The sequence below is a fragment of the Mauremys mutica genome, chromosome 12 (assembly GCF_020497125.1).
Source record: "Mauremys mutica isolate MM-2020 ecotype Southern chromosome 12, ASM2049712v1, whole genome shotgun sequence".
NCBI lineage: Eukaryota > Metazoa > Chordata > Testudines > Geoemydidae > Mauremys > Mauremys mutica.
Window position 1 is genome coordinate 57,773,106 of NC_059083.1, and position 512,951 is coordinate 58,286,056.

The following is a 512,951-nucleotide window of genomic DNA, read 5'->3' on the forward strand; positions in this document are numbered from 1 at the left end:
AGGGGCCAAGCACAGCAGGCTCTCTGGTGCAGGAGCTTTGCAGCTCGAGGTAGGGACCCCCGCTGGCTGGTTAAGGAGAGGTGCTGGTGGTGGTGAGTTTCAGCGAGAGCCCCCGTGTTTTCCTGGGCGGTTGGTGGCTGCAGTAGAGAGCCTGGAGAGTTCTGGGTCCTGTAACGGGAAGGGGCTGCTCCTGGCTCCGGCAGGGGTGTGGTGTTCAGAATAGCTCGAGAGGGCTAGTGCCACAAAGGGGACTCAGAGTGAGCACCGCAGTCCCTAATGTGAGGCGCCTCGTCCAAGCCGCAGTCCGGGTGAGGCATTCAGCCTCCCTATACAACGCTGGGGAGAGTTAGGCACCTGCGAACGGGAGCCACAACAGCAGCATGCGGAGTTAGCAGCTGCCTCTGCTAGGATTGGAGACAGGGACTGGCTGCAGGGGCTCCCATGTCATAGGCGAGAGCTCTAGCCGGAGCTGGCGCTGAGCATAAGCAGACTAAGCAACTGGTTAGAGCCCTGAGCAGTTCAAGAGGCCACTATTCGCTATTTATTATGCTGTGTGTGTGTGGGGGGGGAATTATTCCTGCTTTGGGCCCCCAATGGGCTAGCACTGCCTTGGCTAACCACTAGGCTACAGAGCCAGTCTCATGCTGTAGCTCCCTCTCTGGGGCCCAGTGAGTCTTTCCAAGGGCCAAGGGCACTGCGGGAGCATCTTCTGCAAACAGGCACCAAGGGCACTTTAGCGCCTACAGGGTTCGGGGGTAGCTGGATGGGGGCTTGGTGAGTTCCAGTGAGGCCTGATTCTGAGATTTAGGTGCCTAAGTGCCGTTATGAATGCAACCCTATAGTAATTCGGGTCTCCTTGGAAGAGCCAGGCACAGGCAGAGGTCTCAGACATTGCCTCGGCATCTGCAAGAGAAACCTATACTTTTTATTATCAATTAATAATAGTAACAATCTGATAATTAAAGGATTTATTCTGATTGGCTAATTTACTAACAGCATGAGTAAACGATCATCCAATCAGACTGCAGAATTTCCAACCTGCACCATGATCAGAGAACTGGCCCCAGAGCTAACCGACAATCCGTTCTCTAGCTGGGCCTGGGAACGCACCATGTGCAAAGCTGTGCCATTCTCCTTGTTCCGCGGAGTCCAGGGAACCCAGGAGTCTCAGGCAAAGCTGGCAGGCAGGGCTCCCCACTGGTACATTGCAGCAAGCCAGGGGATAACAGAACACAGCTCCATCTGCCGAGAGAACCCAGCAGACATTTGACACAGAAGGCAGTCGTGCTGGGTGTGAGAAGCTTAGCTTCTGAGGCTGCCACGGCACGCTGGGAAAGCATGAGGTGTTTGGGCAGCAGCTAGCACGCCAGCCATTTCATTCTAACTCACATCTAACCGAGAGATCAGATTTTCTAAAAGCTCCAAAGCTCTCGTAACCCTCAGACCAAGAGAAACGCTCCAATAGCTTGTTATGAATCTGCCAGTGAAAATGTGGAGTTTATATAAATACAGAGCCCTTAAGGCTGAGCCCTGAGAAGCCCACAGTGAACTGTGTGACACTGCACCCCATATTCATCATAGTAATATTATTATAATATGCTTATGGCATAATTATCATGCATTTTGTACAAGATAAGTCATGTCAGGTGTCATTGGAAAAGTTATGATTTGCTGAATATGATTATCCTATTTGTATGCATGTATCATTTCTGTATCTGAAGTTATAAATACTGACTATGGATCTGTACTTCAGTTGTAGTTACACCTGAATAATGCCAACTAGACAAGATGCTTTCAGTCTAGATAGCCTTTTGGGAAGGGCCTATTCAGGGCAATGAGCCATTAGGGAAAACAATAGGCCTTAGGAGAAGCTTATCCCCCACCTGGTGAGCCTTCCTGAGAATACTCCAGACAGCCTGTAAGTGATGGCTGCTACGACTCTACCAGGACATGTGACCAGGCCACATGATTCTGGACTCCATCTTGGGATAGCAGTATTTTTCCACAAACTGGTCTGGGAATCAAGTTTTGAAACAAAGGACTCCCGCCATAGGCTAAAGCTATATAAGGCAGGGAGTGACATCATCTGGGGTTCTTCACTCCGCACACAAAAAGACACTTGGAAACACTGAGGAACAAAGATTGAACTGAGGGAAGTGCTGGACTCAGGCTAAAGGGATTTCTAGCCTATGTATGAAAGACCAGGGGATTCCAAGCTGTAATGCAAGTGCAGCTTGTCCCATAAGAATCTGCAGCCTGCCTGTCTCATCAGCCCGGGTGAGAATTTGCTAATTCATATCCTATCTTTTTTAATCCAAACCAGTGAGCTTTTGACTGGAGTGCTTGGGGAAAATCTCTGCTTGGTTACCACACGTGTGCCCTGTTCTCTTCACACTGAGGGAGAGGCAGCCCAGGGATTAAACCCATATATTGACCAGGGCAGGATGGTACAGCAGTGGGGTGCTAGGCTGGGAGGCTGGTGGCTAGATAGCCTGCAAGTGACTGCTGCTGGGTGTGTCCCTCCTGTGTGAATGCTGGTGAAAGTGCAGGCTGGGGGGTTTTGCAGCTTGTCACAGCAGCAGTGTGAGAGGGATACCAGGCTGGTGGGTCAGAGGGCTCAGTGGTACCCCAGTTCCAGGGGCACCCTGGGGGGAACCTGTCACAAACTGAACACCGAATTCAGTGGCTGTCCTTCTCCCAGCTGAGCAAAATGAAACAGCAACCTGAGAGCAGAGAGAGTGACAAGACAAGAGGGTATTTAATAATGAAGGTGTTGTTGGTAACATAGCTGAGGAAACGTGTCTGTTTACAAGTTTTAAGTTGACAGCATCACTTTAAATAAGGAAATACATTTGTCGAGAGGAGAAAAGTATCTGGAAAGCCCTGTACATTTAGGCAGTGCAGCAGCTAAACTACTCTGGATTCAAGTGCTATTAAAATTCACCATGGAATGGTTTCTAAAGTCTCTCACTTATAAAAAAAAGAAATTCTTTTAACAAATTGCAACTTGTGATTGTTCTAGCTACCAGTGTCTGGTGAACATTTGTACAATAGAAAAGTGGTGCCTTAAATAGTGACTTAAAAAAGCTACTAACATGTTCTTTATACAACATGCAACAACATCATAACCTCATCAACTGGGGCCAGAGAGGGCTGCAGAGGCTCCTCCTCCGGCTCCAACAAACCTTCAGCAAGTCACCCACATGGGAGTGCCCCTGCCCCACAGTCCCTTTGCACTGGGCTCTTCCCCAAATGACTGCACGGCCCTTCCAGTAACACAAACATTAAATACACGCAGGCTGGAAATATTTGAACAATCTTTGTCAGCAACAATATTTACTTTTGCAAACCAGCTGACAGGTAATTCCTATAAAAGTAGATGCAGCTCTAAAACAATCGCTATCAGATTCTTTGGTGGAAGCCAAATGGTGACGAGATGGCCCTTTCTCACCGGACAGCCCGGTGAACAATATTGCACCGTGATTCAGAGGAGAAAGGCAGGTGGCTTCCTACTGCAGCCAGAGCTGCAGCAAAGCATCCATCTCTGATGAACTGGGAAGAACGAGCTCCTCTAGCCTTGTGGATTCACAGCTCTTCTCCGGATGACCTTGCTCTGAGCCGAGCAACTGGTGGGGCAGCAGTAACCTCAGCAAAAGGAAGGAGAGAGGAGCGAAGGGGAGAGGGACGGCAGGGAGGAGGGCTGGCATAGGGAGCATAGACTGCACAAACAGATGGTCACACAAACTCCAGCCATAGTTAAGGACCTGTTTTGACCCATTCCATTTCTTGGGGAACACACAGGAGGGGCTATTTATTGCAATTGAATTTCTGTGGCTCTCCCCCACCCTCAGGGTTCCCTGCAAGTCCAGGAGAGGTTCATCCTCAGGTTTCTCATACTCCAGAGAAAAGCCCAAGGGATCCCCTCCAGAGCTTCGGTTTGTTTACTTCCCGATTCAACATCCTCCTTGTCCCCCGCTGGAGACATATTTATACCACACCAGTAGGAAATCGACAGCTCTGTCAGTGCATCAGGTTATTTCAGTAGCTCTATGAGCAACCTGAGCAGCTGGAGTCAGGTATCAGGACATCTGTGGTTTGGGCTTCTTTGAGGTTAAATTATAAAATGTAACTGTGCAGCATGGAACACGCCTTGGCTTTCACTCACTAAAAGTGACCATATGAGATGTGCTCACATGAGTTCTGGCACATCTCTGACATGGCACAAATCACCGCCCTTGACTGGACAGCAGCTGTCTGTGCTATGGGGACTTGGCTTCAGAACCATTTTCGATCACCGACTAATTGGAATGGAGACAGGAAGCAGAGCGAGGTGGACCAGGCTGTACAGTGCAGTGTGTTTTGTCACTGTGGTGGGCAGAGAACATGGCACTGGCTGCCCACAAGGCTTCTGACCAAACTGGGCCTTTCTCCATGGCTAAGACGTGCCGTGCAGTATTTCTTGAAGGAGATGAGGCGGCTTTCGGTAGCAATGCCTTGGACCCTGTTCTGGATGCTTTCATGCTTCCTCCCAGGTGAGGTCTCTTTTCCACACAGTATGTCACGAGCTACTCCAGTTCTCATGTGAACGGCTGCTAACACTGAAAAAGCATAAAGAAAATGTTTTAGAGAAGTCTCATTTTTAAAAGGCATCAATAACCTCATAGGTGTGAAAAATAAAGGGTCAGCGTCATTGTGCTGACAATTCTTAGTCACTGAAAAAGGGTAGGAATTATGTACTGGGAAAAATACTCCAGTTTCCCCTGACTGGTTGGCACATTAGCCCTTTGGGCCAGGACTCAGTTCCTGTTGGTTCTGTTGTTTAATGAAAGGACTTGTGGTTGGCTACTTTTGCTGTACATCCCCATCTGTATTGCCACCACCTTTCACCACTGCTGCAAGTGAAGGTCCATGGTGGTGTTTAAGCTGAGATCAGTGACGTCTAGGAAATCTATATTGAAGAGGCTGGGCCCGGTGGTGGTGAAAGAGCCAAAGGCAGTGGCTGAGCTAGGTGGGGTGAGATCCAGCCATTCCATCGTTTCCCAGGGCGATTCAGTGAAACTCATTTGTAAACCAGAGCCTTCAGCGGAGGAGGGTGACAGCTGGGTCTCCATGGGCGAGAGAGGAATCTCCTGGGATGTCAGAAGTTCATCTGCAACTTTGCTGGAAAACCCATCAATCAGCCCTTCAAAGTGAGACTCCTCACCGCCCATTTTCAGGAGGGGGATCTCGCTGACCTTTCCCAGGGGACTCTGGGAATTTAATAAGACTTCGAGGTGAGTGTCATTGCTGCCAGTGCAGTGGTCAAATGAGAGTTGGGCTGAGGAAACATGTTCAAATGGAGCAGAGGCCTTTGGAAGTGAAGCGCTGGCGTTCCCTGAAGACACCGTTATCTGAGGTACTTTTTGGAGGCAGGAACGATCTTCTTTGGCAATGGCTGGCATTTCTGTTTGCAAAAGGAAATGGAGAGCTTAGACCCATGCCATGTAACAGCCTGAGCCATCTGCACTGGCCACATGCCTTGACTGCCTGCTTTCCCTCAGAGCCTATCCCACCGTTCTGCTCCACTCAGGGTTCCCCCAACCTTATCAGTGCAAAACCGGACATCTTCCAACAAGACTTCCTTCCTCCCTGCACCATTTCCCCCCCCCCCACACACACACACTTCTCATCCATCCACTGGCTCCCTTTTCTCCAGCTTATCAAACACAAACTGCCTGTCTTCAGCGGCAAGGCCCTTCTTGCTTAGCCCTGTACTACTTATCCTCTTATCTGCAGTCATGCTGCTGCCAAGGATGCCAGCCTACATTGACCATGAGTTTGATTTTCCAATACACGCCTTTGTGCTGTTCCCCTCGCTGCCCTTGTGCATGGGAGGAGCTCCCCAGAGACATCTGAAAACCCATCACACTGTCCTCCTGCAACTGCCCCCTTGCAACAACCCTCTGCTGAGAAACCTAGTTAGCTCTCAGCAGTGCTCGGACAGAGAGTGCGCTGGGACTGCTGCTGCTGACACTGATCAGCATGGTCTCACTGGTGAAAGGAGAGCCAGCCCAGGGTATGTGGGGGAAAGTGCGGCACAGACTGGATGGCCCAACTGATGCCCAGGCTTGGGGTGACTCAGGATCAGAATGTTGCTCTGACCCTTTGTAAACAGGACACCTGGGTCCTTGGCTTTCTTGGCAAATCACCCCAAAACCCAACATGGCCTGGTTTGTCCATGTCATACAGGGCCCTGCTAGTACCAGCACTCAACTGCTCAGCTTTCAAAGTCACCACGAGGCCTACTCATGGAACGCTATAATCAGCAATGCCTGAGAACATGGAGACAGCCCCTGTAAGGAGCAAGTGACCGGAGCTGCTTTTAAAGCTTGATTACCTAGTATGGAAGCCAACTGACAGCTAAGCATCAATGATGCTTTCCCGCTAGGCACTGGCATATGGACAGGGTACAGACAATGGCCCTATAGGCCATCATCAGAGCAGATAATGTCTCTTTGTAGCTCGTATGTGTGGGCAAGGGGCATAATCAGTGTTCCCCAAAGGCATGGGCCTTGGCCGTGGTAAATGAGTGTGGGGAATGGGCACTGTGTGACACAAAAGCCATTAGTGGTTCACTACTCTGTGTCAGCAATGCCTGCCAGGCCTGACAGAGTCATAGCAACCAGCACATGGGTGGCATAGGATTTATCTCTAAAGACTGTCATATGAGGTATCAAATGAAAGCTTATATTCTACTGGTCAACATAAGCATCATGAGACGTCTGTACAGGTGTTCTTCAATAAATTGTATGTATGTGCTAAAAATAGGTCAGCAGGCAGAGCTGATAACCGAGGTGCTCCCAGACAAAGGAATGTTGCTTTACCTGGCTGCATAGGTGTCAGATGTAAAGCAAGCCTAAGTCAATGGGAATTACATTTGCATCTGAGGCAAACGGGACGAACATATTAACAGGCTAAGAAAGCTGCCTGGCTTCAGCTCCCCGGAGAGGAAACAGCAGAGGAGAAGACCTTTATCTGGGGGCACACTTCCAAAGGGTACAGTGCCAAGGCTTACTGGACTGTAAGAAGGGGGTCTCCCTTTGTTGAGCAAAAAGGACAGCACTTTTTGTATCCATGAAAGCTGGATCCTGGCTCTGGTGGCTGGTGATGCTGAGAGGTTGCTTTAGGTAAGATGCTTATCTGAGACCAAGATTTTCGCCAGCTAAAGTTGTTTGTCTCTTAGAATTGTGTTACACTCTGTTTTATTTGTAAGCATTTCTGTTTTCATTGTCCTTCTTTATATCATTGAAATCTCTATCTTTCTTAATAAACTTCTCTTTGTTAGATCGTATGAGGAACTCTGGGCAGTAATATTAAGCAAAGCATGAATTCTTACTTGGAGATAGCGAACTTGGTATAATTTCTGTGAGTGGCCAATGGCAGGGGCTGGGTGTTCCAGGGGAATGCTTTCTGAGGGGGCTCAGGAACTGCGGAACAACAAGTGTTACCTGTAAGGCAAAGTAAGGGCTGACAGAGCCCTGAGAAGTTTCTCTGGGGTGGCTAGCCACTTAACACCAGCAAATCTCTCTCTAGCTGGAGCAGAGGGGTCACACAGTGACTAACAGCTCTGGGCCCCCTGAGAAAGCATCACAGTATCATTGTTCTCCATGGAAAATGGGCACAGACAGAGCTCTCTAGGGAACGGGCGCAGGCGGTGCTCTCTCTCTAGGGAACGGGCATGGGCGGTGCTCTCTCTCTAGGGAATGGGCGGTGCTCTCTCTCTAGGGAATGGGCGATGCTCTCTCTAGGGAACAGGCGTGGCCGGTGCTCTCTCTAGGGAACGGGCGCAGGCGGTGCTCTCTCTCTAGGGAACGGGCGCGGGCGGTGCTCTCTCTCTCGGGAACAGGTATGGCTGATAACCACAGGACAAGCTCTCCACAGGAAAGTGATTACAGTAATGCACATGGGGATTTGTTAAAAGCAGAGCTCCCCAGCAGTGGTGGACATGTGCAGGGCACCTCCAGAGCACTGCTCCATTTGTGTAATGGAAGACAAAGCTTTAAAACCAGCCTCAGCCATTCCTTCCTCAGGGAAAGCCAATGCAAGATGGCAGCCTCAAAGAGGACTGCTCCAATGGGGCTCTCACGGTCCCATGTTCATCACCATGGCACTGAGCATGCTTTTCCAGCAAGGGCACTGTGTGTAAGGTATCAAATCTCTGCCTACCTCCACTCTCAATCAGCACATCCAGGAGCTCGTCCATTTGCTGACTTCGAGTCATCTGCTGCAGCAAAACACCACAAGAGGAGAGCAGGGGGTTAGAAGCGGTTTCTCAGGCCAGGGGCAGAGCACAAGATGCAGCTTTGCTAGTCCTAAAGTGCTGGAAAGATGAGATCCCATGCTATGCTGAAGAGTACGCTGAAACCCCAATGCGTGACCGGGATTAGCATCCAGAGACGGGGAAGACAAAGGGGATCCCTGGGACCAAGAGGATTCTCCATGCAGTGCTTGGCTAATTTGCTGTGGCTAGTGAGCAATGAGCTGGTTTCTGTCCCCTCCCTGCAGGTAGAACTGAGCTCATAGGTCTCCATGGTCACTGCACAGCCATCTTTTACAACCATTTAAATCAGCCTCTGCTCTGCAGCTGGGCTTCAGGAGCCTGAGGACCAAGTTGGGTGCACACAGCCTCCCTGGGACTCCTGTGCCCAGCACACCCGGTGCTTGTCCCAGCAAGATGCCTGCTCCCCTATGCCCTCACCCCCTGCTCGCCAGCTGAGCCTTGCTGATGAAATGCACTTTCCCTGTTGTTTCCTTTGATTTAAATACAAAACGACTCCTCGTCCCCCCGCCATTATGTACCAATATTTAGTGCTATCCAATGGCCCACGTGGGATGAGTTTGGTGGTCTCAGTCTAGTTACCAATGGAACAACTATCCACCATCACAGCTGGCACTAAGTGGCACCCTGTTTGCAGTCTCATGCGATGTGAGGGACGAAATGGACTATGGAGACTGAGTATCAGAGGGGTAGCCGTCTCAGGCATAAGGCTGAGGCACTCTGGCAGGGGCAGAGCAGGCCAAGCTTGTATTTGCCCTGGGTCTAACTACAGAAGCCAAGATTTTCCAAAGTGACTAGGGATTTGGTGTGCCCAAGTTGGGACACTTCAAAAGGGCCAAGTTTCTAAAGTTTCCCCTTCTCCCCCCTTGGAGCTCACATCCATTTGAGGTGTCTCAACTTGGGCACCAAAACCTGGAGCTCCCCGTATCACTAGCCCCTTCTGCTCTGCTTGACCAGGGCATCAGTCTGCAGGGCTGTCAGCCTAGCACCTTTCACCAGCACAGTATTCAAATGAAATCAAGTCTGATGCTTTTCTGTCACATTGAGACAATAGTTAGCAGCTAATGCCTGGATGCACAACAGGCATTAGGCAACTAAGGCCCAGTTTCTGGACCACTGCGATGCACAAAACTCCAGCTGCTCCCATAGGTGCCTAGGGTTACTCAGCGCCTAACAGTTTGCAGTAAAAGTTCCCTAGTGCCTGTGTTCCTGCTGCTGGGCATGTGCACCTGCCCCCTGGTGGGCATCCGGTGCCGAGCTCCCACCTATATCCTGGGGCAAATTCACAAACTGGGGGAAGAGAGGTGCTTGGCCGCCCAAGTCACATGCAGGGCCCAATCTGACAGGCACGCTCAGAAGCTACCCACCTCTACCCAAAGGCACCAACTTCTCCTGGTGCCGGTGGGTGCTCGTGCTCCCCCAGCTCTGCCCTGACTCTGCCCCCATTTCAACCCCTTCCCCAAAGTCCCTGCCCCAACTCTGCCCCCTCCCTGCCCCTATTGGACTCCTCCAAATCCCTGCGCTGGCCCCGCCTCTTCCCCTGAGCGTGCCGCATCCCTGCTCCTCCCCCCACAGCTTGTTACGCCGCGAAAGAGCTGTGGGAGGCAAGCGCCAGGAGAAGCAGGGACAGCACACGGACGGAGGCGAGCTGGGGCGGGGAGCTTGGCTGCAGAGCACCCACCAATTTTCCCCGTGGGTGCTCCAGGGCTGGAATTGGCGCCTATGTCTCTACCGGTCGGGCCCTCAGGTGAGTTCATACAAAAGAGGAGCTTTCCACGTCCCTGGTAAGGCCCCTAACCACGAGGCTAACAGTTCTGGGGTTATTATTGTTCTCCTTCCCTCTGGGATCCTTGCTGACAGCACAGGCACCTACTGCCAAGAGAGTGTTCGCACCTACCTCTGACCACGTACCCCTGTCATTGGCCTCTCCCACTGGCTAGCTCATGCCTAGTGTGCTGGCTTTTGTGGACTGCAGTCTAAGGCGCCTCACTCTCCCCATTCAATGGACAGGGAGTGTGGGCATCCAGCTCAGGCGTTGTGGATCACAGTGATCTTCTAGGCACCTAATGTCTTTTGTGCACTTAGGCCTAAGATGTCAATTCAAGCTATTTCTCGTACACATCAAATGTGCCTGCTTCACTCACAGACCAGGCAATGTGCTGTAATTGCCACAGTCACTAGTTCCATAAAACTCAATCAAAACAGAACAAGATCAAAACGGTAAAACCTATTCCTGTAGAAAATAAAAACCATGCAGTTACCTGCTTCACTGCATCCGCATAGGATGGAGGCTGCTTTACCTCCGAGAGGGCTGGGCTTGACTTACAAAAACTTGGGGATGGAATAGAAAACTTTTGACCTGCCTGCGTAGCCATCTGCGTGGGGGGAAATATAGGGAAATGTAATCAATCCACAGGCAAAAGGTTATGCTCCTCTCTGCCTTTCTTTCTACCTTTATTTGGGGCCCAAGCCGCCTCTCACCCCAGTGTAAACCAGAAGTAACTCCACTGGAGTCAATGGTATTACACCAGTGCCAAACCAGACTAAGTGAGGGAAAAATCAAGCCTGTGGGCAGGAGGGATGGGTTCAGGAGACTAGTTATGAGTTCCCCTAGCTATGAGGAAAGCATTCAGGTCTGTATGCACAGTTCCTGTGCATTTTAACATGAGGTGACCCTGAGCAGTTTGTCTTTCAGCACCCGCATTCAGCTCAGCTCTGAACGTCCCTACACCAGAACAAGAGGAAGAGCAAAAACAGGCAAAATAATATGCTGGTGAAAAATATTGGCCAAACATAGACAGCAAGGGCCCAAAGATACCACGTTACTGGTGCGTGAACTCGCCTCCCTGCCCTTATCGCCCCTCTCACACTTCAGCAGCCCTGGCTGATCCTGACCAGGTCTTATGCTAATTAGTGTGATGCTTGTTTTTTGACACCCAACCCAAATTCTGTTGTATGACTCAGGTGTCTGAATCACAGGACAATGCTCCAGCTAGGAGATGCAGTAACCCCACCACACATTTCTACTGCCCCTTCTCAAAGGGCCTCTAGAGGCACAGTGGGTCAATACTCTGGACCTTCTCTGAAGTTCTGGTTTACATGGGTTAAGGCATCCTTGCAAAACTGTCATACATGATCCCTCAGCCTGAAATCTCCTGCCCTTCACTTCTGGTAAAACTGATTCTGTTTTAAATGTCCCAATCACTCGCCCTAAGTAAGTGGTGAGAATAATAGTGTGAGGCTGGATTAAGCCACAAGGGAATGACTTGCATGGGTCTTATCTGCAGTCTTTCTAGTCCCACCCATTTCACCACTCCAGAAAACAGACACAAAGGATTTACAGAACCCATGGGATATTCTGCTTAGAAGGGGCTCACACACTGGCCTAGCAGGAATCTTGCAACTCAAAGATGAGTTTCTTGGCAGAGGTTCTGAGGGAAACTTGCTAGAACACCTGCTCATTTTGTACTGGGTTCTTGCCAGTGAATGTGACTGGGTAGCATTCTGCGGCCTGTTATGCAGCAGGCCAGACAACATCAGAATGGTCCCTTCCGGCCTTAAAGTCTATGAATCTGTGAAAAGATTAGCTACCAACCCCCTCCCCGCAGATAACAAATTCCTTTCCTTTTCCTTCTACTTCACTCCAAGACTGCTCTGCCCCCGCTGGCTGGCCCTCTCTCCCCTGTTCCCATGGTGTTATCATGGCAAGGCGCAGCATGACTGTGGCAGGCAGTGTTATTTCTGGGAGTGTTGATTAGTGTGGGAGTGATGCACACATATCCCAGCAGTAGCAGCTGGAGCTCCTTCTTCACCAGGATTCTCAGTGACCCATCAACACCCCAACTGGGAACCCAGAGGAATGGCTCAGATCCATGTCACAGAGAGCACAGGTCATTAGTGCTGCTCTGTCATACACACCCTTCTCAGGTGAGGACCCCCGGCACTGGTGTGACATCCCAGCTGGAGATCTGAGAGGCCGCCCCAGCTGGGAAGGACTCACACCAAGCAGAGTTAGGCTCAGAACCTTTCCAATGGCCTCGCTCACATCAGGGCAGAAGAGGGGGTTGCTGTGGAACAGGGAGCTCAGAAGACAGAAGAGCTGCCCTGGTTACATTGTTTATAGGTGGGCCGGGGTTATGGTGTCTGATTTTTAGCCACGTGAAGAGAATGTGACCAGAGACTGGAACTGCAGAGGTAGGGTGAGGTTCCCGCCATGGCACCCCATATGCAGCCCCAGCCTCTCTCCACCCACAATGCCAAATGCTGTCAATTGGAAATTTGGGGCTTGCAAATGTTCCACGCCCCCGAACGCTGACATCTTCACATGCAATTCAGGAGAGTCAGACACTCCTAATTCACACACACAGCTGGGCATGCAGAGCTGACCTGAGTGCAAATACAGGAGGACCTAAAATACAGGCGATGATTAGAGCCCACTTTGGAAATTAAAATGGTGACACTCTGCCCCTGCTCCCTGTGCCATTCCCCCTGCGGCTCCCCATCGTACAACCCAGCCCCCTGTGCCATTCCCCCTGCTGCTCCCTGAGGCACAACCCAGCCCCCTGTGCCATTCCCCCTGCTGCTCCCTGAGGCACAACCCAGCCCCCTGTGCCATTCCCCCTGCTGCTCCCTGAGGCACAACCCAGCCCCCTGTGCCATTCCCCCTGCGGCTCCCCATGGTACAACCCAGCCACCTGTGCCATGACCCTGCTGCTCCCCATGGTACAATCCAGCTCCTTCCCCTGCTGCTCCGCATGGTACAACCTAGCCCCCTCTGCCATTCCCCCTGCGGCTCCCAATGGTACAACCCAGCCACCTGTGTCATGACCCTGCTGCTCCCCATGGTACAACCCCACTCCCTGTGCCATGACCCTGCTGCTCCCTGAGGCACAACCCAGCCCCCTGTGCCATTCCCCCTGCGGCTCCCCATGGTACAACCCAGCCACCTGTGCCATTCCCCCTGCGGCTCCCCATGGTACAACCCAGCCACCTGTGCCATTCCCCCTGCTGCTCCAATGGTACAACCCAGTTCCTTCCCCTGCTGCTCCCCATGGTACAACCCAGCCCCCTGTGCCATTCCCCCTCCCCATGGTACAACCCAGCCACCTGTGCCATGACCCTGCTGCTCCCCATGGTACAACCCAGCTCCCTGCGGTACGATCCTGTGTGATGGAGCTACAAGGAAGAGGACTACAGCTCCCATCAGCTCACTCCCCAGTGCACATCCCCTCCCCCAGGCCAGGTAAGGGGACAGAGCTGGGTGTGGCACAGTTTGTGACTGCTGGACATCACAGCTGGGTGCAGGTCTGTGTGGGCCGTATATGGAGCGACAGCAGCTGGGCAGGGAGCCGGTGCAGAGTGGCCCAATGAGAGACACTAACTAAGCCTGGCTTGGTAACCCCCAAATGCTTATGTGCTGAAATAGAGACTGGCCTGGAGAGGGCACCCCAGGCACGAGGCTCATGCACTTCTATTTCTCAGTTTGAACTGTACCTGGGTATTTGCAACCTCGCCCCTTCCCTGGCAGCCTGGTAAAACCCTTTCCCTTAGCCACGTGCCTGAGTGGGTGTGGGACCCTCCAAGGCTGGGCTACAAGGCCTAGCTGCTGAAGCATCGCTTGCCTCCAAGCTGGCAGGCTGCTGGCACCCTAGGAGTTGCGGGTATAGAGGAACCCCAATACTGCCTCGCTCCTGCTGCCTGCGTCACCTCCTGTATTACACCAATCTCACTGCCTGTGTCATACCCTCCAGTACCCAGCTCCCACTGCTTGTGCTACCACCAAAATTAACACGCCCTCCTGCGCCCTGTTTCACCCACTCCTGTTCTCTTTGCAACCTGCATAGTTTCTCCCTCCCACTGCCAGTCACTCCCATCTGTGATGAGACAAGAAGCTCCAACTCCCTGGCAATTTTAGCATGCTGATTGGCTGCCTGCCCCACCAGCCCACCTTCTAGGGGTGAGCAACCAATCAGATCTGCTGCAGGCAGCGCTCCCCCCTCTCCCCTCAGCAGCCAGAGCCATTCTCACAGGAGGGGAGGGCGAGATAAAGAACCCAGCTGCTCCAGAGGTCCCGCCCCCTCCTGCCTCTCCCCCTGTAAGCAACAGAGAAGGGAAGGTTCCTCTTCCCCTCCCCCTGCCTTGTAGCTTCCGCCTGGGCCAGGGCAGAGGGGGTTGAGGGGCACCTGGAGCTCCCCAGCCTGGAACAGGGAGAGGGGACCCTGCTGCAGCCCCCAAGCCTGGGAGAGGGAAGAGCTGTAGGAGGAGCAGAGAGGGGTTGAAGTCTGGGCTGGGGCTGTTGAGGGGAAGCATTCAGTGCTGGGCAGGGACTGGCAGTGTGGGGTGAGAGCTCCTGCAGCAGGGGCCAAAACCCGCTCCCCAGTGCAGCTGGGGGCACTGGCAGCACTGATTATTGCCCCCCCCCAGGAATGGCAGGGGAGCGCACAACACACGACAAACCAAATACACAGTGTCAGCGCTATGAATGGCTCAGGGGTTGGGGCTGACTCATGATCTCTGATCCCTGGAGGTCGGCAATGGTGTGCAGTCTCCCCTGACAGAACCGGCACTGGGTATAAGCAGATTAAGCAATTGCTTACGACCCCAAGCAGCTCAAGGCCCCCCCATTTGCTTTTTTAGTATGTGTTGTGTAGGTGGTCCCCCAAAATATTCCTGCTTAGGGCCCCCTGGATTTGGAGAAGCAACCCCCAAAGCAACTGTACTGCTTGTGCCCCTGGATTCCCAGAGCTGCCCTCCTCTTCCTGTGCTGTACTGCTGCTGCCCGTGTTGCTCCTGTGATTTTGTTCCTAACTGTCCCTCGATTGTGAGCAGCTCTGTGAACACATCCAGTGTCCCCAGGGTCTTGGCAAACTCACTGGAGCTGGTCACTGCATGTGCTCAGGATTTGCCCTTCCAGCTACTCTGACCTCAGCCTGTGTGGTGGAGGCACAGAGGAGGCAGCTTGCATGGAGCGGTGGCTGTGTCTGGGCACACCCTGTGCAGCACACCCAGGCTCTTGGGTGATGAGCTCTCCCTGGCACTCCTGCTGCTCTCTGCCTGGGTGCCAAGGAAGTCAGTATGCCGGCTGGCCCAGGTTGGAGAGAAGCACACGGGACTCCTGACCTGTAGCACTGCTTTTTGTAGAGTCACAAAGATGCAGCCTACAGCTTGGTGAGGGGAGACGGAGCAGTTGCTACTCCACTCACCACTGCCCTACTTTGAGCATGCTAGCCCTGTTTGCTCCTGGGATGGAACCCTTGGCTCTGCCTGGAGAACTCGCATTTGCACATGCGCTTTGAGCCTGGGCTCCCATGCCGCAAGCCAAAGACTGTTCTGTGAGTGCCCGAGCTGCAGGGGAAAGCCCAATCTGGTTTGTGCGGCCCTGTCGTGCTCACATGGGCCAGTTTACGATTCTGCCAGAATGATACATTTTGGGGGCAGCTGCACTTCCTGCTTCCAGGCAGGACAGGGAGCAAGGATGTGGAAGTGCTGCAGGACAGGCTGTTCCTGTGGTGTTCCAGGGTTGTCAGAGCCAGAGCACATTGGAGAGCTCATGGAATGGCCTGTACCCAACCTCATTCCCAGGTCAGAGAAATTTGGACAAGCAACCCTCAAAGCAACCTTTAATACCAGTGCAATCTCCATCGAGATAGGACAGAATGGCATTAGCCTTGTGCATTCCCCACTTACCGGTGCTGGGCGAAGTCGATTGCTGGCCTGTGGGGAAACACTGCGCCCTTCTCCCTGAGAGCCAGGGGACACAGAGAGAAGGTAATGGCTGTTAGGGGATGGTGGCAGACTAATATGCTGTGGGCTCTTTGCAGTCCCAAGTGGAGAATGCTGTGGAGAGCACTGTGGGCTTAGAAACGTGGAGGAGGTGATGGTGCTCTGGCCCGCTGACTCCATGCAAAGGCTGTTTACAATGTGAGGCAGCTGCGGCGTCCCACAGTTACTTAGTTTATCCAAGCTGTTGGCTTGGGCTTTCAAGGCAGTTTGTTTTGATGAGAATGGACAGCTGGATACTGTGTTTTCTTGCTTGATGGGAACACCGAAGAAATGCTGGGTGGGTGGCTGCTTCTCCTCCAAGCCATTGTTCCTTTTTCGCTTCTGGAGTTGCATCCGCAGCTCTTCCACCTGTCTCTGCTCTTGTTGCAGCTTCCACGTCAGTTCATTGATAACCTTCTGCTTTTCCACCAGCATCTTGTCTTTCTCTGTGTCGATCCCTTCCAGTTCCAACTGGATGCTCCCTCCATTCATGCTGCCCATTAGGCTTTCTTCAGCACTGCCATGCACAGGGGATGGTTGGAGACCAAACTGTGGAGAAGTCATTGGTCCATCGTTGAATGTGTCTGGTAAAGAGCCACTGACGGAAAGGTCAGAGGATGCTGGGGAGATGGGTGGGGAGGAGCTGGTGCTGCCAAACTGATAGAAGCTGCTAGATAGCATGCTGGCCGAGGGCTGTGACTGGTAGCTTGAGAGCGTGTTTGTTGGGGTGACTGGAAAGGTGACCGTTGTTATTTCATTGAAGTTTGGCACCACACTGCCACTGCAGTCCTGGTAGGGCCGCAGACGCTCCATCAGTGCCGTTTTCGTACCGGATACGGGGAGGCCTCTTATTCGGAGCTGCTGCCTCAGTTCTGACACCTAGAAGCAGAGCCAGCCATTTAATGACAGTCACTTCCAGCACCTCCCCTCACTGTCATGCTCCTTATACACTTGTGGGGAAATACCCTGCTGTGAATATTTCCCCCAGGGAGCATTCTCCTGGCCTCCTGCCTGATGGGACAGAGCCCCACCCCTCACTGCTACTCACAGTCACTAGAAGCACCATGCACAGCCTAACAGCCTCATTGTGTCCCAGTAGAGGAAATACATTCCTCCTTCCAGCAGCCACAGCTGCTGTAAGTGGAGAGCCGGAGCTGTGAATGGGTAATGTGGATAGCAGTGCAGTAATTCTCATGGAACACAGGCTGGCACAGTGGGGCTTGGTGTCCCTGCTAGCAGCTGGCCCTCCTATAGAGGTTTATGAGTCTGCTGCTGGCCATGAGCTAGCTAACAGGCTAGTTAGCTAACAGAAGTTCATGCTTTTAGATCCATATGGCTCAGGTTCAGGCCTCCCAGATGACTCAGCCAGGACTACTTTACACACATGCTCCACTCGCTAATCCTTATTCATGTCTCTGAATAATAAGGATTATTTTACACATCCCTGCTTCTGCAAGAGACTGGTCTGGGACTTTAATCATGTTTGAGTTTAAGTAACAAAACCTGAAAGAATTGTGTGTGTAAATGACCCACATCAATCAATATATTTATGCCTGTATTTGTAATTTTCATTCCATGCGTCTGAAGAAGTGGGTTTTTTACCCATGAAAGCTTATGCCCAAATACATTGGTTAATCTTTAAGGTGCCACCGGACTCCTCGTTGTTTTTATCAATCTAGTGTGAGTCTTTATTCCTCACCCTTTCCTCTCAGGGGCTGGTCTATATAAGAGTTAGTGACTCAGCAACAGCTTCTAGCTACAGGACTAGTCCTTAAGTTCAGGCAGTAAGAGCTCATGCTTTTCAAATCAGAAGTTCCTGGATTTGTTCTCCACCAACAGCTCCTCAAGGCGTTATCACTTTGGGTTCTCCTGCAAACATTTTGCTTGGCTCTGACCACTTGCCTCAATCTGATGGCAATTAGGAGATTCCCGCACAGCAGCAATAGCATGTTCTCTAGCACCACTGCACCATTTGTCTCATGACAAGTCAGAGCACTTTATGAAACATAAAGGCACTTAGCTCTTCTCCATGCATTACATATTTTGCTGCATTCGCTTGCTCTATAACATGCAAGTTTAGGTTCCAGCCAGCTCATCGCTGTTACCTTGGGATGCCTGATAGACTTCAAAGCATTTTCATTGTAAGGTACGGTGTCGCTAGATATGATTACTGCTAACAAATGATTAATGGGAAGTTTGCACTCACTTTCAGATCATCCAGGTTGGAAGGGAGAGGGCCTGGTTTGATAGAAGAAACACAGGTCTGTCCAGAAAAAGTGGTTTTCACAGGAGAAAGGGGTATGTTGGTGACTGGAGTTGACGAAGAGTTTGAACTTTTGACCATTTGCTCACTTGGTTGCCTGAAATGACAAAGGAGGGGGTTTGGGGTAATAGTGTCCAGTTTTTGCCACGTTTACTAATAGAAAATGGGACTTACTTATGGAAGGGTGGCCAAAGAACAGCCCCTGCCCATCTAAAATATGATTTAACTTCTTCATCTTAGCTGCTTTTTTCTTCACTTTAGAGGGGTGACCTAAGGTCCCAGTAGATAATGCTCCATCTAGAGGTGATTGTAAAGAACATTGGAGACACTATAGCAGGGCCTGGGGAGCCCCAGGAAGGAGTTCAGCAAGAGCCTGCAGAGTTCATGGGATGGGGCTGCAGAGAGAGGACTGGGGATGCTTATCTTTCCTTGTCCATTTTCAGGGGGGATCAAAGGAGGCCTTATGTGGCTGTCATCCCTCTATCTGGCCAATCAGAATATGGCTTTGGATGTGACCAGGGCTACATTTTCAAACTGTGCTCCCAGATCCCTGCTATGCCGCACCAACAGGCACACAAGCATAGAAGAGGGACCTGCAGGAGAGCTTAGAAAGCCCCCCAAAACGTCTAAGCCTCAGACTACTGTGCAGACATTGTTCTTTACAGGCTGCTGACTCACTTCTGCTGTGCTTGGTGGATTCCAGGGTAGCTGAAGTGCTGCTGCTGCTGCTGCTGGCTGAGGATTTGTAGCTGCAGGAAGAGCTGCTGCTGTTGGAGGAGTCTAGCATAGGCTGAGTCCATGGGCGGAGGAGACTTCTCTGCTTTCTGGTCAGGCGGAATGTACTGGTGATACTTCAGCTTCTTCACCTTTGGCTTGGTGTCCTTGGGCTTTTTGTGGCGATTCTTGCTATCGCTGGATGATTTTGACTGCGTGTCATACAGAGAAAAGAACAGGGGTTATGAAAGAAATCAGGTCCGGAGCTGGAGTTGGCTAAGCGATGACATTCACATTTATGAATTTAGAGACCCAGAACCAGAGGATGAGCATATCCATATTCCTGAGGGCATTCTGTGGCAAAAATTAAAAATTATGTGCAGCACATTATTTTAAAATTCTGCAAGTTTTATTTGTCAATAAAAAAATGCAGAGACTCCAGCATGGCAGTGGGGAGCACGTGCCACTGGCTGCACGAAGGTGGGAGATCACACTGCAGCCCCCACATCCCCGGAACACAGACTCAGTGGTGAGGCTGCACCCGACCCTGATGCAACACAAGGCCTGGGCCTGCCCCAGAAACACCCTGGGTCCCTGCCCCTCTGCGCCAGGTGCACCAGGTGTGGAGGGCAGGTAGGCTCAACCAGGCAGGATCCAAGCATGTAGGGGCTCAGCGTGGGGGGATCCAGGTGTGGGATGAGAGGATTCTGTGTGGGACAATCTGTGTGCAGGCAGCTCAGCGGGGTGGGGTGGGGGGTCTAGGTGTGCTGGGATCTGGATGCACATAGGCTCATTGCGGGGGCTCCAGTGCAGGCAGGGCCGGCTTTGGGCCGATTGCCCTGATTCCCCAGAATCAGGCCCTGCGCCCGCGCCTAAGAGGCGCCTTTTTATTTTTTAAAATTTTTTTACTCACCCAGCAGCGGGGTGTGTGTGTGTGTGTGTGTGTCCGAGTCTTCGGTGGCATTTCAGCGGCGGTGGAGGGGTCTGCTCCGGGTCTTTGGTGGCATTTTGGTGGCGGGGAGTCCTCTGGTGCCGCGGAAGACCCAGAGTGGACCCCTGCCACCGAAGTGCCGCTGAAGCCCCAGACCGCCGCCAGGTATTCGAATCAGGCCCCGCAGTTCACAAAGCCGGCCCTGGGTGCAGGGGCAATGGGACTCTGCAGGGGCTTCCAGGTGAAGGTGGTTGGGGCTCAGCGGAGGGGTCTGGGTGTGGGGGAGTGGGGCTTGGTGGGGTGGAGGTCTGGGTGCAGCTAGTTGGGGGTCTGGATGTGGGGGCTCAGGGTGGTGCAGAGACTGGGGCATCATGGTGGGGGTTTGAGTGGAGGGAGCTCAGTGGGTGGTGGTCTGAGTGCAGGGGTGGGGGTCCAGAGGCAGGGGGTCTGCGTGAAGAGGGGCTCCAGATGCAGGGATTGAGGTTCAGTGGAGTGGGGCTTGGGTATGGAGGGGTAGGGGAGTTCTGGATGTACATGGTAAGGCTTGGCAGGGGGATATGGGTATGGGAGGTCCAGATGCCTGGGGGTTGGGTGGACGGGGGAGGAGCTGCCCGTACAGTGACCCCTCCCCCCACAGTTGAGTAGTGATGGGGGCAGGAATCAGGGGAGCCTCCTGCAGCTGGGGGAGGTTTCTGGGGGTGGGGTCTGACACAGCCCCCGACACTCCTTGCAAGGGAAGAAGTCCTGTCCTCTCCTGCCTCCAGCCCAGCCGGGACTAGCAGCTGATCCCGGCTCAGGGTAGAAGCCACTGGCTGGGGTGTCCCCAGCCCCACGGTGATTTACCTCTCTGCCAGCTGCTCCGGATGTGTGACATGATCATAGAATCATAGAATCTCAGGGTTGGAAGGGACCTCAGGAGGTCATCTAGTCCAACCCCCTGCTCAAAGCAGGACCAATTCCCAACTAAATCATCCCAGCCAGGGCTTTGTCAAGCCTGATCTTAAAAACCTCTAAGGAAGGAGATTCCACCACCTCCCTAGGTAACCCATTCCAGTTCTTCACCACCCTCCTAGTGAAAAAGTTTTTCCTAATATCCAACCTAAACCTCCCCCACTGCAACTTGAGACCATTACTCCTTGTTCTGTCTTCAGGTACCACTGAGAACAGTCTAGATCCATCCTCTTTGGAACCCCCTTTCAGGTAGTTGAAAGCAGCTATCAAATCCCCCCTCATTCTTTTCTTCTGCAGACTAAACAATCCCAGTTCCCTCAGCCTCTCCTCAAAGGTCATGTGTCCCTAATCATTTTTGTTGCCCTCCTCTGGACTCTTTCCAATTTTTCCACATCCTTCTTGTAGTGTGGGGCCCAAAACTGGAAACAGTACTCCAGATGAGGCCTCACCAATGATGTACCTACTGTGCTAGGGAGTGGTGTGTAACTGCTCTTGCAGCTTCCCTGTCAGAAAGTCATTTTTTTCTGCAGGAAAGCAACAAAATCTGTGGGAGATATGAATTCTGCACATGTGCAGTGGTGCAGAATTCCCCCAGGAGTAATGTCCTGAGCCCACCAGTGTCACCTGATCCTAATGGTGAGCCCCAAGAGGTCCTTCCCGTCCAGGGCTCTGCCTACATGCCAAAGCCCCAAATCTGGAGACCAATCCTGTCTCTAAGTGACAATCACTGAAGTGATGCACCTGCTCCCAATCACACCAGATGTACCAATAGTATCCAAGGAGCTTCCCTTTTATGTTGAATTTTACATTCCTAGTTTGTATTCTTTTCCCTCTCTGTGTAGCTGGTGGGGCGGTCTAATACTCAGAACCTAGAGACTTGCCCACATTGAGACTCTGTCAGAATTCAGTATCCAGGGCATCTCGCAGGGCACAATTCTACTCCTTGACCCTCATGGTGGCTCTTAAATGGGATCCACTGGAGAGTTCCATTCGTTCAGGGAGAGCAGCACACCAGACCTGGGGTCTCCTGTGCAGAGCACGACAATAATTGGGGTTTTTACTCTTTTGATTTTAATACTTCCATTAAAAAATCCCAGTGTGCAATTACCTAGATCACTAAAGTCAATGGAAAATGAGGGGACTTGCAGCAAACTAAGCCGGGATAGGCCCCATTGTCTTTCCTGAATGAGCAAACAAGCTTTATACCAGGCCTTGCAGTCACTTGGGCATTGAGGATTACAGGCTGACTTACAGCCTGAATTAGTGCATTTCATTGTACTATAGATAACACGTGCACCAAGGACCTGGTTAACTTTTACCAAGTTGCATTCCTCTGGTTAAAGTTCTGCTCTCAGGTCAGCATGGCAGATTGTGACTCTGATATTCTGCTTCCTTTCCATTCCTGGACCTCCCAGTCAGTGTCCACTAATCATGTTGCATTGGGAGATCTGCCCATGCATGACAGCAGAATAGAATTGAGAGTGTCAGAGGAGGTATTATGACTTAATAACATCCTCTCTTCTCTCAGCTGTTTGTTCAAAAGGCCTAAATCCTGCTCAGAGATACAGGGTGAGGGAGGCAATATCTTTTATTGGGCCAACTTCTGCTGGTGAAAGAGACAAGCTTTTGAGCTACACAGAGCTCTTTTTCATGTCTAATCTAATATCTTGGGACTGACATGGCTACAAGAACATTGCATAATTCCTGCTCAGCGAGGCACCCAAAGCCGCTCTCTCTAAAGCAACTAAAATCCTCATCTGAGGCCAGTCCTCTTACTCTTCTACTCATTTGCATTGATTAGCCTAATTCAGTGTACTGAGACTGAGAAGTTACACACTACGCACTGTGCTGCTCTGAGTGTGAGGAGCCCAGCCCTCTAATGCACTGTATTGAACTCCTCTGCGTGACCCTGAGGCTTGGCATGCTGATAACTCTAATAAAACAATGACGATGATATTGAGATCCCAACGTGAAGGGGTGAGTGGTCTTTCAGGACAGCAATGTGTGCTGTGAGACATGTCCTGGGCAGTGGGAACAGGGAGAGTGTTTATGCAAACTTTTCCAGGTGATCCCTGCTTGGGAACAAGCTAAGCAAAGGCTCAGTCCAGACAAGACAGAGGTGGTTCTAGTTGGTAGCATCTGGAGAGAATCTCAGGATTGATGGTCTGGATGGAGGAGCACTGTACATCTTTTACCCTTATGTGAGGTTCACCATGTAGAGCATTTTTGGAGCAGGGATTTCTCCTACACTCCCAGCTGGTGGAGGTGTCCAGAAGGGCTTGTTTATGGTTGGTGTGGTGATGGTGGCTGCTATCTCTGTAGACTAGCTCACTGCAGTCCCTTCAGCATGGGGGTCCCCACAAAGACCACTCAGAGCCAGGGACGGCTTCAGGGCCCAGCACGCCAAGCGCATGCTTGGGGCGGCATGCCGCGGGAGGCGCTCTGCTGGTCGCCGGGAGGGCGGCAGGCGGCTCCGGTGGACCTCCCGCAGGCGTCCCTGCGGAGGGTCCGCTGGTCCCGCGGCTCCGGTGGAGCATCCGCAGGCATGCCTGCGGGAGGTCCACTGGAGCCGCAGGACCGGCGACTGGCAGAGCGCCCCCCGCGGCATGCCGCCCTGCTTGGGGCGGCGAAATGGCTAGAGGCGCCCCTGCTCAGAGCCTTGTCCTGGTGCAGAATGTGGCTGCCTGCTTTCTTGGGCATAATAAGCACATTCTGCCTGCTGTTCAGAGCCCACATGGATTCCCTGCTCACTTCTGGGTGCCATTCAGGGTATTGGCATTGATCTTTAAAGCCCACCTGCCGAGAACCTCCCTTTCCAATCTCCCCCTACGCCCTCCTCTTCAGTCAGCCTCCCGTCTCTTCTGCTCATCAAGAGTCTTCACATCGTCACGCTAGGAGCTGCTGGCCTGTATCCTGCCTTGCATTTGTCTCCTTGTCAAGCTTTTCAGGACGGGGGCCAAAGCCAGTCTGTCCCATGGCCTGGGTCCTAGCTGCTCCCTCCCTCTGCACTGGCTCAGCAGCCACAAACAGACAATGCACTCTCATTTACGGAGCCAGGAGTTGCGTATCTGGAGGCTGGGTGAGGACAGAGCATTTTCTGGGGTTTGCCAGCTCCTGAAGTGGCAGACTGAGTCTCTGTGGGTATGTCTGCACTGCACAAGCCCCTTTCCACCCCCCTACAAATCAGTCTGACTTGGTCAGCAAGTACCTGGCTTCTAGGACCCTGTTGGAGATGGGTCAGAGCCTGAGTCCCGCTGAGAGACAGGGTCCAGCAATTGTAAACCCAGATTTAAAATGCAGCGTGGACGCTCAAGCATGGGCTTGGAAACACCAAGCCCATAAGCCCGGATCCCACAGACTAGGTTTTGTGTGCAGAGTAGACACACCCAAGGGGGCCCTACCAAAAGGACTACAACTATAATGGCTACCAGAGCTTTCTGACCCCATTTCCCAGCATGCACTGAGCTGGGGTGGGGACAGAAGGAACCCTGGTGGGCCAAGAGGGAGACTTCTGCATGGGGTGATCTGGACCAAGCAGTCCATGAACCAATGACAAGTGGGCACTGCATAGCCCCTAGCAGGGGGCAGCCTGACTCAGCTGAAGTTTGGTTTTGGTTTGGAAGCTGGGTGTCCCTGCTGAGGTGCCATTCCTCCCACAGGGCATTCTGGCTCTGCTGTGAGATCTAGCTGCATGGATCTGACAGCTCCAGCCCTGCAGTGACAGCATCCTGCAAAGAGGTCTGGCCTGGCTACCGAGAGCCAGCTGAGACCCCAGGAGGATCCCAGGCCAGGGAGCAGGGAGCCTGGTAGGATTGGGAGAGGGTCCTGCCCCTCCCAGGTGTGAAAAATAAAATCAGAGGACTTTTATTTAATCCAGCCAATGCCACAATGCTGCAGGTGCTCCGCCTCGGGACTCAGCCTTGGCGTACTATCTGCCTGAGATGGTGCAAGGGAGGGAGCCAGAGTGGGGGAGGAGTTGGGAGTTTGTTATTCTGTTATTTTGGGAGTGTCATTCCTTTGCATGGCCCAGTGAGGAGTCACCTTGGGTGGAAGGTGGGGCAGGGCTTCGTTACTGTCGGTTGAAACTGGCTGCTAAAGTGCATTAAGAAAATGTAGCTAAACTTTAATCAGCAAAACTCAGCTAGCCGTGTTGTCTTTCTTTGCAAGGCGACGGGGTAGATACGTTACCTTCACCACCGCAGGCACTGGGAGGGGTGGGCTCTGCTGGCCGTTCACCTGCTTTGGGCTTTCACATTGGCTGTTTTGCACGGATGCCAGGTCAGTCACGTTGTTTTCAGAGGTGCGGGAATGATCCTGGAATCAAGAATCAGTCATCATTAGTGTGTGGCACCTAATGTCCAGGAGTATATCATGTGCTGGAAAACTTTCCTCTCTAGTCATGGAGCCAGCACCCTAAGTGGGCGTGAGCCTCCCAGCAGTCTGTGGTTGATTGGCATGGTATTGATGGGGACCCTCCTAAACATGCACTGGCTGCCTTCCTCAGGGCAGAGCATGTGTGGGCTGCAGCAATGGCTCTGCAGCATCTGGAGTTATCACATCTAAGGTGGGGATATTCTTCAAGTCAGGGATATCATTTCCAGTTCAGGTAGACATACTCACACTAGCTCGCCAGAAACCAAAGTGTAGCCACGGCAGTGGAAGTGGCGGGAGGGGCTAGCCACCTGAGTGTGTACCTAGTATCTCAGATGGGTCATAATCGGGGTGGCCAGCTCCTTCCTCTATTATTAGCTCTGTAACTGCTTCCAAGTTAGCATGGGTATCACACCTCCAGCTTGCGGTGTAGCCAGACCTGAAGCGCTGTACCTGACGGGTAGGCAGAGGCTCGTGGTCCTGTACTAATGAGAGTGCTGCTGCACAGCCACCAGTTCCCTCCAGTACTCCTCGTACCAAGAGTGAGCTCTAAGCCTGGATCTCACCTCTGAGGGTGGTGTCTCCTCGGGCACGCTCATTCTCTGCCCATGCTCCAGCCTTGGGAGTAAGGGGCAGCATGGACGAGGCTTGAGACCTCCTCTGCTCGGTGTCAAACCCCATTCACTACCCATACGCACCAGGGCTCGTCTGTACATGGGCAGCTGTTGGTGTCACACCACCATTAATTAAACACTCCAGCACCACGAGAACCGACGGATTCTGTTCCTCGGGACTATTTACATCACCCAAGCCACCAAAACACAGTTTGCAAAGATGCCTCTGACAAACAGAGGAAACAAACTAAGACACAGGATGAAATCTTGCTCCTAACTGGAGCTCTGCAATCATTGCCCTCATGGGATATCCCACACAGGCAGCTCACATGTGCAATTGCATCCATCTTCTCCTAGAAGCTTGTTTGGAATACAGTGATTTCTCAGTGCAAGTCAGAGCAAACCTGCCATGGTTTCATCAGGCCGATACAATTAGACAAACCAAATGGACAATCATTTGGCTACCAGCCATAAGTGCTTGGAAAATTGAGGTACCCGATACCAAGTACGCTGTGTAACAAAGGCATTGAAATGGAGAAGAGTTGCTGTGTAACAAAGACACTGGAATGGAGAAGAGTTGCCTAGCGAAGAATATTTCACTAGCAGGTTAACCATTGCTCAGGATCTTTTGCAGAACACCCCAGTGCTCCCTGGGACTACCAGAGGCTGATATCCCCCTGCTTTCCCCTGCCTGCAGCCTGTGCACTCAGAGTGTGGCCTGCCCAGGGATCTTGCACTAGCCCATGCTTCACAAGTGGATTTAAAGACAAAGCACGTTTGTTTTTTCAGGATCCTGAGTCCGGGTCCCCATTTGTCTCATTAAGTCCCTGTCAGAGCAAATTCCCTGGGGATCCTGGGCAAGGCTCATGGAATTGTCAGCTGCGGGCTGCCCTTTCCCCATGGAGGTTGACATGGGATGCATGCACATAGCATGGCCTACAGCTTCATCCCCAGAGCAGCTGCTGATCCTCCTTCCCAGGCAGCAGCACTCTGTGTGGCTCCCGGAGTAGCCTGCAGTGCCCCATTTTCACGGCATTGATCACCTTCAAAGGTATTAATTACTGTTAAATACTGGGGAGATGCTGGGGAAGGAAAGGCCTCCCCCCAGAGCCATGTGCACAGCCACTACCTCAGACAGCAGTTACAGAGACACATCAAGACCCGGGGACATCACTCTGTGGGAGCTGCTGACTGAAAACCTGCTAGTTAAAGCCCTGGCCTCACACTGATGCCACTTAAAGCCCAGCTTTCCAGCTGAGCTGCTAGCCAGTTCTACTGTCTGCTCGTACCCACTCCCCGTGCCCCTCGCTAACCATTGAGTCTGGAAAGCCTCACCCTTTCAGCCCCAAGTCCTCTCCTGTCTGTGGTCTCCAAGGGGAAAAGCTGTTGACATGCTTAAAGCTACCAAAACTACTAGGAAATCTAGGTGCGACAGTGATACGCATCGTAACTACTAACATGGAATGCCTAGTGACCAATAGAAAGGGCAGAGGGGAAGCCACAGCAAAGGCATTTGCATCCTAGAGCATTAGGGACAGGAAGAAAGATAAGCACTTCTCCCTCTGCTACAGCCAGACTCAGTCAGACCCCCTGAAAGGTATAGGGTATAGCCTTGCCCCTATTGAGTGACGGCAGGGACTGGAACTGGACAGAAGGCACTGTCACGGCAGAGGCTGTTCATGTGAGTTGCAGGATCAGTGTCTGGGATTCTGCTGCAGCATCTTCCAGAAAGTATCTGGCACCAGCGGAAACTTTGGAAATGCACTGGGCCTTTGCTGCTCCACAGACCCTGCAAGCTACACAAGCATTTGGCTTCTGTTCTTTCCTCCGTGCCCACATGACCACACTGCCCATGTGACCTGAATGTCCCTTGCCAGGGCGGGCTGGGAGTGAGTGAGCCTTGGCATGTGGCACTGAGCTAGATGCTCTCTCTCTGCCCCTTCCCGCCCAGACATACAGCAAAGAAATAGATCAAAGGAAGCAATGAAGCAGTTAGGCTCCATGGAGACTCCAGGGCAGCTGGCTGTACAAGGCTGAGCCAGGCAGGTCACAGCTCTGCTTTCTTTTAAGCAGCCTGTGCCAGTCTGAGAGCTCCCAGGGATGGTCAGCCTAGGCATTGCTCCCCCTGTCTCCACTCTATATAGGAGGGTACTATGCTAGCTTCCCAAGGCCAGATTCTGCCTCCTTTGCTCACACTGAGCAGAACCTCTCTGAGCCCATTGCTGTCTGTGGGACTCTTGGAGTAGGGATGGTCTCCTGAGCGTGGGCTGAGGCCAGAGGTGAAAGTAAGCTGGTATGATCCGGTATGGCATACCGGCAAGAGCCAGTACGCTGTGCCACACTGGACCGGCTTCCACGGCAGTGATTTAAAGGGCCCAGGGCTCCAGCTGCTGCAAGGAGCCCCGGGCCCTTTAAAACACTGCTGGAGCTCCGGCAGCTGGGCTCGGGCGGGGATTTAAATGGCCCAGTACTCCTGCCACTGCGGGGAGTCCCGGGCTCTATAAATCTCCGCTGGTGCTCTGGCAGCCAGGCTTAGGCAGGGATTTAAAGGGCCCAGCACTTCAGCTGCTGTGGGGAGCCCTGGGCCCTTTAAAGCACTGCCAGAGCTCCGGCAGCTGGGCTCGGGAGGGGATTTAAAGGGCCCGGAATTCCAGCCACTGTGGGGATCCTTGGGCCCTTTAGATCCCCGCCGGAGCTCTGGCAGCCGGGCTCCCATAGTGATTTAAAGGGCCCAGGAATCCCTGCAGTGGCCAGAGCTCTGGGCCCTTTAAATCCCCACCCAAGCCCGGCTGCTGGAGCTCTGGGCCCTTAGAGGCAGCTGGGAGCTCCAGGGTGATTTAAAGGCCCTGGGGCTCCCAGCCACAGCTGGAGCCCCAGGGCCTTTAAATCTTGAAAGGCCTCACCTCTTTGGGTTGAGGCCACGCCCCTGCTCAGGACTCAGGCATGCCGGTAAGTCCTTTAAGTTACTTTCACCCCTGGCTGAGGCAGAGGCAGAATCAGCCCCCTCCTTAGCAAGCACACGCTTCCCCATGATCATGTGGATGGGTGGAAGGAGGTTGTTTCAAGCCTTCACTTAAAGGTTTCTTGAGGGGGTGCATGCAAGAGGGAGAGAGAGAAGACTCAGCACTGCAAGCAGCTTTCAGGAAGGCTCTGCACTGCAGCCCCACAGTAACCCAGCAGTAAGTTCCTGAGCCCAGGGCATCGCCTGCCCAAGGGGATGAGCACTCCCCACCCCCATGGGGTGCAGAGTATTCCTGCATTCAGAGTGTTGGGTGGACGTCCGAATGCCCTTGCTGGGGAGAGGAGACAGGCTTCCCCCAGCTGGCTCCCGGGGCCAAGCCCTGGCTTGCCAACAGAACACTTGCTGCTTTTTTTTTTTTTTTACCTGAGTTGTCCCTGATGTGGCAGAGGAAATTGCCTCTGAGTTTTTGGTGGCTGCTGGTGATTCTGTCGAGCCCTGCGAATCCTCCCTCCTGGCCTGCTCTGGGGACAGGCCATCATTGCTACTGTCTTCTTCAAAGGCAAAAGCATCAGCTGATTTAGAGAAGCTCCCCTGGGCACCTTAGCAAGTGAAACAAAGGCAATGGGTCAGTGGTGCGTAAACAGACAGCCTTAGCAACGTGTGCAATGAACCATCTCAGTGGCTATACCAACCCCCCTACCATACACAAGCCCAGCCCCCAGTACCTGAGTGGGAGCACCTTGAGCACAGCTGAGGAGGGGAGGGGGATTTTGATGGAATGAGCAATAGCCCCTGGGAACAGTGCCCTGATTCCAGTGTGGGCATTTCAGATAATGCTGGCTGTGATATGGAGCTGTATTTGTGCAGCACCTTTCACACAAGTGTTCTCCTGATTGGCTTTTCAGAAAGAGCTCAGCCATTCAGATGGGAGAACATGGTTTTCAAACATGGGCATCCCATTGAGGTGCCCAAGAAACAACTCCCGGAAAATCATATCAGGTTTTGGTGTCTCTGTGCCCGTTTTATGCCTAGTGCTCTGTACACATCCACCTACAGATCTGGGCTTTCTAGTAAGGGACTCACAGAAGTGCAGCTGAGATCTGAGCTGAGATGGAGAGTCCATGAGGGAAGAGGTCAGGCAAGCTGCTCAGACTGCAGGAGCTCCAGAGGACAGTGCCCTGCAGGCTCATGTAGAGGGACAGGGAAGAGCATCAGAGAAGGCAGTAGGGAGAGATTTTGAAAAACCTGCCCCATTGAAATCTCTACGCTGCAGAGGGATTTTGGCTTATTCTGGTTATCATCCTTTGAACTGATTTTATTTCAGATGTGTCTGTCTGTTTCCCATTTGTATCCATCCACTCCAGAGCAGGCTGTGGGGATCAGGCCCTGGAAACCTGGGGCATTTCAGTCATTAAGCCCTAATATTTTTCCTCCCAACACAGATGTGCAAAAATATGGTGATCCAGGCTCCTGCTCTCTCATTGGCCTGACTGGGCATGTCGTGGAGGCAGCACACTAGTGAGTGACACTCTCGTGGGCAAATGCAGCACAGTGATTCTGCTCCCCTCTAGTGAATGAGATGATGTTGGCTGAGGGGCTTTAGGGAAAGTGGGGGATCCTAGGAGCTTGGCTAGGCAATTGGAGCCTGGGAAATAGTGTAATAGGCCCCCTACTGTACCCAGTGTAATCCATGGGAGCTGCAGGTATTCAGCACCTCTGCAAATCAGGCTGTGGAAGTTTGAGCCTGAATACACATTGAGGTGCTTAACTGCAGAATACGAGTGTGGTGTTCATCTCCAAAAAGCACCGGGACTGCTCAACTCGGGCAATAGCTCGGGGCGGGGGGAGTGTTTCCCACCTTGGGGGTTGGTTTGAATCCAGCGGTATGTGAAACTGTTCCCACCAGAGGGGCTAGCGCCGAGCAGCCTGTGTGATAATAGTGTGTGGGGAGTCCTCTTCCCACTGGACGAATGTCTAAATCACAAAGCCAGTGGCTGCACTGAGCCTGTCTGGAGCCTCCACAGAGAAGCCAAGGACTGACTCAAACAAAGGTCTCAAATCTCCAGGCCCCAACCCTTCCCCCCCCCCCCGCCCCGGCTTCTCAGTACAAAGAGTTGGAAGAAATGCTCCAACTGACTAACTGTGCTTCCGGAATCCCAGCAAAGCCTGGTCCAGACACTCCTCCGGAGGATTCCCAGGGTAGTGTCCCACACTCAGATGGACAAGAGCTCTTGACCCCAGGGTTGTGCTGATAAGCAAAGTGCTGAAAAAGCAAGGCTATTTTGCAAGACCCTCGGGAAGGCTTAGGCAGGAGGGTGGGTAACAGAAGGATTACTGCTGCTGCGGTCATACACTGCCCAGTCTTAACATGCAGCTTTGCACTCAGATAGCTCGGGGAAGGAGGAAGGGCTGGGGAAGAGTAGTCCACCTGTCCGTGCTCCAAGCCCAGCAGTGTGCAGCAGCTTACTGACACGCTTCGTCGTGTTCTGACCTTTCCCTTCCATTATCGCCCATTCTCTTTGCACAGGGTGTGTTCTCCAGAGGGAGAAAGCAGATGAGAGACCCCATCGTGTGTGGGATAGTTTGCCAAGTCACTGGCCCCGCTGTTGCCAGCTAGCCACTAGGGGAGCTCCTGGAGTCTGTGCTCATCTGCCCAAGGCACTTGATGGGAGGAGATACCACAGGAGCATGGCTAGTTACCATAGTTATGGGTTCCCCAATGCAGAGCTTGGCTAAGTGCTGGGCTATGCACTCTAGTGGTCTGCTCTCCTAGACATGAGCCGCAGTGCTCCTAGCACCGGGCTTGAAGGGCTCCAGTCCCACTAACACCCATGTAGCGGGAGTAACACACAAGTGGTTTGGTAGGGCTGCCAGGGACTCCAGGGTGCAAATATCCTCAGCACAAGGGCTCCAACTATTGGAACAAACCCCTCAACCTCAGCCTAAGGGCAGCCAAGGAGGGGGATAATGAGGTAACCTTGTCTCAGTGAGCTCCTCCCTCCAGGCCATCCTCTTGCCTGGAGGGCACTGCCCTGGATCTGCCTGCTGCAGCTGCTGCTGTCCCCATCCAGCAATGGGCTGTGTTCCCCTCCCAAGGCTGCCAGGCGGTGATTTCTAGGCTGCAGACAGTCTGCGCTCCCTCCAGAAGTGCAAGTGCTGCCTGCCTAGCTTCTGCGAGGATCTAATACTCCATTGCACCTGGCTGGCAGCCTGTCTGCACCCTCCCTGTCAGTGCAAGGATTTCTCTGTCACCATAAGCCTTAAGAACTGATGTGCCTGGGAAGCTGCAGGAGTCAGTAACACCTAGAAACCAAAATCAGGTGTCATGTAACACAGAATGGTTGTTCTAGGCCTGATGAAACCAGCTGCTCGTTCTGGGAAGGCCAGGAAAGGGAGTTTTTCTGGTGGGAACCTGTGGAAGCCAATGGCACCTTTTATTCTTAAGTACCATGGGAGGTCTAGGAAGGGTGCACAGGCAAGGGCATGGAGCAGTGTTGCACCAAAATATGCCAAAACATTGCCTCAGGAGCTACCAATACTGTGGGCTTTCTGTGACGCTGAGAGCTGACTCAACAGACGGGGTGTTCAGGCAGTGACAATTGTTGTCTTGGCGCTGCCTTGAGAACTGGGTGACAGCATGGCGGATGGCAAATTATCCACCTTCAGTCTTCCTGCCACCTGGAGCTTTGAAGGAACCCTATCAAATTCCAACACATTACCATCCTTAGCCACGGAGTAAAGAATCATAGAAGATTAGGATTGGAAGAGACCCCAGGAGGTCCTCTAGTCAACCCTCCTGCTCAAAGCAGGACCAATCCCAACGAAATCACCCCAGCCAGGGCTTTTTCAAGCCGGGCCTTAAAAACCTCTAAGGAAGGTGATTCTACCACCTCCCTAGGTAACCCATTCCAGTGCTGCACCACCCTCCTAGTGAAATAGTTTTTCCTAATCGTACAGCTGGGCTGGCAGTTAGGAGGAATTTAAATCCCCTCCAAGAGGAGATAGACACCAAACAAGTGAGCTGAGGGGACCTCAGTCAGGGACAACATGGCATTCCAGAGCATGACTGGAATGTGCTGCCTCTTACTTCACTTCTTGATACTAAGGGTCTGCATGGAGCGGGGAGAGGGGAATGCTCGGCTTATCTCTCTTGCTCTCACAGCAATCTGCAGCTATCCATGTTGTTTCATGATCCCATGCCTCTGCTGTAATCTCAGGCAGGATGGTGTTTGCTTGGGGCTGTTTTTAGTGCACTGGGTCTTGTCCTCCTGAGTGCATTGGACAGAGTGATGACAAGGACCTGGTAAAAAAAGGCTATTAGATCACCCCTCAGCTATGTGGAGCACAGGCAGCCTCCTGTTGCTGGGACATGAGGGATCTAGACTGGCTTCAGCACTTTTCTTTCGCCCTGTTGGAGGTGATTAGATGAATATGACAACTATACTTTCCACTGTATAAACATTTAAAATTCCAAGGTTACAATAAGACAATTTTAAACCCCATCATTTTTCTGGTATTGCGAAAACAAAAGACTCAACGTTTCAGAATAGCAGTGCTCCTCTCTGCTCTGTGTCTGAGCCTGGGCTGCAGGCCCCAGGGGAATCACGGACCTGGCAAACACACTGTGCTGCTCCTTTGACTTAGGCATTTTGCTACATAAATCTAAAGGCAAGCACTGACATTGTGTCATGTTGCACAGTTCAGCACTCAGCATTCAGGAACCCCAGAAAGTTTGTTTAAAGATGTGCCCTTGACTCTGCCCCCTTGTGGCTGAACAGCCAACAAAGGGTAGATTGACCCACTGGTTGCTGTGCCCAGGTGGGATTCGCACCCAGAGCAGGCAAACCGTCGCCTGGTTGTTCTGCTGGGGAGGACACTTTAAACTTGTGGTGGGGGCTCCTCTGCCCATCAGGGGGAAGCTGCCTAGGAGAGAGGTTAAATCAGTGAATTCCTGGGCCTCTCCCAGGGCACTGCCATCCCACTGTCCGAGCTGCACCGGCTAGCTCCAAGCCTTCTTAAAGTAGGGATTGCGGGTACCTTCCACCCCTCTGGGGCTGCTGCAGGAAGACTTGCTGCATCAGGCAGGCCCTCAGCCTGCATTTCTGTGGGCAGGAGCTGAGGCTGGCTAGAGCCCACACTCTTGAAGTATGTGGCCATGGATGATTTCTCAAATAATAAGGTATTAATTTCCAGACGCAAGTTGTGATCAGTTGGAGCTAAGGCTGAGAGCACATATTACTAATTTAGGGCAAAACTCCATTACCAGTACGTTGTAATTATTCTAAAACGAAGTGTTATAAACCTAGGAAATACATCGTCCGGGTAATTCTTAATAGAAATTCAAAGATGCTGAGATGTGGCAAAGCACAGATAAGGCACCCAAACAACCCAGCTCTGCGCCGTAGTGATGTCAGGCAATAATCATAGGATTACGACTCAAATGTTTTGGTGCTGGTGGGCCCAGACTAGATTAAACTGATTTTAAGGACACCCCATTGGACTTTTTCATATTTTTACTCTGATGAGATCATTGCAGGGCCTGACAAGAGAATGACTGCTAAGCTTTTGAACAGGGGAAGACATGGGGAGGGGGGGATAGCTCCGTAGTTTGAGCATTGGCCTGCTAAACTCAGGGTTGAGAGTTCAATCCTTGAGGGGGCAATTTGGGGATTGATCCTGCTTTGAGCAGGGGGTTAGACAAGATGACCTCCTAAAGTCCCTTCAACCCTAATAATCTATGATTTTTCAGCAGACCATTTAAAACTTTTGGTTGTTAAGCCCTATTTAATTCAAGCCCCTAACAAGCACTTAAGAGAGGCTCTCATTGTTCAAGATTCAGACACACCTGCCCAGTTTTTTGTGAGCTCAGAAAGGTCCCACGCCAGGTGTCTGATTCTGAGCTCACATCAGCTTTATGCTCAGCTAACTCCACTTACTCCTGATGTACGCTGGGGTCAGTGAGAAGAAAGTCAGGCCCACATTGGCTCATCTGTGGTAGAAAAACCCTTGAAATCCCAGACATTCCACAAGCAGAAAATGCTGGGGAAGAAAAACCTTGCAGGACCTCTTGGTGCATCACAAAAAGGCACAGAGCACAAAGCCAAGTTCTTGTCCATTGTCAGTTACCTTTAAGGCCTGAGATCATTGTATGCTCTTGTGTTGCTTGGTGGGCGAGGGAGGAGCCAGGAACTGAGCAAAGTCTGAACACAGCCTCTGATCCAAGTTTCCAAGCCACCCTCCCTCATGCTGGCGGTGGGTTCCCTGGAGTCCATGCTCCCCAGGTAGGTTAGTGTGCACATCCCAATGACCAGGCCATGACCGGGATGCCTTTTGCAAGTGTGCCTACCATAGGCTGTTTTCCAGTTGGGCAAAGGCCCTAACCCTCCTCGAACACTCTTCCCCCAGCAACCTTCCAGCCTCCAAACCTCAGCTCTTTCTGACACAGCGGCATTCAAAGACATGGCTCTGGAGTTTTTATAAAGTAGGAAATGTATTTTTCCACTCTTCCATCATTTAAAAATGGCTGACGAGATTTTGCTTAAATTCCCCTTAAAAAAAGAAAGACCCTTCAGGCAGGCACCCGGCTTGGAACATTTCAGGCTACTGTATTGAAAAGTTACAAGCATGAGAAATCGGGGCATGACACTGGACCCTGAACTATAGTGATGTGACCCGTGCAACGCTGGACCTTAAAGGTGTCAAATATGCCAAGACCAGAACAGTGACAATAGCAGGGGCCAAGAAAGGAAACCGCTGCACACGACAGCATGGGAAATCTGCAGGCTTCACTCTGCTCGACAGTGCTCTGCCGAGTTGGCTCACCATGGGCTGGAATAGCTCAGGTTCTACATGCTGGGTTCTTATTCGAACCAAGAGTCAAAGGGCTTCCTGCTTCTCACACCACGTCCTGTGTTGTTCTAAAGTCAGTATTGCCAAAGGGTCTAAGTTCCTGGTGAGCAGAGCCCCTGCCACTGGCTCCAGCTCACCCTGAGCACTAACCAGGGCACTGAATGCCCTCACTGGGCTGCACACGTAACTGGCATGCCAGTGGAAATAATCTGTGACAATTAGGGACTGAGTGTTATTGAACAAGGAATTTGGGCTGCATGGGACCAGCTCTCAGGGACACTTTCAAGTCAACGGCAAGACTGTTATTGACTAGCGGAGCTGGATCAGACCCTCCATGGATGGGCCTGGCTTGCGTACAGATGAGCCTTCTTGGCCTGTCACTGCTGGGTCTCTTGTTTCTCTCTTCCAGATACTTCCTGTATTGGGAGTGATTCTGGCAGGATTGAAAGTGCCTTTTCATTTGGGTGTCTGGAACAGTACCAGCCCCATGCAGAAATACTAACAGAGAGCATGGCTGGGCTGGGCTGGGCTCCATCCCTCCCACAGGTGCTATCTGTAGAGGCTGACAGGGTAGTAGCAGTCCTGACCCTGCAGCTGCTTGAGCTCTGCAACCTGCATTTCCTAGCCAGTGCCAGGCTCCCTGGGGCTGTGGAAAGTGGCCCTGTACATTTCTCTCAGAAAGGGCTTGGCCTTGGAGTGGGCTTTATCCCCTTGGCGAGTCAGCATGGCAGCTTAGCGTGCCAGAGCGAGCAGTCCAGGCCCTAACTCAGGGGTCAGCAACCTCTGGCACGCGGCTCGCCAGGGTAAGCACCCTGGCGGGCCGGGCCAGTTTGATTACCTGCGCAGGCGAGGGATGTGCTGGCCGCAGCTTCCCACCACCCCCATTGGCCTGGGATGGCAAACCGCGGCCAGTGGGAGCTGCAGTCTGCCGAACTTGCCAACGTGGCAGGTAAACAAACTGGCCCAGCCTGCAGGGTGCTTATCCTGGCGAGCCGCGTGCCAGAGGTTGCTGACCCCTGCCCTAACTGCACAGCCTGGGCTAGCCCTTACCAAGACCCCAGGGTGACAAGCTGTGTGTCTCAGGTGAGCCAGAAGGTGCAGGGGGGAGTGTCTCCAGCATCCTGAAGAGAGGACGCCCCTTGTGTTCACTAACGTGAGTCCTGTGGCCTCTGCATCAGAGAACAGCCCCAGCCTGGCTGCTGTCTCCTGGGGCACTGCTGAAATGCAGTGCAAACACACAGGGCCTGACTCATCCCTTCCTGGGGCATTGAGGCCGTTTACACCAGTGCAGAGTGAGTGCAAAGCACCACCTTTCTGATTGGGGACTGTTTTACACCCACTGTGCACAAGTCTAAGGGCAGGTCTTCACTACCCGCCGGTTTGGCAGGTAGCGATCGATCTATTCTAGTGTAGCCGCGATAAAATCGATCCCTGATCGCGCTCCCCATCGACTCCGGAACTCCAGCTCGCGAGAGGCGGAAGCGGAGCCGACGGGGGAGCAGCAGCGGTCGACTCGCTGCCGTCCTCACGGCCAGGTAAGCCGACCTAAGATACGCTGACTTCAGCTACGCTATTCGCATCTTAGGTCAACCCCCCGCTAGTGTAGACCTGGGCTAAGTGGAATGACACACCAGGGAGAGGCTGGGGGTACCAGGCCCACATGGTACACACAGCACGACCCCTCATCCCCATCACCAGGCATACTCATTCTTCCAGCCCTCCTAGCCACTGCCTGGCACTTCAGGCAGAGGCATAAAACCAACCAGCCAACCAAGTAGCTGTGCACTAATGCAGTGGGGGTGCCTCCCAAGCCCTGACTGATTCCTTACCCCAGCGGCCCCCTGGCTGTGCAAAGAAGGGAACTGGACTCTGCTTCGGGCAAGTGAGGTGAAGGGATGGTAGGAAGAGACTGGGCATGCTGAGGCCTTTCAGCTCTGGCTGATGGAAGCTGTGCCTTCGTCTTGGTCCTTAGCTAGAGGGTAGGATTTGGGTTGTGATGCCTAACACATGTGGAGGGGAAGCTGATTGCACAGGGGAGTGACTGAAAATGTTAGCCTCTTACCAAGGCAACTTAATGGGAGACATTTCTGGGAGGAGTTGACAGCTTCCTTTCTCCTCTTAGACCTGGTGAGGAGAATATATGCGCTGCTGGTTGAGGCTGCTTTCAGTGAAAATAATATGGACTGACTTAGGTTCTGTTATGGCTCTTAACTTTATACTGGTAATTTCCTGCCGGACTCATATCTAAGTACTGCACTATATGTATCAGTGTCCTTATCAATCTGTGCTGTACACACACGTGTGATACAAGACGTGCTTCTCTCGTGACCTACCTTTTATTGCCTCTTTCACAGCTGAGTCAACAGGAATAATATTCTTCTCCACCAGCTCCAAAGGACCTGGTCTGAGAGCAATTTTTTCATTGAGATCATCTGCAAGTCGGGCTCTTTTCAGCTTCATCTGAGTAGCTTGAATGGACCCCTCTGCAGCTGAGTCTAAAAGGCCAAAATTGAAAGCATCAGTTCCAGGTCCTGCTAAACCTGTGCTCTAGATACAGAATGCTCAGTGATAACAAGATTCCCCTTCCGGGATCACGGTCAAAACAAAACAAATTTCAGGTTAGAGCAGTAAATGGAGAGAGATCACTTCTGAGCCTGGAATGCTGGCTGTTAAACTAATCCCTAGACATAGGACTGTGTGTGGGATGGATTGTGGGTCTCCACATGGTTCTCAATGGTCCCCAGGTCAGAATTCTCAGTTATCAAGTAAAAGATTCTCCCCCCGCCCCCAGATTCCAGCTGTGCAAACTTAGTCTGGGACCCTAGAGTTATGCTGGGGTCTGTCTGATCAATAAACAGTCTGCAGTGAAACTTAGTTAAAAATTGTGTGGGTGATGCAGGAGCAGAATAGACTCCAGCTCCTCTCCCCAAGCTGGACTGGCTCTGCCAGCTAACGGGAACAGACTCTAGCTCCTTGGATGCTGAAATATTAGAGTGTGTAGAAAGAACCATAAAAATGATTCAAAGGCTGGAGAGAATCATGCTGTACAGGGAGAGATGTACAGAGCTCAGTTTGTTCAGTTTATCAGAAAGAAGATTGAAAGTAACTTGATTACAGTGGAGAAGTACCATCGTGGGTACTATGAAAATGCTGGACACTAAAGGGCTCTTATTCTAGCAGAGAAAAGTGAAATAGCCACAAACGGCTGAAGTTTTAGCCAGACAAATTCAAACTGGAAATAAGGCATAAATTGTTAACAGGGAGGGTGATTAACCATAGGAACAAAATCCCAATGGAAGTGGTGGATTCTCCATCGTTTGCTGTCTTCAAATCCAGACTGGATGCTTTTCTGGAAGGCACAAATTTTGCTTTAGTCTAACACAAGTTGTTGGCTTAATACAGAGGTAACAGGGTAAAATGTAATGGCCTGTGTTATGCAGGAGGTCAGAGTAGATGATATAATGGTCCCTTCTGGCCTTAAACTCTATGAAACAATGACTCTCTGAGTCCTCTCCCAGAGCTGGATGGGCTGTGGAAGGTTGACAGGAAAAAAAGGCAGAATTTACTGGTTATACTTTATCCTAAGGCTCCCCTGATAAATGGTTTATAAAGAGTTGGTAAATGATTACTAGAGATTTTAATAAGTCGTTAATCAATTTTTATAGATTTGTTATTATAGATTGTCACCAAATCCAACAGGTCAATAGATTGCTTATCACCATGACGTTAACATCTTCTACCATCCCTCAACACATACTACTACTGTCTGCAACATGCTTATATCTATTGAAAACTTACTAAGCCTTTACAAACCATTTATAAATGGGCCCTTAATATAAAGTGTGACCAACCTGCTGTAGTCAGTAAAGTCAGGGGACCTCTCTGGACCTGAAGGTACCACCGCACATCCTTATGGTTCCGAATACAACTACTCTTTGAAGAAATTCAGGCTGTGGAAAACACAAGCCTCAGAGTCTCAGCAGTGTGCTGTAAAGCCTGTTACGGACCTGATGGGACATTTGAATTCATGCTATCCTGTGAGTGGTCATTCACCCCAATCATCCCCATTTGTCCTTATGAAAGTCTCTTAGCAGCTGTTCTACTCTGCAAAGCTTCTACTCTCCCAGATTAATTCAGATAAAGGTAGGGTGTGAATTGACTCCCAGGAGCTGTTTCAGAATAACATGGTAGGTCCTCTAATGTCCCTGAGCATTTTACAGTCACTATCACCATCCTGTTCAGGTGGTCGATAATATATCCCTACTGCTATATTCTTATTATTCAAGCATGGAATTACTATCCATAGAGATTCTATTGTACAGTTTGGTTCATTTAAGATTTTTACTTCATTTGACTCTACGCTTTCTTTCACATATAGGCCACTCCCCCACCAGCACGATCTATTCTGTCTTTCTGATATATTTTGTACTCTGGTATTACAGTGTCCCATTGATTAACCCCATTCCACCAAGTTTCTGTGATGCCTGTTATATCAATATCCTCATTTAATATGAGGCACTCTAGTTCACTCATCTTATTATTTAGACTTTTAGCATTTGTATATAAGCACTTAAAAAAATTGTAACTTTTTAAGTCTCCCATTATGTTATGTAATTGAATGGGACTCTTTTTCATTTGACTGTTTCTCATCAGATCATTTGACTGTTTCTCATCAGATCAGTATTTCCATTAATAGATCCTCCCTAAGGGATGTCTCTGTACGAAAAATGTGCTCCTCTGCACCTGTCAGCTTCCCCCCAGCCCTTAGTTTAAAAACAGCTCTATGACCTTTTTAATTTTAAGTGCCAGCAATCTGGTTCCATTTTGGTTTAGGTGAAGCCCATCCTTCCTGTATAGGCTCCCCCTTTCCCAAAAGGTTCCCCAGTCCCTAATAAATCTAAACCTCTCCTCCCTACACCATCATCTCTCATCCACGCATTGAGATCCTGCAGTCCTACCAGTCTAAATGGCCCTGCACGTAGAACTGCAAGCATTTCAGAGAATGCTACCATGGAGGTCCTGGACTTCAATCTCTTCCCTACCTAGCAGCCTAAATTTGGCCTCCAGGACCTTTCTCCTATCCTTCCCTATGTCACTGGTGCCTACATATACCACAACCATCAGCTCCTCCCCAGCACTACACATAAGTCTATCCAGGGGTGAAAGCAACTTACCGGTACTGCCGGAGTCCTGAGGGGGGTATGGCCTCACCAGAAGAGACGTGGCCTCATCCAGAAGAGGCATAGCCTCTCAAGATTTAAAGGCCCTGGGGCACCAGCTGTGGCTGGGAGAACCAGGGCCTTTAAATCAACCAGGGGCTCCCAGCTGAAGAGGTGGCTGGGAGACCCCCCTCCCCCCCGGCTCAGGGGCAAATTAAAGGGCCCGGGGCTCCTGCCGCCTGGAACCCCGAGCTTTGCGGGGCTGGGGCAGGGATTTAAAGGGCCCAGTGCTTCTGCCGCTGAGGGGAGCCCAGAGCCCTTTAAATCCTGGCCCCAGCCCGGCCGCCAGAGCCGTGGCCGGGATTTAAAGGGCTTTGGGCTGCCCGCAGCCGCGGGCAGCCCAGAGCCCTTTCTATCCCCGTAGAAGCCAGTGCAGTCCAGCACGGCATACTGGCTCTTGCCGGTACGCCGTACTGGACCAGACTGGCTTACTTTCACCTCTGAGTCTATCTAGATGTCTTGAAAGATCTGCAACCTTCGCACCCAGTAGGCAAGTCACCATGTGATTCTCCCGGTCATCACAAAACCAGCTATCTATGTTCCTAATGATTGAATCCTTCTGATGGACCTGGTGCCAGCCACTGTGACACAGGATGCTGAGCTAGATGGACCTCAGGTCTGATCCAGGCTGCCAATGCCTATTTATGGATGATGAGAGCTGCATTGGGCACAACATGAAATACCTTGTGCTACAAGCCCTTTACATAGTCTGATTGCCATCAAGATCTGGGGCAAAGTAACCCTAAAAGTGCATCTTGCAGAGAAACAGGAAAGCAACAGAGGATTTGGGACTGCAAGAGAGATGAAAGATTGGAGAAATCTATAAATATGTGTGGAACAGCTCATCCAGTCTTACCTTGTAAAATGTGCATATTGACCCGGTCTGATTGCTCAGGCCTGCTTCTGATCTTGTGCTTTAGGTAATCCTCAGTCTGCAGAACAGAAATACAGAGAATGTTAGATCACCAGCTCCAGTTCTGGCTCTTTCTGCTCAGCTATTGGAATTGTTCGTGTTTTCATAGAAAGAGGGAATAACTGCTTTTCTCCACCGAGTGAGCTGTTAAGTGGTACCTTATTCACCCAAGTACTAGCCAACACTCGGACAAAAGATGCCCAATGAGACAAAGTGATGCTCTTGGAATCAATGTTGACAATTCAGCAGATGGCCCTTGTAAGGGGTGTCCTTTTAAGCCTCCAGAGAGCTGTACCTCAAGACCCCAAGCATTGCTGGTGCCCAAGCTGTTCTGACAGTATGTGAAGTCTGCTGGAGCCCTGTTCACCGAGTGTGAGGACTATTCACCAGTGAGTGCCTGGAACTACCCCCACAAGACAGCACAGCATGTTTCCTTTGGAGTTGGTGCTGAATCAACACCCCAGCGTGGTGCGAGAGGATGCTATGCTGCTGGAAATGCCATTTTTTGGATGAGATGTAAAACTAGGAGCCTGACCCTCTGTACCGATTCTCTGACACTGTTTGCAAGACAGAGGTATATTGGCTATTGCAGTGCTGATAATGACACTTTGCCTTTCTAAATCCCCCACAATTTCCAGAGTACTCTGCACTTCCTGATGTAAGCTGCTAGGTCTTGTTGCTCTGCACTTAACTGCTGAATTCCACTTTGTGAATGGCCGTGGCTGACAAAGTCATGCTCTCATCTTAGATATAAAGGTGATAAATGCCTTAGAAATAGATAGACAAGGTAGGTGAGGCAACATCTTTTATTGGAGCAATTCCTGCTTCACCTACCTTGTCTCTCTCTCATATCTTGGGACCAACATGGCTACAACAACACTTAGAAATAGGTTTGTAGATAGATACTGATATACAGTGAGACCTTCACTGGGGACAGCACTTAGTAAACAAACATCGTAGCTCAAGTGACAAATTAGTATTATTATTGGAATGCCCAGAAAATGCCAGATCCTTTCTAAATAGAGAAGAAATGATGTCTGCCAAATGAGCTATCAATATAAAGGCAAATGGAAAGGATACAGCAGGTGCACAAGCATATTAGCAAATACACATCTACTCTCACATATGCTTAATTGTATTATTACAGTAGGAAATATCAATTATACTCAAGTTACCCCTTCAGCTTGTCATTGTCATTCAATTGACCTTCAGATGTAGCCAATAGAGTTCTATCTGACAATCAGTTAAAGGCCATTCCACTACTCAACAGAGTTTACCAACTACAAATATCTGGATATCAATGAAAGAAACTTAGAAGTAAAAGCAGGTGAGCTAAAATGTCCAACATTGCAAGAGGATTGTGATGTAAGTGGCATTTCTGTTTAACAGGGTGGAAAGACAATAATCAATGGGATACTGTAATACCTGGTTATAAACTATACAGGAAGGATTGATTAAGTCAGAGAGATGGGGGAGTCCCACTATCTGAAAGATTCCATGGAACCTAGTGAGAGACCAGCTCTGCGTAGAGAGGACCACACAGTTGAATCTGTGGAGATCCAAGTCTCAAATAATAGGAATACAAATATATGAGTGAAATGATACTCCCAGTCTCCAGTTAAAGAAAATGCTATTGAATGAACAGTGCTGAGGGAGACAAAAGTAAAAACTACACCTACAAAAAGAGTTATAATGGATATCTCTTAGTACCTGCATAAAAACTTATCAAATGTCACTTCAGGCCAGATTTTCAAAGGTATTTAGGTGCCTAAAGATGCAGATAGGTGCCAGGTGGGATTGTCAAAAGCAGCTAAGCAGGTTAGATGCCTAGCTCCCTTCGAAGTCAAGGACAGTTAGACACCCACTCTCTTTTGAAATTCCTACTAGGAACTTATCGGCATCTTTAGACATCAAAATATCTTTGAAAATCTGGCCTTTCGGGTCCACATGTAGAGAAGCAATTTCTTGTCACCTTAGTGAGAGAACACAAGAGGCAAGACTATGCTAAACTTAGTCCTAAGTAACATAGAGGTAAGTTCCAGAAGCAGCTAGAGTTGAGTTGCCAAGTGATAGTGACTATAAAATATAATTAAATTCACCACCATTGAGGGAGGATTAGAAACAGTCTAAAAGGCAGAAATCAGTCCAGAGGAAGAAAGAGTCAATTTGCAATATAGCAAATGGTAAACGGTGAGATGCCACAAAGTTCTGTGCTAGGATGGTGTTATTTCAGGTACTGATTAGTACTCTGAAAAAGGGGAGGTGGGAGCAGTGAGGTGGAAAAAGCTTCAGATGGCACAATGTTATTTAGGTCAGTTAAGATTAGAGCAGGCTGTGAGGAACTTCAGAGGGACTTAACCACGCTGGGTGACTGGGTAGCAAGAATGCAGATGAAATTCAGTGTTGACAAAGACAGTGTAATGCACATTGGAAAGAAGAATTTACACTGATCCTACTAGGTTCTAAATTAATTGGAACCACTCAGGGAAAACATTTCGGTGTCACTGTGGGCAGCTTAATGATATCTTCTCAGTGTGCAGAGATGGTCAAAAACCCCAATAATAACATTAAAAAACACAAGAAATGGGACAGAGAAAACACTGAACAGAATTATGCAGTTCTATAAATACATGGTAGGTCCTCTCCTGAAATCACGTATTAAATTCTGGTCACTCCATCTAACAACATGTCTAGCAGAAAGAGAGATGTTCAGAGACCGGCAATGAGGATGATGAGAGGTATGGAAAGACTTTCTTATCAGGTGAGAGTGAAAAGAACAGGACTGTTTAGTTTAGAGGGGAGATAAAAAGAGGTCATATGAGCTAGTGAGTGGTATAGGGAATGAATGGCGTCTCATAACTCAAGAACAAGGGGAGGCCAGCAAATTCAAAACTAATAAAAGGAAATGTTTTTCTACATAATGCATTGCTAACCCGTGGAACTCTCTGCAACAAGATATTGTGACAGATATGGCAATTTCTTGCAATATCCTTGAAAAATCTTATTGAATTAAGTTTGTGTCTTGGAGTCCACTGTATTAAAAATTTAAAGTTTATGTATTATTGTGGAATTGTATGTGACGCCTCTAGAGGGGAGACATGGCCAATATAAACCCTGGGAAGTGTTAAGAGTCAGACAAGAATGAACTTTCAGGATAAGCAAAGTTAAGTGTGTTTCCCAGAAAATCTCTAGGGGGAGATGAATGCAAATGTACCACACCCCCCAGTTGTGCAAAAATCCAGCCTTTTGAAGCTATGCCCTGTGGAAAGAATCATTACGTGCTGATTACCTGTTCCTGGAATTTAAGGCTCAAAGGCCAAAGCTGTGTAATGGAGAGATGCACAGATTCTTAGCCCAGAACAAGCACACCTAACAGCTGTTTTGAACTAATAACCACAGAAAACTCTTGTTGGTGTTTGAACTACTGACTCCTTCCAGAGTCCTTGTTGGAGTGGGGGTGACCTCTGATAAGCTTACTAGCATGTGTGTAGGGTTTTTTATTGTTTGTAATATGTTCTCTGTATACTGCTTTCACCTTAGGAAGAAATGTGTGCTTAGAAAGGGCTGTATGATGACTTTTAACCGTGGCAATTATGCTGTTTATAGCCTCTGAGAAAGGAAAGCAAAGCTGGCCTGCCTAGGCCACCTGACTTGTTGGGGAACTCATGATGAAGGCAGGGAACTGTGCAGCTGGAAAACCCCCAGTTAGGAGGGAGAGAGATGTGGGTCTCTGCCCGGGAGAAGTGACAGCTGTGGAGCTGGGAGCCTAAAAGTAAGTGCCTGTGGTGGGCCACAGAGGTGCAATACAGGTGCAGATATTGCTGACTGCAAGAGCTTCCAAAAGAGGATTCCAAAATGGATGAGGCATTATATGAGTGATAAGAACACTCAGTTACATTACATTGGAGAAATGTATCTGTGGTACCCGCATAATAACGTAATACTTCAAAGATCTGACTAGTCCTATTACCTCCCCATGATTTCTCCCATGCTACCTGTGATGCATGGAGGAATCCCTTAGTCAAATTTTATAAAGCCATCACCAAGTCCCTCCTCAAAACTTACCTCTTCCATAATGCATGCGGTAAACTGCAAGCTGAGCACAGCTAGATAGGTGCTAAATTGAGTTTACTGCTCCTGACTGGCTAAGAATTTGGAACATCCTATTAGTTTTGCTAGTGTCTCCTTCATTCCCCACTCTGTGATCTGTGTTAACCTCCTGTTATGCCTTCAAGTTCAGAGCACAAACTGACTGACATTGGGAAGAAACTTTCCCTGTGTAACTTATTCCAGAATTGTCCTTCCTCTGAAGCATCTAATACTGGCCACTGTGAAAGAAAACATATCAGACTAGATGGGTGTCAGATCCGATCCTGTACAGCATTCCTATGAATCCGTGTTTCTCTGGTGCCTTGATTTGTTTAAGTGGTGTCACTGTGTCACTATACACTGTGTGTATAGTTCTGTGAGAGCCTGTGCTCTAAAAGACCTTTGGAATAATGTATCTGGAGGTGGTGGATTAATTTAATTTAATTAATTTCACATTATAGGCTACCAAACAGCCATCAGATAGATTCCTGACTCAAGCGAGACTTGAATCACTAACCTAGAGGTTTGTCAACAACCCCTTGGACCATCTAGTCCACTGTGCGTTAACGTTAACATTTATTGTCGTTCTGGCTCCCCTCAGGCCTTCCTGGTTCTAAGTAGTAGGAGAAGTGACCTGGGGCACAAAGGCAGGAGATGCTGTTATCGTGATGTTTCTAGAATCAGTGGAAGCAGAAAATATTGGGATACACAAAAGAACCCGTTATTAGATTTCTAGACCAAGTTTGTAGAGAATGGAATTTGGAGAAGATTCAGCTAAGCAACCAAAATGTCATTGGCTGCTTAGCTGAAAGCACCCAGCAATCCTCCTGAAATTCACTGGTTACTCCCCTAAACAAAGGGCACCCCTATAAACAGGAGTATATTTTTGTCCTGCATTGTGCTCTTTAGCATGCTCTGAGAACAAAGACATTTTTGGGCATCCCACTCATAATCCTTCCCTCTTCCCCCAGGCAAGCAGCCAATGGAAGCCTTTGAAGGGCGAGACAGAGAGACATTAATGAATACTTGAACAATAAAATATACGACACTTCAAGGATACTTTAATTGGTTGAAATTTCCTAAACATACACATTTTTCATAGGAGTGTTTTGTTTCTTACATTAGTCATTTATGATTGTAGGAGACAAAGGGCAAGTACCTAGAATATGTTAGTTCACAAGAACACTCCCAAATGTTTCAAGTTAACTCCTTCACATAAAGAGCCTATACAAGTAGCTGAAAACAAATCTCTCCTAGAGTAACTGAATGAATTGCTCTGTTCTGTTTACACATCAGCCAGAGCCAACCATTTAAAACAAGGTATTTTCCTCTTAATGTGCCATGCTACTATTATTGCTCTGTATGCAGCATGAACCAACTGTTAATGAATATGATATGGGCAAAGAAATGAGGATGAAGAAAACCATACTCAAAGACCAAATGAGAAAATTGGGATAGTTTTGGATTAGTTTATCTTGGATTGATGCAATGGAATCAATGAAATGTACTTGATATATCAGCATAGCAGAGGTTTGTTGTCTATTGTCAGCGTTGCAGGGTATCTTATTCCTTGCTGTATGTACTTTTCTAACCTGTTGTCTTGGACTGTGTGCTTTCTGAACCGGGCCCCAGGCAAACGGGAGAGCTGTGTGAACCCTGGAGACCCTCTTAGGGCATGTTTACACTTCGAGCTGGGGGTGTGATTGCCGGCTGGAGGAGACACACTCACACTAGCTCCGATTGAGCTAGCATGCTAAAAATAGTGTAGTCATGGCAGCATGCATGGTGAGAGGGGCTATCCACACAGAGTTCATGCCCATGGTCTTGGGTGGTAAGGCTAGCCCCTCCTGTGGCTCACGCCACCGCTGCTGCACTCTGTTTTTAGTACACTACCTTGTTCTGAGCTAGTGCAAGTATGTCTTCTTGAGCTGCGACTCACCCCCTGCTTGAGATGTGGACATACCCTAGGTTTAGCTGGGGGTGGCCAGTGTGTAATGTAGGGGGCTTGGAAAGCTCACATGGTTCCCCAAAAAGCTATCTAGTCACAGGCATTTTCAGACATTTCTGGAAATGGCCACTTATCTTATCTCTGCCATTAGCAGTATTGAGAGGTGCCTGAGTTGGGCTAGATAGCTGGTGCCAGCATGAGCAGAGCACATTCCGGGGAGGTACTTAGCTCCCTGAGAGGCTTTGCAATATCCCAGCGGACCCTGGGGTATGCTGCAAAGCCAAAGGTCAGGGTTTTGCTATGTGATGACAAGTATGACTTGCTTGGGGACTACTCACTGCAGACGACAAAGGGCATTTCAGTTCCTCCCTGGACACTTGTTTAGGGCTCCATGTGAGTTCAGTGGCTGAATCAGAAACCAGAAGGGCTGCTCATATACTGGAAGGCATGAACCTGCCCCATAGATCACTGTCAGCTCTTGTACGAATGCAGGATTCTGACCCCCTTTCTCAGGTGTAAGAGTCTTCCTTATCTGCCCCATGCATCTTTCCTCTACCCCTCAGAACTCTGAATCCCCCTGTGGACTTCTGTGCTTTACTCCACAGATCTCTGTGATCCACCCCACAGAACTCTACTCCACCCAGAGGATCTCTGTGCTTTACTCCACAGATTTCTGTGATCCACCCCACCGAGCTCTCCTCCACCCTTGGGATCTCTATGATCCACCCCACTGAGCTCTCCTGTACCCAGGGGATCACTGATTCAGGGCTGCCAACTCTTTGGGTTTACCCTGCAGGTGTTTTGGGGGGCTCCTGAGGTCCTTTCCTTTTGCCCCATTCCTGCGGTGAACTGCCCCGTGAGAGGTGCTGCCACTTCTGATGGGCATCTTCCTCCCACAGCTCATGGAGCGGACAGAGCTCTTTGGGATGGAGGTGGAGAGCCTCCCCACCTGGCTCTGCAGGGCCTCTTCTACAGCTGCCAGCATTGCCTGCAAAGGGGGAGGGTGCTTGTGTAAAGAAACTCCCTCTTGGCCCCAGCACACCTGAGGGAAGGGACTCCTATCCGTCCCACTCTCCTCAATGCCCCTCCCTCTGTACAGGGCGACATGGAGCCCTGCACTAAGGAAGTGCAGAGCAGGGACAGCCTAGTACTATACTTACAGGGTGCTCTGTGTGTAGATTAATGCATTTGGAGTTTCCAGTATTACAACCTCAGCGTTCAAAGATCATGAGATTTAAATTCTGCCACCAGGAAATCACCTTTTCTTTTTCCCCCCCGCCCCCCACTAGTGTGAAGCTGGGTGCTCCTAGTTTGTGTGGGATGATTGCAGGGCCAAAATTCATGCTACAGCCAGCTCTGAGGGGGGTCCACTACTAGGGCTGCCAACTTTCTAATTGCAAAAGCTGAACACCCTTGTCCCGCCCCTTCCCTGAGGCCCTGCCCCCACTCACTCCATCCCCCCCTCACACGCTTGCTCGCTCTCCCTCATTTTCACTGGGCTGGGGCAGGGGATTGGGGTGCGGGAGGGGGTGAGGGCTCTGCCTGGAAGTGTGGGCTCTGGGTTGGGGCCGGGCATAAGAGGTTTGGCGTGTAGAAGGGGGCTCTGGGCAGGGGACAAGGGGTTTGGATTGAAGGAGGGGGGGTGCAGGGTGTGGGCTCCGGGAGGGAGTTTGTGTGTGGGAGGGGTCTCAGAGCTGGGGCAGGTGTTTGGGGCTCAGGCTCTGTCTGGGTGGCACTTACTTCAGGCAGCTCCCCAAAGTGGTCAGATTGTCCAGCTCCTAGACGAAGGGGCCAGGGGGCTCTGTGCACTGCCCGTACCCACAGCCCCCCCCCCCCGCAACTCCCATTGGCTGCAGTTGCTGGCCACTGTGAGCTGTGGAGTCGGCACTTGGGGCAGGGCACTGGGGCAGTGCATAGAGACGCCATGGCTGCCCGTGCGCCTAAGGGCCGGACATGCCAGCTGCTGCCGGTAGCCGCATGGAGCCGGGGAGCCTGCCTTAGCCCCGCTGCGCCGCCAACTGCACTTTAAGTGGCCAGAGTCCATTTTTGACTGGGCGTTCCAGTCAAGAACTGGATGCCTGGCAACCCTATCCACTACCCCTTCCCTAGCTGCCACTCCATCCCCTTCTCTCCCGTCCCTAGCTGGATATGATAGCTGGTTGTCTCACCTGAATTCTCCCTCCATAGTTTCACCATAGTCTGCTTGACCCCACATTTATTTGCCAGACATGTTTCCCTGCTTGTCTCCTAAATCTTCTACCCATCCCATTACTCTCTCTCTCTGCCCCCCCGGGGCGGCTCCAGGCCCCAGCACGCCAAGCGTGTGCTTGGGGCGGTAAGCCACGGGGGGCGCTCTGCCAGCGCCACGAGGGCGGCAGACAGGCTGCCCTCCGCGGCTTGCCTGCGGAGGGTCCGCTGGTCCTGCAGCTTCGGAGGACCTCCCTGCCTGCTGTGCTTGGGGCGGCAAAATTCCTAGAGCCGCCCCTGCTGCCTCCCCACATCCGTTGCACCCCCATCTGTCCCCCCTTGCCTTCCAACCCTATCAGTATGCCTCATACCCCTGCTATCCCTCACAATCCCCCCATTCTCTTGCTTCCCACATTTCCCCCCACACCCGCTTGGTATGTCTTATGCTTTTCACATTTCCCTACACATCCCTCAGCCTGCCTCCTGCTCCCACATTCCCCTGCCCCCTCAGCTTGTCTCCTGCAGGGGTGGGCAAACTACGGCCGGGGGCCACATCCAGCCCTTCAGACGTTTTAATCCGGCCTTTGAGCTCTCACTGGGGAGTGGGGTCTGGGGCTTGCCCCGCTCTGTGCATGCCCTGGCTCTGCATGTCTCTCGGAAGCAGCGACATGCCCCCATTCCGGCTCCTACACGTAAGGGCAGCCAGGGAGCTCTGCATGCTGACCCCGCCCAAAGCACCACCCATGCATCTCCCACGGGCTGGGGTTCCTGGCCAATAGGAGCTGCAGGGGCGGCACCTGCGGATGGGGCAGTATGTAGAGCCGCCTGGCCGCGCCTCCACGTAGGAGCCGGAGGAGGGACATGCTGCTGCTGCTTCCGGGAGCTGCTTGAGGTAAGCGCTGCCCCGAGCCTGCACCTCTGACCCCCTCCTGTGCCCCAACCCACTGCCCTAGCCCTGATCCCCCTTCTGCCCTCTGAGCCCCTCGGTCCCAGCCCAGAGCACCCTCCTGCACCCCAGCCCCACCCCAGAGCTCGCACCCCCAGCTGGAGCCCTTCAACCCCCGCCCATACCCCAACCCCCTGCCCCAGTCCAGAGCCCCCTTCCACACCCTAAACTCCTCATTTATGGCCCCACCCCAGAGCCCTCACCCCCTTCTGCACCCCAACCCCCAATTTTGTGAGCATTCGTGGCCTGCCATACAATTTCTATACTTAGATGTGGCCCTCGGGCCACAAAGTTTGCCCACCCCTGCACTGGTGTAAATACATTGATGGAAGTAACGGTCCAGGCAAGGCCTGATTCAATTTATGCAAATGTCTGCAAATGAAAGGTAGACTGTTGGGTGTTTTGTCTGAAGTTCCACCCTGGAGATGCCTGTGATCTTCCTTAGGGATCTCTCTCTTCCACCCTGGAAGATCTCTATGATCCACATCTTGTTTCTCTCCACCCCCTGGATCTCTCCTGCATTCAATATAGTCTGAACTCATTTTACATGGACAATATGTAGCTGAGGTCCACATTGCAGACAGGAAAGAAGACACTTGCTGTAAATGAAGCTGTGTCAATGTCAGTGGAGCAGGATATTAGGCCCAACAATTATAACGTTGCTTTTATGCAAACTCCGTGTCTGAGTCTCCGGCAGCCTGCCCAGACTTGGAGGATAATACACAAATTCATTCATTCACATGTGTGCAAGGAGTTACCTTGGCTCTCTCCAGGTTTTTCCTTTGTTCATGGAATGCAGATGGGCTTTTCAGTGCTGCGGTAAGAAACACAGAGGCACAATCAGCACAAGGGAAGGAGCAAGCAGCCACCAGAATACTCAGCAATAGAATTTTAACAAGTGCTATAAAAATAGCAACACAAATGAGCCAATCTCTTTACTGAGCTAACTAAAAACTCAGAAAGCTACGGGAAATCCCAGTCTCTCAGCCAGGCTGTGGCAGGAGAGCAGAGAGGATGGAGAGCAAGGGGAGAGCAGAAGCCCACAGGCAGAGAGATGGTGCAGGCTGTGCAGCTCAGCGGGACACTTCCTCTTCCAGGGGAGGCTCTGTGGGTTACAGCACCAGGAGGCCTCAGAACATAGTGGGGAGGAGAAAGCAAAGGGTCAGTACCCAGAAGAGAGGAGACCTCGTTAAAGGACTCTGTCAGCAGGTGGGTCAAACTGTGAGGCCAAGTCCAGGGGAACATGAAAAAACAAAGGGATCTCGTCATTCTTCACTTAGGTTGCAAGTGTATATTAATCACAGGGCTCAGAAGCTTTTGTTCTCTGCTCTCCTCCCCAGTTTCTCCACTCGCTGCACACCAACCTCATCTCTGTTCATTTACACAATCCCCTTCTCTGCAGCTCCCGCCTTCAAGCAGCCTTCCTGGCTCTCTGACACACTTCTCCATCCCCCCCGTGAAAGGTGCTGGGCAACTGAACTGTGGGTTTGGGGAGTGCTAAGTTAGCACATGACCCGGCCTGGGAGCCAAAGTCAGCAGGCTGCTCTGGCCACCCCTTTCAAAGACTCTTCTTGAAAGCGTTTCGGTTTTCCCCAGAGAGGGTTTCCAAGAGAAGGGCGTCTGTACAATTCTGTTCACCCTCTTCAGACTATTATATCATGCAGGGGAGGTCAGCCTGGTTGGTGAGGGTCCCTGTGGCACATGCTAAGGCCCACAGCTCTCTAGGGATTACATACAGCTTGTGGGTTGAAAATCTGAGTAATTTCGGAGTTCCACTCTTTGTTATTCCTGGGTACTTCAAAATACCAATCGACAATAAGTTCTTTAGTATCATCTCAGTATCAGCTTCTGAGAGCTGAGTGTAAAGAGTCTGTTTCCAGTGCTGTTCAAAGCCTCTAATGACAATATCTGGAACTTTATGTTAAAGCTCAGCTAGAACTTATTTATATTTCTGGCTGAAAACCGAGGTTTCCAAAGTGCAGAAATAAAGGCTGTGAACAAAAGCAAGGCCACAGTTTTTCCCCATTTGCAGGGTGTAAATGAGAGCAGAGTTTGGTTCTGCATTTGAAATCTGTAGGAAAGACTCAGTCTTTTTTTGGGTGTCCAGGGAATTTCTTCTCTGGCAAGAAAAGAAAGAAGACTCAACCATCTCCTTGGGTTCCTGCATTGAATGGAAGGGGCATTCTAAAGTGAGAAGTTCGGGGGTCTGTTTTGTTTGGCACCATTTATTTAGCTAACTTACTGCTTGATCCTTGGCAGGAATAAAAAAAGGGGTTAGAAATTCATTTTGCACAGAGCTCAGAACCAAGCGGCCAGTCTACACTCCAGAAATGTGGGAGTAAATGGGGAGCTCAGGCAGAACAAATAAACGTAGGGGAAGGAAAAGGAGGCCAAGGGGGATTCTGGGTGGATTGGCTGGTGGAAGGGGATGGATCCAGTGGAAAAAGTAGGATGGATCACACCAAAGTACAAAGGGCCAGGGAACCTTTTCTTGCTTCCAACATTTCAAGAGCAGACAGACAGACATGCTTGTATGATTGTGCCGTGCTTTGGTGAGCAGCCACGAGGATGGTGACAGCTGTTTTAGTCAAAAGCAAAATAAAATGAGTGCACAAAAAAAAAACCACAATGAAGTAAGTAAGGGACGTTACTTTTGATAGCCCAGTTCACTACGAAGTCCTAGTGTTATGAGGTTTCTGTGGGCAGGAATTGACCGGGTCAAACTTCATTTCATGCTATTCGTAATGAAAGTGTTGCAGAATTTAGTCATTTACCAAGATTTTGGAGGAATTATGTGGATGCTGCAGCTTGTATTAGTCTGCAAAACAAATAAAGGTATTGCTAGCATCGGTTCTTCAAACAACACATCAGGATAGATCTGTGATGGGATTCACCAGTTTGGAAGTGCAGGTGCCTTTGCAGAAAATGGACAAAGCTGCTGCACTTGACATGCCAATTTTAGGACAGATTTTGCCTTTAAGGCACAGCCCTGTGTTTGGGAGGATGAGGAGGAGCCTCTGTGTAGCCTGAGCCCAGCATGAATTAGGCCAGAATTCTACTGGGGATCCTGAGAATCAATCTCTGTAGCAGCAGCTGGTCCACCACCAGGTGCAGTGAATGGCTTGTTCCAGCCCAGCCTTCCCATTTTGCAGATTGTGGCTGACCCCTGCGTAGGGTTGCTAGGGAAAGACTTCTTGCACACTCTTCCTTGTTTGGGCAAATACCCACACAATCTGCCCCTTTGTGGGTCATGAAATGTAGACAGTTAGTGATACTCCTGACTTTATGGCAAATGCTTCCCAGCAGTTCCACAGAGTGAATTTGCCCCGTAAACCAGGCATGAAACATTGTCATCAAGCCAATAAAATTGCATCTGGATGAGACGTTCAATAACATATCCCGTTGTTTTGGTCCTCCTGTTCACTAACGGCTCAGTTACTTTAGTGTGAATCCAGAGTTCCTCCATTGACTTCACTGAGCCTGATTCTCTGCTTACTTTCACAAGTTCTACCCTGTGTGACTCCATTAGCTGAGCGAGGCTGAGATTGGAGTTTGTGCCATTCTCACCTAAGGCAGTCACCCATCTCTCCGGGGGGAGGAGAGGGGCATGTCTGCAAAGCCTTCCTCTCTCTTCAGTCACAGTGTACCCCATAGGCTGTGCAAGGCTGGTCCTTGTCTTTGCAACCCTGACTGCTTTAGCTATTCCATTTGGAACTGATCACAGACTGACCTTTCACAGCATTGGCTTGTTCCCACCGTTGAGGCCACATGGGACACTCCTGCTGCACACTAGCTAAGATGCTTCAGCTTGGTGTGTTCTGTATTATTTGTTTGAGGCTTTCACTTTAATGATCTTTCAGTAAATGGTTACAGAACATTGTAGTGTTCAGCACCTCCAAGTGCTGTTGAGAACATTCATAACTCATTAGTATCCAGAAGGGATTGCTCAACACTTTTACCCACTGATTTTCTATTACTGTGAATATTAATCTGTCTCTCTGTCCTCTGTGGGTGGAAATCTAGAAATGGATCAGTTATAAAGAGGAGGCTAAATTCTTTGCAACAGAATTACACTAGCAGAAAATCTGGCAGAGGGATTTTAAATGACCCTTGTCCAAAATCCAGGACTGACAGTGTCCCACTCTTGGACCAGTTTCATGATTAAGGTCTGATATCTTGTGACTCCTTAAGGCTGCTGTATCTCACAGAGTAGCTTTCTAATATACTGTATAAAACAACCAGATCCAGCCCTGGTGACTTTTGGGATCTCAAACTTTAAAATCAGGTTTACAGAACAGCTCTTTTTGATATATTGTAGACTGCACACTTTGTGCATTACAGCAACCCCACCTCATTCCATACTCACCTCAGTGTATGGAATGAGGTTCCAGTCGATGTGCACCTTCAAGAACTCAGCTTACATACGTATGCTTAGTAGCAGCAGAACATGGGGACACCATTAGGAACAGACCCTTGTTGTTAGGACACATTGACTGTGCATGCACAAACCCTCTGCGAGCTGGACTATTGAAAGGCATCTGTGAGATGCAGCAACAATCTCTGTCAGATGTCTAGTTTCTATCCTTCCTTGTGACATGATAATGCTGTTAAGAAATGTGCACATTTGTATAATGGCAAAAGAGTATTTTATTGTCTTCATTCTCAAAAATGAATGAACCATTTGTGCCTAGTCTCTCCCCACATGGACCCCTTGGACAGAGGCCTGCAAAATGCCAGCCCAAAAGGTGAGAGTGTGGCAAAGCTGTAAGCAACAGGAAAAGGCCTTTGAGGTTTCTGCACAAGTGCCAGTGCCTCTGCTGTGCGTTTCTGTGCCGTGTGCAATGCAGGAATTCTTTAGAAAGCACTAGGTCCCCATTTCTAAAAGTGCATGTGCCCCATGTACTCACACCATTGGGGGCTTTCCAACTGCACAGACCTTTATGTTCAAGAACTCGAGTTTATGCACATGCAGTGGGACACTCTGCATGCTCATCTTGAGTGTGCCCCTTTGAAAATGTGGGCCAGTCATCTAACAGGAGATGTTAGAGGTGGCACAGAAATCTGACACTATCACCAGCTCTTGCAATTCTATCACAAGTCTGACAATATCTGGTGTTCTTTTTTAAAGCCCCAGGCTCTTGGATTTACATAAAAATTTCAATTTACATTAAAAATAAAAAAATAAAAATGTCTAGACTTCCTGGTTGCAGAGAAAAGCTTGAAAGTATGAACCCAACAGGCTCAAAACCCAGAATGCAAATCAAAAGAACTCAACATTTATTCTGTTTTAAAATCTCATGATTTATATGACAATCTCATGATTTGGGGCCCGACTCATGATTTTTGCATGCTTGAGGGTGGTAGTACTACACTGATTAGCCTTTTACTGCTAACACCGATTACAGACTCATGAAAGCAAGAGAATTAGAAAGATGGTGGGAGAGATAATCCAGGTGTTGAATGGAATACTACAGACATACGGTTACTGAAATGTCTTGTTACTGGAGAGCAGAGACCATACTGCTATCCTCTGTTTGGGTTTAAGAGCTGTTTGAACAGCACAGTCCTCAAGGAAGTCCATATTATAAAGCACAATAGCCAATAACAGAGAAAGAAAGAAGCAAGTAAGAAGTGTATTTGGTCTTGCAAATTTGCAGTCCTTTGCAATTATTCTAAAGGGGCAGTGAGGAGTGTGACAGACCCAGGCCAGTGGGGTACAGGAATCTGGTCGAGGGCAAATATACTGGTCACTGGATGAGTAGTTTTCTGTTCCCTGAGTGACCAGAGCAGGGGCTGCACTAGAGTAATCAGGAACCTGCTAGAACCAATTAAGGCAGCCAGGCTGATTAGAACACCTGCAGCCAATCAAGGAAGGCTAATCAGGGCACCTGGGTTTAAAAAGGAGCTCACTTCCGGGGGAGGAGCTGGGTGCAAGGAGCTGAGAGTGAGAGGGTGTGCTGCGCTGCGGGAGGACTAAGGAGTACAAGCGTTATCAGACACCAGGAGGAAGGTCCTGTGGTGAGGATAAAGAAGGTGTTTGGAGGAGGCCATGGAGAAGTAGCCCAGGGAGTTGTAGCTGTCATGTGGCTGTTACAGGAGGCACTATAGACAGCTGCAATCCACAGGGCCCTGGGCTGGAACCCGGAGTAGAGGACAGGCCCGGGTTCCCCCCCAAACCTCCCAACTCCTGATCAGACACAGGAGGAGTTGACCCAGACTGTGGGTTCCACCAGAGGGGAAGATCACTGAGGTGAGCAAATCTGCCAATAAGTGCAAGACCCACCAAGGTAGAGGAGGAACTTTGTCACAGGAGACAAATTGTATAGGGACAAATGCTTGACCTGGGTTACTGCTAGCATTATAGCTTCTGTACATGGAGGGCTGTTCTAGACTAGGATGAAATGTGTCAGTTAACAAGGCAGAAGGGAGGTCTGAGATTTAGCTGACTGGCTCCATTGTTGCCACTTGCTGGCTTCATGCAGCTGGGCAGTGCAGGTGCAGCAGGCAGACCAGTTTCATTCTTGCCCTTCCTGGCTCTCATATGCTAGCACAGTACTGTTGGGTTTGGCTTTGGCTTTCTGAAACATGGGGCTATAGCGAGTGCTGGGCTGGGCTGGATCCCACCAACTGAACTAGGGGCTGCAGAGCCTTGGTGAGAGAAATCTGCTTAGGAGGTAGGGGGATCTGAGCAGGGCACAGCACAAGTGCTCCACTCATCCAGGGGCAGGGGATGCACTGACTCAGCATGGCTGTCAGCTGGCCCCTGGCTAGACACCTGCTGGGGAGTTCTGGCTGTGCCTGGGGAAAGGGCTGGGTATGAATCCCACCAGGTAGCACAGTCCCTGCTGATTCATGGGCTGTGCCAGGGGGTGGGGAAACTAGGTCATTGTTTTTATTGACTCCTGCCTTTTTAAATAAAACAGCAAGCTGTTCAGCTTTGACTGCATGTCACTGCCCTGTGACGGGGAGACTCTGGCCACCACCAGGCCACAGACTGCTTGAGATGTGGAGAAAAATCATCAACACTATCACCCCCTCGCCTCTTTCCAGGGAAATTCATTCCAGCAGAAAATCCCAGACAGCTACCGGCAGCCTGTTCCCTGCCTCTGGGCCTGAACCTACCAGGTGATGAACACCTCAGGAGACCTGGCACTTTTCAGGTTCAAATGTGTTATCAGACTCCTGCTCTGACCATGAAGTGAACTGTTGGCCCAGACAGACCTGCGCTAACCTACAATGGAGATTTTGAACAGAACAGGAGGGTGACCTGCAATGTACAAGAGAGTGGGACTGAAACTCTACTAAGGATGATGGCTAGCAGGCCAGATCCTCAGCCACTGTAAATCGGGGCAGCTCCACTGACATCCATAGGAGGCCTCTGCATTATTACCCATATGATAGATATCCAAATATAGTGCTCACATGCCAGCTAGAGCAGCGTGGAGGTAGCGGGGTCCTCCCCAGAGCCCAACTCCCCAACCAGGGGTGAGAGTGAAACCCAGCCACGTGGAGGGTGCCAGAGAGCAGCTACCTATAAGCATCAGGAGGCTAATGCTACATCTGCAGGAAGTACTGGCGGCTGTGCTCTAGCTCTGTGATGCATGTGGCCCAGAGAGTGGCAGGTGAGGTACTCACGTGGCATGATGCCCTGGTCTGCCAGCTGCTCACGGGTTCTTCTCTGCTGAAGCCGTAACTGTAAAACTGTTAGAGAAAGAGTGTCAGGAAGAGATGCAAACTTTTTCCTGAAGCAAGTAACTTTCTGCGAGCGGCCCCGGAGAGCTTTCAGCAACACGCCCAACACCTTTCTGTCACTGAGGATGAAAGACAGTCTTGCCCTTAACACAAGGAGGAGAGAGGAATTCCCATAAGGGGAGGGGTGTTCCTGAAAAATAGTAAGGGAGGCCCTGCAAAGCAGGTGCTGAGGCATCGCTGTGATCCTGTTTTATTCAATATCTGTAGGGCAGCGTTCCTGAACTGGGGGGCAGAAGGATCAGCAGGTGAGAGAGGACACAGACAGAGCCTCTTAACTGTTCTCCAGAGTCTCAAATTTCATTTAAAAAGAGCACCACAGCTTGACAGAACCTTCCAAATGGGCAACAAAGGTAAAAGATGCTCAAGGCTGCAGAGAACCTGAAACACTCTGAGCTGCCCCATTCAGTAAGATGGGTTGGCTCATTATACAGGACTTTGTAATGTCACCATTGCTGGCTATTTCACTGCCCATCACAGCATGTCTGAAAGGGTCTGTCCTCGTGCTTCCCATAGCGCAGGGCATGCTGGAGGCGTGTCAAGGACTGGCCGGGGGACACAAAGGCAGCATCCATTAAGAAGGGGAGACTTTTAAGCACCCATGGAGGCCTTGCATGGGGTGTGATTGGTTTCATTTTCCAAAGGTGGCTCAGTGTTCAATAGTTTGGGACATGCTGCTCCAGGGAAACCAAAAAACCCAGGATGAAACCAAAGTGCACAGCAATTCCTGGAGCGATGTGAGAGCTTTCAGCCACACCGAACCTCCCCAGGAAACGTGGGACCTAAATAACATGGGTTCTTTCTGGCTGCTGTGCTGCTGCTGGGATATGTGAGAGCCCCATATTGCTACTGGGGGCAGGAGCAGATGGAGAGGAGGATTATGAGGGGGCTAGGTTTTGTTGGCATGGAGGGTGCAGACAGCCCTCTGGCCTGCCTAGAAGTCATTATTTTGGCACCTGTGTCAGTGCCCTCATGATGGGCACCATATGGTGGCCATGAAGCAGCACAGGATTGCTATACGTTGGGCATGTGGCGACTGAGAACTGTGGAGGTTTGAGTCCTTGACCCCGTGTGAGTGAGCAGGGGTGGGAGTCAGCAGGGTGGAGGACTTTGGTCTCACCTGCTGTACACATGGGAGATGGAGCCTGTCCTTCAGTTCATGTTGTCTAACACAAGGCCAGTAGCATCAAAACATCTATTATGTGTTACTGAAACCTGGGTGGAAGCTGCTGCTGAGCCAGTCTTGGTCCAGTTGATGCCAGCCAAGTGCTCAGCCCAACATGGGCCAAAGGGGACAGCCGAGCTGTAGCTGTGCTCTGTCAACCAACCTAAAATGCAGGTCTCCAACCCCAAGCCTAGATCTAACACAGTGTGTCCATCTGGCTGGGAGGGAGCTGGGGCTGGTCCTAGGGCATCACCTGCCCTGCTGCCCAGCACGGGCCATTCTGGGGTGGCTGGAATTTCTTGTTGCAGTGGCATTGGAGCTGTGTAGGCTGATGGCGCTTGGCTATTTCAGTGTTCACAGAGATGACCTTTTGCCTGAATCACCTCAAGATTTCATGGCACTGGAATGGCCCCAGGACTATCCCAGGGGATTGCAAGCTCAACTCACACAGCTGGTCATACTTGCGATCTGGGGTTTGGCCTTAGATTGATGGTGGAAGCACCTCAGAAACCCTGAAGCTCCATGTGGCACTGTGCTGCTGCTAACCCCTCCCTTAGAGGTGAATGCAACCCTTGCCACACTCACCCTCATGGGGCTTTAGCTGCATGATTTCTTTTTCCATGATGTTTTGCCCTGGGTGCCATGTGGCTCTGTTTGCAGGGGGGGCTCTAGATAACGCAGTTAGGAGAGGTTAACTCCGTACATGTAAGAAGTGACTAATTAGATAAAATGTCAATCGCTAGTATCAATTCTTCTTGGAACAAAAGCTCTGGCAGATGGGAACCAGCCACTGAACACCGCAGACCTTGGCTTCTCTGTGACAATGAAAGCAGATGTGCCAACTCCCTGTTGATAGTTACAATATGCTGAGAGAGGCTCCTCCAGACTCCTTATAGTAGATCCTATGTTATAGTATACTGTGTCTGTGTGGCACTGCATGGTAGAGTGTGTATTCTCTTACTACTGCAGTCACACTGGCTATAGTAATAGATTTGACATCCTCTCTTTTGATTATTTATCATGCAGTTTTTCAAAGAAATGTAATTAAAAGGAAACAGTGTGGATTGCTCTCCTTTCTATTTCATTGCATTGAGGCCAGAATACTGATTCTTCAACATTTTTCTCCATTAGGAGAAATTCAGTAGCTAGAGCAGTGCTTAATTTGTAATGAAAGAGGCTAGGGCTCAAGCTAAATTTTTTTTTTTTACGTTCATCACTGATGCAGCAAGCCCAGAGGTGCTGGGCTATGAACTGCCAAGCCAAGGGGTGCGGGTGCTCAGCCCTGGCAAGCCCTGACACAAATTAAGCACCGAGTTAGAGATTTTAGCAGGGATACGTGTGTTTCCATGGACATAATATAATGGCATACTCATCTCTTGACTAGAGATGAGCCCATAGACAAGGCCTTGTGAAAATCACAATTTCATGAACTGCATGGAAATTGTGAAATTAGCCCAATACCACAATTTTTCCAGGTTTCAGAGCAGTAGCCAATACTTTTACAAAAGCAAAACAAAATGAGGAGACCAGGGTCATGTGATCTTGTTGCATTCCTTCTGTCTGCCATTTTAAGTTGTGTCTGTGGGGAAGAAAGAGGCACAGTAGCAAGCTCTGCTGCTGCCATTCAGACCATGAGCAGCTGTGGCCTCAGCGGGGAGGTGGAAGCAGGCATCCGTGTGTGCAGGTCTCCTGCTCAGTGCAGCTTGTCACATGTGGCAGCATCATGTTAGAGGATTAGTTTGGGGGGACTCAGAGACTAGTTTTATGCAAAGGATTGTAGCAGTGACCTTTCCCCAACTGCATTCTGTGCATATTCTGTGACATTTGATACGTTACCTGGGATACTGCTGTGAATTTTCTAAAAAAAAAAATCCACTATTTTCATAGGACTCTAGCCAGAACAGAACCCCCAGCCTGAGCACCCCAAGACTTTAGCAGACTCAAAGTAATGATCGATAAGGTCCCCTGGGCAGAACATCTAAGGAAAATAGGAGTTCAGGAGAGCTGGCAGTTGTTCAAGGAGACAATATTAAAGACACAACTACAAACTATCCTGATGAGCAGGAAAGAAGAGGCCAATATGGCTCCTTCAGGAGGTCTTTAATGGTCAGATTATCAGAAAGGAATCCTACAGAAAATGGAAACACGGATAATTGCTAAGAAGGAGTACAAAAGAATAGTACAAGTGTGTAGGGACAAAGCAGAAAGGCTAATAATAGAATCATAGAATATCAGGGTTGGAAGGGACCTCAGGAGGTCATCTAGTCCAGCCCCCTGCTCAAAGTAGTATCAATCCCCAACTAAATCATCCCAGCCAGGGCTTTGTCAAGCCTGACCTTAAAAACCTCTAAGGAAGGAGATTCCACCACCTTCCTAGGTAACTTGTTTCAGTGCTAAGATACACAATGATTTACATCTAGCCAGAGACATAAGGGCAATAAGAAGAGGTTCTTTAAATATAATAGGAGCAAGAGAAAGGAAAATGTAGGTCCTCTACTTAGCAAGAAGGAAAGCTAACAACTGATATCAAGAAGGCTGAGGTGTTTAATGCCCGTTTTGCTTCGGTTTTCACTAAAAAGGTTAATGGGGACCAGATACCAACAAACCTAATATTAACAACAAGGGGGAAGGAACACAAGCCAAAACAGGGAAAGAACAGGTTAAAGAATATTTATATAAGCTGAAGGTATTCAAGTTGGCTGGGCCTGATGAAACTCACCCTAGGCTACTTAAGGAAGTATCTGAAGCAATCATCTTTGAGAACTCATGGAGGATGGGTGAAGTCCCAGAGGACTGGAGAAGGCCAAACATAGGACCGATCTTTAAAAAGGGCAAGAAAGAGGACATGGAGAATTATAGACCAGTCAACCTAACTTCAATACCTGGAAAGATCCTGGAACAAATGATTCAACAATCAATCTGTAAGCACCTAGAGGATAATAGGGTGATAAGTAAAAGCCAGCATGTTTTTTTCAAGAACAAATTATGCCAGACCAACCTAATTTCCTTGTTTGACAGTTTAATGGCCTAGTGGATGGGGTGGGGAATGGGGAGGAGCAGTAGATGGGATATCTTGATTTTAGTAAGGCTTTAGGAACAGTCCCACATGACATTCTCATAAGAAAACTAGGGAAATGTGGTCTAGATGAAATTACTATAAGGTGGGTGCACAACTAATTGAAAGACTACACAAAAAGTATTTATCAATGGTTCGCTGTCAAACTGGGAGGGCATATCTAGCAGGGGTCAGTTCTGGGTCTGGTACTATTCAGTATAAAAACATAAGAACATATGAATGGCTATACTGGATCAGACCAATGATCCACCTAGACCAGTATCCTGTCTTCCAACAGTGGCCAGGATCAGGTGCTTCAGAGGGAATGAAGAGAAAGCAATTATTGAATAATCCATTCTTTGTCATCCAGTCCCAGCATCTGGCAGTCGGAGGCTAAGGGACATCCAGAGCATGGGGTTGCATCCCTGATCATTTTGGCTAATGGCCATTGATGGACCTGTCCTCCATGAATTTCTCTAATTTGTTTTGAACCCAGTTATACTTTTGGCCTTCACAACATCCCCTGGCAACAAGTTCTACAGGTTGACTGTGCATTTTGTGAAGAAGTACTGCCTTTTCTTTGTTTTAAACCTGCTGCCTGTTAGTTTCATTGGATGACCCCTGGTTCTCATGTTATGGAAAGGGATAAATAACATTTATTCACTTTCTCCACACTATTCATGATTTTATAAACTGCAATTATATCCCCCTGTAGCGGGCCGGTGTGGCTCCCCTCCTCCCCTCAGAGGGTTGAGCCCCGGACACAGGAAGGGGCGGGGCTACAGCACGGTGAGCCCGCCCCTCAGAGGGTCAGGCGGCGACCCGGAAGAATAAAAGCCGGGCTTCCCAGCTCAGTCAGGTCTCAGCCACCGGAGAGAGCAGACCTGCCTGAGGGAGCTCCTACCGAAGGAACCACAGTAGCCCCGAGCGACTGCCTGAACTGGACGGAGAGCACCCTACCTCGCTCCTGGGAAGACCAGCCGGAGCTCCCCCGCGCCACCTACGACGAGGAGCCCGGGGGAGCGCCCCAGCTGTCGTGCTGTTACCCTGAGGAGCCCCCGGTTTGGCCGGACTTTCCTACGAGCCTACCAGACCTACCTCCCAGCCCGGGCGGGGACGAGCCCATGCAGTGGGACTTCCCGGGGCCAGACGCCGTGGACCAGGTAGGGCAAGAGGGGGATAGTGGAAGTGGCCCGGGGGCAGCTGACCTCAGTCAGGCTGCTGACCAGACTGAACCCATGTCAGTGTGTTGCGGTCAGGATCCCCACTGACCGTCAGCGGTGACGACCGCTGCCTAGGGCCCCGGGCCGGGACACAGTGGAGTGGGTGGGCCTGTGTCCCCCCTGCCACCCCACTCACGGGTGGCAGCCGTCCCCCTCTACCTACTGGCTCAGCCTGCCACAAGAGGCCTGAGCCCTTATACTGTTTGCTTCTGGCTCAGCCTGCCACAAGAGGCCTGAGCCCCTGTACTGTTTGCTACTGGCTCAGCCTGCCACAAGAGGCCTGAGCCCTTGTACTGTTTGCTACTGGCTCGGCCTGCTACAAGAGGCCTGAGCCCCTGTACTGTTTGCTACTGGCAGCCTGCCACAAGAGGCCTGCCTTTATACTGTTTGTCGCCCAGCCCCTGATCCAGAGGGCCTGGGCCTTTGCCAGACGGTTAGTACTGCTTATAGCTCAGCCTGACAGCAAAAGGACTGAGCCCCAACTGACTCTGTCTTCATTTACCTCGCCTTAAAGGGACAGGACAGAGCACCCCTGTGAGACCAGCGGGCCGGTGTGGCTCCCCTCCTCCCCTCAGAGGGTTGAGCCCCGGACCCGCCTGTTACACCCCCCCAGTCATCCCTTTTCTAAGCTGAACAGTCCCAGTCTTTTTAATCTCTTTTCACATGGAAGCTCTTTCGTACCCCTAATGATTCCGCCCCATACCTTTTCTAATTCTAATATATCTTTTTGATATGGGGTGACCAGAACTGCACACAGTATTCAAGGTGCAGGTGTACCATAAATTTATATAGTGGTTTTAGGATATTTACTGTCTTATTATCTACCTCTTTCCTAATGGTTCCTAACATTCTCTTGGTTTTTTTTTTGACTGCTGCTGAATATTGATCAGATGTTTTCAGAAAACTGTCCACAGTAACTCCAAGATCTTTCTTGATTGGTAACAGCTAATTTAAATCCCTTCCTTTTGTATGTATCATTAGGATTGCATTTTCCAATGTGCATTATTCTGCCTTTTCAACTCTGAATTTCATCTGCCATTTTTTTTGCCCAGTCATCCAGTTCTGTGAGATCCCTTTGTAGCTCTTCACAATCTGCTTTGGACTTAAGTATCTTGAGTACTTTAGTATTATCTAAAAACTTTGCCACCTCACTGTTTACCCCCTTTTCCAGATAATTTATGAATATGATGAACAGCACAGGTCCCCCAGTACAGATCCTTAGGGGACTCCACTACTTCTCTCCATTCTGAAAACTGGCCATTTATTCCTACCTTTTGTTTCCTATCTTTCAACCAGTAACTGCTCCATGAGACGATCTTCTGTGACACTCTGTATCTCGGGGGAACCCTGAACCCCCATGTTCATCCTTATAATATGATTGTGTGGTATCCAGTGCAAAGTTTGTCATGTCTTCGGAAGGCTCATAATGCACTGCGCATTGTTGTTATAGTAATTTGTAATTTCATGTATATAGTTATGAGGCTGAAAATGTGTCCTCATGGCTTCAAAGAAGCCCTGGCAAAACTCTCCAGGAACAGAGGAGCAGTTCACATCTCATGAGGGCACGTATGGGACAAACCCAGCCCAGCCTCACAGGAACAAAGGAGACTGGCATAGGCAGCAAGAAAGGATCTGTTGGACTCTTGAGTGAGTTACACCCCTTCCCTTGGCCAGTTTGGGACTACGATGAGGTAATGCTCACTTGACTCGGTGGGGGGGGGGGGAAGAAAGAACATGATAAAAAGGAGAGATGTTTGCTATGCTCTCTCTTTCTTCTACCTCCATCTACGGACACCACTGCCAAGCGATTGAAGCACTGATCAAAGGGGAGAGGCTGGCTGAAGGGAAACCAGCCAGCCTGTGGTGAGAAGCATCTAAGTTTGTAAGGGCACTGAAAGTGTTAAGATCAGATTAGAATGCATTTTGCTTTTATTTCATTTGACCAAATCTGACTTGTTGTGCTTTGACTTATAATCACTTAAAATCTATCTTTATAGTTAACAAATCTGTTTGTTTATTCTACCTAAAGCAGTGCGTTTGGTTTGAAGCATGTCAGAGACACCCTTGGGATAACAAGCCTGGTACATATCAATTTCTTTGTTAAATTGATGAACTCATATAAGCTTGCAGTGTCCAGTGGGCATAACTGGACACTGCAAGTCAAAGGTTCCTAGGGTTATGTCTGGGACCGGAGATATTGGCTAGTGTCATTCGGTTGCACAATCCAAGGAGCAGCTTACATGCTAGAGGCTGTGCGGGAACAACCCAGGAATGGGGGTTCTCACAGCAGAGCAGGGTAAGGCTGGCTCCCAGAGTCGAGGATTGGAGTGACCTAGCAGATCACCGGTCCAGATAACACCAGAGGGGAATGTCACACCTTCCTCTTATCCCATGACTTCTTACTTTGCTTAAGAATCTTTGGTGAGGGACCTTGTCAAAGGCTTTCTGAAAGTCCAAGTACACTATATCTGTGTACTTGGACTGTATCACCCATGTCCACATGCTTGCTGACCTCCTCAAAGAAGTCTAAGAGATTGAGGCATGATTTCCCTCTACAAAAACCATGTTGACTCATCCCAACAAATCGTTCTATCTATGTGTCTGATAATTCTGTTCCTTACTACAGTTTCAACCAATTTGCCTGTTACTGAAGTTATGCTTACTGGCCTGTAACTGCCAGGATCGCCTCTGGAGCCCTTTAAAAAAATTGGCATTGCATTAGCTATCCCCACTCATCTGGTACAGAGTCTGATAGGTTACATACCACAGCTAGTCGTAGTATAATTTTATATATGAGTTCCTTCAGAACTCTTGGGTGAATACCATCTAGTCCTGGCTTAATTTATTGATTTGTTCCAAAACCTCCTCTATTGATACTTCAATCTGGGACAGTTCCTCAGATTTGTCACCTAAAAACAATGGTTCAGTTGTGGGAATTCCCCTCATGAGCTCTGTAGTGAAAACCAATGCCTCAACATCTGTCCATCCAGATATGCAGCCTATATTTCAGGTTCAGAGGGGAGGCTAGATTACTGTGCTTTTGAAGCAAAGCAGCCATCCCAGGATCCTTTGAATATGTCCCGTAGTTGCTCAGTGGCTCATGCACATCTGATTTCATGTGGAAGCAGAAATTGGTAGTGGAAAGTCAAGAGCACTTTTGTTCTGACATGTTAGTGAAAATTGACTGTGTCTCTTTAAGACCAGTGGGTTTGAATTGGTAGTGGCTAATAATTTGAAAACCAACAAACAGAGTAGTGCCTGTGTCTATGCAAATTGAGCTGCTTGGAAAGGACACTTAATCAGCAAGTAGATTCTTTTAAACAAAAAAGCTCAGATTTCAACCCTCCAGGAAAGGGAGGTGGCGTAAGAATTGTTCTTGAAGGTGAGAAAGACAAATTAACCCTAGGAAGGCAAAATTCCCCTACATTATTACCTCACCAAACCCTGAAATACCAACCCCCCGCAAGATACAACTGAGCTAAAAGCCTATGCTAAGGAAAACACTGAAGTGAAGGAGAATCTAATGACTAACTAGATACAAAAGTTCAAAAAGGGTATTGAACAAAGTGTCCTCAGAGACAAACTGTCAAAGCAAAAGGTGTGGTATGACAAAGATACTTGTAAATGCCCACTTGTGATAGATTTGGTGTTAATGTCAATGATAAAAATTGGGAGAAATTTGATGTTGATGTTAAATTATGTAAAAAATTTACAATGTATATAACCTTTGGGAAAAGCCGTTGGTGGTAAGCCCACATCTTGAATACTGCATGCGGATGTGGTCGCCCCATCTCAAAAAAGACATATTGGAATTAGAAAAGGTTCAGAAAAGGGCAACAAAATTATTAGGCGTATGGAACAGCTTCTATATGAGGAGAGATTAATAAGATTGGGACTTTTCAGCTTGGAAAAGAGATGACTAAGGGGGGTTATGATAGAGGTCTATAAAATCATGACTGGTGTGGAGAAAGTAAATAAGGAAGTGTTATTTACTCCTTCTCATAACACAAAACCTAGGGGTCACCAAATGATATTAAGAGGCAGCAGGTTTAAAAGAAAAAAAGCGGGTATTTCTTCACACAACGCACAGTCAACCTGTGGAACTCTTTGCCAGAGGATGTTAGGAAGGCCAAGACTATAAAAGGGTTAAAAAAATAACTAGATAAATTCATGGAGATTAGGTTTATCAATGGCTATTAGGCAGGATGGGCAGGGATGGTGTCCCTAGGCTCTGTTTGCCAGAAGCTGGGAATGGGTGACAGGGGATGGATCACTTGATGACTTCCCGCTCTGTTCATTCCCTCTGGGGCACCTGGCATTGGTCACTGACAGAAGAAAGGATACTGGGCTAGATAGACCTTTGGTCTGACCCAGTATGGCCATTCTTATGTTCTTATGAATGGTACGTGAGAACACACTCTGTGTTAAAAACCCTTATGATTATGCTGTTTCACTGAATAAGAATACCCTACTTGTTAAAAAGCCTTATGGTAGTGATAATTTGCAGCTGATACCTGTAAGCAATCTTAGAACTTATCACAGCAGAAAAGCCTTTACAAACTTGAACTGCTGTATGAAAAGGGAAACTGAGGCACATAAGAACATAAGAAAGGCCGTACCGGGTCAGACCAAAGGTCCATCTAGCCCAGTATCTGTCTACCGACAGTGGCCAATGCCAGGTGCCCCTGAGGGAGTGAACCTAAAAGGCAACGATCAAGTGATCTCTCTCCTGCCATCCATCTCCATCCTCTGACGAACAGAGGCTAGGGACACCATTCTTACCCATCCTGGCTAATAGCCATTTATGGACTTAGCCACCATGAATTTATCCAGTCCCCTTTTAAACATTGTTATAGTCCTAGCCTTCACAACCTCCTCAGGTAAGGAGTTCCACAAGTTGACTGTGCGCTGCGTGAAGAAGAACTTCCTTTTATTTGTTTTAAACCTGCTGCCTATTAATTTCATTTGGTGACCCCTAGTTCTTGTATTATGGGAATAAGTAAATAACTTTTCCTTATCCACTTTCTCAACATCACTCATGATTTTATATACCTCTATCATGTCCCCCCTTAGTCTTCAGTTTGGAAAAGAGAAGAGTCCTAGCCTCTTTAATCTTTCCTCATATGGGACCCTCTCTAAACCCCTAATCATTTTAGTTGCTCTTTTCTGAACCTTTTCTAGTGCTAGAATATCTTTTTTGAGGTGAGGAGACCACATCTGTACACAGTATTCGAGATGTGGGCGTACCATGGATTTATATAAGGGCAATAATATATTCTCAGTCTTATTCTCTATCCCCTTTTTAATGATTCCTAACATCCTGTTTGCTTTTTTGACCGCCTCTGCACACTGCGTGGACATCTTCAGAGAACTATCCACGATAACTCCAAGATCTTTTTCCTGACTCGTTGTAGCTAAATTAGCCCCCATCATGTTGTATGTATAGCTGGGGTTATTTTTTCCAATGTGCATTACTTTACATTTATCCACATTAAATTTCATTTGCCATTTTGTTGCCCAATCACTTAGTTTTGTGAGATCTTTTTGAAGTTCTTCACAATCTGCTTTGGTCTTAACTATCTTGAGTAGTTTAGTATCATCTGCAAACTTTGCCACCTCACTGTTTACCCCTTTCTCCAGCTCATTTATGAATAAATTGAATAGGATTGGTCCTAGGACTGACCCTTGGGGAACACCACTAGTTACCCCTCTCCATTCTGAGAATTTACCATTAATTCCTACCCTTTGTTCCCTGTCCATTTAGCCATCTCATTGCTTTCATGGCTAAATGCCAAGACACCTACACTATGGAGAACACTAATATCTACATTGAGTTGATGTTAAATGGGTTACAAACATTTGCCAGACCTTGTATGGATAACTTTCATGAACTCCTGCCAAGGTCACATGAAAAATTTAGTGACTGTATTACAAAAGCTGAAGAAATCCTTTTAATTGAATAGCCAAATACTGCAATAGGTTTGTAAAGGTATGCAGTAACATTGTTACTCCCGTGATGAACCTTACAAAGAGAGAGCTTGTTTTAGTCAGACAGGATTATGATGAGCCATTTCTGTTACACACTAATACTTCTAATATTGGATTGGAAGCTGTAATGATGCATTGCCAAGAATGGAAATTTTCTAGGATGTATCCAGCAGTGTCTTGGATACCCCTTTCTGCATCAATTTTGTGTTGGGGGTGTGATGCTGTGTATAAGAAAGGTGATCATTTATAGCACTATTACCATAAATCTTGTACAAAGTGTGTCATATAAGGTATCAATAGAAAAAATTCTGAATGGCTAGATATGATTATCCTGTTTATATGTTTGTATCATCTTTGTATCTGAAGTTCTGAATATTGGCTATGCATTTGTATTTCAAACATGTGTTGTATCCCTCAGTGACACCCCCAGATAGATTTACATCAGGGCTAGCCAGCTATGTATTGATGGCCTATTAAGGACACTCCAATCACACAGTGGGCCACTGAAGAATCTCATCCCATCCAGTAGGCCTTTGCTGGGGATGCCGCAGATAGCAAGGAGCCAGTGACCACCACCCGTGATTCAGCAAACCATGTAGGGGCATCTGATGTGGACATGTGACCTTGGACTCCATCTTTGTCAGTAACTTTCCATACACAGGGGCTATGGGCTTTGTTTGGGACAGTAACTTTCCATGCACATGGCAGAGGATATAAAAGACACGTGAGTCGGGTGACCATACATCCCACTTTGACTGGAACATTCCCTGTTTTAAGCCCTGTCCTGGCTGTCCAACTTTTTTGGCAAAAGTGGGCATTTGTCCCATTTGCTCTTGTTGCGCAGTGTCCCGTTTCCCCTTTGGAAAATATGGTCACCCTACAACTGAGACATCTCCATTTTGCCTCATTCCTGCTCCAATTCTCTGGACTGTGGATTTACAACTAACAGGAGTATTTTGAACTATGGCCTGAGGACCTGTGTTCCCTCTAATCTGCGTGGTCAGGCTGCCGCCCAGGAGGGATTCAAGTGCCATGCACTTGACTAGCAGAACCGCACACATCCGGCAGCGTGTGTTCAGGTGCCCCTCGTGCCGCTGCTTTGCAGCCACATTGCTCCTGCAGCTGCTCCTGGGACTCTCCTGCTGGGTGTGCAGAGCAGGTGGGAGATGGTGCTGATGTCAGGGTGTCCCCCTCCCCTTGCCTCTGTCCCCATCTCCAAAGAGCAGGGGAGGGGGGACAGGGATTCTGAACGAGCCTTCCAGATGGTGAGTGAGTGCCTTAAAGGGACAGCGCACGGCGTCCCTCAGAAACTTCCCCAGCAGCTAGCTAGCTCGCGCTCTCTCTCTCTCACACACACACACACACACACACACACACACACACACACACACACACACACACACACAGTCTCTGCGTCTCTCCTCCACACATACAGTCACTCACGCTCACCTCCCAATACATAATTGTATTATTGTTGTTACTTCTTGGTACTTCCTGTAATTTTATTCTTTCAAAGTGTGTTATTTTAATTTCTGGACTGTTCTATGCCTTTCATAATTTTTATTTCTCTCTTACACTTAAATTTAATTCTTTGAGTAGTGAGTTCTAAAATGCCTAATCTGTCCTGGCTGGAGTAATTATCCCTATGGTAACTTTTTAGAAGCATACGTTATATCTAGGTTTTTTGTTTCTATTGGTGGCGCACACCCGCACATTACTTTGGTGCACATAACAAAATTTATTCTGCACATGGATGGAAAAAATTAGAGGGAACATTGCTGAGGACCTTCCAAGCTTTTGGAAGTTACAAGAGAGACTTATGTAAACTAGCAGTCTAGTCCATCACTGTTATGATTGTGGTCTATGAACACTGAAAATCACTTGTATGTATATGATTCTTTAACCATTCAATAACTCTTCTTTTCTTTTCTTTGTTAGTTTACGAAGGATTGGCTGACAGCATGATATTTGGGTAAGATCTGAGATACATATTGACCTGAGGGTAAGTGTCTGATCCTTTAGGATTAGTGGAACATCACATATGGGTAAATTGGGTTTTCCATAACCTCTCACTATATTAAACCTGTTTTTCTGTATGGGAGCCAAGGGCTGGAATGTGTTTGGCTTCTGGTTAAACCGCGTGGTGCTGCAGAAGCCCCTTTGATTCTGGTATGGTGAATCTAATTATAGAATAAACCACCAGTTTTGGGGAATTGTCTGCCCTGATTCTTGAAATCTACCCTAAGCGTGGCATTTTCAATGTGGTCTATCCCCAGAACTTGGTCACACCCCCATGTCCCACAGGATATTACATTTAATTATATTATGGTCACTATTACTGAGTTATTCACTTCTTGGACCAGATGCTGTGCTCCATTTAGGACTAAATCAAGAATTGCCTCATCTCCTGTGGGTTGCATGACTAGTTGTTCCAAGGAGAGGTGATTAATGGTGACTAGCAACTTTATTTCTGCATCTCATCCTAAGGTGACAAATACCAAGTTACTATGGGGATAGTTGAAATCCTCCATTAATATTGAGTTTTCTATTTTTGTAACCTCTTTAATACCCGGAGCATTGCACAGTAACTATCATCATCATCGTAGTCAGGTGATGGATAATATATTCCTGCTACTATCCTCTTACTAGTCAGTCATGGAATTTCTATCCATAGAGATTCTATGGTACAGTTTGAGTCATTTAAGGTTTTTCTATATTTGACTGTATGCTTTCTTTCAGACTCCCTCACCATCATGGCTTAGTCTATCATTCTTATTTATGTATTTTATATCCCAGTATTACCATGTCCTGTTGATTATCATTGTTCTATCAAGTTTCTGTGATGCCTATTATATCAATATCATAATTTAATACCAGGCACTCAAGTTCACACTTCTTAGTATTTAGCCTTCTAGTATTTGTACACAAGCACTTATAAAATTTGTCAACTTTTCATTGTCTGCCTTCATGTGATATACTTAAACGGGACTCCTTCTCATTTGACTGTTTATCTTCAGTACTGTTTTTCTACCAGTACTTTATCAATATTTTCATTAATGAGTTGGATAAGGCACGGAAAGTCTGCTTATAAAATTTGCAGATGACACCAAACGCGGAGAGGGGTTTGCAAGCACTTTGGAGGACAGGATTTAAATTCATAATGATCTTGAACTCAGACCAACTCTCCAATTTTCCAACAACATGAAATTCAATAAAGAGAAGTGAAAAATACTTCACTTAGGAAGGACAAATCAAATGCACACCTACAAAATGGGGAATAACTGGCAAGGCGATAGTACTGCTGAAAAGGACCTGAGGGTAATTGTGGATCACAAATTGAATATGACCCAACAATGTGATGCAGTTGTCACAAAGGCTAAGATCATTCTGGGGTGTATTAACAGGAGTGTTGTGTGTAAGACATGGGAGGCAATTGTCCTGCTCTACTTGGCACTGGTGAGGCCTCAGCTGGAGTACTGTGTCCAGTTCTGGGTGCCACACTTTAGGGAAGATGTGGACAAATTAGAGGGAGTCCAGAGGAGAGCAACAAACATGATAAAAGGTTTACAAAGCCTGGCTTATGAAAGGTTAAAAAAACCTGAGCATGTTTAATTTTGAGAAAAGAAGACTGAAGGGGGATCAGATAAGTCTTCAAATATGTTAAGGGCTATTACAAAGAGGAAGGTGGCCAACTGTTCTCCATGTCCACTGAAGTCAGGAGAAGAAGAAATGGACTTAGTCTGCAGCAAGGGGGATTTAGGTTAGATATTAGGAAACCCTTTCTAACTATGAGGGTAGTTAAGCTCTGAAATAAGCTTCCAGAGGAAGTTGTGGAATCCCCAAGTGATGAAGTGGGAATTTTCTGTAATATGTTTATGAAGTGTGTGTGTGCTTCAATTTCCCCTACACTGTGCATGGTTACTCAGTGTGGAGAAAAAGGCTAAAAGACAGGACAGGCTAAGAGACATAGGTTGGAATGTCACCTGGCTTTCTGACCCTGAATGGGTCATTAGAAATGACTGGCCAACACCAACTCCATATTCATGGAGAATCCAAGAAGACGATGACAAAACCAGTCTAGGATATTGACACCTAGCAACCAGCAACCCAGAGGGAGGTGGATTTCCCCACCTCTCAGCAGAGAAGTGGGGCAACCACCTGCCCCTCCCCAGCTCTAGAACAAAGGACTGGAGAGGTGTGAGGTGGGGAGTTTTAGAGTTGGAGGCTGGAAGATGTTGAGGCTCTCACTCAGAGGCGCCGACTTTCTAATTTCCTCAGGGGTGCTCGACCCCTGCTTTGCCCCAGGCCCTGACTCCACTCCATCCCTTTCTCCAAGGCTCCACCCCCACCCCGCCTCTTCCCACCCTGCCTTTTTCTGCCGCTGCTCCTCCCCTTCTCCCCCCAGCGCCTCCTGCATGCCACTGAACAGCTGATCATCAGCAGGCAGGAGGTGCTGGGAAGGAGGTGGAGGAGCTGATCAGCTCCACTATTTTTTTCCACGGGTGCTCCAGGCCCATGCCTAGGCTCTCACCTGGGAACTGACCAAGGAGATCAGACTGAGAGAGTGACAGAGCCTGATCATGGGGTTCACTACAGCTGGGCTGGACTCTGGGCTAACCATAATGGATGTGGGCTATGCTTTAACCTTCATTTCTCTGTGCTAACCTAAGGACTTCCAGTGCTGTGTTCCAGCTGACTAATAAACCCAACTCTTCTGAGTGTCACTGCAAATACTTGGTGAGGTGCATTAATCCCTGAAGCATGTACAAGTCTTTATCAGGGAATCCATCTCAGTTGGACTCACTGACCAGAGTTTACGGTGTGAAGCATGAGAACTGGAGCCGCTCCAGTTTGCTCTAGGAGGTGGTGAAGCCTTGGCCTTCCCTGATGGAAGAGTGAGACCCCTGGGGAGTCTGGTGCACTGAAGAGGTTTCTCCAAGAGACTGTTTCAAACCTGGGGTCACAGCACCAGTCCTGTGGACGCAACACCCCATCATTGGAGGTTTTTAAGAACAGGTTGGACAAACACCTGTCAGGGGTGGTCTAGATTTACTTTGTCCTGCCCCTGCACAGGGGACTGGACTTTGACTTCTCAAGGTCCCATCCAGCCCTATATTTGTATGATTCATTGACTCAGGGTGTGTGTAGGGGTGGAGAGGTCCAGACCAGCTCAGCTCTCCTCTTCATTAACCTTCAGCTTCTGTCAACAATTTGTAGTATCCAGAATGAAACTTCCCCGAAGTCTGAAATGGAGCCGAATAATAACAGTGCTTCCAAAGGAGCCTCCATAGCATGATGCTACTTGAAATGTCATTGCTTTGTACTTTTCCATGTTCTGAATACAAACAGTGTCTTACGTTCAAAAGTAAATATTTAGTGAAAACCCCACATGGGAGGATGGTTTCCTGCCAAATTCTAGCACTTCTTAGAAAACCAAAGTTAGATTTTTTTTCTGAGTAATAATGCAGCCTCAGCACATGGGCCAGTCTACATGCACAGTGTTTTCCTTACACAATCAAATGTGAAATTAATGACTAGTTCTATGCAAAAAGGAGCAAAGTATTCCCCGTACAAGTTTTCTTACCCAGAAAACACCATAATTCCAGGCAATGTCACAGACACACAGTCTATCTAGGTATTTATTTGGACCCGTCACCAAAGCATGTGAGCTCTTGTAATCGTACATTAGGTTTTAACCTCCCATCCCCCTGGGAAGGGGAGAAGTACTACCCCAGTTTGACGGATGAGTAACTAGGTAGGGGAAGTCACTTGTCCAAGAGCACAGAGCAACTCTTCAGCTGACCCAGATCACTGAAGGTCTAGTCTAGTCGAACCAACCTGATAGCTTTCTTTGACAGGGTAACAAGCCTTGCGGATAGTGGGGAAGCAGTAGTCGTGGTATATCTTTACTTTAGTAAAGCTTTTGATACTGTCTCGCGTCACCTTCTCATAACAAACTAGGGAAATGCAACCTAGATGGAGGTACTATAAGGTGAGTGCAAAACTGGTTGCAAAACTGTTCCCAGAGAGTAGTTATCAGTGGTTCATACTATCAGTGATCAATCATGCTGGAAGGGGATAACGAGTGGGGTCCCACAGGGATCAGTTCTGGATCTGGTTCTGTTCAATATCTTCATCAATGATTTAGATAATTACATAGAGAGTACACTTATAAAATTTGCAGATGATACCAAGTTGGGAGGGGTTGCAAATGCTTTTAGATGATAGGATTAAAATTCAAAATGATCTGGACAAACTGGAGAAATGATCTGAAGTAAATAGGATGAAATTCATTAAGGACAAATGCAAAGTACTCCAATTAGGAAGGAAGAATCAATTGCTCGCATACGAAATGGGAAATGACTGCCTAGGAAGGAGTACTGTGGAAAGGGATCTGGGGGTCATAGTGGATCATAATCTAAATATGAGTCAACATTGTAACACTGTTGCATAAAAAGCAAACATCATTTTAGGTATTAGCAGGAGTGTTGTAAGCAAGACATGAGAAATAATTCTTCTGCTCTACTCTACAGTGACTAGGCCTCAGCTGGAGTATTGTGTCCAGTTCTGGGCACCTTATTTCAGGAAAGATGTGCACAAATTGGAGAAAGTCCAGAGAAGAGCAACAAAAATGATTAAAGGTCTTGGAAGCATGACCTATGAGGGAACATTGAAAAAATTGAGTTTGTTTAGTCTGGAAAAGAGAAGACTGAGAGGGGACATAACAGTTTTCAAGTACAGAAAAGATTGTTTACAAGGAGGAGGGAGAAATTGTTCTTCTTAACCTCTGAGAATAGGACAAGAAGCAATGGGCTTAAATTGCAGCAAGGGAGGTTTAGGTTGGACATCAGGAAAAACTTCCTAACTGTCAGGGTGGTTAAGCACTGGAATAAATTGCCTAGAGAGGTTGTGGAATCTGCATCATTGGAGAATTTTAAGAGCAGGTTGGACAAACTCCTGTCAGGGATGGTCTAGATAATACTTAGTCCTGCCATGAGTGCAAGAAACTGGACTAGATGATCTCTCAAGGTCCCTTCCAGTCCTATGACTCAGCAAGGTATGCAAGGGCATGTGACCAGGCCACATGACTCTGGACTCCATCTTGGAATGTTAGTATTTTCCCACAAACTGGTCTGGGAACTAAGTTTAAAACAAAGGGTTCCCACCATATGCTAATACTATGTAAGGCAGGGAGTGACATCTATTGTTCTTCACTCCCCACACAAGAGGACTCCTGGAAATACCTGAGGAACAAAGACTGAACTGGGGGAAGTGCTGGACCCAGGCTAAAGTGATTTCTAGCCTGTGTATGAAGACCTGGGGATCCTAAGCTACAGAGCAAGTGCAGCTTGTATCTAGAGAATCTGCAGCCTGCTTGTATCATCAATCAGGGTGAGACTGTTAATTCAAATCCTAGCCTTCTAATACGTTAAACTTGGTTTGTGTTTTTATTTACTACATAATCTGCGTTGATCTGTTTGCTATCACTTATAATCACTTAAAATCTATCTTTTTTAGTTAATAAGCGTACTTTGTTTTAATCTAAACCAGTAAGTTTGGAATGAAGTGCTAAGGAATCTCAGCTTAAGGGGTAGGGGTTGCATTTTCTCTCCACATTGATGGGGAGGCAACTGGATAATAAATTCATAGTGGTCGGGGTTTTGACCAGGGCAGGACAGTACAGCTCTGGGGTCCTAGGCTGGGAAGCTGGCCGTTATTTTGACTGTAGCCTCTCTATTGTTGGTTCATACAATGGTTGGTCAAAGAGCCTGCATGTAACTACAGCTGGGTGAGTCCCTACCTGTGTGAATCCTGGTGGAAGTGTAGGACCTGGAGCGGGTCTGCAGCTTGTCACAGCAGTATAGTGTGAGGCACAGGGCTTAGTGGTACGCCAGTTCCAGGAGACACCCCAGGGGGAACCATCACACTGGGGATTTAAAAAGCCAGCTCCTAAGTGACCAGAGGAGTTAGCAAACAGGGGATTTTTGCAAGGGAGTTTAGAGTGGGAGAGTGAAAGCCAGATACATCCAACATTCTCTACACTTAGGCCAATAATGCCACCCCCCAAAATAAAACCTGCAAGAATAAAATTAATGCAGGCAGAAGTCCAGCAGTGCAGGGGGGCTATCCAGTTCACTGCACTGAATGCAGCATGTAAAACTACCTGCCTTGTTGGCAGGTAGCATATGGGTGCATTCGGTGCAAGCAGCTCATGGCCCTCATAGACTGAGTATGAGCTCTGGAAACCATCGTGGCTGAACTTGAGGAGCTAAGTGAAACGTAGAGGTACAAAGATGGGACTTTCCAGGACAGAGTAGAGTGGTCCCACCCCCAGTGTGACAGCCTCTGTGCTGTTGAGGAGATCATCAAACTAGAGCGCAGGAAAATGATCCCATAGTTGGGACCCTCCTTCCAGATACTGTCATGGTATCCTCTTGCACTGGGAGGGGACACTGTTATTAGGAAGAGATAGGTACAAGTAATGGGGGATTTGATTATTAGAAATATATCTTGCGGGGTTTGTGATGACCCGGAGAACTGCATGGCTAATTGACTGCCAGGTGTGAAGGTTGAGGATCTCTCGAGATATCTAGACAGACTCATGTAGTGCTGGGGAGAAGCCAGTGGTCATGGTGCATACGGGTACCAATGACATACGGAAAGGTAGAAGAGAGGTCTTGGAGATCAAATTTAGGCTGCTAGGTAAGAGATTTAAAATATAGGACCTCCATGATAACATTCTCTGAAATGTTTCTAGTTCCATGTGCAGGGCCAGTTAGACAGGCAGAACAGCAAGGTCTTGATGTGTGGATGAGACGATAGTGCAGGGAGGAAGGTTTTAGGCTTAATTGGGGAACCTTTTGGGAAAGGAGGAGTCTATACAAGAAGGATGGGCTCCACCTAAACCAAAATGGAACCAGATTGCTGGCATGTAAAATTAAAAAGGTTGTAGAGGAGTTTTTAAATTAAGGACTGGGGGAAATCCACGGATTGGACAGAGACATTATGAAGGGAAGGTTTTATTAATTGGGATTCTCTATATCCTAGTAAAGAGGAGAGGATAGAAGTTGATAAAGCACAGGTAGGAGCTGAATAGAAAATGAAAAAGAATTCCATTGAATTACATCACATGAAGGCAGACAACTAAACAGTGACAAATTTTATAAGTGCTTGTATACAAATGCTAGAAGTCTAAATACTAAGGTGGGTGAACTTGAGTGCCTGGTATTAAATGAGGATATTGCTATAATAGGCATCACAGAAACTTGGTGGAATGATGATAATCAATGGGATACAGTAATGCTAGGATACAAAAGATATTTACAAAATAAAATGACAGAGTAGGTCATGCTCAGAAGGGAGTGGCACTAAATATGAAAGAAAGCATAGTCAAATATAGCAAAAATCTTAAATGACTCAAACTCTATCATAGAATCTCTGTGGACAGAAATTCCATGCTTGAATAATAAGACTATAGCAGTAGGAAGATACTACTGACCAGAATGGTGACAATGATTGTGAAGTATCAGAGGGGTGGCTGTGTTAGTCTGGATCTGTAAAAGCAGCAGAGTCCTGTGGCACCTTATAGACTAACAGACGTATTGGAGCATGAGCTTTTGTGGGTGAATACCCACTTTGTCAGATTGTGAAATGCTGAGGGATATTAGAGAAGCTACAAAAATAGAAAACTCAATAATAATGGGGGATTTCAACTATCCCCCTGTTGACTGGGAATATGTCTCCTCAGGACAGGATGCAGAGATGAAACTTCTGGACAACATTATTGACTGCTTCTTGGAGCAGCTAGCCCTGGAACCCATAAGGGGAGAGGCAATTCCTGATTTTGTCCTAACTGGAGCATAGGATCTGGTCCAAGAAGTGAATACAGCTGAACTGCTCAGTAATAGCGACCACAATGTAATTAAATGTAACATCCTTGTGTTTGTGTGTGTGTAATACCAAAGTAGCCAATGACAGTAGCATTTAACTTCAAAAAGGGGAACTACACAAAACTGAAGCAGCTAGTTAAATGGAAATTAAAAGGAACAGTCACAAAAGCAAAATGCCTGCAAGCTGCTTGGAAACTTAAAAAAACACCATAATAGAGGCTCAAATTAAATGTGTACCCCAAATTAAAATAAAAAAAACAGTAAGAGGACCAAAAACATGCCATCATGGCTAAACCATAGAGTAAAAGAGGTGGTTAGAGGCAAAAAGGCCTTAAAAATTGGAAGTCAAATCCTACTGAGGAAAATAGAAATGAGCATAAACTCTGGCAAGTCACGTGTAAAAATATAATTAGGAAGGCCAAAAAAGAATTTGAAGAGCAACTAGTAAAAGACACGAAAACTAACATCAATTTTTTTTAAAGTACATCAGAAACAAGAAGCCTGCCAAACAATTAGTGGGGTACCTGGACAATCAAGGTGCTGAAGGAGCACTCAGGGAGGAAAGTGCACAGAAGCTAAATCAATTCTTTTAATTGATCTTCATAGCAGAGCATGTAAGGGGGTTTCCCACAACTAAGCCATTATTTTTAGGTGACAAATCTGAGGAACTGTCTCAGATAGAGGAGGTTTTGGAGCAAATCGATAAATTAAACAATAAGAAGTCACCAGGACCAGATGGTATTCACCCAAGAGTTCTGAAGGAACTTAGATATGAAATTACTCAGCTACTAACTATGGTATGTAACCTATCACTTAAATCAGGCTCTGTACCAAAGAGTGGAGGATAGCTAATGCAATGCCAATTTTTTCAAGAGGCAATCCTGACAATTACAGGATGGTAAGCCTAACTTCAGTAACAGGCAAATTGGTTGAAACTGTAGTAAAGAACAGTTATCTGTTCTTTACTACACATAGGTGAACACGATTTGTTGGGAAGAGTCAACATGGCTTTTGTAAAGGGAAATCATGCCTCACCAATCTACTAGAATTCTTTCAGGGTGCCAGCAAACATGTGGGCAATGGTGATCCAGTGGATATATTGTACTTGGACTTTCAGAAAGCCTTTGACAAGATCCCTCAGAAACAGCTCTAAAGCAAAGTAAGCTGTCATGTGATAAAAGGGAAAGTCCTCTCATGGATCAGTAACTGGTTAAAAGACAGGAAACAAAGGATGGGAATAAATGGCTAGTTTTCAGAATGAAGAGAAGTAAATAGTGGGGTCCCCCACGGATCTGTTCTGGGACCAGTGCAGTTCAACATATTCATAAATGATCTGGAAAAGGGGTAAACAGTAAGGTGGCAAAGTTTTTGATGATACTAAATTACTCAGGTAGTTAAGTCCAAAGCAGATTGCAAAGAGTTACAAAGGGATCTCACATAAGTGGGCAACAAAATGGCAGGTGAAATTCAATGATGATAAATTTTAGGCAGAGTAATGCACATTGGAAAACATAATCCCAACTATACATACAAAAGGAAGGGGTCTAAATTAGCTGTTACCAATCAAGAAAGAGATCTAGGAGTCATTATGGACAGTTCTCTAAAAACATATTTTTAATACGCAGTGGTGTTCAAAAAAGGTAACCGAATGTTAGGACTATTAGGAAAGGGATAGATAATAAGACAGTAAATATAATTTTTCCACTGTATAAATCCATGGTACGCCCACACCTTAAGCACTGGATACAATTCTGGTCACCCCATCTCAAAAAAGATATATTAGAATTGGAAAAAGGGCAACAAAAATTATTAGGGATATGGAAAATCTTCCATACAAGGAGAGATTAAAAAGACTGGGACTGGTCAGCCTGGAAAAGAGGGGACTAAGGGGGGATATAATAGACATCTATGAAATTATGAATGGTGTGGAGAAATTAATGTTATTTACCCCTTCACAAAACACAAGAAGCAGGGGTCACCCAATGAAATGAATAGACAGCAGGTTTAAAACAAACAAAAGGCAGTACTTCTTCACACAACACACAGTCAACCTGTGGAACTCATTGCTGGGGAAGGCCAAAAGCATAACAAAAATTAGATAAATTCATGGAGGATAGGTCCACCCATGTCTATTAGCCAAGATGGTCAGGGATTCAACTCTATGCTCTGAATGTTCCTTTAGCCTCTGACTGACTGATCCATCCCTGTCATTCACTCCCAGCATCTATCAATAATTGCCCAGGCATTGGCCATGGCCAGAAAACAGGATACTAGGCTAGATGGACCATTGGTCTGATCCAGTATGGCCGTTCTTATATTCTTATGGCTATGGGTAATTGTTGCCTTTTTTGGAAACCTCTTTCTGCTTCTTACATGTGTATTTAATACTGCCAATGCTGCTGCTACAGGGCTCCCAACTGCAAGTGTACTTCTGTTAGTTGTGGCAGAGAAGGCCCCTTTGATACTTTGGTGAAGAGGAAAGTACAAGGGTAATCACTTGCTCTTTATCCACTGGCAGGGAGTACAGTGTTGTAACTACCTACTGTCTGCTTGGATGGTCCACAGCTGCACTAAGCAATAAGTATGGTGACAAAAAACTCGGGTTACCTATTGAGTCTACAATATCCTGAATATATCGCTGGGCTGCCAGCCATGCTCCTGAACTCACATCCCATTGCAGGTACTTAGCCCAGTGTGAGGTACCCAGACTACACCCAGTACAGTGCCTACTCAGAGAAATAGTAGGCAAGGTCCCCTGGAAAGACCAATTAAGAAGAAAAGGAATTGAAGGGGGCTGGCAGTTCTTAAAAGATGTTATTCTAGAAGCTCAACAGCACGTTATTCTGACACAGAGGAAAGATAAGAAGAGCCACAGGAGGCCAATGTGGCTGCACAAATTGCTTTTTAGCTATCTACAAACCAAAAGGGATACACACAGGAAATGGATGGAAGGCCATGTCACCAAGGAAGTATACATAGGAATAGCACGAGTGTGTAGGGACAAAATCAGGAAAGCCAAGGCAAAGAATGAGTTACAGCTGGCAAGGCATGTTAGAAGAAATAAGAAGGGGTTCTTCAAATATGTCAGGCAAATAGGAAGATTAAGGACAGTGTGGGTCTGCTGCTCAATGGAGAAGGTGAGCTGGTAATGGAAGATGATAGGAAGGCAGAGCTGCTCAATGCCTACTTTTCTTCAGTCTTCTCACAAAAGATAACGTGACTGGATGACTAACAAAGTTACCACAGAGAATAAAGGAGAAGGGATGCGGATCGGGACAAATAAAAAGCAAGTAAAAGATATTCTGACCAATTTGAATGAATTCAACTCAACAGGGCTGGATGCTATTCACCTGAGGGTAATGAAGGAATTAGCTGAAGAAATCTCAGAAACACTGGCAACAATATTTGGAAACTCATGGATGACAGGAGAGGTCCCAGAAGACTGGAGCAGGGCTAACGTGATGTCCATCTTTAAAAAAGGGGGAAAAGGAGGACCTGGGGAAGTATAGACCAGTCAGCCTGACCTTGATACCTGGAAAGCTACTAGTGCAATGTATAAAACATTCAATTTGAGAATACTGGGAGGATGAAGGGGTGATCACTAGTAGCCAGCATGGATTTACCAAGAACAAATAATGCCAAACCAGCTTGATTTCTTTCTTTGACAGGGTAATTGGATTGGTGGCTAGGAGGAATGTGATGAACATAATATATCTGGATTTCAGCAAGGCTTTTGACACAGTCCCACATGACATTCAGATAGGTAAGCTGGAGAAACATGGACTTGGTGGAAGTACCATTAAGTGGATACATAATTGGTTAAACATCTGTAAACAAAAGGCTTGTCTATATTACCCGCAGGATCGATGTGCAGCGATCGATCCAGCGGGGGTTGATTTATTGCATCTAGTGTAGTCTAGACACGATAAATCGACCACCGAGTGCTCTCCTGTTGACTCCTGTAGTCCACCAGAGCGAGAGGTGCAGGTGGAGTCAACGGGGGAGTGTCAGCAATCAACTCACTGCAGTGAAGACATCACAGTGAGTAGATCTAAGTACGTTGACTTCAGCTACGTTATTCACATAGCTGAAGTTGCGTAACTTAGATTGATCCTCTCCCCTATAGTAGACCAGACCAAAGAGTAACTATTAATGGAATTAATTAACTATTAAGGGGAGGTCTCAAGTGGTGTTCCACAGGGATCTGTTCTGGGTCCGGTGTTGTTAAACATCTTTGTTAATGACCTGGATGTAGGACTAGAGAGATTACTGATAAAATTTGAAGATGACACCAAACAAATGGAGATTGCAACCCTTTGGAGGATAGGGCTAAAATTCAAAGGGGTCTTGAGAAATTGGAGAACTGGGCTATAGACAACAAAATGAAATTCAGCAAAGACAAATATTAAGTGCTACACTTAGAGAAGGAAAACCAAATGCACAAATACAGAATGGGGGATAACTGGCTTGGCAGCAGCACTGCTGAGAAGGAGCTGGGAGTTGTGGTGGATCACAACCTCAACATGAGTCAGCAATGCGATGCTGTTACAAAAAAAGCAAATGCAATTTTCAGTTGCAGTAACAGAGGCATAGCATGCAAGTCACGGGAGGTGACGGTACAGCTTTACTCGGCACTGGTTAGGCCTCAGCTGGAGTACTGTGACCAATTTTAGTCACCAGTGCAAAGAAAGTATGTGGAGAAACTGGAAAAGATCCAGAAGTGAGTAACAAAGGTGATCAAAGGGATGGAATGGACGATATATGAGCAAAAGCTGAAAGAACTGGGTATGTTTGGTTTGGAAAGAGGAGCTTAAGGGGGGGACATGATAGTGGTCTTCAGATAGTTTAAATGCTTAAATATTAATTGGAACAGGGACTGGTTTCCCTTCCCTCCTCTGGGGAGAGTGCCCTCACCACCGGTCTTGAGTCACACTCTTGTGCTCCCTTTTGTATGGGTTAGGCATGCCCTGAGAGTGCCTACCAGATTGGGCCCCTTTGACGCAATGGGATTTCCTGTAATATTTGTATGAATCCTAAATGTGCCTCAGTTTCCCCTATATTTTGCATGGTTTCCCAGTGGGGGGAAAGGACTAAGTTTGCTCTCAGGGCAAGCTAGGAGAGATAGCTGTGAGTACTTCCCTTAGCTATCTGAGCCTGAACAGGTCATTGAAAAGGATTGGCCAAGACTGACCCCATATCAACTGAAAATCTGAGAAGCCCATGGCAAACCCAGAACACTGACATCCATCAACCAACGACCCAAAGGGAGATGGATTTCCCCGCCTCTCAGCAGGGAAGCTGAGCAAAGACCCCAGCTCAAGAAAAAAAGACATAAGAACATTAGACTGGCCATACTGGGTCAGACCAATGGTCCATCCAGCCCAGTATCCTTTCTTCTGACAGTAACCAGTGCCAGGTGCTTCAGCGGGAATGAACAGAACAGGCAATCATCAAGTGATGAAGGACTGGAAGGTGTGAGATGGGTGATAAAGGGTTGGCTTCTGGAAGGAGTCTGGACTCCCTCACCTGGGAAGTAAGGAGGACCAAATGAGAGAGAGAGAGAGAGACAGCGCTTGAACATGGGGTTCACAACAGTGTGGCTGGGCTCTGGGCTCACCGGAATGAACTATGGTGTAACTTAGTTCTGCCTCTCTGTGCTGACCCTAAGGACTTGCAGATTCTGCAGCCAGGTGACTAATAAAGATTAGCAAAGGACTAACAAAGGCTGCCTGTGTCGCTGTAATACTCACTGAGAGTCCTGCGCCCTGAAGGGGACAGCACAAGCCTCCCACTGGAATCTGGCTGGGGTAAGTTGCTGCAGGGAGCCATGGAGAGAGATGGGAATTGCTGGGGCTGACAGCCCAGTTCCAGAATCGTAGAGGCCACAGGCCTGCCCCTGTGGACAGTGTGGGTCCTTGGGGGCTGGCCCACTACAGGGGTCACTCCCAGGAGACTGGTTACAGGCTGGGCATAGGCCAGATCCTGTGACTCTTACAGCCCCACAGCCGAGACAGGCAGCGGAGAGCCTAGTTTGACAATGTACTGGGACCTAGGTGTGAGCGGGGGCTCCAAGCAGCTTGGCAGTGTCAGGACTTAGGCAGGTTTGCACATGTGCTCCAGCAGGAATGTAGGCACCTCAGGGACTTTGCTGGCAGAAACGGAGGTGCCTCAGGAATTTGAGTGCCTACTCGATTAGGTGGCAGCTGAGAGGTGGGTTTTGAGGTTCTTAATGTTGCATAAATGTTGGGCCTTGCCACTAACATGGCAGTTAGGTGTGTCAATTGATTTGTGGATCCACTGGTTGTGGGCTGGGTCTAATCTCAGCTCTTTCAGTCACTGAGTGGTGTCAGCGGACTCATGCCATGGTAAGGGCTGTTAAAAAGGCAGAATTATTTTCATGGGTCAATAGCAAAGTGAGAGTGGATTGCCTGGTTTAATAACATGATCACACAGTATTTTTTCACAGGGAGTCAGATCTCCCATGGTTCCACACTCTGCCCCCTGAGGACGGCAGCTCAGTCCAACACCCAGTCACAGAGACACCACAGCCAGTCACCACAGAGTCAAGACCTCAGGACTTTTATCTCCCAGAGACCTTGTTTAGGAAGAGCAGACTGCTCAGACTCAAGGGGACAGCACCACCTGTCCGTATTCTGTTAGCATACATGAGAGCATCCACCACAACAGGTGTCACCAGGTGAACTTGTCAGACCTCTCTACACCTAGGTGCTGGAACTAGGGGTGCCGGGGGTGCTGCCATACTCTTGGCATGAAGAGGTTTCCATCACGCGTAGGGTTTACAATTTGGTTCAATGGCTCACAGCACCCCCCACTATACAAATTGTTCCAGCCTCCCTGCCTCTGCAGAGGCTGAACGTGTGTAGAGGACATTCTGCCCGTTAACCTGTGTCAGCCAGAACATACTCCAGAGCGACTGAGAGAAAAGCCTCCTTCCAAACAGCAGTGACAAACGCGTGAGAATCCTGGCACTGGTTTTCAGGGCAGGATAGCTCTCTTACACAGGCTGTGGTCAGAATCTGCACCATCCTGTATAGGAAGGTTTCATGTGATGCTGAGTAATGGTTAATCAGTGTGGCATCTTCCGGTAACTCCCTTACACAGACCACTAGAGGGCCTTTGGTGAGCCAGCCCAGCTCTTTCCTGGCCACCTGGCTTACAGGCTGCTTGGGAACAGGGTGAACCTAGAGCCTGTTTATTTTGCAAAACAGGGTAAACCTAGAGACTGTTTATTTTGCTGCTGGCTCCAGGGTAACAGCTGAGATGCTCTTGGGGCCAGGCCTGTCTTCTGTGACATCAGACTGACAATGGAGCAGAATAAACCTGTTTGAAACCTGAAACCTGCAGTTGTATTTCCCTCCCCGCAAACCCTGGTGGCTTTGGTCTGGTCTGATCATCTGCCAAGTTTGTTTCAAGCCCTAAGGCCAGATCTGAGTGCCAGGCACAGATAGCAGCCTCAAGGGGGAGATAGTCGCTGTGTTAGAGCTCTGATACACACCTCACCTCCAGCCAGCCACAGGGCATGAGCTGCTCACTGTAAGCGCAGAGGGATGGAAAAGCTCCTGCTAAAAGGGAGCAGCAGATAGACGTGTCAGTGCAGCAGTGGGCATGGCCTCACTGCCATTAGGAAAGGGACAGTAATTCTTTCCATGGTACTGCTCACTCCTGGATTTCCCTGGGCACCAGAGGCCAGAAGGGGCAAGATCTGTGCCATGAGAAATCCCTGCCAGTTTGGGGCTGAGCTGACACCACCGATGTATTTTATTGGCTGGACGCAAAGTGGGTTTGGGCAGTGCACGGGCTGCTGCTGAGTTTAACTCGCCAACCGGAAGCATGGGGTGCTGAGGAGTGACTCTGCTTGAGATGCTCTTTCTTTTCCATCAGAAACAGATCCCCAAGGAAGCAAACAAAACTCCCATTGCCATCCATAGCTAGTAGCAATGAGCTCTGCAGACACTGTGCTTCCTCAGGCCCCCACTGCCCCTCAGAGAAGCTCTTGAGGTCATGGTTTGTAGAAATTCTGGTGGTGCCCAGAACCCGCCCCCCCACCTGCCTAAGGCTCTGGGAGGGAGTTTGGGTGGGGGAAGGAGGTCTGGGGTGCAGGTCTTGGGCTGGTGATTAGGGTGCAGGAGGAGTGGTTCTTTCACACTCGGGGTGCAAAGAGCCAGGGGGCTGCTTAGGCCCTCCTTGCCTGTCAGTGCTTTGGCCTCCGTTTCACATCACTCATGAGTCCTGTTCCACACCTCCTCGCAAAGGCCAGAAGGGCTGCTGTGGGGCCCTTCTGCAGAAGGAAGATTTTCAGAGCACCTCATGCTGCGAGGACATTAATCAGCCTCTCTACAGAGCAGGTGCACACAGCTGGCAAGCTCCTGAAACTTGGGGAGCGCTTTGGAGCTAAGCAGAGTAGGTGATGCATTGATGGAATTGCCCTTGTCTGGAAAGACGCTGCACTATCAAACAGACCCAGTGGTTACTGGTTTCTCTCTCACCATTTAGCTCTTCCATATCTTTCCCTGCCCTGCTGTTAAACAGGCCCAGCAGAAACCTATGGGCTAGAATGTCTGCCCCAGGAGCTCGCCTCACATCCCTGGCAGGAAGGGCAGCCCCTGATCCCTGCTAGTGCTCCCAGGGGTGCCACGTGCTGGAAGGCAGAGGGACAGAGTGAGATCAGGGCCCTGGTCCAACACCCACCTTTGCACAACAGTTAGTAGAGCTGGCTGGGCAAGAAGAGGGCCAGGTGTTGGCGGGCCCTGTCTAACAGCCCTCTGGAGGCATTTTGGCTGCGGCAAGCAAAGACTGAGACTTTTGCTGCAGCAAGGCCCTTATGCATTCCTGCCAATGCACCAGGCAGTGCCCAGGGCACAATCTAGCCCTAAAGAAACTGAGGCCAGTTCCACTGACTGGCACAGCGTGAGTCATGTACAGCAGGGGAAGGCGAGTGTAAACTGCTGGGAAATCAGAAGAGTAATGATTTGCACCCATTTCCCCCTGGTGTAAGGGACTCACATTCTGCTGCCGGACAGCATCCGCGGCTATCTCCAGATCCCCACCCACCTCCATGGCATGCTGGGATGCTGCACACAATGTCTGTCGAGAAAGCCCTCTCTCTGAAAGAATACATGGCTAGGAGTGGTCTCTGCCAGCCAGTCCTTCTGTTGCTGCAGCACACTTCCCAGGAGAGGTGCCCTCCATGGTGCTACACCTGGGAATAGAGTGAAAACAGGCCTGCACCCAGCCAGAGGAGCAGGCTGCTGTGAACAGGGCTGTGCCCAAAGGTATCTGCATTGGACTGGTTCTACTTGGGAGCATTGGCTGGTTGGAGAGCCAGGGCTTGTGCCTTGCTCCCTGCTAATGTTCAGCCATCAACGCCCCTGATAGGGCCAGGCCTGGGGAGATTTTGTCAGTAGTGCCAGTCTCAGTGACTATTTTGGGTAGGTTGTAGCTCAGCAGTAGAAATTGTTCCCAGCCTGAGGCCCATCAGGAAAAGCACAGCCTGGCATGGAGCAGGGGCTGGGTACAACACTCCACCTTCTCCCAGAGCTCCTACATTTGGTCCCCATTTTCACAACTCAATACATTTAACCTTGTCAGTGCCACAATGCACCCCCCCTCTCCCTTGCCTGCAATACACCCACTGCTGGAGAGGTTTAATTAGATCCATCAGCTAAACCAGTCAGGGTCAGGATGCGTGTTAAGATAAAACAAGACACAGACCAACATACGTTGAGTTTTCACAAGTCTGTTTTTAAATACTCTATAAAAACAGAAGGAACTCTCAGGCAACAATGTTGTGAATGAAGATAGGGTTTGACTGTAAACACATACACGGATTTAAACAACATTATTTGAAAATTAAACAGAAACACATGTTGTTTGAAAAACCTGGCAATTCCGAGTCAAGAGTCCACTAACAGCCTTAAGATGGACCTTGTCCCCCTGCCCATCTTCAAACTATCACCAGAATCTTCCTTGCTCTCATTTCCCATACCTCATCTACTTTTTCTTTCCACCTAATATTAGCCATTCATCTTTGACACATTCACTCAGATATTCAGGGGGAATCACATCTTATCCACGTACAGTGCAGAGAAAACAGCTTTCTCATCTGCTATTCCATTGTAAGCCGGAGGTCTCAACCTACTTCTTCAGCCTTTACATGCAGACTGGAACCTCTGCTGCATCTACTTCATCCAGCCAAACAAGGCTCATTGGCACCTTAGCCTGTCCACACCACAGAACCTACACAGTGTTAGCCTAGGGCACCATCAGTGCCCAGTCATGCTGAGATGTGTCTAGAACAGGCAGGGCCGCCCAGAGGGGGGGGGGGGGGGCAAGAGGGGCAATTTGCCCCGGGCCCCACAGGGGCCCCCACCAGAGTTTTTCGGGGCCCCTGAAGCGGGGTCCTTCACTCGCTCCGGGGGGCCCGGAAAACTCTTGCGGGGCCGGGCGCAGGAGCTTCTTCTGCTCCCGGTCTTCGCCGGCAGCGGGTCCTTCCGCTCCGGGGCGGAACGACCCCCCGCTGGCGAATTACCGCCGAAGATGGAGCGGGACCCGCCGCCGAGTTCAGCTTGGTCTTCGGCGGTAATTCGGTGGCGGGGGGCCCTTCCCTTCCGGGACCCGCCGCCGAAGTGCCCCGAAGACCCGTGGCGGGGGCCCCCCTCCACCGAATTACCGCCGAAGATCGGGCTGCGCTTCGGCGGCGGGTCCCGCTTCGGCGGTAATTCGGCGGCGGGGGGGGCCGCCGCGGGTCTTCGGGGCACTTTGGCGGCAGGTGCCGGAACGGAAGGGCCCCCTGCTGCCGAAGACCCCGGGCCCCCGGAATCCTCTGGGCGGCCCTGAGAACAGGGGTCAGTAACCTTTCAGAAGTGCTGTGCCGAGTCTTCATTTATTCACTCTAATTTAAGGTTTCGCGTGCCAGCAATACATTTTAACATTTTTAGAAGGTCTCTTTCTATGTCTATAATATATAACTAAACTATTGTTGTATGTAAAGTAAACAAGGTTTTTAAAATGTTTAAGAAGCTTCATTTAAAATTAAATTAAAATGCAGAGCCCCACCAGACTGGTCGCCAGGACCCAGGCAGTGTGAGTGCCACTGAAAATCAGCTTGCGTGCTGCCTTTGGCACGCGTGCCATAGGTTGCCTACCCTGGTCTAAAATGTTATATATTAATTCCAAGTACTGTGGTACTATCAGTGTAGGACCTTTTATATCTGTTTCCTCATTGGTTGACCAGGGAAGGTGGAAACAAGTGGAGCCCTGCAGATATCTGCTTTATGTCCACAGATATCCACAGCCGTGGACCATGTTTGCAGATCATGGATTGGATGTGGATGCAATCCGTGAACGGCTCTAGAAACAAGATCAGAGTTAAGGTGGTTTCACTCTGCATTTTCTGGCTATCAAAGTTTGTGCGCGGTGTGTGCTATGACTGAGTGCACCTGATTTGGTTTGGAGCAGTGGCTCTATCCATAGGAATGGTTTGTTCTGGGAAGAGTTAAATACATTCAGGGAGAAAGGTTCCTGCAACAGCCCCTTGTGCGTCCCAGTTGATTTAATGCGATCCCATTGATACTTGGAGCCTTCAGGACAGCCAGGCAAGCAAGAAGAATCATTGTTCCTGCAAAATTTGTCAGGATGACCTCAGGTTTGTGTATTTATCTTTGGCAAAATAGACAAAATAAACACACACACAAATCCTTGTCTCTTACTCCTAGGAAATGGGAGGAGAGAAAACCTTAGTGCCTGCAGCACATTGGAATTGCTGATGTGTAGATTATTCTGCATTTCAAACCACAGTTAAAGTTTCCCAAATCCCACTCGGAGCAGCTATTCACTGCATTATATGGTGACTGCTGCAGTCTCTGCACATGATGCAGCTGTGCTGAGCCCTTCCCCGCCACTAGTGGCAACTGGAAGAGTAGAAACTTGCCATGTATGTTCTGCGCACAGGACTCAAGGGAGGATTACCAGGGACTGTCTAGAGAACCTGGCCGGGCAGAGACCATTTCCAACCAAATTCCTTTTCTTCCTGATTCCCACGGAAGCTACCAAAATGGAACCAAGTGACTAGTAGAGATGGGCTATCGATAGGTCAAAATGAGTCAAACAACTCTTAGGGCAACAGTTATGTCTGTAGCATCAGATGCCGCCCCACGATGTGCTGCGGAGATAAAAGAGGATTCTGGCACTAGGGTGCCAGCCAGGCAAGTAACATGTTTCCGTCGCCCATTAACTCTCTGAGTGCCCTTTCTGCGGTTCAGTAACTCAGACCACATAGCGACGGGAAGAATCCACTTACTCCTGCCTTAGCCACATCAACATGGCACTGTTCAAATGACATATGTGAGCACGAGTCACAAAGAATAGTTCATCCTTTCTAGGACCTGAGGGAATGATCACAGCCTAACACCTGCCACCTGCCTGCTTAGCACCGTTTCCAAGGCAACAGAAAGTCCTATTAGGGCCTGTGTCTTTTACACCTGTGCAAAGTGGGTGTGAGGCCCAACCCAGTCCGAGTACTCTACTCCCTGACACCAGCATTAGTATTTTACAGTTACTGCGCGCAGGCTTTGTGCAAATGTAAACAGCGCTCAGGCCTATAAACGACTTGTACCAAACTGAGATTGATCATTTCCGTCATTTATTCACGTTGTCTCCTTTATTGCATGTAATGTGGCAATTTAACTCAGGACAACAGCCCTGGCTGTGGGATTCCTTGATTTCTGCAGACATTCAGCTTTTCCTTCCCCCCCCAGTTTTAGCGATGTGTCAACAGCTGGGATTGGGATGCTGTTAATGCTGGCCCTGAGCTGCTCATGCACTCACCTGCACCATGGCTAGAAACGAACATCCACAAAGCTGGGATTTGGGGAAGATTTGCACTAAAATAATAAATAGGTAAAATGTTGTCAAATCGGCATCATATCTTTCAGCAGCCAAATAGCAGTTCTAGGAACAAAGGCCACAAACTGAAGAATGCCCCGTAAATCAACTGCATTAAAATTGCTGAAAGGCATGGGAATGTATGGAAGTGAAGACCCATCAAGTTTACACTTAGTAAAGAATCATTTGGAAAATATGTTTTGAAATTCTGCTGTCAGCTCCATAATAAACCCCTCTTACAAATGACCCAGAAATGAGTCTTAAAAACAATAATGGTTCATTTGAAAAGAATGTGGTGACACAGAACACATCCCCATCCCCCTCTCTTCAGAAAGGTGGCAGTATTGCTTTGGAGTAGCTGCATGAATTGTTAGGAACTGAGACTTCCTTCAAATGAACAGCAATGTACCATAATATACCAACAAAATCTAAGGAACGACTTAATCTAATGCAATGTAAGATCCTAGTGATATGGAATGTGGTATGGTCCACACCAAAGCCCTGGACCCAAGCTGTGTGTAACTCAGCCAGACTAGGACCCTTGTGTTTCCACACATACATTTGGATTTTTAACCAGCTGCCAACTTTGTATTTGCTAAGAAAACAAAGTTTAAATTGACCACCCAGCTATCTAAGAGATCCTGATAACACCACACATGTCTAGTATTGGTATCGGAAGCCTCTGATCTTGTTATTACCCGCAGCCTACACAAAGGCAAAACAAGAGTGGGTGATGGTCTGGAATGGGCTTTACAGCATTATATATGGTACGTGCGGACATAATTTGTCTGTATGTCCACATGTACAGTAGCACTATAGAGAGCTGTATGCCACTGAAGCTAACAGCAGATTATCAAATAATTTTTTCTAGCATTCTGATCAATTAATTTACATTAATTAATGTCAGTTAAAAGAACGAGCAACACAAACACATACACCCCCCTTATTTATTATAAGTATAGAACATGAATAAAATCACAAGTGTCCAGCAGAGGGGCTGAGTCAGAAATGACCGTCCCATCGTTCACCTTCACTCACCTTCACTCATGCAGACTGTCCTCTGGAAAGCCCCTCATTGGGACTTCCACTAACTCACAAGAGGGGGACATGTTTTTAGTTGCAAACCCTCCGAAAGTGGCACTCAGCTGAGTGGCTCTGGTTTTATTTCTCTGATGATGTCACTTTAAATATTTTGCATGTTCCATTTGTTATTTTTACTTCTAAAAATGACGCATTTCTGCAAATTCATTTTTATCCAATTAGTCACAACTTAATGGAACAAAGTCAACTGCCTGGATGTCAGAGTAAATGTCAGGCCTGTCTTCTCTGGGACTAGCATGTATATACAGGATAGCACCTGGAATATATGGAGGGGATTAGGCATGTCGTTTTTCACAGCAGCTCTTTTGGATTTCTGACCCAGTCCGTCACCATACGGCCCAGGCCAAGAGAACCGGGAACTGTAGCTTTACCAACATACACCACAAACATAAATTGAAAGCAATGAAAAAGCAGTTAAAAAGTAATAGAGAAGAAGGAAAATGCATTTCTTCATTTGCAGAATAGCCTCTGTGAGAGCAAAGCCATGACAGCTTTACGACTCCCTGATTATTTTACTTGCATGCGGCTTCCAAACATTTAATGAAAACCAGCGTATGGCTGAGGCTTGCAGGAGAGGAAAACTTTAGATGAAATTCTTGATGCTTAGCCCTACCTGATCTGAACTTGCTCCGAATCAGCAAAGAATGCTCAGAACCCAGCAGTGTCATGGTGACTCTCTGTGAACAGGTCCAGAAGCCCCCGCACTTAAAGCATGAACTGGCTCCAAGGAGACAAGCTGGCCACTGCTAGGGCCCCAGGATTCATCCAACCCTCCTGGGAGCCTCTGGGTGCTTTCAGAGCTGGGCTTGTAGAAAGCAGCAAGTGACTTGAAAAGATTTGGTCCCATCCAGCACTGCCTCTCCACAGAAACCAACTGCTCTCCCCTGTGCTGGGTTGAACTAATTAACTTTGAGCTAGCAGGACCCTCCTCCTGCTCAGAGTTTACTATCAGCAGCATCACTGGGTGTCCTGGCTGATGTCATAGTCTAGCAGGGAGCAGCGACTATCACTAAAGGGTCTTAGGAAAGACAGAAGTTTGATATCTGATCCTTATTACTACCAACAGGAACTTGGCCAATCAGGAGGCTCCTTCTCTCAGACAGCCGGCTTCAGAGCAGCTCTGAAATATCAACAGACCTAGAGCTTAACTCTTTCCAGCATGGGGAGATGTAGCCACTGGGAATTCTGTGTGATGGGACTTAACTGCACAGAACCTAGAGGGGGGCTTAATAGCTGCAACTTGAAAATAATCTGGGCACTTTATTCTCTGGTACTTAACAAGAACTTCAGGGCCATTACACAGGGCTCCCTCTGCTTCTGCAGGAAGGGGGACAGGATGAGATATTTATTCATTGGGCTTTTATGCTCTCTGATGTACAGAAGTTGCGACTCCTTCCATCTAAGGAGTCTAAATGTCCCTGTGGGGCATGTACTATTGCCAGCATACTGGCGTGCTCTCCCAGTCTGGTTCTGCAGGGGCTCCTTGTGATGTGCTGATGGAATGTGCTGTACAGTGGGTTTATGCAGGACTCACCGGGCGTTATCTCATTCTGATACCGATAAACCACAGATAAGTGGCGTTTTTTTGAGGAAACACAGTCTCCTGGTAACTGCATGGCCATCTTACCATCCAGGCCCAAAATGTTTGCTAAAATCAGTCATTCCATAGCTGGCGTATTTGTTGGTGCTGAATATTCAATACGCAGAGGTTATTGCAGCTTAAAATCACCCTTTTGTTCAGGACAGACTAATGCAGTAATCACAGAGATGCGAGACACAGAACACAGAGACTGCCATGGAGCCATACTGATGCTTCCCCAACTCCCATCTATCCCATCTCAGAGCTGGCAGTACCTTTGCAAACACACAGGGAGGTGGATACAAATCCCTGCACAGCTTGTTCCATGGAAAAGATGACAGGCAGAAGTCACTACCAGGGTCTGGAAAGAGGGCTCCAGAATGAGACTTTTGAAGTGAAAAATTTGCCAAGAATGTCCCAGAATCAGAAGCTAGAGATGGGAGCCCTAGGCTCAAAGGAGCTTGTTCCTTATTGTACACCCTCTGATGCTTTGTCCTGTGGTGTTTCAGATGTCCAAGGCAACAGACCCCTGCCATCCCGTCCCCGAGAGGCCATTCCCCAGCCTAACAATACTGCTCACTTCCTGATACGCTCCCAAAACTTCCCCCTCATTCCTCCTTGCCCTGAAGAATTCCTCTCTGCCTGTGGGACTTGTTTACGTGCTTCACAGAGCAGTACACTGTTATCACGTCCTCTGCTAGTGGCTAGGCTCCTAGCTAAACTACTCGTGTTTGGCCAAACACAAGCTGTTGGGCTCAAAACAGGGGGACCTGAGTGAAATTCCCTGGCCAGTGGTAGGCGGGGGGTCAGACTAGATGATCTAATGGTCCCTTCTAGCCTTACACTCTATGTGTTGCTCTTTTAATGTTTCCTCCTCACCAGCCCCTTAGGTCTGTCAACTTCTTTGTTGCTCCTCTCTCAAGCTGCCTTGCTCAATTGCACTGTGATATTGCTGTGCCCAGAAGTGAATGGCGGCTGCACCAGAGCCATGCAGAGTGGAACTAGAATCCAGCTACTCCCAGATGGGACCTCTCAACATCTGCAGCCCAGTATTGCTCGGCCTGTCCCCCCTGCATCAGTATGTTGTAAATGCATATTTACTTTGTTGCCTCTGTTGCCCCCGGCCTTCCTCGTCTATGGCTTATGCGGCGCTTTCCCTGCTTCAGATTATTTCTCCCCAAATGCATTAACTGCATTTTCACATATCATTCTGTGTGGCTGAACCACTCTTCCCTCTGTGTCCCTTGGAGGACTCCTCTCTCTTCTCTTCAGTATTATCTGCAGGTTTCATTGATGTGCTGGTTACCTGCCTTTCCAGATCAGCGATGTGAGTCTCTGTGACAGCATATTACGGGCTGCGGGGCTGAGGGGCAGGGTCCCTGTGGCAATGCTTTATGGCCTGTGGGGCTGAGGGGAGGGGTCACTGTGACTGTGTTATGGCCTGTGGGCCTGAGGTAGGGTTGCCAACTTTCTAATTGCAGAAAACCAAACACCCCTGCTACACCCCTGCCCCTTCCCAAGGGCCTGCCCCTTGCCCCATCCCTTCTCCAAGGTTCCGCCCCCCACTCACTCCATCCCCCCTCCCTCTGTCACTTGCTCTCCCCCACCCTCACTCATTCGCTCATTTTCACCAGGCTGGGACAGAGGGTTGGGGTACGGGCTCTGGGGTCAGACCAGGGACAAGGGGTTTGGGGTGCAGGAGGAGGCTCCGGGTTTGGGGGGGTGGGGCTGAGGGGTTCAGAGTATGGGAGGGGGCTCAGGGCTGGGACAGGGGGTTGGGGTGCAGGATGGAGTTTGGGGTGCAGGCTCTGGGCAGCGCTCACCTTAGATGGCTCCCTTCAAGAGGCAATATGTCCCTCTGGCCCCTAGCTGGAGGTGCGGCCAGGCGGCTATGCGGTGTGCGCTGCCTCCAACTTGAGGCGCTGCCCTTGCAACTCCTATTGGCTGTGGTTCCCGGCCAATGGGAGCTGCGGAGCCGTGCTGGAGCATGGTGTGGGCAGCACATGGAACCCCCATGGCAGTTTCTCTGCCTATGAGCCGAGGGACATGTTGCTGCTATTGGGGAGCCTTGCAGAACCAGTAGAGAGCCTGCCAGCCCCACACCAACCGGATTTTTAACGGCCCGGTCAGCGGTGCTGACTAGAGGTGCCAGGGTCCCTTTTCGACTGGGTGTTCCGGTCAAAAACCAGACTCCTGGCAACCCTAGGCCCTGTGCCCCTCCCTTCACATTACTGCTGGGAGGAGGCTCATTCGTTTCCTGTTCCCCACATAATTCCCATCATTGTTCGTGCCGGGGGGCCTGAGGGAACGCTAGAGTAGACAAGTCCCCACCAGTCACTGGTCTCATAGAACATGGCTGAGGGCAAGTCTCAGCAGAACAGTGGGAAAATGCCAGCAGCCCCCAGAGCCTCATCTGCACTAGCACCCCACTGCCGCTCTTACCAGTGGGCTGCGGCAGGGGAGCAATTGTGGGGACTAGGCTCGCATAGGTGAGGCCCAGTCGGACAATCCACATTTGCCTGGCAAAGCAAGAGCAGAGAGGGAAGCCAGGGTCCGCTGGTATGAGCTGCAGTGAAGTCCCTTGGCAGGGACTCTGTGAGCGTATGAAGCCATCTGAGGCAGGGAGAGAAGCAACGGGCCTGAAAGCAGGAGTGCTGGGCTGAGCCCAGGGCCAGTCATTAAGCAGCGAGGGAAATGCCCCAAAACAAAGGTCAGGAGCAGGATGGAGAAGGAAGGGGATCAGAAGCGGGCCAAGGTCCAGCACCCCAGTTCTGCAGGGGTGTCACTTTCAGCATGGGCGAGAGCTCTCAGGGGTCTGTAGTGGGCAATCTCTATGGTTGCAGTTGACAGAGCTGTGAAATAGAAGGGGTCCCTGCTCCTGCCAGGTGTCCCAGCCCTCTGCCGCCCATTCCCGGGGCAGCACGGTGCTTGTGGGGTGAGTACCTGAGTAATGAGCACATTGCTATGTGCTGTCCTGCAGCCAGGTTGGCTCAGTGTTTTAATGGCCCCAATAAACCTGCTCCCACTCCTTCTCCCTGGCCTGCCAGGCTCAAGGGGAGATGCTGCTGCGCTGGGTCACACTGTGACCGACACGCCCTGGGCTTGGCTCAGTCTCGCTCATAAATCTCTGGAGATGGGGAAGGTTTCCTCAGGTCAGTTACAAAAGGTTCCGTTCAGAACTAAAATCCCGTCAACAGTGGTGATCAGAGGGAGTCAGTGAGAAACAGAGAGACGGTGGGATCCCATTGCCCTGGGCAAGTGCTGCACAAGGAGAAGTCAGCACCACAGCCCTGGAGAAATAGCCCCTTCACTGCTGGGCTTTGATGCCTAGGGCTTCTCTTCTGTGTTCAAAGACTCCAGAGGGTCCCCAGGAGCAGGGGATGTCTCAAAAGCCTCCTGGCTTGCTGCACCATAGAGCACCTCCTCGAAGCCTGCCAGCTCCCAGAAGCTCGTGTAAACAAGCCCCTCCCAGTGCTCATCAGCTCCTGCTCTCCCCAGTGCTGGGGCGTAATGGTTTCCATTAGTAAATCCAGAATATGGCACAGCTCAGCCCATGACAAGAGGGCCTGGGGAAGGGAGGATGGGGCGGGGGTGCCGATCCATGAGGGAATGGCCAAAAGCTGCAGAGGTTGGCCTCTACCTTGCCCTGGACAACCCAGTGGCTCAGTGGCCTTCTACCTCAGTGAGTCTCCCTCACACCTCCCTGACCCTCTGTGAACCACTGACTCCTCTTGGCCTTCCTCGCCTCCCAGTATGGGCGGAGAGCACCTGCCACCATTGGTGCTTCTTCAGTGATGTATGTTCCCTGTCCCTGCCCCACTCCGGGCCGGCAGCGCTGGTTCAGCGCTGTTGCTGGGATGGTGCAGGGGAATCAGGCTGTGTCACCAATGGAAAACCCCACAGCAAGTACCCCGCCCTGCCAAAGCCCAGCTGTGGGGCGGGATGGGTGTCAGAGGCCCAACTGGAGAGACACAAAGTGCAGGAGCTTCTGGGGTTCTGAGATCCTGAGTCAGGTACCCTCCCTCCCCCAAGGTTCAGGAACTCCCCTCTGCCAAGAGGATCAGGCACTGTCCCTTCAAACAAGTCAGGTCCCCTCACCCCAGTATCAGCATCAGGACCAGGACATGAGCAGTGTGACCTAGTGGTTGGAGCAGAAATTGGGAGCCAGGCCAAGTCAGATACCAGGAGGTCAGAGTCTGAGAGGGTCCAGAGGGCAAACCAGGATTCAGGGGTTAGGCAGCAGGAAGAGCAGGTTACCAGGAGCTCAGAGTCAGACAGTAGGAGCAGGTAGCACAAGGGAAGCCATCCCAAGCAGGGAAGACCCAGCTGCATGGACAACTTCCTATGATGGGTTTAAATAGAAGCTGGGAATCAATCAGGACCCCCCAGAGTTCTGCCAGTCGGATCCCACGACTGGCGTCTGCTGTCGGAGTTCAGCTCTTAGCAGGTCGCTGGGTAGCAGGTTGGAAGTTACTAGTTCCTAAGCACCCTCTGCACCAGGCTTTGAGACCCATGGCCTCTGAGAGTCAGGCGTTGCCTCCCTTGCTGCAGGGGGGGAACTCACATGAGTGATGTACTCCAGACAGATAGAAACCTCATGGGGCAGAAGGATTTACGGTTATCCCATGCAACGGCTGGGAATTTCATCCCACAAATGGGAATGGAGGCAGAGTCCCCTCATCCATTCTGCCACACTGCCTTTTGTCATTGCATTGATGGATATGCTGGCAGGGAAGGGGCCGGTGCTGGGGTTGCTGGCAGGGCGGGGGCTGGCGCAGGGGTTGATGGCTGGGCAGGGGCTGGCACAGGGATTGTATCACAGCCGGGTTTTAGAGGCCCAGTCAGGATCCTCAGTGTGCTTGGTGCTGTGCACACAGAGTATAGAATGACCCCTGCCTTGCAGAGTTTACAATCAAAAAGGGCAAAGGGCAGGAGGGGAAGGGACTCACCCGGCAAGGTGGGAGGGTCCCAGAGCTCAGGCTGTTGCCTGAGCCCAGAAGTCTACACTGCAATGAAACAGCCCTGAGCCCTGTGAGCCTGAGTCAGCTGGCACGGGCCAGCCACGGGTGTCTAATTGCAGTGTAGACATACCCAACAAGGACAAAAGACTTTGTTGTTTACTCTCACCGCATGAGGATGAGTCTTGCAAGTGGATTCCTCCCATCAGCTGAGTTTGCAACCCAAAACAGAAGGGGGGTGTGACGTAGCACCCCATAATGCTTTATGAAAATATGCTTATGAATGTAAATATGACATAACTGGAATACGTTTTATGCTACATATGCCAGGTAACATATCTCTGCAAAGGTTATGATCTACTGAATATATTCATCCTATTTGCATGCATGTATCATTTTTGTATTGGAAGTTATGAATATTGGCTGTGTGCTTGTTTGATTTTAAGTAGCCTTAGTAAGCTATTTGGTCAGCTTCTTTAGAAAGGAATTTGCAAGTTAAGTGCCCAGTCAAGAAACACTTAACGGATAATGGATCTTGGAAGACTCCAATCCACATAAGAAGTCTACCGGAGGATGTTCAAGGTAGCATGTGAACAATGGCTGCCACTTGTAAAGTTCTGAGTCATGCATGGACATGTGACTTGCCCAATGTGACTCCAAAACTCCATCTTGGATTCTGGATAGGAGAGGGGAGGGGGTCTCCACCCACAAGAGAAAGTTTATTTAAGCCCCTGGGAGACCCCTCCATTTTGTCTTCAGCGGGCTCAAAAGATAGCCTCTCCACCTCCAAGGATACCTGAAAGAAACTGGAATGAAGGACAGTAACTACAGGGGTGTGAGTGATCACTGGACCCAGACTGGAAGGAGGCTAGTCTGTAAAAGAGGCTTATTGGAACATCTCTGAGGGTGAGATTTTATCTGTATTCAGCTTCTTACTGTATTAGGTTTAGACTCACGTGTTTTATTTTATTTTGCTTGGTAATTCACTTTGTTCTGTCTGTTATTACCTGGAACCACTGAAATCCTACTTTTTATATTTAATAAGATAACTTTTTACTCATTAATTAACCCAGAGTATGTATTAATACTGGGGGGGGGGGGGGCAAACAGCTGTGCATATCTCTCTATCGGTGTTAGGGTGAACAATTTGAGTTTACCCTATATAAGCTTTATACAGGGTAAAATGGATTTATTTGGGGTTTGGACCCCATTGGGAGCTGGGCATCTGAGTGTTAAAGACAGGAACACTTCTTAAGCTGTTTTCAGTTTAGCCTGCAGCTTTTGTGGGATGTTGTTCAGACCTGGGTCTGGGTTCGTAGCAGGCAAGCGTGTCTGGCTCAAACTAGGCAGGGCACTGAAATCCTCAGCTGGCAGGGAAAACAGACTCAGAGGTAGTCAAAGCACATCAGGTGGCAGTTCCCAAGGGGGTTTCTGTGATCCAACCCATCACAGGGGAAAGGGAATAAAAAACCCCTAACAAGGACCAACTGTATCTTTATGTTGCTTGGACTTTGGATGGGGGCTGGTTTTCTAGGCATAAGCAAGAGATCCCCAGCTGGTTAGCCTGGATTAGCCCTAAAGGACATAGGGCTCTTGCTTAATATGGAAGCTTCTATTACCTTTTGAACTTTAAGATTGTAACTCATTTGTGTGTAAGTTTACCTGCTTTAACCTTGTAAATAACTCTCTTGGTTCCTTTTCCTATGAATTAATCTGTATATAGTTTATTATAGGATTGGTTACAAGTGTTGTCTCTGGTGTGAGATTTAAGGTGCAATTGACCTGGGGAAAGTGACTGGTTCTTTGGGACTGGCAGTAACCCAAATGTTGCTGTGATCCTTGCTGTTAGGGGCCATCTATCGCAAAGGCAGCTCAAATGGGTGGCGAGACAGATCAGAGTACCCAAGGGGATGGTCTGTGTTGCCATGTTAAGGGTGTTATAGTGCCTGAGGGGTTACACTTGAAAACTGGTTGGTGAACTCTAAGTGTAGAACTCACAACCAATTTGGAGTTTGTGCCCTGCCTCTTACCAGTATGGCCTGAGAGTGGTATCCATGCTCTGGAGCCACTGCAGTTAACTTGACAGCTGGCAGGGCAGGGGCTGGAGCAGGGGTTGTCGGCATGGCAGGGCTGGCACTTTTCATGCTTTCCAAAGGTGATTCCTTAGGTAGTTCATATTATTTGTATCACAGCAGAGCCTAAAGGCCCAGTCAGGATCCTCATTGTGCTTGGTGCTGTGCACGCAGAGTGTAAGCTGACCCCTCCCAAGCAGCAGCCTGCCTGTCCCCCAGCAAGCAAGGGGAGCTTGCCCTGCTATAGAGCCTCCTTCTCCCTGCATGGCTTGACGGGGCCTCCTGCGTGAGATCCGAGTGCTGCTGTTAGATCAGGGCCATTCCCAGTGCGTGTATCAATGGCCCAATTTCCCTTACAGTCAAAATAGACCAAGGGCAGGAGAGGAAGGGACTCACCCAGGAGGGCAGAAGCAGAACCAGGCCTGGAACCCAGGGGTCCTGATGTCTAGGCCTGTGCCCTATCCACACCATTACTGCCTCTGTGTAGTAGCACGGCCTAACGAATGACCATTAACCTCCCATGGTGGGTGATCAGCGATGCCCTGAACTTCTCTGCAGAAGTCATTGGGCCTGTCAGTAAACATGCACCCATACGTGTACGGCACACCGACATGTCTGTACACGTGCCCATGTGCATGGACACCCCTGCCCACGTATAATCTGTATCCCTCCCACACATGCACATATGCCCCCCCCAGTGAGCAGTGGGTGCTGTTCGGTGTGAACTACACGCCCCTGGAATTGGCCCTGGCTTGGCCTGGGCTTAGAGAGGCTGTGTTGCAAGCTGCAGCAGTGCTTGCTCAGGCTGGCCCCTGGCCCCTAGAGCTGTGGTGAGCAGGCTTGCTTGAGCCAGCTGTCTGTGAGTGATCTCAGGCCCTGGCACCCAGGGCAGGCTGCGTTCTGAACTGGCACAGATAGGGCAAGCATGGGGCAAGCTACATGATCTCAATTGTTCTGCTTTCCTTTGTTCCTGGCTGGTTGAGCTGACCCCTTGTGCAGGAGGGCCACTCCCTGTGCTGTCATGAGCTGAACTCTGCTCCTGCTAGGAAGTACAAAACAGCCATGGCTCATGGTCGCTGGCTGTGGCAAGCAGCAGCCTAGTAAGCAAGAGGAGCTCACCCTGCTACAGAGCTTTTCACTCGCCGTATGGCTACTTCAGGAGGGCCCCCTGCCTGAGATCTGAGTGCTGCTGTTAAACCAGGGCCATTCTCAGTCCATGTATCCCTGCCACAAGCAAATCCAGTGTCCCTGCCAGCACCTGCCCCTTCCTTCACTTTTGATGCCCTGGCAGCTGAGCCAACACCATTGCTGAGTAACCTGTGGCCACAAGAGGGAGCTCAGTAGTGTGAAAGGCTGCATAGTCTAATGGAATAAGCATGGCACTGAGGTAAGGGACTGATCCCAGCTCCAACATGGACACCCGCAGTGGTCACAATCAGGTCACTTAATCTCTGTGCTTCAGTTTCCCCATCCATAAAATGGGGCTAAAGAATACCTATTTTCCAGGGGGTGTCTGGGAAAAGTGAGTAGGGGACATTTGCAAGGTTCTAAACTCACCGAATGCTCACAGGCCTCTTTAGGGTCAGCACATGTAGCAGCCCCTAAGTCCCTGCTCATTTGGACAATTTGGACCCACAGTTGGGCTCCACTCCTCCTGCAGCAGGTGGGGTGCCCCCCAACACAGACATATGCCACACAATGATTCAGTTCAGTTTGGGGTGTTCACCAGGAAACATCTCACTAACCCTCCCCAAACCCTAAGACTGACCTCTGCCCTGCACAGGGGAACAGGATTCACTTACAGTCCAGAGGGGCAGCTCAACATTGTTTTGCAGCCCCACTCAAAAACACTAAAGCTGGTTTGGGGAGAAAACAAATCATCAGTGTGGCTCTGACAAGCAGGAACTGGCAAGGACACTATGCAGTTTTGCTGAAATGGTACAGGCTGCACCTTCAGCCCCACTGGAAAACGGTAGTAAGCTGTACTCAGCATTTTCTTGTCAGTGCCATTCCTGCAGAATAGAGCTTATTGAAAATTTAAATTGATCAAGAACTCTGTGAGGTGCTCAGGGTCTATAATGATTGTTAGTGTTTCACCAACAGATTAGACGTGGTTGACCGTGTCAATAAAGGAACAAAGCAGAACGGAGTGATATAATTTGATCAGACTTTCAACAGGCCTTTGGCAAGATATTGAACAAAAGGCTTGTAAAAAAAAAAACCTAAGTAGTCCTGGGTGAGAGGCAAAGCATTGTCATGGATCAAAAACTGGCAAAAAGCCCAGACAGAAGAGTAGGAATGAACGGTCAAGCTTCAGCATGGTCCAAGGTTAACTGCAGGGGCCTCAAGGTTATTAGTTCAACCTTTTTTTTCATTTGTGAACTCCTAAAACATTTCGAATGGAGGTGCAGATGCCTTTGGAAATCTTAGACACAGTCTGCAGACCCCCAGGGGTCTGCGAACCACAAGTTGAAAACCAGTGTTAGTCATATCCTGACAGAACTGTCATGAATTCCAGAGGGACGTGACCAAGCTAGGTGCATGGCCAACACAATAGCAGATGAAGTTCAGTCAATGATGATAAATTCCTGGATTCCGGTAGCTATAGAAGATGAACTGGCAAAAGTACGAGATGCTGATGGGGTCATGTGCAAAATTCAAAAATGTCCCTCAGAAATGCTGAGCTGCCTGAGTTTGAGTCACTGCAGATGTTTACACAAGTTTAATAGCTTGAGGCAGCTATGCATTTAATATGCTTAAACTAAAGATCCTCTAGTTTTCAGAGTGGAGATAGTGTTGTCGACTCACATTAATACAGACAAAGGGGTGACCAGAAGGGACAAGTTAATGTTGAATGTTTGAGGGGGACATGCATAATGCTCTGCAGGCCAGCCAAGAATTGATCAGGCCTTAGGGGCCCTCCGTCTGATAAGGGGGTCATTTAACAAGAGATCTTGGGGCATCAAGACCTGCCGCCAGGTTCTCTCAGAAATAGTTGCTAACCCCCCTCAGGTGCCATTTGGCTGGGTTAGCACAACTCTGTACATACTAGAGCTGACAGATAATTGATAGCCAGTGTGCTATTGCCAGTGTAGTTAGTGTCTTTTTCTGTTCACAAATTGGCTCCAAGCAGCTCAAGATTTTTCCTGGTGTATTTGTTGTTCAAAATAGTTTATTCAGAAGTTGTTTCTACCAGTAAGTCTCATCTGTGGATTATTAATGAGCACCTCCCTGGGAGTGTGCCAGATGTTAGCTTGTAATTGGACACATACAGCAGGTCACATAGATGAACACTCATCAGAAATGGTCTGGTTATTACGTAGTCAGTTCCCTTGTGCGAGCTAGAGTCATTTGAGGGTTGCTCTAATTCACACTTGCATCCAGTAGGGCATTCTACTGTGGGGCTCGTTCTCCTGTTGTAGCTATTTCGCTTTGTATAAATAATTATGTTATCCCTGGAGCAGGGATTTGAGTCTCCCACATCCCCAGGGTGTGCCCCAGACACCAGGCTATAGAGTCATTGTTACTCTCTCTTTCTCTGACCCAATGACTATTAAAATTTTATGTACAGTAGAATACCTTTGTGACGGGCCCCCCCATAAAGCTTTATGTAATATGCTTATGAATGTATATATGACATAACTAGAATACGTTTTATGCTACACACGCCATGTAATATATCTATGTAAAGGTTATGATCTACTGAATACATTCCTCCTATTTGTATGCATGTACCATTTTTGATGTGAAGTTAGGAATATTAGCTGTATACCTGCTTGATTTCTATTGAGAAAGGAATGTGCAAATTAAATGCCCAATCAAGAACCACTTAAGCCAACAATGAACTCGAAGACACCAGTCCACATTGGGGCTGTCCCAGGAATGTGGCTTGGCTGGTAAGAAACTCAGTCATGCATGGACATGTGACTTGCCCATGTGACTCCAAAACTCCATTTTGGAGCTCAATTTTGCATAGGAGAGAGGAGGGAGTCTCCACCCACAAGAGAAAGTCTATTTAAACCCCTGGGAGGCTCCTCCATTTTGTCTTCAGCTGGCTAAAGAGAGAGCTTCTCCACCCCCAAGGATACCTGAAAGAAACTGGAACAAAGGACAGTAACTACAGGGGGTGTGAGTGATCGCTGGACCCAGACTAGAAGGAGACTACTCTGTAAAAGGAAGCTTACTGGGTGAGGTTTTTTTCTGTATTCAGTTTCTTAGACATAGACTTGCGTGTTCTATTTTATTTTGCTTGGTAATTCACTTTGTTCTGTCTGTTACTACTTGGAACCACTTTAATCCTACTTTCTGTATTTAATAAAATAACTTTTTACTTATTAATTAACCCAGGGTATGTATTAATACCTGGGGAGGGGCAAACAGCTGTGCATCTCTCTCTATCGGCGTTATAGAGGGTGAACAGTTTATGAGTTTATCCTGTATAAGCTTTCTACAGGGTAAAACGGATTTATTTGGGGGTTTGGACCTCATTGAGAGTTGGACATCTGAATGTTTAAGACAGGAACACTTCTGTAAATTGCTTTCAGTTAAGCCTACAGCTGTTAGGGGATGTGGTTCAGACCTGGGTCTGGGTTTGCAGCCGGCTAGCGGGTCTGGCTCAAACCGGGCAGGGTACTGAAGTCCCAAACTGCCAGGGCAGGAAACCAGGGGCAGAACTGGTCTTGGCTCATCAGCTGGCAAACCCCAAGGGGGTTTCTGTGATTCAACCCATCACACAGCCTTCACCAGGAGAGAGTGACAGAGCCCTGCCACACAACATCCCATAGCTTGTGCTCTCCTGGGAGAAGGGTGACCGTCCCTTCTCCACATCAAATAGTGGAATTGAACCTGCATCTGTCCACCTCCTGGTTCAGTGCCCCAGCCACCGGGCTAAAGCCTATGTAGAGGAGGAAGTCTTCTCCTCTGGCCATTTTATGGTTGGAGCCCTTTACAAATGCCAGGAACCAAATGTTTCAGGCACAACCAGATGTTTGTTCACCACAAAATTCCCTTTGTTGGTTTGCTGACATTTTCAGTGTGTTTCAGTTTTATCTGAACTGATTTTTTTTCCAATTGCTCAGGACTGCCAGCAAACTGAAAACTCGGTTATTCGCCCAGATCTACTGACCACTTGAAGTTTCCCCCAGTATTAACTAGGAACTAAAATATTGGAGATAAGTTTAAAAACATTGGAACAGGTACAGATAAGGGCTACTAGGATGATCCGAGGAATGGAAAACCTGTCTTATGAAAGGAGACTCAAAGAGCTTGGCTTGTTTAGCCTAACCAAAAGAAGGCTGAGGGGGGATATGATTGCTCTTTATAAATATATCAGCGGGATAAATATCAGGGAGGGAGAGGAATTATTTAAGCTTAGTACCAATGTGGATACAAGAACAAATGGATATAAACTGGACACTAGGAAGTTTAGACTTGAAATTAGATGAAGGTTTCTAACCATTAGAGGAGTGAAGTTCTGGAACAGCCTTCCAAGGGGAGTAGTGGGGGCAAAAGACATATCTGGCTTCAAGACTAAGCTTGATAAGTTTATGGAGGGGATGGTATGATGGGATAGCCTAATTTTGGCAATTAATTGATCTTTGATTATTAGCAGGTAAATATGCCCAATGGTCTGTGATGGGATGTTAGATGGGGTGGGATCTGAGTTACTACAGAGAATTCTTTCCTGGGTGCTGGCTGGTGAGTCTTTAGTCACATGCTCAGGGTTTAACTGATTGCCATATTTGGGGTTGGGAAGGAATTTTCCTCCAGGGAAGATTGGCAGAGGCCTTGGTGTTTTTTTGCCTTCCTCTGCAGCATGGGGCACGGGTCACTTGCTGGAGGATTCTCTGCACCTTGAGGTCTTCAAACCACAATTTGAGGACTTCAGTAACTCAGACATAGGTTAGGGGTTTGTTACAGGAGTGGGTGGGTGAGATTCTGTGGCCTGCATTGTGCAGGAGGTCAGACTAGATGACCATAATGGTCCCTTCTGACCTTAAGTCTATGAGTCCTGTGTACAAGCAGTGCTGGGATGGGTTCATACCGGGCACAGCAAAGGGCAGTTAATTAATGAGGGAGAAAGCCAGTTCAATAGAAAGGAAATAACAGGGCATGCTACTTCCTGGTAATAGCATCTAAGCTTGGAGAATGCTTGTGCATCCACTGCTGGGGACGGGCAGTGCGGGCAGAGCAGAGCAGAGTCTAGCCAGGGAAGGTGCAAACTCTCCAGCTCTCTCACGAGGCCTGCACCCTTCAATACACACATGCATGCATCCTGCCTCCAGCAATATCCACCCTTGGGGAAGGTTGCCAAGGTTTGTGCCTGAGTCTTGCTGGCTGTTGCTCCTCTCTGTCTGTTGGGGAAGGGGGTGTAACAGTTGTTAGACACACAATGGAGCAGGTAAGAGGCTGCATGGTATTTCTGGCCCTGTTTCTAGACATGGATGAGGATTCCAGAAGTCTAGTACCCTGCCCCATGGCACTGATTCCCGCGTATGTTGTTACAGCCCTCTGCTCCGCACCCCAAGGGAGACAGCAAACCCAACCACTGCAAGCCAGCAGCAGGTGAGAGAGCTATCCTACCTCTGGAGCATGGCTTCTGAATCTCACTGACTCTGCTCACATGGCCATGGCTTGGTCTCAGATCAACTCCTCCTGCTGTGACTCGTGAGCTGCCAAGCTGCATCCAGCAGCTAGAGCCTGTGTTAGTGACTGACTCCTGGTGCCTGGATGTGATTGTTACTCATGCCTGCTGCATTCTGGATGTCCCCATGGAACAGAGAATGGTGTCCTCCGGGAACCTGTAACAGACCGTGAGCCAGGGGTCTGGGACTGGGATCACAAACCCAGTACAGACACTGAGCTGGAGACATGGGGCTCAGGTGGCATTCAGCGATTCTTGGGGCAGAAGGGCCCATTGTGATTATCTAGCCTGGCCCCTGCATGACACGGCCAGAGCACTGATGTGATTCCCGTTTGAACAACGTGTGCCTTGTAGGATAACATCCAGTCCTGACTTTAAAATAGCCAGCGATGTAGAGTGCATCGAGCCTCTGGCAAGTGGTTCCAGTGGCTAACCGCATGTTAATAAAACATGTTAACAGGAACAAGTAGCAGCCAATGTGGAAAGACTCCAGTTATTTCATAGATGGGGATAAGGCATTAACAGAATTTATGGACCATTCTTCTGAATTAAAGAATGAGATCACTGCTATAGAATTCTATAGGATGGTTCCAGAATCTATGGAAAAGGTCTTGTGCTCCATTAAATGCTATAGGCTTATAGACTCACTTTTATAGAACCTGTTAGTTCCCTCCCTCTTCAGTCCCATAGAAGGATTAATTGAGTGTATCTTAGAGAGAGAATACAGAGCTGTCCCTCCCCCATGCTGAGAAATAACAAGTGCCCACACAGCCATCCTATGTCGGGAGCAGGCATCCCATCATAGAGCACGATGACCAGACATCCGCTAAGTAATTTATGCTCTCGGCTCCATGCCTGTGGACAAGTAAATGCTCTGGTGTTTCACAATACTCGCCTGACAAGGTCATCCTGCACTTCTAGATGCGCAGGCCTGAGTTCTTCCTGGACATGCATGGCACAGGGGTTGCTCCTCCACAAGCGCACTCACCACGCTCCGAGAGGGGCAGTTTTTCACATTATTACTATTCTGAGGAAGGCAAAACAGACCAGCGGAGGTGACACAGGCTGCATGAAACAGCAATTCAGTGCGCTTCCCATTCCTTCACTTCCACTACTGCTGGAGGCTCTGAAGCCTTAAATTCCAGAATAAATTTAGTGATTGTCAAGTACAATTGTGAACTAACAACTCACACCCCAGAGCCACAATGAGAGCAGTTCTGTTGTCACCTACAGCTGTGGGAAACAGGCCCTGGAGGTGCAGCTCAGCACTGTGGGATCCCTCCTGGGCCTCTGAAAGGGTCTGGAGGTGACACCACATGTGTGGTGCCACCACCAAAGGTAGAAATGCAGGGCTGTGGAGGACACACCCTGCTCTGGGCTCTGAGATCCTGGCACTTCTGCTTCCCTGTCTGGGCTTGGGCTAGGTCCTCCATTTCGGGTCCTTGGCTTTAGAGTTCACTTTCTTCTGTGATCTCTAAAACTGCAGTCTGGCCTACTTTGCACTAGAACAGTTTTGCCAGTACAGCTCTGCTGGCAGACTTGGTGGCAACGCACCCTATCCCAGATAAAGGAGTGCGTTAGCTGGTATAGCTTGTGCTGGTTCCCTAAATGACTCCAGTGAGATGCTCTGGGGTTCATCCAGACCAGTCGTGGGTTGTGTCACCACCGGCCCTGTAAATCTGGCTGTTTCTGTGCTGTGTAGCTTTGGCTCAGCACCCTGACACCAGCAGCCTGCTCATAGCACCATGGCCTCACCCTGGCTTCCACTATCCTGGTTCTGCCTCACAGGGTGACCCCCTACACCCTCCCAGCCCTATTCATTTAACTGAGGACTTACCCTTCTCTTTAACATACAGCACTGAGATAGTTTGTAGCAAAACTATAAACAAGTTTATTAATGAAGACCAAACGAATAAGTGATGACTAGTAAGAGTGACAGAGAGATGAAAAGTTACAAACACACTTTCTAGTGACTAAATTTAACTTCAGCAAATTACAGTCTTGGTCTAAGCAGCTTTCTCACCTATATTGAGTTTTCAGACTTTCAACCCCCTTGGCTGAAAGGTTCCACATTTCTCAGATGTACAAGAGCTCTGTTTCTTGTGTGTGTCCAGCAGTGGATGCCGAAATGGCATTATGACCTTGCTTAAACCTTCCAAAGTTCAATTATCTTGCTCAGGAGGCAGGAAGGCTTCCTGGAGCTGCAGCTTCCAACCTCCATTGAGAGTGTTAAGTGGCCATTTTCCATATTGGGTTTGCGCAATGACTTTGTCTAGCCTTCATTGTCTCTCCTTGCTCCATTTACACTGGAGACACATTCAAGCAGGAGGAACCACATTCCTTTGTCTAGGATGGGGTGACTTAAACCTTGCCTGAGAAACACCTTTTAAGAACATATTTTCAGCACATATTTATAATTCTTCATATATCATCCATACATACACCGCACAATGATATTAACAACCAGCATGTTGCCAGCTTATATACGATACCTTACGTGACACCTGTTAGATTCTCCTCCCTTGGTTTTCACACCTCTACTGCTAGAACAGGGCCTCATCCTCCCTGATTGAACTAACCTCGTTATCTCTAGCTTGCTTCTTGCTTGCATATATATACCTGCCCCTGGAAATTTCCACTGCTTGCATCCGACGAAGTGGATATTCACCCACGAAAGCTCATGCTGCAAAACGTCTGTTAGTCTATAAGGTGCCACAGGATTCTTTGCTGCTTTTACAGATCCAGACTAACACGGCTACCCCTCTGATACTGTTAGATACAGAATGTGGCAATAGTGAGTTAGGGCAATGAGTTTGTTAGACCTGATATGAGTTATGTTATGAGGTGTGCCCTCTGCCAATTGGCATGGAGGGGCTCCCGGGGTCATAACCAGCAAAAGCTCTGTTTTTCCAGTATAACTGTGCCTACGCTAAGACTTGTGCCAGTATAGGACTATCATTAAAACATTCCCCTCCAACTGATGTAGTTACACCAGCAAACGCTTCTAGTGTAGTCCTGGAATTTGCCTCCTGGATAGTCTCCCCGGTGTGTCTGTTAACTCCAGTTTTTCTAGGAAGGGCTAGTCAGGCTTTGGTTTCTTTCTCTAGCCCCTGGTAGCTCCTTTTGGAACATGTCTGTGACATTTCTGTCTCCTGAATCTTCACATCGTGCTCTGGACAGACACATACTCGAACGGGTGGACATTATGACTCTGCACCTCCCCACTCGTGAGTAGCTTTGGTAAAACTTGTGCCAGAGGCTTGTGAGTAGCAAGAACCTGCAGAGGTCTCAGGGTACCCATCTGACTCTTTGCATTGGGACACGCCGAGGCTGCCTCCTCAGCCCTCTAGGTTGGAGCTCAGGTTCTGCAGTTGGCTATAAAACTACAGTAAATTGGAAGAACACGAACCTCCCACTGCCCTCCCCTGGCACTGCTCTGCTGAGCAGGGACTCCCTGAAAAGGGGCCTTCTGGGCCAGCCACAGGGAACAACCTGCCTTGTACCCCTTGTAGTCTGGGGATGGGCTCTGGGCTGCAAGGCTCTTCTGGCCAGCTTCAGGGAAGCAGCCTGGTCTCTCTCTCCCTCGGCGTGGAGATGGGCTCTGGAGACGAGTTCAAAGAGCCTAGCACAGTGCCTAGATGGGCAGGAGAGCTGGGAACACATCTGGTCCCACAGGGCTCAGCAAAGCACTCACTCAGCCCTTCCATCCTAACCAGGTGGTGATCTGAAGCAGTGGGGAGTGTGAGGCTGGCACTCGTCCCATCCCTGTGCTCGCCAGGCTGCCACTGCAGCACACGTGGCACCAGCTGATCAGAGAGGCCTGGGCAGGGTCTCACTCCTTTCCGGGAGCCTGCAGTGCACAGAGGATTAGGAGTTTACAGTGGGAATGCCGGCAGCCCTGCCTGTCTAGCACTAACAGCAGACAGGCCTCACTCGACTTCGAGCTGTGAACTATTTATCGCAATGCTGCAAGCATCTGAGCCGGTTCCCTTAATTTATGACAGTCCATGGGATGTGATGCAACTGACAACACTAACAGAAAATACTTCTGCACTTTACTAAAGCTACTATTAAGCTGCCTGATGTTTTCATCATAATATTTACTTCTTTGTAAATAGGCTAAATTCTCCAATCCTGATTCAAAGCAGAAAGATCAGAGAAGGAAAATAAAGAGATGACATGGCTGTTTAAAGATTATGTAAAATGTTTTCTACTCGCATAAATATTTGATTGTAAAATGTTCAGTCTGTTGTGTTTATTGAGGAGGGCTGCGCCGGGTGTGCCGAGTGCAGGGTGGGGCCTTTGTCCAGGCTGCTCATGCATCAGAGCCTCGCCGTGCACCACAGCTTGGGGAGCCGGGGGATCGGGCAGGGCTCCTGCTACTTCGCTTGTCTGGGCTATTCTGAGCCACCGTCGTGGCAAGGCCTGAGCCCCTTTGGAACAGCAAGGGTGTCTCCTCTCTCTGGCTGTGGTGTGTTCCAAAGAAAGGATGGGAACCCATCTGGGCCTGGAGGTGCACCCCGGAGGGCAGGGACTTGCCACAAGCGGCTCTGGCTTGAGCACGTCTTTAAGGACAGACAGGCTATGCTGGGAGAAGTTCAGTGAGCTGCCCTGGGGGCACCCACGCCTTGGGCTCCTCCCTCAGTTCTTCCTTCTCTGGGTTAGTGGGGCATGGATGCTGCAGAGGCAGAGTGTTGAGCCCTAGGGGAAGGAGAGCCCTTGCAATTGGGGGCCCTAGAAAAATGTGCGCCCGCCCCGCTCCCATGCCCCAGCAGGAGCGTGGGGGAGGAGGGTGGGAGGGACTGCAGGCAGAAGGGGTGAGGAGAGGTCACCACTTGCTCTGGCCCAAAGCTTAATCCACCTCTGCCTTGCAGGGACGGGGCATGGGCTGATCTGCTGGTGCCCCCTTCCAGATGGTGAGTGTGCGGGATGGAGGCTCCCATGGGTAATGTCTGTGTGAGAGGGGCCAGACCACCTCCCCTCATTGCATTCCAAGGGGGAGGCACAACAGCCTGAGCTGACTGTGCTCAAAGCAATTGCCAGCTGCCCACCCCCCTGAAGATCCCGGGGTGGCAGAAGGCCTATGGGCTCCCACGCTCAGAAGGCTGAATTGGTGAGGAGGGGTCTGGCCCTGAGCGGAAGGGCCTGGGAAGCTGGGGTAAAGCCCTCGTGTGTGAATATGGAGGCATATGGACCTAGCCAATGTCTGCTGTGCCAACCCTGGGTGTGTCTGTGCGTCTCATGCCTCAGTCTGTGTGTTCTGGGCAGGCAGATTTCCAGAGGTTTAATTCCTCAGAACTGATATTTTGGGGAGTGTTTTCCCAGTGGCAGCTGGGTGGGGACGACAGAGTCGACGCCCTGCTCCCGCCCTGCTCTGAGTGCGCTGGCTGCATCCATCCCTGCACGGGCCAGGCTGGAGCTGTCAACACAACAATGCTCACAGCTCCGACTAGTACTGTACCTCCCACTGTGCTGTCCATCAAATGTCACAGCCGTTGGCTATTCTAACAGGGCTTCCAGCTTGTAACTACATGCTCTCCCTGGGTGTGAGCACAGCACACTGCAGTCACATCATGGGGGAAAGCGCATTTAACAAGCTCCTTTGACTGCCTCACCTGCACTTTGCTACCTAGCCCGTCTACCTGGAGTTCAAGCCAGGAGCAAGTCATGCAAGTTAGCCCAAGCAAATGCCAAAGCCACCCTCTGTGCCACCCCACAGTGTCTGACATGCTGTATATGGGACACAAACCCTTCTATACCAAAGCACACTGTCACATCTGCTGAACATGTCACCCAGTAACACAAACCTCTCTGGACCACACCACACCATCAGCCATGCTTAGGCCTGGCAGAATTCCACTCCCCCCCCATTTTTATTGATTTGAATGTTCACAGTTGCAGGAAATTATGGGGGGTTGGGGGGATCAGACAATAGGGAAATCAGACAATAATTACGTAATGATGGTAGACATTGCAATTCTAACAAGCTGTCAGCATCGCATGGCAAAATACACAAAGTAAATAGCCTAAAATAAAACTTTAATAAGTTCTCAAGCAGCATTTTTCTTACTTTGCCTAGCTGTAAATTTCAGCTATTGTCAATGGAAATATGTTTTCATTGGTTTGCGTGTGTAGGATGAAATTGATGTTTGTTGACATTTACTGATAAAAATCTAATCCTTCCAAGCCTATATATGCTGTATATGTACCGCGGGTTACATAACCCCCTCTTTACCACACCCCACCATCACGTATGCCATGTGCGCCTCACAACTTACATAACCTTTATTTTAAAAATTGGTTTTAAAAAAGTCCTGGTTGCACCTCATATCCTCTGCCCCCCACCCCAAAACCAACCAAACAAAAAACAGAAATTGGGCTTGTTTTTGGCTTAATTGGCTTGTGAGTTGCTAGTTTTTGGCTTGTTGCTTGTTTGTCTTGTAGCTTCTTGTTTTTTGTAGCTTTTTGCTTCTCTTTTTTGATTGGCTCCTGGTAAGCAGGGACAAGGGGGGAGGGAGTCGGCGGTGCACAGCGGGCTCACCACAGTCCCAGACTGCACGCCTGGGGGCGGGGGGTGGGTGGGATTTAGTCGCATAGAGTGTTGGGGTTCTTAGGGATTGGCTCGTTTTGGCCTTGTTTTGAAATGGGATTAGCTTGATTTTTGGCTTATTGTGAACGTCGGGCTGCTTATTTACCACGTAACAGTTGGCAACTGTGCCCCTAGCGCCAAGTGCTCAGTGCTATATATGGGATGCTGAGAAACGGGAAATGTAAGACATCTCACAAGATGACCAAGGGTGCTGACTGATGTCAGAGTTTTAATGGGTTCCAGTCTTTTGTGAGCTGCCACAGAAGCAAGTACTATGTAACTCAGAGGGCTGCTGGGACTCTCCTATTTCCTGTTTTTATAATGAGGGGAGGGTGGGTGGAGGGGCTCAGTGAGTAGGGAGGGTGGGCGAAGGGTCTCACCTTCGGGTGTGTGTTTTCCTGCCATGGATTTTCTGGCACACAGATTCGGAACCTTATATCTGTGACTGTCTCCCCTCTCTTCCCCCAACCCCCTGCTCATGTCTGTGGCTGCTAAGCCCCTCGAGGCTTGTGCCTGTGCAGCGCTTAGCACCCGGGGGCCCCGTTCCCAACTGGGACCTTCGGGCTCTTCAGCAACAGTAATAATGATGGTGACGATGGTGCTGAGGCTGCTGGGTCCGGTCTTTGCCCTAGGTTCTGGTAGCCATGTTAGGGATGTGAGGGGAGAGCTCTGAGCAGCTGTCCCAGTGCATGGGGTCACCTGGGAGTTCCCAGAGCAATAAGGAGGAACTGGGATTGTGGTCAGGGTCAGCGTGTGCTAGTGTCATGGACAGGCCTTTGCCTGCTGGCCGGGCCGGGCCACTGCCCGGGCCGCTGAGCAGAGCCGGTTATGCTGCTGTGTGGCCAATGCAGGGAGGAAAGGTGCCTGCCATATTTGGAGATCTGTGTTGGCAGTGAGTGTGTTGATGAGCAGAGGTGGGCTTGTTTACTGTTGGCCCCGCCTTTTGGGTGCCTGACTTACCGGCACTGTGTGAGACAGCATCAGGGTCACCCATGGCCCAGTGCCACTCCCCACTCTGCCTCCCACCCAGCACTGCCTGCTCTCACACGCTCATGCCACCACTGGTGCCAAGGCCACCCCATCTGCTGCTGCTGCTGGCATCAGGAAGTGCCTCCCTAAGTCTGCACTGTGCTAACTCTGCCTCATTGCTAACCTCCACTCAGGCCTTGCTTTTCTTCCTCACTGGCGCCTCGGTTTCCTTCCCCTTCTGCTCTCTCTGGTTATTTAATGGTGAAGCTGTTTGAGGCCATACAGGGCACGTGAAAGGTGCTGTCAAACCCAAATGATACTGCATCAGCCCTTTCCGAATGGCTCAGTGGTAGGGGAGAGCACAAGCCATTCCTCCAATAAATACAGCAGCATGTCACTGTCCCATGTCCCTCCCCCTCAAACACTACAGTGCTGGAGATCCAATCCCCCAGCCAAAGACCACTACACAGGGCACGACAGCTCCCATCTCTGCCCCCCTGAGAGCTCACCCGGGGAACGGATTGAACCCTTCCCTCGGCGTTTGTTCCTCACACACTGAACCATCCTGTCACAGTCACTCGCTCTGTGCTCAGCCCTCAATAAGAAACTCCTGTTTGGGGAGGGACGTGACCGGCATTAGTGAGTGATGCAAAGCGAAGCCAGGCCTGGGTTCCTGGGGAACGGTGCTAAAGCCCCCTGCTATAGATTGGGTGGGTTGGGAGCATTATGTATTTCTGGAATGCCTCTGGTCTTTATTAAAATGAGACCACGGCCAATCCAAGAGTGCTCATCGCCCAGGCACTGGGCCAAGTCTAAGTTGCTTCTACAAATATTTATTTAACCATATCAATGACAAACTCTTTTGTATAAATGTTTTTATTTTATCATAATTTACCAATTATTTTAAATCAATTGTTTGCCTGGATTCTAAACACTAATCAAGAGGCTTGCATTAGAGTTACTCAGAGGATTAGATGCATTATCTCACTGTAGCTCGTGCCATTGCCTGGCTGCATTGGCCTGGGTGTGTGTATGGATCCGAACCCTCCCCCTGCTGGGGCTTGGGAGGTTGGTGGCCTTGCCCAGTGCCGAGCCAGCCACAACCTTTCCCGCTGCTCAGACCAGTCACCCAGCCACAAAGGGCTCCGAGAGACTGATCCCACCTTCCCAGCCCCGGCTGGCACAGCCCCTATCCCCAGGCTAACAGCCCCTGGCTCCCGCCAGCACACACCAGCAGTTGCCTAGCCTGTCTGAGCTGCTTGACCTCCACCTGCTCTGCTGTTAAATATCCATAGCACTCCTGAGGCCTTTAGCTCCACGACTCAGCCTCCCCAGAGCTTAGAATAGCTGCTCATAATTCACATTCCATAGAGAGCTCAATTCAGGGCACGATCGGAGTCTCAGAATGATCCCTTTCACCTCCAGCCTCTGGATCCCCCCTCCAAATACCCTAACACCTCCCAGGCCCCGGCCTCCCTAAATCACCATGAGGCCTCCTGACCTACTCTGTTTGCCTCCAGCACCCCCAGAGCTGTGGCTTCCCATCCAATAGGGATCTCTGCCAACCTCCCCCTCCTGCTCTTGGCTCCCATGGCAGAGGGGTCTCTAGTTCCCAGTGGGTTTGATCCTTGGAAGCTGCATGGAGCATACTGCTATCAAGCACTCTGTTCTTCTGGGCATGTGCAATGCTGGCTGCACTCCTGCTCATTCAGAGCAACTTCTGTTCTACACACTCCATCTCCTTGGGTATCACCAATGCTGCCTGTAGCCCTGCTCACACATAGCCAACTACCTGGCGAGCTGCAGCCCTTTGCGTACACCTGCTGCATAACAAACTAAAGTCAAGGCCAGAAATCTGCTCATTACAGCCTGCCTGCACTGTTTATTTATAAGATCTCTGCCTGCTACTGTTCCTGCACCTTGGCTTCCTGCTCCCACAGAGTCTGTTATAATACAGTTATACTTGCATGTTTGTATCTGGTTTTTAGCTGCTGCATAGATTGGGGTGTTTATAGTTTGTGAGTGATAAGTCCTGAGAATGCTGATTGCCCACCACTGAAGCACATGGCATGGCACCTGTCCTCTCTCTTGCTCTCTTTCAGATTCTGCGTGGTACAACTGAAAGGTCTTGGTTGATCCTTTACCATTTCATCAGTGACAGGGACAGAGTTGCTGGTGTTTTGTGAAGCTGATAAAGCCAGTAGGGCTGATGCTTAGTCCCAGATGGAACAACCCCCCAAACACTCCAGTTATCAAACTGTCCTGGGCATTTCTTCTGATAGGGTCCAGTCTGGGCTACTCAACTGGTAGATAAAAACACAGTCATTCAAAGGGCTCCCAGCGGGGGAGGAGTATAAACATGCTTATCAGGGGCACAGAGACCTTGAATGGGGTAAGGATTCTCTCCTGAGCCCACCCGATGGGTGGCAAGGAAGAAAGTGCCTTGGGAAAGCCCTGCGGCCCATGCCATGCTGACCTTGATAGGACAAATGAACAAGGCTGGTGATCTCTCCTTGTGCAAGTGGAATGGGACAGTCCTGGGCAAGGGGAAGAGCAAATGGAAAGGAGACGAGAAGTGAACTGAGCTGCTCACTAGGGTGTGTGGATGCAAAATGGAATGGAAAACATGGCAGCACAGAAGTATTTGGCAAAGGCTGGGCTTGAGTCTGCTGTGCAGTGGGGATAGGAACCTGCTCGGCCAGCCTTGTGTTTCTCTCCTGCCTGCCTCTTGTCTTGTCCCAGAATTCTCCCTTCTGGTTCCCCCCAATTTTCTTTTCTGTGATTGCATCCACACACAGAATGGGGACATGGACAAACGGATCCTCCTGCTGCTGTAACCGTCTCTTTCCTTGAGACCAACCCCATTGGCCTGAGAGGCTGCTCGGGCAGTGAGGACTCGTCAGGATGTAAGAGAGCCCTGTCTGTACCCCTTCCCCTCAGCCATGCCTGAGCAAGCAGCAGGGGGGAAGTGGGGGAAGGGCCACACAGGGTCACTTTGTGCTCCTGGAGTGGGGCAATGGGGCTGGAACACTGGGCAGAATCTGGCTCAGTGTCACCAACACATCTTATGCGTATCTAAGGCTACAGACTCATGTATTTTCTTCTTCTGTGCTAACTGAGAAGTAGTAGGTGCCCTGTGATACATACACACAGGGCAGAGCTGTGATCAAGTGCAGCTGCACAGGCCCTGCCACAGACGCTGTACTGCACGGCTGGGGGGGAAGCAAATGAAGAGGAAGGGAAGGCAGGGCAAGGTAGCAGTGATCCGAGCATGACACGGCACAGACTCTCTGTGGACCCAGTGTGCAGGTTCCATGAGGTGAGCATGGCAGGAGTGTCAGCTGAGCTAGCCAAAGGCTGGGCTGGTGCTGGAAGCGGCTGTTTGCTCCCTTTTGTTTGTTTTGGGCTGTTAGATTTGGCAGTATTCACCCCCATTCTTGTGAACAGGTTTGCCTGGCCAGTGTTCCTGAGCAGAGCCGTAACAAGGAATTTTTGCACCCGAGGCAATGGCTGGCTCCGGCTTTTCGGTGGCAATTCGGTGGGGGTCCCTGAGTCCCTGTCGGAGCGAAGGACCTGCCACTGAATTGCCACCGGTGCTTCATTCATTCTTTGGCAGCAATTTGGCGGTGGGTCCCTGAGTCCCTCTCGGAGAGAAAGACCTGCTGCTGAATTGCCGCCGATGAATGAATGAAGCGGTGGTGGGAATTCAGTGGCAGGTCCTTCCCTCCGAGAGGGACTCATGGACCTGCTGCCGAATTGCCGCCGAAGAAGCGGTGGTGGTAGAGCTGCTGCCGAAGCGCCGCCGATCGCGATAGAGCTGTGCCCCTCCACTTTGTGCACCCGAGGCAAGTGCCTCACTCGCCTCACCCTTGTTACGGCACTGATCCTGAGCCTCCTGCACTCGCTGTCTCTGGAGAACAGGCTGGGATGGTGAATAGGAATAACTGGCACGTTTATAGAAACAGCTTATTTGAAGGACCTGATCCTGTGGCTGTTCCGCTCACTGGGACGCAGGCTCAGGCCTCAAGCACTGAGTGAAGAGTATCCCTGGAAAGAATATTTTATATTTGCTTCATGAACATTCAGGCCAGAAACTTGTTTCTATGAGTTACATTCATCCAATCAGGGATATAAACACCCACCATGTGACTCAGTGAGCTCTCACCTAGCTCTGATTTTAAATTTCAAATGCTGAACACTTGAAACAAACTAGCTGCCAGTGAGCTACAGACCAGCAACTGCAACTCCAAATAACAAATCAGTTGGAGAAGATTGCAGTGTCTGTATGCACAGATCTCTGTGAATGGACAGAGCAATGCAAAGTGTTGACTAGATGGTTTCTGATTAACTCTTTGATGCTTATGTGTTGTGGCAACTGTGAAGGGGCATTTTAAAAACCCCAAATTAAAAATAAGATAAATGAAATAAACCACTTTTTGATCAAGTGAGTAAACTGATTTTTTTTTTAAACAGAGGGAGGATTCTGAAAGCAATTTAGCAACTTTCCTACAGGGTTAGCACAGGCGATTTCATTAGCCTGCACAGCAGAGTGATTTAAATAGCTCCCTTTGAGTCCCTTTTAATAAAACTATCCCTGAACACATACTTCAGACGAAAGCTATTGAGGGAGAGTCTCAGAAGCCTTGGATGAGGGTAAGGATAAGACTTGCTTTACTCCTGGGATGTGGCAGCTGGGGTGGGTTGTACTGGTGGGGGAGACTGGGGACATGGACTTTAGAAAAGAAGATTTTGACTCCCTCAGGGAACTGATGGGCAGGATCCCCTGGGAGGTTAATATGAGGGGGAAAGGAGTCCAGGAGAGCTGGCTGTATTTTAAAGAAGTCTTACTGAGGGCACAGGAACAAACCATCTCGATGTGCAGAAGGAATAGCAAATATGGCAGGCGACCAGCTTGGCTTAACAGAGAAATCCTTGGTGAGCTTAAACACAAAAAGGAAGCTTACAAGAAGTGGAAACGTGGACAGATGACTAGGGAGGAGTATAAAAATATTGCTCAGGCATGCAGGGGTGTAATCAGGAAGGCCAAAGCACAATTGGAGTTGCAGCTAGCAAGGGATGTAAAGGGTAACAAGAAGGGTTTCTACAGGTATGTTAGCAACTAGAAGAAGGTCAGGGATAGTGTGGGACCCTTACTGAATGTGGGAGGCAGCCTGGTGACAGATGATGTGGAGAAAGCTGAAGTACTCAATGCTTTTTTTGCCTTGGTCTTCACAGACAAGGTCAGCTCCCAGATTGCTGCACTGGGCAGCACAGTATGGGGAGGAGCTGAGCAGCCCTCAGTGATGAAAGAACAGGTTAAGGACTATTTAGAAAAGCTGGACATGCACAAATCCATGGGGCCAGATGCAATGCATCCAAGGGTGCTGAAGGAGTTGGCTGATGTGATTGTGGAGCCATTGGCCATTATCTCTGAGAACTCATGGCAATCAGAGGAGGTCCCGGACGATTGGAGAATGGCAAATATAGTGCCCATCTTTAAAAAAGGGAAGAAGGAGAATCCAGGGAACTACAGACTGGTCAGCCTCACCTCAGTTCCTGGAAAAATCATGGAGCAGGGCCTCAAGGAATCCATTTTGAAGCACTTGGAGGAGAGGAAGGTGATCAAGAACAGCCAACATGGATTCACCAAGGGCAAGCCATGCCTGACCAACCTGATTGCCTTCTATGATGAGATAACTGGCTCTGTGGATATGGAGATAGCGATGGACGTTATATACCTTGATATATATGGTAGATATGGTCTGCCGCAGTATTCTTGCCAGCAAGTTAAAGAAGTATGGATTGGATGAATGGACTATAAAGTGGATAGAAAGCTTGCTAGATCGTCGGGCTCAACGGGTAGTGCTCAATGGCTCGATGTCTAGTTGGCAGCTGGTATGAAGAGGAGTGCCCCAAGGGTTGGTCCTGGGGCTGGTTTTGTACAACATCTTCATTAATGACGTGGATGATGGGATGGATTGCACTCTCAGCAAGTTGCACTCTCGGCAAGCTGGGGGGAGAGGTAGATATGCTGGAGGGTAGGGATAGGGTCCAGAGTGACCTAGACAAATTGGAGGATTGGGCCAAAAGGAATTGGATGAGGTTCAAGAAGGACAAGTGCAGAGTTCTGCACTAAGGAAGGAAGAATCCCACTAAAGGCAGGGGACCAACTGGCTAAGCAGTAGTTCTGCAGAAAAGGACTTGGGGATTACAGTGAATGAGAAGCCGGATATTACTCAACAGTGTGCCCTTGTTGCCAAGAAGGCTAACTACATATTGGGCTGCATTAGTAGGAGCATTGCCAGCAGATCGAGGGAAGTGATTATTCCCCTCTATTCGGCATGGGGGAGGCCACATCTGGAGTATTGTGTCCAGTTTTGGGCACCCCACCACAGAAAGGATGTGGACAAATTGGAGAGAATCCAGCAGAAGGCAACAAAAATTATTAGGGGACTGGGGCACATGACTTATGAGGAGAGGCTGAGGGGACTGGGCTTATTTAGTCTGCAGAAAAGAAGAATGAGGGGGGATTTGATAGCAGCCTTCAACTACCTGAAGGGGGGTTCCAAAGAGGATGGAGCTCAGCTGTTCTCAGTGGTGGCAGATGACAGAACACGGAGCAATGGTCTCAAGTTTCAGTGTGGGAGGTCTAGGCTGGATATTAGGAAAAACAATTTCACTAGGAGGGTGGTGAAATACTGGAATGGGTTACCTAGGGAGGTGGTGGAATCGCCATCCTGAGAGGTTTTTAAGGCGCAGCTTGATAAAGTCCTGGCTGGGATGATTTAGTTGGGGTTGGTCTTGCTTTGAGCAGGGTGGTGGACTAGGTGACCTCCTAAGGTCTTTTCCAACCCTAATCTTCTATAATTCTATGACATGTCCAAGGGATGTGTATCAGACTGGTTTCTGAAGGACTCTCATGCACAGCTCAGCTGAGCAGGGCGTTTGCCAACGGTAGAAAATCAGTGGTGTGACAGGCACTGCTTCTGGCCCTGATCTCCCAGCATGATGGGATGTAAAGGGTGGACTCTGAGCTCAAACTCTTGAGTTACTGTACCTGACCTTATTGGTAATTAAAATGGAAAAGCTCTATTCCTTCAATATGCCGTAAATATGCTGAAAATGAAAGGGCGCAGGTTAGTTTAATTTCATTTACTCTGAGATTTTATTTTTAATGTGGGTTTGACGGCTAAATGAAAAACAAATGTGGGTATTAAATGGTGCTGGCCCAGCCCCGTGCAGGGAATGGGACCAGTGCAGGAACATTTTTCAAATGATCCCTTTTGGAATGTTATTTTGAACTCTTCAAACGGCAAAGGGTTTTAGACAGTGTATGTTTTTTTAAATATCCCCTGGGAAAGTCAAGTTTAAACTTAGTAAAACTGCTTCACTTTTTTAAACTCTTCCTTAAAATAGTGGATGTAAAATTTGGTGGGAATTCTGATGAGAGCCTAAATTGCCTGAAATAGACGATGTAATGGAAATGACATTTGGAGGGAAAAAATGTAAAAACCTTAGTTTTCTTTCTGGCTTAGAATGACATAACCAGGTCATAGCAGGGCTGGCTGCCCCAGAGTGCCACCCTGACCCTGCAGCACTGGAAGTTTCCTTAGAAGAAGAAAAAGATGGAGGCATCGGGGAGAAATAACAGAGGAAGAGCATTGCCCTGGTGATGTGGCACCATTCACACCTACGTGGCATTGGCACCTTTTCAGTTCCTAGCCACTTCTGGAGAGGGTAACCTGCCAAAGGTCGGGAATATGGGGAGCACCCTGTGCCAGCTGAGGGAGTAACTCTGTGCTGTGGTGTGAGGCAGAGTTGCTGCTCTCTGAGGATGTGTTTGTTAGGTTTTCAGTGGGCAATAAAGGTGAGATGGAGGAGTACTCACTGCCTGTTAACTACAGCAGAATGGAGGAGGATCTCTACATCAAACTCCAGTGTGAGGATGCTGGGTATTGGATCCTGAGGAACTCTGTCCACACTGGACGTTGCTGATGGGGAAGCCTGAGGGCTCTGCTATTTGGAGGTTCTGTCTGGAAGTGGAATGAATGGGAGATGCTTCTCCAGATCTCATTGAACACCTGACACAGGTGATCCCATAGGACTGAGTTCCTGTTGAGAGCATCGCCTCACGACCCATGGGCATGGCTTCCCCCCTGCCTCATGATCCATGGGCATGGCTTTTCCACCACCTCACAATCCATTGGACCAGATGGGAATGCAATCTCATGGTTGCATGGTACAGGCTGAGAACACTGCCTCACAGTGCATGGCACAAGCTTCCTGATGAGAACGTCACCTCATGATCCATGGCATCGGCTTCCCGGTGAGAACTCTGCTTCATGATTCATGGGCCTGGCTTTCCAGTGAGAACATCACCTCTTGATCCATGGCACCGGCTTTCTGGTGAGAACGTTGCCTCATGATCCATGGCACCAGCTTCCTGGTGAGACCGTCACCTCACGATCCATGGGCCTGGCTTCCTGGCTTCCAGCCAGGTCCCAAGTGGTATATGATCAGGTTTCCATGTGGTACTCCAGGCCTCAGGGGGAAGTGACTGAGTGCAAGAGTCAGGAGGAAATAGAGTCACAGCCCCACCTCTTCCCCAGCCCCGTTTGGGTGATTTGGTCCCTATGCTCCCCCAAGCACACGTCCTGTGACAGTCCCTGGTCCCTTTGCAGTCTCTTGTGCTCTATTCCTGTATCACCTGCACAGTGCCCAGGAACAGTCTAGACTAGTATCTCCATTACATTATGACTGGGTGGGCCTGGATCACTCGAGTGGGAAGGAGGCTGGGCCTTCTGTGTGCACATGGTGGCCATTGTTACTCCTTACACCCTTCTCTGTTCAGCAGTGAACGGTGTTATTTCCAGTGCCTGGCCTTCCATCCTCAGAAATGTGTCTGGGACCCTCCTCACGCCAGTAGCTTATTTACTCAGGGCTTTTTGTCACTTCCTGAGATAAATCTGCCTTCGCACACCTCGGGTTCCTCTGGGGCAGCTGGGAGATAAGGGACGCTGGCTTTTATTTGCCATGAACCTCTGAGGTTTTCAAGGAGACGCCTGTTTGGGAACCTACTTCTACTATCTTTCTGACAGGTGTCAGCTGTGCTTTTAGCTGCCAGCGACGTTAACATGGAGATTAGCCAAACACGGCTCCTGCCCAGGGCACATGGGCTTTGCAGGGAAAGGCTTTTGGACTCAGATACACGGCTTTATTCAGAAATGCTCTGACCTCCAGACCTCTCTATCACCAGCTCCAGCAGCCATCAAAGCTGCAGCCCTTCGCAGAGAGGGGCCTCTGTGATAAGAAGAGGGAATGGCCATGCTTCACTCTGCCCTCCCAACCCCCCAAACCCAGCTGGAGACTGGTGCTCTGCTCTTTGGTGCCCAAGGTGTGCTGGAGACCCAGCTCCCATGAAGGAGTCAGTTAGAGAAAACCCCAACCCTCCGTTCAGGAATTCACAGGCCCAGAGAGTCTAATCTTGGCCCCATGAACCATATAACCCATGTGGGCCCCTATAACTAAACGGCACCATTGGCCTTTGCCAGTTGCACTGTCCTGTCAGGACACAGACGGTTCCATTGTCACCCAGCTCTGGGAGCAGCATGGCTGAGGATGGCTCATGCTCGCTTTACTGCAGATCTAATGAGTGCTGACTTAAAGGCATATGTGCCTTCCAGGCAGTGTGAAGGCCCACTGGCGAGGGGTGAACTCTCACTTCACAAACCAGCAGCAGCACTGGGAAAGCCGGCCCTGTCCCTGAAACACTGGAACATGAGCAAACAGGATTGGGCAGAGAGATGGCAGGAAATGCCACATTAACCTCCTGGGGCAAGGTCTCCTGGGAAGGAGAAGGGGCATCCTGCGTGGGTGGACAGCAGGGGAGAGTGGCTGCTAGAAAGAGCATATGGAGCTGGACTGCCAGAACCTGTGGCTGAGGGACTGATCCAGGGAACAGACTCAGGGGGCAATTGACCTCCAGCAGAGAAAGCTGGGCCAGCACTGGGACCACACCAGCAGAAGCCAAATGCAGCAGAGACTCAGACTGGGTGCTGTGAGCTTGCACAGGAGAGACTGAGGCTGGGGTTATTCTGGACTCAGAATCTAAACTTGTCGCTGATCATGGGCACTGTCACTGATAAAGCTGAGTGTTTGTACTGATAACAACACTGGAGTGATGCCTGGGAGGGATTCCTGCCTCCTCAGAGGCAGGAGGGGTCTGCACCCCCAGCAGGGGTGGGAGTCTGTAACCCAGTTTTAATCAGAGGAGCCTCTACTTGACAGAGAGTATTAAAAAGCCCTGCTTTGGAGCTTCCTCACCAGCTGTATCCTTGCATCAAATGCATAATATTCTCATAGACTTTAAGGTCAGAAGGGACCATTATGATCATCTAGTCTGACCTCCTGCACAAAGCAGGCCACAGAATCTTACCCATCCACTTCTATAACAAACCCCTAACCTATGTCTGAGTTATTGAAGTCCTCAAATTGTGGGTTGAAGACCTCAAGCTGCAGAGAATCCTCCAGCAAGTGACCCATGCCCCATGCTGCAGAGGAAGGCGAAAAACCTCCAGGGCCTCTGCCAATCTGCCCCGGAGGAAAATTCCTTCCCAACCCCAAATATGGCGATCAGTTAAACCCTGAGCATGTAGGCAAGACTCACCTGCCAGCACCCAGGAAAGAATTCTCTGTAGTAACTCAGATCCCACCCCATCTAATATCCCATCACAGACCACTGGGCATACTTACCTGCTGATAATCAAAGATCAATTGCCAAAATTAATTGACAAAATTAGGCTATCCCATCATACCATCCCCTCCATAAACTTATCAAGCTTAGTCTTAAAGCCAGATATGTCTTTTGCCCCCACTACTCCTCTTGGAAGGCTGTTCCAGAACTTCACTCCTCTAATGGTTAGAAACCTTCATCTAATTTCAAGTCTAAACTTCCTAGTGTACAGTTTATACCCATTTGTTCTGCTTTGTAATCAAATAGATGAGCAGAGTCCAGATGTATTGGTGCAGTTTGTGCCAAAGAGACTACTTCTAGGAATACACCATGTCTCTCTCCAGGCTGGTGACCTGGAATTCATGGAACTGTAGATACCTGCTAGGTAGCTGCTCACTTCTAATGCTACACATTAGAATGATAATGTCTGAGATGCAGAGTAGACACTTTCTTTTTAATTTGAGGTGGTGGTGAGACTTTTTAACACCACATTAGGAGGCTTGAGCCCCACACCTGAGAATGAGAGTGTACCAGGGAGGGGTGAGAAACTACCAAAAACTCATCTGAAATCACAAGCCAAAAGCAAAATGAACCTGTCGGACATGTGATTAACATCTTGAGGAGAAAGCACTGCACGAATGGCTCTGTGCTTCCCTGTTTCAGACAGCAGAGGAGCCGGAAGGCCTGATTCTCTTCTCACGTATAGAAGACAGGATGGACCCCTGAGGGCTTCCACATGTTCCTGTTTTACACAATTATGAGATCAGAATCAGGCCCAGAGATTCCAAGGTTAGTCCCACCTAACAGAGTAACTCCACCCTGGCCAGTTCCAGCTTGGTTGAATTCATAAACTTCATTTCTGTTAGTCTGCACCGCACAGGTAGCTAGCTGTGTGGACTTGGGGTCGATTCAGCAACAAGAAGTAAGACACAAGGCATTGACTACGTAGCTTTTACATCGTGTTTTACAGTCACATGCTCATTAACCTCTGCGATTCCCCCTTTTACAGCTGGGATTCTAAAGTTAAGTGGCTTGGCTAAGGCTTCTCTGCAAGTTAATGGCAGATGTGGGACAACCCCCCAGGTTTTCTGATGCTCACTCCTTTGGTTTAGCTCTAGACTACACTGCCATTTCATAGCCACCTGCAGGGAGCCGAAATGCTACATCGGAAGGACCCGGGAGGTCATCAATCCCCAGGCAGTGCCCAAAGCCAGACATTGTTGCAAGCAGAACCTTTTCTATATGAAGTTAGTGCCACATCCATGTTTGCTTCTCAGACTGTCCAGCCCCAGGATTGAACACAGGAGTGTGAACTCAGGACTAAACCGGTGAATGTTTAGAGCCACTACTTAGGTGGCTACTAGGAGGCACAGTGCAAGGGGGTACGTGTATGTAACCGGGACCTAAAGAGAGCGTGTCCAGTATTCACAGGGCCATGTGCTTGCAGAGATGGGACTGGACAGGACTGAGGCCACCTGCCGATGGCCCAAGAAGCTCCAGGCCTTGAGTGAATTTGAGCCTTCTGATTGGCTGCCCCACTTGCCCACCTCCTTGGGCAGAAGAACCAATCAGATCTATTGCAGGCAGAGCCCTCCCTCCTCTCAGCAGCTAGAGCCGTTCTCGCGGGGGCGGAGATGAGAGCTAAGAGTCCAGCAGCTCTGGGAAGCTCCTCCCTGCCTCCCCCCTCCCCTGTAAACAACGGGGACAGGACAGTTCCTCTGCCCCCTCTTGCAGCTCCTGCCTGGGCCGGGGCAGAGGGGGGTGAGGACCCCTGGAGCCCCCCAGCCTGAAATGGGGAGAGGGGACCCACCTGAAGGGTGGGGGAAGAGCCCCCGGAGGAGCAGAGAAGGGCTGGGGGGGCTAAACTCTGAGGTGGGGCTGTGGGAGGGGGGCAGCATTCATTGCTGGGCAGAGATGGGCAGTGTAGGGTGAGAACTCCTGCAGCAGGGACCAAACCCCCTCAGCAGCACTGACTGTCACCCCGCCAGGGAGGGCAGGGGAGCACCCGGCCCATGACAGACTAAATACACCATCAGCGCTGTGAATGGCTCAAGACTGCTGATCCCTGGGGGCTGCCAATGCCGGTGCAGCAGTGGGGTACGGGGCTAGAGGCCTGGGCACTAGTCAGTGTGGTCAGACAGCTGGGCTCTAGTCCCAGCTCTGCCAGTGATTTGCTGGGGGCTGCTGTTCCCCTCGCGCCCCGGGTGCCCAGGCATAAGGTGCTCTGGGCAGGGGCTGTCTCTTGCCGTATATCTGTACAGAGCCTCGCACAACGGGGCTCGTCTTGGCTGGCGAGTGTTGAGGGGCTATAGTGACAGAGAAATTAAACGGGCAACTTTAGCTAGGAGACGGCCAACAGCCTGGGGCCTAGCTCTGGATCTGTCATTAGCTTGCTGTGTGACTGACCTTACGCAAGTCACTTCTCTAGCCCTCCTTTTTCTCCATCTGCAGAATGGGATCAGAGCACTCACCCTCCCCTGCAATGGTCTCAGCCTGAAAAGCTCCTGCCGATACAGAAAACGTGCTAACTAGGACTGTTAGCTCATCTGTACGTGGCATTTCTAGTGAATTTATGTCCTGTGCCTCAGCCAGTCAGATCGCTTGAATCATCCCTCCACATGCTTGGCTGTGCAGAGGACAAGGTGCGTTGTCTGGCACAAGGCAGGTTTATTCGCTGAACAGGATGTTATGCATCCATAGCAGGGCTTGTTCTGGTAACATTTAACACTGGCATTCCTCATGGCACCCACATTTCCATGCCAAGCTAAACTTTCCTGTCCTTTTCTGAGATATTTATACATGGGAATCTTGACAAGAATGAGTTTCTGGTTTGGAACGAATAGTTTTGCTTATTACTAGTTCTGTTTTTAGTTTCTGTGACTGTGCTCAAAGGTGCAAATAATTGACAAAACTGTAATAAGCTAGCTAAAGAATGTGACAAATGAGTCCCTGAGGAGAGAGCCAGAGAAATGCGTGAATCCTTGAGATGGATGCTGAAAACTTGCCCACAAGCAAACACATTCTTCCCCATCTCAGCCAGAGTGCAAAGCCAACCCAAAGGAATGGGCACTGCCAACGACACTGGCAGCAAGTCACATGCTTGCTTTGCATTGTTTTGTGGTCTAAGCAAAAAAGGCAATTTTTCACAAGTGAAAAATTGTTTTTACTGTTCAAACTGCTCCTAGCTCAGAAGGGGAGAATGCTGTATTGCAGTGTTTTCCAGAGAAGAAATTCACCCTTTTTTGCTGTGGAAGACTGTTGACTGAAGTGAGTTAAATAAATATTCCCTCAACCAAACTTGCCAATGCCTCTGAAAAGGCATGAAAATCTCAGCCCCAACGGGAGGGTATGGAGGAAGTGATAGCTCTGGGATACAGGCAATCCTGACTTGCAAGAGCACAGTTACTCAACAAACTCCTTACAGTGCTATTCCCATTACTGGTGCACCCCACTACACAGGCACAGCCAGCTGGCAGCCATGGAAATCCTCGTGCACACCTGCTCCTGATGATATCAGACAGTGGCAACAGAGTGCACCTCTGCCACCACTGTCTCCTGCCACCACTGTCTCTCCCCAGGCCACTCTGCCCTGGTCATATCTTTGTTCGCATCTCCTCCAATGTCCTTCCTATGGCCTATTCTCTGACTAACTCCCTTCCTGGACACAGTTCTGTATCCTTCTCACCTCATCTCCCATCCTACTCCCAGGGCCTGGAATGCCTTCCCATTCCTCCTCAGCTAAACAGCACCCTTCAAAACCACTGCCACCTCTTCACTGCCATTGGTACCTGCACTAGCTATAGCTGGTGCGGCCATGCCAACCTGTGCTGCAATCACACCTTCCTTTGCTGGGTAGTCGTACCCTAAGTGACAGCAAAATCCAGAAGAAACTGCCCTCCACTGCAAGTCCAGTGCTTGGGAGAGTATAAAGGGACTTCATCTGTGTCTGTCAGTGAAAGGGGTTTAATATCTGCAGTTCCTCTGAGGGGGTTGCTGCGTTAGTACATATCCTGCTAGCAGCCAGTCCCACACAGCTGGGGCTGATCATGCTCAGAAGCAATAGCTTCACCAGTGATGAAGTTTCTCCTTTGAGAGGATATCAAATGTAGCTTCAGGGAAACACAAGCTCCCACTGCAAGCCCGGCACAGGCCGCTCCCATTGTCCCACACGCTTGCCCTGCTGAAGCAAGGGGAAGGAAGACACTTTTCAGGAAATGCAGATTGCCTGCAAAGTGGCCCTTACTCTGCTCAGCTTCGGATCGGGGATAACCTGACAGATCTGAATTGAGACGCAAGTGTCCCTTGCTTGGGGGCTTCTGCAGAAGGCTGTGTGCGAGCTGCTGAGCCATGGTCTGGGCTTCTCTAAAGCACACAAGGGTAAAATACAAAGTGAAGAGCTGTGTGAGATACGTGTGTGGTTTATGCAAAGCCAGTATAAGAAATAGCATTTACATTTACGCCTGTGAGCTCTGATTGAGCTTTGGAACTGATTTAGGGTGACCATATTTCCCTGAACGGGGCTGGCCTGAGCTGCTTGTCCAAGCACTGCCTTCCCTCCCTACATGGGGCTGGTGGCGCTGCTCCCCCGAGCCCTGCCTTCCCCGTCCCCCTCCCCCGCGCAGGGCTGGCATCACCGCTCACCCCCCCGCCCCTGCACATTCCTCCGCACTCCACTTTTTTTTGACAAAAGTGGGCATTTGTCCTGTTTGCTCTTGCCAACTGATCAAGTTGGCACGAGCAAACAGGAAAAATGCCCACTTTTGCCAAAAATGTTGGGATGGCCGGGACAGGGCCTAAAAAGGGGACTTCTCCTGGCCAAAACAGAACATATGGTCACCCTAGAACTGATTGCATTTTAGAAGGGCTGAAACTCACAGCAAACTGCATGTGACTGGCTCTGCAATCTAATACAGAAAACAGATCTGACCCACTCAGGCCCAGGGAAGCTGCTGTGTGCTGCTCTAAGCAAACCAAAGGCCAAATACTCTGTTCTGACTTCTGGCCAGGTATGTGTGATAGTGTCTCTAATTACACCAATCCCCTTGTCATTAGGGTTCACTATTGCAGTTGTGAATGCTATCAAGGAAATGCCAATGAAGTGAGTTCAGAGTGACTGAGTGTAGCAGCACCTACTTATTTATACAAGATGAATTCCTAGCAAACACGCTGTAACAACCCTCTGAGCTGAGCAGCTGGTTGAGCAGTTAAATGTGCTCAGTTACCTTGAGCACACAGCTCCCCTGGCAGGTAAATGGGAACCCTAGGGCTGTGCTTTATGAGTGATGGGCTGGATGGCACTACTGGTGGATAGCTCATTGCCTCTGAACTCTCCTGGTTTTAGGAGCAGTATAAATGCATAGGTTCAGATGGACTAAACAGTGGGGAGTCTCAGCATTGAGATATTAGGACCCAGGCAGCAAACACAAGGGAGTGATCAATGGCACTGTCTCAGGCATGGCCTTCAGCCCGGTCCCAACCAACTTCAACCTCTGCTCCAACCAGTAGGCCTGACTACTGGGAGCTAGTGCCCAACAGTTTGCATAGACTCCACTGTCCCGGACCCCAGAGCCTAGATGGAGCACCTGGTGCCATGGCTCTGGAGACAGCATCCCTGGACCCTATTCCAGAGCCTTCAGAACCAACTTACCCAGCTGCAGTTAGAGAGCTCCTCCCTCCGAGTGCAGGTCTGCACCGCCTCCCCATGACCCTTGGGCCCTCCCATGCCACCAGCCCTGGAGCGTGTTCTGAATCCCCCCCTGCCAGAGTGTTTGATGACGGCTGCCACAAGTTCCAAAGCGATATGGACTAGTGCCGTGTGCTGTTCCTGATGTGGCCATCCTTGTGCCCAGACCACAGTTGGGCTGATTACCAGTCTACTGTCTGGAGAAGCCACAGATTGGACCTCACCCATCCTGGAACGAGCTGACCCAATGCTTGGCCGCTTTGAAGAATTCATTCGTTCCTTCTCATTGATATTTGATGACCCCAAATGACCCCCTGTACTGGCAACAAACTGCCTATAGTTCCTCACCCAGCACTTGTGACCCATCTCCCCACTTCTGGCATCTGGCCGCTGCTTTGGCTAGGAAGGAAATGGCTCAAATCCCCTATTTCCATTGGGAATTGAACAATGCTGTAAAGGACGAACTGGCTGGGATCTGCTCCTCTCCTCCTGTGGAGCTGCTACTCACATTGAGCTCTGCATTAAAATTGAGAACCGGCTGCTCGAGTGTCACCTGGAAAGGAAACAGACTTCCACCCATTCCCAGCCTAGTCTCACGGTTCCCCATGTACACCTTTGCCTAGTTCCAGACCTGAGCCCATGCAGATTGACAGGACCAGGAGGTGCCTTGTGGTCCAAGAGAAGGAATATGGCACTACAATACAAAATGCCTTTGCCCGTATTGCGGAGAAGGTGGCCACTTCACCTCAGGGTGCCCCCACAAACCCAGACCCACTGTGGTGCCAGGAAACCACTCTGTCCAGCCCCAATAGAGGGGTAGCAGCTGGACATGACCAGAGAACAAGCTCTCTGAATGGATCCCCTCGGCAGCGTCCAGGTGCCACAGCAACACAGAGCCTCCACAACCACATCTACAGATCCGTCTCTAGCTAAGGGCCACGCCAGACCCAAAGAAAGCTGTTTGGCACTTATATTGATTGACTTTGGGGTGTCCAGCAACTTTAGAGACTTGACCTTTGCCTGAGCCAACCACTTGCCCGTCCAGAGGAAGCTTGTCCCAGAGCAGAAGTATGCTGACCTCCAGCCCAGTTTCCTGCGAGATATCCTCTTTCCAGGTCAGGATTGGGGCCCACCAGGAAACTATGCAATTCGATCTGATCCTTTTGCTGTACTTTCGGGTCATACTGGGCCTCCCTTGGCTCTCTCTCCAGAACCTGAACATTTTGTGGGCGGTGTGGGAGGTATAGTTCAACTCTGGGTTTTGCTGGCTGCAATGCCTAGGAAGGCCCAGCAGGGAGAAGATGGAACCTGCCTCCAGGAGGGCATCCTCCCTGCTCGGTACTACCCCAGCTTCAGAGGATATTGGTCCATCAATTCCCACCAAGCATAGGGATCTAGCACATGTGTCTGACAAACAGAAGGCAGATGTCCTACTCCCACACAGTGTTCATGTCGCACTTCCTGTCAGTACCCATCCTGGGCCAGGGAAGCTAATGATCCAACCAGTGGACCAAATTCAGTGATGAATCCTGGTCATGTGCCACCTCAGGCACATTGCACATACGCTAAGAAGAAGAAGACCAACCCTGTGACTACATTATATATCTCCAGCCAGAGGCAAGGTCCCCTGTGGGAGAATTTACCCTTTTATTGGAACCTGAGCTCAAGACCCTATGGGATTACCTGGATGATAATCTGCCTAAGAACTTTATTCAGCCTTCCAAATCCACTGCTGGAGCCCCATCCTGTTGGTTAAAAAGAAGGATGGGACAGTCATGGGGTACACTCACCATTAGCAGTGCCTCCTGCTGGCTATTCTGGGAATTAGCTCTGCCAGTCTTGCTCTCTCCCTCTGGTGGTGTCTTTCACTGTCCTGTCTCACCGTGCTGCCCCTCTCACTCCTCTTCGCGACTTGGCCCTCCAGCCAGGTCACTAAGGTCCTCCCCTTCAAAGTCCTCCCAGACCCACTGTGCCTCTTCCCAGTCGCTAGTAGGGGAACCCAGGCCTGCCCTCTACAATGGGTTCCCGCCCAGGGACCCTATAACAAGCAGCCAAGATCTCGGCATGGTCTGACCCCTTGCTGCTGTTTCCCTGGGCTTCTTCTAGGGTGACAAGACAGCAAGTGTGAAAAATCGGGACGGGGCTGGAGGGTAATAGGAGCCTATATAAGAAAAATACCCCCAAATCAGGACTGTCCCTATAAAATTGGGACATCTGGTCACCCTAACTTCTTCCTACCTATCTGGCATCCCCCCTTTCTGGGTTTTCCAGCCTCCCAACTTCTCCATGCGGAGTAACTGCAGCCTCCTTCCTTGCATTCCTGAAGCCCCCTTGCTGCTCACCACTCCTGGGCTTAATTCTGGCCCCACCTGCTCCTGCCATGATGAGCCTACTTCTAATTAGTGGCATGCTTCCTGGCTCCTTCTCCAGGAGTACCCCATGGAGCTAATTGGCCTGCCTTGCCACCTTAACCCACTTCAACTTTGTGTGCGCTGGACGCCCCATCACACGGACACTGCACCTCTGTGTCGATTATTGTGACCTGGTATTACCATCAAGGACAAATACCTTCTCCCATTGATCAATGAGATACTAGAACAGGTTGGCATGGCAAAGGTCTTCATCAAGCTCAACCTGTGCACTCTGTACAACTTGGTCTGCACGAGAGGGTGGTAAGTGAAAGACATTTTTCTGCACCAGGTATGGCCACTATAAATACCTGGTTATGTTCTTCAGCCTTTCCAACGCCACAGCCACATTCCAGTGTTTCATGAATGATATCTTCAAGGATATCCTAGACCAGTTCATTGTGATTTACTTAGGTGGCATCCTCATCTTCTCAGAGAACCAGACTCTGCACAACCAGCATATCTGACAAGTGCCGGAATGCCTCAGGAAAATTATCTATATGCCAAGCCAGAAAAATGTGAACTTGACCGCACCACTGTCAGTTTCCTGGGTTATGCCATCTTGCCAGATGGGATGAGCATGGAGCCACGGAAGGTTTCAACCATTGTGGACTGAGCCCTCTGAAGCTCCACCTGTGACATCCAGTCCTTCCTGGATTTTGCAATACTGGAAGTTCATCAAGGAATTCTCCTGAGTAGTGGCCCATTTACCCAACTCCTCCATAAGAATTCTGCCTTCATCTGGACATCAGAGGCCCAACTGGCTTTCAAGCAACTGAAGAAGGCCTTCACCTCAGCACCTATCTTGAGGCACCCAGACCCATCCATTGTAGAGGCAGATACTTCCAATTATGCCATTGGGACAGCACTGTCACTAGGGGTCACCAACTGTTCTTCATCCATGCACATTCTACTCTAGGAAGCTAAGTCCCATGGAACGGAACTACAAAATCTATGAGAAAGAGCTGCTAGCCATCAAGGCCACCTTTGAGGAGGGGCATCACTGCCTAGAAGGTGCGCATTTCCCCATCCAGATATTCTCTCATGCTTTGAGTTCATGCTATGTTATTGACCTGGAAGCCACACTGGCAAAACCAAGGGGGAGTACCTTAATGGCATGGAAAGACCATCAGAACCATTTGCCACCCTGAAGCCCTTGCATTTCGCCAGTGTGTTAGTGAACATGGAGCTGTTAGCCCTCATGAAATTCTCTCTACTGAGTAACCAATTTGCCACTAAATAGATGTCACCCAATGCGGAGCCTGACCCAGGTTTCTTTGTTAGAAATGGGGTAATTCTGTTCAAAGGCTGTGTTTATGCCCCCAAAGGCCTGCCCTATCTTGCAATTCTTCAACTATGTCATGACTTACCTCTGTCTGACCACTTTGGACATTGGAAGACCATAAAAGTGATCATATAATATTTCTTGGTACAGACTGCATGCCTCCGTGAGATTATACATTGACTTGTGCGAAGTATGTTGCCACACAAAGATCCCCCATATTAAGCCCTTGGGTGCCTTAATGCCCCTACTTACTCCTCGACCCTGGGAATCTATATTAATGGATTTTATTATAGAGCTCCCTAACTCCAGAACCACACTGTCATATTGATCACACCGCCAGGATGTCTCATATCATGCCCTGCCACAAAATCTCCACTGCAGAAGTAACAGCCCACCTCATTTTTTACCATGTTTTCAAGCTTCATGGGTTACCTTCCAGTTGCACATCATACCACAGACCACAGTTCATCTCCCACTTTTGGCAGGAGCTCTTTCGCCTCCTAGATATTGACCTACATCTCTCCTGTACCCATCAGATGGGCAGTCAGAATGGGTAAATCAAGTTTTAGAATACTATCTGCTGTGTTTTATCAACTTCCACCAGGATGACAGGGTCCAACTTCTACCCTTCGCAGAGTTTTCCTATAACAATTCTGAACATAAGTCCACCCAGCAGAGCTCCTTTTTCTCCAACTACAGTGTTCATCCCCAGTTCCACTCATCCCTTCCTTCGACTTCCCATATCCCTGCCACCTCTATCCTGGTCAAACACCTCCATGATATCCAGAAAGAACTAAGAGCCTAGCCGGACATCGCCAAGGCAGACTCCAAGTGATTTGCTGACCACCACTGCCAACCCAACCCTACCATCACTGTCAGGGACAAGTATGGCTCTCCACCACACATTTGGACACCTCCTGTTTCTCCTGCTAACTTGACTCCCAGTACCGTGGTCCCTTCCTCGTCATTCAGCAAATTAACCCAGTCACTTTCCATCTCCAGCTACCCTCCATGATATGAGTACACCCTGTGTTTCATGTCTCTCTACTGATCCCCCCCCCAACTCTGTGCTGGGATGAATGCAGGTCTCTCCTTCTCCAGTCATGGTGCAAGATCATGAAGAATACCTGGTGAATCAAATCTTTGATTCCCAGCTCCCATACCTCGTAGATTGGGAAGGTTACGGCCTGGAGGAGCACTAATGGGAGCCAGAAAACAAAATCCATGCCCCCAACCTGCTCTGTGAATTCCACCAGTCCCATCATGACAAGCATGGCCTAGGGACACCTGGGAGGTGCCCTTGGGCTAGTGGGGTCAGGGTGGGAGGTGATGTGAGGCAAATCTGAAGCCAGACCGGGGCTGCTCACCCAGCTGCACTGACTTACCCTGACAACAGAGCCTGCTGTGAATCAGCCCTCAGGCATGTGGCAGCAACCCTCCTGCTGCCTCGTGGTAGTAACAACTCTTTAGACTCCCAGCTTGCTCCTGATCCAATTCCTGTTCCTGCCCCCAGCCTTGTCCTTTGCCCTACTCTTACCCTGCTCCAGCCCTGTTCCTGACCCTGCTCTGACCCTGCCTCCACCTTCTGACCCTCACCCATGGACCCTGACCACCCAGCTTTGACCTTTGGCCTGTTATCTGGACTCCGGCTACAGTACTGATTTTTCTTGTCCATGGACTCTGATCTTGTTTCTGACCCCGGCCTCTCCCTGGTCCCTGGTTCCAGCACAGCCCTCGGCCCAGTCCTGACCCTTCAACCGGCTTTGACCTCTGCTCCAACCACTAGGCCTGACTTTGGGAGACAGCATCTGACACTCTGCCTACCTCCTGTAGCAGATCTGATTGGCTATTCTTCCCCAGGAGGCAGGGCAGGGCCGGAGCAGGGTGACCACCCTGCTACACTGAAGGGGTTAAAAGCAGCCCTGGAGAGGGCCGCAGCAGGGAAAGGGAGTGAGAACAGCTGTGAGAAGCTGAGAGTGAGTTGCTGACCACAGCTGTGGCCAGCTTAATCAGGGCCCAGCTGGCCCTTATAAGAGGGCTGGGGCCAGATGCTAAACAGAGCCACTCTCTCTAGCCTTTTGAGAGGGAGGGACCTGGCTGCTGGGAGTTGAGCAGGGTACCTAGGCTGGAGCAGGGCTGGGGGAAGGCCAGAGGAGCTGGGGAGCTCCAGCCTGGAAAACCTCCAGGCTGCAGGCCTTGCTAAAGGCCGAGAAGGTACTGGGGCTGCAGAGGGCAGCCCAAGGGTAGGCAGAGGCAGCAGGTCCAAACCCTTCTTTCCGATGGTGAGTGGTAATTACACTGCAGTCTGCCCCAGTGAGCGGGGGCTAGGCGGTGACTGGCAGTAGCCAAAGACTGAGGTGAGGTGGCGAGAGGGGATTCCCTGGGGATGGGAGACCCAGAGGGACTCCGGGGTACTGCAGGGGTAGAACCTCAAGACAAGGGGCACCAGGATCTGGGAGGGACATGGGGCCAGCTGCAAGCAAGGCACTGGGCCACAGAGGGCGCTCCTGAGTGGAAGAGCTAATTCCCAGGAGGACCAGCTGCCCCCTGCTGGTCTGCAGCTCAAGTGACAATCTTGCTCTAAGGGTATGGCTACACTTGCAAATTTGCAGCGCTGCAGCAGGGTGTGAAAAAACACCCTCTGCAGCGCTGCAAATTGCGGCGCTACAAAGCGCCAGTGTAGTCAAAGCCCCAGCGCTGGGAGCGCGGCTCCCAGCGCTGTCCGTTATTCCCCACAGGGAGCTGGAGTACGGACAGCGCTGGGAGAGCTTTCTCCCAGCGCTGGGGCTTTGACTACACTTAGCGCTTCAAAGCGCTGCCGCGGGAGCGCTGCCGTGGCAGCGCTTTGAAGCGCTAATGTAGCCATAGCCTAAGTGAGTAACTCTGAAATTATCCACCAGCCCTCCCTAAATCTACTCAGAGCGACTCATTCCCACTGAGAGCAAGTGCTTGAACAGGCAAGAGAAATCTTAAGGGGAGGCAGCTTCACAGAGGTGATGGTGATGCTGGGAGGGGCAGGGGACTCCATTCTGAGTTCATGGCAGAATGCTCCTCATATGCATAACCATGGAGCCTGATGGAGGATCCTGGCCAGAAGACATGTTCATGGAGAGAGCTGGAGGGAGAGTTCCCTCACGCTTCTGTGCTTTGGATTTTGCAGTGTCTCTTCAGGGCTGGGTTTGGAAGTGAGGAATAGGTGGTCAGGCTTTGTGGAAGGAAACCATTGCTGTTTGTCCTGGTCTATGGAGTCAATAAAGCAGTTTGAGACTTCAGGGGGAAGGCACTGTATACATGTGAGATATTGTGTGTTATTAGCCCCAGACACCAGCCCTACCCTGTCCAGAGAAAAAGATACACAGCAGCAGAATGAGCCTTCCAGGTGGGGGGTGGGCTGGCAGCTGGAACCTGCCTTCCACAGCTCAGAGACTCACGTGGCGACCCACAGTGCCTTGGCCAGAAAGGATCCTGGCACACCGTCTAACAGCAATGCTCGCCCCCTGGCTTTACCTGGGGAAATGTGCTCAGGGGAATGAGGCTGCCTACCAGGGGTTCTCAACCTTTTTCTTTCCGAGGCCCCCCCCCCCAACATGCTATAAAAGCTCCATGGCCCACCTGTGCCACAGTAACTGGTTTTCTGCATATAAAAGCCAGGGCTGGCGTTAGGGCAGGGCAATTGCCTGAGGTCCCATGCCACAGGGGCCCCTATGAAGCTATGTTGTTTAGGCTTCAGCTTCAGCCCCGGGTGGCAGGGCTCAAGGCCCTGGACTTCAGCCCCATGCGGTGGAGCTTTGGCTTTCTTCACTGGGCCCCAGCTAGTCTAACATTGGCCATGCTTGGAGGACGCCCTGAAACCTGCTGGCAGCCCCCTCTGGGGTCCTGGACTCCTGGTTGAGAACCACTAGCCTAGACCCTGCTTTCACTTCTGGGAAAGAACTGGGGGGCGCTTTTAGTCAGGACTTGGCCTCATTCTGTCTTTGCTTAACTTATTTTTTTTCTCCTCCTCAGAGACAATAAATGCTCAGATGTCCGTGTGCTTAGGGAAAGAATGCAGGGTCTGACATGGCAGGTTCAGGCCTTAATGCTGCCCTCTCTGAGGTGAATGAGCATTTTATCTGGGACTTCAGTGAGAGCAAGTTCAGGCTCAAAACTGTCTCCTCTGACTGCTAGAAATGTCTTGACGCCTCCCACAATCCTGCCTCTCTCCATTCACTATAATGCTGCAGGCTACAAATGCAGACATTACGCACACCCATGTCTTCTGTACAAATGCTCCAGTCCCTATTGCACAACACTGAGAAGCAGTGGAGGAATTTCTCCTTCATTCCAGTGGAGTATGTTTCATCCAAGGATGTGCTGTGCCTGGGGCTTCCCGCTGGGCCCATTTGGGAAGTGCAGCATGCAGCTGCCCGTGCACCAAGTGGTATATCACATAATGCAGGGTCCCAGGATCTGCCCTGGCTGCCAGATGGTTTCCAGGGGCAGTTTAAGGTGCTGTTTTTCACCTAAGAAGCGCTCGATGGTTTGGGACCTGGCTGGTTCAGAGACGCCTGTCACCCCAGCAGTACCACTGTGGTGTGCTCAGCAAAGATGCTGGAGCCCATTCAGTCAGATGAGAGGGGCTTTGGGGCCCTCTCACCACCGGGCCTGCCAGAGTCTGGCTTTGTTATGCTCTGGCACAGACTGTAAGACTCTGCTGTGTGGGGAGTTGGTGGGATACAGGCAGGGGCGGCTCTAGGTATTTTGCCGCCCCAAGCAGGGCAGGCAGGCTGCCTTCGGCGGCTTGCCTGCGGGAGGTCCCTGGTCCCGCAGATTCAGCGGTAGCCTGCAGGAGGTCCGCTGAAGCCGCGGGACCAGCGGACCCTCTGCAGGCATGCCGCCGAAGGCAGCCTGCCTGTCGCCCTCACAGCGACCAGCGGAGCGCCCCCCGTGGCTTGCCGCCTCAGGCACGCGCTTGGTGTGGTGGTGCCTGGAGCCGCCCTGGATACAGGCTGGGCTGGGGGGGAGCTGTAATGGGGTCCCACTCACCTCTAGAGCACCTCCTCCTGGCTGCTCTGGAGATTAGCTCCTTCCAGGTCTGACACCCCCTTCTGCCACTTGTTCATGCACCCTGCCATGCCTCTTTCTCTCTCTGAAACCCGGGGTGCCCTCTCTTCATGGCATAGTCCTCCAGCCAGGTCACTATAGTCCTCCCCTTCTGGGATAGCAAAGTCCCATCAGATGACTGGCCTAGGCAGTGGTCTGCTCCACTGCCTAGTCTGTGCCACTGCCCAGTGGCTGTTAGGGGAACCTGAGCCTGCCCTCTAGTCCAGGTTCCAGCCAGGAATCATATATCTATATCCCAGACCCTGTTGCTATTTCCCTGGACTCCTTCCTATGTCTTCTGGCTCCCCCATCTCTGGGTTCACAAGTCCAGACTCCCTCCTCCCAGGGAGTAACTGCAGCCTATTTCCCCTTCAGCTGCTTTCTGCTGCCAACTTCCTGGCTTTATACCAGCCCTTCCTGTTCCTTCTCAGATGGGCTCCATCCTCAGTCAGCCTGGCTATCCCTGGCTGCCCACAGGTGCAGCTTATCAGGTTAATTAATCTAATTTAACCTGCTCTGCCTTGTATGGCGTGAACACCCCATCACAGGGGCATTGCTGGAGGTATTATTAATCAGGATTCCTGTCTGGCTATGGCCATTGTGGGTCCACCATTGTGCTGTGGAGTGTTTAACTTTCACACTACGGGTTTGGGGTGGGGGCTGAAAACTAGACAGACAGAAACTAAGTAACCCTCTAAGCAACTCAGATAAAGTTTTTTTCACTCCATGCATCTGATGAAGTGGGCTACAGCCCATGAAAGCTTATGCCCAAACAAATGTGTTAGTCTCTAAGGTGCCACAAGGACTCCTCATTGTTTTTGCTGATACAGACTAACACAGCCGCCACTTTGAAACCTGTCAGATAAACCTGACTGTTGAATATGCTCCTTCCCCTTGCATCCTGTTTCCAAGGGGTGCCCGGTGACTGGAGAGCAGTGCTGGGTTAGTGCTTTCATGCCCTCAGCAGCGATCCGCCCAGAAACTGAATCTGCTCAGAGAACAGCTGGCCTCGTTTGCTTGGGTTATCGGTGTGTTTCTCTGTAGACTATAAGTAAGTTCTTTCTGCAAGTGCTAAGTAGATTTCCAAAGGAGAACAAACCACCGCACTGAATTCAGAAGCCTCATATTGTCTGCATTATGAGTAGTATAAATCTCTCAGCAGACTCTGACATTGCCAATGCACTGTAGGTACGTGGATCATTCCACCTCCCAGCTCCAAGTCTGAGAGTTCCCTGGCAATAACCTAAGCTGCGTCTAAAAACATACACCCTGGGGCTTGGGCTATGGTGTAGCCGATAGAAGAAGAGCTGCCAAATTCAATGTACTGGTGGCACTGAGTAGACTTTGAAATAGGGCCCCACCCCCGCCCTCCCTTGTCTGCGGAGCTGAAAGGCAGGAGTGCTAGGATTTCATAGCAAAGGCTTGGCCAGCGAGAATGGTGCCGGACGTCTGTCAGGGAACACGGCTTCTTTGGCTCAGATGAAAACTGAAACTGCCAACAGTTGCGGCTGCAAGTTCCCAAGTGCTCCACATTCCTCTTGGCCCCATTGCCAGTGCTTACAGGGTGCTTGGTCCCTCTGAGCTGCCCTGCCAGAGCAAGCGCTGGAGATGTTTACTGCACTGATGACAGGAGGGTGGCTCAGCAACAGCAAATTGCTCCTAGCCTTCCAGGAGTGAAGTCCCTCCTCAGAGATTTCCCTGATAGCTATGTAGGTGTGCAGGTCACCACAGGGGCACCAAACCACAGTGGCTGTACTGCCAGAGCATGAAGTGAGAGTGTAGCGGTGAGCTCACTGAGAGGGCGACATTCGACTCTCTGACCTGCGCCCACACGGACATTACTCTGGCCTCCTTTGCTGTTGTGTTTAATGTTAACATGGTCAGCAATCCACAGATGTTCAGAACAGCACGTCTGTGGGGAGATAATCCAGGCCCTCCTGCTCCAGAGCCATGGGTCCTGCTGCTTGACCTAATGGAGACTCCCGTGGCGGTTCTTCAGTGCAAAGCCTAGGGAAGTACAGCTGTGTTTCCAGGTTTTGAGTTATGGAGAGAGTGAGGCCAAATCATGATGTCACTTCCCTTCTTTATAGTTTCTTCCAGCTTGCAGAAAAGATCTTTTGCTATGAAGTGGGTCAAGCAGTTTCCATTGTCTACCCTCTCTGAGAAGTCTCTGGGATAGTCCCTGGGAATGTGGATTCCCTTCAAAGGGCCACTAGTGCAGCTGCTCTGTTGGTCATGAGAGAGACATGGTGGGTGAGGTAATATCTTGTTGTGGCACTTGTACCTTAAAGCAGCATCCTGGAACCCCCATATTCACCACTGTCATATAATTAGGATATGTTTTGTACAAAGTATGCCTTGTGAGGTATCACTTTGAAAGTCTTGATCTGGTGAACATTAATATCCTATTGGATTGTATGTACTATCATTGTACGGGAAATTATGAAGTTTTGCTCTGTGTGTATTACTGAAATATGTTGCGAGGTTGGGAACACCCATAACCAGCCTTTCAGGTTCAACAATGGTGTATCTAGATGCACTAGTGGCCCTTTGAAGGGAATCCATATTCCCAGGGACTATCCAAGAGACTTCTCAGAGAGGGTAGACAATGGAAACTGCTTGACCCACTTCATAGCAAAAGATCTTTTCAGCAAGCTGGAAGAAACTATAAAGAAGGGAAGTGACATCATGATTTGGCCTCACTCTCTCCATAACTCAAAACCTGGAAACACAGCTGGAGGACAAAGACTTTGAACTGGGGAGGGTGGTCCTGAGCTGGAAGGCAGTTCCAACCTGTGTATAGAAGATCTATGACCTGTATGTAACATCTATCACGGTGAGACACTAATTGATTCATATTCCGTTTAGTTTATAGAATGCAGACTGCAAATTTACTTTTATTTCTTAAGTAACCAACTTTGTTCGCTACACTTACTACTTATAATCACTTAAAATCTGTCTTTCTGTAGTTAATAAATTTGTCTTATATTTTACCTAAAGCAGTGTGTTTTGATTGAAGTGCTTGGGAAATCTCAGCTCAGTTTACAAAGGCTTGTGTGTGTCCTCTCCGCATCGAGGGAGAGGCGAACTGGGTAATGAACTTACACTGATCAGTGCAAAATAGTACAGTTCTGGGGTGCAAGGCTGGGGAATTTGCTGGAGCCCCCTATTGTTGGTTCATGATTGGCTGGGGAAAACATTCATGTAACTAAGTTGAGTGTGTCCCTGCCTGTGATGACTGTGTAAGTGCAGTACTTGCTAGAGGTACTGACTTGGCACAGCATCACAGTGTGAGAGGGATACCCCAGGTTGGTGGGAGAGAGGGCTCAGCAGTCCCACAGTCCAGGTTGAACCCCGTCACACTTGCATTGGACCAACTTCTGTGGGTGAGAGAGACAATCCTTTGAGCCAACACGGAGATCTTCCTCAGGTCTGGGAAAGGTACTCAAAGTGTCACAGCTAAATACAAGCATAAGGAGTTAATGTGTTGGAATAAGCCATTCAAAATGAAGTGGGAAATTAACACCTCTGCAGTCGTAGGACAAAAGAGAGATAATGGGTTACAGGTTGTTGTAACAAAACCTAAAACCAGGGACTCTACCGAGTCTATGATTTTTGGTGTTTAGCTGGCTCTGTGGAGATAAGTGTGGTGATCCGTGGGTTTCCTGTATATAGTTGTCTGTAGGGTTCCATTGTTAAAGCTGATTGTGGTGTCCAAGAAGTTGATGCTGGTGCAGAAGTGTTCTACAGAAAGTTGGATAAATGGTGGTTGTTGTGGTAATCTATGAGGGAGTTTAGATCTTCTATCCTAAAGATGAAAATGTCATTGATGCATCTCAGATACATAGTTCGTTTCGTGTTGCATTTTCCCAGAAATTCTTTCTCAAGGCGGACCATGAAGATGTTGGCATACTGGGGAACAATCCTAGTAACCATGGCTGTTCCCATGGTTTGGACAACGTGTTTATTGTTGAACCTAAAGTTGAGGATGAAGATGAAATGGATGAGTTTGGTGATGTGTTAGAGGTGGATGTCTGAGAGTTGTCCATTGCTCTGCAGATATTTGAGGCATGCAGAGGCACCATCATGGTGAGAGATGTTGGTGTATAGAGAGGTGACATCTAGAGTGGCCAGCACTGTGCTCTGAGGGAGGTTGTTGATTTTGCAGAGTTTCTGAAGGAAGTTGGTTGCGTCCTGGAGGAAGCTGGCCTTTTGTGTGGTGAATAATTTAAGGATGATTTCTGAGACCTGATATTCCTTCAGTAAGAGATCTGTGGCCAGATATCATGGGTCTGCCTGGGTCACCTTGTCTGTGTATCTTGGGAAGCACGTAGAAGGTCCTTGGGATCAACTCAGCTACAATAACACTGTGAAAAATGTTGGTGATGGAAACTTAATTGCTACCGAATGCCATTTAAATCTGAATTATTTATCCAGGTCCACAATGAGATAGTCTGGCTTTACACTGGCCCACAGAGTGGATGAGAAGAGCTTTGAGCTTCACAGTGGCCTGGGAATGACTCTCTTGGAGCTGCCAAGTGGCCCTTGCTATCTAACAATCAGCACTCAGTTACTGCAGGTATAGAGATCAGTGCTCCACGTAGCCCACAGGGTAACCAAAACAATGGGGAGACAGCACGTGGGACTGCACATGGCAGAGCTCCTGAGGGCACCAGGCCAGGATCCCTTATCTAATCTGGTCCTGAATGCTGGCTCTTGGTACTGTGGTGCATGGGCTGCAGGTGTGGGGAGCTGCAACTCTTGCCGGAGAAGTACCGCCACCTCCCCAGCTAGGTTCTTTCTCAGGCAGCAGCTGTTCGGCACAGAGCGACCAGCATGAGAAGTGGCTGGTCCTGCCCTTTTCACTCCCCATCCAGGCTTGGCTGCCAGGGATAGGGGCTGAATGTGCCAGGAGAAGGCGCAGCGGGAGGAGGACAGAGCCCCACTCCCTCCCCATAGCAGGCCAAATAGAAATGGGGGGGAGGGTCACTTGACCCCGCATGTCCCCTCTACATGTTGCCTGTGGCCAGAAATCTCATGGGATGGAGCCAGCCTTTGGGGGGTTATCTGAACTAAACCCACTGTCCCAGCCCCCAGCTCTAGGAGTGATCCGTCATCATCTCTTAGGGCTGGTCAAATAGCAGAGAATCAGTGATTTGCCAAGATTCACAATGAAAAGTTTAGAGCCCAGCTCAGTGGGGTTTCTAGGGTCATGCCGTGTGTTGCTGATGAGCTCTTCCACCTCAGCTGTGTCCTGGAGAATGGGTGAGCAAAGTGGGCCTGCCTGTGAATTTAATCAGAAATGGATATTTGTCTGATACGTCTTATCAGAACATTGTGATTTATGGGCCGGTCAAACTGTCCTGTAGTGGCTCCAGAGCATGAGTACCCATCTCAGGCCATACTGGTTAAGAGGCAGGGTACAAGCCCCAAATTGGTTGTGAGTTCTACACTTAGAGTTCACCAACCAGTTATCAAGTGTAAACCCCTCAGGCATTATAACAACCTTAACATGGCGACACAACCGTCCCCTTAGGTACTCCGATCTATCTCACCATGCAGGCGAGCCTCTGTGACATACCTGGGTGCAATCCAGACTAGTGGAGGAGGGGGGCTGTGTCACCCCTGCCCTGCAACCTTGGGTGCCTTACAATGCCTTGCTGTAGTAGCTCCTACCTGGGCCGCTCACAAACAGCCTTCTAGCATGCAAACGCATCCTGAGTGTCTGTGTGTACAGGGCCAGCTTTAGGAAGTGCGGGGCCCAATTCTAACATTTTTGGCGGGGCCCCGGCAGGGATGACTTAAAAAAAAAAGCCTTTCATTTCTTAGCAACCGGTTCCCTATAAAAAGTTCTGATTTAAGGGATGTGCCACAGTATGTATTTTTTGTACCAATAGGGTTACCATACGTCCGTATTTTCCCGGAAGGAATTTTTAAATTTAAAAAATTCCTCCTGGATGGTGATTTAAGAACCAAAAAGCCTGACATGTCCAGGAAAATACGGGTGTATGTTAACCCTACCTAAAGTTCTTTTTTAAAAAGATGGGCCTGAACTAGAAATGAGCTCCGTTTCACATGTGTGGGTGAAGGGAGCCGAGGGAGCCCTGGGGAAGCGGTGGGGCTCCAGCGGCTATTTAAAGGGCCGGGGCAGTAGAAGCAACAGGAGCCCCGGACTTTTAAAATAGCCCCCAGAGCCCCACAGCCTTACCCCAGGGCTCCAGCAGTGGGCTCTGGTGGCAATTTAAAGGGTCTGGGACTCCAGCCCCTGCTTGGAGCCCCAGGCCCTTTAAATTGTTCCCTGGGGAAGCCGGGCCACCCTGGTACAGTGCACCAGCTCTTGCCCATACACCGTACTGGGGCTTGGGTGCGGGGCCCTCTTAGGGGCGGGGCCCGATTCAGGGGAATTGGTTGAATTGGCCTAAAGCTGGCCCTGTGTGTGTAACTACAGCCTTCCAGCTACACGCTGGCTCTCATCAGCCTGGGTTTTACTGCAGGGTGACCCCAACACAACACCAGTCCTGGATTGTTCCCCAGAAATATATGTCCTGTCCTGCCCAGTCCTCTCCTGGACAGTATAAATACATTACATCCGTTATTCCTTTAAGGGACTAATATGCCATCTTATTAATTTAGGTAGATACGCATATCAGTGATGAACACAGATTTTTTTCTCTGCATCCTTATCTAAAGGAATCTCCTATAACCACTTGTTAAAGCATGGGACACACATCTGGTACTGGGGTAGCATTGAAGTGTCTGTAACCAACACAAAACATTACAGGTGAAGCGCAAGAGCTGTTAGACCTTTCAATTACTTCTATGTCCAACATGCTTTGTATTTCTGTATTAATTTGTTCCTGCACCTTGCCAGTGACTCTCTAGGGTCTGCTGGGAGGTGGCTCAGGTCCTTCTGTAATGATGTATGAGTCAGCAAGTGTTTCTTCCCTGACCTACTAGAAAACACTTATTTGTGTTCTTTCAGCCTTGACAACACCTCTGCCCTTTCAGCTGGTATTAACACACTGCAGATTTCAGTACTTTCCAGAGATGAGTCATTCAGCCATCAAAACAATGAGGTGGTGTGCCTCCGTTTCCCTGCCTGCACAGCCGATCATGTTTACCATGGCTTCCCTACTTTGATAAGCTGTAAGTCTGTTCACATGTACTAGCTGTGGAACGGCATTACCATGAGGCTTTTTAACATGATATGTATCTTCATTTACCACTTCTATCAAAGGTTCCTTCCCAAATATTTTGCATTTATTTTTTCACAGGGCTTAATACCAACACCAAGTCTCCTATTTCAAAAGAGCGTTTACAAGTACATTTATCATAGCATGACATTTGTTTGAACTGACTGTCTTTGAGGTTAGTTTGAACAGTACATATCACGTCTTTTAATTTTTCTCTGAACCTTTGTACCTGTTCAATTACCGGCTTTTCCTCTGCCTCAGTGTCCCATTTCCAGGAGTGTCTGATGAGATCTAGGGTCACCTCACTTTCCTTCTGTATAGGAGATCAAATGGGGAGAACCTGGTTGATTCTTGGGGTAGGTAAGCGAACAGCAAATATAGTAGCAACTCATCCCAATCTTGAACCCTCTTATTTTCATACATTCCCAGCATATATTTTAGGGTCCCATTGAATCTTTCCAAAAACACATTTGTCTTTGGATGATAGGGGGTGGCATTTGTTTCACCTCACACAACTTCCATAGCTCACTGCATAGCTGAGACATGAAATTTGACCCACAGTCAGATAAAATCTTGTTGGGGAAACCCACTCTGCTAATGATGAGACTGCCTACAATGGCATGTAGGCAATCTGTGACTGCTAGCAGCAAACATCCCTAATGGCTGGAGACGGGACACTAGATGTGGAGGCCTCTGAGTTACTACAGAGAATTCTTTCCCAGGTGTCTGGCTGGTGGGTCTTGCCCACATGCTCAGGGTTTAACTGATCATCATATTTGGCGTCAAGAAGGAATTTCACCCCAGGTCAGACTGGCAGAGATCCTGGGTGGTTTTCATCTTCCTCTGCAGCATGGGGTACGGGTCACTTGCTCGTTTGAACTAGAGTAAATGGTGGATTCTCTGTAACTTGAAGTCTTTAAACCATGATTTGAGGACTTCAGTAACTCGGCTAGAGGTTAGGGGTCTATTACAGTAGTGGGTGGGTGAGGTTCAGCAGGCTGCAGTGTGCAGGAGGTCAGACTAGATCATGATGGGCCCTTCTGGTCTTAAAGTCTATGAGTCTCAGATAGTGAAAAGGGCTCTTGCCACAGATTCTGCCTCAGTGCTTGTCAGAGCTACTGCTTCAGGATATTTAATGGCAAAATCCACCATCATTAAGATATATTTCTTCCCCCTTCAGGTGGGATGTGGCATAGGACCCACAATGTCCATTGCTTCTCTCAGAAATGCCTCTTGTATCACAGGCAAGGGGTTCAGGGGGACTTTCTGAAGTCCTGCAGGTCTCTTTCTCTTTTGACATAAGACCTGCAATAATTCCTTACATAATTCTGTATTCCTGGCCAGCAGAAAATGTTCTTTAACTGCTCATAGGTTCTTTGTGCCCCCATGTGACCAGCAAAAGGACAATCACATGCTAGCAACATTAATTCCCCATGGTGCTGAATGGTTATAACCAACTCTTTTAAGCTTCTTCAGTATCAGGGGTCATCTCCTCCCGCTGGCCCCCAGGGCAGGCTGCATTACTCCATTTCATTACTCCATGCAGGAGTCAGCCTCAGCCTCTCCCACACCTGGAAAAACACTGTTTCCTTCTGCTGCAGAAGAACTAGAAAGACCTTCCCTTCCCCCTTCAGCAGTTTCTGGGCAATGATATGGGGGACCCAGGTTTGGAGCCACACTCTGAGTGTGTCTCCATCTCTCCTGTTGGAGCTGTTCCACTTTATATAAAATACCTGAACTGCCCTTGGGCCGGAGAGTGTGAGAATGATGCCATAACCTGGTGGTTGAGCCGCTCATTGTGGGAGGCAAGACCCAAGTTCCTTTGGCTGCGCCAATGAATAGTTATTTAGTTATAAAAAGTGGAACAACTTCAACAGGAGAGAGAGGCCCACCCTAGAGTGTCCTGTTCCCTGATTAGAGTGCTCACCTCAGACGGGGGAGACCTGATTCAAATGCACGTCTCCCCTATCCCAGGTGAGTGGTCTAATCACTGGGCTAAATTTGTACAATGGGTACCTCCACCTTTGATAGCCATTCTGTGAACCTAGCCCCCCACGTTTTTGTCTCGCCAGAACTATTGGGCACATTTGAATCACATTTGTGAAGAGTTCCGGCTCAACCCAAGCTGCATTTTTTGGCAAATGAACTATTTGTTGAGAAAGCGTCACACAGCTTTAGTCTGGAGTCACTCTAGCTCCGTGAAAAGAGTGCCTGTGCTCTGTCTAGCAATCAAGGGAGGGCTTCAAACCAGAGCAATCAGGAAAGCAGCCAGGAAGAAACATAGAGGGCAGAGATGCTCCAAGCTCCCCAAAGGAATAGCTGTGCAGAACTGGGTGGCACAGATTTGGGAGTGCTCCTCATGGAGTAGTTACCATTTCTCAACTTATAAAAATCATCTAGGTGGAAGTTCAAGAAAACTTCTCCACCTGTATGTCTCCACCACCCAGAGCACAGCTCGGCCCTTCCCTCATCCGGCGGGAAGCTCAGTGACTAAATAGGCCTTGCAGTGTGTCCTGAAAGCTAACAAGCGTGGGCTGTATCAGAGCACCAGAGGGAGCAAATAGACAACAGGCTGTTTTGGAGAGCCAATAAACGTCTCTGTTGATTACCCAGAGAAAACAGGTACAGAACAAAGAAGCAGAGAAAATTGTACTCCATTCTCCCTCAGATGCTATCTCAGCCTTTCTCTGCCTCTCTGGCAGCCCTTCAGATAAGTTTCCATGTCCCTCTGTGTATTTGTCAAACCCTCAGCAAGGTGCTGCACAGCTCTCTCCCTGGGCTGCTCCTGCGGGGTGCAGCTGCACCCTGCCCTCACACATGGCAGGACTGGTGAGGAAGGACTCAGGCAATCTGCGTTCAAACCCTGCACTGTTACAGACTCCCTGGGCAGGTCCCAAAGGGACTGTCTATAGTCAGCGCTGGGGGTGTGACTCCAAGCTTGAGCAGACATAGGCTTTTTCTACAGTAGATTTTTGTCAGTGTGCGGTGTGAAAAAAATACCCACCTGACTGACACAAATTTCACCGACAAAAGTCCAGGTGTGGACAACGGTCTGTTGGCAAGAGAGGCTTTCCTGCCGAAATAGCTACCGCCGCTCGTTGAGGGCGGTTTAATTATGGCGGCAGGAGAGCTCTTTCCGCTGGCAAAGAGGGACTGCTCGGGAGACCTTACAGTGGCACAGCTGTAGTGGTATAGTTGTGAGGTGGTAAGGTCCATAGTGTAGACATAATCATATTCGCTCTTCCATGCCTTGAGCTAGTGTGCTTAAGAATAGGAGCGTAGCTGCAGTAGCTTGTACGGTTGCTGAGGGCTTTTGTTTTTTTTCCCATAGAAGCCTCCCTATAAAATACCCTAAAAACCCTAAGCTGCCCTGAGCACAAACCTGCCTGCATCCTGATGGTCCATATTTGGCACAGCTACACTAGTGCACTAGCGTGCGTATGTCTACTGCAAGCTGGGGGTCACACCCCTAGCTCTTATACAGATGTAGCCTTGCTCTCTCTGGGTCTCAGTTCCCATCTGTAAAACGGGGCCACTGATCTTTCGGGGACTGTCTCTAACTATTTAGCTACCAGCACAAAGGGGCCCTGATCTTGGCTTGGGCCTCTAGATGCCACCATACTACAAATAATAAAAACAAAATGCTCAGCCTAGTTCTTAAAAATACCAGTGTCAATCACTGCATAATGGAAGTTGCAGTCAAGTGCATTTGGAAGAACATGCTTCAGTGTGGGCTCTCTGTGTGCAATCACCAGCGTTCAGAACATGACCTGGATTCAGCACAATGTTCCTGGCACTGGAGTAAAATGAATGTTCAAATGAATGAATGTTCAAAATAGTTTACCATCGACAACTGCTTTGTTACCATCGGTAGCTGCCAAGGCCATTCTAAGAGCTGGAGTGAAGCGCAATGCGGCGCAGACTGTGAGGTGGGATGTTCTCGCCCGTCACGAGATTGTCCGTGCATGAGTTCTGAGGGCAAAATCCTGCTCTCCCCAAATGGCCCATGCAGCCCCACTGCCTGCAGGCGGCATGAGGTGTAGGTGGGGCACTCCAGGGCCCTTTAAGGGATTTTAAAGGTCTGTCAATGTTTTCTTGTTTCCAGCGAAATATCAAGGAATATCAGGGACTTGCTTCCATTCTGCCCACTCCCCAGTTCCCAAATACTAGGAAGAAGTTAAACCATCACCTGCTTGGCAGTTAGAGTGAATGCTTGTCATGCGGGAAGCCAGACACAGTATCACTTGCCATTAAACAAACTGCAGCTCTCCTAAGTTCTGGCATGAGCAGGGATTTCACTGTGGAGCTCAGCAAACAGCCCTGCTGCCCTGCAGAAAATCCAGTGCAATGAGGAGCTGACGAAGAACAGAGATGGCTGCTTCCAAGAAGTCCAAAAGAAGAGACTAAGATCCTGGGCCAGAGCCACAGCAGACGTAAACCGATGTTGCTCCATTGGCACTGGTGAATCTGTGCTGATTTACACCACTGCCAGTGCAGTTAGACTCTCCTGAGTGTCTCCTTTAAAGTCACCCTTTAGTGAAAATGTCAGAAATGTGATTAGAGCTGGAAACCTGGTAAAATGAATGAAACGCTCCTGTCTCTGTCCAGGCGCTGTGCCCCGGAGCAGCCACAGCACACCCAGAGCAGTTCTGTGCTGGCATTTCTCTGGGTGCTGTCCCCTCCCCCCTGCATCACTTCCTCAGGCTGATGTGGAGGCTAGGGCAGTGCTGGTGATGCTGGGGGCTGAGCCCCCACCCTCTGGGGTCAAAGGGAGATTTGGGCCTTTGTTGCAGCTAGCTATGCACGACGTGCTCTGGATAAAAAGCAGGTGATGCTGGTTGGCAGGCTGAGGTGTGGTGTGGAGTTGACACAGTACATGATGCTGGCACAGCAGAGGACGCCTTCCTGCCAACTGCTTCCGCGGGGCCAGCACCACAGCAGGAGAGGCGGTGTAGTCTGGTTGACGTGGCAAAGGGCTAACCTCTGGCTCCTTCTGTGGCTTTGGGGAAGACCCACAGGCCAACCTAGAGTTACAAACCTAAGCCCAGAGCAGCCGAACGCCTGCAGTTCCCAGCGACCAGCCCTCACTTCAGTAAACCAGGCTGCTTCTCTGAGCAATGTTTGATGGGCCTGGCTGCAGGAGCAAGTCCTTCTCTGCCCGAGCCATTCTGAGCCTGGCTCGCGTCTGTCTGGGGGATGGCGTCTGTGAAAGCTGGCCTGCTGGATGGCTCTCTGAGAGCAGCGTCTGTGCATCTGGTGCTGCACACAGTGGTCCCCCTCTTGCTGCAGTAGTCATTGCAAACAGCTGCCTCCAGTGAACCGGACAGGGAGGTAGGTGTGGGAGCAGGTCTGGGGTCACAGAGCATTGGGACAGGACAGGGAAAAGGGGTGGGGGGGAACAGATAGGGGCCAAGTAAACTCCAGGATTGAATATAGCAGAAGGCAGTGACTTTGGAGCTAGCCTCTGTGCGCATGGAGGAGGGCTGGGGGAAATCTGGGACGTGGGAGTATTGCAGGACAAAGCACTCCAGGATAAGAAAGGCCGCAGAGGAACCTTCCCCCTCACCCAACTACCCCCCATCACACTGCCTAGGGGCGGGGCAGGACAAGGGGGAAAGAAAGGGAGGAAAGAAAATCAATGAAAACATCTAAACAAACAAACCCTACAAACACAGTGGCCCCAGCCCCCTGCCAGTGTGTCTGTGCCCTTCTCCCATCTCTTGGCTGCGGACTGGCTGCTTAGGCTGCCAGCAGTTTGGAGAGGGGCCTGTTTCCTTGCTAGACTCTGTGCAGTGTTGGCCCGTGGCTGGAGGCCAGAGGAATCTCTAACAGCCTTGCTTGCCGGCTGTAGTTGGTGCCATGGTGATTGTTCCTCTGCCCTAACCAGGAGCAGCCTTTGGGCTTTCAGTATCCAGGATGGGGAGCAACTTGGGAGGGTGCAGACAGGCAGGGCTTGAGAATTTCAGACAAGTTAGATGCTGTTTCTTGCTGGAAAGCACAGGCCTTGCCTTACTGAGGCAGCATGGGCTCCTGGAGATTGTATTGCTGTACACATGTGCTCCTGGAAGTTATCCTGCCTGGGCGTGTGGGCTCCTGCAGGTGATATTGGCTGGGCAGGTGGACTACTGGTGGTTATATGGGCTGAACATATAGGCTCCTGATGGTTATATGTCCCCATATAGATGGGGTGAGTGAGCTTGTTTGGCTGTTTGGTTTTTGGCTGTTTATGTTTTTCTTTCTGTTACAGGTTACTTAAAGTTGCAGGTCAGTTGGGATTGTGTGTTTGGGGCCTGTTTGAGTGTTTGTTCCACAGCTCATCCTTGATCATCTTTGTTCCACCTCGTTCAGCCTTGTGATCACCCTCCCATGTGTGATTAACGAGGGGGTAGGGCTGACCTACGAGAGAAGGCCTTAAAAGCCAGAGGCTAAGCGACCAAGGGGAGCTAGCGAACAGGGTCAGCAGACAGGGGAGTTTGAGAAGGAGTTGTAATATAATCATTATGGTTAGGAAAGGCCACATTGCCTGTGCCAACGCTACTCCTGTCTCCTCCTCCTGCATCTGTATCCAGACAGAGAACCTGACCATGGATGTGTCTACTCAGATCCTGGTGTGGTTTTGCAGAGACTGAGGCCTGCATTTCCCACTCACTGACAGAAAGTCAGGCTTGGGGGGCTGTCCAGTGTGAAAGGTGCCTGCTGATGCAATCTCTCAGAAGCAGGTGGGAGAGCTACAGGAGGAGGTGGCTGGGCTGAGGAGCACCTGTGTCCATAAGGAATTCATTGAGAATATTCATATGGAGACATCCAAGGCTGAGGAAGCTACCCAACTACAGATGACTGCTGTCATGCCACCAGGGGAGGAGGATATGGTTCTGTCTCAGGGAGGATACTGGCTACAGGTTACTTATGGCAGCAGGCAGTGCTCCAGTCCTACTGCCAACCCACCCACCATGGTGATGAAGAACCGTTATGCTGCCCTGGCAAGAAGTGATGAGGAGTTGCCCCTAAAGGTGGAGGAGAATCCATGTACTCCCAAGGCTGGCACGATCACAGCCACCACTCCCAGAAGGAAAGGTAAGGTAGTGGTGGTTGGTGATTCCCTTCTTAATGGGACAGAGGCACCCATCTGTTGGCCTGACATGGCATCCCAGGAGGTATGCTGCCTGCCAGGGGCCCATATCCCAGATATTATGGAGGGATTGTTGAAGATTATCTGGCCCACTGACTACTACCCCATGCTACTCATCCATGTGGGCACTAATGATACTGCGAGATGTGACCCTCAGCAGACCAGAAGTGACTACAGGGCTCTGGAAGTGTGAGGGTGAAGGAGTTGGGGGTGTAAGTTCCTTCCAGTCAAAGGTTGGGGCCCAGGCAAAGATGGCTGCATCCTGGAAGTGAATGCCTGGCTGCAAGGATGATGTCACTAGGAGAGCTTGGGCTTCCTTGATCATGGGTTGCTGTTCTGGGAAGAAGGACTGCTGAGCGGAGAGGGGGTCCAGCTATTGAGGAAGGGGTAGAGCATATTTGGATAGAGACTGGATAACCTAGTGAGGAGGCCTTTAAACTAGGTTGGATGGGGGCAGGTGACAAAAGCCCACAGGTAAGTCAAAAAAACAGAGACCTGGGAGAAGGTTCAGAATCTGGGGAGAAGCAGGAAGAACTTGAAATGCTAATGAATAAACACAACTATGACATAGTTGGCATCACAGTGGCTTAGTGGGATAATACACATGTCTGGAATACTGGTACTGAAGGGTACAGCTTGCTCAGGAAGGACAGTCATGGAAGAGAGGGAGAAGGTGTTGCCTTATATATCAAAGATGTATACACTTGAACTGAGGTTAAGATGGAAATAAGAGACAGACTAGTTGAAAGTCTCTGGTAAGGATACAAGAGGTAAAAAACAAGGGTGATGTCATGGTAGGGGTCTACTACAGACCACCTAACCAGGAGGAAGAGGGGGATGAGGTTTTTTTTAAACTACTAACAAAATCGCCCAAAGCACAGGACTTGGTGGTGAAGGGGACCTTCAACTACCTAGACGTCTGTTGGGAAAATAACACAGCAGAGCACAGATTATCCAACAAGCTCCTGGGATGTATTGGAGACATTTTTTTATTTCAGAAGGTGGAGAAAGGAAGTAGGCTGTTCCAGGCTTGATTTAGAAAAACAGAGAGGAACTGAGAATTTGAGAGTGGAAGGCAGCTGAGTAAAAGTGATCATGAAATGATAGAGTTCATGGTTCTAAAGAATGATAGGAGAGAAAACAGCACAATAAAGAGAATGGATTTCAGGAAGGCAGACTTTAGCAAACTGAGGGAGTTAGTAGCAAGCATAGGGGGGAAAACAGGTCAAGAGAGTTGGCAATTTTTCAAAGACACATTATTAAGTGTATAAGAGCAAACTATTCCACTGCACAGGAAAGATAGGAAATATGGCAAGAGACCAACCTGGCTAATCGGGAAATCTTCAATGATCTGAAACTCAAAAAAGAGTCCTACAAAAAGTGGAAACTAGATCGAATTACAAAGGATGAATATAAACAAATAACACAAATATTTAGGAACAAAATTAGAAATGAGATTAAACTAGCTATGGACATAAAGGGTAACAAGAAAACATTCTACAAATACATTAGAAACAAGGAAAACCAAGGACAGGGTAAATCCATTACTCAATGAGGGGGAAAAACAATAACAGAAGCTAGGAATGGACAACAGGGGATGGATCACTTGATGATTACCTGTTCTGTTCATTCCCTCTGGGGCACCTGGCATTGTCAGAATACAGGATACTGGGCTAGATGGACCTTTCGTCTGACCCAGTATGGCCGTTCTATGTTCTTAAAATGTGGAAATGGTGGACGTGCAAAATCATTTTTATGTTTCAGTTTTCACCAAAAAGTTTAGTAGTGATTGGACATCTAACAAAGTGAACACCAGTGAAAATGAGGTAGGAACCAAAGCAAATGTAGGGAAAGAACAAGTTTAAAAGTACTTAGACAAGTTAGATGTCTTCCAATCACCAGGGGCTGATGAAATACATCCTAGAATACTCAAGGAGATGACTGAGGAGATATCTGAGCCATTAGTGATTATCTTTGATAACTCATGGAAGACGAGAGACATTCCAGAGGACTGCAAAAGGGCAAATATAGTGCCACTCTATAAAAAAGAGAATAAGGACAACCCAGGGAATTACAGACCAGTCAGCTTAACTTTGGTACCAGAAAGCTAATGGAGCAAATAATTGAGCATTCAATTTGCAAACACTTAGAAGGTAAGATGATAAGTAACAGTCGGATTGGATTTGTCAAGAACACATCATGTCAAACCAACCTGATAGCTTTCTTTGACAGGGTAAAAAACTTTGTGGATAGGGAGGAAGCAGTAGATGTGGTATAACTTGATTTGATAAAGTTTTTGATACTGTCTCACATTACCGCCCCATAAGTAAATGAGGGAAATTCAACCTAGATGGAGCTACTTAAAGTGGGTGCATAACTGATTGGAAAACTGTTCCCAGAGAGTAGTTATCAGTGGTTCACAGTCAAGCTGGAAGGGACTATTGAGTGGGGTCCCCCAGGGATCAATCCTGAGTCCAGTTCTGTTCAATATCTTCATTAATCATTTAGATCAGTGATACTGTGGCCTCAGTGGTTCAGGAGCCAAATTAGCTATCAACATTGCCAAAAGAGCCACAGGAGTGTGACTTTATCATTTCATTTATTATAGATATATAATTCTCAGAGCAAAATGACTGACCAAGTATTCTACAATTGGTTAATAACAGTAAAAGCATGCTGATTGGTTAATAATTAAATCACATAGTGCAAAGAGCCACAGGAGACACATTAAAGAGCCACTTGCGGCTCCCAAGCCTCAGTCTGAGTATCAATGATTTGGATAATGGCATAGAGAGCACACTTATAAAGTTGCAGATGATACCAAGCTGGGATGGGTTGCAAGTAGTTTGCAGAATAAGATTAAAATTCAAAATGATCTGGGCAAACTGGAGAAATGATCTAAAGTACAGTAAATAGGATGAAATTCCACTTAGGAAGGAACAATCAGCTGCACACATACAAAATGGGAAATGACTGCCTAGGTAGAAGTCCTGTGGAAAGGGATCTGGGGGTCCTAGTGGATCACAAGCTAAATATGAGTAACAGTGTAACACTGTTGCAAAACAAGCAAACATCATTCTGGGATGTATTAGCAGGGGTGTTGCAAGCAAGACACAATAACTGATTCTTCCGCTCTACTCCGTGCTGATAAGGGAGCTTGGGGAATCTTGTCATTGAGAGTTTATAAGAGCAGGTTAGATGAACACCTGTCAGGGATGGTCTAGATTAGGGGTTCTAAACCTATTTCTTTTTGAGCGCCCCTCCCAACATGCTATGGCTCACCTGTGCCACAATAATTGGTTTTCTGCCAGGACTGGTGTTAAGGGCTAGCAAGCAGTTCAATTGCCCAGGGACCCATGCCACAGAGGGCACCGTGAAGCTAAGTTGCTCAGGCTTCTACTTCAGCCCCAAGTGGCAGGGCTCAGGGCCCAACGCTTCAGCCCCACGCAGTGGGATTTCGGCTTTCTGCCCTGGGCCCCAGCAAGTCTAACACTGGTCCTGCTTGGTGGACCCCCTGAAACCTGCTCGCAACCCCCCAGGGGACCCAGTGTTTGAGAACCACTGCTCTAGATAATACTTAGTCCTGTGATGAGTGCAGGGGACTGGACTAAAAGACCTCTCAAGGTCCCGTTCAGTCCTACACCTCTATGATTCTATATTGACATGGGTTCCTGGAGGTTATATTGGCAAGGCATGTTGGCTCTTGGAGGTTATATTCACTGGGCATATGGGCTGCTGGAGGTTATATTGGCTGGGGATTTTGGTTTTTTTCTCCCCACATTGACACAGAATAATTGCAAATGTTTCATTGTCCTTGCTGCAAAGGATCCTTGTCTGGTTTGTTTAGTTGCTTCTGTTCAAGGGCTCAGACGGAGTGAGGAATTTTGTCTCCCAGATGCCTAACATCTCATATAAAATATTCCTGATCACTTGAGCTTGGAAGCATAACAATTGCTTTTCATGAATACTTGTGAGAGGAAACCTAGCTGGCACAGACATTAACCCAATCGGGAGGGAGCCACGGGGACACATTCAGTCTCTTTTTACATTTCATTTATCAAAACTATACAAGTGACCTAAGCCAAAAGTCATCTGCTGCTACCAGGGCCACCTGTCTCAAGTTCAGGAAGATCTCTGGATAGCTCAGCCCCTTGCACACTGACTGGATGGTCTGACCAAACGATAAAAAGAAATAACTGTCCCTGTGTCCTCTCTCTGTCTCTAGGAAAAACAAATCATCAGTAAGGCCCAGTAGTGTGACACTTTGCTAATGAACGTAACCAATCCACAGTGAGCATAACAGGGAGATAACAATTTCTTATATGCCCCGCTCTGCACATACCCTTTGCTCTGCAATGTTAAGTGAAATGCTAGGAACTCTTTCACCTGATCAAATGCATAAAATACAATGTTGTTGTTCTCCGTAGTAGCTAATCTCAGGTTAGTGGGAGGCAGAAGAGGTGCACAAAAGCCAGGAAAGTGACATTCAGTGCTTCCTTCTCATCTGTGTTGTCTTACTCACATCGGCAGCAATAGAGACCCTCTTGCTGTCTGAAAGAATGTTTCCTTTAGATTCATGAGATGTCCCCAGTCAGATAGTAACCCGAGAGTGACAATGTCTCTGGAGGCTGAGAGCATGGCTCTCTCTCACTCTCACTCAGGCATTAAAGAAGGTTTAAATGGCACTGGAAAACCCCTGAGGAAATGAAAAGGGGGATCACAATTGACCAGGGAACTGAATATACCAGAGATTTTGTTACTTAGCTCATACTGTCAGGAACACTAAGACTATGGGCATCACATGGTTTTGAAAATGTTTCCGCATGTTCTGTGTATTATTCCGTTATCGTTGATCTAGACCCTGTTAGGGATTTCATGCTCTTAGCCTGTGTTGGAGATTCAGCACATTTATCGGTGAGATCTTTCTGAGATGTGTCAACAAATTCAACCTGCTGTTTTGAGTTAGTTACATGGAGCGACAGAGTGCTGTGCTTCGAATCGGCCCTGATGGGCGGGGACGGAGTTGCACTCCGTGCAGGGTCTATCTAAGGAAGCTGTGGTGATTCCTGATCCTTTCCCAGCTGATTGTCTAGGATCCCTTATGGAAAGCGACTGAGCTGAGAGTGAAAGCTCCCCCATCACGCTCTGTCTTCTGTCATCGCTGACATACATGTCAGCTTCACGTCCTGCCATCTTTTGAGAGTTATGATCGCAGGGAGGCTGGAGCTGCAAAAAGGGCATGCTCCAGAGTGTTAACAAAAGTATCAGCATCCTGGTGAGACTCCGGGAAAGCCTTAAATGGCATCCCAGCCTACCCACGGCGTGATGGTGGGGGTCTAGCACAGGGCTGCCGCGTACACCCAGAAGGGCCCAGCAGGCATGGGGGGCTTGGGTCACACCTCCAGTGTCCCCAGCCAGGCAGCAGGTGAGGGTTTGGCTGAGGAAGCACCCAGCAACCCAGGAGAAGAAGCAGCTGCCCCAGTATTCCCAAGTCACTGAGTGGGTGGGTCTAGTCCAGGAGCCACAGATACCCAGCAGCAAAAGAAAGTCATGGTAAAGTCTGTGGAACAGGCTTTGCAGTGTTTGCCCAGCCCTAGGCTTTGCTCTCTGCTGGGTGGCTGATTCGGTAGTTGCAGGAGGAGAGGGCAAGGAGGATGCTGAGCACACAGGCTTCTTGTTCTGGGGAGACAGAGTCTCTGCTGACCTAAATAATGTAAAGGGTGCTCGGATTCCCCAGTGGGAGCCTCAGCAGCATCTGGTAATAAACAGTGTCAGTGTGAGAGAGACACTGTCTGTGTCAGTGTGAATGTGAGTGTGTCAGCGGTTCCAAACGTCATCCCATTCCATTTCCATCAGAATGCATCCCAGGCCTGGGAGTCAGCCTGCAATGCCGTCTAATGCACAGCCCACAGCATGCTCTGGAAACATAGGCCAGAAGCTAATTATTTGCCCTGTTGACCAACATTTCTGAGGCAATAGAAAGAAGGAAATGAATTGCAGAGCTCGTGTTTTAGAAGCGAATGGTTTTAAATGAAGTGTCCTTTGGCAAACCCTGGTGTAGTAAGAGTGAGAGCAGGAGCGCCGCCAGCTTTTTTGCTGCCCTAGGCGGCGGAAGGTCCTGCCCCCGAAATGCCGCCCCCGACAGAGGCGGCGGAAGGTCCCGCCCTGAAATGCTGCCCCCGACAGAGGCGGCAGAAGGTCCCACCCCCGAAATACCGACGACGACCAGGGCAGCTAAAGATCCCGTCACCGTGGTCACCGCCCCCGCAATGTTAGCGCCCTAGGTGACCGCCTAGGTCGCCTAATGGGTTGCGCTGGCCCTGAGTGAGAGTGAGAGAAGGAGCTAAAACAGGGAATGTCACTGGCAATGGTACTTTGTAACACTGCGTTTCCCCAGCAAAAGTCACCTTGGATAGGGACCCCGGTTTCTGAAAGCCGGGGACAGAACTTACCCAATGGCACTGAGTGGAGACCTCCTAAGAGCAACATTTGTAGGGAGGACATTTCCTGGCATGGGTATCTTGCCTCTATCACAGAAAAGGCCACACTGTCCCCTCCAGCAACATGAGCAGCCTAGGGCACCAACCTGCCTGAGGCATGCAGAGAGGGGGCACCAGGCCAGCAACATGGGACTTCCTCCCTGCAAGCTTGTGCAAGTCCCACCCACAAAATCCACAGGCTGTGGCTGGATGAGCGTTTGTGTGCGGGGCTGGGAAGAGCTGGTCTTTCCGGCCCACTCACATCCAGGCCCCGCACATGGAGATGCAGTTGGAAGGATGACTCAATAACTACTATGAGCTACATTCAAATGGGGGACTTTGGGTTCTCGGAAATACAAAATACAGCCTCCAAAGCATCAAAACTTCCCAGCTCAGCCTCATTTCTGGGGAAGATGAGAATAGGGGGTCTCTGAAATATTAAAATTCCAGAGTATTTACTCAAAACATAACAACACATCAACCCCAGTCACATGTTGCATTCAAATATTAGAATATTTATTCCAAATATGGTGCTGTTGCAATTGTATGATAAACATGAAAGTGAGAGTGCCGTTATTTATGTCCTGACTTCAGCTTCTCAATCTCATGTTTAAGTTTGGTGTATTTATGCTCTTTCATCCAGCAGTCTGACTTTATCAATCCCTGTAAAACTTGTGAGAAGTAACCGTGCCAGCAGCAGAGCAAACCCCAGTAGAGTGCACACAGGCCTGGTGGACAGCACAGTGTATCTTCTCCCGCTGCAGACGTATCCCTATGGAGCAGGGCTGGCAAAAACTCCAGCACTTTGCATAATACACAGGTGCGGCAGGAAGCCACCCTTTCAGGCTGGGACTGCAGATGCTTCCAATGTGATTTCAACGATACAACATTACAGTGGTAGAGAAGGATAATTTGGCGTATTCCAAAAAGCCCACGCTGTGGCCAGGAGGGATGCAGTGAAATTAGGCAAAGGGAAGTTTTGACTGAACAGCCTGAAAAATGTCCTGGGGGTGCCTATTACATAGTGCAGCAGCCTCCTTAGTTAGGTGGCTTGGAACTGGACTGGCCAAAGTATTTTGCTCTTCGCTGGGTCCTGGGGTCTGGGCTCCAGCTACTGGTCAGAACTTCCACAGCACCTCTAGAATCTCGCTGAGTGAAGTGGCTGGAATTCGTTCTGAGAACACAGCATGTTTCTTCTCTCCAAGCCCACACTGATTACCCCCAAACCAGACAATGCTCCATGAGTGACTGTGTCTGTGTAGAGGCTACCAGAGTCAGTTAAGCCATCAACCACCCCCCCCAGGTTAACTGCCTGCAAAGAAAGGGAGGAAAAAGCTTTCTCTGACTCCCTCATAGTCATACTTTAAGACTTGGAAAAGTCTCTCTCCTGCCATTGAGCTGACTTGAAACATAGTTTCCTTCAATACTGCTTCAGTCTTGGTCATGATCACTAGCTCTCTGGGTACAGGAGTGTTCTCTGTGGGTGGTGCATGGGGATATCTGGTCATCAGTACAGCGAGATTTCAACAGCAGAGTATTCTCCCTAGGAAAAATCTGAGACTTACTGGGATCCAGTGATCTACACGGGCAGGCCTGGAGATAGGTCCTTCTTCCACAACAGGTGCAGAGAAGTGAGAGGACTTCTGAAAGCCTCAGGTAATGAAAATAGTCAGATGTAATCTGCACCATTTGAGCTGCCAAATCCACATCAATGCAAGATGCGGGATGATCCTATTTAAATATGTAGAATCACATCCTGTACTCACAGCCATAGTCACCTGCTCATGGGTGCACTGCTCATCTCAGATGTCTTGGCAATTAGCCTGATTGCAATGGAATAAAGCCTCAGATTTCAGGCCATCTCTCTATCTTTGTTCCTTTTGGATTTCACTCTCTCATGGGAAAACTGTCATGACTTCTTCCCTGTCTTTTCATTTCTGGCCCTCCACTCCACCTGCTGTGCCACCATCCTCCACCAATGAAGTATTGATGCCACTGGAACATTAATGTAGATCTAGTACCAATCACCGTGTAACAAGTAGAACAGTTCTGGATTCTCCAGGAATGTTCAGCAGCAGCTGATCTATAGGAACCGACCTAGAAATGCAGGAATTGCCACCTGCTCAGAATAACAGCCTGTCTACTCCTGTATCTGTCTGTGACATAGCACCAGATGCTTTGCAACCAAGAAGCCTCCAAGTCCTGCCAACATAAGAAGTCAGCCTGAAATCCAAAGGTTTTGATATAAAGGTGTTGCATGGAATCCACCCTCCACCCCCGCCTCCCCAGTTAATGGAATTCCATTGTCTGATTTCAGGAGTGAATAGAAGATTTAGAGAGGGCTCAGCTCATCAGCCATAGTGGGGAAAGAAAATGTATGTTGTTTAATACAATGCTTTAATAATACATTTTCTTAAAATGCTGTTTTAAAGTGAGTACTTTAAAAATGGCTCCGTTTGCTGGGACAGAAATACGGTTTCAGTGCATTTCACTCCGATTCACCCTGCATGGCCCACACAACTCAGAGAGAGGGGTCTGGGTCTCTTCCTTCCTGTGTCTCATCAACAGTACTGTTTGCTCCAGTCAGTCCCACCTGTGTGAAGTCCTGCTCCCGTCACCCCTTGAGCAGACTGAGGGCAATGGGGTCACACCTGGGGTACTCAGGGCTTGCCTAGGTGATCAGTGAGTGCACAGCACGCTGGGATATACATCTATTATCTACCTCACATCAGCCTGCCAAAGTCTAACCCTCTGTGCAGACCCTGCTACCAGCAATAAAAGTTCTGCAGTGTGCTTTGATCCATGGTGCTGTGCAATGGGAGCAGATAAAAGTACTCCCAGGAACTTTCACTGCATGGCAGCAGGCTCCATACAGATACTTAGTGGCAGGCTAATGCAGGGTAGATTTACCCCTCAGCCTGCCACGCCCTCTTTGTTCCTATAGACAACCCCTGAGGGCAGGAGTTGGCACCGCTGTCATGAAGGGCCGAGACATCCTGAAGAGTCTTTGTTACTGTTGGCAATAGGCAAGGTGGAAGGAGCCTCGCGTGATTCCTCGAGCCCAGGCTGAGTTTGTGGTTCTGACATAAGAATGGCCAAACTGGGTCAGACCAAAGGTCCATCTACCCCAGTATCTTGTCTTCCAACAGTGGCCAATGTCAGGTGCCCCAGAGGGAATGAACAGAACAGGTGATCCTCAAGTGATCCATCCCATCGCCCATTCCTGACTTCTGGCAACAGAGGCTAGGGAAACCATCCCTGCCCATCCTGGCTCATAGCCATTGATGGACATATCCTCCATGAATTTATCTAGTTTTTTTCTGAACCCTGTTATAGTCTTGGACTTCCCAACATCCACTGTCAAGGAGTTTCACAGGTTGACTGTGCGTTGTGTGAAAAAATACTTAATTTTGTTTGTTTTAAACCTTCTGTCTATTAATTTCATTTGGTGGCCTCTAGTTCTTGTGTTATGAGAAGGAGTAAATAACACTTCCTTATTTACTTTCTCCACACCAGTCGTGATTTTATAGACCTCTATCATATCCCTCTTCCCCCTTAGTCATCTTTTTTCCGACCTGAAAAGTCCCAGTTTTATTAATCTGACAGAGCAAACATCTTTCAATGTGTCAGCTGAGTTCACTGACTATGGACTCATTGGATCAGATTCACTGCCCTCATCCACCCTCCTGCACTAGCCCTCATGCTGGGCACCGAGCTGCACCCTGGCTCCTATGCCCCAGCCCCAGCAGGCCCTGCTCTAGGTGGTGCACTGAGGGGTGGCCTGGGTTGCTAGCTGAGCCCCTTGTAGCTGCTCTAAGCTGTGCAGGGGGTCAGGGCTGTGATGGAGGATGAGGCAGATAGATATAAACAGCTCCCATACAGTGGGCCATGCTCACTGGAGCTCAGCAGAGAGCCTAAGTGACAGAAAACGCCCCGCATAATGCCTGCTTCACAGAGTCACTGTGCAGACTAGAACCACATTGCAAAGCTTTCAGTTCTTTGTTTCTGGTTTATTTTTCCAGGCGTTGATGTGCACAGTGGTAGTGGCTGGAAACTTACTGATTGCCTCCGATTACTCAGTAAGCCCCGCAGTTAGCTAACCTTGGTGTCTGCAGAATTCAGGGTATGTCCAACAAGAGGATGCGGAAGGCAAGGGGGTAACCAATATATCCAACAGAAAATTGGCAGGTTTTCACTACCACTCCTGAGTACTGTTGCTATAAGGCACTGCTCAGTCAGGCTTTCATTACCCAGATCTTGCAGTGGGTCCTGTGGATAATAGTGTGTCTAGGGTAGCAATATCAGTTGTAGCTGCCTGAGGAATCTGGAATCCATTAAGATCAATACAATTGCTGAGGGGAAGCCAGTGCCCCTTGGAGACAATGTTTGGCTCTGGCATCTGAGTCTAGTTTTAGAATACAATAAAGAAGAAGCTGATATCAGGAGCCCCAGAGCCAAGCTGTGGTACTAAATGAAGTCTGAGATGATTGAGGCCTGGACTAATTGTTCTGCACCCTGCTGAGAAGCAAGGATCCTGCCCATGCAGAATTCCAGAGGTGGACTGGCTATAAGGGGAGGCTCAAGGTCAGACGCGACAAACACTGAAGAAAGCCTGATGACAGCGCCATGGTACAGTAAGCAGCATATTCTGCTTGGCTGTTCTCTATGGAGGCAGGTTAGGGGACACCTCTTCACTGCTCACAGTAGGACGTGTGCATGTTGTAACTGGCTGACCTCAGGCACTTGGAGGGAGATGCCACTTCGGAGGGATTTCTCAGAAATGCCTCCAAACTCATGGGGTTCCTGGCCATAGCAACCAGATAAATAATAAAGGAGCAGCAAGATGGGGCCTGCCCTGGCAGCCTGCAGGGAAACAGCACATGAGTTCCTGAGCCTCAAACATTGCCTGAAATCACTTTAAATTCTGTGTCCAAAGCAGAACCCTAGGAGCTAGCAAGAAGACATGTTTAGTTAGTTTATACTAAGCAGCAGAGGGAGAGTGGGCAGGAAATTAGCGATGAGTTTTCAGTGAGATATGGCAGCAAAAAAAGCCAGTGTGGTTTTGGGCTGTGCATGGGGAGGCATCAGCCCCGATTCTGAACTCCCTTACTCTGGTGTGAGTCGGGAGTGACAACACCGACATCAACAGAGTTAAACCAGTGTGCGGTTGGGACAGGGGCAAGTGGGAGCTGGTTCACCATGTCCAGGAGCAGGTGGGGAACTCCTGTCCATGCAGCGTGGCTGACACCACATCTAGAATGCGAGGACCAGAGGAGGGCACCTCAGTACCTAAAGGAGTCAGTATAATAGATGGGCCCAAATCCAGAGCCCAGGTGCCATCCCGCTCTGAAGCAGAGGGGATTGTGCAGCTCAGGCTCATCTCTGCACTGGAAGGTTTAACGCTTTTCCAGCATGGCTCCCAACATGAGAAGGCCGGCCTGTTGTTTTACCATCTTGGCAGCAAGGACAAGGCCGCTGCCCCAGCACTCTGTGCCCATCTTGATGTTCTAAAGATGGCTGCTTTGCCTCTGGGATGACAGACAGGGTCTGAGAGGAGCTGGCAGGGTGCACGCCATGAATATACTCACTTGGAAGGTCAGTGAGTACTCCACCAAATACTAGCAACACAGGTTGAGCCCTTGCACTGAACCACCCTCCTGCACTGGAGAGGGGGCAACTGAGCAGCAGGAGAGGAGAGACCTGAGCACTAAGAATGGAGAGTGAAGCAATGACAGAGAGTGACATGATCTGTGTCTACACGTGTCGGAAGGCAGCAAACTCCAAAGAGCGAGTGAGAGTCATTGGGTAAGGAGGTCCAGGTGGGTTTGGCTTGGAGAGAGGGAAGAAATTAAGGAAAAGAAAATATGGGCTGAGCATCAGGGCCTTTTAGCATTTTTGAAATCTCCCAATCTTGGGTACAGTCTTCTGAGGGGAGGGCTGGAAGTACCAGGGCTTGAGACATGTAAAATTGCATCATACGCTGTAGTGAATAATCCTCTGCAGCTCCTAGACATTGTCTAGAACAGTGGTGCACAAACTCTTCCAGTTGTGACCCCCTTATTATTCATGGATTTTAAAAAAAAATAGAATATTAGGGTTGGAAGGGACCTCAGGAGGTCACCTAGTCCAACCCCCTGCTCAGGGCAGGACCAATCCCAAACTAAATCCCCAAACGGCCTCCTCAAGGATTGAACTCACAACCCTGGGTTTAGCAGGCCTATGCTCAATACTGAGCTATCCCACCCCCCTTCCATTGCTGCCTTTCTGCACTGCTGCTGGTGGCAGTGCTGCCTTCAGAGCTGGGAGGCCAGAGAGCAGCAGCTGCTGGCCAGAGCGTTCATGTTGTTTGCAGCATGGGAGGATTATTTGTTTTAATCCTGCTCTTGTCCCACCACGCAATACCTACTCTATTTTTATCCCACTTCTGCTACTATGGCAGCAGGTCCTTCAGGACCCGCAGGATCCAAGTTTCTTTGTGCCCTCCCCAAACCTCTTGTGCCCCCCCAGAAGGGGGCACCACCCAGTTTGTGTACCACTGGTCTAGAAGTCCTGTCCGATTTGTAACTGCAGTGACAGTAGGAAAGGACAAATATTTCTGGGACTGTTTGTATGAGAATAAGACGGTGAGAACAACATGGATGATATTAAAGGAGGGCTCATTTGTGTCTAATTCATTGGAGACATTGTTTACGAAAAATTCATCCTTCTCTAAAGATCACTTCCCTAGAGAGTTTTATTATTGACTAATTGATTTATTCATTTATTACTCCTTTCCGTGTCCATCCCTGTGATTTATATAATCTAATGAATTATTTCTCATTAAGCACATGACTTTGAAGCACTGGTACAGGCTTATCTGGAAGACATTGCTTGGCAAAGCACCAACTTATCTTCTGAATTTACTCATGTTTTCCCCATCGTTGCATCATCTCAGATCTGGTGTTTTCTTGAAGCTGGTCATTCCAAAGGTTTTATTTCCCTTTGGGAGGTCCTGGTCATTGGAATTTTCAGCAGTTGACAGCTGCTTGGAGCACACTACAAAAGGATTAAAGCCAGCAGCATTTCTATCTTTTCATCTCTTTAGTCTTAGACTGAATCAGTCGCTGGCCGCTACTTGTAGCTGCTATTCATGACATGGCTGGTGTTGTTATGACCTTTTCTGAGTTATTGTTTTATCTGATGTTTGCAGGACATTGTATAACTCCGGGGTTTATGTGTAACAATGGAGCTGGATCACTTTCCTTTATTTTGGAGAGAATTTATTGCTGGTGGAAGGTGCTGGAATGACAGTGCTGGCATCTGAAATCCTCCCGTTAGCCACAAAACAGGTACAACACAAGCAACAGCAAGGCCAGCTTCTGCATGCTGCTCTGTGCCCCAGCCCTCCCTGGAAGGGAACCCACAGTAGGGAGGGAAGCAGTTGGGCCCATGGTGGGTGAACCCAAAGAAGATGGGGCTTGGAGTACAGGGAGCGGGTGGAAGCAAAAGATACCAACCATCTTTCTCCTCCTCTTCATGCCCCAGGGATGGGCTCCTAGAGCACTGGGCTCATTTCTGCCAGCGGCTTCCTCATGCGCCAGAACATTGCTATGCTTTGCACTAGACCCAGCGATGTCTGGGTCAGTGCAGGGGGGCGTGTAGTTTTCTAAGCCACCTGCTATCCCTGCTTGAGTCCCCAGGGGCCACTCAAACCTTGGCTTCTCTCTGGAACCTACCAACAGGATGGAAAATACAAACAGCACCAAGTGCGATGATGGTTTGTGTGCTCTAGGCGCCAGCTCACTGGAGCTCTGTGGAGCCCACCAGGCTCTCACAAAGGCCACTGAACAGGTGGGAATGTCTTTTGCCAACCATCAGACCTGGAAGTCAAAGGCTCTGTAACAGCGTATCTAGGACCATTTACCTGGTGCACATTGGTGTTGGGTCCCTCATTCCTACAGCTGTGCCTAGCGTTTGGAGCTATCTTGGCAAGGTTATAAATGCACATTGCATTTCTTGTTAAACCAGTGGTTTGGAAAAGCTTTTCTATGTGGCCATCCATCAATCCATGTTCTTGGCTCTTTTGTGACATGCTGCATCCTAGCTCTGCAGGATTGCTCCGGCTGTCTCCTGTGGTGCATATCCAGTTATAGCTGCCCGCTGAGCACCTGGGCCTGCCACCTGTGTGCAAATTCTTCCAGAGCTTCCCTGAAGGTTCCTTCATCACCTGCAAATCATGCAAAATCAGCTGATATTGGATGTAACTTTTCCATAAATAGGGTGGGGAGCAAAACCCATCTTAGTGTATGTGCAACATGCGGCACATGGCTAAGATGAATCACTGAATTTGGTCCCTGGTTGTAGCATTAGCTTCCCCGGCTCGGCCCGGGTACTGATAGGGAGCACGACATGAACACTGATCATTTCCCCTCCTCCAAACACACTGCTTGACATGGTCCTTGCCTTTCATTGCTGGGCTCTGCTACTTTTTCCATCAGTCCTTCGGGCTGACTTCAGTGGCATGTAAACCCTGGCTGTCTGCCTGGGGAGGAATTTCACCCTCCCAGTCCACCCATGACCCTGGGTATGGCACAGCGATTTTACTTTTAGAGCTGGGCCAAACTCAGGCTCTGAACAGTCCCAAGCTTTGGACAAGATTCCAGTGTAGATCTCAGTGTAAGCCCCAAGCAGGGGCCCAAGGTCTGACCTATTGGAGCTGAAATAAGAAGTTTGACCAAGTTCCCAAGCTGTGATTACTGCAGTTCGTAGGCCTGGCATTGCTATTTCCCACGTCCAAGTGCCGACGGCAGCCCCCCAGTACTGCGTAGTTGCGTTAGGTTGCTGTAGGTTTTAACACCCTTTGTTTTGGAAAACAAAAACTGTTTTAAAAAAGTTGACTCCTTGCAGTGCCCCAGCCCTCTGGTCATGTGACCCTGTGGCTCCGGAACTAAACGAATAAAAGAAAACCACAAGGCTCTTTCCAGAGCCCGAGTTTGGCTCCAGAGTGTCAGGATGAAAGACAGTCTTAGAGAGGAATTCACTTCTCTCTTTATTTAAATCTGTCAGACAGAATCTATCTCCCTGAGACAGAGCACACGCTTCACGGGAAGAGTCGGAGGCAGCCTTTCTCCCCTCAGCTGCAGGGCATTCTTGAGAGGCAGAGCAATCCTCAAGGAAATCATGTGAATACATTACGATAAAGGGTAGCGGCAGCCAGGCTCTGTATGTGGGGGGTGACTTTGGCAGCAGAGAAAATGCTTCTGTTTTATTAGAAAAGCTGGGGGTGGTCTGGTGACTTCTCGGCATGGGAGTGAGGCAGGGGCAGCGTCAGCCAGAGCTGCTCCAGCCACATGGAGACCCCCGAGACCAGCCATATGGAGATGGAAAGAAATACACAAGAAGGAGGCCCAAGAGATTGCATGGGCCAGAATGAGCCTTATCCCTGCATAAGCACAGAGGGGCTGCAATGTCTCCCTGAGGCTTGCCCTGTGCATGAGATGAAGTCCCTCTCCAAGTTCCCCCAGGAGTCGTGTGCACTGCACTGGCCCTTGCAAAGAGCTGCACCTGCATAGCACAATTCAGCCTGGTGGTACTAGGGAAAGTGCATGAGAAAGGAAGGCAGAGAAGCTACCGAGGACGAGGGTGGTCCCAGTTCCTGAGGTCATTTCAGGTCAGATTACCTAACTCTTCATGTCTGCTTGGACAGGCCTGACAAAAGGCCAGAGCCAAAGCCTATTAAAGTCAATGGAAAGGCTCCCAATGACTTTGGTGGACCTGGGATCAGCCCCAGGACAGGAGAAAGCAGCTCCAGAAAGTGTATTTGCACTCCAGTAGGCAGCGGAGGCCTAATCCTGAATGGTGCAGTTGAAATCAGTGGGAGCTGAGGTGCTCAGCACCTTGCAGGATGGGGCTGTTAGAGATGTGCTCTAACTGATGCTGCTGGCAGAACACAGAGATGACACAGCCACCTGAGGCTCAGGGTTATGGTCACAGGCTGGCGTTGCATATGTTGGCTTCCAAATCCAGTGGTAACTGTGCATTTATCACACTGGGGTAATTATGTGGGAGCACCAGAGCTAAGCTAGTCTCTTCCAGGCTGATCTGCCAGCAGGGAGCAGAGGGGGATAAAGAGCGCTTCCACTGATGCTGCCTGGGGTTCGGTTAGGGTTGCCAGGTGTCCGGTTTTCAACTGGAATGCCAGGTAAGAACGGGACCCTGGCAGCTCCGGTCAGCATCGCTGACTGGGCCATTAAAAGTCCAGTTGGCACAAGGCTGACAGGCTCCCTACCTGGCTCCACGCGGCTCTCTGGAAGCAGCAACATGTCCCTTGGCTCCTAGATGGAGGAATGGCCGTGGAGCTTACACCCCTCACTTCCTCCTGCGCCCCAAGCCCCATCCCTGAGCCTCCTCCTGTACCCAAACTCCCTCCCAGAGCCTGCACCCCTCATCTCCTCCTGTGCCCCAAGCCCCAGCCCTGAGCCCCCTCCCACACCCAAACTCCCTCCCAGAGCCTGCACCCCTCATCTCCTCCTGCGCCCCAAGCCCCAGCCCTGAGCCCCCTCCCAAACCCAAACTCCCTCCCAGAGCCTGCACCCCTCATCTCCTCCTGCACCCCAAGCCCCAGCCCTGAGCCCCCTCCCACACCCAAACTCCCTCCCAGAGCCTGCACCCCTCATCTCCTCCTGCGCCCCAAGCCCCAGCCCTGAGCCCCCTCCCACACCCAAACTCCCTCCCAGAGCCTGCACCCCTCATCTCCTCCTGTGCCCCAAGCCCCAGCCCTGAGCCCCCTCCCACACCCAAACTCCCTCCCAGAGCCTGCACCCCTCATCTCCTCCTGTGCCCCAAGCCCCAGCCCTGAGCCCCCTTCCACACCCAAACTCCCTCCCAGAGCCTGCACCCCTCATCTCCTCCTGCACCCCAAGCCCCATCCCTGAGCCCCCTCCTGCACCCAAACTCCCTCCCAGAGCCTGCACCCCTCATCTCCTCCTGTGCCCCAAGCCCCAGCCCTGAGCCCCTTCCTGCACACAATCTCCCTCCCAGAGCCCAAACCCCCTCCTGCACTCCAAACCCTTCATCCTTGGCCTCACCCCAGAACATGCACCCCCAGCCAGAGCCCTCACCCCCCATACCCTAACTCCCTGCCCCAGCCTGGAGCCCCCTCCTGCACCCCAAACCCCTCACCCCTGCCCCCGACCCAGAGCCCAAACCTCCTGCCAGAGCCCTCACCCTGCCACTCCCCAACCCTCTACCCCCGTCTGGTGAAAATGAGCGAGTGAGTGAGGGTGGTGAGAGCAAGCAACAGAGGGAGAGGGGATGGAGAGAGCTGGGGGCAGGGCCTTAGAGAAGGGGCAGGGCAGGGGTGGGGCCTCGGGGAAGCGGAAGGGCAGGGCCAGGGTGTTTGGTTTTGTGCAATTAGAAAGTTGGCAGCCCTAGGTTCGGTGGGAACTCTCTGAGGGAACCAGCGGACAAAGACACTGGGAGTAGACATCTGCTGTGCCAGGTGGAGTCTGCAGGGTGGCTCACTCGGGCACTGAGCCCTCTCAGTGTGGGAGTCCCAGCACATCTCAGCACCACAAGCAGAGGGATTTCAGGGGGAGGGTCAGGGGAATGGCTCTTACCACCCCACCCGCTTGTGTCTATATATTCATGGCATCTCTTGGTAGCAGTCCAGGATGCGGCCTGGCCCATTCCTTCCAAGCCTCCGAGACAGCACAGGGGGCTGGGCGAAGGCAGAAAGAATGGAAAATGCTCCATGCTGTTTCTATTTAACTTTAGGAATCTTTCCAGCTAAGATAATAACAGAAGACTTCAGTTCACCATCTCAAATATGCAGGTACTTTGCAGTATTAGGAACTGATGCCCTGTTCTTATAAAACTGGCTCCCGCTGATAGGGGAAGACAAAGTTGCCCACGAACAACATTTTATTTCTGAGTTAATGCAACTTCATGGGCAAAGGGGGTCAATCAGTTTTTCATAAAGTATAAAACAGAGAGAAGTGCTGGGGGTCCTGGCCTGAGTTGCTGTCGAATGGGACTGAGAAGCATGTGATGCAGTGCTGGGGTATGCTTCAGCAATTACTGCCCAAGTGGCCATTCATTAATTTCCCTTTAACTGTTAATCTCGTCTTTTTCAGGGTATGGGCTATTTTCAGTCACATTACAGTGTATCTACAGTTCTCTCCCATGCAGTGGCGGGAAGGGTCTGCTTGTGTTGTTGAAATTAAAACAATATAGCCTTCCTGATCTGCTGAATTCCCCACGGGGCCAGAAGGAATGGGTCTCTGAGTGAGTTGGAAGGTGATTGTTTGCAGTAATGAGCATGTGACAGTTAAGGGGCAGGCTGTGATTTATGAAATCCTGTCAGGACAGAAGTTGTTGTTTCCCTTCTCCAAAGGCAGTCATGTAAATGGGAAAGAGCCTATGGGCCCAGCGAGTGAAATCATCTGCTGAGATGTCCACTGCCTGTCTGTGGTACTGTAAAGGGGAGAAATGCAGGCCTGGGCCAGTGCTCCCGCCAGGGATCCAGCTACTAAACCAAATATTTAAACATTCAGCCCCATCGGGCAGATTTAGGGGAGAAAAGTGTTTCAAGAGACTCTGTTTTACCAGGAAATGATATACGTATAAGAAAGGATGGGTGGGATTTTCCCAGCAGTCCAGGGGATTTAGCCACACCTCTTCTAGTCATCAAAGTGATGGAAAGCTCCCCGTATGTATTCACCGTGTCTGGGGCACAATCTGTACAGGGCTGTGTTTGTCGACAAGAGGTCAGTGTCAGGGCCTCTCTCTGCCAGCGGGGTGAAGAAATGACTGTGCAGCCCCCACGCTCTCTGGCAAATTGCCAGCTATCATCCTGCATAGGGATCATGGCCCGGCCTGCAGGAGGCAGAAACTAGCATTTCGCTTGTGGACAGGATGGGGTGAAATTAAAAGAAAGGGGAGCAGTAGAGACCAGGGATAAAAGGGGAAGCACGGAGTGGAGGTAAGAAGCAATAAATGCTTTAGCTCTGTCTGCATATATATTCAAGGGACACCATCATAGGACCTAACCACATCAGCCACACCATCAGGGGCTCGTTCACCTGCACATCTACCATTGTGATATATGCCATCATGTGCCAGCAATGCCCGTCTGCCATGTACATTGGCCAAACTGGACAGTCTCTATGCAAACAAATAAATGGACATAAATCAGACATCAAGAATTGTAACATTGAAAAACCAATAGGAGAGCACTTCAGTCTCCCTGGACACTCACTAACAGACTTAAAAGTGGCCATTCTTCAACAAAAAAACTTCAAAAACAGACTTCAACGAGAAATTGCAGAACTGGAATTAATGTGCAAACTTGACACCATCAAATTAGGCCTGAATAAAGACTGGGAGTGGCTGGGTCACAGCAACATTTTTTCCCCCTCTGTTGATACTCACACCTTCTTGTCAACTGTTGAGTATGGGCCACCTCCACCCTAATTGAATTGGCCTCGTTAACACTGGCCCCCTGATCGGTAAGGCAACTCCCATCTTTTCATGTGCTGTATATTTATACCTGCCTACTGTATTTTTCACTCCATGCATCTGATGAAGTGGGTTATAGCCCACGAAAGCTTATGCCCAAATAAATGTTTTAGTCTCTAAGGTGTCACAAGGACTCCTCATTGTTTTAACCCTTTAGGTACATCTGGAAAGGGCATTCATCTTGTTTTTCCACCATAGCTAGAACTAGGAAGTACTATAGGTCTGTTCTTCTGATATTTCTAGACCAATGAACTTCTGAGATTTTGTATATGCAGCTGAATGGAACCTCAGACATTCCACTAATACTAATAACAATAAATCTATCTCTTATACATGCTTTTTAGCACTAGATTTCAAAGTTTCTCTCTCTATATATCTATCTGAGAAAGCTCCTGTTACGTTATTGTGTTCAGTCTGTATAAAGCAAACATTTCTCCATGTGAAAATAATGCTCATCATAGAGGATACCTCTATCTGCTAAAATTAAATTACATTTAGGTTCCAGAGTGGTTCTAGTCAATAAGAAATGACCCTGAGGCCCATCTTTAGGGAAGGATTTGTATTCTTGGCCTGTGTTGCAACATTAAATGAGAAACATTCTCTGTCATTAACCTTTTTCACTTTTCAGGTTTCTAACTGTGAATGTACTCTCCCCGGGTTTTCATACCTGAATTATTCTCAGTTAACAATCAGAAATAAAATGGCATGAAGAAAAAAAATACCAGTCCCCATGTCAGTCATGGCTGAGAGTCTCCAGATCTGAAATGCTGGCTGTCAAGTAAAGAATTCTGTTCAGCTCAGGAAGTACTTACACCATAACCTCACCCCTGGGGATTTAGCAAACACAGGGAGGGAGTTTAATTTAGAGACACTTCAGAAACAAAAATACTTTTTGAACACACAGCAAGGCAGCTGAAAAGGCTTTCTGCAGAGTGTTATCATAGCTGAAGAGCAAATGCTATTCAAAGCTGCTTAATGAATCAGAAGCAAGCTGACCTTCTTTGATTGCAGAACCAGCTTGTCCACACAAGCACCTCACAGGATCAGGCTTTCTGTGTCTCTATGAGTGGACGTCTACTGCATAACCTCGATATCACAGCATATACAATGTATTAGGAACATATGGACACGATCTCATACAGACTGTTGTGGCGGCTACATTTAAATGAAATGTAAATCGTGAAAGTGAAATGAAAGCTAATCTCCACATTTTGTATTAGACAAAATATCAGAGTGAATACAGATAAGTACCAAGTGTGAAATATCCAAAAGGGTGGGCTCTCCGTTCCGCATGACCTGATGGAGAAATGCCTTAAAATAGCATATCTCACTGCAATGCTTTAAACAGATACATCCAATTGATTGCTAATACACTTGGCATAGGACAGACAACAAACAGTTCTACACATTTGAAACAGGTGTTCATAGATTCTAAAGCCAGAAGGGACAATTGTGATGATCTAGTCTGACCTCCTGTATAACATGGGCCAGAGAATTTCTCATAAAGAATTCGTTTGGAACTACAGCAGATCTTTTAGGAAAACAGTCAGTCTTGATTTAAAAATTGCCAGTCATGGAGAATCCACCACGACCCCTTGGTAAAGTGTTCCAACAATGAATTATGGTCACTGTTAAAAATGTATGCCTTATTTCCAGTCTGAATTTGTGTAGCTTTATCTTCTAGCCATTGGATGGGGTTATACATTTCCCTTTTAGAGTGAAGAGCCTGTTATTAAATATTTGTTCCCCATGTAGGTACTATAGACTGTGATCAAATCACCCCTTAACCTTCTCTTTGTTAAGCTAAATAGATTGAGATCTTTGAGTCTATCGGTATAAGGCAGGTTTTCTAATCCTTTAATCATTCTTGTGGCTCTTCTCTGAACCCTCTCCGATTTACCAACACCCTCCTTGATTTGTAGCTGCCAGAAATGGACACAGTATTCCAGCAGCAGCCGCGTAAGTGCCAAAAAGATGTTTGAACAGATGGATGTAAGAAGAGAAACTAAATTCATGAACACTTCTGAACTGTAGCGTTGCAGCTAATATTTACAGGAAAAGAAGCCTGGTTCATGACTGGCTGAACATAATAACAATCAAAACAACGGCAGCAATAATGACACCTGGCTGTGATATAATGCTTTTAGAGTCATGCGATGTGTCGAGATGTTTCTACAGCTTTTCCCTCAGAGATCAACAGGGGTGGGAGGGCTGAAATAGTGTTAGCCAATCAGATTCTACAGGCAAATTTCTGCTTTCTAACTGTCTTATCAGCATTTGTGGCATGATTCTCCTCTCACTCCAGTGTAAATAAGGAGTAACAGCACCAAAAATAGTGGAATTCCTTGCGAGGGGGTGGGGGAGGACTGATGCAATTGCAGAGGTGTAGACAACTTTTTTTATTTTGGGTGCAACGAGATGTAAATATTATTAAGATAACAGCTATTGAAGATTGTTTTTGATACTCTGATTGTAGCTGTGCCAGTCCCTGATAACTCACAGTTTGCTCTTCAGTCCAGGAGGGGGTGCAGTCCTTTGATTGTCTTGGCTGCTTGAAGTCTCAGCTGGCTCTCAGTGGCCAGGGCTGGGTTGAGGGTCTCTCCTGCAGCAGGCTCTGGCTCCTTTCTTCCCTGGCTGGAAAACAGCTCAGCAAGCAGGTGCCCTCTTCCTGTGCGACAGGGAATTCTGTGTGCCTGGGTGATGCTCAGCTGTTTTTCTTCTATTCCTCCTTCAGCCAGGCTGTCTGAGTCCCTCCTTGTCTCACCAGGATTACTGAGCCTCTTTTTCTGTCTCTGTGGCCAATGTCAGATCCCCTCTCTCTGAGAAGACCTAGGATAGGTCTAGCCAGCTGCCACTCCTCTGGAGCTGATTCCCAGTGCCTCCTGACTGGGTCTTCTCTACCACCGCTACCCCGCTGCCTACACTAGTTCCATGTGCTCTGTACACAAAGGGAAGAGGTGGCCAGACATCATGGAGCCCATGATTCTTTGGCATGAATCCCATCATGCTTGGAGTCAAAAGGCCTCCAGCTGCCATTTTATTTGTAGTCTTCTCCTTGTCTGTGAAGTACCAACAGATGAGGTGTAGTCTGCACCCTTTCTTCATTTTGCCATATGATAGACTGTTCTACAAAGAAGCAATGACTATATCAAACCGTGAGGCCAGCTCAGTTTGCCAGAGCGTGTTGTATGTTTTAATTCTGCTGCAGTCTGATATCGCTCTTACTGAGCAGTGGCTGCGTGAAGTATACAAACAAAGTGTGTTTCCAAGTGCTAAAATGAAATCATTGAAACATGGCAGTACAAAGGAGCAAACTACACTTCCAACAACAAGTGGATCAACTTCTGCTGGTTGTAGTACTGAGCTGTCTCCTCCATTGCCAGCAACAGAAATCAAATGCCAGCTGCCTGTACTGTTAGCACGTCTGAGACACCTCATCAACCACAACTTATGTCTTTCTCTTTGTGTAACTTTGGAAAACAAGCCATTCTTCTGCTTATCCTGGTTTGAGGATTTTTAGTGGCTCCATTATTCTAATGGTAGCACAATATGTTTCTACTGTTGTACAGCTGTTAAGAACAAACTACTTTTGACTAAGGACACAGAAGAAGCGTTCACAAATTCTGGATTATCTAATTGGAAAAAAAGGCTCAAGACAAGTTTGAGAGTCACCAAGTTTCTTTGTGTCACCAGGAAGCAGCTGATATTTTTCAAATGACAACAAAGAATGTCGGTGCTATGCTTGGTTTTCACTATTTTCGGAAGAAAGAAGCAAACAGGAGGATTCTAATGAGGTTACTAATTAGCATATGTTATCTTGCCAGACAGGGACTTAGGCTTTATCTACACTGGCACTTTCCTCGGTAAAACTTTTGTCCGTCAAGGGTGAAAAAACCATCCCTGACTGACAAAAGTTATACTGACGAAAAGTGCCGGTGTGTACAGCACTGTTGGTGTACAGTGCTCTCCTGCCAACAAAACTCCCATCCTTCATTGGGGGTGATTTTATTTTGTCAGCAGGAGAGCCCTCTCCTGCCAACAAAGAGCAGTTACACAGCATACCTTACCGCAGCATTGCTCTAGTGGCACAGCTGTGCCGCTGTAAGGTGCGCAGTGTAGACATAGCCTTGATGGTGAGGCCATTATACTGACCAAGCTGAAAAAATGCCCTTCAGTGGATAGATTCTGCACCTCAAAGGATGCAATGAAAGATCCTGACATGAGTGTTTGAATTGGTGGAATAGCAGCTCAAATGGAAAAGTTTCATTCCTTTTTGTACTGAACAAGGTTGACAAGTCTTAAACATGGCAGATAATCTGTTCAAAACTTGGCATGCATCAGTCATTTTAGCAACAGAAGGCCAAGTGAAAATTATATTTATGAAAATGACATTTAATTCATTTCAGTCCATCTGATCAGGTGAAAGCTACAATTCATTCTGGGAGCAAATCTATCTGAAAAGTTTAAAGTTGGAGATAGAATGCCTGAGCTTACAAGAAGGAGAAAAGTTTTGAAGAAAAGGCTAATAGGGACAGGTGAGCTCAGGTACCCAAATTCAGCAAAGGAATTTTAAAAGTAGATCTACTTTGAAGTAATTGATTTTACACTGCCCAATATACAATCAAGGTTTAACAAAAAAGTTACAAAATGATTCAAAATCTTGCAACCTTTATAACTTAAAATGTAGTTAAAATGTAATTTCAAGAAATGCTTCAGGTGCATGATTCTGAGTTTAACCATCATCAAATGATTACTCAGCTACATCTGTTACAAGTCAACCATCAGTTTAGAGAAAGATTATTAAAGTCAGTTCAGAAATATCTCAGGTTGCTTGGCTAAATTGAACATCAGCTGTTTTCCGACGTGGTAAAGTTGATAAAACTGATTTTAGTGGTAGCAGCAACCAATGCAGTAAATGAATGGAGTTTCAATGCGCTATATCAAACTAAAACATGGTTTTGATCGCCATGGGACAATCACAGCTTAACTGGTGTATAATTTTATATGTATGCGTGTTGCAGAAGAATTTATTTCAAGAACTGTAGGGCAAAGATCATTATTTGAAATGTTTTCAGATTTGTAAGTTCTTTTTACTCATGTTTTAAATAGTAATGTTGTAATGAGTAGTTTTGTACCAGAACTAAATCTGTCCACCTTTCATACACTCAAAGCAAAGCAAAATTCTGTTCCAAACTCAGTGTTTTCTATATTTATTAATGCAACCCCTAATATTTGGGGGGGGGGTGAAGACCCCCCCAAGCCCTCATTGTCTTTGCCCATGAACTGAGAGCAGAATTAGGCCCTAGGGTTTTTTTAACCCTGCTTCCTCTCCCCTTCAGAAAGTTTGTTTACTCTTTTAAAATTGATCTTTTAATTTCTGGCGATCTGAGGAGAGTACAGGAGTTTCTGACGTTCATTCAGGCTTCACAAACCAAATCAATAGACTAAAAGAAGCCGGGAAGGAGCAGCAACACTATTTCCTTTAGCACTTGCTCAAGTCTAAAACTGAACTTCCTTCATCTTTGTCCAGTGCCCCTCTGCGCTCGCAGACCTTAGAACAATTGAGTTTTATTCACAGAACTGCTCATGGACTATAAACTCACACATGTGAAATGTTCTCATAGAAGTAAAATTCATTATGTGCTCTGGGACATTGCTTGACATACCAGGGGGACGGGGTGCCCAGAACCCCTTTCTAGAGCTCTGGCCCAGAGGCAGTTAACTAAGCTGGGAAAAGATCTGACTGAGTCCTTCCCAACAAGGACCATGCACACATTTACAATTATTTTGTACAAAACCCGATTTGTTCTAGCAGTGCTACCTTGGGTCAGCACTGGTATAGGGGAGAGGGTTTAGAATGTCTAAAACATTCTAATTCTGCTTAGCTGCTTCCTCCCCAGAAACCCTTTTGCCTTCTGAGAGACTCAAAGCGCCAATGGTTTCTTCAAGCCTGGCTGGTTTTAAGACTTCCATTCATCCAATTAGGGAATAGAAACAATACCATGTGACTTATGTGACTAATCACAATTAACCAACACAGCTCACATTTTGAATTTCAAGTATCAACTCCACAGAGGAAGCTGTTCCGGACCCATCCAAAGAGGAACAAAAAATTTTAAATCTTGGAAAAAATTGTCACTGAAATTGGAATGATGAATAAATCTGGAATTTGCAGCGTGTTCTAAAAGCAGGGAAAAAATGCTAATTTCATGGTGGGAATAGTCAGTTCTCAGCACAACATCTACATATACACACCTGTATCTGCTTGTCTACATAGGATTTTTTAATGAGGCCATCTTGTGGGATCTGAATGTAAATAACACAAACCCTCAGTCTTAGGACTGTATCTGGATACAGACTAACACGGCTGCTACTCTGAAACCAGTCTTAGGACTGTTTCCCTGATTCCTCCTTGTCCCCATGGTTCAGCGTGCATCAGCTTTGCCTCAGCCAACATTCAGTTCTTGGCTGTATAAATCTTGTATTGCTTCACCACAAGAGACACTAAAATCTGCTGCTTCTTCTGTGGCAAGCATGCATGCATCATGTTACAAACTGAAAACATTGGAAGCTGTTCTGATGCTAATTAGTTAAGGGCACCCCAGTAACGCGCACTCACTATATTAATCCAGTCATTTTTAACCAGAGGCTGGTTCTGAATTTTGCAAAGTTTGGGCTAGTGTGTTTGGACCCAGTCCTAGTTCAGATTAATATCTAGTCCAAACACACATTACAAGAATTTTATTATTATTTCTTCATGAAGAAATATTGCCACTGAGTTAAAACTGTGTATCTGTTATTAGCTCCAAACCATTAGGGAAAGACATGCATTATATGTATTATAAACAGAAAAGCAGAAAGTGATTTAGAATAAACATGGATTGAACCAATACTTCCGCCCCATTCACTCCACTGTCCTGTATCTGTTGACTCCACTGATAGGCTTAACATTATCTGTTGGTCACTTCCTGGCACACAGTTTGTAAATTGTCTGCACCAGCCCCTGGTGTGTGCTGACTTGACCTAGTGTACAGGCACTGAGGGAACATCATTCAGTGGCCAGCCTTTCAGATTGCACACTTTTTCCAAGACGAATCCTTGCTATCAAGTCTGCTCCTGGCACTCAGTCCAGCTCCAGACAGAGTGAAATTCTAACCCAGCCATGGGGCAGCATACATAAAGCACCATGCTTATAGGAGCCTTGGAGAGGTGCTTCCAAAGCAAACATCTTGTATGCAGGGCTATGATCTTAGCAGGAGTTTTCAGTGGGTGTGACCTCCATTATTCCCATCATGGCAAATACTAGTGAAACCAATGGTAAAATATGGCAATTCCTGAACCGTGGCTCTTCTCCGAGTGATGCCCCAATCCAGGGCATAGGCCTATCCTCAGGCCTATGCCTTTAATCACGCAGCACATGTTTCCAATTCACATGTTCAGATGGTAATAACCTCACTATATCAGTTTTCACTTGTTAGACCAAAACGCCTTTTTGGTTTGAGGCTGCACATGTTGTACTACACTGCACAAGTAGGTTATTCTTAGAAACAAATCCCTTTCCAAAAACATGCAGGTCAGCAGTTCAGCCTTTGGTTTCACTTTCTGCACTGTTCCCTTTATGCTCTGTTTCCAGTCTCACCTCCCAGCTCATTCCCCTCACAACCCATCACCACTTGCCTGCTTTGCCATTTGTTCTACACTAGCTGGTCTTTTCATTTGCTGAGCCTACAGGTTAAACAGAATGTCTCGTTTCACTTTCAGGTGTATTCTTACCCTTTTAAAAATAAATAAATCTACCTAAATTTCAAAACATTATCTGACAAAACATTTTTTCCATTTTTTTGCAGCTGAATTTATTTCCCAGATTTGACCCAACTTCTTGAATAGTTTTAGTTGACCCAGCACTGAATTTTTCAATGAATAAACTATTTGTCAACTTTTTTTTGCCTTGGTCCAATAGCAAAGTGAGAGTGAAACCCACAGACCCAGGCACTTTGGGGTGGAGAATTCCCTTGGGACACTCCCTGTTATAGTAGTATAGTGCAAGGCACAAGAGTTAGCAAAATCATCCATGGCTGAACAGGCCTACAAAATCTAGCATCACAGGGGAGGGTAGTGTAATGAACTATCTAGTGTGCACTGGTACCCCTTGCCCTTTCCTGGATGGAATCAGAGCTGCGCAACTCTGCATCAGAGGCGCTATGCTGCTAAAAGCGAATGGAACTGAAGTGACGGAGGCCTGATGAGCAGCAAAGTGTAACAACTTGTTAGTCTCAGCTGCAGATGGTCATGTTAGTAGCCAGGCTGGGGGCTGCATGGAGTTAGTCATTTGTTTGCTCCTTTTACAGTATAAAAATATGCTCCTAAGGAGCTACCACAAAAAGAATGTAAGGATTATTGAAGCTTTAAAACAGGAACTGTGCTCACACAACACCAAAGCAACCTGGGCAGGAGCAAAGTCCTTGCCCTCTTCTCATTTCCTTCTGGAAGTCACGGTTTTGAGAGTTCATTGTGTGCTTACGTTGGTGTGATTGGTGCGCTGAGTGAGCTGTGTGCTCAGATTGGTACAACGACTGCTCTCAATCAGTTGTGTGCTCATGGTACGATTGCCGTTCAGAGCTCTGGACGTCTCCCTGTAAGAACCTTTCTCAAAACTAACCCACTGCCTCCTCTCCAGCTTTGCGAACTGACACCCTCAGGGAAAGTACAGTTTGAGATTGTCCTATACACCACCAGTGACACAGTCATTTCATAACAACTGTGTTTTCTAATTGCTCTGTACCGATCACAGATATCAACCATATCATCCAAAAGGCTAGTTCAGCCTATATATGGTCAGAGGATGGGGGTGCCAAGATATCTGTTTTGTTCTGCTAAAATCAGATTGCTAGTGCCCGTCACTACTCCAGTGGGCTGCAGCCAACTCACATTGTGGAACGTTGATTTTCTTTATAATTAAAGAAGTTACATGCCTGACTGTTAGCATGACACTTGCTGAGACCAAGCATCTCGGGGGTAGAGTGAGGGGGTGTGGGAGATAGTGGATGAGGGACCAGAGACAACAAGAAGCATAAGCTGATGTTTCAGGATTGTCACAAATGCCGACAGATGCACTGGAATTAGCTGAAAGCTGCACATAACAACACTAGTGAAAGAAGCTTCCCTTGATCCCCTCTGCCTATCTGTCTTGGCTGAAGGACCCTTTCACTCTCAGCAGAGAGCAGATATCTGCTGGCATGCAGCAGGTTAATACAAAGGTAGACACTGATGATGTTTGCATAACCAGGGCTAATCTGGCCTCTTCCCTTCCACAGGTGTGAAGTATTGTTAAAGGTGCAGTAAGGTTGGCCCAAGACTGAGCCTGCAGCTCTGTTCAGTAATTAGAGCCTCATTCTGGAAGAAGGGAATTTACTGCAGCGCGCAGTACACAGGAGCCCAGTACGTGCTCTCCAGGACTTTCGCAAAGTGGGGCTGAGGGAGCTGGCTGAGAATGTGACGAGTGGTTTGGGATGCTCAGTGTGATTGTGGTGGTGAAGAGGGTAGTGAGAACCAGGGGCTTGCTCTGGGGTAGCTCTCCCGTCTCAAGCCTCTGTGGCAGGGTCAGCTGGTCTGCTGGTCAAAGGTAGCCTCCCCCCATTCTCCAGACCAGTTCTCCCTACTTGCCACTTGGATTTGCACTGTCTGCTTTCTCTAAGAGATGACCCACTGAGATGTTTAGCAGTGGTTAACAGCCACCTCTCAAAGGCTCAATGACGAAGCTTAGAAACAGACCAGCCTGCGTTTCTCAGTCCCAGCTGTTTTTTCTGTTGACCTTTACAATAGGCAGATTCACATTTTCCTCCAGACCAACCTTACCCTCCACCCACATACTTATTTTCCATTGTTATAAATTAGGGGCAGAGGTCTAGGCTTCTATCTCCATCATCATCACCCCTGGGACTGGCTCAAAGTCTACTCAGATTTACACTTTGTGCAACCAACTGATTTCCTAGATTTCAGTGTGGAAACAGGATGCATGTCAGGGCAGAACATGGCCTGCTCCACCCAATGAAAAAGATGCATCTGGAGCAATCTGTGACCCAACCTTGTGTGTCATATTAGAAACGTCAGTGCTCCACCTTTGATGTGGCCTGGGAAGAGGAGAAGGAAGGTGATGGGATTCTTTGCAACCAGCTAAGTCGCTTTCATACAGTGTTGAGCTTGGATGCAGCATCAAGGCTAGTACTGATGCTTACTCTGACTGCATACTGTCCTCATGAGATTTTCCCACCTTCTCCAGGGAGCTGGGCTCGGGGCATGTTTCAAGACTACATTCCTGTTGCTAAGATTAGAGTCAAGAATTTACTTTACAGCATGGCCAGTGTCATGTGTCTGTTGCTCTTTCTAAGTGGCAGACCCGTCTCCGTTGTGGGTTGTGGTAGTGACCTACTGACTGTGAATAATGTGTGGTCTGTGTAGCAAGGCAGGTATTCCCCATAACTCAGCACTTTTAAGGTTTTGGATCAGTGCTTGGAATATGCATTTGAACTACCATAACTACCTTTTAACGAAGTTCTTTTCTCTTTTAATTTCCCAAGTTTTTTTTTAAGATTGATCTATACATTGATCACAACTTCAGTGTATTTATAAATTGTTATTTGTTGGCTCTTGTAAACTGTTAATTTAATAGAATCCACGCCTCACCTTGGTAATGACTTCTGTAAGCAGAAGTAGTAATTAAAGCACAAAAAGTGTATAAATACCCTTTAAACTAGTTGTCTGACAGATGTCTCCATTTATGATTGTTCGGTATGGGTGTGAAAATTAATCAGTATAGGTCAGAAATCCAATGCATTTTCAACAGAAATGTGTCTTGTTGTTAAGTGAAAACTCTGTATGTACCCAAATGAGCATTTTTCCGAAGGAAAACCCTCGGTATATAGGTCAGAGTAATACATCAAATCACAGTTATCTGATACTCAGTGCTGTCTCCTACATAACGGTTGCAAAAAATAATGTGACCAGTTTGTTAATTAAAATATTTTTCTCTTAACATTATTTATGAATTGCTGCCATAGCTACTATTGACCGTTTTAAATAGTGCGGCTTCAGTCTGTCACACTGAAGACTGAAGCCGCACTATTTCATGTGAAGTAGTGAAGGCTTCAGTGAAGACTGAAATCTAATTTTGCACAAAATGAAGTAACTAGAAGAGGTTTTGTAATTAATTGATAAATGTAACTGTAACAAGTCACTGGGACCAGATGGCATTCTCCCAAGAGTTCTTAAAGAATTCAAATGTGAAATTGCGGAACTATTAACTATGGTTTGTAACCTGTCCTTTAAATCAGCTTCTGTACCCAATGACTGGAAGATAGCTAATGTAATGCCAATATTTAAAAAGGGCTCTAGTGGTGATCCCGGCAATTACAGACCGGTAAGTCTAATGTCAGTACCGGGCAAATTAGTTGAAACAATAGTAAAGAATAAAATTGTCAGACACATAGAAGAACATAACTTGTTGGGCAAAAGTCAACATGATTTCTGTAAAGGGAAATCATGTTTTGCTAATCTATTAGAAGCAGCAAAGAGTCTTGTGGCACCTTATAGACTAACAGACATATTGGTAATCTATTAGAGTTCTTTGAAGGGGTCAACAAACGTGTGGATAAAGGGGATCCAGTGGACATAGTATACTTAGATTTCCAGAAAGCCTTTGACAAGGTCCCTCACCAAAGGCTCCTACGTAAATAAAGTTGTCATGGGATAAGAGGGAAGATCCTTTCATGGATTGAGAACTGATTAAAAGACAGGGAACAAAGGGTAGGAATAAATGGTAAATTTTCAGAATGGAGAGGGGTAACTAGTGGTGTTCCCCACGGGTCAGTCCTAGGACCAATCCTATTCAACTTATTCATAAATAATCTGGAGAAAGGGGTAAATAGTGAGGTGGCAAAGTTTGCAGATGATACTAAACTGCTCAAGACAGCTAAGACCAAAGCAGACTGTGAAGAACTTCAAAATGATCTCACAAAACTAAGTGATTGGGCAACAAAATGGCAAATGAAATTTAATGTGGATAAATGTAAAGTAATGCACATTGGAAAAAATAACCCCAACTATACATACAACATGATGGGGGCTAATTTAGCTACAACTAATCAGGAAAGAGATCTTGGAGTCATCGTGGATAGTTCTTTGAAGATGTCCACGCAGTGTGCAGAGGCAGTTAAAAAAGCAAACAGGATGTTAGGAATCATTAAAAAGGGGATAGAGAATAAGACGGAGAATATCTTCTTGCCCTTATATAAATCCATGGTATGCCCACATCTTGAATACTGCATACAGATGTGGTCTCCTCATCTCAAAAAAGATATACTGGCATTAGAAAAGGTTCAGAGAAGGGCGACTATAATGATTAGGGGTTTGGAACTTGTCCCATATGAGGAGAGATTGAGGCTTGGACTTTTCAGCTTGGAAAAGAGGAGACTAAGGGGGGGATATGATAGAAGTATATAAAATCATGAGTGGTGTGGAGAAAGTGAATAAGAAAACGTTATTTACTTGTTCCCATAATATAAGAACTAGGGGTCACCAAATGAAATTAATGGGCAACAGGTTTAAAACAAATAAAAGGAAGTTCTTCACACACGGCACAGTCAACCTGTGGAACTCCTTGCCTGAGTTTAAATAGGGTTTAAAAGAGAACTAGATAAATTCATAGAGGTTAAGTCCATTAATGGCTATTAGCCAGGATGGGTAAGGAATGGTGTCCCTAGCCTGTTTGTCAGAGGGTGGGGATGGATGGCAGAAGAGAGATCACTTGATCATTACCTGTTAGGTTCACTCCCTCTGGGGCACCTGGCATTGGTCACTGTCAGTAGACAGGATACTGGGCTGGATGGACCTTTGGTCTGAACCAGTATGGCCGTTCTTATGTTCTTAATGGGCACAGAACACATGTTCCTCCATATCTTATGTGTCCCAGAAGTGTCCAAACCCATCGAATCAATTTCTATTCTGTAATGTACGTACTGGAGGGGTCCAAAGGAACATGAGACATTGCCCTGTTCAAATCGGGAGATTTTTGACTATGTATTAAAAACACCATTACCCTCCTACCTCAAAACTCAGAGCTTCATAGATTCTAAACCCATAAAGGACCATTGTGCTCATCCAGTCTGACCTCCTGTATAGCACAGGCCAGAGAACCTCCCCAAAACAATTCCTGGAGCAGAGCTTTCAGAATAACATCCAGTCTTGATTTAAAAAGTGTCAGTGATGGAGAATCCACCACAACCCTTAGCAAATTGTTCCAGTGGTAAATTACTGTCACTGTTAAAAACTTACACATTATTTCCAGTCTGAATTTGCCTAGCTTCAACTTCCAGCTATTGGATCGTGTTAGACCTTTCTCTGCTAGAGTGAAAAGCCTGTTATTAAATATTTGTTCCCCATGCAGGTACTTACAGACTGTGATCAAGTCACCCCAACCTTCTCTTTGTTAAGCTAAATAGACTGAGCAATTTGAGTCTATCACTATAAGGCAGGTTTTCTAATCTTGTAATGATTCTCTTGGCTCTTCTCTGAACCCTCTCCAATTTATCAGCATCCCTCTTGAATTGTGGGCACCAGAACTGGACACAGGATTCCAGTAGCAGTTACACCAGTGCCAAATACAAAGGTAAAACAATCCCTCTATTCTTACTTGAGGTTCCACTGTTTGTGCATCCCAGGATCACATTAGCCCTTTTGACCACAGTGTCACACTGTGAGCTTATGTTCAGCTGATTATCCACCATGACCCTTAAATCCTTTTCAGATTCGCTGCTTCCCAGGATAGAATCCCCCAACCTGTAAGTGTGGCCCCCATTCTTTGTTCCCAGACGGATACATTTACATTTAGCCATATTAAAACAAGTATCATTTGCTTATGTCGTCTTCATTATTTACCACTCCCCCAATTTTTGTGACATCTATAAACTTTATCATTGATGATTTTATGTTTTCTTCCAGGACATTGATGAAATGTTAAACAGCGTAGTGACAAGAATCGATCCCTACAGAACCCCACTGGAAACACACCAGTTTGATGATGATTCCTCATTTACAATCACACTTTGACACCTAACAGTTAGGCAGGTTTTAATCTATTTAATGTGTGCCATGTTAATTTGATCTCATTCTAGTTTTTTAATCAGAATTCTGCATGGCACCAAATCAAACACCTTACAGAAGTCTTAGTACATGATGTCAACACTATGACCTTTATCAACCAAACTTGTAATCTCGTAAAAAAGATACCAAGTTTGTTTGACAGGTTCTATTTCCCATAGACCCATGTTGATTTGCATTACTTGACCCTACTTTCATTCATTATTAATCAAGTCCCATATCAGCTATTCCATTATCTTGCTCAAGATCAATATCAAGATTGATATTGATATCAAGGCCTATTACTACCCGGATCATCCTGTTTTCCCTTTTAAAAAATTGGCACAACATTAGCTTTCCTCCAATCTTCTGGAACTTTCCCAGTGCTCTAAGACTTATTGAAAATTAATATTAAAAGTCCAATAAGTCACCAGCCAGCTCCTTTAAAACTCTTGGATGCAATTTATCTGGACCTGCTGATTTGAAAATGCCTGACTTTAATAACTTCCGTTTAATATCCTCCACACATGCTAGTGGAATGGAAAGAAGGTTATTATCATGATATGATGAGACTATATCATTTTTCCCCTCAGATACAGTACAAAAATATGTATTGAACACTTCTGCCTTTTTCTGCATTATTAATGATAATTATGCTATTTCCAGCTAGTAATGGAACGATACCATTGTCAGGATTCTTTTTGTTCCCAATATATTTTAAAATCTTCTTATTGTATTTAACTCTATTCACCATAGATTTCTCCTTGTGTCCCTTTGGTTCCCTTATCAATTTTCTACAATTCCTAACTTCTGGTTTATATTCATTAGTATCAACTTTCCCTTTCTTCCATTTGTTATATATTATTATTTAAATTTTTTTATAGCTTCCCCTCCAAACCAGGTTGGGTTATTTAACCAGTATGGGCTTCCTCCTTAATTATGGCATTATGGCTTTTTAGGTTTCCATTAAGGTGTTTTTAAATTGTTTCCAATTATCATTCACTCAGACATTCATCCTCATTTCCAACTACTGCTTACATTTCTCATTTGTCTCTGAACAATAGCTGATTCCCAGATCCTCTCACATGTTTGCACTGTCAAACTGAAATCTGTAATGCAATCTTGACTATGCTGTTGCGACCTGCTGTGGCAGAATATGTATCAGAATCTGGAAATCTAACAGTAAATCCTGCCAGAATTGGCAAGCTTCCAAAAAGACTGTTCTGTGCTTTGTTCAGTGCAGTACTGCAAATCTGGCATTTCCTAAACACTATGTTTGTCTGAAATCTTTTATGTTCCATCCCAGCTTCCCCTCCACTCTCCCTATATCCCAGAGAGAATTCCACAGCGCCTTTTCAATTTGACTCTGTTTCCTTCTTTCTGTATGCTCAGAAGATAGTTTAATTAATAGATCCTTATTTCTTCCCATTCTTCTCTTCTTTCTTGGGTGCAGTCACCTGAATCAAGGGGCTATGCACTGCAGTCCCTGTCAGATTGATTCCAGCATAGGTTTTGAAACAGAGAGACTGCTCATTCAAAGGGAATTCCTGTCTCTTCTGACAGATCTAGAATAGGCCCCAGTTTCTTCTTGCTAGCACTGTCCCTTCTCAATAACACAGAAATCTCAGCATGGATGAGCTGAGGCTCAGTCACTGCTCAAACATGCAGGACCTCCTCATTGAAGAATTTCTGTGGAGAGATTTCTCTCTTCCTTGGCTTTTCAGTATTTCATTGTCACTTCATTATCTCGCAGCATCCAGACTGGATCATTACACCTGCCAAAACTGTATGCAAATAATTTAAAGGCTTTAGCCCAGGACAAGATGAGTCTGGAATATGTCGCTCCTTCTTGCTATTTACCTCCAATCCAGGGAGTTCTATACCAGAGTCAGCAAGGGACTCAAGGTGGAAAATCCAAGACTGTGGGTTTTTTTTTTCTCTGTTGCTCTGCACTCTTGACCAGTGTGGGGGAATTCCACTGGGATTGTCCAGAAGGCACAGCGACAGACTGCAGACTGATCCCTTATCATCTACCTGATCTTAAGTCACCTCCGAGTCTCTGCTTGCTCTTTGTGCTGTGCTTGCCACCCCCTCGTAAATTACACATGTGCGAACTCTGTAAGATGGTACATTAACCATAGGGAAACATTGGTGCTGACACTAGGGATGCGGGGGTGCTAGAGCACCCCCTGACTTGAAATGGTTTCCATCATGTACAGGATTTGCAGTTTGGTTCAACGGCTTTCAGTTTCAGCACCACCACTGTAAAATTTGTTCCAGCACGCCTATAGGGCAACTTCCATATACATGGTGCTGCATTATCACACAATAACGCAAGTGCACAGACTAGGCTGTGACATCAGCCATCTGGTCACTTTCTGGAGCACTCCCATATGTCCCTCCCGGCTTCTCTGAAAGAGTAGTGGTATTTCCTTGCTAGCCTGCCTTCTCCCCTTCCTCTGACAGTGTGTTCAGAACCATTTGGCTCTGCATGGTCTGTCCCTCCCCAGTGGCAGAGTCCCATTCCAGGTCTGAGTCCCTTACAAACCCCTGAAAGGAAGGGAAGACTTCTTATCCCCATTTTACAGGGCAGGGGGAGGGAAAACAATGCCTGGCGAGGGGGAGTGGGCTGCTCAAGGTCCCACAGATAGTTAATGGCAGAGTGGGAACAGAACCCAGAACTTGTGGTCTGTGCTTTTAACAATGGTCAGGAACCCTGGGACACAAGGGCCTTTTGAACAGGATTGCTGTGCTGAGCTGCACCATGCACCCTCTTAATTCAGTGACCAAATTTCTGTTTGGTACAGGGGCTATCATTACAGATAGGCAATTTTTCATGGGGAAAATATCTCTGGCAATTGCAGTAGTTAAGGGTACAGAGCAGCATGTACATTAAACAAAGCAAAACAAAACCCTACCTAAACAACACCCCTCTCTCTGAGCGAATGACACCAAGAATAACCCCGCCACAAAGATGGACTACTGAGTTGGCTGCCCTCTGGCACTTCCCCATGACAGTTACCAGGCTTTGCACGGCTAGTCCTGCCAGCTATGTCCAAGAGGAAACGTGGCAGAAATGTTTCCCTGCCATTGGCACCGAAGAAACAAGCACATTCATCCCCCTTCAGGCCACAAGAAGGGCCCAATGTTCGGCCTTCGCCTCACCATTATTTCTGCTTCGATTGGGCATTTAGTTAGTTTCAAGGCATCCTGGCTCCCTCCCCACTTCTACATTCTCCCAGAGAGGCCTAGGCTGGGGTGATTCCCACCATGACTGACTCCCATGCGGATTTACTGGTGGGTCCCTCCACGGTGCTGGCAGTGAGCTGCACTTTGCTGTCCAGAATGGCAGTGAGGGTCACTGCAGACCCTCAGCCAGAGCCAGCAGAGACTTGGCGTTGCAGCTAAAGGAGTGTCTGCGCAGAGATTATCCGTTTTCCCTGTCATTCTCTTTCCTTCTGAGGCCAAGTGCCTAACGAGCACAGCCAGCCCCTGCTCCCTGGCACACCAGAAATCGCCCTCTCTCCTCACAGAGGCACCTTCCTCCCAGGTGTATGTCTCTCTCCAAACGCCAGCCTTGACCCCACTGACCAGACCCCTTTGTTCTTGAGCTAGGGCCTTTCCTCTGTCTCCCCGCCAGCAGGTGGCAGGAAATCTCCTTCCTCCTGTTGGTTGCTAGGGGTGAATATCCCAGCCATTGGGGTTCCCATTGTCTTTCTGAATCCTCCATTGATATGGGCTGGTTTTCAGCTGGTCCTTTTCTGGCCCATTCAGCCCATCCCAGACAGTTCCACCGATGCCTCTTGCCCTCAGCTCTTCTCCAAGATGCCAAAGCAACTTTTTAACTCTTTACACTTCATGCCTGGTAATGCAAAGCATGGGGGAAACTGAGGCAGAGATAGAACTCATAAAAATATTACCAAAATCCCCACTTTCTCACATGGTGACTCTCAGTCTGCCTCCCTGTAGGCCAGATAAGGACACATGCTCTCTCTGCACATTGACACGCCCAGTGTTAGTGCCTGAGTGAGACATATGCACACACCCTTATTGTTTTCAGAGGATTGGGGAAATGCTGCATCCGGGGCAATAGTTCTTCCATGGTTCACAGAACACTCACGCTTCATTAAGGGCATCTTGTGGTGAACAGCAATCAGAACTTGTCTGCTTCACTCCAGCCTTGGGAGCCCAGGTTAGTACCCAGGGGTAGTGTTATGGAAAGGGTGGTTAGCATGAGATAGGGCAAAGCAGGAAACCACAGCACAGCGACTGCGCATTAGGCAGGGCGTGAGTTAACAGGAACACCCTTAGCAGGAGGCTAAAGCTTCATTTGCCCATTGGATGCAGTGAGCTCAGCGCAGGCGGAACCTGCTCTGGGTGACTGAGGTCCTGGACATGGGGCCGGTCTTGCTCCCTTTGGACTCATGGGAGTTTAATTAATGTCTTTGTTTGGGCCTTTATTTACCAACCCTCTTGCTCCTGCAATGTCCTCTAGAGCAGCAGCCGTCTGTGCTGCCAATACTGGCAACAGCAGGGCGGTCGGGTGCCTGTGACCTGTCTTGCACCAAAGAACATTTCCCTTCATTTCAGGAAAAATGAGGGATTCCAGTTCATTCAGCCTCATTCTTCCAGCCAACATGGTGAAATGGCCAATACATGAGACCTCTGGGCCAACCCCCTCCCACTGAGGGACCTGGGGGAGGAACCCTCCTCAGTGAATACGCCTGCCTCCCTCCCATGATCATTTAACATGGCTGCTTTCCTGCAAAGCCAAATCAGACAGCTTTATTCAGGGAATAAAATAAAGATCCAAAAGTCACAGCAGCCCAGAGCATGTGCAAGTCAAAGTGTCCGGAGCAAGTGAAAGCACAGGAGAAGGATTCACTGTAGGGGAAGGAAAGATGAATGGATCTCCAAGCTTGTTAAAAAAGAAGGTCATTTGCCTTGATGCCAGATTTTAGAGCTTGCTGGGAACAGGGAGTGGCACCCAGCCAGAGCCAGCACTGATGCACCCAGGGCAGTCCCAGGGGGTCAATGGAGGGGCCCAGGAGCTAAGCCAGTGCAGAATTACTCCATGAAATCTTCTAAATGACATTCCTGTGTAGGGTGGCCAGGTGTCCAGTTTTCAAATCTACTGACCGGACACCCAAAGTCCGGTTACTGTGGGTAGGGGAGACAGGGAGGTGCCAGGTCATTAACCCTCGCCAGTCCCTACTCAGCCAGGGCCGCCACCTACCTGTGTTGGGCGGCTGCAGCTCCCAACCCCAGCTCTGCAAGAAAGTCCCTTCCAACCTGGACAGGGGGTGGGTGGGGGAAGCAGTGAGCAATGGGGGTGGGGGGGAAAGAGGCAGGGTGGGGTGGGGCCTCGGGGCAAGAGGCAGGACAGAGGCGGGGCTCTTGGGGCAGAGGCAGAGCCTTGGGGGAAGAGGTGGGGCAGAGGTGGGGCTCTTGGGGCAGAGGCAGAGCCTTGGGGGAAGAGGTGGGGCAGAGGTGGGGCTCTTGGGGCAGAGATGGGGCCTCGGAGGAAGAGGTGGGGCAGAGGCGGGACTCTTGGGGCAGAGGTGGGGCCTCGGGGGAAGAGGTGGGGCAGAGGTGGGGCTCTTGGGGGAAGAGGTGGGGCAGAGGTGGGGCTCTTGGGGCAGAGGCGGGGCTCTTGGGGCAGAGGCGGGGCTCTTGGGGCAGAGGCGGGGCCTCAGGGGAAGAGGCGGGGCAGGGGACATTCTGGCACTCCTGTTGGAATAACCGGTTTTCAAATATTCCAAAAATGGGAACCCTATTCCTATGCCAGGACAGAGGGCTAAATCCCCTCCCAGGACTGTGTCATCTCCAGAGTGTCACAGCCTAGATCACCCTTCTCTTCCATGTGCTCCCTCCAGTTCTCAGCACAGAGCTCGAGATCAACTGCTAGCCTGAGGGCAGAGGAACACAGTAAACTCCTCCCCAAGGAGTCATCTGTGGCAGGGATCCCAGGCAGCATGAGGGTCCAGTGAATTGGGGAGGCTGAAATGACGGGAACTAATCCCGAAGGAAAAGCGTTTCCTGCGAGGAGGGGTGCCTCACACTGGCCGAGACAACGTCTGAAGATAATTCTCCAGAAGATGGAGGGAAGAGTTTTAGCAAAGCCCTAGATTCTTGCAGTACAGGGAGTGGATGAGTGCAGGGATCAGTGGGAAATGAATGGCAGGATTGCATCTGTGGGAAGGAGACACATGCAGGAGAACAGTCCTGAATTTATGAGAGAGAAGAGTTTATTTAAATTAACCAGAATCATTCACGATCCGAAAATCCAGGTAACGTCCACGTGGAGAAGGCTGTGCTATATGTGGTTAGCAGCATGACCTTCATGCACAGCCTCATAATGGGCTGTTATTTTAACAGGACTGGCTTTGGATGCAATTGAAATGGGATTATGTTCCAGGATGGGTGCTGCGAATCTGTGCAGGCCTGTGCCTGCCCTGCTCTCTGATCGCACGGGTGCCATCCCTGGCTTTAGCACATTCTCTGAGGCAATGCTCCTGCCAGACGAGACACTTAGTAGGACTGCAGTCTGACAAGGAGTTTTATGGCACCAGCCGTGGCATTCTAGCAAGCAGCAAAGGGTGAGACTAATCCCTCTTGTTTGCTGAGAAGGAGCAGCCAGCAGGATGCTCCCTGGGCAGAGGGGAAGGATCCGCTGGGAACAGACCCTGTCACTCCCTACAGGAAGCTGAGCTGTTTTGTGGGCAGAGTTTTAACTGAATCTATTAAATGGGACCTGACAATCCTGGGGAGGCGTTAGCTGCAGGAGGCTCCACCCAGAGCGGCTCCTTGGGAGAGTCCTGCCTTCCCATGCGGCTCATCAGTGTGTGCATCACCAGGCTTCCTGCCATAGGGGGCCACAGATCCCCCATCACCCAGGGGCCTTTGCCTAAGAAGCTACCGTTCACCACGGCCACTGGGTTTAGTAGTGAGAAACCTGGAAATGGCAGGTTAATGCACACAAACTATCTTAACTCTGCCCTGCAGTGACACTGTGCCATAACCACAGCATTATGGTCAAACCGTGTTAGTGTTTTGGTCCCAGATAATCTAATCTGATGACATTTAGAGCAGTTTGTAAAGTCAGATTTTTTGCCATATTTGTCCATTGTGGTGGCACTACTGGGCAGGGTATGGTTGTTCGGCTGCCCTAATTGCATTTCCACAGCTACGTGTGTTTGTGATGTTACACCCCATAGTCTTCATAGAAATATGGTTAGGATATGAATATGGTATAACTAAGATATACTTTATGCAAGATGGTCTTGTAAGATATCATTGGAAAGATTATAATTTACTGAATGTGTTTTTCCAATTTGGATGCATGTATCATTTTTGTATCTGAAGCTGAGACTATTGACCATGTATCTGGTATTTCAAATGTGCTACGTTGGATGAGGCCAAGCAATGTTAGTGGCTTATTGAAGAGATGCACACAAGCATAAGGAACTGTGTGCAGTAGAAACCGCTCAGAGAGAGCTCTATACAATGGGAACTGTTTGACCCAGGTCACAGCAAAAAAGCTTTCCAGCAAGTGTGGGGAAGATATAAAAGAGGGTGTCGTAAACAGATAGTTAAGGGTTAATGTCTCTTTTACCTGTAAAGGGTTAAGAAGCTCAGTAAACCTGGCTGACACCTGACCAGAGGACCAATAAGGGGACAAAATACTTTCAAATCTTGGTGGAGGGAAGTCTTTGTTTTGTGCTCTTTGTTTTGGGGGTTGTTCGCCCTTGGGATTAAGAGGGACCAGACGTCAATCCAGGCTCTCCAAATCAGTCTCTCATGTTTCAAACTTGTAAGTAATAGCCAGGCAAGGCGTGTTAGTCTTATTTTTGTTTTCTCAACTTGTAAATGTTCCCTTTTTGCTGAGAGGATTTTACCTCTGTTTGCTGTAACTTTGAACCTAAGGCTAGAGGGGATCCCTCTGGGCTATATGAATCTGATTACCCTGTAAAGTATTTTCCATCCTGATTTTACAGAGACAATTTTTACCTTTTTTTCTTTAATTAAAAGCTTTCTTTTTAAGAACCTGATTGATTTTTTTCCTTTTGTTAAGATCCAAGGGGATTGGATCTGGACTCACCAGGAATTGGTGGGGGAAAGGAGGGGGGATGGTTAAATTCTCCTTGTGTTAAGATCCAAGAGATTGGATCAGTGTTCACCAGGAACTTGGTGAAAAAGCCTCTCAAGGCTGCCCAGGGAGGGGAAGGTTTTGGGGGGACAGAAAGTGATCCAGATACTGAAATTTCTGGAGGGTGGCAGTGTTACCAGATCTAAGCTAGTAATTAAAATTAGAGGTGTGCATGCAGGTCTCCACATCTGTACCCTAATGTCATAAACAGATAGTTAAGGGTTAAGGTCTCTTTTACCTGTAAAGGGTTAACAAGCTCAGTAACCTGATGGACACCTGACCAGAGGACCAATCAAGGGACAAGATAATTTCAAATCTCTGTGGAGGGAAGTCTTTGTCTGTGTTCTTTGTTTGGGGGGTGTGCTCTCTTTGGATCTAAGAGGGGCCAGACGTATCTCCAGGCTCTCCAAGTTTCCTGAAGTAGTTCTTCTATTCAGTATAGTGAGTATTAGAAAGGCGGATTAGTCCTATAATTAATTTCTGTATTTGCAAATGTGTGTTGGCTGGAGAAATCTCTTTATTTCTGTTTGCTGTTACTTTTGATTATCCTGAGAAAAGGGGGGAGGGAAGTCTCTCCAGTTTTATAAGTTAGACCCTGTAATCTTTTCATCCTGGTGTTACAGAGATAGTGTACTTTCTTTCTTTCTTTTAATAAAATCTTTTCTTTTTGGAACCTGATTGATTTCTTCCCTTGTTTGGAATCTCAGGGGAAGAGGAGGAGGAGGGGGGAACGAGAATCCCTCTTTGTTTGATTCAAGGAGTTTGAATCAAGGTGATCTCTCCCGACGGATAAGGGAGCGGGAGGTGGGGGAATGGGCTATTTCCCTTTGTGTTAAGACCCAAGGAGCTTGGATCTGTGTTCCCCAGGGAAAGTTTTGGGGGGAACAGGGAGTGTGCTAGACACTGGAATTTCTAGCTGGTGGCAGCGTACCAGAGCTGAACTAGGATTTTAGTTTAGAGGAGTCCATGCAGGTCCCCATCTTGTGGACGCTAAAGTTCAAGGTGGGGAATAAACCTAAGACAGCTAAAGTTCAGAGTGTGGGAGGAACCTTGACAGAGGGACAATGACAACATGAGTGGCCCTCACTCTCCCCACAACAACACACTGAAAACACCTGAGGAACAAAGATTGAACTGTGAGAAGTGATGGTCCCAGGCTAAGATCTTTAGCCTGTGTAAGAAATCCTGGGAAAGCCAAGGCAACCTGGGCCTTAAGAATCTGCCAGCCTGTTTATCACTAATGGTGAGAATTTGTTAATTTGGATCCTACCTATCTAGTGTGTTAAGCTCAGTCTGCAGCTTGTTTATTTACTAAGGTAATCTGCTTTGTTCTGTTTTCTATCTCTTTAATCACTTAAAATTCACCTTTTGTAGTTAATAAACTTATTTCTTGTTTATAATAAAACCCAGTTTATGTCATTTCTAACTGGGGAGGCAAGAAGTTGTGCACATCTCTCTTCACATTGAGGAAGAGGGTGGATTTTTATGAGCTTGCGCTGTGTGTATTTTTCTATACAGTGCAAGACAGTATTATTTTGGGTTTATCTCCCAAAAGGGGTGGGCACGTGAGTGCTGGGGGAGTCCTCTCACACAGAGCTGACTTCAGCCTGTGTCTGCAGTGGGGTGTAGCCTTACCTGTGTGTGTGTGTGCTGCAAGAGGCCAGAGAGCCTAATTTAGCAAAGCATGGAGAGGAAACCCAGGCTGCTTAAGCAGGAGAGGCTCAGTACATCAGGTGGCATCCCAGAAGGGGCATCCAACCCGTCACAGTGTTAGCACTGATTTTCAGTTTAACTGTAGCTGTGCATTTCCGGGGTTTGTAACGCTTGGCTCGGGGATAATTACAACAGCCCATTGTGAATTTTGCTGTCCACTCCCTCAGCCTGAACTCTAGTTTATTATTGTTTCTTGTCTAGGGCTTTGTCTACACTTGGAATGTTACAGCCGCAGAGCTGCGCTGCTGTACCGCTACAGTGTAGACACTGCTTACGCCAGTGGGGGTGGCTCTTCCATCGGCATAGGTGATGCACCTCCTTGAGAGGCAGTAGCTAGGTCAACAGATAAATTCTTCCATCGACCAAGCACTGTCTACAACGGGAGTTAGTTTGGCTCAACGATGCCGTTCAGCGGGTGTGGATTTTTCACACCCCTGAGCGATGTAGTTAAGTGACTCACTTAAGCGACCAGGCCTAGGAGCACACGCAAGATTCCTTCTCTGCTTATCTGTGTTCATGTTGCCTGCTGCACCCCTACTCTTGCAGAGAGGTGTGAAATGATTGTGATTGTCTGTGAATCACCAGAGCATGGGGCTCTGCTCAGCCGTGCTCTCAGCACAGCTAATGGGCTCAGTGAATCAGGAATTGAAAATCACCCTGTTTTTCTGGCTTCAGAGTGAAGCAGACCACAGATGAGAGCAGTCCGGCCTCCCCTGAGGACAGGGATGGTAGCAGGACTGGTTCAGTGTCCAGGAGAGGCACTCTGGTAGGGCTGGAGTGTCACTTGCTTCTATTGCTGTTACAGCAGAACCATGAGCTATCCCCAGGGCACATGGCAGGATTTGACACCATGGCGTTTCCCTGGGAAGGTCCGAGGTGAAGGTGTTCACTAATGAGGACATGGGTATCTGTATCTCTGGAGTCTTGCATGTCCCAGAGCATGTCTACATGACAAGCTTAAGTTGACCTATGTTAGGTCCACTTACTGCCACTGCAGTAATTACTGTGATGGTTCATGTCCACACTACTCTTCTGTTGGTGGTGCGCGTCTTCCCCAGGAGCGCTTCCACCAGCTTAAGAGGGGCTGAGAGCCAGGGCTTTCAGCTCCCTGTAGCTCCCTGACTGGAGCCCGGCTGCCCCCAGGTTCCCGGCTCCCTGCTCCCACCTCCAGCTCCGGGCTGCCTGCTCCCCACTGGGAGTGGGTCAGCCGCCCAGGGTCTCGGCTTCCCACTCTACATGGACACTGTGTCATCCTAGCTACACCGACATAAGCTACGCCTCTCGCAGAATTGGAGTTATGTTAGTGTACTAAGGCACTTACATGGGTGGGAGCAAGGCCGTAGTGTGTACACTGACATTAGCCGCCTTATGTTGACCTGTGTAGTGCAGACCAGGGTCCTGTCTGGTGCCAATCCAGTGCAGTCAGTGCTCTCTGAGTGCTAGTCAGTGTAAACTGGGGCCACACAGGGCATGGTCAGGAAGTTGCTCCAGGCCCTTCTTTGAATAAAATGATGTTCCCTTTGGGCCTGACAAACGGCGAGGGAAGGAGCTGGTGAAGCAAAGACTCCGCCTCCACCCCTTGCTTTGCTTTTCACTAGCACCAAAGTCTGAAAGGAGGCAAATCACTTTTATTGAGTTGGACAAATGACATACCAGCAAATGTTCTTTTCTAACCTTTCCCTGCAAAAATATCTTCAAATAATAGGATTGTGTTTTTCCAAAAATGTTCCTTATTGCTTTACATCAGTATCCCATTAAAGCGTGGCATTAGCGTTCCGTTATTAATGGAATACGACACACAAGTCTTATTATATTAGTGATTTTCACAGTGTAACTTAGTAAGCTATTTTTAATATTCTTATGGACACACGCCAGCGTGAGAATATATTTATATTCGATAGCAGAGAAATACGTTTTCAGGCAGTTTTGACTGATTTTTTAAATTGCCCAGGAGTGCAGAGGAATGTGACCCATCCAGCCAAGTGTGGATACCAAGGCAAGAGGAGCCTCAGAACCAGTGGAGAGCAAAACATGCCCTGGGCTTTGCTGGGCTGAAATCCTGGCCCCATTGAAGTCAATAGTAAACACTGCCCAGCTGCTGGGGAGGGCAGGTGAGAGAGAAGTGATACTATTGACAGTCACTTCTCCTCTTTCCCAGCCAATAGGCCGAATTCACTGCTGCTCCCCCCCCGTGGAGTTACACCAGGGGCATTGCCTTTAATCCTAGTGAAGGAAAACCACCCTCCCCTTCATAGACTTGTGTCAGAGCCCCTTTGCCCACATCCGCAGGCGGAGCTCTCTGAATTCCTTCGCAGGGCATGGCTCGTCCCCATTACTCCACTCTGCTCTCTCTAGGCCCTTCTGGCACGCCTGGCTCATCTCGAGAGCGGTGGGTGCAAAGCTGCTCTGGCCCACAAGACAGCACAAGCGGCAAAACACACACAAGTGGCCCTTGTGCTTGCGACATGAAAGGCGTCAGCACCCTGGCCAGCATCCTTAGGCGAGCAGGGCGAAGGCCGCATTGCCCCCCTTGCTCGACCATTCTTCCCCTTCCTTTAATACTTTCATGAGACATTTCTGTGGTGCAAAGGGAAATTCTGGCTCTCCTGAGGGGCTTTTCTCATCTCAAAGCTACATTTCAGGCTCATTTCCAGGGCAGCAAACCTTTCCACCCAGGGAGCACCCATGTGTCAGGGGCTTTTTTATCATGAACCTGGCTGTGGCGTGCTAAGGGGTACTGAGCTAACATGTCAAACCAGAGTGTTCAGGCTTCTGTGAGGCTCAAATAAGCTTCCCTCAGGGAGACTTTGGATCTAGAGCACAATCTGCAACACATTTCCTGTTCAGTGTATGAGGAAAGCACCGAGCCGCCGGGCATGCTAGCTAGCACGGCGCTGAGCCAGCTGGGAGCTAGCTGCATTGGCAGTACTACCAGTGTGTTTAATAACGGCAGGAGCCCACCTCTGAACAAAATCCGAACACAGCCAGACAGACTGACAGGCTCCCTGCTAGTCCTTTCTGGGGCTTCACAGCCCAGAGAAATGTCCTCCCCTGCCCAGGACAGCTGCTTCCTTTCGAGCTTAATCTCCTTCCCGTGTGTGCCTGTCTAGTAACGCCTGCTCCATCCTCCTTTCCTCCCCTCCAGCCAGGCCCAGGTCGGGGCTGAGCCCAGCTATCTTCACTCCACACCCTTCAGCCCATGACAGTCAGGGTGCAGACACCCCAAGGGACACAGGAAGGCTGAACCCCAAAGCGTATGCAACTGAATCAACTGGTTGCATGCAATGTTATTGTGCATAAAATTAGGCCATGTAAGGTCTTATATGAAAGCTTATAATGTTCTGAATGTGATGGTCATTATGAGATCTGTATACAGGCCCTGGATAGGAATCGGTGTATTTATCTATAGAGAACAGTCACTCAGGACGGGTACTACAATTTCAAGTACACCTCGAAGGAGGGAGGGGCTCCTCCCAAGCCAGTTGTTTACATGACACTAACTTCAAATACCCATCCATTGTCCAGTCAGGAAAAGACAAGGGTGGACCACTAGAGTTAAAGGGAAAACACTGAACCAACTTGAAACGGAATAGAAAACTCCAGCCTTGGAGAAATAAGAGAAGAGGGAATTTCCCCCACCGTGAATCACCATAGCTTGAGAGAGAAAAGCCTGCAAACACTTAAAAGAGAAGGGTTTGACATGAAGGCTGTCCAGAAACTGAGGGGCAGCTGCTAAGTGGGATGCTGCCTGTGAAACACTGGATTCCCTCTGGGATGGGGGGACTCTGGGAACCTGTTCGGAGGCAATAAGTAACTTATCTTAGAAAGGGAAGTTCGCTCATATTGAAGTGAGAATCCGGAAGTTTCTTTATCCGCCAGGATCCTCACAGGACTCACATTTTCAGAGTTTGTACGAATAAGTCCATTTGGCCAGCTCTGCAGAGGCCCATCTAAGGGGGACTGTGGAGCTCAGAGGCCTTTATTATTTCAGAGCCAGCAGAGCAGGAATTCCTTCACCTGGATGTGACCAAATTCAGCTGTGCTGCCACCTGGTAACTAAGCAGGATGCTCCCCGCTGACGGCATGCCCGCTGAATGCCACGGCTTGCTCAGGGCAGTGTGTGCTACGTTGGCTAGGGTGCGGTTTGCAGGGTCAGGCCCGTGGGCATGAGGCGGCTGCAGTGCGTCTCTGCACTCCAGTACCGCCCCTTCGTCGGTATGCAGCAGGGGGCAGTCCGAAGGATGATGACTCACAGATGACGCACAGCCTCCATTAGCAGCACTTGCCACTGGGGGGCGTCACAAAGAGGCTGAAATCATCCCTAGCCCAGCCGAAGGAGCTAGTGACTGAACAGCACTCTCCTCGCCACTTCTAAACAGGCCTCAGCTGCCAACAGATGGATGTAATCTCGAAACCCCAAGAACCAGAGCACCAGGCTGCAGGGCCCTTGGAAATACCTTGAGGAATCTCTGGCGAGATCTCCACCGTGACAGCAATGTTTACGGGATTTGTGCATCCGTCGGGAAGCGCTTTGTCATGTTTATATTATTATTACGATTCTTCCTGCTTTCTTCACATCTTTGTTGTAACGGCAGGCTTCAGAGTGTGGCCTCGGTGGGTTGCAAACCCAGCCTGGAGGACAGGACGTGCCGTGCTCTCCGGGACTGGAATGAATCTGGAAAAGATCCTGTAACTGCAACACAGCCACAGCTCCTTGCATTGTTCCGGAAAGCTCAGCGGGTCAGTGCAGGAGCACTATCAGCTGTGCATGGCAGAGAGGCCATAGCAGGGTCTGTGCAGAGTCCGTGTGGTGAGATAATTAGCTTTACACTAGGGAGGAATCAGCTCCTGCCCCCCTCTGTAGACCTCCACATACAGTGGGGCCAATTTCGTTCTGCAATGCCAGCAAGGGCAGGATTTGTGCCACATGCACTATGCACATTGCAGCACCCAGCTTAGCAGGCATCCCTGCATACCACTGACAGGCAGAGCATGGTGGGATGGGGAGAAGTGGGCAGGGGGGGGTCGCATGAACTCCCCAACCCTTCCCCCACACTCCATGGAGCAGCAGTGCAGGAGCAACAGGGCTGCACTAGTGGCTGCACAGAGATTCTGCTGCTACTCTGGAGCCTAGGAAGGAAGATCCCCTTCCACCCAGGCTACGCAGGGCCCTCTGTGTCCAGCCTAGTGACTCAGGCCGTTTTAGCCCTACTTTCACAGGTAATGAAACAGCTCAGAATTTCTCCTCTTCTCCATTTAAAACAGTGGAAGTGGTTTGCACAGCAGTAACAGAACACAGCCTCCTAGCCAGGCCTTTCCCCTCCTCTGGAGCCATTCTCCTAATGCCACTCATGCTTAGTACTGGGAAGTCCCCGCAGTGTTAAACATCTGTGTGAAATGTGACTGTGCCAGATGTTACTGGAAGATGATGCAGCACTGGGCTTGGAGACTGATTACTGTAAGTACTACTATTCCAAGCACATGCTGAGCTAGACTTTGGGAAAAGAGTACCCACAACAAACATGAGAAAGAGCACAGACTCGGCCAAACCTCATGGGCAACAGCTATAGTAAGCCTCTGCTTGCCAAGCAGCCAGGGAACAGCTCACCATGGAGCCAGGCAGGGGCGGCTCCAGACCCCAGCACGCCAAGCGTGGCATGCTGCGGGGGGCGCTCTGCCGGTCCCCGGGAGGGTGGCAGGCGGCTCCGGTGGACCTCCCGCAGGTGTACCTGCGGAGGGTCCGCTGGTCCCGTGGCTTCGGTGGAGCATCCGCAGGGTCGCCTGCAGGAGGTCCACCGGAGCCGTGGGACCGGCGACCGGCAGAGCGCCCCCCACGGCATGCCACCGTGCTTGGGACGGCAAAATCACTAGAGCCGCCCCTGGAGCCAGGGAACAGCTCACCATGCAACCAGGGCACAGCTCACCATGCAGCCAGGGCACAGCTCACCATGCAACCAGGGCACAGCTCACCATGCAGCCAGGGAACAGCTCACAAAGGAACCAGAGCGTCTCGCCATGCAGCCAGAGCATTTCCAGGGCTTACAAGGGAGCTCTAGGGGCAGGCCTAGCAAATGTAGGCTATGGGAGAGAGGTGTGTCTAGCCCCCAGGCCAGGTATTATGTACACAGCTGGTAGTTTCAGTCACCATGGAGAAGCTACAGGACTCTGGTTAGTCAATATAACAGGGTTCCTGCATTTGGATGCTGGACACTCTCCTGTCCTGAAGCACCTGGCTTTCCAGCTCACACTTGTGTCACCACACAGGCTCTGAGTATGGGCTGCAGTAGCCACCCCATTATCTTTGGGTATGTCCAGAACCCTCGCCACATGAATCCTTGACAGACCGCACTCAGATTGGCTTGTCCTCACTCAGCTAGCCAGCCAAGGCCATGGCAGGATCTGGCTCCAAGGGCAAACAATATTAGCCTGGGGCTACCTTTGTCAATGACAATTACCATGTGGTTCATTCCAAATGAGGTGGAGTGTGTAGCTAGGAATCTGTGCTGCAAGTGGGATTTTGTGCACTGTATCGTTCAATTTCTAAGCACTTACCTTGTGTGCAGAGTTCAGAGAGCTCAGTGTAAATGCACACGTGTACACGCACACAGAGTGCACTCAGAGTGCGCGCTCTCACATGCACACAGTGCACTCTCTCTCACACACACAGTGCGTTTTCTCTCTCTCACACATGCATAGTGCGCCCTCTCACACACACAGTGCGCCCTCTCACACACACAGTGCGCTTCCCCTCTCTCTGTCTCTCACACACAGTGTGCCCTCTCTCTCACATGCACACAGTGCACTCTCTCTCTCTCTCACACACACACACACACAGTGTTTCCTCTCTCTCTTACACACACAGTGCACTCTCTCATGCACACATAGTGCACGCTCTCTCACTCTCTCACACACGGTGTGCGCTCTCTCTCTCTCTCTCACACACACACAGTGCGCTCTCTCTCTCTCTCTCTCTCACACACACAGTGTGCATTCTCACATAGTACGCTCTCTCTCTCTCTCACACACACAGTGTGCATGCTCTCTCTCTCTCTCGGTCATACACACACACACAGTGCACTCTCTCATGTAGTCTTTACTTCTGTTATTTCTTGTTATACTCCTAATCTAAAAATCATTCAGAGTGACGTTTCTCTTTGTGAATGGAGAAATATAACACAGACAGTCCATTGCCTGAAAAACAATTCTTTCCAGTACATTCAGAATTCATGGATCTTAAGGCCAGAAGGCAGCATTCTGATCCTGTAGTCCAATGTTCCTCAGTCTCTTCAGACTGGCAACTCTTTCTTTGAATTAAAAACTTTTTGCAGTCCTCTTACATTTACTATAAAAGTAAGAGTAAAATGCATCAAAGCTACCAATGATAAGCCTATAGAATGTGTGTGTGTGTGTGTATATATATATCAAGAGATTGACATTGAATACTTGACCATGAAGGATCAGGGCATGTGGTGGAGCCAGATTTTCTTTGTTGAGATTGTGATATAATTTTCTGTGCCTTGTGACCCTCCCACCGAGTGCCTTTCATAACCCACCTGCTGAGAAACATAGTTCTAGTGTAACCAACAGCATGACACAGGCCCACAACCCTGGGTGAGGTAGGGCAGATCTTTTAGACAGAGACACCAAGTCTTGGTATCCCAGGTGTGTTGTACCAATGGTTAATTATGCCCAACACTGAACATTCGCACCATAGTGCTAGTCTGAATTTGTCCATCGTCAGTTTCCAGCCACGGAATCTTGATGTCTTTGCTAAATTGGAGTCTCTTTTTGTAAGAAATCTTCTTCCCATGTGGAGCACAGAAATGCTGGGCCAGCTCAGACCATTCCTCCTGCATGCTCTGGCTGGGGCTAGTCCCAAATGCTCCAGAGGAAGAGGAAAGACTGCTCAGGGTCCGGGCAGGACTGTACTCGGGGCAGTTAGCCTATGCCGCTGCTCACTGCTGCCCATGCTACCGCAGCTACACAGCTATTTTTAGAACACTACCTCAGTGAGAGCTAGCGTGCGTATGTCTGCTTGAGCAGGGACTCTCTCCCCCCAGCTCAAGTGTAGACATAAGCAGTGAGGCCTCTGGGGACAGTCACAGCAGGGAGAAAGCTGTTTGATACATCACCTCGTGGAGTTCTCAGAACAAATCAAAGGACTCAAATCAGAATCCTGCACTTAGGACGGAAGAATCCTATGCACTGCTACAGACTGGGGACTGAGTGGCTAGGCAGCAGTTCTGCAGAAAAGGACCCAGGGGTTACAGTGGACAAGAAGCTGGATATGAGTCAACAGTGTGCCCTTGTTGCCAAGAAGACTAACAGCATTTGGGGCTGTGTAAGTAGGGTCATTGCCAGCAGATTGAGGGATGTGATCATTCCCCTCTATTAGACATTGATGAGGCCTCATTTGGAGTACTGTGTCCAGTTTTGGGCCCCACACTACAAGAAGGATGTGGAAAAATTGGAAAGAGTCCAGCAGAGGGCAACAAAAATGATTAGGGGGCTGGAGCACATAGCTTATGAGGAGAGGCTGAGGGAACTGGGCTTATTTAGTCTGCAGAAGAGAAGAATTGAGGGGGGATTTGATAGCTGCTTTCAACTACCTGAAAGGGGGTTCCAAAGAAGATGGCTCTAGACTGTTCTCAGTGGTAGCAGATGACAGAACAAGGAGTAATGGTCTCAAGTTGCAGTGGGGGAGGTTTAGGTTGGATATTAGGAAAAAAAATTCACTAGGAAGGTGGTGAAGCACTGGAATGGGTTACCTAGGGAAGTGGTGGAATCTCCTTCTGTCATAAACAGATAGTTAAGGGTTAATGTCTCTTTTACCTGTAAAGGGTTAAGAAGCTCAGTAAACCTGGCTGACACCTGACCAGAGGACCAATAGGGGGACAAGATACTTTCAAATCTTGGTGGAGGGAGTTCTTTGTTTTGTACTCTTTGTTTTGGGGGTTGTTCGTTCTCGGGACTGAGAGGGACCAGACATCAATCCAGGCTCTCCAAATCTTTCTGAATCAGTCTTATGTTTCAAACTTGTAAGTAGCACAGGCAAGGCGTGTTAGTCTTATGTTTGTTTTCTCAAACAGTAAATGTTCCTTTTTGCTGAGAGGATTTTACCTCTGTTTGCTGTAAGTTTGAACCTGAGGCTAGAGGGGGTTTTCTCTGGCCTATATAAATTTAAGTACCCTTTAAAGTATTTTCCATCCTGATTTTACAGAGATGATTTTTACCTTTCTTTTTCTTTAATTACAAACTTTCTTTTTTAAGAACCTGATTGATTTTTCTCTGTTGTAAGAGCCAGGGAATTGGGTCTGGACTCACCAGGAGTTGGTGGGGGAAAGGAGGGGGAAATGGTTAATTTCTCCTTGTGTTAAGATCTAAGGGGTTTGGATCTGTGTTCCCCAGGGAAGGTTTTGGGGGGACAGAAGTGTGCCAGACACTGATTTCTGGTTGGTGGCAGCGTTACCAGATCTAAGCTAGGAATTAAGCTTAGAAGGGTCCATGCAGGTCCCCACATCTGTACCCTAAAGTTCAGAGTGGGGGAGGAAACCTCGACACCTTCCTTAGAGGTTTTTAAGGTCAGGTTTGACAAAGCCCTGGCTGGGGTGATTTAGTTGGTGATTAGTCCTGCTTTGAGCAGGGGGTTGGACTAGATGACCGCCTGAGGTCCTGTCCAACCCTGCTATTTATGCAAAGTGTCACAAATATAAATAAGAGGGAAGGTAAATGCAAACTGTGTGCAGAGGACCAGAGCTTGTATTCATCCAGCTCCAGATGGCAAAAGGGAAAGCTTGCAATCACTCACATACTTAGTTTATTTAACCACAGTCATGGTTATAAGGGAAAGAAAATGGGCACAAGCCTAAATATTGAGTGTTAAATCCTGCACAAGAAGGTGCGGAGAAAGCCTCCTACAGGGGACTTGTTCCTGTGTGATAAAAGCACTGGCCACGCTCCAGCACAGCGTGTAAGCAAGTGCTGAACATTAAGCACAGGAGCAGTTCCACTGGCATTGTTTGCAGTTAAGCTCCTTTTGGAGTAAGATATCTGGAACAATAGGAGCCACTGCCCAAAACGCAGGCCATGAGTCAGGAGCTTAGCCATGTGGATGGAGGGGTTTCCCTGCAGGCTGCATGTGACTATACCAGGGCTCAAAAAAGAACTAGATAAGTTCATGAAGGATAGGTCCATCAATGGCTATTAGCCAGGATGGGCAGGGATGGTGTCCCTAGCCTCTGTTTGCCAGAAGCTGGGAATGGGTGACAGGGGATGGATCACTTGATGATTACCTGTTCTGTTCACTCCCTCTGGGGTACCTGGCATTGGCCACTGTTGGAAGACTGGATACTGGGCGAGATGGACCTTTAGTCCAACCCAGTATGGCCATTCTTATGAACACAGAGGTCTGGTTATTGCTTTGGTGGGGCTCTGAGTATGCATGAGTGTGAGCAGCCACAGGCAGAAAGACAACCAAACCAGACAGAGACAGCTGCAGAAAGTGTTGCATCCAACAAGGAGGAATTCTATATTAGGCGTCGTTCTGACGGATTAAGAGGAACTGATCGCAGAGTGAAAACTTAACGGTAATTTAGGTACAAGGGATCATGACTTGATCCCATTTATCATACACAAGCAGAATAAAGTCCAGAGCAGTAATATATACACTTGGTGATTTAAAAGATCCAATTTCACAAAGCTGAAATCAATTATGAGCCAAATCAGCTGGGAGGAAGAATTTAATCAGAAAAATGTGAATGATGTTTGGGAAATGTTTAGGAATACTTTATTAGATACCCAAAAGCCACAATCCCATAATTGAGGAAGAAGGCTGTGCTGTTAAAAATACAATTTGGTTTAGCGGGTCAGTGAAGGCAGCTATACAAAATAAAATAAATACTATTTAACAAATGGAAGAAAGAGAAAGTTGGTAATAATGAACATAAATCAGAAGTTAGGAATTGTTGAAAATTGATAAGGGAAGCAAAGGGGCAAAAGGAAAAAACTATGGCCAGCAGAGCTGAAGACAATAAGAAGGAGTTTGTTAAATATATTGGGAACAAAAAGTATCCTGACAATGGTATTGGTCCCTTATTTGAGAGAAATGGCAGTTATCCATAATAATGTAGAAAGGGGAGATGAGTTCAATAAATATTTCTGTTCTCTATTTGGGTGAAAAAACACATGATGGAGTCATATCTAGGGTTACCATACACCCAGGTTTTCCTGGACAGGATCTCGGCCTGCGTCTGGGAGGATTTTTGAAATAAGAGGAAATGTCTGGGATTTTTCTGCTCCAGACACTGCAGGTAAGAAAAAACTGTCTCTGTACCCTGATTGGTTCCTTCCCTGCATCCACACTGCTGGATTCCACCCACCCCAGCCCTGGCCTGGCCCAGCCCACCAGGTTAGCGAAGCTGCCGAACACCTCTTGGCTGGGCCACCTGCCTTGCCACGGGGCCTCAGAGCCCAGCCAGCAGGTATAATAGGGCCAGGCCCCAGCTGCCTGCCCTGGGGATGGGGAGAGGTCCACAGGGAAGCACTGACTGATGGGCTGATGCTGCATCCCAGGCCTGTGCCAGCCACCCTGCCACCGTGACAGGGAACGGCACTACCCCAGACCTTGAGAGTGAGGCCACAGGTACTCCCTCCAGCACACCCCAAACCCCCTCCAGTACCCCCAAATATCCATCCCAGTACACACATGCCCCTCCAACACCCCCTAACTGTACCCCGTCTTCTGCTCCCCTTCCCCCCAGCAGTATCCTTTATTTGGGAACTTTAAATATGGTAACCCTAGTCATATCATATGCTCTTTTCATTTGCTAGTAACTCTGAAGGATGTTATACAGAAGCGACTAAAGTTAGGCAGTTTTAAATCAGCAGGTCCCAGATAATTTGCATGCAAGAGTTCTAAAAGAGCTGGACTGTTGATTGTCAATAAGTCTTGGAACACTGGGGAAGTTCCAGGAGACTGGAAGAAAGCTAACGTTGTACCAGTTTTTAAATACAGTAAATGGGATGACCTGGGTAATTACAGGCCTGTCAGTCTGACATCGATCCTGGGCAAGATAAAGGAGTGGCTCATATGGGACTCGATTAATAAAGAATTTAAGGAGGGTAATGTAATTAATGCCAATCAACATGGGTTTATGGAAAATAGATCCTGTCAAACTAACTTGCTAGCTATTTTTGATGAGATTACAAATTTGGATGCTAAAGGTCATACTGTTGATGTAACCAACTTTAACTTCCGTAAGACATTTGACTTGGCACCACATGACATTTTGATTTAAAGTGATCCTGGCCCACTGTGATGGGGTGTTCACCCCACACCTCACCTGAACGGGTTAAGGGGCTAATTAAGCGAGTAGGCCGCACCTGGGGGAGAATTAGGCTGGACAGACAAGCCCTAATGGAAGGTGAAGTCCAGCCAGGCGAGGACAGGCGGAGGAGCTATAAAGTCAGGAATTAGAGAGTAAGAAGGGAGCGGAAGTGCAGAAGGCCTATAGTCACTCTCTGGGGTTGGACAGGGGTTGGAAAAGGCTCAGGCAAACAGCAGCAAGGTTCACGGTGGTGCAGACCTTGGCCACTGATTAGAGGGTCCCTGGGCTGGAACCTGGAGTAGAGGATGGACCCACGTTCCCCTACCAGCCATGGGGAAAGTGGCACAGTCTGGGCCGTGAATGGGAAGACTGCCTGAGACAGTTTATGTGGAGCGACTTTGACACCCCCCAGAAGGGGAAGCATGGTTACGGATCTGGCTGGAGGGCCAAGCCTCAAAGAGAGAGCACCCCGAGCTGCAGAAGAGAGAGGCTGCGGGGCCTGCAAATGCGTGACAGAAGGGGGCATCGGCTGTGGAAGGAGTTAATTCATAGAGGATCCAGGAGAAGGTGCCTTGCAGTGAGCATACACCGTTATACACACACATTAACTGGATTAAAGCCTGGCTATCCAATAGATTTCAATATGTAACTGAGCGGGTATGTCCAGTGGGGTCCCAGAGGCACTGGTTCTTGGCCCTGCACTGTTTCACATTTTTATAACATGACTTGGAAGAAAACATAAAATCTGCACTTTTAACGTTTGCAGTTGACGCAAAAACTGGGGGAGTGGCAAATAATGAAGAGGCCAGGTCACTGATACAGAGTGATCAGGATTTCTTGGTAAAGAGGGCTCAAGCCAGCAATAAGCATTTTAATATGGATAAATGTAAATATGTACATCTGGGAACAAAGAATATCAGCCAAACTCTCTGGGAAGCAGAGATTCTGAAAAAGATTTGGGGTCATGGACCATAGGAACAAGGGAATACTGAATAGGAGCAGAGAAGTTATTTGACCTCTGTATTTGGCACCAGTGTGATTGCTGCTGGAATCCTCTGCCCAATTCTGGTGCCCACAGCTGGATGTTGATCAACTGGTGAAGGGTCAGAGGTGAGCCATGAGAATGATTACAGGGTTAGAAAATCTGCCTTATCATGATAGACTCAAAGAGCTCAATCTATTTAGCTTAACAAAGAGAAGATTAAGGGTGACTTGATCACATTCTGTAAAGTATCTACTGGGGAACAAATATCTAATAAAGGGCTCTCAGACTAGCAGACAAAGGCCTAAAATAATCCAATGGCTGGAAGTTGAAGCTAGACAAGTTCAGACTGGAAATAAGGCATAAATTTTAACGGTGACCATAATTAACCATTGGAACAACTTACCCATGGGCGTGGTGGATTCCCCATCACTGATAATTTTAAATCAAGCTTGGGTGTTGTTCTAAAGGATCTGCTCTAGGAATTATTTTGGGGCCGGTCTCTGACCTGTGGCATAGAACAGAATCATACAATAACAGTTTTGGAAGGGACCTCAGAAGGTCATCTAGTCCAACCCCCTGCTCAAAGCAGGACTAATCACCAACTAACTCATCCCAGCCAGGGCTTTGTCAAGCCTGACCTTAAAAAACTCTAGGGAAGGAAATTCCACCCACCTCCCTAAGTAACCCATTCCAGTGCTTCACCATCCTCCTAGTGAAAATGTTTTTCCTAATATCCAACCTAAATCTCCTTCACTGCAACTTGAGACCATTGCTCCTTGTTCTGTCATCTGCTACCACTGAGAACAGTCTAGATCCATCCTCTTTGGAACTCTCTTTCAGGTATTTGAGAGCAGCTATTAAATCCCCCCTCTCTCTTCTCTTCTGCAGACTAAACAATCCCAGTTCCTTCAGCCTCTCCTCATAAGTCATGTGCTCCAGTCCCCTAATCATTTTTGTTGCCCTCCGCTGGACTCTTTCCAATTTTTCTACATCCTTCTTATAGTATGGGGCCCAAAATTGGACACAGTACTCCAGATGAGGCCTCACCAATGCCAACTAAAGGGGAATGATCATGTCCCTCAATCTGCTGGCAATGCCCCTACTTAGCCCAAAATGCCGTTAGCCTTCTTGGGAACAAGGACACACTGTTGACTCGTATCCAGCTTCTTGTCCATTGTAACCCCTAGGTCCTTTTCTGCAGAACTGCTGCCTAGCCATTTGGTCCCTAGTCTGTAGCAGTGCATGGGATTCTTCCATCCTAAGTGCAGGACTCATCAGATTTCTTTTGGCCCAATCCTCTAATTTGTCTAGGTCCCTCTGTATCCTATCCCTACCTTCCAGCGTATCTACTAGTTTAGTGTCATCTGCAAACATGCTGAGGGTGCCGTCCACGCCATCCAGATCATTAATGAAGATATTGAACAAAACTGGCCCCCAGACCTACCCTTGGGTCACTCCACTTGATACTGGCTGCCAACTAGACATGGAGTCTTTGATCACTACCCGTTGAGCCCGTCGATCTAGCCAGCTTTCTATGCATAGAGGAGGTCAGCCTAGATGATCACAGTAGTCCCTTCCAGCCTTGGAATCTATAAATCTGTGTTATTTTAGCCTCAGCAAGGGGCTTTGGGCTGCATCATCTAAGCACAGCCTGCATTCTGTGTTCCTAGATGGATACATTTACCTGTATTAAAAGGCACATTGTTGGTTTTCCCCCAATTTACCAAGTGATCCTGATCTGCCCTCTTCATTATTTACCAGTCCTCCAATTTTTTTATCATCTGAAAACTTTATCAGTGATGATTTTATATTTTCTTCCAGGTCATTGATCAATATGTTAAATGGTATAGAGCCAGGAATAGATTCCTGCCAGACCTCACTGGCTCAATGATGATTCCCTGTTTACAATTACATGGTGAGTCCTATCAGTTGGCCAGCTTTTAATCCATTTAATTGTGTTATGTTAATTTGATACTGTTCTAGTTTTTTAATCAAAATGTCATGTGGCTCTTTCCACCCTGCCAGAGTCTCTTTTATGTCCTCCCAGGGTCAGAGTTTCTGAAGATTTTGAAACTTGCAATCAGGTGGCTTGAACTCCGCTCTGGCTACAGCTGAGGAGAGAGAATGTACTTGAAAATAAATGAACCCCTTGGTGTCTTGTGTGGTGCCTCTACAAATGAGATGCTGCTCAAAGTTTTATTATGGAAATTTTGTTCTGTGACAAATATGTTATGAATGACTTGACTTGAAAACACGCCAACATGTATGTGCTGCTATCACAGCATTCAATGACTTTAACTTGCTGCAAACATTCTTGTGATAAATCATGGAAAAACTGACTTGTGCTATCTTTAGTCACTGCAATGTTTCACTCTCACAAGTCACTCACAGCTCTAAAAATACAGTTTATATCATTGGATTCTTGGAATTCTTTCAGTTCTTACACTCAGATTGAAGTGGCATTAAAGTTAGACTGTGAGGTTCAAGATTGCAGGCTGATATTTCACTGGGGATTAGCTATCTTTGGGTTCGATACATTGTTTGCAATATTAATTTGATTTGGAGCTAAAGCTAATTTGGAAAATCTTCTTGCAAATGCACCTCTTACCTGGCTATGCGGAACCAGGGCCAGAATGAGCTTGGGACAAGACAGTAATTTAATAACCACACTTGGATTCCAATATATCTTTAAACTGAAACACATGCACACAGGGTAGACTGCTCGCCAGGAGATCAGTGAAGGGAAGATTTGGGGGGTTTAGGTTACCCCCCAAAACCAACAGAGAGCAGGTCCATTTTTGCCTGAGGCATATCATTTTGTGTTGAGATTTGGGGTCAGAAGTCTATATATTGTTTTTCTAATGTTTTACCGAAGGGACTTTGTCATTGATTCAAAGGCACCATCAGCAAGATAGCCCTGACCTTCCAACAGCAGGCGTTTTCTGGATTTGATTACCAGCTCTCCAGTGCTTGATAGTTTGAGCAGAATTTAATGCTTTCTAATTTTCCTTGATAGGGACCATGAAGCACATTGTGTTCTTTATCCCAACTGGCAGCTCAACAAAGCTCAGCAATAAAAAGCCTCATTTGTGTAATAAACTGTTGTACAATCTACTACTTATGAACAAGGTCCCTGAAAATGTGCAACCTTTCTGCACATTACGCTAAACACAAACCAGATGGGCATTTCCAAATTCTCCTCTTTGTTGCAGGGGGCTGAGGAGCTGGTAGTCAGAGGGTCTATTTCACTAGACAAATAAACAGCAGAATCTGACTGCGTTTCTTTCCAGAATCTGCAACGGGAAACCTGCATGGAAGATGTTATGCACAATTAGGCAAAATCCTGCTGAGCGTGTGTGGTCGCTCGTGGTCTGACCAGAAAGGGAAGGGCAGGGCACAAGGGAAAGCAAATCTGCACCTGAGACTTTGCCTTCCCTTTGTCATGGGAGGGATGCGCACAACTCCTCATGCACTGAGCAGCCCAGAGAAATACTAAGAGCTTCTCAGGAAGCTGTTTGACGTGGGACATCACTTACAAGTCCTGAGAATCCTTGTGTTCTTGTGACAATCAGTGATACAATGAGATCACTGCGGGAGAGATCGATCTAAAACCAAACCAGCAGACTCTAGGGCGGAGCATTGTTCATATAACTCACATCCCAAACCTTGGGCTACAGCCACAGAATCATACAACAGAATCAAAACTGGGAGTAGACAAGAGAGAGTAATGGAGAAGCATAGACTAGGGAGAAAGGGCTCTTCCACTGGGGCTTGAAATGAGCTGGAGAAGACGTGAAGGGCGACACTGGAAAGTGTTCCCACAGCAGGACCCGCGGAGGCGAAGATGTCGCAGTGAAGCGATTGTGTGATGGGACAGAAAGGGAGCCATTACTAAATAAACAGAATAAGCAGAGAGGGGCAGGGGTGAGACAAGGCCCATGCAGGGCCAAGCAAGTCTGAAGATGGCCTCAAAGCGAGGAGCACAATTCCTAAGGGGATTCTGAGTGGATCACTTCAAGAGAAGGCAGGATACTGACCCAGTCAATCATTGCCGCATATCTACAGTGCCTATGAAGAGTGGAGTGCTAGACCTCAGGAGAGGCACCCAGGACATTCCTCAGCCACGCCCAGCTAAAGAGAGCAAACACTTTATCTTTCAACCTAGCAACTGTAAATAAGGCTATAGACGGGACTACCCTAAACCATCCTTTTAGGTCCTCTCCAGTGAGGCAGGGAAGCTGAGCACTCAGGAGAGGAGCAGATATGTGGGCCTGCAAAGGACATGCATTCCAAGTACTCCAGTAGCAGGGCTGCAGCTTCTCTGTATACCGTGATCAAAGGGGCCCCTCCTCCTCAGAGCCCATGGGAATGGGGCCCCTCTCCTCGCCAGAGAACATGGGAACAGGGCCCCTCTCCTCTCCAGAGCACGGGGGAACAGGGCCCCTCTCCTCTCCAGAACCTAGGGGAATGGGGCCCCTCTCCTCTCCAGCCCCCTAGGGAATGGGGCCCCTCTCATATCCGGAGCCCATGGGAATGGGGCTCTTATTTTCTCCAGTGCTCTAACAGAGGGGACCTGTTAACCAGACATACTCATTTGTACTTAGCTTGAAAAAAACAGAGCTTTGAATTATGGCAAGTGCTGGCATTTGGAATAGTGAGTGAGCCGGTGCATGTGTAACTGACGTGGTCTATACAGTGCAACAGTTTATTTTCAAGTCCAAAGAGAGAGAGTGAGAGAGAGAGTGAGAGAGAGAGAGAGACCACAGTAAGTGGGCGGAGAGATGCATTTGTCTGAATCATGTGTGTCCCTGCTCCTGTGCAGAGAGCAGAGCTGGGGCAGTGCCCAGAGACAACCAGCAGAAGCAGGTGAGCATCTTTGTGAATTTCTTGATGCTTTATAGAAAGCCACTATAGTAGCTCTTCATGTTTGACTCACCCTGAGTCCTAGCCATGCTCAGGGGAAAATGTTCTAATGCAGGAGCTGCTGCACCCCAAGGTGACGTGGCTGGAGCAGAGAGGCGCTGCCGGGATGTGTGCTGTGTGAGCTCGGCCAGCCATACCTTCCAATGTCCTACTCCCGGCAAGGAGCCACAGTTTCAAAAGCACCTAGGTGACTTAAGAGCCTAGGTCCCATTTGCAAAAGTGCCTTAGGGCCAGATTTTTAAAGGGATTTAGGTGCCTAAAGCTGCAGGTAGCTGCCTTGTGGCTTTTACAAATGGATCTGAGCAAGGTGGGCACCTAACTGCCAGTGACTCCCCTTTGGATGATTTGTATTTAGTCACTTCCATTTCTAAAGATGCCCATCAGCCTGCACTGTCCTGCGTGTCCCCTGACAGCACTGACAGTAGCATTTCCACCAAGACACCTCATGGAATGCCTGCAGTGACCTCTGGGTGACCCCCCATTGCGTCCAGTGACCCCTGGGTGACCTTACTGCTTGCAGTGACCCCGGGTAACCCCATGGCCTGCAGTGACCCCTGGGTGACCCCATTCCCGCAGTGACCCCTGGTGACCCGTTGTCTGCAGTGACACCTGGGTGACCCCATTGCCCGCAGTGACTGCTGGGTGACCCCAGTGTCCCCTGTTGACCCTATTGCACTCAGTGACCCCTAGTGACCCCTGGTGACCCCATTGCCCACAGTGATCTCAGGGTGAACCCATTTCCCACAGTGACCCCTGGGTGACTCTACTGGCCTCAGTGACCCCTGGCTCATTGCTTTCCATGACCCCTTAGTGGCACCATTTCTCTCAGTGACCCCTGAGCCCTGGGCAGCTGCATTGCCCACAGTGGCCCCTGGGTGGCCCCCCTACCCTAAGTGACCCCGGTTAGCCCCACTGACCCCTGTGTGGCTCAGTTGCCAGAATGGCTTTCTGGGGTTTGCACGGGTGTAACTGCCTGGAACTTAGCAAACAGTTCTGCTGCTGCTGCACAAGAAAATGCAGCCCCATCACCCTGCCTCAGAGCCGGGCAGGCTTTGCAGGCGAATGGGAGTAAAACTCCTTGGAAATGTATGTTGCTCACTGCAGCCAGGAGAGGTGACTGATGGATGCGAGGGAGCAGCTCTGGGGTGCTGGATGGGGCTGTTTCAATACAGTCCCTGTTTGGAGTGGATCCTGCAAGGGGCTGAGCACCCTCAGCGTATCATGGCCCAGATGTATAGCTCCAGGTGTGACATTTTTGAGGGTGAAAGTCACTTCTCTCCCTCCATGGCCTCCCAGTAATGTATGTGTGGCCAGGGGCTGGGGAGGGGAGGGGGGCTATAGGGAGCCAATGGTCCCCTGCCAAAAATATCCCCCCACCCCCACGAAGATATCAGTCTCTGCCCCCCCGCCAGCGAGGGTGGTGGATTGTGTCTGCTGGGGAAGCTAGCCATGGCAAAGGGACCTCCTGTGTCCCACAATGGCTGGGGCCTCCCTTGGCAGTGTCCTGGAGATGATGGGAGTGTGGGCCAGCGGCTCATCCCCCGAAGTCAGCAGGAGGGGAGGGGAGTCACTGGGCCCTCCCCAGCAAGGGTGATTTTTCAGGCACTGCCCAGCATCTCCCTTTGGGCCTGGGGCTCTGGGTCCCTCCCTGCAGAGTGGATTGTGGTGGTCTCTGTGGGCAGAGAAGTGCTGTCAGAGAAGCTTCTGCTTCTCACCAGGAGGGCACATGGGCTCTGGGGAGGAGCAGCCACTTCTCTTCTTCCTCCCCCAACCCACAAATTTAAAGGGCCAGCTGTCAACCTCTCTCATCAGCTGTGCATGAGATCACAGTTGTTACATCAAAGGGAAATGTGCATAACACTTGGCAGATTTGCCAACTCCTGCTGAAGACCAAATGAGATGAAGGGGCTCAGCTTCTCCCAGAGCTGGAGGAACAGGCTCTTTAAGATGATCATTCCAGGCAATTACATTTATTTAAAATGAAACAATAAAGAAGATTAGGAGGACAGCAACGCCCGGGCTGGCTGGCTAGGGCATTGGAGGTACTTACTCTCTCTTAAGGATTTCTTAAATGACCCAGCTATAAGGAGGCGCAGGTATGCAGCTGTGGGACTATGATAGCACAGTATAAATACCTAGATTCGTCAGAAGGCTGACACCAGTCGCACTGTGATCAGCTGGTGCATCCTAGAGCTACAAGTGCATAGTTTACCAGTAATTTTGATTGGCAGTAACCGGCCTTGGCATGTGGGTGCCTAGTAATTACAGAGCTGGAAACTTTTCTGTCTTTACCTTTAAAAAAAAACCTTGGGAAATTAAATGAAAAACACTGTGAAGCTTGCAAGGAAATATAATTTGTGAAATTGACTGTTGAAAGATCAGTCTTAACTGTGCACTCTTACGTGTCTGCCTTTGGTAGCAGTCTTTACATTCAAGATAATGTCTTAGGTACCTATGATTGTATGTAGAATTGGTCCCATGATATGATATTGACTGAAAAACAGCAGGTGGTTGCTTAAAAGCTCTGGGCCTGATTCATCACAGCTTTACTCCAGTTTGTTGCCAGTAGAACTCCACTGGCATTAGTCAGGTTACTCCTGATTTTCAGTAATGCATGCAGTCACAAGAGCAAAGCATTGTAACTTCAAGCTTCACTTTCACATTTCCTGAGTTTTGAAGATTTAACACTCAGCCCTAATGGTGCATTAAAGGAATTTTTGTCATGTAATATATTAAACAGTTGCCAACTCCCTTATACTGCCTAAAAGAAACAGCAAACAACTCCAACAGGCTTTGCAGAGATTGGGTTTTAGTCTACTCTCACTTCACACAGGTTTCCCACAGCTGTAACTCCACTGATTTTCATGGAGTTACTCCCGATTTACACCACTGTCAGTGAGATCAGAATCTGGCCCTGTGTTATAGTCACAGAGTTCAAGGCCAGAAGCCCCCACACTCTGAAACCAACAATGGAAATGAGACCAAAGTATCGCAGCCCAAGGAAGACTAGACTAGTCTGTGCCACAGGCAGCGAATAGGAGGGACCAAGGTGCACCAGTGCCCTAGGCCCCTGCTAGGGCAGGGAGATGATTAAGTGAGAGATACCCAGCTAATCCTGGTAAGTGACCCACACCCACATGCTGCAAAGTATGGCAAAAAAAGCACAAGGTCACTGCGCATCTGACCTGGGGGAAAATTCCCTCCCAAGCCCACATATGGTGATGTGTTAGATCCTGAGCATGTGAGCATGAACCACCCAGCCAAGCACCTGGAAGAAAGAATGGTTTATGCCAATGGTTTGCAAACTTTTCCAGTCCCCCCCCACCTTTCATGGAATTTGTCACACCTCCTTTCCATTGCCACCCTTACTTCTGTGCTGCTGCTGGCAGTGGTACTGCCTTCAGAGCTGGGCAGCTAGAGAGCAGCAGCTGCTGGCTGAGTGTTCATCTGGTTTGTGGCACAGGAGGACTATTTTTTTAATCCCACTCCTGTCCCACCCTGCAATATCCACTCCACTGGCACTTGCTCCCACTTGTTTGTTGAATGTTTATCTTGCTCCTGTTATTATGGCAGTGGGTCCTGAGAGACCCGTGGATTCCTAGTCCCGCTTCAGGGCTCTGAAATCTGCTGGAAAAGTGCTATTTGTATGCTTGTTTTTCAAAAGGGTGAAAGGCTGAAGTTTCTTTGTACCCCCTCCAGAGAACCTCTTGTGTCCCCCAGGAGGGTGCATCCTTCAGTTTGCACACCACTGGTTTATGTCACCTCAGAACCCTGGCCCACTCTGCCCAGTGTCCCATCTCCAGTGGTGGCCATCCCTGATGCTTCAGAGGAAGGAGATAAAAAAAACTGCTCCCAGAATAAATGATCTGGAAAAAGGGGTAAACAGTGAGGTGGCAAAGTTTTCTGATGATATAAAATTACTCAGCGTAATTAAGTCCAAAGCTGTCTGCAAAGAGTTACAAAGGGATCTCACAAAACTGGGTGACTGGGCAACAAAATGGCAGATGAGGGGGAGGGATAGCTCAGTGGTTTGAGCATTAGCCTGCTAAACCCAGGGTTGTGAATTCAATCCTTGAGGGGGCCATTTGGAGATTGGTCCTGCTTTGAGCAGGGGGTTGGACTAGATGATCTCTTGAGGTCCCTAATGATCTATGAAATTCAGTTTTCATAAAAGCACATTTGAAAACGTAATCCCAACTATGCATACAAGATGATGGGTTCTAAATTAGCTATTACCACTCAAGAAAGAGATCTTGGAGTCATAGTGGATAGTTCTCTATAGCCACTATATAAATCCATGGTATGCCTGCACCTGGAATACTGTGTGCAGTTCTGGTCGCCCCATCTCAAAAAAGATATATTAGAATTGGAAAAAGTACAGAGAAGGGCAACCAAAGTGATTAGGGCAGGGATCAGCAACCTTTGGAATGCGGCCCATCAGGGTAATCCCCTGGTGGGCTGGGCCGGTTTGTTTACCTGCAGCATCCGCAGGTTCGACCGATCGCAGCTCCCACTGGCCGTGGTTCACCGTTCCAGGCCAATGGGGCCTGCACCTCGCCAGTCTGATGGTAGCATTTAAGGCTGACATAGAAGCACTGAATTTAGGAGCAATTTCCAATCTCCCATTTACTTACAGGTTTAAAGCATTATCTTCCAAAGCATCTTCCAAAGCACCAGAGTAAAACAATTCCCATCCACTTAAATCCTGACCTGCATTAGCATCACTCCACAGCTGTCATCAAGCATGATCTTGCTCAGACAGTTCTCTCTTTTCTTACTAGAATGGAAAAGGGACTCACCGTTCTTCCTCTCAGCAAAGGGGGGTGGCTGGAGATTGGTGGATATGGTTAAGTCTTTCACTTCTTCTGCATCCTTCTCTTTGTGTGTCTTTTCTTCTTCATTCCCACGGGGTGTATTGTTCTGGTCTGAAGGCTCCTGTTGGATCACGCCGTTCATCACCATGCCTGAAAGGACTGATCCTGAATCTTGCTGCTCCACTTTGAAAGAGAAGGATTCCAGGAGGTCAGAACTCCAAAGCCAGCTCTAGAAAAGACCAGAAAGAAGAATCCTAAATCACCTGACATTTCATTGGAACTAGAAACAATGTTTGATCCTTGTGTTACAAATGAGCTGACAGATATTCACTCCAGTTCTCTACATGCTGGGGACACTTTGAGACAGATACACCCCTGGTGTAACTCCCCTGCCTTCAGGGAAGTTATGTCAGCTCACCATTTGGCCCTTCTGCTCTATTTATCCAGGTTAAGGTTAGCAATAGGGTGTCACTCAGCAACAATTGCCAAGTACTAGAGAGCGGGGGGAGTCTGTTCAGATTAAATGAAAATGGCGCTAAGGCTTCCACCATTCCACAGTGCAAACTCAGCCAAAACCTTCTGTGATGTACACAGATGTCTGATCAGCCTTAGAGCTGGGCAAATACCACGATGGCTGGCTAGTCATAGAGCTGGGCTAATATTGTAATTGAGTTGTGAAAATTTGTGTAAATAAAACCTGCTGACTGGCCTCACTGGTGCCTGCAGCCCGTATATTAGTGACCATTTAGATGGTGGCACTTGCATCCATAGGCAAGGAATGTTTGCTGAGAGCAAGAGCAATTGGTCAAGCTGTGAATACATATTACTGTGAGCACAAAAGTTAATTCATTGAACAGTTAGAAAATCTCACCCAGAAAAAGAGACTTTTCTTCCTTACAAAGTGCAGGTTAGCCAAGCCAATCAGGTAACAGAAATCAGGCCAGGTGTCTTACAGAAGGCTGCCAATTGCATGCCACAAAGAGTGACTCATAATTACCAAACAAGAATAGCAACCACTTCACAAACAATCCTTGGATTAAAAGTTGTGTGCAGAAAGTATACACTGAGCAATTAGGAATAAGAAACACACTTGTAAAATCCACAGCTTGTCTGCAGATAATATATTAACCCTGATGCAGAATCTGACTGGCTCTAGTTGAACCTACTTTTCTTTTGAATGAAACACTCAGCTCCTGACTTCCGCAGGGACAGAAGCAGGAAGCACCAGAAAGTCTGCTCTTAGGAAACATCCTGGCCAATTTTGCAGCCCCAAGAAATTGATTGTTCAGGCCAGGCTTCAATAAGCATCTGAGTTTGTGGGTACTTTGTTGAACCTCTGAACCTTTGGAGGGTGATTCCTGAGCCTGAGGTGAGAAGAATTCTGTTCACATTGTAGGATGCAGACCTCTGAATCTTCAGGAACGATTAATACTAAGTGGAGCAGCAAAAAGCTGCAAGAACATTTCAACAAAACAGTGTCCAAAAAATCCAAAGACGATAAGTGAAAGTGAATGCCAGGAAGAATCAGCCCCAGCCTCTAATGAGTCCCATCAGGAAAAAGCCGAGGAAAGCTAAAAAAGGGCATTTGTGGAGAACAAGAATAGAAAACTGCAAGACTGAGCCAGTGATAAAAGCTAGTTTGATACAAAAAAGTTCCTAAACAATTACAATTTACTGTATAAGGAAGTCAGAATAATATACTGTAAATGACACTGTCTCTTCCACATCAAGCTCCCTTCTTACAGCCTGGAACTGCCTCACGCCACCTCTCCCTTTGCCACCTCCCTGCCCTGCCCCCTCACACCACCTTCACCTGCAACCCCTCTGGCCACCTGAACCACCCTCCACCTGCCACTAATTTCACAAGCCTTCAGCAGTCCCATGCCACTTGCTGGTACCAGCCCCAGCTGTCAGGGATGCTCAGAGGGGCATCAGTGCTCTGGCAGGATGCCTGCCCCAGGAAATGGCCCAGTCAGAATTCCAGCCTGCCCTGAGGAAAGCTGTCTCTGCCCAGAGGCTCCTGCCCTCTGACAAGCCTGTCTGAGCCAAGGGTCCTGTTCCCCGTTCACTCCTAGAGTTGCCAGCCGTCCCGGTTTCACCGGGAGTCTGATGGAATCAGGCTTTATCTCCTGAAGCCAAACCAGGAGATTTTAGGCACTAAAAGTCCAATGGTGCAGTGGGACTAAGGCAGGCCCCCTGCCTGCCCTGGCCCTGCGCCACTCCAGGAAGCGGCCAGCATGTCCCTGAGGCCCCTGGGGGGGAGTCCAAGGGGTCTCTGTGCGCTGCCCCCGCCCTGAGCGCCAACTCTGCAGCTCCCATTGGCCGGGAACTGTGGCCAGTGGGAGCTGTGGTGGCGGTGCCTGCGGGCAGGGGCAGCACACAGAGACCTCCTGGCCCCCCCGCCTAGGAGCTGCTGCCAGAGGGAGGTGCCAGTCACTTTTGGGAGCTGCCTGAGGTAAGTGCCACCTGGTGAGAGCCCAACCTCCAGAGCCTGCACCCTGCACCCAAACTCCCTCCCAGAGCCCGCACCTGACACCCCCTCCTGCACCCCAACCCCCGCTCCAGAATGGTGAAAGTGAATGAGGGTGGGGGAGAGGAAGTGATGGAGGGAGGGAGGACCTCGGAGAAGGGGCAGGCAGGGGCGTGGCCTCGAGGAAGGATGGGGAAGAGCGTGGCAGGGGGCAGGGCAAGAGTGTTTGAGTTTGTGTGATTAGACAGTTGGCAATCCTACATCACAGGCAGACAGTGACATGGCTGCCCTCTCCTTGGTACATCGCATTGGGTTGCCAACTTTCTAATCGCACAAAACCGAAACCCTTGCCCCACCCCGTTCCCCACCTAATCTCCAAGGCTCCTCCCCCCGCTCACTCCATCCCCCCGCCATCTGTCGCTCACTCTCCTGCACCCTCATTCACTCTCTCCTTTTCACCAGTCTGGGGCGGGGGGGGGAGCAGGAGGGGGTGAGGATTCTGGCTGGGGATGCGGCTCTGGGGTTGGGCCAGGGATGAGAGGTTTGGAGTGCAGGAGGGGGCTCCAGGGTAGGGCCAAGGGGTTTGGAGTGCAGGAGGGGGTTCCAAGCTTGGATAGGGAACTGGGGCACAGGAGGGGGTTTGGGTGCAGGCTCCAGGAGGGAGTTTGGGTGTGGGAGGGGGCTTAGGGATGGGGGTTGGAGCACGGGAGAGGGTTCGGGGTGTGTGCTATGGGAGGGAGTTTGGGTGTGGGAAGGTGCTGAGGGCAGGGGGTTGAGATGTGGGAGGGGGTGTGGGCTCTGGGAGGGGGCTGAGGGCTGGGGCAGGCGGTTGGGGGTTTCAGGGTGTGAGCTCCGGGTGGCGCTCACTTTGGGTGGCTCTCTGCAAACAGCGACATATCCCTTGGCTCCTAGGCAGAGGCACGGCCAGGAGGGTCTGCGCATTGCCTTTGCCTGCAGGTGCCACTTCCACAGCTCCCATTGATTCCCCCCATTGGTTCCCAGCCAATGAGAATTTTGGAGCCGGCACAAGGGACAGGGAGAGTGCATGGAGCCCTCATGGCCATTCCTCCACCTAGGAGCCAAGGGACATGTCACTGCTTCCAGGGAGCCTGGCAGAGCCAGGTAGGGAGCCTGCCAGCCCCACACCAACTGGACTTTTAACAGCTTGGTCAGCAGTGCTGACCAGAGTGGCCAGGGTCCCTTTTCGACTGGGCATTCCAGTTGAAAACCAGACACCTGCCAACCCTAAAATCACAGCCCCTCCACTGCATTCGCTTCCTTCAGACACCATCCACCCCTTCTCCTCAAGCCAACATTCCCAGCTCTGTAGCAACCTCCTAGATGCAGCCCTTCTGTCCCAATCACCTGCCCGCCCCATGAGCCCCCTACCGCCAGTGAGCACATTTGTCTAGTGGGCGTCTGGAGAGCCCCACCCAGGCTTTCCCCTACGCTCCTCCCAGCAGACATGGCTGCCCCCAGGCCTGCTCATAGCCTGTATTTCAGCTTGTGATCAGCGACTCCCCTGCTCACGTATCCTCTCTGGTCTCCTGTATCTGCCACCCACCCAAACTCCCTAGTCCTTTCTCTAATCTCTCAGCCACATTTCCACCAGAGTGTCCTGGGGCCTTTCAGACTGGGCCTCTGCTACACCCACAGTGTGGAGAACACCCTCCTTGGGGCACCCAGCCAGCGATCTGCCTGTCTGGTGGCCCTGATCCCAGGCATTTCTTAATCCCCTTGGCCCTGTGCAGTATTGGGTGCTTGACTGTGCCATGCTCCTTGAATGCCTCAAACCCAGCAATGCCTCCTCCCCTTCTGCCATTCCCCATCGCCCACTAGTTGGGTGGGACCTTGTGCTCCTGGCCACTTCCTTGCTGCAGCTGGCCTCTGAATCCTCCCTGGACTCCTCCCTACCACATCAGCACTGGCCTCCACACAGTTGAAGGTCGTCAAGAAAGATCCTCCCCCAGCAATGGCTGTAGCGCACCCATCTCCTTTCTCAGGGATGACCTGCATTTCCCCTCTCTCCCACAGTCACGGAGCCCAGGCTCTCCTCTGCTACCCCACAGCTGCATTAGCTCAGCATCCGCAGGCTGGAGCCTGGCAAAGGTGCTGTCTTCAGCCTGTCACCTCATGTCCACCCTGGCAGCCCTTTGGCTCCCCACACACATCAGTGTCCTTCCCAGGAGCTCTCCTCCTTTCCTAGACCCGCCTTCCACTACCTCTGCCATCTCCTCTTCACCACACCTTCCACTCTGCCAGGCCAGCCTCCGCCCCTCCTTCCACTCCGCCAGGCCAGCCTCCGCCCCTCCTTCCACTCCGCCAGGCCAGCCTCCACTCTGCCAGGCCAGCCTCCACCCACCCCTTCCACTCCGCCAGGCCAGCCTCTGCCCCTCCTTCCACTCCGCCAGGCCAGCCTCTGCCCCTCCTTCCACTCCGCCAGGCCAGCCTCCACCCACCCCTTCCACTCCGCCAGGCCAGCCTCCACCCACCCCTTCCACTTCGCCAGGCCAGCCTCCACCCACCCCTTCCACTCCACCAGGCCAGCCTCCGCCCCTCCTTCCACTCCACCAGGCCAGCCTCCACTCCGCCAGGCCAGCCTCCACCCACCCCTTCCACTCCGCCAGGCCAGCCTCTGCCCCTCCTTCCACTCCACCAGGCCAGCCTCTGCCCCTCCTTCCACTCCGCCAGGCCAGCCTCCACCCACCCCTTCCTCTTCGCCAGGCCAGCCTCCACCCACCCCTTCCACTTCGCCAGGCCAGCCTCCGCCCCTCCTTCCACTCCGCCAGGCCAGCCTCCACTCTGCCAGGCCAGTCTCCGCCCACCCCTTCCACTCTGCCAGGCCAGCCTCCGCCCCTCCTTCCACTCCGCCAGGCCAGGCTCCATCCACCCCTTCCACTTCGCCAGGCCAGCCTCCGCCCACCCCTTCCACTCCGCCAGGCCAGCCTCCACTCTGCCAGGCCAGCCTCCGCCCCTCCTTCCACTCCGCCAGGCCAGCCTCCACTCTGCCAGGCCAGTCTCCACCCACCCCTTCCACTCTGCCAGGCCAGCCTCTGCCCCTCCTTCCACTCCACCAGGCCAGCCTCCACTCTGCCAGGCCAGTCTCCGCCCACCCCTTCCACTCTGCCAGGCCAGCCTCCGCCCCTCCTTCCACTCTGCCAGGCCAGCCTCCACCCCTCCTTCCACTCCGCCAAGCCAGCCTCCTCATCATTCCCTGCTCTTTCCTCACTGCTGCCTGAAGGAGAGTGAACCATCACTCCAGCCATCTGCAACCCCTCCCTCCTGCCTCCTTGCACTTCATTGGTTCCCCACCCTTCCTAACACATGGAACAAAGCTCACTTTGTCTGTGCTGCGCAGAGGTGACCAGCTGTAGTCAGTGGTGCTCATTCACCAACCCTCTGGGCCTCTCCTTGGCCACTGCCCCCCACCCCTCCCAACTCTTCTGTGCAACATGTCTGTGTTGTGATTAGAACCAGGGGAAGCTTTTCAGACAAAACTTTTTTGCAGAAAAAATGCTGACTGAGGTGGACTGAAACATTTTGCTAATTCATGTCACTTTCCATGAATAGCTTTGGCCAAAACAAAAAAAGAAAGCAAACTGAAGTGTCAAACTGACCAGTTTGGGCATTATCAAAATGAAATGGTGCAATTTTGGGACTAGATTCATGAGGGGCAGTAGGCATCATTCACAGAGGAGAAAATGGTGGTGCCCCCTTTGTAACTCTTAGTAATTAGTTAATATGTTCACCTGGGATGGGGGAGACCTAGGTTCAAATCCTACATCCCAGATGAGTGCCCAAACCATCAGGGCATGGGCTACTAGCCAGGCCATTCATCTTGTTTGGGGCTGGACAGTCTTGTGAGGTCTTGGGGGCAGGGCCACATGGGTTGGGGAAGTATCAAAATGTCCGGTAATCTGGGTTGCCTGAGTGGACACCCTATAAGGCAACTTTGGGTGGGTCTCTCAACCTCTCCCGTTGAAGCTGTTCCACTTTGTATAAGTAATTACAGAGTCACTGAAGCAGAGACTGAAAGCCAAGTGTTCCCCCTCCCAGGTGAATGTCCCAACCCCTGGCCTACAGAGTTATTCTCACTCGCTTTTGCTGGAAAAATGGAACAGCTTCAACAGAAGAAATCCCGATCTATAATAGCCTATAGTCTGGTGGTTAGACTCTCCTGGGGGCAGGGAGATCGGGACTCAAGTCCCTGCTCCACAGCACGGATTCAAATCTACTTTTCTTTTAGATTTTCAGAACTGCCAATGAACTGAACGATCATTTATTAGCCCCGTGCGCTGTGAAATCATGAAAGGTGCATTCTGCAGCTAAACTGCCACATATTGTTGAATGCAGCCATCCATCCACAGCCGCATTTACAAAGGCCCACTTCAGCACACACACACACACACACACACACACACCAGTGGTTCCAAAGCTAAATTTATTTAATTAATAAGTGGCACAGAACGAGCCCTAACTGTTTACTTTACTATTTTGAATATAAACTTTTTAAGGTTTAGAAGTTGCTGATATGATGCATCTTTCCAATGAAGACTTGTGGGTGATGAGAAGACATTCCAGCAAGCTGCATCTGCTTACAAAAATGAGACTTGATTCAGCTGAACACTAAATCTTTGATAAATTAGTCAGGGCTTTGGTGACGTCCATGTTGAACCAATATGACAGTTTTATATGGATTATGATTATTAATGTTTTTGAAGAATAGAGCGAGTGAGCCAGAAATCCAGTGCTGCAGCTTGGAGACCACCAGCATAGGACAGTGCGTCTCAGGAAGGCTTCTTACTTTCTCTGTGTACAGTTGTTTTTTGCACTCAGAGCAGATGCAACATTTTAATTTTCGGTTAGTGTAGTGGGGTCCTGGATTTCTGAGCCAGAGACTCATGCTTTCACAAGGCAGTCAAGTAGCACTGGCTCAATGGTGTTTTTTTCTAAAGTCAGATTTGACCTCAAAACATTCCACTTTGTTCACTCACTTCAGCTTGAATCAATTGTATTTACAAAGCTTAAGCACGCTTTTGAGCCTCAGAACACATCTCCCATCAACCACTGCTGCCAGCACATAAATTGCGAGACTATACACAATGCAGGCCATGTCCTGTCTCTCTCTGCCTATAAACAATAAATCCATACAGTCTCCCTCTGATGGCAGTTTTACATGGGGGCTTCCTGGTGAGACGATGGACTCTGCGGAGAAAAGGCTTGAGTCCAACAGTTTCATTCTATCTGCCTAAAACCAGGGAGGAAGGAGGTACTGAATAACAGGCAAACCACCTTCTCTGAAGCACGCTTTCAACCCCCCTCCCCCGCAAAGCTCAGGCAAAGCGTGTTTAACTGCCTGGTTAGCGCAATGCCTGTGCAGTCCCACCCAGGGACCTGGGCCTGGTTCCCCTCTATCTTGCAGCACTTCTCTGCCGAGATAACTCCAGTGACGTGAGGGGAGTTGTGCCTGATTTACACCGGAAAGAGGTCCATGAGCACTGCCCTCAGTGCAGGAGCCCCAAGCTCCTCCGCCATGGAGCAGAGACGTGACTCTGGGGCTCTCCTGCCCTGGCTGAGTGCTCTAAGCAACAGCGCGGTGGGTCAGCTGCGGGTCAGCGCTCCCCTTGGAGCGTTTCCATTGTGTATGAATAGGTAACTAGTCATTGGGCCAGTGAGAAGGAGACTGACTCTATCGCCTGGTGATGAGGGCACTCACCTGGGACGTAAGAGACCGTCTCTGAATCAGCAGAGCAGGGCTTGGAGCTGGGGCTGCCATGTGTCCCTCTCTGGTTTGAACCAGAAATTTCATCTTAGACCTGCGGACTTTTCAGCAACCCCCACAGGTAAAAAGTTTCAGTGAATTGGCATTTGCTGATGAAAAAATGTTTAGTCAAAAAATTCCTGCCCAGCTCTAGCACCACAGCCTTGTCCCCTGTCCAGAGGGTCTGAAGCTGGGTTCCTGAGCTCTCCCCTCAGACAGAGACACTCTGGGAGGGCAGGGTTCGTCCCTCGTGGTGGTGCTGGGTCTGGGATGGGTCAGGCAGGTGGGAGGAGGGGCAGGTGTTGGTATCCATCTAGGGGCGGCTGTGCGGGGGCGGGGGGAGTTGTGGTGTTGTGACAAAGGCTTATGGGAGTGCAATGCAAAGGATCCAGGTTGCCATTGCAGCCCTCCCCCCCACACACTCTGCCAGCTACTCCTGTTACGGAGAGAAGAGTCGGAGTGAGGTTCTTCTCCACACCATTGACGGGTGGAGGGTTGGCTGGATGGGGTGGGGTGAGTTGGCTGGTGAAGCGTCCAGCCAGTCTTGCAGGGCTGCCCTTGGCCTTGTGCTCGTTTGACTCTACGGAGTCCTTGCTGCGTGTTCCCTGGCCCAGCAGGAGCATCTTTCAGGTGCTCTTTCTGTTCCTTGTTTATGAAACTGGGACAAGAAGAGACGCTGGCCTCTAATGTGCCCGTATCGGCCCAGCCTCACATAGTCACTCCCCGCAGCCAGGTCTGGATTAATGCAGAGCAAACTAGGCACGTGCCTGGGACCCAAATGCATGGAGGAGGTGGGCAGGATCCTACAAACAGCCCTATGATGCACTCCTCGTGGCTGGGCTGGCCATGCTGCCGATCCGGCTGCTCATCCTGCTGCTGCTCGTGGCACTGCTCACCCAGATGCGGGTTGCAGCACCACTCACTCAGATTTGCCCTGGCCGCTCCTCCATCATGACCCAGCCTGTGCGGCTGCAGCACCACTCAGGTTTGGCCCTGGGAGCCACATCTTGCGGGGCAGGGCCCTGAGCAGCAGCAGGATGAGCAGCTGGCCAATGGGAGCTGTGGAGCCAGCGCTGGAGGTGCTCCCTAGGGGCCACAGGGACATGCCAGCCACTTCCGGGAGCCATGAGGAGCCAGGGCAGGTAGGGAGCCTGCCTTAGCCCCGCTGCACCCCTGACTGGACTTTTAATGGCCTGGTCAACAGTGCTGACCAGAGCTGCCAGGATCCCTTTTCGACTAGGAGTTCCAGTCGAAAACCGGATACCTGGCAACCCTACTGGTCAGCAAGCAGCATGTCCCAGGCAGGCCCTTGGTGGCTGAGGAGCCGGGGAGGCAGCAGCCCGGGCTCTGCCTGTGGAGCCAGAGGCAAAGAGCAGGCTCGCTGCTTGCTGGCCAATTGCCAGGTAGTCTGGATGCCTCAGAGCTTGTCCTATCCCAGTGGGACCCTGAAGAGCATCCTCAAGGCAACTTCCTCCCATGGATCTGCCCCACAGCCCCAGCCCCTTTCTGGAGGAGCTGCAGGCAGGCTGTATCAGGCAGCCTTCAGGGCTACTGCTGACGCAGGCAAGATGGGGCCCTGGGGTTCGGTTCCCTGGGGGCCAGGCATACCAGCATCCGCAGCTCCGGGGGGCCAGGATCTGGACATGACGTTGCAGGGCTCTAACCAGAAGGCCTGACAGAGGATCATTTGCTTTGGGGCCTGGCCCCCCACAGACTTTTCATAGATCTGTATGCACCCCTCCTCCCCCGGATTTGCAGCCAGCATAAATTCACACATAATGTTCTTCACGCTGACACCCGAATATTGCTGACCCGACATCCCTGCTGACAGCCCAGGCACAAGGCACCAACCCTGCCTCCTCCTTGTGGCCATGCTGAGTGCTAGCCCCAGCCTCCAGGCCAGCTGGGCAGTGACAGGCCGGCCAAGGGACATGGAACGTGTTTCTCCTCAATGGCAATGCAAAGCAGCTACCAAGGCTAGCAGGCCAGCCTGGTCAGAGGGCGCAGAGAATGAAACTGACGGTAACTTGAGCCCCTTGGACAGCCACAGGCAGGCTCCCCTGTGGAGCACTGGAGCTGTATTTAATTTAGCAATGTCAGGGACATGCCGTCCTGTGGCTGATTCGATCACGGTTCCATGCTAGAATTGCAGGGCTCGGTGTTACTGGGCAATACTTGTGCTCGGCATCGACCAGCTCGAATGTTCAGATCCTATCTCACCGCTTTGTGTTCATGACTTGCCCTGACAGATTCCCCAACCAGATGTAAGATTTTCTACAAGTAAGGGTACAAATCACTCAGTTAAACTGGTTTTGAACATAAAGTATTTTAGAAAGCCCACGTTTTCTCCATTTCAAAGGCATGGTTGTACAAAGTGAGATGTGGGGGGAAGGCAGAGGCGCGGGATGATTGGTGCCTCGCATGATTTGGAGAAGAGCTTTTGTGAAATCACCCAGGTAATTAAAGTGAAGTGAACTTTCCAGAGCCCTCTCAGTGCATGTACATTTCATTCCTGGCTCTACAGGCTGCTGGCAGTTTTGCTAGTCCTGGGCAGGAAATGGTTTTCCCATCCTCTGAGAGTTTTGGAGATTTCAAATTTGTTTCCTGTCCTGAATCAGGAAGAAAAATAAAACACCTCAAACATTCGCATGAACTGATAATCCGAAAATAAACTTCAGATCCGGTCAGCAGAATGTTATATTCTGATCATTTACAAATGTTTTGTTTCAATTTCAACCTTTTAAAAAATTTAATTTTTCGTACAAAATAAACTAAAATTTTGAAATGAAAAGTGATGTTGAACTGGGAAATGAAACTTTCCATTTAGGAACTGTGGGCACAGAGCATTCTAGCAATTCCAAACCTTTTTTTCCAAAACATTTTTGAATCAGGAAATTCATCACAATCGCCCCGTCCGCCAGCAAGACTGGTTTGACAAATAGGCATTTTCCAGTGAAAACACATTTTGGTGGAAAATTCCTGACCATCTCTAGAGTTTGCTGCTGGGCAGCCAGGTATCGGGGTCATTTCAGACTTGCTTAGGCTTCAGCTCAACAAAACAGTGCAATTACCCAGCCTGGATCTACACCTGTTCACCCATTTTCCTATATACAGTGCAGAAATGTGACATATTCCCCAGAGCCAGGCCCGACTGCCTCCTGAGGTCTGCCCAGAGTTGGAGACTTCCCCTACAGGCCAGGCTCAGCCATCACCCACCCCTTCTTTTGCCCTGCCTGAGTCAGGCACGGATGCAGCCCCTGCACTTTCTTGAGCACTGAGACTGCTCCTGCTCAAAGCCCTTGGCAAGGGGGGCTCAGCTTAGCTCTGCTGCATCCCTTGGGGTGCCAACTTCAGTGCAGCTCCACGGGTGACATTCTGTGCACATTATTGAAAGAGCATTTGCATCTTTGTAAATCGTTTGCATCTAAACCTGTTTAGTGCATCATGTGGTGCATGGCTCGAGAGCAGGTGAAAAGCACTGGTTGGTTCCCCCTGGTGAACAGAGCTCTCTATCTACAGGGAAGCAGCAGAACAGGCTCCCCAGATGCTGCCCTGCTTGCATGTCTTAGCCCTAGGCTGGGAGGCTTCTCTGAGGTCACCAAGGCAGCTCAGTCCCCAGGCCCTGGCAGTTCCTGGTCTCTCTGCTGAGTTGGCAAAACACAGGGAGAGCTTGACATGAAACCCAACAAACTAATTAAAAGCCTGGAAATCAGGCGCCCAGGGAGAAGTCCCCAGCATTCCTTGCCACTCTCTCATTACCAACAGCACTCTCCCTAGCACCCTCCCCACTACAAGGCCTTCACCTTTATCTCCAACAGGTACCACAAAGCAATACACACAGCAGCTTCCCCAAACTCGCAGTAATTCTGCGCCTTACCAGTGACTTCAGCAACATGAAGGCAGAGTAACTTCCGCCAGGCCTGGAGGTCTGCCCCTCCATTGACACCAGAGCGCAGGAGGCTGAAGGAAGGCTTGGTGTGCCAATGTGAGCTGGATGGGGCTGGAGCACGTATGGCTTTCAGTGTCCAAGGGAGACTGAGCGCTGGAGTGTGTTATTGACAGCGCTGTGACAATATGAAGGTGGCAATGAATGTAGGAGACTCTTCCCCTAACATCTGGTTTCTGTGCTTTTAAAGATCTGGGTGGGTGGGGGCGTCCTCAATAGGGTTGCCAACCCTCCCAGATTGGCCGGGAGTCTCCTGGAATCAGCCTCAATCTCCTGGTGACTACTGAAAGCAAACCGGGAGATTTTAAACGACAAAAGTCCTGATGGCGGTGCAGCGGGGCTAAGGCAGGCTCCCTGCCTGCCCTTGTTCTGCGCAGCTTCCAGAAGCAGCCGGCATGTCTGGCTCCTAGGCTCAGGGGCAGCCAGGGGGTCTCCGTGTGCTGCCCCTGTGCGGAGGGCTGACTCTGCAGCTCCTATTGGCTGGGAACCGCAGCCAATGGGAGCTGTAGGGGCAGTGTCTGCAGCCAGGGTCAGCGCACTGAGCCACTTGGCTGCCCAGGAGCCTCGGTGCCGCCCAAGGTAAGCACTGCCCGGAGTCTGCACCCCTCTCCCCTCCCGCACCCCAACCCCCTGCCCCAGCCCTGAGCCCCCTCGTGCACTCAAACTCCCTCCCAGAGCCCACACCCCACATCCCCTCCTGTACTCCAATCCCCTGTCCCAGCTCTGAGCCCTCAGCCACACCCAAACTCCCTCCCAGAGCCTGCACCCTGAACCCCCTCCCGCACCCCAACCCCCTGCCCCAGCCCTGAGCCCCCAGCTGCACCCAAACTCCCTCCCAGAGCCTGCACCGCACATCCCCTCCTGTACTCCAATCCCCTGTCCCAGCTCTGAGCCCTCAGCCACACCCAAACTCCCTCCCAGAGCCTGCACCCTGAACCCACTCCCACACCCCAACCCCCTGCCCCAGCCCTGAGCCCCCAGCTGCACCCAAACTCCCTCCCAGAGCCTGCACCTTGCACCCTCTCCCGAACCCCAACCCCCTGCCCCAGCCCTGAGCCCCCTCCCACACTCAAACTCCCTCCCAGAGCCTGCACCGCACATCCCCTCCTGTACTCCAATCCCCTGCCCCAGCTCTGAGCCCTCAGCCACACCCAAACTCCCTCCCAGAGCCTGCACCCTGAACCCACTCCCACACCCCAACCCCTGCCCCAAGCTTAACCCACAGCACCCTCCCACACTCTGAACCCCTTGGCTCCACCCCCCATTCCCCAGCCCAGAGCCCACACCCACTCCCGCATCTCAACCCCCTGCCCCAGCCTGGTGAAAGTGAGTAAGGATAGGGGCGAGCAAGTGACGGGGGTGTGTGGATTGACTGGGGGCGGGGCCTCAGAGAATGGGCAGGGTAGGGGCAGGGCTGGGCAAGAGTTTTTGGGTTTGTGCAATTAGACAGTTGGCAACCCTAGTATGCAACCTGAGCAGTTGTGAAGCAAAGGTTTGTTTATTAACTTCCTCTGTTTTTATACGGGGCATGCCTCAGTCGGTAGCTTCCCAGTGTCAGAAGAAGAAGAGAGTGAGCTGCACCTGCCTGGAGTCAGAGGTAGAAACCACACTGCCACACCTGTTCATGGCTGGGTCAGCCCTCTGGAAGGCCGTGAGACCGTGAGGTGTCACAGGAGGGCCTGTGTCTCGATCACGTTATCACCATTTAAAAGATACTGAAAGTAACTGTGCCAAGAGCAACCTGCCATATTTAGCAGTGATGCCATGACCCACCAGCTGCAGGAGCCAGGAGCCTGGACCCTCACCCACTTCCCAAAATACACTGCAGCCTGTCTTGGGTACAGCCTGGAGCAGCTGCAGCAGCAGGCTGCCTAACATCTTCCTTGTTACTCAGGGTGCCCCATCCACAGTGGGGTAAAGCCTACCTCTCAGGCTCCAGATCTGCCGGTGTGTCACACTAGCCAGCAAATCATGTGCAACAGATTGACCTGTGACCCCCTGCACTGGGTGAGTCCCCCCATTACTTACAGCTTGTGCTGGGTTTTATGTAAAACAAACCAACGCTGTTTCAAAGGTTTTCTCATTGCGTGACTGAAATAAACTGGAGTGTTTTGGTTGAAAAGCAGTTCTTTCACGGGCCCCCAAGAACATCCTCCTTGCCCATTGAGCACCAGCAGGGTTTGAACTCTAACCATCTAGTTTAGGCCACTGCTATGCAAGTTACAGGAATAATACTCAGCTTCCCTCTGCACCAGGCAGGGTCAGCTCTAGCTTTTTTGCTGCCCCAAGTGGCTAAGTGAAAAAAAAAAAAAGATAAAGCCGTGACTGGTGGCACTTCGGCGGCAGCTCCACCGCGCCGCTTCATTCTTTGGCTGCAATTTGGCGGCGGGTCCTTCCCTCCGAGAGGGACTGAGGGACCTGCCACTGAATTGCCACCAAAGATTCGGATGTGCTGCCCCTTTCCATTGGCCGCCCCAAGCACCTGCGTCCTTTGCTGGTGCCTGGAGCCGGCCCTGGCACCAGGCAGAGACCTGACACATGCTACTCCCCAAGGCCACACAACTTTTTGTAGACAGCAATAGCTCAGGAATCCTGGCTTCTATCCCTGCTTGGAGAAGACAGTTACAGGTAGGATAACCAGACTACATAGAATAATCAGTTTGAAAGGCAATGTGGCTTAGGGACTGAGATTTGTAGCTACATATTAGAGAACTGGATTCTTTTCCCAACTGTGCCCGAAGTGTTGTTGTGTGATGTTGCCGATCATTTATTTGTAAAAGGTCGTGGCATTTTCTAGGGTTGGGATTATGGCTTTACTTGGGAACAAGGGAGAGGAAGGACATGGAAATATCAAGTGCTAATGTTGCAAACTCAGCAGTTAGGAATTGCCAAAGGTCTGTCCCCTTGTGCGTATGCATTAGGGCAGGCCCGCTGACAGCAATTCCAGGCCCCAGGGCCAGGGCCACGGCCGTCCCTGGGCGGGGCGGGGCCCGGGGTGGAAGTGACAAATCAGTCACTTCAAGGACTGCCATCACTTCCAGGACCAATCACTCTGGCCAATCACGCTGGCCCGCAGGGCCCAGAGCAGTTGCATGCACCAAGGAGCCCTGTGGCCCGCCCAAGTGATTTAAAAGGGCCTGTGGTGGTGGTCGGGGGCCCCCTGGGCAATTGCGCCATTCTCCCCCTCCCCCCATCAGTGGGCCTGCATTAGGGTCTGGCTACCATGGTGCTCTCAAAGTGTAATCCCAGCTCAAGCAGACATGCTGCACTAGCTCTGATTGAACAAGCATGCTAAAAATAGAAGGTTAGCCACCGCGATGCAAGCAGCTAGATTCCCAAGTGTGATCCCATCTGACGTCCTAGGTTTGTCCCTGGGGTGGCTAGCCACTCATGCCAGCTCAGTCAGAGCTACATATCTACCTGAGCTGGAAATTACACCTTCCACCTCCAGTGAAGACATACCCTTAGTTACGCTGGTTCTGGTGCTAAGGGAGGACATATTCATATGCTCCCTTCATTCAATATAGCAATTAGCGCATGCCTAAATACCCTGTTAATGTTACTTGGTTTCAAAGACAATTGTGCTGCATATTTTAAAGTTGACCATTGCATTTCTCAATGCTCCAGTGTGTGGGATCAGGCACAGGACCTACCCATCTCGCACCTAATGCCAGAGTGAGAAGCGTTTGGGTAAATTACAGACATTCTGGGGCTGGTTCTCCTCTGGCTTTCCCCTGGTTTGACACTGGTAGCTTGGTGGATTTCAGTGGCACTTCTCCTGCCTTACAGCCATGTCACTGAGAGGAGGGCAAAGCCTTGTGAATTGTCTACATAGCTGTATTTCTAATGTTACTCTCCTTTTAGCTCCTCAGTTTCTTTTCCTATTGCTCCTCCTGAGCACACCAAGAGGGAAATAAACATAGCTCTGATGTGGAGTTTCTCTAAAGCCTCCCATGCTTTCCTGTTTGTTTATCAAAGGTTCAAATGGAAGTAAACACGTTTAGTGCCATTGCATGAGGAGTGGCTATTAAGCAATCCTGGCCCGCCATAAAACTTTAAATACCCATGGAGAAAAGCCAGGAGAGAGATGTACACAGATGCAATTCAGCCTTATCAAATTCTTCACGTGTTTGTTGTGGCGTGTTTGTATTCCTGGACTTCTGCTCACAAGAATGTGGCTGATAAAACAGTCTTGCTAAACATGGATTTTTGTGTTTTTAGCTGATGTTTACAGTGCACTAGACAGTAAGTGGAGCTCTGGATTCCAGTGGGCAGATGTACTGAGGGATCCAGTTATAATTTACACTGCAACTGGTTGTTGGGAGGAGGCTGGTCAGTCCCTGCTACACATATGCTTCAAAGAGTAACTTTTTGTCATTGATGGAGCCCTGTTTGGCAAGGGAGAAAACAACTCTATGGTTGCTAGTTTCTTTACCTACAATAACAAATGAACTCTGCTGCTCCAACACCCTCCAGGATGCAGTGGAATGCACTGGAATGGCTATTATCTCTCTGTTTTCTTTGCAGATACTGTCCAGTTTGGATGACTCTGTTTGTTGAACTCCCTGGTGCCTCCTGCAAGAGGCTCAAAGCTCTGCTCTGAGATAGAGCTGAGTGGAATGGCACTATTTTGTCTGGAGGTTACATGCTGTTTCCCACAGAGCTGCACATTCTTTCGAGCCCTAGAGGGGCGAGCCACCCACCACTCCAATCTCTGCACAAGGATCCACTGCTCCAGGAGATTGTTTGGGAAAGACAGTCAGAACACTTCCACAGCGGATGGGAAACCAACACAGGAGCAAACCTGTTACGAACCTGAATCTCACAATTATTCTATGGGGCTGTTTGCACAAAATCACTTTGCACTATGTGCTGCTCAGTAGGTTTCAGAGCCAAGAACCACTGAGCTGAAAAATCAAGGCAAACATGCTCAGTTTCAAGTTTCATTATGAGCTCCAAACTTGGGAAAGTTCACCAACATGTTTGATGAGCCTCAGCAGCAGCTCCTTTTCCTACAACAGATGGCTATTGCCTCCCATGACTACCAATGGAAGTGAAGCAAAGCTGCCCTTGTAACCCACACACCTCCTGGGTGTGGTGTTCTGTCCCATCTAGTGGCACCGAGACCACTTAGAGAGAGATTAATAAGTTTACTCTACAGGCAATTGACTTTTAGCTCATGTGGTAGAGGCTTATGCACTAAGCTCCAGAGGTCCCAGGTTCAATCCTATCTGCTGATGACCGGGGTCTGTTGGCGTTACACCCTTAGGGATTGTGGTGGCCACCAGTGTTGTCAGGAAATAGAGAACAGCACTGTGGAGAGCAGGTGAATGGAGATACTGGTCATCTTTGGCAGTCTGTGGCTTCCATCCCTTTGAGGACAATGGAAGATGGTGTTCATTTTGAGAAGTCCATCTTAATTGACAGCAGCCTAAGGCCTCAGTCCCAGTGAAAACAATGGGAGATGGTGGCTATTTTGAAAGATGGCAAGTCTTCATGAGTTTCTCTGAAGAACATTATCCCTCAACATCTGCTTTCAGATGTTAAAAATAATGGAAAAAATTACCATTAACCCTAAAAATCTGTTTTCCAAAACTAGCATTTATATCAGATCTGCTTGAGGTTCACCTCTTTGCCAAGTTTTGTGTCAACAGACTGAGATCATGCAGTACAAAAAATAGTCTGACATTGGGTGCTAAATTCCTTAAAAGACCCATTTTAAAATTAATTTTGACTAACAATAAACAGATTTACTGGTGAATTCTCAGATAATTCATTCCATGACTAAAGAGTAAATGCTTTAATTCTGTGGCAGATATGGAACAAACAGTTTGAATTCCTGCTTTCAGTGCAAAACTCAACTCAGTCTCAACTGTGGAACCGCAGCCAGTGTTTCCATAATTATAATCCAAGCACTAGCACCCAAAGGCCCCATTGTGCTAGGTGCTGTGCACACACACAGGGAGCCATGGCTCCTTATCATCATGCCAAGGTGTGACAAGGGCATTAGCTAGCAACAGGAAGGCGGGTGAGATGAGCAGTGATGCGGCCCCATGGCTGCTGAGGCAGTGGCTGCACAACCTCTTGGTTCTACTGCATCTCAAGAGCTTTAAAAATATAAATAAATAAAAATGTGATGAGTTCTCCCCAGCTGTCACACAAGCTAGCCATCGCTCTCCAATGGGTTGCAGCCATCACAGTGGAAATGGGGGTGGAGGAGGGGTGACAGGAGGGGCTTTGCCTATTAGTTCAGGGAGGACATCAATTCAGAATGGGTGTTTGTGACCCAAGGACCTCCTGATGCCCGCTGGCAGAAGGCCCAGAAGCACCTAGGGGCACAGGGATCCCCGGATTCACCAACAGGGGGCATGTAAGGTCACTACTGAAAGCCTGTGTCACACTAATCATCATAATAATTGCAAGATGTATGCCAAGCCACCGGGGCTTGACCTTATGACAGGAGGATCTCAGCCATCCTGGTTGAAAATGCTGGGAAAAGGACTTGGGCTAGCTATCCTGTAGGAGACGGGAATGTCCTGTGACTTAAGGTTAAGCTCTAGCAAGACTGTTGTGATTTTGTTTCATAAGTAGCCATTTGTTTCCAATAGTCTTACTTACTAACACTTGAATCTCTGTTCTTTGACAATAAACAAATTCTTGTTTTCACTATAAATATACCTAAGTGCTGTGTGTGTTTAGCGGCGTGGTGATCCTGAGTTAAACTAGTACACTGGTGTGAACTTCTCCTATGGGAGCAGCGAATCTGAGAGCTCTGTGAATATTCCTTGGAACGGGGGCTGGGCACTCCAGAGGGATGCCCGGAGGACTCAGGGATTGGTCTATGCCTGTTGCTAACGTGTACAGAGGGAGGGAGGCTGGGGAGGCGGTGCTTGTATTGCCAGAGGCTGTGGAGTCAGGGAGCTGATCCACAGCCTGCATAGACAAGACGTCCTCATGCTAAGGGCAGGTGGTTGTGAGGTGCCTCACAACCCAGGGTCCCTTGGCAGTGTCAGAGTGCTGTAGAAGGGGTGTGTGGGATAAGCAGACAGGTGATAGAGATAGGAGAAGATGAGTAGGGAGGGGCAGAATTGTGAAAGGCCTTGGGAGGGAGGCCAAGAGACCTGAATTTGATGGGGAAAGGGGTGGGCAGCCAGTGGAGGGATGCAACATGGACAGACTGAGGGGCCAGCACCATGACCTGAGTGTTCAGTGCACACTTCTGATAAAGTGGAGTAAATAAGTATTGGACCGTCCTAGGGTCAACCTCTGCCTGAGGTGTCTGACTTCCCTCAGGCTGGGCTAATGCACAGTCACAGCGCTGACACTGCCTTCATTCTCCTTTCATTTCCACAGCCAGCCAAAATGGTGCCACTCTGGCTGTTTCCCATTTCCGGCAGAGCATCCGCTGACCTGGGGTGGGGGCAGGTGAGTGGTCCCTTGGACACTGGCTTTGCTAGCTGGGGTCCAAGGGTGTTTCTGCAGTCAGCTGGCTCATAACAAAAATATCTCCGGTGACTGAAGCTGTTTCAGCTGTTTAGAATGCAGATGTGCAAAAGGGCTGGTGTTATTTCAACTGCTCAGTGCTCTGTAACACATGGTGCCCCAATAAGATCCCCTGATGGTTGGAGAAATCCAGATGATTAAATATTTACCTTCCAAAAGGTAATGGCTTGAAACCTTTGTTAAACAATGAGGCTTTTCTGGGGGGATGTTGGGAGGAGGCCTGTGCTATGGAAAATCCCACAGCTGGCATCTGTGTAGAATCCCGGCTGGTGCCCAGCGCCAACTGCCTGATCCGACACAGAACACAGGCAGCCTCAAATAAACAGATACAGTCCATGAATAAAAGGCTCGTAGGTTGGTGTCCGAATGGGGCTTTCAGAACTCCAGGGCTTATTCCAAAGTGACCCTGCTCCTGGTGACCTGGCTCTGAGGTTTGAGCAGGATCCTGGCTCATGATAGTTTGGACTGAATTGTTCCTCTCCTCAAATGTCCATTTATCACAACTGAGAGGCACCTTATGGACTGCATTAAAACCTCCCCTTGCCACTCCCTGCACAGAAAGGGGCACGGTGCCAGAAATGTGGCTGTAGGTACAATTCTCAGTCCTTGCTCCTCTGACTGCCTGATGGCAGGGTCAAGTTAGGCAGATGCACATGCACGTGACTTTGTGCCCAAATCTACATGCCCCAGGATGCACTGAGCTCAAGAGCTGCATGTCAGTTCTTAAGACACCACTACTGGCACAGATACAACTGCCACTATCGCCACAGTTCAGGGAAAGTTGCACCTGCAGCCAGCACTCTGCTGAGACAATCCATCAGTGATAGAGAGAGATAGAGAGAGGTAGGCAGATGGAGAGGAAAGAGACAGACTGATGGATGGATAGCAGTGATAACGCTGGGACACATTGTGCTCCAGAACCAGGCAGAAAGCTGTTGAGAAGAAAAAAGGAAAATTAGAGTCATTCACAAAGGATGGACAGATCCAAACTTTAAGAAAAGGAACAGTGGCTGGAAGGCTGGTCATACAGAATTGTCTTCCCAGGGCTGAGAGTATGGAGTGCACAGAAATGATCTCTCCTGGATGGCATAGGCTCAGGGTTGGTTTTCACCAGTGAGTTAACACAGGATATAGCACTAGTGTTCTCATTAACTTGACCTCTGTTCTCACACAAGTCCCCTCCCACCTATGTGCAAACAACTGGAGTTAGCCAGCATGCCCAGATGGATGGCAGACCTTGAGTGAGCTTCCCTCAACATTCGCTAACTTGAAAACAGCTGCTAACTTGATCTTTCTGTAGCATACCCACGGGCTAGGGCCATGACACAACAATCAAGAGCTGTTGGCTCTTCAATATCTATCCATAATCCCCCTGGCCTCCCCATCTCATGGTTTTCTCTTCTCATCTCTCTGTTCTGTTTCCTGGCTGGAAGTGCAAATGGCTAGCCATACCCAATGCAGTTCACGCCATGCCACAAAAGGAGAAGGAACAGGGGTCATTGGGGGAGTGCAATACCATTCCATGGGACGTTGGTCTTCAATGTTCTGCTTGTTGCACTTTAGGTGTTGAGTTTTGTTGGGTGTGGGTGTTTGGTGTGGGGCCAGCACTTCCTGATAATTGCACCTGTTGCGCCCTCTTGCACTTGAGATTTTGGCAGTGTGTACTCCAGACAATAACAGGGAAAACAGTCAGTGAGAAATAAAACATTTACTAAAGTCTCAGATTGACAAGTCATGCAACTGGCACCAAGTCTGCTAACCCCTGGCGCTACCACTGTTTTTCAAATTAATCTTCAACAAATTCCGACAGAGAACTAATACTGTGATCACTTTACATCTCTCCCTCCAAACCAAAGATGTGGCAACACAAAGTGTCCCTTATTTCCCTTGCTCTCCTGGATCCAGCACCAGGTTCCAGAGATGCAATGGCAGGTTGCCTGTACAGGTCCTGGAAAGCAGCACAATTGTCAACCTATTCCTGCCCATACGGTGCACATCTCACCCCATAAGGTGAATGGCATTATACACACTGCAGTGCACACGCTACAGCAGGCAGCCCCAGCTTGCCCAAGATAGGCCAAAAGCAAATTCCATCCCCACCCTTCATGAGCTCAGTGTGTAATTAACCTTCTTATGCCAGGTGCTCCCAAATGGGCGCAGGCCTTCATGACCCATGAAAGTAGAGGGTAGGCTGGGTCTCTCAAAATGGCAGTGGGAACAGATACTCTGTTGATACCCATATTATTGGGTGTGAACAGAATCCCAACTTGGCTGAATTCAAATACTCTGGATCTCTGGAACTCTTAGGCATCATGCACTTTGCTGGCGCACCCCACGTGGGTGTCTGTGAACATCCCTCCATGTTCCACCAAGAGCGAGTAATATCCCTTGGTGTTATGTAACCATGTGCACCTTGGTGGGGCAGCAGACAATAGGCACAGTGTGCCACAATGGCCCCACCACAGTGCAGGAACCCCATTTTCTCAAAGCCTGCAATAAGTTTGGGGACACTGCCCCCTTCACCACAGCCATAGTTGCCTGGCAAATCTCCATCAGCAGAGCACTCGCAGTTGACAGGCCAGTGCTGAAATACTTAGCTACAGATCTAGAATTATCCAGCATGGTTATGCAGAGTTGCCAACTGTTGTAATTTTATCAGATCTGATGGTGTTTTTCTAAAAGTCCCAGCTCCTGGAGTCTGGTGGTTACAACTAGAATCTCAGCTTCCTTTTATTTAAAAAAAACAGGTAAATTTCCTAGATTTTAAGGTCAGAAGGGACCACTGTGATCATCTAGTCTGACCTCCTGCACACTGCAGGTCACAGAACCTCACCCACTCCTGTAATAGACCCCTGACCTCTGGCTGAGTTACTGAAGTCCTCAAATCACGTTTTAAAGACTTCAAGTTACAGAGATACCACCATTTCCACTAGTTTAAACCTGCAAGTGACCTCTGTGGGTCAGAGGATGGCAAAAAGCCCCAGGGTCTCTGCCAATCTGACCTGGGGGGAAATTCCATCTTGTCCCCAAATATGGTGATCAGTTAGACCCTGAGCATGTGGGCAAGCCCACCAGGCAGACAAAGAGAAGGAATTCTCTGTAGTAACTCAGAGCCGTCCCATCTAGTGTCCCATATCCAGCAGTTGGGGATTTTTGCTACTGGCAACCAGCCTGCCTGGTTGTGGGAAAAAAGCTTAAAATCATGACGGGGTAGCACTGTAAAGGCTCAGAAATCAGAAAGCAAAGTAAAAGAATCCAAACATATTTGTGACAAAGTGGGAATTTTCTGTAATAGTTGTATGGAGCCTGTGTGTACCTCAGTTTCCCCTATATGTCACATGGCTACCTGGGGGAGGTGCAGTTTGCTCTCAGGGTAGGCTAAGAGTCACAGGTGTCTCCTAGCTGTCTGAGCCTGAGTGGGTCATTTAAAAGCACTGTCTGAGGTGGACCTCATATGAGTGGAAAATCTGAGAATACAATGGCAAACCCCTGATGAAGAACAAAGGACTGGGGAGGTGTGAGAGATTAGAGTTGATGGCTAAAAGGAGTCAGGGCTCTCACCTGGGAACTGGCCAAGGAGATCAGACTGAGAGAGGGACAGATCCTGAGCATGGGGTTCACTGCAGGTGGGCTGAGCTCTGGGCTAACCAGAATGGATGTGCGCTATGCTTTAACCTTCATTTCTCTATGCTAACATCAGGACTTCCTAAACTGTGTCCAGCTGACTAATAAATCCAACTGTTTTGACAACACTGTTCCAGTGTCAATGCAAATACTGGCTGAGGTGCATTAGTCCCTGAAGAGTGGACAAGTCTCTGCCAGGGGCCTATCTCAGTTGGACTTGCTGACCAGAGCTCATAAGAACATAATAACATAAGAACGGCCGTATCGGGTCAGACCAAAGGTCCAGCTAGCCCAGTATCTGTCTACTGACAAAGGCCAATGCCAGGTGCCCCAGAGGGAGTGAACCTAACAGGCAATGATTAAGTGATCTCTCTCCTGCCATCCATCTCCATCCTCTGACGAACAGAGGCTAGGGACACCATTCTTACCCATCCTGGCTAATAGCCATTTATGGACTTAGCCACCATGAATTTATCCAGTCCCCTTTTAAACATTGTTATAGTCCTAGCCTTCACAACCTCCTCAGGTAAGGAGTTCCACAAGTTGACTGTGCGCTGTGTGAAGAAGAACTTCCTTGTATTTGTTTTAAACCTGCTGCCTATTAAGGCTGTTGTGAAGCAGGAGAACTGGAGCCCCAGAGGTTCAGTCTAGGAGGCAGTGAGGCCATGGCCTATTATGAAGGAAGAGTGAGACCCGTTGGGGTCTTGCACGTTGAAGGGGTTCCTCCTAGAGACTGTACCAAAGCTGGGGTTGTGGCACCAATCTTGTGAGACCATGACAGCATTCTTAAAAACAAAACAGTTCATGATTTTTGAAGCCTGACTCATGGTTTTGAAGGCTTGTGGTTGGCAGTACTGGGATTTAGAGGGTGAATTCTGAGATCGGGGGTTGAAATGCGCTATGTACCCATGGCTGGAATTCTTGTTAGTGACCCTGCACCATCATGTACCAGGCCGGCCTAAGTGCTTGAAATAATTCCTCATCGTGAAACATGGCCTCATGGCAATATTATTTTTTCATGGGTGTAGCCACACCAGCATGACGTGCTGAGTTGAGACAAGCCTCCAGGCTGAAACTCACCCCCTGCACAAGGCCTCAGAACCACTTTTGTCGGACTTGAGTCCTGAAACGGAGTAAGGCTCAGGGGTGCATTTCACCCTCAGCAATCTCTCCTGGCCACAACTCAACACAAATAGAACCGCTGTGTCCCCGTAATCAGCCTCTGCCCTGCTGTGTTCTCAGAGCGAGGGCTGGCTTTCTGTACAGTAGAGATGAGAGTCCATTCCCATTGCAAAAGGGACAGTCCTGAACCAGAGCACTGGGCTGGGCCACAGGCCTGCTTGGGTTCGGATCATGATGTGGAGCTGAGCTTTGTAGCTGGGGCCATGCTCTGCGGCATTGGGTCCCAGGTAAGAAAATCCCTGAAATGTGTGTGTGTGGGGGGGTCAGCTCCAATCCAAGAGCTGAACTCAGTGACATGGGGCCATCTCGACCCTGAATGGAGCCAGGAAAGGGGAAGGAGTCATGAAACAGGGGACCTGATTTGATCTCACTGACCCCAGTGCTACTCAAGGGGTAAAGTCACAGGAGGCACAACTGTGAAACTGGAGTGAGAGCAGAACCAGCCCACAGGCATGGCAAGAGAATGAGATTCTTCAGACAAGCGGCTGCCAGGCAGAAATGGCTAGTTGTGTGGTTCAGATAAAGCAATGCAAAGAAAAGGTATTGGAAGCTCAGAGATCCTGCCAGCAGCAGTGTTGATGGGAGCCAGTAACCTGAGGGAAGAGAACCTCCTCAGGAGCACACCTGCCTGCCCACCTCCACTCAGCCTCAAGATAGCTGCACAGGCGCTGCTCTGAGGCACAAAGGGCCAGTGTCCAGCAAACCTTTACTAGACCAGTGACTATGCATGGAGCGTCTGGTACAGGGCTGAGCCCTTCACTGGCCCCGCACAAATAAATAAAGCCGCTAAGTAATGACAGCTGAGAGGAAAGCCATGTGCACGGCTTGTTTACTTGGTTGCATCAATGACTTTATCAATCATTTTAATGCAGAGAGGGTTCAATGGAAAGTGCCTGAGACCCTGCACCAGGTCCAGACGGCTGCTCAAGGAGCAATGCTCATACACAGCAGTTTGTGGGCATGAAGCACTTTCCAGCGCTCACACAGTGCTCCACGGCTCCCATTCTTTCTTGCCTTTGCCATAGGCACAAAGTGGTCTCAGAGCTGGCACTGCCAGCCAAGGTGATTCCCCAGTATGCAGGATCCCTGGAGGCCGGGGAGGGGCATAGCAGCTGCTAACCCAGTCTAGTCCCTGTGGCCAGTGTAGGGGACCTGGCTAGGGCTTCCTTTAGTCCCAGCAATCTCCGGCTGCCATTACAGCCCCACAGGGCAGTGGTAGCCAGTGTAATTGAGAGCAGCCCCAGGGGGGTCTGGCCGATGCACAACTGGCCCAGGACTGGTGCAGGGAGGGTCCTTCCCTCCCCCAAATTGCACAGTGTGCTCCCAAGATCAGAGGGTGCTCATGCAAAGCGCTAGACAATATGCACTGGGAAGGTCACCAAAGCCAGATCCTGGCACATGTTCAGATTGTGTCCACAGTTAATGCTCAGCATGGACATTCATCCCTTCGCTATGCGAATACAGCTTCCGGGCTGTCAAAGGTATCAGAGCCACGTCAGCGTCTCCTGCAGTGCAGGCCAGGGGAGAGGGCAAAGGGCTCAGCACATGCACAAGGGCCACCTTGCAGAGCATCTGGCTAGTATGCATTTTAATATCATAGAATCATAGAAAATTAGGGTTTGAAAAGACCCTAGGAGGTCATCTAGTCCAACCCTCCTGCTCAAAGCAGGACCAACCCCAACTAAATCATCCCAGCCAGGGCTTTGTCAAGCTGGGCCTTAAAAATCTCTAAGGATGGAGATTCCACTACTTCCCTAGGTAACCCATTCCAGTGCTTCACCATCCTCCTAGTGAAATAGTTTTTCCTGATATCCAATCTAGACTTCGCCCACTGCAACTTGACACCATTAGTCATTGTTTGGTCATTTGCCACTACTGAGAACAGCCGAGCTCCATCCTCTTTGGAACCCCCCTTCAGGTAGTTGAAGGCTGCTATCAAATCCCCCCTCATTCTTCTCTTCTGCAGACTAAATAAGCCCAATTCCCTCACCCTCTCCTCATAAGTCATGTTCCCCAGCCCCCTAATCATTTTCGTTGCCCTCCACTGGACTCTCTCCAATTTGTCCACATTCTTTCTGTAGTGGGGGCCCCAAAACTGGACACCATACTCCAGATGTGGCCTCCCCCGTGCCGAATAGAGGGGAATAATCACTTTCCTCAATCTGCTGGCAATGCTCCTACTAATGCAGCCCAGTATGCCGTTAGCTTTCTTGGCAACAAGGGCACACTGTTGACTCATATCCAGCTTCTCGTCCACTGTAAACCCCAGGTCCTTTTCTGCAGAACTGCCGCTTATCCAGTTGGTTCCCAGCCTGTAGCAATGCATGGGATTCTTCTGTCCTAAGTGAAGGACTCTGCACTTGTCCTTGTTGAACCTCATCCGATTTCTTCTGGCCCAGTCCTTCAATTTGTCTAGGTCTCTATCCCTATCCTCCAGCATATCTACCTCTCTCCCCAGCTTAGTGTCACCCGCAAACTTGCTGAGGGTGCAATCCATCCCGATCATGAATGAAAAATGAGGAAAGCCACAGGGTTAGGGCTCATTCAGAAGATATATTTTCACTACAAATATATCTCAGTGTGGCAGTGTTAATCAAAGTGCTGGTCCTAAGCTGAATCTTACAAGCTGATATGTGCTGTTCTTTGGGTATAGCAGGTCTGGGATTTCTGCAAGTAGCCAGTGCCAGGGGCACTAAGAGACTGTGGGACTGGTGTGCACCTATTGTTAACTGCAAGGCAAAGTGCAGGGTGGCTTAGCCCAGAGGAGAGTGCTTGAATGGCTGACAGGCTGTGGGTGTCAGGGAGCTCGCACCAGTTAAGCACAAGCAAGATGCCCTCATGCTGGAGACAGGGGGTAACAAGGTGTCTCTCAGCCCTTGGGACCCTGAGAGTCCTCACAGGGCAAAAAATAAATATTGAAGCGTTTGCAGGAAGAAAGGATGAGAGAATCTGGCAAAGGATACCTGGGGCCTAGCAGCCCCAGGCAACAGCAGGAGAGCTACGAGCACACCCTGCGCTGGAAGCCGTGGGGCAGAGCTAATGCTCTAAAGATGCTAGCAGCACCATGACAGGGGTGCTGGAACAATTTGTACAGTGGGGGGGGGGGAGGGAAGGGAGGGCTCAGAGCCATTGATCCAAACTGTAAACCCTGTATATGATGGAATCCACTTCAAGTCAGGGGGTGCTGCAGCACCCCAGTTCCAGCACCTATGCACCTATGCACCATGAGCTCATTATTGTCTCTAGTCGCTTCCAAGGGACATGCCAAACAGCTTCTTTCTAAATATTGGAATTAAAATGTCTGCCTTTCTGTAGCAAAGTAAAATAAAAGACCATTAAATTAGCCCAATTACACACTGGTCTAAACAAAGGAGGGCTGGGCCGGCCAACTTTAAAATGGTATCAAATGGCTTTTAATATGACACAGATAAATACTTTCCAGTTCCAAGATGGAACACTGCTGTCCTGGGGGACAGAAAACAACCTCCGATGGGACCCAGATACCTGGGTGAGCAGGGATTTACACCCCCCGGCTCTCACTCTGAGTCACGCTCAGCACACCTGGCCTGAAGAGCACCGCAGAATGGAATGACAGCCGCAGCAACATTCGGAGCCTGCAGCCCGGGCGTAGGACCGCAGGTCCCCAAGGGTGGCTAATACTCGGAGATAACTGGACTCATACATGGATGAGGCTGCTTAGACAAGGAACCATTTCTTACATCCACAAGGAGACCCACCGTCACTCTCCCAGCACTGAGCAGATTATCCCTGTATGGGGGTGGGGCAGTGCCCAGGTGTGCCAATTCAATAGCGTAATGAGAATCCTTATGCTAACCCAGATCAGAGGTCATATTTGCCAAAGGTGTGTCCCCCCACACTGCTCCTGCAGCTGTGTCCTGGCAGCATGCCCAGGACAGGAGCCATATGGACATTTTAGCATTTCATGCTAAACACAAAGATGAGGGGTCTCTGCTCCCAAGAGCATACAAAGCACACGATGTGCTTGAGAGACATAGATACAACTTACCCAGCTGTGTGTGACAGCATCTGTCACTGACATGGGATTGTGCCCTTCCTCACCTCCGGGCCCCGGTCATGCACTAGCAGGGTTATGATGAGACCAGCTGTGATTCTAGCATGTTGATTTCTTGCAGGCAATGCCTGGGCCTGGCTGGACTGGAGGCTTGTTGAATAGATTCCCAGCAGAAGGGGCAGCATGGAGGAGGGGCCGATGTGCAGAGATCCGTGTGAGTGGAGGACACTCAGGACCTCCCAGAAGTGCTCAGTATCTTGCAGGGCAAAGCTCCCTGAAGGCTCAGCGCTGAGCCAATGCTGTTCCCCTTGACCCAGCAGAGCCCTATTCCTTTCAGCCATGTACATTTGAGCCTTCAGCAGGGCCTGAGCAGCTCAAAACCCGCATCACAAGCCTGAACCCAGTAACTGTCAGGGAGACCTAGAGCAGGGGAGCGACTGGGTCTCTTGGCCTGTGATGTGAGCAGCCTCCTGCGTAGCCCATAGTTTGCCTTGACTATATGATGGAATCCACTTCAAGTCAGGGGGTGCTGCAGGAGGAGAGAGAGATGTAGCCCTGGGGAGGTGCCTTGCCTTTATTATTCTGCCTTTATTATATCAGCAGTAGTGCAAGGAACCTACAGGCCTGTCTTCTGTAAGACAATGGCTTCAGCAGCAGGGGCGGCTCTAGACATTTCGCCACCCCAAGCAGGGCAGCACGCCACGGGGGGCGCTCTGCCGGTCGCTGGGAGGGCGGCAGGCGGCTCCAGTGGACCTCCCGCAGGCGTGCCTGCGGATGCTCCACTGAAGCCGCGGGACCAGCAGACCCTCCGCAGACACGCCTGCGAGAGGTCCACCAGAGCCGCCTGCCGCTCTCCCGGTGACCGGCAGAGCGCCCCCCATGGCATGCCACCCCAAGCACGTGCTTGGCGTGCTGGGGCCTGGAGCCGCCCCTGTTCAGCAGTTAGCATGAGGCTTGAGACCTAGGAACTTTGGCACAGATAAACGGCCCAACAGTCACCCCTAAGTTTTGGGGAACTAGACGTAGCGTGTAAGGGGGAATGTTGTCCATAATGACACCAGCCAACCACAGAAACACAAGCTAACGCCAAATTTTGGAAAGTTTTGGAAAAAAACCATTGAACCACAAGAGTGCCATGGCAATGAACTGATGTATATGATAATGTGTTGAAATCATTAATATACTAACCTAGAGAAGAAGGAAACCTCACCCTTAGTAAGTGGAGTAAATACAAATAAGGAAGAGGGGAGAAACCCCTACTGAATATGCATTAGACATGGTAGCATCAGCCTAACATATAAAAGTGGCACCCCAGCCTGCGTGCAGGAGGAGAGAGAGATGTAGCTCTGGGGAGGTGCCAGAATGATGGCCACTGGTGAAGATGAGGAAGGTGACAGTGATGAGGGAGATAATGGCTAACATTTCAGGTTGTTCTGCAGGGGATGGTGGGAGTATGGATGTTCATATGTACTTTCTGTAATATCTCTATCTACGTTGCTGGGTTGGAGTGTTTGTGCCTGTGCTAAATGTATTAATAAATTATTTGTAAATATACACAAGTTCCTATTGTGTGAGTGTTGCAACTGTGCACATTGGGGTTCCCAACTATATAATAATTTGAATAATTCTGGGTCTGATCTTGGGACAAGAACCTGTGAACCCTCAAAGTGATAACTGAGAATTCTTAAGTAATCAATATCATTAATATATATAATCTATAGATCAGGCTATACCTGTGGCACACACATAGTTGTTCCCCCAAAATACAGTCATGTTCCTAGAAACCCAGCAATTCCAAGGATGCCCTTACTCCTCCCAGATCCCTCCCTCCCTCTCCAGGGATGGCAAGGCCTGCGGAGTCTCCAAACTGGCCTTCTGGTAAATTAACTGGGGGAAAAAAAGGTTCGCTCAGAAGTGAAAGCAAATGTATTTGGGAACAGGAGCACCACAGAAATGCAGCACTGGTGCCTATAGCCTCATCTCTTCCTAATGCTTCACGGGTGTTTCCTTGGTACAAGGTGAAACACCACGGGTGTTTCCTTGGTGAAATCTGGGCTGTAGCAGCCTGACCTGAACATACACCTGCAGCACACGCTCCTGTGTAAGCACAGTTATCTGCACTTCCCCCACACTCCTATGCAAATACCATCACCTGCACACACCTGCATTCACACTCACACTCCCTGTGCAAACATCTCCTGCATTCTCCTTCACCCAAACACATGGGCACAGTAACCTGCATACCCTGCCACCCCTGTACAGAGGGCACTGCCTCTCACCTGCACATTCTGCATTCTGCCCCAGCCCCTCCTTACTCACCCAGACACACTCACATCCCACCCACACTTGGGCACACACTCAGGTCTGCACTCCAACTCACATGCCACATTCACACCACACTCACACTCTGCACTTACACACACATGCACCCTCCTGCAGTCACACCCATTTGAACCCCCACAGCCACTTGCACACCCATTCCACATATACACACACAGCTCTGCACTCTGTGCTCTCATACACTGAAACCCAACACACGCACAGGGCACACACATTTGCACCAGGACTCTCTGCACTCACAGCAGCACAAATGTTTACTAGGAATGGGCCCAAACAACAAGCTGAGTTCCTAACCTAGTTACAAACTCTTCTAGTATCCAGGCTGTTTGGTTTGGGCCTAGGGTTGCCAACCCTCCAGGACCGGCCTGGAGTCTTCTGGAATTGGCATCGATCTCCCGGTGACTACTGAAAGCAATCCAGGAGATTTTAATAGGATATTTTAAGAAAATGACATGTTGTCATGTTGGGGGAAAAAAAATCTCCCGGAATAGCTTCAGTCAGAGTTGGCAACCCTACTTGGGCCCATGAGAGAGACAAGATATTTACTTGCAGTATATCATTCAGCCACTAGATGTCCTTGTGCTCTGCATGGAGCTCCAGACAGGACATGGTTACTGATCAACATGGGAGACAAAGCTGGCACTCAGGCTGTGTGGAAGCCTGTTTGTATCTGTAGCTGTTCTCAACATCTCCTGGCTCAACTATGATTTCCCTGTATCATGATACAGGGATTGCGTCTGATGACGTGGGTATTCAGCCACGAAAGCTTATGCTCCAATATTTCTGTTAATCTATAAGGTGCCACAGGACTCTTTGTTGCTTTTTACAGATCCAGACTAAGACGGCTACCCTTCTGATACTGAATCATGATGGGAGGGTCAGGGGGAGGAGAGGCTAGATTTAGGCTTTAGTTTGGGCCCTCTGACTAGTACCTGACCCCTTGCAACTGTCTGGGCTGCTCACCCACTTCCTGCTGTTCTCTTGGCCTTTCTCACTGACCTGGTCTCTGTGGATTTTGCATCTGCACGTTCATGCTGGCAGGAAGCAGCTGACCTTTAACTAGAATCAACTGTTCGGAAGGCTCCTTATGTCACTAGGTATATGAGGCCACAGCGGGTACATGACACTTCAGACCCCTATTCTAGGGATATGCAAGCACATGACTCTTCAGAGATGGATACTGTTCATATTAAAGTATGAATCAAATTGGGAGAAATAGATGTTGGTTCTCTGTGTCAGTGGCCAGGACATGGGTGGTCTGACCTACTGGTTAGAGCCAGAGTCTGGCTTTGAGGTTAGAGCTGGAGCCAAGAGTCAGAGCTGGAGTCAGAAGTCAATAACCAGAGTCAAAGGTTGGAGCTGGAGCCATGCATCAGTAACTGGAGGCAATGGACTGATCTGGAATCAAAAACCAGGAGTCAGAGCCACAGGTCAGAGCTGGAGACAGAAACTGGGCCAGGGAGCAATGCTGGAGCAGGACAGAAATAAGGTAGGAGCAAGGCAGACACAGGAGCAATCGTAGCTGTGCAAGCGTTGAGTAGCCAGTGACATGCTGCTGCTGCTGGACTTAAGGGCACGTCTGCTAGTTCTCTTCAGCCAGTCAGGCAGGTTGGCCAGTCAGGTGACTCTTTTGTAACTCACCTGTGTTCATTAGCCTGCCTGAAGACTGAGCTAGCTCATCCCAGGCTCAGCTGCAGGCCCTCGTTCCTCATACTCTGCAAGGCTCCACCCACAAAATAACCTCCACCCATTGGCGTCGCCAAAATGAGACACCGCTCATGGTAGATTGTGCAGATGTTCAAAATGTGACCATGCAGCTCTGGGCTCCACTGGGTTCTTGGAACTAGGCTCCCTCTCAATCGGGCAGGAATATGCCTATGGACTCTGCTAGGCAGCTTGGGCTGGGCTCTTTCTTGAATGGGAAAGAAAAGTTAGTGGTGGCATCTCCCAAATGCCAGCCCTTTATGGCACCAAAGGGTAAATTGTAGATCTGCAGTAAATTGTGCAGATCTGTGACTCTCCTGTGCCTTTGGGGCATAGTTTGGGATTTTCTTTGCAACCATAACAGCTACAGATATAGTTTTATTGCACACGAAAAGCTGAAATTCTGGAGAGCTAGACACCATCTTCAGAGAGGTGCCAGTGTGATGGGCTGCTCTGGGCCAGCCTTATCTCATCCTGGTTACTTGGAGGATAAGAACTAATAGCACTGGCGTGTGCTTATGTCTGGGCTGACAGAAGAGGTCTCGTTCCTTCCCCTTCCCTTTCTGGCTGATTTTTTTTTCACAAACTGTGCAGCTCTTTCTTTGGGTTAACATGAAAATGGGGTTTGGAGCAGGAGATAACATGAAAAACAGGAAACAGATCAACAGAGCCAGACATGTACCCAGAAGCCTCCTACTGCAAGACAAACACAAGAAAGAAACCAACAGGACTCCACTGGCCATCACATACAGTCCCCAGCTAAAACCCCTCCAATGCATCATCAGGGATCTACAACCCATCCTGGACAATGATCCCACACTTTCACGGGCCTTGGGTGGCAGGCCAGTCCTCGCCCACAGACAGCCTGCCAACCTGAAGCGTATTCGCACCAGTAACTGCACACTGCACCATAGTAACTCTAGCTCAGGAACCAATCCATGCAACAAACCTCGATGCCAATTCTGCCCACATATCTACACCAGCGACACCATCACAGGACATAACCAGATCAGCCACACCATTACCGGTTCATTTCACCTGCACGTCCACCAATGTAATATACGCCATCATATGCCAGCAATGCCCCTCTGCTATGTACATCGGCCAAACTGGACAGTCTCTACGGAAAAGGATAAATGGACACAAATCAGATATTAGGAATGGCAATATACAAAAACCTATAGGAGAACACTTCAACCTCCCTGGCCACACAATAGCAGATCTTAAGGTGGCCATCCTGCAGCAAAAAAACTTCAGGACCACACTTCAAAGAGAAACTGCTGAGCTTCAGTTCATCTGCAAATTTGACACCATCAGCTCAGGATTAAACAAAGACTGTGAATGGCTTGCCAACTACAGAACCAGTTTCTCCTCCCTTGGTTTTCACACCTCAACTGCTAGAACAGGGCCTCATCCTTCCTGATTGAACTAACCTCGTTATCTCTAGCTTGCTTCTTGCTTGCATATATATACCTGCCCCTGGAAATGTCCACTACTTGCATCTGACGAAGTGGGCATTCACCCACGAAAGCTCATGCTGCAAAACATCTGTTAGTCTATAAGGTGCCACAGGATTCTTTGCTGATGAAACACAGGAACATCCTAAGCAGAGGGGCTGGTGTGAGGACCCAGGCCTTGGGTCTACACAGCGAGTGGCAGCCGGTGGCAGTAAGTCTCTGAGCCCAGGTCACCACAGACTTGGGGAGGGGGTGGGCTTCAGAACCCAAGCTCCAGCCTGGGCCACAACATCTACACAGCTAGTTTAGCGCCGCAGTGTGAGCCCTGCAAGCCCAAGTCTGAACACCTGGCTCTCAGACATGCGGCCGGAGGCAATGAGACACATCCTGTGACATCACTGGCTCAGCTCCTCTGGCTCAAAGGGCTGATACCAAGGCCTAGATTTTGTTGCCTGCCTCCCTCAGCTCAACCTGGCTTTCTCCATGTCTGTTTGTTGTGAGCAGGAACAAAGCCTGCAGCCCCCCTTTGTGTGGGAGGGAGAGAAACGGCAGCCACCAAAAGTGGGGGTTAAGCTGCATCTTATAGAATATCAGCACTGGAAGGGACCATAGGAGGTCATATAGTCCAATGCCCTGCTCAAAGCAGGACCAACCCCGGACAGATTTTCACCCCAAATGGCCCCCTCAAGGACTGAACTCACAATGATGGGTTGAGCAGGCCAATCCTCAAACCATTGAGCTATCCCTCCCTCTTGGCTGAATGAAGCAACCACTGGGCAATGCAACAAGAATACGGGTGCCTATGAAAGACCAGGAGCAGAGATCCCTGTGGTCGGGATGGGGAGAATCACTGTGAGCTCCGTGCAGATGGATTTCTCACCTCGCCCTGAGGAGAGCATGGGGCAGCAGGATAAGGCAAAGGTGATAACGGCTGCATGACAGCAACTGGGTTGATGATATCACATCTGATCTGAACAAGGTTCAGTCCTACTGCTTGGGCTAGGCTTGGCTTTGGCCCTGATCCCACTCCTCTTCTCCACTCCCCACAACAGATGCTGCTAGATGGCAAAGTCAAAATCTCAGTGCATGGACCATTTTCTCAGCTGAAAAATGCAGTCACTTGCCAAGCTCAGCATGGAGCCGTGCTCAGGTCACTCAGACTGTGACCTCTTTGGAGGCGACACCATCTGTCAGTTGTGTTGGTACAGCACCTAGCACAATGGGGTCCTGGGCCAGGACTGGGGCACCTAGGTGTTACTGTAATCAGCGGCTCCGGTCTTCTGTCTGTCACAAACCATTTCCACTGGACAAGCAGCTGTCAGTCCCCTGGCAGTGGAGTTTGCACTAAGGACACACCTTGCTGCTCCACTCCCAGCCCTGCCAGTCCCAGGAAAGGCGTGTCCCAGTAATTCCAAACCCTTGAGAGCGCTACTGCTCCAGGGGAGGCCACCAGCCCCACGTTTGGGGCATGCAAGCGGCTCTGCACACAGGGTTTGTACCAGTCTGTTGGGTCTGTGTGGGCAGATGATTTTACTAATATATGTATACCAGTAACACTCACCCCAATGTGGATGTTGCTATCCCGGGGTAATGAGGCCATATACCAGTATGGCTTATCCCCCTTCCTGTCCAGGAACAGCTGCCCTGGTACAAGTTCTGGTACCCTGCTATTGCTGTGCCCACCCTGGCAGGTTATACTGCTTTAACTCTGCCCGTCTAGAGCAGTACCCTGCGGAGTGCAGGCAAGGCCATACACATGATGGGGGCATGGACTGGCCTCCTGTATCGGGCAGTCCCTCTCCTGATCTGAGATAGGCAGCTGGGTGAGAGTGGGGGATGGGGTTATTTGCATTGATTTATTACATCTCAGTGCATGTAGCTCTGGAGGACACTGCGGCGCTGATACCCACGGTGCTGGGGGGCCCTGCACTCTGTCCTGCTCCCGGTCTCTGCAGTTGGCTGTTCTCTGCATGCTGTGGGCATTTGTCCCTGAGAACTGGACTGAGCCCATGAGCTCATTTCCAGCACTTAGGCAAACAGCTGCGAGGCAGGAAAGCTGACAGCAGGGAGCCAGCCTAGCAAGCGAAGGCCAAAAGGGGTCAGGAGTGAAGAGCAAGAGTGGCCAGGAGCACCCCAGCTTCCTGCTCTCAGAGCCAGCTCACGAGGCTAGGCACATGGTACGGCTCAGTGCCTCGCTTTCCCTGTCTGCAGATTGCAGCTAGTCTACCCGCCTCCTAGGGCTCTAGTGCCATTGGAGCCCACGATGTCCGTGCGGCACCCTTCCCAGAGGCTGTGCTGTGTAAGTGTGGAGTGTGAGTATTGTCAACACCAGCACGAGGGAGAATACAAATGTCAGTACCTAGGAACCACAGAGGAGTAATTTCCTGATTCGTATCAGATCCAGAACCAATGTTTGAAAATTACACACAGCCTTGCAGCTTGCCCAGAGTAAGCAGAAGCAGATGTTGGCAGGAGCAGCCAGTGAGAGTGTAAGAACTCCCTGTGGGCACACACAGCCCTACATAAAAGAACAACTAACAACGGGGAATATTTCCGTGCTACCTAAACTACTTGTCCTAGTTGAAAGCTGGCATGTCCATGCCACTGCTCTGTTCACCAGACTCCAGTTACCTTCTGCAGAAACAGCCCTGTGGCTGCCTCTGCTGCTCACGGAGGCTCTGTCCAACCTGTCAGTTTCTGCTCCCCCTGGATGTGCTACTACAAAATGGCCGACGTCACACCAGGGCAGGGACTGAGGAATGGCAGGCAGCCCCACAAATGTCACTGTGCTTCCAAAGACCGGTCTGGGGATAAAACGTGTTCTGAAATGCATCCTCTAGCAGCCCAGCCCTGTGTCTACACTCTGGAGCTGTTCCCTGCCCATTGCACTCCCCGGTGTGCCCAGTGCACTAAAGGGTGTTGTACGGCACACGGACACTCACCGCCAGGGAGGTGCTTCTGGGTGCAGAACATCGACCTATTTTCAGTGGTGTACAACCCGTTCTCAGCTTGTCTGACTCCACTCCAACCCCAGGGATGCTAGGTGGTGAGAGGGATGTCAGAGTCAAACTCAGCCGCAGCGCTCCCTCCCGCCCTCAGGCAGGTTACTCTGCTAAAGTTACGCACAGCTTCATCTCACTGAAAGCTCTGGCAGGGAGCGAGCACCCTGCCTCCATCAGCACCTTGCCACTCTGATGAGATGCCCCTGCACCTTCTACCACAATGGGGCCAGGACGCTGGACACAGGGGTTCTTCTGAGGGGCTGTCATCAGCACCCTTCTCCAGCCTGATCACTCTGGCTGACATTTTCCCCATGCAGAGGTCAGTGCGAGGCCTAGGCACTGCTGAAGACCCATGGAGACCTCGTTCTGACATCTGACATGGGACTGAAAAGGCGCTTAGGGCTTGTGCTGCTATGTCCCCCTTGGAATCGCCACACCTGCACTCCAAGAGATGGTGCACCCTGTACACTTCGATTCTGTAGGAGGCACCATCTTCCAGAGCTCCACCAGCCCAGCCCAGCCCTGCACCATGGCCCCTGCCCCCGGGCTGTGCACACCAGCACAATCTGGCCCTAAAACCATCCCAGAGAAGCAAGAATATTTACAAAGGGGGTGACACTGTGTTCAGCTGTATTCCAGCTTCAGGTTGGAGTGACTGGCTGCCAAGCCGAGGCCCAAACTGCACTAGACATACAAGAAGATCTGAATGTGAGATACTGGCCACCAGGTGCCAATGTGGGCAGCATCACCCCACGGCTCTTCCCTTGTATTGTTTATTATCAGCCCACTAGAGACCCCCTGGCAACCATAGTGCAGGGCAGTGAGCTCCTGCAGCTGGACATGGAGGCAGCTCCCTCAGATGTCCCCAGAGAGCCACTGGCAGGAATCACACGCTCGGACACAGCTCACACTAGGCTACCCACAGCAAACCATGCTGGGGACCTGAGAACTTGGTGACTGACAGGCTTGTTATCAGAGCTAATAACATCACTGCCAGGCTGCCAGACCAGGCACAGAGCTGCACCCCTTGCAGCCTTTATCATGTCAGAGATGCCTTCAAATGCAGCAGTGGGAACACAAAGCCCCCACACGTGCCTGCCTAGGGAAAATTATGTCTCTGAGGCTGCCAATCTAAAGGGTGCTGAATCAAGACACTCGGCTCGCTTGTCCGACACCCAACTATAAGAATGCCAGGCAGGAGTGCTGGGCAGTGCTAGGCTGAAGGCTGTGAAATCAGGGCAGTGGATGAAATAAAATCAGGAGATTTGGCAGGTGAGTATATGTCGCCAGGCACTGTCCGTTAGGAAAATGCACAGCTCTGGACATAGGTCATTTGTGTCCCTGTGTCTCAGCTGTGAGCAACTATGTTGTTGGGGTTCAGGGAGAACAGGGGACATTAGGAAAGGAGGCCCTCTCAGGTTACAACTTCCACCCCAAGAACTCAAAGAACATGCATCCACAACAAATGCTGGTCCTGTTTCATAGACTCAGATTCCAAGGGACCCCTGGGAACATCTCATCTGACCTCCTGCGTAACACAGGCCATGGGACTTCCCTGAATTCATTCCTGTTGGCACCAGAGCAGATCTGTTAGAAAAACATCCACTCCTGATTTTAAAATGGCTAGTGATGGAGGAACCACCACAGCCCACAGCGCAGGGCTCTCGTTGCCTTTGCTGTCTCAGCTAAACAATGCGCTATCCCTTTCTGTTCCTGTTTCTATCCCTTTCACTTACAGGCTTCACTTCTCCTTCTTTATGTCACCTCGGGCTGTTTGCAAAACAAAGCTGGAAAGAGATACATCACGGAGGAGGCTGGGGCATGCTGAGTGGAAACTCCATTGATTACTCTGCGCGCTACCTTCCTGACATCATGAACACCTCAGGTCCAGGGAAAATCTGTGTTCTATCAGCTCTTATAAGCAAGTGTTTCAAAAGGTTTACAGAAAAGTAAACAGAGCTCTGAGTAACAAAAGGGCCCCGTTTATGCATTCTTTGATTCACTGTAAAGGATGGTGTAAACTGACTTTTTAACCAAGCATTAGGCAAGATTTGGGCCCACGCCATTATATAATAAACAGTGACATGGCTATATTAAAATATTTACTTAATGCACTGAAGTGACTTATAGGATGAGTGGCTACTCAATAGAATGTCCTGAGTGTGAAGGCGTCAGGTGCCATTGCCTATATAAATATTCTGTGTGCACTTGTTTATAGGAAAACCCCATCTGGATTTGGCTAAAACAGCAGACACCCTGATGACCCCAGTTTTTGCTATTGGAAAATATAACACAAGTGTTCACTCATCTAGTCTAACGGCAGCAGCTAAGTGCCATCTGACAGACAGAAGGGTATTGGCTTTTCTCAATAGAGAGCAGGCTCAGCACTGTGAGGGGTTTCACAATAACGGCTCCCCAGGATTTATAGCATCCCATGGAATATGTGCAATGGTCCCCACCTCACCTCCACCCCCAGCCTTCCTGGGTGGGAGACGTTGGGATGACTACTGATAAATTTCTGAGGAAGAGCGATGTAGACACCCCATAATAATGGTGAAAAGCAGATTGATCTGGATGCTGATTTGCACCTCTTGGGGATGAGCCATTAGGCTGAGCTCCCATGATCCCATCCCCGCCTGTCCTTCTGAGCTGATACTAAACTTAGGTATTTTCTGCCCAGGTAAGGTGCCTGTCCAGCTGGAAACTAAAGTCCCCCCATTCCCCAAGCCCACAGAAAAGGTAACTGCGTTCCTGGGCAAAAATTTCCTTCTCAGGCTAAGGGTGAGGTTCTGCTGCTGCATTTGTCCATGGAGTCACTGCACTGCTGATCTACAGCTGATGCTGCTGCCCTGTGTTTTGAGCCACAGTCATGGGAGCTGAACTTGGACCCTCCAGGCTACAGAGTCAGTCCCACCACCTGCCTGTCTTTGGTCCACTGACTATTGAAGGATTTTGTACACAGTGGAACAGCTTCAACAAGAGACTGAGAAAGCCCTGTCCTAGAATACCCCATATCCTGGTGCTTGGGGCCCTTACGTGGGAGGTTTGAAACCCACGTTTAAATTCCTGTGCCACAGCAAGCGGGGCAATGAAATAGGTCTCCCACATCCTGGGTGAGTGCCTTGACCACTGGGGTAAAAGTTCTAACCTGGGCAGCTCCTTGTAAATCTAGCCTGAAAATATGTGGGGGTCAAAACTATCTGTGAATTGGTGTCAAATTCACAAGTAGTTTTGGGTCAACCCACACTGCATTTCTCAGTGAATAAATTATTTGTTCACAACATTTCACCTGCTCTCACTATGATACAGACTTTAATGACATGACCACATACTATTTTTCACATACAGGATGGGCAGTATCAGAGGGGTAGCTGGGTTAGTCTCTATCTGTAAAAAGTGACAAAGAGTCCTGTGGCACCTTATAGACTGACAGAAGTATTGGAACATGAGCTTTCAAGGGTGAATACCAGTTCGTCAGATGCATGTGGATGGACAGTGCTAGTTGAATGGCCAGATATTTGGAATTCCTTTTATCGGCCTCACTCAACCTGTGGCTCCAAGCTACCTTAATCCACACATTCAAACCTGCACCAAATAAAAAATGATCCATTTCCTGATGTGTGCACGTTTCTATGGCACTCATCACCCTAGCGTCTGAGTGCCTCACAAATACTAAGGAGCGGAACTTCACCGCTCCCCTCTGAGGGAGGGAGATATTGCCATCCTTTTTTACAGCAGGAGAACTAACAGTGTGTTTACATTTAAAACACCACAGGAACACAGTTACAGTGTAGATACTCACTCCAGCAACAGGGAGGGGCTCTCCCGTCACCGTACTTCATCCATCTCCTTTAGAGGCAATACAATTCTGCTGTTGACCTAGCGCTGTCTACACTGTGGGTTAGGTCGGCAGACCTACTTCTCTTAGGAGGGTGCATTTTCACACCCCTGTGAGACATAGCTGTGCCGATGTAAGCTCCCCCTGTAAACCAGCCCTAAGGCACAGAGACCCAAAGGCTAAAATTGTCTAGATTGGACACTGATTTTGGGCACCCAACTCTAGACACCTAGGACCTAATTTTTTCAGAATACTTCATGTTTTTATTGCCCTGTATATTCAAAGCACTGCTCCCACTGACTTCAGCTGCAGCGGTGAGGGCTCAGCATATCTGAAAATCAGGCCCCAAGGTTTCAAGTTGGACACCAAGAAAACAAGGAGCACGTGTTTACTGGGCACTGGCAAGAAGTCTGGTTTAAGTCACTTGCTCAGCATTACACGGGAACTCTGTGGCAGAGGCAGGGCTAGAGTTCAGTTCTCCTGAGTGGTATTCAATGCTTTAAATATGAGAGGAAATGCCAGGAGTTTGTGAAGGCTTTGGAACTTAGCATGCATGGGAAGGCATTACCAGAGAAGGCAGAGGAATTTTGAGAAGATTTAAGAACAACAATCCATGAAACAGCTTTAGCTACATTTGGGGGAAAGAGATCATCAAAAATGGATGGGTTTGAAGAAAATGAAGCAGAACTATTATCGCTCATCAACATTAAGAACACAGCCTCTCTGGAACACAACAAAAAGCCAACAGAGAGCACCAAGGTGAGACTTCGACATGCAAAAACCGAGATACAGCGAGCAAGCAGACGTTGTGCCAGTCATTACTGGATCAAGCTCTGTGAAGAGACACAGACAGCCTCAGGCACAGGAAACCTCAAAGTCATGTATGACGGCCTGAAGAAAGCTCTAGGTCCCACTGTCAACAAGATTGCCCCTCTCAAACCACACAGCAGTGAAATCATTACAGATAAAAGCAAGTAGTTGTCTCATTGGGTTGAATGCTCTTCAGAGCTATATGCACAAGAAAAAAATCTCCCCGGAGAATCACTGGACCAAATACCAACTCTACAGGTCATGCCAGAGCTAGATGTGGAGCCCACTGTAGAAGAACTAAGCAAGGCCATTGATTTGCTATCAAGTGGCAAGGCTCCTGGAAAAGATGGCATCCCAGCAGAAATCCGCAAGTGCGGGAAAGACAGCCTATTACCATGTCTTCATCAGCTGCTACTTAAATGCTGGAAAGAGGGTGAGGTACCACAAGAGAGGTGTGACACAAACATCATCACTTTGTACAAAAATAAAGGCGAAAAGGATGACTGCAACAACTACAGGGGTATCTTGCTACTAAGTGTAGCAGGAAAAGCTTTCGCAAAAGTCATCTTAGTATGCCTACAACAGCTGGCGAATCATATATACCCTGAATCACAGTGTGGATTCAGGGCTGGAAGATCCACTATGATATTTTCTCTGTGTCAACTCCAAGAAAAGTGCAGAGAGCAAAACCGACCATTGTACATCACTTTGTGGACCTAACCAAAGTATTCGACACAGTCAGCAGAGCAGGTCTATTTACAATACTAGAAAAGATAGGATGTCCACCAATCCAGTTAAGTCTTATATGTTCATTCCACAACAACATAAGAGCAACTGTCCAGTTTGATGGGTCCACTTCGGACAGCTTTGAGATGCAAAGTGGAGTGAAGCAAGGATGTGTTCTTGTCCCTATACTCTTTGGAATCTTCTTCTCGGTGGTCCTGAACTGTGCATTTAAGGACACGAAAGATGGAATGTATGATGGGGTCTGCTTACCCCACACTAGCCCAGACAGGGTTAAGCCCATGGCATTGACAGCGGAAGTCCTGCCTCCCTGGCAAGACTGGGCATGCTCCAAGTGCTCTAGTAATATAAAGGGAGGGAGACCAGCTCATTCTGGGCTGGAGGCTGCAGGGGAAGGACCTGCCTGGGAAGCTCCTGCCGAGGGCAAGCCACAGCCTCTGACTGCACCGGGAATCGAAGCCGTCCATGGCCCGCCTGCACCTCGGCGACTGGAGGAAACCCTGGAGACGACTGGCCCTGCCGAACACAGAGGACCCGACATCTCATGTGAAACCCCAACACAGTCTCTGGTAGGAAGTGACCCAGGGAGTGTGACGGAGTAGTACCTCCCACGTGGGAAAACTCAGCGTGTTTCAGTAGGACCCCCCCCGCTGAGTCAGTGGCAAGCCACTACGCCACTGTTAGGGCTCTGGGTCGGGGCCCAGTGGAGTCAGGTGGGCCCAGACCCCCCTACCTGGACGGGACCAGACCCCCCTACCAGGGCTGCCCCACCCCATAAGGGGCACCCCAATGCTTTGCAGACTCTGGCCATTAGGCAGCACTGCCCTGCACCCAAGGGCGGCACTGTAGACTCTGGTCACTAGGCCATGCTGCCCTACTCCCAAGGGTGGTGCTATAGACTCTGGCTGCTAGGCCACACTGCCCTGCACTGAAGGGCTGCTTCGTAGACTGTGATGGATAGGCCACGCGGCCCTGACCCTAGGAGCGTGGACCATCACAGAGTGTATCTCCACACAGGCTCAGATGGGAAATTCTTCAACCTGTCCCAACTTAAGTCAAAGACCAAAGTAAAAAAGGTGCTAATCGGGGAACTTCTATTCGCTGATGCTGCTGCCCTCATAGCGCACAATGAAGATCTAATACAAGAACTCATGGACCGCCTTTCAAGTACCTGTCAGGCATTTGCTCTCACCATCAGCATCAAGAAAATGGTTGTATTAGGATAGGGGAGGGTCCACAATATCCTTCTATTACAGTAACTCCTCGCTTACCGTTGTACTTATGTTCCTGAAAAATGCGACTTTAAGCAAAACAGTGTTAAGCTAATCCAATTTCCCCATAAGAATAAAAGTAAATGGGGGGTTAGGTTCCAGGGAAATTTTTTTCACCAGACAAAAGACACATACATACACACACACACACACAATTTAATACTGCATACAGCAATGGTGATTGTAAAGCTTGGTTGAGGGGGTGAAGTCAGAGGGTGGAAGAGGGTGGGATATTTCCCTGGGAATACCTTACTGCAAAATGATGAACTAGCACTCGGCTGAGCCCTCAAGAGTTAACACATTGTTGTTAATGTAGCCTCACACTCTATAAAGCAGCACAAATGGAGGGAGGGGAGACAGCATGACAGACAGAGACAAACACCCTGTTTGTGTGTGAGAGAGAGATGCGCATTGCCCCTTTAAGTACACTGATCCCACTCTAAATACATTGCCTTTTTAAGTAGATCAGCAAGTTGAGGCAGCAGCTGCTAGCAAGCTCCCTCCGTCCTGAGCCCTATCATGTCCCGTCCCCCCCCCACCCCGTTCTATGGAGATGGGGTAAGTGGGGGGCAGGAGCAGGGGAGAGGGAGACACCCTGACATTAGCTCCCCTCTTTCCCCTACATAGCAAGCAGTAGGCTCCTGGAAGCAGCTCCAAGGCAGAGGGCAGGAGCAGCACATGACAGTTGGGGGGAGGGACAGCTGAACTGCTGGCAACTGATAGCCTGCTGGGCATCTGCCACACAGGGAATTTAGGGGAGCAGGGAGCTGATAGTAGGGCTGCCAGTCCACCCCAGTTCCAAGCCCCAACCAGCTAGCTACAATGAGCTGCTCTTTCTGCAAGCAGTGGACAAAGCAGGCGGCTGCCAAACAACATTATAAGGGAGAATTGTGCAACTTTTAATGAGCATGTTCTCTAATTGATCAGCAACGTAACAATGAGACAACGTTAACCAGGATGACTTTAAGTGAGGAGTTACTGTACCTTAAATGCAAACCAGTTAGAAGAAGTCCAAAAGTTCAGCTGTTTAGGTTCTACAGTGACCACCAACCTCTCACTAGATGAAGAACTAAATGTTGGCATTGGAAAGGCTGCCACCACCTTTAGCAGACTAACTAAAAGAGCATGGGACAACTCAAAGCTGACCATCAAGACCAAAATGCTAGTGTACCAAGCCTGTGTCCTCAGCACTCTCGTGTATGGTGCAGAAACATGGACAACTTATGCTCACCAGGAAAAAGAGTTGAACAGTTTCTACTTATGTTGTTTACGCCGCATACTCAACACCAAATGGCAGGATAAAGTCACCAATGCAGAGGTTCTTCAAAGGGCAAATTTACCAACTGTGATAGTCCTGTTCAAGCAAAGATGACTGCACTGACTGGGCCATCTGAGTAGGTTGGAAGATGGATGTGTACCCAAGGACATGCTATACAGGGAGCTATCAGAGGGAACAAGAACAACAGGACATCTCAAGCTTCGCTATAAAGACACATGGAAGCGAGATATGAAGGAATTTGGAATTGATTCTGACCAAGGGGAAATCTTGGCAAGTGATCATAAAAAGTGGCACCATCGTCTCTGTCAAGGCTGATTCCCCCCTCTGGCACTTTGAGTGCAGAAGGTGGGGGCCCGCAAGGATTCTAAAAATTAATACTGGCCACTCCAGGCTTGTATTAAACTCTCAAGGTCACAGCCTCTCTCTGACCTTGGATTGGTAGATGCTGCCACCACCCAAGTGCAGAACCCCTTGAGAGCCCAGAAAGGTGCACTTGGGAATTCCTTCCTGTGGGGTACCCTCAAGCCCTTTCACCCCCCACCCCAGGGAAGAGCTGAGAAAGAAAAGAAAAATGAAATCAGCTGTTACTACTAGCTAATTAAACAACATTTGCACAAACCTCTTAAGACACAAAAATCCAATTCTGTTCTTTAAAAAAGTAAATTGTATTAATAAAAAAAAAGAGAAAGAAAATACATCTGGGAACTCAGGCTATTGCTAGATTTTAAAAGAGCAACTACAAGGATTAAGCACCAAGAATAGCTTTCTTGAGGTCCAGCTTAAAGGTTACAAGCAAAACAAAAGCACCTGGGGTTAGCACAGAGGAATCCACAAGCCATAAAGAAATAAAAGGAAATAAGCCTAATTGTGTCTTCCTAGACATTTCTTGATCTACTTACACATATGGGGTTTCAAATGAGTAGTTTCTCGGTATGATACTGAGGATTTTTTACACCTGGCCCCAAGCTTCTTACAGCATAGCTGTTGCCCTGTCTGCCTCTCCCTGGGAGAACAACAACAGACAGACAAAAGGGGAGTCTTGTTTCAATTTTAAAAAGTGCTAGCCTTCCCATTGGCTCTTTTGGCCAGGTGCCCACTCACTTCCTTTTACCTATGCATAGCAGTGAGACTTTTTAACCCTTTACAGGTAAAGCAATTAGAGAACAGCTACTTAGAGGGATTTTATAGCTACTGGCTGGCTGTGTGTCCATAAAAGGGAGATCCCCCAGCCGTTCATTTATCACAGTCTCCATCGGGGTATCAAAGTCCATGACAGGAGCTGGCTCCTACAGCTTGAAGAGAAAAAAGCCCGCGGGACGCAAGCAGCTCCCAACCAAGATACATACATTTGCAATAACTGGCAAAGGTCATGCAAATCTTGGATTGGACTATTCAGTCACATGAGACCTTGCAAACCATCTACATTATAGGCTGCAATTCCCACCATCTCTCGCAGATAAAAAGATGCCAACTTCCAAATATGAGACCATGCTTCTTTCTTTTTCTGCAACCCCTTGCCTCATTCACTACACACCTTCCCACTTCTGCAGCGACTGAGGTAAGGGTCCTACAGACAACAGTCTCCTTCATTACACCAGCCTGATTCATTCCCTCACCACCATCTAACCTGTGTGCTCAGTGAGATGGGGGGGCCTATGGATAAGAGAGCAAGTGTTCATGTAATTACAGACTGTGTAGTAATGCATATGCATAAGGGGGGTGAATTAAGGTTGCACAGCAAATCTTAATTCGGGCATTTCCTTAATATGTGAGTGCTCGACTTTGCAGCTGCAATGTTCTTTTAATGTTAGTCTTTATATGTATTTCCTATGTTTTTTAAAATGAAAAATAAGAAATTCTATGAACCCCCAACTTGGGTTATCAGCAAGGCTACGGACTTGATAGCCGTGGCGCAGACCCCTGCTACTTGAGCTGATGGAGTAACTGGTAGCTCAACATACACTAGCCACTAGAGTGGGCTGAGATGCTTTGCCAGTGGGTGTGACAGCTATTTGCTGACGGCAGAGGAATGGTGAGACTCAGGAACACTGGGTTCAATTCTGGGTTCTGAAGGGACGTATTCTTTAGTGGTTATAAACCCTTCTGTCCCCTGTAACCTCTGCTCCTTTCTGTCCTCTTAACATCTCCTTGTATCCACCCTCTGCCTCTTCTCCACTTTAGCCCTCTCCAACATATCAGGTCCTGTCTGTCCTATCCAGTGCACCAGGATCTGCCCCAGCCCCTTTGTGCCTATCCAACCCCCAATCCAGCTACTATTCCCCTCCTCTCCTATCCACCCCCCTCACTCTAGCTCTGGTTGTCCTACCCGTGCACCTAAACACCCCCTGGGATCTATCCCCATTCTGCTTTGTGCTTATCTAGCCACTCCAACTCCTAAATCCTCTTTACCTCCTGTTCCCCTGGCTCCCTACTCCCCATCTCTGTGTATTCCACCAGGCTGCACCTCCTCACTGCCTGAGCACAGGAGAGTCAGGGTCCCTGCTGTCAGTACCATTGCCTGGCACTATAGCAGCCCCGAGCAGCCAGGAGCAGCAACTACAATGGGTCAATGATATGATATTCTTAACCTTTTTCCAGAGGGTATGGCTGGAGAGTCTTGCCCGCATGCTCGGGGTTCAGCTGACCGCCATATTTGGGGTCGGGAAGGAATTTTCCTCCAGGGCAGATTGGCAGTGTCCCTGGAGGTTTTTCGCCTTCCTCCGAAGCATGGGGCAGGGGTCGCTTGCTAAAGGAGTGGGTAGATCGGCTTATGTGGCCTGCATCTTGCAGGAGGTCAGACTAGATGATCATAATGGTCCCTTCTGATCTTGAATTCTATGATTCTATGATTCTAACTGTAGGGAAAACCCTGCTCAGCCCCTGCAGCCTGGGCTGGGGCATGCTCAGTCACTCTGGGGGATGGTGCAAGCACAGTCCGGTCACATGTAGCAGCTGGCAGGGGTGGAGCATGCTCAGTGTGGATGAAATATAGCTGCAAAACTTTAACAAGTCTCTACTGATCATGTGCAAACTGAGATTTTTTAGAGCATTACAACTTGGCTAATTTTGGGTGAATTTTCACAGGGGTGGAAATTACTCTGACACCAAGCAACTCCCCCTGCCAAATTTCAAATCCTTGATCCAAAGCAGGAAGGTGCTAGAGTTTCTCAATGAAATGGCTGCAAGAATTGAATAACATGGGCAAAAAATGTATTTTCTCCTAATCCTGTCCTCTGAAATGGCAGCACCATTTTGGCTGAAACTGTAGGAAAAAAATTAGCTTCAGAGAAACACCCAGTATGCAAAATTACAGCTCAAATAGTAAAGTTTGGCAAAATTATCAGCAACTGAAAACTGGGTATTATAATAGAAATTGCTGAGAAACATTAACTATAAGCAGTGCTAGGAGCCCCACCTAGAATACTATTGTAAAATATCAGACTGAATACATTAATAGATTCTCATGTGAGAAGGGACATTGTGCTCATCTAGTCTGACCACAGGCTATAGAACTTTCCCACAATAATTCCTAGAGCAGATCTTATAGAACAAACATCCAGTCTTGATTAAAAAATTGCCAGTGATGGAGAATCCACCACGACCCTGGGTAATTTGTTCCAATGGTTAATTACTTGCACTGTTAAAAATGTGTGCCTTATTTCCAGTCTGAATTTGTCTAGCTTCAACTTCCAGCCATTAGGTCATATTATGCCTTTCTCTGCTACACTGAAAAGTCCATTATTACATATTTGTTCCCGATGTAGATACTTAGAGATTGTAATCAAGTCACCTTTTAACCTCTTTGTTGAGCTAAACACATTGAGCTCCTTGAGTCTATTGCTCTCAGGCGGGGTTTCTAATCCTTTAATCATTCTCATGGCTTTTCTCTGAACCCTCTCCAATTTTTCAACATCCTTCTCAAATTGTGGGCACCAGACCTGGACACAGTTTTCCAGTGGAAGTCAGACCACTGCTAAATACAGAGGTAAAATAACCTCTCTACTACTTGAGATTCCCCTGTTTATACATCCAAGGATTGCATTAGCTTCTTAGTGCACAATGAGCTCACGTTCAGCTGATTGTCTATCATGAAACCCAATTCTTATTCAGAGTCACTGTTTTCCAGGATAGATTCCCCTGTCCTGTAAGTATGGCCTACATTTTTTGTTCCCAGATGTATACATTTACTTTTAGCCATATTAAAACATATACAGGTGAGTCGCATCCGACGTGCATTTAACTTACGCGAATTCAACTATACGCGCTCGGCAAAAAAAAGAAAAACAACAAGATACCTGTAAATGGTGTGGGCGATTCCACCCATCATTCCACTCAATGAGCATATGCCCTGAGGTGAGCGTGAGATGGGAGACGTGAATTTGCTGTTCCCTCAGTCGGTCTCAGTTCCCGAGTGCCTCTCATAATGTGAGCATCTCGCCACGCTGAGTGTGATTCTAGTATTTAAAGATATGAATTTTTCGTACAACATGGCCCCTAAACCCAAGCCAACTACTTCATCTGGTGCTGAACCGAAGAAACAGCGATCTGCTCCAATGCTGGAGGAAAAACTGGCTGTGTTGGACTTATTGAGAGACAGTATGTTGGTCTCCAACATGGCGCGTAAATATGGCTGCAACGAATCTAGCATCCATGCCGTCAATATTCAAGAGAGAGTAATTCATCAAGCCCTGGCATCAGGTGCTCCAATAACTGCTAAGGTGATGAGCCAGGTGCGTGATAAGACTTCAGTGAAGACTGAAAAGGCATTAAACTTATGGCTGGAAGACAGGAACCGTAAACATGTGCCTCTCGATCGCAACACGTTGCGAGAAAAGGCTCTTAGTCTCTACATGCTGTTCAAACCTCCTGCCGAAGAGGGACAGCCTTCTGATGAGAAGGAATTCAAAGCCAGCCAAGGTTGGCTTAACAATTTTAGGAACTGCTTCAACCTCCAAAATGTGCAGACTACTGGTGAAGCTGCATCTGCCAATGAAGAGGCAGCAAAAGCCTACCCTGAACAATTAAAGAAAATCATAGAAGAAAAGGGCTATCTTCCAGAACAAGTTTTTAATGCTGACGAGACTGGGCTCTTCTGGAAAAAAATGCCCAACCGCACTTACATTTCAAAATCAGAAAGACAAGCCCCTGGCTTCAATGCAGCTAAAGACCATGTGACTGCGTTGTTTTGTGGCAATGCGGCTGGGCATTTAATAAAGCCGGGCTTGCTCTACAGGACTGCAAATCCCATTGCCCTAAAAGGCAAGAACAAAAATCTCCTGCCTGTGTTCTGGCAATCAAATAAAAAGTCTTTGGGTGATGGCAGCATTATTTCTGGATTGGTTCCACAAGTGTTTCATTCTGGAGGTCAAGAGGTAACTCAAAGAGCAAGGGCTTGACTTGAAAGTGTTTCTTATCATAGATAATGCTCCTGGCCACCCTGAGGCACTCTGGTTTGCACATAGAGATGTAGAAGTTGTCTTTCTCCCCCACAATACCACCTCCATCCTCCAACCTCTTCACCAAGGCATGATTCACTGTTTCAAGGTCACGTATATGAGGCTTACATTCTCATGGATACATAGCGCTATGGATACTGATCCTAATCTTAATGTGATGGAGAGCTGGAAGGCCTTAACATTGCCGATTGCATCACTTATATTAAACAGGCAATGGATGCAATCAAGCCTGAAACAGTCAATGCATGTTGGCGAAACCTATGGAAAGAACGTGTGGATGATTTTAAGGGTTTCCTGACCATTGACGAAGAAGTGAAACGCATTGTTCAGGTGGCCAGGCAAGTGGGTGGTGATGGCTTCGTTGACATCCTTGAGGATGAAATTGAAGAATTAATTGAGAGCCATAGAGAAATATTGACTAATGAAGAGTTAGAGGCACTGATAAAATCGTCTACAGAAGACAATGATGACGACAAACAGGAAGAGCCAGCAAGTTGGAATCTTCATAAATTTGCTGAAGTGTTCCAAGCAGCAAAACGCTTGAATGATTTAATTTCTGAATACAATCCTTCTATGGAACGAAGCGTCAAAATCACACATAGTATTACGGATGATTTGAGACCGTATCAAGAAATGTTTGAGCAGCTCAAGAGACAGTTGCCGATTACCATGTTTTTCAAGGAAAAACAACCAGCAGCAGATGATCCTACGCAATCAACTTCTCGAGCTGAACCAGAGACAACCACTTCGTCTATGATTCACTCTCCATCACCCAAAGCTCTCCATCACCTCCATCTCCTGGATCGACATCAAGCCCTGATGACCCCCTGTAATGACCCCCTGTAATTAAAAATACAGTACTGTAAAACTATATTTTGCATATGTACTCTTTATTATATACTGTACATTACTGTATACATTATACATTTATACATATTACTTTACAGGGTTGTATACACAAAACCATGTACAGTATACTGTACTTTATGAGCGATTTAAGGGATTTTCAAGGGTAATTTTCACTATATGCGATTTTCGCCTTACACGCTGACTTTAGAACCTAACCCCCACGTAAGATGCGACTTCACTGTATTGTTTGCTTGTGCCCAGTTTACCAAGTAATCCTGATTGCTCAATGTCAGTGGCCTGCTCACTTCATTATTCACCACTCTCACAATCTTTGTGTCATCTGCAAACTTTATCAGTGGTGGTTTTATGTTTACTTTCAGGTCATTAATAAAAATGTTAAATAGCATAGGGTTAAGAACCTATCACTGCAGGAGCCCACTAGAAACACACCTGTTCAATAATGATTCCCTGTTCACAGTTACAGTTTGAGAATGATCAGTTAGCCAGTTTTTAATCCATGTAATGTGTGCTATGTTAATTATATATCTTTCTAGTTTTTTAATCAAAATGTCATGTGGTATCAAGTGCCTTACAAAAGTCTGTTTATTACATCAACACTATTACCTTTATCAACCACACTTGTAATCTCATAAAAAAATGATATCAAGTCAGTCTAACAACATCTATTTTCCATTAACCCATATCAGCTGCTCCATTATCTTGGCCAGGATTGATGTCAGAGTGACAGGCCCATAATTACCAGGTCATTCCATTTACTCTTTTTCAAAAATTGGCACAATATTATCTTTCTACCAGTCTTCTGGAACTTCCCTAGTGTTCCAAGACTTTTTGGAAATCAATGGTCCAATGAGCTCCTCAGTGATCTCCCTTAAATCTCTTGGCTACAAGGTATCTGGACCTGATGATTTTAAAATGTCTAACTTTAGTAGCTGCTGTTTAACATTTCCTAAGATACTAGTGAAATGGAAAGAGTGTTATTGTGTGATTTGAGTACATCATATGTTTCTCCCCCAAATACAGAGCAGACATATTTATTGAACACTTCTGCCTTTCCTGCATTATTAATTCTACCATTTCCATATCATTGTTAGGATTCTTTTTGTTCCTAATATACTTAAAAAAACTCTGCCTTATTATTTGAAGAGGCTGCAGATGTTATCACCAAAAGCTTTGTCCTAAGGTAATGTGCATGCCTTCTAAGGCCATAGCTGCTGAATATTAGTGACAGGTTACTGAGAGAAAGACATTTTTATTCTTTTGATGTATTTGAAAACTGGGTTGGAGTTGTAGACTATCACTTTAATTTGTAAGGGGTTTCCTGGTCCTGCTTGCAGGCGAGGGGGCTCTGTACAGAAGCATGTGATGAGAATCAGCAGCCAGAAACCTGCACTTACAAAGCGCAGTGACCAACAGGCTCTGAGCTAACACCGCTGCTGAGTCAGTGGCTGCTCAAGAGGTAGTGTGGCAGGCCCAGGAGTGAGGAGGCAGGGCCTTGTCACATCTGCACTTGAGCATGTTGGAGTTTGCAGCTTGGGCCCATCTCCAGCTGTCACAGACCATTCCCTTAAGTATGACATGCTGTGGGCGCAACACTAATTTTGAAGATCTGGAATATGAAGGAGGTGATCTGGCTGCCAATAAACTGAGATGTGAGTGTGTGTGACAGTCCTGTCCTGGCATGGCCCAGGGCAAAGGAGGGAGTGAACCTTATCTCTGACTTTCCTGCCTTCTGTGCCTATAAATCTCAGTGCTCAAAGCGCCATGAATATCATTTGGCTGCAATGGGTTTAAACATTAGGGGGAGACAAAAGGAGAAAGTGAGAGGGCTGATACCTAACCCTGTGCCCCACACTGCACTGGCATTCCTTTCCAGACACCTGGGCCCCCAACACCCCTGAGGCTTGTGCATGGAGGGTTGTCCCCCCCTGCAGATATCCCCTCTCCCATCCAGACAGGACAGGACAACAAGTTATGTGCACTGTCCCCTCCTCTCAGAGATAGGATCCTCTGTTCCAGGGCCAGGTGTGAGGAGGGGCCAAAGAAGAGCTGAGGTGGATGAACAGATGTCTCAGGAGCCTGTGGGTCTGCTCTGAACTGCGTCCTTCCATGGAGAACACAGTGATTTGGGGAATCTCCACAAGGAGAATATGACAGAGCTTCCCTCGTGGGCTATTCTTACACAAGGGAGCAGCTGGCTCAGAGGATTTGTTGTACATATTGAAAGAAACCCATTGCCCAGGGGACCTCAGGGATAAAATGCTAGGAAAAGCTACCAAACACCATCCAGATTGCACCCGAGGTAAACGCCTGACATGGCATCACTTGGCATAGAATGGCATGAGCAGCAAAGTAGCACCATCTGCAATCCATGCACCTTCAGAATGAACCCTCCATCAGCCCAGCTAGACCAAGGCTATGGAATCCATGGTCCGCGTGCCATGTTTCCTGGTGTTCAACACTTTGCTTTGCAGGTGAGATGAATTAGAAATGTACAATCATATTATATTTCTGTTCATGGCCAGTTATTAGAAGGTGCTCGAGCAATTTGAGGAACACCAAAAGGACACTAGTGCAGAGGAGAAATATCCTCCATAGAAGGAAATTTGACCTACTAGTGAAAGTGATGTTTCTTCACACAACAAAAGGACATTGATTTGTCAGTGGCCTGGCTGCTATGCTGACAGGAAGAGAGAATGTTCATGGGCCCACTTCTGCATCTTTCCTCGTGCTCATAAGTAGGACTCAGCATGAGTGTCTGATTGAACTCAGTGGGGCTAGTCATGGGGGTTAGTAGCTCCCAACAGGACTAAGAGTTTTAGAACAGAGCCCAGTGCCACTAAACATGTATTTGCCCTTGTTGTCCTGCTCTGGACACAGCTTACTTCACTTGCCTGACTGGTCACAGAGGTGCTGAGAGTTGTAAACACAATTTCACAATCTGAAACCCTTTAGTTCTTCCAGATTTTTTTCAGTATTCCTTTCCCTTGCTCTCCAGCCCTTTAATTATATAACAAACCCATGTAGTATAAATACAATCCAACTCTCATATCCTGTCAGACAACACTTAGTACAGCAAACCTGACTGAAGAATGCTGGCACAGTGGCAACACACTCTTGCAGCATGCTGCACTATCTTTATGAGTAGTATAGTTTAGTCTAGTACCCTTTCTGTTGAATAACACCATCACAGATGGGGTCAGGACGCAGATATGAGAGCAGCCTTACCTTTTACTGGGACTGTGAATTTATGGATCCATTGAACTCTTGTGCAGAAAGGATGCTGCATATCAGCCTCTGCGTGCTTCAGCAGAGAAGCTATAAATCCGGAGGCACAGATTGTGTCACCCACAATATTCTGCTTCCTATAGCTGCCATCACAGATAACATGAAAGTAGAGAGTCCTTCCTCCCACTGCACTGTGACAGGTTTCAGAGTGGTAGCCATGTTAGTCTGTATCAGCAAAAAGAACAAGGAGTACTTGTGGCATCTTAGAGACTAACAAATTTATTTGGACATAAGTTTTCGTGGGCTAAAACCCACTTCATCAGATGCATGCAGTGGAAAATACGGTAGTCAGATGTATATATACACAGAGAACATGAAAAAATGGGGGTTGCCATACCAACTCTAATGAGACTAATCAATTAAGGTGGGCTATTATCAGCAGAAGAAAAAAACTTTTGTAGTGATAATCAGGATGCCCCATTTCAAACAGTTGATAAGGTGTGAGTAATAGTAGGGGAAAAATTAGCATGGGGAAATGGCTTTTAGTTTGTGTAATGGCCCATCTACTCCTAGTCTTTATTCAAGCCTAATTTAATGGTGTCTAGTTTGCAAATGAATTCCAGTTCCATTAATTGCAACTTTTAGGTCTGTAATTGAGTGTCCAGGGAGTTTGAAGCTCTAAGATACAACTGCATTTGCTCCAATCCCTCAGACAGAGACAAACACCTACAAGATCTCTATCAAGCTTTCTTACAACTACAATACCCACCTGCTGAAGTGAAGAAAGAGATTGACAGAGCCAGAAGAGTACCCAGAAGTCAACTACTACAGGACAGGCCCAACAAAGAAAGTAACAGAACGCCACTAGCCATCACCTTCAGCCCCCAACTAAAATCTCTCCAGCGCATCATCAAGGATCTACAACCTATCCTGAAGGATGATCCCTCACTCTCACAGATCTTGGGAGACATGCCAGCCCTCGTTTACAGAGAGCCCCCCCAACCTGAAGAAAATATTCACCAGCAACCACACACCACAGAACACACACACTAACCCAGGAACCTATCCTTGCAAGAAAGCCCGTTGCCAACTCTTTCCACATATCTATTCAGGGGACGTCATCTTGGACCTAATCACATCAGCCACACTATCAGAGGCTCATTCACCTGCACATCGACCAATGTGATATATGACATCATGTGCCAGCAATGCCCCTCTGCCATGTACATTGGCCAAATCGAACAGTCTCTACGCAAAAGAATAAATGGACACAAATCAGACGTCAAGAATTATAACATTCAAAAACCAGTCAGAGAACACTTCAACCTCCCTGGTCATTCAATTACAGACCTAAAAGTCACAATTCGTCAGCAAAAAAACTTCAAAAACAGACTCCAACGAGAAACTGCAGAACTGGAATTAATTTGCAAACTGGACACCATTAAATTAGGCTTGAATGAAGACTAGGAGTGGATGGAACATTACACAAATTAAAAACTGTTTCCCCATGCTAATTTTTCCCCTACTGTTACTCACACCTTGTCAACTGTTTGAGATGGGCCATCCTGATTATCACTACACAAGTTTTTTTTTCTCCTGCTGATAATAGCCCACCTTAATTGATTAGTCTCATTAGAGTTGGTATGGCAACCCCCATTTTTTCATGTTCTCTGTGTATCTATCTATCTATCTATCTATCTATCTTCTTCATGTTCATATATATCTTTTTCATGTTCTCTGTATTATATATATATATATATATATATATATATATATATATGGATCTAAAGGCGGAGGAGGCCTGGAATTACTTTAAGTCGAAGCTGCAGAAACTATCAGAAGCCTGCATCCCAAGAAAGGGGGAAAAAACCATAGGCAGGAGTTGTAGACCAAGCTGCATGAGCAAGCATCTCAGAGAGGTGATTAAGAAAAAGCAGAAAGCCTACAAGGAGTGGAAGATGGGTGGGATTAGCAAGGAAAGCTACCTTATTGAGGTCAGAACATGTAGGGATGAAGTGAGAAAGGCTAAAAACCATGTAGAGTTGGATGGGAATTAAAACCAATAGTAAAAGGTTCTATAGCCATATAAATAAGAAGAAAACAAAGAAAGAAGAAGTGGGACCGCTAAAAAACTGAGGATGGAATGGAGGTTAAGGATAACCTAGGCATGGCCCAATATCTAAATAAATACTTTGCCTCAGTCTTTAATAAGGCTAATGAGGAGTTTAGGGATAATGGACGGATGACAAATGGCAATGAGGATATGGAGGTAGATATTACCACATCTGAGGTAGAAGCCAAATTTGAACAGCTTAATGGGACAAAATCGGAGGGCCCAGATAATCTTCATCCAAGAATATTAAAGGAACTGGCACATGAAATTGCAAGCCCATTAGCAAGAATTTTTAATGAATCAGTAAACTCAGGGATTGTACCATACAACTGGAGAATTGCTAACATAGTTCCTATTTTTAAGAAAGGGAAAAAATGTGATCCAAGTAACTATAGGCCTGTTAGTTTGACATCTGTAGTATGTAAGGTCTTGGAAACATTTTTGAAGGAGAAAGTAGTTAAGGACATTGAGATCAATGGTAATTGGGACAAATTACAACATGGTTTTACAAAAGGTAGATCGTGCCAAACCAACCTGATCTCCTTCTTTGAGAAGGTAACAGATTATTTAGACAAAGGAAATGCAGTAGATCTAATTTACCTCGATTTCAGTAAGGCATTTGACACAGTTCCACATGGGGAATTATTAGTTAAATTGGAAAATATGAGGATCAATATGAAAATTGAAAGGTGGATAAGGAACTGGTTAAAGGGGAGAATACAACGGGTCGTACTGAAGGGTGAACTGTCAGGCTGGAAGGAGGTTACTAGTGGAGTTCCTCAGGGATCAGTTTTGGGACCATTCTTATTTAACCTTTTCATTACTGACCTTGGCACAAAAAGCAGGAATGTGCTAATAAAGTTTGCAGATGACACAAAGCTGGGAGGTATTGCTAACACAGAGAAGGACCGGGACATCCTACAGGAAGATCTGGATGACCTTGTAAACTGGAGTAATAGTAATAGGATGAAATTTAATACTGAAAAGTGCAAGGTCATGCATTTAGGGATTAATAATAAGAATTTTAGTTATAAATTGGGGACACATCAGTTGGAAGTAACAGAGGAGGAGAAGGACCTCTGAGTATTGGTTGATCACAGGATGACTATGAGCCGCCAATGTGATATGGCCATTAAAAAAGCTAATGCAGTTTTAGCATGCATCAGGCGAGGTATTTCCAGCAAAGATAAGGAGGTGTTAGTACTGTTATATAAGGCACTGGTGAGACCTCATATGGAATACTGTGTGCAGTTCTGGTCTCCCATGTTTAAGAAGGATTAATTCAAACTGGAACAGGTTCAGAGACGGGCTACTAGGATGATCCGAGGAATGGAAAACTTGTCTTATGAAAGGAGACTCAAAGAGCTTGGCTTGTTTAGCCTAACCATAAGTAGGTTGAGGGGGATATGACTGCTCTTTATAAATATATCAGAGGGATTAATATTAGGGAGGGAGAGGAATTATTTAATCTTAGTACCAATGTGGACACAAGAACAAATGGGTATAAACTGGACACTAGGAAGTTTAGACTTGAAATTAGATGAAAGTTTCTAACCATTAGAGGAGTGAAGTTCTGGAACAGCCTTCCAAGGGGAGTAGTGGGGGCAAAAGACATATCTGGCTTTAAGACTAAGCTCGATAAGTTTATGGAAGGGATGGTATGATGGGATAGCCTAATTTTGGCAATTAATTTTGGCAACTGATCTTTGATTATCAGCAGGTAAGTATGCCCAGTGGTCTGTGATGGGATGTTAGATGGGATGGGATCTGAGTTACTGCAGAGAATTCTTTCCTGGGTGCAGGCTGGTCAGTCTTGCCCACATGCTCAGGGTTTAACTGATTGCCATATTTGGGGTCGGGAAGGAATTTTCCTCCGGGGCAGATTGGCAGAGGCCCTGGAGATTTTTCGCCTTCCTCTGCAGCATGGGGCACGGGTCACTTGCTGGAGGATTCTCTGCAGCTTGAGTTCTTCAAACCACAATTTGAGGACTTCAGTAACTCAGACATAGGTTAGGGGTTTGTTATAGAAGTGGATGGGTGAGATTCTGTGGCCTGCATTGTGCAGGAGGTCAGACTAGATGATCATAATGGTCCCTTCTGACCTTAAAGTCTATGAGTCCATATATATATATATATATATACATATACACACACACACACACACACACACACACAGAGAACATGAAAAAGATATAGATATAGATATATATATAGATATAAACTGTATTTTCCATTGCATGCATCCGATGAAGTGGGTTTTATCCCATGAAAGCTTATGCCCAACTATATTTGTTAGTCTCTAAGGTGCCACAAGTACTCCTCATTCTTCCTCCCACTGCCACCTGCGTTCCCTACCAGAATGCAGAGGCTGAGTGGTGACACAAGGAAAGAGTTGGCAGATACAGCAGACACGTACCAGGGCTACTTGTAGCTAAGGGCCAGGTAGTGGCGTCTAGTTCCTGGATTGTATCTGGGTTGGTGCAGAGCAGCACTGTTTCAGGAGAGCTCCTCTGTGCAGGGGGACTGTGCATGATGCTTCAGTTGGCACACCTGGCCACTTCCACAGGCCAGCACAGAAAAAGTCAAGGCCATACACCGTCCTCCCACCTGGGAGCCTTCCCCTCCCACCCAAAGCACAAGGAAGGCACAGACTCTCCCAAGCACAAGGACTGCTATTGTGTGCAGCAGCCCTTGCATGGAGTGGGGGAGTCTTTGTGCCCTCCCATGCCACTGAGCACCTGTGTGAGAGTCAGACACAATCTGGCCCTAAGTGGGATCTTGCTGACCTTCTTGGAGATTTCAGACAGAAGAAGGAACGCAGAAAGCCAGTGAAAGCCTAAAGTGCAGGCTGTACTTCTGGCCCAGCAGAGGTTCAAGGAGAGGAACTTTCTTGAGCTTCTATTTCCTGTTTGGGTTGGAGGGCTCTGGCTGCAAAGTCCTGAATTCCAACTGGTGGGTGTGCTTCTGGGTGAGTTATCAACAAGGTACTTAAACGGTAGAAAGAAGCTTTCACTCTGCTACAGAAACGTGGCATTCCCATCAGCACACAGTGAAGAAAAGCAGAGGGAAATGCTCTGCAGCTGGAAATAAATGGGAAGAAGAAATGAGAAACGGTAACAGAGTTAAGTGCTTGGGCAAAAGAGCAAAGGCTATGGGAAATAAACAAGAGGAGCTGTGAAACCAACAGAAAAGATTAGGAGCCTTGGAAGGGTTGACGTATAAAGGAAGATTAAGAATTATTACATGTGATTCTATATGCTGCGTCTATAATCCAGTTTGCCCAGTACTTTCCATTATAAACCACTATGAGTCTTGGTTTTCATTTGCTTATCACTAGGGCTGGTTGAACGTTTATGAATTTTTTACAAATATTTTTGGAAAAAAACTTCACAAAAAATATTTTGATTTTCTGCAGACATTTTATACGGTGGTTGAAAATTTGTAAAATGTGTTCTAGCCCCATCTCTTCCACTGCATGGGGTTAGTAATTTTGAGTGCTTCACAGCCCCACTCTTCTCTTATTACTGTACAAGGCCTCATACACAGACCTCAGGGGGCCAAGATGGTCAGGACCGCAACCCCATGCTCTGGGTGGTCCCTAAATCTCTGACTGCCAGATACTGGGACTGGACAACAGGAATGGATCACTTGATAATTGCCCTGTTCTGTTCATTCTCTCTGAAGCACCTGGCATTGGCCACTTCTGGAAGACAGGATAGTGGGCTAGATGGACCATTGATCTCACCCAGTATGGTCGTTCTTATGGCCATGGGTATTTGTTGGTTTTTTTGGAAACCATTTTCTGCTTCTTACATGTGTATGGAATACTGTCAATGCTGCTGCTACAGGGCTCTCAGCTGCGAGTGCACTTGTGTTAGTTGTGGCAGAGAAGGCCCCTTTGATACTTTGAGGGGGAGGAAAGCACAAAAGTAATCACTTGCTCCTTATCCACCGGCAGAGAGTACAGTGCTGTGGCTACCTCCTGTCTCCTTGGATGGTCCACAGCTGCACTAAGCAATAAGTGTGATGACAAAAACTCAAGTTACCTACTAGTACCTGGAATATCCTGAATATATTGCTGTGCAGCCGCTCATGTTCCTGAACTCACATCCCCTGGCAGGTACTTAGCCCAGTGTGTTCTCATCTGATTCTAATGCTTCAATTTCACTTCTGATCAAAGTAAGGAAGGATGTGTGTGGCACGCAGCTGGCCTGCAGTGTTCTTGCTGCATGTGAGCTCACTGATGCTGATGAGAGTTACCTGGGAAAGTCCCCTCAACATCACACAGAGCACACACCCTGAGGCAGAGCAGCTATACAGGATGACATAGGCGCCTCCTCCCGCACCCCACCTCCTCCCCCGCATGAGCACACCGCATCCCTGCTCCTCTGCCTACCTTCCAGCGCTTCCTGCCCAGCCGCCGCCAAACAGCTGTTTGGTGGCGTTAGCACACTCCGGGGGTGGGGAGGGGAAGAGCGGGAATGTGGTGTGCTCAGGGGAGGAGGTGGGGAAGAGACGGGGCTGGGCGGGGATTTGGGGAAGGAGTTGGAATGGGGCAGGGAGGGGGCAGAGTTGGGGAGGGGACTTTGGGGAAGGGGTTGGAATAAGGGCGGGGCCTCATGGAAGGGGTGGAGTGGGGGCGGGGCTGGGGGCAGAGAGGGGGGTTGAGCACCCAGGGGAAAGAGGGGAAGTCAGCGCCTACGCAGGACGATACACTAGTCCTGGTACAGGGACCCAGGCCATGAAAGCAGAGATCACTCCAGATTGAACTCGTCTGGAAATCAGCACCTCAGGTAGTGCGAACATAGGTAAAGTCCAGCACATCTAGGTGTGTCCCAAGTGAGGGGCATGACTGTGCGGGGATTTGGTGGTTGCTGTCTCAGGATGAAACCTCCATTATCACAATAGCTTCAATAGCTGGCTGACTGCACTTCGTCTTTAGCCTGTAGTCTGGAGACCTGGTGTTGTGAGTGCAGATAATTTGCTACCCATTTTTTGTTTAGACAACTCTAGCTTGGCAGAGTGCCTGGGTGTGCCTCCAAGAGTGATGTAATGGCTCAGAGGCAGGAGCCCTTTGACTCGAACGTCTACAGCTAATGAGCTCTTTATAATTGAAACCATTTTACAAAGCCGTAAGTCTGATGACAATGGTAAGGATGGGGCTGTCAAGAAGACTAGCTCGTAATGCTGATGCTGAAGGACTGGTGGGTTTCTAAAGAACAGAGCTTAGACAATTATATCTGTTATTTCTCAGAGATAAAGAAGGAAGTCCGCAGGGTGATGAAATCTTGCTAATAAAAACTCCTGTCATGCTGAGTGCCTTTCAGAAACCGTGTCACGAGAACATAAGAACGGCCATACTGGGTCAGAGCAATGTTTCATCTAGCCCAGTATCCTGTCTTCTGGCAGCAGCCAATACCAGGTGCTTCAAAGGGAATGGACAGAACAGAGCAATTATCAAGTGATACATCCCCTGTTGTCCAGGCTCAGCATCTGGCAGTCAAAGGCTACGGACATCCAGAGCATGGGGGTCGCATCCTTGATCACCTTGGCTAATAATAATTAATCAACCTATCCTCTATGAATTTATCTAATTCCTTTTTGAATCACTTATAGTTTTGGTCTTCACAATATCCCCTAATGGGAATCAGACAACGACCCGGTTTAGTGAGGGTAGCACCTTTCTCCTCTCCTTGTGCATACAAAATGAAAGTCCATAAGCCCAATTCATATATCCAGAACCCAGAAGCGTCCTTGGCAATCTGGGTTCAGCAGTCCAGCACTTCAATATGCAGTGAGAATGATAGAGTCTGTCAGACAAGAGATGGGCTAGAACGAAGAATTGCCTGGCCTGCACAGTCTGGCTGCCATGGGTGGGTGTAGTGAGAGGAGTAGAACTGGAGAAGAGGGGCCAGGTTTCAAGAAGGACCTAGGTCAATGTGGCACCAGGAGCTCAGAAATGCAAGTTGGGGCCTAGCTGATTGCCCATAAACTGTAGAGACTCAATATGGATCAGCCAAGATCTCCTTCCCACAGCTCTGCCAGCTGCACCCAAGTGGGGTCGGTAGAGAAGCCTGCCCCGGGGAAAAGGAAAACAGTGGCTCCATCAGCGCTGGGTGATGGTGTGATGCAGCTCCTGAAAACCAGGACAGCCCTACCAAGTGTGCAAGACACACCCATTGCCAGTACCTCAGACACACCATAGGGACAATCCAACACTCCCACTTGCATCATGAGGAACAGCAGCCAGAGGGCCCTGGAGGGGCTGTTATTGATGAGACACCACTGGACAGGGCACAGGGGCTGTTAGCCACATGGACAGAGCAGAGCACAGGGAAGTGCCACTTGTTCAGTGTAACCTGCACCCAACTTCTCTCTTTGTTACTGAATCATGGGGGCAGCATCGGTGCTGTGAGCACTCTGCAGGTCAGCACCTGGCAGCGGGACCCATGGGCCTCGGTCAGAGGCCCCCAGAGCTCTGTATTTTGGAGACACAAACCTAGCTCAGGCATGGACCAACTGGCAGGAGGAGTTTGAGCTGCATTCAAACCTGGCCACACAGGAGGACGACCACAGCAGAAAAGTAAAGTTGTTACTTTCCCCTCATGGAGAAAAAAGCAGACGAGGCTGCCACACCCTGTTTGTCACCACTGCCTCAAGCCTCACAACCGTCCTAGGAACCCTGGGAAACAATTGCTTCCCAAAGCAGAATGAAACTGTGGAGCGACACAACTTAGAGACCAATCTGAAGTGAAGGGCAAGACCCCCGTGTTACAGCCTTGCGCACAGTGGCTGCTACACCCCACGTTGGGAGCTTGAAGGACTCCGTGATTCAGGATACCACAGTTTGCAGCACATGGAATCACCTCCTGCGGGAGCATCTGCATTGGTGACGTGATCTCACATTAGACAGATGCTTGGGCATGAGGCATGCAGTGAAAGCCTCTAGAGAAAGGGTGAAAGCACGAGGATGCACATCACCCCCAGAAGTACATGCATTGCAACACCAGCAAAGGAGAGCAGTGGCCAGGGTTCCCTACTCACAGTGAGATGCATTGGCTGTGGGAGGCAGCATGAGGAGGGAAAGGAGAAGTACCCCGCACTAGAACAACATGGCAAAGAATGTGGCAGGTTGAAAGGTCCCAGGAGTCAGTCAGACTTGTACGAGAGGGGGAGGGAACATCAGATGGGGGTGATGACATCATGATTCTCTCCTTGTGCCGGGGAGAATGCCAGATGCAGTCTGTTGGGACAGGAAAGCAGCAAGGGACAATACCAACTTCCGTGCTGCAACAAGGGTGTGGTAAATAAAGGGGGAGGGCGGGTAGCTCCCTTTGATGGACATCCAGCTAGCCAGTTAGCTGTAAAATCCCTCTTGGTAGCTGTTCTTTATTTGTGTTACCTGTAAAGGGTTAAAAAGTCCCCCAGGTAAAGGGAAAAAAAGGGCACCTGACCAAAAGAGCCAATGGGAAGGTAGAACTTTTTAAAATTGGGAAAGAAACTTTCCCTTTGTCTAAGCAGCAAATAATCCTGTTAGTCTATAAGGTGCCACAGGATTCTTTGCTGCTTTTACAGAACCAGACTAACATGGCTACCTCTCTGATACTTCCCTTTGTCTGTAGTTCTCTGGGCTGCAGGGACATGGGCAGTAATGCTGTAACCAGCTTTAAGACAGGTATGATTATAGATTATCAATTCATACCTCGAATTTATCTGGAGCCTCAGATATGTAAAATAGATTAGGGAATGTCTAAAAAGATGTGATTAGGGTTATTTCTTTTATTTCGTATTGGCTTGTGGACTCCACTATGCTAACCCCAGATGCTTTTGTTTGCTTGTAACCTTTAAGCTGAACCCCCAAGAAAGCTATTTTGGATGCTTGATTTTTGGAATTGCTCTTTTAAAATCTGCAAAAGCCTAAGTTCCAGATGTATTTTTTCTTTTTGTTTTTAATAAAATTGACCTTTTCTAAGAACAGTATTGGGGTTTTTGAGCGTGTCCTAAGAGGTTTGTGCATATGTTGTTTAATTAGCTGTTGGCAACAGCTGATTTCCTTTGTTTTCTTTCTCAGCTCTTCTGCAGGGGTGTGTGTGAAAGGGCTTGAGGGTAAGGAATTCCCAAGTGCTCCTTCCTGGGTTCAAAGGGTTTTTTTTTTGCATTTGGGTGGTGGCAGCGTTTACCAAGCCAAGGTCAGAGAAAAGCTGTAACCTTGGGAGTTTAATACAAGCCTGGAGTGGCAAGTATTAATTTTTAAAATCCTTGCGGGCCCCACTTCTGCACTCGGAGTGACAGAGTTGGGATTCAGCCTTGACAAAGGGTAGTAGGGAACTGTCCTGTGCGAGTTCAGCTGGATAGCAGGGCCTCCAGTAATGTGATTCCTTGAGTGGAATTGGACTCGAACATACCCATTACAGAGAGTAGGCACACTCTGATAACGTACAACGACAGCATAATGCAGCCCATAGGAAAATGTGACCTCATAGTAACTAACATGAAAAATAACAGACGGTAAAAACTGAAGTTCGTGGTGGTGGATGGCAAGCACCACAGATCACTCTTGGGGAATACAACCTGTGACAGGGTATCCACCCCATACAAGGCTTGAAGGCGTATATTAGGCCAATTAACCTATAGGCTGCACGTGGACGAAAGCCAGGGAATGCTAAGGCCAATTGCATGATGAAGCCTAGCTGGGGGAGGAGTTGGGCCAGTCCTATAAAGCCAGGAAGCTGGCTACAGAAAGGGGCTGCAGGGAAGTAGTCTGCAGTCACTCCCTGAAGGTAGGGCGGTGAGTTTGAGGCTACAGGATTCAGCAGTCTGTAGTTACTTCCTGGGAGGAAGGAGTTTGACCTGGTACACCCAGAGGTAGGTGGAACCAGAAGCTGTTGGGAGGAGTCCAGGGAAGGAGTAACAAGGTTTGAGAGAAAGCAGATCACAGTTGCCAGGTATAGGGCCCCTGGACTGGAACCCGGAGTAGCGGGCAGGTCCAGGTTCCCCCACCAGCCACTGGGGAAGTGGCATCATCAAGGCATGCCTGGGAAGACGGCTTGAGACCATTTGTGCAGAAGGATTTTGGTCCCCTGGAAGGGGGATACATGCTGGATGATCTAGGCTGAGTCATGAAGAGAAGGCAGTGGCTTCTGGAGTAAGAGAGGGGCCACAGATGGCAAAAGAGACAGAGTGTGGCAGAGTGCAACCCATCACACAGACAAACAAGCCATGATGCAGCATCAGAATTTTATAAATGCAGGGGAAGTAAGCAAAAGGGGGAGCCCCATGGACAATGGAGACAATTTGAAAAGCATATGGGGATGTTTTCAAAAGTGATGGGTGGCTTGAAGGAAAGCTGTGCCTGAAAACAGACCCCACAGTAGAACCTATGTGCTTCCAGTGGCACTATGTAACCCAGTATGAAAGGAGCTTGAAAGTCCGGGGTACCATAGCACCTGCAGATCCCAGTACAGCCTGGGTAAGAAGCGTGATGGTGGTAGAGAAGCCGTCAGGCAAGTTATGCATCTGCATCAACCCAAAGCCACTGAACTGGGCATTGAAAAGATGCCATCATCCACTGCCCATAACTGATGACATGTTACCAGAACTTTCCAAAGCCAGAATCTTTACAGTCTGTGATGTGTTGAATAGGTTTGGGCACAGATGCCTGGATAGAGTCCAGCATGCTGACACCCTTTGCACCACCATTTGGTCACTACAGATAGCTGTGCATGCTGATGGGCACAAGCCCAGCACCAGACGTGTTCCAGAGAAGACTCTCCCAAGCGCTGGAAGGACTCTCTCAGGACTGCCTGGAGTGAAAATAATTGCAGGTGATATCCTCATTATAGGCAAAGGAAGCAATGGTTCAGAAGCTGAATGAGACAATGACAGAAAATGACAAGCTTTTCTACACTAATGCAGGGACAAGAACATAATAATCAGCCCAGAAAAAATGCAACTGAAACATCATGAGATGACATACATTGGATGTCGACACACAGCCGAGGACTAAAAGCAGATTCCAACAAGATCAAGGTAGTCAGTGACATGCCAGCTCCAGTGCATGTGAAAGGGTTACAGTGCTATAGGAATGATACATATTCTGTCCAAGTTCTGCCTGCACCTGGCTGCAGGAGCGGAACCCATGTGTCTGTTCACAAGGCAGGATGTTGAGTGGGACTTGGCAGGTCCCCAACAGCAAGTGTGTGACACACTGAAAAAAATACTAATGGATGCCCCTGTCCTGCCATCCAGGAGAGCCACTGACACTCCAGTGTGATGCATCAGATAAAGGATTGGGTGCAGCTCTTTTGAAGGAGCAGCCAGTCACTTACACCAGCAGAGCTGCTTTGGAGACTGATCAAGGGTACCCCAAACAGAAAAAGAGCTTCAGGCAGTAGTATTTGGAGAGAAGCAATTCCATCAGTGCTCCTATGGCCACTCAGTAAAGTGCAATCAGACCACAAACCACTAGAGACAATCCTGGCAAACACTTTTCTTAGTGCTCCAAGGAGACTGCTGCACTTGTCTACCCAAAGCTGTTTCTTCTGGTTCAGACCCTTATTAGCATTTCTGGCACAAAGGAATAGGGATGCCAAACAGTGCAGTGCAGGCACTGATGGGAGAAAGGGCCAAAACCTTGCTATCTCATAGACTCAGACTTTAAGGTCAGAAGGGACCATTATGATCATCTAGTCTGACCTCCTGCACAATGCAGGCCACAGAATCTCACCCATCCACTTCTATAACAAATCCCTAACCTATGTCTGAGTTATTGAAGTCCTCAAATTGTGGTTTGAAGACCTCAAGCTGCAGAGAATCCTCCAGCAAGTGACCCGTGCCCCATGCTGCAGAGGAAGGCGAAAAACCTCCAGGGCCTCTGCCAATCTGGCCTGGATGAAAATTCCTTCCCAACCCCAAATATGGCGATCAGTTAAACCCTGAGCATGTGGGCAAGACTGACCAGCCAGCACCCAGGAAAGAATTCTCTGTAGTAACTCAGATCCCATCCCATCTAACATCCCATCACAGACCACTGGCATACTTACCTGCTGATAATCAAAGATCAATTGCCAAATTAATTGCCAAAATTAGGCTATCCCATCATACCATCCCCTCCATAAACTTATCAAACTTAGTCTTAAAGCCAGATATCTCTTTTGCCCCCACTACTCCCCTTGGAAGGCTGTTCCAGAACTTCACTCCTCTAATGGTTAGAAACCTTTGTCTAATTTCAAGTCTAAACTTCCTAGTGTCCAGTTTATATCCATTTATTCTTGTGTCCACATTGGTACTAAGCTTAAATAATTCCTCTCCCTCCCTAATATTAATCCCTCTGATATATTTATAAAGATCAATCATATCCCCCCTCAACCTTCTTTTGGTTAGCCTAAACAAGCCAAGCTCTTTGAGTCTCCTTTCATAAGACAAGTTTTCCATTCCTCGGATCATCCTAGTAGCCCGTCTCTGAACCTGTTCCAGTTTGAATTCATCCTTCTTAAACATGGGAGACCAGAACTGCACACAGTATTCCATATGAGGTCTCACCAGTGCCTTGTATAATGGTACTAACTCCTTATCTTTGCTGGAAATACCTTGCCTGATGCATGCTAAAACTGCATTAGCTTTTTTAATGGCTATATCACATTGGCGGCTCATGGTCATCCTGTGATCAACCAATACTCCGAGGTCCTTCTCCTCCTCTGTTACTTTCAACTGATGTGTCCCCAATTTATAACTAAAATTCTTGTTATTAATCTTTAAATCCATGACCTTGCACTTTTCACTATTAAATTTCATCCTATTACTATTACGCAATGAGGGAGACCTGTTGCAGCCAAAAGGATGGAGATACTACTAAGAGGAGATGGCCAACAACTGGACAAAGCAGGCATGGAAGTACACCAGGTCAGCCCCGCTGGCCCTGGCAAAAGGCACTTCTGAGAGAATCCAGCCATTAGAGAGACACCAGAAGGAGAGGACTTAAGGAGCTGTGAGGGGTGTAATGGCATCCAGGGCATACAAGGTGACTATGCAAGAGGGACAAGTGATCTGAAGGAACAGGAGACACTTACAGACCAGGAGACACAGCACCAATTGAGCCCACAGAGATACCAAGACCATCACAGAACGGAGAGACAGAGAACCACCTGGAGAGCAACCCCATGGGCAGGGAGGAGATTCCCCAATGAATAGCTTACTAGACTTGGAGACACGGAACCAGGAAACAGAGATGGGTCACTCCTGGTGCAACCGCGGGCTGAGGAGACCAACCGATCTTAAAGACTATGTAACCAGCATAGTTACAAGACAAGATTCCAGCTTGGCTATGTGCTAGCAACCTCTGGCTGAAGGGACACCAGCTGGGCGTCTGGGCATCAATTATTGGTTTTTAATGTTCATATTAAACATTTATAAAATAGGGAAGATGTATCATGATCAGTGGAACTAGAACCAGAGGGACTATGTTTTCTGGCAGGGTGGTTATTGAGGGAACACCAGGGAAACTGGCAATTCTGGGAAATTAGGCTGGAAGCCACTTAGCCACATGGACTGAGCAGGGCACAGGGTTTAATCAAGTGTCAGTTGTTCAACTTAACTTACACTCAGCTTCACTCATTGTGAATGAAACAGCATTCCCTCAGCCACTTGCAAGTGGGTCAGAGAGTAGGGTTGCCAGGTGTCCAGTTTTCAACTGGAACACCCGGTTGAAAAGGGACCCTGGCGGCTCTGGTCAGCACCGCCGACCAGGCCCTTAAAAGTCCAGTTGGTGGTGTTGCAGGGCTAAGGCAGGCTAGACCCTGCTGGTGCATCTAGTTCCCTAGTATTGTTTGAAGAAGTACTACCTTTAGTGTGCACCAGCAGGGTCTACAGGGACCAATTCATGCACAGCATGTTAGTGCACTCTAGAAACCACCACCACCACCCTGCTGCACAAAAAAGCACTTTACTGCACTGTGTAAACAAGCCCTCTTTTTTCTAATGCAAATTAGCAGAGCACATTGCCCACCTTGTAGACAAGGCCTGAGAAGGGTGCCACCTGTCCAGGTTTTCACAGGATTGTCCCAACTATCCTGGGAAATCTTTCAGGGTGCTCAAGGGAGAGCCAGGCTGGAGACAAAGGGCAGAGCAGCAGTCAGGGCCCTAGCCCAGAGCTCAGGAGACCCAAGCTCAATTCTCTGCCCCACCAGTCACCCAGGACTGGTTCCCCAAGGGTACCGAAGTCGTGTGATTCTAAGCTTTGCAGCACCGAGCCTTTGGGCATCTAGAAAATCACAGGAACACATTGCAATCCACAGAGCCTGAGATAGGCACCCAGGCCCATATACAATGAAGGGAGAGAGACAGGCACCCTAGAATGGGAACCACAAAGCCAGCACACTAGGTGGGGAGCTGCCTAAGCTCGCCAATGGAAGATGCAGGTGAGAGGGCTGTGTGCTAAGCCCTACCCCTCTGATAGAGCTAGGTTTCTATCCCTGTAGTGACTCCCAGCCGGGAGCACTCTCCTGGAGTCAGGCAGCCCGTGCTGTTTTTTGTGAGAATGAGTTTGGCTCGCCACACAAAATGTCCAAGAGAGGAGGAGTAGGTGGGCCAGCAAGAGAGAGGGTAAGAAGGATGCTGCATCCTAGGGGTTTGGGCACTCACCTGGGAGATCCTGCATCTAGTCTCCATGCCCCTACAACACTGTAATTATGGAGCGATTCAGCCAAGGAGGTTTAAAGAGCCTCCCGACACACACATCAGACTCTCTCTTAGCTCAGGGGTCAGAGCACTCTCCTGAGGGGTGGAAGACCCCTCTAAATCCTTGATCCCCCCCAAGCAGAGGGGGGACTTAAACCTGGGACTCCCAAGTGAGTGCATTAAGCACTGATCTAAACATTTAAGGCTGGAAGAACCTTCAGCCACATTTTGAATGGGACCCCATCCAATAGGCAGCCTCTGAGGATGCCCACCAGACTGGGCCCGCATGCAAGATAGGTGGACTAAGGCCTGTCTTCCCCTGGTTGTGAGTCACGCTGGGGCTTAGGCAGGAGGGAGGCGACTGAATGCCTAGAGAGAAGCAGCCGTGCACCTGCCCTGAGATGCTGAGGGAAGCTTTATCCTGAAAGCAGAGGCACTGAGTGAGTGGCACCTACAGGAGTTTTGTCACAGTGGAATCTAAAACTGGGACTCTGGTGCCTAAGTCTGGGCTTTAGGTGCCTTTGTGAATCCCACCTTTAGCCTGTCTGAGCCTCAGGTCCTCACCTCTCTGATGGGGATAACAGCCCTGTCCCACCTTGCAAGGGGTTGGGAGGAGAAGTCCACTGAGGAGTGCAAGGGGCTTAGATAGGACTTGGCAAATCACTACTTCAGCTCCCTGAATCTGAGTGGTGGTGCAGCCACTTGCTGTCTGAGCCACATCCTCTTGGGGCATTCAGGAAGAGTTTCTCTTAGCTCTCATACTGTCCCCTCTGGCTGAGGTGGGCACCAGGGCCAGCTCCAGCTTTTCTGCCACCCCAAGCGGCAAAAAAAAAAAAAAAAAAAAAAGACGAGCGGCAGCACTTCGGCAGCAGCTCAATTGCGCCGCTTCTTCGGCGGCAATTTGGCGGCGGGTCCTCCCTCTCTTTCCTCTTCAGTGGCAATTTGGCAGCAACTCAAAGAGGAAGAGAGGGAATGAGGGCCCCACCACTGAATTCCTGCCAAAGACCCGGACGTGCCGCCCCAATACTGGACGGAGTGCTACCTCTTTGAATTGGCTGCCCCAATCACCTGCTTCCTACGCTGGTGCCTGGAGCCGGCCCTGGTGGGCACAGACTCCCTGTAGGTGGCAGGAAGCTGTTTGCTACTGTAGCTGCTGCACTGTATCCATGGACTGGCATAGAGTTGTGTGTTCCCTTGTGAGGGCAGTAGGACCTCAGTCTTGTCTCTCGGGGTACGTCTACACTACGGAATTATTCTGAATTTACATAAACCGGTTTAGCAAAACAGATTGTATAAAATCGAGTGCGCGCGGCCACACTAAACACATTAAATCGGTGGTGTGCGTCCACGGTCCGAGGCTAGCGTCGATTTCTGGAGCGTTGCACTGTGGGTAGCTATTCCGTAGCTATCCCATAGTTCCCGCAGCCTGCCCCGCCCCTTGGAATTTCCGGGTTGAGATCCCAGTGCCTGATGGGGCAAAAATCATTGTCGTGGGTGGTTCTGGGTAAATGTCGTCAGTCATTCCTTCCTCCGGGAAAGCAACGGCAGACAATCATTTCGCGCCCTTTTCCCCTGGATTGCCCTGGCAGACGCCATAGCATAGCAACCATGGAGCCTGTTTTGCCTCTTGTCACTGTCACCATATGTGTACTAGATGCCGCTGACAGAGGCGATTCAGCAGCACTATACAGCAGCATTCATTTGCTTTTGCATGATAGCAGAGATGGTTATCAGCCATTCTGTACCATCTACCATGCCATTGTAAATTGGCAATGAGATGACGGTTACCAGTCCTTTTGTGCTGTACCATCTGCTGCTGTCATAGGTGCCCCTGGCTGAGATCGGCCGGGGGCGCAAAAGACAAAAATGGGAATGACTCCCCAAGTCAATCCCTCCTTTATGGTATCTAAAAATAGAATCAGTCCTGCCTAGAATATGGGGCAAGTGTACTAGAGAACCAGTGTATCATAGAACCAGAGAGCACAGCTGCTCTGTGTCAGATCCCGCAGAAATTATGAGCTGTATGCTATTCACAGGGGGTGCTCCTGCAACAACCCCACCTGTTGATTCCGTTCTCCCCCAGCCTTCCTGGGCTACCGTAGGAGTGTCCCCCGACTTGTGTGATGAAATAATAAAGAATGCAGGAATAAGACACAGTGACTTGTTAGTGAGAAATGAGTGGAAGGCAGCCTCCAGCTGCTATGATAGTCCAGACAGGACATTAAGCAGTGTGGGGGAGAGGAGCCCAGCATCCCGCTGCTAGTCCAGGGACAATTGAATCTTTTCTTTACACATGAAGGGTGGGGGCTGATGGAGCTCAGCCCCCTGTTGCTATGATGAAGACGGTTACCAGCCATACTGCACCATCTACCAGGAAAAATCAGGAGTTTTTTACACAGGCGCCCATGGTCGACCTCACTGGATGCTAGTCAGCATGGTTACCAGTCCTTTTGCACTGCACCATGTGCCAAAAGGCTGATGATGATGGTGGATATCATATCAGCCATATTGCACCATCAGCCACCCATGGCGGGGCGGGGGAGCGAGGATGTTGGTGTTGACTGCTGCAGCATCGCGTCTATCTGCAGCATTCAGTAAATATAGGGTGACATGTAAAAGAGTCAAGAGAGGATTGTTTTCCCTTTCACTTCTGGGGGTGGGTGGCGGGGGGCGTAAATTGCCGAGCTATGCCCTGAACCACCGTGGACACTGTGTTTGACACTAGAAGCATTTGGAGCTCAGCCAAGAATGCAAATGCTTTTCGGAGACTGCAGGCACTGTGGGATTGCTTGAGTCCTCCAGTCCCCGCTCCAGTCCCCCCTCCATGAGCGTCCATTTGATTCTTTGGCTTTCCATTACGCTTGTCACGCAGCAGTGCACTGAGTCCCTGCTATGGCGTCTGTCTGGAGAATTTTTAAAAATGATTTTGAATTTCGTCTTCTGTAACGGAGCGCTGATAGAACAGATTTGCCTGCCCTTACAGCGATCACATCACATGGTCCATGCTGGAGCTCTTATTTAATTTTTATTTTTAACTGCATCGCCACACATGCTGTTCGGAGCTCCACGCTGGGCAAACAGGAAATATTCAAAAGTTCGCGGGGCTTTTCCTGTCTACCTGGCCACTGCATCCGAGCTCAGATTGCTGTCCAGAGCAGTCAGTGGTGCACTGTGGGATACCACCCGGAGGCCAATACCGTCGATCTGCGGCCACACTAACCCTAATCCGATATGGTAATTCCAATACTAGCGCTACTCCTCTTGTTAGGGAGGAGTACAGAAATCGATTTAAAGAGCCCTTTATATCGATATAAAGGGCCTCTTAGTGTGGAGGGGTGTGGCGTTAAATCGGTTTTACGCTCCTAAAACCGGTTTAAACGCGTAGTGTAAACCAGGACTCGGAGAATCAGTTCCTGGCAAGGGCAGATAGTGCCCAGCACACTCAGCTGGTTTTTGCCTATTTGTACTACCAAGGGACAGGCTTGGCATCTTAGTTTTTATTCTACTCATTGATCAAAACAGTCTGTTAAGCTTATTAACATGTCTCAGGAAGACTGACATACTAACTGGGATTACTTCCCTTCAACTTCATCTTCGGCTATTTCCTAATGCTCAGTGTACTTCCTCTCCAACCTTGACAAATTTTGTTCATGGCTGTAAAAAGATAATGGAGCAAATAATCTAACAATCAGTTAGTAAACACCTAGAAGAAAATAAGGTGATAAGCAACATAGGGATGTAAAAGGTTAACTGGTAAGCATTAGACTTACTGGTTAACAAACCTTAACTGTTAACCCTGGCAGCCCTGCCCCGGCCAGGCTGGCAGGACCCCAGCCCCGGCCAGGCTGGCAGGACCCCAGCCCCAGCCAGGCTGGAGTGGGCCGCAGCCATTGCCATGCCAGGCCCGCCAGAGCTACCTTGGTTAACGGTTAACCGGTTAAACAATATTATTTTAATCATTTAACCAGTTAACTTTTTTAACCGATATTTACATCCCTAAAGCAACAGTCAACATGGATTTGTCAAGATCAAATCATGTCAAACCAACCCAATACCCTTCTTTGACAGGGTAACAAACCTTGTGGATGGGGGGATGCAGTAGATGTGATATATTTTGTCTTTAGTAAGGCTTTTGATACTGTCTCTCATGACCTTCTCATAAACAAATTAGGGAAACCTAGCCTAGACAAACCTACTATAAGGTGGGTGCATAACTGGTTGGAAAACCACACTGATAAACTAGTTATCAGTGGTTCAAAGTCAAGCTGGAAGGGCATATTGAGTGACATCCTGCAGGCATCTGCCCTGCATCTGGTTCTAGTCCATATCTTCATAAATGATTTGGATAATGGCATAGAGAGCACACTAAAAAGTTTGTGGATGATACCAAGCTGGGAGGGGTTGCAAGTGCTTTGAAGGACAGGATTAGAATTCAAAATGATCTTGACAAACTGGAAAAATAGTCTGAAATAAACAGGATGAAATTCAATAAGGACAAATGCAACAAAAATGATTGAAGGTCTACAAAACATGACCTCCGAAGACTGATTGAAAAAAAATGAGTTTGTTTAGTCTGGAGAAGAGAAGTCTGAGGGGGGACATGATAACAGTCTTCAAGTACGTAAAATGTTGTTATAAAGGGGAGGGTGATAAATTGTTCTCTTTAATCACTGAGGACAAGACAAGAAGCAATGGGCTTAAATTGCAGCAAGGAAGATTTAGGTTGGACATTAGGAAAAATTTCCTAACTGCAAGAATAGTTAAATAGGGGGACAAATTATCTAAGGAGGTTGTGGAATCTCTATCGTTAGAGGTTTTTAAGAACAGGTTAGACAAACACCGGTCAGAAATGGTTTAGATAATACTTAGTCCTGCTTCATTGTAGGGGACTGGACTAGATGACTTATCAAGGTCCCTTCCAGTCCTACATTTCTATGGTTCTTATAGCACGTAAAGTGCCACCAACTGCTGTGTTTAATCCAGTCTTCCCTAGTGGTATTCTCCAGAGAGTCAGCTACTCATCTGTACGTTTTGTCTCCCCATGATGCCTAAAAATGATCAAGATCAAAGTAAAAACAAAGATTTTGTAATAAATTACTTTGGGCTTGTAATTAATTATGTTATGTATGTTATGCAACCACATGAATACCATTTGTGGATAGATTCCAGTAATTTCAGGTTGGATGGTGACGTCTTAATCAGTGCTTCGTTACAACTCTTTTGGCATAATAAACAAAGCTGATAATCAATACCAATGAACTGCTTCATTTTGCTGATGATGGCAAATCAAGCTGAAATACTCCTTCCATTTACAGTAATCTGGAACATTAATGAAATCAATCAGGTCTCACGTTCTGAGCATTAACTGATAACACAGTACTGTCAGTTGAGGGCCCAATTTAATTTTGTGAGGGCTGCATCTTTGACATGCCTGTGTTAAAAGTATAATTTAAAATATGTTGATTTTTAAACAGTTTCTTTAATACGTACTTGTTCTAGGTTTGACACGTTTGGTGTTTGTGGGAGAAAGGGCTTTCAAATGGTGTTTAGCTAGACCCATTTCTGAGGACATTATTATCAAAATTTCCACCAGCCAGAGGACTTGGAGCTGGGGTCTAGTGGAAGCAGTGAGTTCCCCCCCCCACTATACCACCGAGGGTGACACCAGTGAAATTATGATTCTGTAGACTTATGAATCAAATGACACCTCCCTGACCTTTCTGTCATTAACTTGCCCCCGAATTACATGTGCTCCCAGACTGCATGTGTGCACTGCATTTTTTCAGTTTTATAACTTGGCCAAATTTGAGCAGATTAACCCAGGGAAGGCAAAAGGCACATCTCAGACACAAAGGGCACCCCTCTCCCCAACTAAATTTCAAGTTCCTGCTCCAAAGCCTGGGGGTACTAGAACTTCTCAAAGGAAAGGTTGACAGAATTTTTACCATGGGCAAAACAACATATTTTTCTCTACTCTCATTCTTGAATACAGATGAACTCTGTTGGCTGAAAATTTCTAAAACACTTCGGCCTTAGACAGACACCGGCATAGAAAATTTCAAACAGTCAAAATCTGACAAAGTTATATGCAACAAAAATCAATGTCTTGTAGCGGGAAGTTTTTGGCAACCTTAACTATAGGCATCACTACCAGCCCCACCTAATATAACAAATGGACCTTTAATTGGCGTAAACACAGCTCATGTCGTTATGAGCCCTTCTGCAAAGGATGGAGCTGATCTCAGCCTCCAGCAGGTTTTATGTAAGGTGAAATTCCAGAAGTTATAGCTGGAAAAGACCTCCTGGTTCTCTGCAATGTCATTGAGCACACCTGTCCCCAACTCCGAGCAGCCAAGGCAGGAATGTGCCTTCAGGGGATTCTCCAGCCTATCACTTAGCCTTGCTTCCAATAACTGAATGATGAGACTTTGGCACATCCCTTCAGCGGTCACTCCCTTTTCTCTCAGGAGTTTGCTCTCATACCCAGACTAATATGCCTTTGTTTAATGGCCTGCATAACTCTAACTACTTCTACAGGTGGGAATAGAGAATAGGTTAGCAGAGAAAGGTTGGTCCAATGGCTGGAAGTTGAAGCTAGACAAATTCAGATTGGAAATGAGGCAGACGTTTTTAACAGTGAGTGTAAATAACCATTGGAACAATTGAACAAGGGTTGTGGCGGATTCTCTGTCACCGACAATTTTTTAAATCAAGACTGCATCTTTTTCTAAAAGATCTGGTCTAGAAATTATTTTGTGGAAGTTCTATGGCCTGTGCTGTCCAGGATGTCAGACTAGATGATCAGAATGGTCCATTCTGGCCTTGGAATCTATGAATCTATGAATCCTGCAACTAGGCACCCCCAGCGACCCACTCAGAGGCACATTTTTTTGTTTCCATCATGCTCCTCCCCTTTTTCTTTTCACAAATAGTCTAGCATACAAACGATATTGGCATGAGAGATAACCTTTAAGCTTAAATACCTGAATATTTCCAAAACAAAATTTCAAATAGTGCTTTTAATTATAAAGATTTAAAATTCACAGTTCATATTGTGCTGATTCATTACTGAACAGAAACAGAGAACAGACACAGTGTCATGTGACTTTGATCTGCTGGGAGAATTGGACTCAGGGGCCTACCTGGACTCTAATCAATAGTGCATGATTTTGAATTTCAAATACTTACACATACCGTGCATGCATGATTTCTGAGCCAGGAAATACTCATTTACCACTCTCAGAATAATTCCAAATAGCAAATAGAGTCAATAAAATCACAATCTGCTTGTAGACAGATCCCAAAGAGAAATATAGACAAAACTGGTGAAATAATTTCTTAGTTACAAATAATTCTGTCTCTTCTAGTTCTCACCCTCCACTACCCACAACACAAAATACAAAAGCAAAAAACCAAACAATTCCTCTACCTCCCTGGGTATATACCGCTATGGGGTTTAAACGAAGAACAAAAGGGGAGGGTAAAAAGAGGGTAGATACGAGCATTCAGAACAAAATCGAGATATTGAGAACAAAATTAATCAAAGAACCAAAACACATGAAGAAAAGAAATTTCTGAATTACATATACACTAATGTTAGGAGCCTGGGTAACAAATAAGAGGAACTGGAATTGCTCATTTATGAGCATAAATTTGAGCAAGTTGGTATTACTGTAACTGGTGGAATGATTTGCACAATTGAAATGTTAAAATCAATAGTTATAAACTGTTTAGGAAGGATCAAGTGGGCAAAAGGGGATGGAGAGTGATACTGTATATCAGAAATAGTATTACCTTTATCCAAGTTATGGATAACTCAGAAGAAATGATCTTGAATGCTTATGGATCAATGTCCTAACAGCTAAAACAGAAGATGGGTATTACTTGGTGTCTTCTATAGACACCAAATCACACTAGGGAACAGGGTGACGAGCTCCTTATGTACCTACCTACAATGTGTAGGGAAACAAGATGTGTGATCATGGGTGACTTCAATTTGAGTGACACATGCTGGAGGTCTCATGCTGCCAGTAGTAAAACATCCTTGGAATTTCTAAACCTTATAGGTGACAATTTCCTAATTCAAAAAGTGTTGCAGCCAACATGGGGGAATTCTGTAATAGACCTTGTCCTAATAGAAAAAGAGGAACTGGCCACAGAATTAAAAGTTAATGGTAGCTTAGATACAAGTGATCATGACTGTGCAAGCAGAATAAAGTCCAGACCAGTAATAAATATGCTTGGTGCTTTAATAGGACGAAGTTCACAAAGCTGAAAACAATTATGATCCAATGCAGCTGAAAGGAAGAATTTAATCAGAAAAATGTGAATGATAATTGGGAATCATTTAAGAACACGTTACTAGATGCCCCAAAAGCCACACTTCCGAAATTAAGGAAGAAAGCTGTGCTGTTAAAAATACAATTTGGTTTAGAAGGGAAGTGAAGGCAAGTGTAAAAAATAAAAAATCATATATAACATGAAAGGGGAAGTTGATTGTAATGAATATAAATCAGAAGTTAGGAATTGTCGAAAATTTATAAGAGATGCCAAAGGACACAATGAGAATTCTATGCCATCAGAGTTAAGAACAATATGAAGGCATTTTAAAAATATATTAGGAACAAAAAGAATCCTGACAATAGTATTGGTCAATAGCTAGATGGAAATGGTAGAATTATCAATAATAATACAGAAAAAGAAGAGGTGTTCAATAATTATTTCTGTTCTGTATTTGGGAAAAAAACAGATTATGTGGCCTCATCATATGGCCATGATGACACTCTTTCCATTCCACTTGTATCTCTGGAGGATGTTACACAGAAGCAACTAAAATTAGACATTTTAAACTCAGCATGTACAAATAACTTGCATTCAAGAGTTTTAAAGGAGCTGGCTGAGGAGCTCGCTGGACAATTAATGCTGATTTTCAATAAGTCTTGGAGTACAGGGAAAGTTCCAGAAGACTGGAAGAAAGCTAATATTGTGCCAGTGTTTTTAAAAAGGTAAAGAGGATGACCTGCGTAATTATAGGCCTGTCAGCCTGAGATCGATCCTGGGCAAGATAATGGAACAGCTGATATGGTTATCAATTAGTAGTGAACTAAAGAAGGGTAATGTAATTAATACCAATCAATTTGGGTTTATGGAAAATAGATCATTTCAAACTAACCTTATATCTTTTTTGGTGAGCTGACAAAGTGTTGATGACAAAGGTCATAGTGTTGATGTAGTATACTTAGACTTCTGTAAGGCGCCTGACTTGGTGCCACATGACATTTTGATTAAAAAATTAGAATATAAAATGAACATGGCACACATTACATGGAGTAAAAACTAACTGATAGGTCTCAATGTGTGACTATAGATGGGAATCCTCATCAAGCAGGTCTGTTTCCATGGAGTCCCACGGGGGTGGGGTTTTGGCCTATGCTATTTAGCATCTTTATCAATGACCTGAAAGAAAACATAAAACCACCACTGATACAGTTTGCAGTTGACACAAGAATTGTGGGCATGGTAAATAATGAAGAGAACAGGTCACGGATACAGTGCAATCTAGATTGCTTGGTGAACTTGGTGCCAGCAAACAATGTATGATTTAATACAGCTAAATGTAAACATATACCTCTGGGAACAAAGAATGTGGGCCATACTTACAGGATCTGGGACTCTGTCACGGGAAGCAGTGACTCTGAAAAAGATTTGGAAGTGGGAGTGGATAGTCAGTTGATCATGAACTCCCAGTGTGCCCAAAAGGGGCTAATGTGATTCTTGGATGCATAAATGGAAATCTCGAGTAGGAGTAGAGAAGTTATTTTACCTCTGTATTGGGCACTAGTGTGGCCACTCCTGGAATACTGTGTTCTGCTCTGGTGCCAACAATTGAAGGAGAACATTGATAAATTGGAGAGGATTCAGAGAAGAGCCATGAGAATGATTAAAGGATTAGAAAACCTGCCTTATAGTGATAGACTTAAGGAGCTCCATCTTTTTAGCTTAACAAAGAGAAGGTTAAGGGGTGACTTTATTACAGTCTGTAAGTACCTACATGGGGAACAAATATTCAATAATGGGCTCTTCAGTCTAGTGGAGAAAGGCATAACACAACGCAATGGCTGGAAGTTGAAGCTAGACAAATTCAGACTGGAAATAGCGCATCAGTATTTAACAGTGAGAGTAATTCACCACTGGAACACTTTACCAAGGGCTGTGGTGGATTCTCCATCACTGGCAATTTTTAAATCAAGACTGGATGTTTTTCTAAAAGATCTGCTCTAGGGATTATTTGGGGGAACTCCTGTGGCCTTTGCTATAGATAGGGTGACCAGATGTCCTGATTTTATAGGGACAGTCCTGATTTTTGGGTCTTTTTCTTATATAGGCTCCTATTACCCCCCACCCCCTGTCCTGATTTTTCACACTTGCTGTCTGGTCACCCTAGCTATAGATGATCACAATGGTCCCTTCTGACCTTAGAATCTATGAAGCTATGGCTTGTGTAGACTGAAAACATTGTACCTATTGTTCTGCTAAGCTAACCCTACAGTGCTTTTAATGACATGCTCACAATACGTACCTGTTAGAGCCGGCCCTGATTGCTGTACCATTTTTGCTGCCCCAAGCAAAAAATAAAAAAAAGCCGCCCGGACTGTGCCACCCCAAGAATGGACAGAATGCCGCCCCTTAGCATGTGCTGCCCCAGGCACATGCTTCCTTTGCTGGTGCCTGGAGCCGGCCCTGACAGCAATATAAAGCAGCTTGAATCCAAACTAGCTTTTAATAAACAATTGATTTTTATGCATGCAGCAGAGAATCTGGACCATAATTTTCTGTCCCTCCATTATCCCATGTTATTTCCAGAATTTTACTTTCTAGGGCTTTGTGGTTGTTCAAATCTGAACCCCCGTTACACAGATATGGCCATTTTTCTATGTAAATAGGACCATTTTTTAACAACCGATGTGACAGAAAGGAAGGCTGGTTTCTTTTCCTGTTGCAGAGAGTCATGGTGTAAAGAAACCCAGGGGGTGGGGGATGGGGGGGTAGGTGTGACAGTGCTGTGAATGGGCCCTGTTCTGAATAATACCCCCTCCTAGATACAGTGTTTCCTTAATGTGTTAATTCCTGCTCTAGAGCAGTGGCATGGTGGGGTCACTGCACAATGTACATGTTTAAAGTATTGCAGGAACAAAACGCTAATAAATAACTTTTATATTCTTCATTTCTTCAGTTGTGACATATATAAAGGAGATGAAACAAGCCCCAAAAGAATCCGGCCTTACTGCTTATCTTCTGTTTGAACCATTAAATGCCAGCTTAGTTATTACTCATACTCTTGACCATTGAAGTTTTTCCTTGGGCAGTAACTCTTGTGTTGAAGCTAATGTGAGTAATCTCTGGGATTTAGGCAGCTGCTTGCTAAGGCAGATGCTCACCAGTACGGCTGATCCCAACGGATTGCTTCTCTCCTTTCTCTCTGCCTACAACCTAGTAAAGTCAGCTTCTATGACCCTTCTACAGAATCCTTCCCATCACCTGTTCTCTATGATGGGGGGCACCAATGCAATAAACCAGGATTACAGGGGGCGCTCAGAGGACACAGCCTGTCTATTAGAGGCTGTAGGTGAGGCGATGGGGAGGGGGGCGCCAGACAGAAGGGCAGCACCCTGAGCGTGTGCGTAGGCACCCTGAGATGGGGCAGTGGCTGGACTCCATTCAGGCTCCAGGGGCTTGAATCTCCCCTGGGAATGCACAGCGCAGAGGCTTGGATTCCCCTCACAGGAATGCTACGGGTGGCCAGGAAGGGGCACTCGCCCAGACCTGTGACAGCTGGTATTTATGTCCCTGCCTACCACAGGGGGGCATACAGAGCTGCCCGGACGAGGGGGAGCACTGGGGACAGTCAGGCAGGTGGATTCCTGGGCCTGGGGGAGTGTGCACCATCTGCTGTATTGACTAGGGCAGTTTACTATCCTTGCTTCATGAGCCAGTGTGGCGGGGAGGGCAGGAGAGGCCCCCCTTCTCTCCCCAGCCTCATGTCCCACTTAACTGTAACAGCAGATTAGCCTGAAATAGTGGAGTCAGAGATGGCTTTGTTGTACCCACCAAGGCAGAGAGGGCTCCATGTTCTCTGATGCTCTCTCACTCCAGCCATCCCTGAGACAGCAGTGACTAAAACCAGCAGGGGTGCTGGAACAATGGGGGTGCTGAGAGCCATTGAACCAAACTATAAACCCTGTATATAATGAAAACCACTTCAAGTCAGGGGTGCGGCAGCACTCCGCACATCCCTAGTTCCAGCACCTATGAAAACCAGGTGAGAATCCAAGCGGAGAGATACAAGATGGTGGCCACGAAATGGGAGGGATTCTGACCACTCGCCAGGACTAGGCACAAGCCCTGTACATGCTAGGGTGGATGGGAGCAGGCATTCAGTCCTAGTCCCGGGCCCCAAGGTGTCACCCCTGCAAACTGGCCACTAGGCCCTCTGGCCAAAAGAGCTGTCACGGCACTAGTAAAGCAGCCAGTGACAGATCAGGGACTGGAGCCATTCTCATGCCCTGCATTCACTGAGACAGCACTTTGCTCCCTGGATGCAGGAGTCAGTCTGGCCCTCAGGAGCCTCCCACCTACTCCTGGACAGATTCTCCATCGTACACCACTTGCTTCACTTTCCCTCGCACCCCAGTGGCAAAGTTCCCAGCCTCAGAGGGGAGAATGCGCAGAAGTTACCTGTTTGCTCTGGCTGCAATGTCCTTGGGGAAGCCTGATGCAGTTTGCAGGCCCAACAGGGTGAGCGATGGAGGAATTTTTGCTTGATCCTGGAATTCCCTGATGTCTCCAGGTTGAAGTCAGACATGCAGTGTTTAATGTTACTGAATCCAAGGCGTTTGTGATTTATTATAGATGTTCCAGAGCGATGAACAGCAGAAATCTCTCTTGCTGTCTTTTTTTCTAAGAAGATTGCTAGCCAATAAAACTGGGGGGAGGAAGGATAAGACCCCCCCTGATTGCTATAAACCTTTCTCAGGATATACATAAAAATCAGGGCCTGCTCATGCTTGTCCGAGCCAGCTGAGCTATTCTTATCACAGGAAACCAAATGTCGGCTGCCACACTTGGCTCTGTGACAGCCCTCCTTGAGAGATCACACCTGTGACAATTACTTCCAACCCTGAACAACCTGCTTTGGCCTTTGGAGGGCACGTTCCTGTTCCTCCCAAGTTTGAAATGCTGCTGTCCTGACACAGGGCCTCATTCTGCTCCCAGGGACACGGAGGAACTCCGCTGACTTTACACCAGATTCGCACCCACCCCCAGGGAAACAGAACTTGGCCACTAGTTTAGGGGACTTTTCAAATCATCTCACTTTCTAGCCTCAGGGCTTCTGCATCCCCCAGGTAACTGGCAAGTGGGTAACATTCATAGAACGGCTCAGGTACCATTGAACTGCCTGGAGATGGGGGAGCAAGAGCTCTGAAATGCAAAGCCCTCTCCTAACGGGGAACTGAGCAGACTCAAGGCTTATGCTCAGGTCACACTTTGTGCTGCAGCTCTCCCTCTCGCTTTCTCTGCTGCTCTGGACTGGGGTCTAGAATATACATAGCAATTGGTCTCTCGGGTTTCAAATGTGAAAAAGAAAGCCAAGCTAAAAAAGGCAAGTTCCTCCATGCAACTACGGGAGCGCTACAGATATGGACACATTGGAAAGAGACGAGCCTTTTACTCCATCAGGATACACCAGGCTCATCTGGGGAGCTCTGAGCTGCAGGAAGAGCATCAGATTAGATCTCGCTGCACCCGGCTTACCCTGCCCATCTGGATGACCAACCCATTCCAGGCGTGGCTGGTTTTATACACGTCACAGCGTAGACTCCCAGCATGGCAGAACCACACTCCTGTTAGGATTGTCATTTTGGCTCTGGGGGGTATTGTCCAGGTCTTTGAATATCGGGGGTCCACAGTCCAGACATGAGGTTCTTTCCAATCCTGCCTCTCCAGATATTGCTTTCCACTTCCCTCCCACTGGTGCTCTTTATGCTCAATGCCTACACCCCTCTCCTCCACCCCAACCAACCTAGCTTCCAGCCTCTCGACTGTGCTGAAACTGCTCTAACCAAGGTCCCTTTGACTCCTCCTGACTAAGTCACAGGGGACTTTAGCCCAGAGGAGAGCCTGATTTAATAAATACATAAGAATCTGTGGCATCAAGCGCTTTGGAGAGCTCCAGCACTATGTCCTTATCCAGGGACAAGACAGGACTGTTCCTCAGTACGTAGTGTGGCCAGTGTCTGTGTCCAGGCCTGCAGTGGGTTGCTGCTTCTAGGACTGAATAGAGACATTCTAGGGTGATGAAGCAATTCATGGTCTGGAACAGACTGGCCAGGTATAACTGCGTGGCCGCTGGGGCAGAAGAGGAGGCAGCCTCTTGGCATCTCCCCTGCCTTAGCCTAGCTCTGTGCTGCAATCTAGCTGGGCCAGGCCCTGTTTCCACCACCAATGCTCAAGTTCTCTTCCTTCCAAGTTCTCCTGCTGCAGGATGTCCCAGCACCATGTGGAGTGTGGGGGAAGAGATTTGGTGCCAGAGGTCACTGAGTGGACCTAGTGTCTCCCTAGGTCTTCTGTCCCCTTCCTCCTTGCTAGTACAGAGCTATCTTTAATGAAGCACTGGGAGGTCACCGGGCCCATGAGCATCAGATGGATGCTTTTGGAGGTGGGAGCAATTGTGGTCTCTGTGTACCAGGTGAACCAGAAAATGAGGATGTTCCCTGACTCTTTCCAGCAAGAGAAGCACTCCCCTGGACCTGGCAGGCCCTCTGTCGTGTCTGTATAGCACACTAGACCTGTAGCGTGTGTGAGTTAGACAGTTGGATTCCTCTCCCTAAGCTGTCTAGGCTAGGAGTGTCTGTCTGAACCATTTCCGAGTCAGGGCTTTGTTTCTCCAGTGAGTAAAGTATAACATGACAAATCTCTGTGCTAAAGAACTGCCCTAACATCGATCCCTTACCCAGCCCAACAGAGAGCTCTGCTCTCTCCCTTCCTTAGTGCCTGGTGGGATGCCGGGAGTCCTGCTGACCTCATGTTTCATGTACAGAGCAAACGGCTTCTCCAGCAGCTTTCTGCTGGCAAGGCTCCCTCCTGGAGCCTAACTGAGCCTCCTCTGTGCTGTTACACTGGTCCTCGAAGACCCCATAAGAACTGTCCACAACAAAATGAACTGCCTTCCCTTTAGACTTTTCACCCTGCCATTGTAAATCCACTGGCCTCACGCCAAGGACTACGCTAGACACAACCATAATACAGTCATTTGTCTTCTGTGCTGCATAGGAGGAAACAGCCGAAACGCTCGGCTTTCAAATACTGTAACAAAATGCAGAGCCCAGCCTGAGGTAACTCTGTAACCTCTGCAGTAAGAGCCTTCATTCCAGCCCGGACTCCACTGCACCAGCCGGGCAAATGCTAGCTGGCCACCGCCGAGCCTATGGGCGCAGGAGGGAAAGGCGCTTGGAGATGGCATTAGGAATCACAGCCATTTACATCTGTGTTATCAGAGAGCAGCCATGACAAGCATATTGAGCTGCAGCTGTCCCCTGGGGGGGATCCATTCAATTATAGGCCAATGAATGGCCTGGGAAAAGTTGCCATCTGAGCCTAAAGCATAACACCTATAAATACATAGCAGCACACTGTAGATCCTTGAGCTGCTCAGTCCTGCCCCAGCGGCAATTTGGCGTGCTGCTTGGGGGCAAAACAACAGGGACTGCCGCCCCTTGCAGACTGCCGCCCCAAGCACCAGCTTGGAATGCTGGTGCCTGGAGCCGGCCCTGGCAGTCAGCCATGTGCCACCATCTTTTTTTTGTTGCATGCCTTGCCCCTAAATAGCTGCAACATGTTGTGATACATGCTAGTTCACTGGGGTTGTTCGGCTGGAACGAGTGCCTATTGGCACAGAATTGCTTACACAGATGGGGCATGTTGGTTGAAGAGTAATTCCAAGCAGTGCTTCAGCCTGATGTGCACCTACAGATTTGTGAAGATCAAAGGACAGAATAGGGTGTATAACTACTTACATAGAGAGAAGATACTCAGACGCTCAGAGACTATGGCAATGAGGGCCATTTAAGTACCTCAACAAAGATACTAGCAGGCTCTTTTAACTAATGAAAGTAGAACAAGATCCAATGGTTGGCAGTTGAAATCAATAAAGTTCAAACCGGAAATCAGATCATGAAGAGAATCAACCCCTGGAACAATGTAGTTAGGGACAGGGTGGATTCTCCATTACTTGGAGCCTTTAAATAAAGATTGAATGTCTCTTCTGTGAGATTTTTCCTGATTCAACCCCAAGTTATTGGGCTGGATGCAGGAATTACTGGGTGAGATTCTCTGGCCTGGGCCATGCAGGACTGGATGCTCATAATGGTCTCTTCTGGCCTTAGTCTCTGAAAGGCCACTCATCTCCAAATGCAACAGATCACCAAATGTTTGTATGAGGCCTGTGGCTTGCAGTAAGTTTAGAGTCAGGCTTCAAACCTGTAACTTATTGAGGGAAATGGGACAGGATAACGCCTGAATGTTCCTTCCCATCTCGAATCTGTCCTTATCCCAGCGGCATCCTATTCTCCATCATGCCATCCCATCAGTGCCAGAGTTCTTATCAGAATACACTGTGTATTAATGAGCTCCAAATGGCTTCTCTACTTGCTATGACGTGCACATTATCATTTCATTTACTGCCATCTTCTCTTTCTTTCCAATGAGGCAAATGGTGCAGACACTTCAATTACACGTCACTAATCACTAACTGAAATGTATCAGCATCCCCACAGAAATGACAATTAGATCACTAGAGAGCCTGGGAGACCTCCCGTAGTCCCAGGAAATATCACATAGCCCGGGCTTCTGGTTCTGCATGTTGGGAAAGGAAAGCTCCAGATTGGCTCTGATATAGTGCATCTCACTGCAATGGATGGGCCAGTGTTTCTATCCCCTTAAGTCACAAAGTGCCTTAGGATTTAGGGGAGCCCCAACAGACAGTGTGGCCAGACCTGTTAAATGCTAGTCCATGCCTTAAACTCTCCTCGAGGGAACAGGTGTCTCGTCCGACCATGCAGCTTGGTAGATTCTGCCACCCGGTCCCTTCAGAGATAAGCAAGGGCACTTTACTCTGCTCTCAGTGGACTATTAACAAACGGCCTGCCTGCAGGGAGGCAAACAGACAGATACTCCCACCTGCGCAGATCGACACGGGCCAAGTTATCAATGTCAGTGAGTCAGGAAACTCCAGCACCTTGTTCGCATGCTCTCAATCGGGTGTAGCAGTACCTCAGAGTCCAATAATTCACCCTGTCTGCGGCAGTCATGTGTGAATGCTGCATGCTGCAAATGGCTGTTTAATGAACGCTTTCATCAGGTGCTGCACGAGCGCTGAACACCACATGCTGCCAGTGCATGACCTGACAGAAGAGTAATAGCTCCAGCAAACTGGCCTCCCTGACTCAGTTATATAAAGCAGGCAAAGTGTCAGCCTGATTAGTAGGTGGCTTTTCTAGTTCCAGAGGGATAGTTACTCATATCCAGCTCACAGCTGTATAACACTCTTAAGAAACCAAGAGTTTGCCTCTGCTGACATGGATATATAGGCGCAAGGTACAAGGGCCGTGTACACAGTCATAAGTACAAGGCTGTACACAGCCCAGAGATCCGGTCTGGGCCCTGCAGACAGAAAGGGCTTTTCCAGGGAATAATACGACAGGAAAGACCAAGTAATCCCCTGAAAGAAACACCAGCACATTCCTCAAGGCAGTTAAGTGACAAACGGCTGAACTGTCTCCCCAAAGCCTGCAGAGAACACGGCGATGAGCACCATGTGTGGAAACGGCAGCTGCCTTTCTGTATTGCAGACCGCGATAATGCCAGGAATGCCGGGCTCTGCTCTAGAATGATGCGTGCGCTGTGATCATCTCAATAACCAGTGCAGCAAATCTGCCAGAGTAGCTGTGTCTGGACCTGGGCCTGCTCTCCCAGGGCACACCACAGCTGTTAGCACAGTGCTATTGGCTACACTGGGTCTTTTGTATGATTGACCCTTTTACTCCACTGATGAGTCACATCAAGAGCCACAGCTAGAGAGATGGATTTAGGGATGAGTGCTCAGAGCAGGTCTCAAGTTTGTCTTAGGAATGGATGGTGCGACATAAAGAAACAGGTATTGTTCAAGCAGAGACTTCCTGTCCACACAGCCAATGGATAGAGGTGAGCGAGGGGCTCCATTAGCTGCTTCTGTGAAACAGTCAGTGGTAACTAGTCTCAGGAACACATCTGTGCCAGTCAGCTCCCCACAGGGGACACTGTCATTGGCCTTCACCTCACATTTTCCCTCTCAAGCAGCCTCCACAGAGTGGCTGTGGCAGAATGACTGTAAGCCTGTCTGTACCCCTGTGGCCACTTGGGATGCCTTCGAGGCTCTGAGTATTTGGGCAAGGGTCAGACCTCAGCTGGCCAAGGGGATTTGCCACTCCGGAGCCCAGTCATTAAGAAATCAGCTACTCCACTCCTGTTACTGAGTGTCCATGAGAGCTCCACAGAGTGCGGCACAGAAATAGGAGGCTCTGAGAGGTCATGTCAGCAGTGGGATGCAATTGTGAGGAAGGCTAATATCATTCTGAGTGTATTCTCAAGAGTGTCATATGTAAGACATGGAGGGTCATTGCCAGGGCCTACTCGGCACTGGTGAGGCCTCAGCTGAAGTAGTTCTGGTCCTGGGCTCCACACTTGAAGATAGATGCAGACAAAGAGGAGAGAATCCAGAGGGCAGCAACAAAAATCATAAAAGGTTTAGAAAACCTGACCTCTGAGGAAAGATTAAAAAACCTGAGCATGTTTGGAGTTCAGAAAAGAAGCAGAGGGAGACGTGATAACATGCTTCAGACCAGTTAAAGGCTGTAATAAAAAAAAAGGATAGTGATCAATTGTTCTCCATGTCCACTGAAGATAACTCAGACTTTAAGGTCAGGAGGGACCATCGTGATAATCTAGTCTGACCTCCTACACATTGCGGGCCACAGAACCTCATCCACCCACTCCTCTAATAGACCCCTGACCTCTGGCTGAGTTACTGAAGTCCTCAAATCATGATGAAAAGACTTCAAGTTACAGAGAATACTCTATTCACTCTAGTTCAAACCAGAAAGTGACCTCTGTGCTGCAGAGGAAGGCAAAAAAAACTCCAGGGTCTCTGCCAATCTGATTATGGGGAAAATTCCTTCCCGACCCCAAATGTGATGATCAGTTAGACGTTGATCATGTGGGCAAGACCCACCAGCCAGACACCTGGGAAGGAATTCTCTGTAATAACTCAGAGCCCTCCCCGTCTAGTGTCCCATCTCTGACCGTTAGAGATATTTGCTAATATTGGCCACATGCCATTGTAGGCAATCTCATCATACCATCCCCTCTGTAAATTTATCAAGCTCCGTCTTAAAACAAGGTAGGTTTCTTGCCCCCACTACTCCCTTTGGAAGGCTGTTCCAGAACTTCATTCCTCTGATGGTTAGAAACCTTCCTCTAATTTCAGGACTAAATTTATTGATGGCCAGTTTATATCCATTTGTTCTTGTGCCAACATTAGCCCTTAAATAACTCGTTTCCTTCCCTGGTGTTTATCCCTCTGATGTATGTATAGAGAGCAATCATATCTCCCCTCAGCCTTCTTTTGGTTAGGCTAAACAAGCCAAGCCCCTTAGTTCTCCTCTCATAAGGTAAGAACATAAGAACGGCCATACAGGCTCAGATCAATGCTCCATTCAGCCCAGTATCCTGTCTTCTGACAGTGGCCAATGCCAGGTGCTTCGGAGAGAATAAACAGAACAGGGCAATCATCAAGTTGCCCAGTCCCAGCATCTGGCAGGGAGAGGCTTAGGGACACCCAGAGCATGGGGTTGCATCCCTGACTATCTTGGCTAATAGCCATTGATGGACCTTTCCTCCCTGAGTTTATCTAATTCTTTTTTGAATCCAGTTATACTTTTGGCCTTCCCAACATCCCCTGGAAATGAGTTCCCACAACTGACTGTGTGTTGTGTCAGGAAGTATGTTCGGTTTAAATCTGCTGCCTATTAATTTAATTGGGTTACTCTGATTCTTGTGTTATGTGAAGGGGTAAATAACACTTCCTTTATCATTTCCCCCACACTATTCATGATTTTATAGACCTCTATCATATACACCCTTAGCCAAATCTTTTCTAAAATGAATAATCCCAGTCTTCTTAATCTCTCCTCATATGGAAGCTGTACTATCCCTTAATCATTTTTTTACCCTTCTCTGTACCTTTCCCATTTCTAATATATTGTCGGGGTGACCAGAACTGCATGCAGAATTCTAGGCTTGGGTGCACCATGAATTTATATAGTGGTATAATGATATTTACTGTCTTATTATCTATCCCCTTCCTAATAGTTCTTAACATTCTGTTAGCCTTTTTGGCTGCTACTGCTCATTGTGCAGATGTTTTCAGAAAACTATCCACAATGTCTCCAAGATCTTTCTTGAGTGATAACAGCTAATTTAGACCTTGTATGCATAGTTGGGATTATGTTTTCCAATGTGCATTACTTTGCATTTATCAACATTGAATTTCATCTGTCATTTTGTTGCCCAGTCACCCAGGTTTATGAGATCCCTTTGCAACTCTTAGCAGTCTGCTTCGAACTTAACTATCTTGAGTAATTTTGTATCATCTGCAAACCTCACTGTTTGCCCTTTTCCCAGATCATTTATGAATATGTTGAACAGCACTTGTTCCAGTACAGTCCCCTGGGGAACATCACTATTGACCTCTCTCCATTCTGAAAACTGACCATTTATTCCTACTCTTTGTTTCTTGTCTTTTAATCAATTATTGATCCACAAGAGGACCTTCCTTCTTATCCCATGACTGCTTAATTTGCTTAAGATAGGTTCTCCATTAAGGTAGGTTCTCCATTCCTCTGATCATCCTAGGAACCCTTCTCTGTACCTGTCATAGTTTGAATTCATCTTTCTTAAACATCGGAGATCAGAATTGCACACACTATTCCAGATGCCTTGAATAATGGCAATAACACTTCCCTGTCTCTACTGGAAATACCTCACCTGATGCATCCTAGGATTGTATTAGCCTTTTTCATAGGCACATCACATTGGTGACTCATAGTTATCTGTGATTGAGCAAAACACCCAGGGCTTTCTCCGTCTCTGTCACTTCCAACTGATATATCCCCAGTTTATAGCAAAAATTCTTGGTTTTAATCCCAAGGGCATGACTGTGCACTTTGCATTATTAAATTTCATCCCATTTCTATTACTCCAGTTTTCAAGATCATCCAGATCTTCTTATATGATATTCTGGTCCTCCTCCATATTGGCAATAACTTTGTGTTATCTGCAAAAGTTATTAGCACACTCCCATTTTTTGTGCCAAGATGATTAATGAAAATGTCAAATAAGATTGGACCTACGTCCAATCCTTGAGGAACTCCACTAGTAACCTCCCTCAAACCTGATAGTTCACATTTCAGCATGACCTGTTCTAGTCTCCCCTTTAACCACTTCCTTACCCGTCTTTCAAGTCTCATATTAATCCCCAATTTCTCTAATTTAAGCAATAATTCCCCATGTGGAACTGTATCAAATGCCCTACTAAAATCCAAGTAGACTAGATCTACTGCATTTAATTTGTCTAGAAATGGATTATCTTCTGAAAACAAGAGATCAGGTTGGTCTCGCATTATTTAGCTTTTGTAAAGTGATGTTGTTTTTTTATCCAAGTTACCATTTGCCTCTGTGTCTTAAATTACTTTCTCTTTCAAAATTTGTTCTAAGACCCTGCATACACTTGAGGTCAAACTAACAGGCCTGATCACTTTTTTGCCTTTCTTAAATGTAAATACTATATTTGCAATACTCCAGTGTAGTGAGGCGGCCTGGTTCCCAGGCGCCCCGGAGGATGAAGAGGCCCCCTCTCCCGACAGCGGACCCCCTTACATCCAGTCATAGGGTACGACCCCAAATTTATGGATTCATTAAAAATCTTTGTTACTGAGTGTGCAGCTTCATGTGCCAGTTCCTTTGATGTTCATGGATGGAAATGATCTGGGCCCCCTGATTGGGTCCCATTAAGGTGATTGAGTTTGGCTCCCACCTTGGATGTGGTAAATTCTACGTCCATATCCTCATTTGAAACCCCCCTGGGAATGCACAGTGCAGAAGTTTGGATTCCCCTCACAGAAATGCTAGGGGTGGCCAGGAAGGGGCACTCGCCCAGACCTGTGACAGCTGGTATTTATGTCCCTGCCCACCACAGGGGGCCATACAGAGCTGCCCAGATGAGGGGGAGTACTGGGGACAGTCAGGCAGGCGGATTCATGGGGCCTGAGGGAGTGTGCACCATCTGTTTCATTGACTAGGGCAGTTTAACCATCCTTGCTCCATGATCCAGCCTATCTACTCTATCCTCACTTCCATTAACCACCCTGTCACTATCCCTAAGTTCTTCCTTACCCTTATTAAAACCGGAGGCAAAATATTCATTAGGTGCTGGGCCATACCTAGATTATCTTTAATCTTCACCCATCCCCAGTATTTAGCAGTCTCAGTTCTTTCCTTGCTTTCTTCTATGCTTGGTTTTAATTTTTTTTTCAAAGTCCAACTCTGCTTGGCTTTTCTTAGTTCTCACTTTGTTCCTAATCTTTCTGACCTCCAAGAAGTAGCTTTCCTTGCTGATCCATCCCATCTTCCATTCCATGTAGGCTTTCTGCTTTCTCTTAATCATCTGTTTGAGATGTTTGTTCATCCAGCTTGATCTGCAACCCTTCCCTATGATTTCCCCTCCCCCCCCTTGCTTGTGGTGCCAGCTTCAGATAGTTTCTGCAGCTTTGATTTTCAAGCCTCCTCCACTTCCTTAAGTCCACTTCCCTACCTAATGCCCTTAATGTTTTTAAAGTTTGCCCTTTTGAAATCAAGGACCCTAGTTGCAGACCTATTTTTGTTTATCCTTCCATTTAGTTTAAACTAGGTAGGACAAGTAGTTTGAAGCAAGGGAGATTTTTATGAGATATCAGGAAAAACTTTCTAACTATAAGGATAGTTATGGTCTGAAACACGCTTCGAAGGGAGGTTCTGGAATCCCAGTGTAGCAGAGTGGACCCCTGCTCCTGCCCTGAAGGGGTAAAAATAGCCCTGGGAGGAGGCTGTGGCTGGAGACAGCAGCTTTTAGGCTGGGCTGATTGGGGGAAGTGGCTGCAGCTGGGGCCACGCCCTAAACACTCAGCTGGCCCTATAAAGGCAGAGAAGTCAGAAGCAAGCAGTCTCTCTCTAGCTGTAGAGTGAGATGGGCTTGGCTGCAGGGAGCTGGATACAGGGTACCTGAGTGAAGCAGGGCTGGGGAAAGGCAGGTGAGTCCACTCATCTACATCCAGTCATTAGAAGTTTTTAAGAAAAAGTTAGATAAACACCAGCCAGGGGAGGTCAAGATATACTTAATGCTGCTTCAGCATAGAGGGATTGACAAGATGACCTCTTGAGGTCCCTTCTAGCCCTCCATTTCTATGATTCTAGATGTATGATCCTATGCTATGTTTCCAATAACCACTGGGGGTAAAGATCTGTAATCAAAAGAAGCATTAAGAGATTCTCTCCAGATTGGATCCAAAAAGCAAAGCAAAGCTGTACAATATCTAGATTCGGGGATCACAATCTGGAAGAAGAACATGGGATTCGCAAAGCCCATTGGGGATCCAGAGAAGAATGATTCTTAGAGTAGTTTCCCCTTTAAGTAAAGACCCACTGGAAAGGCAAGTTTATTTCATATGGCACCCAAGTACCATGGGCCTTAAGAAATCCTGGGTTAGAAAAACCAGGCAGTTTCCCCGGCAGAGACAGTGTATATGAGCAACAGGCACGGTTAATCCATTTTCAGTAAGAGACGGAGGAGGGACGAAGAAAACAAATCAAGCATGTATGAGCGAAATTGCTAATGACAGTTTGTTTGGGCACTGCATTCGCTTCCAGTGGGTGGGGGGAGATGAACGGATGCCCATTTTTATACACAGAGGCAAGAGAAAACTATGTTTTGCCCCACTGCCTGAGCACGGGACATGTTCCAATCCCCTGGGTCACTGCAGCTCATGTGGAAGGAGTTGTTTTGATAACACTCTCGAGAGGATCCCTTACAAAGTACAGCCTTAAAAACAGCAAGTAAAATCTTGGCCCCACTGAAGTCAATGGGAGTCCTGCTTCCAGTGCAATACTGTGACTAAGAACTAGCGTGATTCTCGGGTGTAGAAACAGGGGAGTATTGAGTAGGAGTAGGGTGCTGGATACTCTGTCAGTGACACCAGCACTGAAGCCTGTGCCCAGCTTGAGAATCCACACTTCCAAAAGGTTGTTGGAAAAACTGGGAAGGGTTCTGTTACAGGAGTGCTGTCTGTCCTATGCACAACAAACAGCACTCACAGAGCACTATGATTGCACAGCCAAGTCCTATGCAGCTAGGAAATGCCAGAATGCAGGCATTTGTAAAACCAGAACCTCCAATGACAAGCAATTCCCCTTATCAGGAGGGCTGACCGCCCCATGGGATTGCAGAACAGACCTGCAGGAACCTGACTGCACCAGGGGGAGTGCCACCCCCTCCAGGGAATCATAGAATATCAGGGTTGGAAGGGATCTCAGGAGTCATCTAGTCCAACCCTCTGCTCAAAGCAGGACTAATCCCCAACTATTTTTTTAGCCCCAGATCCCTAAATGTCCCCCCAGGATTGAACTCACAACCCTGGGTTTAGCAGGCCACCTTCTCCCATGTGAAAGAGGAGGCCTGCTCACTCTTTACCTGGCAGCTCATGCCACTTGCCGTCTCTCACTGGCAAGAAGTGCCAGCAGGACTTACCAACCAGGTGGGTTGTGCTGGTGACAGGCCAGGTCCTCTGGGAGGGCATTGGGGTGCTCAGGTATGAGGGCCATATGTGTTCCTGGATTTCACCTCCATTTCCCTCCCCAATTCTGTGCACTGCTCTCTCCCTTAAGGGCCCAGCCCACCTGTCCATCCAGACCTGTCAGCTGCTCAGCAGCCAGAGAGGCACTGAGTGGCCCTGAGGAGGGTCATAGTGACCCTGCTTGGGGAGGTGGCCAGGGAGCCAAGCAGCACTGGAGGAAACCTCCTCTGCTGGCCTCTCCTTCCCCTCCAGCTATGTGGCAGGAGGAGAGGATGGCGTGAGCTGAGGTTGCCTGGCCTGTTCTACACCCTGGGCTTCAAATGCTGGAGCCCCATCCTGCACTCAGAGAGGCATCTGGGTCTGTGCATGAGCTCAGCCTCCCATTCCCCACCACCAGGGCACCCTGACCTGGCACATGCCTCCGTGCCCATGGATCCTCTACAGTCATTGTTATGTCTCTGAGGGTCTTGGGGAGCTTTCTCAGACACCTACAGCCTCTGGTGCTCCCATAATCTTCTCTCCTTCATGGTGGCACCTGGGTGAGATCAGAGGACTGTGCACTTTGCAATGTTTGCAGCCTCCATCCACACCTGGCCAGGCAGACCCAGGGAACCATGAGGTGGGCCTGGAATTTCAGACAGCCCAGGGAGACTCTGACATTAGTTAAAGGCCACGGACACCTGGAGGAGCCCTGCCTTTCCTGCACCATCAACCCAGGGCCAGCAGTCAGGGTTCCAGGCCTGCAGCACTGCGGTTAGGTGAATGTTCCCAGCTGCCTGGGGACCCCTTCCTGATCCACCAGGCCAGACTAAGCCAAGGGACCAGTTCAGCGGGGACTTCACACTGCCTCACTGGGACTGGATTTTATCCCACTCCAGTCAGTCCTTCCCCACTCATCTGATTTGCACACACTCGTGCTATGAGAGAACACGGGATGTGGGGCATTCAAGGCAGCTCAGAGTTACTGAGTCCAATCAGAATTGGGTTTGGGTTGGCTTCAGCTTATACTATTTTCACTCTCCCAGTTGGAATTTCAGTGGAATCATTCCACCAAGTGATCCTAGAGTCCTGATCTTTCCTAGGATCCATCCCTGGCCTCTCCCAGGGATACATCTGACAGCTTTGAGTGGAGAAGATTGCTTCTTTCAGGCTGGAAGGGTCCCTCATTTAATTCCTGTTTCATGGTAGAAAAGGCCCATTGTCCCATTTGGCTGGGAGGTGTAGGGGGCAGCAGAACACCCAGACTTGGTCAGTTCCCCAGCGCAGCCTGACTCTCACTCCCAAACCCTCCCCTGCTCCTCCTGGACCAACTCCTCCCAGCAAAACTCCCAGACAAGCATAGAGTCCTCCTCTCTGATGCAGCCCCTGCAAGGCAAACTCTCCAGACCTTGCTAGCCCCATGTTGCCCTCTGAAACTGAGCAGCTGCAGCACTTGGACAGTTCCTTGACAATCCCTTATGAGCTTTTTGGTCTGGCCTCCTGGCACAATTAGAGAAAAATCCCAGAACCACCACTGCCTTCTCCAGACAACCCTAGGAATCCACGAAACTCCCAGCACCATCTCCCCCACTCTCAGCCATGCAACAAATCCTCAGAGCCCTGTGGATTGAGGGATTGCCATGAGCTTGTTCCCCTGTTTGCACCCCAGCCTGGACACACTCATGCACCTGCACCCACTAACATTCCTCCTGCCACATCCTTATTCATCAGACAAAGAACTTATCTTTTCCCAGGGACTTCTCAGGGTTCGGCTTCTCCTCCTCCCATGATGCCTGTTAACTCTCTTCTTTCAAGTGTTCAATTTCCCTTTGCTGCTCTCCTTGCCCCGCCCTGCCCCACGGTGTCTTTCTGGCCTTGAGGCTGTGCCATGAGACAGTCCCTTTGGGAGGAAAATCTTTCCTGATGGACAGTGTGAGGAGTCACTGCTGCAATCCCAGCTGCCTTGAACAGGGAGCAGAAAACCTCTCCTGTTTCCAATCTCTCGTCTCTCACCCGGCTGCACTACCTGCTTTTTTCTACCCCAGGGGTTCTTAAGGCCACAGTACTTGGGTGCCACATGAAATAAACCTGCCTTTAAAGGGGGTCTTTACTTAAAGGGGAAACTGATCTAAGAATCATTCCTCTCTGGGTTCCCACTGGGGTTTGTGAACCAATGTTCTTCTTCCAGACTGTGACCCCCCAGTCTAGATGTTGTACTGCTCTGCTTTGTTTTCTAGCTCCCATGTGGAGAGACTCTCCTAGTGCTTCTTGTGATAATTGAGCTTTTCCCCGGTGGTTATTGGAGACATAGCATAGCACTAGCTCAGTCTGTGGGCACAGCTTCATCAGGCTCCCTGCAATTCCAGAGCCCCAGGATCCCCCATGACAGCTCTCAGTTATCCCAGTCCCACCAAAAACTGCCTTCCGGGCTCCCCAAAAGATTAGGTGGGTTCAAATTCAATTTCCGGCCAACTTCTGGCTGCTGCTGCCCAGAAGGGGCCTACAGGGCCACAAGCCTCCCCCCTGACAGTCCAGGGAGCAGCCCTTCCTCTTTGGGGGTGGGTCTGTGAACTAGCTAACTTTATCCTCCAAATGGATTTTGATTTGAAATCTTTTTGGTCTTTATTTACTTGCCTGTGTAATTGCAACCGCATGTCATTATAGAATAATGTAATAACAATGACTATAGCACCAGGCTCTTCTCAGACTCAGCCAGCATTTCCCGGGCTTTGGATGCATGTTACTTTCCTGTCCTGGGTCTCCCTGCCATCATGTGTTTTTCATGGATTCACTGATCCTGGCTCTCTCCTGCCCCGCACGTGTGTGTCACCTACTCCAGTGTGTGCTGAGTGTAAACACCCACCAGAGCAGGCAGCAGTATTTACGGCCACTTGGCACAGCTGGCACTGGAGACACAATGTGCAGGACTCAGAGAGCTGGGCCCTGAGATTGAAAGGCTGGAAGGGATGATGAGGCAGCTTCATGACATCCTGCACAGCTCAGGCCAGAAAACAACCCCCGGTTGCAATGGGTCTGGGAGGTGCCATATGGAGTCCCCTGCATTTGTCCTTCCACTGTGGGGCAGGGCTTGATCCTCATTGAAGAAAGTGAGTGTGTGGCCTCAGCCCCACAGATACCCCAAGATCTGTGGGGCCTCAAGAGGCCCCAGACCATCCAGGCAGAAGCACTGTGCATCTGTGGTAGTGCCGGGCCCCTCCTTAGTGCGGAGCGGTACTAGAGCTATGCTTCGCCCTACTCCCCTGGCTGCAGCTGCCCTCAGAGTGGGAAAGGGTTGGGAGTTTTACTGTTTCCTTTTGCGGTGTGGGTTTCTGGAAGTAGGGCGTTTTTTTAAATGGCACATGCACTAGCTTTTCATGGTTTCTCTGGATTTTGCTCATAACCAGCAGTAGCAGTTAACCTGCACGCAAGACTTCTAAAAGAACTGGCCCAGGGGCTCTCTGCATAATAGATGCTGATTTTTAACAAACCTTGGAACACTGGGGATGTTCCAAAGGACTGCAGAAAGCTATTGCTGAGCCAATATTTATAGAGTGCAAACAGTAAAACTAGAGTAAACTATAGGTCTGTTAATATAATCTGTTAACCTGGAAAGGCTGATCTAGAGCTAATTTAATAGAGCACTGAAGAATGGTGCCATAGTTAATACCAGTCAGCATGGATTTATGGACAACAGGTCTTGTTAGATTAATTTGACAAAATTTTTGGATGAGATTACACGTTTGGTTGACAAAGGTAACTTGACATAATATACTTGACTTCTGAAAGGTGTTTGGCTTAGTCTCAGATGACACACACATTAAAAATAGCATGATACAAAGGCAATGTAGCCCCTATTAAATAAATGAAAAACTGGCCAGCTGCAAGCTCTCAGATGTAATTGTTAATGTGGCATGAGCATCCAACATGAGTGTTTTTAGTGGGACCCCCTGCACTGTTTTGGTCCTGGCTTGATGCTATTCAATCTCTTTAGCAATGTTCTGGGAGAAAATACCAAAGTTTTGCTGGTAAAATTTGCAGCTGACAGAAAAACTGGTGGACTAAAAATGAATGATTGTCCTGTATAACTGAGCTATCTGAATTGCTCAGTAAGCTGGGCTCATTTGAACAACAGCATTTTAATACAGCCAAATGCAACGTCATATATCTAGGAACCAAGAATTCAAGTCACGCTGACAGGGCGGGGGACTATCTTAGAATGCAGTGACTTTACAACGCACTTAGGGGTCATAGCAGAGAACCAACTAAGCATGAACTATCAGTGTGATGCTGTGAATGAGAAGTGGTATTTGTTTATGGCACGGAAGAGACCATTACTGGGATACCGTATCTCTTTCTGGTGTCCATGCGTCAAAACAGATGTTAATAAGTTGTAAAGGGTTCAGAACAGAGCCACAAGAATGATATGAGGTCTGGAAAACCTGCCTGAGTGAGAGACTTCTGCTCAGCCTATTTAGCATAACCAAGAGAAGGTGAAGAGGTGGCTTGATTGCGGTTTGTAAGAACCTTCATGAGAAGATTTCTGATAGAGGGCAGAACAAGATCTGATGGCTGAAAGCTGAAGCGAGACGGATTCAAACTACAAACCAGGAGCTCATTTTTAATGGTGAGGGTAATTAACCATTGGAAGAATTTACCTAGGAACTGGCTGGATTCTCTTGGATCACTTGGAGTCTTAAAATCAAGACTGGTTGCCTCTTTCTGCTCTCGCTCAGCCGGGAGTGCTGGGTCTGTTGCAGGAATTGCTGGGGAAGGCTCTCCGGCCTGTGTGATGTCAGAGTTCAGACGGGATGATCAGAGTGGTCCCTTCTGACCTTAAACTCTCTGAATCTGGTGCACAGGCTGCAAGAAGCTGTTGTTGTCACCCTGCATTCTTGAATGAGCAAAAGAGCATGGATTGAGCTGTGACCCTGGTAGATTTTTGCAGGCCTTTTAACCCTGATGGTCCAGCAGAAATCAGTGGCACCTACAGCCTTTGCAGAGCGTATATGGGAAAGGATTGATCTTGTAAGCTACTGTGGCCAGTGAGTGCGGTGAGTCTCATACAGTGTGTTTTATTGTGATAGTACATTCAGAAGCCATCTGACCTCACCTAACATTGCAGAGAATTGCCCTTCTGCAGCAAAATGCAGCACTGGTGCCCTACACACCTGTTTCATTACCAAAGAGCGAAACTGGATGCAGATTAGGTTGAACAAGTGGCACTTTATTAAACCCTGAGCCTTGCTCTGTCCATGTGGCCCGGTTGCTTCTAGCCTAATACCTCCACGTTGCCTTTTTCCCTGGTGTCCCCTCAAAAACAGCCCCTCCAGGGAACATGGACCTGTGGCTACAGTTGGGTGATGCTGAAATGAACCCACAACAATGTGCAGATTGCTTCAATCCTGAAACCCAGATGTCCATGGTAACGGTGGCCATGTTTTTTCCCATGCCCTTGCCCCCTCCCTGTGGTGGGATTGTCTCCCTGGAAGTCCTGTCAGCAATGCACAGCTATTACTGTGGAACAATCACTGCTCATGGGTCTTTGCTGTAGTCTGAGTCTGACGATAAAGAGCTTGAAAAACATCTGAGCAAGTTGGATCAAAGACACAGGAGGAGTCTGATCAGCTGTTCAGTCTCTTGGGGAAGGCATGGCTATGTGAGGGGGCGGAGAGAGCTCCTGCTCCCTCACTCTCCTCAGCCTTTGGATTTGTGCAGCTGCAGCTTGGGAGTCACAATCCAGTGTCACTCTCAACTGGCAAAGAATGAGGTCCCTCCCGCCTGCAGGTACAAGCCAGCAGAGTTTGACTCTCCTCTCAAAGGCGTATTTGTGCAGGCTCTTTGCTTTTCACACTCTGGGGCCTCACTCACCAGTCACATCGTTGGTGCAACCTTGACTTCAGAGGAGTTACTCCTCATTCACACCAGTGTCTGTGGAAGGTGGATGAGGCCTGTTCATGCCCTAATCCAGGCAACTGCCTGATGCCTTGAGGTCTGCCAGGAAAAGACATGATGTGGGCCTACTCCAAGAACATGAGCATCACTCTTTCTGCAGGTCATTTCCATCAGGAAATGCTGTTATTATTTATTCAGTTCCTGTCCTTTAGCGACTGGAGTTGGGATCTATACGTTTCTTTGCATGAACTAGTGTGTTTATGCAAAGAGCAGTCTCCAAATCAGTGGCAAGAAGTTTAACTGATGCTATCGGCTGCTGCTTTATGGGGTTTTTGGCATTCTGGAGTATGTTTTGGCGAGCTTTTCCTCTCCATTGTCTGCTCATGCCCTTGGACACAGCTCTGTTATCCTCAGCTGACTCACTTTAGCTCCTAATCCCTAGAGCTGAGGGGAGTGAACAGAAAATAAGATTCCAAATGCACATACCTCATGTATCAGCAGCGAACAGAGTCTTACTGCCCGCTTTGGCCCCCAAGCAAAGAGAATGAGCGTAGTCAGTATCCTGTCATTTGCTGCCGTCCTACAGTAGAAGCAGCTAAAACTGTACCCGGTTCTGTCCATTGACAATGTGGTATAGGGATCCGTGTGAGTGTAGGAGAGGGGCAGTGCAGTAAGGCATGTCAAGCTGAATGTCAGAGAAAGTCACACACACTGTGCTCTCCCATGGACATGTTATATGTGTGCTTGCTTCCTTTGCTGTTAATCTCAAGTCACCTGGACTGGAGATTCCCGCATTGCACATTGTGCCTGGAGAAGACAGGAAAGACAGAGCTATTGTTTTAGGACACCGTGAGTCAGATCATCAGCTGCACTGAGTTTACATTCAATGGCGCTGATGAAAGAGGAGGAGGTAGGGTGAGAAGGTGGATCTAAGCCACCTTTCCGTTCCCCTGGGTCAGCCAGAGACCATAAGCATCCCCACTGATATGCTCTATGACAGGGGTTCTCAAATTTAATTGCACCGTGACCCCCTTCGGACAAATTACTACATGACCTCAGGAGGGGGGACCAAAGCCTGAGCCCGCCCAAGCCCGGCTGTCCCAAGCAGGAGAGCCAAAGCCAAAACCCCAGGACTTCAGCCCCAGGCGGGGGAAGGGGGCTGTAATCTGAGCCCTTCCACCTACGTCTGAAGCCCTGGGGCTTTGGCCCCAGGCCCCAGCAAGTCTAACACCAGCCCTGGTAACCCCATTAAAACGGGGTCCCGACCGGCTTTGGGGTCCCGACCCACAGTTTGAGAACCGCTGCTCTACGATATGCCAGCTGTGACAGTGCTACAGGAATCCAGCTGGGGAGACCCAGCTGTTTTTCAGGGTGGAAAGGGGCCAAGTTACAGAAGAGGTTCTGGTCCCATGTTATTTTTTGACACTGTCTCATGACCCAGCATTTCCTGTGCCCCAGGCTCGGGTAACAGCTGCCAACACCAAGCTTCACACTTCATGTCACCCCTCCCTCTGCTCCCTTAATCCAAGGAGCCTGTCCCCAGGAGCAGGAGCTCACTGATAGTACGGTTGGTGCTCTTTGGAGGCCGGGGAAACCAGGCATCAGAGCTCCTCTCAGGCTCAGTTAATGAACTCACTTTATTACTTACAAGTAAACCCATGTATGAACTCATTCTGAGTCCCTTCCAAGCCCTCTCCAGCCCACCAGCCTCAACTCTCCCCTCCAGCCATCTCCTCCCAGGGCAAGAATTTGAACAAACATTGAAGGGTGGCTCCTAGCAACCAAAAGGGCCCTTACAGAGTCCTTATCACTGTCCCATGTCCAGCCACTGGCTTTACTTCTCCTAGAATCCATTACCTATCAAATCACTTGAACTGAACGCATGATCTAACATTCTCCACACCACATAACCGTTTTGTTTACATGCTTGGGCACTACCTGTAGGCAACTGCTTGCATGCAAGAAATGCTTATTGTTAGTTGTAGTGCAATTCTTTTTATGAGCTGCACATCAATATTACCAGTTAAGTCTGTTAACTGCCTTTAACTCTCTGCCTGAAATCATCTTGGGGTTGGAGCTACTGCCTGCAGGTTATAACTACATAAATCCCCAAAACATTACAGCATCCCAAGAGCTCTGCGTCTCCAAATGGGCTTTGTACCCTGAATTCCTATTTACAGGCTCTTCAGCTTTCTCTAAAAATCACATTTTTTGGCTGACTGGCTCGCGATTGACCCCAGTCCAGAAGTATGTGCTTTTAAAGTTTCATAACAATCCATTGGGGCATTTTCCAGTTATCTCACTGTGATTAGAAAAGAAAGAGAGAGAGAAAACTCACCTAGGGGGTTTTCAGGGGCTGCTTTTAGCTGGGATAAACCCAAATCAACCTTGTTTAATACCTCAGCCTTGGCCTAGGCAGAATTTTGAGTGAGGTCTGGTGCCTCTGCTGTGGCTGGAATACATTTGTTTTGAAAAACAAAGTTATGGACATTTAAAAATAGAGCCTGAGCATACAGAGCATGGTATGTTCCTGCAGCATGGAACATGCCCCGGGCTGCCATGCTGCTCCAGAGAACCTCACCTACGTGCCTGTAGTGGGACGAAGAGCTGACCGTGAGTCCATGTGACTTAAGAAACAAGAAGCATAGAGAGGGCTGAGGGTCAAAGATTGTTTTAAAAGATCCTTCAACAGGTCTTTTGCCTCTTGAATGGTTTGGATCATTGCTTCGGGGGAGCCCTGCCCAAGTCTCCCAGCAGCAACAGCCCTACTCAGGGTTTCAAACTGTCACTTGGAAAATGGTAATGCTAATGCTATAGATGTGGGGTGTGACACGATGGCACTGTCAGGACTTAGTTTTCTCTATATTGCATCTTTACATTTGTGGGGTTCAGCTCTCTACAGGGGTAACGGACATTTTGTGACGTAGAGTCAATGCAGGATGTCAGAGGAGTCACACACACTGAGACATTTTCCCTTAAAAAAACTACCATTCAGCTTGTAGGGAAGTAACTGAGCTATGTGCATAGAAAAACATCATAACTAATGAATATCAGAGTATTCACGGAGGCTGAAATTCACTCCTCGGCAGAAGGCCAGCCCGAGACGCAAGGCACCAGCCGGCTATGTAGGACTCAGGTTCTGCCTAGGCTGCAGAGAATTTGTAACTCATAACCATGGAGATTAGCACTGGTGGCTTGATTCCATCCCTCCAATGAGGGGTCCCACACAGCACCATGTGAACCACAGAACTCAGCTTCTGAATCCCTGAACCAAACAATCTAGGGACAATCCCGATTATTTGTCAAGTCAACTGAAATAATAAATACCTTTATGAAAATTAGATGCTGCCACAGGCACTTCATGAACAAAAAAAGACAGTTATCGTTACCGTTATTTGCTCTAATTCCCTCAGCTCCATCCCAGAGCACATAACCACAAATCCCCCCACCTAGCAGCCAGCTTTCCTTGGACTGTGAGCCTGCCAACCTCACAAGTTTGGACTTGTCAATTCAAGGCTGGGAAACCTCCGAAGAGAAACAGAGTCTCTGGGAATTACTAGAGTGTAGCCCCTTTGCCACACAACTAGAGAGAGCAGAACATCTGTCTGAAATGGGCCAGAGTCAAACCCCAGGGCCAAACCACTCCAAACTTTGAATACTCAAATGGTCAACTCAAGTGCACCCTAGTCAGGAATACCGACGTTAAGTTTCTGTATAACCTTAACTCTGCTCCTTGTGGATCTGAGTCTGGTCTCCCACTGGTGTAAATCGAGAGTAATTTGACAGAAATCAGCAGTTCCCCCAATAAATAATTGGTGCATGTGAGAGGAGAATCGAGCCCATCGGGTGCAATAGAACTGTGGCTCACAATCTTTCCAGAATACGGTACCCCTGTCAGGAGTCCGATTTGTCTTGCGTACCCCAAGTCTCACCTCAATTAAAAACGACTTGCTTACAAAATCAGACATAAAAATACAAAAGTGTCACAGCACACTAGTACTGAGCCATTTCTTACTTTCTCATTTTTACCATATAATTATAAAATAAATCAATTGGAATATAAATATTGTACTTACATTTCAGTGTATGGTATATAGAGCAGTATAAACACGTCATTCTGTATGAAATTTTAGTTTGTACTGACTTTGCTAGTGCTTTCCATGTAGCCTATTGTGAAGCGAGGCAAATATCTAGATGAGTTGATGTACCCCCGGAAGACCTCTGCGTACCCCCAGGGGTAGGCATACCCTGGCTGAGAACCACAGCAATAGAACACTCACACCCCATTTCCATAGGACGCCTTCCTCCGGGTGGTGAAAAGTCCCTCTGTGAAGGCCAGCACGATGCCTAGCACCAGTTCAGTACCACTAAGCACTAATTTGCTCAGGGAGAATTTCACTGTGTACGAGGCAGCTGATCTGTATCTGTTTGTACCCACTCTGTCAGTGAGCAGCCCCTGACACAGGCACTGCACCCTGCCCAGCCTGTGTTGTCAGTGAGGCAGGAGTCTGCAGCCCAGATCCTCAGCTGATGACATTATAGTATCCCCTGCCCCTGCACCCCTCAACCCCCGTCGCAGCACAACACTCTGCATCTGAGCTGAGCTTTCCAGGGAAAACATATTACCATGAAACCCCACATGTCACTCACAGTGTCCCCCTGCTCACAGCTGGCCTTGCTGCCCAGGATGCTGAGTCACCCTTAGTACCAGACCCAAGCAGGTTTGAATTAGCCAGGAGAAGCAGGGAAATGGCAAACACACATGTTCTGGAGAGGCAGAAGTGAAAGCAGATGTGTAAGAAGAGCAGGACACAGGGCTGGAACTGAGTTCAGCTCACTGTTATCTAACTGGGGGCTAGTGACTGTCACACCGCAGTTCCTGAAGGAAATGAGTGAGTTAGAGCCCCAGGGACCCCCAAAGGATGCTCAAGCCACTGTCTGGGCCCAGGATGGGATGGTGTTTACTGTGCATGGATCTGATCATCGCTGAAGAAGGAAAATTTCAGAGTCCATGAGAACAGCTAGTCTGAGAACGCAGCTCGGGGGAAGGGAAGGATTTGATTGTTATCACTGCTGACTATGAACTCCTCATGGAAAATAGGTAACAAAGTGGTAGCTGAATATTGCAGGGAGGCATCCTTTGCACCTGCCCCTCCAAGCCTCGCAGCTTATTTAAGGAGACAGTGCAGCCCAGATATATCATCCAGCTTGTTTTACTGCTCTCTAGCTGATGGCCGACCGCCATGGTATCTCAAAGACTGTTGGAATTGAAAGCTATCACCTTAAGAATGTGTGTGTATGGGAGGGGGACTTGCTGGTCCTGCCTGCAGGCTTGGGGGGCTCTGTAGGGAAGCATGCCATCAAAGTCAGTTTGGAAAGAGACGGCCTAGAACAAGGTAGAATGAGTTAACATAAGAACGGCTGTACGGGGCCAGATCAATGGTTCATCTAGCTCAGTGTCCTGTCATCCGACAGTGGCCAGTGCTAAATGCTTCTGAGGGAATGAACAAAACAGGGCTGTATATGAAAGCCACAGGGGCAAGTAAACTGGAGGATGAGCAAAAGATTGCTCTGCTCTTAACAGAGGCGGGCACAGAAGCCCTAGAGGCATACAATGCATTCCTTACAGATAGCGGTGGGGAGAGAGAGGAAAGCGTTGTGGAAATAATTAAAACCCTTTGAGGATCATAGTGTTCCTAGAAAAACTGTTCCTTAGGAGAGGTTTATTTTCAGGGTGAGAACACAGAATGAAGGGGAAACAATAGAGAAGTTGGTCACAGATGTAAAACTAAAAAGTCAGTCCTGTGAATATTGAATATCAAAAGGCTCTCAGTTAAGACCAGATTGTCCACGTGTATAATAATAAAAGAGTCCATGATGGTTACTAAGGCCACGTCTATACTTACCCGCCGGGTCGACGCGGCGAGTTCGACTTCTTGGAGTTCGAACTATCGCGTCTGATCTAGACGCGATAGTTCGAACTCCGGAAGCGCCGCGGTCGACTCCGGTACTCCACCGCGGCAGGAGGAGTTGCCGGAGTCGACCTTGGAGCCGCGGAGTTCGCTTCCGCGGCGTCTGGACGGTAAGTCATTCGAACTAGGGTAGTTCGAATTCAGCTACGTTATTCACGTAGCTGAATTCGCGTACCCTAGTTCGAACCAGGGGCTGTGTGTAGACCAGGGCTAAGGGAGATGGATCTGATGTTACAAAGGGCAAATGTATACGCCAAGCAGCAGAACAACCAGAAACACAGCTAAACAGCTTAGCGAAGGTAGAGAGCATGACAGTGTGAGTACTGCAGCAAAACTAGCAAGGGAAAGGGTCAGAGAAATTAAGTTGGCAGGGAAGAAACATGGAAAGCAGGAAACAAAGCCATGATGTGGCAATCAGCATGAATATAGGAAATGCCCAGTCTTCAGACAAATATGTAGAAACTGTAGCCAAACCATTGTGCTAAAATGTGCAGGGGAAGCAGGAAAATGCATGTATTAAGTGCAAAAATGGATTCCTCAAGTGAAAAGAGAGAGCGGCTTTTAAGCACAACAACAGAAGAGGCTGGAAACACAAAAGATTGGCTAATTAAAATGTGCACAGATAGCACTTATATGACATACAAGATAGCCACCGGGGCACAAATCAACGTACTAACTGAAATAGGAAGATGTGAGGAGCACATAAAAGTGAACGAGTCAAAAGTATCTGTGAAATATTGTAACGGAGGAACAATTCCAGGGTTGGGAGAGTGCACACTGACACTGAAATACAAAGGGAAAATGATAAAACAAGAGTTTGTGGTGGGACCCAGAGGGTTACACATGTGTAAGGTCTTGTTAAGAGGATGTACACTACAGAGAGTCAGAAAAGCAACATGGAGTCATAGAGTGTAGGGCCAGAATGGATCATCAGATCATCTAGTCTGACCTCCTGTGTATCACAGGCACCAACACCACCCAGCACCTGCACACTAAACCCAGGTGGAAATGAGACCACAGTATTACAGCCCACAGGAGACTAGGCTAGTATGTGCAGAGAATAGGAGGGACCGAGGTGCAGCAGTGCCCGAGGTCCTCAAACTGGCGGGAAATGATTACATGAGATACACCCAGACAGTCCTGGCAACCAGATACGAAAGATGAAGATGCATTCACAGGCAATGGGTGCCTCCCAGTAAGAAACAAGGTATGGTTAGGAGAAGATGTGAGACTGGTGGCACGTGCTACACAAAAGTGTCACAAGTTTAAGAAAGGGGCTAGAAGAGCTACAAAGCATGCCAGCAAATGGTATCATTCAAAGAACAGAAGAACTAACAGATTGGGTTCACTCCTTAGGAATGATAGAGCCCAAAGGAAGGGGACTACAGCTGCCTGTGGATCCTAAGAAGCTGAACAAAAAGATAAAAAGAGAACATTTCCACTTGCCCACAAAAAGTGAACTGTTGTCTGAGATGGCAGGAGCCAACTTCTTCAGCAAATTGGATGCATCAGCTCGATTTTGGCAGATTCCCTTGGATACTGAGAGCTCCAGTACCTGCACTTTCAACACACCATTTGGCAGATACTGCTTTCTAAAGCTCCTTTTAGAAGAGGTTTGGCTCGAGAAGTATCTCACCATACAGTGAGCCAGATGCTAGAGAGTCTAGCAGGTGTGAAAGTGTACAATGAAGACATCATAATTTGGTGCAGCTCTGCCATTGGACATCAGGAACAACTGAGAAGAGTTCTGGAAATTGCGAGAGCTAATAACCTTAAACTAAATAAGGTCAAATGTCAATTTAAAGCAACCAAAGTAACATACTTAGGAGAGAGACTGATCTCAAGGGGAATCTTGTCTGGTGAATCAGTAATTCAGGCAAACATGCCGAAATCTGAAGATAAAAAAGGAATTCAGAGTTTTCTAGGCATGCTGAATTATGCCAGCAAGTTCCTACCTAACTATACAGCTTGCACAACTCACCTAAAGACACCTCCCCCACAAGGGCACCAAATGGCATGGATGCCAGAGCATGAAAGAGAGTTCAGTGATCTAACGCACATTCTGACCTCATCTCCAGTGCTAACAGTTTCTGACCCACTGAAAGACATCACACTCTCTACAGATGCCTTGAAAGGAAGGCTGGGATTGGAGAGCAGTACTACTACATAGTCATGGAACTGATTGGTCACCAGTCTCCTATGCATCTAGGGCTATGACAACCATAGAGAAAATGTCTGCACAAATTGATAAAGAGTCACTAGGTCTGAAATATGGATGTACAAGATTTCACAACTTTCTCTGTGGGTGTAGTTTCAAAGCAGAAATGTCTCACAAACTACTGATTGCAATACACAAAAAGGGGCTTGGAGAAGAACCACCATGGATACAATGACTATTTTTGAAAATACAGAACCATGATGTGACCCTACAGTTCCAACCGGGACACCACTTAATAATGGCAGACACACACTTTCAAGAGGACATGCTCCATCTGACAATATGGAGCCTGATGATCTGGAACAAGCAGTAAACATACATGTGAACATGATTAAAATGTCACATATGGTATGTCCAGGCATACAGGATGAACTGGAGAAAGAAACAACTAATGATGAAATGCTGCAAGCAGTGATATAAGCAAAGGAGGGGAAAAAATCAGTACTTCCCACCTGCCTATTTCCACTATAAAAATAAGCTTTCAGTGATCTCAGGAGTGCTCTTGAAGGACACAGATTGGTTCCAACAGTGATGAGAAGCAGCATATTAGAACAATACATGAAGGGCACCTAGGATTGATCAAATCAAACAGCAGAACTTGAAAAGTTGCATTCTGCCCAGGGATTAATAGTGACATTTGGAGTATTGTGTCCAGTTTTGGGCCCCACACTACAAGAAGGATGTGGATAAATTGGAGAGAGTCCAGTGGAGGGCAACAAAAATGATTAGGGGGCTGGAGCACGTGACTTACGAGGAGAGGGTGAGGGAACTGGGATTGTTTAGTCTGCAGAAGAGAAGAATGAGGGGGGATTTGATAGCTGCTTTCAACTATCTGAAAGGGGGTTCCAAAGAGGATGGATCTAGATGTTCTCGGTGGTAGAAGATGACAGAACAAGGAGTAATGGTCTCAAGTTGCAGAGGGGGAGGTTTAGGTTGGACATTAGGAAAAACTTTTTCACTAGTAGAGTGGTGAAGCACTGGAATGGGTTACCTAGGGAGTTGGTGGAATCTCCTTCCTTAGAGGTTTTTAAGGTCAGGCTTGACAAAGCCCTGGCTGGGATGATTTAGTTGGGTTTGATCCTGCTTTGAGCAGGGGGTTGGACTAGATGACCTCCTGAGGTCCCTTCCAACCCTGAGATTCTATGATTCTATGACAGTGAAGAAATGATGAGCAGGTAGGGATGTGTCAGAAGTGCAGAGATTCCCAGAAGAAAGAACCAATGATACCACAAGAACAAAACATAATTTCTTGAGACAAAGTCAGAATTGACATGTTCAACCTGGGAAGACATGATCACCTGATTATAGTGGACTACTTTGCCAATTTCCCAGATATAGTCACATTTGAAGATACCACAGCTCAACAGTTGTCTGGAACTTAAATCTGTATTTTCACATCATGGAATTCCAAGAACAGTAATAGCTGACTATGGACCATAGTTCAAGAATAGGGAATTCCTGAACTTTGCTAAAATGTATGACTTTCATCATGAGACATCTAGTCCCAGACATCCTCAAACCATTGGATTAGCTGAATGTAAAATAAAGAACATAATTATCAGACATATAGATAAACATGATTTGTTGGGGAAGAGCCAACCTGGCTTTTTTAAAGAGAAGGGATGCCTCATCAATCTATTAGTATTCTTTATGGATCTCAACAAGCATGTCAACACAGGTGATCCAGTTGATAATAGTGTATTTGGACTTTCAAAAAGCCTTTGACAAGGTCCCTCACCAAAAGCTCTGAAGCATAATAAGCTATCATGGGATGAGAAGGAAGGTCCTCTCATGGATCAGTAACAGATTAAAAGATAGGTAACAAAGGGCAGAAATAAATAGTTTTCACTAGGGAGAGAGATAAATAGCGGGATCCCCTAAGGATCTGTACTGGGACCGGTGCTGTTCAACATATCCGTAAATTATCTGGAAAAAGGGGTGAACAGTGAAATGGCAAAATTTGCAGATGAGACAAAGTTACTCAAGATAGTGAAATCCAAAGTCCAGCAGCAGTCAAAAAGAATGTGAAGAATTATTAGAAAAGGGATATAAAATAAGACAAAAATATCACTGCCACTATATATAAATCCATGGTGCACCACTGTGCATACCATGTCCATTTCTGGTTGTCCCATCTCAAAAAGGATATAGTGGAACCACAAAAGCTTCAGAGAAGGTTCCAAACTGTTGATCATAAACAAAGATGATCAAGGATATGGAACAGCTTCCATATAAGAAGAGACTAAAAATATTAGGTCTGTTAAGATTAGAAAAGAGACAGTTAAGCAGGGGGATATCATAGAGGTCTATTAAATACCAAATGGTGTGGGAAAAGTGAAAAGAGAAGCTAGGCATCATCCGATGAAATTAGTCAGCAGTGGGTTTAATACAAACAAGATGAAGTACTTTTTCACACAATGCACAGTTAATCTGTGGAACTCATTGCCATGGAATGTTGTGAAGGCCAAAACTATAAATGGGTTAAAAAAAGAACTACATAAGTCCATGGGGGATAGGTCTATTAGCTATTAGCTGAGATGGTCAGGGATGCAACCTCATGGTCGGGGTGACCCTCAACCTCTGACTGACAGAAGCCTGGAGGGGAAAATAGGAGTGTATCGCTCCAACATTGCCCTCTTCTGAACACTCCCTTTGAAGCTTTGGCCACCGTCGGATACAGGACATTGGGCTAAATGGACCACTGATTTTACCTAGTATGGCATTTCATATGTTCTTAATGTGGAGTATGTATAGTAAAGTACTTGCTCAAAAAGTAATGGATGGAGGAGAAAATTGGTATTAGCACTACTCAACTACAGAGCACCACTGCAGTGTGGAAAGTCACCTGCTTAACTTTTTTATAACAGATCTGTAAATACTTGATTACCAGATATAGGACAAAACAAAGGATGACTAAGGAGTCTGTGATAGTGAGGAAAAGACTTGGCAAGTACAATCAGAAAGTAAAAAAAATATTATAATGAATGAGCAAGACCGTTCCCACAGCTAACAAACAAAGACTCATGAGAATCTGGCATGAAGGGCACTGGCAAGTCAACATGCCAGCGATCATTTAGTGGTGGTTCAGTTCAGTGAAGAAATTTAGAAAGGGATCTAAAGAAGATGTTTCATAGAGTAAGTCCTCTGGGAAATGTAGTGATGTCATGCTTCCTGTACACTGTAGGTGCAGTGTTTGGTTTCCTGGGACACTTCCTGCAGGGGCAGAAACAAAGAAACCCAGGACAAGACAGTTACAGCTACACAGAGGAGTGGGACACTTGTTCTTTCTATATACCATTCCTGCTCATAATAAAGAGTTTATCCTGACACTGCTCTGCTTGTCATAAAGATACTACAGCCACACTTTCCAAGACTCACCTTAACTCCCACTCTTTCCCTTCTGGCACAGCATTCCAACCTGCCCTTCCTGCCTCTCCTGTGCATTGTCCCCACCTCCTCTCATCTCCCAACGTAACTTTCTCTTTGCTGTGAGGAGGACTGGTCAAAACTTTCCATGTAAACTGTTTTTTTCCACAGAAAATTGAGTTTTCAACTAAACACTATTTTCCTGGAGTGTCAGCTTTCTGTGGAAAATTACAACTTTTCATAGAAAAAGAGAACCCTGAAAACTGAAAATTTTGATTGGGACATACCGCTGCAATGCCTCATGGGAGTTGTAGTTCAGGTGCTTCATGTCCCCATTCTCCTCTATGGCCTAGATTCCCCACCTGCACTACACATCCCAGGATGCAGCACAGCAAGGGACTCCCAGAATGCACTGCAGTGACTGAGTGAGATGGGGAGACCATGTTCCATTGTGGGAGATTTAGTTCAGTCAGGGAGCCCAACCCTTAGAGGACAATAGGGGCATAAATACCAAAACTACAGCTCCACTGAGGCACTGCAATGGCATTTCTCAATCAAAATTTTCAATTTTTACCTAAAAAGGTTTTTGACCGAAATTTTGGAGTTTTCGATTTTTCACCAAAAAGTCAATTTTTTCCAGGGAAAACCCCCACATTTCCTGCCCAGCTGTAGCTGTGATTCCTGTGCATTGCCCTTTGCTCAGCAGTTCCATCTCTGACTGCTAGGTCCATGCCAGCACTTAGGGAGCCCCTGTGTGATGACAACATTACATAGCACAGGCTGTTTAGATAGCATAGGAGCTGGTGAGCCAGGGAGAAACATGGTGTCCACCTGTGTCCAGCAGCCTCGGCAGAGACTCTGCTTTCTCTGTATTATTTGCTTCCAGGAGCCCCATTTTCTCAGGTTTACATGTCTAAGCTCTGGCTCCCTTCCGGGCTGGCTCTTCTCCTGGGAGCAACCGCAGGCTCGGAGTACAGGTGCATGCAGAATTCCTTCTAGCCCCCGCAGGTGCAAGTTGCCTTCTAAGTTCCCTTCACCGCTCAGCACCCCTGCCTTGTAAAGGCACAATGCATCATTTATCTGGTCTCTTACCAGGGAATGCTATTTGCTGGCACTATTTCCCATTCATAAGTGCGTAGCTTGGTGGAAAATAAGAAAACCTGTCACACGGAGTGTTAATTCCTTTGCTGATAAAGTTCTGGATCTGCCATATCAGCCCTCAAACTGTCCTGTGCCAGGAAGCCTTTATTTAGCATCAACATTTATCATTGCTAGGCGTATAAAGAATACATTAGCCACTCTGAGCAGGGATAAAATTAGCAGTATAAACAACGAAAGTAAATGACCTTAGTGGAGAACCATTACTGATTCTGACCCAACACCTACCAGAATGATTAGTCACAGCCGATCATTACAGGGCGAAAAGGGCTGCCGGGGCTTGTTTAGAAATGAGAGACTCATACTGTTTATTTTAGGGAACAGATCTAATTCCCACTGTGAGTTTCTCTATTAGAACCAGGTCAGAGTCCCACCTCCGCTTCTCCAGATTCCACAAGTCCCTGGGGTCTAATCATGTGGAGGAGTGACAGAGCTGCAGGGCACGTGTGAGTAGTTCTCCTGGAAGCTGGACTGATTCCTTTTTCAAACTGAATGGAAAGGAAAGCCCTTTATTGTGGATCAGCCCGAGATGAGCATGGAGTAGGAGGTGGGCACCGACTCATAGAGTCAGACTCAGAGACTTTAAGGTCAGAAGAGACCATCACAATCATCTAGTCTGACCTCCTGCACATTGCAGGCCACCAAATCTCACCCACCCACTCCTGTAATAGACCCCTACCACTGGCACTAGGGTTGCCAGGCATCTGGTTTTCAACCAGAACGCCTGGTCAAAAAGGGACCCTGGCAGCTATGGTCAGCACCACTGACCAGGCTGTTAAAAGTCCGGTCAGTGGTGCAGTTGGGCTAAGGTGGGCTCCCTAGGGCTCCCGGAAGCAGTGGCATGTCCCTGCGACCTGTAGATGCAGAGGCAGCCAGGGAGGCTCCCCTTGCTGCTCCCGACCTGAGCGCTAGCTCCGCAGCTCCCATTGTTCACTAAGTTGAGGGGGGCATTAGCTGTGAGCTTTCTCTTTGCAAAGGTTAGGGACACCTGGTAAGAATGACAGCATGGTTAACACAAATACTCCCTACAAAAAGGCTGCATTTGGGGCTCCACAGAAACACCCCCAAATCAGGAACTTCTGGAGTTAAGGATTCACAGATAATGGTCACTCTGACCCCTCAAGCGTTCATATCACAGGCTGTTTCTCAAATAACACAGTATCATCCCATTTCTCTCCATGCCCCTGGGGCTTTATCATACATGGAGGGGGAAATCCTGGCCCACTGCAGTTAGTGGGAGTTTTGTGATTGACTTCAGTGGAGCCACAATTTACTCACATTATCTTAGAGTGCTGGTATTGCTCTGGGTGAAGCAAATAGGCCTTTGTATAAAAACTGACCCCCAAAACAGAGATGTATGTTTCAGCCAAAGAGCTGATACTGGAAAATCAAATTGCTCCATGGTTGAAGCTAACGTGGACACTACAGCTCTGATGCCAGTTCAGCAGCCTCCCCAAATCACGGGTGGCTGGGTAACAGCCTGTCTCTTCCCCACCGCACACGGCTACCAGAACCTTTCCAATACCAATCAACATGACACAGATTGTTATATTTAATATTCAAATGACAAATGTAGGTGAAAATAACATGATTTCTCAGGATTAAACATGCAACTCCTAACTATGAAAGGTGTCCCTCTGTGACCTTTTAGACAATGTGGCTGGCTAGCCTAGGACTGCGCTAGGTATTTCAGGAACTATTCTAAAAACAGACTGAAAAGGTGGCTACTAATGCAGGCTGGTTGTTGCAACTCATGTGGTTTCATTCAGTCTCAGGAAGCTGGGACGTGGTTGAAAGATTAGCCAGTGGGCGTCTCAGCTCAGACGTCTGAACACAGACAGACCTGCTGGCTGGGTAGAAGTACCTGCTTGTCAATGGTGAATCTCAGTTGTCACATGTTACTGGTCTCTTGCTCCTCGGTGGCCAGTCCGGAGGCTGGAGGAAGCATAAGCCTCTTTGTCAGCTATCATGGCATCACATGGGCAGAGGCCACAAGCCAGTGGCTGCCATAGCTGCCAGGACAGCAGCCAAGAAGCCAGCAGCAAGGCTTCTTCCTTTCCTCCAGTTTTTGAAGACAGAGACTAGCCTGATGCTTTGCTATCAACCCCCTTTCATGTCACAGCTCCCATAGCCATGCACAAGGGCAGGCTGCAGCCATCCTCCATCTCACACTGTCCCAGCTTCATCTGCTGCGTGTGCACAGTAGGGCACTTCCAAAGGCCACGCTCGCCTTGCACCAGCCCAGTAGTGAGGGGTATGTTCAGGACCCTACATGCTCCCTCCTTCTCTCACCTATGAATTCAGCACCAGTCTGCTCCTTGCCACAAAGTTGTGCTCCAGAAACCAAGCTGCTGCTTCTTTTCTTTAATGATGCTTCTAGGCCTTATGATAGCAGAGAAAATGTTCCAAATGGGAACTGAGTGTAACCAAAGTAGTGACGTCTGTCTGAGCCTGCAGACAGTCTGAAACAATGTGATGTTGACTCTGAAACCTAATGACCCCATGTGCATGTCAGCATTGTTAACTATTTCACTGTTGATTATTTTAATATCCAGCTAATGTGCTGAGGCCATAAACCCAAACCCAAATTACCTCCCAGACCCAGCATTAATTCTTGTTCCTCCTTCCTCCTCCTTGGGGCCTTTGTACCGTCTGCTCCTCCTCCTCATTCAACTCCTCATGTGATGGCTGTCTTCTTCTTGCTGTCTTCTCCATCACCTGTCTGCCACCAGCTGCTGGCACTGGCTTTTCAAAGAGCTTGCCCTGCCCCTGTGCTCTCCATGGCTTTGGCTTCCCATTGCTGGTCTTCCCTTGCACGTCTCTGAACCAGCCCTAGAGGGGAATTTACTGCTATGCCATGGAGGACAATAGATGACTCGCATCACCAGGAGATTTCCAGAGTCCTCAGAGTGACCAGCCAGCAGCAACTGACCCCTAAATTAACCCAGGGGGCTCCCCCACCAGCACACTGTTCAACCTAGTGCACACAAGGTCTGGCCTTGTGTCAGCTACTTACCTTTATCCTCCTGCAACTGATTGCAAAGGGCAGTTGGTGAAGATATGTGGCTTAATTGAAAACACATGCTGCTGAACCCTGCATAGCCTGATGGTCAGAACTGTCTCAGGCAATGTAAGCAAACTGTGATGCATGTGTGTACCACATTAGCTTTCCTGTTGTGCTGCTGATTGGCATGTTTGATCCAAACCAAACAGTAGCTTGCTGTGGAATCCTGATTGCTTCCCTGCCTGTAACATCCAGGTGCAGGCAAGTGCAAGAAACAAGCAGGTTGCAGTGCTTTAATACAGCCTGGAGTTCACAGCAGTAGCAGCGTGGGACAAGCAAACAATTTCCTCCACTCTGGCCTGCACCATCTCCTGCTTGCCCTGTGCCTCAGCCCCCATCACCGTGGGGTCCTCGGCCCTAGGTACTGCTTGTCAATCCCGGCTCAGGGGACGCTGGGCCACCATCCTCAATGGAAAGCTCTATTTAGGGCCTTTCTAGCTTCTTCTGAAGCCGTACGCAATGGGCTGCATGGTGTGAGCCCAGATCTGCGGCTCGAGATTCAGTTCCACGGGAGATTGCTCTTTCTTCTCATTTTCCCTGCCTCATGTGGAAGTAAGAAGCAGGAGTCACCTCAGGGTCAGGAATCAGGTGGAGAGACAGGTCATACTGGGGGCCAGGAGGGGAGGCTGCAGGGGGCAAAGGGGTTGAGGGAGCAGCGGGGTATCATTGCTCCCTTGGCTTTATGATGAGTCACACTGTATTTAGTGGGTTTTGAAGTCCCTGGCAATACTGTGATTTCTGGCATCAAGTTGGTGACTTCTGCCCTTATCCCAACGCTGTCACCTCCTGTTCTTTACAATGGGCTGAGGAGACAAGCTGACTTGTAGCAACTCTTTCCTGACAGCCAGTGCACGGGAAATCAGGGCTGCCAGAGGACTGAAGCTGCTGCTAGGGACTGTGAGGCTGCAGGGGAATGTGAGCCAGCAGCAGGCTGGGTGGGTGTGAGGATAGCAGAGGAGAACATGAGGGAGGGATGGGAGACTGGAGGGGCAGGGAGAGGAAGGCCAAATAAGGGGGCATAGGAGGCTGTGGGGATATGGCGGGAGGGTACGAGTAGGGCAGGGAGTTAGGACAGCGCTTGGAGCGGGTGGACTGGCAGTGCCCCACCCCAGGATGTAGGAAAGGCAAGTGAAGTCTCCTTGTGCAGGCTGCGTTTGTATGCATGTCTTTAGAGCTCATTTGCCCTGAGTTGCTCCCACCCAGACCGGGGGTGGGGAACAGGAAAGCAGGGTGCGGGCGGATCACACGTTCGGCAGGGGCGGGGGCAGAGAGGCTTCCCGTCACTCCAGACCAGGCTCGGCTCACAGAAAACCAGCGTGTTGAAACCTTGTGATTCTGAAGCCAATCTCACATGGCTCGGGCCTGATTCATGTTGCTGGATGTGTGGGGCTGACGGCCATGTGCCATGGGGGCCCTGGTGGGGAGACAGCCGCAGAGTTCCCTGCCCCTGCCACTCAGAGCAGCCGGGGCAGTAGCCCTCAGGGCTGAGAGGAGAAGCAGGAGGCAGCACCTGTCCCCTCCCCAGCCACAGGGTAGGAGCAGTCCCAGCCCCAGCCCTGGGGTGGAGAGGCTCCCCCTGGACAGGGCTACCAGCGGCTGGGTGGCAGAGCTGGTGCTGAACGCCCTGCCCTGTTGCCTGCCCCCTCTAGTGTGAGCTCAGGGCTCCTCCGCGTCACCTTGCAGCCAGTCCCATCAGAGCAGGTGGCAGCAACCTCTCCCCGGCCTCCAGCAGGGGGACAGCAGAGACGGCCCCATGTGCTGGAGCCCAGGGAGGAGACCCAGCTGCTCAGGGCTCCCCTTCCTGGGCCTTCAGGCAGAGAATGCCAGGAGCCACCGGGGGAGGGAGGAGGTTCTGGAGGCGAGGGAGGCACATGCTGGCCCTGGGACACTTCGCCTGCTGTCACACCCCCTCCTTGCCCTGGCAGGTTGGGGTGTCAGAGACGCAACTGGGACAGGCACCTGGACTGTCTCCCTTGTGCTCTCTGTGTCCCCCTGCTGGCGCCCAGGCTATGAGGAGCAAGAGGGGCAAGCAGCCTGATGGGAGTGCAGAGGGGTAATTGCACGGGGAAAATACAGACTCCTGCACCTCATCCTCCCCAGGGTAAATCACCATAGCTCTGGCGGGGCGATGACAGTTTACCTGGCCTGAGTCTGGCCAGAGAGCTGACGGCTAGAAAGCTCCATTCTGAGCATCCAGTCTGACCCCCTGCATAGTGCTGGCCAGAGAGCCTCCCCCGGCACCTCTGGCTTGCGACAAGCTCACAGTTGGCCGGCCTGCTGACAGCCGTTTCCCGTAAGTCTGCTTTCCCAGTGCAAGCTCCTGATCAGCTCCAATGCTGCGGTTTACATTGATTTTGCTGATAAAATAGTTTTTAAATTGCTTTGAAGCCCTCAGCCTGTGAGTACGGCCTGCGTTTGCTGGCCGCCGCAGTCCGGCTAGTTGAGACACTGTCAGGAGAAGAAGAAAAACATTTACTCTCTGCAAATGGGAAGGGCTGGAGTTCAGCTTATCTGTGGGGCTCTGGGGCCCCCCAACACCCTGAGCCCAGGTGGCTGATCCTTGTTCATTCTGTTTGCTGAAGCGACTTTCTCTTATCTGGCCTCTTGTGGAAGCAAGACCAGTGAATGTGGGGTTGTGGCTGGGGTCTCAGGGTGAGCTCAGGTAAGCCCTACAGACAGAGGTGGAAGTAAGCTGGTACGCCCTGGTATGGCATACCAGCAAGAGCCGGTGCGCCGTACCGGGGCGGCCTGGCTTCCCCAGGTGCCAATTTAAAGGGCCTGAGGCTCCCAGCAGCGGCTGGAGCCCCAGGCCCTTTAAATTGCCGCCAGAGCCCCGCTGCTGGAGCCCTGGGGTAGCAGCAGTGAGGCTCCGGGGGTTATTTAAAGGGCCGGGGTTCCCACTGCCTCTACTGCCCGAAGCCCTTTAAATAGCTGCCAGAGCCCCACCGCCACTACCCCAGGGCTCCAGGGGCTATTTAAAGGGCCGGGACGGTAGAAGCAGGGGAGTCCTGGTCCCTTTAAATAGCCCCCAGAGCCCTGGAGTAGCAGCGGCAGCTGGGGGCTCCGGCATCGGTTTAAAGGGCCCAGGGCGGTAGCAGCGGCCGAGCCCTGGGCCCTTTAAACTGCTGCCAAAACCCCCGGCTGCTGCTGCTTTCCCGGCAGGGAAGGGGGTGGGCACTTACTGGTACAGAGCAGGCTGGGGCTGGTTCTGACCCCCCATCCCCGCCCCTTCTGTCGGAGACCCCGCCCCTTCTGGGGGCCAGAGCTGGTCCCAACCCAGCCCCGTACTGGTAAGTCCGTATTTCTACTTTCAGCACTGCCTACAGACTTATCCCAACCCCCTAGACTCTCAGTCTCCCTTCTCCACGATCCAGCCCTCCCTGCCTTCTCTTAAGCTGATTCTTCCCCTCAACCCAAGCCCATCTCCTCTTTCCCCTAACTCTCCTTATCCATGACCCTATTTCTCTATCCCTCATTCCCAGTCCACCAGCTGCCTGGTTAATTTCTGTCCCGACAGCCCAGTGACAACTGTGCTGGCCTCACCTCACTGTGCTTCTCTTTCCCCTCTCTCTCTCCTCAGCCAAGGTCTGCCATGACTGTCCTATCTCTGGGCTCTCCTGACCTTCCTGCTGACCCCACCACCGCTGTCACCAGGCTCAGACGGTTGGGAGGTCTCTGTTGGGAGTAGACTAGATGGTCTAGTCTTCTCGTGCCCAAGGATTCAGCACAGGTCAGAGGTATCCTAGAATGTCACCCTAGCCTTAAAAGAGGCCTTTTGAAGACAATAGGCTCTCCTAGCAAGGATTGCTGTCAGAGGGTATCAACAAACGTTGCAAAGCCATGGGGAAGAAAAGACATGGACTGGGTATGAGGCAAGCTGCTACTGCTCTCGGTTACTCTAGCAGATCAAGTGTCAGAGGTCTGTGCAGCAAATCAAAAGATTCCAGATGGGCTGGTGAAACTTGGGGCAGTCAGTATGGTTCCACATGATGGAATTTCTGGGGGTTTTCCGTTTGTTTTTTCAAACACCTAGGAAATTACTGTCTGTTACAAATGCCACCCTGCTGCATTCCTTTCTGTTTTCCTCTCTGTGTGGCCGCCCCCCCCGCCGGGCCATGGGGCTAGCAAGAGTCATATAAGTATTAGGTTAAGTTAAGTTTAGCATTATACTCTGTAAGTTAGGTTTAAAGAATTGTTGCATTCTGTTTTGTTACTTGCTAATTTGTGGAGTCTTGGTTAAGTTAGATCATAGATAAGATTTTGCTGTGTTTTGTATAATTGTGGTTAAGTCTGTCTTTCCACTGCAACTCTCCCTCCCCCCCCAGCTTCTTTGTGTCTATCTGACTCCTTACAGTTTACATGCAAAAATCTCTGTTAAAAGAACTTCAGAGTTGCAAATCAAGCATTCAAAAGCTAGCAAATGCCTGTGCAACCTCAGTTCGTCCCATGGTGGGTGTGTATTATGATACAGTCTTTAATTACATGATCACAGACTACTTTTTCCACAGGACCCTGCCTCATTCAGAGCACAGGATGGATAGTACTCATCAGAGTCATGATGTTTTCTGTAAACAGGGTCCTGTGGAAGAAAGAATATGTGATTGTGTAATTACAGACTGTCTCATAAAGGATACATACCAGGAGGCGGGATCAAGATGGCACAGCAACCTTAATTCTGAAATTACCTAACTTTTATGTGCTTGACTTTGCAACCTTCATGTTCTTTTAATATAGGTTTTTTGTATGTAATTAATAACTACATTAAACAACACTGGACCTAGTAAGGAACCCAGAGGTTCCACTGTTAATCTTTCACTATGAAGAAGACAGACATTTCATTCCTACTTGCTTTCCCTATCCCTTAGCTAATTTTTGATCCATGACAATTGTGACAGGTTGGATCACAGAAACCCCACTTGGGGTTGCCAACTGATGTGTTGAGACTACTTCTGCCCCTGCTTTCCTGCCCTGGCAGCTTGGGACTTCAGTGCCCTGCCTGGTTTGAGCCAGACCCACTAGCCTGCTGCAAACCCAGACCCAGGTCTGAACCTCATCCCCTAACAGCTGTAAGCTTAATTGAAAGCAACTTAAGAAAGTGTTCCTGTCTCTAACACTCCAACTCCCATGGGGTCCAAACCCCAAATAAATCAGTTTTACCCTGTATAAAGCTTATACAGGATAAACTCATAAATTGTTCGCCCTCTATAACACCGATAGAGAGATATGCACAGCTGTTTGCCCCTCCCCCCTAGGTATTAATACATACTCTGGGTTAATTAATAAGTAAAAAGTGATTTTATTAAATACAAAAAGTAGGATTTAAGTGGTTCCAAGTAATAGCAGACATAAAGTGAATTACCAAGCAAAATAAAATAAAACATGCAAGCCTATGCCTAATCCTGTAAGAAAACTGAATATAGATAAAATCTCACCCTCAGAGATGTTTCAATAAGCTTCTATCACAGACTGGATGCCTTCCTAGTCTGGGCACAATCCTTTCCCCTGGTACAGCCCTTGTTCCAGCTCAGGTGGTAGCTAGGGGATTTCTCATGATTGCAGTGCCCTTTGTTCTGTTCCATCCCCTTATATAGCTTTGGCACAAGGGGGGGAATCTTTTGTCTCTCTGGGTCCCCCCTCCTTCTAAATGGAAAAGCACCAGGTTAAAGATGGATTCCAGTTCAGGTGACATGATCACATATCACTGTAAGACTTCGTTACCCACTTGCCAGCACACAGGTATACAGAAAGACTTGCAAGTAAAACAGAGCCATCTACAGACAATTGTCCTGGTTAATGGGCGCCATCAAGATTCCAAACCACCACTAATGGGCCCACACATTGCATAATTACAATAGGCCCTCAGAGTTATATTTCATATGTCTAGTTTCAGATACAAGAGTGATACATTTATACAAATAGGATGACCACACTCAGTAGATTATAAGCTTTGTAATGGTACCTTACAAGAGACCTTTTGCATGAAGCATATTTTAGTTACATTATAGCCATGCTCATCAGCATACTTTCATAAAATCATATAGAGTGCAATGTAACAACAATACTTTCCTCTCACCCCCTGACTACTTAGCTTCTTTAAGAAGCTTGTCAAAGTCTATTTGGAATACTGTATACATTATGTCAACCATTCTCCTTTATCCATTACTTTACTACAAATTCAAAGAATTCTAATGAATCAGCAAAGTATGATTTTCCTTTGCAGAATTTTATGCTGGTTAAGCCCCATCATATCACAATATATTAATCAACAAACAACATGACTTTGATTTAAGAACATGAGAACGGCCATACTGAGTCAGACCAATCTAGCCCAGTATCCTGACTTCTGACAGTGGTCAGTGCCACTTGCTTCAGAGGGTATGAACAGAACAAGTCAATTTCAAATGATCCATCCCCTGTCATCCAGTCCCAGTTTCTGGCAGTCAGAGGTTTAGGGATACCCAGAGCATGGGGTTGCTCCCTGACCATCCTGGCTAATAGCCATTGATGGATCTATCGGCCGTGAACTTAGCTAATTCTTTTTTATGCCAGTTGTGCTCTTGACCTTCACAATATTCCCTGTAATCAATTTCCCCGACTGCCTGTGCATTGTGTGAAGAAGTACTTCCTTCTGTTTGTTTTAAACCTACTGCCTATTAATTTTGTCATGTGATCCCTAGTTCTTATGTTATGTGAAGGGGTAAATAATGTTAGTCTCTTTCTGCATACCAGTCATGATTTTATTGACCTCTATCATGATTTTATAGACCCCACTTAGTCATCTCTTTTCTAAGCTGAACATCCTCACTCTTTTTAATCTTTCCTTGTATGAATGCTGTTCCATACCCCTATCATTTTTATGGCCTCTGTACCTTTTCTAATTCTAGTATACCTCTTTTGAAATGAGGTGACCAGAACTGCACAGAGTATTCAAGCTGTGAGTGTACCATGGATTTATATAGTGGCATTATGATATTTTCTGTCTTATTGTCCATCCCTTTCCTAATGGTTGCTAGCATTAGGTTAGCTTTTTTGATCACCACTGCACAGTGAGTGGATGTTTTCAGGGAACAGATGCATCCTGAGGTGAATGCCTGAGGTGAATGCATCAGAGACAGATTCATCCTGGAGGTGAATGCCTGGCTGAGAGGATGGTGTCACCAGGAGAGCTTCGGCTTCCTTTACCACGGGATGCTGTTCTGGGAAGAAGGACTGCTAAACAGATATGGGGTCCACCTACTGAGGAAGGGCTAGAGCATATTTGGATACAGACTGGATAACCTAGTGAGGAGGACTTTAAACTAGGTTGGATGGGGGTAGGTGACAAAAGCCCACAGGTAAGTAAAAAACATGGAGACCTCAGAGAAGGGTCGGAATCTGGGAGAGCATGGGCCACTATAGCAGGGACAGGAAGAGACAAAAGACAACATAGTGGGGAAATCAATTCAGTATCTTAGATATCTGTACACTAATGTGAGAAGTATGAGGAATAAGCAGGAATAATTTGAAATGCTAGTTATCAAACACAATTATGACATAGTTGACATCAGAGAGACTTAGTGGGATAATATGCATGACTGGAATATTGGCATCAAAGGGTACAGGTTGCTCAGGAAGGACCGGCATGGAAGAAAGGGAGGAGATGTTGTCTTATATATAAAAAATGTGTATACACTTGGACTGAGGTTAAGATGGAAATAGGAGACGGACTTGTCGAAAGTATCTGGTAAGGATAAAAGGGGTAAAAAACAAGGGTGATGTCATGATAGGGATCTACTACAGACCACCTAACCAGGAAGAAGAGGGGGATCATGGGTGGTGGGTGGAGCCCCCCTTCAGAGAGGCTAGCCACCGGCTCCCCCCCCGCCCTCCCTGTGACTGGACCCACAAGCCCCCACATGCCCAGAGGTGCCCCGACCCTGCCCTCACCTGCCTGGAGGAGACCCAAGCCAACCGCAGTTGCACCATGCCTCCCCTCCCCAGACCCCAAGTCTCCCCAGGGAAATTCGTCTGTTCCCGAAGAAGCTTTTGATATGCCCCATGCAGGTTCCAGGGTGGCTGAGGTGGTGGTATTTTCTACTCAGCTTCCTCAGTTCATCAGTAATCTCTCTGGAGTCCACGGAGATTACTGATGAACCTCAGAAGCTGAATAGTAAATACCGCTACCTCAGCCACCCCAGAACCTGCACAGGGCACAATAAAGCAAAATCTTCCCTACAAAACCCCTGAACTGGGGGTCCAGAGGCAGAGGCAACACGAGGGGAGGCTGAGCCTATTATACCTGCTGCCCATGACAAAATCACCCAAAGCACAGGACTTGGTGGTGAGGGGGGACTTCAACTACCCCACCGTCTGTTGGGAAAATAACACAGCAGGGCACAGATTATCCAACAAGTTCTTGGAATCTATTGGAGACATTTTTTATTTCAGAAGGGGGAGAAAGCTACTAGGGGGAGAGGCTGTTCTACACATGATTTTGATAATAGGGAGGAATTGGTTGAGAATTTGAGAGTGGAAGGCAGCTTGGGAGAAAGTGATCATGAAATGGTAGAGTTCATGATTCTAAGGAATGGTAGGAGGGAAACAGCACAATAAAGAGAGTGGATTTCAAGAAGGCAGATTTTAGCAAACTCGGGGAGTTGGTAGGTAAGATCTCAATGGAAGCAAGGCTTGGGGGGAAACCGTTCAAGAGAGTTGGCAGTTTTTCAGAGAGACATTATTAAGGGTACAAGAGCAAACTATCCAATGGTGTAGAAAAGATAGGATGTATGGCAAGAGACCAACCTGGTTTAACCAGGAGATCTTCAATGATCTGAAACTCAAAAAAGAGCCCTACAAAAAGTGCAAACTCTGTTAAATTACAAAGAATGAATATAAACAAATAACACAAGTATGTAGGGACAAAATTAGAAAGGCCAAGGCACAAAATTAGTTTAAACTAGCTAGAGACATAAAGGATAACAAGAAAACATTCTACAAATACATGAGAAACAAGAGGAAGACCAAGGACAGAGTAGTCCTGTAACTCAATGGGGGGAGGGGGGAGAATGACAAAAACGGAAAATGTGGAAATGACAGAAGTGCTAAATGACTTTTTTGTTCATAGAATCATAGAAGATTAGGGTTGGAAGAGAACTCAGGAAGTCATCTAGTCCAACCCCCTGCTCAAAGCAGGACCAAACCCAACTAAATCATCCCAGCCAGGGCTTTGTCAAGCCAGGCCTTAAAAACCTCTAAGGATGGAGATTCCACCACCTCCCTAGGTAACCCATTCCAGTGCTTCACCACCCTCCTAGTGAAATAGTTTTTCCTAATATCCAATCTAGACCTCCCCCACTGCAACTTGAGACCATTGCTCCTTGTTCTGTCATCTGCCACCACTGAGAACAGCCGAGCGCCATCCTCTTTGGAAGCCCCCACTTCAGGAAGTTGAAGGCTGCTATCAAATCCGGCACTTCCTCTTCTCAGTGTTCACCAAAAAGTTTAGTAGGAATTGGACATCTAACTTAACGAATGTCAGTGCAAATGAGGTAGGATCAGAGGCTAAAATAGGGAAAGAACAAATTAAAATTGACTAAGACAAGGTGGATGTCTTCAAGTCACCAAGGGCTGATGAAATACATCATAAAATACTCAAGGAGCTGACTGAGGAGATATCTGAGTCATTAGCGATTGTCTTTGAAAAGTCAGTGGAAGATGGGTGAGATTCCAGAAGACTGGAAAAGGGCAAATATAGTGTCAATCTATGAAAAGGGAAATAAAGACAACCCAGGGAATTACAGACTAGTCAGCTTAACTTCAGTACCTGGGTAAATAATGGAGTAAATAATTAAGCAATCAATTTGCAGACTCCTAGAAGATAATAAGGTGATAAGTAACAGCATGGATTTGTCAAGAACAACTCTCATCAAACCAACCTGATAGCTTTCTTTGACAGGGCAACCAGCCTTGTGGATAGGTAGGAAGTAAGTAAGGCTTTTGATACTGTCGCGCATGACCTTCTCATAAACAACTAGGGAAATACAACCTAGATGGAGCTACTATAAGGTGGGTGGATAACTGGTTGGAAAATGGTTGACAGTCAGTAGTTATCAGTAGTTCACAATCAAGCTGGAAAGGTATATTGAGTAGGATCCTTCAGGGATCAGTTCTGGATCCAGTTCTGTTCAATATCTTCATCGATGATTTTGACAATGGTATAGAGAGTACACTGATAAAGCGTGCAGGTGATACCAGCTGGGAGGGGTTGCAAGTACTTTGGAGAATAGGATTAAAATTCAAAATCTTCTGGATGAACTGGAGAAATGGACTGAAGTACATAGGATGAAATTCAATAAGGACAAATGCAAAGTACTCCACTTAGGAAGCAACAATGAGCTGCACACATACAAAATGGGAAATTGCAGCAATGGCAGTTTAGGTTAGACATTAGGAAAAACTTCCTGTCAGGATAGTTAAGCACTGTAATAAATTGCCTAGGGAGGTTGTGGAATTTCTGTCATTGGAGGTTTTTAAGAGTAAGTTAGACAAACTGTCAGGAATGGTCTAGATCAGTGGTTTTCAAACTGCACATCGCAATACAGTCCTGGGTCATGGAATGTAAGGCACTGGGTCGCGGCGGCTCTGGTCAGCACTGCCGACTGGGCCATTAAAAGTCCTGTCGGTAGTTCTGCCTGGCTTAGGCAGGCTAGTCCCTACCTGTTCAGACACCGCGCTGCACTCCGGAAGTGGCCAGCAGCAGTCTGACTCCTAGGCCGGGGGTGGGAGGTGGCACGGGGCTCCACACACTGCCTCCGCCCCAAGCACTAGCCCCGCACTCCCATTGGCCGGAAACCCCTTTTTGAAGTTAGATGCTCCTGTGATTACATTCTTTGGCATTTCCCCCCTACAAGGATTTTAAATTTAACTACATTATGGTTGCTATTACTGGGTGGATCAGCTCTATTTACCTCTTGGACCAAATCCTGGGCACCACTTTAGACTAAATCAAGAATTGCCTCTCCCTTTGTGGGTTCCCAGACAAGCAGCTCCAAGAAGCAGTCGTTTAATGTGTGTAGAAGCAGTTGTTTAATTTCTTGCTCTATGTGGCATGGTACTATTTGGTATTCACAAATATTAATGCACAAATATTTTCCAGTTTGGGGCTTCTCGAGTTGATACCATAGTAGCACTAGTCAGTATTTCTTACTCACTATTTGCCATTCATCATTTTCCTATTAAAAAGTTACAGTCAGCCAGTCAGGAAGCAGAAACAATACCATATGGCTAATCACATGCCACAAATAGTACCAATCGTAGTGGAGAGTTTGTCACCACCTGTAGTCTGAAAATTGTCTCCTCTGTTCCTATTGGGAACCAGGAAGTGGGTGGGCAGAGCCCACCCACTGCTAAAGGACCCTCCCCCCAGCCTAAGGGGAGGATCCACAAGGCCTGGAAATCAAATAATTCCAGGGGACAACTAATGAGATAACAGGGACGGGAGTGCGGTCAAAGGGTCATAAGAAGGGAGCCTGACGGGGACACCGAGCAGAGAACCCCGGACAACGCCCATTGCTCCTCGAAGGCGTCAAGGGAGCCAGTGAACGCCACCCGGAGGAACTCTGCCCGGATACGTGAACGGACACAGGGTCGGAAATAGGCCCCACAGTCACAGGAGGCCCCATCGGCCAACCTCCTCTCCCTGTTTGCGTAGAGGGCCATTTTAGCCAGGGCCAGGAGGAGGTTGATCAGGAGGTCCCGTGACTTTGTGGGGCCACGGATAGGGAGTGTCTCCTCTGTTGGGTGAATGTTACGGAAATGTACAGAAATCAGGAGTGCCTCACGAACAGGCCTGAATTCCTTGATTTTTGTGTTTGGATGAATGCTCTTTGCCCAACTCTCTACACTGTCAAGTCAAATTCAAACACAACTGCAGAACAGTGGTAACAAATCATTTGTGTATCTCTGATCTGTCTTTGTGTTACCAGATGGCTCTTGTCCCCGGCTTAGTAGCCCATAGGTAAATGTGACCGTGAGTTTATGCCATGGGATGTTTCTGATCAAGCCCAGTCTCTTTTCATGCCAGACTCGAGCCTCTGTGTCGTACACTGCCCTGTTCTTTCACCCATCACCTCCTTCTTACAATTCCTTGAGAACCAGAGACCAAACGATGTCCCCCTTTAAAACAACATTGCACAGCCCACACCTAAAGAATGATATTATTTCCTATTGGGATTCTGAAAAGTGAATATTTTACACTGAATAAAATGATCACAGCCATTTCCAAGGACAGCCAAGGAGCTCAGAATGATCCGATCATGTTTCCAGCCCGGAGACCTTTGGAAGGAGCCCCAGGGAGAGGGGGAAACACACTAATGTTATGTTATTATATTCAACAAACAGAGCAGACTCTGCAAAGCAGCAATGTCCAGCCCAAAGTGTCAAGACGTTTATTTTTGTTCCAACCTGCAATGGGGCTTAGTTTGGGATGCGTTTGGCTTTTCAGCCTGTAGTTACCCTGTGTAAACAGTTTATTCAACATGGCTTTTGGCACTTCTTCAATAAACCCACCCTAATAACCCTACTGGCAGACCAAACAGATCACAGATTAGCAGACAGAGCTGCTGTAAAACACCCCATTACCCACCCCCTGCTTTCCTGTTTGTGTGAGATGTAAAGTCCTGTACTTAGCCATGTTTATGCCTTGTTTCATAGCCACATCTGTGGATCATGGAGCCGTTCCTATTAATACACTGCTTTAGTCTTCAATGGAATTGCTACATGTAAGGGGCGGGGGAAGCATTTTTCAGGCCTTTTAGAAGAGGTTTCAAAACATTTTAATTAAGCTTATGAAACGTGCTGGGGTGCTGGCATGTGTGTTAACAGGGAAGGTCCGCTAGCTTGATCAGGAATGGAAGAGTCTTCGGACCAATGCTAAAGTCACCTATTGCTTACATTTCATTTTAATGTGCTTGAGTTCAATAAAAGTTTATCATCTCCATTAAAATGGTGCCTATTGAAACTGATTTAATCTTGTTAGCGCAGAAACCACATGAAAGAAATCAAGTACACAGACAAGATTGAGCACAGTTACTTTCGGAGCATAAATTACATAAAAGCAATGGAGGCTCAGCCAGAGCCACAGCGCCTGTCACCTGCATTGCTAGCATATTTATACCAGTGCACTTTGCTGTGGAAGGGCTTGGTTGTGAGCCATATCACAGCAGGCCTGAGCGCCTGCCAAGCACAGGAGTAATCGGCTGCTTAATGTCACAGCATCAACACTCTCCTGCAGAGCCTATGAATTGTGTTACATTCGAACAAACAAATGTCATGTGTAGGGGTGCTGGTCAAATGTCTACTGGCAGCAATACAATGCAGACATCAATTTTGCCTTCAGCATCACCCAGCTCTCAGCACAGGGATGCTCTGCCTTTTTTAAGGAAAAGTGTCAGCTGAGCCATTGGTTTAGCTGGCTGTTCCTTGCAGCAAACAGCCTTCTCCCAGGGCCTTGCAGGAGACGCACTCTCTTTACTACAGCAGATGAGCAGGCACAGGAGAAAGTGCCACTGCCAGGATCAGACCCAGGGCTCAGTGTGCAGCATTTCTGAGCCAGTGGCAGCCACTGCTCTGAGTGCCTGTCGCCTTGTCTAATCTCCTCTGCCCTGGGAATTGCTGCAGCTGTGACTCTGTGAGGGAGTGAGATGGGCTGGCCAGGTCCCCACAGCCTCACACTGTTACTGCACCAGCTGGGAGCACAGTACCATCCCCAGTAGCTTCACATACAGGAAGGCCTTTGAAGTGCAGTGGCTGCATGTCTTCTTGTGATGGGAAACCATGAGGCTGGGATCTCATGATTCCTGCACACACAAACCCTCCCATCATATTTTGCTGTCCCTATGTCCCTCCAGGGTTTTAACGATTCCATGTGCAGGGTGGAGTTACAAACCGCCTGGCCATACAAAAAGATAAAATAATGCCTGGGACTGATGCAGCAAATTGTGATACTTTCCCTCCCTCTCCCATGCCCCAGCTCATCTGGACCCTTGAGCACTGGTACATTGGGCCAAAATGCTCCTTGGTGTAGCCTTTGCAAAGTGCTGGCCCTTACTAAGGAGCCTTGCTGTGAGCAGGGGCACTTAGTGGGCACTCTTGCCCAGTTATGTAGACACCCAACGCACAGGTCTGCACCGTGGGACCGTTGCCTATCACTGTTTGTAGCTCCCTAGTTCTTGCATCAAAGGCTGTGAACAGAGCAAGAAATCCCTCAACAAGGATCTCTTTCTCAGCAGATGCCTACATGAGCCCCTCCTGCTGCCTGGCTGTGTGTGTGGTGAGAGATGGGTTTCTTTATTCTCTTTTCATAGGTGCACATGTGCAAACCACATCTCCAGCCCAGTGGATGGCAACATTTTAACAGGCACATTCTCCCTGTCAATATGTCTACACCGCCTGCTGCGAGAAGGACTCAACAGCATTGTTCCCACTAAAGATCAAAAAGGACTTAATAGAGAAAACCTGGTGTACAGTGTAGTTGTAGCTGTGTTGGTCCCAGGGTATTAGACAAGGTGGGGGTGGTGATATCTTTTATTGGACCAACTTCTGTTGGTGAGAGAGACGAGCTTTTGAGCCACACAGAGCTCTTCTTCAGGTCCTCTGTGTAGCTTGCAAGCTTGTCTCCAACAGAAGTTGGTCCCATACAAGATATCACCTCACCTACCTAGTCTCTCCTAAAGAAAACCTTGGCCTTTGTCTCCTGGCCTCATGCCAGAGGACATTGTAGATAACTGCATTGCCCAAGCACTGGTGTCACCATGCTGGAGTGGAGATATGTAGTAGCCACTTGGTTTCTTATTCTAATGAGCAGACTTCCTCTGCTCTTTCTGAAGAAGCCCCCTGCAGACAGGGGCATGGGCCGCTCCAATGTGTTGCGTGGGTGTTGCTCTGGAAATCTGCTGCGATAGGTGAAGCATCAGATGAGCAGTGGAAGTAGAACAAGGGAAGATGAGGAGATAAAATACTGGTCAAATATGAAACCTATCTTCATCCATATGCAACCAGGGCTTGTCAGAATGAGCCAGGAGACTATGCCTGCTCTTCGGCAGTGAACTGGGTTCACCCACTGGATACACTCCTGTTGGGATTCAAGCTTTCCCCATCACAGTCACAACCTCCTCCTTGGTTGGAACTTTCAGGAAGATCCTAGTCCAGTATAGGGCATGCCGGCAGTTCTCACTGATGTGCATGTCAAAGTGGCCTCAGCACTGCCAATAAATCTCTCCCTACAGCAGATTTGGGGTGCAGAGCTATGATCTGCTTTGTCCACACAAATGCCTTCATTGTGAAAATCAAATTTCTCAGACCTGGGGCCTGCGGGACTTCTTACCACAAGCACAATGCAGAGGCTGCCTTGGGGGCCACTGCCAGAGATGCATGCCTCTAATGTAGCACTGATCCTTAGCCCAAGCCCAGACTCAAACGCCCCACGTATATTCAGAAGGAGATTTATAGATCTGACCCCAGCTCGGTCTCTGAATTTAGTGGCTCTTTAGTGGCCAAAAGACTTGAACTCCAAGGAGATTTGGACTTTTGATCAAAGTCACCAAATAGCCCAGAAGCCAAAATAGCTCTGGTCTTTTCCCCCACCTTGAGCACCGACAGGCAGCCTAGGCAGCTGTTCCCCTGCCTCCAAAGCTTCACTTCTCTCCCCTGTGTTAGTCATCATCTGTGTGTGCCCATTAGGAGAGTGAGTGAGACCTCCCAGTGGTGTGCACATGGCACCCAGCCCTGCATCTCCTGAACAGTACCAGCTCCCCAAGAGAGCACCGACAGCACCATCTCCTGGCTCCCTCCATGCCCGGCAGAGATACCACCAAGCAGCACTGTCTCCCCTCCCTCGGTATCTAGGCAGAGGGAAGCACTACAGAATTCTCCATGTCTCAGCATTTTGCATGGCCGAGGGATCTGCCCTCCAGTTGCTGAGCTGACCAGCCTTGGGTTCCTCCAGGACTTCTCACAGCCACTGGATGCCCAAACATGCTGGGGGCAAAGAATGCCCACTTCCTTCCACCAATGGCCAGGTGATTGAATCTCATCTGATCAGCACAGCGCAGGCCATGATGACCCACACACAGAGCAACTTATTACATCCAGGAAAGAAGCCACACCCCTGGGAAAGCTCCAGCTGGTACAAACTGCAGCATGCTGAGTACCCAGGTGCCAGGAGGGCCTCAGTCCATGCCCTGCCCTCGGCACTGGCTTCACATTAAATACAGAGTTCAGTTCAAGATACCTGTCCTGATCTGCCAAGTCTCTCATAGGACAGGCCCAAGTTCCCTGACAGACCAGCTCTTTCCGTGGCCATGGCCTGCCATGACAGCTATGTTGCAACAAAACAGGGAGGCGCATGAGCTCAGGAGCCAGAACCTGGGCAGGAGCTGGACTCAGATGATGGCACTCGCTCCGGCCTCTGGCCTCACCCTGTTCAGAACTTACAGCAAGACTCACTCCTTGGTCTTAGTGTCTCCTAAATCATTGCTTCACAAACACACTTGCATGTGAGTGCTCTCACTCCCATACACCATCAGGCACACACAGTACTCACGATTTCACACACACACGCACTCATTCGCAGGAACACACTCCTCTGCACACTCAGCCTTGCACACACATATAGACACAGAGGCACACACACACACTATATAGACACCCACGCACACACACATTTGGACACACACACACACGGACACATGCGCACCCAGGCAAGCAAACAAACAAAAAGCTCTATGAGCTAACCAAGCTTCTTCCTCTTCTGCAGGCTGGGGGAGCGAGAGAGTTACTGCAATCAGCTACATGGCAGCATGGGGTAGAATGTGAAGATGGGCTGTAAAGGCCAATGCCCTTGCTTAAACCCCAATAAAATGAGGGCAGAGGGGGGAGGAGTGGGTTTGTGCAGAAACAGGAAGTATTTGAAAATTCCTCTTGTGTGAAAACGTCTCCAAGGGAAGTTACAGTTCTGATCTGTGGCCGGGAGCTTTGCCATCGACGTCCCTGTGTGCGGGATGGGCTCCTGAGGATCCAAAGTGAAGCTCATCCACCTGTGTATTCACACAGTGACTAGCACAGTGGGGCACTCATCCAGACCAGGACCTTTTGGGCCCTACAATGCTCATCTTCTGGACACCATCATTGTCATGCCCTGGCAGGCAGGGGATTTAAACGGAAAAGCCAGAAGTGTGCTCTGTCCTGGTGCTCCACGGAGCAAAGCTGAGAGCACACGTGGACCTGACGTTCTGCACTGCAGTGGAAAAGCGGAGCAGTGAGAGCTCTGGGCTGCCCCAGAAAGGCCATTGTCTGAAATCACAAACACGGTTTCCAGCGTATGTTATAGCCAGCAATGGAGCCCCAGACCTTGCCATTCACCATGTGGTACATCCACACAGCATTCTAGATGTCATGTATTGTACCAGTTCCCAAACTAATTCATCTGTGACTGGACCAGGCAAGCATGCCTATCTGTAAGAAAGGCCAGGGCAATTCCGCACTGCAAAATGCAAAGGGATCATGTCATAGAGAAGAGGGGTGCTATGTAATTGCACTGGGGATCTCTGGTGTAATTGCACTGGGCATCGCTGCATTCAGTTCTGGCACCACTTTACTAGGAATATTGACAAATTGGAGGGAATTCAGAAGAGAGAGAGGGACAGACATATGAGGAAAGATTCAAAGAAGTAAATATTTACAGCTTGGCTAAGTGACGACTAAGGGGCACACGAGAACAGCTCACAAACGTTAGCAGGATGTAAGCACCAATGAGGAAGATGAATGATTTAGTGATACGTGGGGGAGAAGCTGGGTGACGTGGGCTGGAACTAATAAAGGGAACATTTAAGAAAAACTTGCTGGTAGTGAAATGTAGTGAATGTAGGATGGGCCCTCTAGGGCTGGGCCTGACACTCTACCACTGGAGCATGTAGAGCTGGTGGACAAAACACTAGAAAATCTCCAGGGGAGAAAAATTCAGCACTGGCTCCTGGTATAGACTGCAGCATCTAATAGCTCTTTTCTGACTATGGACCATCGCAAACCACTTGCCTTCCACTTGGGCTTCATCACATGCCCACATTTTGCAAAATCCAGTAAGTAAAGCTGGCTGGGAATGTTCGAGCACAAAATTTTGTCAGAAAATGCCAATTCATCAAAACCAAAACTGTACATGGGAAACGGACGGGTTCAATCAAATTTTCAATAAAAAAAGATTTTTCTTTTAAATTGCTGAAACATTTTGTTGGGACAGGTGTGAAACAAGAAATTCTGGTTTTCTAGTTTGAAGAGCTTTTTTGTTTTGAAATTTAAGCTAGTTGTACTTAAAAACAAATAAATAGATGGTGGAAATCAAAATGAAATGTTTTAAAATTTTTCAAACAAAACATTTCGATTGATTTGAACTGAAACACAATTCAGATTTCAACTTTTTGTCCCAATTCAGGATGGGAAAATTTTGTAAATAACTAAAAAGTTTTGCCAGGTCAGAAAACCGTTTATCAGCCAGCCTTCCCCACAAACCCATCCAAACAATCTCTAGAAACAATAGTGCCCCAGTGCAAACCAGCACCACACACCTCCACACAAGAGAACAGGAGACACAGGGAGAGGTGAACAGATTTGTTACACTTTTAGGAGCCAGTTGTATCTCTGGCTCTTCTCGGGTTTCCCGGAGTCACTCCCTGTGAGGTCCTTTGCCACTCACCTTTCATAGGGGTTGAATCCTGTGATTTCTCCACTCGTAGACTGAGAACAGGGGACTGTGCCAAGTGCACACAACTGATCTCTTGAAGGCCGGATAAATCCTCCCATGCCAGTCAGCAGGTCATTCTTAAAAACAACTTTTATTTTGTGATTTAAAAGCATAGAGAAAATAGAAAACAAAGAGTAAAGCACAGCTCAGCTCACCCAAGGTTCTCATGGCCCCACGGCAGGCCTGCCTCAGCTACAATAATCATGTGTTCTTTTGTAAGCAAGGGACCTTCTGTGAGCTACCCTTATCACAGCTGACAGCCTGTCCTGAGGTCTCCCTAACCTCCTGAGCAAGCATAAGTGTTGTTCTGAAGTAGAAGACGCAGCCTGCTCTCCCAGTGGCACTCCATTATCATCTCACCCATTACTGCCCATGGCACCCTGCTTAGCTAAACCCCTCCTTTCTCCAAAGCAGGTGAGCCAGCACCTGAGGACTCCAGCCCAGGAGATGGGGCTGGATGGACTATTGGTCTCCATGGCTATGTTCACCAACTCTGACTGGTTCTTCTCCTGAGCTGGGGGGAGCATCTGAACTTGTCAGGCCAGGTTTGCCTTCAGAAAATAGCTTCAGCTCCTCTCCTTTTCCCATTAATCTTTGACTATAATTTTAGAAATTGAACACACAAGTCATATGGTGTCCCTCATTTTAAGCACATAAATCCTAGTTTCTCTCAAGGCTCAAAGGCTCAGACAGCCCCACTCTTCACCCTTCCCTCAGCCTTTGTCCACAACTCAAACCTCCACCTTTCCCAAGACTCACAAAGCTTCAGTAACTTCCCAGGTGTACAGATCTGTGCCCTTCAGAAAATGGATCCACAAATGCTGCAATGCCACAGAAAAGCTGTTCCCATCAGGTTTCTAGTGGATTCAGGCACCTGGGACAGATGGGAGGAATATATGTACTTGTGGGTGCTTCTCCAAACCCCACCGCTAATGGCTTTCCCCCATCACTAAGGAGACACCTCACAGGTCTGTTTTACTTCATCTATTCTATCACAAAGCAAGTACAGCATTAACTCATCTCCTCATGTTCATCATACAGATCTAGTCTACGGACCATCTCTGGGAGTGTCCATGACCTGTTCTGTATCTGCACATGTTCGCTTTTAGAGATCCCTGTGAAATGGATGAAATGAACTCTCATGCAGTTGGCCACCATTGCCAGATAAGCTGAGATTTCCTAGTAGACTCCAAGTAAAGTGATTAAGTAGTGCACCATTTAATTTAATTGATAAACTAAACAGTAATAAGTCATGAGGCCCAGATGGGATTCACCCAAGAGTTCTGAAGGAACTCAAATGTGAAATTGCAGAACTACTAACTGTGGTATGTAACCTATCATTTAAATCAGCTTCTGAACCAAATGACTGGAGGATAGCTAATGTGACGCCAATTTTTTGCCAGTAAGCCTGACTTCAGTACCGTGCAAAGTGGTTGAAACTATAGTACAGAATAGAATTGTCAGGCACAAAGATGAACACAATTTGTGGGGGAAGAGTCAACATGGTTTTAGAAAAGGGAAATCCTGCCTTGCCAATCTACTAGAATTCTTTGAGGGGGGGTCAACAAACATGTGGACAAGGATGATCCAGTGGATATAGTGTACCTGGACTTTCAGAAAGCCTTTGACAAGGTTCATAGATTCATAGATTCATAGACTTTAAGGTCAGAAGGGACCATTATGATCATCAAGTCTGACCTCCTGCACAATGCAGGCCACAGAATCTCACCCATCCACTTCTATAACAAACCCCTAACCTATGTCTGAGTTATTGAAGTCCTCAAATTGTGGTTTGAAGACCTCAAGCTGCAGACAATCCTCCAGCAAGTGACCCGTGCCTCATGTCCCTCGCCAAAGGCTCTTAAGCAAAGTAAGCTGTCATGGAATAAGAGGGAAGGTTGTCTCATGGATCAGTAACTGGTTAAAAGACAGAAAATAAAGGTTAAGAATAAATGGTCGGTTTTCAGAATGGAGAGAGGTAAATAGTGGTGTCCCCAAGGCATCTGTACTGGAACCAATGCTGTTCAACAGATTCATAAATGATCTGGGAAAAGGAATAAACAGTGAGGTAGCAAAAGTTGCAGAGGATACTAAATTACTCAAGATAATTAAGTCCAAAGCAGACTGCAAAGAGTTACAAAGGGATGTCACCAAACTGAGTGACCGGACAACAAAATGGGAGATGAACTTCAGTGTTGATTAATGAAAAGTAATGCACTTTGGAAAACATAATCCCAACTATACCTACAAAATGATGGAGTCTAAATTAATTGTTACCACTCAAAAAGACTTCTTGGAGTCATTGTGGATAGATCTCTGAAAACATCCACTCAATGTGCAGCGACAGTTAAAAAAACGAACAGAATGTTGGGAATCATTAAGAAAGGGATAGATAGTAAGTCAGAAAATAACATAATGCCTCTATATAAATCCTTGGTATGCCGACATTTTGAATATTGCGGGCAGATCTAGTCGCTCCATCTCAAAAAAAAGATATATTAGAATTGGAAAAGGTACAGCGCAGGGCAACAAAAATGATTAGGGGTATGGAACAGCTTCCATATGAGGAGAGAGAGATTAAAAAGAGTGGGACTTTTCAGCTTGGAAAAAAGATGATTAAGATGGGATATGATAGAGTTCTATAAAATCGTGACTGGTGTGGAGAAAGTAAATAAGGAAGTGTTATTTACTCCTTCTCATAACCCAAGAACTAGGGGTCACCCAATGAAATTAACAGGCAGCAGGTTTAAAACAAACAAAAGGAAGTATTTCTTCATACAACACACAGTCAACCTGTGGAACTCCTTGGCAGAGGATGTTGTGAAGGCTAAAACCATAACAGAGTTCAAAAATAACTAGATAATTTCATGGAGGATAGGTGTATTAATGGCTATTAGCCAGGATGGACCTCTGTTTGCCAGAAGCTGGGAATGGGCAACAGGGGATGGATCACTTGATAATTACCTGTTCTGTTCATTCCCGCTGAAGCACCTGGCATTGGCCATTGTCAGAAGACAGGATACTGGCCTGGATGGACCATTGGTCTGACCCAGTATGGCCAGTCTGATGTTCTTATGTACCAACCACATCTCTGTCTGCCATCCATCCAGTTTTGAATATAATCAAAATTGATGTATAAAATTACCTAAATCCCCAATAGAAATAATCCGAAGCAAATGTGGAGCAGTGACTCCGGAGCTGCAGTCTGTTTGGTACCATTTGGTTAGTACATTCCACAGGTCTAAATCTCATTATGCAATTAGAACAACCTTGCAGCACTAAGCCCCACCTGGCTGCTGCTGCTGTCATTAAAGCACGGGCTTGGGGGTGTCGTCAGAAAAGGGTGATTGCCAAAAGGAAGGGAATGTTCAAACCAGCAGGACTCCAGTGGTGGATCAGCTGGTCTGGCCTTTTGGAACTGATTACCCAGGGGAGGTGGAATCCTGGTCCTGAGTAGATCCCGTCTCATTGTTCAGCTCTGTGATTACAATGATCACACTTTGATCACGAATAATTGTAATACATTGCACTTACACGGAGCCTTTCATCTGAAGACATCAAAGCACGTTACAAAGGCCACTATGGCAGGGAGACTGGCTTATGGTTTTTGCTCTATTGCCTACTCAGTGACAGTACAGGCTGCAATTAATGTGCACATGTGCAACACTTCTTGACACGTGCAAAACATTTCAGGGTCATTTGGGCATAAAAGAACTTCACAGAGCCCTTGTTCCAAGAGAGATCTCTGTATAATGCCCTCTTCCCCATCAACTTCCCCTGCAACAGTCCTGTTAGCAACCGGCACAGCCAATTATTAAACTCTGCTGAATTCAGGAAAGTTCACAGAGGGCCTGAGCAGCACTTTTTCCCCTTTCAAATGACTGCCTGTGTTCACCACTTCAGAGGGAAAGAATGAGCATGAAATTCAATTATACAGGCACCCACTTAAACACTTGAACTGTAACTGCTTCCCTTAAGCTTTATTTTGAGGACAGGGTGAGACTGTGAATCCACTCTAGTTATGACAGCACTTTATTCCATCTGCAGTTCATGAAAAATACACAAGTCTCTTAACAGAAGAGGCAGGATTTTGAGCTCTGTGTTTCCAACTCTCTTCCTAATGAAAGTGGGATAGCTCTCTGCCTCGGGGGGTTACAAAGCCACCCCTCACTGTAGAAGCTGTGTGCCTTCCTTGTAAACCCCCCCTCCCCCGGTAACAGAGAACATGAGCAAGAGAAAGGAACATGCAATGTTTCTGTATACAACAAGACATGGGGTAACATACAAACATACTGAAGTTGGAAAAAGGTAGCATGCAAAGCTACTAATGTTCCTGTGGATAAGCATGTGGAAAAAACAGAGGCTTTCTCCTTCCCTGAATTGGAACCTTCTGCCACATGCATTTTCCCCAAAGATATTTTCTCTTCTAACCATCTCACATGGGCGTCTCAGACTGGTTCAAATTGCTTGCCACCTGACTAACGACTTTTACTGTCACTGGCCGGAAAAGTCAGTTGTGCGGCAGAAAGCAAAAATCTGCCAGCCCAGCACCATCTGAGGCCGCAGATTGCTGTCAAAGAACCAGGCTGGTGCAGCAGTAGAGCAAGTGATTGATTCGTTTTAGCAGGACTGACCATTTGGACTTGGCCTTACGTGCTGCACATTGAAACTATATTCCTTGATATTTTGCAAGGATGCAAATGTAAATTGCTCTGCTATGATATTTTGGAAATTAAGAAACTCTCAAGACTGGCACCTATGTTTGAAGCTGTTCAGAATGGGTTTCCTGACATGATTTAATAGTTCACTGCACTTACGGCAGTAAAGCGCCTCCATCACAATGCATTACCCTTCGGGGCACTCTAAGCAGCATTGCCTGGAGCAGTAATTTGATTAAAATAATACTGTTTTCCTGTTAGATCTGCTTCTGAGTGCAAATCATTGAGGCAGGTCCCAAGGCCAGTGCCAGAACCATACAGTGTAGGATGTGGAGCCCCAGCAACCCGCCTGTGCTCCAGCGCTCCCTGCTGGTAAAGAATATTTTGCTCTTTTCTAGCAAGCCTGTGCTGAGTCTCTAGACTGCATCCTGATCTCATTTGCACCAGTGAGGATAATTCTGCTGGAGTCAATGGCATTGCACCAGTGTGAGAGCCATGTGAGATCAGAATCAGGCCCAGTATATCTGAACCAGTCATTTACAAACCTGAGAAGACTTACATTGAAAAATCCTTCGCCCCTTCACCTCTGCAAAACCCAAACTTTGGTGCAATGCCTTAGCCAAGGCTCCTGGCTGTATCACATGAGCAATGCAGTAACCCTTCCACATGACATAATCAAAGAGCACTGTCGCAAAGGTACAGCATATCTGCCCAGGTGAATGGCTCAGGGGGGGCAGAGATGAAAAAGGCAGACCTCTACTCATTCGTACCATGGCAATTAAAGGGCTCCCCAGTGTCAGCCAGGAGACCTGGGACCTTAGACAATGTGAACAGAAATTAATCTCGATTTCCTTTGTTTACAGATCCTGAGCTAACTCTGGAGAGCTTTTAAGCTAAGAACGTCTTAGCCAGCTATTGATGAAGCAGACAGAACTGTGTGCAGAGGCGTTTGCTGCGGGGTGAACCTCTGCTGAACCACTCTGCACAGCAATTAGAGTATGTCCTCAATGCTCGGAAGGGAGCAGATCAAAGTCGGGATTAAAGATGGGCTCCGAGTGCTGAAAGAAAACAGGAGTACTTGTGGCACCTTAAAGACTAACAAATTTATTTCAGCATGAGCTTTCGTGAGCTAAAGCTCACTTCTTCGGATGCATAGAATGGAACACACAGACAGGAGATATTTATACATACAGAGAACATGAAAAGGTGGAAGTATGCATACCAACAGGCAGAGTCTAATCAATTGAGATGAGCTATCGTTAGCAGGAGGAAAAAAAACTTTTTGAAGTGATAATTAAGATGGCCCATAGAAGGTGTGAGGAGAACTTAACATAGGGAAATAGATTCAATTGGTGTAATGACCCAACCATTCCCAGTCTTTGTTTAAACCACAGTTAATTGTATCTAGTTTGCATATAAATTCAAGTTCAGCAGTCTCTCTTTGGAGTCTGTTTTTGAAGTTTTTTTGTTGCAAAATTGCCACCTTCAAGTCTGTCACTGAGTGGTTAGAAAGGTTGAAGTGTTCTCTAGTGAGGGGAATGCTTCTATTTGACTGACTCAAGGAAACGTCTGCCTCTGTGTGCCACACAACCCCGCACATCACAGATGCTCTGCTCTTTCAGCAAGGCCGGCGGGCCCCATGGTGCTCAGCTTCACCTATTGGCTGTCTCATGCACTTTGAAATCAAACTTGCTTTCTTCCCCCAGTTTTCTGTTCTCACCTAACAACAAACTAGCCAGTGTTTGCCTGTCAGAACTACGCTCTCCATGGGACACCCTGTCCCGGGCCCCAATCCCATGGCTGCCACATGGCTGTGGTAAACTGTCCTTTGCTGTGTGCATGAGTCCGTGCCCAGGCAGGGTTAGACAGCGGAGGATTTGCAGCACTGTTGAACCAATGTAGACTAGGAAGCTGAGGTGTATTTAGCACCGGTGTTAGCTAATATCTGCTAATTAACACTTCTTGGCACCTGGCGGAGACAAAGAAGGTGCAAAAACATGTTAGCTAATGAGTTTTCTGGAGGTGGCCAGCCCGAGGTCCCTCCAGTCTAGACAGGGCCTGCATGTCGGTGGCCAGGAGATGGAGGTGTATCCAGGGCTGTTTTCTGAACAAGCAAATAACAGGAGAGAAGGTCTTTCCCTCATAGAACTTCTTGTTCTCATGACCTAATAATTTGACTGACCTGATATTAGTCTAACAGGCTCTCCGTAAAGGTCCAGCTCATAGAAAAGAACGGTCTTCTCAGTAGGAATTTTCAGAGATGTTTTCCCAACCAAAGAGCATAAACTATTCTGAGCCCGGCCTGTGGAGACAGAGGCACTGAGTCGCTCTGGCTTTCTGAACGTGGCTTTGTAACATCAGAATTTTGTAGAAAGGGCAATAAATGTGTTTCCTCTGTTTGCATGAAACACTGTGCAGATTCCTGTCATGAGGAATGAAAACAGGAGTAGGGTCAGCAGATGATAATGAGTCTCCGTGTGCCTTTCAGGGGGTCAATGCCAGATCACCGAGCCAGGCCTGAGCCAAGAATCCGGGGGAGGCTTCCTGGAACGGCTCAGAGCAAGAACAACGGAGACACCCCAGTCGCAAGCCTTCGAACGCATCCCAAATGTATGAGTTATGGGTTGTTTGTCCAGGCTAGAAGCACTGGTGGGCACTGGAGCTGCCAGCGGACTGCACTGGCCCCTAGACCTGGGCAAACTTTTCCCATCAAAATGTTTTCTTGATAGAAAGTGGCGGTTTCAACAAACTGGAATTTTGCATGACAAATGTCCATTTTGGTTGAAAAAAATTTTTTGAGGGGGGATTGTCAAAAAACTGAAAACTTGGAACACAAACACTTTTTGATTGCCAAAAACCAAGAGAAGCAAAGTGTGTTTTCTGTGAAACCTCCACAATGTGGAGGAGAAAGAAGAAATGTTTGCTGTCATCAGGAAAGTTAGTGGGCAAATAAAACATTTCTGACTCAGCTCTCCTTGTGCCACAAGTTACACCAGTGGCCTTGGCTGGACCTGAGGTGCATGGCATGGACATCAAAGCTCTGCCCCTGCTCCTACTGCTGCCCAAGCCTCAGCCCCTGTACACTTCAGGGGCCAAATGCAGGGCTGAGACTAAGAAAGGCCGCAGTGCATTTTGGTGGGAGGAAGTGACCCACTCTCCTGTCTCCCTGCGTGTCTGCACCGCCCCAGATCAGGCTCCCATTGACTCACCTCCAGACCCAGTCTGTGATACAGGCAGTGCTGGTTTCACTCAAGTGGATTTTTAAACCAGTGCCAAACTGCCTGCATTCCTGGGGCAGGCAGCAGCTGCTGGCTGGTGGGGTGACCTGAGTCAGGCCTTGAGGACCTGGGCTGTCCCTGGGGTGCTGTTGAAGCTAATGCGAGCATCTGGGGGAGAACTGTGAAAGGAGACACCAGGCCATGGGAGTGCCACTGGAGCACACCTGTCCTGGGGATGCAGGAACTGCACAGGGGAGGTACCTTCCCAGCACCATGGCTGCTAGGATCACAGAACAGGGGCCAGCTGGCCAACCTGCCCAGACACCCTCTGGCAGAGCACTTGCCAGGGTAAGAGATATATGGGCCAGGAAAGGCCATGGGGCCCAGTGCACCAGCCTGTGTGCCACCAAGGACTGCCTGCCCCTGCCTGGCTAGTCACCAGGCCTGATGGCTTGGGAAACAGGATTCCAAAGTGACCTGTCCCAGGATGGAGACAGAGGGAGTAAGAGGGAGGGGATAAGGGGACGGTCTAGGAGGTGCGTGCAGGAGGATTTGGGCAGCGGAAGGTGCCTGTTCTTCATTCTGCCCCGGCCCTCTGTAGCCAGAGTGGGTGGAGACACCAGTGCTGTGAGGAACTCAGGGCTTTCAGCTCCTGCTGATGCTCAGAACCTGTTTGGAAGTACATAGCACTTGGCAGGCTAGGCCCCTCCAGAACTCAGGTGTCCAGAGGTGTTGGGATGGGTGCATGCCCTGTGCCCATCCATGTGAACCCCAGCCAGTCCCCAGGATGCAGCCTGACCTGTGGCAGAAATGCCTCTGCAAAGCCAGCCCAAAGCCAAGCAGTCCCCATTTACAGAAAGACAAACCCTTCCTCTTTGTCCCTGGGATTGTGGGGGAAACCTGAGAGGCCATTTCCACCAGCCACAAACTCCATCTATCTCCAGGTGACAGAACATCACTGCCCATGAGCACACTCCTCTCCAGTGTCCTCCAGGGAGGAGGAGTCTTCCCTGTATTCTTTCAAAAGGGCTGCATTGCCTCCGGGAATTACTCAGGCCTGGTCTACACTTACAAATTAGATTGACCTATCTATGTCGCTCGGGGCTGTGACAAATTTTGTGCTCTTAATGGGATAGTTAGATCGACCTAACCCCCAGTGCAGATGCAGCTGGGTCGATGGAAGGGTTCTTCTGTCGACTTAGTTACCACCTCACAGAGAGGTGGATTAACTACATTGATGGAAAACTCCTTCTGTCAATGTAGGAAGTGGCTACACTATGGGCCCTAGCTGGCCCTTGAATCTAGACACAGCCTCAGAGTAACGTTTTCCTGTGGCTCATCCCAGATGGAACTTGAACTGTGCGCCTCTTTTTCAGCCAATAGTTTAATAACTCGGATCAAATTCAGTGAATAGTTTTGGCCGAAAAGAAAATGGGGGGAAAAGACTGAAGAAACTGAAATGATGTTTTGTTTCCAACTGTAGCTACATTCATCTTAAAAGAAAAAAGAAAAAAGAAAAAAAAACCCAAATTAAAACATTTCACTTGCCCCAAAACAATTATTTATTTATTTTTGTTTGGTTCCTGAACTCAAAGACCCATTATTCCCTGAGCTCTAGTTGGAACCTGGCTGCTGTGTGTGGGTCCAGCACTACTGGCAGGGGGAGATTTGTCCCCCAAATGGTCTCCAAACTATTGTCAGAAAGGCCAAAATATGTACAAAGTTAGCCAATGTTAAGCAGCGGAGCAGCAGCAGATCGGAGAGTCGTCATCCTTTGTATAAATTATAAATCACAGCAAAACCTTGAGTCCATACCCAAATCTTACTTTTTTAAGCTCTTAAAATCTACTCCTTTGACTCCTGGAAGGTTGTTTGTTTTTTCAATAACAACATCTAGGAGCCTCAAAATACTCATGTCCCTCCCCTAGAACTGGCCCTAGATTGCACCACACCCCAGGTCTATGCAGTCAGGGAGGGGAATCAAAGGCCCTTTGATCCAGCAAGTGGAGTAGCTTTGATGCTGGTCCTGAGTGCAGACCAGGATATGCAGGAGGTGGGATGCAAAAGCCGCACCACTTTGTTTTAAGGGATGATTTTAAATTGATTAATTGATTGGGGGAAACTCCTGTGTGGCTGTACTTATTCTGGTTTATTCCAGGCTTGTTTCAGTTTAGCTTAAACTGGTTCTTGATCAAATTAAGCTAAACCCAAGTAAGGCACTGTATGTGTGACATCAGAGCGTCTACAGAGTGGGGTCAGTGAATCAATTTAAACACTGATTGAAGTTCTCTCAGTACAATATTTTCAGGCGGAGAAGGCAGCGAGTCTCAGCTGGCCTGTGAGCCAGTGCACCGGGAAGCTGGGGTGTTTTTCTGCAAAGACACTGACGGCTAAATAATAAGAGCGGAACTCAGCTCTCAGACCCTCAAAGCCCCAGGATGGTCTGCCCATGGCCCGGAGGTGGGGAAACTCACACTGGCCATTTCATCACCAGGGGCTGGGGTCCTCAGCAGAAATGTCAAAATCTCAGCTCCCTCGGAAATCACACGCTCAACAGTCTGAGCAGCGAACACTGTGTTTTGCTCAAGTTACAGTCTCGGCTCTCTCAACATGGATGGGGTGAGAAGCTCCCTTAACTGCCGCTTTGCTGTCAGTGATGGGTTAAACATCAGAGCCTATCATGGTTTTCCCTGTGCCTGTCAAAGCCCAATGCGAAGCCCGGTAACAAACTTATAGAGCTACTAGCAGCACACTTGTTCCAGGCAAAAGATCATGATACATGTGTCATAAAAAGACAGAGACATCTTCCAGATGTTTTTGTGCTTTGGGTCTGCACAGATGTTTTCGATGTCTGCCCATAAATGTTAGAAATGTAAAACATTTGTGTCCCACAGATGTAGAGATTAAATTATGCAAGAGATGTGATAAATCTCCTGTAATGCGAGAAGACCATGAACTATTCACATTCCATGTTTTTAGTCAAATCAGTCCCATTTTCCAGGGTGAGACGATGAAGGAGACTTTTATTGTTATTAAATGTGACTAAACATTACGTAGGATATTGAAAAGCAGCACGCATGGAGTTGTATAAAACAATACATTGCAAATAATGCTTGAGAGACCTCCTGCTTTGACTGGCCCTTGCAAAACAGTGAGGCCTGAACACAGAGCAGGTCTCACTGCAAAGCCTGCCTACAGGAGTAGGCCAAATGTCACCTGGCTCCTAAATGCTTCTGGCAGCAACCCAGCACCATGCCTGTGGACTGATTGTAAGGACAGCTTGAGTGTGCAACAAGTGATGGTGCTCTGTGGAGGTCCTAGTGGTTCCATTCTACTCCTCCATATGACCCTGGATTCTCACCTTCAGGAAGTGATGTTGTAGCCGTGTCGGTCCCAGGATGTTAGAAAGACAAGGTGGGTGAGGTAACTTCGTTTATTGGACCAACTTCTGTTGGTGAGAGAGACAAGCTTTTGAGCTACACAGAGTTCTGAAGAAGTTGGTCCAATACACACTATTACCTCACCCACCTTCTCATCTTCATTTCACTCTTTAAAATACATTTACTTTCCTTCCTTACGCATTATTGTGCATGTTTCACATGGAGTTATGTGTGTGCGCGCGCATGTGAGTTTGAACATGAGTAATATGTACAATGGGGGGTTGGGGTTGGGGGTGAGTGAGTTAGCCTAGGCATTAATGTGTGAATGCTCGTGTGTGTTTGTCTGGGCAGTAGTGTGTATGTGTGTAGGGAGCAGGTAGGAGCATGTTTCTGGAGGGCAGAAGGTGATACAATACCCAATAACACAGAGTCTTTAAAAAAGGTCACTCTTGTTCTTTTCATTCCAGTATGAATAAGATGCACAAACTAAATGATCTTGTTAGCACTGCCCCGTGCTATTGGATGCCTGTCAGTGCTCCCTGTGGCATCAGACATTTGCTTGGACCCTGTGTCTTGGTTTGCTAATCAACCTCAGAAACACTGACACTTTCCCCAGATGTCACTAGTGTGAAAAGCCTCATCTCTGAGCCTGTTACCCCAGAGATGATTCTGCATGCACATCTTCCTACAGCACGTCTGCTCTGCCCCAGACCCAGTGGAGGTGTCAGACTGAATCCTACTACTTTGCTTTTCCCCCTGCAGTGCGATCTTCTGGAATCCATGACCTGCAGTCTGTTTTCTTTCCAGGCCCCTAGCACATTTCCAGAGCACCACTGACATGACTCAAAAGCCTGAAGTCTGGAACCTCACAGAACTTCTAATGTGCCGCACATCAATCCTCAAGGCCACTTTGATCAATCAAGCGGCATTGCATCAGAGTAAGCCCTGTAGGAAAAGCCTGAGCTGGCCCTCTTGCTGCCCTGCCAGATTCCCAAGCTGCTAGTAATTAATAACATGGAAGACAAAAATGTTGGGTCTCATCTCTGTTGTGCACATCTTAATCGGGCATGAAAAGGACAAACTGTGTGTTGGAATCAGAACTTCCAGTCAGCCTCCGTGCTATGTGTATGCTCGATGGCTGTGCACAGCCAGCGCGAAAAGAAAGATGGATTTAGAAGCTCTAAATGCTGCATGGGCAAGTGCTGTGAGTCTATGCTCTGTTCTGCACAATGGGAGCTGTTGCCCACACAGAGACTGTGGGATTTCCTGCCAATCCCCCAAGTAGAATAACCCCTATGGAGCCTTTCACGCCACCTTACGAATTCCCCAGCCATTGCTTCATGCACGAAGGCTGCACAGGCAACGGGTTGCCAATGGGCCAAGTGAAGGATGCCCATTGATTGCTGCCCCTTGTCTCATCTGCTGCTATTCATGCCCAGCTGGACCTGTCCTGTGAAGGCCAGAGGAGTGTATCACATGCTGGATGGTTTATTAGCATTTCAGGGATCTGCTGTCACATGGCCAAGTGGGTAGTGAGCTCCAGTGGGTCTGCCTTGCTTGTGCTTACTGTGTGTCTGTGCTTCGCTCTCACAGAGTCCGCGTGCCAAGGGGCCCAGAGCAATACGCTGACAGCGCTGTCCCTGGCCTGGCTTGATCTCCCTGCTCACCTCTCTCCTCAGCTTTCCTGGCCATTTTGTTGGTTTGATATAGACAGAGGGGCAGAGACCTTGTCTTCTCGTGCACCAGTAGCTCTAGCACAGAGAACAATAAGAGCGGGTGTCAGGGTGGGGACTCTGCAGAGGCTGCTTCAGGCCAGCTGGGCAGATAGTCCCTCCAGCCTCTTGTGGGCTCTTTTGTGTCAGGCCTACAGCTGGTGCGCAGGGTTCCTGGTGCTTCGCTGTCCACCCGGCCAGGCCCAGAAGGCACAGGCAGAAACGTATCCCAGTAATAAAACACCAGCTGGATTTTAAATGCAATGGAACTTTCTCAGGCATCCCAGAGAGCTTAGCCTGACTCCCCATCAGCCAGCCCCGCAAGTGGAAGCAGCTCCTACTGCAGCCACACAGGGTCCAACCGCCTTGGCCTAAAGTTTGCTCACGTTTGGATGGACAAGGGCACAGCCCCTCACACTTGGCAATGAAACCCCATGCGGCACTTTCTTCTGGGGGAAACCAGAGAGGAAGGGCAGAGCAGCAGAGCAGACAGCTGGGGCATTGGTGGTGCCAGGACATGGTGGTGCCAGGACATGTGGCAGAGATGGGGAAGGAAGCATGACACAGGGAAACTCCCCAATAAAGGCAAAGACTCCTCCAGGCCCATCCTTCAGGGAGTGTTTCCACTAGAGCTGGCTGGGAATTTTCCATCAAAATGATTTTTCACCAGAAGATGCAAATTCCATAAAACTGAAACTTTCAGCAGGAAAATTCAGATTTTCCTGAATTTTTTTGATTTTCCATCAAGAAAATCAACATTGTTTTGGATCAGTTCAACATCAAATTTCATCTGCTCCTGGTGTTGTGGTATCTCATGGGAGTTGTAGTTTGACAACTTCAAACCCCCATTCTCTCTTATAGGCCAGGCTCCTTTGCTGGACTATATCTCCCATGATGCACTGCTGTCTCCTCTCTGACTGAGTGGCACAGAGTATCATGGAAGTCACATGTTTTGACATTTCTAAATTAATTTTGGGGGAGAACTTTCTGTTCTGCAAAAAAACTTGATATTTCAACTTTTTATCCCAATTTGGAACAAAAACAAACGTCAAAATATTGAAATTCTGATTTTTGCCCAGCTCTCTGAGCAGCCAAAAGAACTTGCCCTCTGAAAGATGCCTCATTTCCCAGCTGTGCATTCAACAGTTATAACCCTTCTGTCTTTCCCCCATTCGTGGGGGAGTCAGAGGCAAAGCATGTTTCCTCTTGGCCCTGCCTCTCAGCTAGGCCTCCTGCATGGGGCTCAGCAGGCCCTTGGGATATGGAAGAGTCAAATGTAGGATCTGATACCTAGAAAATCCAATTGAGCAGGAATGAGAGAGCAGAAGCCAGCCCTCGCTGGGGTTTGGAAAAGCCAATTGTGAAGGATTTCTGTTCCAGATGTCTGCTAAGATCAAACAGCTGGAAGGGCGGAGGGTGAGCACAGAACATGCTGTGGTGCAATAGCTTCTGTTAATTATTCAGAGGGTACCTGATGTTCATAGCACTCAACTCTGCCCTAGTTTTTTGTAAACGAGCTTCTTGCTCATTGAAATCCAGGATTTGCAGGCTTCCCTCCAGTTGCCCTTGCAGTGATGACTTTTGTGACTCTCAGGGCAGCCTAGGATGGAAGACAGCTGCTTCTTCTTGTCCAGACGGGGGTTAATATCCTGAATCTCCCTTCAGCTACACCAGCTGTGAATGGATTTCAGTGCAGTCACTCGTGATTTACACCGCTGTGAGGGAGAGCAGAATCCAGCCCTGAGCCTCATGTCTGTTTCTGACAAACCCACTGGCTGCTGAATGAGGAATGCCAGAGGCACAAAGCCCTACAGCAGTTGGAAGGGGTCCGTGTCTCCTCATGCCCATGAGCTAAATGTTTGCCATAGAGGCAGTTGTTGTCAGAGGCTGATAATCTTCTTGGGAATTCTCTTGTCTAAGAATAACCTGGATTGACGTCATGGCCCCTGTGCTGGGGGCAGGGTGTGCAAAAGCAGGGCAGTGAACTGAATGTACTGGAGAAATGTCTATATTCATTACTGAGAACAGTTTGGTTGGCGTAATCCCCTCTCCTGCTCTGCCCCTTAACCCGCCTGCAGCTATTGCATTAATACCAGCCTCTGCCCGAACGAACACCCTCCCCCTCCGCCCCCCCTGCCCCTTAGCCAGGAATGTGACTGTAATGCTTTCATTCTCAGTCAGAGCGGGCAGGCCGGGCCTCTGCCTGGCACAGCACGATGGGGGAGGGGGAGCCAGTGTGTGTGTGTGCACATGTGTGTTTGTGTGTGTGTTTGTACATGTGTGTGTGTTTATGTGCATGTGCTTGTGTATGAACATACACATACAGGTTGCAGGTTCTCTTGTTCTCTCTTTCAGCCATCTCCCTCCCGCTCAGTAGCTTGTCTGGGAAGCTCTTGTGCCTCGGTAGTTCACAGAAGACCTGCCATTTGGCAGGGTAGTTGGGGGCAAGGAGGGGTCTGTTGCTGGCATCATTCTGATTATGGGTTCTATCTTTGTGTTGCCCAGGAACTGCAGCCCTGGACCAATGCTCCATGCCAATCCTCTCAGACTTGGCTGAGTCATAATGCACGCAAAGGCCCATGCATGGTACTAAATGTTCCGCTGTTGCTGATGGCCCACAGGGGGTCCATGTGGTCCCCACAAGATGGCATTTCTCAGTTTGCTTTTGTAAAAATGTAGGTAAGTCCACACACAAAAGGACGATGTTAAAAAAAACAATATTCAGGTTGCAAAGTCTTGCATTCAGAAAATAGGAAATCCCAGTATTTGGGCTGCCCGTGAGACCTGAGCCCAGTCCCTGGGGCTTATGCATTCTGAGACAGTCAGTAATTCCATGGAGCACAGACTGTGCTGTTTCTGCCTCATTCACTGCACAGGGTGGACAGCGTTCAGGAAATGGGGCAGGAGTTCCCTATTTCCATTCAATGGCCCCTCCATCATCTACTGCCATCCTCCAAACCCTGCCCTGAATACAGGAGACTCCATCTCCTCACGGGCTCGTTTCCATGACACTCAGCACCGGGGGGGGGGGGGGGGCTACGAGCCTCACAGCTGAATTCTGAATTCTTTCTGAGGAGGGGGAGTATTGTCAACCTCACTTTCCAAGCAGGGGACTGAGAGGTTAGATTTTCAATGAGCTCAGCACCTGGCAGCTCCCACCGAGGCACCAAATCCATCAGGGGTTCTGAGCAGACCATCGCTCAGCAAGCCAGTGGCAAGGACAGGACAAGAACTCACAGCTGCCCAGTGCCTCGCCTTCCCGTCAGCGGTGCTGAGCACTGCTGGAAGTCAGCCCACAGGTGTCTCATGATGGGCGCCCAGGAAATAAGGAGCACTCATTTCCTGGCCAGCAACACAAATAATGGACACGTAGTTTGTGACTGCATGAGGCTGGCGATGCTGAAATCCTGCTCTGCCTGGCAACCCCTTTGCTCAGTGGGGTCATGGGGGGCGGGGGGAGGGAGAGCAGAACTCGACCCATGCTGACACAAGGAAAAATGGAATGATTCTGCAGGAGGTTTTCGGAACAGTCATGGTGGGAGCACAGGCTGCAGAGTGCAGGCCTGAAACCTTCTCCTATTATCCAGCACACGGTCCGCAGTCATGTGCCCAGCTACCAGCAATCCTGGCTCATTGTCCTGGGCTCTCGGGCTGCTGCACTGGACGCTCGCATGGCTGTTATGGATCAGTCACTGACAGGAGCTGAGAGCAGGCTATAATTCACTGTATTGCATGTGAGTGACTGCACCCCACCAGGGGTCTGGAATTTTGACACTTTTGTTGTCCCAAATTGGGCTGAAAAATCAACATTGAATTTTTTTTACAGAATGACCGTTCTGGAAAATTCCAGCTCAGGAATGGCGGAACATTGCATTTTGAGTCACGGGAGTTGTAGTTCGTGTGCCTCATGCCCCTGTTCTGCCCTAGGAACTGGGCTTCCTGGCCAGCTGACATCTCTCACTTTATTGCTGGTGGTGATGCATGAGCTAGAACAAACTCTGCAGAATTTGCCATGGAGGCAGTTTGAAAAACCATCCTTTGACTTCCATTTGAGAAGTGATAAACGTAGGCCCTGCAGGCCGTTGTTACAGTCACTTTGCAAAGTAATCGAGAGCCCAAGGAAACCTCTTTACATCCCCTCTCTCTAATACATGCAGGTCCTCTCCCCACACGTAGAGCATAAATCCTCTGGGAGCCAGAGGATGGAGCTGATCACAGATGAATTGATAGAACGTGGCTCTGGGAGCAGAGTGACCTCAGTGACATGTCCTACCCTTTTTTTGTCTTTCCCACACAGTGCAAAAGGACTTAGTATAAAGTGCTGCTATATATATGGCTTGCTGTGCCATTCAGCTGGACAGCATGAAGTCCATGTTCACACTGATCTGTCTGGCATTAAAGGATTGAGAGGTTATGTTGTTGGTAGATTTCTACAAATCCAAACCATGAGTCATTATTTCCGAGAAGCCAAATACTTATTTAGAGGATGCTGGTGCAAATTGTGTATCACAAACTGTATTCCTAATAAACTCACCCAAACTGAACACAGTCAGTCTCTGCTGGCTCACAAAATTAATTAGATTTTGGCACTGAACCTAGACACATAGTTAATGAAAAAGAAATTTTACAGTGAAGGGGTTTCAGCAAAGAAGCAAATCTTACCTGCCTCTGAGTTGGCTCCTATCTGTCAGCATAGTGGATTTACAGCTGAAATTAGGCACATAAATATATTCAGATGGGCTATGGGGTAGACTACAGCTCAACATATCAACCTTTGTCTATACACAGACATTGCAAACACAAAGTGCTTCAGAACTCATGCTGAGATCTGGATTGCTAATATTTCCTCTTCAAGCACAATTCTTATTATTAGTTAAATTGCTTGCATATTTTTTTTAACTCACAAAAATTTGGAAATTTTCCAAAGGTTTCATCCCACTTATTTTCTTTCATGAGTTTTCTGCAGAATTTTGTCCTAAAAATGGTACATAAAAACTGACTAACAACCCAAACCAACAAATAAACAAAAAAGGTTTTGTCAAAAAGTGGAAAACTTTGAGAAAATCAACAAGTTTTCAGGAAAATCTGTTTTCTAAAATGGCCAAATTCCATCAGAAAAACCACCAGGTGTATTATATCCTCTTTTTACTGCTGTAGCTCTGAGTGTGGGTCAGTGCTGCACAGTACCAGGTGCTGTACAGATCCACAGAGAATCCAGAGGCAGCATTTCCTGTCTGCTCCAGGTAGGTTGATCCAGGACAAGTCCAATGATTTGCAGAGAAAAGAGCCCAGTTCCTCTAGCAGAATTCAGTCACCGACACCATCAGGACTGACCCCAGTGGCCAGAGCACCCTTGCCCCCAGCATGTTTCCGGCTCGCTCGGCCCATGTGCCCAGCAGCCGGATCCGGGCGCAAAGCAGAGGGGGCAGGCCACCGCTGCCTTCCCAGCCGGGCTATCAGGCAACCAATGTGCTGCACAGAGGCAGTGACCTGGAGCAGTCACCCTCAGCCAGCGTGAAAAGCGGCTCCGTCCTGTTCTCTTCACTCCCCACCTTAGCCAGGCTGCCAGGGAGAGTGGCTGAGTGAGCTGGAAATGTGCTGGGGGTTCAGGGGGAGGCACAACAGGAGAAGAACAGAGTCCCTCCCCACACACAGGTAACTCTGGTGGGGTGGGGAGGACATGGGCAGTGGGTTGCTGGGGAAGACTCCAGGAGCAGGTTCCCTGACCTCTGCTCAGCCAGAGGTAGGGGCATTGCTCACGACATGTGCCCCCCTCCTGAGGTGTCCGCGAGCTCCAGTGATACACTGGTGCTGTGAGTCTCTCTGGGTTGAGGCCAGCCCCTGCCAGGCCCAGAGGCACGTGATCCCCATTCCTGTGATCCCAACCCACCAGAAGCTGGCAAGATTGGCTGCCCTGGCCCAGGGAGGTGGGGCTGGAAGTTCCTCCCAGAGGCGACACATGGGGCAGTCATGTGTCCTCCCCTTTACATTGTGCCCCCCCAGTATCAGGAGGCACCAGTCGTCTATGCCTGGCACAAAGACCAGGAGCAATCTGGCCTCTTAGATCAGTTCAGATCAGTATGTAAAAAGGCAGGGTCTACATTTTCCAACATGGCTGCTGATTGCGGGTGCCCAGCTTGAGATGCCATAGAGGGCCTCTGAGCTCTAGAGGGGGGTGTTGGACACAGGGGCCTGCCAGGTCATGACTGCCATGCTGGGCACTAGCCATGTCTAATGTAAGGGCCGCTGGCCCTGTGGCAGTGCCTCAAGGAAAGGGGACAAGGTTACCAGGAGACACCTGGAAACTCCCCCTGGAAACCATGCCTTACTTCAGGCCCGAGTGACCCTCTGCCCCAGACCAGCAAAGGAAATAAACAGGACTTGTGCCCTTTTCTGGTGCTGTGTGACGGAGAAAGCAGGCCTACAAAGTGGCTTGTTTGTGCTTTTTCTGAAGGCGATGCCTTTTTCAGCTTGTGTTTTTCATTGGAAACCCAGGTCTTGTCTGCCCTGTGGTGGGCAGAGCTCCAGGGAAATGAGACCATCCTCAGAGCAGGACACTGGACGCTACCTGACTGACAGGGGAAGAGATTAGAAACAGACGGTAACGCTCTGCTTTTGGTTGTTGTTATTAACACCTACTGTACTTTACTTCACTGTCTAATATCATTTTGGAAAAAGGTGTCTGTCAAAGATCCAATACTGTGCCCCTTCGCTGAACGTGGCAGATCCCCAACAGCTCCCTGGAGACCTGCGAGGGCGCCTCCAGCAGAGCCAGAGAAGAGGGGACATCCCTGAGGTATCCAAGGGCTGGGGTACACACTGTGGTAACTCTCCTGCCATCGCTTATCCCAATGAATGAGTAGGAATAAGCCAGATCAGCCTAAGCACCTTTCTCTCCATACAGCTGCCTCCACAACACAGCTTGTGCCGCTTTAGCTAGGTTGCTGTAAACTCAGTCCCGGCCCTGAAGTAGCGATGTGAGGACGAGCACTGTGTGGACCAGGCTTAAGGTAAAAACAAGCGGAGTTAAAAACCAACCTCTGCTATTGAAGCCTCCATTAGCCCACACCAGAAGGCAGGAAGGGTACAGCTCGGTCCTTGCAGGCTCCATTGCAGATCCCTCTAGCGGTTCCAGACAGGAGCGCTGAGCCATGACCAGCAGCAACAGGACCCTGGCTACAGCGGTGACTGTTGGGAAGTCAGTGTGGAGCTCAGTGCGTGCTCTGAGGACAGGTGGGCAGCGTGCTGTCACATCGCTGCTGCCTACTCACATGTCAGCCGGGTGTGTGTCATTGAGCGGGGGCCATGCTGCCCCCTTCTCCACTTTGTGCTGCTGCTTTGCAGTGTCCTTACTGGCCCTGTCAGGGTGCACAGGGCAAAGGGGTGCTGCTGTTTGCCTTGGTTTCTGACCATGCTAATGGCTCCCCTCCACTCAGCTGCAGCTGGTATGCAGCATGCTCTGCAGATGGTTTGCACAGCTGTGTGGATCTGGCAAGCAGCTGTTGCACTCTGCACTTGTTACCCAGGCAAGGGACAGAGAAATCCCCCTAGTTGTGGTGCAGAGTGGGAAGGCACCACTGTCTCCTGGCTTCCGCAGCCCGCTGGGCACCTAAGCCCAACCCGCCACCCCCAGGAACAGACAGTCAGTTGCCAGGAGTGAGGATGCAAGGGGAGCCTTTCACTACCCCAGCGAGAGCCCAGGTTATTACAGAAGCAAGGGGTGCCCAGGGCCAAGTGAGGCTGGATTTGAGCCTCCCTTCCTTTTGGGCAGACCAGCATGCACCCAGCAGCACCAAGGTGCAAGGTCTGTAGGCCAAGCAGCCTCTGCCTGCCCTGATTTCTCAGTCCTAGAGCCAGTGATTGGATCTGTCCCCCGGGCTCTCAGAGCAGCTGCTAACACCACTTCCAACCCATCCTTCCCCTCAGCCCTGTAGCATGGAAGGGTGGGAGAGAGCTGGGGAAGAGCAGCTATTTGGGGGCTTATCCAAAGAGCAGAGACCTCTTGCTTTGACAGCACCCCATCCGCCCAACCAGGACCCCCGGGGGAGGGTGGAGCAAAGCCCACTTGCTAAGGGCAGTGCCTCTGGGGTTGCCAGCTCCTTCCCGTCCCCAGCCTGGGCCCAGCACAGCCTCACCTCCAGCAGGCGGCTTTACTGGCTGGCATGCAGAACTGCCCGTGCTCTCCTGGATTTGAGGCTGTTTTTATGAACTTGGAGCTGAGAGCAGCTGTTTAGTTTGAAGGGAGCGAGGAATGTATTAATAGCCGGCAAGGCGCACTCCAGCTTCTCCTCTCAGCGAGCTGTTTGCTTTAGGGAAAAAACACTTCACTTTTTCCATTCATTTCTATCCTTTGTTAGTGGCTCAAGCGCCCGCCCACAGCACACTTGAGGCTGTGTTAACCCCGCACCTGCCACATCTATAGCCTGCGCTTTCATGCATCAGAGATGGGCACATGCAGACAAAACGGCTCCCAGCAGGGATTATGCTGGGCCCTTTGGCACCAAAACCTTTTGCTGCCATAAATACTGACCTGTGTAGTCACTGGGACCAGCACAGAGGACACAGGGTCACATGCACCAGGACAGCGTATTTACAGGTGACTCTGAGAAATGTTGGCACCACCTTTGCCCTCCACCAGGCTGGGGTCATTGTCTCTTGGCCCACAAATAATTAATGTGCACTGGTGAAAGCTGTTCCAGACCAAGAGCTCCATTCACAGAACCTTTGATCATCTGCAAATGAGTTTCCCAGGCCTTTCAATCCAGCAGCACTGTCACTGGCCCTGTGTTTTACGGTGGGGCTTAGCCTCAGGGACATAAGAACATAAAGATGCAGACAGGATGCAGATCACAGAGGACACTACAGCACTGCACCCCAGCACTAAGGCCCCATGCACACATGCACCCCACCAGGGCACTGCACCCCAGCATTAGGGTCCCATGCATGCACCTCCTGATCAGGTACTGCAGCATTCCCAATTCCTCGTATATTTATAACTAGTGCAGAAATGGAGTGTGGATTATCCAGAAGGGACCCTTTATTGTGCCTAGAGCCAGGCTTCTGGCAGGAGCCAAGCAGCCTGCCTTCTGAGATGTACCTGCCCAGCATCTGAGCCCATGGGGCTACTGGCAAGGCGTCTCAGGAGCTGGCATGCTATAAGCTGGTCACTGCCCTGCTCTCCCATTGATGAAAAGAGAGTGACGCGTCTTTGCTAAGCCAAAACCATCTGTTTTCGATTACAGAGGACTCCTTGTGGGCTGGGGTCTGTTCTGCCTGCTGCTTGCCTGGATTCTTCCTGGAACACAGCAATTGCTTTACAACACCATAGACTAGAAGAGGCATCCTGCTGAGTCCCTACCCATCCTGAACTTTCCATAAGCAAGGCTCTATTTTTAACTCACAAGGTCTAGAAGAGGGCTGGTTTCCAGGGGAGTGAGGCAGCGGTGGGGACCCTAGGCACAGCACCCAGCTGTGAAGGACAGGGGCAGATCGGTAATAATTTACGACTACCATATGTGACCTGGCTCTTAGGGTCTATGGGTTACTGGGATGTGTATGTAAGGCATATGCAAAAGGAAATGCTACAATCTTATTGACACCTGAAGTTTTCACAATCGTTGAACTTTCGGAATACGCCCCCGACATTCTCTTTTGTGGTTTAGTTTAATAGCAGGAGACAGGACAATGGCTCTAGATTAGCAACATGGCAGGGGTCACTAATGGACAATGCCAGAGCGATTAGCTGGGAAGATGCTGCTACGGTACTGGGCTGAGCTGCACCTGAGATCTCCCCCTTGGTCTCTGCGGGCACTTGTTCTGACAAGCCCCAGTTCACCCCATGTCAGCTGGCTCACGAGGCTACTCCACCCAGTTTCACCAACTGTAGGTACGTCAGATGTCCCCCCAGGTGTGGGACGGTGACCAGTGTGAAAAGCAGTGAGTCAGGAGAGCTCCGGCACAAACCAGGGTGAGATGTTGGCTCATAGAAACGTAACGAGCAGAAGGGTTCAGTGTTAAAAACAATAGATGCCTATATGCACCTCCTCTTCCCAGGGTGCTCCTGGGGGCTGGGGCCATCTCTTTGCCCCTTAGCCTTTAAGCCCCACGTGTTGTATGGCACCTGTGCTGGTGTAACTGGAGTGCCGCTGTTCACTCTGTGCCAAGCCAAGGTGGGCCTGAGACTATGTACGAGGAGGCCAGGCCAGCCCTGCCAGGCACCCACACTGTGGTCCCCTAGTGCAATAGACAGGGGGGAAGATGGGTCCCACACGTGATGCAGTGGGTGCCTCCCAGGGAAAGGCGTGACACAGAGAGCCCAGTGCTGGCTCCAGGAGAGCAGCCATCCCAGCTCTGTGCTGGGATGTGAGTGAGCATCTGATAGTCCACTGAATCTAAACCAGCTGGCTGAGCCAAGCCCTGTGTCTCCCATTTTATGGCCATCACTGTAACACTTGGGCAAGAAGCACTTTGTTTTTGTAGTGGAGGATAGCACCTCAGTCTCCAGGCCCTGAAGAGAAATCCGCTGGTACTCACAGCTCCCTGCAGAAAGCCTACTGCCCGTCAGAGCCATTGTATGCCCAGGGCACCCTCAACTCCCACAGGCAGGGGGTGCAAGTTACATTTGCCCTCCGCATCTGGGGATCTGGGTATGCATGCCAGCCCAGACTCCTCAAAACCTCTCACTCTTCAGCCAAACCAGAGATGGGAGTTGCCAGCAGGGATGGCGGCTGGCTGGTTGCATGGCTGACAGCTCAGAGAGGGAAACCACCCCCGTCCACAGGCCTGTGCTCCACAGCAAACCCCCAGGGCTGAAGTGGGACTTACATAGTTCCTGGGTCGCTGTGCTAGCCCCCTGCCTGGGGGTGGATTTCACTCCACACAAGCCTGTGGTTTGGTAGCTCTGCTGAGCACATCCAGCCGGGGATGTTTATTGTTATTGTTTTAAAGGGAAGCATGAAGGTTAGTGCAGTTGGGTAAAACGTTGTAAATCACGGCAGGGACGGCTAGCTGAGCGCTGCAGAGAGGCTCCCGCACAGCGCAGCCCACACACAACCAGGAGAACAAGGAAGTGAGCGAGCCATCTGCTCTCCCTGAAGATTCAGGGACAGGAGTCACGGATGGGGGCAGGCCCCTGGTAGAGCCGGCCCTCGGGGTCAGTAATGTGAGACCCTCAGCAGAGCAAGAGACACGAAGTGCATCCCCTAATGCTGACTGTTTATGCTGTGTCACAGCGCGTGCCTCTGGGGCTGCCTGGAAGTTAATAAATCAAGACCTGGGTTTAAACTATGTCAACTAGCAGCAATGCCCCCAATATTTCAGTGCTACAGAGCTCTGTGAGCAGCAAGGTCCTGCAGCTACATATTTCAGCACATATCAAAGCCTTTTGGAATTACACTCCACGATATTCCTCCCTGGTGCTACATCAGTGGGGAACTGGGCCTATTGCAACTAAACGCTCCTGAACTGAAAGGCCTCGCTCCTCTTTTATCTGCTCAAGCGATGTACCAATCCATTCCTGCTCAGCAGACGTTTACCTTCCAAGCTACTGGAAGGCCACACAGACACAGCTTCAGTCCTAGCCTCAGTCTACAGCATGTCCCCAATACTCCGTCCCATCCAATTTTACATTTCTCCCACCACAGGGTTTCTGCTATGTCCCCTGGGACACGGCTCCACATGCTCATAGATAGTACAGCCAGGAAAACAGGATTTCCCCAGTATCCAGCCTACCTTTCCCTTTGCTGAGCTTCCCCCTATGGCTCCTAACTGTAACACCCCAAGCAGCTCCTCTACCTCCATGGTGCTTACACCCTGCACCTACCTGCAGAGAGCCCCTAGCTCCGTTTGCTGTCCTTTAGCTGAATTACACATTTATCTCTTCCTCATAGATCAGCTCTAAATCACTCCAACCATGCGCCATTTTTGTTTCCCTTCTCTGAGTTCCCTCCAGTATATTGGTGATACGTGAACACAGTGATCTGGCCGAGTCTCGCCAGGGCTGCACAGTGGGATGCCTCTGTCCAAAACCTCATGAGAATTTTGCCCACATTTTGATTTGCAAATTGGTATTCTGTATGGCCAGGAGTCCCGCATCATGCTGAGCACTGCCTGGGAAATGACGTTTCAGGTGTGTGCAACCATGGATGCAGGGATGTAACCCTCCCGTCTACACACACTGGAATTTCCTAGCCACATTTTTGAGGCAGATAGGTTGTCATTTAGACAGTGAGGACAATCTCATCTTGGTGAGCAAAGGTGAAAAGTGAGTGTTAGCATAGGGTTATCAGAACATGTGCACTGAAAGATTTAATTGTTTACATATGTTATGCTGCATAAACCAATTATAACTCTGCCTTACACCAATTTGCATATGTGGTTAATGAATTAGACCCTACACATCAAAGTAGCCATACAAATGAGAAATAGCAATCAACTGGGGCAGCTCATTGAGACCCCGGAGGCAGTTCCCAGGCAGAGCTGTCAGGAAGCTTGCAGGAAATTCTTACATTTCAAAATCTGTTTTGCTCCTGAATTGGAACCAAAATATCAAATTTTGAAATTTACCATGGGATGGAGAATCCAAAAAATTGCACTTAGAAAACCAAACATTTCATTTTGATAGTGCTGAATTGTTACAATATAAAATATTGAATATGATATATATTATACAATAGTATATGTAATATAATAATAAATTAATGTTATAATGTAATACAAGAGTCTAAATGACAAAGTTGATATGAAATATTTGGACATTGAAATGAAATGAGAAAGGTGAAAGTATTCATTACAAGACTTTTCTGTCAAAAATTGTATTGAAATCAATCCCTTTCCTGTGACACATTTTGAATTTTATGAAAGTGCATATTCAAGGGAAAAACATTGTGTAAAATATTTTGATCAGTGCTGCTCCCGAGGAGCCCAAAGGTGCACCCTCTTTCTCAGTCTAACACGAGAATGAGCTGAGTGGCTGCACAGGACCCTTCTAACCACTGAGTTGCTCAAAATTTTTCAGATGGAAAAATTTCCTGCCAAAAAGCATTTTTTTCCATGAGAAAAGATCATTTTGACAACACTTTTTCAATTTTTAGAAGGGAAATTTAAAAATGAAATTAAAATATTTGTTTTGTTTTAAATTTTCAAATATATGAAATTTCAGATTTTTATTTTCACCCTCCTCTTCCTTCTTTTCCTCCTGAATGCAGGGGACTGGACCATGCCTAGTGCTGGGTGTAGGGGTTTTCCTCCCCTTTTTCCCTTTTTCCACTCTGTCATTTTCCAAAACTTCCTCAGCTATGGCACAAGGAAAAATGAGACTGTGACAAACATTGCTTGTAACTGTATGCAATATCTTTGGGGACTATATTGTATTAAGATGACAGATTACAGTGGGCCAGGGATTGTATAAAACTCCAGAGAGGAGGATTACCACAGCCCCTCCAGGAGCCAAAAACATTGGGGAGTGATTAAAGTGAATCACTTTGGCTTTAAACCCATCCAGACAGGTACCACCTTCTGGGGAGCTTTGCATATATCTATTAAGACTAGGTTTTCCGGAGACCAACTGACAAAGAAAGGGCTTGTGACATAAAAAGGCTGCATTTAAACTGATTCATGGCCTTTTTTCTGATCCAGAAAATGGACAAGAGCTGCTGTCTAAGTGCCCCAACCCTTGTGGAAAGGTTGGAAAGACTTTGGGCTCCTAGGGCCCCATCAGACTGGTGGGTGACTCCTGGTAAACTTTTAGCATGTGTATAGGAACTTGTATTGTTTTTATGTTTTCTCTGTAAGGCTTTTACCTTAAGAATAAATGTGCTTGCTCAGAAGGAGCTGGTAACTGCTGGCGAGACACTGGTCATAGGCCTCAGTCTGGCCATTAGGCAGACTAGCTTGTGGGGAATATCACAGCGTAGGACAGGAAGCTGTGCAGTTTAAAAAGCCCAGTCAGGAGGGAGAGAGACATAGGTCTCCACCCACGAGAAGGGACAGCTGGGAGCCAGAAACCTTAAGTGAATGACGTTGTGGGACCATGGAAGTGGAATCCAGGTGCAGTTACCCTGGAACTGTGACGAATACCATGTCACCTTGCCATTCTGTATTGTTTCCAAAATCAAGGGAAAAAAATTCCCCAGCCAACTATAGTCTACCCCTCCCTAATGTGACTTTTCCATGTCTTCAATTGCTGTCATTGCCATGGAGATATGATAGCGAATGTGGTGGCAGCAAGTTCAGGAATGGGAGAGGAGTAGTTCTCCAGACATCTCTTTAAATAGAAATGGTTCTGCTGAAATCACAGGTAAAACTCCCGTTGACAGCAGTGGGGTCCGGATTTCACCCTTGGTTCCCACAATGTAAACCTTTTGCTCTGTATGAGTGAGAATGGCCCTTCTGTCCATTAGTGATCCCTTTCCAAGGCACTCATTGCTTTCGTAGATAGGCTGGGCTCCAAACATGTGGATACTCTGTGGAGCCCTCAAACTGGATCTGAACTTTGTTCAAGGTGGCTTTTAATGATCATTTTCTCCCCCACAAAATCCTCATGCTTTCTGTAGCTCCTGCTGCCTGGAATGCTGAGCTAATGGCTTGGTAGAAGGAACAGCCAATGAAAGACTGAATGCATATTCACAAGGGTGAAATTCTCCCTTAAGTGGTCTCAGTGCCAACCATTATCAAGGAATGTGACTGAGATCAGAAGATTTCCCTTTGGCAAATTACACTGATACTGCTACTCTGATAGGCCTCCAATCCTCCTCCAGTTCTGAGAACCAAGACACAGATAAATGATCCATCTCCACAATGACCCATGCAAAGACATCCATACCCTGGCAGCCGCGGCAAGTTATCAGGAAGAAAAAAACCAAAACAAGCAGGGATTTGATTTCCTCACACACAAGGCAGCCATTTCTTCCCACAAAAGGACAGAATCTGTAGGGGACATGATCACTGCCCATCCCAGACCTCCCAGACAGTCCGATACAGATCACACATGGCACCATGGCACTTTCATAATAGCTCTTAGCTGGACAATTCACTGTCATCTTGTTTTTAAATAGAAGAGATCAAAGCTATTCTTAGATCCTGTGCATGAGATTAAACCAACAGAAAGAGCTTTACATCTCTGGTTAGCAATAAACTCTTGTATAAAGCCGGTCAGCGGTGGCGTACCATGATATTTTTAGTCAGGCATACAATTCTACACTTGCATGCAAAATTGTATCCTACATGCAACATGACCTCATGCGTACGGCACGTGTGTGGTCATGCTGTGCAGAAGATTCCATTTTATTCTACAAAATGGCATCCTCTGTGCATGTTTGGGGCTGGACAGAATCGTACCACTGGCATAGCCGGTTCTGCGATATGCAGTATATGCCTTGCATACACAGATGGCATGCCACTGCTGGTCAAAACTTGCACTTTCTGTTCTGGGGAAAATCCCGACATTTCAAAGTTTGTGTCCATGCCAGATTGGAAGAAAAACAAAACAAAACAAAAATTGAAATTTCTCACAAGACAACATTTTAAAAACATCATTTTGGATTAATCATTTTGATTCCAATTTTACTTTATTTTATAGTAAAATGTAATTTAGACTCCACTATAAAATGAAATTAATTTCAGAATGAAAGCTTGTTTCAAATGAAAAATAGAAAAGTTCCATTCTGATAAGGTTGAAATGGAACGTCCAGACCTTATCAAAATAGAATCCTAAATCCTAAGGCCAGAAAGTACCAATGTAATCATTCAGTCTGACATCCTGCATAGCATGGGTCAGAACACTGCCCACAATTATTGCTTTTGAATTGGAAAGTATCTTTAAAAAAATCCCCAAAATGCTTTTTTTCCATTTTTTTAAAACAAAAATTCCTCAAATCAACAGGTTCCCGCAGAAAGTTTCTATTTTGACAAAATGTCATTTTCCAATGGAAAAACATTTGGTTGGAAATTTTTCAACAAGTTCTACTCATGTGTTTCACTAGCACAGTTCACCCCAGGCGATTCCAAAGCATCTGCGTCAGGAAGAAAGAATGATCTTGTGGTCTGAGCGGGACCCAAAGGCCTGCAGGCAACTCCTGGCTCTGTGTGTCCTTGGGAAAGCCACTTCATCTCTCCACACCTCAAGTCTAGCACTAGTCAAAGTGATTTTATTTTTCCACAGAAAATTTTGGGGAAAATGAAATAAATTGTTTTTATTTAAATTTTCCATGGAAAATTTTGATTTTCAGGTGAAACTCAAATACCAAATGCTGAAATATTTCAGTTTGCAAATCTTGGATGGGGGAGGTGGCTAGGGTGACCATATGTCCCATTTTGGCTAGGGCAGTCACCTTTTTAAGCCCTGTCCAGGTAGTCCTGACTTTTTTGGCAAAACTGGGCATTTGTCCTGTTTGCTCTTGCCAGCCGATCATCAGTCGGCAAGAGCAAATGGGACAAACATCTGGTTTTTCCAAAAATGTGGGGTGTAACCCCTAGCAGAGTGCGGAGGAATGTGCGGGCAGGGAGAGGGAGGCGAGTGGTAACACCAGTCCTGTGCAGGAGGGAGGGATCAGGAGAGTGGTTTGGGTGGGGCCAGCCCCACGCAGGCAGGTGGCAGGGGTTTGAGGCCAGCCCCAACTGCAGAGGGTAAAGGGAGATCTAGGGCCAGCCATGGATGGGTGGCAAGGGGGGCTCAGGCCAGTTCCACACATAGGGGAGAAAGGGGGCCTTCAGCCAGCCCTGCACAGGAAGGCGGTAGGGAGTCTTGGGCCAGCCCCACCTGCAGAGGTAGAGGGGGTCCTTGGGCCGGCCCTGGGGTGGGCAGCAGGAGGGGCTCAGGCCAGTCCCCTGCATGGGGGAGAAATGGGGCCTTGGGCCAGCTCCATGGGCAGGAGGCAGGGAGGGCTGTGGAGGTGCGGGGTGCAGGAGAGGCATGCTCGTGCAGAGGGCCTCAGGCTGGCCCTGTGCAATGTCTCATTTTCCCCCTTTGGGAAAATATGGTCACTCTAGAGGTGGTTCTTGTGATTTCCTGACCATGGTGCATTCTGGGAAATGGAGGGATAGCTCAGTTGTTTGAGCATCGGCCTCCTAAACCCAGGGTTGTGAGTTCAATCCTTGAGGGGGCCATTTAGGGATTGGTCCTGCTTTGAACAGGGGGTTGGACTAGATGATCTCCTGAGGGTCCCTTCCAACCCTAATAATCTATGATTCTATGTAGTCTGACTGGAGCTGAACCCATAGAGAAGAATGGGGGTTAGGCACTATAACTCCTATAAGGCTCTGTGATGGCATTTCTAAATCAAAACATTGCTGTTTTTGCACATGCAGAGTTGATGCAGAACTGAAGTTTCCAGTGAAAGTAGACACTTTTCACAGAAAATTTCATTTTATCAAAAAAAATCCAGCTTAGTTGGAAAAATGTTGTCCAGCCCTACATAATTCCCCCGCTGTCAGTAGGAATAATAGTCCTTCCTGCACAGGCTATTTGTCTTGTCAGCATTTCAGAGCAGGGGCTGTCTATCAATTCATGTTTGGACAGCCCCCAGCAAGGGAGGCTACTCTCACACCAGTCATCACAGCAGAAGAAACAGCGACTGTGAGTATCAAAGCCCCAACTATTTTACTTGCAGGTCACAGGTTTGAATCTGGTCCAAGACTCTCAGTCTGAACCTGTTCTCCAGCTGCTGCCCCCTCCACCTGTGCAAACCACTGAAGTCACCAGCAATGCTCCCATAATATCAGTGGGGCAGGGTTGGGGCCATAGCGACACTCCTCCCTGGGGATCCCAGCTGAGTGACTGTGACAGATGTCTCCCCAAGTCCTAGCTCATTTCACCAGAGACAGTTACTGATGCTTCCTTCCCTGCAAAGGAGGGACAAACTGAGGCAATGGGTCTCTGCTTCTGGCCTCTCTCGGGGTCTGGGGTTGCTTTGAAAGAGGTGCCTGGTGTGCATTGAGGTAGGGCTGGGGAAGGTGATGGGCAGCCTGTGTGGTTGTCCCCGTCCAAAAAGGCAGCAGCTGTTCTAACATTCTCTGTGCATTGTTTGAAATGGATAAATAAAAGTGAAAGAGAGAGAGCCCCTTCCCGAGTGGCCAGTCTGGGCCGGCAGCTGCACTGGAGGTTGGGGAAGGCTCGGAGTTCGCCAGTCACTATAACCAGCGATAGGACCTAGCACAAGCACAGGGAATGGCTGTGTCAGCCTGTGCTCTACTCAGAGGGGGATATTTCACAGGCAGACTCTAGGGGTCGCCGGTCTTCAGCTCATCTTGCCAGCCTCGTCTCTAGCCCGGCCCAGCCCTTTGAAATTGTCTGTAACCCAAGTGGCCATTAGGAGACCCAAACAGTCCCTGTATAAACAAACTCCAGGCTTTGCCAAGGCCGCACACCCGGGAGCTCAGCCCTTATGAAAGTGGAACATAAGGTTCCATCTGGAAGGCTCCCGGCCAAGGGGAGTGGGAGGCTGTGGGGAGGGATGTTACAGCACAGATGTGGACACAGGACCTCCCTAGGGAGGAAAGTGAGCGCATTTCTCCCCAGGGGACAGATCACTGGTCCATATAGCTCAAATTTCTGATAGTGTGAGATGTTTTCATAGCACACAATCCCCCCACGCTTTCTGGTCACAAAACTGGGTCAGCTGGAGACCTGTGGCCAATAGGCAATCCCCAGCCAGGACAGGATTTCTCATAAACTCTCATAAACTGTAGAAGGCTTTTGTTACATGGCCGCACCATCTTTGGGGCAGGGACTCTCTCTTACTCTGTGTGGGGGGGTGCGCACGCATGCACAACGGGTTCCTGACCTCAGCTAAGGCCTCTGGTGCCATTGCAGAACGAATTATTAATAATAATATCATTATAATTACGAACTAATCCTCAGCATGGCCTGTCAAGTAGGGGAGTATCACCATCTCCATGGGCGGGGATGACGATGACTGAGGCACAATGAGATTACAGCAACATTTTAAAACATAGGTCCCTCAAGCTAGGTGCTAATTGCCATATTCAGGCACCTAAAAGCAAGCGACTCTTTCCTGTGGTGCTGATCAGCCCCAGCTCCCATTGACTCCACTGGAGTTGGGGGCGCTGAGCACCTCTGAAATTCAGCACCTGGCATCAAGGTAGTACTGGGTGGGGAATAGTTTTTGGCTGAGAACATGAGGTCAGTGCCTGAGAAGCAGCTTGGAAGCGCTAAGCCTGCCTTTCCCAGGACCACACTGAGAGTCTTGGTCTGGCTCTGAGCTGATGCATGCAGCTCTGAATCACCTGTGACAAACACAGGCTCTGTTCCTCACTGAGCACTCACTCGCACAGGGCAGAGCTTTCCTGCAGGGTGCGTACGAGCGCCAGTCGACACCGAGAATTTCCCTTCCACAGGAAGTTCCCACCTTTCAACTTTTGCTTTTGTCCTAAATTGAAATAAAAAGTAGCAATTTCCAAACTTCCTGTGAAATAAAATGGCTGAAAAATTTTCTTTCAGAAATATTGAATCATTTTGTCTGGATAAGGCTGAAGTGCTTTGATTTGATTTGATCATGAAGATGAATATAATATAATATAATTCATAGTTCTAATGGTAGGTGCATTGACCCATTTGAAACAAAACAAAACTGATAATTTGTTGTTGAAAATTTTGACCTAATCTACATGTTCCTGTGAAATGTTTAAGTTTTGTAGATTTAACATTTTCCAACCAGAAACTGTTCCATTGGAAAATGTCCAACCAGCTCTAGAGCAGTGCGCTCTCAGCATATGGCAGGTGTGTGCAGCACAACCCAGCCTCAGTGTGATGGGGTGCACCTGGCCTTTGCGACTGGCCCTGCAGTCCTACTACACCCTGACCCAAGGAAGGAGCCGCGACGATGGGTCCTCCAGACCTACCTAGAGAGGCCTCATGGATGGAGCCAATCAGAGCCCAGCAGGCTCAATTAAAAGGAGCTGCAGGGCCTTAGCCGGCCAGTCCCTGGCTGGGACCGGAGGCGTGAAGCAGGGCAGGGCAGGGCAGGCGCAGGGCAGGGTGGGTGGGTGCGTGCGTGCGTGGGTGCTCCGCTCTGGCCACAGGAGCTCAAGGTGGCCAGAGTTTGGTTCTAGCTGCCTTTGCTTAAAGTGGGAGAGCAAGGCCCTGAGAACTTCAATCCTAAGTGAAGGTGAAGATAGAGGGGATAGGTGGGACGATGCCCAGGAAAGCAGCAGTAACAAATTGAAGGGAACGGTGCACAGCTGCTGTTTACAGGGTCCCTGGGTTGGAGCCTGGAACAGTGGGCTGGCCTGCGTTCCCCACTGACCACCTGTGAAGTGGTGTAAATCCCAAGAAGGGGACAGAGCTTGTTTGGAAGCCCGAGGGAAGAGCTCAATTTAAAGGACTTAGAGCCAGGGCTGAAGATCCTGGTGAGGGCCGGTAGACTGTTTTGTTGGACTTTTGCTACCCCAGGAAGGGTTCATTTTGAAGACCTGCCAAGCAAGGTTAATAACATACAGGGGGCTCCAGGAGCAGGAAAAGGACTGCTGTAACCCACACAGCAGCAGGAGGTGCTCAAGAAGTGAGTGTTCCCTGTTACAATCAGTCTTCAAAACATCATGCGAGCTGACTCTGATCCTGCTGGCAGAATTATGCGAAAGCACAGCGAGGAGCCAATGCAAAGAGACTAGGGAGGCGAGTGCAAAGGACCGATGGAGGAGGAGGAGGAGGAGGAGGAGAAGTCTTGGATGAGGATTTCAGCAGAGGTGCAACTGAGACAGTGGCAAACATGCCATTGAGGATATAGGCCCTGCCCCTGTGAAGACTCGTGTATGTGAGCAGTTCCAGTCACCTTGGAGGGCTGCTCGTGTGAGCAGATAAGCCCAGGTCAGGTGTCCGTAGGGCTGAGGCTAGGTTGGGATTCAGGCACGGACAGGCTGCCCAGGCGGAATGCCAGGAGAGACGTAGGCAGCCGGGTGGGTTTGGATGTGTGAGGTCTGGGGAGATGCTGGGCTCTAGCTGCTTCTTTGTAACAAGTCCTGCTGCTGTGATGTGGGGAAGAGAGATCAGTGTCCCTGCATGGAGCTCCCTGGCTCCCTGCTTCATGGAGCAGCTGCACCGGGTTCCCCCAGGCGGCCACTTGTCTCAGTGAGTGAAGTTTGGAACAGGCCCACTCTGTGGTCTCTGCAGCCAGCTCCTGCCAGCGTCTCCAGAGAGTTTGTTTGTTGAAGAACATGGCGTTCCAGCCTCTGGATTGCTGGCAGACCTGCCTCCCTTGGGACATTTTTAGCTCTGTCAGGCAGCAATGACAGGTCCCACAGCTCACACTCCACCCTGCCAGAATTCACAGCCTGGCCTCCATTGTCCCTCTGGCAGAGCTGGGCTTTTTCTGCTTCAGGCCTGCGTGAGCCCAGGGTGCGTCCTCCGGCCTGTCTGCTGTTATATCCTTGGGGGCAGCTGGTTTAGGAAGAAATCACTTGAGGCCAGACAGCTAACAAAACGACCATTTTATTTACAGACACAGAGCTCACCCAACCGGCCGAAGCTGGCTGGGCTATCCCCTAATAATCTAACTCAGTTGCCATAGGAACAAAAACCATGACAACCAAATACACAACATCTGCACTGTGGATGGAGGGTGTTGGGATTCCCCTCACTCCATTGTGTATCCAGTGAGAAGCTCTGCAGAGGGAAGGGAGTGATTGGGCAGGTGAAGATCCATGGCCAGCCAATCAACATGGCCTGCAGCAGTCATGTCATTCCCAGAAGGATTGGAGATGGCTTGTGGGACAGGCGCTCCCCAGTGCTTGAGAACCTCACTGTCTGTGCAGTTCAGAGGAGGAGGAGTCTTTGATTGGCTAATTTGTACCGTGCTTTTAACAGGATTATCTATTCTTACAGTTACTAGTAATACTGAGTAATTAGTAATAATGAGTAATGCTACTGTTATTGTTATTTCAGCTGAAGCTGAAGTGAATCACTCCTGATCTCACCATTCCCTAAAACTGTTCTGTCTGCACACATTGCCCTCTGGCCCTTGAACTGCTGTGTTCTCATGTGGCCCAACCAAGACCAGGGAGGCAATACTCACTTGCAATGTGAGGTGGGGAGAGAAGCGAAACTTCCATTTTGCAGGAAATTCTGCAACTTTGACATTTGTTTTCATTCCAAAGTGGAATAAGACTAAAGGATTTTCTCCTTCAAACCATTTCATTATATGTCAAGCCAAATGTTGCATTTCAATAACATCAAATTGTTATATTACATTCTAAATTATTATAGAAAATAACATTCAAAAATTCAAACCTGAAACATTTAGTTTCTCTTTTGACTTTTTGTTTCATTTTCTGTTCTAGTTTATAGCAATAAAAGACATTTCAAAAGAGTGACTTCTTAACAAAACATCAAAAAGTTCCATTCCGAGAATATCTAAAAAGAATGTTTTGGCATCAACAAAATGGTTAGTTTCAAATGGATTTTTTCCTCCAAATCAGCCCATTCCCACGAAAAGCCAAGATTGTGACAAACCAGCCTTTCTGCTAGGACATACATCCCTAGCTCTGACAATGTACTTCGAGCCCCCTGCGTACAGACACATGCACACAGATATATTTATCTGCGCATACATATGTACACGCATACACAAATATAAAGCCATGTGCACACATACATACACATATGGGCACACACACGTACACATGCATACACCCCTATGCACACGCATTCGTGCTTTAGAAAATGTTTCCTTTAGATAAAGTGATAAATCATCTGAAAATGCGCAAGTGCTTGTCATAGAGTTTAACTTGTTAGTTCTTGGGATTCACCAGCTGCCCTGCGGCTATCTGTGAATCAGAGCAGACTTGCCCATGTTGCTGTAGCCTGACCGGAAGGAGGGAAAAGTGCCAGTGTCACACAGGGGCCTTGTCTTGTCAGATTTGCAGCCCACTTTTGCAGACTCAGAGGGTCAGATGGTCCCAGCTGGTGACATCAGCGTCCACTCTCACCCAATCCAGATGGACCACTAGACGGGTGTTTTTCCCATCACTGCAACTGTTCCTTACACATGGCTTCCCCTCTGGCCCTTCAATGGCATTGTCCTCGTGTGGCCAAGCCCAAGTGACGTGTGTGAGATGGAGACAGCACCGGGAGCCTTCCAGGCCTCCCCATTCTCACACATGCAGCCAGAAGATAGTCTTTTCAGGGATTACTTCCCCAGGAGAAGAGCAGGTCGCTCTGCTTAGTGTGAATCCCAGCGCACCAGAGCTCAGCCAGCCTCAGCTTGTGCCCTTATGCTCAGAGCATCTGCTGGGAAAGCAGCCCTGGGGCCATGTCAGCTGAGTGCTCTGACCATCCCACTGACTCATTGGCAGTTCTCCTTCCTGTGGGCAGAGAGCTTCCTCAGTGCCAGACTGACCCTAGTCTGCTATGGATGGGCAGGGACCAGTGCCCTCCTCATGTCCCTGTGCGCACAGCCATCTCTCTTCCCGTCTGTTAACAGCCAAACCCAAAGGATGGCTGCAGGGTCCAGTCTGTTTAAAGAGAGGAACAAAGCAGCCACAGAACAGGAGACTCACTGAGCTGAGGCAGGTGCAGACGCTGCGTGTCAGCAAGCCAGTGACAGCCAGTGGTAACCCACGTGGCAGAGCCCAGCCTGGGCCTTTGGTAGGTTCTGTCTGTGGTGTTTCAGAGCAGGCTGCCCTGTGGAGACCTGGCTCTTTGGTCTCTTCAGACTCTGAGATCTGCTCACTGCCCTTGTGTTCTCCTCTGGCACCCTGTGCGGCTGGTGCATGCTCCCCAAGGCAAGTTCCTGAAGCAGGGCTGTGCTTCCTCCACATGCCCACCAGCTTACTGGCCAGCTCCCTGCTGCTCCAAGCAAGCCCTTAGCATGCCAGTGTGCAGCCAATGGCAGGGCCCCCATCAGACAGCTCCATTCCCAACATGGCTGCAGGAAGAGATATGCAGGCAGCCATCCCTCTGCTCGCTGGCTCGGACCGGACAGCTCCCTCCTGTCTTCTTCTAACTCCCGGCTGAAGTCCTGTCACCCAGAGGAGGGACCTTCATTCCCAAGCCCTGGAGGAAGAGAACTGGCCTCCGCGCTGATTTCAGTGCCCCTACTTGCTGCTGGTGTCTCCATGTAAGGCTGTGGCCACATCACCCACCCTACAAACCTGCTCCCCCACCATAACTATCCTCCCTGTGGCAGGAAAAGGCCAGGGTAGAGACCGTCGAATCGTGGAAATCAACGAATGGCTACGCAGATGGTGTCGGAGAGAAGGGTTTGGATTCTTTGACAATGGGATGGTCTTCCAAGAAGAAGGATTGCTAGGCAGAGATGGGCTCCACCTCACGAAGAGAGGGAAGAGCATCTTTGCAAGCAGGCTGGCTAACCTAGTGAGGAGGGCTTTAAACTAGGTTCACCGGGGGAAGGAGACCAAAGCCCCGAGGTAAGTGGGGAAGTGGGATACCGGGAGGAAGCACAAGCAGGAGACTGCAAGAGGGGAGGACTCCTGTCTCAGACCGAGAAAGCGGGACAATCAGCGAGTTATCTTAAGTGCCTATACACAAATGCAAGAAGCCTGGGGAACAAGCAGGGAGAACTAGAAGTCCTGGCACAGTCAGGGAATTATGATGTAATTGGAATAACAGAGACTTGGTGGGATAACTCACATGATTGGAGTACTGTCATGGGTGGATATAAACTGTTCAGGAAGGACAGGCAGGGCAGAAAAGGTAGGGGAGTTGCGTTGTACGTAAGAGAGCAGTATGACTGCTCAGAGCTCCAGTATGAAACTGCAGAAAAACCTGAGTGTCTCTGGATTAAATTTAGAAGTATGAACAACAAGGGTAATGTCGTGGTGGGAGTCTGCTACAGACCACCGGACCAGGGGGATGAGGTGGACGAGGCTTTCTTCCAGCAACTAACAGAAGTGGCTAGATCACAGGCCCTGGTTCTCATGGGTGACTTTAATCACCCCGATATCTGCTGGGAGAGCAATACAGCAGTGCGCAGACAATCTAGGAAGTTTCTGGAAAGTGTAGGGGACAATTTCCTGGTGCAAGTGCTGGAGGAACCAACTAGGGGAAAAGCTCTTCTTGACCTGCTGCTTACAAACAGGGAAGAAATAGTAGAGGAAGCAATAGTGGATGGGAACCTGGGAGGCAGTGGCCATGAGATGGTCGAGTTCAGGATCCTGACACAAGGAAAAAAGGAAAGCAGTAGAACAGAGACCCTGGACTTCAGAAAAGCAGACTTCGACTCCCTCAGGGAACTGATGGGCAAGGTCCCCTGGGAGAATAACATGACGGGGAAAGGAGTTGAGGAAAGCTGGCTGTATTTCAAAGAAACCTTATTGAGGTTGCAGGAACAAACCATCCCGATGTGTAGGAAGAAAAATAAATATGGCAGGCGACCAGCTTGGCTTAACAGTGAAATCCTTGCTCGTCTTAAACACAAAAGAACAGCTTACAAGAAGTGGAAGATTGGACAAATAACCAGGGAGGAGTATAAAAGTATTGTTCAGGCATGCAGGTATGAAATCAGGAAGGCCAAATCACACTTGCAGTTGCAGCTAGCCGGAGATATTAGGAGTAACAAGAAGGGTATGTTAGCAACAGGAAGAAAGTCAAGGAAAGTGTGGGACCCTTGCTGAATGAGGGAGGGAACCTAGTGACAGAGGATGTGGAGAAAGCTAGTGTACTCAATGCTTTTTTTGCCTCTGTCTTCGCAGACAAGGTCAGCTCCCAGACAGCTGCACTCTGCAGCACGGTATGGGGAGGAGGTGACCAGCTCTTTGTGGAGAAAGAAGTAGTTCGGGACTATTTAGAAAAGCTGGATGAGCACAAGTCCATGGGGCCGGATGCGCTGCATCCGAGGGTGCTAAAGGAGTTGGCCGATGAGATTGCAGAGCCATTGGCCATTATCTTTGAAAAATCATGGCGATTGGGGGAGGTCCCGGATGACTGGAAAAAAGCTAATGTAGTGCCCATCTTTAAAAAAGGGAAGAAGGAAGATCCAGGGAACTACAGGCCAGTCAGTCTCACCTCAGTCCCTGGAAAAATCATGGAACAGGTCCTCAAGGAATCAATACTGAACCACTTAAAGGAGGGGAAAGTGATCAGGAACAGTCAGCATGGATTCACCAAGGGCAAGTCATGCCTGACTAACCTAATTGCCTTCTATGACGAGATAACCGGCTCTGTGGATGAGGGGAAAGCAGTGGATGTACTATTTCTGGACTTTAGCAAAGCTTTTGATACAGTCTCCCACAGTATTCTTGCCAGCAAGTTAAAGAAGTATGGGCTGGATGAATGGACGGTAAGGTGGATAGAAAACTGACTAGATCATCGGGCTCAACGGGTAGTGATCAATGGTTCCATGTCTAGTTGGCAGCCGGTATCAAGTGGAGTGCCCCAAGGGTCGGTGCTGGGGCCGGTTTTATTCAATATCTTCATTAATGATCTGGAGGATGGTGTGGACTGCACCCTTAGCAAGTTTGCAGATGACACTAAACTGGGAGGAGTGGTTGATACGCTGGAGGGTAGGGATAGGATACAGAGGGACCTAGACAAATAAGAGGATTGGGCCAAAAGAAATATGATGAGGTTCAACAAGGACAAGTGCAGAGTCCTGCACTTTGGACGGAAGAACCCCATGCACTGCTACAGACTAGGGACCGAATGGCTGGGCAGCAGTTCTGCAGAAAAGGACCTAGGGGTTACGGTGGACGAAAAGCTGAATATGAGTCAACAGTGTGCCCTTGTTGCCAAGAAGGCTAATGGCATTTTGGGTTGTATAAGTAGGGGCATTTCCAGCAGATCAAGGGATGTGATCATTCCCCTCTACTCAGCACTGGTGAGGCCTCATTTGGAGTACTGTGTCCAGTTTTGGGCCCCACACTACAAGAAGGATGTGGATAAATTGGAGAGAGTCCAGTGGAGGGCAACAAGAATGATTAGGGGGCTGGAGCACATGACTTATGAGGAGAGGCTGAGGGAACTGGGATTGTTTAGTCTGCAGAAGAGAAGAATGAGGGGGGATTTGATAGCTGCTTTCAACTACCTGTAAGGGGGTTCCAAAGAGGATGGATCTAGACTGTTCTCAGTGGTAGAAGATGACAGAACAAGGAGTAATGGTCTCAAGTTGCAGAGGGGGAGGTTTAGGTTGGATATTAGGAAAAACTTTTTCACTAGTAGGGTGGTGAAGAACTGGAATGGGTTACCTAGGGAGGTAGTGGAATCTCCTTCCTTAGAGGTTTTTAAGGTCAGGCTTGACAAAGCCCTGGCTGGGATGATTTAGTTAGGTTTGGTCCTGCTTTGAGCAGGGGGTTGGACTAGATGACCTCCTGAGGTCCCTTCCAACCCTGAGATTCTATGATTCTATGATAAGTACTCAGCCAATGGCGCACTGTCTCCAGTGGGTGCTCTGTCTCCCACAGAACTCAGAGCACTGTACAAAGGGTGGGTGTATCTTGTCCGCTGCATTCCACTAAGGCCAGGAGGGGGGTAAGTGACTCGTCACAAGCCACATGGTGAGTCACTAGTGGAGCCAAGTATAGAACACCGCTTCCCTGAGCTCCACTTCAGCATGGTATTGAGGGGACCATGCTGCACCCTGAAGCCGCCTCTGACACCCCCTGGTGTGGCTCAGGGCTGGGTTTGATCAGTCAGATATAAATATATCCCTGGCTATAATAAGAGGCTGGTCCCTGTGCTGTGCCGGGAAGGCTCTGGCAAGCTGGACTGCGCTACCCCTCTTGCACTGGGGCGATACGCAGCTTCCCAGAAGTAGCTATGCCAGGAATTCATTATGCTCCAGACGCAACTTTTTCGTTTCGCAACGGCAGAGACACACAAAACCAAACAATCTGTAACACTCCTCTACAAGAGCGAAACAGTGATAAAAGTGTGCAGAAGGGGGGGGCATCCCCAGGGCCTGTTGTTATCCTAGTGGGCAGAGAAATAGACTGGATTGTCCAGCTGGCTGATTTACCCTGGCTCGACAGCGAACATGCACCTGCCCCTCAAAGCTTCTAGGAGAATTTATTAACACTCCGGCAAAGGAGAGACATTAACACTGCTAAACACTGCTCAGCAGGTTGGCAGGCTGTGCTGCAGGATGCAGCAAGGGCATAACCGAGGTCTGGCTGTGTGTTTCTGTCTGGCTGTGTCTCCCATCACCATACTATCTGGGCAGCAAGCTGCTGTATTAGTAATGAGACCTCGCCACACCACACTCGCTAGCCCCAGCCCAGCATGTGATCCCGCTGCAGTGGGAATCAGTGCCACAGTGTGCCCATTTCACTGGTGGGCAGGTTGTTCAGGCCTGGCCTTCCCAGATCCCCGTATTGCCAGTTCTCATGATATTTGGTGCTTTTCTGCCCCTGCTTCTGGAGTCACATGGTTACCTGAGAATCACTGCTTCCCTTGAAAAAGCAAAAGTAAGCTCCACACGCTCCCGATGGCAGAGAGAGGCTTGGGAATTGACTGCGAAGGCTCCAGCCCAGAAGACAATGCAAAGAGAACCTGGCATGTAGTATTTTAAAAATCTCAGGAGTTTTAAGCCAAATGCATGATTGTCTGGATCTCACTCAAGAGTTTGGGGTGTGCAAGCTCAGCTGTATCATGTACCTACAAGTCAGAAGCTCTTTGCTGGCTCTAACAGGCCCAGCACTGAATGAGGGCATGTTTGGGCTGGCCAGGCTGACACTAAAATCCAGCTGCTGCCAAAGGGCAGGAACCCATGGGAGGAGGCTCTGGGGAGAAGCACTCATGGAGACCCCACTCTGCTGGAGGGGCAGCTGCCCACTCAAACACCTTGTGGGTCCACAGGAAGAAGTGGAGGGCCAGGGATATCTGCTTGGAGTCCCTGGACTTAGCCAGGGCAGGAATAGCCCTCTCCACATATAAGGGAGCAGCCCTTATTCAGGAGGCCTCCACACTGGCTCTGCAGGAGACCTGGGCACAGGGGGTGCATCCGGGAGTGGGTAGATTGTGTGCATCCAGGCCTTTGCCCCAGTCATTCAATGTCCAGCCAATGGCTTTTAGTGGCCATGGCAACAAAGATGGTCCTCGGAAGCCACTGGATGGGAAGGCCGAAGCCACCTCCCCTGTGCCCCTGAGCCAGCACAGGGAAGAATCTGCCTCTCTGGGTCATCACACTGCTCTGGTCCTGACACTCCCTAGCTCCCTGGCAACACAAGCCTGCCCTGAGGATCCCTGAAATGGGGCTTAGCTAAGAAGAGTCCGGCTGCATCTCCAGTGACATGCATTCCAGATAAACTGTGTGCTGTTCACAGTAGTGTGTTCCGGGAGCTCCACAAAGATTGCTGCACTTTCATGACTGAGTTTAGTCTCCAAATACTGCACAGCCCCAGTCCCCCATGTTCCCTGCTCCTACTCTATCACACTTTTAAAGAGTGCCAGCTAGCCTCCCTAGGCTTCAGCGCCACAGATAGGCCCACACAGGCAGGCCATGGCACCGGGAAGTGGAGTGAGTGGGGAGCAGCTCTGGTGCATACTGGGAAATTACTGCTCAAGAACACTTTGTTGATGTTAGCGTTCAGGTCTCTCAAGTGCATTTCTTGTCAGGTCAGCAGTCACTAACCAGGCAGGAAACCCCCAGCTCAGCCACCACTGGCTCCTTCATCCAAACCAGCTAAAGGGCACTCCTCCAGTTCCTGCTGTCACACTCACATAGCCTGAGCACTGAGCTCCCACTCGGGGCGGGACAATCAGCACAGCACGCAATTTGCCATGACACCCACGCCTACTTCTTCTCCCAGGCTCTGTATTGGGTGTGACATTGGAGAATGCGTAAGAAGGGAGCCTTTCCTGTCTTTGGGATGCCATCGCCTTGCCCACAGGACGCGCCTGAACTGTTGCTGACAAGGGTTTCCAGTGAGCTCACGTGAGTCTCAATAGCGGGGTAGCCACGGTTGCATTGGCAGCAGCCACAGAGGCATGGCTTAGCTATGCCAAGTACAAACCTGCCTAAACCCCATGGATATGTTCTCGGCATGGTTAAGCTGTGCCACTTCTGTTACTGCCCATGCTACCATGGCTACACTGCTATTGATACTCATGCTAGGGCTCATCAAGCTAGCACTAGCATGTGTATGGAAGCTGGGAATCGCACGCTTAGCTCCTAGCAGCCTGAGAGCTGTTTTCACCTTTGGCAGCAACTGTTTCATCTCCTGCCGCAGACAGGGCTTAGGAAGGACCCAGCCACTGCCAGGAAATGCCTGGTTGACAAACAAATGCTAGCACTGGGGGAGTCTGCGTTTGCACAAACTCTAGCAGAGCTTTGCAGCAAGGAAGAGAATCTTTCCCAAGATTATTTCTGTCTTGCCTGTTTGCTGAAGGGAAATGAAGGGCACTGTGGTTTCCCACCGAGATTTTATTGCATGCTGCCACTTCCCTGATTTACCATCATTAAGTCCCAGTGGAAGTGATCCAGCTGGCCTGGGCCAGCTTTTTCACAGGCAGTTCAGGAGGAAAGTCACAGAGATCTGTGAAATACACTGATGAATTCTGCAGGTTTTCATCATTTGTGAGAAGAGGAGAATAAGAGCAGAACAACAGAGAGGGAGGGAGTGCAGAGTGTGAATAAACCTAATTTGGGAAAGCAAGTTCTTATTCCTGAAGGTCAGTTTGTGGATCATGATTTACCACCCCCATGAAAAGTGCCAGCTAATTACGCATTTCCCAGTTGGAACTGGCAACCCTGATGGGCGAGTTCTCATTTTCGGTGTATGCTTTCATAGCGTGATTTGCAGCCATCGACTGGCTCTACATTTGCAACATGCTGGATTTTCATTTGTGCCGCTCAGCAAATGAGCTGTATTTGAAAACTGTCTGCAAAGCCTGACATCACCAATGAGGCCAGGAAAGAAAATTATATTTTGGCTTATTTTTTCCCATTTTTGCAAAAGCAAAATATTTTGCAGTTTGTTTCCAATTTCTTTGCTCTTTTCTACAAAAATAAAAGTGATATTTGCTTGTGGAAAAGTGGCCTTTGTCCAGGGGTGGGGTCAAAGATCAGCCAGAAAAAGAGGGTGAAAATGAGGGAATTTGGCCTTGAATAAGTTTTTAACTACTCAACAGGTAAACACTGCTGGAGAGGAATCAGAAACCTCCCTGGACCCTGTCTGTACAGGAGAATAAAGACTTGGGAAAGGTTCCTCTTGCCAGCCCCGTATCAATGGATGCTGGAGAGGACAGAGGGCTCGACAAGCAGCACAGATACAAGTGATATTTATCTCTCTGGAATCTTTAGAATTGCCAAAGCTGAGATTGAGGACCAGGGCAGAGATATATCTGAAACAGGCGTCCTCCTTCACTCAGGCAAAGGAAGGTGCTACCAATGGAAACAGTAAAATCACCATCTCCCAAAGTCTCTAAGCTCTTGGGAGCCTACCACAGTTACTGGGATGTGGATGGATGATTTCCCATAGTTCCCCACTGCTTCTAGGAACCTCTCGCTCTGCCATCTTCCTACTGACTTACGGCCAAATTCTGCTCTTAGTTACACTGGGGTAAATTGGGGGTAAGGGTACCAGACAGAGCAGAGCTGCTCCTCACTGGCCAAGCAAAGCAATCACCATGGTGTTTCCCTGTCTGTCTGCTTGCAACACAATAACTCTTCACCACCACATCCAGTCAATCACAGCGTTTCAGGGAACATTCTGTGCATTGACGGGCAGAACCCTGTCGATAATGGTGAAAAGCCTGATTTCCACCATTGTAAGGGGAGAGGAAAATCAGGCCCACGGAGCAACGAGTCAGAGTAAGCTCTCTGGCGCCCTTGCTGCTGCCTACACATATCACAGACAACAGCTCAATAGGCTTCTCTCTCTCATTGGGTGCGCAGCTCGCCCTGCCTGAGCAGTGAAGTTTGCCAAGCAGAATTTGGCCCTAGGTCAGTAGGAAGATGGCAGAGCAAGAGGTCCCTAGAAGCAGTGGGGAGCTCTGGGAAATCATCCAGACTGTTTTACTATCTGCCTTGGTCCGAGTTTATCCTGGGAGCTGAGGCTCTTTAGCTCAGGTGGGCAACTCATCTAGGAGAAGGACAACTCCACCTCCTGCACCCATGTCAGCTGCTGTGCTTGTGGCAACACCTGCATGGCAACAGCTGCTTTGGCAAGAAAGGTTCTGCACGATCCTCCCTCCTTTCAATCCACTCGTAGTGCAGGTTTTTCAGCCAACTCATTCAACTCATCTAACCCAATCAACTCACCAAGAGTCCTGTGGTGATGTGGCCAGGCAGAGGATGTTGCTGGCGGTCCTTAGTCACAACTCTGCACACAGGCAGCCTTAGGGTGATGGTCGTTCTCCATAGATCGGGGCAGATACAGTGTTCATATCCTTCTGAGGTGACAGAACAGGCCTTTTTAGGCACAGCACTGCTCTGCCCAGTGCAGGGAAAGGGCACTGAAAAGAAGCCCTGAACACAGCCTACCCTTTGTATACCTGTCAGGCGACCACTCCTGGCTGCTCATCCAACTCAGTGATTGAAATAAAACAAAGATTCACATACTGACATTTGGGTCATAGGATGTCAGAACTCTTCTTGACCATGACCGAAGCCTGGAACAAAGAACAGCCCTCATTGCCAAAACACTGAAGAAGTGTAACATAGACATGGATGCCTTCAGTAAAACCAGACTCACTGATGAGGCAGTGGGAGCAGGCTACACCTCCTACTGGATTGGCCAGGCCAAGGGCAAGCCAAGATAGTGGGGGTAGGGTTCACCGTATGGTTTGACATTGCCCACAAGTTTGATTCACTCCCCAAGGGAGTCAGTGACTGACTTATGGTCATTGATAAAAATGTTAAATACCATAGGGCCAAGAACCCATCCTAGCTGGACCCAACTGGAAACACAATTGCTTGTTGATGATTCCCATTTACAATTATATTTTGAGACCTATCATTTTGCCAGCTTTTAATCCATTTAATGTGTGCCATGTTAATGTTTATATCATTCTAGGTTTTGTAATCAAAATATCATGTAGTAACAAGTCAGGTGCCTTTCAGACAGGGGCGGCTCTAGGAATTTTGCCACCCCAAGCACGGCAGGCAGGCTGCCTTCCGCGGCTTGCCTGGGGAGGGTCGGCTGGTCCCGCGGCTTCGGCGGACCTCCCGCAGGCGTGTCTGCGGGAGGTCCGCCGAAGCCGCGGAACCAGCCGACCCTCCGCAGGCAAGCCCCCGAAGGCAGCCTGCCTGCCGCCCTCACGGCGCCGGCAGAGCACCCCCCGCGGCTTGCCGCCCCAAGCACACGCTTGGCATGCTGGGGCCTGGAGCCGCCCCTGCTTTCAGAAGTCTAAGTAAAATACACCAACACTGTCACTTTTATCAACCAAACCTGTAATCTCATCAAAAAAGACATCAAGTTAGTTTGACACGATCTATTTTCCATAAATTCATGTTGATTGGCATTAATTATATTACCTTCCTTTAGTTCACTATTAATTGATTGCTGTATCAGCCACTCCACTATCTTGACCAGGATCGAAGTCAGGCTGACAGGCCTATAATTACCTGGGTCATCCTCGTTACCCTTTTTAAAAACACTGGCACAACATTAGCTTTCTTCCAGTCTTCTGGAACTTCCTTGGTGTTTCAAGACTTATTGAAAATCAACATTAATGGTTCAGTGAGCTCCTCAGCCAACTCTTTTAAAACTCTTGAATGCAAGTTATCTGGGCCCACTGATTGAAAAATGTCCAACTTTAGTAGCTGCTGTTGAACATCCTCCTGAGATACTAGTGGATTGGCAAGAGTGTTATCACCATGTGATGAGACTGTATCGTAATTCCCACTGAAGGACAGTCCAGTTCTCCCACAATTGACTGCAAAAGAACCCTACAGCACTTCAACACAAAGAGCCAGGCATACACCCCAGACATACACAGCAAGTACAGAAACACTGAGGGTACAGTAACACTGCTAGGGCGTTGCAGTGGAAACACACACTTGGGCTAGGCTAACCCAGGGGCTCACACCCAGCAGCTCAAGTTAACTGTGCAGCCTAGATGTGGCCAAAGAGACAGTCACATCCCACCCAGACTTTATAGTGAACCTGGTGCGCGCCAGGACAGGACTTGGGAAGTGCAGCCTGTTCTGTATAGGTTCTCAGACATGGAGACATACTTGATGAACCTGACAGGCACTTGTTTCAGTATTGAGGTTTGGTGTTGTAGTTCAAAACACTGTCAGTAACAGGGCTACTCCAGACATGTCCCTAAGTTATGGATATCTCCCACACACAACCCACCACCTTCCCAGCCACAGTCCTGTCCTGTGACAGTCGGGGGCTGCCAGCAGGAGCAGCCCTAACCTGCTCTCAATTTGCTTGTTCAATACAGAGGAGAAGGATTCTCTAGAAGGCACATGGCTGAAAACTAGGCCAGATTCTGCTCTTGGTTACTCTGCTATGGAGTTACTTCAGAGTGACACTGGTGCAAGCTGGGCCACTTCCTCTGGAACACAGCAGCACGGCTGGGGGAATGCACTGATACTCTGCTCCGCTTTCTATTGCAGTGGGCACTACACCATGGTGCAAGGGCAGACAGGGAGGGCAGGTCACCACCAATATTACTAAATAAATAGCCTTTTAAAATAAATTCCAGCATATTAAAAAACAGCACATTGATGTTCCTGGGCTGGGCGTTGTACTATTTAGGGACTGTGCAAAGCAAATAAAATGCCTATTACAAAATAACTATTTAGAGAAAACTCTGCAGAAAGATCTAGCAAGAACTATGTGTTTTAGCATGGTCTGTTTACAGTGCATCATTGCTGGTCTGCTGAAAACTGTGCTGTAACAGAGCAAAAATGCATCTGCATTCCTTCAGTGCAAAAATATTCATGTGCAGACATCACAGCAATATCACAGCTATTTTCCTTCTCCTTGTTTTGGGGTATTTTCTGCTGCTTCTCAAAGTTCAGATCACTTGACCTAATCTGTCTGGATCAAAGCAGTACTGTTCTCCAAATGTGCAGGCTAATATCACTAATAACTAGTGCTGTTGCTAAAGGATCGTTGCCAAAGGATTTGGTATTTAAAAACAAAACTACAGTTTGTTTGCAGGATGAGGATATTGGTGTAGAAGTGTTGGTAAATCTTTCCCAGTGCTGGTGCTGTTCCTCCCCCTGCAGAACTCACCCCTTTCTTATGGTTAGAGCACAGGACTGGGAGACAGGAATCTGGCTTCTATTCCCAGCTGTCACAGGCTCCCTGTGGGACCTTGGGTGAGTCACGTCCCCTCTCCATGCCTTAGTTTCCCTTGGTGTTGTGCTGGGTGTTCTGAGGTTAAATTACACATGTTTGGGAAATGCTAACTCGCCATGCGGGTGAGCTGCAGAGTGCCTCCAAATACATAAATCACCCCGATGTGCTTACTGAGTGGAGCGGGATGCAGCTCAGGGGCAGGCGAGATTGCCAGCCACAAGAGTCAGACCCCACACCATGGGACTGCATTAAAAACCATCAGATTTAGGGCTTGTCTACACTGGCACTTTACAGTGCTGCAACTTCCTTGCTCAGGGGAGTGAAAAACACCCCCCTGAACACAGCAAGTTTCAGCGCTGCAAAGCGCCAGTGTAGACAGTGCCCCAGCGCTGATAGCTACACCCCCGCGGCAGCGCTTTAACGTTGCCAGTGTAGACTAGCCCTTAGAAAAAATAAATCGGCATCTTTCTCTTTGCTGTCAGGTTTCTGAGCCTGTGGGTTACACTTGGGCCACATTTCCACCACAGCCATGAGGGCTAGAAACGGCCTTTTTTTTCTGTTGGAAAGTTGTGATTCACATGAACTAACGTGCCCCTAAGAGCTGGAGCTTTGAGCAAAACCCCGGTTGTGAGAGCTGGCAACACTGAGCATGTGCAGCACACAGGACAGGGTGCTTCTGCTTCCTAAAGCCGAAGGGAAAGTGCTGGGTCAGCAGGGAGAGGGGCACAGAGCAGAGCAGGGACAGGGACAATCAGGAGAGGTTTGCTGGGGAACATGACTCCACGCCCAGTTCAAGGCTACCCAGAAGAAACAGCCTACACCTGCCACAAGGAAGAGGATGAAATGTTGCACAAGAAAAAAGAAATGTTCCCAGTCTTGCAAACCCAGGCACAACAGTGCCACTGGCTTTATTACCCAGCCCCTTATTAGAACTGAGTGGAAATTGGGATTGCCACTCTGTGGGAGATTCCAATATTTCCACATTTCTATCCCAGAGGTTGATATGGAAATGCTGCAACAGTCCATGTCAGGTAAGTTTGACATTCATAGATTCCAAGGCCAGAAGGGACCGTTGTGATCATCTAGTCAGAAGTCCTGGATAACCCTGGGCAGGGAAATGCCCCACAATAATTCCTAGAGCAGAGCTTTTAGAAACACATCCAATCCTGATTTCAAAACGGTCAGTGATGGAGAATCCACCAGACTTGGTAAAATGTTCCAGAGGTTAATTATTCTCACTGTTAAAAATCTATACCCTTATTTCCAGTCTCAATTTGTCTAGCTTCAGCTTCCAGCCACTGGATCATGCTAGACCTTTGTCTGCTAGACTGAAGAGCCAAGAATCAAGTCGCCTTTTCTTTGTTAAGCAAAATAAATTGGGCTCTTGGAGTCTATCACGTAAAGGCAGGTTTTTCAATCCTTTAATTATTCTCATGGCTCTTCTCTGAACCCTCTCCAATTTGCCAACATCCTTCCTGAATTGCAGACATCAGAACTGGACACATTATTCCAGGAGCAGTCGCACCATTGCCAAACACAGAGATAAAATTGCAGATAAGATTGCAGAGCCATTGGCCATTATCTTTGAAAAATCATGGCGATTGGGGGAGGTCCCGGATGACTGGAAAAAAGCTAATGTAGTGCCCATCTTTAAAAAAGGGAAGAAGGAAGATCCAGGGAACTACAGGCCAGTCAGTCTCACCTCAGTCCCTGGAAAAATCATGGAACAGGTCCTCAAGGAATCAATCCTGAACCACTTAAAGGAGGGGAAAGTGATCAGGAACAGTCAGCATGGATTCACCAAGGGCAAGTCATGTCTGACTAACCTAATTGCCTTCTATGATGAGATAACCGGCTCTGTGGATGAGGGGAAAGCAGTGGATGTGCTATTTCTGGACTTTAGCAAAGCTTTTGATACAGTCTCCCATAGTATTCTTGCCAGCAAGTTAAAGAAGTCTGGGCTGGATGAATGGACGGTAAGGTGGATAGAAAACTGGCTAGATGGTCGGGCTCAACGGGTAGTGATCAATGGTTCCATGTCTAGTTGGCAGCCGGTATCAAGTGGAGTGCCCCAAGGGTCAGTGCTGGGGCCGGTTTTGTTCAATATCTTCATTAACGATCTGGAGGATGGTGTGGACTGCACCCTTAGCAAGTTTGCAGATGACACTAAACTGGGAGGAGTGGTTGTTACGCTGGAGGGTAGGGATAGAATACAGAGGGACCTAGACAAATTAGAGGATTGGGCCAAAAGAAATATGATGAGGTTCAACAAGAACAAGTGCAGAGTCCTGCATTTAGGACGGAAGAATCCCATGCACTGCTACAGACTAGGGACTGAATGGCTGGGCAGCAGTTCTGCAGAAAGGGACCTAGGGGTTACAGCGGACGAAAAGCTGAATATGAGTCAACAGTGTGCCCTTGTTGCCAAGAAGGCTAATGGCATTTTGGGTTGTATAAGTAGGGGCAATTCCAGCAGATCGAGGGATGTGATCATTCCCCTCTATTCAGCACTGGTGAGGCCTCATTTGGAGTACTGTGTCCAGTTTTGGGCCCCACACTACAAGAAGGATGTGGATAAATTGGAGAGAGTCCAGCGGAGGGCAACAAGAATGATTAGGGGGCTGGAGCACATGACTTATGAGGAGAGGCTGAGGGAACTGGGATTGTTTAGTCTGCAGAAGAGAAGAATGAGGGGGGATTTGATAGCTGCATTCAACTACCTGAAAGGGGGTTCCAAAGAGGATGGATCTAGACTGTTCTCAGTGGTAGAAGATGACAGAACAAGGAGTAATGGTCTCAAGTTGCAGAGGGGGAGGTTTAGGTTGGACATTAGGAAAAACTTTTTCACTAGTAGGGTGGTGAAGAACTGGAATGGGTTACCTAGGGAGGTGGTGGAATCTCCTTCCTTAGAGGTTTTTAAGGTCAGGCTTGACAAAGCCCTGGCTGGGATGATTTAGTTGGGTTTGGTCCTGCTTTGAACAGGGGGTTGGACTAGATGACCTCCTGAGGTCCCTTCCAACCCTGAGATTCTATGATTCTATGAAAATAACCTCTCTACTCTACTCGAGATTCCCCTGTTTATGCATCCCAGGCTCACATTAGCCTTTTTGGCCACAGCATCACACTACGAGCTCATGTTCAGTTGATTATCCACCATGACAAACCTTCCTCCCCAAAGCTTTTACAGAGGCACTATTTCCCAGGATATTTCCCATCCTGTATGTGTGGCCTAAATTGTTTGTTCCTATACATTTAGCCATATTAAAATGCACATTGTTTCCGTGCCCCCAGTTGACCAAACAATGCAGATCACTCTGAGTCAGTGACCTGTCCTCTTCAGTATTTGCCACTCCCCCAATTTCTGTGTCATCCACAAACGTTATAAGTGCTGATTTTGTTTTCTTCCAGGTCATTGATAAATATGTTAAATAGTGTCAGGGGACCCACTAGAAACACACCCATTCGATGATGGTTCCCTGTTTACAGTTACATTTTTGAGACCTATTAGCTAGCTAGCACTTAATTAATTAATGCATGTCATGTTAATTTTATATCATTAATCAAAATATCACCTGCTACCAAGTCAAGCGGCTTACAGAAGTCTAAGTCTATTACATCAGCACTATGACCTTTATCAGCCAAACTGGTAATTTCATCAAAGATTGACAGGATCTACTCTCCATAGACCCATTCTGTGTCTCCTATGAGCCAAGCTGCAGCCCACTCCCTCAGTGTTGAGCTTTTCAGATTTATCAGGGCCTCACACTGGTCCTGAGATGTTCAGCCTGGCCAGACTGGCCTTCATCACACAGGGATGTGAGAGTGCCTTTGGCCCTGTACTGTAGGGCATGGTCTCCGTAACCAGCATTACATCTGCCACGCTGCAGATCCACCAGACACTCCTGTGACCACCCGCAGGCACTCTCCTGCTTGCTCACGTATCCTAGCTAGAAGACTAGCTAGTCTACGAATGCCCAAACACGGGAGGTGCGCTGGTCAGGAGAGCTCACTGGGTACATGTTCACTGGGGTGTGTGTGTGTGTGTGTGTGTATGATTCACAGCTCAAGGAGACATATCTGGGTTAGCTCTGATCAAGCCAGCACCCAACAAATAGAGTGTAGCTGTGGCACAGCCGCCACGAGTACATGCTTAGGGCAGCTAGCCGCTCCCACCACTGCAGCTGCAGCTGCATGCTAGCGCGAGGAGAGCCAGCACCAGTACGGCTCCCTGAGGTAGAAGTTATCTCCTTCCCCTCCGCCCCAGCAACAAGAGTAGATGTAGCTTTGTCAGTTCAAGGGCTGCAACTATCTGGGAATGCAGAGTGTGCTCTACCCTGTGACCCTCATGTCATCCCATTTCCTCTGAGGGCCCCCTGTGCTCACTGGGAGACATGAGCCAGCACACCCAGGGGCTAGTTTCAAGGAGACATTGCACAGAAGATCAGCAGAGCCTGGGCCCAAATTCCTTCCCACATTTCCCACCAGCCCTCACTGAGACTCGAGCTGTTTCCCGAATCTACGTGGACCCATCACTGCCTGTGCATCGAGCGGGAAAGATGCCAGCGACAGCCTGCTGCTGTTAGAATCATAGACAGTAGCTGGAATCCACTCATTGGATCAGTTTGCTCAGGAGATCTGCCTCATCCAGGGAGGGCCTGTTCCCTGCAGTCTGTTCTCTAACCTAACCCTGAATGTCTCAGTGAGGGGTATCCAGCACGTCCTCTGGGTGGATGAGTCTGCCTTCGAACAGAAGCTTTGCAGACTGTTCAGCTACATTTTCTCTTTCTTCATTGTCTGCCATTGCTCCTAGCTATGTGCCTATGTAGCACCTTCTCGCCTTGCTGGTTTATTGTTCCATGGATTCCTCGGGGGGAGCACAGAGTCTTTCCAGGACAGATTATTTACTAGAAGATACTTGGCGCAGTGCCTTAGTAATGAAACACGGCTTTTTCCTTTGTAAAAACCTTACAAACATGTTTCAAATCTAAATACAGTGAGCCAGTGCAACATCATTTAACAACTCCCAGAATATGCCAAGCATGAGAATTGGAAAAGCTGCCCAGCAGGATGCTGCAGAGCAGAGGTTGAAACCCCTTGGCTTGCCGTTTGAACAGAAACAGATTTCCAGCATCGAGAAGTCAGTTAACCATTTTAAAGGCAGCAGGATGGGGCTCAGTAAGAACCGGGCTGCCTCTGTGTCACCACATTGCACAATCCTTGGCACATATGCATAGCAGAGTCCTTGGAATTAAGGCCCTTGTAAAGATTTAAAGGCTTAGTCGACTAATATACTTAATATGGATTTTTCCAAATATTATTCTAAGTCATTCAGAGACACAGTTGCCTTAGTCTGATAACTGTGAATGAATAGAGCACTCCAAGTGGAGCCCGCTTGCTAGAACGGCATTTTCTACAAGGGTGTGTAAGGGAACATGAGATACCATGGGGCCCTGTAAAGCAGAGGCTGCACGTCGTGATTCAGACCCAAGCGCAATACGAGAAAGCTCAGTCCCACGTCCCTGCACAGCTTGAGGAGCAGCGTCTGCTCCCAGGTCTGCAGCAAGCTCCGGTCACAGCGCCTGATTCGCCCCTGCCCTGCACCCTGTGTGTCCTCTCCGACCTGGGAGCATTTTGCACCCACTTTGCCCTGGTGTAAATGGCATGCAAGGTGCAGAGCAACCAAGTCAGGCTCTAAAGGTCTGTTTCTGCTACTCTGAAGTCAATGGCAAAATGCACATTGACTCCAAAGGGAGTAGGTGTGGGACCAGCAGTCTGGGAAGGTGTAGGGCACCCACAATGGCCATTGAAGTCGTGTGCTCAGTACATTCCAGGCTCAGATGCTACCATGGTCCATTGAGCTCTGAAGAAGCTGCCTCAAATTATACAATGCCCAGAGGGCTGGGCGTCAGGATCTGGTGAGTTTTGGAGACAACGGCACTCACGGGGGGCAATGATTTGGGTGGCATTTCTAACCAATGAGCTGAAACTAAGTAGACATGTAACCAACTGCTTTGGGCAAACGTCAGGTCTGCCAGGAGCTGGGCATCCACAGGTACCAGCCAGCTCAGTAAGCTGCAGGGAGTTTTGCTCTGGTGCCTTGTTCAGAGAGGGCCACATACGAGAGATCCCTGTGGTCCCAAACCAGATCAGCTGAAGTCTCCTGGCTGCCTGCTGCTGCTCTCCGTGAAGTCAATGACAAAGCTCACAATCCATCCAATAGGAATCCAGCCACACACTGCAGCGGTCTAGACTCTGCTTTAGACCAAAGTGCCACACTTTATTGCTGAAGAGAGAAAGGATACGCAAAAAATGGAAATCATTGACAGCACCTGTGACACTCTGTATCTCGGGGGAACACCATACACCCCCATGTTCATCTCCCTATAATGATTGTGTGGTATCCAATGCAAAGTTTGTTATGTCGGGTGTCTTTGGAAGGCTCATGATGCACTGAGCATTCTTGTTATAGTAATGTTATAGGTTGTAATTTCATGTATATAGTTATGAGGCTGAAAATGGGTCCTCATGGCTTAAAACAAGCCCGGGCAAAACTCCCCAAGAGCAGAGAGGCAGTTCACACCTCACCAGGGCATGTATGGGACAAACCCACCCCAGCCTCACAGGAACAAAGGACACTGGCCTAGGCAGCAACAAAGGATCGGTTGGACTTTCGAGTGAGTCACCACCCTTCCTTTGGTCAGTTTGGGACTACGATGAGATAATGCTCCCCTGACCCTGAAGCGGGGGAGCAAATCCAGGAGAGAAGAAAGAATATGATAAAAGGGAAAGATGTTTGCCATGCTCTTCCTCTCTTTTCCACCTCCATCTACAGACATCACCACCAAGCGACTGAAGCGCTGATCAAAGGGGAGAGGCTGGCTAAAGGGTAACCAGCCATCCTGTGTTGAGAAACATCTAAGTTTGTAAGGGCACTGAAAGTGTTAAGATCATCTTAGAATGCATTTTGCTTTTTATTTCATTTGACCAAATCTGACTTGTGTTTTGACTTATAATCACTTAAAATCTATCTTTTGTAGTTAATAAATTTGTTTGTTTATTCTATCTGAAGCAGTGTGTTTAGTTTGAAGTGTGTGAGAGACTCCCCTTGGGATAACAAGCCTGGTACATATCAATTTCTTTGTTAAATTGACAAACTTATATAAGCTTGCAGCGTCCAGTGGGCATAACTGGACACGGCAAGACGGAGGTTCCTAGAGTTGTGTCTGGGACCGGAGATATTGGCTAGTGTTATTCGGTTGCATAATCCAAGCAGCAGCTGGCCAAAGATGCTCACTCACGTAACTGGGAGCAGCTTATATGCTAGAGACTGTGTGTGAACAGCCCAGGAGTGGGGGTTCTCACAGCAGAGCAGGGTAAGGCTGGCTGCCAGAGTTGAGGATTGGAGTGACCTAGCAGATCACTGGTCCAGCTAACACCAGGGGAACATCACAGCACTCCGCTGAATTAATGAGGGAGCTGGGCGCCTAGCATAGATAGCTCATTAGTATGATTATTACTCTTGCATAGCCTGAAACTCCTACACAATTGCTAATGGGAAAAACAACCATATTTACTGCGGGAAAACAAGTTGTGATTACTCCAGAGATGACATCATAAAGCCCAGTGCCAGTTTAAACAACATTTGGAGAATTCATTTGTTTTGTGCTATTTAAAATGGTAGTGTGGGAGCCTATTTTAAGTGTGTGTGTGTGTGTGTGTGTATCTGTGTGTGTGTGTGCTGATGTAATCATGTTAATGTTTATTTTAATCTTGTATTTATAAAATTGATATCCCTACGCCTAAAATGGAAATATTCTGCTCTAAAACATCTTTTAATTATGGAAAATGATTTTATATATTTATGTCTCCCTCCCTATTTATATATGTATGTTTATAAACAAGCGCACAAATACACTGTGCTCTCTCCCTCTCTCTCTCACACACATATTGGTGTGACCGAGACACACATGCACACATACACACACACATATATATTTTTTCATACTCAGAAAACTTCCTTGTGCACCATTATGGTTACCACACACACGGCAGACCTGCATCAAATCACAAAAGAAAGCGCATGAAAAGTTAAGTCCCCTACCAGCACACAGGCTCTGCTCCTCCAACCTCAAACATAAGAACATATAAGAACGGCCATACTGGGTCAGACCAATGGTCCATCTAGCCCAGTAGCCTGTCATCTGACAGTGGCCCATGCCAGATGCTTCAGAGGAAATAAAAAGAACAGGGCAATTTTTCTATTTTTGTAACCTCTTTAATATCCCCAAGCATTTCACAGTCACTGTCATCATCCTAGTCAGGTGGTTGATTCCTGCTGCTATCCTCTTACTAGTCAAGCATGGAATTTCTATCCACAGAGATTCTATGGTACGGTGTGAGTCATTTATACTTCTGTATTTGATTCTATGCTTTCTTTCACATATAGTGCAGACCTACTCTGTCATTCTTATATATTGTGTACCCTGGTACTACCGTGTTCCATTGATTATCATCATTCCACCAAGTTTCTTTGATGCCAATCATATCAATAGGCTCATTTAATACCAGGCATTCATGCTCACCCTTCTCACTTACACTAATCCGTACTGAACTTTAGCATCTCGATCATCCAGTGGGCCCACTGGTTGTTTAGCAGGGTTCTTGCTTCTGATGTACTTAAAAAAAATTGCTATTACTTTTTGAGTCTTTGGCTAACTGTTCTTCAAATTCTTTTTTGGCCTTCCTAATTATATTTTTACACCTCAATTGCCAGAGTTTATGCTCATTTCTATTTTCCTCAATAGGATTTTAACTTCCACTTTTTAAGGGATGCCTTTTTGTCTCTCACCCTTTTACTTTGTTGTTTAGCCACGGTGGCACTTTTCTGGTTCTCTTACTGTTTTTTAATTTGGGGTATACATTTAAATTGAGCCTCTATTATGGTGTCTTTAAAAAGTTTCCATGCAGCTTGCAGGGATTTCACTTTTGGCGCTGTACCTTTTAAATTCTGTTTATCTAACTTCCTCATTTTTGTGTAGTTCCCCTTCTGAAATTAAATGCTACCGTGTTGGGCTGCTGTGGTGTTTTCCCCACCACAGGGATGTTACATTTAATTATATAATGGTCACTATTACGACGCGATCCAGCTATATTAACCTCTTGGACCAGATCCTGTGCTCCAGGCAATGGAGCAGTCCAGCAAGTCCACTGCCAAGAATTCAGAGCTACCTTGATCCCTGCCCTGACCAGAGAAACCGAGTGAGAAACACTAAGGCCTGGTCTACACCAGAAAATTAAGTCGGCTTAACTACATCACTCGGGGGTGTGAAAAATCCACACCCCTGGCTGGTGTAGTTGTGCCAACCTAACCCCCAGAGTAGACAGCACTAGGTCTACAGCAGAATTTTTCCATTGGCCTAGATCCTGCCTCTCAGGGAGACGGATATGCTGGCAGGAGACCCCCTCCCGTTGGCATAGGCAGTGTCTACGCTGAAGTGCTACAGGGAACTGCTGCACACAAGCCATAAGTTGTGCATCTGTGAACAAGGTCTGAATGCCAAGCCTAGAGAGGGCAGATAGGGATTCCTCCAGCTGCCCCCGAGGCTTTATTTTGCTATGATGGAGATATGCTGCCTTCTCAGACCTGAACGTCTCCTGAGGTCGGTATGCTAGATGATCACCAGTGGCATGTGCTTCCAGGAGACATGCCTGCACTCACGCAACATGCGCTGTGCCCTATCACATGGCAGGGATCAGTCCCCACTGGTTCCCCTGGTGACTGTTAGATGTGACCTTCAATGTATCCGGGATGAGCTGTTGTTAGTTGATTGCATGTGTGTCCCATGGTGCCTGGGGCAGCCCTAACTGGAAATGCCAAGGTCAGGGCAGGCTGCAAAAGGATACTCACAAGACTGGTGGGGAACACTGAAATTAAACTCCCCAACCAGTCACAAACTGCGCTTCTGATCCCCCCCACTGTTTATCAAGAAGCAAGAAAAGAAATCACACAGCCCCCTTTATTGCATTCCAGTTCTCTGGCTCCCAGTCAGCACCTAGGTCCAGTACAGTGAGAAGTTATTAAAAAACTCTGCTCACGATACAAAATGTTCTTCTGACCCAGAGGCTCCAGCCACGTCACCAGGTCAGGATAGGTTTGGATCTTACCCAAAATGCCACGCTGCCAGCCAATCCTTCAGTGTCTAAAGCTAAAGATTTATTATAAAGAAAAAAGAAAGAACAAGAAGAGAAATGTTAAATGGTAAAACAGTCACATACATACAAAGACTTCAAATCCATATATCAGCTTCCTAGCAGTATTGGTGAGTTTGCTGGCTTGAAAGTCCCTCTGGAATGCATCCACAGCTTGGATGGGTCATTCAGTCCTTTGTTCAAAGCTTCAGTTTGTAGCAAAGTTCCTCCAGAGGTAAGAAGCCAGAACGAAGACAAAATGGAGAAGATGCAGCTGGCTTTTGTAGTCTTTTTCCATGTGGCCTGTGCTTCCTTTGTTTCCAACACAAGCTGCCCAGCATCTGGCTTGGAAGCCTTTTCTGTCCAGAGGCATGCCCATGTATGCCTTGCTGAGTCATAAGGTGTATTTTCTGCCTTCTCTCAATGGGTCAGTTGTATAGCTGATGGTCCTTAATGAGCTATCAAGCAGGCTAGGCAAAGCTGACCCCCAAACTATCTGAGGGTATCACCCGGAAGCATAGCCCAAGTTTGAAATACAGACATACCTACATATCTATAACTCATAATACAGAGGTGATACAAACATATAAATGAGATTATCATATTTGGCAAATCATAACATTTCTGCAGATATCTTGCATGGCATATCTGGCGCAACTCATTGCAATTTTGCAATATTAATATTCATAATATCCTCAAGTGTCTCCAGATTCCATACGGCGTCACAGCATGGAGTCCGGATACAGTCAACAAGCTGACAGCGGTTCTTAGGGAAATGATCCAGCGGGATCTTTGGCAGCTGTTCTAGGCCAGCGAGGAGTGACTGTGTCCTCTAGGCCAGCACTCTGCTCGGGGGGCTGTCGAACTGCCAGCCACATCTGACCAGTGGCTCCATTCTACCAAATCCATCAAGGAAATCATGAGCAAGGGATTGCTGAAACTCAGACTCAGCTGGCAGTTGCCACGTCCAGGGCAGTGCGATCTGCAGGGCGATGATTGACAAATACCAGGGACCTGTGCATTGGGATGGCCACAGCACTGGCAGAGTGTTAGACCAGGAGGCCAGATTGACTCATCTGGGCACAGCAAAAGTACAGGAAGGCATTAAGGGGGACCTCGCACTGTACTGTACAAAGTGGGGTGAGTAGCCGAGAATGGGTTGGAGCCATCCCTGGAGGAGGTGACTGGACCTGCAGCAGGTGGGATGTTAGCTCAGTGTGATTCTGCTTGGGCTGTCCGAGTTGCTCATTCGAATAACTGAGGGTCTGTTATTCAAGAAGCATTTTAAACGCCATTCGCTTGGCACTGCTCACAGAGAGGGGGCTAGAGAACGCACCATGCCCTCTAAACCAGCTGTGCACATGCTCCATGCTGCGTAAGGGCAGAGGCGAGTGTGGGCAACGCCTGGAGTGATGGCAGGATGCACAGAATGGCAGGCTCTTGTGCATTGGTGCCTCTGGGGATGGCGAGAGCAGCCTGGTGATTTCTCAGGGCACGACCTGTCTGGGGGCGCTGATGATAAATGTCAGCCCAGCACCATGAAGAATTTGTGAGCATGACCTGCTATTAGGTCTGACACAGCTTCACCTTCAGACACCCTCCAGAGCCCTCCACCTACCTCCTGAGGCTCCCGGGGCCAAGCAGTGCCTGGCCCTTCTGGGGATGGTGGAGGCCAACTCCCCTGCAGGCTCAGTGAGGTGGAGATGCCTAGGAACATTCCTAGATTGCAAAGCCAGGCAGGACCATCTGCTGTGACCTCTGGACAGCACACAGCAGAGACTCCCTCCCCCGCCCCCAATAACTCCTGTTTGTACTAGAGCAGAACGTTTAGAAAACCAGCCAGTCTTGATTTAAAAAAAACGGTCAGGGATGGAGACTCCATCACGACGCTGGATGGGTTCTTCCAACAGTTAATTACTCTCACCATTTAAAACGTACATCTGGTTTCCAGCCTGAATTTGTCTAGCTTCCACTTCCAGCCCTTGGATTGTGTCAGATGTTTCTCTGCTAGAGTGAAAGAGCCACGATTAAATATCTGTTCCCCATGCAGATACCCCGAGACTGCGACCAAGTTGCCCCTTATCCTTTCCTTTGCTAAGCTAGACTGAGCTCCTGGAGCCTCTCACTGTATGGCAGGGTTTCAAATCCTTTAATCATTCTCCTGGCTCTTCCCTGCTTCTCTCAGCCCTTAGGAGGGTCTTCTGAGGGGGGAGGGGCATTTACTCCTCCCCCAGCAGCACGGGGGCACAGGGAGTTGCTCCTGCTTTGGCTGCACCCACTCCCTGACTCTGCCCACCGTCACACTGATCTGCACAGCTGCCATACAAGGGGCTCTGGGGCCCCTCTCAGGTCCTATTCAGTCAAGGACCCAGGGCAATGGGAGTGTCTCCCTTCTCCTGTTGCACTGCGGGGACAGGTGGCACCTTCACACCCTCCCAAAGACCATGCTTAGAACTGGGGGCTGCAGCCATTACCTGGATCCTGCAGAGGAGGAGGAGTCACTCAGTGCCCCTAAAAGGGCAAGTGAGTGGGGGGGGGCGGTTCCTGGGCTGGGGATTGGGGAGTTGGGCAGATGTCTGGGGAGGAAAGCGGTGGAATCACCACTGAAGGTTTGAGGTCTCCATGAAACCTACAGACGCTCTTTTATTACCAGTACCTGGGACTTGAGGGAAACCTGACCTGTCTCACCCTGCCCTGTCCTGCCGGAGACAGATGGGTCACGCCCTTCAGATCTGGCTACAAACTGCCCCAAAGCCCAGCCTTGTGGATTTGGCATCCCAGTTTGAGTCCCATCCTTAGCTAGGCTGGTGCTAAAGGTCACACACACTGGAGCTGAGCAACTTGCTGGCTGAGCTGCGCTCGGAACACTAAGTAACGTCCGGATAAACTTTGTTTAAATGAGACAGCTGTGTAACTGGCACGAGCTGAAACGCAGTGAGAGTCCCAATGAAGTGTCATCTGCTCCCGGGGAGTCTCCGCCCACCCACGTTGCTGTGCTTCCAAGTCCCTGCAAAGACACCGCAGCCCAGAGAAGCAGGCATGCGTCAGAAATCTGGTGGGAGTTTTTGGTTCTCAACCGTTCCCTTTTCTGAAAAGAATGCCAAGAGTGCAGTCTTGAAAGATGAGCCATTGTCCATCTCTGCATCTCAGCTCCCCGACATGCTGCATTCCCTCAGTCTGCAGCATAGAGAAAACTCCATTTTCAGACAATCCAGCTTGTGCAATGGAGCATGGTTGCAATGCAGCAGTAGGGGCATGGCAGGGGAAAATGGGTGCAGGGCCAATAAGGCTCAGACAGGATTTGAACGGCATTTCTAGCGTGTTGGTGAGCAAGAAACTCCCAAGGAGATTCCTTAATAATAGCGCCAAAAACTCTCTGGGAATTTTATCTGAGACACAAGATCCTGCCTTTCAAATTCTTAAACTAGCAAATGTTGTGTGTTTCACAGCTCCTGGAGAACACACCTGCTTTCAGTTCCTATATACTAGAGCCAGGAGGACATGGAAAGGAAACCACGTCTGTCATATGGAAACTGGGAGGCAATATGAACCCAAACAGCCAGGTCAGGAAGGAGAGTTAATTTGAGAGACATCGGGTAATGAATGAGCAACGAGATTCATCCTGGACAAACGCAGGCTAATACAACTGGAGGAAATGAATCCAATGGCCAGCGATCCAATGGGAGAGGAGCCTGCAGCCGAGTAACACTGCAAGAGACCCAGCCCAAGTGAAGGCAGACAGGAACAAAGAACGTAGGCCACACTGACGGCATAGGGGGCTCTACCCTGGGATGCAGGGACTCTGAAAACGACTTGAGGGTCATTGTGGAGAACTGGAATAAGCTGAATAGGAGCTCCTAGTGCACCACTGTGGCCATCTGGGCTAATCAGATCTTAGGACGTATACATGGGAATCTCAAGTAGGAACAGAGAGGTTATTTGACTTCTGTATTTGGCACTGGTGTGAATGCTGCTGGAATAGTGTCCAGCTCTGCTGTCTACAAGGATGTTGATAAGTTGGAGAGGGTTCAGAAACAAGCCATGAGAATGAGATCCTGGGGGCTGGGGGGGGAGTGGTCACGGGGTGCGCTCAAGGGGAGGGGGCAGAACTGGGCAGGCACAGGCAGGGCAGGGGTGGAGGAGGGGCGGGAAGAGGCAGAGTGGGGGTGGGGGCTTGGGAGAAAGGGTGGGGTTGGCGTGAGGGCAGGGTCTGGGTAGAGCAAGGGTTGAGCACCCCTGGGGCCCAGAGGAAGCAGGGCTTGAACCCCCAGGAATGTGGGGTTACTTATGGTTTGCATTGTTGTGGTGCTTTCCCATATTAATGCTGAGTTCCTCCTCTCTTTTCATCAAAGTTCTCCTCTGTTATACCACACTCAGAGCTTGTGAGTGGGGTAGTGTAGCTGTGTTGAGGTGCCCGGGGTGGTGTGTGGTTTTCCCAGATTTCTGGGTTGGTCTTGAGCTGGTTCAGTGTTGTATTGTTAAGAGATATTGAGCCTGGCCCTTGCTGCTGATGCCTCCACGTGGCAGAAGGGTTACAATGATGCGCATTTCCAAGTGAAAATGAGCCAATTTTGAAGGACTGATGACTTCCCATTGAACCACGTAGAAAATTCTTGTCTTTGTTAATGCAGGGCCTACAGACTGCCATGGCAAACACCCATGTGAAACTCCTGACACACGTGCCTCACGCTGCTGAAATATTGGCCTTGTGAGCACTACAGCCTGTACTGCCTGTGGATACTAAAGCACCAGGGATGCCCCAGGAGGAGAGGCAGACCTGCTGCAGCCTCTAAGCCATTCCCCCACTCTGGGGCGGGGGTAAGAATTTTGTTGGATGTGACTGCGACCTTGGTGTGATGGAAACCTATTGCACTGCCCCACCAATGCATGATGGGAAGGTTTCTCACTATGGTCTGAACCAAAGCCTCTTCAAATCAATGGAAAGGCCCCATGGCCTGCAGGGGCCTTGCGCTGTGGGGTTTGGCGAGGCAGGGATTCGTGGGCTAACTGCAATCCTGCAAGGCATTCACCCAGGACATCCTCAGGACATCCTGCAAGGCAGGAGGCTGATCATAGTTACAGAGGGGCCTGCACCCAAAAGCACACAGCTGGGCTATCCCAGGCAGCGGCAGAGCACTGAGTAACCAGGGCCGCCGGTGAGATTCTCCATCTTTTCCCCTCACCCAACACGCAGGCACAGAACAACCTACATCTAGCACCTCTGCATGGTCCCAAATCCTAGCAGACCACCCTCCTGCTGGCCAGTGCCTGGAGAACGTCTGCTCCTCCTCCCCCCAACTCAGTATCACCACTTTCATGGTGGGGATTTCTACCTGTCAGCCCTTCCACCTCCACGGCTGAGCGACAGCCCCCTCCAGCCCTCTGCTCTCAGCTCCTAGTGAGCAGCTGTCCTGAGGATGTGAGCAGCCTTTGCCTCACATCTATTTACTTCTTACCACACAAGCCTGCTGTCTGTTTCTCTCTTCCTGTGGGCTGTTAGCCTCTTGTCAGGCAGAGTTGCCTAGGGGCTGCACCACTGGGCTGGGACTCAGGAGATCAGGGTTGTATTCCTGGCTCTGCCACAAATCTGCAGGGCGACCTTGGGCAAGTCACATCCCCTCTCTGTGCCTCAGGTTCCCCGTCTTTAAAATGTGGGTAATGACCCTGACCTCCTTGTAAAGTGCTGTGAGATCTGTGGATGAAAAGAGCCAGGTATTTTTATTACTGGCTACTCCTGGTTGGACAGCCCAGGAACACATGAGGGCTTTTCTGCCACCGCATCGCACCGGGAGCTTGTGTTGCGGTGCTTGGCCTTATGACCCCTAACTCCTTTCCAGAGTCCCTGCTTTCCAGGGTCCAGTCCCTGTTCTGCAGGGTTGGCTGCAATCAGGGTGACCAGATGTCCCGATTTTATAGAGACAGTCCTGATATTTGGGGCTTTTTTTTTATATGAGCTCCTATTACCCCCCATCCCATCCTGATTTTTCACATTTGCTTTCTGGTCACCCTAGCTGCGTTCCTTGTTCCAAGATGGGGGCTGTATTAAAACACATGTGGTTCTAATGGGCCCAGCTCACCAACAACGCAGATCGCTCTGTAGGACAGCCCTGCCCTCAGCACTGTTCACCACGCCGCCAATCTTAGTGCCGGACGCACCGTTTATCAGCAGCAGTTTTACATTCACTTCCAGGTGATTTATGAAGATGTTGACAGCATCAGGCCAAGAACTGATCCCTATGAAACCCCTGTGAAACACCCATCCGCCAACCTCAGCCATGACGTACAGTTCAGAGAAGCGACTGAGTAAAATGGTTCCACCTAAGTGAGCATGAGATCCTTGCCGATGGCACTGAATGACACCTGCTCACTTGCCAGTATGTCACTGCTGTCAGCACTGTAGGGCCAGTGCAGCTATGGGAGAGTGAGCTGGAGTCTGCTCTGCCTTGTGCATCATCACTAGACCCTAACAGCTGCCGTCAATCTGTGAAAATGTTACTAATGGTGACAGTGCCAGGGAAGAGAGAGCCCAGCTTGAGTTGCACAAATTGTTTGCCAGGCTGGCAGCCTCTGACTGCAGAACTGAGCAGCTTTCGCTCTGGAGTCGCTTGGGGAGAACAGATCTGAAATGCCCAGGTTTGGACCGTATGATGGTGGATGAGGAAGGGGCGATTGTGACTTATTTGGCAGGAATTTTCCGGTTTGCATAAATCTTGCTTTTTTGTGGAATTTCAGAAAACAGCATTTTCACCTCAGAACTGGCCAAATTCGTGGTTCTGGGGGCCTTGAGGAAAAAACCTGCCTTTCTTCTCTCGGTATACAGAGCCCATGGAAGGATTGGACAAGGGGCTGACAGACAGGGTCCTTCCTTGGAGCAGAATGGGGGGAAAGGGGTTGGAGGGGTGCTAGAAATTCAACCCAGCACCTGTTTCTGCAGCAGCTGGGCGCAAGCCTCTCAGCCCGGGGAGACAGACTCACACTAGCAGGGCTCCAGCTAGCGCTCTAAAAACAGCCGCGTGGACATTGCAGCTCAGGCTCTCAATCGCCAGCCAGAGCCGCAGCGTCCACACAGCCATTTTTAGTGGGCTAGCTCGAGGTTTGCTTCCTGCTGCAGGGCAGACAGACCCTCCAGGGTCACCACGGCAGATGTGCTGAACGCTGCCCAGCTCCTGCTCTGCTGGCAGCCGCTGGCCAGCCTTGTGGCCCCATTCTATGGGACCAGGGCAAATGGCAGCTTTCCCAGCAGCCTGGCTTGGCCCTGTGGGAGTCAGGAGCAGTCGTTGCAGGTACAGCTGTCTGGAGGGCAGTGCCCTCATTAGCCCCGCTTGCCCCTGTCAAACGTTCACTCCATGCAGAATTCCTCACCATTGACAGAAGGGATTTTTCCACAAACCCTCCCAGATAAACCCAACTTATTTAGCTGATAATATATAAACAGTTTATCAGCTTTGCGCATTTTCTGTGCAGCGGGATGGATGTTGTTCTTGGAATTCTGTTTGGTCATAATATTTAGAAGAGGGCTCTGATAGCAAAGATAAGCAGCTCGCCTGCAGCAGATGGCTTGCGAGACGCACCTCCGAGCCAACATTCTGCAGAGAAGGAATAAACTTGTAACGCAAGTTGTTTGTAAGTAGTTTTAGCGAAATGTCACATGTAAGACTGCCCAGGCATGCTCTGTCCAAGGTGTTTGAATTAATAGGAATAAGGATTCAGAGCCAGGGGCCAAATTTGCTTTTAAACTTCCTTAAACAAATGTACAGAGCAGAAAATACCCCTGGATTTGCTCTGCGAATGAAGCTGTTGTCACTGTATTAGTACAGGGAAGAGTCCCTAGCCAGTCCTTCTGCAGAGCTGCTGTGCCAGGGCACGTAGTGTGCTCTGAGCCCAGCACCAGCTCTGTGAGGCAGGGCAAAGGAACAGGCCTTTCCTGCCACAAAGACCTGCACTAGCCGCTCTTTCTTGGAGGCCACCCTCCAGTTTATGAATGACCCTGGCTGCAGCTGGCTCATTTACTTCCCCACAGGACTCTTGCCATGCGTTAGAAAGATAGGCTCGTTATCAATCGCCTCCGATCTCTTGCTTTTATCGACCCCGCCTCTGTGGCCAGACTTTGGCCCCAAGAAAGCTCAACGTGGCCCTGAACCTCAGCGAGTGCTGGAACACAAGGTCCTGCAAGGCAGCTGCTGCGCGCGGGTCTGGGCTGGCTCGCCGTCCCCGGTCAGTTAACGGCGCTGCCAAGGCACGCTGAGCTCACAGCTCTCCCGAGTGCAGAGGTCACAGCGAAACCAGCGGTCGGGCTGACGTGGCTGCACAAGCTCAGTGTTCCCTCCCTGTGCATTCTCCTTTGGCTCAGCCTTGCAAGAGCCCAGGGTCCTGACGACCAGCGCCCTCGCTGCTCTACCCTGGCCCATGACCACGCGGGGTATGGCTCCTCTGCTGCAGGGAATGAGCCTGCAGCCCAGCAGGCACACTTGTGGGGCAGGGCTTGTGCCAGTAAGCTAAAAGCAGCAGTGTGGATGTTGCAGCACCAGTGGAAGCTCAAGCTCGCTACCCAAGCTCGGACCCGGGGGGGAGCCTGGTGGCCAGCCCACACCTTTGCTCGGGCCACAATGTCCACACAGCTATTTGCAGTGTGCTGCTGCAAGGCCTGCTGCCCAGGGCCTGATCCATTGCTGGACTCCTCATTGCTGCTGCATGCCCAAATAACCATGGCAGCCAAAAAACCCACCTCCCACTGCAGCTGGCTGGAAAATGGTACCTCATTCTGCCGGGTGGGGGCCTGTCTACATTCAGCACGTGGAGCCAGACCCGAGCTAGCTTTAACTGAGCTAGCCCCCACAACGTGAACCTGGTCCTACTTACAGAGCTAGCAGATTTCAGTTGTGATGAATGAGACAGTTTATAGCTCCTGGAGCTATTGGTTCAGGCTGTCTGCAGACTCAGGCAGCTTTCCCTTTGTCAAGCATCTTCTTTGAATCCCTAAGAGATAATACCGAAATGAAAACTGTGGTTCTGAGCCCATCACAAGACAGCAGGAGTGGGGGCCCTGGGCATGGGCCTATAGTGCCTCGTGGGGAAGCCGTCCCTGACCTCACCATGCTCCGAATAAAACACATTGAGTTAGATTTTCCTCATGCACTCAACACACAACACACCCCCACAGCACACACACAACATGCACATACACGCAACACACACACAGCGTGTGCACATGTACACAACACAGACACACAGCTCACACACACACAAGCAAGCAAGCAAGCTTATAAACCAATTACCCTCTTCTCCTACAGGCTGGGAGGAAGGCAGAGAAAGCAATACTGGGGTTATTGGCATTATTCCTAGTTTTAAACATCATGGGTGCTTAGTGGGGACAGCTAGCGCTAGCGGAAGGCCCACCTCTAGATGTGAGAAGATGATCCGATCTGCACCGGCTGGTCAGCTGGGGCCTAACGAGGAAGTCAATTAGCACCAGTTGTGCTGAGCTCAGCTCATCACTAGGAGCTGGACTGAGACCTGTGTTCCACGGAAACCGTCCGGTGGTTACAGCACTAGATAGCTGCTGATCACTTCCAAATTCAAACCCGTGTCCACAGAGTGAGAGACTCTGTCTCCAAAGAGCATTTACACTGGGCTGTGGTTCATGAGTCACCAGCTCTGTTCTTTCCAGACCCCCTCATAACTCCTCCAGCCTTCCCCTATGCAGATAATAACAAGTAACGTCAGTCACACTGCGCTAATGTGAGCTTATGCTTGTGCTGTAAAGGGCTGTGTTTCCACTGATCTCGCCTCATGTCCTAGCCTAACTGTGTTGGGCTTTTTTAACTGCGTCTCCTAATTGTGCAGATTTATGAGGACTCTACTGAAATGGCTAAGACAGCATTTAGAGTCCCTCAGCTCTCGTTCTGTTTAATTCATTCCTCTCTGCCTGGGGTTTATGATTCCAGCTCGGCGTGTGCAGCTCTGCAATTGCCAACATTCTGTTTCATTTCCAGGGTGAGGCAGATCTAAATCTCTGTGATTCTGTTTCTTCCTTGCGGTCTCTCTGCACCTCCTTACAAGTTGCTTCATTGGCAAATTACCCTCTGGACAGGTTCTCTGTGCACTGTGCAAACAGCACACAACTCAGAATGAATCTTAACCCTTCCTCCCCTTAGCCAGCGGAAGTCTCCAAACCCAATGCTTGATGCATTCTGGTAACCTCCTCTGCTACACTAACTCCTCCGACAGTGATGGTCCCACCAGCCTTACATCACCTGCTACATCCTAGGAAGGTAGGAATTGCTGGACGGGATCACCCCAGTGGTCCATCTAGTCTTGGATCCTCTCTCCAGCAGTGGCCAGTAGCAGATGCTGCTGTAACATGTCTATGGGGAAACCTCCTACTTAGCCTCGGGAAGTTAGTATCTGGACTATATTCTCAAGCTTGGGGGTCTACAGCTGTTAAAATATTTTACCCTAGCTACTGTAGCTGCAGAGGATGCTCTTACTGCTCACAGACGAACCACTTCTGTTTGGAATCCTACTAAGCAATTGACCCCCTGCCATCTAGCTGCAGTGAGTACCACAGGTGAAATGTGTGTTGGGTGGCAAAGCACCGGGTCTCTTTTTGAAGCGTGTTGCCTTGACGTTTTGTTTCCTGAGTACCTGGCCTTGCTTACCCCCAGGGCGCGCTCTATCTCCAGGAGGGAGCATGCATACCTTGCAGCTCCCCAGCATGCAGCGGGAGCTTGTACAGTGCACTACCCCATGCATGGTAATCACCTGGTCACCAACAGGGCCCTGCCAGCTCCACAGACTGGTGCAGAGTGGTGGGGATGGACCTGTTTCCTCCTACCCCTCAGGCATGATTTTTGTCCCTAGGGGTGGGAGCCTTGTTGGAGAGCCCCTGGGGCAAAGCCCGCTTGCAACCTCCTCCATGCACCTGTGCTAAGGCCAGATACAGTCTGGCCATGGCTGGTCTCTGGGCCCTTGGGGCCTGTCCCCTGCATTGACACTTGCACAGCATTAGAGTTGCCTCCAGTGGCTGCTCTATGAAGCCCTCCCCATTGCAGTGGGGATAAGAGAACAGCAGCCACATCTGGCCTGGGGCAGGGTGTGCTGTAAAAGAGGAACCACAGTCTTGTGCTGCTGTAGCCCCCCACGTGCCTTGGGGAGCCCTCCCCAGCTGGCAGGTTTGATGTGCGCATCCCCGCACTGCTGCCCGGGGCAGAGAAGAGGCACTTCCAGATCACTGAAGATGACACGCCCTGTGCGTGAGGTTTTACCCACACACACACAAACACACACACACACATTTTCTCTTGCTAGACTCCACTCCTGGAATTGGCTGCGGCTGGCTGGAGGCCTGGTGGGATCTCCCCTGAGATCCTGTTCAACAGCCTGCAGAGCCATGAACGTGTCCATGGGCGTAATTCCTGCTGGGAAAGAGCCTCGTGGAAGGGCTACGGGGATAGCACCAGTGGGGGCGGCCCTTGACAGATGAGTCAGAGATGAAGTTCCTGCCCCACAGAGCTCCCGCCCTTTCAGCCCACAGCAGAGGGCATATTCCCTCCCAAGAACGGGGCAGCTAGACACAGCCTAGAGCAGCCAGGCCTGAGGACAGGGAGGTACCTGCACTTGCTGGTACCTCAGGTGTCTCAGAGACAGGCTGAGCTGCTTGGCCCTAGGGCAGAGCCCTCCCATCCCTCAGTCAGAGACAAGGTGCTGGGAGACTGCTCCCTCCCTGGCCGTTGGACATGTTCTGCCCCAGGACACACCTTGAGAGCTAGGGCTGGGGGCAGTGAGAGAGGCCTGGGGCTCCAGTCTGATGTCTCCGGGGTCCCTGCGTGGTCCCAGACACAATGGCCTCTCGCCTGCGTCCCTGAGAGGACAGTCATGGGAACCAGCTTTTTCCTTTCTGCTGGCAGTGCCTCTCCTCCCAGCACAGTGGGAGCATTCAGCAGCCTGTGGAGATGCAGCACCTGTGGAATGGCTCTAAAAGGTGACAGGCAAGGGACGGCTTTTGAATCCCAGTGGGCCCATGTTACTGTGTGCCAGCCAGACTGAAACATTTCCCATTTGCAGGGTTTCTTGTTCCAGTTGGAGACCCCGGATACCTGAGCACATCCTACTATATCATTGTGGGTCTCCGGCAGTCACTGGCTGCGCTCTGCCCAGAACTTCCCTGCAGCCCCGCTGCAGACTAGCCACCAAGAAGTGCCCCCCAAGCTGTGGCTAACAGCAGCTGTTCAGTGCTCTGCTCACAGCGAACAGCATGGAACAGGAGTCATGATCCAGGCCTTGCAGAGAGCCAGCAGGAGAACCAGACTCAGAACCAGGGAAGATCTGGGCCTCTTCCCCCAAAAGGGGATGCATCTCTCAGGGGTTGGAGCTGGCATTAGACATCCAGATGATCCCTTGAGCACTCCCACTGGAGCTGGCATTGTTCTGTGACCAACCAACTCAAAACTCTGCTTCTCACTGATCCCAGCAAAATGAGTCCATGAAGACCCAGTGCCCTCACTGCCTGGGATTCTCCATCAGGCCAAGTACCTGCCACATGCTGATCAAGCCTTGCCCATGGCTGCAGTCCTGCCTCGGGGAACAGCCACTCGAGTCCCTACCTCGTAAGACACTGGTCGTGGCCTGGCCACATGTGGCATGGAGTGCCCTGGTTGGTGTGTCTGCGCCGAGAATGCTCCTGCAGCTCCTGGCATCATGGGGCTCTGGCTGCAGGCCTTGGGCCAGGGCACAGGGTATTGCCCAGGAGTGTATCACTATCGGAGAAGGAGCTGGAGCACCAAGCGCCCTCCGTACATTATTGGCTGGATTCTTGGGATGCAGCACACTCACTGTCCCCCCAAAGCTGTGCCCAGACCTCTTGTAGAGCTGGGGGAGGGGCGATAGCCAGTGTAAAATGTTGAATTTTCTAAAACTAACTATAAATGGTAAAAAATCAAAGTCTTGCTTTCTCAGGAGGTTTTCAGGAAAAATAACCCCAGAACCACAACTTCTCCTTTTATTTGGATGAGAAAACATTCTTTTATTTTGACATCATTTGTATCCGTTTTTATCAGAGGGATAAAGTATCTTTTATCTGGCCATAATGCATCAAATTGCAGAGTGACTCATAAAGTGAATCTACACAGATAATGGAGCCGGCATGCAGCATCTCGGCGAGGCCTGGCAGGGGCTGAATGTCACCCACGAGGCACATGGAAATAAATAGCGATCTGCGCTTTCTCAGTGAGCAGGGCTGGCTAACGGAGGAAGTGGCAGTGCAGAGGGCCTCCTGTGCCATTTGCAGCAGTCCAGGGAGGCTGCCGTGCTGCTGAGCACAGGCCAGCAGAATTAACCCTTAGTTCTGTCAGGGGAGTACGAGGCTCACTGGTCCCCAGTGGGTTTAGTTAAGCACTTGAGCATGCAGGTACGTGTGTCAGTGAGGAGCTGCTGGGGAGGCCAGACGATGCTCCAGAGTGATGGGTCTGAGATTCAGTCGAGTGCCTAGCTTTGCTCCCCACCCCCTCTAAAACCTACAGAGACCAGAGCCTTGCTGTCACCCTCGGTAGGTTAGAGCTGCCCTGGGGGCAAATCGGTCTCCTGAACTGGAAGTGAATTGGACACGGGATTGCTGAAGGATCATGCCCTCGCATACAGTGTGCGCCCAGTGCAAATAGCCTGCACATTTGTAACAAGACCAAATCTTCAAGCAGGAGAGAAACAGCATTTCACTGCCTGGACTCCCCCGCCTGAGACCTCCAGCCCGGAGCCCACGGTTTACATTTTACAGTGGTGAAGTTCTGGTCTGGGAGCATTGCTTTGGCTCAGTGTCTCCGGTGACCTTAGTATGGCTGTTGTGACTGCTGGCAATCTAAGCTTTCCTGATGAAATGGCCATGGAGGAGTTGATGGGTTGGGAGGCAGAGGGAAAGGGAGAGTAGAGGGGGTATGAGCCTCATGGTGGATTGACCCTCACTGGGTCCTCCCCACTACAGACCTGGTGGAGGAAATGTCCATAGCATAACAGCGGCCAAGGCCTGGGCCAGTGGTACAGCTGGAAAGAACACTTGTGCACTGCACCAGTCACACACTCGTCCTCTGTGCTAGCCCTGTTTCTTTAGCTCACTGCCCAAAGCTCATACAACAGGTCCGAGGAAATGGCTAAGAACACAGCATTTGTGCAACCAGGTCACATGTCCCACTCAAATCCATGAGAAGCAGCAAGCCTTTAACCCAGTCCATACAGTGCTACCGACCTCTACTGAGCAAAGGAACCCGGCACGTATTCCCTGGGACTTCAGCCTGGATACCAACCCCCACCCCCTCAAGGAATGTAACCATCCAAGCCCTAGACCAGCATGCATGGCAGATATCCAAGTAACATGCCCATTGCTTCACACCCATCCAGCCAAATGCCTCCACACACATACGGGGGGAAACAGGCTCTGTAAATCAGGGGTAATGTGAAGCCCTGCAGATGTAGTGGGAGTGGAGGTTAATGAGGGTGGCAGCCTAACACAGAGGGGTGATACCCATCAACCCCACTCCCTCCCTGACACCTGCATGGCGAGTAATTTATTTTAAAACTGTAGGGAACGGCCCCTCTCAAAGGCAGGTCCCTCTCTGTGGGGCTTGGGGGTTCCAGCCAGTCACCTTCTTATTCCACACTGCTCTGTTTTCCAATAGAAAGTCAGTTTCTCTGAGGCTCCTAGCAAAGGAAAGAGCCCCGTAGCCGCTGGTCCCAGGAGCGCACGTCCCAAGCCGTCTTGAACCAGCACCTTCTAGGAACTAGCTAGTGCACTGACTGCTCCGGCGGCTGCAGGAACCACTCAGGCCACAGGCTGACACTATGGACTCTGAGCTCCACCAGGGGCTGACCATGCTGAATAGTTACACCCCAAAGACCTGATGTCTCCCCAGAGGCAGCTCTAGGGATTTTGCCGCCCCAAGCATGGCAGGCAGGCTGCCTCCGGCAGTTTGCCTGCGGAGGGTGCGCTGGTCCCGCAGCTTCCGTGAATCTCTGAAGCCGCGGGACCAGCGGACCGTCCGCAGGCACACCTGCAGGAGGTCCACCAAAGCCTCAGGACCAGCAGACCCTCCACAGGCAAGCCGCCAAAGGCAGCCTGCCTGCCGCCCTCGTGGCGCCGGCAGAGCACCCCCTGCTTGGCGTGCTGGGGCCTGGAGCTGCCCCTATGTCTCCCTTACTAACTAACAGAGTAGGAAGTGAGACAATAACCCCCTGGCTTCCAGCTCCAGTCTGGCTGGGCCAACTGGAAATGGTTTGATTGGTTCCACTAAGAGAGAAATACGTAAATCTAAGAGGAGCACTGCATTCCAAGCCCAGACAGCTAGGATCCTCAGTGAGAGGAGTGCAGCTTCCCTTTTAGAAATTACCCCTTAGACTGCTGGGTGGTGCATGTAATATATGGGGAGCCAGAGATAAGCTATGGAGCTTTCCTAAAGGAACACGGCCACAGTTAATAGAGACGTCTGCCCTCACTCTGATAACCAGCGTGCTGAGCTCCAATTTGGCAGGCACATCACAGGTGATAGATCTCCAAGAAAGCCAGGCCGACTCAGCCAAAGGATCCCTCCCTTCCTCTGTCAGAGATAACATGACTCAGCTCAGACATTCCAGCTTTTACCTACAGATTCCACAGCAAGGGCTTCTACTAAGCAGCTCCCTCCCCTCACCCGCTTTCCAGAATTCCTCCAAAGCTATTGGATTAAGATTCAAAGGTGAAAGCGGTGTAGGAAATGCTTTGATATCAACTCGATGGCCCAGCAGAGGAATGTTACAGACTTTTTCCGTGGCTGTTTCTTCTCAAGCATGTACACAAGCAGCACTGAATTATGCAACTTGGCCTCACTGCCCGTTAGTGGCTCCAGGCATAGGTGAAGCTGGAGTTATTTAGAAATGCCCTTATCCGTAATAAAGCTTAGAAACGTGCCCTGGCCCAGGCTGTACAAGTGCTAAGTGCCCAGATTACAAGCGTTTCCATTGGTTTGTCCATTACTGAGTCTTTCCGAGAGCGAGGAAGGGCTACGTGCCATGACGACCAAGTAACACTTGGTGCATGGTAAGGGCTGATTTCCCATGCGGGTGAGGAAGCCCTTGCGGGGGCGGCAGGGCTGGGCTAACACCTCAGCCCAACCAGCCGGGAGAGGGTTGAAGACAGCCCTGGGGGCAGGTCGATAACACACACGCTGCAGCATCATTGTAAATTATGGGTTCACTCAACCTGGGACTGGGGCTGCCCTTACCCAGTTCCTAGCTCGCCCCTCCCCACAGCCAGCACGCCAGTAACATCCCACTGATCGCAGCAGAGCATCAGCACCAAGCTAGTGCCTTCGTCAGCACAGCAGTGAGGTCGAGTGGGACACAGCCGGCAGCAAGAAGGCTCCCTTCTGCAGGGATGGCTGGGACTGGTCAGCGGCAGGGCTAGAGCAGAGGCTGGGGGCCTGTTCACAGCTTCCTCGAGAGCCTGGCATCCAGAGGCTGTTGCTGTGTCTGGCTCTAACTTCCATGGGAAGTTTACAGTGTTGACTTTCACCTTTAAAGCCCTATGATTTCCGGCCTGGTTCTAGGAGGGACACAATGCCTCTGGAAATGGGATTACCTGGAGCCCTCGAGCTCAGCTTCCTGGGAGGGATCTGCCATGATCTGTATTGTCACTTTGCCCTGAGTCCGCCAGGGCTGGTAAGGGAGGATGTAAACCCTCCCTGGCCGGCCCACTCCTCCCCAGACCACCCCATGGAGGTGGCAGAGCCCTCTCAATGGCTGGGAGAAACCCATAAGCAGAGGGGGCCTCCATAGATGGACCTTGGAGGAACGACTGGGCCTCTTGCACTCTAACAGGAGCAAGCACGTTGCCAGCCCCACAGAGGTCATCATGAGGCAGCTCACAGTCATCACAAGGTTGGCAAATCTCCAGAAGGAACAAGGGCCTCCGCAGCTCCCGTCCAAAGTAGGCCTGACGCTGGGAGCAAAGCTGGGGTTTAGGACCCCCTGTAGATTCACACTCAGGAAAGCTTGTCTGAACAGCCTCTGAGGGTTACATGGGTTTTGCTTGTAGCATCTGGCTATGGACTGATGCAGAGAGGAGAACACTGCTAGCTGAAGCACCATGCTCATGTTGCTTTCTGTAGCTCCCAAGCTGCCTCACCCACACACAGGCCAAGACCAGCCGTGCAGCTTTTGAGGCCCAGCAGCTGTACTATCCCTACCCATCCCAGGAAGCTGAGGTAGCTCTCCTACCCCACCCCAGGCCCAGCAGGAGAGCAAGGCAGCACTCATCTCCCCTGCACCCTTGCCCCAGCAGGGCATGCCATGGAGGGAGGGTGACAGGGAGGCCCCTTTGGTTACCTGAAGTGAGGCAGACAATCAGAGCTAGTTCTGGATGGGATAATGCCCTTCAGCCACAGGCACACCAGTAAATCGCTGATAAACCCTGGGGATGGGGGGGGGGTGTCACATTTGGTAACATATGAAGAGCTGTTGTCTCAGCTGTTTGGACCAGTCAGTGTAACTCAGCCCCAGCCCCCGCACCCTCTTGGCTCTTGGCTCCTGGGCTTTCTGGGCTGAGCTGCCCTGGCTTTTATTTTTAGTTCCTCCTTATCAGTGAGGAGCTGGCTGGCCAGCGGCTCCCCTTGATAACAAGCTCAGCTTTAACTGCCTCGACTGCACCAAGGGCCTGATCACTGCAACCATCAGTGAGGCTGGCAAGCTGGCCATGCATCCCCTCCCCATGCACACACGCTTCCCTGAACTCCGCTCCCACCTGAGAATAGAGAGAATTTCAAAATCCCTCTTCATGTGCTTTGTGAACTGAGAGCATGGACACTGGAAATAGCTGGCCAGACTCACTTTGGTTGCTGGTCAGTTTCACTTTTAGCATCTTATGACTCAGTAAAAGCTGCAGCTTTTGGGTTGCAAACATGGCAGGGAGTGTTGAAACTCACCCAGAAATCAGAGCTTATTTCAGTCTTAAAGAAAAGCATCCTGAAAACAGGCAACCATGTTGGGATTTAAACCCTCTTCCACTCTTCTGGGGCTCCCCTGCTGGCAGCACTCCTTGTTTGCAAGGAACAGTCCTGGGCTAGAGACTGCTGGATATCTTTGCCAAACTGCGAGTGTTGTGGTCCCAAATCAGTGCTGGATCAGGACTGCCGGTCTCAGTGGATCCGGGGATGTGCAGATCTGGATCCTGGGCTTGCCCCTGCACCCGCAAAGTTTAGATCCATGCATCTAGGATCCTAGGTACCCCGTATTCACACTACAAACTGCTGCAATGTACAAACTAGTCTTGTGAGGTATCATTTGAAAACTAACAACACACTGAACAATAATACCATTGTAAAACATATGTAACAATGTTATATGTAAAGTTGTGAATTCTGTCTGAGTGATATTACTAGAACATGGTTAAAATCAAACTGCCTAGCATAGGTGAAAATAGTAAACCAGTTTGTCTTGGACAAGGAATGTTGGTTTACCTCAATTTACAGATTAGCACTAAACAAAGCTATCAAGCAAAACCAGTGAGGGTTATCTTGAGACTGAACTTGAGAGACAGAGTATTAACATGGCTCCTGCTCTCCAGAGAGACACAGGAAACTGAATTCCCAGAAGGCCTTCCTGACTTTTAGGACAAAGATAATTCCTTTGGGAATATAAGGGACAGAGAGAGACTCCATTTTAATCTACACCTGAGGAGACAAAGAACCCAAGCACATTGTGCTCCATGTGTTGGGTCCTGGCTACAGCATCTGGTCAGACAGGCTGGACAAAGAACGATTGGGAAGAAAACTCCTTTGAGCAAAGTCTATAGGTTGTTAAATTAGGTCTTAGCCATTAGAAAGCATATTTTACTTTTGTTTGTTTGTAACCTGTTCAGTCCCTTCTATCACTTTACCTATGCACTTCTTTTAACAAACTGCTTTTCTTTTAATCTAAAGCAACTCAGTGCTGCGTCTGAATTGAAGTGATTGCTAACTCCAGTTAAAGTGACAAGCTGTACTTGTCTCTTTAAAGGCTCAGTGAACCTCATTATTTCTCTGCATTTTCAAGGAGCGGGCTGGACATTTCAGCATAGATGGCTTTGGGGAAATTCAGGACTGGGGGTGTGCTGGGGTCACACTGCAAGCAGTGACCCAAGTTGGTGGAGAGCAGGCTGGGGCTATTGGGGTCAGAGCGCAGAACCAGGGCCACATAGCACAGACATTCAGGGAACAATGTGCTTGTCTTCCAGCTGTTGGCGTCCAGCTGTGAGCCCCAGCAGCAGAGCATTTAAGATGCCTAGGGCGACAGGGCCGGCAGAGAGACAACCTCTCACTGGGCTGAATGAAAAAATATTACCATCAATACTAAAGCAATTTACAGATAGACAAAGTAAGAAAAGTGCTGCTTGAGTACCTATTACAGTTGGATTTAAGGATAATTATGTTGTATTTTTGACATGTGATGTTGACAATTTGCGTTTTTCCAGTTCTAGAGCATTAACTTTTTGAATCTCAGTATCTCGTGTCATTTAATAATTATTGACTGACCCCCTATTTTCTGACCTCCCCATAATTTCCCACAGCTGTAAAAATTTAAATAATTAAAAACCTAAAATAATCCTTACAACTCATAATGTGCAACTGTGAAAATGTGAATAGATCAAAATAGAAACAACATTTAAAATAAACACTGATATTGTAGATCAGGGGTCGGCAACCTTTCAGAAGTGGTGTGCCAAGTCTTCATTTATTCTAATTTAAGGTTTCGCGTTCCAGTAATACATTTTAACATTTTTAGAAGGTCTCTTTCTATAAGTCTATAATATATAACTAAATTGTTAGTTGTATGTAATGTAAATAAGGTTTTTAAAATGTTTAAGAAGCTTAATTTACAATTCAATTAAAATGCAGAGCCCCCCGGACTGGTGGCCAGGACCCGGGCAGTGAGTGCCACTGAAAATCAGCTCGTGTGCCGCCTTTGGCACACGTGCCATAGGTTGCCTGCCCCTGTTGTAGATTAACAGATTCCAAGGCCAGAAGGGACCATTGTGATCATCTAGTCTGACCTGTATAGCACAGGGTATAGAACTTCCCCCAAACAATTAATGGAGCAGATATTTTAGAAACATCCAATCTTGATTTCAAAATTGTCACTGATGGAGAATCCACCATGACTCTTGGTAAATTGTTCTGATACTCTCCGTGTTAAAATGTATGCCTTATTTCCAGTCTCAATTCGTCTAGCTTTAGCTTCCAACCGCTGGATCATTTTATACCTGTTTCTGTTAGATTAAAGACCGCATTATTAAATGTTTCTTCCCCACGTAGGTACATACAGACTGTAATCACATCACTCCTTAACCTTCAATTTGTTAAGCTAAATAGATTGAGCTCCATGAGTCTATCACTATATGTCAGGTTTTCAAATCCTTTAATCATTCTCATGGTTCTTCTCTGAACCCACTGCAATTTATCAACTTCCTTCTTGAATTGTGGGCACCAGAACTGGACACAGAATTCCAGAAAAAGTTGCACCAGTGCCAAATGCAGAAGTAAAATGACCTCTCTACTCCTGTTGGAGATTCTCCTGTTTATGCATCCCACAATCGCACTAGCTCTTTCAGCCACAGTGTCACATGAGGAGCTCATGTTCAGCTGATTATTCACCACAACCCCAAAACGTTTCTCAGAGTCACGGCTTCCCAGGATAGAGTCCACCATCATGTGAGTATGGTCCACATTCTTTATTCCTGTATGTATATATTTACATGTAGCCATATTAAAATAAGTATGGTTTGCTTAAGCCCAATTTACCAAGCAATCCAGATCACTCTGAATCAATGACCTGCCTTCTTTGTTATTTACCACTCCCCCAATTTTTATATCATCTGTAAACTTTATCAGTGGTAATTTTATGGTTTCTTCCAGGTCACTGATAAAAAATGTTAAACAGCATAGGGCCAGGAGCCAATCTCTTTGGGACTCCGCTGGAAACAGCCTCTCAATGATGATTCTCCATTTACAGTTACATTTTAGATCTATCAGTTAGCCAATTTTTAATCCATTTAATGTGTGCCATGTTAATTTTATATTGTTTGAGTTTTTAACAAAAAATGTCATGCAGTTCCAGGACAAATGCCTTAGAAGTCTAAGTATTTTATGTCAACACTATGACCTTTATCAACCAAACTTGCAATCTCATCAAAAAAGATATCATTATTTTGACACAATCTATTTTCCGTAAATCGATGTTTATTAGCATTAATTAAATTATGCTCCTTTCGCTCTCTATTAATCAAGTCCCATATCAGCCCTCCCATTATCTTGCCAAGGCTCAATGTCAGGCTGACAAGCTGAGTCATCGTGTTTACCCTTTTTAAAAATTGGCACATTAGCTTTCTTTCAGTCTTCTGAAACTTCCTCGGTGCTCCTAGACTTATTGAAAATCAACATTAGTGGTCCAGCAAGCTCCTCAGCCAGCTCTTTTAAAACTCTTGGATGCACATCATCTGGACCTACTGATTTAAAAATGTCCAACTTTAGCAGTTTCTGTTTTACAGCCTCCAGATATACTGGTGCAGTGGAAAGCATGTTATCATCACCATATGATGAGCCTATCATTTGTTTTTCCCCAAATACAGAACAAAAATATCTATTGAACACTTCTGCCTTTTCTGCATTATTAGTGATAATTTTACCATTTCTATCTAGTAATAGACTATTACCATTGTCAGGATTCTTTTTGTTCCTAATATTTTTTAAATGCCTTTTTTGTCCTTATCTCTACTGGCCAAAGATTTCTCTCTGGGACCCTTTCTTTCCCTTATCGACTTTCTACAATTCCTAACTTCTGCTTTATATTCATTACCATTATCTTTCCCTTTCTTATATCAGATAGATAGATAGATAGATTTAACAGCTGCCTTTAATTCCCCTCTAAACCATCACAATTATTAAATTAAATTTAAAGTACATGCTGGTAAACCAGTGGATGCATGGATGGAGCTGTAAACTATAAGACAAAGTCACCCCAAATATCAAGAGTTCTATAATCCATGCCAGAATGTGTCCTTTGCTAAATCTCTTGCTACAGGGACAAAGAAGGTTCTGTGACAGGACAGCTTGTGACTTTGGGAATCAGAGACTGGAGTCCAGTGCAGTGCAAACACAGACAGGGAATATAAAGATTTGTGACTGCCTGCTGGGACACAATATGTTCACGTTTGTTCCATATAACGAGACATAATGAGGCCATGTTGCAAGGTGCCATTGGCTTGTCTGTGCAAGAACAGCTACCGCTCAGCAGAGTTTGAAACAGACCAGCAGGAGGAAATCCCAGCTATGCCTGGGTTGAACAGCAGTCTGCAAAGGCAGAGCTCAAACGGGTGGGATAACTTTTCTACAGAATGTGATTCAGAAGGTTCCTAAGGAATTGCACATGCATCACCAGATTGCGATGAATTGGGGATACGATTCACCACAGTGATACAATCTCTAGTGTGCTGCTGAAAATACACGCACTGCGTAAACTCCCACTAGCACAAAGAGCCTAAGAACTCAGCTGATGAACGTCTTTGGGGGCTGTCCTTCTGAAAGATGGTAGGTCAAAGGCTTGTGCCTCCACAGCATGGACTGAAACACAAGGGAACAAAGCCCACATTGAAAAATGGAATGCTGGTCAGTAGTCTTGGCTATGAGCAACCTCACGAATGTGCTCGTTTGGTCAGCTGGAAAGCAAATTGCAGAAACCGTTGTGCAATGCTCAGCCAAGATAACAGCAACGCTCACAGCATTGCCAAGGAACTGTTCTGGGCATAAAGGGTTGGTGAATAAAAAGCAAGTAAAGAGCCCCTAATAACAAACTTGCTTTCAAGTGTGCCTACATTTACCAAGAGCAAAGAGCTGCAGGAGGAAAGAGGCGTTTGACATGAGAACTACCCATTGACAAACCAAAATTTGACAAGCTCCGATGAAGAACAAAAACTGACTCAGTCTTACAGCAGCTTCAGAGAAAAGGATCATTGGCTGGCTGGGCAAGAGAAAAAGGCCCAGGTACTTTCAAGCCTAACTTTTAAGTGGGACTACTGAGATGCAATTCTACATGAAGGCAATTGTTTGTACCATATGATCATGCAGGATGTGTTCAGCGATGCTACATGTAATGCACCATGCCCATCTGCACACTGAGAAGTGAAAGACACAGGTGCCCAAGATACTCTATTCTGTCCAGACATAAAGGGGAAGAATCCAAGGGTGAAATCATCAATAAACATAGGGAACAGAAAGCCAAAGAACCACTGAAACTGCATGAGATTCCTGATAGTCCTCAGCTCAAAACTATTGTAATTAAATGGGAAAAATTATCTGTGAGGCAAGGACAACTACTCAGCTTTGTTTTTAAATGGAGCTGTTGAATGATGCATGAAGTAGCAATGGAATAACACATTGTAAATCACAGCTTGCTGGACATGGGATTCCAGATGAGTTAATAGGAGATAATGGTCCATGTACAGGCGTGGCTCATTTTGGCACATTGTCTTTGAGATATTAATTTAAGGCCTCATTATGCACAGTCAAATGAGGTAGCAGAAAAGACAGGACCAATAGCACAGGATGTGATTAATAGTCGATCCACACTGAAAACTGCTAACACTTCCCAATACACTTTGCAATTTTTTGCTGAAGTCACCGGGTTTTGGGCCGCTGAGCAGAACAAAAACCTCAGTCCGGACATCAAAGAAGCTTCTTGAGCCAAAGACAACTAAAGGGAAAACTAAACTCCAGGAAGCTGGAGCAGAAAGCACACTCCGGTGAGAGTGCAAATTGCAAGAGAGGAGACAGCCAGACTGGCAAGGGGGGGCCCTAGGGTGAATGTCACTCTCAGAACCTCCCCAATGACCCGTCCTACAAGAGGGATAGGAAACCTCTACCAATGCCAAGAAGGGCTGGAGCCCATCTGGCCATGACAGCATTCTTCCAAATTTCAGCCCTGCATGTGGGAAACTCTCTCTGATTGGTTGCCTCCCCAACTTCTCCACCTCCTAGGCAAGAGCAGCCAATCAGAGCTGCTGCAGTAGGGAGGCAGAACTCCCACCTCTCCCCTCAGGAACTGAGAGGAGGTTTTGGGCAGTGAAGACCGGGAGGAAGGAGCAGCTCAAGTGGCTCTACTCCCTCTTCCCCTGCCCCACAGTGCCCTGCAATTGTGACAAGCCCAATGTAGAGCTCCCCACACACACTCACAGAAGGGCCAGCCCCAATCTGGCTGTAGTGAGGAAGCAGTGGGGGAAGAGACTAGCCAGACCTTTAATAAATCTGGACAATAATGGAGAATCCCTTGACTGGAGGATGAAAGGCTAATATGGCCAGGTGTATCTTCACCAAACTGATGGATAAGCCCAATGTCTTCAGATCGAGCATGTAATCTAGGATGTGGGAAAGGGGAACCAATTCAGGCCCAAGGTAGTGATGACTGCACCAGTGGGTGAATCTCTTCCATTTCTGCAAGTCAGTAGTGCGTGTTGATGTTTTTCTACTGTTTAATAACACCTGCTGCACCTCCATAAAGCAGGAAGCCTCTATTCCCAAGAACTATCCAGGAGCCATACCCGAAGGCGTAGAACCACTAGGTTGGGTTGAAGTGTGCAACTCTCATCCTGAGACAGGAGATGAGGAATGGTCGGGAGCTCGATCGACAGTTGGACACGGAGTTGAAGCAGGTAAGGGTACCAAGCTCATCTTGGACAGTTGGGTATTATGAGGATAATTCTGGTATTGTCCTGCCTAATCTTGTTCAGTGCCCTTAGAATTAGGGGTGATGGGGAAAGGCATAAAACAGGTAGAAGGACAGTGTCCCCCAGGGAGCAGTGACCCAGACTGCTCTCTGCAGTCACGTGGCAACTGCTCAATAAAGGCCACGAGGAGTCGGGTGGCACCTTAAAGACTAACAGATTTATTTGGGCACAAGCTTTTGTGGGTAAAAAACCCACTTCTACAGATGCATGGAGTGAAAATTACAGAACAGTAAAGGCCGTGAGCTTGTTCTAATTAGTAAAGTTGCATTTGGCCATGACCACTTGATAGTTTGCAATCAGGAACAGCAGAGTTGTGGACGAGTACAACTTTTGTTCAAAGAGATCCAGCTGCTTTTGGTCCTTGTCATAGGGAGTAGATCTTGACAAATGCTGCCTACTCTGTTCATTCACCGCATCTACCTCTATGGAGTTAGATGGGGGATGGGAAACTAAAAAGTCTAAATCCTTAAGGGGCACACAGTACTTCTTGTCTGCCCTTTTGCATGTTGGTGGAATAGTGGCTGGCATCTGCCATACTATCTTAGCTGGGTCTAAGAGAGTCTCATTAATAGGCAGCACTACTCTAGAGGGCGTTGCCAACTGCAAGATATCCAGCAGCTTGTGTTGCAGATCTTTGACCTCCTCCAGAGGGATCTGGAGGGTGTTTGCTACTCTTCTAATGAGGTCTTGGAATTGCCTGAAGATGTTGGCAATGGAAGATGGTGGAGGCATAACCACCTCTTCTGATGATGACAATCAAATGGGAGTTTCAGATGTGACTTCTTCATCTCCCCTAGTCTTCTGCTTCTCAAACATCTCCTCCTGTGAAGTTAGTGGATGAAGAGGGGAAGGATGTGAAACCCTGATCTCCCTGAGGGAAGGTGCCCGTGGTCTGGTAAACTGCTGCTGATAGGTATCCCACAGGTTCCCATATGGCCATTGTGGAGGTCCATAAGGAAGCGGGAGTGGCATGCAAGTCTAGTTCCACCATCCTTGGTGACCTCCCTGGAGCTGGTCAAAAGTGAATTCCCAAAGGGGTATGTAGAAGAACCCCTCACCAAAATCAAGCAGACCAATTGAGAGTCCTCTTCCTCCACATCCTCCCATGGCGGGGGGCAGCTGATGAAGTCCTGTGCCATGGGCTGGCTGCTCAGAGAGCAAGGTCTTGATACTGAGAGATGCTTGGTATCCATTAACAATAGAGACTCTGGTTCACCTAAGTCCGAGAGGTCCCTTGAGTATTGGAATTCCTGCAGTACTGGAAAGGACCCAGGTACTGACACCACAGGCGAGGGCACCATAGCTGACGCCAACAGTACTGATGATGATGGGCGTATAGCTGGCATTGTAGACATCTGGCGCTGTTGCTTGCTTGGTACCGAGGGTACTGCTTGAACAGCTGAGCTGCTTGCTTTGGTACTGATGGCTGAGTTAAGGTGTTTGATGGCACCGACGGCTTAGTAGAATGCTTCAGTGCCAATGGCAGGGACAGGCTCAGTGGCACCCTGTGCTTACCCTCCTTACTGGTAGAGGGTACCAGTGCCCTACTGAAGCCACGATTCCTGTCCTTGGAGTTCCAGGGGTTCCCATGGCTGACAGTACTGGAGTCCTTGGCCTCAGTGGTATCTTCGGAGACCGAGGACCTCAGTGGGGATCTGGGTTTTTTGGAGCTGGCTCCTTAAAGGGAGAATCTGTACATCTCTTTCTGGGAGTCTTCCCAGTGGGCTTGAAAGATTTCCCTTCCTTAGGGGAAGCATGCCCCAAGGTTGACGGGGTGCTGAATCTGTCCAGGGACAAATGTACGGGGGAAGGGGAGGCGAGTCTCCTGACCCGGCACAGAGGGCGGTTGCAGGGAGTGTTCCATGGCTAACAGTCTGAGCTTTATCTCCCTGTTCGCCATTGCCCTGGATGAGCAGAAGAAACATGTCTGGGAGACATGACTCCCCCAGGCAACAGACACACTTGGAGTGCCTGTCACTTACCAGTGCAGCCTCCTGGTAAGGGGATATCAATCCCCTTCCTCAGTTGCTCGCTCTCCCCCATCCTCACTCACTTTCACCAGGCTGGGTCAGGGGGCTGACGTTCAGGAGGGGGTACAGGCTTTGAGCTGGGGCTAAAGGGTTCAGAGTGTTGGAAGAGGGCTCCAGGCTGAGCCTGGGGCAGGGGGTTGAGGTGCAGGAGGGGGTGCAGAGTGCAAGCGCTGGGAAGGAGTTTGGGTGCAGGAGGGGGCTCTGGGCTGGGGCAGGGGATTGGGGTGCAGGATGGTGTGTGGGTTCAGGGAGGGAGTTTGGATGCTGGAGGGGGCTCAGGGCTGGGACAGGGGGTTAGGGTGAGGAAGGGGCTGAGGGGTGCGGACTCCGGCTGGGCAGTGCTTACCTTGGGCAGCTCCTGGTTGATGGCGCAGTGGGGCTAAGGGAGGCTCTCTGCCTGCCCTGGCCCCGCACTGCTCCCAGAAGCAGCTGGCATGTCCCTGCAGCCCCTCAGCGGGGGGGTCAGGGAGCTCCACGCTCTGCCCCTGCCTGCAGGCACTTCCCCCGCAGCTCCTAATGATCGCAGTTCCCAGCCAAAGGGGGCTGCGGAGTTGGTGCTCAGGGCGGGAGCAGCTCATAGAACTTCCCGCCCCCACCCCCAGGGGCCACAGAGGCGTGCCAGCCACTTCCAGGAGCAGTGCAGAGCCAGGGCAGTCAGGGAGCCTGCCTTAGCCCTACTGCACCACCAACTGGATGTTTAGCACCCTAAAATCTCAAGGTTTGGCTTCAGTAGGCTCCGGGAGACAGACCCCAATTCTGGGAGACTCCCGGCAAAACCAGGAGAGTTGGCAACCCTGGTGTCTGCCATGAGGAGGCTTCGGGCATGTGTGTGAGCCGAAGGGAGACTGCAATTTAGAAATCTCTCATCACGGGCTTGAGAGGTGCATGTGCTCCTGAAGTGGCGCACCCATAGGGACACTGTTCAAGGAAGAACATGGTGAGAGCTGGAGACAACAGAGAGTTCCCAAAGCACTGCCCTGTCCTGAAATGGCAGCTGGCTCCCATGGGCAGGGAGCCATCCACCACAGCTGGTGCCATGGCAAACAGGGCATTTCTCAGTGGCAGGAGTGACTCTGCCTCACTGTCAGGGGCCACCAGCCGCCCTGCGGGCTGGGTCTCAGCCAATGTATCCATTCAGCCAGGACAGAGCTGAGCACAGAGAAACCTTCCACTGTGAACAGCCACGGCAACCATGGCCTGGGGCTGCCATGTCCTTTGGTGGCCACCCGCTGCACCATAGCTGGCCAGCACCAGGCAGACAGGGGGACCAGGGCGTGGGGGTGTAATGTGGGGGTGCAGGAAGGAAGGCAATTTGGGGTGGCATGCAGAGGAATGTAGAAATGCAAGAAAAAGGGGAATTAGGGCGTGCAGTTGAATGTAGGGAATATAGGATGGAGGGCAATTTGGGGGGTACAGAGCAAAGTAGGGGTGCAGGAAGGAGCAGTATTTGGGGGAATGTGCAGGGGAATATAGGGGTTCAGGAGGGAGGGATATCAATATTCAAGGGAATGTTAGGGTTAGGGGAGGAGTATTTGGGGAGAATGTGTAGGGGAATGTAGGGGTGCAGGAGAGAGGGGTATTTGGGGGAATGTGTAGGGGAATGTAGGGGTGCAGGAGAGAGGGGTATTGGGGGGGAATGTGTAGGGGAATGCAGGGGTGCAGGAAGGAGGGGTATTTGGGGGAATGTGTAGGGGAATGCAGGGATGCAGGAAGGAGGGGTATTTGGGGGAATGTGTAGGGGAATAGGGGTGCAGGAAGGAGGGGTATTTGAGGGAATGTGTAGGGGAATGTAGGGATGCAGGAAGGAGGGGTATTTGAGGGAATGTGTAGGGGAATGTAGGGATGCAGGAAGGAGGGGTATTTGAGGGAATGTGTAGGGGAATGTAGGGGTGCAGGAGAGAGGGGTATTGGGGGGAATGTGTAGGGGAATGCAGGGGTGCAGGAAGGAGGGGTATTTGAGGGAATGTGTAGGGGAATGTAGGGGTGCAGAAGAGAGAGCAATTTGGGATGTGCCTGCTGGGGAAGATAGGGAAGATACTGTGAGGATTTCATAGATTCCAGACCAGAAGGGACCACTGTGATCATCTAGTCTTAACTCTTGTATAACACAAGCCAGGGAAATGCCCCAAAATAATTCCTAGAGCAGATCTTTTAGAAAATCATTCCAGCTTGATTTAAAATGTTGTCAGTGATGGAGAATCTGCCAGAACCCTTGGTAAATTGTTCCAATGGTTAATTACTGTCACTGTTACTATTTTTCTCTCTATTTCCATTCTTAATTTGTCTAGCTTCAACCTTCAGCTATTTGGACAACAGGAGGGAGAAGGAAGCTGCAGTGCACATGCCAGATGTTTTGCACTGCTCTGGCAAAACAAAGAGATGTAAATCCAGTTTAACTGGCTACTTTGTACTGCTTCCTAGTGGGGTAAAGCAGCCAGGTGAACCAGGGAATCCATAAACCAGGGGTTCTCAAACTGGGGGTCGGGCCCCCTCAGGGGGTTGCGAGGTTATTACATGGGAGTCATGAACTGTCAGCCTCCACCCCAAACCCTGCTTTGCCTCCAGCATTTATAATGGTGTTAAATATATAAAAATGTTTTTTTAATGCATAAGGGGGGTTGCACTCAGAGGCTTGCTATGTGAAAGGGGTCACCAGCACAAAAGTTTAAGAACCACTGCCATAAACGGCAAAATAAAGACGAGATTTACTGTTGATGTTTCATATCTCTAAACTGTTAGAGATACGCCGTAGTGCCATTCTCTTTGTGTCTTGGGAACATTCTCGTTCAGTTTCTTGGTTACGGGTCATGTATTCATGTTTTAAATTTAAAAAAAAAGAGAGAAAATTGCCAGACAAAACCACATTGTATTGGAATTAAGGCTGAGAGTGCATCTGAGTAGTTTAGGGAAGACTGCATTACAGGGATGTTGTAATTAACCCAAAATCAAGCATTTAAACCCACAAAATGGGACAGTTATGGTTATACTTAAATAAAATACAAACATGTTAAGATCTGGAAATGCAGAGTTAAGGCACAGAAAGAACCTTAACTCTGGTCTCTAAACAGGCTCTTCAAACTTCCCAGATAATTAAAACGCATTGAAACCTTGTGCAAGGGCAACATTTGAAAGATTAATGGTAACTTTGCACCCGATCTTAATAACTGGATGTGTCTCCCTGAGCAGAAAGAAACCTTAAATCTGCCCTACAGTGAGATGGTGCAAAAATCCTACCATTATGATTTAGGCATTTTAGTGTTCCAGACCCAGATTATATTTAACTGAATTTTAAAGACATTGAATTTTTTCATTTTCTGTCTCCTCATGGGGCCACTACATGGCAGAGTTAAAATTGGGGGTGAGAATGGCCATTTTTGTTGCATTTCCAACCCAGCCAATACAACATAGCACTGGAAACCTCCTCAGACTGCTGATTCTGGATTTCAGTCCCAGTTTCCAGACCTAAAAACATCAAATGCATGTCTTGATGTCCCGGTCCACAAACCACCTAAGGGAGGAATCCTAGGCTTTTCAGCTGAAATGCCAAAACAAAATGACACTTTAAATCAGAAGAAAATGAACACTTTGTTTGACAGCTCCTCAAGGGAATCATAATTTCTTGCCAGAACTGGCATTTCCCTGTGAAAAGTTTCAGTATCAATGAAACCGTGTTTTTCAGCAGGCAAACTTCCTAAACACAAAGCTTGGACCAGGTAACAGAGAATCCAGGGAGCAGAGCACCATAATCTGAGGGGAAAAACAGAGTTTGAATCCTGCTGCTCCAAGATGGTGCAGCTCCATATTGCCATTGGCTGTGTGCTCAGTGCTGGCATGGTGGGGAGCCAGACCATCTAGGATCCAAAATCCTGCTAGTTTTGTATGGTGTGGAGGAATGAACTCCTCCTGGCTGTTGTTCTGTTAATCACAGGCAGGCAATGGAGAGTAACCCAGGCCTCACAGCCCCCTGGCATGTGAAAAGGCTCCATGACTCTTGTAGTACCGTAAGCTATGCTCTCCCCTGTGCAGAGGATCAGCATGAGGATCATGCCTCATTTGAGTGGTCGGTGCTGAGGCTGTCTGCTGACCCTCACGCAGCGTGAATTTCACCTCACTCAGGCACCGGGCGCAGTACAATCCTGAACTCTTATAATTCCACTTGCCCGGCAGCAATACACCTGAGCTTCTGTAACAGGACACTCTGAAGGGCAGCTGGAATATTAACACTCCAAGATGCCCTATTCTTCCCCTTTGGATACAGGTAACCAGTGGCTCTCCCATGGACTAACTGGGCTCCAGGACAATTACCCACAAAGAAGTGACCATTTCTAATTCCTCCCCGCTGGAATCAAGGTTTTCAAATAGAACCTTCTCTGACCACAAAGCTTCTGATCAGAGACTCATAGAACCATAGGGTTAGAAAGGATCACAAGCGTCATCTAGTCTAAGCCAAGATGCATGGGTGGGAAGTAGGTTCAGGTTCTTATGTAATCAGACCTTTTTAATATCAGGCTTCCTGTAGGTGCCAGGCACTTCGTAGGGAAACTGAGCTTGGTCACTGAAGAGTTATTATTAGCCATCATACCAGGGATCCCAGTGCAATTGTAATAAGAACATAAGAACAGCCATTCTGGGTCAGAGCAAAGGTCCATCTAGCCCAGTATCCTGTCTTCTGACAGTGGCCAATGCCAGGTGCCCCAGAGGGAATGAACAGAACAGGTAATCGTCAAGTGATCCATCCCCTGTCACCCATTCCCAGCTTCTGGCAATGCATGAAAAGAATTTGTTTTTGAGATAAGCACTAGTCCTATATTCCCAAGCAGACAGATGCTGGAGGGGATGACCTGTGGTTGCCTATTTCCATGGGGTAGCCATGACCTAAATGCAGTGCTAGTGGGATGTTGAGCCTTTCCTATTGACAGCCCTTCGTAAGTGCACAAACTTAGTTTTTACAGGTCTTTGCCAAAAGTTTTAATACAAATATATTAGATCCATATTTATAGCATGTACTTGCTTGGAAACAAATGTTTTCCTTGTAGATGCAGGGCACCGTGGGTATTCCATCTCAGCACGACTTAATGAGGTGTAAGACATGGAGCTTACCTTATCTCCCATGACGTCACAAGACATGGCAGTGCACCCGCTTAGAATCTTTCTCTCTACACACAGGGTATATATTCTGCTTAGAAATGTCTAGCCCTGTAAATGCCAGAATCTTCCTGCAAGGAACTAAAAACATTTATTCTGGAAGAGTCTAGAGGCTAATGGCTAAAGGCAATAAATACAGCTTTAATTTCACAGTTAATACCATGCCCAGGGTAAAATGTTCATTTTTAATATTGCTGCCACTGATCTGACATTACCAACAAGATGCAGCAGCACAATATCTGAGTCATTTCACGGGAGATAATGGTATTTTCTTGAGTTCAGACTGGAGGAGCGTTGGCCACATTAATCAGGCTTGAGAAAGCGATGCCAGAGAGTCTGCCAGAGTCTGTCTGGCCTGCATGGAGCGTGAGTGGTTACGTGACTGAAGAGTGCTGGGAGAGGGGGAGAGAAAGAAATACCCCAAATGCAGCAATGGGGTGATCTCCCTGGAGGGGCCGGCACACTGGTGTCTCCCAAGTCCTGGCCATTGCCCAGGGTCAACCAACAGGCTCCCAAGTTCAGAGCAGCAGGAAGCCAGATCTGCCTGTCATTGTCATGCTACGCCATAGCAGCTCCCATCCCAAAGTGCAACACAGCCCCTCTGAGCACCGGACCTAGCTGCCCAGAACATGAGGTTCTGGGGAGTCCCAACAGCAAATAGGAACTGATTCCAGCATCTAATATGAAGGCCAAGTCGGCTAAGGTGGTTAATCCTGAGCCTGGCCTCGCAGCCATACGGGCCCCCAAAACTGAATGGTTTCACTATAAGCCTGGAGGATGCAGTCCTATGGGAACTGATAAAATGAATGAGCCAGTCATGTCTTGCTCCTGCCAGGTAGCGAAATGCTACTGGGGTAGTCTATGTACAAACAGTCATGCATTTGTCTGGCTCAGCCCTGCAATGAGCAGGCCTCGGCTGCAGTTTTGTGCTCAGGTTTAAACATCAAATGGGAGAGAATTCAGGATAGGACAGCAAAAGAATCCAAGGGTGGGAAACACCCCCCAAGATGAGCAGGGTCCCCTAAAGTGCAGGGAGGAGGGGGAGGAGATGTCACTGGGTGCTTTTGTGACCCTGGAAGCAATCGCATCTGCTGCTCCATGTACAGGGAAGAAGCAAAAAGCCCTGAGGCAGTAGAGACTAGAGATGTGGGGGAAGCTGAGAACCCAGGGGTTTAAGAGGCCCTGAAATATTACCAAGGGCAGCCCACCCAAAGACTCTGGATGGGCTAAGAATCCTCTCCAGGTAAGCTTGGATCTCGGTATAGAGGTCTGCATGTATGCTGGTGTCTGTTAATACTTACATGGGGAGCCAATTTCTGATGGCACAGGGCTCTTTAATATCACAGACAAAGGCAGAACAAGAGCCGCTGACTGGAAGTTGAAGCTACACAAATTCCAACTAGAAATATGGAACAAACTTTTAACACTCGGGGTAATTAACTATTGGGACAACTTGCCTAGGGATACGGTGGATCCTCTGTCACTGCTTGTACGACTCTTTCTAAATGTGATACTCTAGCTGCACTAGACGTTCTGGGTGTGATGCAGGAACCCCTGGGTGATGTTCTCTGGCCTGTATTAGGCAGGAGGTCACAACTGGCCCGTCTGGCCTTGGAATCTATTCATTTGTTCTGCATAAACATACGGGGTGGGCTTTTCAAAAGCGCCTCAGTGACTTAGGATCACAAGTACCGTTGACCTGTGAAATCCTGCCCCAGTGGCTGTGAGTAAGCTGCGTGCAGAGAAAGCTTTGTGGATCTGTAAACTAGCTACCTGGCAGTGTTGTTACTATGTGGGGGACTGAGGAATAGCAGAGCTGAGTGTAAACTCCAGGGGAGCTGTGAACCCTCCTTTGAACAAGAGTGCTGGACTCACTTAGCCGGTCTTTGCAGCCCCTTTTGGAGCTTTCAGATAACATTCATAGGAAGGAACTTTCATTAACACAAATGTTTGTGGAAAGAGAACATGTTGTGCATGCTTGTGTGAATTCCTCTTGGCATGAACACGTGGAGTATTCAGGGCAGAAGCATTCTTATGGCCAGACTGAAAGCTCTTTATGTCTTTAGGCATCAGCCAGACAGGGAGCACAAACAATCCCATATGATGTAGTGTCCAGTCACAGAGCACAAATAACAAATTATGAATAGCTAATGCTCATAGCCGTAGTCATGAGTGACCCATCAGCTGACACAAGGTACCATAAGCTACTGGCTGGATAATTCTGAATGATAAACAAATGAGTAAAGATGGAAACCAGTTCATGGATACTTCACAAATAGAAGGTGAGGCCCCATGTGCCACATAAACATCCAGATCTAACTGGCCAGGTCACATAGATTGACCCACCCACTACAGCTGCCTGCAAATGTGCACAGGGTTGTTTTAAAAGGGGAGGGCTCAGTCATTCTCAGTAGTCACCCCTGACAGAAAGCAACAGGCTTCAGCAGTGGAAATTTAGGTTAACATTAGGAATGATTTTTATGGGCTTGATCCCATGCAGGTTCCCACTGATTTCAATGGTTGTTGGATCAGGTCTTCTCAGAGTGGCATTGCCATACAGCAAACATATTCGCTAGTCCATGCTGTAAGTGAAGAGGGGCATCCAGTTCTGAGGCATGTGTCAAGTCAATGAGATCAATCCTGCCAGGATGCAGGACATGGTCTCTGATCCCCAGGAGCTTCCCTCCCACTGGAAGCATCTGGGGTGGAGCTGGTCAAAAAAAATAGATTTTTTTCAAAGAAAAATGGCCTTTTTTCCCTCAGAAATGACATTCCAGTGAGGAATGTTCATTTTCAACATCATTTGGGGGGTTTTCATTTAATATCCCTAGGAGCTATTCAGACGTCTACAGTAGAAGAGCTAGTAGAACTGCTCTTTACGTAATCATCATCCCCTGAAATCCTGCCAGCCACAAATTGTCTGAGCTTGATTTACCTTGACTTAGCTTCAGCCTGCTTCCCCTAGCAAGACTGTGTCCCACCTCACTGTTCCATGGGCTGCTCCTCAGCCACCGTTCTCTGGAGGGATTCACCAAGCAGATGCCCTACAACAGGCTTGCTGTCAAAGGCTTTGGCTTTGAGGAGGGATGGTTGTTTTCATACTAGTGATGGCCCTTCTTAGGAGTAAAAATCCATTTGACACGTTGTTTCCTTTGAATTGTACAAGGAATTGTCCTCAGGGCAGGAGGCCATGCCCCAGGGGACAGGCTGGCCTCATGTTGCCAGGAGGGCTTGTAAGGTGTGTCTACACTGCAGTTAGACACCTGTGGCTGGCGCTTGCCAACTGAGTTGGGCTCACAGGATTCAGGCTGGGGGCTCTTTAATTGTGGTGTAGATGTTTGGGCTTGGGCTGGAGCCTGGGTGCTAGGACCCTGAGAGGTGGGACGGTCCCAGAACTTGGGCTGCAACCCCAGCTGGGACGTCTACACCACAGTCAAACTGACTCTTAGCCTGAGCCCGGTGAGCCCAAGTCAACTGGCACAGGCCACCCGTGGGTGTCTAACTGCAGTGTAGACGCACCCTTAGGGCCCAACAGCTTTCACACAAAAATCATTTTAAACTGAATGGCAAGTTGCAAATAGTTTTGGTCTTTGCTCCACAAAGAGTCTTCGTTTGCCCCCCTTCTGCAGCAAAATGGCCGGTTCCATGAGGCTATCCTGTGGAGTCAGTCTGAGGTCAGGGCAGAGATGCGGAGGTATTTTTGATATTTGATTCAGTGCATTTAACTAGCTCTGAGCCTGGAGGGACAAGGGCACTGGGGGTGCCTCACTTGGGACAGGAGGGAGCTCCTGCAGGGAAGCCCAAGGAGCAGCCAAGCGTGTGGAGGAAGGTTAGGCTGATGTTCAGGTTGTTATTGATAAAGTGTCAATTTTGACCCAAATCCCTGTGGGCCGAATTTTCCTGGCCCTGGCCCTGGCGTAAATTGAGAGTAACTCCCCTGAGGTCAGTGGAATGTGGCATGATGCCCATGTCAAGGAGAAGAGCTGATCTAATTTCTGCCTCTTCATTCATCTGAAACTGCTTTCACCAAGGTCTCGAGGGACCTTTTCCGGAAACTGTGGGACATTCACTGCACTGTGGCAATGTCCACACTGGATGTTGCTGCACGGCAAGCTAGCAAGCTGTAGATTCACACCCTGGCTTGCCACACGTAACTCACCATCTAGACGAACCCTCAGGCTCTAGTTGCCACCTTTGGCTGGGCCCTCTCTCCAGCCCCACCCAAGCCGTGGCCAAGTCCTGCCATTCCCACCTGCCTAGCAATTCTCAGATTTGGCCTCTTGTCTGTTCAGGTTGCCAAAGCTTACTCGGGCCTTCATCACCTCGCACCTCAATGCTGCCATCTCCTCCCCAACCCTGACACCAGCCACACCGACCCCCTTTCAAAGAGCTGCTGCTCTTGGGCTCACCTCCCTGGCTCAAAGCTCTGACTCCAGCACTCCCCTGTGTGCACCCTGCCACTGGGCCCCCTAACTCTTCCATCTTCCTCTTCCTCTTCCATCGCACATTCTGGGCCTTTACCTTTGAGGCCTTTCACCTGTAGGTGCTGCCCTGTCTATTAGCTCTACTAGCTGACTGAGCCATCGAGTCCCGCCTTTGCTGTGACAGTGCTGGCAGCCCCCATCGGCCACCTGCCCGCTCTTCCCCCATCCCCTTCAGGCTCTCCCCCATCCATGCCAAACCCTGCACAGGGGAACAACTGCCTGTCAATGTTTGTAAAACTGCCACCTCCTCTGCTTTAAATCCCTCCTTAAAACAGCCCTCTTCTGCGATGCCCACAGGTCAGCCCAACCTGGCATTGGTTGGTCAGGTGACAGCCTGTCACTCCTGCTTTACTGATCAGCTCTGTTGTATTGTTCTCTCATCCTCCCTGGCCCCTCCTATCCTGTTGCCTGTTTCATCCTTGCAGTCCATCCTGGCTGACATGTAGGCTGTAAGCTCCCGGGGCAGGCACAGTTTTCTCTGGTATTTCTGTGTACAACGCCCTGCACAATGGGGCTCTGATCCTTGACTGGATTTCTAGGTGCTACTGTAATACAAATCATCATCATACACGAGACTCAAGCCTGGCATTTGCACAACAGCTGGTGTCTGAATCCACCTCCATACAACACTAATGTTCCCATTCAGCTCCCTGCCAGCTGACCCAGTGGTGGCACTGAGGAAGGCTATGCCCTGATCTGTGTGCTAATAGCCAGCAGGGAAATGGAGTGTAGAACCTAGGTGGCTAGGATGAAGATTTACCAGGATGGAGAAGGCAGCTACCAAGGTGCTGTGATATCAAAAGGCCATTCACTGTGCACAGGACTCCAGGGTTCCATTCCCAGCACTGTCACTAACCCCTGTGATATACAAAAACTCATGTCACTTCTCTGTGCTATGTGCAAAATGGGTCTAACAATGCTTTCCTCCCACAGGTGGGGCTGCAGGGCTCGGCTGGTCAATGCCAGGAAAGTGCTTGACATTTTTGCATCCTATTGGCAGTGTGCTGTGAAAGGAGGGAGGTTCTGCTTGGAGTTGGGAGGGAGGGAGAGGTGAACATTGTGAGGGAGCCGTTAATAGAATCATAGAATATCAGGGTTGGAAGGGACCTCAGGAGGTCATCTAGTCCAACCCCCCGCTCAAAGCAGGACCAATCCCCAACTAAATCATCCTAGCCAGGACTTCATCAAGCCTGACCTTAAAAACCTCTAAGGAAGGAGATTCCACAACCTCCCTAGGTAACCCATTCCAGTGCTTCACATCCTTCTAGTGAAAAAGTTTTTCCTAATATCCAACCTAAGCCTCCCCCACTGCAACTTGAGACCATTACTCCTTGTTCTGTCATCTGCTACCACTGAGAACAGTCTAGATCCATCCTCTTTGGAACCTCCTTTCAGGTACTTGAAAGCAGCTTTCAAATCCCCCCTCATTCTTCTCTTCTGCAGACTAAACAATCCCAGTTCCTTCAGCCTCTCCTCATAAATCATGTGCTCCAGCGCCCTAATCATTTTTGTTGCCCTCCGCTGGACTCTTTCCAATTTTTCTACATCCTTCTTATAGTGTGGGGCCAACAACTGGACACAGTACTCCAGATGAGGCCTCACCAATGCCGAATAGAGGGGAATGATCACGTCCCTCGATCTGCTGGCAATGACCCTACTTATACAGCCCAAAATACCTTCTTGGCAACAAGGGCACACTGTTGACTCATATCCAGCTTCTCGTCCACTGTAACCCCTAGGTCCTTTTCTGCAGAACTGCTGCCTAGCCACTTGGTCCCTAGTCTGAAGCAGTGCATGGGATTCTTCCATCCTAAGTGCAGGACTCTGCACTTGTCCTTGTTGAACCTCATCAGGTTTCTTTTGGCCCAATCCTCTAATTTGTCTAGGTCCCTCTGTATCCTATTCCTACTCTTCAGCATATCTACCACTCCTCCCAGTTTAGTGTCATCCGCAAACTTGCTGAGGGTGCAGTCCACGCCATCCTCCAGATCATTAATGAAGATATGAACAAAACCGGCCTCAGGACAGACCCTTGGGGCACTCCACTTGATACCGGCTGCCAACTAGACACAAAGCCATTGATCACTAACCACTGAGCCCGATGATCTAGTCAGCTTTCTATCCACCTTATAGTCCAATCATCCAGCCCATACTTCTTTAACTTGCTGGCAAGAGTACTGTGGGATACCGTATCAAAAGCTTTGCTAAAGTCAAGGAATAACACGTCCACTTTTTCCCATCATACACAGAGCCAGTTATCTCATCATAGAAGGCAACTAGGTTAATCAGGCATGACTTGCCCTTGGTGAATCCATGCTGACTGTTCCTGATCACTTTCCTCTCCTCCAAGTGCTTCAGAATTGATTCCTTGAGGACCTGTTCCATGATTTTTCCAGGGACTGAGGTGAGGCTGACTGGCCTGTAGTTCCCCGGATCCTCCTTCTTCCCTTTTTAAAAGATGGGTACTACATTAGCCATTTTCCAGTCATCCGAGACCTCCCCCGATCGCCATGAGTTTTCAAAGATAATGGCCAATGGCTCTGCAATCACATCCACTAACTCCTTTGGCACCCTCGGATGCAGCGCATCTGGCCCCATGGACCTATGCTTGTCCAGCTTTTCTAAATAGTCCTGAACCACTTCTTTTTCCACAGAGGGCTGGTCACCTCCTCCCCATGCTGCACTGCTCAGTGCAGTAGTCTGGGAGCTGACCTTGTTCGTGAAGACAGAGGCAAAAAAAGCATTGAGTACATTAGCTTTTTCCACGGCCTCTGTCACTAGGTTGCCTCCCTCATTCAGTAAGGGGCCCACACTTTCCTTGACTTTCTTCTTGTTGCTAACATACCTGAAGAAACCCTTCTTGTTACTCTTAACATCTCTTGCTAGCTGCAACTCCAAGTGTGATTTGGCCTTCCTGATTTCACTCCTGCATGCCTGAGCAATATTTTTATACTCCTCCCTGGTCATTTGTCCAGTCTTCCACTTCTTGTAAGCTTCCTTTTTGCGTTTAAGATCAGCAGAGATTTCACTGTTAAGCCAAGCTGGTTGCCTGCCATATTTACTATTCTTTCTACACATCGAGATGGTTTGTTCCTGCAACCCCAATAAGGATTCTTTAAAATACAGCCAGCGCTTCTGGACTCCTTTCCCCCTCATGTTATTCTCCCAGGGGATCCTGCCCCTCAGTTCCCTGAGGGAGTCAAAGTCTGCTTTTCTGAAGTCCAGGGTCCATATTTTGCTGCTCTTCTTTCTTCCTTGTGTCAGGATCCTGAACTCAAGCATCTCATGGTCACTGCCTCCGAGGTTCCCATCCACTTTTGCTTCCCCTACTAATTCATGCTGAAAGAGCAATGAGAAGAGAAGTGATCATAGTAACAAGTCACCCAGATGGCCCAGGCCCTCTTCCTCCTGATCACTGAGTCTCAGTGAGACCACTGCAGTGTGGTGAGTTAGGGACACATGTCACACAGCTGTCGCTAAAGGCAAGGGGTTCTGCTGATGGGGCCATGAGTGATCTCAGTCTGACTTGTATTGTGTGCATGCTGAGGGCAGTGACTGTGCGAGAGGCTATCTAGAGCAGGGCATCAGCTCCAGTTGGATTAAACACAAATGTTTCATCTTCCTTCCCTTTTGCAGTATAACCTTCTCTCCTCAGTCCACCAGCCAGTGGCCAGGACTCAGCATGTAGATGGTGATGACACCAGCAGGACCTGGCATCGCATAGCAGGGCAGAGGCTGAGCTAAACATCTATAAAATGTTGCCATGTACAAATGGAAAGAGTTGCTTGGATTTGCACAGGCCACGTCTGTGCCAACTTCGAACATGTTTTACAACTGACCTGCAAAGAATGTGTGTCAGCAAGGAGGATCTGCAGCCCTGCAGAGCATAAAATACAGCTGTGTTGTTTAATAGCATCTCATCAACCAGATCGGAATAACAGGCGAAGATGATCTAAGGGAGATAATTCTACTGAGTGTGTTAGAAGGAACAGCTCCACTACCTTCGCCAGTGGAAGATTCTTATAAATTCACTCTGTCTGCCATCATTCTGCAAAGGGTCAGGAGATGTACTGACAAAAGCAGTATGCAAATACTTCAGAACTTGGCCACACGCTAAGCAAACCCTCTGGATAGCTTCACAAGCAGATTAAAATGCCAGATCAGCCCACAGTGGTGCACGTTCAATACGCTCACTAATTTATTAAGTTTATTCTTAGCAGGCTTGCAGACTGCAGAAAGTTAAATTTCTCAGTGACAAACGGTCGGAGCATTGGGCTGCACAGAGTGTCAGTGCTGTGGTCAGATGGCCGTGGGGAACGCAGTGCGGAAGAACAGATACCAGGAATCTTACAGCTCAGAAGACCCCATGTAAAAAATCTCTATAGATTTATTAACAGGACCAACAGCGCCGTTACATCCCCCAAAGCAAGTGTTTTTGGCATGTAAATCCTAGCTTCATCCATGGTGATGCTGCCTCACAGTCTGCTCCTCAGCATCCCGTATTCTTTTATCACGGTTCTTATTGTACTCTGTGGGCTAAGCACTGTAAACGCTAGCCCATGACATACTATCTATATACAAATTATCCACCTTCTGGCCACAAGTGTCTTTAGTATTAACCTATTTCTTGCCTTAGCAATGGTAGAAATGCACTGCCATTCACTGCACTAGGAGCTACACTTGCTCATACCAGGGGCTGAATATAATCCCCCACACACCCCAAAAGAACACTCAATCAGTGTATGTTACCCATAAATCAGTGTATGTTACACAGCGTATGTTACACTAATATAACCCTCACAGAACACCCATTCTGTGTATGTTACACTACAGTTTCTAAACTTTTTGCCTGCGCAACCCCATTTTAATGAAGCATTTCCTGCCAGGAACCCAGACAGTCCTCCATGCATCGTGATCTTGCACATTGTACATGTGAGGATGCACTGTGAGGAGGGAAAAGATGTCTTCTACGCACTAGGGATTGTCGTGACTCCTTCTCCGATGACACAACCCCATTTGGGATAACAACCGACAGAGTGGGAACTGCTCCACTAATATAACCCACACATCCTGACAGAATACCCAATCAGTGTGTGTTACTCTAATATCATCCATGCATCCCCATAGAACATCCAGTCAGTTTGTGTTATACCTAGGTTATGTCTACACTAGAAATGGTAGTGTAAACACTTACTACAGCAATGGAAGGGGTTCTTCTGTCGCTGTAATAAATCCATGTCTCTGAGAGGTGGTAACTAGGTCAACAGAAGAATTATTCCATAGAACTACTGGGTTTCTACACTGGGGCTTAGACTGGCTTAATTACCTAGCATAGGGTTTTAATTTTTCACAGCCCTGAGCAATGTAGTTGAGCTGACCTAACTTTCTAGTGTAGAGCAGCCCTATTATAACCCACACACCCTGATAAAACACCCAATCAGTGTATGTCACCCTAATACAACCCAAACAGCTGGTAGAATATGCAATTAGTGTATGTTACACCGATATAACGCACACAACCCAACTGAAAATTCTGTCAGGGTATGTTACACTAATTTTGCACACCCAGATTATACCACTGTGCCTCTCACAGCCACATGCACAGGTATTCTGACCTTGCATTGCGCAGGTAACCATTCATTGTTCATATAACTGCTACATTTCTCCTCTCTCTCTGCCCTAACCCTCTGACTCTCAAACCCTGGTTAGTGCTCCTTGTAACCTGACAGTAAACCCCCATATTTGGTATGTCAGAAGAGAATTCATCCTGCCGATGGCAATGCTCCTCAGTGATCCAACAGGAGATTACAGTGGGGTTTGGCTCCCATCCCCACTGGGGGTGCCACCAACCTTCCCTGCCAGATGGGTTATTGAAACACTTCAGCAATGGGCAGCTCCCTGCTGTATCCCTGGAGAGGCCACTCAGACTCCAACACCAAAGCATACGGGAACTGGACAGCACGCGGCATGAGGCATGCTCTTCCGACGCAGCCTCCGTAGGTGCAGCCCACTGTACGTGGTCTGGGAAGGGCTTAGTTTCCAGGGGTCAGTGCTGCACTGCTGCTGAAAGCCATTTCTGATTGTTCAAAGCGGGAATGAAAGGGTTGTTGTTGTTGTTGTTACTAGATGTTTCTATGCTGGTATCAGGGCCCTGTGGGGCTGGACACTGGGCAAACATGGACAAGAGCCAATTCCTGCCCTGAGGGACCGCCTGTCTGGACGGCTTGGCTGCTTATTGCTTTGATCTATGAGGCTGGAGACATGCTTGGCCGTGGCCTCCTTTGTCATTACTTGTTCCATTGTGTTTTTAAGAAGAGGGGGCAAACCGCTCTAAAAGCTGAGGTCAGTAATGCACCCACACTCGGGGGGGTGTCAATGGCCCTGTTAACTCTCACCATTATTGTGGGCATTGAATAAAAAAGCATGGTTGAATGTAGGCTTGAACCCACCTTACCAAACAGTCCTTAGAATTCAATGGTGATTAAACCAATAGTGTCCGATTGTTAGGATGCCTGAAGAATACAAGATATATGGTAATGCCTTTATATGAATCAATGGTACAGCCTCACCTGGTGACTGTGCAGCACTGATCACCCCCTCTCCAAAGGGTATTGCAGGTCGACAGGGGCTGAGAGAAGGGTGACGAGAGTGATCAAGGACCTGGGGAAACTCTCCTATGGAGAGAGATTGCAAAGCCTGGAGTTGTTTACTTTAGAGAGGAGTCGCATCAGAAGAAGCCTGATAAAAATGTCTAAAATATTAAGTGGTCTTGAGAAGATAAAGCAGGAACTTCTGCATTCCCTGGCCCAACCAAAGAACATTGGGACAGTCAATGCAGTTTGAAAGGTGGTAAATTCAAACCTGAAAAAGGATATCTTTTCACACATGGCCCAATTAGGCTGTGGAACTCACTGCCACAGGAAATCGATGAGGCCAAGAACTTAGCGAGATTGAAAAAAGGATCCATAGTTATCCCCATTAATGATTACCAGCTTTGTGGAAGGGCTAGTAAACCTCCTGCTTCAGGGCTTCAGCCAATGTCTCATTATTAGAGACGATGATGAGACCTAACAAGGGGGAAGATTACCCCGCATCTGCTCCTGTGGGATTCTTACAGCTTCCTCTGCAGTATCTCATCCTGGCTACCGTCAGAGGCAGGACACTGGGACGGATGAACTTGGGATCTGATGCAGCCTGGCAATGCATGTGTTCCTATAGAAATTACCCCAAAATGGAAAGAATACAGCAGAGATCTCCTTCCTAGCAGAATCCTAGATTAATGGAAAATGGAATCAAATTCTATAGGGTGTTTCAAAGAACCTATAGAGAGGTGATCATTTCTATGGGGATTTCCCATAAGGGCAATGCTGTGAAGAGAGTACCACCTGCTGTACAGGACCCTTAGTGACCCATAGGTGGCGCATGTGAGAGTTCATGGTGTGGGCTTCTGAAAACCCTGCCTGAGAACCTGACATGAGCCTGATCCAAACCACTCTGCACTGCCTTGGTCTGGAGATTGGGCTGGGACTTGTTGGGTTAGCTCCCCAGCATGCCTGGCTTCACTTGAACTCAGCTCTGGAGATGTTTGTGAAGCATCTGAGAAAGGGGCAGCCAGGGGCACATTGAAATGTCATTCAGCATCCACAGCGATGCTTGCAGCCACGCTCTCTCTCTGTTAACCCGGCCCAAGGGACATAAAACCATACTCGGAGTAGTGCAGCTATCACTGCAGGGCCAGAGATCGGGGCAGTATTATGGTACAGCAGTGCGAACACAGATGCACAGGCCTTTGGGGCAGTTTTGTTCAGTATTAAGCAGAGGGACTCAGGGCAGCATTTAGTGATGGCTCTTTGGAGCAGGGATGGCATACTCTGGGAGGAATGTATGGGATTTTTGCTGAACAGCAATGACAGACTGAGGGTTTTGCAGCGACAAAACAAAGCAAGGCAGCTGGAGCTGTTACATGTGCCTGTCACAGCATTTGGGGGGGTCTCTGGGGAGATATAACTCAGGCCCACCTCAAAAAAGTGTTAATAATGAAGTCAAGCCCTTCCTTATAACACTGGGAAGGAAAGGACTTTCTCAAGAACATTTCCTGGGCTGCAAATGTGTCCCACATGGCACTGAGACACTGAACTGTTATTGTTACGGTCCCTGGAAAATTAGCAAGGCAGCAAAAGCTGCTGTGGATGTGAGCAAGTTAAATTCCACACACGGTCCAGCACTGGCTAGGCTGGGGTCAAAGCCCTATGAAATCACTGACTCCCCATGGCTGAATTTGCTGGGAGGGCATCTAGGAGCACGGGGCTGGCTGAGAGCTCTGCATCAGCACCGGGGCATCTTCCCAGTCCTGCTCTTCAGCTTCTGTGAGTTTAAGCAAGGAGCTACAAATCGGTCCGTTGATCCACTGGGGGTAATACTCAGGGAACATAAGCCTTTCGCTGTTCACACATTGTCTGCAGTGTCTGTGGGTGCACTTGCTGTTTGTAAGTATTTGCCCAAGTAGTTGGCTGATCAGATTTCAACCTGTGGGTTGTTAGTGACCTGTTTCCTTTGGCTGTTTGCTCTTTGCTTTCACTCTATTTGGTTGGTCCCCTACATCACATAGTATCGTTTGGGTTCCCTGTTTGGCCGATTGACCCATAGAGAATAACACACTTCCCTGCATGAATTTCCAGACAAATACTCCTTCAACTAAAATCCATGAAATGTTTAGGATTCAGGAACATTTTCCTAAATACTCAGCAGCTGCCTGAATCATCATCAGTAACAAGCCATGTGAGCCAACAAATCAACCAGGGACTTGTATCAGCAGAAAGATCCACAAATCAGCTGTTTAATATTTGTCTAAAACTTGTTTGGGTTTTCCTGATGACACCAGCAACAGATGCCTCCCACAAACAGAGAGTCCTGCTCCTTCATTGGCTCTGCCCTTAGTCAGCTGCACCAAATAGACTCCAGCAGGTGAATCAAGAAGAGACTGATTTCCAGCTCTTCAGCTTTAAAATATGTGACAGCGATGCTGTCATTTCCAAATGTACACACACAACTATACGCGCGCGCACACACACACACACACACACAGAGAAAATATTTTATTAGTGGCTGCAGCTCCTACACAGGGTTGTTTAAAAAAAAAAAAAAAAAAAGCTTTCTTCCCAGTCAGTTCATATGTAGATTCATCTTCACTGGACTTTTAAAATCCAAGAGCATCACCTAAAATCTACAAAACAAAACCCAACCCCCCTTTCTTACCCCTTTTCTCCCTCCAAAAGTAAGGCCTTCTTTCCATCTGGAGGCATTTCCATGTATGAGAAATATAGAGAACACATTAACTCAGGGGTCCCCAACGCGGTGCCCCGCCTGCGTCCTGGCCAGCAGTGGAGCATCCGCCAAAATGCCACCGAATTTCTGCAGCATTTCGGCGGCAACACCTCTGGATGACGCCGCTTGCCACCGACAAGTGACGTCATCGAGAGACGTCGCTGCCGAAATGCCGCAGAAATTCGGCAGCATTTCGGCGGATGCTCCACAGCCACGGTCCTTCGTCTGGCACCTGCCAGATGAAAAGGTTGGGGACCACTGCATTAACTATTATTCCTGATGGCCCTGAACAATTAGCAAAGCTCTCCATTGCTGTTTATCTCAAAATAGGGTCCACCTAGGAAGTAAAGACAGTAAGAAAATGGTTCACATCATGTGAAACACTTTGTCTAAGGATCTATAGATCAGCTAAATTCCGTTCCCTGAGAATTAAAACTAAAATAGCTACATGAAATTATTGTTAATCACCTAAGCAAGAACCGCTCATAATTTGCATATGGAGAAAACCTCTTTCTCCCTCCCAATCTAGCTAAAAGAACTGGCAAGGGTAATACTTTGCTTTCCTGTGCAAAGTGGCCCATTGCACATTGTGAGTAGATCAGGAAATGGGGGCGGAGGGTGAAGCTGTGCGTTAACTGAAGTAGAAATAACTTGCTTGTGAGATGGAAGGTCAAATAGGGCAAACTGCCTGTTACCCCCAGAAATCCAAACCACATTTCTTCACCCCAAATTATAAACTATACATTTGTTTGCCTTGTAAATCAAATACACCATGAATAATCCTGTTTAGATTATAATTAGAAACTGCACATTTGTTTGCCTTGTAAGTCAGATCCACATCTCTTTATATGTGAGTCATGTCTCTTGCTCCGGTACAAACTGTAAATAACATGAAATGCTTACCTACAATCACAGAATGTATGAATTATGTCCATCAAATCTGGAAGATTGTAAGGGATTTTGTTGATCATTCTAAATAGCTGTGGTATTCTAGAAGTAATAGGAATTGTGTTGCATAATGAAGAAGGAATGCTGAAAGCTATAGACTAGCACAGAACTTTGGATTATTAAAAGAAATTGCTCAAAAGGGGGGGAAAGTCCAGTTAATAATGTGGGCTAATATTGAAATACAAACCTTGAAATGGACCAAACATAAAAGGCCTCCGATAAGAAAAGGCTGGAAGAGATTTGTTGTACACCAACACCACCTACTGCATCAGCTGGAAGCAGCAGAGAAATTGTGAAAGCTGAAAGGTGAGCACTCAGTTGGCATATGCCCGGTAGAAATCAGAGAGTGGCCTCCTCCAAGGAGCCGGAGAAACAGGGCATATAAAACTGAGGTCACAATGTGGACCCCAGCGTTGACTGAACACATAAGGAAACTACAGCATCCCCAGGGTGATGGATGCCTGGACCAGCTGTGTGGAAAGGACTCTCCCTGCATCCCAGGGTTAACAGGTCAGAAGAGGTGAGATTTCATTTCAAAGATTTGTATTTCTACTTCTATTCTTTAATACAAATAACTGTAGATTACCTGGCTGAGTCTGCACTCTGTACTGAGGCCTCAGGTAACCATATTTTAGATTTAAAGTAAAACTATAGGCATGCCCTCCATTATAAGTCAAGCAAATTGGCCTCAGAGAGATCTGAACCATAACTTTAAGCAATTGCTTTTGATATTCTAAACTGGTCCCTTTTGGATCATATCACCCCCAAACTCTTCAAAGTGACTTACAGTCAAGTACATCCGTACTCCTTGGAGAAGGGTGATCAGTGTGTTAGGTACTGACAAACTGATGATCTTAAGTAATGGAATAAGAAATCTTGATGATTTGCATTGTTCCTTGGTGAAACTGCTGAGCCTCAACCCTAGTCTTTGACAGTTGTTTGTAAGGCTGTATTGGTGTGTTCAGTACATGCCTAAAACATTGGTTGTGTCTGCACCTGAGTAGTGACCTGTTGATTGTATATTGATGTGGTTCTGGGAAAATTAATAAATTCTTAACTGGTTAAGAATAACCAAATGTCCTGATTTGAGAAATACTGTTCAAGTTAAAAGCTGACCTGAAAATAACCTAGTATAAATTAGTAAGCGAATGCTCCCTGGGCTCAGTGAAACAGGGTTATCCTATTCACTAGCACTATTTATTGCCTATATCACTCAACAAATTGGCAAATCTAGTTTGCTAGATTTCAGCATTAAAATCTAATTAGCACCCAAGCAAATTCATAAAATTACCCTCCTTTCACGCTTGCATTAGTGCTTCAGGACTCCTGGGGTACACCAAAGTTAGCATCACGTTGACATGTCCCCCATCAAGCCCAGTATCTCAGTTTTAAAACACAAAAGTACCAGGGCCCTTGGAGACCTCATGAGCAGTTATATTGGTGTGTGGTTTTCAGGGCACATTGTTCTGAGTGCCACTGACTGGTATTGGCCACCCTGGCCTGCTAGGGCTGGTAGCTCTTGGGTGACACTCCACCTGACATGCCTCATGAGTCTCCTGGGTAGAAATGCTTATCCGAAGGATTCGGTGTAAAACCTACCCAGAACTAGCGGTGGAATGTGTGGGATGGACTGAGTGGCCTGTGGGACTCCTGACAAAGGACATAACATCAGGTTAAAACAAAAGCTGCAGGTAGCTGAAGCTGCTGGATTAAAATTAACAGAGAAAGTCCTACGCTAATGTGAGGATCGCCATCTTGGTCAATACACCGGGCATTGAACCGAGGCATCTCAGAGCTAAAACATAAGTTGTATAGCTTGGCTAGAGAGGGGGCTCTAGAAACACGACTGTAACAGACTCCCATCCTCTTCAGATTGGCACAGACCTGTAACACACACTGAACAGTGGCTTACACCAGCACGCACCATTAGGGCTCTCAATGGTAAAGGGGGGAAGAGGTCAAAACCAGAGAAAATCAAAGCAGGAGTGGTAATGCTACTGTCTACCGGTGTATCACAGCTGCTGCTTCCTCAGTCTGGCACCAGTTGGGAACAAATCAACCCCTGGCCCTTTCTCTTTCTGAGCTACTTAGAGCAAACTGTGTGATGCCGGGACTACTTATGGACCGTATGGGCATTTTATGACCAACCCAAGTCTACTCCCATCTCAGCAGATGCCCCCAGCTATTTCATGGCGTGTGTTCCTGCAGTTACATGTAGGTGCCTGTGAGCAAACGACGTGCTGCTCCAGCGAGATGGCTGTCAGGTGCCAAGATCACACCCAACCGGAAAGAATGTCTGGCAAACATCTGGACGTGTGAGAGATTCACTAGATATTTGCAGGGTCTGGATAATGTCAAGCTAGTGACAGATCAGAAGACACTTGTGCTGTTAATACGTATAAAGGCCGAGGCAAGATTCCCCTTAAAGGTCAGAGAATGTTCATTATACCTAATGCAGAACATTCAACAGCGGCTGAGCCCTTGTCAAGGAACCAGGAGAGCCCCAAGGTTCTCCAGGGGTTCAGCATATTGTAGAAGCCCCTCTGGGGGGCATGTCAAGAGTCCTGGCAGCCTCCCTGCAGAAATCAGAACAGATTCCAGCAGTCATTTAAAACTGCTGCACAGCTGCACACGACACCCAGGTTTACGAGCTGGGGGTGGTCCAGTTACTCCTGAGGGTCCCACCTCCAGCCCATGACTTCCAGGCAGTGGGAGGGAGCTCTCCAAAGCTGGAGGCCTGAGATATGGGGCAGTCCCACTGGAGTGCCACACTGCCCGTGGGGCTCTATACACAGGCAGGACACGAGGGTCCCGCAGAATGGCAGGAGCAAGCCTGAATGTGGGTATGGGGGCAGGACAGGGACGACAACGCAAGGTGGAATCAGATGGGAGACTTGCAAAAGCAGAAGAGACACCTCAAAGAATCCATCGGGCCCACTGCACCACCCCAGAGGCCTCGAGTGCGATGAGCATTGGTGGTGGTAAAGCAAAGAGACACTCCTATCAGGGAATCCTGGGCCTTTTCTCTCCGTTCCCTCCCTGCTGAGCGAACCCCAGGCTAAGTCATGGACACGTGACTGGCGGCCTCTGAAACAAACACTCCAAAGCCTGTGAGATGGAGAAAGATTTTGAGCATATCACCCCCAGCCCACCCAGCCCAGAGGGTAGGCCAGGGCGCTACGAGACAGCGACCATGCACAGGCCCTTCTACTGAACTGAGGGGGTGGCCAGTGCTGCTAGCCATAGAGGTGAGTCTCCGTCCTTCTGGACCCTGCTTGCTGGACATGAGTCCGAGAGACCCCAATGGACTCCAGCGCTCTCCTGACTGCCTGAATGCACAATGCTCGCCACAGCCCAGCTCAGCGAGAGGTGGCTTGGCCACTTCGGTGTTCCCCTTGCCCTGCATTTGTCAAGGGAATAGTTCCACGGAGTTACGGAGATCAGCCCCATAGCACCTTCTATCTATCCCCTCGGTCCCTCTACGGGCAGGCACGTGGTGTGCTCTCCCTGAGGGGAGAACAACTCCTGGGTTAGCCAGTGGCCCTACGAGAGGCTCCAGCCCAGCAGCAGCTGGAGAGAAGAACAATCTCTCCTGGACCTGCAGGGGCATGCGAGCCAGAGTGGCCCTGATGCCCACTGGAAAGGGGGAAGCTTGCACTGCCTTCATGCAGGCACCCACTCCGCTCACAGGAGTGGGAACAGGTGGGGCTAGGTTCTCTCCCTTGGAACCAGGGTTCACGCCCTAAAACTAGCCCTTGTGCAGGGGCTCCAGGCTGGGCTAGTCCCCAACCAGCCCAGTGCATATGCAGGGTGCTCTGCTTTGTGGATGACAAACCCTGCTCAGAGCTAGGGGCCTATTAGCTGGTCAATGGCATGTGCCTGGTAAGACTGGTGCCCATGCCATGATGATAAAGCAGAGTCCCCCTCGCTGACAAAGTAATCTTTCCAATCAAGACTGTGTTGGTTTTGAGAATTGGGCTTTAGATCCCCACTATCCCCTCGAGGATAGCATCTCCACTGGGCAGGGGGCTGTCTCCGTGGGACAGATCTTTATGAGCAGCCCATTGTATAATCAGCTTGTCCATTCCAAGTTCTGACGGGACTGGGAGGAGGCCTGGGGCTCACCCGGCACAGAGAGCAAGTGAACAGCCCCATTCCAGGACTGTCACATTTACAGACACAGCTAATCCCTGGCAGGAAGCAGGAAGCCCCTTGCTGGCAGCAGATAAGCCCAGTGCCTCTGCATCTCAAGATGCCCAAACTAGCAGAGTGTGTTGTTGGTTTAGTTTGTGGCAGAAATCAACAAAAGAGAAAAAATGCATAGCTCGGGCAGACACACTGGCCTGGGCTCATTGTCCATTGAGCGCAACGTGTACCAGCATCGTCCTAGCTGAGGCCATGTGGGCTGGGCAAGGCCACCGAGTGGAAATAGGAGGGGCAGTTACTAAGTGTGACGTTATCTGATTAAAATATGACCATGTAGATCATTGTTGCTACCACTGTTCTATAATTGCAACAAATATTGTGCAAAATGTGTCAGGTAAGGGGTCTATGGAAAGGTTATGATGTGCTGAATATGATTTTGCTATTTGTATGCATGTATCATTTTTGTATTTGAAGTTATGAGTATTGGGTCTATACCTGGATTTCAAATGTTTGCTCCTGTGGTAACACCCACAAGGTATTTAGCCTGTATGTCTTGAAGGGACTATTCAAGTTAAGTGGTGCATTAAAGAATGCTTAACTCACAATGGAAGACACATATAGACACCTAATGGACTTTCCTGCTGTGACTAAGTGAAATCATGCATGGACATGTGAGTTGCCCATGCGACTTCAAACACAATTTTGCTACCTGTAATTTTCCACTAGCTGTGCTGAGGGCTTTGTTTGAAACAATGGATTTCCCTCCACATTGCAGAAGCTATAAAAGGCACTAGAAACATCTCCATTTTTCCTCTTTCCTGCTCGAGCCTCTTTCCTGCTCAAACCTCTGGGCTATGAACTTATACTAATGGGAGCATAGGCGGCAGGTTTGTATAATTTTTGGTGGGGCCCAAAATGGTGGTGCCCCCCCGCTCCCGCCCTGTAAGCCGATATAAAATGAAGCTACAACGCGTCAGTGCCACAAGATTACAAGGGTCAATTAAAAGTGGAAAGTCAGAAGCAGCACTTGCCTACTTCAATATACAGTATTATATTTTGTTGCATCTGTTGTGATGAAGTGGGAATGTTCTTAATATTTTCTCTGAATACTGTGTGGGTGCCTCAGTTTCCCCTGCAAGATGCCAACTGAAGGTGTTGGGGACAAAGAGATCAGGTGGCCTCCTTGTCCAGAAGAGACACAGAGGCCAGAGGAGGGAGTGTCAGTTTGGAGCTGGCTGGGGAAATTGGGAGAGACCCAGAACTTGGTTCTGGGCTCCCCACCCCCCAAGATGGACCTGACAGAGGGGTTCTGTTTTCTGTACCAACAAGCTCTGTTTAAACTGTGTTCCCGTCATCTAATAAACCTTCTGTTTTACTGTCTGGCTGAGAGTCACATCTGACTGCAGAGTTGGGGTGCAGGGACCTCTGGTTGCCCCAGGACCAGCCTGGGCAGACTCACTTTGGAAAGTGCATGACGTGGAAGGGCATGCTGAATGCTCCGAGGTCAGACCCAGGAAGGTGTAAGCTTCTTGCCCTGGAGACAGTATGCTCCGAGAGAGGAGGCTCCCCCAGAGTCCTGACTGGCTTTGTATGGAGATGTTCCAAAGCATCACAGCATCCCCTTCCACACCGTGCACTTCCCAGAAGTCCGCACAGGCACTGACACTCCCTCCTCCGGCCTTTGTCTCTTTTCCAGGCATTAGGAGGCCACCTGATCTCTCTGTTCTCCAACACCTTCAGTTGGCACCTTGCAGGGGAAACTGATTTGGGAGAAATGAAGTAAAAGCTGCCCAAACCGAGCTTGAGCACTCCTGAATTTTGAGGTGTTCAAATCTGGAAGGCAGGTGCTGGGGGTGGGAGAGGGCTGTGGGCTCCATGGGGGAGCATGGCAGCAACTGTCTGGAGCTGCATGGAGCCAGATACGCTGGTCTGAGTGGCACAGTAAGCAGTTTGGGGGTTGGAGAAGAGGTAGGGAGTTCCGGGGGGCAGTCAAGGGACAAGGAGCAGGGGGAGTTGGATGGGGCAGAGGTTCGAAGGGGCAGTCAGGGGACAGGCAGCAATTGGATAGGCATGGGAGTCTAAGAGGTTTATCAGGGGACAGGTAGGGGGTGCGGTCCTGGGGGGGGAAGTTGGGTGGGGTCTCAGGAGGGGGCAGTTGGGGACAAGGAGAAGTGAGGCTTAGATAGGGGCTGAGGTCCCAAGGGGCAGTTAGGGGCAGGGGTCTCGGGAGGGGGTAATTGGGGAACAAGGACCAGTGGGGCTTAGATAGGGGGTGGAGGTTCTGGGGGGCAGTTGGGGCAGGGGTCTGGGGAGGGGGCAATCAGCGGACAGAGGCTGGGATTCAAAGGGCTCTGGGCTGCTGGCAGCCGCGGGGATCCCAGAGCCCTTTAAATCTCAGCCGCGGCTGGGATTTAAAGGGCTCTGGGCTGCCTGCACCCGCGGGGAGCACAGAGCTTTTAAATCCCAGCCGGGGCCGGGAATCAGAGGGCTCTGCGCTGCCCGCTGCGGCGGGGAGCCCAGAGCCCTTTAAATCTCAGCCGCTGCTGGGATTTAAAGGGCTCTGGGCTGCCTGCAACCGCGGGGAGCCCGCAGCCCTTAAAAACTCAGCCGCGGCAGGGATTTAAAGGGCTCTGGGCTGCCTGCAACCGGGGGGAGCTGAGACCCTTTTAAATCCCAGCCGGCGGACGGGAATCAGAGGGCTCTGCGCTGCCCGCTGCGGCGGGGAGCCCAGAGCCCTTTAAATCTCAGCCGCGGCTGGGATTTAAAGGGCTCTGGGCTGCCTGCACCCGCGGGGAGCACAGAGCTTTTAAAATCCCAGCCGCGGCCGGGAATCAGAGGGCTCTGGGCTCCCCGCCGCAGCAGGCAGCCCAGAGCCCTCTGATTCCCGGCCGCGGCTGGGATTTAAAGGGCTCTGGGCTGCCTGCAACCGCGGGGAGCCCAGAGCCTTTTAAATCCGAGCCGCGGCTGGGAATCAGAGGGCTCTGGGCTCCCCGCCGCGGCGGGCAGCCCAGAGCCTTTTAAATCCGAGCCGCGGCTGGGAATCAGAGGGCTCTGGGCTCCCCGCCGCGGCGGGCCGCCCAGAGCCTTTTAAATCCCAGCCGCGGCCGGGAATCAGAGGGCTCTGGGCTTCCCGCTGCAGCAGGCAGCCCAGAGCCCTCTGATTCCCGGCCGCGGCTGGGATTTAAAGGGCTCTGGGCTGCCTGCAAATGCGGGGAGCCCAGAGCCTTTTAAATCCCAGCCGCAGCCGGGAATTAGAGGGCTCTGGGCTTCCCGCTGCGGCGGGGAGCCCAGAGCCCTTTAAATCCCAGCCGCGGCCGGGAATCAGAGGGCTCTGGGCTGTCTGCTGCGGCGGGGAGCCCAGAGCCTTTTAAATCCCAGCCGCGGCCGGGAATCAGAGGGCTCTGGGCTGCGTGCTGCGGCGGGCAGCCCAGAGCCTTTTAAATCCCAGCCGCGGCCGGGAATCAGAGGGCTCTGGGCTGCCTGCAACCGCGGGGAGCCCAGAGCCTTTTAAATCTCCCGCAGCCGGGAATCAGAGGGCTCTGGGCTGCCTGCTGCAGTGGGAAGCCCAGAGCCCTCTGATTCCCGCCGCGGCTGGGATTTAAAGGGCTCTGGGCAGCCCTGGCGGCGGCGGCGGCAGCGGCGGGGGGGTGCTCCAAGCAGGGGAGAAAAAACATTGGTGGGGCAGAGCCCCTGCTTGGGATTTATTCATGGGGCTAAAGCCCCAGAGCCCCATATAAGTCGGCGCCTATGAATGGGAGTGTTCTAACCAAGGGACTGAGGACCTTCCAATGATTTGGAAGCAACCAGAAGCAACTGCTTGACTTAAGCCAGCAGTTTATTCCATTATTGCTACAAGCCTGAACCAAGAACTTTGCAATTACTGTATGTATTTGATTCTTTTAACCAGTTTTAACTCTCACTTTTCTTTCTTTCTTTCTTTCTTTTTATAAATAAACCTTTTGATTTTAGATACTAAAGGACTGGCAACAGCATGATTATTGGGTAAGATCTGAGTTGTATATTGACCTGAGTATGTGGCTGATCCTTTGGGATCAGAAGAACCTTTTATTTGATGAAATTGGTTTTAAAGAACCACTCATCACTAAGACTAGTGTTTTTGGTGGTGATAGAAGGACTGGAATACCTAAGGAAACTGCTTTTCTGACTTCTTGTTAGCTGGTGTGGTGAAACAGAAGTTTACTTTTGTTGCTGGTTTGGTACATCTTATGGGAGAATAACCACCAGTTTTGGGATGTGTCTGCGCTATTTCTCAGCAGTTTGTCCTGAATTTGGTATTCTCAGTTGTGACCTACGAAGGCATGGTTACACTAGGCCAGTGGTCCCCAACATGGTGCCCACAGCGCCATGGCACCTGCCGGGGAATTTATGTGTGCCCGCCTACTGACAAGGGAGCGCTCCGCCACCGAGGAGCGCAGCCACTGGAAAACCAGCTGCTGAAATTCCACTGAGAAGTGGCAACGCCAAGAAGCGTTGCCGCCGAAATGCCGCTGCTTCTTGGCGGCACTTCGGCAGCGACGCTTCTTGATGACACCGGTTCTCAGCAGCATTTCAGCAGCGACGCTTCTCAATGACGCCGCTTCTTGGCGGCGTTTCAGCAGCTGGTTGTCTGGTGTTCGCCACACTGAACAGTTGGGGACCACTGCACTAGGCGCATGTTACTATTGCCCATGATGCTGTGGGCTGAGAAGGTAAATCCTAGATTCCAAGGCCAGAAGGAACAACTGCAATCATTGAGTCTGCCCCCCTGTGGGTCCCAGGCCAGAGAACTGCCTCACAACCATTCCCAGAGCAGATCTTTTAGAAAAAAACATCCCAGCTTGATTTAAAAATTGTCAGGGATGGAGAATCTACCACAACCCTTGGTAAATCATTCCAATGGTTAGTTACTGTCGTTATTAACAATTTACACCTTATTTACAGTCTCAATTCGTCTAGCTTCATGTTCCATCCATTAGATCATGTTAGACCTTTGTCTGCTAAGGTGAAGAGCCATTATTAAATATTTGTTCCCCATGTAGGTACTTACAGACTGTGATCACGACACCCCTTAACCTTCTTTTTGTTAAGCTAAATAGATTGAGCACTATAAGGTATGTTTAGAGTTTGTCATCATAAGGCATGTTTCCTAATCTTTTAATTATTGTTGTGAATGTTCCTTGACCCCTCTCTAATTTACCAACATCCTTCTTGAATTGTGGCCACCAGAACAGGACACAGGATTTCAGCAGCGGTCATACTAGTGCCAAATACGGAGGTAAAATAACCTTCTCTACTCCTACTCAAGATTCCCAAGATCACATTACCCCTTTTGGCCACAGTGGTGCACTGAGAATTCATGTTCTTTGCACTCTGCACTGCAGTCTTTGAGCCATGTGCAACCCCTCAGAGAATGAGCCCCGTGTAGTATGGAGGGGGGCAGTGATCATTAACCCCCCCCAATACAATGTACCACGCACCAGTGTGGCTCCATCGCAGGTGTCATGGAATCACCTCAAAGCTTCAGACATTCCTTCAAAGAGCAGGAGCAACACCTAACACATGTTGTCAACTCAGCAGCCAGCTGCTGCTAGGCAGGGCGGAGATGAGGAAGGCCACGAGTTTGTCACTGCAGGGCCAGATACACACCTAAAGGCTATGCCATAGCTGAGAGGCATTTAGGGCTTCCCAGCACATGAGATACCCACCTAGCTGGCAGGGGTGCAATGAAAGAGGTGCACAAGGGCCAGGACCCGCCTTTGGCCCCTGACTAGATGATGGAGGGGGAGCTGGGCCAAACTTGAGTAAGTGGCATTCTGACCTGGTGATCAGGGCAATGCCACTCAAATTTGGGGTGGCCAAGCAGGTAACCTGGGCCCCCTCCTTAGCAAAATTCTGGTTGTGCCCCAGCTACTTAGAGAAGTCTCCCAGTGAAGAGTGCTCAGCTCTACAGCCACTACAGCATGGTAGATTCCTCATGCTCTCCGTGTTTGCCGGCAGGAGGACACTGATGTACACAGACGCAGGGTTTAGAGTCAGTGTCTGCAGCGTGATTTGGAAGGCTGCTCCCATGCTGCTGAGAGCGCCGGCCATCAGTGCTGCAGCGCCACCTTCTGGGCAGCAGCCCAGCTTGCCCTCTAGGTGGCAGTAATTCCTGCTATACTCTTGCACCTGGCTCACCTGGCTGCCCCTGCCAGAGCCTTGACAGCTGGACCAAATAACCAGCCTCCAAACACTGGGTGAAACTGAAGCCGAGGCTCCTGGGCCAGCCTCCAGGTCCAGCGTTCCACTCTGACCTGTGCACATTGTATCTCCAGGCCACATTGCCCTTCCAGACCCACCCTCCTAACCTAACAAACTATGTGTCTGGCAGGGCAAGATCACAAGAATTAATTACTGAAATTGTGAGCTCTCTGGGCCAGGGACCACTCTTCTGTGTGGTGTTTGCACAGCTCCTAGCACAACGGGTCCCCATCCAGGAACTCTGAGGTGCTACCATCATACAGATACTAACTGATAATAACCATAAGAACTGGCAAATGTCTGCAGTGCCTCTCTCTAACGACAAGAGCCTAACACGACTTGAGTCAGTGATGGAGTTTCCTACCTCGTTTACTAACATATTTACCAAGCTCCACAGGGGGCTAGGCTCGATGGATCTCCTGGCCTTCTTGTATCTCGCACTGTAACTTAGTTACTCTCCAATGACAGACAACAAAGCCAAGAAATAAAGCAGGTACATTCCGAAAATACTGAGGCGCCAAACACTGCGTGAATCACTTCCAGATGCAGCTTTTTCCCTAACGACACATTTGCCATACAGGAGAGGGAGTCTAAGTTTAGTGCCTTGACCTTGTGAGCAGGCTGGGCTACCATGTGTCTCCTGGTCTGGGACCAGGCCAGGGAAACTCTCCTGGGGAGCACACAGTAACACAACATTTCCTGAGCTCCTGGGCCCCAACTGCTGCAGAGTCCAATCACTGCTTTTCTAGAGCTGGTGAAAGGTGCCGGATTAACAGAGCCTGGAGAATGAAGCCTCCTGTTTAGCCACAGAAGGGGTGGAGGCAGCGGCTGGCCAGTCCAGAGCTCCCTTTCCAGGGCCCATACTGGCCTTGGCTTCTGCAGAGATGGGGCCAATTGGAGCCAGTCATCAGAGTGTGGACACAAGAAAACTCTCAGAGATGAGTCTCGTCCAATCCCCAGCATTCCTCCACGCTGCAATCCCCTTCGGCCTCGATGCCAGCACCCCTCAAAATATTGTTACTATCATCTCCCTGATCCAGCACTCTGAGTCCCGCTCCCTCCCTTCCTGTATGTCCAGGGGCTCTGCCTTCTCAGCTGCATCAGACACAAACCCCACCTTCTTCCTGCCAAAGCTCTCCACAGCTTAGCCTGTCCTCCTTAGCCAACCTGTTATCTCACTCCAAGGTCACATCCCTTCAGCCCATCCGTTACACTTCCCTGCATCATCCACATCACTGTTTTCCCCACAAGCCCCTTCAGAATTTCTGCCCGCCAGGCTGCCCTGTACACACAGGGAAAACTCCCAGATGCAATCCATAATGCCCCCTAGTCTCCTGCAAGTCACTCCACAGAACTCCCCCTGCCATGGTGCATACAGGCAAGTGCATTGCAGTGTATTTTAATACAGCCAAGTGCCTTGTCATACTTTTAGGAACCAGAAATAAGTCATGCTTACATGATGGGAGACTGTATCCTGGCAAGCAGTGACTGTGCAAGGGACTGAGGGGTCATGGCAGAAACATGAGCTGCCAGTGCCATGCTGTGGTTAAGAGGATTGATGCGATCCTTGGATGTATAAGCAGAGGAATATTGACAGGCGCAGGGAGGTGATGTTACCTCTGTCCATGACATTCGTGAGACCACTGCTGGACACTGTGTCCAGCTCTAGCGTCCACACAGCAAAACTGGGAAGGGTGGAGAAAAGAGTAACAGGAACAATTTGAGACTTGGAAACACTTACAGGCCTTACAGTGCCTGACGAAAGAAGCTCAATCTCTAGTTTGTCCACAAGAAGAGTAAGAGGTGACTTGACCACTGCCTATTATTATCAGGGGGAGAAGCTGGTAGCAGGCAGCTCTATCATCTGAGGCAGAAAAAGTGCCAACAGCTGGAAGTTAAACTGGCCAAATTAAAACTAGAAGTAAGGCACCACTGGTTAATAGGGCGAGTAACTAGAGACATGGTAGATTCTCTGTCCCTTGGAGTCTTTACTGGGTGTCTCTGAAAAGCTCTGTTCTAGCTCACCCAATAGGCTTATGGCAGGAATCTCTAGGTGGGTACAATGACCTATGTTATTCAGGAGGTCACATTAGATGGGTGCAATGGTCCCTTCTGGCCTGAAAGTCAATGGACCGGTGAATGGCCAGGCAGGTGGCAGGCTGTGCTTATTGCTCCTTGTTTGCTAAGAAATGCACAATCCCTTGATCCATGTTACCCTGCCTCTTGCTCCTCAGCTGGTTTGTTTCCTCATCCTCTTGCTACATTCTGACTTTCAGCTCTTTGGGGCAGGAACTGTCATCTTTGATATATTTGTACAGTGCCTAGCACCATGGGGCCTCAGCCTGGCTAGCTTCGAGCTGCTACTGTGATAGAAATGTGAAAGAAAGGGGACTGTATTTCACGGAGGCTACCAAATAGCTACCAATAGTCAGTAAGAACTTGCTGTCCTTACCAACCCAGGCTGGTCTTGAACCAGCAATGTGTCCACCTTCTGGTACTGGCACTCATCACTGCCTCAGCCAAGCGCTATGGGACGGTGAAGGGCTCAGCAACAAACTATCAATCCTGGAAGCCAGCCGGCCCTTCGAATGTAATTAATCAATATGCCAGGTATGTCTATATATCAGTGACCAGAAGAATACAATTTACATTGTGTATGTGTGCGTGCATGCATGTACATGGTAACTAGGCCTACCCCTTGCCCCAGTGCTGTCAGGCAGTCGCAGCCATGTGCCAGGGAGATGCTTTCACAGAGCAGCCCACATAACCCCTGTAGCAGCACAGCATGGGGGTTGATTTTTTTTTTAATAGTTACATGTTTTGTGAGATGCTATTGGCAAAAATTTGATTTTTTTTGCCGTATTTTTACACAAATCTGGCAAAATGTTAGTGTTGCCCCTTGAGAGACCTTTATTGAGTGGAACAAAGTCAGATATTTTTAGCTACCTATTGTCAGCTGCAGAACAAAGCCATAGCTAAGCTATTTTGTCTCACATTTAAATGGGAGCATCAGACAAGTCTATCTACAGTAACATGTGGCTGTCTGTTTGTGTGGAGCAAAGGAGGGGTGCTATAGCCCATATACACCACGGAAGAGCCACCACAGCCTTCCTCATTGCACTGAACCACCATCCCCATTAGAACATGGGGCAAGGCAGCAGGAGCAGAGATGCTGGCATGTGGCTGCTGAGTACCAGACGTTCACGTTGTCTTTGGGGTAGGAGACATACAGGCATTTGCAGGAGAATACTGTTAATCACAATCTGGGGAAGAACCCTCCTTTGCTGACAGGTGTTTGAACACGGAGGAAACTGAGATGACAGGAGCTTTATTATCAGACTGGGGGAAGCAGATCTGCAGCCAGAAGGGCTCTAGGACAGTCAAATGCATGACACACAACACCCAAATCCAGCCAAAGACTAGTCCCTTGTCCTCACAGTGTGGTGGAGCCATTAGAAGACAGGGGCAGCACTGGGGGGTGCTTGTGGGGGCTATAATCACCCCAGAATTCATCTTAGCATCCCTGTAGCCACCCCTCCCAGCACAAAGATCAAATGTTGCGCAGAAGTAAGGGTGGCGTGGTATGGTATTGCCACCCTTACTTCTGCGCTGCTGCTAGTGGCAGCGCTGCCTTCAGAGCTGGGTGGCTGGACAGCAGCCTCCACTTTCCACACTGCCTTCAGGAGTGCTGCATTCACAGCCCCATCCACATTTCCTTTGCTGCACAATTTACCCTTTGCAAAATGTAACTACTTAATTGCTGCCGAGATGGGGCTTCCACAAGGATTGCCCTGGATTGCCCACAACCTAGGTCGTCCAATTTGGCACCTGGGAGGGAGTGGTCTCCATATGTTTTTGTCCTGAACAAGGGAGACCAATAGTTTTGTCAACCAGCCTTTTGCAATACATTTTAAAAAAGAAATGAGACAACGCAGCTCCTAAATGCCCTGGATTTCTGAGCATCACTGCGAGCTTTGTTCTACGAGTTTGTGGGATGCATGTGTGAGTCACGGAGCTCTTTCAACATGTGTAACCCGAGGAACAGCCCTTCCGAGTTTAACAGAGATGTGACATGATATTGCTGTCAAACTGGCAAGAAGAGAAATAGAAGTGTGCATCCAGCCCCCTTCCAGTGTCCATCACACACAGACCAACCCCCTGGGAGGGCCATTTTCTGAACAGCATGCACAGTGGAGCAATGGGGGATTAAATTAACTTTCCTAACAGCCTTTAGACAGCTGTAACAAAGCAAAGGCCAGACTCGTGTAAAACCCCACATGGATTAGCATCATCATCTTTCCTTTACAAACCCAGCTACTGAGTCCCTTCAATGTTTCATTCGGTGCAACTTCTTGAAGGTCAGAGGAATGCGTCTGGGACTTTTATTTAGCCTGCTCTTTAACTTTGCAAAATACAACTTATTCTCTATTCCAGATTACTGCCATGTGTGGACGCACTTCATCCAGCATGCACCAGGTGCACTGGCCAGCAAAGCTGTCTCTGGAATAACCAAATATTAAATAACACATCGAAATAGGAGTTATCTCTCTATCTATTTCTCTACCGCTACAGAACCAGTCACCACACTATTCAGGCGCTATGCATACAGATAACTACCCGCGCATGAGAGAAAGCAACTCGAAGAACAGAAAGATGATTAAGTATGAAACATAAATTACCTGCAGACTTCTCAGCTGAGCTACAACTTCTTGGCCGAGGTGCTGGAACTGTGACTCCTCGCTTTCTCCGAGGCTTATGGCCGGTTTTATAGAGGAGCAGCGAATGTTGTTTTTTTTTAAACTTGAAGCAGAGTAAGAACTGGTTTAAAATAGAGTGAAAGGAGCTGTTGTGGGTGGAATTAGACAAACTCTGGAAGCTGCTTTTCCAACTATTAATTAACTTCTTGCAGCCCACAGTGCAGGCAAGGGAATGTTGAGGGCTCACCTGGCGCAGGTTCTCCGCAGCTGGAGGGGGGCTGTCTGAGTGGTCTTTACCTTGCTGAACCACCTCACCAGGTGAGGGATGGGGAAAGCATCCAAGCTTGCAGGGAGAACAACAGAGTCTGTGTTATTAGACGCAGGGGGCACATGCACCATGCACAACAGATTGCAGCATCAGAGCTGTGATCCCGCCACTGAACAGTGCACTGTGACAGCCAACTCCTGAGCACGAGAGGCTCCCATCGCCGGTGGCAATACAGGCACGCTGGAGCAGCATTCAAGAGCAGTCACAGCTCTCCTAACTCGGGAAGAGTTAAGGAAGAGGAGGAGCCTCCTCTCCAAGAGCTCAGATAACAGCAGTAGCTGCAGCATTCCCTTCAGATGTGCAGCAAGCCCACCAGAGCAGGCTGCCTGGCTGGCACTGGGCTGCTCTTTCCTTGCTGGCTATATTATGGGTCTAGTTCTTGATTTAATTTCCAAATCGGTCTCGATTTGCCTTTAATCCGAACAGCTCCAGCTGTCACTGCTCCAGACCCTCCTCAATTTCCACCCTGTATCCCCCTCAGATTGCCCCAGGATCTTGTAAGCAAACTGCTTTGGAGTCACACGGCGCAGCTTTACAGATCACCCTCGAATCTGCTTCTGCTATAAACCTGCCTGCTCTCATTCAGGAGCTTTCCCTACTTATGGCTTCAATTTGTGCAAGGGCCCAATGGTCAATCCAGCCCAGTAGCCTGTCATCTGACAGTGGCCAGTGCCAGGTGCTTCAGATGGAATGAACAAAACAGGGCAATCACTGCGTGATCCATTCCCTGTCATCCACTCCCAGCATCTGGCAGTCAGAGGTTTAGGGATACCCAGAGCATGGGGTTGCATCTTTGACCATCTTAGTTAATAGCCACTGATGGACATATCTTCCATTAACTGACTCATTAGTTTTTCAGCCCAGTCATACTTTTGGCCTTCAAAATATACCTTGGCAACAAGTTCCACAGGTTCACTGTGTGTTGTGTGAAGTACTTCCTTATGTTGTTTTAAACACGCTGCCTATTAATTTCATTGTGGTCACATGTGTTATGTGAAGGGGTAAATAACACTTCCTTATTCATTTTCTCCACACCAGTCATGATTTTATAGACCTCTATCATATCCCCCCTTAATCGTCTCTTTTCCAAGCTGAACAGTCCCAGTCCTTTAATCTCTCCTCATATGCAAGCTGTTCCATACCCCTCATCATTTTTGTTGCCCTTCTTGGTACTTTTTCCAATTCCAAAATATCTTGTTTGAAATGGGTGTGACCAGAACTGCATGCAGAATTCAAGATGTGGGCGTACCATGGATTTATATAGTGTCATTATGATATCTTCTGTCTTATTTTCTATCCCTGTCCTAATGGTTCCTAACTTTTTGTTAGTTCTCTTGACGGTTGCTGCATATTGAGTGGATGTTTTGAGAGAACTATCCACAATGATTCCAAGATCTCTTTCCTGAATGGTAACAGCTCATGTAGACCCCTTCGTTTTGTATTATTGGCTGCAATGAACTGGATAGCCCCCACTCTGCTGCTGGACTTCTGCTTGCATTATTTTTACTCTTGCAGGGTATTTTTGTTGTTTGTTTTGTTGGATTGTGCGGTGGGGGGATTTTTTGGGCTGAGTTTAGAGAATGTTTATTAGGTGTATCTGGCTCCCTCTCTCAACTCCCTTTCAGAACTCCCCTGTTCGCTAGCTCCTATGGTCACTTAGGAACTGGCTTTTTAAACCCATATTCTCACTGAATAGCCCGGCACCCTCTTCAAGGGATCAAAGGGTGGCAGGCTAGAGCCTCATTCACAAGCTCTCAGCCTTGCCTAGCAAGCCTCTAGGCTCAGCACACAACCCCCCAGCCAGAGGACACTATAAACTTCAATCAAGCAGCACAGGGCCAGCAGCTGGCACCAAACAACAACAAAGTAACAGGATTGCTGCTACTTACTCCATCTACCTGAAGTCACCAGGTCACCATGTCTCATTAGCCTCAGTGGCTCAGAAAGATAATGCAGAATCATGCAGCACAGGAACACTCAGAAACAGTCAAAAAATGCCAATAGGCAAGTTTCTCAGGCAACATGAACCCAGCTGGTAACACATCACCCTTTTGCCAGGTGTTGTTGGCAGCAAAAAGTGCCAGGATCAATATTCTAGAGGGTCCTTCTTAAGCCTTAACTAACACCAACTCCAGCTCCCACCCAGTAACCTGGGAAACTAAATATAGCCCTAGGGAGAGCAAGGGACAGAGGGAGGGGGATGGAGTGAGTGGGGGCAGAGCCTCGGAGGAGGGGTGGGGCAGGGGGCGGGGCAAGGGTGTTGGGTTTTGTGCAAGTAGAAAGTTGGCAACCCTATATACCCCCCAGGTGCCCTGATGGGCAATACTTCCCCACTCGCAAGCATGGAATCCAGGGGTTTAAAACAAATGAACTGTTAGTGGGGGTAGGGGGGAAAGAGAATCAACCTGGGAAAGCCAGCAATTAATCAATCAACAATAGCTACAGGGCAAGACTCCGTTCCGCAGGGTGTCGTAAGAACAGTCCCAGCCTCAGTCCTCCTGGCAGCTGTAAGTGGCTCGTGCATTCTGCCACTCCCTCCTCCGCAGCCTTCCTTCCCCCCCCCCCCCCAGCTGTTCTCGGCTGGGAGTCCAAGGATGCTGGCAGGTCCATGCTGCCTGGGCTGCTCGGGGGTTCTGCTCCCTAACCCAGATTTCAGCTTTGGTTGCTGAGTAGGGAGGCCCAGAGCAGAGTCTCTCCAGCAGGCTGCTGTCCTCTCTGTGGCATCAGCCCCAGCCACTCTTCCTCGGTGCCATCTGCCACCTCAAAGCTGCCCTTTCTTGGTGCCATTCCCTGCTGTAGCCTCAGCTCAGGTCTCTAAGGGGGGGCTCAGTGGTAACTAGCACCCTTAACAGGGGTCTTACCACCAGCAAGGCACTGCTCACAGACGTAAGAACCTTGCCACCCCCATACTTGGCTGTGCCATACTGCAGCCTCAGTCAGGGAGACCCCAGGCACCATCGGTGCTGAGTTTTTGTCCTTCCAGTTCCTGAAAGGGTCCATAGCACACTACAGCCCCCAAACTCTGCTGTACTTTAACCAAAATGCCCCAGACTAGCAAGCAGCTGAAATGCAACTGAGGCCTGGCCCAGTCGGTCAATACCTGTCGCTCCCCAACAGACACTGGCAGAGAGCTCCCTGCCCAGCCGGAGTTCTCAAGCCGCTCCTCTTCCTGTTTACCAACAGGTGTCAGTAGTGAGCTCCCATCTCTCATAGGCTCCAGGCCACAGGGCTTATAGGGTTACGTGAAGCTTGGTCTTCGTCTCCTTTGGTAAATTAACCGTCACCCTTTGGTTTGAATTAACCCCCCACCCCCGGCCTTGTTCTGCAGGTTAGTAAGTCCTGCGCTTGCTCTGGGTTCCCACCCTTTGTGCATTCAGACTACGGCTGAGTTCCTGTCTCGTCTTTGCTCCTCCGGAGGCTGTTCACAGGCCATAGCTCTAGATCCACCGCGCCCCCCCCTGCTGCACGTACACTGAAGCTGGTGGCAGGCTGATTTACAGAGGCAACGTCTCTCAGTCCTGCCTCACTCAGCTAGTCAGGGACTCGTGCCTGCTGGGGGCGGGGGAGGGCAGAGTAACAGGGGCAGACATGCCAGCAGCGTTACTGAGCATGCTCAGTCTGGGAGAGCACGCTCAGTACAAGCCAAGTAGCAAATATGTGACCCAGGGGTATGTGACCCTACATGCCTCCCGCCCATGCATCACCTCTGCTTTAGGCTTCTTTGAAGCAGTGAAGGAAACATTACCGAACACTCTGGGTCAGAGCGTAAGTGTGGAAACTGGCTGCCACAGAGACCCATGTTCTGAAATGTGCCATGAAGGCTCCGAGCTGGGCCAGCCCCAGGCCCCGCATGCTTGGGAGCAAACGGCCAAATCCCCGGCCCGGGCTGCGGGAAGAAGCCAGCGCTCTTGCCAAGTGTGAAAGCATTGAGAACAGTCAAGTGAGGAGATTGCTGGGAGGTGCAGCCCAGCAGGCGTGCAGCAACTCAGCGTGATCCCACCAGCCCTCCAGGAGAGCTGCATGAGATTTTACATTCAAATGTCTGGATCTTTTGTCATCAAAACCAGCCATTTTTGCAGGAATGTATGTTTGCAACTGCGCTTTGTGGGTTTTGTTAAGAAACTGAACTCTACCCCCCCCCCCCCCCATTCAGTTTTGATCAACTGAAACCTGAAACACTGAAACCAGCAAAGATTCAGCCAATGTTTTCAGTTCTTTAGTTGCTGAAGATCAAAAAATTCAGTTTTCGGGTTTTTGATTTTTCAAAACTAACGAAAAAACCCTTTGCAGAGCAATGTTGACAGAACATATGATCATAAGCACAGCCATACCGGGTAAGACCAACAGCCCATCCAGCCCAGTATCCTGTCTTCTGACAGTGGCCAATGCCAGGTAAGGTAATAATTGGAGATATACCAATCTCCTAGAACTGGAAGGGACTTTGAAAGGTCATTGAGGCCAGCCCCCTGCCTTCACTAGCAGGACCAATTTTTGCCCCAGATCCCTAAGTAGCCTCCTCAAGGATTAAACTCACAACCCTGGGTTTAGCAGGCCAATGCTCAAACCACTGAGCTATCCCCTCCCCCAGAGGGAGTGAACAGAACAGGTAATCATCAAGTGATCCATCCCCTCTTGCCCATTCCCAGTTTCTGGCAAACAGAGGCTTGGGACACCGTCCCTGCCCATCCTAGCTAATAGCCATTGATGGACCTATCCTCCATGAATTTATCTAGTTCTTTTTTTAACCCTGTTATAGTCCTGGCCTTCACAACATCCTCTGGCAAGGAGTTCCACACACTGACTGTATGTTGTGTGAAAAAATACTTCCTTTTGTTTGTTTTAAACCTGCTGCCTATTAATTTCATTTGGTGACCCCTAGTTCTTGGGTTATGAGAAGGAGTAAATAACACTTCCTTATTTACTTTCTCCACACCAGTCATGAATTTACAGACTGCAATCATATCCCCCCTTAGTCATCTCTTTTCCAAGCTGAAAAGTCCCACTCTTTTTAATCTTTCCTCATACAGAAGCCGTTCCATACCCCTAATCATTTTTGTTGCCCTTTTCTGAATCTTTTCCAATTCCAATTTATCTTTTTTGAGAGGGGTGACCACATCTGCACACAGTATTCAAGATGTCGGTGTACCATGGATTTATATAGAGGCAGTATGATATTTTCTGTCTTATTATCTATCCCTTTCTTAATGATTCCCAACATTCTGTTCGCTTTTTTGACTGCCGCTGCACATTCAGTGGATGTTTTCAGAGAACTATTCACAATGACTCCAAGATATCTCTCTTGAGTGGTAACAGCTAATTTAAACCCCATCATTTTATATATGTAGTTGGGATTATGTTTTCCAATGTGCATTACTTTGCATTTATCAACATTGAATTTCATCTGCTATTTTGTTCCCTTGATCTGCTGGTAATGTTCCTACTAATGCAGCCCAATATGCCGTTAGCCTTCTTGGCAACAAGGGCACACTGTTGACTCATATCCAGCTTCTCATTCACTGTAATCCCAGGTCCTTTTTTGGAGAACTGCCGCTTAGCCAGTCGGTCCCCAGCCTGTAGCAGTGCATGGGATTCTTCCGTCCTAAGTGCAGAGCGCTGCACTTGTCCTTATTGAACCTCATCAGATTTCTTTTGGCCCAATCCTCTAATTTGTCTAGGTCACTCTGGATCCTATTCCTACCCTCCAGCATATCTACCTGTCCCTCCAGCTTAGTGTCATCTGCAAATTTACTGAGGGTGCAATCCATCCCATCATCCAGACAGACCCCTGGGGCATTCCATTTGATACCGGCTCCCTCCTCGACATCGAGTCATTGATCACTACCCATTGAGCCCGACGATCTAGCCAACTTTCTATCCACCTTATAGTCCCTTCATCCAATCCATACTTTTTAACTTGCTTGCTTGATGACCCCCTCAAAGAATTTTAGTAGATTAGTAAGGCATGATTTCCCTTTACAAAAACCACGTTGACTCTTCCCCAGCAAATTATTTTCATCTATGTGTCTGACGATTTCATTCTTTACTATAGTTTCAACCAGTTTGCCTAGTACTGAAATCAGGCTTACTGGCCTGTAATTGCTGGGATCACCTCTGGAACCCTTTTAAAAATTGACCCCTGTTTGCTTTTGCTAACATTTGGAGGGACCAGCCTTGCTTCCCAGAGCAGCTCGAGGTGTGAGCACAGTCTCTGCAGGTAGGGCTGGACGCAGCGGGATGCATAGGAGTTTAGTTCAGTATGTAACAATGTTCCCCAAGGGAAGGGCAAGTCCTTCCTCAGACCTTTGTTTATATCCTGCTCTTAGTCAACTCACCCTGGGGTGACCCTACCCCTCCCGCCGACCCACAGCTCTGTGCTGGCAGACAGCCAGGGCACAGACTGCTGGCTGGGCAAATGGGTACAGCTGAATCACACAGCAGTTCTTCCCTCGCTCAGCCACAAGCATCTCACGGGTTTGTTTACATGACAGCATATCACAAGCAAGACCCTACATGCTCTGTGGCAAAGTGGACTAGGTTCCCCCAGCAAAAGCCCCCTGCATGCAGCAGCCTCTCATCTGGGCGCAACTTCCAGAACAGTTAAAACACAGGCTTTTACCGGCTCCAGCCTGCGAACGATTCATCGGGCACAGTATTCCCAGCAGAAGGCATTCTCCCACCGCCCTTCCGGGCTCCATTCTCAATGTGGAGCTGAGGCAGAGCTGCTGGTTGGAGGCTGTCAGTCTAGAAACCTTTGACAGCAAGGCTAGGGCAAATTAGATCATTTCTCAGCTGGGGACGGGCAGGAGGGGTGGGGTTGTTGGATAAACACGTTAGCTGGATGTTGTTGCTACAGTGGCCGGCGGTGAAATAGTTAACAATGGTGATATTTCAATTGTCAGCTTTAGGGTTTAGGGTCTCCCCTCCCCAGGGAACCCCCCCCCAACTATCCCCACCTTGCCTCAGTATATGGCTACTGCCAGTTATTGTCTAGCCCCCACGCGCTGGGGCAGACTGCAGTATCAGCCTACTCATCACTGGCAAGGTTGGGTTTGGACCTGCTGCATTTGCCTACCCCTGGGCTGCCCCCTGCAACCCCCACTACCTGTTGGCCTTATGCTAGGCCGCAGCCTGGGGGCTTTCCAGGCTGGAGCTCCCCAGCTCCTCTGCCTTTCCCCAGCCCTGCTTCACTCAGGTACCCTGTCTCTAGCTCCCTGCAGCCAGGCTCTTTCCCCTGATTGGGGTTGGCTGAGCAGGGGCTAATTAGGTGCCTTTGCACCAGCACCCTGCTATACCACCTTTAGTCCATTCATCCAATCCATACTTCTGTAACTTGCTGGCAAGTTAACTTTCTAGGGCCCTGCATTCAAAGCCCCAATGAACCAGATTCTCTGGCTATTTTTATTTGTGGTTATTTTTGTCACTGAGTCATGACAATCATGAGATCTGGTCTGTCCACACTCCAGGAGCTGCCATGCTCCCAGAGCAGATGGGGCAGAGTTTTATTCTTGGTAATGGCTCCCTGAGGGACCCGAGCAGTCCGCCTCCCACAGCTCCATGCCAAGACTGGTGCCGAGCAGAACCCCAGACCGCGGCCTGGCCAGTGGGCCTGTGGGGTTCCTGGGGCTGCTGTACACTGCTGCAGGGCAAAGCTTTGCTCCGTGCTTTGTTTACTCTTTTATTCATATTCCTGGTTGGGTTCTGGAAAGTACAAATCCAAATGCAGAACCAAACCCCTGAGCAGCCCCAGGTGCCTGCTCAGCTCTCCTAGTATCAGAGGGGTAGCCGTGTTAGTCTGGTTCTGTAGAAGCAGCAAAGAATCCTTTGGCACCTTATAGACTAACAGACGTTTTGCAGCATGAGCTTTCGTGGGTGAATACCCACTTGCATCCGAAGAAGTGGGTATTCACCCACGAAAGCTCATGCTGCAAAACGTCTGTTAGTCTATAAGGTGCCACAGGATTCTTTGCTGCTTCTACAGCTCTCCTAGGATTGTTCAGGAAAAACAGCCTACCAGGAAAAGGCCAGGTTCCCATACCCGGACTCACCACCAGGAGCACCTTCTACTGAGGAGTCCCACCAGGCCAATGGCTGCTTGGGAGCCAGGCACTGGTGCCATGTGGGAGGGGATCAAAATCCCCGGACTGCAAACAGGTGTCAGCAGCATCCCATGTAGGGAAGGGAAAGACAAAAACAGAGGAAAACAGCGAGAAGTAAAGAGAAGGAGACAGTGAATGAAGGGCCAGAAAGGAAAGAGACACCGACAACAGAGATTGTCAGGGGAAGTAGAGTTAAATACCAAAATCATCCCATATCACAGGAGCTATTGCACCAGATTACCTGTAAGCATAGTCATTATTTCCCTTAGGTGGGAACTATACAAAACCTGAGATGATAGATAGATAGATAGATAGATAGATAGATAGATCCAATCCATCGATGGATCTCACATGGTCTGTTTCCTCCCACAGCAGATAAGTTCCCCGCTTCCATATTAACAACTTGATGAACTAGCACCTGACTCAGGAAAAACCCTTTCAGCAAACTACTTAACTACTTCAACAGACTATCTTTCAGCACAATCTTAAATTCCATTGAAGTCAATAGGATTAAGGACATGCTTAAATTCTGCCCTGAATCAGGGCTATGGTGTTGCAGGGGGTTTGAGTTCCCGAGGGTTGGACCTGGTACAGAGAACTTCCCAGGTGTAGGTGAGATCAGGGCAGTGCCTTCCTCTTCTCTCTGGCTGATTCTCTCTTAAGTGGCTGAGAGGGAGCTCAAGTCACCTGACACATTCCCTAAGCCCTGACCCTGTGTCATTACAGTGTCTGTGCCAGCTTTATTACTGGGCACAGGGTCAGGCCAAGGGCCATGTATCTCAGACAGGCACTCCCAGAGGCGGGGCTGGGAGTGCCAAAGGCATCCTGGAAAGATGGGTAAAGCCAGTGAAGCGCCTGTCCCATAAGGTTCTCTCCATGCAAACTCACAGCTGCGTCTCCATCTTGTTCTAGGCAAGGGACTGCTCTTTCAGTGATTAAATATGTCCTGGTAGGTCCAGGCACCCCATGGCTACAAACTGAGTTTGGATGGACATGCCCACTTTGGGCGGGGTGGGGTCTGAAGACACCTGGGATGTTTGCCATAGGCTGGGAGCTGCAGGGGACATTCCCTGCCACTGGGGGTGGGGCACCTCTGTATTCCAGTGGCCATGGCTTGCCACATTGACCCTGCACCTGTGCTATATTCAGACACACAAGTGGCTGTGAGGGAAAGGCATGGCCTGCCCCTCTCTGGGATCCATCCGCCATCGAACTGTGGTGAGATTGTCCTAGCTGTTATACACCTTCCCTTAACTCAATGCACAGGGGGTATGTGCCACCGACAGGGTATGGGCATGGACTGCACTGGGAAAGGCTGTGGGGATGGACGGCACCACAGGGCATGGACAGCACTCAAAACTAGGGCCGAGCCCTTGAACTGGCCCTGGAAGCCAGTGGAGAGGCTTCAGCATGGGCCTGATGCGCTCCCGGCAGCGTGAGCCATGGAGAAGGCTGGGGGCACCCACAGAACAGGCAGGGAGTGTGCCGGGGTGTATAAAGAGGGGGTCGGGAGCTGCTCTGGGCTGGAGTGGCACCGGCACCTTGTGAGGAATTCAAGGGGGGAAGCTCAGTGCAGCAGGGAGCTGCTCTGGGAGCAGAGGGGAGCGGAGCAGGGCGCAGTGCTGAGCTGCCCAGCACCAGGAGGAGTCCATGCCACCCATGGCTCTGCCACAAGGAAGGCCCTGGTCTCCTGAGGTGAAGGGATTGTGCCACGTCCTTGCTGGTGAAGCAGCAACTTTGCTCCAGACTCGGCCCTTCCAAGGCCCCTCTGAAGGAAGAGAGGCCAGTGGCCCGCTGGGACTAGCAAAGGATTTGCTGTTCCTGTGGGGACGTTCTCTCTCCTCAGCTCTTTGTTTGGTTCCCGTGACCCCAGAAGGGGTGAGCAGCCTGCGGGACTCAGCCACGGAGCTGAGACTCCGCGCCCTACAGAGTGTTACCGAGTGCCCTCCCTTGAGCAACCAGACCTGCAGTGAGTGTACAAACCATCAGCACCCCAAGGGGGCGCTCTTGAAGGACCATTCAATAGCGCTGACCAAAGCAATATGTAGGCTCGGACGGATTCTAGTTTTTATAGGTAAATGTCAGTAAAGATTGATTTCACTCCCCACACAAACCGACCATAAAATATTTCTATCGGTAACAATCCAAATGTACAGACAGGCACAGTAAGAAAAATTCTGCCTGAGAACTACCATTTGATTTAAGGCTATTTACTTTCTATATTTTGACATGTGATGTTGACAGTTTGTGTTTTAATAGTTATAAAACTTGACTTTTTGAATCTCAACATCTACTGTCCTTAAATAATTACTGTTTGACACCCCCCCTTCTCTGACACCCCCCCCCACCAATAATTTTCCGCAACTGAACATTTAAATTGATAAACATTGAAAAAAATACTTAAAATAAACATCAATATTATTGGTTGAAATTACAAAACATTTCAAATCAAATTCTGCGCAGCCCACCAATATGTCGCACAGGCTTCATGCAGCGTGGGCAGGTCACACCCAGCCCGCATATGAGTGCTGGAGCGCAGGGCTGTTTTCCTTTCCAATAGATTGCAGCAGATTGCTGTGTATCAGGAATGCCAGTTGCCCTTAGATGGGGCCTTGGGGCCACTCAGAGCTGGGTCTGGCTATCTTCATATACACCGTACCCCCATCTCCAGCACAGGTTCTGCATCTGGACTGGGGCCCCTTTGTGAGGGGCTCACAGCAGCCAGACCCATGTATTAAGGACCCTCCTGCTCCCACATGCACAAGAAGCTGCCAGCACGCTGAGCTCCATGGTGAGTATGGGGGCCCCTTGTATCCCATGTCCCTGGTAGGTGGGGTGCACAGGTTCCCCCTCCAGAGCAGAGGAGGGGCAGCCTTGCACTTGACAGCACAGTGCCTCTGGGATGGTCTCTGTCCATCGCTGCCAGGCCACAGGCTCCAATAGGAAACCGAGCCCCAGGGCACTCCGCTTTGGGGGAGGGAATATGCCCCTCCCCAGCCAGCTGGCATGCTGCCCTGTACTGCAAGCTATACCCCACATCCTCACAGCTCTGGCAGGGATACTGCTAGGAAGTCAAAGACAGCGAGATCCTGGGCAGCTCCTCCCCCTTGGCCATCACCTGCTCCACCTCCCTGCAGCCTCAGCGCTGATGTCTATGGAGGGAGCATGACCCAGCCTGACCCCCCACCCCCAGAACAACAGGAAGCTGTGGGGGGATCCCCCTCCTGGCTGAGCCGGCCAGGCCCTTCACCAGACTGTGATCTCAGCCCGGGGTAAGGCCCCGAATGAGGCAGGAGGGGGCAGGGCCATGTCCCTGGGGGGAGGCGTAGATTCCCTCCTGCAGGCTGCACAGCACCCAGCCGGCAGGACAGGGCACATGGGCTCTGGCTCTCTTCACCCCACACAGCATAGACCAGGTGGGTTCCACATGCCCAGGCATCAACCCCGCATACGTGCCTCCAGTTGATGCCACGTGCATGCCCAGGGGGTCTGAGTCTGCCCCTGCCCCCGGCACTGACATCAATGGGCTGCAGGGCTCCAGCACTGCTGAGAACACACCCAGCCCCAGTCTCCCCTTATTCTGTCACAGGATCAAACCCTCCCTCTTTGGAAATGGCTGCACAGGGCCATTCAGAGGGAAAGGCCACTTTGCTCTTTCCTGCCTTATCAGGGCTCACCCAGCCGGCAGCATGGCTCGGGGGCCGGGGCTGGGCACCGCAGATACAGCCAGCAGTGTGCTCCCTGAGCTATTCTTAGGAAAGGGAAAGTTTATACAAGACATTTAAGCTTTAAACCCAGGCACCATAAATAGTCTATTTTTCAAGGGCTCCGAGGCAGTTGTAGGCCCAGAGCCAGGGCCGAAATTTGGCAGCTGTCGTTGTTTAATGATTAATTAAAATGAGGTAACAAACCGAGACATATCTATTAACAAGGGTATTTGCAGCGTCAGTGGAGGATTCCAAATGGCTGACTTTTTCCCCTTTAATCTTCAAACTTCTTGTTAGGAAAACAAGCTCTTCCTCCGCTGTGGGGCGTAGCGCGGAGCTGCCCAGCCCCGTCGCCTCTGGCACTGGGAGCAGAGTGGCTCTCGGGCTCAGCTTTATCTTTATGGGTCTTTTCCTCTAAACAAAACGAAACCTCCACTTCAAGATTTTTCCAGTTTAAATTTTTTATTAGACTTTTAAGTAAACTTCAGTCTGAACCCCTTGGCTGCCAGGGCCCCTGCAGAACAGCGTGGCCAGGAAGTAAGGCAGCCCAGCCACAAGCATGCACCTCCTTGGGTGTGCTGATCCCTACCCACCGCACACGCCGAGGTCAAAGGGCAGCTCGTTAGCGGCTCTGCACTTCCCTCTTTGCACAGGAAAGGAGCTCACCACTGACACCAGGGACTGAACAGCGGCTGACAGGCCCCAGAGTGTCCCCCAGCCCAGCTCCACAGAGCTATGGCTGTGGAGAGCCATGTTACCACTGGGGTGACTGGGGGGCATGGCGTGTTGCGGGGAACACTGCACCCCATGTACAGCGTTTGCTGTCGACTCACAGTGACTCCAAGTCTGCCTGGCTGCAAAGCCACAGGGCAAGCTATATTGTGCAATAAGGACCAGTCCAAAATGGGCAAAGGCTGTGCTCTCCTGGGTTCCTTTGGGTTCCAGGAAGCTAACAGAAAAATGGGTTGGAGCTCTGGTCCCATCCTGCCCCTGGGGTTATGGGAGGGCAGAATTAGCCCTATGTGAGCCCTGCCTCAGCCCAATGACCTTGGGGTTGGGATAGGGTGACCAGATGTCCTGATTTTATAGGGACAGTCCTGATTTTTGGGTCTTTTTCTTACATAGGCCTCTATTACCCCTTACCCCCGTCCTGATTTTTGACATTTGCTGTCTGGTCACCCTAGGTTGGGGGTATATCCAGACAAGCTGACAGTGTGATGTTCACACTGACTTCCAGGCTTACTCCTAGCTCTGGTGTGCCTGGTGTGGGACAAGTGCTTGGCCAGCACAGGGTTAATGTGCATGGAAAGCTCTGGGGAAGCTCTGGGACAGTGTCTAGCAGGTTCACCCTCCCCAGGGCTCTGCGACTTAGCCACATGGGAAAGCACCCAAGTATGAGGAAAAGGGAAAAACATCCCAAAATAGTTTAGTCTTGTTTCCTGTGCCGAGACTCCCAGACAGGGTGGGAGTCTCTGGTTGTGTCTGAGCTCAGAATTACAGTAAATAGAGAAGTGGCTGCAGAGCCCCATGTTCTGGATGAAAAGGACATATACACATGCTGTCCGCCGGGGGAAGACGTGCTGGAGACTAAGGCCCATAAGTACACGAGGAGGAGGAAGGAATTAACCATGGAGCAGCTTCTGCAACATGTCTTTACCCAGAGAATCCCAGTGAAGCGGGCTGGCAACCCAATTATGGGAAGGCACGTTAACTCTAGCGATTCCTCTAAAGCAGGACTGGGGATACGAGATGCCCTAGGGCATGGCAGTGGAACACAAATGATGAGAACTAGCTAACAAGTGCACCAGGGCATGGAGCCCTCGTTGGAGCTGCGGGGAGACCACAGGGCCGGACAGATGGCTCTGGCCTCCAAACAGGACAGAAGGGCAATCCTGTCCTGTAAATGGAACTCCCACCCTTCAGAACAGAAGGAGCAAATATGATCATATCCACCCCTCTCTCTGTGGGCAGGGCAGCGGAGCCATGGGCACAGGCCAGACACATGCCTGAGCCCCAGTTTGCACCAACAGCTGGAATCCCCCAAAGGGCGCGTTGCAGGTTTGCACCTGGGTGTTGGTTCAGGCCATTTCTGTCAAGAACAACTCCTGGCCAATGAAGTGGCATGTGTAGCTGATAGCCCTGCAAGGCCGTAGATGCAGAGGGCTCTTTAATCGAGCAGGCATGGCAGGATGAGACCCAGTGGTTGGAAGCTGGAGCTCGACCCACAGCCGCCGGAAATCAGGCACAGTTTTCTAGCAGGGAGGGTGATTAACCAATGGAGCAGCTCACCTAGGCCTAGCCTACACTAACACTACGTAAGGAACGTAACTGAAGTTGATGTAATTTACATTGACGTACAGTGGTATCTACACACGCTACGTTGGTGGGAGACGCTCTCCTGTCGATGTAGCTTTCGCCTCTCATTGAGATGGATTAATTAAGTCGATGGGAGAGCGCTCTCCCATCAACTTAACGTCTTCACCACACCCACTAAATGGATGCCCATTGCATCGATTGCAGCAGTGCTGATATAGCCCATAATGCAGACAAGGCCCTTGGGACAGGGGGACTCTCCAGCACTCAGAGCCTTTAAACTCAGACTGGGCGTCTCTCTCCCAACTCTGCGGTAGCTCATCCAGGCTCTGGCTCTGATGCAGGGATCCCTGAGGAGGCCCTGCCCTTTGCTGGGCAGGAGCTCACCCTGGACAGGCATAACATTCCCATCTGGCCTGACCTCTGAGCAAATGCAGCTCAAGAGACACAGATGGGTTTTAGGGAAGCGCTTGCAGCCAAGGGCCTTGGTTTAACATGCAGGCCCCACACTGCCACCCCTCAGTGCTCAGAGATCGGCCCTGGGCCTGCATTTGCAAAGGTTCCCCTAGGGTTACCCCTCAGCGCCCAGCATGGACTCTTCAATAAGCATCATGTACCCTAGTGCCAGCTTCACTTCCCAGCTCAGGGGGGCCAGTGTGGTCTCTAAGCTGATGCGTGGGGCTGCCTTCATCACCACATTGTTGCCTGCTGGTTAGGCTGTGACATGGGATGGACTGGGTCACCCATAAGGTCTCTAGTGCTACCTGATCTATGCCCCGACTGTCCCAGAACTGCCACTGGCCACCCCTCTGCTCTCTGGACAGGGATCAAGTGCCATTGTGTGGGTGGCTGCCTCCCTCCATGCGGCTCCCAGAGGGACAGAAGCCAGAGACATCTCTGCCTCAAGTACTGGCCATTGCTACCAAACAGCAGATTGTTGGGCAGGGTCCCTCTGCCCATCCTGACTGACCCCCAACCTACTGCAGGGGGTCACCCCAGACTCCTGCAGCTGAGGGCACTGTCCTCCCCTGCTCCTCTGTCTGGAGGGGCTGGGGCTGGGCCAGAGGACCAGCCCAGAGCATTGCTCTGATTTCCTGGGATTGTGAGAGCGCCCAGGAGCTCTGGTCATGTAGCAGGGTAAGCTGGGGGCTGCTGGCTGGCCAGGAGAGGAGCTGGCAGGAAGAATGCCAGCCCCTTTCATCCAGGGTGCTACAGTCTACCTAGATCCCAGCTGCTGGTAGAGGAGAAGGACAGTGACAGCCAAGGTGGCTGTGATCCCCTCTCCATGACCAGGAAGCTGTGGCCATTGCTCTCAGATGCAGGGACTGTGGCACCGTCACCCCTGCCCGGCTCAGCTGCCAACTGGGCACCGGGCTTTTCTGGGAGGAGGCTGTGCCTTCCTGGGCTGCATGAACAAGTGGGGTTTGGCTCAGGTACTGTGGCAAAGAGACATTTCCTCTGCCCTCATGGCCCCCAGGAGAGGCAGGATGATTAAGGTTGCTAACTTATTTATTTCTGAAAACCAGACCCCCCACTTCCCTGCCTCTTCCCCCAGGCCCTGCTCCTGCCCCACCTCTTCCCCCAGCCCCCTCCCCGCCCTGCTCCACCTGTTCCCTCAGGCCCTGCTCCTGCTCCGGCTCCACCTGTTCCCCCAGGCCCTGCTCCTGCTCCGGCTCCACCTCTTCCCCCAGGCCCTGCTCCTGCCCCACCTCTTCCCCCAGCCCCCTCCCTGCCCTGCTCCACCTGTTCCCTCAGGCCCTGCTCCTGCTCCGGCTCTATCTCTTCCCCCAGGCCTTGCTCCTACTCCACCTGTTCCCCCAGGCCCTGCTCCTGCCCCACCTCTTCCCCCAGCCCCCTCCCCGCTCCACCTGTTCCCCCCAGCCCCTCCCCACCCCGCTCCACCTGTTCCCCCAGGCCCTGCCCTTGCTCCACCTCTTCCCCCAGGCCTGGCTCCTGCTCCCCCAGGCCCCACACCTGCCCCACCTCTTTCCCCAGATCCCACCCTTGCTCCACCTCTTCACCCCAAAGCCCTGCCCCCTGCTCGCTCCTCTCCCCTCAACTCCAGTGTGAGCAGCCCCAAGGGACTTGCAAACCCCAGCTCCAGCAGGCTGCCGGGAGTGCAGGTCAGAAGAGTGCTGCAGCTGCACGGGAGCAGCCAGGCAGCCCTGCTGGCGAGCTAGGACATGATTCTCCTGCACGACAGCTTCCCCCGCGCCCCCGCTCTGCCTGCCCACCAGCCCCCTTCCTTGTCCGCTCGAGCCCTCTCTGCCCCAGAGCTGCCTGAGAGCACGGCCAGGGGAAGTGCTGGCTGGTGGAGCAGCTCGTGTTCCTTCCCTCCCGGGGAAGGTTCTATGCCTGCTGGGAGACCCATGGGCCCCCCACTCTGTCCTCTGCCGCAGCCCTGCAAACTGTGTTCCTCAAAGGTGCCGCCCAAGCTGGTGCATGTGTGCTTCTGCGGGAGCCACCGCTTCAGGGCCAGGGTGCCACTTTCCCCACCCCAGCTCCCGCCTGCGGTAACTGGACTTTTAGTGTCCAGTCAGTACATCCAACCGGACTGTCCAGTCAAAAACCAGACACCTGGCAACCCTAAAGATGATGGTTGCCTGGATGCCTGGTGCTGTAACCAGTCAGCATTGCACTGTGGCTCTGAGTGTGAGTCCAGTGCCTGGGAAGGGGGCAGGGAGATCTCTCCTCCCCATCCAGCATGGCAGTTGGGACGTTAATCTCTGTTGCTCACAGGCTCGAGGGGCTCATGGCTCTAATGGGTGACAGGGGCCTGCGCAGGGATGTGACTGTGAACAGAGCTGGGGAGGCCAGGCAGGCAGCCCCAAGCCACCGCAGGGATCTGCCCCCGCTGCTGCCTCCTGCACCCACGCCATCATCCACACTGCACAAGTGCCTGAGTGCCCACGCAGGCAGAGAGAGAAAGGCAGGAGGGAGCCAGCAATCTAGGCCATTGCTACATGCCTGGCCTCACTATCACCCATTGGCTCCCCGCTCCAGCTCACTCCCACTCGCCCTTTCCCACCCCTTCACCCCCACACTCACTCTCTCTTGGGGCAGGAGGGTGAGTCCCAGGGTCAGGCTGGGGGCAGGGCCTCCTGCATGGAGGGGCAGGGAGAAATGGGAGCAGCTGCTGGGTCATTATGGAGGAGACTCCAAATAGCTGGGCTTAGAAGAAGGGGGGCTGGGTGTCAGCAGGAGCCACCCCAAGTGCTGCCAGCAATGGATCCTGGGAGCCACACAGCCTGGGAGATGCAGGGCTGCCTGAGACAGAGCCGCAGGGAACAATGCTGGGTTGGGCTGGGGAAAGGCTGCATCACCCTGCCTATCTGCGGGGAGCAGCCTGCCTGTTAGGAGGGCTTGGAGTTGTTGCTTGGCACACGCCCTGCGGGGTCATGGGGTGGAACACTGTGAGCTGGAAGGAAAGAAAGGGAAGGGACTGGGTCAAAGCAGCTGTTTGCTGGGGCGTCCGATCGGGGGACAGAGCCAGGGGCAGCGCTCTCCCGCCATCTAACAGACCTGGCAATCAGTGGCCACAGCTCCCCATGGCACAACAGCCACTGCCCTGGGCAGCTCCCACCTGTGGGGGAGAACAAGGCACTGGGCCCCAATCTGTGTGGCTTTGCTGGTCCCCAAAGGGCCCTGCTATTTGACCCTGGGATCCTCATCTCTTTCCAGGTGCCAGCGACTCCCACAGAGCCCAGGTGCCAGATGCCCCCTGTCTGGGCCATGTGTATACAGAGATGTGGATGCCTCCCTCAATGGGCCCTCAGTCCCCAACTCCTGGAATCTGGGTATCTGTACGTTCAGCTCTTGGGAGCTCCCAGCCAGAGAACATCTGGGACAGGCTGGTGCCCACACAGCTGGGCAGAGCCGCGAGCCAGCACAGAGGCTCTGATAAAACAGGTGGTAAATGCTGCCACCTAGAGGAGAGTCTAGGAGCTTACAAGGAACTGAAACGGGTTTGGGAGCCCTGCCAAGCAGCCCCCAACTTCAGGGCATGGACTGCCCAGGATCGGCATGCATGTGCCACTGCCAGCTGACCTGCATGACCTGGCACAGAGTGAGGGCACAGGCAGAGCAGGGATGCACAGTACAGTGCATGGATACGTATTGCCGGGGCCGACACTCCAGCCAGCCAGGTCCGGGTCCACCACTGGCTCACAGATCCCCATGCTAACACCAAAGGTGCAGAGGGGACTCTGAGAGCAAAGTGCCACCTGTGTATCTGAGGAGCATGGAGTCCAACTCCCTGCCCCTGCAGCCTCAGCACAGCCTGGGGGTTTCCCTGAGTCCTGTGCTTGAATGCTCAGCTACTCTCTGTCACAGCGGTGCCTCCTGGGCTCTGTGCCCTCCCAGGCAGCGTGGTGGCAGCATCGTCTCTGAAATGGGAACAAGGGCAGACAGAGCCCACTGGGCGGGGACGACGTCGAGATGGGGGGGAAAGGGGGAAACAGGACCAGTGGCCTCAAGACACCAGAACTGCCACAGCTCCTAGACTGACCTGGCAGGCTGCCCATCCCCCATGAAGGGAGTTGCGGGGGCAGGGGGCAGTGCCTGCATGCTGCCTGGTCCCTGCCTGACGAAGGGCCCCACACCTGCACCCATTGCTGTTTGTATGGAATCCCTGGAGTGCAGTTGTTCTGTAGGTCCTGGCATAGGGAAGCCCAGGCTGGTGCCAAGGGCCCTTCCAGGGATCCCTAGACCCCATGGGATCCTAACAGGCATGGCTGTGAGTCTGAGAACATGGAGCATCCGATCGAGGGGCTGCTGAGGCCCCAGGAGTGGGGCACGTCCTTCAGGAGCAGCCAGAGTCCCTGGACCTCACAGCTGGGCGAGGATGCCTGGGCAGGACTCCATGGCCGCCATCGCTCTAGGCCATGTGGTTTCTATGCACAGCTGCTGCTAGACAAAGCCCGGCCCATTTTCCCACGTCCCCCATTGTTTATATCCATCCCTTCTCTTTCCTTCTGCCCCCACCTCTCCTTGTCTCCCCACTCTCTTTCTCCGCTCCCCTTCTACTGCCCAACAGCTCTCACCCGTTTCCCTCCCTTATCCTGTCACTCTGTGCTGCCTGCACTGGGCAGAGAGCCTCTCGGCGAGCAGAAGCTTGCAGCCCATTCTCAGCAGGGGAATTTGCCCTATTCCCCCAGCTCCTGCTCCACTCCCAGGCCAGTATTTTCGGATCACTCACCTGAGGGCTCTGCAACCCCTGGAGGGAGGGAGTGCAGGACACCGGGCTCTGTACCTGGGTGCTGCCCACTCCTTTGGGGCAGCTGTGCCTACTGCCTACTGCGCTCACGGTCCCGGAACCCAATAGGTACTGCACTCACAGCTTGGCCCCAGTGACAGCCCCCACCCTGGTGAGTCAGGACCTAGGGGGCCGAGGATGTACATGTATGTTGGGGCTCTGCTCCCCCAGGTTCAGTAGTGCTCCTTCTCCCACAGAGGTCCCTCAAGGATTCCTTGCCCCAGCACCCAACTCCACTGCATGTTCTGGGAGGTCCAGAGGGATTGGAACGAGGCCTGGCACTATTCAAGATTATCTGTGAAGATACAGTCATGAGCTGATAAAAGGCGCGACTGGCACAAAGATTGGCGGCATGGTAGATAATGCAGTACACAGAGCTGTCAGGATCATTCAGGGAGCTGGGCCCATTCGAACAACATGTGGTTTTAAAACTGCCAAAAGCAAAGTCATCCTTCTAGGACCAAGGATGCAGCCAGCCCTGCAGAATGGGAAGCCAGGACTCTGCAAAGGATTCAAGGGATATCGTGGACAATCGGCTCAGCTGAGCTCCCAGTGGGATGCTGTAGCAGAAAGGGCTAATGGGACCCTTGGATGGAATGAGGAGGAGGAGGGAGGTGATTTTACCTCTGTGTACGGAGTTGGTGAGACCGATATTGGAATACCACATCCAGTTCTGGTGTCCACATTATAGAAAAGATGTTGATAAATTGGAGAGGGTGCAGCAAAGACCCACAAAAATGATTCTCAGTCTGGAGGAAAATCTCCTACAGAGGCACTTGCAGAGCTCAATCTGTCCAGTTTGCCAAAAGGAAGACCAAGAGGTGACTTGATCAATGTGTAAGTGCAGTCACGGGAGGAAATACTGGGTGCTAAAGGGCTAGCAGAGAAAGGCAGAACAAGAAGCAGTGACTGGAAGCTGAAGCCAGACACATTCCAATTAGAAAGGCACACATTTTTTCCTTATACAACATAACAATTGCACGACAGGGGAGGATTTGTTTAAATCTGTTCGAACTGTTTTGTCTAATGAATGTTTGGATGTAACTCAGATTGTGTCAATTACAACAGCTGGTGCTCCTGCCACCAAGGGCTTCTGAAATGTCAGCAAGATCTGGACCCTAATTTGGTGTCCTATCACTGTGCAATCCATCAAACCATGCTTTGTGCAAAGGTTAGCAATGAGTATGCTAATGTAATGTCATGGTGATTAAACTTGTCAGCTTCCTTCGGTCCAAGTCATCACTGCAACACAGATAGTTCAGAAGCTTTCCTTCAGAAGTATCTGCCGATTACGATGACCTGTTGGTTCATAATGACATCCGCTGGCTGAGCAGAGGGCAAGTACTAAGACGGCTGTGGGAAATTCGAGTTCATGTGGAAGAATATCTACAGAACATTCCAGGGAAAAAGGTAGAAGAGCTGCATGATTTTTTCAGGGATGCCACAAGCATGAGCATCCGGCCTTCCTTGTTGATTTAACAGGCCACTTAAATGATTTCAACATAAAGCTACAGGTTCGAAATCACAATGTAGGGGATCTCCACAGCAGTGTCACTTTATTTCAAAACAAACTGACTTTCTTCAAAAGTGATTTGAAAACTGGGGAGATGTTGCATTTTCCAACATTGATAAGCTGCTGGGACACTGCAGATGTGAATCAGATAACATCATCTCTGGACAGGTGTCTTCAAAACTTCCAGCAGAGGTTCCAAGGATTTGAAAGTGTTAAAGACATCTTCCTGTTTGTAAGAAACCCATTCGTGGTACAAGAAAATGGCGCTTAGTGTGATCAAGCAAAAGCATCCTTTCTAGATGTTGAAAAAGCAAAAATACAGCTGGAGCTTACTGATTTACAAGTGGACACTGAAACTACATCTGAAACTTTCTGGACAACCCTTGTCCTGGACTCCACATATTCACACTTGAGGAAGATGGCATTTAACATTTTGACTATGTTTGGCTTGACATATGTGTGAGTCAGCATTCTCAACAATGAATGACATTAAATCACATAATCGCTCCATTCTGACTGATAATCAACTGTGCAATTGACTCCGTCTTGCCTTGACTGAACGCACTCCAAACTTCAAGGCCCTTGTCCAGCAGAAGACCTATCACTTTTCCCACTGATGGTGAGTACTATAGTTATACATTATTCACACATACTGTATTTTATTTTAAATTTGTATTGCTGTATAAAATTACATTTTCAGTAGTGATACTACAGTTTTAACAGATATTTCACAATAATGATTCATGATTCTTTTGCTTAATACATATGGTGTATTTGTTATTGAAAAGATTTGAATCATAAAAGATAGAGTTCCTGTGTACTAAGGTTATTTTCTTTCAAACTCTGATACTTATGTTACATAAAACACAAAAGACTGAAAAGTTTTGCATATGTTTACCTATCTATATGCAGATATGCCAACAATAGATGTATTTGACAAAACTCATTCAAAACGTAAACCAGTTGTCTGAAAGTGTTTTTAATGGTAATATTTGCATCTGACATTTTATCTAAGTACTTTCTCAAAGTCTCAGATAAATTATATATTTCTTGGAGGTTATTTTTAGGTTATACAGTGGTCTGATTTTATTTTTCATATAATGCACTAAAAATATAAGCAATATAGGCCTCGGGTATATGTCACAGCATTGTATGCATTCATTGAACAGGGGCACTTGTGGTGTGAAAAATGTTTCTCTGGAGTCGTGGTCTTGACTATATCTTGACCAAGAAATTTGGACTTTGACAAAAAATAGACTACTCCGGGCCTAGTATAAAGGCATAATAAACTGTATTATACTGTTCAGCCACTAGATGGCAATGTGTGTAAAATACCTTATTTCTACGACCTCAGCCATGCCTGGCAGAACATTAAAGGATCTTATGAAGATCAAACCTGGGGTATATAAGCATGCCCTATGACCAATCCAGATCTGGGACAGAAGTACATGATGGTGTCAGGAGTAAACTAAGAACAGAAACAGAAGGAAATAGAAACAAAGGTTGCAGATGGAAGGAACAAAACAACAAAGTTTACAGATCTCATCAACTTGCCATCCTTCAATGCCCAGAGAACTTCAGTGTTGACAAACCTTAAGAATGGAAACAGTATTTTGCAAGATTTTTCATGGCTACCAAGCTCCACAAAGAAACTGGAGATATACAGGTATCTTCTTTAATTTATGCTATGGGGAAGCAAGCATACTAAACACAGTCACAAAGATGATTAGGAAAGGGTTCTGGCTATGTTTGATGCACAGTTTATACCTCAGAGATTTATAAAATGCACAGTTTATACCTCAGTGGTTTATAAAAGATCATTTCACCAGAGAATTCAAGAACCAGGGAAAAATGCTGAATGTTTTATAAGAGCTCTGCATACATTGGTTGAAAACTGATTTTGGGAATGCAAAATATGAAAATATCAGAGACTGGCTGGTTATTGAGTTATCAGATAAAAACCTTTCACAACAGCTATTACTGACAAGAAATTTACCCCTACCTACAGCTGTTCAAATAGCAAAGCAGCCTGAGCTGGTGTGACAGCAAAACCTAGAGCCACTTGACAAACCTAAAACTAGCTTAGAAATTGTAAAGAAACATTTGAGTGTTAACAGTCATTATCATAACACCCCTGAGGCAAGAAGAGAGAATTCCCAGGCTAAGAGGGACAATTTCCAGCCTACCTGTACAAAGAGTGGAAAAAATCATATCCCAAGAGAAGATGCATGTCCAGCCAGAGGTGCACAGTGTAATAAATGCATGATATATGGACATTTTGCAGACATTTGCTGCAACAAAGCAGTCAGGGAGTTAACTTATATCACCAACAATCAAGAGCCACTGTTTCTGGGATCTATAACTTCTGATGACATAGAGGCTGCCTGGAGAGTGAAACTGAATATTCCTGGCAAGACTACTGACTGTAAAATTGATTCAGGAGCAGAGGTCACAGTCATCTCAGAAAAGACTTACAATCGCTTTCAACCCTTCCCAGACTGAAGTCACCTGACACAACCCTGACTAGCCCTGGAGGTATTCTGAACTGCATGGGCCAGTTCACTGCAGAAACAACTTAAAAAGAAAAAAGCTACGCATTCAGAATGTATGTGATCAAAGGCTCAAAGACCAACAACCTTCTCAGCCATAGTGTGCCAGTAATGATAGGCCTAGTGAGAAGGTGGAAGAACTCGATGGAGAATTTGCTTATATTGGACTTTTGAAAGGACAGACAATGCTGAACCATACAATGTTCAAACACCTCTACCAAAGAGCTCTTGGAAGAGACTAGATGCAGATATATGCTAAGACAGAGGCCATCATTACCTGGTTGTTGTGGACTATTTTTCCAGGTATATCGAAATAATGTGCATGAAAAACGTCACAGTGTTATCTAAAAATTGAAGTGCATTTTTACTCATGTCAGTATTCCAGAGCAACTGGTGATGGACAATGGACCACAATTCACTGCAGTAGAATCTAAATCATTCCAAACGAAATATGATTTTGTACCCACATACCTACAGGTGAATAGAGAAGCTGAGGGAGCTGTACAGACAGTCAAGAAAATCCTATAGCAGGAAGATCCATTCCTTGCTCTTCTGAGTTACAGATCCACACCAATAGCAGCTATTGGATATAGTCCAGCACAACTCCTGATGGGAAGACAACTCAGAACTACTGTTCCAACTTTGGGAAAGAATCTATCTCCAAACTGGCCAGACATGAAGAGTAGCCAAATTAGATAAAAAGGCTAAAAGAGCTAATGAATACTTTTACAACAGATGTCACTCAGCTAGAGAACTGCCAGGTCTAGAACCCCGGAACCATGTTCATGTCAAATTGGATGGAGAAAAAGGATGGACAGCTCCAGCTATCGTAAAGAAAAAGAATTCAGCGCCCAGATCATATGTGATCGAGACCAGCCGTGAAGAGTTCAACAGAAGCCATTGCCATCTACAGTTTGTTCCTCAGAAAGTATAATCAGAGCAAACTCTACAGATGGCAGATGCAGAACAAGAAGGAGACTTAAGGATTCCAGATCAACCACAGCCAGTCATGGCAAATAATGGACAGCCAGATGATAAGGCTGTTACATGTTCAGTTTGTGCAATTAGAAAACAAATATGATTCAGAGACACTTAACAGACTGTTCCACACTGAACATCAAAGACAGCGTGATAGTGTAAATATTGTAAATGGCAGGAATGTAGAACTTAAATGGAAGAGGTGATGGAATCGGGGTGGCTCCAGGCCCCAGCATGCCAAGTGCGTGCTTGGGGCGGCAAGCCTTGGGGGGCGCTCTGCCGGCACCGCGGGGGCAGCAGGCAGGGTGCCTTCAGCGGCTTGCCTGTGGGAGGTCCGCCGAAGCTGCGGGACCAGAGGACCTCCCGCAGGCAAGCCGACGAACGCAGCCTGCCTGCCATGCTTGGGGTGGCGAAATGCCTAGAGCCGCCCCTGGATGGAATGCTAAACTGTATTCACTATTCAGCCACGAGGTGGCACTTTGTGTAAATATCATATTTAAAGGAACCTCAGTGATGCCTGGCAGAGCATTAAAGGATCTCATAAGAACACACCTGGGGTGCATCAGCTAGCTCTGTAGCCAGTCCAGATCTGGCCCAGAAGTACATGACACCTAGGGAGCAGGGCCATTGCCCTTGGTTATTCTACAGGGCACACCATGCCGCAGCTCCTGCTCTGAGCTGGGGGAGTCCCAGGGGAAGGTGCAGTGGGGACAGGGCCTAGGGACCGTGGGGAGATCTGGGGGAAGGCACAGAGAGTGCAGGGTGGGCCTAGAGCTTGGACTAGCAGAATGGGAACCTGAGAGGATGGGCCCAGGAGGAAGGGGAGCCCTGGACATCGGTGCAGCCTAGCCCATGGGAAGTGGGGCAGAGCAGGGAAGGGCACAGCTATTTCCACCCCAACTCCCCTTTGCACCCTTGTTGTGCACCTCGTGCCTGCCCAGTGGGTCTGAGCACTACGTAACCAGTGCAGGCCGTGGTCGGGATTGCCCAGGACATGCTGCCCGCATGAGGAAGCCACAGAACCCTCAGACATGTTTGTATGTATAGTCTATCCAACGTGGGCCCCTGCCCTGATCCCGGTGCAGTCCGTGCATGGGGTGGCTATATGGCAAGGCTAGGGGTTGAGGCTGGGCTGGGCCTTTCCAGACCCCAAGGCTGGGTAACATCCCCCCAAGGGACATGTTTTGCCCCCCATTGCCAGCACAGGCTCCCAGCTGCACCTCCCTCAGCTCAGCTTTGCTCTGGGCTCTGCGTGGCCTATGCTGTCCAGGGTCACCCCCATGCATGCTGGGGTATGCCTCTGCCACTGGGGAGGGGGGAAACAGTGTTGTGCTGTGGAAGTGTCTGGCACCCCCAGTCTGGGTCAGTGAGGCAAAGGGCGAATCAGGGTCTGGCAGGCCCTGAGGGTACAGCATGGGAAGCCAGCCCTCCAAAAACACCCTTGAACCTCCACAGGCCCCAGGACCCCCGTGAGTGACTCACCCACCCCTTCTTCCTCAGACAGCCCCCACACCACCACTGCCAGCACACAGAGTGCCCACACAGCCATTGCCACAATCATGGGCCAGTGGGCACCGGAGGCAGGGGGACTAAAGAGAGACAGTAGTCACTGCCTGAAGCTTCCCCTCTCCCAGGACCGGCTCTAGGCACCAGCCCTCCAAGCATGTGCTTGGAACGGCACTTTCTAAGGGGCGGCAAACCCTCCCCCCCTTTTTTTTTTTGCTTGGAGTGGCAAAAAGCCACTCACCCAGTCAGCGCCCGAGCCGGGATCCGCACCCCCTGCCCAGCCTGGTGGCACCTGCACAGCCCACTCAGGCGGGGAAACGCCGCGCCGCCCTGGGGAGACTCAGAGTGGCAGTGGCAGCAGGACTCCTCCCCCCTCCCTGCATCCCAGGCCCCGCTTCCCTCCCTCCCCGGCTCCTCACACGCTCCAGGAGCCCCTCTTGCCACCACAGCCTGCGCTCTGCTACAGGGCCTGGGCTGCGGTGGTGAGAGGGGATCCCGGAGTGTGTGAGGAACCGGGAAGGGAGGAAAGCAGGGTCCCCTGGAGCCGAGCCTGGGCTGCGGTGATGAGAGGGGCTCCCGGAGTGTGTGAGGAGCCGGGAAGGGAGGGAAGCGGGGTCCCCTGGAGCCGAGCCTGGGCTGCGGCTGCGAGAGGGGCTCCCGGAGTGTGTGAGGAGCCGGGGAGGGAGGGAAGCGGGGTCCCCTGGAGCCGAGCCCGGGCTGCGGCGAGAGGGGCTCCCGGAGTGTGTGAGGAGCCGGGGAGGGAGGGAAGCGGGGTCCCCTGGAGCCGAGCCCGGGCTGCGGCTGTGAGAGGGGCTCCCGGAGTGTGTGAGGAGCCGGGGAGGGAGGGAAGCGGGGTCCCCTGGAGCCGAGCCTGGGCTGCGGCTGCGAGAGGGGCTCCCGGAGTGTGTGAGGAGCCGGGGAGGGAGGGAAGCGGGGTCCCCTGGAGCCGAGCCCGGGCTGTGGCGACAAGAGGGGCTCCCGGAGTGTGTGAGGAGCCGGGGAGGGAGGGAAGCGGGGTCCCCTGGAGCCGAGCCCGGGCTGCGGCGACGAGAGGGGCTCCCGGAGTGTGTGAGGAGCCAGGGAGGGAGGGAAGCGGGGTCCCCTGGAGCCAAGCCTGGGCTGCGGCTGCGAGAGGGGCTCCCGGAGTGTGTGAGGAGCCGGGGAAGGAGGGAAGCAGGGTCCCCTGGAGCCGAGCCCGGGCTGCGGCCACGAGAGGGGCTCCCGGAGTGTGTGAGGAGCCGGGGAGGGAGGGAAGCGGGGCCTGGGATGCAGGAAGTGGGGAGGGGTCCTGCCGCCGCTGCCACTCTGAGTCTCCTCAGGGCGGCGCGGCGTTTCCCCGCCCGAGTGGGTTGTGCAGGGGGCGCAGATCCCAGCTTGTGCACTGACAAGGCGAGGGAGGGAAGCAGGGTCCCCTGGAGCCGAGCCCCGGCTGCAGCGGCAAGAGGGGCTCCCGGAGTGTGTGAGGAGGTGAGGGGCTGGCTGGGCTCGTTGGTGCTGAGCAGGTAGCCCCACAGCCGGAAACCCTCACTTTCCCACCCGCCGGGGCTGGGCCAGGGCGTGGTGAGGCTGAAGAGCAGCAGGTCCAGGGGGCTCTCCAGGTCCTCGGCCGCCAGCATGTCGGGGGTGAGGGCGGTGAGCACGAACTGATCCACCTCGGCCACCAGCAGTGCTGCGAAGCCCAGGGAGGGGACCGTGTTCTCCATGCCACCCCGCAGCCGCACTGCCACCTGTAAGTACTCCCGCTCCATGCCGCCCAGCAGCTCCACCCGCATGGGGACAAAGTCGCGACTGGGCCAGAGCTCAGCGGCCGTGTGCTGGTAGCGGATCCCACGTTTGGGGGTGGGGAGACTAGTGCTGGGGTGGCTGGGGTGTAGGTGGGGGGGGAGAGAGCCCAGCGCTGGGGTGGTGGGGGGCACTGGTGGGCAGGGGGTAGACCAGGGCTGGGGTGGGGGGCAGCCAAAAAATATTTTGCTTGGGGCGGCAAAAAAACAGCCCTGCCTTCTCCCACGCCATCAATCCCTCCCCTCTCCCATGCCATCTGCCCCACTGTTCTCCTCCCCCTGCACAGTACCCTTCTGAGCAGGTCTATCCTCCACCCCACCCTGCTCCCACCCCTCCTGGTGCTGAGTCAGTGCCCAGCGTAGCAGGAGGCCACTGGCCATGTGGCTCAGAGAAGGGGACCCTCTCACACACTTCCCTCTCTGAGCCCCCTGCCTCTAGGCTGGAAGGTGCTCTTAGCCCAGGGCACCAGGAGCTGCTGTGCCAGGCTCCATTGCCATATCACACACAGCAGCCCCTTGGGGTGGGTTCATTGGTGGTCCCAGCTCAGTCACTGCCTGGCTCTGGAACACATGGTCTCTGTTGGGCTGGATGATGCTGGGATCCTGCTGCCCCTCAATGGCCCGGCTCTGCTGCTCCCAACTCACCACAATGGTCCAGGGACAGATGAGGGCTGGTGCCTGCCTCTCTTCCTGCAGCTGTCTGATGGCCCCCTGGAGGAGCAACCTGTTCTGTGGAGTGGGAATTCCCACCTCCCGGGGGGGGGGGGGGGGGCAAAGAGTGTACAAAGTGTAAGCAGAGTCAGGATGAGCTCTACCCTGACATCTGGTGGTAAATTATGAGGAGTGGGCAAAGGAATCTCAAAAATGTGCATTGGAGTGGGGAAAGGAATTTCAGGAATGTGCATTTGCATTGGCAAACCCACTCCACTTATCATAGAGCACAGCAGCCTGGGATGGTTATTTTCACAGCTGTGGGATCCCCAATTTCTTTGTTATTGGGGCAGGAGGAATAAAATGTTGTCACCCTGATTAAGTAAATGAGGAACTACAAAACTGTCTTATGATAAAGGGTTTCATTATCAACTAAATAGTACTTGCTAGACAAGGGACATGGGTTCCAAAACCCAGTGAATTGAGAGAGGCTGGGGACAGGTATCTGTACCTGGTGGTGCAGGTGCCTTGTGTGAGATGGAAGCACCAGCCCCACCTATGCCTCTCTCCATTGTGGACTATCAGAATTGATTTTTGATTCCCTTAAGAATCTAGATACAGGTTACTGAGCTGAACTCACTTTGGGCTAATGGTGCACTAGCACCAGGGCTCCCCTACTGTGAGCTGAAATCACTAAAAAGCTGGAATTGCTGAGCTGAGAGCACTGAGTACTGTGCTAACTAGTGGGGGAGCCTGAAGCTATACTGCAGAGCGGAGTGGAGCAGTTCGTGGAGCCATGGAGTGAATGGAGCCGAGCAGTTTGCGGGGACGGCTGGTGGATCAGAGCAGCTGGCAGAGCGGAGCAGCTGTGGGACGGGTGGAGCGGCCCACGGAGCGAGCGGAGCTGAGCAGTTTGTGGGGACGGCTGGAGCGGATCACGGGATGGCCGGTGGAGCAGAGCAGCTGGCGGAGCGGAGCAGTTTGTAAGGACAGCTGGAGGAGCAGTTCGTGGAAAAGGCGGGAGCAGAACCCCACGGACCACGTAAGGTGCCCCTTTCCATCCATGCTGGGGGTGGGGACAGGGACCTCTGCAGATAGACTCTCGAACTCTGGGGCTGCACTGACCCGGGAGAGAGACTTTTGGATTGTGGGATTGTTGGGACTGTGGGTGATCTTTGGGTTGCTGGACTCTAGGGACATTTGGGATATTGGACTTTGGAGTCTTGGGGTGATTGGGGGTTGCTGGACTCAAGAGCCCGTGGAGAAGGACACGGCCCAATTTCCTGGGGTGGATCTTTGCTCACGGTTTAATCTATGAACGCTAATTGAGGTGTTTTCCCAATTTAATGCTCATGTTTATCTCATGTAATTAAACCTTTTCTGCTACACTGTGCTTGTGAGAGGGGAAGTATTGCCTCTTCGAGGCGCCCAGGGGTGTGTGTAAGATTTTCCCAGGTCACTGGGTGGGGGCTCGAGCTGGTTTCGCATTACGTTGTAGGGAAGGGACCCTTCTGTATTGAACCTGGCCCTTGCTGCTATCAATTCGGCCTGGCAGAAGGGATACAAAAGTCCTGTTTCCCATAACACAGCAGGAACAAAGCAGATAGTTTCCTGGCTCAGTGTCCAAGTCTGCCTCTCCAGCAGCGAGTCCTGTGCCTGAAAGAGCCCAACCTCTCTGCTCTGTCTTGGGGCCACACTCACATCTCTTGCTGTCTGCTGGCTTTCACTGCTCTAGCATACCCTGAGCCCCTGCAGTGCCAGGGAAACCCCTCAGGCCCCATTGCTTACCCTGACTCAGGCTTTGTCATGCAACTCCATGCCTTGGGCAGTAACTCCTATAGTTTCCACCAATCACTACACACATGGGCATTTAATTGCTCCTTCCATTTAGCCTGAAGAAGGGTGTTTTGCACACCCATTGGTTTTAACTAGGTCTGTGACTGTGTAATGATCAAAGGCCTGCTTGCTGGCAGCCACTAACACCTCCCAGACTCACAGCACAACCCTTTTTGGCCCAGGTTCTGCAGTTACAGATCTTACATGAGATGAGCCCAGATCAATGTGGAATAAAGCTGACACAGCTGGCACCCTATATGGCAAACTGCACCAGAAAAGACTCTTGTCTGCATTCTGAGGTCTCCTTGTGAGAAATGCTGATGCAGGGAGGGGGGCAGTAGCACAGTGGCTGTACCAACACAGTGACTCGGGCACACTTACAATGCCTACAGCCACATCCTTAAATCCTTGTCCAAACTGATGTCTTCCAGTGTAGGGCCTGCGTCTGCCAGCACTTTGTTACTGAGGGTTTCCAGGATCGGGCCTTTGGAACGCTGAAGGAGAGAGCAGCAGGGGATGATACTGCAGTAGGCAGAGGCCTGAGTGTCCTGACTCTATTCTCATACTTGTAAATGTTTAGATGTCTTTTGTGTTGATTTTGAACTGAATTTCCCCTGGGTATAGTCTTGTTGCTCTAATATCTGCACCATCCTTGCAAGGGTTTGTTACCCTTGCGCCACTGATCTGGGTGCTCAGCCTTCGCTGTGGTTTAATGGAATAACAGCACATGGCATTTCACCATGGCTGGGCTAAGAGCTAAGGATTCCCACCCTCAGCTGAGAGGTCCCTAGACTTGGGATCTTTTGACAGTTGCTGTCTTACCTGTTCAGGTAAATGAGAGGTTTAGCTACCCTTTTATCCAAAGGAGAGGGGTTGGGCAGTGCCTGGGAAATGCCAGGTCAATAGTCATTCTCTGCTCTGGAAGGCTGGTTATTGTGCCCTTAGGAACAGGCTGCTGCTGCTGCTACATTTGTGCATGATGATTGGGGTTAAAAGGGAATATTGTAACACTCATGAGGTAATGCACTTTGACACCCTCATCATTGCTTCCATGCTCAGAATTAAGATGTGGAGTTTTCATCAAGGTGGTAAAAGCCTCAGCTTGTAAATTTCAGCAGTCCTTGCCTTCAGCACCAGGACAAAAGCAAGTTATATTGCTGCTCACTTAAACTACTTAAAACCCTGTGACAAGTTCAGCTAAATCATACCAGCTGCACCAGGAACAGGAAATAAGGAGGAATTCATTTAAAGGGCCCTGCTGCCACTCAGACCAACAAGGATGATTGTAATTTCTAGGCTGGCTGTCAGAACATAAAATAATCACGACTCATTGCACGTGGAGTGCTAGGTGTTTGGTTCCCCCCCGATCACTTATTGAAAGAACAGAAAGCAATCCTTCCCCAACTGGCCTGTGACGGGACGAGAGGGATTTGCCGCCATGGGGGTCTCTTTCATCCATATATCTGCTTTCTTGGCAACTAGAAAAAAGCAGAGTTCTTGACAAAATTAAACATAAGAAATGTGAACTCTCTTTTAATGAATTCTGCTAGATTATACCTCACTGTTAGTCTGTGCTCACTGTGGTTGTTCAGCACCTGGCTCTGAGAGCTGCCGGTGTGTTAATAAAGCACAAAACAAAACCGATTTTGGGGAGAAAAGTTGCAATTTTGAATAAAAAGTGTTAACTGGAGTTTTCTTGTCTTTATTTCTATGCTAGTTCTACAGGGTTTTGCCCATTTGTTCTGTGTCTCTACAAATATTTCACTGGCCTGATGAGAGCCACCTGCAAAATGAACAATTTCTGCTTCATCAGAATTTGCACACATGACAAAATGGAATTGTTTGCAAGCATTTGTCACTGAGGTGCAGTGTGAAATATTTCTGTTTCCATCAGCTATTGCTGATTTATGTAAAAAACTTGCAAAGCGTCACTTACTGGAAAATATGGTGAAATGTAGTGAACTGATCTCAATTCAGAAGTTCACCATGTTCATAACAAAACCACTATTTCCAAGGTGAAAGGATTTTTCTTCCACTAAAATCGACCTCTGCTCAGTACAATAGGCAAAGCTAACAGAAGTACTGCTTGCCTCAGAAAGATTGCGCTTATATAGCTTCAAACCCACCTGATTTGTTCTGTAGATCTCATCCAGTTCTAAACATGAAGGCATCTTTGAAGAAAATCCATCTGGTGGTTATAGAGTTACGAAGGTTTCAGGTGGGCATCTTCTCAGAAAATGGGTGTAGCCCAAATAATGCCTCGACTAGCGAAGTAGAAGAATCAAATCTACTTTGTTCTGTAGAGCACTGTAGCAAGGGAGCAAGGCCTCCCGCGGACGGGGAGGGAAAGCCGCAAGCCACCTGGTGGGCAGAGCCAGGAGAACCATGCCCCACACGCCAGAAGCAGAGGGACAGGATAGGAAGCGGAATTATAAAAGGCTGGCCCAGCAGCTCAGTTGGGAGGGAGCTGCTGAAGGAGACAGACACTTCTTTCCCACTGCTGGAGAGGGACACCAAGGAGAACCGCTGCTGCCCCAGGGACAAGCCTGAGCTTCCTGAGAGCCCTGATGCTGAGGAGCTGCTACTGTTACCCTTGGTGGTGTATCCTGGGGAAACTGAGGATGACCCTTGGACATAGGTACACCCGAGGGGGAGAGTAGGAAGCAGCCCAGGGAAACCAGGCAACAGTCTGGTTGAGAGCGGGCCTGAAACAAGATCAGCATGTTGTGGGCAGATCCCAGCTGACCAGTGGTGGACCCCTCCATTGCTGGTAGGGCCCTGGGCTGGGATGCGGTGGAGGTGAACGGGCCCACATGCGTCCCTGCTGCTACCCCATCCGTAGGGTGGCAGTACTCCCCCTCCTTAGGCCAGGGGACCTGCGCTCCTCAGTCACCCCTACCTGAGCCCCAGTGACTGGGCTGGTGCTAGTTCTGCCTGACTGCAGGCCAGAGCCCAGACTGTTTACAGCCCTGCCCCGCTTGAAGGCCGGGGCCCATTGAGAGCCACTAATTCCTCTCTTTCCCCTTTGCTTGGAGAAGGCTCTAGCAGACCCAAACTGCAAGGAGGCATTGCCTCCCTAAGATGAAGATGCAGAGGGATGGCCCTGCCAACCTACGAGCATATTCAGATTAAAAGATCAAGGCATATTTGAATGAAAGTGCCCCACTGGGTGAGTTACATCAGA

The 512,951-nt window shown here is 48.9% G+C and overlaps 1 protein-coding gene and 1 long non-coding RNA gene across 16 annotated transcripts; one reads left to right on the top strand and one right to left on the bottom strand.

Annotated features, from left to right (window-relative positions):
* Positions 1-2,748: 2,748 nt before the first annotated feature.
* Positions 2,749-479,777, bottom strand: MYOCD (myocardin). Of its 15 annotated transcripts, XM_044983073.1 has the most exons (17): positions 479,238-479,777; positions 223,436-223,679; positions 149,532-149,615; positions 58,671-58,736; positions 53,687-53,853; positions 51,794-51,849; positions 48,692-48,890; positions 41,809-41,884; positions 38,067-38,228; positions 29,308-29,483; positions 25,126-25,251; positions 19,020-19,267; positions 18,285-18,438; positions 16,004-16,957; positions 10,579-10,692; positions 8,206-8,263; positions 2,749-5,443 (listed from the first exon to the last, which is right to left on the bottom strand). In XM_044983073.1, exons 7-17 carry the CDS (start codon positions 48,737-48,739, stop codon positions 4,884-4,886), a joined length of 2,676 nt encoding a protein of 891 aa, XP_044839008.1. In that variant the 5' UTR covers positions 48,740-48,890; positions 51,794-51,849; positions 53,687-53,853; positions 58,671-58,736; positions 149,532-149,615; positions 223,436-223,679; positions 479,238-479,777; the 3' UTR covers positions 2,749-4,883. The 15 variants fall into 15 exon arrangements, with proteins under 15 accessions (XP_044839008.1, XP_044839013.1, XP_044839006.1 ...); XM_044983078.1 differs by lacking the exon at positions 48,692-48,890; XM_044983071.1 differs by lacking the exons at positions 48,692-48,890; positions 53,687-53,853 and having other exon boundaries at positions 149,544-149,615.
* LOC123345946 lies at positions 13,486-19,397 on the top strand. Its single transcript, XR_006572887.1, has 3 exons — positions 13,486-13,559; positions 18,291-18,376; positions 19,045-19,397. It is a non-coding gene; the product is annotated as an uncharacterized LOC123345946 (long non-coding RNA).
* Positions 479,778-512,951: the final 33,174 nt, after the last annotated feature.

Bases quoted from the DNA above. Each gene is read 5' to 3' on its own strand.
- MYOCD (XM_044983068.1), bottom strand. From the start codon at position 94,777: ATGACACTGCTGGGTTCTGAGCATTCTTTGCTGATTCGGAGCAAGTTC. The intron at 51,850-58,670 runs GTGAGTACCTCA...TTCTTACCGCAG, and splicing joins AGACCAGGGCATCATGCCAC to CACTGAAAAGCCCATCTGCA. The intron at 25,252-29,307 runs GTAAAAAAAAAA...TCTTGATTCCAG, and splicing joins CCACATCAGGGACAACTCAG to GATCATTCCCGCACCTCTGA.